The sequence below is a fragment of the Melopsittacus undulatus genome, chromosome 5 (assembly GCF_012275295.1).
Source record: "Melopsittacus undulatus isolate bMelUnd1 chromosome 5, bMelUnd1.mat.Z, whole genome shotgun sequence".
NCBI lineage: Eukaryota > Metazoa > Chordata > Aves > Psittaciformes > Psittaculidae > Melopsittacus > Melopsittacus undulatus.
In genome coordinates, this window is record NC_047531.1 from 69,977,499 (window position 1) to 70,554,214 (window position 576,716).

At 37.2% G+C, this 576,716-nt stretch overlaps 3 protein-coding genes across 4 annotated transcripts; 2 read left to right on the forward strand and 1 right to left on the reverse strand.

Moving 5' to 3' along the window:
• Window positions 1-19,591: 19,591 nt before the first annotated feature.
• Window positions 19,592-26,597, reverse strand: CCDC59 (coiled-coil domain containing 59). The gene is made up of 4 exons (XM_031047975.2): window positions 26,350-26,597; window positions 24,955-25,180; window positions 22,483-22,582; window positions 19,592-19,842 (listed from the first exon to the last, which is right to left on the reverse strand). The coding sequence occupies exons 1-4, from the start codon at window positions 26,471-26,473 to the stop codon at window positions 19,681-19,683; spliced, it is 612 nt and encodes a 203-aa protein (XP_030903835.1). The 5' UTR covers window positions 26,474-26,597; the 3' UTR covers window positions 19,592-19,680.
• METTL25 (methyltransferase like 25) lies at window positions 26,576-87,053 on the forward strand. 2 transcript variants are annotated; one of them, XM_034062856.1, is made up of 12 exons: window positions 26,576-26,826; window positions 31,855-32,019; window positions 36,720-36,820; window positions 42,665-43,294; window positions 46,124-46,268; window positions 64,658-64,752; window positions 67,243-67,272; window positions 68,352-68,425; window positions 70,803-70,896; window positions 83,948-84,022; window positions 84,639-84,710; window positions 86,297-87,053. In XM_034062856.1, exons 1-12 carry the CDS (start codon window positions 26,592-26,594, stop codon window positions 86,393-86,395), a joined length of 1,815 nt encoding a protein of 604 aa, XP_033918747.1. In that variant the 5' UTR covers window positions 26,576-26,591; the 3' UTR covers window positions 86,396-87,053. The 2 variants fall into 2 exon arrangements, with proteins under 2 accessions (XP_033918747.1, XP_033918748.1); XM_034062857.1 differs by lacking the exons at window positions 84,639-84,710; window positions 86,297-87,053 and adding an exon at window positions 73,641-73,705.
• Window positions 87,054-151,863: 64,810 nt separating this feature from the next.
• On the forward strand, window positions 151,864-403,754 carry TMTC2 (transmembrane O-mannosyltransferase targeting cadherins 2). The gene is made up of 12 exons (XM_034063127.1): window positions 151,864-152,018; window positions 251,423-251,993; window positions 295,155-295,983; window positions 315,453-315,567; window positions 327,158-327,243; window positions 328,100-328,284; window positions 329,912-329,990; window positions 340,462-340,583; window positions 358,656-358,737; window positions 372,069-372,183; window positions 379,768-379,831; window positions 402,649-403,754. Exons 1-12 carry the CDS (start codon window positions 151,936-151,938, stop codon window positions 402,826-402,828), a joined length of 2,511 nt encoding a protein of 836 aa, XP_033919018.1. The 5' UTR covers window positions 151,864-151,935; the 3' UTR covers window positions 402,829-403,754.
• The last annotated feature ends 172,962 nt before the right edge of the window (window positions 403,755-576,716 follow it).

Consider the following 576,716-nt stretch of genomic DNA (forward strand, 5'->3'; position numbering starts at 1 on the left):
CATTTGTCTGGAAAGTACAAATTACATGAAGGTTATAATCTAAATTAGCACTTCTCATGTCTTCATTCTTCCTAAAGCTAAACAAAAGTCTCATTTATTTGCTTTTATAATGAAAAAAAATAGTATGTAAGAATCAGGGAACTTTTTGTTTCCCTTCAGTGAAACAAAATTATATCTGTCTTGAAAAAACGTTGTTTCCCTCATGTGTCTTGAGATTTTACCTATATCACTGAAGGTCTAACCTCAAAGAGGGTAGTTCACAAAAAACAGCTATTAAAAAAAACCAACCCTTTGAGGTTATTTTTATTTGTTCTCTGGATTGTGTGCCTTTATGGGCTTTGTAAGTCATATTTGCTAGTTTTTATCTGCTTCTATAAAGATGGGATGCTTAATAAGGAAGACACACAGAAAACACTTGCAGCTGAAACTCTTAACTACACAAATGCAGGAGCTGGTTCTAGAAAAACAGTGTGATTAAACCAGGAGATTTGGCAAAGGTATCATTTAGGGAAAACACTAAAACATATCCTTCAAGTAATCCTGGCTTTAGGTTTCAGTGACACAGTTAAAGTTGAACACGATTTGAATCAGGATGAATTACTGAATAAAGTCAAAGTGAAGCAAATAAAGAAACTTACAAAGCAAAATCCTGGCTTCTCTTAGAGCAACACAAAATTCTTACTGATATTGAGTTTTCTTTTGCAACTGATATATTTTTATTAATTTCTAAATAACACATTCTACTTACAAAGATTTAACATAATGTGTTGTTTTTCTGCACTGTTGTTCCTATATTTTATCTGCTAATATTACTTTTTGTATTTTCATATGAAATAGTACGCATTACATGAGAATACCTTTTAATAGATTTTTTGTTTATGGAAGTTATTTCGAAGATTTAGAAATTGAAATGATACACTTTATTGTATTGTTTTATCTATTCTTATCTACTCTGTTTTTATGGAACTCATTAATTTAGTACATCACAAGTTACAGGCTTTTTCTAACAGTATCTTTGTGAACAACAGCAGTGAAATACAACAGTAATACCGTCACTTAATGGTGAAAAACAAAAGCAGAAAAAAAAAAGGATAAGATTCAATAGAATATTTAGGTACATCCAACAAATGTTAAATACTATAATACAAATTCTTTGATGTCTAAAAAAGACAAACCAAAACAAAAAAACTGAATAAAGCACTTTGCTTGTGGAGTTGCTTGGACACACAGTCAATGGATAGCTCCCTGGACTATTCAGAAGGCAGAAGGCAAAGACCCTAGCAGAACAATCAGAAAACAGAGGTGTGCCCTGTGGCTGGAGTCCTCCTCTCAGAAATGCTTTTGCCATATATTCAAATTCTTTTTAATGAAAAGTAAAACCACTCATAGGCGCAGAGGGTAAAAATCTTTGATTACTTATTCGCATGGGAGCACTCAAACCATCATGGTCCATCATGGTCATGCTGTCTATTCACCATTAAAAGAAGAATAAGTCAATTGTTGTAGAGTACATAGCTTCAACTGGAAAGCTGGAGGGTATTTTCACACAGTCTCTAAACAAGGAGTTAAATAACTTGCATGGAATGTATCTTAGTTTAGATTTGAATATTTTAAGAGGAAGGGGAGAATTTAACCCAAGATGTTAGCTATATACCCAGTGCTCTGACTACTAATTTTCTATATAGGAAGGGGCACGACATGCTGGTATGTCATAAAAGGTGAGGTTCACCATGACTGATTTTTAAGTACTACTAACTGTATTGATTTGTAAGGTAATGAAAACATGTAATATTTAATTTGTCAAAACAGATGGTTGAAAGAACTGTCACTACCAACTTCAGAAAGCCAGTGCTCATTCTTGGACTCCTTTCTCTTTCTTCCCCTATTTCATTTTTTGAGTTGCACATATCTACTTAAGTCATAGTTTTTATAATAATTATAAAGAATCCCTGAATAAATCACAGACCCTTTAACATTATTAAAATAGCAATTGTAATATAAATAACATGGTGAGAAGTCTGAGGGTTGATGTCTGCTTTTTCTTGAAGGAACCAGAACTGGAATGTCCAATATTTGCTTACAAAGTTTCCTGTCACCAGCAAAAGAGAATAATTACTTGTCAGATCAACAAGAAAAGATAAGCCAGAGTTAGAATTCAGGTTGATGCCAAATATTTCAGGGAAAAGTACCTCTGATTTGGCTGCTTCTCTGATGATACAAGATACTTGCTTAATAATGTTGATCTAGATGATCACCAGAGTAAAATGTACATGTATCTGAAAAGACAGGATTTTTTTTTCAGAAGACAGTTACAGGTATAACTAAGACCACAGCTATAAACTGGATAAACCAATTGACCCAGACAATTTTGATGGGATAATCTCACAAGACAGCTCTTTTAAATCAAACACATGCTTTATTTTGTTCAGATGTTCCTTGCTGTAGGAAACAGTGCACTAACCTTGTGGAAACAGCAGCTGAAGAATGCTTTAGTCCTAGAACAATTGTCAGCTAACCTGTAGAAAGAGATTCATTTCCAGTGGTGGAAACTTCCTAGGATTTGTAGAACAATAATTTCTCATCACTTGGATCAAATTCTTTTCCTAATGCTTTCAGTGATAAATTCTGACTAACTTTGGTGGGATTATGATTTCTAATATTCTTCTGTAGGATATTGATTAACGAGCATTAGTATCCTCCAGTTATGCACATAAATATTCAGTTACTCTTCAAAAAACATTTCATATTTTTCCATCCTTATCTCCAAAGTATGTACAAGTAATTATCTGTGTTAAGGAACATTAACAACTCCAAGAGTTATAGAAAAACTACGGGAGTCATCATCAGCTTCTTTAATTCAATTTTTCATAACTTTAGTTTCCATGACAACAAAGGAGGCAATTCCGCAAATCCAGCAGCTCATTACTTGAGACAGTTTGCTGTTTTCTCTGGAGAAGTGAGAAACTTTTTTTGAAGTCTCTTGTAAGAAATTCATAATTCAATAAATGAAATCTGAGGCAAAAATAATTAAAGTGAAGCCTCTCTTTGGAAACAGTGTATTTTGTGAGGATCACTTACTGAGCCTTATATTAGTGCTTTCTCCACTCGCAACTCACTGACTTGTTTCACTAGCATTTCTTCTGTTGGTGACAAAATCTGACATAATTTGAACTCTCACTGAGAAAAAAATACTTTTAAGGTCAGGAAGAAAATGTTTTAAACCACAGGATCCAGCAGAACTTTGCAATTCCAGAGTCAGCGACTGAAAGTACTGTCGATCTCAGCCATGTATGTCCTGTTATCATGTTAGGAAATATAAGCTTTTAAAAATGTAACTTTTTATTACTAAGAAAGATCCCAAGTTCTGCTATGAATTTTTTGAAGGAGTTGTTTATTCTTATGTGGTACATTTGAGGAATCCACATAAAGGAAAGCATTTTCTTGAAGAACTCCCAAATCTGGTTTGTTATGAAAACACAGACAGTAAAACAGGGTTTCTTTGTCAATGATCTGGTTCTGTAACTGGAAAAATATCCTCTTAGGAAGGATATTATTGCTGTGAAATATATGGCATGTCTCCAATATTTTTCACTAGTTCCACATGCAGGCAAGCAAGAGAAAATAAAAACCATCGTTAACATTTGAATCATGAAATGTAAGCAGAAAATCCTATAAGACTAAGCTTTTCTTGCTTTTATCACCATCTAAAATGCAACACCATAATACATGAATATTCAGTTTCAGGATTTGGTTCCAAACAAATTCTTCCATGGGTTTTAAAACGTCGCACTAGTGGTGCCCCTAATTTAATCAGATCTTGTAGGAAATTGTTATTTTCTTCACAGTCTTCATATATCATTATTGAACAGTCCTTTTTATGGCTTGAAGATAGCATTATTATGTCAACTTTGGAAACACGGAAAGCCTGACACCTCTGTTGAGCAGTAAATGTATTGCTTTCAATGTTGCCTGCATTTTCTTGTTTGGAATAAACCACATTAGCTGCACAGAAGTTCAGGTTTGTTAAATCTGAATTCACCCACAGTTTGTGTTTCCTGATATTGCATAATATTCTTGGATCCTGGAAGATTTAGTTATGTACAATAAAAAAGAAATTAAAACTTGTTAGAAGAGAGGAAGTGTCAAGTATCATGTAGTGACATGATGAGGTCTTTCAACAAAAAACACCCAGAACATTTAGTAAAGAAAAATGGCCCATGCAAATGGTAGAGGGATTTCAAGCAAGGCAGCAGCAGAGGGATGTGTGAGGGAACCAACTCTTTCTCTTCTTCAGCAATAAAAACACATAATCATAGAATCGAGTATGTTGGAAAAGACCCTTTAAAGTCAAGTCCAACCTTTACCCCAGGACTGCCAAGTCCATCACCAAACCATGTCACTAAGGGCTTCCTTTACACTTTTTTTGAATGCTTCCAAGGATGGTGATTCCACCACTTCCCTGGGAAGCCAATTTCCCTGCAAGTGATTTCAAACTTCTCAGATTATTTTCTGATGTGATGAGTACATCCACCTCTTCTTCCTTAGACTCTGTTCCCTATCATTCTCATGTGACTACCCATAAATAAATCCTTCGATCCAGATGTGAGTCTCCCTACTCCTGGTGACCTGAATGGCCTCCCATCAGAAAATTCTGCCTACTGTTTTATGGCAAAATGCTATTTATGAAACTACTACATTATGAAAATGTTGATTTAAAAGGGATCCATCTAGAAACACTTCTAGTTAAAAGATGTAGTTAAGATGTGCTATACTGTACTGACTATTTTCCTTCCTTCCTGAATGTTATTTGCAGCTGCTGGCTTCCATCCTCTAGCTGCTTCTGTCTTGACCTTACCATATAGACCACAGTTATACGTAGGATTGCTCAACTAATAAATACTGCTTTTTGGCTTGTGATCCACACATTTGCTAGGTTGTATGAACTACTTCCAGGGAACTACCAAAATATGACAAAACCAAAACAAAACAAAGCAGGACTATCGATTGTCATGCAGCAATCTGTTTGGGTTTTTTTATAAAGTGGTGCATGCCATCACTAGAAAAATTCATGTGTGTAGACCACAACTAGACACAAACCTCCTCTACTAATGCAATGGAATGATGTAGTAAGATTGTAGCATGTTTTAGAACTGAAGAATATAAGTAACCTCGATGTCATTGTTTTTGACTGAACTTTGTGCTTCATTTTACACTAGCATGAAATTCTCCAGTGAGTTTAAAATTATGAAGCAGTAAAATTAGTAACTACATAAGTATTGAGATTGCTCTGTAGAATTTTGCTGTTTGTTTTCAGAATCGAGTTTTGTAAATGTTTTATTGACCTTGTGATTGAATGTAGGGATGTATTTATTCAGACTATACATTTTCTAACAGTGCTAACATTTTGTCTTTCTATCAAGAAAATGTTGCTTGGGATGTGTGAAGGGAATCTGGAGCTGTATGATTTCTGTTAAGATTGTACTTTATTTTTTCTTTAAAGGATACAAGAAAGGTTTATTCTTCTGCATCAGAAGTGAACTGAGAACATCAAAATTAGAAGTTGTTGGAATTCACTTCCTTTCTGAAATGCACTGAAATTCTCTCTGCGTACTGCATGAATGCAGGCTGTTCTATCAAATGCTTTCCTGTATCCTTGTCATATTACCAAATAAATTTGCCTTTCAAAAAGGTGGCCCTGGGTGCCCATATGAGGTGAGGCATTTCTTCCTCAACACCAGAAGGAAGGTGACTTACATTGGTTACAGGATGTACTACTCCCTGTACACTGACACATGGTATTTCCGAGCAGAGGAAGAAGTCTTTAGCTGTAACTCTTTGAAGGCGGGAGGGGATGGATGGGTGGGCTGGTATAATGAAAAATCAGTGGTTCAATATGAATTGACTGCATTTTCCTTTGAGGTCATAAAAATCTGTGTATTCTCTATCACAGAGACAGCAAGGTCTTGACACACTGTGTTGGTGTTTCATCTTCATACATTAGCAAGAAGAAATAAAATATGTTCATCTGGAGATGTGGGTTACAGCTTGAAAGTTACTGACACATCAAATTAAGAGCTATGGTCCACCAGATCTATCAGGTCTTGTGATCAGATCTTTGAACTCTATCATTTCAAGAAATGAAAGACTGGAATAGGGGTAAAAAAGGTTAACAAAAGAAACAGAGGGGAGAAAACTTGACACACTGAAAACACATGGTGAAAATCCAATTGCCTTCAATAGCACAAAATTTTACTCCAAGAATCAATTAAATACAATGAAGTTAATATGGTGACTCAATTATGACTAATCATCACACTTAAGCTTATGCCTATTTTTTAAATATTAACGTGTCTAGATAATTTTCCTACTGATACTATGTCTTTATGACAGATATTTATTTTTTTTAGCAAATAAATTTTTAAAAATATCCCATGTTTTCTCATTAGAATGGTTCTAGTGAGTTTAAAAGCAATTGACTTATTTTTTGCTACATTATTTTCCAGGAGATATCATGATTGTTATACTATGTTAGCATATAATGTGATAAAAAAAGATGCTAACTCCATAGGGCACTCTACCTGGTGTGAATTTTAACCTTGTTTGAAACCTAATGAGTAATGGACTCATCTTACATTGAGACCTGCCACTCCCAACTTCTCTCTTGATCCATGTAACTACTTAGAGATTTCACTTTATTCCACATTGGAATAAAAGATTAATTACTTTATGGATCCAGGGTAAAACCAGACAGTGGAAAGTATGTAACAACGCTGAGTATGTAACATCTTCACAATTTAAATATGTACACACATTGCCTTTTTAGTGTTTCTCTCTCAGTTTTGACCTACAGAGATGTTGAAGACTGCAGAACATGTAAAGCTACAGATGATCCTAACAGATAATCCTAAACCACCCGTATGGACTTTATGAAAGTACACTGGGGGAAAACAAAATCATTGTGACCTACTACTTGCCAATCATTTGGTAGAACAATCAGAATATATATATCAGCTGAATATAAATATATACCGTCAACTTCAATTGCACCATGAGTGGATGAAGATGTGCATAACATGCAGGCTGAATTGTGTTTCATAAAGCATTTGATAAACAGCTGCGAATAACTGATATAACAGAAAACAGGAAAGTCCCTTATTATTTGCCTCCCTCTCTCCTGCTGCTCACTAGTAGACTGATTCTGCTGGATGCTTTTCAAAGACGAAAAGACAATCTACACCACTGTTGTGGTTTAAACCAAGTCCCCCAACTCCCAGAGAGTTAGGAAGGAGAATCCAAAGAATGTAGCCCCCACGGATTGAGATAAGAACGGTTTTATTGCTAAGGCATAACACAAAACCCCTACTGCCATTTACTACTACAAATAATAATGATACAGCAAACAACAAGTGAAAAGAACACAACACCCCACCAGCCACCGACCCATAACTCACTCCACCCTGCCTGGCCGAGCACCGCGTGCTCCCTCCTCCATTTTCCTCTCAGAGCTCCCCCCTCCAGCTCTCTCTTTCCCAGTATGCATCCTGGGCATCACGTGGTATGGTATGGAATACCTCATTGCCTAGCCTGGGTCAGGTGTCCTGTCTCTCCTTCCTCCCGGCCTCCCCTCCTCCACCTGGCTGGAAAAAAACTTGAACAAAAACACCCTCAAAACATGCTCAAACCATGACAACCACACAGGAGAGAGCTGAGCCAAGCCAGTATCATTCCTACCTATTAGGTTTGCCTCTTAATATTAGCAGGTGGGTACTATATTTCAGGGGGGAATTTACAGAAAGGAGCAGACTTGGTGACTACCTTACCCTCTCCACTATTCAAACTCAGATGACCCTTCGAGCTTCACATGACAGATACTACACTGCCATGTTGGGCTGATCCTCCTCACTGTGCCTCACTCCAGAGCTGCATGAATTGCTACTTTACTTCCTCAGGTATGTCTGTAGCCTACAGATTCTAACCACAAATAAGTGTAATTGAGTGGGTGTCAAAGAAATTGCGATCCCTAGAATTCAAATTCAATGGTCTACAAGGACTGTATTTTCAAGAGCCATCTGAAACAAAACTTGACATTTAAAAAGCATTCACTATTATAAAATGTTCCCTGTTGCACATACACTGTTGTTAGAATACTGCTAGAGCTCTAGCAAACAAAATAATCCTTCAACTATAGTTTTCCCCAGGAATTTTTCCATGGTATGTAAGTAATTGTACTGAAGAGTACGTCAATCAAACTATGTAAATAAGCTCTTGGTTATGAGTTCACTTGGAAAACATCTACTTACTCTGAAAACTGCTGAGAAAAATCAAATTTGTAAGTTGCCACAGTTTATGTATACTGTACATTTTTTCTCAGGAGAAGAATAGTCAGGAAAAAAAATCTTCATAAATGCATAAGGGCACTTTTTCTTGTAATTTTCTGTATTGGCTTAGTTCATTGTAAATCTACAAGATAAAAATTTCAGAAATCAGAAACAAGGCATCTAGCTATTTTACAGCCATATACAGTCATAACCTTATATTATTTTGCTAGAATTGAGATATCCCTGAATAGGCTGTCACGGTTTAGACCTAGATGGTAAGTCAGTACCACACAGCCATTTGCTCACACACTGTCTTTCCCCCTTCCCCAGGGCAGGAGAATTGAAAGAATGTAAACCACATGGGTTGAGATAAGAGCAGTTTAATAACTGAAGTACAATATAGTGATAATAGAAATAACATCAACAACAATAATAATAATAATCTTAAACAACAAGAGAAGAAATGAAAGCTCAGAAAACACAAGTGATGTGCAATACAATTGCTCACCATGTGCTGACCAACACCCACCCCGATCCAAGCAGTGATACAGGCCTTCCAAATATCTCCCCCCAGTTAATACACTGGATATGACATGCTGTGGTATGGTATACCCCTTTGGCTAGTCTGGGTCAGGTGTCCAGTCTCTGCTTCCTTCTGGCTTCCCATGCCCCTCCTCACTGGCAGAGCATGAGACTGAAAAGCCCTTGATCAGAATAAGCATTACTTAGCAACAACTAAAACACTGTTGTGTTATCAGCATTGTTCTCAGGCTAAAGGCAAAACACAGCACTGTACCAGCTACTAGGACGAAAAATAGCTGCTACAGCTGAAACCAGGACAGAAGTGTATGCCAGGATAGTACTGTACCTTTTGAAGTGTTACAAGCTTACCTCTTGCTCAGCATGAATTTTGCACATCACAAATACAATCAAGTTGTGGTGACTGGAACTAAGCTACAAAAAAATTGTAATTCTGTGATGTAACTCATCATTTGTCAGGATGAAGAATAAAACCTAATATTACTGTGCTGAATGAAATTATTTCTAAAATAACTATGTAAGAATTTTAGAATAATCTTGGTACAGAAGGCAACATTGGTTTTAAAATTTTCAGTGGAAAGGCCTCTTTTTTTCCAGCTAGATACTATACATTTGGAGCTCTCCAGGGTAACAGAGTGGATCTTAGAAAACAGTACAAATTACTCTTTAAAATATTCTTGTACTTCAAGATTGTTAGGTCTTACGAGTATAACAGCTATTGCTACCTTTATGAGGAGTATTACGATGCCCATTTGCTTTCAGTAACACTAAACGAGCTGAATTTATGCACATAAATTAGTACTTCTACATCTTCAATTTTATTACATATATACATCACAGAGGTTTGCAGATAAATAAAAAAATCCTCTTTATGTTCAAGAGAGCAGAAAAAGAGAAGGATAATGAAATGACTATCAATAAGAAATTGTAGAAAATCAATAGAGGAAATTAAAGGATAAAAAGGAAACTCTATAGCTGTCAGTAAGGAAAATAAAGCTAATTTAAGATCTACTTAGGACAAAAGGAATCCTAATAATGCTATTATAGGGAAAAATGATTTAAAAATCATAAACAAATCTAATTTTAATAAATATTTTTAAGAAAAGATGAAAGTCTTAGCCAGGGTAGGACTGTAGAACCAGCACCATTAGTAGCTCAAAGATACAAGAGAGAAAACAGCAGCATGGAAAGTTTCAAAGTCCTAATGGAAAAAGAAGAAAAAAAGAGTAGGGAGGATCATCTAGCTGTGAAACACTATGTCATCAACCCAGTGTCATCAGGGTTGATGTGGTGGCAGACAGCATCTTGAAGTCTGGATGATGTGTGGTGGCATCCAACCCTTCCCACTCCTGACTGATGCCAGCCTCTCAGAAAAGATCGATCATACCAGAGGTGGTGAGCACACTGATGGTTAGACTAACAGCTCATTAAGTCTTAGATGTTAACTAATAACTTTTTGCTTTGATACTTTAAAGGTGCATATACTGCAGAGTGTCTTTGCGCCTGGCTGAAGACGTCTGAGTGAACCAACCCAAGTAAGAGCCGTAACAAAACTGCAGCCGCACAGCAGTCACTTCGGTTAACCTTGTCTCAACAATGGGTCAATAACTGCCAAGACTTCACTTACTAACTGGAATTCCTCTGGAAACCTCCAAGCATTTTCCAGGAAGAAGGAGCACAGAGCAGGCATTTGGAGACAAAATTGCAGTCTGACCTTGTGACACTTCTCCTTCCATTAAATAAAGTTGAGGCTATCTGTCAAGCCTCTAGAAGACTTGCTCAACTTTTCTTTATCCCTCCAAACATTTCCACAGAGAAGAGCTTATACAAAGCTGTTTGAGATACATCAACAGAGGAACAGTCAATGGCAGATCTCACTACCATTACAGCTGAGAGACAGGGGCCTGAAAATTTGTCCAAGGCTCAGGAAAGGAGATTAGGCAGAGATTAGCAAATCCCAGCACCTCACAGCACTCCATTAAAAATCACAATATATGTATGAAATGGATGTCAATAGACTGCTTCTGGCCCATCACCCCCAGTTCTGTCTGCGAGGTCACAAGCCCTGTTGAAGCAACTCTTCCAGCTGAACCAGTGCAGGGAGATGCAGGCACACCCTCTGTGTCATTTCAGATTGGTCCTCAGTAGCAGAGGCTCACCTGTCCAAACGCATTTGAGCTGCCTGTGACACTGCCACATCTGGCTCTACATGTGGGAGGAAGCTGTAGAGGGAAGCAGCAGGGAAGCTGTGGAGCTGTAGTTAGCTTCTGCTACTGTTCTCAGTTTCTGTTACAGGTAGAGCTGGTACTATTAACTGGGCTAATCAAGTTCAGATGAGAAATTGAGGGGTTATGGATAAGCCTCTTATTTAGCATGAGGTAAATACATAAGGTGTGGAAAACAATGTGTTGTGCAGCCTACAATGGCTTGTGGAACAGTTGGCCTCACTCAGTTTTGGTGTCCCTATTAAGAGAAAAATGTTGATAAACTGGCATTTATACCTCAGGAGAGCCAAAAAATTACTGAAATAGACACTATACTGCAAGATATCAGGGTTTCCTTCTATGTAGATTAGGAAGCATAACTACATATGTAACATATATAACAAACAGTATTATTCATGTATCCAGCATAGCTAGAGCAGGATATGGCCAAGAGCATAACTGAACAGCATAAAATTTAATATGAGATACATCTGAGCAGTTCAAAAAAGTTTTCCATAGATTCTCTAATGCCAGAAACAATTTCAAGTTATAATTAGTAGGTTTTAAGGAATGTGTGCACAACTTCCAATAATGATCAAGTCCTACAGACTTTGTTAAGTAATTCTACCTAATTTTGATCTTAATACCCCTCTTTTTATGTTTATTAATGTATGAATAGCTGTGTCCTCATGAAATTCAGCTCCATGCCTCCACCCAGTGGCTTTTTCTTCACCAAGAACAAAAAGAGCCCCTGAAAGGTGCTTGCACATATGCAGTATCAGGGAACCACAGGTGCTCAAATTATTTCTTTCCATCCTTTCTGCGGCAAAGCTGAAAAGTACACAGGTATGTGATATCACCTTCTGAAGCTAGATAACCACAAACATGAGATCTTCAAAGAATGTTTTTAAATTATCTTCATAATATGTTTGCTGTTGCTATAGAAACAGTCATTGAGAAACATCCAAATCCAGCTGACACCAGGGAAAACTTAAATTTCGGAGTGTTTCATTGTGGGATTTTTGTCCCTTTTTTTGGTTGTTGTTTGTTTGCTTGCTTGTTTGTTTATTCTAAAAACCTGGAAGGAGCTTCAAGTTTTAAAATAAGCACAAACCAGATCACAACACTGGCTTTTGGTAATAAATAACCCTTTGTTTTGCAGTACTTATTTCCAACACTTCAAGTAGGGAAAAGTATTTTCTACTTTTCTTTCTCCAGTTGATATTATTTAGCTACTTGCAATGGCATCCCTGTTTTAAACTCAAAGAAGTAGCTTTGATGTATACCTTAAAAAGTTTATAATGAAATAAGTTCTGTAAATGTAAACTTCTCTGTTAAATTACATGAGTGAGTTATTTCACTAAACATATGCACTGGTTTTGTAACACACTAGTTTGTATGAACCAGTATGATGATTATTTCTATTAAGAAACAGCTGTTACCAGTTCTCCCAACTTTTCTGTGCCTTTCATCCCTTTCTTTTCTGTTGGTCCCCAAGCTTTACTGTCATGGGTCACTTTCCATTGAAAAACATATAAGCTTATGAGGAAGTGGACTCTTAATGTGTCAAAGAAGAAAACACAGTTTAGAGAAACACTTTTGTCCCAGTCCAGGAAGAATAAGATCTCTTCCTCCATGCTGGGTAGAGAAGTAAAAAAATACACCTCTCTGACCTCCCATCACTTTAATGACCTTCCTCACATCTAATACCAAAACTGTTCCAGAATAAATCTCTCCTTTCACACACAACAGCCCTGCTACGGTCTGCAAAGAACTGTTTACTATTTAATACTACTGTAGAACTGAAACTAAAAGATAACGAAAGTAAAGGACAATGAAAAGCTTTTCTGTGTGTAATTAATCCACAACTGTTAACAGATGCAAAATTCTGCAGTCTTCAGTACAAATTAGGTTTTGGTGGAGTAGGAATAATGCCCCTGAATTCCTGGAGTAGGAATAATGCCATATAATATAAATTTTCATATTATATGAAAAATAATTCAAATACCAAACCAATTATCATTGCTGATTATTTTTTTCCTAGCACACATCAAAGAATCATTTCTGTATAAAGTTTACAATAGTTAGACAACACCTCTTTGAGAGACACCTAATGAAAATGAACGGACAGAGATGCTTCTAGCTGTTCCTGCGTTTGGTTTTTTTTGGGGAGGTAGTTGTTTTGTGGTGGTGTGGGTTGTTTTACAGCTACCTAAGGACCGGGGTAGCTTAATTTCACACTTGCCAAATAACATTCTGAGGAAATAAGAGACTGTGACAGTCTTACCTTACCTGCGCATCATATTTTCAGGTAAGGCTTAGTCCTGATTCCTTTTTTTCCTGGTTTTGCTGCTCATTACAAGTTTTTCCTTAAATAGTAAATATTCAGTCTTTACCATACCCGTGTTTTTGTTTGTCAAATCCAAGGCAGGTGATGGTCTATTGTGAAAGAGTTACTAATACACCAAAGAATCTTCAGAAAGTTAAAAATATTGGAAAATTAAGGGTGCTACTGTGAAAGTTGTGGCTATACATTACTTTTGCAAAATACCTCTACCTTTCAGAACCAAGAAAGTTGGCAAACAACATTCATTTTTATCATATACAGAGTATTAAATAGAAGTTCATCTTCTAGCCAAAAAACCTTACTAATTCATCAGTTGTGAAGGTAGAACGTATGAGCAATATTCAGAATTTACTTCAAATTTAAAACTTTCATGCAAAATTCCTCCTGCATGCCATTTATGACCTTGAGATGCTCGCAGAAATATGCTTAATTCTGATAACTTGCACTCAAAAATCTGGTGTTTCAGTGAGCTTCCAACATGGTACTGCCCTTAATGAGCTGTGCCTGCCTATCACTGTGTAACTGCTCATTTGCTTTTATGGAGTGGTCAGGTGTGGTGTAATGAAAAGTACTCATAAGACAAAGGTTCTAACTTTAAAAAACCAACCAAACAACACAAGAGGTCAGAAGATGGATGAGGCAGCCTTTTTCTTTCCTTTTTTCAGCTTGTCTTACTTTGTATGATGAGCTTTGTTTAAGCCCCACTGATTCAAGATAAAGCCCATTCCTAAGTGCTGCTCTGAGAAGGGATGGGAAGCAAGGACATGGGTTGGAAGAGCTGTTTTTCCCCATTTATGCAGATGAAAATTTGACAACTTGCTCTACTTTTAATTATGATGCAGAAATGGAAAGTGTTCCTGTGTGTTGTAACTGTGTTTTGCTGTCTTTGTACACTCCCAGAGAAAATATTTGTTAAACACAAAGTGCCATTTTTTGCATGATTTATTGCTCTTAGTACGAAAGCAATTTATCAGTGTACCTTCACTGCCTTCAGAGCAGAATTCTGTAAGAAGGGACCGAGGAGCAACAGCTCACATACTTGCAGATTCAGAAAGTGAAATTAACACAAAATGATGTGTATCTAATTCGTTCTGAAGTAACACTGACAACAGCAATCACTACCACCTGGACAATAGACCATAGTTCCAACATTAAAAATGGCCATCCTAATAATTACCTGAAATCAGTCAACTGTGTAGAGATACCTATATATGGGTATGGATGTATATGTAATTTATATCCCCTTTCCTTTATTTTAATCCTGAGCACAGTGAATAGGAAATACCGCTTTGTACTTTCAAATCTGCAATGCAAGCCAACATGTTGGCACCTATACAGCAATTATAAAAAACAAACTTTGAATACATTGATATTTTAATGTGCATTGGCTTAGCAACCACTAAGTGTATTTTAATACATACTAGATTATTTAAAAAGGAACACTGTTCACCTCATTAAACCCAAATCCCACTTTCAACCTAAGATACCAGTTTTATTTATACTATGTATAAGGGGGAAAAAAATCCCTAAATAAAATAAGTAGCAGGAAAAAAAATAAATATCAGTAGAAATTATGATCCTGTATGAATTAATGCTTTTTATACCTATAATTTCTACAGACAGAATATTATTTGGAGAAATCAAAACAGCATTATAAAAGCTTTCACTGCATTGTCTTTGGAGAATGAAATGTACGCGCTGTATTCAAAAGCAGAGATTATATTATAGCATATTTCTCTGAGATGACAAAAACACACATCAATGATTACAGTGGAACATAAAATATCATATATTACAGCTTTATATATCTGAGAGGAGACATCCTACCTCCAGCATTTAAATGCTTCATGATCGTAAGTGCAGAATGTAGATTTTTTCAGCTAACATCAGAAAATAAGATACAAACTGAAAAAGGACACCAAAGCAAAAGCAACTGCACTTACAAGAAAATAAGCTTGACCTTAATTTATTAACAGGTAGGGTTGTGAAATATTTGATGTCAGTGGACTTTTTGTATCCAGCAATGAAGTTTGATGACCTGACATTTTCACATAACTTTAAATTATCTAGTAATGTGGATGCAGACTTGAATGCTGTGCTGCCAACTGTCAGGGGTGCTGAGCAAGCTAGTTTTGTGCCATGTATGTAAACAGCAGTAAAATTTCTCGAAGCTTCAAATGCTCAGTATCTGTACAGATCAGCTGTAAAGCTTCCTGCCATAATTCTGATGAGTCTGGGCCAGATCAGACATACTGTGTGTGCACTGAATGCAGAGCTTGTATGTGCACAGTAAATCCTAAATGCTCTAAATGCTGAGATCAGATGCATTTCCTACCAGTGAGACAGCCATCTGTGGAGGGCTACTTCCATTCCTCCCTGGAAAATCCTCAACAAAAATACAGCAGTCCTATCATCTGGGAGCAAACCCAAAACTGGAGTAGGTAGGAAACATAAATTATATCAGCCTGAAGACTGTTTTCATTATAAGTACTTGGTGTATGCAGCTCTTGGGGAAAGAAGTTTTAACAGCACCAGCCTGACTAGTTGGGTGTATATTTCTACATCCAAAACTACAATCACCTCTTGAAACTGAGAACAAATTTAAAAATTCGTTGGTAAGTATTCAACTTAGGATTCTATTCTAAAACAAATCTATTTATTTTGTCTAGCTTAATGTGACAATAAAAGAAATTGAACATAAACATTAAACATTAGCAACTGAATGAAACATCAAGGCCTTACCATAATCTAGCATTATCTTGGTACCTGGGTGATATGGTTTAGTGTGAGGTGTCCCTGCCCATGGCAGGGGGATTGGAACTAGATGATCTTAAGGTCCTTTCCAACCCTAACTATTCTATGATTCTATGATTCTATGTTTCATTACCTGGGACTCCTTAATGACATCTAAGCCATAATTGATTTGAGTTGGCTGTTTACCTAAAACATACTATCCCTTACAGTACAGTTTTAATTTTTTAAAATGTTAAATAGCTTCCCAAATCATTAGTGACGGCTACTTCATTTTGAAGTAGCGGTCACTAATTCTGCTGGTAGCTACAGAACCACTGCTCTTATTGGTCCATTCACAAAGCTACTGTGTAACTTGACCTACAACATGCTGATTGCTCTAACTTTTGTCTATAGCTCTGTCATGAACTTTGTTGTTTTCTATGTAGTTTTTAATTAATAGCAATTTGGATAATTATCTTCAAGTCTGGATTTATATATTTTCCCAAAAGAGAGACATGACAGAGCTACAGACAAAAGTTACAGCAATCAGCATGCTGTAGGTCAAGTTACACAGCAGCTTTGTGAACAGACCAACTATTTTACTAAGGGCTCAAACTGAACTACTTTGTTTTTTCCTTTTACATATCCCATAAAGGTTTTCTTCAAAGGGAAGTTATCATATTTGCTGCATGGGTTTCAATTCATTAACTACTCCACTCAGCAACTTCCAGAAGGTATGCATGAGTTAATAAAATTATACAGCAAACTGATACTTCAGAGCTCTGTCCTGTCCTCACATTTTTTATGCTCATATTCCTTCTGTTCATTAATACATTTCAAATTGCTTATAAACTCTTTGATTAATGACTTAAAACATTATTTTATGAAAGCAGAAATTGACACTGAGAATAACATCAAGTTTTTTTACTTTATGTTCTTTACCTAATTCTTAGTACAGGCATAAATATCAGACTGTAAAGACTAAAAAGAAAAATCCAAGTGCACATTGCCAAAACCTTAGTATCTTAATAGTGAAAGGGTTTTCTGTTTTGTTTTGGGTTTTTTCCTATTAGTGGAAAAAAAACCCCAAACGTCTCTCTAGATGGGTATGGGGTGAGAAAGTCTCTGTTCTGTCCAAACCATCTTAATGAGATGATCCATTGAAATTACTATTATGATTTCCCAAGATGTCACCCTGCAAAAGGAGCACAGGAAGCTTCACATTCTCTTCCTCAGAACTGAAAAGAGAAAATTAATGTCTGTACCTGATTTCTTCTGCTTTCTTCTCTCCTTTGTTTCTGATCACAGTTTCACTGGTCTATAATTAAACAAAATGAAAATTATAAAAAAAAAAAGTCTGAAGTTGCCTGCATTCACTGATCATCCAACTTGGAGAATTTCGAACTGTGCAGCCCTATCTATCCCTTCCACTTCATCTTATTCAGAAGATGTACTGGAAGAAAGACATAACTACTTGAGATCTGCAGGCTTTCAGAGAATAGAAAACAAGCTACTAGAAAGGTTGAGTGTGTGAGTAGGGAAAAAAACAAACCACCAAAAATACCATGAACAGTGTCCTGGGTTCAGCTGTAGCTGGTGCAGTGCTGTGTTTTTGACTTTCAGCCTGTTTTTAGTTACTGCTCAGTAATGTTTACTCTGACCAAGGACTTTTTTCAGTTTCATGCTCTGCCGGTGAGGAGGGGCACAAGAAGCAGAGAGGAAGCAGAAACAGGCCACCTGACCCAAACTAACCAAAAGGGTATTCCATACCACAACACATCATGTCCAGTACATAAACTGGGAGGTTACCCGGAAGGCCTAGATTGCTGCTTGGATCAGAATGGGTGCTGGTCAGGTGGTGAGCAATTGTATTCTGCATCACTTGTGTTTATTGTCTTGTTTCCTTTCCCCTTTTAGTTTCACATTCTCTCCCCTTGTTTTTCCCCTTATCGTTATTATTATTGGTGGTAGTAGTAGTAGTTTTGTATACCTTAGTTATTGGACTGCTCTTAACCTGTGGGATTTACATTCATTTGATTCTCCTCCCCATCCGCCAGTGAGAGCGGGGGAAGTAGGGGGGAAGTGACAGGATTTAGGCTGTTCTTTTTCACATTTCAAAATCACTACATATTCATAGCAAAGTTTAATAAAAAACCAATACAAGTTTAATATCCCATTGGACTAACTTCTCACATTTAAAATCAAAACACACAGTTGAAAGCAGCAGCTTTGCTTTTACAGGCAGCCTCCATGAACTCGTATTTGCTATTGGACTATTTCCCTAGTTGTCATATCAAAAAAAGTAATCATGGTTTTATTTCCTTCCTTAAAAGATCCCTTCCCTTCATTCTTCACACTTTTCTTCATAAAAACATGATGGGTCAACTGTTACAGTGCTACTTGGCAATTAAAAGCAAAGGTTCCATTCTCTTGGCTGCCTGCATGACCTTGAGCCACAGTGCGTCACCACTGCTGTGTTTCTCCCTTCCAGTGGTACCAAATTAATTTAAGTGGCTCGGCAGTGCAGAAGTGTGGGCTCATAAAGCAGCTGAGACATTGGACTGCACTGGCTTCTCATGACTACTGTGCTAGGCTGCTACGTCACAGTAATCAGCAAAGGACAGTATGAGGAAATACCCCATTTTAACATCTTCCTTTTAGAACTGGTACATAAAAAATTAACTTCCAGTGGGAAAAACATATTTTGTACAAATGCCTGTGAGAAGCAAAGCTTAGCCACAACCCCTTTTTAATCTTAAAATCAAATAAACCTATGAAAGAGGGAAAGTGATGGGGAAAAATGACAGAAACTTCTCCTCCGTGAAACCAGCAATGCTGGACCAAGATCAGGTACTTCAGTGCTGTTTTACTATGCACTCTGCCTGATCAGGTTGTCTGAAGCACTGGGGAAGAAGCCATTTTCAGCGCCTCTTCAGAAAAAACTGTTTCATGTTAACTATCACAAAGAACACGGAATAAAAAGACTAAAGATGTATCACCAAGAGCAAAATATATGTTAAGTCTAGGAGAATGACTAATCATAGCCCTCCGAGTATAATTTAAGTTCTTTGCTTTCATATGCCACACCCTATTCAACAGCACACAAAACATACTCTGAGCCTCAGCAGTTCATGAGGTATCAATTATGTAGCATTTATCATTTCACTCCTCTCAAGTAAGCATAATTTTAGTAATCACAATTGCAGGAAGTGTTAAGAGTTAGAAAACAAATGCTTTACACTATGCAAATTCATGTTCAAATAATCCTAGGCTCTAATGATTTGGAATTCAGGATATTACTTAGCTAATGGAATTTAAATTTAGAAATACAGACCAATTATTTTAAAGGTATCAAATCTCTCTCTCTCGCAGCACAGAATACCTATTTTCAGGATGAATATCTTCCAGTGTTGGACTGATGAGATAAAACAAACCAATGGCAAAAGTCATACAGAAGTAAAGATATCATTTATTAAAAGTAATTTAATAAAATGTCCATAGGTAACTCAAAACCTGCAATTAAGATGTGTGCAAAGGTTTATGCATTTTGTTGTATTTTCTGAAGAAGAAACTCCACTTGTAAGTTTAGATTTGGCTGTCCTCTTTTTGTTTTCTTACTCAATATTTTATAAGCTTCCATCTTCTTCTGCTTGTACAAACGCTGGGCTGCTTCTCTTTGTTGTTTCTTTTTTTCTGCTTCCTAAAATTAAAGAAATAAATAAGATTAGGAAATAATTACATACATTACATCATTCATATAACTATGAAGCTATCTATAAACAAGATTTATCTTTGTAAAGATATTGGCAATTAGGTATTTTACTGACACTAGAAACACCCATTAACCTTAAAGGGTTAATCAGGATGCTCTTCCAGCACATACTGCAATCAAAACATTATATTGCCTAAAGCTTAATGAGAAAAGCCAAGTTTTCCTCAGTAGAACATCCTACGATAAGGTTTGTTGCTAAAACCCATTCTACCTCCTTTCTGCGAAACGAGCTCCTTGACTTTTCTCCTTAAAGGACAAAGTGGAAAAATTTCCTGCTTTCTCCTCTGGAGTGCAAGAAATAAAATAAAAAAAAAAAGCCATCCAGTGAGCCTCATGTAAATGTCTTGCCAATCCAGATGTGCTAGGATACTGGACACATCCGCATGGGACTGGCAGATAGGAGGATATGGGACGTATCTGGAGCTAGAAGTTGGGCAGCTCTGTGATACAACAGCATCACAAGAAGCATTATCTAGGGCAACATGATCAAGACCAAACTGTTAGTGACCTGTCCTCTTCAAAGCAACACAGACTCCTATCTTTACTGAGAAAGAGAAGATGGGGCAGGAGATAACCAAATTTTCAAGTATACAAACTTTCCATGTTGAGGGGACAGCACATATGCAAACAAAACACAAATGGAGGCACTCAGACTACATGGATAATCACCATGGTAATATGTTCAGGTTTTTATCAAACAGCTTATGCCCCCTTCTACAGTGTTCTAATTTTAGCAAGTAATTTGGGCAAGCATTTACAACAAGCAACTTAACTAGCTTCCTTCACATATATCATGCCCTCTACCAAAATATGCAAGACCTCACAAATCAAACTGAAGGGCTGGCTGCTTCATATCATTTAGATGATTTCTTCTCATAAAGCTTATTCTTTGAAATGCAGTAGCTGCTGACCACAAAGGCATGTGTTTCTGCAGAATGCCCAAATAGATGATAATTTAGCAATTATCCAAATAAATGATAATTTATCAATTATGTTTTTGTTTTCCATGGCATAGTAGCTTCTGTGACGTACAAAAACTAGTAAGAATGCCCCACGAAGTAGTACATAAATTGAACTAGAAACAACCCAAGAAAATATTTGTAAATAGAAATCTAAGAGGCTACAGGGAAAAAAACAAAACAACAAAATTGCACAGATAACATCTCTCCATTCAGCACACTTCAGTTATTTTCCTGTAACGATGAATATAATTGATTTTTTTTTTTCACACCAGAGTAGCACCAACTCTTACCTGTAATTCACTTCCCGTCTAATATTTTTACTGCTGTTCATCATACTATTGTAAACAACATCCATTTAAGCTACCAACCAAATGCTTACCCAAAGCAAGAACATTCACCGTCCTTAGGTGGTTGTTACTTACATTCTGATCTCTACTAAATCCTAGTATTTTTATATAGTGTGGAGGCTAGAAGTTGTACCTTTAAGCTTATTTCTTTTCCCAAAATACGTAACAGAAAATCCAGAGTTTGCTAATGTATGTGAGATTAAAGCATGTGATCATCACACAGTATTCCCCATAAATGATTACACTTACTGTGGCCCTGGGCTACTGTTCGTTTTGCCTAAATATCTTGAAAAGACAGAAAATGCTAACACCTCTCCTCAGATAACTCTTATGTGCTGCTCAAAGAAAATTCCCTGCAGTCTTGCTGGGTTTTTGTTTATTCCCATTTCCTCTAAATAACCTCGTCATAAAATTGTTTTAGCATGATCTGCATCTGATTTTCAAAACAGCAACTCTCAGCTGAACAACCGCATAACTCACTCAGAATCATGAACCAGTTGGCACAGAATTAAACTAGTTTTCAATCAGCTAAACTGAAGAAATAATACATTTTATGCGGCTATATATTTCTATAGTATTTAAACAGTAGTTACTGAAATTTAGTTGGTTAGCAGTGAGTTACACAACTTCTACAATGTTTGCCATTTTACAGTGCAACAAGCAATGTACTGGCAAAGAACAAAACTATTTAAATAAGGATGCCTCGAATGAATAACTCAACTGACTAGTCAACAATGTTAAGATACACCCTATTAAGTCCCACTAAATTAGAATGAGGGGACAAATAAGATTTTGGCCACGGATACCATTACATTTAATAGTTTTGCTGTTGGTCAAAGAACATAAAAAGGTAAAATGAAGTCTGCATTATGGTAACACCTTAAGAAATAGGATGGATATTTCATTTTTCATCACAAGATGATGATCTTGTTATTACTTCCCCTTCTACAATATTTAAGATGTCTAGTATAATTCACTGGGCTACGCAGATGAAGCTCTTAAGTTTTTCTTGACGTACCAACTGACATACCATAATCCTGCTAATGGCAATTGTAAGACAAAAATAGTAAGAACAAAACAATGGTAACTTGGAAAACCTGCATGCCTGAATATTACTGTTAAGTTGAAAAAGACTAAAAGAATACCAATATCTGTGTTTCTCTCCTATGGCCCTACTTGGGTCCAGATGGACCCAAAATGGTAGAAATGGTAATCTAGTCTTTGTTTACAATCAAGAAATATATCTGTGTAAGATTTACCTCTTTCTTTCTAGCACGCTCAGCCTTTATTTTCTCATACTCTTCTTTTGCCTTCTGATTAGATGTTTTCTTCTTACATTTCCCTTCAGTTGTAACTGACCTGCAAGAAAAAGTCATGTACTTATCACCAAGTACACATAACCATGTATCCCATAGCTACTATAGAATCAGAGCACACTCTTCTGCAATTTTGTACATATTTGGAGAAGTTTATTAGAAACAGAGGTTTCAGAAGGTCCATCCTTCCACACTGATGGGATACCTATTTGCACCACTCTTACATGATGCCCAACAGCACTACACATCATGTAATGAGCAGCTCACATGAAAAGACAGCAAACTAAATTTCTTCAATGCCAAGTATACCGAAGACTGGACTACACACAATATTTAGGGACCTATATCCCTTATCTGCTGCATCTTCACATGGATGATGCTTTATGAAGTTTAAAGAGTGTCTAAAAATTTTCTTCCTCTATCATAAAAGCTCTTCAGAGCTAGAAAAACTGAATGCACTAGCTTAGAACATATTATATCTTTATAGCTCTCACATACGGATGCACCTGCAGAGATACGAGGACAGCCAGTTGTTAGCAGGCTTCCTGCCAGAGAAATCAGGCTAACATAGCAAGGAGAAAATGCCTCCTTGCAATGCTCTCCTAAAAGTTTCTTCTTGAAGGAGATGGCATTATTATTGTCCTTAATGTTCTGAAATTAGGAACTAAAATTACATTCCCTCCAAATTTCACTATTAAAAAACTGCCCAGGTATCTTTCACCAAACAAAACAATTCAAGAAAACCAATTTTGTTTGTCTAGCATTTACTGACACACTACTTTGAATCGTTTTTTCTTGTTATTTAGTCCCAAATTTTTTTTTCTCTGATTCACAACACAGCCATTACATAAACAGTGTGGTAGCAAAGACATTTCACACTTGAAAAGTACATGCCTTGTTAGATATTTAAGAACTGCTCAAAAAGCAAGTTTTTGATGACTAAAAAAATCTGAGAAGTCGCCATTGTCATCTAGGAGATTTCAGACAGACAATCAAAAAGGGAAGAGAAGGTATTTGTTCATACTTTCATTTAGAACTAACACTCTTTCGGAGAAAAAACAAAAAATCTTTGCCTTAGTCTCACCTCCATCTTGTGGCAATACTGTGTAATGACATTTCATCGTCTCAAGTACCAAACCACTTAAACAGTATGTGCTAAAAATAGAATTAGCTAACCAAAGTCTTATATTCCCATAGAACACTGAAGTCTATCTAAGTCTCAACGCATCACACCACCTCAACGATTAGCAGTCACATGCATGAAGAAATATTAATTCTGGTTTACAACCACAATGACCATACTTTAAGCAAAATTAACCCCCCACTGGTTTTAAAAAAACCCATCAGACCTATTTCAGACACCCCACGAATTAACTGCCTATTCCAGACAAAAACTTTACCTTTTTCTCCCTGGTGGGCTTAGATCTGACTGCCTTTACCCACTCTCCTGATCGTTCTTCTCAGGAAAATTTAGATATAGATACACCTTGGAATTTAAAGACTTAGGACACTCCTTGTACTGAGAATGAAAAAGCATTAACTCAGTCACAGTACTTGAATGTTGTTTTAAAACACTGCCAAGACAATGTCAGACCTGAGTGACTACACTTTTCATTTTACTGACATACCTAACCAACATTTTAGGGGGAATTCCTGTCACACAGGGAAAAAAAAGGTTTAAGTTGTCTGACATTTGTTAGACCACAAGTGAGGAGCTCCATTTGACTTTTCACAGTTATTATAGGTAAATTAAAAGCCAAACAAATAACCCCCCAAAACCTCCTCACCAATGGAAAGCTATAAAAGACATTTCTGTTGTTTAAAATTATTACTTTGATAAACAACACTTTACTGCCTTAAGATTTTACTAAATCCTCCCTTTTATTTTTTTTTTAAAGTTCATAGTTACATTCCCCGAAAATTAGCCATACCATGAAAGGGTAACTGCACAAAATATTGCTCACTCTAGCAGAAAAACAGTGCAATATAAAGAAGACAATTTATCAAACTGGGAACAACCTTTCTGAAAAGTGACATTAATTTTAAAATACTCAGAATCAATTCAAAGGAAAATTCTGCAAATGTAAAAGCACCCTACCTGAAAAGCAGGCTCTCATCTTTGTAGATATGGTAAGAAATTAGTCAAACATTTATTGCTCTTGGGCTGAACCTTACCTTTAAAGTACAGTGGTAACTTTCTGTGGACTAAACATCATTCATATTGCTTTCTGATTCTGATGCAAACACAACAAAGCTGTAGGTTCAAATTTTCTAACAAATAAGAAAAATATCTAAGACCTAATGTCATTTTAAGCAAATCACTATACTGAAGTTCATGTGAAGTGTGAGATCTAAAATATTTCTTTAATAATGGAAACAATTACTTGTTCTTAGAGACACATTTAAAAAACTTACTCTACTGCTTCATTAAGTTTTTCTTCTGATACAAGCGAATTATCTGGGGTCCTGCGCCGCCGTTTCTTGAGCATTTCTTCCTCAGCTAGGTAAAGATGCTTCAAGTGCTCTGGATAAGTATCAGTAAATTGATTATCCTGTTGTGAATGAACCTTCTTTCCCTTTCTCAATAATTTCCTGTATTGTCTTTCGATTTTTTGTTTTCTCCGAAATGCAAATCCTCGTCCTAAAAACATAAAGAAAAGAGAATGAAATACAGCTGCACTAAAGTAGTATCAAACCATTCAATTATTGTCAGGACCCTTTCAAGCCATTTCCTTTACACAACCAGAGAAACACACGACTTGTGCTAATTTTAATAAGGACCAGTCAAAAATTCAAGGAAGAAACAGTTACAAACCTGTCTCCTACTGTAGCATTGTAGCTTGCACAAATTTACTGAAAATTATTGCCTAAAACCCGAAAGAACATGCCATGCTAAACATATTTCTTCATGCACACTCAACATGATATACCTTCAGCAATGCTTTTTGAACCTAGTGAAAAGATGCATTAACATTTCACTTGCATTTCACTTCTCTCTTCTTACAGCTTCATAAGCAATATCAACATAGATTCCTAAATATAATCTCAAGAAGATACTGACAATAGTAACACCAGATGCTTCAGCAGTCTGAAGCTGCAATGCCACAGGGAAAAAAAAACCCAAAACAGCCTCTAAATCACTGTATGACATTGAATTATTAACCCATCATATCTTTCCATAAAAATAGTATTTTGATTGCTACTACTTTCTTTCTATACCTGTCCAGGAAGAACTCTTCTACACTTCAAAAGTATGCTACATCATAGAATGATTTAGCCTGAAAAGAAACATCAGACAATGGCTATTTCAGTCTCAAGTCAAACATGTTCTTTTCCTAATATATTAATATCTTATTTTTATTACATTAGTCTTAAGAGCTACTGACTTTTATAATACCCATTTAAAAACGTTTCCAAAGGCAGCAAGTCCAGATCGGGCCAGTCACTACTTCTCCTTTGATTCTTTTTCCAACGTTGACATTTCAGGAAAGTTCTGTAAAAGCCAATGCTCTGTTTCCTATTCGTTTTTACACCTGCATTAACTATCATTCAGTAATCTGAACCTTTTTCTACATATGCTTCTATCTGAAATAGGCAGCTCACACTGGACGTCCCAGCCAACCTTGCAGCCACCGGTCCCCATCCGGTCAGCCACAGTCGAGCCAGCTCAGAGGCACGGCGGGAGGCCTAGGGCTGCAACCAGCAGGTCTGGCCAGTGCCGAGCCTCCGGCGGCGCTGTCTCTCCCACCGTGACAACACAGCAGACCCGCCGGGAACCAGTCGCGGCTGCACCCTCATGCCCACACTCACCCTCCTGCACACTTCCCACGACACTGCGCATGGGGTTGGGCCTCCACAGCCTCTTGCGGCGGGGTCCTCGGCCCTTGGCACTGGCATTTTCAGCCGTTGACGGCCCGCGCTGTGCCGCCACCATCGCTCTCCAGCCGCGCGCAAAGAGATGGCGTCACCGAGGCGCGCCGTCGCCGAAGCCACTCGGTCCTCGATTCACCTGCCTGCGTAACGGCAGCCCCGGCGAGCCGAGCGCAGGCCCCATGTGGCGGCCGGCGGCCGCGCTGCCGCCCCAGCTGCCGCCGGCGGCGGCGGAGAGCAGGCTGCAGCGCGTGTCGCGGTTCCTGGCGCGCGCGCTCCCGCTGTGCCGCGCGCACACCGTGGAATTCTACACGCGCGGGCTGTGGGACCGGCTGGTAGCGCAGCGCCCCGGCGCCGTGCTCGAGGCGCTGCGGCGCCCCCTGGCGGAGGCCTCCGGCGGCGCGGCGGAGCGGTGGGGTGAGTCGGGGCGGGGAGGGGCCCGTTCGGGGGCGCGGCCAGGTGGCGGTCACGGCGCCGTTGGTGGTGTGAGTGCCGCGCTCCCCGGAGCTGTGGCGGCGGCAGAGCGGCCTGCTGCTGCGCGTTGGCTGCTGGGGCCGCCCTATCCGCCTTACGGTGACATGCATCATGTCCCGCCTTGCCATCGTGTTCAGACCTCCTGTCTGTGTTAAAAGCTATTTTCCCTGCTTGAATAAACACCACCCTGCCGAGCTGCTCTGGGTTTTTCTACCCTCTGCCTTCTTGCGGCCACCCCCATGCTGATCCATTACCGTGTGCCGAAGGTGCTTCAGCTCTTTGGTGACAATGCTGTCGCCAACACTGCTAAGTTGTCGTAACCTCTTCTAGGGTAAAGGGGTGTATTTGGAACAGGTAAGGTATAGCTATGTTAGGAGGAGTTGCTCTTTAGGAGCTGTCGGTAGTAGCAGTTGTGCTGATAGTCTCGTTTGTAAGTTCCGTCTTGTTCGTTCAGAAATGAATCTCCTGACAAGCTCCTTTGCTGTGACCCATTTCTGAAGAAAAGGAATAAAACGAACCCCCACAAAAAACCCTCCACATGAGTGCAAAGATGTAACAGGTTAAAAGTCCTTCAACTGTTGAGGCTCTGAAAATGTGGAGGACAGCTGGAAAAGGCTTAAACGCTGCTTATCTGTAATACTGAGAGTCTGGCAGAGGAAGAGAGAAAGCAGTTTTATTTCTGACAAGACCAATTTAAGAAGCACTTCATATTTTTAGTAATTTTCAAGTAAGTCCAAAGGAAGCCAGCTATGAAACTGTGTGACTGAATTTACTGCAGTTCAAGCAGAAGGGAAACATACCACTAGTGCGCTTTCAGGCAGGGCACAGAAATGAAGATAAAGCATCTGAAAGGAATGGTATGTGGGGGGACTGAGCCCAGGCAAAGGGATCCGTTTCTGAACTAAGGTAGTAAAATCTCTGACAAAGCACTTAGCTGAGAAAAACCTGTATCATGCCAAAGCTTATAGAGCATAGATAGCTCTCATGTAGCATTCGTTGTGAAATGCTGCGTTAAATGACATGTGAGACAGGAAAGCACCTTGAGTGCAAGAGAAGTGTCCACAGAAAGCAACATGTGGAGCTGTGCACTTTTTGGCATAGAAGACAGGCCAAGATAATGATTTGGATTTGGAAAGAGATTGAGGAACTGTGAATTGCTACATCACTTGCAATGTTTCTCTCTTGTATCTGAAGACCTTCAAAATATTAACTGTAAGGCTCATTTTTAAAAGGTTGAGATATCTGGGAAAAAAAAAAGAAAACCCTCAAAAGAGTTTATTTGTGCATGAAAAAGATACTTGAATATGAATTAACTTTGAGAGCCAGATGGAAACAAGACTGTTTCAGTAAACAAGCAAAAGTGTTGGGAAGCAGTGAAGAAAAACTACTAATGTTTTTGACAGGGAATGTCAGAGCTAGAAATGATTCAGAACAATGGGACATAAAATTAAATGTAAATAGAGGCTGGTTGCAAAACTAATTACTAGATTGTAATGTGTGGTGTTTGTTCATCAAAAGGTTTAAAGGGAAATACTGCTTGCTACACTCTTAAGAAACTCTCTGTAACTGTCACTGTATGGAACCATATTTCTTTTTTTTGTAATTATTGTACTTTGTGAGTTATAAAGGGGAGGTCAGTTGTATTGTTGCACAGGACTGGGGAGGGAGAGGAAGCCCCGAGCCCGGTGCTGAGGTTGGAGCCGGCGAGATCGAGCTGGTGTTCAGAGCGCACCCCTGCTGGTGGAGGGAGGGAGGGGGAGTTAGGTAGTATGGTTACATGCACCATATAAGGAATAGAGGCTCCGGTGATGGTGAGGCTGGTAACGGACGCTTCTCGAAGCTTCTGGGAGCTTCTCGAAACCTCTTGACGATGAGACCCCAGCAACAGAGGGAAGCAATGGAAAAGCGCCACGTCAACATCCGGGCGAAAGGAGGCAGCAGGATTGGCTGAAGCCTTGAACCGAGAAGGATAAAGGACAGCCCCCCAAAGACCTGGTGTGCTTGTCTTGGGCGGAGTGGAGACTCCCCGGTGCACCCAGCGCTGGTCTTTATCTGCTATCGCTTGCTCAATTTTATAAATTTATAAATTTGAGTTTTAAAACGAGATTGGCTCACTCATTGATAACAAGATGGAATCATTAAACTATAAAACACTAAAGAAAATTACCCTGATTTTACCTGTTTCTACAGGAAAGCACATTGTATTATTCAGACACTGAAGTAGTGGCCGGTAGAGCAGGAAGACAACCGGGAAGGCAGAGCATTGTTCTGCAGATTTTTAAACTTGGAAAATCATTTAATTATCTGTATTCAAAATGTATGTTGTAGAATCTGATACAGAAATTACTGGAACAAAAGACATGGTTTATGTATCTTTAAAATGAAGTGCGTGTTTTAGAAAGGCATGAAAATTTCTTGTGACCAATATATAACATTTCTTTGTTGGTTTCTGCAGGAATTGTTTCTGTTTATTGAAAAAAAAAAGAGACAGAATTGCTCTTTTTTTCTAGCCTCAAAACTATTATGTGTTATTTAATATTCATAGAATCATAGAATATTTAGGATTGGAAAGGACCTCGAGATCATCTAGTTCCCACCCCCCTGCCATGGGCAGGGACACCTCACACTAAACCATATCACCCAAGGCTTCATCCAACCTGGTCTTGAACACTGCCAGGGATGGAGCATTCACTACCTCCCTGGGCAACCCATTCCAGTACCTCACCACCCTAACAGGAAAGAATTTCTTCCTTATACCCAGTCTAAACCTCTGCTGTTTAAGTTTCAACCCGTTACCCGTTGTCCTATCACTACAGTCCCTAATGAATAGTCCCTCCCCAGCATCCCTGTAGGCCCCCTTCAGATACTGGAAGGCTGCTATGAGGTCTCCACGCAGCCTTCTCTTCTCCAGGCTGAACAGTCCCAACTTTCCCAGCCTGTCTTCATATGGGAGGTGCTCCAGTCCCCTGATCATCCTTGTGGCCCTCCTCTGGACTTGTTCAACAGTTCCATGTCCTTTTTATGTTGAGGACACCAGAACTGTACACAATACTCCAAGTGAGGTCTCATGAGAGCAGAGTAGAGGGGCAGGATCACCTCCTTCGACCTGCTGGTCACGCTGCTTTTGATGCAGCCCAGGATACGGTTGGCTTTCTGGGCTGCAGGCACACACTGCTGGCTCATGTTCATTTTCTCATTGACTAACACCCCCAAGTTCTTCTCCACAGGACTACCATGAATTTCCTTTTTGCCCAACCTGTAGCTGTGCCTGGGATTGCTCCGACCCAGGTGTAGGACCTTTCACTTGGCATGGTTAAAAGGTTTTGAGACAATCTCCTTTGAGTATTATGACAAAATTGGAGGCACTGTAAATGAATGGGTGTGTGCTTGCTGATTTGGAAATTCATTCTTGAGTTGTTTGACTCCACCCAGTCATATGATGAAAGTACATCATAGTACAGTATGATTTTTTCAGTGAATATAACCATAAACACCTATATGTGAAAACAAATGCTTGTTAGCCTGTATTAAAAATAGGATTGAGAAATTTACTATTGTTGAGTGCATCAGTACAACTTAATAACATTAGAGATCAGAAGCTAAGCATTAGAGATCTTGAAACCCAACATAAACAGTGACTCTATATTTCTTTTAAATATCAACTGTATGTGTGGTTGTTCTTCAAAATTATGAGATACATAAATGTTTTTTATGTTTACCTTGAAATGGGTACTAAAAGGGTCTTGTAGCATGCTATCATTCATAGAACTACCTTCTTTTTGAGTGTGGCTATGAGCATAGATTTATTTTGCATGCCCAAATGACACTGTGGTAATGTACCCCAGGTAGCTTACTCAAAATATGTGGTAAATGACATTTTGATTTCACATGGTGAACACTTTGCTTCCTAAGAGTTTGAGAAGTTTCACATTTATACATTCACAATCTCCAAACTATTATGACAAGTTTTCTAGAATCTGTTCTATTACAGATCCCAAATTAAACTATAGGGAAACATAAGCTACATTTGACAGAATTGATGTGAAAATGTGAAGTTGTCAGTTCATACTCATACATCTCTGCAAACTAAAAAGTAACATTATTGCAGATTGTCACAAAACTGTTACTCTGCATGATATTTTATGTTACTGTAGGGATTTTGACAAATACATGCTGAATTGTAGTTTTAGAAGCCAGCAAGCAAGAAATTACAATTCTGTTGTACAGTATTACATGCAAGAAGATAATCATGCTACAGAACATTGTGTGTTCTGTAAACTAGTTTTAAAGAATATTTTCAGATACTCACCAGATGATATTTCATTATAATGACCATATAAAGGGTGGGACCTTTTTTTTCAGTTGGACCCCATAGAGAAATTTCAGATCCGTTTTTAGGCAGAAAAAACTTTTATATTTTTATGCATCAAAAAGCTGACGTTTGCCATATTGCTTCTTGTTTATCATGTCATTGCTGTAAATTGGACACAGGCACAGAAAAATCTGTGGTTTAAGTGTTTTCATATTTTACTGTAAATTACTGTTTGTAATTCCAGTTTTTTTGGCATATGTTTCTTTCCTTTGATGATTTATTTGCAAATGTAGGGACTGACTGGTTAAAAGACATACTAGATTCCACCTTCTGAGCAACCAGAGTAGAAGCATTTTGAGAAAACTAACCTTTCTAATATTCATAAATATCACGTAATCCACAAACTGCTTAAAAAAAAAAAAACCAAAACAAAACAATGGATTTTTTTCACATTTACACTGGTTCAGCTATGAGCAAAATTTGACCTTGGTTCTGAAGCAGGAATACAGCTGAAGAAGAATTGAGTTTTCCCACTTATGGAAGCAAAATAAATGGTTACTTCTAGCTGATACTAAGTATTTATTGCTTGTAGTTTTTTGTCAGCACTGTTGCAAAAGATGTTAAACAATGTTTACAGACCTATTTCCTTTTCTGTACAGATGATGACACGTTTTCCAGTGTGTTTTGTGAAAACTCCAAGAAGCTTATCAATGTACATTTGTTTGCCCTGGCTGCTAAGTCTTGTTCTTTGTCCAACCTTGGAGTGTGTACCCCATTAGAAGACATACTTGAAGCATTGAGAGGAGAAAATCAAGGAACAACAGGTATATTTACATCTGTACTTACATTTTTACCTATTCACTGTAGGACCTGCTGAGTTTTGGGTTTGGGTGGTTTGTTGTTTGGTTTTTGTTTGGTTTTTTTTTTTTGTAGTTGTTTTCCTTACATGCTTAACTTTTCATTTGTTCCTAATAAGTTTATTCATTGCCTTTGTTTAGATTCTCATGCTAAAATTAGAGCAGAAGGGTCACAGCATTCAGTACCTACAGACCCTTCGTGAGGTTCAGTTTTAAAGGAGATGAGATAGACAAGCAGGCACACCATTATTCTAGATACCTTGTTAATTCCTTTTGTTTGTCTTCTGCCTGAGCAGCAGGAATCATGATTGCTATTCTTGTGGGTTTTGAAATTCTCACTGTAAAATCTGGCAAGTGGGTGTTCTTTTGTTTTATGTTAAATGTGTGTTTTGGTGTTTAGCTGAATATGGCCCAATAAGTGTTTGATGACACAAAAAAAAATGTTATTCATTCTGTATGTTTTGGGCCTATACCAATTATATGCCATAAAACTGGAGTAATTTAATTTTCTTTAGTTAAAGAAATTGAATTAAAACACTCTCAAGTTGGCATCAAGTTAGATACTGGAAGGCTTATTCCTGATTATATTTTTTGTGTATGATAAGTTGGCATTTTTACTTTCTTGGGCTGCTGTTACTTTCACTGAAGATGTGTTCTTCAGGGAGTCTTCGGTCTTTGTAGAGCTGTTGCTGTCTTTCAGTTTTCTCATTAGTTTTTCAGAGGTGGACCAGGCAGCTTTCTACCTTCTAGTATGTTTTATCCCTATAATGCATTAAAACACTGGCATTTCTTATCCTAAGTGATAACACCATTATATATACTGGGTATCTCCCCCATTTTCTCCATAATTTTTTTCTTTACAATTTTGCCATTTTCTGTGGTTGGCTCCCTAGTTTTTCATTTCTTCAGAAATACTAAAATGCCAGTTTTAATGGTAATTTTAATGGTTTGTTGTGGATTGATCTTACTTTCTGGCTTCTTGTGCAATTTTATTCATCTGAAGCCCTTTTTTTCTTATTTGACAGCTGTGTGCTACTTCTGCTTGCTTTTTGGCTCTTCATTTTTGTTATGCTCTCATTCCCTGCATTCCGCTTAATCTACCATAATTCTCTAGTTTACCTTGTTATATTCATACCTGGATTATCTTTCTTAGACAAAACTCGAAAGATTCTTTCATCTTGTTGTCATGCAGAATTGAGCATCAGGAATAAGGCAATTGCTCAATATTTTCTTCTGTGTGTTGCAGGAGTGTTGCTCAGTTGGGTAACTGGGGCCTGGGTTTGCGATGCAGTAATTCTATGTTCTACTTCATAGAGAAAATAAAATGTCTTCCAAATGTATACAATGGTATTATAATTCAAAACCTTTGTGTTGACTTGGCAGTAAGTATCAGTTAAATTAACTTGATTGAAGTTCCCGGTAAACATTTGGCAGAAGCAAAATACCAAGTTATGGATTCATAGCATGCAAATTTCCAAATGAAAGTTGTGATCTTTTAACTTTAAGCTATTTTAGATATTTTGGATTTAATTCTGTATTTCAGAAAATACATTAATTTCCTGACATACCAAAGCTTGCAAGTCAAGAGAGGTGTAAGTCTGAGAAAACTGTCAACTTTATGATGGCCTTGCTCATATTCTGAAAAGTATGCAGTAAGATAATTCCATTTATGCTTCAGATGGTTTTAATACATTTTCTTGTTCTAAGACAAGCATGCTTATGGACTTATTCCCACAGTTTGTGTACTTGCGTAGTTCTCTAACTGCCTCACCATCTTAATGCAGACTTAGTGCTGTCCTCCCTTGGAATAATTGGTAAGCACAAACATCTTAAGCATATTGTGGACACAGCTACTCGGAATGGAGTTGTGAGTCTAAAGGACTTTCTCCACTGCTTCTTAGTAAAGGACACTGTTGTTCTTACTGCACCATTGGTTTGCTTGCACTGAGTGCATGGGGTCAAAGAGCCTGGCCCAAGGGCAAGAGGCCAGCTGGGAGCATTTTTGTTACAGGATTCATATCTGATACAAGGAGTTAGGGTTGCTAGAATATTGGTTTAAAAGTGCTGTCTACCCTTGCAATGTGTCTGTGGCCAAAGTAGTAGTCATGAAATGACTGTTAATGAATCTGTATTTAAATTGCATGTGCTGGAATATCACTCTGCCTCAGTGTTTGTTTTTTTTTTCAGTATATGGCTATCTCAGTCCCTTACTCCGGCTTACGGAATTAAGTCATAGTGAGCTTCTGTAGAGGTGGTGTTGTCTAGTGTGGACTTGGAATTTCTGTTTTTCTCTTGTGTATCTGAATTTACACAGGTAGCTGGGGTATAAAACCCCAGCACTCTGCCATGGGAGATCTTAGGAAGATCTGCATTAGCCCTATATAAAAGACAGTCTCTCCTCAGTTTGTTCAGCTTCACAACTAGAGACGTACTTGTAAATGGCATTAGAGTTGCAGCAGTTTTTCAAATGGAAAACAGCTACCAGTGCTAGGGGTTCACAATGGGAATAAGCAAATTTCAGTGTAAACATTAGTAACATTACGCTTTCTGTTCCTGTCTTTACATCCAGGGTACTTCTGTGAAGGATTCAAACCACACTTTCTTTTTTTATTACAAAAAGAGATGGATCTCTACATTTCTTATGGGTTTTGAAGTTAGAGTTTGTTCTGCTTGCACTTATTGTACATATAATAAGGAAATCTGCATGCATAATTATTTGTTTCAGGAAAGTAATTTTATAAGAGCAGAATGAGTTTACACAGTTTTTTTAAAAGCAGTATGTATATTTTTTAAAATTTGCAGTTGGCAGCATAAAACTGTCACCACATTCAGTTTTCTATTAGATTGAAATATGTCTGTTTGTTTTTAAAAATAATGTAAAAAAACTATCAGAATTTTGCAGAAAATGCAGCAACAATAAAATTGAAAACCCATAATTTTCTGCAAACAGTATAATTTTCCTTCAACTAAAATATAAACATTCGTTCTGCAAAAGTAGAAGTCTAAAAACAGCTAAGAAACTTCAGTAGCTAAACTGATAAAACCTTTATATTTCTAGATATAAGCAAACTATGAAATTTATGCCTGGAACCTTAGCTTTTTTAAGCTGTGTTTTTTTCTGGATTTCTGGGTTTTTTACATGTTTGAAATACTTAATTCGGCTTCAATGCTCTCTGAAATGGTACTTCACACAGCATTGCCCAATTAAATCTTTTGAGTTCATGCTATAGCAAAGGGTAAAAGGTGCAATATGTGATGATAGTTCAAAGTGACAGTGCTGCTTCGCATAACAAACAACTTTTATTTCTGTCAAGAACTTAAATATCTGTTTCTTCCTGTTCCCATTCTGCTGCTCCTGAGGTTGAGGCTATCCAGACACAAAAATGTTCAAATATCAACAAAAAAAATCTGTCTTTTTTACTTTCATTAGAAATGCTTACAAATTAAGAGGTTTTTAGGACACTGATCTTCACAGTTCTGATGTTAAGCAGAATCTTCAGTGAAATTACCAACACTTGTTTCTGCTATATATTTTGTTTAAAAGTATTAGTCTACTTTTTCCTTTGTCAGTTCATAGGGTCTATATTAGATTTTAAGTTTTGTCATAACAGTTTCTTATAAAATAACAGATGTTTAAGAAATAGATCCTGTGGGCTTAGGGAAAAATAGAGAAAATGCTAGGTTTCTCATGAGCTCAGTTCAATTCCCCATTCTCTTTCAAAGAAGTAACACTCCTGGCTCTGTTCCCAGAATGATCTGATCAAGGACTGAATATAGTTTTTGCTTAATGATCAATTTCTGGACAGATGAACACATACTGTGCAAAAAGCTAGAATGGGAAAGTATATTAATCTGCCTAGTCATGTAGAAAAGTCTTGTTTTCTAGGAGTAATCAGTAATGGTTCAGTTTCTTCTGCCATCAGTCATACTTACAAAAATTTCCATCAATTTACTAGAGCCAAGTGTACTGCAGTGTTGGTCCCCTGTGAGAAATGTGTGGGTTTCTCCCAAGGGACTTCTGAGATCCATCTTTGCTTATAGAGATGTAGAGATTAGCAAGTGGGTACTTGGTATTCTTCAAAAGCGATAAATCTATGGTAGAGATTGTCTCCAGCTCATTAACACATGCTCCAGCAACACTGAAATTATTGATTTTCTGCCATAAAGGTATAACAGTTCTACAACCAATCCATAGGGTAAATAAAATAGAAATGCATCTTCTTTGAATTTCCTGAGCATCATTTAACTTTCACTGAAGATGTCTCCTATTTGATACTGTGGGCAAATCTGCAGAATTAACAAGCCGTACCATGTGATTATCAATTGTTGCTGCTCTTACATTTCATTTATGTAAAGGTAAATGTGATGCACAACACCGAAATAAATATTTTTTTAATGAACAGGAATAGTACAGTTTTATAGAAGTAGCTATTGTCTAATATCTGGTCAGATGCTTGATATGCTGCGTCTTTTAAAAACTAATAGTACTGAGTTTTAGAGTGTGTAAATCAGAAGTTTAGCCTTGTAATAATTTGTGAGTTTTTAATTAAAAATGCTATCCCTAGAATAGGGAAATACTGTAATGTATTTTTAGGCTGGTATTTTCTCTGATCACAAATCTTTTCTAGTATGGGTTATGTTAATATGTATTTATTAATCTGATACAGGTATCAAAACTGATGAGTTTATGAATAATAAGAAATCACATGAAGTGCAGGTGATGTCAGAACTGGTAGTCAACATAGCAAATTATTGTGATATAAAGCAGGTAAGAAAGCATTTCTTACTGTATGTTACTGTGTACCTTCTGAATTGTTCTCCTCACTGTGTTTGAAATCATCATTTTGATATTCTTTTGCTGCTGTTCTTATTTTGCCTGTAAATAATGGTGGCTAAAGAAAAGCCTTTAGGGCCAAGGTGAAAGATAGTTCTGTTTACAAACATTGTTTCTAAGGAGCTGCCTTTCAGTGAGTCAGAGTCATTTTATGACACATGAAAAAAAATAAGAAATTTTAATCATCCTCTATCTGTTAAATGGCTAAAAATTGTACTTCTTTTTGCTATAAATTGGTACTGCCTTGTTTATCAGTATTATACTGCTGACAATTTACCATAAGCATCAGTAGGAGAGCAAAACTTCATTTTTCTCCTTCTGTAAAACACACAGGAATACCACATGGAGACCAAAGTAGAAAAACCTGAGCAATTTTGAAAGCGCACCTTGTTCTGGCACAGAGAGTTTGTTTCCTATTGTTTAATGCTGTTCGCCTTTACTTAACATGGATTGAAATCTATCACTTATGAATTTAGTTATGACTTTTTAGATTGGAGATGAGATTAAACAGAGATTTATGTAGCAGAGTATGCATGACGTATATTTAGTAGAACATGGGTGATATCTGGACACCCAACACCATTATTACCCAGCAGTTACTCTACGAATTGGCTGTTTTATACATCAGATGGCAAGTGCATCATTAGATGGTGAAGAATTGCAGGTTTCCTTTCTCAAATTTGATTGTAGCTAACTTATCCCTTTTTTGGTTCTTAGGGGTTTTTTTACATGTAATTATGACACCACAGTGTGTAGATCAGTGTTGCATTAAAATCTTGTATATGTTTACTTATGGATCTGTTGATGATATGCAAGCAGCACAACCATACTTGACTTTTTGAGTATTTATTTTGTATTCCATTAGACAAAAAAACAATACCATTTCCTCAGTTTACATAGATGTAATTTTTCCATAAGCTCTTTCGATGTTAAACTTTCTGTTAGATTCCATGTCTTAGAATTTTGTTGAGGTAAGATGAATTTTTTAATAATTTATTTAAGCTGAGTTGGTTTAATAAATTTAATCTCTATAATGTTAGTAACTGCTTAATGTAGCTTCACCCTCTCTTTAAACTGTGGGTGGCTCTGGACATTGCGTTTCATTTCTTTTTATACCCAAGCTGCGCTTGCTTTCAGTGCAAGGAGCTGTAAGCATAAATGGAGACTAATTTCCTCAAGCCTAATGTTCATTCCCACAAAGATTTCTGGAGAGCAAACTGTATTTGTTTAAAACCAAAGATTAATAAAATATCTACCCAGATTTTATGCTGAGCATATGCCCTCTGTAACTTCTTTTTTTCTGAAGTAAACATGTCTGAGTATAGTTTAAAATTAATACATTGGATGTGGGCAAGGAAGGAGAGGCCACTGCAGTTGGGCAAGCCAAGTCTGTGTTCATAGAATCGTGGAGTTATAGAGTATCAGGTTGTAAGGGACCTCAAGATTCATCTGATCCAACCTTTCTAGGCAAAGCGTGACCCAGATGATCCAGCACCCTGTCCAGCCAGATCTTAAAAGTATCCAGTGCTGGGGAATCCACCACTTTCCTGGAGAGATTATTCTAATGGCTAAGTGTTCCCTTTGTGAAAAATTTTCCTCTTGTGTCCAGTTGGAATCTCCCCAGGAGTAACTTGTGCACATTACCCCTTGTAAAAAGGGAGTCCACATTTTCTTTGTAGCCATTCTTTAAATACTGGAAAATGGTGTTAAGGTCTCTTCCAAGCCTTCTTTTCTCTATGCTTAACAAACCCTATTACCATGGCCTCTGTATATCTTGTTCCCTATTTTGTGCCTGGTGTTTGTTATAGGAAAGTGCTAGTTGGCCTGCCTCATGGCTGCACCAGGGAGATTGCTAGAAATCAATGGTGTGGTCAGTCATATTGACAGAGTACGTGGCCGTGCTCTGTTCAACTGTAAAGGTGTAACTGCAGTGTCCTAGGTTACTGCTACTGTAGACTGAAGGGCAGGCCCCAAAACTTGGCTTCATCTCTGAGTTGCTGAAGCTAAACTTTGATTAGGAAGTTATTTGGCTCAGACTGAGTTTAATTTAGATAATGGAAATGATGCAGTACCCTTGATATGTTTGGGTTGGGCCTGTGGGTACAGAGATAACACTCTGAATCCTGACCATCTGTTTTGTGAGGAATGACTGATGAAGGCAAAGTTTTAGGCAGTCTTCTCCTTACAACTGGGATTACAGATAGAGGGCTGCAATTAAAGCCAAATATTACTGCATGAGATGCAATCAGTTTGTGAGCATCTACAACTGCTTACTTAGCAATGCAAGGCTATCTCTCAATCAGCTCTTTCAAAAGCCAGTGATGATGACAAGTGTGGGTGCCTCAACAGCCATAATGTGGGTGTTCTCTGTAAAGAACGGAGATACAGTAGCAACAGATTTGTAAAACTAATTTATTCTATCACTGGCATTTTTTTTGCCTTGCATACCTCCTGCTTCAGGCAAGCATTAGTTGTTCAAGTGTTGAAGACTTTCACATACTGAAAAAACTGTAGGAGAGTGTCGTTTGCTTATAATGAAATATTAAATGTCTGCATTCTCTGGAAGGTGGTGTTTCATATAGTATTTTCATTTAGATTTTAAATAGTTCCTGTGAGATTCAGGAATAAAAGGAAAAGAAAACCCATGTTCAGAGGTAGAAGAGTCACCTTAATGACCTAACCTAAGTCCCAATGTAGCTGGTTACTAATAAAATCTCAAACCAATCATTGTTAAGAATCTGTCAATATGCTGCAATTTCATCCAGTGATGATGAACTTTTATCAGATGGTTTGGTGTACCTTTATCCAAAGGATTATTTACTGGTTGCTTTTTTTTTTTAAAAAAAAGGTAACATTTAATGAAAAATATTATTGCAATATATCACTGAATATGAAATGCTGACTGCTCTATATTAACTTTTTTCCATCTTAGTCATACACTGTAACAAAATTTATTTGTGCAAAGTTACAAATCCCTAATATATGAAAAGAGCTTTCCAGTTACATTAAAAAAAAAAAGAAGAAAGAAAAGCCTCCTCAGTTATTAAAAAGCAGCTCCTTTTGTTTTGATTACCTTTAAACTTAAAAAAATACAGGAATTGTAAAGTTTTAGGAGTTTTTTCCTTATTGATTTTTTTTATCCTTCTCACAAAACAAAATATATGCAGCATTTAATTAAAAAATCTAGAGCTATGAAAGCACAACACATGTATTACAACAGCACGTATCCTTAGGGTGTTTCTTTCAGATATTATAGATCACTGACAGCTTGAAAAATGCCCTCCATTTCACCTTCGTACCCATGATATATAATGGGTGGTAGAGGATATTGCTCTCTTGTGGTATTTTATAACGTAGTATAATAAATAGTAAAATGAGAATGAAAACAAAAAAAATTATTGTTACTGTAATCACCTCTAGGTTATTGGTTTGAGTTAAAACATTAAAGAAAACTAGCTGAAGAGTTTTTTCAAATGTTTACTGCCCCGTTTAAGTATCTTTCCTATCATGCAAGTGGAGCTTTTATAAAGAAGTTCTTGATTAAACTACGAAAAAAAACCTGTGATGGTTCCTCTTTGCTTCAATGCACATTTGTTTTCTTTAATGTATTGTGAAAGTTTTCCTTGGAAATTGCAGCATATGCAGCAGAGTTGCAATGTGTAATGTTAAGTATGATATAGTTCTGCATTCAGCATCCATTAAATTTGTCATTTGCTGCTGGGAAATGTTGGAATCCTGCTGGAAACTGAGTTCTTGATTGCTCTGTGCCAGAAACTTTGTTTAAGCATAGTACCCAACTCACCATGGACAAGACCTTTGGCGTTCATTATATCATGGAAATTTCATTTTAAAAGTTCGTGTTTGGCAGATAGGCAGTGTGTTGCTGATTACCTTTCCTTATGTAATCAAGGGAAGGTAAAGTGGGGATTAATTTAATGTGGTCTATTTGTTTAGCACAAGATCACTGCCTGCTTATTTTTAGTCAAACTTTCCTTTCGCTTTAAAACCGTTCTCCCAGTGCTAATTTAACAATGTATTACTGTTTCCTTTTTGGAACAACCGAAAAAAAACCTTACCCGAAGAGCAGTTTGCCTTTACAACCACTAGAGGTCACACGTAGGAGTTAGGAATAATTCACTAGCTGAATTGTGTTCAAGTGCAGCCTTTCACAGAAATATTTCAAAACCTTGTAGAATTGGAGGTGTGCATATTCTGCACAATCGTTTTATCTGTTGCATAAAGTAGGAAAAATTATTCCTTGAACACTTCTCTTTCCTTCACTTTTAAATAATCTAGGAGAATGTTGGTGATAAATGTGACAAATGACATTTTCAAAAATTATACTTAGATGATACCAATTCTATTTCAGTAAATCAATTTCTGTAATGATTTTGTACAAGAAACTTGAGGATTGTAGCATACCTAGATGACAAATATGCAACAATATTGCATGAGGAGTGCAGATGAGAAAGCCATGTGTACCCTGGGTAAACAATTTTTGCCTAATAGTGTGTATTCTCCACTGTTTTACATAGTTTTTAGTGACATTGCTTCAGATCTTTCTTTGTAATTTCATGGACATACAAATCTTTAACTTTCTTAGAAAAAGGAATAAATCATTTCAGTAAGAGTATTGCCTCACAATTTATTCTTACCTGGTAAAAAACTATGCAGTTGAGTTTAAAATGAATCCATGTAGTGTTTGCTGTTGTTTGGACTTACAAATTATTAGTGTAAGCTTTCTTATGAGTGTGTGATAGACCAAGAACAAGGCAGGGATTTTACTGAATCAAACACTTTCAGGAAAATTTACAAAGAAGTCATTATGTCTAGTCAATATAATTTTTGGGAGATGCCTGAACAGAAGTGAACATTATCATTTTCTTCCTTAGAGAAAAATCACTGCCCATTCATGTAAAATATTTTGTTATATATTTTTTACAAGTTAAACCACACACGATATAAAGCTGTGATTATGTTCTTAAAGGTCTCCGGTTAGTCTTGTTTGTTTTCCTTCCTTGTCATATCAGTCACTAAACTGGCACGTGCTATCAGCTATGAGACAAACTAAACTGGCAGCTAGTTATCCCCTATTCTCTGCTTCCTCCAGAAAAAGCAGTAGAAACCACATGTGACATATGAACCCCTTTGTTTTATTACAAAAGCAACCTCATGATAACCAAAAATGTATGAATCATTTTCACAGAAAACGATTAGCAGTAAAAAGAAAAATTCTGACATAATAGAGGTTATCAATTTCACCTATCTTTAGGTCACATCTGAAGTGATTAAGTTAGGCACTGAATCTGAAGATGCTTATTTCTGTACACCGAGTGGTAGTAGGCTGCTCATTACGGGAGTTAGGAGCCTGAAGCTAAACACTGTAATCGTTTTCTTTGCTAACTCTATATCCTGACCCACTTTAACAAGGGCAGGTGGTGTTATTGGTAGTTTATGGTTATTTTCTTTTGCAAAAGGAAGTTCTGTGTCGAAAATGTACGAAAGAGTCAGGACATGTGCATTGCTTAAGCATTGCTTAAGCATTGCTGTGTCTGTCTTATGGAGCAAATCAGTTAAGTTCTGTGATTTAAAGTCAGAAGGTAGACCAACAAAGCAAAATAAGTATACTAGGAGGGATGATTCGAATAAGGTAGCTATTAAATCTGTGTTTAAATTCTTAGGGGATTATTTTGCTTTGATTGAAGTGTGTCTTGCTCTCATTAATACATCAAATTTTACTTTTATTTCTATTCCTTCCTTCTCCCTACCATTGTCTAGGTAATTGATATAGGTTCTGGAAAAGGCTACCTGAGCTCATTTTTGTCCATGCAGTATAACTTAAAAGTTTATGGAATTGACTCCTCAAACATCAACACTAACGGTGCTCATGAGAGGAACAGAAAATTGAAGAAACACTGGAAAGCGTATCAGAGTCGAGGGAAAGCAAACCTCAAAAGTCAGAGGTTGGAAAAGGCAAATGACAGGCCAGTGGAAAGTGAAATTAAATGTAAAGCAATCAATGAAAAGCCCTTAATTAATGACCGCAGCCTTAAGAGTCAGGACCATATGGCTATCCAAGATTTAGTTCCTTCCTGTGGTTTCACAGGAATAGCTACATGTGAAATGAGCAAACAAACCAAAGCTGATCTGGTGGCTTGGACACAATCTGATGAGAGAAAACTTTCTGAAGAGGTTCTTGCTGTTCTGAACATTCTGCCTGCTGATGCTGTAGAAGTTTCTTCATCTCAACGTAACTGTGGGGAACTCCATGAAGAGGAAAAGGCACGAAGAAAAATGGCATCTCTCAAGGCTAAAATGAGCAAGTCAAGTGAATCAAACCTGTATTTTCCACTGACTTCTTGCATCACCTCAGAAACAGAACTTGGTGACATCATCACAGATCTGGAGGTTATTTTACTCATATTTGAATTAGATTGTCTATTGTCTTTATATTGCTGTTTTCATATCTACAGAATACTTCCTGTGTACATGGAATACTATTGGTGGTGTAAGTTAATATTCTGCCCCAATAATGCTTTTCAGCAGAAGTATGTCTAGCACATAGAGATTTTTTAATATATGTTGGGGTTATTTTGAATACATAAAGCAGCCTTTAGAATTTGTGGGGTAAATAATAATCAGTTGTCAAAGTTAACAGTGTATATGTATTAGCACATTCATGTAATTTACAATTGTGCTTATACATAGCATCTAATTATTATGAAAAAAGTCGTATTTACAAGGTAGATGGATATATGAAACACTGAAATTTCCCTGATATTTCTTATCTTTTAAGTTTTATATTTTTGTAATTTCAGTTAAACTTTGAAGGCATAGGAGAATTTATTGTGTATAGTACTCAACATAAAGAGTTTGAGAAGAGCTCTGTTTGCAAATAATGTTTTTAGTTTTTGACTTCTCAGAATCACTGTAGGTTCATTTGGTAATCTATTAGTTGGCAGGGATTGTGGCTACGCAAACAAGCACAAAGCTCAGCTGCTCAAAGACAGTGACGCAAGTCTAGAAGCTGTATGGCTGTTTAGTTCCTGTGTCTGACCTAACACATATTGATGAGGTAGATACAATCATTTTTTTATGGAAAGATAAAAACCTGTCTGTATTCAGTGGTAACTGAACAATTATATTCAGGAGTGTAATTAATCTCTGTTTCAAGACTATAGGTTCATGCTGATAGACCTATAACTGGAGCTAAGAAGTCCTATTGATTACCTGAGAATGCGGAGCAAGTTCTTGTCTGTCTGCAAAAGCCACTCTGAGCAGCAGGGTTTGTGGGTGAAACATACGCTTTTACACTTGCACAGTTGGATTTTGTATACTCTTAGTATGTAATTTGGCTAATGTAGAAGATATCACTGCCTTTATTAAAAAAATAAAACAATACTGTCAGAAAAAGCAAAAGCTTCATTGTGTTAAAAGATAGTAATATCCAAATCACATTATGTGTGACAAAGGTGTGTAGTTAAAACCCTTTATAATGTGCAGTAATTTTCATGTTTTAAAATATTATCATGATTCTTAGAAATGAAATTTTTTAGAAATAGTTTTACAAATATTTTTACTATTTTATTAGAACCATAAGTTGATGGGGTTTTTTTCTCAAGTTTTCCTAAACTAAGGACAAGTAAGGAATGCATAACATTAGTAATTACTGCTTTATGCCGTAAGTTCTGAAATGTGCAGATGAAATATGGGTATAGGATTGTATGTTTTTATATAGCCCAGGACTAATATTAAGATATTAAATTTTTCTACATAAAAGCCAACGATCCAGAAAGTGCTTGCAGTTATACCCAGGCAACCTCACTGAAGTCAGTAGTGGTCTCAAAGTGTACCAGACACAGGCTGACCTCCGATTTTTCAGAAATTCTGAGCACTGTAGTGTTTCCTATATCTTCCATGCAGTAGATTTCTCCTAAAAGAATCCCTCTTAATTTTTCCTGGCCTGGGATTTAAATGCTGTCCTTGCAAGTGCACATCTACCCTTAGCTTCCAAACTTCAGCGTTGAAAAAAGACTTGTGGAATGGTGAGCTGAAGCTGACTGATAGGGAAAAATTCTTTAAAAACTAAAATGGACTGAAACTGAACTTTTGCCACCTAAAACTGTTGTACAAAGCGAGGACAAGCACAGAGAAGCAGAACAAAAAGTGTGAAGGGGGGCAAGAAGAACTGAAAAACAGAAAGGAAAAGGCAAGTTTTACTGTTTCACACATGCACCTTCTGTACATACAAATGGGTGAATAAATTAGACACAGGGCAGCAAAAATCAGTGTGCATATAAATTCAGAATTATCACAGAGAGGTATCCCAGTTGAATTTCTCTGGGTTAACTTCTTGTTGATAACCTTGTTAATAAATAGGGCTGAAATTCAAAGCAATGCCATGTTGTTTTGATTAGATTCCAATAGATTCCAACTAATAATGCCAAAAGTGAAATATCTTGATAAGAAGGGTGAGAAGAGGGATAATTTGGTTGGAGAAATAGAGGGAAAAGGAAAATTGAGGAAAAAAAGGAAAGCAGGCAATAGAATACAGATCATCTGAAGCTGAAGTTCTCTGTGTTGTAAGTGAAAATGCTCATTTGTTGTTGAATAGTAGTAGGCATATTGCAAAACTGAGGCAAATCTACAGTTTTGGAAATAAACAAAGCCTGCTTTTCACAGTATGTCTCTATTTAGGAAGTGGTTTTTATTTCAGCAGCTTAAAGTAGTAGAAATGCCATAGATAGGTCCAGCCAGATTTATAGCAGTAAATCCCAAGTAAGAAAAGGAATTAGCAGTAGTATCAGTAACAGTGACATAAAAGCTAGGAAGGACAAGAGAAATGGCCCGTGTCCAGTCAACTCATAAATGTTCCCTTCCATGCAAGTAAACCATCTGCTATTTATCATCTTGAACTTCTGCTTCCTCATGCCTGATGAAGGTAGAGTGTGTAGATGGGTAGTTCCTTACCTGAACAAAGCAATGAGCAGTCTTTCTATCCACAGAGGCAATGCACCATGTTTTCTTAGCGCTGGAGAGCTTTTATTATGCATTGAAAAATTTTAGAACAGAACAGCAGGAGTCCCCATGGAGTTGTGTATTTAAACCTTACAGCTCAATAATCATTTGCAGTATAATTGGGTTTTGAAATTAGTTGCTGTTACTTGTGCTCTTTCAGTTGAAGAGGGAGATGCGATGCTTTATTGTTGCTCTGTTTTGTTTTGTTTTTCTTCTTAGGACTGTATGATGGTGGGTCTACATACATGTGGTGATCTTGCTGCAAATACACTACGAATTTTCACTGCCAAGCCTGAAATCAAAGCAGTTTGCAGTGTAGGTTGCTGCTACCATCTGTTGTCAGAACAGTTTGAAAACCAAGAAGGTAATTCTTGAGCTTAACTTGTGGCTGCCAGTTTGTATGTTGAGAGTATTATAACTTCTAATTAATAACCTCCGTGTGTTTGTTCCTTTCCAGTGGCTTATTTAGTACTGCTTTTAATTACATTATGTGGGTCATTCACTCCCGGATGCTCTGTAGCTTTTCTGTTATGCCAATATTCCTAATAGTCTTACTGAAATTAGGGACATTAATGTAGAATGTTTTTTATGTGGTTATGAATGCAGCTGGTTTTAGTTTATTACTTAACTTGTAAAATGTGGAGGCTTTTTTTAGTCCAGTATGTTTTCATCCATTTGAAATATTTTGTACCAGATTTTGCCGTTGGCTGTCTGCATGCAACATCCATTTATGTTGAGTTGTACATATACAACTATGAGCAGAATTAATGCTGCTCTTTAACAGCTAGATGCTCAGGCAGCTAAGGCACAGCTCCAGTCTGACCATGACACATGCTAGATCTTGCTTGCTTTACTGATCTTTTCATGTTGTTTCTGTCTGGCTTCACAACAATTTTAAGAGATTTTGCAGTGTATTAGCCTCAGTTACTTCACAGTGCTTCTCATCCCAAAACCAAAGAAAATACAATTGACATTTCTAAGTTACAGAAATGTAATTAGTAAAAAACTTACAGAATCACAGAATCCCGAGGGTTGGAAGGGACCTCAAAAGATCATCTAGTCCAACCCCCCTGCAAGAGCAGTGTAACCTAGAGTACATCCCACAGGAACTTGTCCAGGTGGGCCTTGAATATCTCCAACGTAGGAGACTCCACAACCTCCCTGGGCAACCTGTTCCAGTGCTCTGTCACTCTTACAGTAAAGAAGTTCTTCCTGATGTTAACGTGGAACCTCCTATGCTCCAGTTTACACCCATTGCTCCTTGTCCTATCACTGGATATCACTGAAAAAAGCCTAGCTCCATCATCCTGACACCCACCCTTTACCTATTTGTAAACACTGATGAGGTCACCCTTCAGTCTCCTCTTCTCCAAGCTAAAGAGACCCAGCTCCCTCAGCCTCTCCTCATAAGGGAGGTGTTCCACTCCCTTCATCATCTTTGTGGCTCTGCGCTGGACTCTTTCAAGCAATTCCCTGTCCTTCTTGAACTGAGGGGCCCAGAACTGGATGCAATATTACAGATGTGGCCTCACCAAGGCAGAGTAGAGGGGGAGGAGAACCTCTCTTGCCCTACTAACCACACCCTTTCTAATGCACCCTAGGATGCCATTTGCCTTCTTGGCCACAAGGGATCATTGCTGGCTCATGGTCATCCTCCTATCCACCAGGACCCCCAGGTTCCTTTCCCCTTCACTCCTTTCCAGCAGGTCAACCCCCAACCTGTACTGGTACATGGGGTTGTTCTTCATCAGATGCAAGACTCTACACTTGCCCTTGTTGAATTTCATCAAGTTTCTCCCTGCCCAACTCTCCAGCCTGTCCAGGTCTCGCTGAATGGCAACACAGCCTTCTGGTGTGTCAGCCACTCCTCCCAGTTTAGTGTCATCAGCGAACTTGCTGAGGGTACACTCAGTTCCCTCATCCAGGTCGTTGATGAAAATATTAAACAGCACTGGTCCCAGCACTGACCCCTGAGGGACTCCACTAGTCACAGACCTCCAGCTAGATTCTGTGCCATTGACCACAACTCTCTGCCTTCTTCCTTTCAGCCAGTTCTTGATCCACCTCACTACCTGATCGTCAAGCCCACACTTTCTTAGCTTATCTATGAGAATACTGTGGGAGACAGTATCAAATGCCTTACTGAAATCAAGAAAAACCACATCTACCGCTCTACCATCATCCCTTCACCTAGTCACTTCCTCATAGAAGGCTATAAGGTTGGTCAAACATGACTTCCCCTTCATAAAACCATGTTGACTGTTCTTAATAACCCCTTCTTTTAGATAAGAGTTTTTAAAAATTATTAATTTTTCAGGTAGTTCTCATTAAGTGTGTGTGTCTGAAACATTTGTCTGTTTCTTATTATTGCAAAGAGGACACAACTTTCTGTTTGTAGTTGTAGGATTACTTTTTCCAGACCAGTGCATAAGGCTTTACTAAACTATTGTTACTCAAACACTACCAAAGGATCAGCTCTGATAACCTGTTCTAAGTTCAGACAAACAGATGTACATGCATGGTGGTAAGAGATACTGCAGTTTCATAGCGGCATGGAAATGAAGACAAATTGCATGTTGGAATTTCTAGCCATTTGATTTTTCTCAGCTTGAATGATAAAATCATTCTCTATGAAGAACCTTTAGACAGCAAAAAAAAAAAAAAGAAAATGTAGTATTCTTCTTTTTAGGGGGAGAACACATAAGTAGTTCCAGTGATACCAAAAAATGGGTTGATTTTTTTTTACTATTACTATGAAGGTACATATTCTAAAATCTATAATGCTGTTGTGTTCTCCCAAAGAGTCATCTGCTATATGTTTTTTTTCATAAATGTATGGCGGAGGGGTAAGAGCACAAGGACCTACAGTATCTTAAATGCTAATACTTCTTGAAAGAGAAAATGGGATAGAATTAAGACTAGAGCTTGTATCTACGCTTACTATGCATGGATTTCAAATTCACAAAGCATTGTAGAGGATGCTAGAGGACTCTGTAACAAATCAGATGATACAGATCCAACAACTCACTTGTAAAAGAAGTAAATTAATTCATCTTCTAGCTGTCTGAGGCAAGGGGATTTTGGTACTGCTTCCAAAATAGACCAAATAATAGAGTCAGGATTGAATAATTTCACTTGGAAGTGCCTTCTGGTGGTCAGCTGGTCCAGATCACAGTGCAAGACAGTGACAACTTCAATCAGGTTGTTCAGGGCCTTTTCTAGTCATGTTCTGGATACCTCCAAGGGCAGTGGTTCAGCAGCCCATTACAATGTTTACCATCACCATTAATTTTTTTCCTCATAACTATTCACAATTTTCAGCTCTCATGCATTATCTATTGTATTTTCATTGTGCACCTTCCAGAACAGTCAGCCTTAATCTTTTCTGTTCCCTTCCCTTTAAGCAGTTGAAGTTAGATACCTCCTTGACCTTCTCTGCAAGCTTGTAGTCCTCTTGCCACCACTGTACTCCAGTAAGTCGGTATGGTGTGTTGGAGAGCCCAAAGAAGCACTCTAGATATGCTCACAAGTGCTAAAAAGGGGAAATAATCAAATCTCTTAACCTGCAGGCTTCACTGTCAAGCTTCAGAGTCCTGTCAGTTTTCAACTCATCTTAGAGTCTACCAGAGTCATATCTTTCCAATCTGCCTATAAAGATCCTAAGGTAACCTTGCTGAAAGCCTCACTAAAAGCAAAGCTCTCTCTTAGTTCATGGAGACAGTTCCTTCATCACAGAAGGCAATAAAGTTTGTTAGTGTTTGGTAGGTTCCTGACAGTTATTCTCCTTCTTGTTCATTATGAGCCTGGGCATGGTTTCCAGGAAAATTTATTCCATAAGCTTTTTGAGAACTGAGGTTAAACTGAAGATGGGTGTGATGTTTGCCTTTTTCTTGTCACAAGAAACTGCCCCTGATGGATGTGACTTTTCAAGGATGGTAGAGCGTGGCCTTTTTGTGACACCAGTTAGTGCCTCAACTTCCTGAAATACATCCCATCTGGTCACATGCACTTGTATTTCCAGTTTGCTTTTGTTGTCCCTGAGACAATATAATCTCTACTGTAGGTAGTCCTTCACTTGTCCAGGCTCTGACACTAAGCTCAGACAAGCTACTGGCTAATCTAGACAAAAACCAGAGATTGAAGAGACGTGTAGAAAACCTACATGGAGAGAGTAGTTTCAGTATTAGGAAGCAGACTTAGAGCTAGATCTCTGAGGTAAAGGATAAAAGTTCTTCTTAAGAAGCTGAGAGAACTGGGGAGAATTTGCTGCAACACAGGAAATCACTTATTTGTTTGAAATCAGTCCGAGCAAGGCAAGCAAGGGCTTGCCTGCAAGGACACAGTGGGAAGTTCTCTTATAAAGCATTTTCTACTTAAAAATTTTATCTTGACTTTGCAGCTTTGAGACTTTGGAGTTTTTTAAATTTTTTTTTAAAAATGCCATTGCTCTATTTTTTTTTTTATTTATTCCCCCCCCCCCCATTTAAAAGCTTTCACATTTTGTTGAGGTTTGTTCCCGTAAGGACAAGGTTGAAGCAAGTCCACGTCAAAACTCCCACAGAGTAGCACATTTTCTATCTTTGCTGCTTCTTTAATGTAAAAGTAGCTGGTTGTTCTCATAAGTCTAGTTGAAGCAGATGTGCCAGCTCACAAGCTGCTGTGGACTGATGGTTGCCATAACTTGAGATGGCTGTTTGGCAGTTGTTGTTGTAAGTATGTTGTTTGGCAGTTAAGTTTTATGTAGTACTAAAATCAGTCTTGAGGCCAGTGAAAAATTGCTTTTTCGCTTCATATTAACTGGAATTAACTGATATTCGTGGGAAGAAATTTTACCTGTTTTGATGCCTAACATCAACATTATAAGTCTGAGGTGGTGAGTTGAAAAAATATCAACAAAATATTATTATGCTATTTTTGGCAGGCTATTCAATCACCTTGATTATCACAAGTTTGGGGTTTCTTGCTTCGGAGGACTTGACTACAAGGAATAATGCCTTACATTTCTTATATATTCTGAAAATAGTAAGGATATTGCAAGATTGCCTGATTCAGTTTACCATTGGACCCACTGTGAATACTCTGGGAGCATTTCTGATGAAAGTAGTTCCCAATAGTCGAAGTCTGGAATATTGCAGTCGTTATACTGTGTCCTTCTACGTGTCTCTGAATAAGCTAAATTCATCAAGAAATTTTTGTAATGAGACTGCATTTCAAATTATTCTGGGAAAAATTTTAAACTCTTCAGATCATGAAAGCCTTTGTTTTGATTTATTAGTAACGACAACAACTCAGAGGTCCTGTGCAATGTCAAATTCTGATTCAATATTAAAAAGCTGAAGCCAGTGACTTTTAACACCTGTCTTTAAGTTTCACTGCTGTTATAAGATGTATCAAATAATAAATTTCAGTTAATAAGGACTATTATGACAGCTCTTGGAAAATTCTAAGTAGTTTTTCTTTGGCTTTCTGTAAGGAGAATTGGCTGTTTATACAGAGATTCTTCTGTGGATAAAATGTACTTGGCCATTAATGTAATTGATTCTTTTGGGGTTTTTCTTCACTGTTGCTGCATCGGATAGTTAGTTACATCACTGTAGTAATGATTTTACTATTTGAGACTTTTTACGTAAACCTATTTACATAGTGAACCATTATGGCCATTTTTCTGGAAACAATACATTTGCTAGTGAATTTTAAGTTAAAGCAAACTCCATGGCTCTGTTCAGGAGCTATTGTTAGGATTTTTGAGAGCTGTTTTATCTTACAGTTAGGTAACACATTTCTGGGGCAGTGTACCAGCTGGACTATAATTATCCCTTAACAGATAGTAACTGCAGATTTAAGATACTTTCAAAAAGACTTGACTTTCCTTAGAAAGGAAATGATTTGTTTCAGTATTCTAAATCTCTTTCTTCTATCCTCCAAACCACTAAACACATCAGTACCAGTATAGAAACCAATGAAATTTTTCAATATTGTATCCTCTGTGTTGAGGAAAAAACGCATGAGCATTACCATTGCTAAGGAGCTACTTATCTATAAGTATTTTATAATTTGAAATATGACATCAGTGTAGTTGCATAGGTAGCTTCAATGATAGCTGTCTGATAGAAACCTTTTTTGGGGCTAGCGTGAGTACTGCAAATCACGAACTCCGGCTTTTGTAAGGATTTTCAGGATCAGGTCACTGTCCTAAGAAGAAGAAGATACATGCTGGGCAACAAAGATCTAGAGCCGTCCTGGAAGCTGTAAGGCACTCTGTAAGGCACTCTGCAACAAGTCAGCAAACCTTTCGCAGAAGTGTAAGAGCTTTGGTCTCTCAAGTTACATAAATATAAACTTTTACTACATTTGTTAAGCTCTAACTTTTAAAAGCTAGTGAATGTAATTAGGAGAACCAGAAAGGATGCACAGGGTTGTCAAAATTCACATATAGAATTTTAGCAGATTTTTGGAAAATAAAAAGGCCTTGAAAATAAGGCACATTCAGCAGACAAAAACTTCAAAACTAAATTTCCTAAAGGATTCCTTACACAAACATATAATGGCTGCATATCACTTCGTTCCACTGAAATATGGAATAATTTGTCACTGTTTTAGAAGCGTTAGAGGACAGATGATTCATGTGTTGCCTAGGTATATTTTAGAAGATATTCTACAGCCAATGTCTTAGAATAGCTATCACTGATACCATGGCAACACAGGAAAACACTTCAAAGCAAAAGATCAAAATGCTTGATTTCCTTTCCAAGGCATCTGTAGATATTGCTGCACAGGGCACATTTCATGAATTTGTGACAGAGCTAACAAGTCACTAAAACCCAGATGGTCTCTATCAAAATTTATCCTGAAAAAGAAATGAAAATATTGACTAGGTAAGTTTTACAGATATTAAATAACAGCATTACCTATTTATGTTATTAAAGTATTTTTCATTAATAAATGTAGAACAAATATATAAAAACTGGAAACTATCTTCTTTTATAATTTTGTATGGGTATACACAGTAAGGCATTATAATTGAGAAAGTCAAGATTTTTAGAATCATAGAATGGTTTGGATTAGAAAGTACCTTAAAGATCTAGTTCAAACCCCCACCTGCAATGGGCAGGGACACCTTCTACTAGACCAGGTTGCTTAAAGGCCCATCCAACTTGATAGTCTTGAACACTTCCAGGGATGGGGCAGCCAAAACTTCTCTGGGCAACCTGTGCCAGTGCCTCACCCCTCTCATAGTGAAGATATTTTTTCATAGTATCTAGTCTAAATCTACTCTCTGACAGTTCAAGGCCATTTCCCCTTGACCTGTACCTACATGCTTTTATAAAAAAGTCACTCTCCAGCTTTCTTGCAGGCCCCCTTTAGGTACTGGTGTTTTCAGTGTTTTGTTGGTTTGGTTTGGTTTTTTTTTTTCCTTAATTCTAAATGGTTGGGTTTTTTTCCTTTTCTTAGTACCAGGTTGATCTTTTTATGGAACTATCAGGTCTTAGTTCAAAGCCATTCATTGTATATTTAAAGTTAATATTTTTCCCAATTTGAATAACTTTCAGCTACGTTGAATTTTATATGCCATTTCATGTCTAATTTTTACTAGAAATTGCTCTGTTTTTTTATTACCCTTAGGATCATCATAAAATTTTGTCATACTCTTCATTAACAGTCTCAAGTTATTTGTGAATTTGATCAAGAACCTGTTCCAGCAGAATTCTTCTTAGGCCCCTTCTGGTGATCTCTGTCCTCTGTGAAAAAATGATACTTTATTCCCATCCATTGTTTCTGTCAATTACGTACCCATAGGAATACTTTATCTTGTTCTGTGTTTTGATAGTTTCTCTAATGGTCTTGTTGAATGCCATTTGGAAACCTATGCTATCTTTCTTGTCTAAGTGTTACTTGAAGCCTTAAAAGAAAAAATTTTGCAGTATGTTTGTTAGATACGACTTTTTAAGAAAATCACATTGACTTATTCCAAAGCTGATTTAGCACCTCCAATACCCAATGACTCTATTCTTTAAAATACTTGCTCTCCATAAAAATGTGAAGCTTCCTGTTTGGAAACTTCCTGGACCTTCCCTTGAGCTCTTCATAAGAATTAAAATTGCATTACCTGTTTTCAGATCTCTAGAATCATAGAGTTTTAATCAAGAAGTTGCATACTGCAATTTGACAATTTTGACTTGGTTTTCGGTTTTGAATTAATACTTTATGGTCTTGGCAATTTTTTGCTGTTTACAACTTACGTTTTTCTATAACTTCTAGGCATCTTTTAGATATTATGCTTTTAGATATTTCATCTGAAGAGTCCCTTCTCTGAAGAAGAACTGTGGCTTCTTTATAGTTTTATCAAAATTGTAGTCCTATAACTATAATTTTCTATTTACAAGAAATTCTCTAGACATAGACCTGCAAAAGGTTGAAGAGTTTTGAAATTAAAATTAAAGACATATTGAAGTCCATACAAATTATTATCAAAGAACATACAGAATTATGTTTTACTTTTATAACCATTGAAAGAAAAATGTTTTTGCTTCCCTGTGCCAATTACACCTCTGACATAAGACAGTGATTTGTTAATAACCTTTTTTCTTCTGTCACTGTGCAGAATACAGTTAAATAGCTTGTGCTCCCTCAAGGAGATCCAGAATAATACTCTAACAATTTCATACTCTGAAATGGAGTCAGAATATTTACAACATAATAAAAATTACATAGCTGAGAAGGGAAAAAACTTCACATTTTTTATAATGACTGTTATTGAGATCAAGTGCAAAAAAGACTAATTTTACTGAGAAGATAAGAATTACTAAAGCTATAAATCCTTGGTAAGCAAGATTAATCTGTTGGGATGGTAGTTTTTATAAAACTGTTGAGGCATGGTGTTGCTGTATATTTTCTGCTGGTCTGAATAGGGTAATTCCTTTTCTAACTTCTGTAAGAATAATCTGTGCATAGTGACAGCCTTTGCATGTCAAGAGCAAAGAGCTTATGGTATGTTAACTAATGCCTGTTTGTCCAGCACTTATTAAGAACTCTGACAAGAATTCTCTGGGAACATAATATGGACGTGATGAACTACACATGTTCAATATACCATTTATTTCAGTAACATCTCTAGGAATGTAAAAATACTCTTCTGAAAAAATAACATACCAAATAATTGTCTATTTACCTTTTTTCCAAAAAGAAAAAAAAAATTCAACATGTTTTGCATTTTATACCAAACTTGGTGAATAAATGCATTCTCTATTTGAGAAGGGAGAGAAGCAGAAAAGATCTTTCAAATTGAAATAAGACAGGAAAAGCACTCTTTTAAAAGCAAAAGCCATTTTTAAATACAGAACTTCAGAAAACTTTCTTCCATCTTGAAATATAGTTTCTGCGAAGTCATTTAAGGTATCTTCCACAGTTTTAGTGACAATGATATATCAGGATATTTCCTTTTTACACATCTTTGTAGCATAATGTCAATGTAAATATACTATTGTACATGTTCTAAACCTTCAGTCTACAGCATATAAGTAGGCTACATAATTTGTGGTATTTGAATGACTTCAGTAGGGTTCCTTTTAAACATAATATTCCACACAAGCTATTGCAATATCAAGGCCTTTGTGAGAAAAATCTAATGTACAGTGTGACCTTTGAGTGTTAATACAATGTGGATGTTACAGGGTTTGTCATGCAGAAGACTTCTGATGTGTTATAATAACAATAGTATAAACACTCCTACAGTTCTCACAATAGGCATGTCTCATAATTGTTAGAGAAGACCTATTTCCATTAAGATAATACATAAATTTGCCACTAATGACAACTGAGATGAGGAGAATTAGAAGTAGGAGGTATAAAATACAGTTCTGTTAGTGTTACTGGTTACATTGAAAGATATATAAGGATAACTTCATATTGTGCCTGTGCATATATTATACTTCTTTCTCCTGCTTGGCAAAGGGCATTTTTCTGATTTAGCGTACAAATTCTTTTACTTCTTTAAATTTGTGTCACGCCTTGCTAACCGAGTGCTAGGAGAGGTGTTCGGTATTATGAGAAGGTGGTAATTGGCTTCAGTGGGAGTTTCCTCCAAGTGAAAGAGGTTTCCTCCAAGTGAAAGAGGTAGATAAGTCTAATGTATAAACCAGCCTTAGTCAGTGTTGAGATTCATCTTCTTTTTGTGTGAAGTTTATTAGAAGCAACTGCAGAACATTTCATTGTCCAGTCTAAGAAAATAAATTCTTATACATAAGAAAACTGTTGGAACACAGTAGAAAGAGTTTATATAAAAATACTCTTCCTTTAGCTTACACATTTATAGAGCAGTTTATGGATTCTTGTATCCCATGATTCCATTTTATTTTTATACTAAAGAGAGTTTATACATTTGCCATGTTTACTATTAAAAATTAGATTTTTTTCCAGATAATTTAACTTAATGATTAGAGGTCATTTTCCTTTCCAATTAATACAGTTATATTTTTTTAAAAAAGTAACATTTTTAATATTATAGTTACAATTTTGAGTATCAGAATATAATATTCTTTTTACTAGTAAATATTTTGGTTTGTGCATATGGAAAATGACTACTGTCTCTTGAATCATCATATAAGTGGAAATGGCATAGCATAGCATTTGATACCTATCTTATCTATCTATCTATGTCCAAATCAAGGGCTGTGTTTATTTCCTATTCAGTGGGTGTTTGTGTTGGAGTGTGATTTTTCTGTTGTTGATTTTTAATATGACTAGTGCTAAGTTCCTAGAATTAAGTAACTGGTCTGGAAAGCAATATTTTAATACAATTTTAGCAAAAAAAATATTTTCATTTCCTTTCACCGCTACTTAGCTCAACTTTTATGCCAGTTGCTGGGTTTTTCAGTAGAACTAGAATGACCTGTTCTCTTCTGGGAGACCAGGCTTCTTCACTGAGCTACTTCTGAGCCTGAGCTTCTTGTCTCTCTCTTCACTCTGCTTCTCTGATATGTCTAGGTTGTTGTAAGTCCTTCTAGACCTTCCAAGTGGTAATCAGTGTAGAATAGAGATCCCTGCCTTCCTTACTGTGACCCTATTGAAATGTCAGTATAGACATAAACTGTCAGCAACCGTTTCTTCATCTTTCACTTGCTGTTTCCCTTCAAAGTTTTCTTTTAGCTTTCAATAATTTTTCTATTATTAATCATATGTTATTGTGCTCAATGTAACAGATACAAAATCCTTTTCCTTAGTCTTACGAGTAGTGGCTGAAGGAACTGGAGTTGTTTAGTCTGGAAAAGGCTCAGGGGGGATCTTATCACTCTCTACAGCTACTTGTAAGGAGGTTATAGTGAACTGGGGGTCAGTCTATTCTCCTAGGTAACAGGGGATAGGACAAGAGGAAATTGCCTCTGTCTGTGCCAGGGGAGGCTTAGACTGGATATTAGGAAAAAAATCTTCATCAGAGGGGTTGACAAGCATTGGAACAGGCTGCCCAGGGAAGTGGTAGAATCACCATCCTTGGAACCCTTTGAAAGATGTGTAGGTGTGGTGCTTAGGGCCATGGTTTAGTGGCAGACTTGGCAGTGCTAATGGCTCATCTTGATTGTAAAGGTCTTTTCCAACCTAAATGATTCTATGACGAAACTGAGATCAAAAAATTGAAGAAGGGAAATTAATTTACATTGCCATTTACAGTTCTCAAATGTGCCCTGCTGCTTCCCCCCAACCCCCACCCCTTTTTTTTTTTTAATTAGTTTTACACTTCTAGGAATGTTTACTATCTTCCTTGGAAGAAGGAAGACAGTAATTAGACAGGAGATCCTCCCAAGGATTTTTAGATCACAGCTTTTTATATGAGTTTAAGATGCAGCTTGGGTATTTACTCTTTAAGATACATTGTCTAACAGCTTCAAATGCAGAAATAGGAATGGTGGGACAGAGAATAATAAGGAACAAGGAGAAAGGAAATAAATTAGTCCTGTCTATTACAGCTTTTTTTTTTTTTTTACCTGACCATCAATATGTCAGGAACTACTCAAGCAATGATATGATTCCTGTTGTAGTTATCTCTCAGGTGTTGCGCTTTGAATTAAATAGCTGAAGATCTTAGTGCCAGCCTTGAGGATCCAGCCATACATGTTTTAGGTGCCATATCATGTTACCTTTATCTGCTTGTCTTTGATGAGAATCCCAAAGCATTGTTGGCCAAGAAATGTGTGATTAATACAGAGATTTTTCAATGTGCTTGGCAGTCTTTGCACAATTACCTCACAGTGACAGCTGTGTCTGATCTCCAGTCAGTTGTGCTTTTTCTGTCCAATTGGCACTCATTTTAGTTTTGGCTTGAGTATTCTCTAGCTTCCCAGGAATGGTTCAAAATGGAGCCTTCATATAGTCCTACATTTATTTTCATCTTTGTTTTTCAATTTTCATTCATAATCACAGAAAGAAGTCATAGATACTCAAGTACACTAGATGTGAAGTACAAATATGCAACTGAATTTAACTGTTAAGTGTCTGAACCCCAGGTTCCTCATGCTTTGATACTGAGAAAATGAAAAAAAAAAGCCAATAAAACCTTTGAAAAGCAGCTCTGTGAATCAGTGGGAATTGCCATCATAAATACCTAAACCATACACTGAAGTAGAGAGGCAAGTTCAGGAATTATAGTTCATAACTGTAGTGGAATTTGGAAACTGGAAGTATAGAATGAATCAGCTGCAGTAGGTGGCAATATCGAATTAGTAGCAGATAGATAGAAGATGTGACTTTTAATGTAATTTTTTTAAAAAAATAGGAATTTGAAGTTCTCTAAGGAGCACTTTTACATTAATTGATTAGATTGCTACATGGAATATTTTGCATTGGCTGATACTGATCACACTTCACAAGTAAATGTAGATGTAGGGTGTTTTTATCCAATGCAGCTTTTAAGTGATGAAAGACAAAGACGTATTTAAGCATTTGGAACTGACAAGATTATACTGCAGTAATTCAGTGGATGGTATTATTAAGAACTACTCATAATACATCATTATGAAATATATTTCAAATTCTTAATAGTAACATTTTAATAATATCATTTAAAATCATTAATACGTTTCTGTATTAAAATAAATGGCAGAAACTGATAGATAAATTTCAATACAGAAACTGATTTCAGTCTTCATGGCAATTTTTAAAGGAAATTTAAGATTCTGTCACTAAAACCTACCATCACAGTGTTTCATACAGCACTAGCTGTGGGTGTACTATCAGCATAACTGTACTAAATTAGAATAAACTCTATTTTCTTGAAGTTATGTTCTCATGCTGATAAAAAAATCAAGAGAGTGGTGTTTCACAACATTTCAATAATAATTGCACAAGTAAAGATAAAATTTAAGACTGAAGTGAGCAATATTTTTTTTCTAAGGAGAATATGATTTCTTAAATAAAATAGAGTGAGTGGGAAATTCAGCCTGTGCACTAAAAGGACATTTCTGCCTTCTCTTTGCCAGATGGTTTTTACAATCTAATGAACTTCATTACTAGAAAAAAATATCTTCTGTCCTCATTATGAATATTCTAGAAAAATCTTCAAAATCTTAGAATAGAAAGATAAAGTGCATTTCAAGAAAATCAGAATCCTCTATAGTACTTTGCCATTTTCATAACTTATCACTGTGTTTTTAAAGAGAAGATAAAAAATTTCCAAACAGACATTATAATCCATACCACATACCATACCACAAAGAGTGATTTTATGGTGATTTGTTTTTTTTTTTTGATAAATTGTCCATTAACCATTGGGATAGGCAGTGTTTTGTGACAAAATTTGGATTGTTTCTGTCCGAAAATAGTGTTCAACACATTATCTCAACAAAAATATCTCTTCTAGAAGATGAAGCAGAAAACACAGTAATTTAGTTGTTATATTAGGAGCTGCAGTTCAGAATAGTTGGGAATTGCAAGAAATTAAAAAGATGAGAAGTGTAAATGTGAATACATTTTTATGAAATGTTACCGAAGAAAGGTAAAAAAGAAACTGAAAGATGACATGATAACCTAGTTAAGCTCATTTCTCTTGTAACAATGAAGAGTTTTGGTCCTGATATTTCATAGAAACTATATAGTGCCATAAAGCTGTGCAAAGTAAATTTTAAATATTAACACACTAGAAGTTGTAGTTTCTTGCTTAGAGATGAACTATGGAAGGCCAAATATTAAAGACAGTGGAGACGCTTGTCCTGCTCTCTTGAAATTCCTTGGAAACTTCTGTGCATATACAGAAGTATTAACTAGAAAAATCATCTGACTTCTACTGCCAGATGTTTTTCCTGTAACTCTCCAAAAATGAAACAAATAGAAAACATTCACTGTTCTGCAGTTTGGAAAACCAGTGTCCTAGGTATACAAATGGTTTCATTAGTTAAGCAACTCTTAAAAAATGTGTTTGAAATGATGCTGAGCCAGTAAGAGTCTTACGGGATTGGTGAATAGGATGGTAACAACTATAAGGCTCACCTAAAGCTTTTCTCTGCATCTAGACAGAATTAAGTAACTGAAGTTCTAGTTAAAGTCACTATAAATATATACTTACTGTGATTTATACTTTTGTTACCACTCAGTATAGTGTTTCCAATTATCAGATGTCCATATGTATTGCATTCTTTTTTTCTTTTTTTTGCATTTTGAAGTTGAATAGAAAGGAAGACTATCCTTTACAAAGTTCAATATAGTACAGGTGCTCCAGCTAGTGTATGCCACTAGTATTGCAATATTATAAAACTTACACAAAATGGAAGTTCAGTTCCTCTACAAAACTTAAGAGAATTTTACTGATGGTCTTATAAAAAGTTCCAAATAGTTAGAGGACAGGAAACAACGTAAGATTTCCAGCACAAAGTTAAGAAATAAGACTTCCTTCTGACAAAATATTAAAAAACAGTAATAGTATTGGTTTCCCAGAAGTGGAAAGGTAATCTGACATACTTTATAGAAAATTTTGTCTTGTTCAGTCGAGGATGAAGTATGAGAATTTGCTTTTATTTAAATTTAGAATGTTTTACAAATATAGACCTGAGGTTTTGTATTCCTCTTTGCTAGACAGCACTGATGGAAAAAAAAAATCTATCTATGAATATTTTTCTGTTGTGGATGGCATCTGGATGTATCTGCACTTGTTTCCCAAAGTGTTAATCTCCTCCACAGGATTTCAAGTATGTAATAAACCAAAGACAGCTTCTCCATACAGTATATGGTATAAAGGAGTGTGAGAACTGCTGAAGGGTTAGTCGTGAAGCACCTGTACGGTCACAGGAAGAGTAAGTAAATCCATTGAAGGATTGCTTAATGTGAATATTTAAAGGATTTTCCCACCTATGTTTTAAGATCCATAAAGTTCCTTTGTTTTTCAAAAGAGATTAAAAAAATGGTAATGGAAAAAGTTGGTGAAAATTTTGAAAAAATTCTATTTTAGGATTTTAATCCCTTTCTAGGAGAGGAGATGTTATGCCTACCAAAAAAAAGGTCTTTACTATTAAAAAAAGAATGGTAACAACAGAGTTCCATGAAACTGTGAATGTTAGTAAGCTGAGTCAGAGGGCAATAATACGATTTTTTTTCCCTTGGTTAATGGCTGGAATTGTTCTTTTCTGTTTTATTCAGCATTATACATTTTGGTGTTATCTACGCTTTGTTTATCCTGCTGTGTGTAGCTGATTTTGACGAGAATGTTTTCTGGCTTCTCTCAGATGTCTCCAATTTATGGGGACAGTGAGCAATAACAGCAAAGTATCTTCAAGCTACCTTATTCAGTATTTTATCTGTGTAGGTTTCCAAAGAACCATCCTGTTCCACAAAGCTGAACTAGGGTATAAGTTTGCATGTTGTTCATGATGCTGCTTTAATTCTAACATGTTTTCTATGTTCTCTTCCTCTGTAAGTGATTTACTGTGAAATTATAGTTTGGTTTATAGACTGTTCTACAACAGAACTTTTTTTTTTTTTTGCAATTGTTTATTTTGCTGTAATATAAAAAATTTCGTTAACCTGAAAACTGATGATGTTTTTTTTATGAAAACTTTTGCTCAAAAAACGGTTTTTTTTTCCTTTTTTGAAGATAAAAATGTGTTTTTCTTAGCTCTGGTGGCAATCCTGTATCATATAATCTGCCTGAGTATGTAGAGTTGAAAATTTTACTCCTGCCACTGAGACATATTTCTGAAGAAAGGGGTGCAGAGATTCAAGTGTCTGTGAAGGTGACCTACCCTGGCCCAAGCACATTGGACTTGACCGAGCATTGGAATAGGTTGCCTAGAGGGACTGTGAAGTTAATTTTCTTCCCTGGAGATATTCAAGAGCCATCTGGACACAATCTTGAGTAACGTGCTGTAGGTGACCCTGCTTGACCAGGGAGGTTAGAATACATTACCTCCAGTGATCACTTCCAATCTCAACCATGCTGTGATTCTGTAATAATTAAAACAATTCATTTTACTAAATGTGAGATTTAGTCATTTTTAAGAGGTTAATTTAGAGGGAAAGTTATAGCTATTTAACTAATAGATTCTAGGATTATACCCCAGCATATCTTCAGTTTATCAAATGATTACTTGGATTCCTCAATTTCTTAACTTTTAATTGAATCAATTCTGTCTGACTGGTTACTCTATATTGAATTATAATGTGATTGCTTCATTCATTGTTGAATGTTTGAGCTCAAGCTGAGCTTGAGCTGTTTGCTGTGAAATCTTCCATAGAATACCCATACTTAAAATGTTGCTTGAATGTTTTGGGAGATTTATACAGATTGGAACAGCTGCTGTCTTATCAGATAGAGGCACAAGATGGTAATTAGCTAACTATATAATATTAATTATATCTGAAAACAGTTGCAGGCATTAAAAGAATTTCCTGGGTTTTAAAAATGTAGCTGATAAACTTTATAATTTTATAGCAATATATTCATCCTACGATCTTTTATTTTTTGTTTTTAATCAGCTGTGTGCTTAGGAGTGGCCTGGATGTGGAAAGCTAAAGGGAACTCAAGGCAGTACTCTGTATATGTGGTTAATTTTAGAGATACACAAAAGTTCCTAAGTTAGAGCATTAGTTTCCTTCTCTTTTTCTCCTATTTTACAGCTTCAGTAAATTAAATGAAGATGGAGTTTTGCCTGATTATTTTTTTCAAAGTTATCATAAATTCTTCAGAATCATGCATGAGTACAGTGCACTAATACTGAGATTGTAGCTCAGTGGGTAGCAACTTTAACTTCCATGAATGATTACTTTGCCTAGAGGATGAGGTGTAAATTTAAAGGGTTTATTTGAAAAGGTAATGATTTCATCTTTCTAACTCAGTTTGCAAATTTTTTTTAATATTTCAATATGTGTATTAGAAAGACTTATTAGTGTGAAACATAACAATAGGAGCCATGGCAGAAATTGTTGTCTTTGCAAAAAAAATATATATATATATATATATATAAATATGTTTGATAAGTGCTTCTTACAATCCCTGCAGTAGAAATGTTCAGTTTTATTCCAGGTACTCAGTAATGAGACTTGAAATTAATGAATATACTATAGCTTGTCATTAGGCACTTACAAAATAGAATTAAAATCCTATTTTGAATCATTGTTCTCAAACCAGTATTCATCCCCTAAGAGCCTCTGGTATTTCTCAGGGCAAAAAAGAGAGGAAAGTGTGAGGCTGCCTGCAGAAGATTACCTTGTCACTCATTAGAGATCAGGAAAGTCTGGGGGCTACCACTAGAAAACAAAGGGCTTTCGCTGTGGGGAATAACTTCCTATTTCCCTTTTTGTTTGCTTAACTTTCATGTGATGAATTCTACTTACACTATGTTTCTCAGACTGGTGGTAAATTTGAAGAGTCATATTTCTGCTGTCCTCTTTTTAACCCTGTTGTGTGATTTATCTTCAAATATGTGCTGGTCATTTTTCTATGCTAAAAAGCCAGGATCCCAGCCAATTTGGGGTTTTTAGTTGGTTTGTTGGGTTTCTTTTTAAAGTTACAATTCTTATTTAACATTCTAAAAAATCAGCTGATGAATATGCTAACGAAAATTCAATACATTGTCGATTTTGTTTACATTTAAAAGTGGGTATTATGAACATCTATAAAGTAATCCCTGTACTTTAGTTTTTCCACATTTGCATTAGTGTTAAACATGAAGAATTGTGTTGTTATTCAAAATATAAATGTTACTGAAACACACTGAGCACAGACTGTGATGCAAATGCCTCAGTGTTTTGAAGAAACAGCAAGAGCCATTGCAGCTGCTCTTTTCTGGAAAATAAACAGTCTGCCTCACAACAGAAAGGGCCTTCAGAACTGAAATAAACAAGTACTGAAATAAACAAGTTTCTGTGTGATGTTGGGAAGATGTTTATTATAGAAGAAGAACACAATGAGAGGGATACTGAAGTCCTGCTACATTAAATGACTGCCAGGCTTACATTTTGTGACTCATGGCATAGGGTGCAATGAGTATTTGCACACTCTTCTCTTGTCCCCTGGAATGGTTTTTTTTTTGGTGGATTTTTGCAAAAGAAAATTGTTTTTGAAAATCTGACGTTTTCAGGAATTCAGCAAGCTAAAAACATCTGGTGCAGGGAAAATATGTTTTCTATAGCATGACCATGGCTTTTGGTACTGTACTAGAGCAGTTAAGTGTTTCTGCTACCATTAACTACTGTTCATTTTGCTCAACACTTCCTATTCTGTAAGAGAAAAATAGCCCATGAAAGATGTGCCTTTTGTTTTTTTCCATTTTGCAGAATGCCCCAATGAAGTGTGGGGATTTCCCATGTGTCAGTACTTGAAGGACAAAGGCTGGTGCTGTGGTCGCAATGCTAGAATGTCAGCATGCTTGGTATGATTCCTCTTCTTTTCTTTTTCCTACTGAGAGCTTTAGCCAGATGTTACAGGATTCATTGTTTTTGGCTTCTAATCCTAAAGCCATGAGTTTAATCCAAGAGTCTACAGAATAATATCATTAATGTTGTAAGCATGATGAATTAGATCTAAAAAATAGTATTGACCTTCCAGCTTTATATATTTTATACTTGCTGAAGGTATGAAAAAAAGAGTATTGACAGAAATGTTTTTTAAGAGTGGACAGAAGGGCCAAACCTTTGTTGAAACCTAAACAAGGTAACCCCTCAGGGTAATAGTTCCTGGCCAAGGACTTAGGGGGAACAAGGTAATTGTAGAAGGATTGCAATCAGTAACTCCCCCAACACCTCCATGATTCATAATATTGAATGTTCTGACTGTATAAAGCCCAGACAAACCTGCCTATTCCAAAAACTAGAAGAGCTCTAAAATCCGTGTGGCTTAAGAGACTGGAAACATCTTTTTAATATTGCACCAAGAGACAAAGTGCTTTTAAAGACATAAGCTCGTCAAGACAGTATAATAAACTGTCGTCTAATTTGAAAAAAAAGGTAAGTATTGAACATTTCAACCACTGTTTCAGTTAGAAGACCACTATTCCTTTCTGCTATTAATTTTTAATTTCTGGTGTCAAGATGAATCACATCAGGTCCTGTCTAGCCTCTGCTCCTAGCTCTGTGCCTCCGTTACAGAGAGCAATGTAGAATAAAGACAATTTAGGCTAATGCATAAGGTTATGTAAACTTGAACTAACATGATAGCTAAATGCTATCAGGAGAAAGGATAGGAGGACAGTTGTTTAGTATTCATAAGGATTAAATGTGTTACTCTTGGCAAGGTACAAGAAAAAAAATTGTTCATTTTAGAGATGTTACTGTAAAACTAATCACGAAAAGTACTTTGTAAAAGGGATTTGCATTTTCTCTTTTTGTTGTCAGTGTCGTACAATACCAATTCTTCCTCAGCTGAAACATTAGCTATTTCCTTTCCCATTCCATTTATTTTGGAAAGAAGTTTGGGCTGTTTTTCAACAATGGTAGGAAGATAAATTTTGTAAGTGAATGACCCCCAAGAGACAGTACTGATCGTGACATATATATCTACTTTAGATTTCACAGAAATCACAGAAATTTGGCAGTTTAAAACTTTTTTGTTTAAACATTCACAAAAGGCAAAGAGTTCTTCTGTGTCACTAGATACTTTTCCTATTATTATTTCTAATTCTCTATGCATTTTTTATTAGGATTTCACTAGGATTTTCCTTGTCTTCTAGGAGGTACAAGGGAGACAGTGCAGTGCAGCTAGGCACCCATCTTCCTAAGGGTAATGGCTGGCTAGGAGAAAATGAGTCTGCTATGCAATGATCATTATTGCTGATGTTCATTATTATGTGTCATTCAAACTGGTTAAAGTGCCAAAGGTTCTGGATGAGAGTTTCAGACCCCTGCAGTACATATTAGAACCCATACCCATTTTCTAAGCAGCAGCAGATATATGCTGGTATGAAAGTTACAGCTTATACAGCAAAAGTTAGACCTGGGAGTCAGCTAAAGCCATGAACAGAGGAACTGCAACTACTTGGACCCTGTTGAAGAACAGTCTGAAATACAAGATCAGTTCTAAAGCTAGAAGAAAGAGAAGTGGGTGATTCAGAGACAGACTTATTTACTGTAGTGGAGTTTGGGGACTAAAGGTGGCAATGACTTGTAAATTGTTAGGCAAATTCTGTTTACCATCTCATATGTTGTAGTGTCAGATAATTTACTGAATTTTTGTCCTTGTTTCTACTGTGGTCTTTAATACTTGGTTGAATTTCTTATAAACACAGTATCTTTTTAAATGTGGAAATGTATTCCATGCTTTTAATTATTTGTCATTCTTGTCACGATGGATCATAAAAATCAAATACTTTCACACCTGCCTTAGAATTTATGATATGAAGAATCTAGTGAAAGATAGTTCACAGTATTTTAAATGGCAGTCTCTCTGAAGTTTTCATTTTCTCTACATATGGGAGTTCAAAACTTGTCTGAATACCAGGGACTACAAGTATTTAAGGATATTGTACATTGAATTAATATTTACTTTAAAATAGCTGAATATACAAATGGAATTATTTGTATATTGGTATGAACAGACTCAAGAAAAAGGCATTTATTTTTAGCAGTTCCACAGAAAGTAATCCTCTGAAATTCTTTTACAATACTAAGAAAAACAAACAAATTTTATATGCACCTATTTCCATACAGTTAGTTGTCATTGTTTCTCCTAAAAATAAACCAAAACAACAGGAGTGAGCTGATTATGAGTCCCTAAAGGTATTAACACGTTAAAGTGTGCAAGCTCATGCTGTGTCACACCATTAATCTTTTAAAATGTCATCTCCTCTGACTTTTACACAGTGCGTTTATAAAATGTTCTGATAAAGAATAAACATATCAGCAATTTAATTCCTTTACTTTTAAAGGCTTTGGAGCGAGTTGCAGTTGGCCAAATGGTAAGTAATATTGTTTATTTTAGCCATTCTAAGATAAAATGTGTTTTTCCTCCTTGAACGCTCTTAATCCCTGGCCTTTTATTGAACTTCTGCATTTCTGGAATCTAAGAGACTAGCATATACTACATCGAATCCTGATAGATAGCATGTGTCATTGTGAAATCACATCTCAATTGCTGTGGTTGTACTTAGTGACTCTGTTTTCTTTTGGCAAATAAGAGAAAAAGCACAGCTTAAAACTTAAGGCATTAAACTACCCTTCCTACCTTCTTTCACTCTCTTTCAGCTCAGACATAAATTCACTATAAATGTCCTTCTGATATCCCTGGTTTGGATCACTCTGTCCCAGTGTTTTATCAACTAACGTAAAAATAGAAATTGTTATGACAAAAGCTCGAACCCATTAGAAACATTGTCATTCTCATTTTTAATCCTTGTATGTTTTTTCCCAGTGAATACCTTGAATTATTTTTGTGCAAGTTATCCTTTTGGGGGTGGTGGACACCAACAGTGCAAATATTTCAAAGCCAGGGCTGAGAGACCTCTTCTTTCCATATGTAAGCCCACTGACCCTAGTAAATGCACTTCGCTGTGAATTTTTAATTGGCAAGCATTAACTGTTTTTATACAAACAGATCTCTCATACACACAGATATTAAGTTTCCAGTGTAATCTCTTTTTTATGAGCATTGTACTTTCTGCATGGTTCAGACCACAGTGTATGGTGGTTCTTCTAGGGATTACTCCTTTTGTCTCTAAAGCAGCTTAGGTAAATTGTTACTTTCATTTTGCATAGTAGAATTTGGATCATGATCAGTACCTTTTCCCTCTGCCAACCTTTGAGCTTTTACTTCAGAGTTTCAGGTTTTTTCTTGCATTTATGTTTTTATTAGAATCTGACCCAAACCATAGTTTTAACAGAATGCAAGAACATTAGTGAATTGTCCTCTTCCACCTTTTATGACTGATTGTAAAAAATACAAGCCATTAAGTAGTCAAGGAAGTCAATACTGTTTTGTTACTCTGACCTTAATTTCAGTGCCAGTTTTAAATTCTTGCTGTGGTAAAATTTTTTGCAGCTGCCTACAGAATCATTGTTTTATCGAGCTGTTCTTCAGGTTATTATAGAAGAAGTTTATGGTGTCACTAAAAGGTAAGAAGCTCTAAATTAACAGAATACGAACCAAAGATCTGATTCTTTTTTACCTTTATTATGTAGAGAAATTATTTAGGAGAAAGCTGAAGAGTGTAAGAACCAGTCTTATAAGACTGTGTATACATTTTGTTAGTAAAATGCAGAATAAATCCATACCACAGATGTATTGCCCTTCGTTTAGTCATCACTGAATTAGGTCCTCTTTCATAATAGACATGTGAGTAAAACTTCACCAGAGAACTGACAGAAAATTCAATAAAAAGTCAACACAATCCTGGGCTACCCTTTTATGCAGAGGTTTTGGCAAATTTAATAGTTCAGAAGACAAAAAAATGTTTCCATTTGTATTGAGAAAAACTGCTTAAAGCTCAGTGGCCATAGCAGCTGTAAAAGGCTACTTACACTGTCTGCACTGGCTTGTACTGTGCCCTTATAGGATGGGATTTGGAGAGCTGATGCTAAGGGCCTGTCATCTGAACTATACTCTTTTTCTGGAGTTGTAGTTGGATTAGATTTTTTCTAATTCTGTGGAATGTATGCTGCATATATTAGCACTTGGAGGACATTCAGAAGCACACCTTCCAGTTTACTTTAAATTGAAAATAATCCATTTTGGGGGCTCTGATCCTATTCCACAATATGAATAAGGCTTTAGAGGTAGGGAAAACCAGAAAATTCATTTCAGAATTATACTCCTGATCTGAAATAAGTGCTGATGCAGATACTCCCAAATCTTTTGCTAAATGCAGAACCAGACAGCTTACATTTCAGAAGGTCAAGCTTCTGAAAGAAGAAATGCTTGTTAATTTTAAAATTATGTAAAATATCATACGTAAAATCATGGCTACTAAACTGTAATGAAAAGAAGTGTGAGGTAGATCATAATATGTTTTGTTTGTTAAAGGAAGTATAACTTGGCAGAAAAAAATATACTTTTGACATAAAAGCAGTGACTACCTTGGGAAGGCTCTCCCAGCTTTATTACTGAGCATAATGTTATATGGTGTAGAATATCCTATGGCCCATTCAGGTCAGCTGTCCCGGCCATGTCCCCCCACATTTCTTGTGCACCCCCAGCCTACTTCCTGGGGGGCAGAGGGAAAACCAGAGAAGTCTTTGCAATCACTATTTGGCAGTAGCTGAAATATCAGTGTGTTACCAGTGCTGTTTTAGTCACAAATCCAAAGTACAGCAGTATATGTGCTGTTGTGAAGTTAGCTCCATCCCAGACAGACCCAGTCAGTATCGTTCTACCTAATCACAGTAGCCTGTGATTAGGAGGCATAAGCATATTCATAAACATGAACATAATGCATAAACAACATAATCATGAATTGATTTTCAGACTGCATCAATCCAGATGTTGAGGTGCATCTGAATATTAAATATGAGCACAGAAATGATTCTCAATGAGTGAGAGTCATTGCCAGCTAAACAGCATTAGAAATACCACTGAATGAAGTCTTTCCATTGGCTTCTTTAACTAAGGAAAAAGGAAGTTCACTAAGAATAAAGAGGATGAAAAGTTTTGAACTAAGATTTTTCTACTCAGTTTTTCAGTGGGGAGGAGGGGAGTGTATTAATTCCTAAGTAATTGGGTAGCTGAAAATCCTATAGCTGAAAATTTAACTCTTGCACTTCACAGCTGGAAGAGGAATTACATTAGGACACAGTCAAGAAAGAGAATTCAACTAACAAAAACTTTTTGTTGTTTCTCCAAAATATTTTAAACACAAAGAACAAATGGAAGTGTTCTCTTAAGATAAGGTCTTTCTTATTTATTTATTAGTTTTTGTGCATTTTTTTAGTATGCTTTCTGAAAAAACCCTTATTTTTGGCTTCTTTCAAAAGCAGGCCATTGAGTTGTAAACAGGAGAAAAATTTGGCATCATTTACTGAAATAATAATTGCAAGGGTAAGAACACAAGACAACAAGCAAAACTGAAATTTTTCTCCCAGTTTGGCATTTGGTCTTTCCAGTGGTTAATGGTAAAGAAATGTCAGCATCACTATAGTAAAATATGAAAGTATTATAGTAGTATAAAAGGAAATATATGTCGGCAAAAATAAGAATTTTGTAGTACATGGAGGGAAATAAACATATGATGTGAGAAATTAAATGCAACTTTCAACTAGCAAATGATAACCATACTATAGCTATAGTACAATTGCACAGTTGCTGTATCTAGAAATTTCTTCAAGTACTAGATAGCTTGTTTAGCTTTAAGTAGTAGGGATAAAAGAAAAATTGTTACTAACTTGGCAGTAGCAACCATCCAACTGACTTATTTCTCCTGAATTAAAAATTAAGTTACAAATGTGTCTGTTTCTGTTATTGGATGTGTAAAAGCTTGCATCTCTGCTGTGTTTGCAGTGATCGACATGTTGGAAAAACTTTCTCTAAATCATCTTCCTTCGTAGATTATGTCAGAAAGTCTCTGAAAAAGCTGGAACTTGATGATTCAAAAGTGAGTCACTAAATACAGACTGCATACAATTCTTATATTATATTCATGTAAGTCAGCACCACAATGCAGTGTTTAAGCCACTGAGTTGATTTACTTTATATATTACTATATAAATATATTCTTGTTTTTATTAATAGTAATATAGCCAATCCATACTTATATATTAAAAAGAAACATATCAAAGCTGTCTATTTTTAATGTTGGGTTTGTTGGGTTTTTTAATAGACTTCCATGTATAAAATTCTTTAAAGATTTTGTTTTCAAATTGATGTATTCTAATGTCTTTATATACAACCAATCCTTTTTTATACATGGAGCACACAGTCGGATTTTTTTAAGCCTTTCTGATATTTCTGAAGTTAATCCTACAAATCTCCTTTGAGCCAAAAAACCCCCAAAAATAATAATAATACATACTCTATTTTATACATGCTGTCATTTAGAGGTAAATATACTTTTCAGATGCCAAGTGGAGAAGAACTTCTTGAAGAACTTCTTGCCTGTGCTATTACTGTACATCCTGATAAAAGTAATTCTTATACCCTTTTAAATCCAGCTGAAATACTATTCTATACAAACATGTTGCTTTTTTGTCTGTACTTAAGTTTAAACTGAACGTGATCCAAAAAAAAGATGAATTATGAATCACTTAGTAAACACTTTGACCCCTTTTTATTTTCATTTTTTCTGCAGCAATATTATCTTGAACCCTTTGGACACTTTGAGACTGGAAAATGTAACATTATAGCAAGATAGGCAATTCCATCCATGCAGTATGTTTCTCTTACAATTTCTTTCCCAAAGTATTTCCAGTTTACCCTTTAGACAGTCTCCTTAAGTAGATCTTCTTTGAAGGCCCAGTACTATTTTTTCTTTAAATTAATAGATGTTAAGGATGAATACCAAGATTTTTAAAAGCTTTCCTAGATAAAGAAGGATGTACAAATCTGAGATTTAAACTTATAAAATATTTTGGATTTTTTTTATCTTCTGTGTTTTCTCTTAGTACTACAGCTGCTAAATTGGTCAACAGATGGCAACATCACATCAGGCATGGAATATGACTGTGTGGTGATCACAACATTGTGATAAATTGTGCAAAAGAGACACTAGAGAGTATTAGAGAGATTATTAACAATTTTAGTACAAATCAAAGAAAAAGTAGTAGTGGCAAGTATGTAAATTATTTAAGGTAAATGTTGTTGTCATCTTTGGTAAAGCAATGCTTAAAATCTGTAGTCAAAATGCCAGATCACTTAAAATTTTCCAGGCACATCAAACCATGAACTGGGGGGAAAATGCAAAACCAAGTAAGTAAGTAAACGCAAATGACATTGGAATCATGCTTACAATATTTAGAAAAATACTTATGCCTGATGTTTACTGGCTTTTAAAAAGATTATATTTAATTCTGCTTGCAAATTGAGTTACCTCTTTTCTGTATAAACAGGACTAACATCATGCATTTACTCCAGCTGACAGTAAAATGCTGTCTTCATCAGTATGCATATGATCACCTAAAAGCAATAGTCGGCTGTTTGTGCAATAATCAGTTTGCTCAATCATTGATTAAACTCTGCTGGTAGAAAGTTATACATTCTTTTCTTTAAAGCCAGTAAGCATAGAAACTTTGTGTCAATATGTCTGATTTTAGACATGCTGCCTTTTGCTAGAAAGGGTCTGGACAAATGCAAATTGCCCTTAGAGAAAGATGTCTGTCAACACTACTTCAAGCTGCCCATGTTTGTGTGATTGCAAAAGACCCGATTCAAGTAAATCCTCATTTTTACTTAAATTTCTCCTCATTTTTATGTACAGCTGGCTGCATACTGAAGACTGAATTTTATGCTGATGTAAATAATATTATTTTTTATTTCCCAGCTATGCTGAAATCTGCAGCCGCACAAAACCAGTGCTATTTTGATACTACTGAGAGGAAAGTTGTTACTGCTCCCTCAACAGTGTTTCTGACACTGCAGTTTTCATTTTCCAGCACTATATCTACACAATATTGGAGAATGCGTTAAATTCTTCTCTTCAGAAAAAAAATACTTACATGGCTAAAAATGTGATGAAGCCTAAACATTTGCTGTCATAGACAACAAAAGTCACAGAGGAATTTACGCAGAATTTGTTTTCTAGCTCTGTTGTTAAAAATTAACAAAAAAGCAGCTGTACTGCATAGACCAAATGTCTATTTTGTCTCCAGCAATGGCCAAAAAACGTTGCCTTGGGAAGAATATAAGGCAAGAGTAAGTGTATATGAAGGATACTTCCAGAATTTTTTGTGTTACACTGTGTAATACAACCAGAGAACAATGAGGAAATATTATTTGCATTTGAGTCTCTGTTACACATGTTGAAAAAGCATTTTCTAAAAACCAGAAGTCAGAAAACTGTGTCTCAGGTCTTTCACTATGCTTGTCAGAAAGTTGAAGTGAGTTTAATCTCTGCATGATAACAAATGTACTTGGAAGTAGAGGGGCAACAGCACTAAGTTTCTAGGAGTCACTGCCAGGGTTTGGTAGCTTGGCATGTATGGTAAAGTCATGGACGTTTTTGATCACTGTGGCTGAATCTGGACTGTTGGGACATAAACATCCTTCCAGACTCATGGTTCATGAACATCACAGCTGCTTCCTTTTTATACACTAATGCCTCTGCTCTGATCAAGAGGAAGCTCTGGTGCAATCCAGTTATTTACCAGTAACAATATGTTCTTTAATCCTGCTGATTCTTCATAGGAGCAAGCTTCTCTGCCTCTCTCACTTGTGAAGTAGATGTGAAGATCTTTCGTTCCTTATTTGAAGTAAGACTCAAACCCTGTATGAAAAGATTATCAATTGCAAGTGAGTTAGAGTGAGATAAAATAGTAAAATAGCTTTTCTACCAAAAAAAGCCCCTAGCATTTATCACTCACATAGAGCCATTCATTATTACAACTTACTGTTCAGGGACTGACGTTTCTCATTACTTTAGCCAAAATAATTTCCTTTATTGTGTTTGTTTTCAGTGTGGAAGAGTCTGTCAAGTCCAGATGAAACACTAAGACACAAATGAACTATTTTTTCTGCCTTTCAGCACAGGACCATCCCTTTCACATATCTCTCCACCTCAGTAGTGAAGCTGAAACATACACCATGATTACTGAATGTCTAACAAAATACTCTCAGTTTGTGAGGGCAGAAAGAGGTCTTTCAGTGTGAGCTTGATGCTCCACACTGTGGTTATATTGCCTTTAGCTTCAGAACAAATGGAATTGTTTTGTGGGCCATGAATTCCTGAACGGGGCTTCAGTAATTAGTCTGGATACACATGGAGACAGTATTTTATTCCTGGTTGTTTATTTTGTCATAGTTCACTCTATTCCTATACGCTCCATGTAGTATGGGAAGAATGTTCAGTGTCACATCGATATGGGAGAAATTCTATAAGTAAAATTTCTTTTCCCTTTCATTTACTGTTTCACCTAATTTAACATGAATGTGGGACTTTTACATCCCTGCTCCTTGTCCTAGGGGAGCTGGCCACTCTTACACTTGCGTTGATTCTTTCAATCAGCAAGAACAATTGCTCCTTCCTCTTCAGCAGAACATGTTTCAGCTCTTTGCCTTAAGTGCTACAAATGGCATTGACACAGCAAAAAGTCCTTATATAAGAATTTATGTATTTCTAGAGCATTTGAAGGGAAAAAGAAACAAAACACCAAAAACAAAAAAAAAACTTTCTTAAATTTCTTGTACTTGGGTAGATTAACAAAAGATCTTTTACAGGGCCTGGTTTTAAGGTGATTAAAGGGAGAAGCTGCTTACAAGGCTAAGGCATGGTTGTATGTCTGGGAGACTTAGTGATCTATGACCCAGCTAGGATCCATTTCTGCTAGTAAGTGAGCCTCAGTGGGTGGAGCTGTTTAACAAAGAGAAGCTGGCCAGGATTCATGCAAAGTGCAATCTGGAAGTAAGAAGAGAATTCTATTTAATGCCATGTCTGATTGCAGGAAGATAAACAGGGTTGGAAACACTCCTGACACATCCACAAAGAAAAGTTATTAGGCACTTTGATTCCATCTCCTGCTGTATTCATACTATAGTTACTGCTACGGGATAATAGCTTATAAGATGGTTACTTTGTCTTCGTCAAAATACTTCACAAATCACTTAACCCTTTGAGATGTAGACATATGCTAAAGAGATAACAATAGTAGTTTCAGAGGTAAGGTCACCTTAGCTTTCACGCGCAAAAAGAAGTTTATGTGCCTGTCAGCATGTGGGTTTTTTTTGCAGATTTACTTGGTTTTGCTCAGACAAGCTTCCAAGTCTGCTGTGATTGGTGTATTTCAGTTTTGAACAGTTTGGTGTCTGTACATAACTTGAAGTTTCTGGGGCTTTCCCCAGGAAAAAGTCAGTGATTTGGCGTGTGCCCCATCTAACAACCTGAGATGAGATCTGCAACAAGAAACAGATGCTCAGTTTCCGCCGTCCCTGTTTGCTCTAACCCTGACCAGACTTCTTACAGATATGCAGCCCATGTGTTTTCCCTGATCTGTGCTTCAGGTAGAGCATCCCAAAAAGGCACAGCTGTCAGGTCTCAACTGGCTGTTTGGTGAAGGGCACTTTCTGTGAGGCATTCTACCCATCACAGTAGTATTTACATTAATCGCATTAATAGCATAGTAAAAGAAACTCACATCCTCTAAAAAGCTCATTTATCGTCTTAAGTAATTTAAGTAATTTAAACAACTTTGATATTTGATACTTTATGCCTATCAATGTTAGACTCAAAATATTTCAAATCCTTGATGTAGCTATGTAGCTAAATTTTTATGTCATATCATCCTGTATATTCTGCAAAGAATTTAGAACTATATTTAATTGAATAAGCTTGTCAATGCTTTCTTTCTCTAATAACCAAAACTTCTAGGTTTGTTTATAAATAAAAATTAATTTTATATAATTTTGTCTGATTTTTATAAGAATCTCTGAAAATATTGCATATCAATAATTTACAAAGTAATCCTTTTCCTGTATTAGTTACACTTGCATTTTAAGATAATTAAATAAATCCAAAGATATCTAATATGCATTGGGCTTATTAGTTCAGCTGTACTAAATCTCCTAAATTACTTCCTTTTAATACATTGACTTTGTGATTTTGCAAACTCCAGGCTATTTAGTTTTGAGTGATAAAACTGGTAAATAATACTGAAATCAGAACTCGTGTGAAAATGCAGTTTCTTTTTCACTAATTGTTTATTTTTTTCCCTTAAGTTTTGGGAAACTTTTTATGTATTTAGACTAAATAGTTGTTATATATTTCATTGATGGGCCAAGGCCAATGGTATAAGGTTCAACACGTCTCAGTGCCAGGTCCTGCACTTGGGTCACAACAACCCCATGCAGTGCTACAGGCTTGGGGAAGAGTTGCTGGAAAGCTGCTCGGTGGAAAAGGACCTGGGGGTGTTGTTCAACAACCAGCTGAACATGAACCAGCTTGTGCACAGGTGACCAAGAAGGCCAAGAGCATCCTGGCTTGTATCAGAAATAGTTTGGCCACCAAGGTTAGGGAAGTGCCTGTCCCTTTGTACTCAGCACTGGTGTGGTTACACCTTGAATCCTGTGTTCAGTTCTGGGCCCCTCACTACAAGAAAGACATTGAGGTGCTGGAGCAGGTCCAGAGAAGGCCAACAAAGCCAGTGAAGGGTCTGGAAAACAAGTCTTATGAGGAATGGCTGAGGGAACTGGGGTTGTTTATTCTGGAGTAAAGGAGGCTCAGGGGGGACCTTATCGCTCTCTACAGCTATCTGAAAGGAGGTTTCAGTGAGGTGGGGGTTGGCCTCTTCTCCCAGGTGACAAGTGACAGGACAGGAGGAAACGGCCTCAAGTTGCACAAGGGGAGGTTTAGATTCAATACTGGGAAATATTTCTTCACCAGAAGGGTTATTATGTGCTGGAACAGGCTACCCAGGGAAGTGATGGAATCACCATACATCCATGGAGGTATTTAAAAACATGTATATGTGGCACTTCAGCGCATGGTTTAGTGGTGGACTTGGTAGTATTAGGTTAATGGTTGGTCTGGATGATCTTAAAGCTCTTTTTGCAAGCTAAACAATTCTATGATTCTGTGATACTATATAGCAGTAGTGGTTTTTTAAAACAGTGATACTTTTTAAGAAAATACAAGAGCATTGATATGTGACTTTTTGCTTTTATTTTGATGATCCAAATGCCTATGAATAGCAGTAACATACATGTAAAGCCTGAAAACTAAGTAGCTGAGCGGAGTGATCTCAATGCTGTAACTGTCAAGTGAAAAAATAGTCACAGGTCCGAGTTTTTTATGACAAAATAAATTATTCTGTTGATTTTTTTTCTTATAAAACAATGATCTGTTAATTTTAAAAATAAGTATGTTTACATATTAAAGATTTACATATTAAAGATTTCAGTGATTTATCACTGGTTTAAAACTGCAGTTTTAGTGCATGTTTCCTTTTTATAATTGCTCAGATGGCAGAGTGAGCATGTATTAAAGAGATGTCATCTCTTACTTTAAGATTAGGCAGTTATTCATGTTAGCTAAATCTATGTTTAAGATATTGGGCTTATTATATTTAATGTATTCAGCAGACAATTTATGCTGTGCTCGCTTTCATTTATTTAAATGGTATTAGTGCTCTTTTAAAAATCAATAGAAAAATAGTTCAAGTTTGCTTTGTTCAGATTCCTATAATGTTAGGTGGAAACACTAGCTAAAGCACTGCAAAGCCAAGAATTTGATTAGAGTACTTTCAAAGACTACTGCTAGGAGGCTCAGATGTCCTGATTCTGTAAATGCTTTGTGAAAATGCATAAGTGGTAAATTCTTGCAGATAATTTCACAGTCAGTGGCTGGGAAAATATTTGGAAACACCTCCTGAGTTTCTTGGAATCTATCCCTGAGATCATTTTTCCCCCTTTTCAGACCAAACCAGAAGCCATCTGACAAGCCTTTACAAACTTTGTAGTCTGTCTGAGGACTATGCAAGTAGGTCTGTCCCCTATGTTGGCTCTTAGTCCTACATGTGTCATGACCTGTCCTGGCTTTAGTCCCTAATCATGTTCTACTCATGTAATGGTGAGTAGGCTTTAAGGCTATTCCTTTCTCTTTCCCCATACATGCTTCTCATATGATACCATTTTCAGTTTATCACATATATTTCCTAGTTTGGTCCTTCACCAGCTGTGCTTCAGATGTTTGAATGTTCTTCTGATTCATTGAACACAACTATGTCAAACTATGTTGAACAGAATGTTCTGCACGATTTTTCATAATCTTAAACCCATACAATTAAGAAACACTGCAAGCAGTGTTGTAATTAAGTGAGCAGGTGAGCCTGGGACAAGATAAAAGCTTTTGTCCTTATGTAGCTTGTCAGGATAAATTGCATTACAGTATTTCAAAAGCTGTGATTTTTTTAAATGAGGTGTTTGGGCAGTTCCATCCTTCCTAGCAATGTTTAATAAGGGTTCCATGGCCATGGGAGAACATTCTAAACTAAGACTGATCTTTACTTCATTCCTTACAGGCATGTTTAAGTTTTTGCAGGCAAAAGTAATTTTTTGTACGGATTTCTGCTTTGCTGACCTTACAAGATTTTGACCAAAGAAGTTTGGTATTAGCTAAACTTATCCCAAAGGATAAGTTGAGTGAAGAATTTCTAAGCTTACATTTCAGCACTGATATGAACTCTTTAACCAAATGGATTTATTTTACTTCCTAAATTCAAATGGCTTAATACGTTGTTCATTTCTTGTCCGAAAATTAAGTCTTAACTAGAGAACTATTACTGGCAAATTTATAATTTAAGTTTTAGTGTGATGTACTGTTTGGGATACCAATAGGCTTAACCAGCTTTGTTGTCAGATAGGTTCCTTGGAAGAATTCTTGGTGCTACCACAGTGTTTCCTGAGAACTTGGTGGGTTTTGTGATGATCTTTTTTTTTCATTTCTGTCAGCTGCCTTGCATTGAAAGAAGCGGCTTTCTTAGAAGTGAAATAGTATTAAAGTAGGCAACACTGTTGCTGCTGTGAAAACAGTGTATCTGAGGAACTGTCAGTAATGGAATTGTATAATACATTAAGACGTGAACTAACCTGAATATATACAACTATACAGGAAACTAAAAATGAGAATTTTTGCAGAAACTGGAAAAGAGAGGACTTTCAATCTAAGAGTTCTTGCAGTTTTAACGTCTGTCCCTCACCAAATTCAGTATTGATATCTTTAAGTGACATTGAATACCTCAAACTGGCAGATCTTTGCTAAGATTATTACTAGTTTTGATGGTTTTTATTGTGTTCAGCCATAGGACTAACATGGAGCCAGAGCCAAAACAATACTCTCCACTTTCCCGTGCATTCTCTAACATGGCAATTAACTAAGTCTAAGCAGTCAAAAAATGAAGGTGCTAAATGAATTTACACACTCAATGCATTCTAAAGTTGTTGAAGAGTTGACTTTCTCTACTGTTTTCTTGGACAGAAAGAACTTAAACTCACAGATTTTGTGGTTTGTTAGATTGCTTAATACTGAATGAAAGCTCAGGTAAAACTTCTATTCAGCTTATAAAGTGTATGTGCATAATGCTGTTTTCAGGTATAATTGTTTTTTGAATAGACAAAATACTATCCCAGTTGTGGTAGCATAATGTTTTAGTCTGACAAGGAAACTTAAGAAATGTGACTTTTATTTCAATTAGATATAAATAATATAGATTGCATTCATTTGAAATGCATTTTAAACAAAGTTTTAAATAAAATTAAATTTCTCAGTAATTTCATTATCTGTTTTACATTATTTTGCACTATGTTATATTACATTATGCTATTTTTAACTACCTTTGTCATGGGAAAATTGTAAAAAGTTGTTGTATGTATGCTTTCCCAATGTTTCAAGCTGATTTAAGACACTGCTTTGCTAAAAGGGTTGTCTGACTGCTTTCTTATATCTTGCTAATGTTCATGATAATGCTGGTACAAAAAGAGAGAGGAAATAGAAATGTGCAGTCAATGCAGGGGAAAGCAGTCCCTCTGAGGCAGCAAAGATGAATTGCATCTGTTTAAACAGACTGGAACAGCATCCTTATTAGGCTGTCTTCCCTCTGTAGGGCATGTGCAGTGTCAGACAGTAAACCAGACTTTCATTCAGTCAAAATACTCTTAGTCTAGGGAGATCCATGACTCTGAAAGAATACTGTCTGGGAAAACGTTAAGTGTGGTATCACTATTTGTCACACACCTTCTGCATGAATATTTTCTTTTCAGCCCATGCTCAGTCATGGGCTTAATGTTTGTGGTATCGCAGTCTAACTTGGGTGTGCTCAGGCATGTAGCATGTACCATGCTCCCAGGGCTCTGTTGACAGTCTCCTAGCGGTCATAAAAGACGACTCTGGCCTATGGTATAGTTTTAGTGCCACCATGAGGATATGGTATAGTTATAACTAGGCCAGTGGAGACCTTGCTGCTCTCTAGTTATTGTGCATGGCCAACTTCAGTGTCTAAATGGGGCGTGCTTTGCATGTGTAAGTACAATTCTGTTCCTGAAAGTACAAACAATAATTTACTCCTACTTTGCCTTGAAAAGACAACTAAAGTTGTGTTGGGAATCTTTTTCAAAACTGAAACCAGGTGGCAAGCTGTTGCAGTTTCAGACAAACCCAGTGTTATCTGGGTTTTACTGTTCTTCCAGTAAACTGACCATATAATATAGCTAGCTACCAGTTACCCTTTTCATACTTTTTTTTCTGTCAATGCTTTTTGATGGGCACTTTCTCTCTTTTCCTGCAGGGCTGTTTCATTGAATTGGTTCACTCACCAAACTTTTAACTGAGGCATAGTTTGCAATAGTACCTAATCTATCCATACCTAATCTAATAGTACCTAATCAATATACATCAGAATGTGTAGTAAGCAAGGTTGGAATGGAAAAGCATTTGGGCTTAGTACTTCAGTATGGCAACATCCAAGAGACATTTTTGACACAGCTTTCTATCTGGCAAAAGTTTCACAGCTTGTTTTCTTTTAATTTGAATGCTTCGTGTTAAAAGATGGAGAACATAAAGGAAACAAAGGCAGAAAGGTTTCATGATCACATTTTTATAATATGGGACTTTGTATTTTAATCCCAAATAGCTTGTAATTTCAAAAATCCATTATATTAAACCCATTTTAGTTCTCAGTTGAAATGAAAAGCTTATAGAGCAGAGGTTAAGTAAACTATTTTGTTTATCTCATGACTGATATATTTTAGTTTGTTTGACTTTTTAAAGGGGGAGAGAAAAACAAATTAGATATTTACAGAGATTTGCTGAAAATGAAATACCAACAAGATCAAAGACGTCCTATTAGTCCACATTAGTACTGCCAGATCAGCTACTCAACTTCGCCTTTCTAGCTGGGAAAAAGTGCTTTATAAATTTAAAAAGTAGGGCTGAAAGACTACAAAAGTTTTTGTATCATCCCCCTGTTTTAAGCAGAGTTAGAATTTTGTGTAATTCCTGGAAAATATTGGTCAAACCTGAAAGTTTCATGTGATGGAGACTGACAAGCTCAGTCCTTAAGAGAGAAATTTTCTTCAAGTTTTTGGTTGAATTTTTTTGCTGCAATGCAAGCCCATTAGATCTTGTCCTGTTCACCGTAGACAGTGAAAAACTGTTCCCTGGTTCTTGGTGATAGCCTTGTAAAAGCTATTATTATACCCACTTTCAATATTCTCTTATTTAGCTTGATCAGTTCCAGTTCTCTCAGTCTTTCTTCATGGGTCATGTTTTCTAGATCTCTGATCTCTTTTCTCTCTGAGGGCGTTTTCAGACTGTTTCTTTGAAATCTGATGCCCCAAAATGGATGCACTGTTGCAGCTAGAGCTTTGCAAGTGCCAAGGAGAGCTGAAGGATTACTTCATGCACTTTACAGGCTGCTCTCCCATACATGTTGCAGAATGGTGACTGGGTTTTTTTTCGGTAGCTCAGCTGTGACTCTCACTCAGCTTGTGAACTCCTGTATCTCCCAGACTGTCGTTTGCTGTTCTCCATCCTGAACAGCTGATTATTTCTGCCTGAGTACAGTCCCTTATGCTTTTCTGTGCAGCGTTTCAAACTTCACTTCTAATCAGTGCTCAAATTTCTGAAAATTGTTTTAAGTTCCAGCAATGCCTTCCTGTTACACATTTGCAGATTTAGTTAATGTGTTTTTTGTTCAATTTTCTGAGTTCTTAATGGAAACATTGCATTTTGTAATGGACCTCCAGTCAGTAGTTCTTTTCAATTTTTCAAAGATTCATTAATAACTACTCTCTGGTTATGGTCATTCAAAGAGATTTCATTCATATTATATTAGTTTAATTTAAAGCTTTTTTCTTAAATTTGTGAATGAAATGATGTGAAATGGTGTCCAAAATATTCCTAAAATCAAAATATGACAACCAGTTGGATTTTTTGTCTTTAATCCTTTCACCTTCCTGTGAATGTGAAATTCATGTTGACTATAACTTATCTGCTTATCTTTCAGTGCTTTTAAATTCTTTATTTTCCATTTTTTTCAGTGTATTGGATTTGAGCTTACTGCTCTATAATAGAAGGCATACATCTGCTAGCCACCTGACATACCATCTTTGAGAACTTCTCAGTGACAATAAGTCATAAATAGTTTGAGGCAACTTCATTCCCTTCTTTGTTGTCCTAGGATAAAGTTCATAATACATACCTGATTTGAAAACTTTTAATTCGTAGAAATGTTCTCTATTTTTTTTCTTATGCTGAGATTTTACTTCTTCTGAATTAGCCACATGCTCTCAGATGACTCTTCTAATAAATGTGTGCAAAAATATATTAAATACTTCAGCTTACCTAGTCTTTTGTTATAGAACCATAGAATCATTCAGATTGTAAAAGACTTTTCAGATCACCGCGTTCAACTGTAAAGTTAAGAGTGCCGAGTTCATAATTAAACCATGTCCTTCAGTGCCACACATACGTGTCTGTCATACCATTACTTTTCTGATGAGTTTTGGACTAGCTCTTTCTATAGCTGCAACAGAGTAGCCACACTGCAAACTCCCATTACTGAAGAAGAACATCAGACTCTTTTACTTCTGCTCTTTCCAGCAGCCTCCATCATCAATAAGGTAGTAAACCTACTTCCCCTTCTTCTGACAGGTTACTGTCTTCTTTAGCCTCCAGGACTGTGGAGAGCAGAAGAGTAGATATCATGACTTTTAAAAACTGGAAGAAGTGTTCTGGTTGCCCTGTAGAGAACAGGTTTTGTGAAGGGCAGTTATGCTCATAGCTCTAACTACCTCTGTGGTGCACTGGCCACTAAGGGCTGAACTAAGGGAAGGGGTATTTGGTTTATATTACTCTTGAGCTGTCCCATTCAGCTCTAAATTGTAGCATTTACAGTCATAGTTGCAGTGCTGGCAGTGTTGCAACAGGTGATTTGGAAAGGAAGAAGGGGAACGTGTAGTAATTCAAAGTAAATAGAGGAAGTTTTGTTTTAAAGATGGGTAACTTGAGGCATGTAGAAACAAAGTAATATTTCCAGATTCTGACAGTAGGTTTACTAATGTGAAATACAATCCAGGAGTCCTGACTGATGCATGTTACTCTTACACCAGAATCCACTCAACTATTTAAATAATCTCTTTGGGATGGGGGTGAAAAGGTGGTAAGATATATGAGAAACGAAATGAGAGCGTTATCTCTGCTTTACTGTATAATACTCATATAAGAATGGCTAGAGCTTTCTGAATAATGAATGTATCTCAGTATTTCATGTCAGTGCAAAATGCTGTCTGAATAAGAGTCGCTATGAATGAGAAATGAGGAACTCCTATTGGAAAATTATTATGAACCTTAGGAAAGTGCTAATTTGAAAAACAACACAGATTTCATTTTGTAGTGAGACTTCCAATTAGGAAAAAATATTTAATTTTAAAGTTCTCTTGAGAAAATAACCAGAATAACTCTGATATCTTTTTTTTGTTCTGTTTTGTTTTGTTTCAATCCCTTGCAGCTCCCAGACAGCTGTATAATGGATTACTATGAAAAATACAAGCACAGAATGAATGAGCTCGAAGCATTTAATATGGTAAAAGTTATAGGATTAATACTATTACCTTGTATATTTGCGTTAGTCTAGAACAAAGCCCTGTTAAGTTTTATGTGGAGGTGGACTGTCTTACGCTGTGGTATGCAATCTCAAAAACAAAGCAGCTCCTTCTTCCAAACTCTGGAGCATATCCTAGTCCAAAACTATATTAGGTGTCAGAAAAATAGTAAAGTGAACACATGGAAGATTCTTTTTCAAGAGGGACTATTACCCTGAAAAATGAAATGTCAGTCTCCTTTTAAACCTAGGCTGGTCTCCATGCAGTTATTTCATAAAAAAATCTTTTTATTAAAATTCATCATTTCCCTCTTTAAAATTGTTCTGCTTCATGTAATATCATTTTCTTGCTGGACAGTGTCTCAAAACCAACTAAATAACATAGTTTTCTGGCTTTACAACATTCCATATATTTTTGATCTTTAATCTGTTTTGAAGATGCCCATCCCAAAGGGAAAATTGGCAAAGTGACATTTGTATAACAGAACCATTGGAAAATGATTGACCTTCCTGGAATTGTTCTGTGGAAGTGTAGCCATTTGGAAGTATATTGTCTCTCATTCCCAAAATCATTATAAGTATCTAATCTTTCTTTCAGCTGAAGGTTGTTCTGGCTCCCTGCATAGAAGTTTTGATACTTCTGGATCGTCTTTGCTACCTCAAGGAGCAGGTATTTTTTGCATTATATTTTATGGTACCTAGAGGCTACATCAGTGAAATGAGATGATTTCAGCCAATTTATTACTCCGCAGACCAAAAGTCTCTGTTGCAGAATTATTATTCTCATCATATTTGCAAAAGTATAAGCATTCATTCCATTATGTATAAACATATGCCCAGCAGATGTTTTTATTTTCAGCAAAGCAGCAACATTAAAGTTTATGTTCTTTTAATTGTATGGTAATTACTAGTCAATAGACAGTAAAAAGAAATTAATTAAATATGCAACAAATCTCATTTTATACAACATACTGAGATATTTAATAATTAAAAAGAATATTGGAAATGCTAAACAAACATTATGCTGTAAATGCTAAAGCTTACATTTTAGATCATGTAATTCAAGATATTTTGAATTAGGTCCAAAATAATTATGATTTCTGTTTACTGTTTCTTAATTAAGATCAGTGATGAAACAGGGTGCACTTTTTCCAACTGTATGGGTCAACTGAGGTACATTTGACTAACGTACAGGCTGGATATATTTTACAAGTGTAGGCCTGGGACATAATAAGGAAATGCTACTGTATTTACTCCATAATGATTTATAGTACAGTGTTTCTTCTAATACTAATTTTGAGCTTGGCCTGATTAACTCACAAGCAGCAATCATACTTTCTTTGTGCCAGAAACATTTTCTGGACAAATAATAATTTGCTAGGAGGAAATGGTAGCATCTTCCAGCTTCTGCTCTGGGCCATGGTCAAAATACAATTTTAAAATAAAGTTTAAACCCATTCATATGAATAGCTCTGTTTTTCCACCATAAAACTTTGATTTTAACAGCTCCATTTTATCATAAGAAAAACTCACTGTATTTTCTGCCACAGTGCACTTGGAATAACTGCATTGTAATAAATATATGCTTTTATTCTAACTAGTATTTTTACAGAGAGATAATTTGGAATATTTAAATAATGATGTATTTTCCCAAATATGTATTCCCAAATGAAGTATTTTCCCAACCAGTTCTAAATCACATAGAGATCTATATGATTTCTTAGATGGGAAATCAGACTTGCTGCGTTTAGCACTAATTTACCTTTTCTAAAAGTAATATATGCATTGATTTAATCTTGGACTGGTTGATTCACAAAATGTGTTTAGGATGAAAAAATAGAAATGATAAAAGCCATATGCAACAGGAAGACTAGATGCAGCTGGCTTGATTAATTTGAAGTCAGCTAATTAGCTTCAGTAGTAGAATGTGCTGCGTAAAATGAGTAGGACTTGGTCCTTAATTTTTTTTTGCTATAGTTCAACTGGAAAAAACCTTAAGTGGTAAAGGGAGTGGTAACTTAACATTTGATAGTGCCAGAAATAATTTAGTGACTTGAAAATATATCCTGGTTTGGGAGTTCTTTTTTCACAACAAACTTCCTGTGATTTTCTTGTTAGATAAGTGTTTGTCCTGTTTTGCATCAAGGATATATTTTTTTCTTTTAATTTTGTATTTCAAAATGTGGACCTAATACCATGTCTTAGCTTTTAAGTCAAACACATTTTCATGTACTTCAACCATATATCATTTTACAGGAAAACATTGCCTGGTCTGGACTTGTGAAGTTATTTGATCCCGTGAAATCCCCCAGATGTTGTGCAGTTATTGCTCTGAAGAAACAGTCATGTTTTTAAGTGGAAGCAAAGTGCAGACAGTTTGAAATCTCTGAACTGATACTTCTCTTTCCTCATTTTATACTTTTTAACTGATTCCTCAAGAAAACTGCTTTTCAGCTGCAAAAGGAAAAAGTGCAATGCCTCTTTGAATCATGAGAAATTAATATCTCCTTTATAAATACTTTTTCTTTCTTATGTCCATTATTAAAGTGTTGCACATCTATCTTTATTATAAAATTTATGACCCATATTATGTGATCATTATTTTAAAGTGATTTTTTTATGTTTCTTCTTTTTAAAGCATTATACTAAGTATCAATATCCTTTCTCATTCTATTTCTAATCACAAGATCATACCTTCCTAATTTTTACCAGGGGTTGGCACCTGAAGTCTCAGAATAGCCTCACCTTTCTCTTTTCTGGATTTGGATGGTGCATAGTAAAAACAGGAAAATAACCTGCACTGTAAACAAGAGATTCATACACTAAATAAGATCTTTGTACTTCCCCATTCTCCACATCTTCCGGACCACCTTCTTATAGAGCAAACTAAAAGAGTCTAGACAGTAACTACCTGTAAAGAGCAGTTTTGGATTGACCCCTTCTTCCTTCAGGGATGTTCTTGGCGTGCACTTCTTTGCCTGTCATTCTGGAATAGAAAATGTGTGTGCTCTAACCCAGTGGGAGATTTCCCAGTACTTAAGAATCAGCTGCCCTGCTGGGGCTCGCTCTGTAGTCCTTGGGTTGTATCAGAAAGCTATTATCTAGCCAAAATGTGTTGGGTAGAAATAATTTGTTACTTGAGTGAATTGAAACTTGCTAGGCAGTTTCTTGTTCACTGTACTGCATTCATGTGTGGGAAATTTATTTGTTGATCCATTTATCTCAATGGGTAACCTAATTAACTTGCAGATTTTCCATCAATTAGAAAAAAGTTTCTATTCCAAGTCCTAGTGCTTTTATTAGAATTTTCCAGCATACATAAAACATAATTAACTACCAGCACTCATTAAGAAAGACAACAAATAAATAATAAAATACAACATAGAAAAGGGGAGAATGCAACTTTGGTGGGCAGAAGATGAGAATAACAGAAAATATTTTTATGTTAGCTGTATAGTGACAGTAATAGTCATGGGAATCAGACTGAAATTCAGATGTGCGTAGGAACAAATCTTACTCTGTTTCAGTCTGCAAAATGTGAGAGCTTGTGAACACAGCCACTCAAGAATAAAGAAGTAAGGTATTTTTCTAACAGGTGACATCTTTCTTGATGTATTCACTCGGAAGAAATACTAGGGTTTTTTGGTGATGGAAGTTCACTGCTGTCTATTTTAGGACTCACAGTCCTTATTAGCTCTATGGATCCACTATGAGCTTCTCACATTTGTTCGGTACCAGTACATTCAATACTTAGAGCTACTGAACACCTGCAATACCCAATGAAATTAGCAGAAATTGCAGGTTCTTACAGCATCTTCGAAGTAGAGGTAAGAAAAAAAAATGAAGCCTTCTATATATGCCACTTTTGTTATACAGGCAGTACTAAGGAAGCTAACAGGCTGGTAGATTCTTTTCCCAGGACAGGAATCAAAAGAAATAAAACCCTTTAATAACCTCTAAGTATCTGGAAGGAAAGAAATTCGCTAATATCTGACTTGAAGAGGCAATCTAAAGTACACGATGTTAAAAAGAAAAAAGATTAACAAAAAATCTTGAAAAAATAGGTTTTATTATATTATGTTCTGCTAAGACATGATGAGTAATTATTAGTGAAGTGTTAGAGTGTTGTCATCCAGATCTCATGTGCTGTTGGAAAAACTTACTTGGTGATGAATTGGCCTTTTTTTATGTGTATTATGAATTGTTTCTTCTGCTTTTTCAGACCAAATACTAAAACCTGGACGGGCATATATGATCTCCAAACAAAGATAGCACAGTTTCTCACTGAAAACAAGTGCTTAAAAGTACTCTTATGGCCCAAAAATATTAATTTCAGGGAGCCCCACCAGTTTTAATTTGACCATAGTTGAAATTGAATAGGGTATACAGACTACTGTTATTTTCTTGTGATATTTTAATCTGTGTGATGCTATCTAAATTTAAAGCTAATTCTTATTACTGTTTTAAAAGGACATTTGAAAGAGTTTAGAATAGCAAGCACATCTCTAGGATTAGTTGAAGTACTTTACCACTGATTCAAAAAATGCTGAATAAATTTGCATGCCCCCCCCAGCCACTTCTCAGGCTCTTTCAGTACCTTTCACACACTTTGTAGTCTATGCAGGCAAAGACAGAGGCATTGTGCTTCTTAGAATAATAACTCTCAAGAGGTTTGTATGATGAGTTTGCATTCAGCAAAGTCAGTTGCTGTCTGTTCTCAAAGCTATTTCAAAGCTTTGGATGCCTGAATTCCTATGAGCTGTTGTTTACGTAATTGAAGAATCCATGGCAGTAATCATGATGAATAAAATTATTTTTCTTCATGGTTATTGCCAGAAGTTCTTCCATAATGTAAACCATATCCTAAATATGATGAAATCTTTTGATAGAAAAGAATCTTCATTTTCTGACAGTGACAGAGAGCTATCTGTCTTAATATGCTCCCTGAGGAATAGTGGATATACTTGCTTTCCCTCAGGTGTTCACCTGATTCTGGGTGTTGCACACCTATGAGGGCTGTAGCAGATTTAGCACATAGTATTTATTTTTCTTAGGGCTGAAACCTGTTCTTGGGTGAAGAAACAAGAATATATGTAAGGTATGGGTGCAAGCTTAACACCCAAGAGTTTGTTGTAGCATTAAGATCTCCAAGCATGCTTTTATGACAATAAAATTTAATTCTGCAGTTCTGATTCACGCCTTAGAACATCACACCACCAAGAAAAAAAAAAAAACCAAACCCAAGAACCACCCCCCCAAAAAGTGCTGTTTTCAGGTTTTTTTCTGATTAGATACTAGATAATTTTTATTGCAAATTATCTTCTTCATTGACATTCTTCATTAATTTACTGTTAACAACTGTCTGCTTAGAGTTAAAACGTGTCATGATGGAGTTAATCTTGAGACTCAAAATCTATATATCCTATGATGGAATGAAATCTGCACAGGGAAATCAGGCTTAATGTATTGGACTTGGTGGCAACTTTTGATGATGGAGATATTCTTTTCTATCAGTACTTACTGGTTCAGATTTACTTTTTTATTAAAAATCACCCTAAGTGTGTCGTTATATTGCCGTATACCACTGATACTAAGAGCAAATGGTAAAACAGGACCAGCACCAAGAAATTCTTCCCTGCTATGTGTGAAATAGCCAACTTAGTATGGTGCTTCAGACTTTCTTTTCTCTTTGAAGTAACTGAATACCCAGTCTTTGTTAGCATCTTTAAATCTCTTTATCCCAGTCATCTTATCATTCTTCTGATATATGTCCTTCTTGTCGCTGATATATATCCTAGTGCTCTGAAAGGAAAGGAATCCATGCTAGGTTGTGAGCCATGAAGAATTTTCAGTGTCCATAATCAAATCAGAACTGAAGTATGGTTGTCCAGACATTCAAATTGGCCAGCTAACCCTTAGAACTGTGACTTTAGTCTCCTTAGTTTCTGAGATCCATTCAAATTTTGCAGTTTCCAAACTGCAAAGCCATACTTCCCATACTTCCTGCCAGATGCAAACATGGCTTAAATCTCTGGTATCCAGCTTCAGTTCCCTCCCATGTGAAATAACAAACTCAGTTTAGTGACTCTATATTTTGTATCTCCAGGCAACTGCTGAATAAGCTGGTTTCTTTGAATTTGCTTAGTGGTTGTTATCTTTGTCAATGTCACATTTCAGTGTACTCTAAGAAAAGGACTAAAATCCTTCTGAGATTTAGGATCCCTCAAAGAAGTTGCACTGCAGTTATGCTTCTTGTTGCTTTCTCCCTTAAAGCCTTGAAATTAATTCCTGGTGATCATACAGATTAATAAACACCAGACAGCCTGATAGGCATAGGTTATAAAAAGCACTATGACCATTATTTTCTCTTGAGAGTCCTTTTCAAATTAAGAACCCTGAGGCATATCCATCACAGAAATTGCAGTGCACATTGTCATTAAACTCAAACATCCAAGGAAACCCATCAACATAATGAAGATTTCCCTCAAACTGTTAGAACATCATACTGTCGTACACCAACCTTCACAGTATACACCTGCATCCTGTTCAAGGCTGTCTGCAATGTCTCCATCAAACTGGAGAGTTTTGTCCTGTGGTTTATGTTTCACAGGTAGACCTTTCTCATAATACAGTTTTATTACTCATCAAAATAGGAAATTAATTCAGCAAATTGCTGTAAGTGGGAACTACCTCTAGATTAATTTTTTGAATTTACAATAATTTTAAATTATTTTATGCAAGTGGAATCCTACAATATACCATCATTTCCTTCAGAACTGAAGGAAATCAGTAAATGGTTTCTAGATTATCAATGCAATTTAGAAGAGATTGAAATTGCACTGCATAAGCGTGCTCTTGGGTAGGAAAGCACAGTATATGTACAGGTTACATCATGAGGCACACTGCTGACCAGAATTAGTTGAACTCACAAACAAATAACATACAGACAAGATTATATGGACAAAATAGCTTAAAGATTTGCAGTTACCATAAAGTATATTACTATTATTTATAAATTGTAGAGAGAAATGTAATTATCTTATTCAGAGGAAATACAAGAGAGCATGACCTTTCATCAAGTAAACAGGAGATTCAGATTTTAAACTCTCCTAACATCCAGGAACTAGATGCACAAGTGAAAAAAAAATTTAGGCCACAATCTGATATATTGTTCACCCCAGGAAATCAAGCTATTTTCTGCACAACATTAATTTTACACCTGTTGTATAATCCATAGTTTTGGTCTATGGTTGCTTTGTTATTTTTTGTTAATAGTTTATCATTACAATATCTCTTTTTAATCTTTTGCAATTACAGTCACAGTAAGCAAAAACTTTCTATTTCCTCTTGTATTAAACACATGCCAACAAGATACATTCATTTAGTATCTGTTTAAAATTAACAATGACTGTCCAAAAGCAAATTATCACTTCTAAATTTAGCTGCAGTTTATTTGTGGATTGAAAAATTCTGCATGTGAGAACTTTTTAACTGTTCATTACAAAATTCTCATTTTTATATAGTCTGTCTTTGCATCTGGACCAATATGAACTTACTCATGTAGATAAAGATGTTGTCAGGGCATCTGGTGTTGGGTTTCACATGGAATTTATCAAGAAAATCAAGATGCAGTAAATCTACCGAGCCCACAGATCAGATTGTTAGACTGAAGCTCAGATTGCCTTAACACACTGTCAACTCTTTCATGAGTCACTGACGAAAAGAGCAAAGTTGTTTGCTTGCTGAATAACTCAGTAATGTCTAGCAATAAAAGAGGAAATTCTAAACAAGAAAGAACAGTGGACACCTCTCCTGATTACATAAACCTTCACAAACAATAATTAAAATGTACAGTTGTAAATCTGTGTTGTTTATTACACCTCCTATTATTAATGAGTAAAGACTGACAGCAGAATCAGCCATGTTGTTTCTTAACTATAAATCCTAAATTCACTTGTTAGTCTTAGAAAGGCTGAAGCAAGCAAGAGGACACACAGATAAATGTGCCATTTGCTAACCTATTTATACTCTAAGGCATGAATACCAATTCAAAGAACCCAACTCACAAAATACTCTATGGACAGCATATAAATCAAGTTTTATCAATTTTAAGTTATTCAGTGTTTATTTATTGGCAGACTATTGTTAGCTAGCAAAGGCTATAGGGGTGATTTCAGCTATGCTAATTTTTATGATTAAAAATTTTAAGTAAAAGCAAATAAGAAATATAAAACCTTACTGTCCCAGAAATTTTAGTTTTAATTTGAGAATATGGATAATGGTGGAGAGTCAAGTAGTGAAAATGCATATCTGTAAGAGTTCTCCTAGACATAATCTCTATTTAAGTAAAAAATATCTGGCCAACAATAGCTTTAGAGAATTTCCCGTTTGGTTTCTGTTTTCTTCTTTTTTAAGTCATACTTCTTTTTAAAGCCACACTTATGTAGTGATGTTGATTTTATTTTTTTTTTAAGTAAACAGAATTCATTCAGTTTATTTAGAAAAATAAGGTATCCAAAGAAAAAAAAGCATCACTTTGTTCCTGTCCTTATCTTCAAACTACTGCAGAAGTGAGAGAAAATGTAATAAGTGTATCTAAGAAGTGATTTTTTGGCTAACCATTCCATTTAGTAGTTAATTACATTAATCAAGTTTAATGTCATCTATCTAAACACCAGTTATTAAAATCATGAGTTATGGAGAAAAGATAATTCCCTAAACTAGACATTTAAATAGCATTGAAACTGAAATCATCACTTTTCCAAAGACATTCATGTCCTTTGAATAACTGTGATTTGTCTATATAAAAAAAAATATAGAAAAGAAGGACAATTGCAAGCATTCAGCATTAAACAAAAAGTCCATAGATAAAACATTAACATTAAGGTGAAATGATACGTTACATACACTTACACAGTGAAGACCTGGGTCATCGTCATTTGAGTCACTGGCAAATTTATGTTGATTTCCATGGGAGCAGGCTTGGGTACAAAAACATCTACTGAAGACAGAGTGGATGATCAAATATCTTTTTGTACAAAAGGCAGTTCCAAATTTACATTTGTGAAGGCAAAGAGATTGTGTACACTTCCTTTGTTGTACATATTGGAGTTGAACAGTATAGAAATTATTGTGGATACTGGTTCAACAGTGAAATCTTCCTGATGATAAGAAGGTAAAGGAAGGTTCAAATGGACTTTATTTCAGATAACATCTTTTTAATGCATTTAAACTCTCAGGATTTTATTTTCTCCACTCATTGGTCTTCTAACAATAAAAGCACTGATTACAGTAATACAGAGTTAAATATCACTTACAGTTCCTAAGAATAACTCAAGTGTCACAGCTTGTACTTTAACAGAAGCCAATGGTGAAATTCACGAGGTCTGTTTTTATGAATAAAAAAAGTAAGATTTAGCCTTAATTCTTCAAAAAGCAACATTTTTTACAGTACTTTGATGGAATCTCTTCATAGCAAGATTTCACTGTAAACCTGTATTTCCCTTCTTCCTCTGTGCAGAGGCTTTATAGAACGCTGTAAAACAAAGAATTTTTATTTATATAAATGTCATTGTTTCCCCAATTAGCTACCTCCATCAGCACTTTGCAGGCAGCACATCCTTTAGTCACGAGCTATGTGGTAAAGACAGTAAGGTTAATTAATAACTCTTTCTGCACAGCCTATGAATTCAATACAGAACCTATAAATGTAGGCTGTGAGACATAAAATTTGATTGATTTTTACAATTCCATTCAAGGTGTATTTTCAGAATGGATTTCTATGGAAAACATTTTTTTAAATGTGATTTTATTGAAAAAAATCCAGCAGAACTTGAAAATTTGGTAACTGAAAGTAAGATTTCAGAAAGAATGGAAATATTTCAGGTTTTCAGTGGGAATAACTGTTTTCTAATTTCCCATTTGTTATGATTTAGCATTTAGCTTTAAGACAACATAAATTAATTAAGCTTAAAATGTATCCAAATTATTCATTCATTTCTAGTGTAATATTGAAATATTGCAGTTTCATATGTTGCTAATTTATTTTTTCCTTGGCAAGCCATACCTAGGTTTCTGAAAGAGCAAATCTAGGAACATTCATGGTTTTTTGCACTGCTGTTTTACAATTTTATTGGATGAAATAGGAGTGTTGTGGTGTGATATGTTAAATAACACAGTGTTTCTCCATTAAAATAGCTGCCAAAACAAATCTGAATAAATGCAAGAGAAGATTACAGTTCACAGTAAGTACTTAGTTTCTTTACCAGTTTGTCATCAGAAGTTAATGTCAGCTTAATTCACTGCTTTTTAGTCAGTTATGCTTTGAGACCAGCTTTACGTTCGCATTCTCCAGCTCAGGAAAGGAAAGACAGCTCTGCTTTGCACTATGTAAAACTGCAATATTATTACCTTAGGTCCACATAAGCCTCATAGTAGCATATTACCCCAAATCAATTCTATGCTTTGCAGCATCACCAGTTGACTGTGGTGAAGTGGTGCCCTGATATAAGTGTTCCTGCTTAGTCCAGGGGAAGAGCAGGTATATCCTCTAAGCATCAAGCCTGAATTTTTGAGACAAGAACATGGCCTAGGGGAATAAAGAAAGAAGAGATTTATTACTTCTGTTCTCCCATTCACTGCTTGTGTTCTTCCTTCAAGCACTTTAGGCTAAACTTTTTCTCTTATTTTCCAAGGGTAGCAAAGAACAACTTGCACAATGCTTGTGGCTGATGAGCAAGCAGGTCAAGCATGGCTTCTGTAGAGCTTCTTTCATGTAATTAGTGTCTGGGACACTCTGCCACCAAAGGCTGAGTAGTTCCAGTTGTGGAAGTCAGCCTGATTGTTCACTGATGTGTCCACTCATTGCAGTGAGTAGTCTTAATGCAGTGGGGTGGTCAGCCATTTAGGGAACTATCCCCTTCTACAGTGAAATAATCCAAGCTATGCCTGTCCTCACTTCATGTTGAGGATGGTTTCATTTTTGTATGTCTCAGCTGCAGGAAAGTTTTGGCATGCAGTTAACAGTTCCTTAAGACTGAGGACCTCACACACCAGCTGATGTTTGGGATTTTTTCCTATATATATTTTCTCTGTCTACTTTGTGTTTATGCAAAATATTGTGTCCAGCTGGTGAGAAAATAGTTAAATCACTGTAGGCAGAAACACAAATACCCCATTATCAAAAAAGCTAACAATCAAAAGGCTCCTTGTCTTACTCAAATACCTTCAATTAGAACACTTGTCTGGTCTGAATATCAGTTCTCTTTTCCATCACTAAAACTAAAACAAAGTATTATATCAGAAAAAAAAACCAACAAAAAAAAACCTGTACTTGAAATAAGTGAGTTTCTGAATGCACGTGCTTTGGTATATAGAATCAGAATGGTTAGGGTTGGAAGGGACCTTAAGATCATCTAGTTCCAACGCCCCTGCCATCTATTTGAAAATATGGGTCTAAGAACCCTCATTCCAGTTCTCAGTTTGGAGATAATTTCTCATTAATTCTCCTCTTTCTTCCTCCATATTTCTATTATTTAATTTCTTCTCCTGCCTTTATGGAAGGCTGGAGAAAGATATGAGCGCTGCTGTATATTAGCAGTGACAGCCAGAGCTCAGTACACAAAATGCAATGATGTTTTCTCTCCCAAGAAAATTGTTGCAGGACTTACTTTCTCTTCTAGGAGAAGTGGCACTGCTTTGCAATAAGGTGTGATGTTGTCTTGGTTTAAGTCCAGCTGGTAACTCAGAACCACGGAGCTGCTCACTCACTCCCTGCCTTGTTCCCCCAGCTCCCAGAGGGATGGGGATCGAAAGAATGTAACTCCCACTGGCTGAGATAAGAACAGTCCAGTAACTAAGGTATAACACAAACCACTGCTGCTACCACCAATAATAATAATGACAAGGGAAATAACAAGGGAAGAGAATATAAAACTAAAAAATGAGGAAAAAACACCCCCCACCAACAAGCAACAGTGATGCACAATACGATTGCTCACCACATGCCCATCAACACCCAGCCTGACCTGAGCAGTGATATGGGCCTTCTGGATAATTCCCCCAGTTTATATACTGGGCATGACATGCTGTGGTATGGAATACCCCTTTGCCTAGTTTGGGTCAGGTGTCCTGTCTCTGCTTCCTCCCTGCTTCCTGTGCCTCTCCTCACTGGCAGAGCATGAGACTGAAAAGTCCTTGACTGGGATAAGCGCTACTTAGCAGCAACTAAAACATCAGTGTGTTACCAGCATTGTTCTCAGAACAAAGCTGAAAACACAGCACTGCACCAGCTACTAAGAAGGAGGAAAAAATAACTGTTACAGCTGAACCAAGGACAGATGGACTATTCCAGGTTTTTCTGAGTGTTTTTTTTATTGAACTGGAGTGCTTCCCTTGGACAGTGAATTCGCAGGCTTGCCACTGAACATTGCAATACATATTATCATTCCCAGGTTGCCTAGAGGACACTATTAGAAAGAACCAGAAAATAAATAAGCCTAATTTCTGTTCAGAAAGGTGAGCATCGCTATGTGAGATAAATCGCAAACATCCCCCTTTGTTGCAGAAAAGCACCTGGGATGCATGCTCTGCATTATCAGTATATTTGCGTTCTGACAGTCCTCTTCAAACCAAAAAGTTCTTTAAAGTGCTTTTCAAAAATTGACCTTCACTCTTGAAACTATCTTGAAGTCCCTCAGGGAAACTGTCCTTTTTGTATTAAAAATGTATTTTTTTTCTTTAATATAAATTTCCATGGGCTTTTCACCTGTTCTTTTTTGTTTATTTTATTCAATTGTGTGATAATGGACTTTGGGAGAGAAGTACCATTTTCCAGTTGACGTAAAAGTTTGCAACATGTATTTTCAAGTAATCTAAACAAGCTTTCACATAGAGAAGAAATCTGAAATTTGTATTGTAAGATGTTTAGAATGTCTGTGCCTATTACAGTTTTAGACTTATATGTAAGCCCTTCCTTCAGTTTGTAATGCACAGAGCAACAGGAATCCCAGTGATCCACTCTCCCAAAGATTGAGGCAAATTATTCTAGACAGGTAGTTTTATGTAAGACACAATGGATCAATGAAAACCTGAAATCCCCAATGTTTGTTGTGAAAATTAGCTACAGCCCTATTAATATTTTAAAGTTCTTTCCATTCTTTTAGTGTCTAATCAATGTATCTTCTGTTTAAAGTGATCTTGGAAGTGTTTATATTCAGTTCCTGAAAAATTCTCTATCAGTCTGTGGTCTTAAAAAACCAGGGTTTTCTACCTCTGCAATTTGTTGCTAAGAGGATGCCCTAAAAAGCACATAGGTAATAAATTACTATCCATAACAAAATAAGCATGCTTCAGCAAAAACTATCAGAACAATACTACAAAGTGTTCTTTGTGAAAAGAATGTTTTTCACTAAGTGCTACATAGAAGAACGGAAAAATATTGTGACAGATTAATAGATTAATTCTTTTTACTTTGTTTGTGTGAATTCTGCTCCTAGGTGTAAAATACCTGAACTATTTAAGTCTAATTTAAACCTTATTTGAAAAGCTAAAAAGTGGCCTGCAGGATGCCTATGTGATTCTGTGTCATTGCTTACTGCTGAATTCTGCCTGACATGAATTGTACTAGGAGATCGTATTTAACTCTCATATTTTTTGTCATGAAATATACATTAATTTCTTCAAAGAATAACTGTTGGCCTGCAGATGGTTCACAAATGGCATGGAATGATTATTTACATTTTCCACTGCTTTGTTTTCTGACTGGGTAATTTCTGCAGCAAAGTAAGATCTGTTTCTTCAGACATTGGTTCATCTGCTTAGCCTCGCTACTCTAGTCCTGGTTAGGTCATGGGACACTTCATTGTAGTAAAAATAAGTGGGGAATATCTTAGAGGCTCGTGAGCTAGGACATCAAGAATAGCAAACGGGGTAGGGGGGATTAATGATGCAATATGAATTATGGACTATATTTCTGGCGACTATTAGAGCATCTGATCAAAATTAGCAGTTGTAGCTACTCATGTAATGAAGAGCATTTACAAAAGTACTTAAGTGACATGTACACAAAGTGGGCACAAATAAAGCCGAAGAAATATGTCTTAAAAATTAATTGATAATTAAAGTAAACATTTCTGAAACATATTCACCCCAGACTTCTCTGCAGGACAAATTTAGTATGTGCAATATCCACATCTAATATTTATATCCATATCATGATCAAATTAGTATGCCATGAACCAAGAACAGAGAGGCTAGGAAGGAAATTTAGACATTTGATGCCAAAAAGAATATTTCATGATATGCAGACTGAGCATTCAAAGCAAGCACACAAAAAATAGCCAAAAATGTAGTGAATTGGACATACCACAGGATGTTTTGGAAACACAGCAACAGCAACAATGGAAACTTTTTAAACTTTGTTTAGCTAGCACAGAAAACAAAGGCAAGACCAATTTAATTAATTAATGAAAAAAACATGTTGGCCGTTTAGAACATAGCAAATGTAAACCAAAATAATTGAACAGAATGGAAAGGAGAATTGTTTCCAGTTAGTCTATCTATTTTTACACATTGTATGCTCAACACACACAAAGCTTTATAGATAATTATCTCTAATGGGAAAACTCTAAGCCAACTCAGCGGGCGTTAAAAATGTGAGGCAACATGTTTGACTCAAATCTGCTTGCATATAACTATTTGATTTACAATAATTATTGTGTTTGTACTGTTATAGTGTATACATGCAACTTCCATGCACCAGGAAAGTCACCTCTAGTGATGTACGAAGCATTGTGTGTTAGCAAGTTGTAGACAAGAGTATTTGTGGTAATATTTTATAACCACTTCTACCAAGGATGCAAGAAGGACACGTAATGGTTTTACAGTTTTGACAAGGATTTTTGTAATTTTTTGGGAAACAGAGATAACTGGTTGAATTCCTCAGTTCAGGTTCTTCTTGCTGTCAAGTGAGTACTTAAGGGAGATTTTTCTGCACATTATGAAGGGTGTTTGTTTCATGTAGTCCTTCCATACTCTTCTTCAAGAACATGTTAGATCTTTCTTGAAATACTTTCATATTTTTTTTGTTAGTATGACAATTAATGGTCAGCTGAATAATCAGCATTTCTACCTATATTCCTACCAGTCCAGGATTTCTTGTACAGCCTATGCAAAAGCAAAAAGTGAATTGATGAAGACATAATTCTTCTCTGTGTGACCTATAAACAAACCCCCTTTTTCCTCCAGTGGAAAATATAAGGAATTTTCCTGATCTTAACACCTTTTATATGGCACGTAGCAACAACACCAGTACATTTGCTATTCAAAAAAGTATCAGTAATCTAGCCTAGTTCTCAAACATTTTTTCCAGGAACTTAAATTAAAGTTTTTATATATATATATATATATATATATATATATATATATATGAATGTTCTTGTTGTAGTAATATACAAATGTTTTATTGTATTAATAAGCAGAAAAAAACCAGAAATTAACCCAATGGCACAGTATCTTTTTGACCATATAACACAAATTTTAAACATCAGATTATCAAGCCTTCAAGGCAGCAACTTCTAAAGCCACCACCCTACATTAACTAAGGAATGTTACAGTTATCTTAAAAATTAAATCCTTACATCTGCCAAGAAAAGAAGCTTAGATTCTGTTTGCTGGGTTTCCCTGTTTAGAGACTTCACATCTGTGCCTATGTATGCATAATCATGGGTGGTATTATTACATATTTTTAAAATCCTACCTGGACTTTAAAAGTCCTAATGAAAAAAAAAACCTATGAATTCAAAGTATTGAATTAGAAGTTGCTCTTGGTCCACTGGAATTTGTTCAGCTATGGTCTCAGGTTCCACTGAGTCCTTTGTTAACCTCACGACTTACTCTAGTTCAAAGCACTGTCTACACGGTAGCTTCCCAAAAATGGAAGTTCTTAACAGAGGCTTATTGTACAAGCTCAGCATGGATTGTTTTCCCTTCAAGAAAACTTCAGTTATGTTATACCACACTAATTGCAGAATGGTGACGATGTCACCTTGCCAGGTTTCTGGCAATTTTCCAGTCTTCTAAGCTTACAGACCTCGGAAATCCATTTAGTTCCCCACAGAATATAAGTTTTAGTATTTGCACACGGATTTAGTTCACAACTGAAAGTTTCCTGTTCAAAATCCACCTATTCTCCCCCTGAAATCCAGACAGAATATCTATAATGGTTCAGAGAAAATATGCAGAGCTCTACTCTGAGAGTGAAAAATTGAGATGTTACAGGACCATCTAACAAGGGATGGAAAGAATTATTTTTATGGTGATAAGTGCAGCAGATCACTGGTCATCACAGATAATCAGCTTTTTCTATCCTATCCTCCCAGACCTCCCTTGTTTCTCCATACAATCTGGCTCCAAAGGCACAGGGTTCCACACCTCCCATCCTGTATTTTGTAAGACTGCTTACCAGCCATGTCTGCAGTAAAACACAGTATACAGCCTTTCACTGAACACAGTAATAAGCACAAAGCCAGTCAGAAGATGAGCATTAATATGGGATGAGTTCAGCATCTTCTCTGCATGCTGCTTGCCACTTGACCTCAATCCATGAGTCTGCCACTCCTTCATCCTCATCCTCCACAGGATACATTGCCTATGTATCCAAGGGCACTTAGGCTTTACTGCTGAAGGATGCTTTAATGCAAAAGTGATGGCACAGGAGGTGGTAAGTTGGCACAGAGCCAACACAACTCTGGGGCAGCTTGGTATCCAGTCTAATAAGTGACCTTCATCCACTAGAAACAAATGAGCTAAATGATCCCTTGAGAGTCTTTCTAAAACCATATTTTTATGTCTCTGTCCCAGTGTTTAATCTTCCATGACTTTCCCTCTCAAACCTGAAGATTTTAGCAAATTATGAAATAACATTACTACTGGAGTTCATAGTGACATAAAAAAAATGTTCATAGGTGTTTCATACTGTCCTGGGTTCAGCTGTAACAGCTATTTTTCTCCTTCTTAGTAGCTGCTGCAGTGCTGGAGAAGCCCTACCATTGTAAGAAACTGTCAGAAAGTGAGAAGCAATATTCCTGTTTACTGAAGTTGTGGCTGCCCCATCCCTGGCAGTGTACAAGGCCAGGTTTAATGGGGCTTTGAGGAACCTGCTCTATTGGAAGGTGTCCCTGCCCACGGCAGGGGGGCTGGAACTAGATGGTCTCTAAGGTCCCTTCCAGCTCAAGCCAGTCTATGATTCTATGACTCTGATTCTATGACAGGCTTTCCAAAGTAAAATACTCTTTGGTTAACCTGCAACCTTCTCCCCATCTACAACAGTGACTTCATAGATTAAAACTACAATATAAATTAAAGGCACACTTCATAAAAAGTAAATGAGTAATTATTTAAGAAAGCATTTTAATTATTTGGGTTTGAAAGTCAATTTAAATATATTCTGATATTCATTAGCCTTGTATTTAAATTGGCATTCAGACCTAAAGCTATTATGATGATGCAGTTCTGGGCTCTGGAATACATAGACAGGGAAAACATTGACAGACTAATGAGAAACATAGTACAAAATGCAAAAAATTTTAAAAGGTTTAAATTTAGTATCAAGAAGTCCTATATCATTGTGTATGGACAAAAACAAACTGTTCCACGTCTTCATCTTCGACCACAGCTCCTTTGTGAAACTCACCTGAGCTAGTGGGGAGTTACACACTTTAGATAACCATACAAAAGCCACAGGGAATGCATTGTGTTCTGCTGAAGCTCACATTACACTGTGCTGTTAGCTTACAAGTCAGGCACTGAGGTCATGGTCTGACTACACATTAAAGTCACATTTGGAGCCTATAGTGCAAGGGCAAAAATCCTGCAGTGTAAAGACAGCATTAACACCATGTTGCATGCTCTTCACTTTACAAAACAGTGTTTGTGTGACCATACCTGATCTGCACCAAAAATATGTTACTAGGTGATCTGGAAATGCATTGATCAAGAGTTAATGACTGGGCTATTACAGCCTAAACTAGGCATTTGTCAAGCACTTTGATACTTATGATTCCTAACTGATGCAGGATGCCAGGAGGGGAGCAAATGGAAAAACAGTTACTGAATCATAAATGAAACAATTTGTAAATATCTGAAATCCTAGATGTGGAACTTTGAGCAGAACTTGACTCTTCACAAACATCAGGGTAAAGGCAGAGCTACCACAGAAATGGAAGAATGCTCTTCTTTATGTTACATGAAATAAAAGAGGGGTGTTCTCAGTCATGGAGAAAAGACAAGTTACAAAGCTTTCTGACTTACAGAGGGCTGAAACACCTCAAGTCTTGTATACTAAGTTTCTGTATAACAAATCATGTCTGAAATATGAATTAGAAGACGGTAATTAATAGGATATCCAGTTTCAACTCTTCTTCGAAGAAGCGATTTTGACAGAACATGCAAAAGAAGATGAATTACTGTAACAAGGAAGAAGGAAAGCACGTGGAGATGAAAATCAACATACATGAAACTGTTCTATGCATTGCGCTAAACACTGCCTGGCCTTCAGAAGAAAATGAAGAAACTGTAAGTAATTACATCACTTTCTAAGAGCTTACTGCTGCCAGGAAGGTCTGAAGGGAGGATGAAGAAACAGGGATTTTTGGACACCATTGCAACAGAAGATGAATTAACCACAAGTCCAAAGGCAAAGGAAACATCTATTTGTTTTAAGTTGGACACAAGTGCACAAGCCTGTGTGCTGCCAGAAAACATGATATTATCAGTGAAAGAAAAGCCACAGTTAGTAGAAGGTAAACGGTTAGATTTAGGATTTAATACGAGTGATCTTTCCCCTATTGAGAAATGAAGTAAACTAAATGTACAGGTAAAGATAACTTGGAAACTTCACAATTTCAGGGAAAACAAAAAAAAAGTTTTTCTTTTTTTAAAATTATCTTCTCCAGATGTGTTGTTGTGAGAAACAAAATGTTGAGGAAGAGTTTAAGGATTCTTCCCAGGAGGTAACATATTTCTCAAAGGAGTACATGCCAGGCCTGACAGAACTGACAGTTCACACCTCCAGGAAAGTTCTGCTTACTGTTAGCAATCCACACAAGACATCCTAGCCAGCAGAAATAAACATGTGAGCAAGACCAGAAGCTTGTATTGTTCCAGGCAGCACCACAGATATAGATCTAAAACCTCCTGATTTAAATGGAGCGTGAGGAACAGAAGCAAGGAAGGAACAAAGCACACCACACGGCAGCCCTTTGCAAGGTCTTGTGAGGCACCATCACTCACCTGTAACTCCAGGGGCATGTGGTGACCAGAGGGGGAGTCTGTGCCCGCTCAAAGCCACATCCTGAGGGTACAGCCCTACATAAGCATTGGGTATGCCATACTACTACCCAATGGGGAGGTGAAAATGTGATCTCTAGAGCACCAGAGATTAAAAGTGGTGTTTGAGGTGGCTAAGAGGCACATCTAAGGACTTAGAAAAACTGTAAAAGACCCTGGCCTAAGGTGCTGTGACATTAAGGGCAAGAACTTTTGTATTGCTCGTAGATGATTAAGAGAAGATCATTTGTTCACACGTGTGAAAGGCAAAAAAGGTAACAGCTGTTGTCACGGAACATGCCCTCATGGTATCTCAAACTATGCCTCTTTATTGTTCAATAGAAAAAAAAGAGAGCTCAGGCCTGAAGAGAAGATTTGCAAAGCCTGTAGGCACAGGGCTAATTTCCCTTCTCCTCCAAAAGAGATGGCATCATGGATCCTTGCCTATTTGGAATGGTCCATCGCTCTGACTCAGGGTGCTGAGGGCATCAGGACCTTCAGGGTCCTGACCCTCTTCTCAGCACTGCTCCCACCCTGATCACAGCTCAGGACCCCATGCCAGCCCCTGGGGCCACCAGTGACAGCACCGCAGTGTGGGTCTCCAGCTCCCCACAGCCCTGCCCAGCCACTGGCCCTGCTGAGTTGGACCCATCTGCAGCCCATGTCTTAGCCTCAGCCCCTTCCCCAGGGAGGTGCCCCCCAGCCATCTGGCCCCAGCTGACCTGCTCTTGGCTGAGGCAGTGGGATGGGACTGGGTGCCAGTCCCTGCCCTGCTGCCCCTGGCAGTCCTGTTCCCCTACCACACACAGGCACCCTGAGCAGTATCTGAAACCACAAGAGTTGATTGTCCAACATTGCTCAGAGCTGCGTCAGTGAGAGCTTAGCTGGAACCTGTGTCCCCTTACCACCATTTATGAATATCAGTCTTAATTCCAGTTGCACTCTGCTGGTAGCTTACAGGTGGGTTGGACAATAATTTTACATTTTCTACTGTTTTAACATGATTTTCAGTTGATTTTCAGTTTACATTCAGCTGAGGAAGAAGAAACGGGAGGAATTAAAACTTCAAGAAGCTATTTTAAAGCCAGAGCCATAACCTCTGGGCATGAGCACTTGTTTTATGGCTTGCTGCTCAGCTCATAGTGGGGCAGGAATGAAAGAATGCTTTTCCAGACTTCTCCAGTGCAAAATCAGAAAAGGACTTGCTGGATAATGGATCTCTGTGGGAAACTGAGCTGCTTGAGCTGGTACCAGAGCAGCTGAAGTTGGAGTTTCCTTTCCCCAGAAGCAATCCTGTTGGTGTCACACCTGAATTTTAGGGTCTGAAATTTTGGCTCATGAATTTAGGAGGCCTTGGTGCCTAAGCAGTATCTGAGAAAATGAAGGGATGCCAGAATCGTACACCCCTATGCACAGTGAGCCATCTACAGCTCACCAGTGCACAGAAAGGATTTACTTTCCTTATTCGTTATTCTATGAATAAAGAAATATTCATCCTTGAATTCCCCAAGCAGGTCTACAGTATTTCTTGCAGTAAATTAGCAAGGACTAGTTTTAAAATGCAAGTAACAGATGATAGAGTCACATAGCAATTTAGTCTGGAAGGGACCTTGGGAAGCCATCTAACTGAGCTAACTCCAAAGTTAGACAAAAGCTAAGATGAAGATGCATCAGTCTCCATTTATAAAGGGAGACAATCAAGCCCTTCTTTCTCCTTGCCATATTCTGAAAGGGTTTACTGCTTCACCTCTGTGCTGTATGGAGTGCAGGCATTTCAGATGTACGCTGACCAGGCCCAGAGCCCAGGACTAGGCCTCTGAATCCCATCCTTCTAGTCCTAATTTATGGCATCAGGCACAGGCAGCCCTGCTCAACCCTGCCAACATGAAATACATATGCATGTGCCAAGAATAAGAGCTACAGATAAGGATGGAAAGTCTGTGTTGAAAACAAGAGCGCCTACAGAGCTTAAGCAAGTCCAAGGTCTGTTAGCAGCTGTGCAGAGATTTACAGGATTATATTTTTGTATATTGGCACTTACATGTGACCTAAATTTCATCTGAAACGTTGCCTTTTTTGGTGCCTGTGGTGCTGCATTATTACTGAATGTAAGAGCAGAGCCCTGCATCTGTGCAGGTTTGTCTCTGCAGGTCATTAGCAACACTTGAACGCTGCACTTGCCTTTCCAAATTTTCCTTTTGAAATACAATTTATAGAATATCTTTCTGCCCTAGTATATGTTGAAGCATTTCTGTGAATTACTACAAATAAAGACTGTGGTTTCTCTCATAATTGTCAAATTGCTTGAGGGCCATTTTCTCTATTTCTCTTCATTATTTTATCATTGCAAAAAAATTATGTCAGTCTTTATTGGAAAACCACTAGTTAAAATCTTCCAAATTGCTTCTGAGGAACTATATTGCTTTCTATACCTCTAGCACCTGATTTGTGTGCCCAGAACACATGCTTCATTAACCCCTTTCCCAGCTAAATGTCTGCTGTTCCAAATGTAATGCAAATCACTTTTTAATGGTCACATTGACTAGATAGGAAATGCTTTTGTTGGAGCCATGACTTGTAGTTAATTAAGCCAATTAGCATGTGATATAAGCACTTCTGGAAAGATAAAGCCTAAGAATAGCCCTCAAGAGATGGTGGAAGACTTTTATGCAAATAGAAATGTTACAGAAGGGAAGTGGAATAAAGCAAGAAGAATTCCTAAAATAAAAATAATAAAAATAATTCCTGAATGCATTCAGTACTTTACTTAGTTCACAGTAGTTTCAGATGAACTTCTGCGGGAAATCTCTCCTAACTGCATCTTTGTGTAGGGAGATAAAACTGGACTTTTTACTCAGCAGAGAAGATTGGCAGTAACATTTCTGCTGAGGTCCTGCTTATATCATGAGGTTATCTGATTTATCAAGTGCACATTTGACTTCCTTCAAAGAGATTTTTGACTGCTTAACACCAGAAAAGAGAGCAACACATTCCTTGTCAGCTGGGTTTTCCATTTTGCTGTGAGAGTGAGGACTGTACTTTCAGCAAGTCAAAACCAAATTGATTTCTGGGCCTTTGAGATGGAAATCTATCACATTCCTTCTAACACTGTTTCCCAAAGAAATGGATAATACCAAGACATTTTACAATTTAACCATGTAAGTAGGGATGGCCAGTGTACATGAAGTCTCAGGAAGAAGTTGTTTCAGTATTTCAGAAGTTCTACTAAATTGGCTCCAAACTGGTTTGAAGCAGTTAACTGACTGAGATGTGTAAGTTATGATGCATTTGTTTCAGTGTGTGTTATACCTGGCATTCATTTGCTGGTAATTTCTCTATGCTTTTGAGAAAACTGTCATTGCTTAATGTACAGTAACAAGCCTTTTACAGTCCATCTAATACATTTTGAGCCTTAGTCTTTGCCACTTGCATCTCCTGTTATATTCTGGAATGAAATGATATTCTCAAACAAAAAAAACCATCTCGTTTTCTCAGATAAAGTATACTAAGCTGTTCAAGTGCTATTGGTACTTTAATATTCTTTTTCCTTCTAATTAAATTAATAAGAGAAAAATGTCAAATCAGCTGGGAGGATTTTGAACAAAGGAAATGAGATTTTATGTCTACATTGCACTCTTATGCTTACACTGGAAATTTTCTAACCTCTGTTGCAAACTTCAGCTAGAAAATTGCTGCCTATGCATTATTCAACCCTGCAATTTTGCTGCAACTTTCCTCTTTTTGCATATTTGTACCCTTTCTCCCTCTCAACCTGAACACACAAATTACAGTGTAGCTTAATTATTCATAAGCTTGCAATTGGCTTTATGAAACTGGAGATGACAGTGACTTCTGCGGGATTTAATTACAAATACAAATGCTCGTTTGTGCGACAGACATCTTTTGCAACAGGAAACCTTGAACGATTATAGCCCTTCAGTCTTCATCTCCAAAGGAAATAGACTCTGCTGTGGTTCTTTCATGTATGCAAAGATGTCTTTCAAGATTTTTGGGGGTTTATTTATCACACCATGCCCCACAGTTGCTCCACAGCTGTCTCTCTATTTCTTTACATAAGGATGCCTGCATGGCCATAATCTCTTGAGCCATAATCTTGCAGTACTGTAGCAATGGCTAAAAGTGTTGCTCATTTTTACCCTTATTTTGGATTTAGGAAAGAGGTCTTTCTGTTTTTACAGCAGTAAGTAAAGGTTTTTTTTATCAGAATATGTCTTAATCACAAGGTGATCTTGAGTCTTCTTGAAGAGACTCATGGGTATTAAACCACAGAGACTTCTATATGCTCATTATGCAACAGTTAATTTTCTTTTCTCATAGAATAATCATTCCTCTCATTATTCAGCTCTGCAAAGTGCTAAATACTCTTGGCTTGTATCGGCTTGACTGAAAATGGAAGTGACTCACTGCATTACAGAATTGTGACCAACACTAGGTAATTCACAGCTGGTCTCAAACCTGGCCTATACACACAGTTAAATGGGATTTAACTTTAATACAAGTTAAATTCAGTAGCTGACAAGGTTTCATCCATCAGTGTGATTTATTGAAGTTCTAATGTACTTTCTATCACCAAGTCATCTACTAGATAAAGTCTTTTCATTTTTAGAAAGTCTACAAAATGCTGAGCTGAACCTCTATTACTCACAAAAGGATCACACAGGCAAGTGAATTTGGAGGTTCTTCTCCTGGTGCCATACTGTTTGCAAACCAGGATGCTAAAAATATTGTACCTATAGCTGTTCTGTTACCTATTGACAGTGTTACTGTACTATACTTTTGTACTGTACAAAAGATGTTTGAAAATACTAATGCACTGCATGAAACGACATTAAGGAAAAGAAAAACTTCATTTTAATATCAGCTTCAATTAAAAGCAGAGTTATATGATTAAGGAGCAAGACAGTCTGGAATAAAATATTTCAACCTGCTGAGTGGGAAATTAAAATCAGCACAATGTAAACATCACCAGCAAAATAGCTCACAACATTCAAAACTACTCACTTTTTATATTAACACTATTGCATATGCGCACTTGAATTTTTTCAGCGACCTATGCCAGCTATTGCTATAGTGCAGCAGCTGCACATCCAGATGAGATATGCTGTAGGATTTGTGTAGGAGTAGAGTGTAGATGTGGACCATCCCTATGGAATTGGTGCTGCTGGTATCATTTCTGCCCTTCTCTGGCCCTGCATTGCTGCAAGAGGCTGGGCAGGTGACAAAGGTCATCAGCCAAGCAGAAGAGGTTCAAGGATTACATGTGTAATGATGAGTGTTTGCCCTGGGAGCTGGGTGCTCTGTCAGCTCAGCACACCCAGCACCTGCTGTTTTGGAGAGTTTGCAAACTAAATTGGGTGGCTTTTCTGCACACAAGGCCTCCCATAAACAAATGTGTGTCATTTAATCATTGGCTCTCTTTCCCTATTGACTGGCTTTAGAATCTAAAGGTTGAATTAAACAAATGTTTTATTCCACTGTGACTTACACCACTATGATATCTTTACTTCCAGATGTCTGTGTTTTTGAAGGCTTCCTATTTCCCATTAATCTTTCTTTTACAGCCTTTCCAGAAGAGGGGGTTTGAGTCAATCTGAAATGTGGACATAGTGGAATAACTGGAGCCATTTGACTGTTCATAGCTTGTACTTATGTCTAGTAAAGAATCTCTATTTTGTATGTAGCAACACTTAAAGACCAGAAAAAGATGCAATGTTCCACTCAAGCCTACCTATCTTGTCTTTTGGGCTATTTTCTTACTGACTGAGAAGTCTGAATGTGACAATTTCTCAGATTAAGATGTAAGAATATGACAGATTAAATTTTTGATAGTGTTTTTCAGCACATTGACAACAGCCCTCATCCCAGAAGAGGAATGCTTCAGATACCAATTAAAGATTAATGCTCAATAAAGAATTCTCCTTCCAAAGAAACTGGAGAGACTATTGGATGTGCTGACTGCAGAATCACATAGTAAACCACAATAACAGAAGGCCCAGTTTGGTTCATAAAAGTCAAACAAAACAGTCACAGGAAGACTTCTTTTTATCTTATGGATATCCACCTGCAGTAAATTTCAAATCACTCATGGAAGCCTTTTGGTGCAATGCAGACTATGTTTCATTCTACACAAGGAAGTGATAAAAAGTGTTTCACTTTTTAAACCTCTGCCTTCTACCGTGAGTATCTTATGTACATTTCAGTTTCCATGAATCCTGAATTTGTAAGCTCTCTTGCACTTCTGAGCCAGGAAAGATTGCCAGCTCAGTGACTGACCTTTAATTACTGACTCACTTCACGTTAGCAATTGAACTGGTAAAAGTCAATAGACAAATTGGAGCTTCTGTTGAGTTGCTGGGTGATCTACCTGTAAAGAGTTCTATATAGGGGAGCAATCTGAGACACACAGTTCACTCAGGACCAGTTTAACTTCCATTATGAAATTTGGGTGTTGCACAAATATGGAGTTCTTTGCTTTCTATTATAGCCCACAAAAGAAAAATTGGGAAGTGGTAAGCTGGAGGAAAAGAATTATCAAAAATACTTATGCTGTTACATGCAAAAAGTGCAGAGGAACAAGGTGACCAGAGGGTAAGAGAGTGTGTTGAAGATACTTAGCAAGATTCTGTTCTGCTGTTCCAGATGAGTAGCTATACGGAACTCATTAGAAGATGAGATGTTCAGGTATGTTTGTGCACACTTGTGTCTGGGATGGACATTATTTAGCTGATTAAACTTTCTAAGAGTCTTAGCCAGGAACCAGATGCCCAAAAAGATACTGTGGTCAGATCACAGGTGGTTGCTTTCCTAGTCTTTGTGAGAAGTGTACGGAACACACCTCACACCATGAAGTGTTAAACCACCCTTCCTAGCTATTGTTACCTAATTGGTTTAAATTAGATTAATACCTTGAGGAACTTTCAATTTAGATAAACTTACTTTAACTGAAAGTACTAATTTAAACCTGTGGGACCTGTCACCAAAGGGTAGGTGTTAATTTAAAATGGTGAATTAAGTGCACAATGTAAGGCGAACTGAAACAAGGAGTGGGAAGCTGAAATAATAGACTTCACATAGGTTTCAAGTGATTGTTAAAGGAAGGATATTCGAGTAAATCAGTGTGACTTTCTTACATGACAAACCCTGCCACCTCATCTAACACAGCTGGGCTAACTGGAACAAAGAAATGTCATGTAGAAGAGGAATTTTAACTCAGAAGATGGGGGTTTGTATGTACTGACAAACCCAGATGCAGTCGAGTTTTTGCTTTTTGTTGGGATTTTTGTTTAAGAAGAGTGAAGGCTGCAAAAGGGATTCACAGACTAAACTTTTATTTCTGTTTTCTGGCAAGGTAAAAGGGTTTGGCTGTGGGCTGAGGGACACTGCTTCCATTTCTGTTCCTGAAGAATCATATGATATACATTATAATTTTTTGAGGCCAGACTTTGGACTGTGAAATCATATCTGGAGAACATCACAAGGGAAAGCTGCTCTTTTTGTATACATGTATATATCCCAAACAAAGGAGTGCAAATATCTTTCTAAGGCTCTACCACTGGTATACAGATGTTACGAATCATGTTTATGTTCATGAATATTCATTGCCTAAACAGTAGCAGGCATGAGAAAGTCTGAATGGGAAGCTTAAGAGGAGCAATCTTGCAACCTTTTTTTTTCCCAATTATTATTTTAAAAGTGACTAAAAATTCTCTTTAAGAAAATATCTTTGTTGAGTTCCACTATGGATGCTTGTATTATGGTTTTCTTTGTATTATTGGGGATTTTTTCCTGATTTAAATGTAGACTTGTAGACTATTAATCAAAAGTAACTGCCCTGTCTTAGAGCAGTGCTTTTGCACTAACTTGTGCAGTGTTTCATGGAAAGCCTTGAAGAACTTTAACTTGTATTCTGAAAGACAGAGGCAATATCATACATAATTTTGCTTAGTATCCTTGTTAAACTGTTTATCCTCTAGCAGTTACACTGTACATATAGTATATATACAGTGCATATGTGGCAAAATATCCTGCACATGCCCAATCTGTGAGCAGAAGGAAGTGCTGTAAAGCCACTTCTTTCTTTTACTGAAGCCTCCTCACAGGTTCTTTAAATGAAATATTCCCTTATCTCTCCCTTCCTGTGAACATTTTAGGAAATCAAATGACTCAACCAAACTCACTAGCAAACTCTGAGTACGTTACATACCTCAGAATTTTGTCTTTATGTGCTCTTCACTGGGTTTCTCATTTATGACATAGCACAGATACTGTGAGCAGGCTATGCCATAGCATGCATAGGGCCAAGGCTCCTGAGACAGTCTGTCTTATGAGCCATCGTCGTGATTTAAGCCCAGTTAGTCACGCAGCTCGCTCGCTCACTCTCTCCCCTTCCTCCCCAGCAGCTCCTGGAGGGATGGGGAGGAGAATTGAAAGAATGCAGCTCCCAAGGGTTGAGATAAAAACAGTCCAGTAACTAAGGTATAACACAAACCACTGCTGCTACCACCAATAATAACAATGATAAGGGAAATAACAAGGGAAGAGAATACAACTGCTCATCACCCACCAACTGATACCCAACCCAACCAAGCAGTGATCTAGCCCTTCCAGGTAACTGCCCCCAGTTTATATAGTAGGAATGATGTGCTGTGGTATGGAATACCTCTTTGGCTAGTCTGGAACAGGTGTCCTGTTTCTGCTTCCTCCTGGCTTCCCCTCCTCCCTGGCAGAGCATGAGACTCACAAAGTCCTTGGTCAGACTAAACATTACTGAGCAGCAACTACAACCATCGATGTTATCAGCACTGTTCCCAGGCTGAAAGTGAAAACCACAGCACTGCACCAGCTACTAAGAAGGAGAAAAAATGACTGCTACTGCTGAACCCAGGACAGCCATGTTGCAGCCTGGAATTGTGTGGGATGCAGCTTTGTCCCATACACCATTTATTAGCCCTTTAGAGATGCTACACATTTGAAATTTCCTTTATGAGTCTTGAGATGCCTTTGTAATCCTTGAGGATTATTTTATACTGAATGAAACAGGGCTGGAGTTAAAGCACAGATGAAAGACTAACCTGCAAAGAGTTGTGAAACACTCAGGTACTTCCAGCTTTTAACCAGGCTGTGAGTTTCAGGATTTAGAAATGTTCTTGTTTTTTTTCTGCTTCTTTTCCTGGCTCCCTTGATTTTCTGTTTTGTCACTTAGAAATGGGAAAGGAACAGGTAGAAGAAGAAAACTGGCAAATGTCAAAGCTGCGAATTTAAAGGCAACACCAATTATTCACAATATTTTGGTCTGAACCAAATTTTATTGAATTCTTTTTATTCCTGGGGTCTCTACCAAGACCAAATGACATTGTCCAGGCCTTCCATGACGTAAAATGTGCCTGGAAGAGATATAACATATGAAAAGATATTTTTAATCTTGAATCTATCAACGGGTCCTAGACAAATGTCACAGTCCCAGCTACTGAATCTGGCTCAACATTTGGTGGTTTCATACCTTCTGGGAATGAATGTAAATAACTTCAATGGGTAGTGGCACTGTTTACACTGACTAGGGTACTCTCGTCTTCTAATACAGCTGTCATTTCAGGTTTAAAATAACCAGTCTGAAAGTTGCAACAGGACATATGTGAGTGCAAGGCAAGATCTGGTAATCATCAACTTACTTGATGTCAGACTCTGTATTAGTCCTTATATCCTAATTTTGTTCTGATGTAGTTTTCTTTCCATGGCAATATTGCAAAGTGAGAGTGAGGGCTGTTGTACAGAGGATCTGTGGGTTGCTGTTAAGCTGTTGATAGTATTTCACACAGAAAAAATACTTTCTACCATGCTTCTCTATCTTATTGCACGCTAAATCTTGACATTTGTAATTTAGAAAATACTAATAAATTATTTTTTTTCCACAAAATTAAATGACATGCATTATATTTCAATTCATATGCACAGTGTTTATCCTGGTAAACAATAGATGCAGCCAAACATCTGGAGTTACAATAGCATTTCAGTTGAAATTATATAGTGTTGCTATAAATCTGTGAAAGTGACACACACCCTTTGATATACACTGTTTTTTCTAGACACAAGTGACTTATTGTGCAGCTGGTTATCTGAGAATATCCCAGAGTAGTCCAAGCTAGCATTGCGTAAAAAAATGTTCTCTGTTTCCACAGTGAAACACATCAGTTGAGGTGTTCTGCTTTTACTGAGCCTTCTACGACTGTAGCACTGCACAAGCAGCAGAGGTCACCATGCACCAAGCTCCACCAGCCCGCAACGCTTCAGCCAGGAACTGGGCTGGGCATTGATTCCTGTAGCATTGGCTCTAATTGATCTAAAGGTCAAGGAGCTCTAGACAGCAAACGGCCGCATATGATGGGAGACACATTATAAGTGCTGTAGCAATAACTGACTTCAGAAAAAAGAATACAAACAAGAAAGTGATTGTAAGTAATAATAATTTCAAGATGTTTGCCATTAATTTGAAACTTTATTGAAAACTACACTGCTTAACTAATCATCCTACACTAGTCCCTGTACTTTGTACAGTGCCTCTGAAAGAAATTGTAAAATGATTGATCCATGTCCTTTAAAACTCATTAATAATAAAGTGAAATCCAAATGTGTCCATTCTAGCTCTAAAATAAGATTCAAGCTCCATGATGAGCACAATTATAAATAAAATATCAACTAGCATGATGCTAAATACAGATGTCCAGCTGGTGAAGAAGAGGATTAACTATGTTTACTAGCACATATGCTCACAAAGTTTAAAATGTATGACTTCTCCTATTGTATCTTGCCTTCTGAACAGTGAACAACTTCCTGCTGATACCACAGTGTGTTCAGCTGTGTTTGGATATTTCCATGGATAGTCTATAGAAGAAATATTCTCATGATAAGGACAATAGTAACTATTGCACTTTAATATATATACAAATTACAGGCCACATTCATTCCTTCATACCTTCATTGTAAATTGTACTTGGATGCTGTCACTTCCATAACAATGTCAGAAACATGTAGGTTTATTTATAAAATAAATAGGATGACATCTTGAAGTGCTCTGAAGTCAATAGAGGCTATATTGACTTAGCAGACCTGCGGTTTCAAACCTTATTCTTTTCATGGACAAAGCATTTGTGTTAAACTTTTATTACTCTCCTTTCAGAGTCATTATTTCAATATCAGAACATTTTTCGTGGTACCATGTAAATGGAATGAAACACATGCTCAACAATTTTGAGTAACTCTGAGCCAGCTTGAGCACAGAAAGATTTTTTTTTCCCCTAAAATTAGGTAAAATGAGTTTGGCAATTTTAAGAAGCAGTGAGTAGAAAAAGAAGGTAAGATCATTGTAGCTGTGCTTTATTTCCTTACCTTATATAATTCCTGATTTTGATATTTTGCCAGTTGTTAAGATATAATGTCCAATACACTGTTTTCATTATGTTTTGTTTAATGGGGGGAATTCAGTAATCTAAATGTGATAGCTATGAAAATGTTGTTAACACTAAGTTGACTGGATGCAATGTTTTCTGAAAATACTGGGGCATCTTGTATGTAATCTAATTCTTTTGACAGAAGAGGCTTCTCCATTTGTTTTATAAACCAGCGTAAGATGAAAGAAGATCAGCCTTTAAACTGAAGTCCAGGTGTGATTTCACCTCATAAAGATGAGGAACTTGCAAGTACAGCTGAAATTCTGTCCTTAGATTATGTTGCGTTCTGACACTGCCACAGGAGCACAGCAGTCAGGCTGAAAAAGAGGGAGTGACCAAGGACGTGTTAGTGAGGAACCCTGAGGGAGAAGCTACGGAGAAAGAGAGATTAACTTTGAGATTTGTAGTCATGGGTTATTTACAAAAGTTATTCTAAAAAATGGTTTGTGAGTGAAGCTTTTTAACAAAAACAGTGACTGCTTCGTATTTGTTTTGTGGCTGAGATCAGAAGGATGCGAACCCAAATGGAAGGTAATAGTTTGGTTACACCCTCTCTGAACTCCTGTCTCCATTGTTTTTTGTTTGGCCATTGCAGTATCCCCAGGTTGCACACCACTGAAACATTCCTTTAAATAAAGGTAAAGCTGGGATAAGTGCAAGGTCTGTTAACAATCAGTTTAGACTTGTAGAAATTAGCTAGTGGGATCCCCCTTCTAGAAAAGAAGGGGGGAAACATATCTGTTTTTCCACTGAAAAACTTTGATTGGATACCTACTGCATGCACGTAGGGTCTTCACATGGAGGTCTTCTGTAAGTGTTAGATTGCCCTACACATTTGTCAACTGCCAGCGTTGACAGGAGGAGACATGGTTCCTAGATGGGGATTAAAGAAAGATAGGACAGGCTAAAGAAGAAATTAATTGGATGGGATTTAGGGAAATGGCAAGCATCCATTCTAGTCATAATTGCTTTAGGGTTCTGGTATTATTATTTCTGCTTTGCCTCTTTGGGCTTTTATTAGGGTCAGTCAGAGCCAGAGGAAATCCCATACAGCACAGGTACAGTACAGCAATGTTGCCAATAAGCCAGAAGGCTTGCCTGAGGCCAAGCAAGCAGGGATAGACAAAGTCAGCTGCTTAAGAATGTGAACAAATTAGTAGTGTAAGTGCCCTTTTTGGACTGAGGAAAACCTGGACCCGCAGTGGGAGTTCATGCATCTCTACAAAGAGGTCCTCATAAAGACTGCTTCTTCTAGAAGAGGTCTTCATCAAGTCATTTTTGAGGACTATAGTGAGGAAAGGGATGATGTGGTACAGCTGTTGTAAAATATTAAGAAAAAGCAATGGTAATGAACTGAATGTGACAAATGCAGTGGAATGCCACAGAAATTAAATCATTCTTTTTTGATAGAATTACTATTTTAAAATATTATAGAACTGATTTCTCTAAAATCAGTCTAAAGAATTCAATGGAGAAATACAGCCATTCTGCTAAAAGTGTATGCTAATTCTGTACTGCCTGTAGCAGGACTTTTCTATAAATGAATAGGTTAATTCACATCTTAAATGGTGCTTGTTCCTTATGACAGTTTTTGTAGCTGCTTAAAATTTACTATAGTTTCATCTTTTCTCCCCAAACTAGACAATACTAATGCATTCTGCATTCATTTACTATACTTTCCCTCTAGCCCATATAGACATTATAATATTTGCAGGCAGAACATTCTATTTAACTCACAATCTAAAGTCTCACAGCTTGCCAAGAAAATGAAAGTTTTCTGAGTAGGAGAGATTAAAAAGAAGAAGAAATCCCAGCACTGTAAATTGTAAAACTTACACCTTACAGCTGCCAGCTGTAATCCACAAGGAGACAGTGTTCTTAGGCTCCTAGGAGCATAGACTGGGCTATTTTCTAGCAAATACTCTTCATGTTCCTTCAAAAAGGGAATGAAAGGGGAGGCAGAAGTCACAGACCCCAGGAGAACTCCTTATGTACAGGGTACATAACAATAATGAGGAACTATTTTGTCCTTGAGCGTAGAAGGATTGTAGTGATTTGATAAGTACTGTTAAGATTACATTTTGCTTGTTATTACAGTTGAAATACAACAGCTAAATGTTACACAGTGAGACTAAGCCTGAGAGGATTTTCACAATGTAGCATTTACATAAGATAAGGACATGGTGATTTCTGGTTCTTTTTAACTGAAATACCTTCATCTTATTATCATATTATCTTTATCTTAAACTAGCTTTCTCTGTGAGATTAAATGTGTTTGTTTTAAAGACATAACAAGGCTATTTTAACACCAAATTTCTTAATACTTTAATAAGTTAGCATCAGACAGAAACTGCAGTACAGTTAAGATTCCTGAAGTTGCAGATAACTTACAGAAATGAAGCAATGTATTCAGCACTGAGGAATGCTGGGCAGTACATCACCATAAGACTTTCAGAAAGGGAAACCATGTTGTCTTCTGAGTAAATGAGGGACCCAACAGCTGCCTCTTTTTACTTACAACAAGAGAAGAAACAATTGAAAGCTACATTGGGCAGGTCCAAGCAACCCTGAATTTAAGGAGTGTGGAAAGGGGAAGGAGAGAAACACAGGATAGATTGCAACTTTGTGTTTTTCATGTGCTCATCTGGCTTTATCTTTGTGATGAAAAAAAAGGGAGAAAAGGAGCATAAAAAATGCTAAGGAATTAGTTGAAGATCAAATCTGCAGAGGAAATAGGCTCAAGATCAGAGCTCTGAGGAAAAACTGGAAGAGGAGAGAGAAAAAAAACAACTTTTGAGCAAGTGTGGGTAAGAGCATGTTCCTTGCTACTGGCTATTGTTTATGAGGAAGTATCTGGATACATCATAAGTTTATTTTCCTAGTGAAAATATCCCAGAGAAGACTCTATATGATCTAGGTACCCAAGACAAGCAGAACAACAGTTTGAATCTAGTTTTGTAACCCTTACAGTTTATTAGACCTTAAGGAAAAAACAAACTGTATTCTTGCCAATGTGCATTAGAGAGGAAAGGATTTTATTTATTTGTGTGTTCACTTTTTTAAAAACAGTGACTATTTATTCAACTATTTCTTGATTGTTTCTTTTAGTTGCATCTTTGTTGTCAACTGATTTTGATTTTGTTGCGGATTTCTTCCATGTCCATTTCTATGAGACATACTTAGGTCATCTCCTCAGTCCTATATAGATAAATAGAATCACAAAGATAATAATTTATGTTTGCTGTGTTTGTGCTAAGTTTGCATGTATTACAGTGCTCCTCTGTTTCACATTTACTCTCTTTTTGATTGGTAGTATAAATTTCTTTTGCAAAATGAAAGAAAAAACAAATCCTTTGCACTATGGAAGAACTCCATAAGGTCCCTGGACTTAGCATGCTTTCAGATTCACATAGATAGGTTTAGTGCTAGGCAAGTTTGTGAGTACAATTAGAAGAGAGATACTTCCTTAAACCACACTGTAAAAATTGCAATCTCTTCATCTGTGGTTTTCAACATGGCTGTCACTTTATGATGTTTTCTCCTAGTTACAAAAGGAAGGCAAGGATCATATGTAAATCTACTCTTACTCTGTGATTCTTTAGGTGTGAAGCAAGACACAAGAAAATGGAAGTAGCAAATATGAGAGAAATCAGAAGTTAGGCATGTGTTAAGCTGCAGTTACTTGAGTTGACCAACAGATAAGCACATGAAATGTAAGATCCAAAGGCGACTCGACTAGAGAGTCCTGGAGTTTCCTTTTTGGCCTGAAATCCTATGAACACAAGTCACCTGTGGTGCTTTGGAGACAGGTCATTAAAGAGAGCAAACCCCTTCACTGTGTGCAGAAGGTGCATTTTCCCTTTCAGGAGGCTATATGGTTTGGCTGACAAAAGGTGAGTCCACTGTCAGTAAGCTTAGTTATCCATAGGGTCAGCATTTGGTGAAAAAAGTTTTCCTTGTAGATAGGGAACAAACCTGCCAGTAATGTTCTAATGCTGGAATGCAATGCTTTCCGGAAGTCAGATTTTTATACTAATTTCCCATCAGTGTCACTTAAGAGAAGGTACACTGCATTTTGTGTGACCCCTGAAAAGCATGAGCCAAAGTATCATTTGAATCCCATGTCAAATCCAGCTACTCAGTGAGGAAGTATCTTCTGGCAATAGTAAAAAGAAATCTGAGAGAGACCCAGATTTCTAAAGACTTCAGGATAGTTATGCTTTTCATATTTTAACCTTTTCTGACACAATAGAACCACCCTCCTTACTATCACATTTCATCATTGAGTTTCTATGGCAGGAAAACTTCATGTAGAAGAGCTCTCATCCTCTAGCTGAAATCATGGATAAAGGGGCTTAAGTTGGAATTTCTTAGACTATAAGTATTTTTCTACATGGATATTGAGGAAAGCTCCAGAGAATGCATTCACATTAAAATTATTTTGATAAGGAACCGTAAGTGTTTTATAGAAAGCATTTTTAACAAGTTAACTAGATTTGTGAGGGTTTGAGAAAATATGCTTTTCTTAAAGTTTGCCAGGCTAGTGCAGCAAAAGCTGTTGAACATGTTGCTTTAATAAGTGACCACTCCTATTCAGCTCAGTAAAGAAGAAAGTAATTATTTTTTTCTTTTATCTTTAGTCTCTCATATGCAAAATTCTATCCAAGTTTAAAAGATTAATTAATTTAGAATAATTGTTATTGTTCTTGCTTGTGACTGTTATTTACACTGCCTATATAGAGAACTTATACATTATTGAGGTTTATAGTGTGGAAAATTGCTGTCAGTTGAGACACCTATAGTACTTCAAGTGATGAAGAGCTATAGGAAAAGAGGTGTGACATATAAGCATGGTCATAGGAAAGGAGACTGACACACTTTCTGATTTATACAGTTGATAAGCAGAAGGCTCTGTGGAGACCCTAGAGCAGCCTTCCAGTCTTAAAAGTAAAAGAGGCCTGCAAGAAATCTTGAAAGGGACATTTTATAAGGGAATGTAGTAAGAGGACAAGGGAGAATGGCTTTAAACTGAAAGAGGGCAGATTTAGATTAGATATCAGGAAAAAATTATACCTGGGGGAAGTAGTGAGACACTGGCACAAACTGCCCAGAAAAGCTGTGGCTGCCCTATCCTTGGCAGTGTTAAAGATCAGGTTGGACAGGGCTTGGAGGAGCCTGGTCTAGTGGAAGGTGTCCCTGCCCATGCTTGATCCCACCAACTGGTATCATATAGCTACATTTTAGAAGTGATCCTGTTATCATTTTTTCATGTTTTCAATAAGAGGATATAAAAACTGCTATATATAAATTCTGGAAGAGTTCAGTGTGACATGCCAAAAAGACAGATGACTGGGGAAAGAATAGCCTTACGGCTGTTAGAATTTCCAGTACCAGAATATCTCTTATTTTATTCAAATGAAGCATTCTGTCATGACAATTTCTTTCAAGTTTTCATTGCTAAGATTCCTTCATTCTGTTTTTGGGGCTCATGTGCTTCCTCTTTTTTCTACAATTTTTGTTAATCACAAGACAAGCAATATCTTACTTGGGACATGCAAATGGTCCTGGTTTGTTCATTTTCCCCACTTTTGCAAACTGGGTATAAGTAGCTTAGGAGTTGTCAGTATATCTTTTTTGAAAAATTTCTTCTTTCTTCAATTCCTTTTCCTCCTGCTCTCAACACTGTACTGATCTGACATTGTCAGCTTTATAACCATTTTGAGCATTGATGCCTCTTCTTCCTTTCTGTCTCATCATGTATCATTTCCAAATGCTTTGGGAGTGCTCAGTAAAGCTGTACAATATCCCTTTTTTGAAGACTTATTGCATGCAGGTTCTCGAGCTGCACATGTTTTCTGTGAATGCTTGAGTGCTTTATTACATCTCCCTCTCTTCCTTTTTCCTCCTTTAGTTCACCTGTGGCCTGAGCTCTCTTATTTGATGCACTTTTGTTGGGCCTCATTACACTGATATTTGTATTTTTATGGATATTTTCCTTTGATGTTGACTGTGAGGTGAGTAGGTTTCTAATTAATGTAAATCAAAGTGTTTGTTCACCCTTTCACAGGTGTTCTTTGGAGAGAGATAAAGGGGACGCATCTTGAAAATTACATTTAAATTGTTCATGCAAAGGCTTAAGCTGCAGACTACTCATCTGAGTAAAACTTCTGGCCAATGCAAAAAGCCAGCTGGAAGAGAGAGCCAAGATCAGCCCATGTAAGTGGGAAGATGGAAGGGGTTAGTCAGGCCCTTCCACAGCCAAGAGCTTTAGTAGGAGATTTTCGCGCCCACTGTCATCACTCTTTGCTCTCCAGACCTCTTCCAGCTAACCCGCCTTTTTCCTTGGGCTCTTTCCAGCCACTGCCCCCTTTTTTCTGGAGCGGCAGAAGCCAGCAAGCCTTAGTTGTGTTTGCCCTTTCTGGTTGTCCTTACTCTGCCTTGGTTCATGTGCACCATCACCTCTGTGGAGAGCTGCCACCCCTCACAGCTCACCTTTGCTACAGGCTGTCCCTTTCTGCAGTTTCCCCTTCCTCCTATTCTGTTTGCCCTGTGCTTCATTTTCATCAGAGATTTTCTTTTCATTGACACAAACTCTTCTTTATGTTTCCCCTGAAAAAATAAAGGATTCACTGTGGAATAAAAATGAATACCTGAATGCAGATACATGAGAGAGAGTGAGAGGAGAAAAAGACAAGTAAAGAACAAGAAAAGCTAGAACAAGGCATGATAGAACTAAAAATACCCCCTAAATCCCTTTTCTGACTTCACTAAGCTAGTGTGCAGAAGGCAGGAAGAACTAAAATAATTCAAACTGGGAAACAATAGGAGAAAAACCTCAATATGAGGGGAAAAATGCAGCACTTCATTGTCACAGACTGGTGTATAGTACTACATGGAGGACTGAATCAGGAATTTGTGTTGAGAGAACATAAATTTAAAGGAATATTATTAAGGGCATATAAATATGGGGAAGGGAACATTATTCACCTGGAAGAATAATGCCTTTAATCTTTTGTCATTAGACTCTGAGCTACTCTGTAAGAAATTATGTAAAAATTATTTGCTTGAGAATACTTGTAGATAAAGAGTTTCAATAGTATGTTTGAAACAATGCAAGTATAACTTTCAAAAGAAAGTGAAGAAATGTGCAGGTGATTTAGATCCACTGCTTGTACTTTATAGATAATTATATTGATACTCAATTGCAAGAGACATGCCTGGTAATTTTGTTATGTTAAACTGTAAGTGCTTCATAAATCTGGGGAGTGAATCATGGTAATGCCACTCTTCCAAAATCATAGACTGGGAGACTTCCTAAAAATCTGAAGAAGTCATATTTTTGAGGATCTGCATCAAGTATTAAAAATCTTAATTAAATGAATGAATTATTAAATTAAAAATCAGTTGTATCATGCATTGCAGAAAATTAGTTCAGTAAGAAATTAGTATTTAGAGGTGAACTGTTGTTTTTACATGTGGAAATTGAAGCTCTTCAATTTTAAGTCTGCTTAAGTTCAAGCGGCAGTTCACAGTGCTGTTCCATATAACAAACTGGACAGTCAGACTGTGTTCATGGAGAAAGTTCCACTGTGTAAAAGTCCTGGACAGAAAGGTCCAAATCTTGGGTCATGTTGACAATTGTGTGCTGTTCTATTTGTAGGTAGTTGCCCCAATAGTGCTAACTACTGGACTTGATAAGGTTATGCAGCTGGTCTTGTCTATATTGCTCTCCCTTGGATCATATTTGAGTGAGAGGTCTCCTGACTTTCACACAGACATTGATAGCCTTTACGAGACAGAGCTGTTACCAAGGAAGGGGACCAAACTGACATGGGCTGAGTTATGGTTCTGAAACAAAGAGGTTTTGTTGCTTCAGGGTACTTATATGTGATAAAAAGCACCTTAGCAATCATACATTTGTAGTGACAGCAGCATCAAAATAAAGAAAGAAATAACATTCAATGGAAATCTCAGGTCATATACTGATCTACCTCGCACTTGTAAAGGAATATGCTCCTATGAAATGCAGGTGGCCCACAGAGAGGTGCATATAGAATGCCTAAATCAAAATACAAGCTTCAGATAATGGCTGAAGTAGGACCCCAGAGGATCCCCTTTGCTAGAACCAGCTCTGAATGTAACAAACTGTAAAAGTGAAGAGATAAACACCGATCAATTTTACAATGCCTGTTGTGAGCTGAGCATCACCAGTGGATGAGACTGATGAGGACCTACTGTTTTGGGAGAATCCAGCACTAAACAATGCTAGCGATGGCATAAATGAATCTTACAGAACATTTTACTATTAAAGGCCTTAACACAAAAGTGAAGTAATTCCAGCTGTTCTGCTGGACCACATGAAAGTGATACATGATAGCTAACTAAGATATTCATACCAGGTGCAAGTGACAGATGCAACCAGCATGATGACAGATCGAGAGCTCTTGTAAATCTCATCAGGAGGGTCCATTTATTAAGGGCTTCAGCACCTCCAGCTGTTTCATGTCAACAGATCTGACTGAGTTGCTACATTAATAGACCTTATAAAGTTTCTGTGATTATCTTAGTCTTTATTCTAAATTTTTGGTTGTCAGGTTGATGAGCTACAGGAAAGATAGTTAAAAATTCCTTGACATAGACCCGATTGCCACCCCCATTTTGGTTTCTTTTTGGCTGTATTCAGGCATTGCCTGAGGCAAGCCTTTTCCAGCTGAGAAGCGGAACACAGCACAGGTATTTTGAATAAGGGCAGGGAAGGAAAGTATATGTGAAACTGCATTTAGGACTGTGTCCCTTTCCACATGCAGTAGTGATCCGGGAGAGCAAGGGGCCAAATTTAGATAAGCTGCATGAATCGTCCTTTTCTGAACATGCAGAGTAGTCTGAGGCATTAATTCACATCTTCCCCAGTGAATATATACTACAGTCTGATGAAGCCATGGTCTGCATTAGTTGCTAAATGTGACTGCTGTTGCTTTCTTTTAGTCTCTAGGAAACAAGTTTCCTCTAACCTGGGCCTGACCTAGGTCCACTCCTGTGCCATTGCAGTCATCTTAAGAAATTAAAAATTAATGCTAATGCTAGCAAAATTTAGTGAACCAACTGAGCTAGTATTAAGTCCACAGCTGGGCTGAAAAAAATAGTTTCTCAAATGACATTCACGTTATTGTTATACCCATTATCTGATTATTGCACATGACATTATTTACATATAATGAAATAAATGTGCTTTGTTCTCGGTGTTCAAGCCTGTTCTGCGTTCTCAGTTGTCTTAGTTATGGGAGTAACCACGAAGTGAGAAGGGCTGACCCGCTCTGGACAATGCAGGCTGATCTGACATGGATGGCATGATACTGTGATACTTGATAGTTACTCCGCACTGTGGTACCAGCCATGGCTGGGTTATGCTAGCCACAGACCACCAGATTTCCCTAGGCACAGGTCTGACATGGTGTCTCTCTAGGACAACAGAAAGCATCTTTAAGGTCCCAGCATGAATGTCATAGCAAAGAAGCAGGAAATGGGTTTCCAGAGGCAGCTGGGACAGCCCCATTGGTACCCCTGAGAATCAGTCCTTCAGCTACACTGAAGTAGCTCCACAGAGTGTTGAAAAATGAAGGCTGGAAAACTAGGTTGCATCTCTTATGAATATAAATTAGTTTTCTTATTTATTTGGAGTTTTTGAACAAAGACGTATAGCAGTGAGCGTGTTGGTTTATATACATAAGGCTTTAATACAGAAAAATAATTAAAGAAAGCAACTGAGATGCAGAAAAGTAATCCATTATTATTAAAGTCCATTATGCTAATTTTATTCTAACCTCCTCTGAGTCTGGTGGCTCTTGACTAAGGATGTATTTGGAAGCTGCTGATGCTTTGCTCTCAGGTCTACTACAACATTTGAGCTGCTTAATTTAAAGTTAACTTGCCTACTTCAACACTGTTTTTCAGCCTCATCTGTGATGCCAATGTAGATGTATACATCTCGGGTATCCAACATTCATGGTCAGTTGTGGTTTGTCAAGAAACTGTTGTAAGAAAATCCACAGTGAAAGAACTGTCTTAAAAATTTCTTCTTTCATTTCCGTTTTTCCTTTCACAAATGGCACTCTTGTATTTTCAGTCTGCATAGCCTCAGGCAATTCATGCAGTACAGAATACTATTCTATTGAGAAAAGAAATACAGTGAGAGGTACTGGAAAACCCTGTAACCTCAGAGAGCATCTGAAAGTCAGTGCTTCACAGATGCATTGCTAAGCTCTCCATTACCCAGGTACTGCAAAGCCACAGTTACAACTCTGTAGGGAAACTACCTTATTCACTGAACACTTGTCCAGACTATTCAGGAAGGACACAGGCTTAGAATCATATCTATGCTCAAACCTCAGAACTTGAGAATGTATTTAAGAGTATCAAGACCCATTACCTACATGTTTTTTAGCCTTATTAGTAGCTGTAGTGCTGCTTCTGCTCCAGTTTAAAGTCTTTTTGCTCTTGGGGTACTTTTGCCTGCCTTCCTTGTTTAGTGACTTGAACATTTTTGGCTAGGGGAAGGGGAGGGCAAGTGAGCAACTGCACTGCTGTTAAGTACTGTCTTTGTGCATCTACTGACCTTGGCCAGTTAGGGGCATGATCCTCAGGAAAACAGCTGTGTAGTGAAAGCTTAATAGGCTTACTGCTAAGGGGTGTTGATGCAGCCATCAAAACTAGCTCAAAGCCAGCTTGGGAAAAAAAAAACAGTGTGATCACCTGCAACCCCTGTAGACACTGTGTGGACTAGTGGAGAGCTATTGCAGCCAGTTTCAGTCACTAGAGGGAGGGCAGATAACTGTGCATAGCTCTCTTCCAGATGACTTGCAATACTTTGCTGTTCCCGTATCTGTCAGGTATGCCTTAGCCTTGATAAAGCTCTTTTAAGACTGTGGGTTTTATTTCTTATAATTAGACTCTAGAGCACACCATGAGATTGCAGATGACAATCCTGTTTCTTTTCCATTTGTCTTTTTCTCCTTGTCCCCAGTTTCCAAAGCCCTCTGATTAGCATCTTGAATGTATTCCTTTATATACCTTAGCTTGGACATTACTGGCTTTAGGCTATGTTTCTCACTTTCAGCCTTATGCACACCAATAACACCTTATGCATTATATAATGAAATATAATATTTGATTGACAACTGTCTAGGTTAGCATCATATAAATGCTTTATCTGGTAATAAAATACTTCTGACTAATTCATTATTCCTACCCCTGATACTCACCATTAATTTTAGTAAGGACTTCTACTTTGGTCCCTGACCTGTTAGACCATTGTCCTTCTCCAGCTGCAGCAAACAGGGATTTTCTTCCTCTTGTCATCACCTGCAGCCATTCTCTGTCAGGGCTACTAGCTCTGCAAGAAGTGACTCTCTTCTCTTACTAGCCAGGATTGTCAGTATAGGAATACCTGGTAAGGGTTTTAATTTATTGTAGTTTTTTTAAAGTATGTTTTTAGAACGACTTCTGACTGAACTGCTGTAGGTCTCCTTCTCTCAAAAGTTCTAGTTCATCTTTCACATCTTTGCTAGTGGCAGGCTTGAGTGGCTGCAGGTAAGGCAGAAGTGATGTGCTGAAGGAGCTGGTTACACACTTTGGGTCTGTAATGCAGCCCTCAGCACCAATAGCAGTCCTGTGCTCTGTCCTCAGCACTAATAGCACTTGGACTTGCAGATGTCCATTCCCAGGCTCCAGGACAGACTCTCATACTTGTTCCTCAGCTTTGTTCCCTCACAGACCTATCCCAACTGGCTTCTTCCATGTCTCTTAGTCCATAGGATGGTTGCTCTGGTGGGAGAGTGGTGCACAGAGGCTAGCATCTTTTGTGAGAAGCTGACAGCATAGCTAAGGACAAAGTCCTTTGCAAGGAGCTGCCTAAAACTGACAGGAGGAGTCCTGATTGGGTACACAACTGCCTTAAAATGTCAGTTCCCATCATTGCCCCATGCTAATGCTGGAAGGGTCTTTTTTCTCCACCCTCCATTACAGAGCCCAAGAGCCTAACACCCTGATTGAACAGACTGTCTTTCACTGTCCAGATGTTCGCCCACTCCTGGGCAGGGACATAGGAAAATGTTTCATGTAGCAGGAACTTTAGTGTTCCTGGACATTCCTTAAAGCTTGTAATGAGGCTGAGACTCATTAAAACACACCCAGCTTTCACACCATGGGAGCTGAAGTGAGGGCATAGAATGCCAGAGCAGCTTTACTGTGAATGAGGAGGGTACACCAATCATGGTCTGGAAAAACAGGTCCTGCAATCATTCTGGCACTGCAAGAACTACAAAGTCTGGAGAAGTCCCACTTTGGCTGCATACTCTTGAAAGAAAGAAGTATGATAAAGGCCAAAAGCAGGCAGCAGTACACCAATGAGACAGCTTAGCTGTCTCTTTCTCTATACTTCTTTCATTCTCTGCCTTCTATCAATCTCCACCAACATCTTCATTAAATGAGGTACTAAAATCTATAGCTCTTTCACTGCGGTCCAAGTCCATGTCCCATATTATCAGAACTGATCACTCTCCTTTCCTTGTCAAGTCGAAATGTGCAGGAATCAGGAGAGAAACTAAATGTTTGTTTTATATGCTGCTTCCTAGATGAATGTGTTCAGAACAGGGAGAGTTCAGAACAGTTCAAAGGTCTTTTTCAGAGGAAGGACTTCAAGGCAAGTGGATAAACAGACTATATTCTATAAGAACTAGAAGGTTCAAAGAGTCTACAAATGTAGACTTGTGTTATTTATTTTCTGCTCAGAGTCTGCTCGGTCCCCTGTTAGGCCTGCTCTGGACTTATGTCTGTGCCTCAGACAGGGGACCATGAAGGACAGAATCATAGAATCATAGAATAGTTAGGGTTGGAAACGACCATAAGATCATCTAGTTCCAACCCCCCTGCCATGGGCAGGAACACCTCACACTAGACCATATCACCCAAGGCTTCATCCAACCTGGTCTTGAACACTGCCAGGGATGGAGCATTCACAACCTCCCTGGGCAACCCATTCCAGTACCTCACCACCCTAACAGTAAAGAATTTCTTCCTTAGATCCAATCTAAACCTCTGCTGTTTAAGTTTCAACCTGTTACCCCTTGTCCTATCACTACAGTCCCTAATGAATAGTCCCTCCCCAGCATCCCTGTAGGCCTCCTTCAGATACTGGAAGGCTGCTATGAGGTCTCCACGCAGCCTTCTCTTCTCCAGGCTGAACAGCCCAAACTTTCCCAGCCTGTCTTCATATGGGAGGTGCTCCAGTCCCCTGATCATCCTCGTGGCCCTCCTCTGGACTTGTTCCAACAGTTCCATGTCCTTTTTATGTTGAGGACACCAGAACTGCACACAGTACTCCAAGTGAGGTCTCACAAATAACAGGTTCTGCAGAGAGGGAAAGCTCTGAGAACTTTCACCATGACACTTAGGCCCTCTCTGTGACGGAGATGCCAGGCCGGTGTACTGTGCATTTCACTGAGGATGATCACATGTTGCTGTCACAAGAGGTTAATGATCACCTAAAACCGTGAAATTTTGCATCTTTACAACCACATTTTTCTGTCCTTCCTACAGTGCCTGCAACACCTCCTCCATGTGCTGGCAGGGTGCTCCTCAGCTGTCATCTTGTCTCCCTAGACTCTCACCATCCTGCACTTACAGACTGTGGGTGAGCAGCCATACATATTGCACTGCTGCAAGCATGTCTGAACTGGGGGGGGGGGGGGGGGGGGCACCCTACAATGATGGAATAACTGTGGAAATACCTATTGCTTGAAAATCTCAAGCTGAAGCCCTAGATCTTGAAGATTAAATTTTAGAGGGTGTAAGCCCTCATTCCTGATTTTTCGTTCCTGCCCTGGAGGACACAGTGGCCTAAAGACACTTACAAAGTCTTGTTTTGCTTCCAAACAAATCCTAGTGCTTTCAAGCACACTTTTTATTTGCCATATTTCTTTAAAGAGTAAGACGAAAGGCTCTGTCTTTATGTTCCCTGTATATCTTTCAGCATTTTTCCTAGCCCAGGCAGGAATGCTAGTATTTATATTCTCTATATTTCACAGTGTAATCTGTGGCCAGAGGGTCTATGCATTATTGTTATTTTTGGTATAGCTTTCAGGGCCTGCACATTGCCAACAGCTTTTTTCTTTTTTTTTTTTTTTTGTAAGGAGACAGTGAAAACTTTGCATTTGACAATGTCTGTGTCTCTTGACTCAGTGCACTTTTGGAAAGCCCTCTCCTCTGGTATTCACACTATATCATCCTCCACCACAAGGCAATTTAAAATAAGATATTCCCAGTCCTGCCAGTGTTCTCTAAACAAAGCTGAGACTGAGCTCAGTACATATGCATGACGTGTATTGGCACAGATATGCCAATGGCAGGGAGCAGTTAGAGTAATTTGGAATACCCTAGGATGCTTTGGGGAAAGCTGTGGATCTCTCCCTGTCCTCCAGCTGGTCTGCCTTCAGGGATCTTTCTTCCTTCTCTATTCATTTCAATAATATACCTTCGCCCTCAGGCCATCAGCCTTAGCAGACCCCAAATAAAACACTGAAGCAAAATACCTGGACAGTAAAGTTTCCTATTCCTGCTGCTGCCACAGAGAAATGGGATGGGGACACAAAAGCAGAAATTGATTCTTCATAAAGTGGTGGTTTGAGCTGCATCTGACTCTAGAACAGCTAATGCATGCCCTCTAGCAAAGGTACAATAGGCATTCTGATGCAGTAGGGAGCTTTTTTGTTTATACTCAAAGCTGTCTCTGAACCTGATAAGGGCAAATGTGACATTCTTGCATCTTTGGAGTGGATAAAATCTGTATTTACTGAAGGCATAAATCAGTTAATGTGAAAAAATCTATGTGAGAATACACACCTTGGGAAAAATAACTAATCAGACATTGTTTTAAACATCACCGACATGAATTAACAAAGGAACCTGAAATTCTCATTTGGAGATGAGCAAGTAATATAATTTAAATGACATTTAAATATCACTAACTCTTTGAATCCTCTACAATGTTTGAAAAGCATTCAGGTGCCTAGCTCCCTCTAACAACAGACTATGAGACACACAAACCTCTTTGCAATTTGTACACAAGGTCTCAGATTTATATTAGCTCTTAAAATAGAGCTTTGGCTTGTGGTTTTGTTGTTGTAAACTTTTATTCACAGGCTGTCTGTCTTTACCAAAAATTTGTCCACCAGTTGTTAGCTTTTTTATGTTGAAGTATTGTGAATAGTTTTGTTTGCCCTCAGTGTAACTAATCTCACAGATGGATTATTAGGCTTGCAGAATCTGTTTACATTTATAAATGTTTTCTCTCATAGCTGAAACATTTTTTGAGGAAAGAAGACAGTTTCTGCTAAATACTCACTTTCTTTATACCAAACGTAGTTCTGCTTTGTTAGAAGGCCATATGCCATGACCAGGCTGGCATGAATGAGCGTATGGCTGCACATGCAGTACACAATGTACTTTTTTTGGTAATTTTCTTAATCCCTCCCAGTATCTTTATACCCACAAACTTTTAAGCTGGAAGAGAAATTCTGTGAAGGCTGGAACTTTCAAAACAAAAATGCAGTGCTTGAAATGAAATGGGATGATCTCATCCATCCCTAATTTTAAATGTTTTTTCTATGCCTAGTAGACAGCTTTACTTTCATAAAATCTGAGTCCTTGTCAGCCTTGAAAATACTACTTATTGACTTTAAGTCACTTGTATTTACTTTAAGCAATTGCCTATTGTGTATGAACGTACACAGTAACTTTCCAAACAAAATGGCAAGTGTTTTTATGCTCATCAAGAGATCTAATTTCAATGTCAAGCTATTCTCCAACTGTGCACAAGTGAAGGAAAAGTTTTTCAGTGTATTATGTACAGTTTTGCACTCCTGTACATCTGACATTAGAATAATGCACACTGTTCTTGATCCAACAGAGGGTGGCTTTTGTGACTATTGATCCCAGACAATTCAAGGGCCCCCCAGGCTCTAGTCAAAAAGTCTGCTTTTGATTCTGATGGGAGAAAAATGTTTCCTTCTATAGCAGCAGACTGCCAAATTATGCATCCTATGTTGGCTTTTTTTTTTTTCCTGACTGGCACTGCATAATAGCTGTGGCAAAGATTTTACTCTTTACCTCTAAAAGCCAGTTTGGCATGAAGGACTGGTAAGCGGATGACTCAAAACCAAATGTAGTATTTCATAAAAGTACATATGCAGGAAGAGCTGCTGAATATTTTCCCCTTTTGCACAGTAAATAAGCTAACTAGCTAAATGCATTGTTAGGTATCTGTAAAAGGGCTTTTGTTTTCCCATAAATAACCCCTGCAAGTTTTGAAAATGAAATCAGCCATCACAAGCAGGCTTTTGGAAATGTCACAGGAGCTGAATGCAGTCAGCATGCTCAAGAAATCATTTGTCATGATTCAATCAATGGGCTAGAGAACAAATCTAAAAGGAAGACTGCAGTAGAATAAAACAGCTTCAGGTTCCATGCATAAAATCAATCCAAAGCATGATTAGTCCAGCAACAATTACATGCTTACAGGACCCTGGATAGTAAACAAAAAATAATAATTACTGAAGTAGGAAAATACTATATTTATCAAAAGAAGTAAAATGTAGCTGGAGCCAGATATGTAGGCAGTAAGAGGAAATTATTGGACTGCCTCTGTAGATACCTTCCACTGCTGTGGATCCAAAGTTGGAATAGGCCCCTGATTCATTGAAGTGCTTAAGCATGTGTTTCATTCCCAGTGAGTTCAAAGGGACTTAATCTTGTTCTTAAAGTAAGCATCTGCTTAAGTGTTTAGCTGAATGAGGTCCTACTGCCTTAATTCCATTTTTATTGGAAACATCCACTGACTTCCATGACTGCAGAATTAGACTCTTAAATAGGTCTCGCAGAACTGTGGATTTGGGCCTTAGTTGTTCACCTATTTTACTCCAAGCATCCTTCCTGAGTAGGGGATGTCCTGTCCATCAGCAATGAACATTTATCCAGCCCTGGGATAGTTCAGGGATAGACCAAGGAATATCCTTACTAGAAATCTTCTCAAATAATTAGGATGTTAAAGACTGAATCAGTCTTTAGCATACTTGAGCATGACACCACAAGCTGGATAATAAATTGACGTTGGTGTTGTTCTGGGAAGGCTTTGAATAAATATCATGGTTCACAGTTATTCCCAATCCATTTTCTCAAGCGCCAGATACAGCTACCAGAAGATGATTAGGAGGAACAAGGTCACAAGGCTCATGGTCTGCAAAGGTTCAGACCAAAGGCCATGCTGCAGGGGTGAGTGAGGTGGAAGCAGTTGTGAAAGTGTCACACAGAGCATGCAAGATTTGACAGGTCTCTGAGTAGCCCCATTAAAGTCAATGAGAATAAAACACACGCCTTTCTCTGCAAAGATGGGATTACTCATGCGCCTAAAATTAAACATGTGGATAAGTGCTTTGCTGAATCAGGGCCAGAGAGATGGAAAATGAGTACTGCCAGCACTGATTCTCCCCATCCTCCTTTCCACACAGCTGCCTGCTGACGCCTGCTGACTTTTTTGTAAATAAGTACTGTAGCTATAGTACTTTATTAATTACAAAAACAAACTGGGCCATATCCAAAGTCCTGGCCTCACTGAGATCCAATTTAGACAAAACTTCCATTAACAGCAATTTAAGATTTGAGTTGATGATCATAAAAATGGGATTCTGTACCGTAAGAATAGAGTGGTCCTAATGCTGTGCATGGAGATGAGATTTCCTATGGCAGAACCAAATTGGTGGGAAAGTATAACCAGCAGGCCAGTCTAAAGGAAAGGTAACTATTCTGGGAAATACACAATAGAAAGCTTCTTCCACACACTTGTGTGCACTGAATCAGTTAACTTGCCACATCTTTCAGCAGGAATTGGCTTTCATTTTACCATTTATAATTCTCACAGTGTCTGAGAAAACGACACATGCTCGTGCACATCAGATTTATTATTAACACATTTGTTCATTTAAAAGATCTGGTAATAATTATTAATTTGATTCATTATATGAAAGTTTTGTGGTCACATCGAATATTTTCTTTGATTTTAAAACCAAAAATGCAAGCTAGATTTGGAATCTCTGATATAGGGAAAATGTCATATGTGTGTGTTCAACATAAAAGACTGCTCATATGACAAGCATCTGTAATTTATGTTACATAAATTTGGTAAATCACCATATTCTTACATTTCCTCACCACTTTCAGAATGATGTTACAAGAGTTACATTCAACCTTTTCTAGAATAAGCTATATTTCTTCTGTTCATGTAAACATCCCATGAGAAAACAATTAAGATAAAGTATATCATATAAGAATGTAAGTGATACTACTGATATTACAGCTTAATAAACTGTGTTTTATTTTTATCTAAATTATAAAGCTATAGATTTTCTGATAAGCACCTGTGATAGGGCTTTGATGTTCACTTTATGACCTTTGGAAATGTGTGCATTTGATCTTTCTTACTGAAATTAGCAGCGCAAAATAGACAAGATCTAGACTTTTAGAAAGTATTTTCTTCCCATCTCACACTGCAACAAAGTTTAAAAGAAATTATCACTTTTTGTGGTTTATTCTGTTAAATCAATATTAGAGTTAAGGCTGAGGGATTCTGAGACTTTTTGCACAAGCCTTTTAGCTTATGCATTTCTCCACTTGCCAGTCTCTCAAGCAGTGTATTACTGCCTTTGAACCAATGCAGTAAAATGGACTTTGAATTTTTAAAAGCTTGAAGATATTTAATGAAAATCGTTTTGGAAGTTCAAATTATTATATCTGACATATACTAAATATATTATAGACAAAAAGAGTTGTAATAATAATAATATACAATGTGCAAGAATCCTTGGAAAACATGTCATTCATTACTGCCAGTAGATCCGGTGTACAAGAGGAGATACTCCAGCTATTTGCTTTTTAATAAGGAAAGTGAGTTACCAGGCTGGACACTTATCAGTAAAGTTTTGCTAGGTATGGACTAATCCCAGGACATGTACAACTGGACATATACATCTGCATGCTCCAGAGGTCCATAAAGTGATACTTCAGTGTTCAACTTCTTTCTTGGCTCTTGCCTAGTTAAGTGTCATGGAAAGAGCAACACTAGACAGTTGGTCTGGGTTGATTTTTGTCAGTCCTCACCTATTAAATACACAGATATTAGCTTTGTGGTGTTTTAGGTGTAAGGGGGATGTGCACATGCCATACACATCAGAAAAGCATTACTGGCCCTTGCCAAAAAAAGGAGAGCCCAACTCTTACAATGTCCACATCTCACAGGGTCCCCTTTTAAGTTGCCATTGCGCCCATACTTACACTTAACCAGATGAAATCTGAACATAGAGAGAAAGAGATCAGTGTCTTACCTCTAACTGATAGCTGAACAACTTGGTGGTTAAAATACAGAAGGGCTGCTGTCTATCAGACCTCCCTGTGGAAGAGCAGACCTGGGAACTGGTGCTTGCTTTTTTTTTTTTGGCTGCAGAAAATCACCTCAATCTGAGCTCAAGTAAAATGCATTTGAAAAAATACACACACTTTTTTCTGCTGCTGAGGGAATCAAGACTGTTCAGGTTGTTCAATCCAGGAGAGATGGCAGAAGCTTTTTTGTGAATATGTGTGACTAAACTAATATTAAAGTGTCTATAACTTTCACATGACCAGCTCATTCTGGAAGAGAGAGGTTTCTGGATGAATCAGCTAAAACACTTGGAAGGAGATAAAAGGGAATAATGCTGCACTGTGCTGAGCAGCAAGGGATGCCCAGGCATATCTCAGTGGAAGCACTGACCTGTGGCCATTTACATCTGGCACTGGAGTGTGTAATTTTTCTCTGCCTGCATCACCATCATCTTCTCCACCACATCCTCTAACCATCTTAAAGTGCTGGTGTGAGGATCTGAGAACAGTTCTTGCAGCCCTGTGCAATGACTTCCCAAACTGGGTAGAACAGGAACAGTGTGCAGTGGGACATGAGGAGTCACAGGAGGTGAAAACCTAGTGTACAGGGGGCAGGAGTGAGAAGCCTGTATGATTTATGCATTCCTCCAAGGAAGACTGGAAGCTGGAGTACCTCTGGTTATTGGTTCTTTGAGTGGTTTCAAAAAGATAAGGTCTCTCCATCTAGTGTAGCTGGAGAAGCCATTTAGCCCATGAGTCAGACAAGACACATGAGTTAAGAATTAACAAGTTTCATTGGACTGGACTGTCTTGAGACTACGGGGATTCTCTGAACAATGCCAGAAAGCAACTACAAGTCATATGGCTCTGCTTGGGAAAACTGCCCTTGGAACAGAGGTTACTTTTGGCCTGAAAAATTAAGTTCTAACAGCTCATATTGCTATTGCACAGAGACAACCTAGTCTGTACCTGTGGCACCCTCAGCCTACCCAGTAGCAGGTGCTGAGCTGAGGGGCCACAAAACTGGATTCAAGTAATAGAAATAAAGATAGCTTTGTGGCCGGTCATTTTAGATTCCTGATGAAGGGAGAGCAGTACAAGAGCAGAAAGCATGAGGTAAGAACCGTAAACAAAGCCTAGAGGGATTAATTGTTATGGTTTGGGATCATATGAGAAGACTTGAAAGAGTGTCAGCAAATTCTGGCTGTGGTAAAAAAGTGCATCCTAGAAGAAGGTCTCAAAACAGGCAACAAAACAATAGCAAGAGTTCATGTGGTCTAGACCAGTGTCCAAATATAGGAAACCACAATGTTTGCTTGCTTGAGCAGAAGTAGGCAGAGAGGAAGAAGTGCTTGAGAGTGGAAACTCATTGTGACAGCCAAGCGATATCCAGGAGGGACCCAGACGCTTCCTGACATAGCACCAGGAATTGTGTGGGTGACCCTGGCTCTGTGTGCTCAAGGATGGATCAGGAAAGATGCCAGGAGTGAAAGCAACATCCCTGGGGGAGTTCATGAAAAGCAGAGTGGCAGGAGGGAAAGACAGACCTAGACACAAACATCCATTCTGCAGCTCCCATACACAAAATGGTCTGTGAGATCAATTGAGGACTGAAAACAGTTTGTCCTTCAAATGACCTTGTGGAGGAGAGCAGCTGGCTAAGGGCTTTCTGACAGTTAAGGAAAAACAGGAGTCCTTGGGATTATGGCAGTAAGTATTGGAGTCTGTACAGGCTCACCCCTGGAGCACCTTCACTCAGTGCTGAAAAGGAAAATCTGAGGGTCTCACTGGACATGAGTCATAACACAATATCTGAGGAAAGAGCAACCCTTCCTAAGATGTCCACAAACTGGAGCAGTCTAACAGTTACACAGGGCTGAATGGAAGGAGAAATAGAATCCCAGAATCATAGAATCATAGAATCGACTAGGTTGGAAAAGACTTTTAAGATCATCAAGTCTAGCCATTACCCCAGGACTGCCAAGATCACCTCTAAACTGTATCAGTCAGGGCCTCATCTACATGGTTTCTGAGTACTTCCAGGGTTTGTGATACCACCACTGCCGTGAGCAGCCCGTTCCAATGCCTGACCATTCTTTGTGTGAAAAAATTTTTCCCAATATCCAGTATAAATCTCCTCTGGCGCAGCTTGAGGCTGTTAACTCTTGTCCTATCACCTGTTACTTGGGAGAAGAGACCAACCTCCACATGACTGCATCCTCCTTTCAGGTAGTTGTAGAGAACAATAAGGTCTCACCTGAGCCTTCTGTTCTCCAGACTAAACATCCCAGTTCCCTCAGCTGTTCCTCATTTTCCAGACCCTTCAGCAGCTTCTTTGCCCTTCTCTGGATCTGCTCAAACACCTCGATGTCTTTCTTGTAGTGAGGAGCCCAGAACTGAACACCATATTTGAGGTGCAGCTTCACCAGTGCTGAGTACAGGGGGACAATCACTGCCCTGGCCCTGTTGGCCACACTATTTCAGATACAAGACAGATGCTCTTGGCCACCTTAGCCTCTTGGGCACAAGCTGGCTAATGTTCAGCCTGCTGAGAACCAACGCTCCTGGGTTGTTTTCTGCCGAGCAGGTTTCCAGCTACTCTTCCCCAAGCCTGTAGTGTTACACGGGGCTGTTGTGGCTCATACGCAGGACCCAGCACTTGGCTTTGTTCAGCCTCATACCACTGGCCTCAGCCCACTGATCCAGCCTGTCCAGGTCCCTCTGCAGAGCCTCCCTATCCTTCAGCAGATTGATGCTTCTGCCAAATGTGGTGTCATCTGCAAACTGACTGAGGGTGCACTCAATCCCCTCATCCAGATCATCAGTAAAGATTCTAACAACACTGACCCCAATACTGATCCCTGGGGGACATCACTGGTGACCAGTTGCCAACTAGATGTGACACCGTTTACCACCACTCTTTGGGCTCGGCTATCCAGTCAGTTTCCAATCCAGTGAAATATCCTGCTGTTCAGGCCATGAGGAGCCCATTTGTCTAGGAGAATGCTGTGAGAGACAGTATCAAATGCTTCACTTAAGTCCAAATAGATAATGTCCACAGCCTTTTCCTCATCAACCAGGCAGGTCACCTTATTGTAGAAGGAGATCAAGTTGGTCTGATCCTTCCATTTTCCCCACATGTGTTTTATGACCTCACTTAGGATCATCTATTCCATGACCTTCCCTGGTACTGGGGTCAGGCTGAAAGGCCTTCAGTTTACAGGGTCCTCCTTCCAGCCCTTTTTGTAGAGGCCAACCTCCAATCCTCTGGGACCTGCCCACTAGACCAGGGCTGCTGGAGAGGATGGAGAGTGGCTTAGCAAGCTCCTCTGCCAGCTCCTTCAGCACTTTTGGGTGTAACCCTACTGGCTCCGTAGACTTGTATATGTGTAAGCAGAGCAGAAGGTCACTAACCATTTCTTCTAGAATTATGGGGACTTAATCAGCTCCCCATCTCTGCCATCCAACTCAGGGGACTGAGTACCCTGAAGACAGCTGGTATGACTATTGAAGGCTAGGGCCTTTTCCTCATCCTCATTCACTAGGTTTCCCCTAGTATCCAGCAGAGGATGGAGGTTCTGCTTGGCTCTCCTTTTAATGGTAATATATTTGAAAAAGTACTTTTTACTTTTTTTTATGGCAGCGGCCAGATTTAGTTCCATCTGTGCCTCCACCTTTCTAACTTTCTCTCCACATAACCTAACAACATCCTTGTACTTTTCATGGGGTGACAGTCCCTTCCACAGGTGATAAATTCTCTATTTCTTCTGCATTCCAACAATATTTCCCTGTTCAGACAGGCTGGTTTCTTCCCCACTGGTTTGATTTTCAGCACATGGGGACTGCCTACTCCTTTGCTTTAAGGATTTAATTCTTGAAGAGTGTCCAGCCTTCCTGGACCCCTCTGTACTTCAGTAATGTTTCCCAAGGAATTCTGCGAACCAGCATCTCAAACAGGTCAAATACAACCCTCTGGAAGTCAAAGGTGGAGGTTTTGCTGATCTTCTACCTGACTTCTCTAAGGATTGAAAATTCAGTCATTTTGTGATTGTTTTGCCCAAAACGGCCTCCAATCATCACAGTACTCACCAGTCCTTCCCTGTCTGCAAACAGCAAATCTAGCCAGGCATCTCTCCTAGTTAACTCACTAACCAGCTGAATTAGGAAGTTATCTTCTACACCTTCCAAGAACCCCTGGATTGCTTTTTTCTCTGCTGTGTTGTACATCCAGCAGACATCTGGTAGGTTGAAGTTCCCCATGAGAACAAGGACAAATGGTCGTGAAACTTCTCCCAGTTGTTTGAAGAACACTTCATCTGTAGCTTCCCTAAGTGGAACAGAAGATAGACTTCTAGCACATTTGAGTGCTGTATTTTTTTTTTGGTAAAAACTGACATATTGCAGAATTGAGGAAAACATGAAGTACGTAACCTTGTTATACAAGTCTTAGGTGATGCCACTGTTCCCAGTATATGCAGTACATGCAGTTAATCTGAACGTATAACTTCTAGTCGTCTTCTCTGCGTGGGCTGAGTGGCTGGAAGGCTGCAGTGTGAGATCTGTCAGAACATCCCTACAGAAAAGCAGTGCCTTTTTTTGATTGCCACTAGCAACTTAGTCTTGCCTGAAACCATGTGCAGCAGAAGCATTTGGTATTTTGCCAAACCAAAAAGGAGCGGGTGTTATACCCAAACTGCTTGGAAGAAACTAACTCTCTTTGTGTTCCACACATACCTCTACAGTGTACCCAGAGTGCCATGGAGGCAAAAGCAAAATCTGTATGCGAGTCAGAAAGGAGACTGACACTGAAAAGTAGTGCAAGGTGGCTGGATTTCACTGTAAAAACACAGTGGAAATGGAGACAAGCACTAGTATCCAGTCCCCTGCCAGCCAGCAGTTATAAGGAAGGAGTGACCACCAAGAGGCAGCATTTTTCTAATAGTTTTGTCATGTTGTTTCTAAGAACCACTGCTTTACCATCATCCCTAATCAGCAATCAGATGTCTGAAAGTGAAGTGGCAGTTGTGAAAATGCTCCTGAGAGCCCACAGATGCCAGTCAACATGGGAGCTATCAGTACTGGCCTCTTCTCTAGGGGTAGGATGCAGTGGAGAGGACACTGAGTCTGGACAAGATATGTAAAGTGCCCCTACTAGCACTGTGAAGTTTGAGCAATGGAGAGTATTGTTGATCAATATTTTATACTTAAATGTGATGAAGTGAAGAAGTGTGATTAATGGGGCAATTAAATTCCCTTGCTTCCAGCAGAGACCTGGACCTGCATATTGGGGTTTTGTTTAGCTAGTTTAAAGGTATCCTTTAATTTCATTTTGAGATTTATCTCAGTTTTACAGAAGTATGGTGGAAAATTATGTCACATTGTCAGCAAAAACTATTAGTTTATGATCCTGTAATCACCCATTTTGAGCATGTATGCATTTAAGTATGTGCTGAATTTTAATTATGTGTGAAGACCATTGTTATTCAGAGAAGTGTTTACAAAGGTGCTTCTGTGTTTTGCTGAACTGAAGCTTGAGAGAAATAAGAAGGCATCTGGCACTTACCTAAGAGCAATCAAGGGTGAGTCATAGTAGTGAAATTGAAGCTGTGACCACAGAGACTTATTACATAGAGCTGTCTCCCAACCCTGTACTTTAATAGTTGGTGTAGGGAAAGATCTGCTTATCCCAGTCTTCAGACTCCTGAAGTGTCTTTTTTTGCACGTAGAAACCACATTATTTTTCCAGGGTCCTTTCATTTCTTGTCAATCGAGGATGATGAATATGGGAACGGGTGTTTTGATTGTGCTTTCCAACAGACAAATAATTCCCAGCAAGCAATGGTGACTGTTGAACAAACTCCTGCTGTAAAACCAATTGAAAGGCTCCCATTGATTCTAAGGAAAGCTGCTTAAGGCCCTGGGTGAGTCACTGCCTGGGCAGCTTGAGACTCAGCACTTGTCTTGATTCTGTGATGCAGCAGCAGATCAAGGTCTCCTTGTCAGTGTCTGACAAATGCTTAGATTGAAGAATCACTTCTCAATCCTAAAGTCCGCAGAAAGCAGGCTGCTGCCTCTTTATAGTGGTTTCTTTCTTTCTAGAGGTTGCAGTCATCAAAGTGAGTTACTCTGGATATCCCCGGGCTGGCAGAACTGTTTCTAACATCACCTGGCATAGCCTCTGGGGTCGGACTTTTCTCTGGCAAGCAATGTACCTGGATGCCAAGGCACCACTACTCCACTTTCTTTAGCCATGATGCTAACAATGGAAGAATTTAACCCCCTGTCAACTCAGCATAATAAATGAGATAAGTCCCCAACTGATTATCAGCTGTTTTACCTGCAATGCCGAGGATTGTTTGCCTGTTACTACAACTGATTAAAAAACATAATGGAAAATTGATTTTTTTTCCTCCTTTATAATGGGGAAAATCAATGCAGATTAAGAATAGGATAAACAGTGCAAGGAAAGAAATATGACTGCAAATTCCACTGGACTCAAAAGCAGAAACAAAAGTATATATACTAAACTTCAGGAACACACAGTTTTTAAAGCCTCCTAAGTCTCTGCACTGGTAAAATAATCTCAAACTTGAAAGCAGATTGAAAATAGATGGGGTGTCTCTAAGTGAAAAGAGACAGTTATCCTCTGCACCTGCTAACAAACACGGTCCCTTTTTGTTATGAAATGTCTCTATCTTAAGATTGAAAATAAACTCCTTCATCAATTCATCATGAATTCTTCAAAGGCATTTTGGAAGTCTCTATAAACCACTGGCTTTATTGTGGCTTTATTTAGGATTTGAGGAGAGAATGCTGCAATCAGAAAGAAATAGAGACAGACAGACAGGAAATTATTACCTTTCAATCCCTGTGATTTAGAAAGAATACCATGCTTCTTTCTTGATCTGTTGTATTATATACTTAGAGAATAAGATTTGACAATGTGGCACTGAACTGTAAATCTCTACTGAAGTGATATTATCCTGCATTGTATACCAGGGATTTCCGGACCTGGCACTTTTATGCCCTTCCTAGAATGCCATCCTCCCACTACTTTTGGATTAATCACTCTACATTCCATTATATACCTTTCCAGCAGAAGTGATTAATGCAAAGGTTATGCAGCCATGCCCTCACCTCTGTGTCATCATTTCTCTTAATTTTGAATAAAGGTTACTTTTGACAGCAATACTAAGTCATTATATACATATACAATTTTATTTTTTTTTCAAATATTCTAATTTTACTATTTTTAAGTGCCTCAAGCTCTTTCAAACAAACCTAGGTAATTTTTTTCCTCCTTTCTGAAGGTGTGCAACCATATATATTTATTCCTCATGTAAAGGGAAAAAAGGTTTCTGGTGTAGTGCAGTGGTCTGGGCGTTTAAGATCTTCTAAAACTACAGCAGAAAGTAACTACTTTTTCTGGCAGTGGTGAGTGTGTATCTGTTAGAAGATGAACAGCTGAGCTTGCTGTTCAGCTTCTCAAACACTTCACCCCTTCACCTCATAAGGAAAGTAGGCTGGGGAAAATGCTAGGCATTAATTGTGGCAAAGGTCTTCCTGTCTCCATTTTGACAGTGGGATTAAGAAAACGTTATTTCTAACAGCAAATTAGGGATGTTTGACATCTGTTTCTGTAATTCTGAGCTCCCTAAATGATCTCAAAACCATCCAGAAGCACCAGGTTCTGTGACAGTATCACCAGAAGTGCCTCAAGAGGAATATAACTGGGAAACTAGGTATAATGGGTACTGGCCCCATCCACAGCTGCCTGCAGCTGGAGGACCCTGAGCTCAGCATCTCAGGATGCCAAGCACTCCAGCCCAGTGCTCCCTTTATTTTCCATCACATCCTTGCTATGTGTATGTTTTTGTCTGCCCATTGCCAAACCCTGAACATTAGGAAACTTATAAACTCAAACAAAACCATTTGGCTTAAAAAGCTGCAATAAAAGTGATCACTGGAGAATATGAATCAGATAAATGTGTCCCTGTGACAAGAGTTTATTTTTTCTACTGAAAAATAATTTATTATTCCATATGTTTTGCCACTGAAGCTTTGCTTTTAGAATGCATGTTATAAAGAGTTTCAGAAATGTTCTCTGAAGCTGAGTTCAAATATACGCAAAAATAAGACATTTCTCTTTTTTTGTGTAAACAGTCGTACAGCCATTTCCCATAGCGTGTATGGCAAAGATGGAAAAGATACATTTACAGACATCCTATGTGAGATGCTCAGCCAACCTAATTGCTGTCTCTGTACCAAAGCAATGCTGACTTCAGTGAACTAAGGGTTTGACCCCTTGTTCACAAAATAAGGCTCATGACTAAGTTCCCTTTGGCTGATAAAGCTCTCCGGTTGCTATCAACATTTTTGATAGCTCTTTTGCCTGGCTGGTGCTGCTCTGTGTAGCCCTGGGGCAGTGCTTATCTGGCAGTATTCATGACTAACTTTTGTCAGGCCTCTTTCAAAGTTAAAGGGAAATTTTTGTTTAAGAAGGGTTGGAATTGCAAATAAATAAACTTTTTCTTATCTGATTTCAGCTGTGACCAAGGAAAAAAGAAAAAAAAAAGTACTTTGTGGGTTATTTGTACACATAGGTGATTGTGTCACAGGAACATTTCAGCCAACTACTGTCTGCTGCCGCTAACAAAACCTGTCCAAACCAGTCCAAATTAGGCAAGTCACACTCTCAGAGCAAGCCAGATGAAGAATTTGCAGTCAGTTCAAAATGGGTGGCTTTCTCCAAAGCTGCAGCATGCAAGAGTAGAATGTTGAGGGTGAGTCTAGGAAAAGGGGGTAACTCTGAAGCAATGGAAAAGGCAGTTTCCTGGAAACAGTTGGAATATGCCCTACACTTTGGACAGATCCATATGTTGTAGGTACTGGGAATGGGGTGGAGAACCCGGAATCTCTCAGGGATATGTATTTCAGTGATGGACTGATGAGGAATAGTAGGCCAGAACAGGGGTATTAGACCTTCAATAACACGAGATAACAAAGCAGACATGGGAACCCATCCCTTGCAAACGGCACTTTGCATGTGCATGTGATTAATAGCTGTGGTGAAGGGTTAGTGAATAAGAGTCTCATGCCAAATGGATATCAATGGGATCAGACCATGCATTTGGCAGATATAGGAAGGGTATTCATTGTTGCACACAGAATAAAGGAGAGTGCACAGCAACTCCCCAAACCCCCGGTAGAGCACTGGCACATGGACAAGAATCTGGCTGTAACCCTGTACAACAAGGACCACGCATGTACACATGTGCACACAATTACATGGCATGAACGTAACAAGAGAAAATTGAATATAAAATATTACAGAAAGCCAATAATTCTGGTTTATATCTTTCTTTCTCCTTGAGGCAGAAAAGAACCTGGCTATTTTAAAATCTGGGATCTATTTACATAGCCAAATGTAATGCTCTTTCTTGTGCAAAATAGGGTAGGAAGGAATTTTAAATGTCAACATTCCCTAGACCTGTTTATCTCTTTTCATGCCTCCCTCTGTATTAAGTATTGAGGAATAGACCCAAGATGATAGAAACTGTGACAGTTCTGCTGAAGCTATGACGAGCTATACCAGCTGCAAATATGATCCAAAATCTTGGACAATGTACTTAGGCTAGAAAATATGGTTTTAACCACATGGTAGCTAGCATATGGGAAAATCCTTTTGCTGACAGAGCAGGCTGCATCTTTCACTTGTTAGCAGATTCAGGAAACCAAATGAAAGCTTCAACACAGAAAGTATTTTCCGTGAGATGTATTCACTAGGATACCTTTGTTTTCCAAAAAATTCCTAATGGAAATGGAAAGCACAACATTCTTTTTACCAGCTTTATCTATAAATTATAATGAAAAAAAATCTCATGATGCAAAATTCTCCTAAAGGTCACTAGAGACTGATTAAGGTTCAGGTTTGCTGTTACTAGTTCACAAGGACTAAATGGGCCAGCTTGGTGATGATTTATGGGAGCTAGAGTTAGGCATATTTTCCCAAGCAAACAAAGTAAGCAAACATTACTAGAGAAAAAAATAAGGAAAGATTAAATAAGTTCCAATGCTGCTACTTGGCAAAACACACGGAGTTCTCTGCCCTCTACCAGTGTACATGCAAGAAAAAAGTGCCTGAGTAGGGTCTCCAAAGAATTTTATTTTTGGTGTGTACACTGGAGATTATAACTTTCACTTCATTGCATTCTATGGCATATACCAGTGTAAATGGGATACAGCATCTATATGTAACATCCTAGAGCAAACAAATTGACTCAGTGATGCCAGAAAGTATATAGTTCTGTATCTTTCTGTGTGACACAGCAGGGGAGAAATCTGGGTCACCTGCTTATCCTGAGTCACTTTTATGCAGTCAGATAAAAGCTGTGAATGCTCCACTGAACTGACTAAACTTCTGCTACAAACCTTGTGTACAAATAAACCCCTCAAACAGTTCATGTTTTGTATTTTTCCATATTTGCAAACAAAAGAAGCAATTGCCTTAGCTCTAAATCAAAATAGTAATGTCTTTAATCCATTCAAAATTAAATTTAATGTGACTTTATTGCTGACATGTGTTGATTATAATTTAAAGTATGGAGACAGTGGCCATCTGAGATTTTCAGTCACGATTTCATGTATACAGAGAAGATATTTCTCAAGCTAAGCAAGCAGAGGCAAAGAAACAATTTAGTTCCTGCTAATTTGGTTGCTCTTTCTGCTTTATTGTTCATTAAGAACCTAGAACTCCTTGACTATCCTCTCCGGACTTGTGTACATTGCAGTACAAAACATCATTTAGTTCCAAAATTATAATGAAAAATCAAACTGACTCTGTTTAGTGGGATTCAAGGGTTTACTCCTTATAATAATTTTCCCTTTCTCTTGAGAATTGTGCTTGTGCTGGTGTTAGATATGTTTTGGTAATGTTGACATGTTCTCTCTAAAATAAGAGTAATCATAGTTTTTCTGGCTTTACTTCATGCTTGTGCAGCAGGAAGCCAAGATTATACTGAAGTAAAGAAGTAAATTAGGTTATTCTATACAAAATCTGCAGGGAATGAGGTGGAAATTACACTCGCATCTTTGGCTGGTTTTGCTCTGCCATGGGACAAAGGTCTGATGTTGCTGCCATAGAGATGTATCGTTTTTTTGTGCAATTTTCACAGCCTATATCCCAGGTTGTACACTTGAAGGACAAATGAAGTAGAAGTAGACAGAGCTAGACTAAAAAACTGTCTTTTAACATCTGCATCAGAGAGGAATTGTCAGTGCCCCGAAAAGCAGAGATGGACAGCATGATGGCTCGTTTCTTTCTACGGGAAGGAGATGACAAGAAACAGATTTTCAGCTGTTCATGAAGCTTTTCCATGTACTGGACAATGCTTCTGCCAAGAAATGATGAGAGGCAGGATATGATATACCACTCATGCTCCCTATCCTCCACCTGCACAAAATCCAGGCTTCTTAGTTATGTTGCAAGCATCCATCTGTCAAGAAGGACTTTTCTCAGAATTAGCATTTTAGGCCAAATTAATCCCTGGGATAATTCTATTGTATTTTGTCTAAGGAAATATCAGTTACTGTTAAAGGAAGGATGATCTCATGATGATAGGAAGTGAATGACTGGGAATCATGTCTGGGATCTCAGATAGATTCCTCTTCTGCTATAGAGTTCCTATATGACCTGCATAAACCAACACAAATTGCAGTTGCCTTGATTTCCACCTGTGCAAAATGCAGATTATTCTAACTTACTTTCAGAGCCATCTTCTAAGAATGTGTATTTCTTTGAGCTGTTTTGATAAAAGGAACTACAAAAAAAAAAGAAATCTGGTATATTGCTATTTTTGTGAAGTAGAAGAAAACAAGCAGTAAAGAGGCTCATGTTCTGGGAGATGACAAGTTGACATATCTGCAATTAATAAGTTTACACTGTCATTCTGAGCAAGAAGGATTAAAAACTCTTTTTGATCTTACATTGAGCTATCTCAAAGGTCAAGGAAGATAAATATGTAAAGCAGACTAGGATTAGTTTAAAATGGAGTAACATAAAGAAAATAATCCTTGAAATTTCAGAAGAGACTAAAATGTACCTTTTGCTGTGCCATTGCTCGTTTTCTTCAAGCAGTATTGAGCATACCACCAGAAAGCAGTAAATGAGTCAACAGTATCCCACAGCAAAATAGTTAGCAATTGGTACAGTATGGAAAACTGGAGCATCTTTTCAGGATTTCAGATGCATCATTGTTTCCTGCTGCACATGAGTTAAGGGAACACAGTTTAGGAGGCATTCCTAAGTGAGAATGCTCAGGCATCTGAAGATGTAATTGACAGGAGGGAGCAAGTCTACTGTGGAGACAGCTGGAGTACCGGGTAAGAAAAAAATCCCAGCTTTCTCATTTAATATCTGGAGGGTTTTTTTAATCACAGGGAATCAGAACCTTATATGAACATTTTCTTCTTGACTATAGCAGGACATTAAACCAATAACTTTGCAAAAAAAATGGTGGATTGCCATATATTTATATGTTAGCTCTTATTCAGGAATTTAGCTGCAAGGAGCTACCCCATTTTCCTTAATTTTTATCAGTGAACATATTTTGGAGGCAGATGACTATATAAATTAGTTTGTTTTCATAAAAATAATCACCTGGGAGGGAACTTCCTTAGCCCTCATTACAAATGCCTTATATTTTAAAGCTCTTTACCAGAGGTGTCCAGGTTCACAATGTGCTTTTTTCTTCCTGATTTGGAGCAGTCATCTGATTCCAGATTGCACATACACTACGTCCTAATTGCCAGTGTAAGAGCAATTACTCTTGCATACAATGAATAAATGAATATTGTATTTAAACAGAATAATTTGGATGTGAAAGCATTCTGTCAGACTGCCTGACGTTGGTGCAGTAACTTCAGAGTTATGACATTGCAGCTCAAATCCATTCTCCAGATTAGGCAAAGATATTCTGTGTCTCCTGGGTCCTTGGTTCAGGCTCCAGTTGAAAGAGAATCATCTATGTGTTGTTTTGCACACTCCTGTCTCAGGTCCCGTAAGTACTGAGAGGCAAGAAAAGGCTTGTTTAGGTAATTATGACATAGCTTCAGGATATGCTAAAGCTTTAAGGGACACAACAGTGTCTTTTTTGGGTGGTTCTGAAAACATCAAGTGACAATCTAGAGGCACAGGGACTTTTAACTCTGTAGAATCAGATACTTTGAAACTTCAGGTTGTCTGATGTTAACTGAACACAAAAACTGCACTGGCATCTTCCTCTAAGGCATAGAAGAATTTTCTGAAGAATGAGACATTGAAGTCCCTCCATGGATTTAAGTTCTAGTCCTAAATTTTTGCATAAAATGTGTTATTTTTTTTTTTAATCTCAGCCACTTGGAGCAATCACCTTCCTTGAGATATGCTCACCTGTGAGTTGCACAGATACTCTTGCTCTTATGTTTCTCCTTCCTAAAGAGAGTCTGCCTAATTTCATAATTAGATAAGGTCAAGCTAAAACATACTTTTTCTTTTTTTTTTTCCTTCTTCCCTCTCTCTCTCCAGCTCTGCAGCAATACTCTAGCTCCACTGACTGATCTAAACTAGGAACTGGTGCCTCCTGGAAATGTACTTCCTTAGAAAATGTGTTCAGCTAAAATCTCTTCTAAGTACTGAGTCAAGCCCTGTGTGTTCTTGGTTTTTCTGAATGTGTGTAGTTTTTACTGACCTATTTTATGCAGATTTCCATTAGAAATCTGCATCCATGACATTTCACTATTGCAGTTGCACCTTATTTTTACTTTGTTTGCCATTGCTGATGTTATTATTTTCATAGCACTAGCAAAAGAAAAACAAAGAGCAATTTCTTAGAGAAAGCAGAAGTACTGGTCTATTTGAGAATTAATATGATCTTGTCAGCATGATGGGAAAACAACAGCTTGGATGTTTGTCCACAAAATCAAACAACTTTACCTCTACGAATCAGTGAGTAAATCTGAATGAGGCACTTGGCCAAAACATTCTTTTCTTCCCGCTTTCTCCACTTCTGATAAAGCGAGGTCACTGGTTCATGTTCAACTAACTTGATTTCCTTGTCAGATAACACCAGCTTATCCTTGACTGCTCACAACAGCAACAGTGTGGGTGTTTTGAAATGCACCAAAGTTTATATTTTTGAGGCTCATCCACATCTTCGAATGTAATTTAGGTTGTTCAAAATTCTGCACATTGTAACGACATTTATATGATGATATCTGAGCATAAGTACTGGTAAAAAAAATATAAATCCCATTTGATTATTCCTATAGTAACATTTAATACCCAGTTACCTCATTTTGACAAAAAAATCCAGCAGCTTTCAGAGGATCAGCTTTTCTCTTCTCAGATGCTTTGAGGAAGTTGGCACAAATATTTTCTACAAGCTCCAGAAAATGAATCCAGTGTATAGAAATCGAAGTGTCTAATCTAATCTGTTGAGGGATCTGCACCACATGCATTACCCTGACATGTAAGGTCTCATAGTCAGTGACCGGTTAACCAAATCTGTCACTGTGACAGACATGTATTCCTACATGCTGTGCCACAACTTAATCTTTCAGACACAGTTTAGGTGAAGTATATTGTAGCACAGCAACTTAGAGTCTATAATGTCTTTAATGAAGAAATTTCCAGACTGGTATTAAAACAGATTGCTTTTGATTGCCATATTTGCAATATAGTATGTGAATTTGTCTCCTAAGCTATACACAGCAGATCAGCTGTTATGACTGCATTACTCTAGTTATAGTTACAATTACTGTTATTATTATGTGTTGTTACAACCCTCCACCTCTTCCCTTTTCCTTGATACCAGACAATGACTTTCTGGCAGTGAAGGTTATTTTGGAACTGTCTGCTTAGTGACACATCTGAACTTCTAAATTACCTTTTTTATACCTTGTGATTACGACACATCACACTGTAAATCTTCTATGACTGATATCTCCAGATGAAATGGTGAGGTGTAATGTTGTTCATAACTCCTGTGTATTTATTGCTTTTAATTAGCTGAGGAAGAGAAGGAATTTCTCTACCATGCTTTGATTTTTTTTACCCTCTTGTTTTCTCCTGAGATGCTGTTTGCTTGACAAGGACAACCATTTTTATGTTGAACCTGTCTCCAGCTTTCCGTGTCACTCTTCTCCGCTGCTGCTCCCAGCTTGGCCTGGCATGTGGGGTCCCAGATCTGACAGGTGGGGTGGTACATGCACACATTTCCATTTATAGCTTTCTGCAAAGCAGGTTTTCTCCACCAGAGAAAGCTCTCACTGTTGGGTTAACACTTATCCTTTAGTTATATAAAGAGAAACATTTCTGTAAGATACAGACTTTGTGGACTCTTCTGAGTGCATCTAAATCCACTTGGACAGGCTGGTGGAGCACTAATGCTACTTCTAGCCACCCCGGAGCACTGGGGATGTCCAGGGGATTAGGTGCTCTCCACATTTCATCCTTCCCTTTTTTGGCATTTGGTTTTATTAACCAGCATCAGGCTTTTTTAAACTGGAGGATTTGTTTTGCTTCTAAAAGCTTTTCTGCCAGCTCTCATCTCCCCCAGCCAGTAATCCTGCCCCTTTGAAGAAAAAACCCGTATGCTTTTTATGGAGAAGATGACACTTCTGCCACCGTGACTCAGCAGTAATTCTACTGCTTTTTATGCAGTGTTTATTACGATGTTTCAAGGAAGGAGCTGTGCAAATCTAGTGCTGTAACCTCAGCAATCCCTCCGCAGCAAGAAGGACTAAGTCATGATGATTGGGATCTTGGCAGTAGGTCCAGAAACACATTGAGAATTGGTGTTCAGAAGTAAGTTCTTCTGACAAAGCATACCAACCCTCTGAAATCTAGGTTACTGTGTTCTGCACTTCAGGCTGGAAATTTTAATGCCAGATCAATGTGATCCGCTAATGGGTTCAATAAGGCCCCTCAAAGCTTTAATATTCTGAACAAAACACACCCGCCCCTCATGTCTGCAATTACTGCCACTGATGGTGATAACACCCCTCCTGAATCTAAGTAAAAGCAGCTGAGACATTTGTGACACTTGGGGCAGACTTCACAGGAGCACTCTAAGCGTTGCTTGAAAGAGGTCTTAATGCACTTAATATATTTTGAGGTTGCAAAGAACAGCATTAAATAATCACATAGGGGAGAAAGAAAGCTTGTTAAAAGCTCCTCAATTTATTAGACACAGCTTGATGCACAGACTCCCATTCTTCTGCAACAGCATGGTGTGCCACTTGATGGAAATCATGAGGAAACAGTTATATAAAAGGCTGGCTAGCAGTAAATGGAGGTAACATTTATAAAACTCTCTTAAACAAGGAAACAATCAGCTTGATGGACCCAAACCCTTTCCATAACTTCATGCCTTGGTATCCCATGATTTACTGAAGATGCTTTCAGTGCCTTATTTCCCATAGCTGGGCTGCTTGCCCAGGCCGTTTGTCCCACTCACAGCACCAGCCTTAGGCTGCGCTCCCCCCACCCTGTTGTGGGGCTGCCCTAATGGAGTCAGTCTGCAGCGCTCCTTGCCGTGGAGTGTGTTTGTTTTCAACCACCCCCTGCCAAAGTTTCTGTGGTTTTGCTTGACTGGAAGCTGAGCTAAGAGCTCCCCACAGATGTCCACATAACACAATGAGAGAAGTACCAGGCTCAGGGCAAGGGAGACAGTGGGGCCACTGCTTTGGCAACCCGGACCCAGTAACTGGCCCTCTCTTTCCAACTAACGAGTTTCCACCTGACATAATGCTGGGAAGTAGAGGAAAATGATGAAAAGGGGGGAAACAGTAACAGGAAAAGAAGGAAAATACAGATGGTAAAGAGGAGAAGAGGAAGTGGGAACACAGAAAAGAGGAAGAGGAAAAGAAAGAAAAACTGAAATAAAAAAAGAGAAAGAAACGGAAAAGAAAGAAAACCGACAGAAAGCAGACAGAAAGAACTGAGAGTAAAAACAGGAAAAAGGAAAACGGAGAAAGGGAAGAAAAGAAAGAACCCCCCCCCTTGAAGAACAGGCCTGTACCAAGCTAACGGCAGCAGCGGGGCAAGCCCGACGCAGCGCACGGACCAGGCTGTGCCCCCCCCCCCATACCGCTGCCGTGCCAGCGAGAGTCAGGGGGCGGGAGCGGGTACGGGCCCAGCGCTGCACCGGGAGCGGGGCGGGCCGGCGGGCGGGTCGGGGCGGAGGGGCGGGCCCGGGGCGGGCCCGCACGCAGGCGCGGTGGGAGCCCCGGGCGCCCCACGCGGGCGCTCCCAGAGCCTCGGCGGCGGTGCCCGGCTCGGTAGTGAGGGGGGCGCGGGCCGGGGCAGCCGGAGCAGCGGTATTGCCGAGGCGCCGCGGGAGAACGGCGGGAGCTGCCGTTGCGCTCCGCTGAGCCCAGCCTCTCTTAGCCCAGCCTCGCTGCGCTCTCTCCCCTGCCCGCCCCGCTGCCATGGGGTAGGGGGTGGCGGAGGCGCGGGGGGACGCCGTCAGGCTGCGGCCGCCGGTGGAGCGGCTCCCCGCGGTGCTGGCGGAGCGAGGGGCAGCCGCGGCGGGACTGGCGCGGGAGGCCGGGCAGGGGGGCTGCCCCGGTGCGAGCGCGGCGGCGGCGGCGGCAGGCGGAGAGATGATCGCGGAGTTGTTGAGTAGCGCCCTGGGGCTCGCCCTGTACCTCAACACCCTGGGGGCCGACTTCTGCTACGATGACAGGTAGGGCGGGGAGCGGCGGGCCCGGGCGGGTGGATGGGGGCTGCCCACCTGCTGAGAGAGGGGCGGCAGGCGCCCCACTCGGGGCACAGAAAGCGATGCCGGAGGGTCTCGGCCGTTCCTCGGCTCCGGGTGGCCGCGGCGGCGCCGGGGCTGTGACAGCTCCCTCGCGGGCTCGGTTTCCTCCAGCCCTTTCTTCCCAGTGGGCTGGGACCGGTTGCTTTAACTTAGCGTGTCCCGGGCCGCTCCCACACGGGCGGTGGCACCGGGGCGCTCGGCCGCCTCCCGGCACCCGCCCCGCCGGGACCGAGCCCCGAGCGGGAAGTTGCTGTTCGCTGTCGGGCTGCCCCGAACGGCCGCGGGGACCGGAGTCCCTCCGCTGGTGCGCAGGGGAGCAGCCAGACTGGGCTGGGGTGGGCTCCCTACCTGCTCCTTTCCTGGATGTACCTGCATTCAGCAGCAGTCGGGGAAGAGTCCGATCTGTGCCTTTTCCGGTGACTTCATGTTATCACAATTAAAATAGGTGCATGATTAAAATGAATTAGGGAGAGCAGGGTGCCTGACTAAACTTATTAACCGTCCTGGAGCGATTCATGCTCCGTTGGAGTTAACCCATCCAAGAGTGAGCGCGGATTGACTTTGACAGCTTTTCACCAGCCTCCCCCCTCCTTGGTGGCGAGCGGGCTGCCGGGCAGCTTCACCGGCTACCGAGACAACCTGGATCAGATCCTCCCCGGTGGCGGCAACCGGCCGGCTTGCGGGGCGGGGATCGCTGGGGTGGGAGTGCTTGAGTCCCTCTGCATGTGAACTGTACTGGGGCCCAGCTTCGTCGCTTCTGTTTGCCGTACTGGCTAACTCCCCGAGCGGCTGTTAAACGGGGTTGGTGCCTTGGAGCCTCGCTTGTGAGAGGAGGAACGCGAGGAAGCACGGGGAAGTGGGGAGGTGAGGGGGTTGGGAGTTGTCAGGGATGCGTCTGAGCAGAAAAATGTTGCTGGATGAGCTGAACTTCCCGGTGCGCTGGTGGGATGCTAAAGGGTCAGTTATGTCTTTGATTAGGCATTTGCCTTGGGAAATAACCTGCCTGTCCTGGAGTCAATTAGTTACTAAAGTTGGAATTTTCCTTCCTTAAGCTGTATTACGGTGCACCTGCCGTGTTTAAGGATCTGTCAGCGCTTCCAGAATGCCGTCACCCTCCAAGCCCCCTTTGTTTTCGAGGGTTGCTACTACTAAACCTACTAATGCTGGAAGTAAATGCCAAGTGTTAGTCGTGCTCTAGGTCTCCGGCTGGGAACAGTGTCGGCTGCAGAATGTGGCGATTCAGGCTTCAGGTCATTTACATGCGCTGGAAGACTTGTGAAGCAGTTAAGTGTTTTGAGGTTTTTGTGAGTCTTCCAATTATCTACAATGATTTTTTCTTAAACCTATTTTAGCATTTCAAAGCTTCATTCACAAACAGAAAAAGAAAAAATATCTGCCATTGTCCTGAGATGCAAGGTCAGAGTGGGATCAATAGCCTGTAGTGAATATTTTGACACATTGACACTATTTTAAACTCTCTTTGTAGTTAAGAACTGCAGGAGTTGTGGATTATTTAGATAACCCTAAGTAGCCTATGTTGCAATATTTAAGCAAAACTGGGTTGTTTAAGGACATGCTTATAAGCCTGTGCTTCAGGCCAGTTCGAACTACTTGGTGTTATTGATGTGAAGGTCAAGGTTAATCTTGATCTTACCTGAGTGTGCTCCAGTGCAGGTAAAACCCAGTGATATCCGAGTGTCATCTCTGGAAGGGTGGAAAAGAACCATGCACTGTCTTCCTAGTACTTATCCCAGACTATAAGAGGTGCTCTAAAATACTGTTTTATGTGTTTAGTTCCTAACTAAAGTACCTATCATCGCAGCTAAGATTTAGACATTCACTGGAGTGCTCTGAAAGCCAGTTAATGGCACTTCTGTGGGCAGGATCATCTAATTAGGATGTTTTTCAACCAAGGGGCAAAACAGAAATGGCTGTTGCATGCTAGTAATTGTTGAACTAGAAAGAGTTATCTATTCAAAGAGACAGACTCTCAGACCCAAAGTGTTCTTTCAACTGTAATCACAGAATCTCACTGCCCTGCAGGAGCTGGCTTGAAACGTAACACTAGAAAAGGAGGTTGATGCTGGAGCTGTAGAACACAGCCCTCCATGTAGGAGATGGATCATGGTACTAACTTTAAGTGAATCAAGATTGTGCATTTAAGCTAGGAACCTGCAATGTTTTGTTTCAGGAGGGCAGCACATTGCCATAGCTTTTCCTGCTTCCTTTGCCATTATATTGAAATTACATCAGACTGTTCTTTTTTTAATATAGTGATCAAGCTTACTATATAAAGGATGTCTGTAATTGCTTTCTGTTTTTTTTTTGTGTTTTTTTTTTTAAATGTAGGTTGGGTAAGATTAAGTGGCATCATAAAAACTTCTTATAACAAAATCAATTTCCCAATGGTAAAACTTAATATTTTAGCAGCAGCACGGCACCGGACCAAGGACTGTATGGACAGTGATATAAGAAACTTGCTTGTAGCCATGGCTTTATGACTCTATATCAAAGGATTCAATATTTTAGTTCCCACCCTTCACCCAATTAAACTGAAATTCAATGAATTTAAAGCCTGAGGAAGTTGAATAAGAAAATTTATACGTTCTTAGTTTTCATCATTAGTCTGCCTTACTTATTTCAGGCTAGACAGATACATGGCCTGCACATAACCAGTGCAGACGTGATCTTTTTGATCAGTTGACTTATTGATTACTTTGAATAAAAGTGACAGCCTCTAAACCCAAGAGCCAGTGTAAAGAAGAAATGCTGCTTTATTATGTTGGTTTTCCTTTTCTCTAGACCTAGAAAACACAAGCTTTTTGCCACCTTGTTCCCTGCTACTGTGATTCTCAGACAGCTGTGGTATTTCCTTGATACATGTGGGGATTATTAGGTGGAAATTTTCTCCCCAGCTCATATCCTCCTAGTTCATCTAGGAACAATAAATATATTTATTCCCTGTTTTTGCTTATTTGCTTTATTTGAAGGTGGATGCAGTAATCCAAAATAAGAGATGAATGTGGAAAGGGGGTGGGGGAGAATATTTAGATGTTGCTTTAATGTCACAGAGAGCTCATATGGCTTGTTAATAAAGGTTTATTTATTGCTGAGTAAAATAATCTTGGAACTGATAACGGGGTGTAGGGAGAAATGGAATTTGCATTCCTGTGGATATATTGAAGATTTTCCTTGTTGCACTGCATTAAATACAGCTTTTTCCCAGATTAAGGGCGGCTGATCTCTGCACATGCATTTTGTGTTTGTGCTAATACCTACCAGCATTACCGGACAGAAACCCATTGCTTCAATTAGGCTTACCCATCTGCGTAATTATTTTCCCTGCCACTTAATATTCCCTCCAAAAGTAGGCAATTTGACCTGTGGGTGCCATGCACTGAAGTTGTAGTCCTTCATGTGACCTGTGCTAAATAAAATGCGTCACTGCCAGTTTGTAGCTGGGGTGTGGAAGATTTAGTGCTCTGTACATCTGAGGTCATGTGTTGCTACAGAGAATATGTCAAAAGCAACTAATCCATTGAGGTGTTCCTTTCTTTTCCCAAATGTCAGAAGCAAGGCATATTTTAAGGAGAGAATTAGTGTGAATCTTTAACCTTGAGTGATGTATTTTCTCTGTGGCACATTGATGAAATTGGTGCTCTGAAAGTTATATATGTATTTATCTAATCTCTGTAAGGACTGTTCCATGAGATTTGCTAGCATTGTTCAACTTTCTCTAGCTCATGCTGCATTTTATTTAGCAGGCCTGAATGGGGCAGCCTTGCTGATTGTAGAAAGTCTCCAGCAGACTTGTTTCTAAGTTACAGGGTAATATTGCAAGCTGTGTTGAAGAAATCCTAATAAATGCCTTCACCCTGTAGTGTCAGACTTGCATCATTTAAAAACAGCCTGAGCCCATACGCATTCAACAGTACCTCTGTTGGGTCTGCCACATGAGATTTAATCTAGCAAGTGACCCAGATACGTGCACTAGAAGAACAAGTATAAATACACTGGGGAAAATTGCTTGCCATCTGTCTCCTTGTTGTGTGCATATATTTGATTATTAATTTATATCTGCAATTTTTATGGCCCCTTTTTGTCATCTAGTTTAAATTCTTGAGCTCCAAGTACATCTCTCCAGTAGCTTTCAGTAGCTTCAGTTTGCAGTTGTCTGCAGTTGTCTGAATTACAGTAGCGAGGCTGGTGGTTGGAAAAAGCGGGGAGATGGGGACTTGTACGCTTTCTCTATGGTGTCTTCCCTTTGTCACTCCTGTTGTGTCTTCTGCATGCTAATTTCGAATACTGTAAAGATAATTTATTTGTAAATCGGAGACTTTAACATGTTGATAAAGACAAGCATAACCCAGAGAATACTGGGACCATGTATTTTTCAGGTACTGTTGTAGTATCAACCAAGTGAACCAATAACTGGCTATCTAATGGGGTGAACCTGGCATGGCAATGTTCTACTAATATGATACCAGATCTCTTTTTAAGTAATCTAAAAATATATCTGGATTTTGGTTCTAAAAGTGTTGCTTCATAAAAAGTTGTGCTGAAGGAAAGACTGTGATCAAAATGTGAAATCTTGGTTTCATCAGGATAGTGGTTTTGTTGTTTTTTTTTTTTTTCTCAGTGGAGATGCTGTAGTATAGAATTTTTTGGAAGGAAAAGAGAAATTGTGTCCCTGTAGGCTTTAATTTAAGATTCTTGTGCATATATAGCACTAAACCATGTCACTTCTAGTAGCTGGTTCTGGGAATAAATTCATAACTGTTAGCAGACGGAGAGTCTCCCTGAGTCACCGACAGGATGCGCCTCATCTGCAGGAAGTTCATCCAGCACACAATGGAGTTACAAATTCATATGATCCACTTTCTCCAGCATCTCCCATATGTGTTCCAGCTGCATGTCTGAATCCTCTGTGTTTGCCAGAGTGAAAGTTGCTCAAAAGGCTCAGAAGTCTCTCATCTCAATTTAACTATCTGATAGCTGCAAGAGTGATGAATTAGGGCTCCTTTGCCTCTCTCATCTGGAAGTTTGCCCTTCCCTCGTTGTTGGCTTCTAGGACTTTTTTTCTTTCTTTCCTTTTCTTTTTGCTTTATTTTTTTTTTTTTTTGCTTTTAAAGTGGGAGATTGTTCTGTGAGCAGGTTGTTTAAATCAGGGTGACAGCAGCATTTCATTTTGCTTCATCTAGATCAGGTTCTTGAGCTGTATTCCTGTAGTCTCAGGATAGTCCTCTAGACTTGAGATATTTGTGTTATTGCTTGCACAGGTGGTCCCTCTCCAGTAAGAGGGAGAAAGGCATAAATCCTGTAACTTCTTTCCCAGTTTCACTCTCTGCAGAACTCCATACTAAGCCATTTTTCCACAAAGGCTAGCCCATTGCTGAATAAACCTCAAAGAGCCAGAGGAAATTGGTTTTTGGAATTGCACCCTAAATATTCCTTAACATGTTGACTCTACTGTTACTTCAGGACAGTTGAAATATCTTGTGGGCCTATGAATGTCTCATAACAGGCATCTTCAAAGGCAGTGGTGTGCGCTTTGGCTCTGTCTTTGGAGGTTGCTTCAGCCTAGCATAAGGTTGCGGCTCTTTGTATATGACAGCTCATTGTGAAACAAAGAAGCGTGCTGTATCACCAGGGCAGCAGATGAGGATCAAGTAATCTGTCAATCTCTCTTTCAGTTCAAGGAAAAAGAAAATCAGTAAATCAGAGCAAGTCAAGCTGATGAAACTTGGCCACCCAACCTCCCTAAGCAGGGATGGCTAGTTGATATGCTCTGATGCTTTGCCACCCCTAGCTGTTCCTGGCTTTATTAAGCTTCAAAAGGGTGAGAAAGTAAAACTGGCTTCCTCAAATAGTAGGAATACTTGAATAATTGCATTCCTTACTATGAATTACTGTGGTAGCCTTTCTTCTCTGGCTTCATGAGACTTTTTGAGAATAGTGAAAGGTTTCAGTTGGAGGTAATGCTCATTTACTGTCTTCCTATCCCTTCTTTCCTTTGTCTCTTAATTCTTTTTAATTGCAGTTTTAAGAGAAAATTATACTTTCAGTGTAAGCCATTTTGTCTTTTATATCGTAATTCTTTTGATATTTTCATGCAAGTGGTTTATTCCAATAGCTCATATTCATGCTTCAAAATCTGTTAAAATCAGGATAGCCTCTCAAAACACACATAGATGTCTATGTTATATACATCTCTATAGTAAATAGCATAGTGGATTTTTTTTGTTGTATGCCTAAAATTTGAGACCAAGTGTTTGTTTGGCATCTGTCTTGCAGCAGAGAGCAGGACAGATTTCCCATTAGTCTGCCACAAAGGCTTCTTAATTTATTTGTGGAGGGTCACAGTTGACTGCCTTAGAGCACTTCCTTCTCTCTAGGAGTTAAGCACATTGGCCTTAGCAGTGCTCCTGGTCCCAGCTGGCCCATGAAGCCAGAGACTGACAGGTAATTGAATGAGGATTTTCCACATGATGGTACAAACCATTACTGCTGAATGACTGGACTAGTCTGTGGCATCCCCTTATTATTCACCAGCCTGTCAGTAGACCCAAAAAAACCCACCCTGACCTCTGACCTGTGGTTCAAAGAAGGACAGTTTTTTTTTTCTGAATTTAGTATTCAGATGGGTTAGGTTTTCCTGAACTTAGCATTACTCTAGGCTATTTTGCTAATGAAAAATTGTATGATTTTAACTCCTATGTTTTAGTCAGCTAGTCCAGTATTGGTTCAGAGGAACAAGATAGCAATTGGTAGCACAACTATTGCTGTAAATACCTTGCCAGTGCCCGCTGTACTTAAATCCCCAAAAAAGTACTTGAACTCTTGAAGCAGGGTCACTTTTCAGTGACCAAAATTGTCATGGAAACAAACCCACTCAGCAGCAGCCTAAAGTTCCTAGATCCCTGTCCTGTCTTCTCTTCCTACGACTCTTTTTACATGTAACAATTAATAACTGGTGCTGGGCCCAGGAATCATACTCCAGTGTGCTGCTTCCCCATCATTGCTGCAGAACGACCTGTGCCCTATGCTTAGGGTACCTTTCTGTTGTGAAACTAGTCTTTGAACCCTCTCAAACACCTAAATAAAAGATATGTATATATATGTATATATATTGCAGGTGTTTGTCTGCAGTCCCAACTTAGAGACAGCATTTCACTTCTGTACATAGCATTTCCAACTGCTTGGCTACTTGCTCCTGGTAAGTGTGACTTCCCTTCTTAATTGCTTTACTGACAATTTTCTTTCCCTCTGATGCAAGGGAATGTAGCTTGGAGTTGGATGGCTCTGTAAATCAGATACTCTACAGGCAGCAGTGCCTGTCTGATAAGTGCATAGGCTTCTAACATCCTGGAGCAGCAAGAATGCCTTTAGAGCATTAGCCCCCAACTTCTATATGGGAATATTTCTCACTTGATGCTGTTTAAAATAGCTCTTAGGTTCTGCCCAGTAACTGTTGAAGGTGGTAATCATTATTTACTTTGATAAAAAACCCAGCACTTATGAGTTCCTGTGTGTGAGTAAAGCACTAAGAAATACTCTTCCACTGAAAATAGTTTCTGTAGGTATGTTTGCAGTGCTTTTAAGGTGGTGGAATTACTCTGGAAAAAAATCCCCAGAGCATAGAATGTTGTCCATTATAAAGATCCTGAAGAACTAACACTGGTACCAGGAAAATAAACCTGTGTGTACATAGGGGTCAGCCAAGCCCCTTATTGTGGAGTATCACAAATAAAACCAAGCCCCATGACTTCATCCAAATTCCAACAGGAGATGACAGACTTCATGATGAGACAAACGTCTATGTACTGAAGCTGCCTCTAGGAGGTAGGCAGAGGTAGTCTGCTCCATTGTCATTTAACCACTAAATATTCAGTGTGTGGCTGGTCTCCCTTTTGGATCCATGTGTCTTATGGTGATTCCTGTGCTTGCCTTCCAGTCTGGAGTGTTTCCCTGAGGTGTGCTTTAGCACATTTGGAGTTCAAGCTGCTCTAAGTACTGTGAAGATGTGAATTGTGCAATTGAAATTATTTATATGTGCATGTCTGTCTGTTTGACAGGCTTTTAGTAGTCACTTTGAGAGATGCAGGTTACTGGATTATAAAATAATAGGTCAGCATCTTTGGAGGCAGCATGGGGAGACCTAGAACTCTTAATCCAGGATGAATTTGTTTTCTGCAAATGACTAATTTGTTCCATGTCTCTAACGTGAAATCTTGAAATGATTAAACCCTCCAAAAATCAGTCACTTCTGGGACGTTGGTGTCTTCAAGTCTTTTGTGCGTGTGTGGTTTGATTTCAGCATTTTCAGAATGTTTTGATGGTGGCCTTTTGAGAAGGCACAGGAGGATCTCACTGTTTAATGTGCAAAGCAGCACATTAAGTGCTACACTTAAAAATCTGCTTTTTAAAGCACACAGTGTCTGTGCCTTCAAGGCAGTTTAGTACTATGTTGGTTCTCTTTTGCAGGTTGATCATGTTGGTGCTTTTAGCCTTTATGTGATATTGTAAGCACGATACTAACATGGGAGTGTTCTTGGTTTCGTTTTACAGCCTGACAACATTCCTGGGTCAGGATCACTTATATTTGGCTGACTTCTATATTTGAGTGGACTTGTACTGGGCTACTACTGGGAAAAGGGTTAGGTCCAGTTGAAAATTAAGATGAGATGCTCACAGTTCCCTCTGGTCATTACAGTAGCTTTGCTAACCCCAAACGACACTGGGTATTTTTCTTACCAAAGTGGAAGGAGCCCACGCTGCCTTGAGTGTGACTCTGTGGGTGGAAGAATCCACTTGTAGCTGTTGTTCTGTAGGCTATGAGCCTTCTGGTATATACTCTTTTTTATGCTTCATATGCTTTTTAAAAATAGACATTTTTTTTCTTTTCAAATAAAAAGACATTTAAAGGAACATTGTGCCCTATCATATCCTCTCATGTGCAACAGATTTGTGAAGATGAAGGTACTATCATGCCTCCTTTATTATTTGATACTGTATTTGATTTGACTGCTTAGTGTAGCAACATTGTTGATTGTTTTAATAATTTTAATAAGAAGATAAAGAATTTAGGCTCAGAAGTGAGGCAGGATCTTCAGCCTTATTTTGTGTGTTGTACATCAGCCCTCTAGATAAAACTAAAATTTATGTCTTGGATTAAGCCTCTCTGTGTTGTCCTGGCTGTCCTTGTTGGTAGCATAATTTCATCAGTGAATCATCTTGGGCAACTCTGAAATAATTTGTGAAGTTTTGCTTGGAAGTTTGGTTTGTGAATCTCTGGTAAAGTTGCTCCCATTCTGCCATCCTTCCTTTGGCCTTCCATGCTTCCTTCCAACTCCTGAAAGTTCCTGAGAAGGTACTTATAGGTATGGTATGCATCTATCTGTGTATTTCCATGCTGCAAAGTCTTGACTTATAACAAGAATTTTCTTGTAATAAATGCCAGGAATCTTCAGTGTATGTGCTTCATTTTCTTCAAACAATTTCAGTTGTACTTGAGAAAACTTCACAAGTTTTCTTTTTTCCTGTTTTTCTTTTTTTTTTTTAGGAGAACAAGGAGTCTTGGTCTTGCAAAATAATTGTTAGTTGCAGAAGAAAGTTTTCAGTCTTTTTATTAATTACTTGTAATTAAACTTCTGATCTTTTACTTTTTTAATAATTAAAGCAGAAGAAAACTTGACCTTTTTAAAAGCACTTTGATCTGGATTAAGGTTCCAGGTAAAAAAATCATGTTTTCCATAAAAAAATAAATCTAAAAATTAAATGTTGTATGGCTGTATAAATAAAGCTTGCTGAAAGAAAAAGTACTAAACAGAATGATAAAAAAATTGAATCAAATAAAATAACAATTTTGTATATAGCAGCTTTCATTTTGTAGTGCTAACAGTTCTTTATAGCTTCTTTGTAACACCAATATAGTGGAATACATTTTCTATTTGTGCGAAAAGACGTAGCTGTATGTTCTATTCCATTTCACAGTACATTACTCATCTCTTTTATGTAAATAACTTGGCTTGTTAAAAATGTTAATATTTCTCTTTAATAAACATCACACTTTTGGAGTTTTCTCAAGGTGCACAGTTTTAGAAGACTAAAGACTTAAGTATAAGGAAAGGCCACAATGAAGATGGTTCCTCCTGTTGCTGGACTCATGCTAAAAAAGCAAAACCCAAGCTGGAGCACCCTGGAATACCATCTATGTTGCTGTTTGCTGCCAGTCATATTCATGTTCTTCCTGGCATCTGAAATGACAGCAGAAAGCAGCTCTGCACTAGTGCTGCATAGCTTCAGCTAGTGTTACGGATGGTTGTGGGGATGTGGCTCATGGAGCATCGCTGGCAGGTGGAGTCTGAGATGAAAGCTGCCTCCACCCGAGTGGGCCTGGGACTCTGTGTATGTATGTGCCCCAAACTACCATGCAAGTCATTGCATCTCTTATGGCTGCTGTTTCCTTTGTCATTGTTCCTGCCAGAAATGCAAATTCTTGGCAGCCAAAACAGCATCTTCAGTAGGTCTGTGGCAGTGTGGTGTTGGTGCAGCATGGCTCAAGCCTTGATAAAGGCACCTGGTGATTTTAAAATGATGGATTGGGCTTAAATAAGGGAAGTTTAATGGAAGATACTTTATATACTCACCCCTTTCCATAGAATTCCTAGAGGTATAGATGCTGTTTAGCCAGGGCAGGTTGGCCATGGTTTCTCTTGAGTCTTCTACTGTAGCAGTATACTTCTTTATTTTAATAAAACAAAGATGCACTAATTCTGTTTCAGTTAATGTTGAATGAGCAGGTTTGTATGTGTTCAAAGCAGAACCCTGAATTACCCTGGTTTATGATGGACTTTGATACTTGAAGCTTTATGCCTGGCTGATAGAGGGTTAAAAGCAAAAGCAAGGATTAAATATCCAGGGAGCAGGAAGCTAGTGGGTCCTCTGGAATTTAGAGCTTCTAGCTCTTGACAAAGAAACTAATGTAAGGATATTAATAAAAAGTTGTTGTTTATAAGTAAACAAAACTGATCTCTTGAGGTACAGTTAAACCTGTGAGAGATTTTGCAGGAAACTTCTCTAGGGGACAGCTCACTCTTTATTTTTGTTTTCCCTTAAATATTCCAATTGTAATCCATGTGTGCAGTCCTTTCTGAAAACAATTAAAGACTGTCTTGTATAGGGACTGGGAGAATGTCTGATGAGGTGAGGAAAGGCTCCCAGAAAGAAGAAAGGCCTGAAGGAATACTGGCTTTCACTTCATTGTGTACTGCATATGTAATCTCTTAGCTTATAATAGTATTAATATTTGGAATTTTTCTCTCTTGAAAAAATTATAAAAATGACTGTATAGAAATACCTGTAGTGTAGTGGACCTGTGTGCCCATCTGACACAAAGCTAAGTGCTCAATCTACTGTGATTCTGAGCTGTTAACTTGATATGTATGGATATCAGCAGGTGTTGCAGAAAAAGAGAAGGTTTGCTGCTCTTTACCCAGCTCTAGGTCTCTGGGCTCCTTGGGGATAGTGTTGGAGAAAGAGTCATGTCTAAGCAGGAATATTAGATAGTACAAGACTGCAGGTACCATGGTGATGAGTATGATGTACGTATCTTGAAAGGCTCCGACGCAGTAGCTTGAAGCTAGGATTCACCCTGTTATGCACAGTTTCCAGAGATCACATGCTGTGTGCGATATTTAAATCTACCAACTTGGCTCTGTGCTTGGCTTGTTCTGAACATCCTGCAGACTGAAATTTGTAGATTTTGTTGAGAATCCCTGTTTCGTAGCTTATTATAGGCAGGGAGTTTCAGTTTATGTTCACACTATGCTAATTGTTAATGATGTGAAAAACTCTATGAGCTTATTTTACAGCAAAAAGATTCAAAACTCATTTTCTTACTACTGAATCCTAACATTATGGTACGGTTTTCTGAATAAGTAAAATTACTTTAAAGCACTAAAATAAAGAACTAAGACACAGGTAAGTGTAAGTATGGAAAAAGAATAAAATGTATTAATGCCTATGCCTTGTTCTTTCTGTAAATATTTAAGAAAAAATCTAAATGATGTAGATGAGAATTTTCAATAATGGATGGGATTTCCTTCTGGTCTAGTGTAATTTAAACAATTCTTCTTAGAAGTATAAACTGCATGACATATTAGTGTGGGCAGGGGTGCAGGGGCATCTCTTCATTGTGTAGCACAGTGGGAGTGATGGCTGAATATTTTTCTTCAGCAAGGGCACTGAGAGCACTTTATTTTGCATACTTATTTGAAGATGAGAAATTGTGGGGAAACATCTATGTGTGCACTGTGAAAATTAGCACTATATATGCTGCTGTGAGTGGAGTGTATTTGCTTTCCATCCTCGTTTTTCATGGACTAAAATCCTATATAAAATCTGTGTGGTAGCAGAGCACAGCCCTCTTAAGGAAGATCAGATATGGTGGCAATTCTTAGCATGAACCTGAAATGATACTTAGTTCTTTGCCAAGAGTAAATGAGCACACTTGTAGAATAAACTGCTCAAGGAATATTGCTTATCATGCTGTATTTTGTATTGTAAAGTGCAAAAGAACCCTGTTCATAACAAGGTGGTTGCATTTAATATGTGTATTTAATTGCATATATAATAACAGACATAATTTTCTATCTTATCTATATTTGCCTGCTGTTTTGTGTGTACCAGCAATGCAGGTCATGGAGGGAGTGAAGTGATGGACCCTGCAATCAGTGGATCTTCCAGCAGAGTGATTAAATTAGTATCAGATTATGCTCTCAGGAATTTCTAAGCTCATGAATACAGTAAGCAGTATGGTAATCAGAAAATTCAGGTTGTTTTTTGTGTTTGTTTAGTAGTTTTTCAGAATTTCTGTACAGCAGCAGCTTCCACAGTTCTACTTTCTGTAGCAAAGAATCTCTGTTGCCTTTTCAATTTCTGAGTTTTCTTTTTTAATTCCTGCTGAAGGTTAGAAGTTAGGTGCTTGGGTCACCTTACACTAACCATGTTAAAACTAAATGAGGAAGCAAGCACAGAGATTATATTTCAGCTATTGCTTCAGGAGCTGACTAAACCTTGATTTAATTGAATTCAGTTTAGATTGGTTGAATATTGCTGCTGTTGTAATTAAAAAACCTGTGGTTTACTAATAACTAATCTTTTTTTCTGTATGTCTTTTGTACCCGCATGAAATTTATTCTTTTTTTTGTAGTACAAATGAAGTCTCCATCTAAGCAAAGTCACTGTTTGTGCCTAGATGATGAAGCATCAACTATTTCATGCTTATTGAAATGGAAAAAATTAGCAGTTTAGAGAGTATCAATAGCCTGGTTGGTAATATCCAAAAGGGAGGAAAAATCTAACCTAATAACCTGCTTTATTGGTGATCTGTTTATTGTGTCCTAACTTGGTTGAAGTCAAGATAAAAGCAAATCATTCTGTAGGTCTTGTAATATGCCGGTAAGAGATAAAATGGCAGTGTATGCCTTGGCTTTGCTGCTAAGACTTCATTTTTACAAACACTTGGGCATGTGTTCAGCTTTTCAGATGAAAATAGTCCCATTAGATGAAATCTGGGTCCAACCAGAGTCAATGGTAAAACCTGTGGCAATTTAAATAAGGCTAGAATTTCATGAATGAGTTCAGTGAGACTACTTGTATACATAAAGTTAAACACATGGCTAAGTGTTTGCAGGATAAGAGGGCCTGCAAGGATATGAAAATAAGACCCTTGCGGTGCAATTTGAAGTCTGACCTGTCTTGCTGTTGCATGATGGAGAGCCACATTGAGGAAGTACATGAACCTTTTGGGCATAAACAAACACAGAGTATATAAAACATCATAAGTAACTACAATTCATAAAATGCTTGGTTGGTCCTAAATAATGAAGCAGTGAAAATCTTTATGGGCTATGCTTGTTCTTGTAATATATTTTTATTTTATATATTTTGGCACAAATGCATATAAGGAATTAGTATCATTATTATGTTTCAATATTCAGAAGAACTTGGTAGTGCTAGATGCTTTCTTTTGGAAGGGGGAGGTAAAATAGAAGTTATGGGCTAGCCCTCTCCCCCCAGTTACAGCAGTCCTGCAGTATTTGATAATTATGTCAAATGTTGTAATCATCATGTATATTAATCAATTTCATATCATGCTTGGTAAAGAAACACTGTGGGTATTACCATAACTGTGATGGTTCTCACCATCTGAGGCTCTCCTTTCCAGATGTTTCACTGGTTTGCAAATTAGATTTGGAGTTGCATGTGCAGCAAAACAACTGTCATATACGCTAATAGATCTTTCTCTTTGTCCAGAACATCTTTGCAGAGCCTAGTTTCACATTTCTTGGCAAGAAATATTATTTGAATGACTGCCCTCTTAATCCTGTGAGATTTAGATAGGTGCAATTTTTCAGGTTTTTGAGGGAGTCCTAATTTACATTTCATAACACACACACACACACACACGAGCAATTAGCATGAAGTTTTATGGCAGCCTGACAGTCCTTTGTCCCTGTGGAAACAATTACACAACAATGCATGTTCAAATAGTGACATCGGGTGCCCTTTGTGTGTGCTCACCTGTTTTACCTGTACCATACTAAAAAAAGCTGCAGCCTTATTTAATTATTACTTAAATTCTTATTTAGAATCGACCTGCTCTGTTGTACAGTGAACTTGCTTAAAGAGAGAAACACTGAGGTCTTAAGCAAATAATAGCTACTATTCATTCTTTTAAATTACTTCATTTTGGCATACTGTTGAGGCTATTTTTCCCTCTATGCATGGCTTTAAATAAAATGAACATGACCCCCACGATGAGGTTAGACTTTGGCTGCAAACTTTCCTGTTATCATTTTTCTCTCTTTACATGTGGATGCAGAACCTTGTCTTTTCTTCAAGCTGGGGATTGATATTGCTGATGTGTTTGGAGAATATAGGAGAACATGCCAGCTCCATTATCCTGCTGATTGTGCGGTCCAGTTGTTGCTGGGGGAATAGGCTGGAAAGACTTGGTTTAGTGAGCAAGCAGAAAAAAAAGTAAAGCAGCAAGGCAGTAGGAGGTTCAGCACTGGTACAAAGCTCATCTCCTCAGCTGTTGTGTGCACAGTTGTCTGGGGCTAACACTTCCTCACTTATCAGTGTTTGTTGTTTTTTAAATGTTTTGGTCTGTTAAGATGCTGATGCAGTTCCATTCACTTCAGTTACATTATCCCACTGGGTAGGGAGTGGGACTTTAGGCTGCTTTCAGGAGCACTTGAGATTTTCTGCCCCAGGGAGCTTTTGAACTGAAAGGTACAAGCAGAGAATGCATGGAAAAGAGGCAGTGAATGGGAAAGAGGCATGGTATGCATAGTGGTCCTGTATGCTGGAGGCTGTGTTTTGTTTGCAGGTCCAAGGACCATGTAAATGTTATGGTGACAGTGAAGGAAGGTCTGGAGAAAGGAGAAGACAGAAGGCATAACAGGGCAGGGTGAAATGAGATGTAACTCTTGGTGGTTCTTAGATGAGTGTGATGCAGAAGATCCAAATCCAATACACAAACTGGGAGAAAAATTACTCGCAGTCTGTGAATGCTGCTACTATTTTTTCTGAAAGAGAAATTATCCTTAGACTTTGGCGGTCCCAACTGTGTCTGTTGTAGCGAGCCAGGCTGGGTCAAACTGCTTAAGGCAAGGATGTGTGCCTCATTGAAATCTGAGGTAGATGATACCACCATCAGCACAGCCAACAGCTCTGAAAAGGGTGACCATTAGTAGTGTAAGTGGGGATAAGCAATCTGTGCTGATAATCTGGTCACAGGGTAGCAGGGAAGCTTGCCTAGAGGTCTCTGTGGATTTCACTCCTGTCTTTCACGAGTTTTCAGCTTGCTTTTCTAACCTGTTCTCTCTCCATCTCCCTGGGTGGTTTTCTTCTCTCATGTTTCCTACAATGGAAAGCCAATAAGGCATATACAGAAAACAGACACTGGAACCAAAGTAGGAAAAATGAGCAATGGCTTAGTTAATATGGTTAGGCCCATTCAAGGAGAAAGACACAATACATACTAAAAAAGAGATAAATTGCTTGGGAAAGGAAAATGGATAAAACAATGTAGCTGAAAACAGAGTCATAGCTGTTGCTGTGCAAAAACTGGATTGCTGCAGAAGCTACGGTTTTGTAGCTGCCTTGTTTGGCTATTCCTCACACTAAGTCCTAGTTTGGGACAGACGGCGATGATGCGAAGCACTGCTGCTTTGAGCTTGTCCTTGCCAAGGCTGCTGTGTGGCTAATGAAGCATGAGGTTTTAACCTAGTTTTGGCAGTAGTGGTTTGGATGGAAGGCCAAGCTGAACTATCAGCAGAGACAATACTATACTATTTTTAGGGCGATGTATATGAAGAAATAGTTGATGATATAAAGCTATCGAAACTCTTGGAAAGTGACACTGTGCCTTGTGCTTTGAATACTTTAATCCAAAGAAGTTTTCATATCTCTCCACATGAGAATTGACTGTGAGTTTCAAACATGGCATTGCACAGCATGTGGCATTAATTTATTACCCCATTATTAGATTAAATGTTATGAATTAAACAAGTATTCTTCTCTCTGTGTTTGCTTAGTTTATTGTTATAGAAGACATGCATCTTTAGTTCCGGGTAAATAGGCTTTTTTCTTTCTTTTTGGACTATGTAGGCTTTACTGCCATGTCTTATTTTAAAGGACAAAGGGAAACTTAATTTTTACATTTAATAAAATAAATTATTTATAAAGACACATTATACTCCCAGGCCTCCAAGACTTGTGGTATGAAACTGGAAATGAAGCCACAACCAATGTATTCTCAGACCAGCTCAATGTGGAGTTTTACTGAAATGTTTGGTGCATGCTTTCAGGAAAGTTGAATGAAACTTTAAAAGATTTCCTACATTTCCCTAAATGTCAAACGACTTCTGATGCTGTCATGAGCTTGGTAGAAAGGCATTATGTAATTAGACTGCTGTCAATTTATCATGAAAAACAGAATAGTGATACATCTCTTCATCCCCACTTGCTGGTTTATATATTGCCCTCATCCTAAAGCAGGAAGAAAATATTCAGATTTTTTTTATGCTAGCATTTTTTTGTTTTTAATGTACTATTTTCTTAGATGGGGGAATGTTTTAGAAGTGCTAACGGCTATGCCTGTGTTCATCTTTAGCTGATACAGCCTTTCTTGTTGTATGTCCATATTCTGTGCATGGTGAGATAAGGCTTTATGCGTAGTGCAGAACTGATCTGCCGGTGGCATGGGAGCAGCCTCCTTGCACAGGTGAGTCAGTAACAGCTACCTGGAAAGTTGTCTGGGAAGTCTATTCAGGTAGTAAGTACATAATACCAATATTCAGAAGGCAATAAAAAGAGCTGTTATATATGAAAGTAAAAAAAAAAATATATTGTGAGCATTCAGGAATGCTAATACTTTTCAAAGTGTGATTTAATCACTTGATTTGTTTAGCTGTCTTAAGTCCAAGTGGCAATAATACTGTTTTCAAGGAATTTTAACTAAAGTTTTGGAGACCCTGCAAGTATGAGGGGCAACTGCAATGTCTGTCCAGCCTAATAGAGGACTAAAAGCAGGAAACCATTAGTGGTTATAGCTGACATATGGTCACTGCATACTCTTGGTTCCTCTGAGGTCTAAATATACTTGCAGAATCTGAGCTGAAACATCTTTGTATTTTTGTCTCAGTGTTAATCTCAGTTACTTGGATTTAGATATTTCTGGCATATGCTAGAATTGTGGCTCTGTCTTCAGGGCAGATTCAGCCTGAAAGCCAAGATGGAGACCAGTACCAGAATTAGTCAATAAATGGCTTATCTGCATTATGGGTGGTTCAAAAGTATAAACTATATCCTTTCTGATTTATTGTCATAACATGAGTTTTGAAACAGATCTTTCTCAAGTTGGGTCCTTGCTCTCTGAGAGACTGTACAAATGGAAACTGTCCCAGTCCTAAAGCACTTGTTCAGACTCTTAATCTGGAGCAAATACCCCACCCAAAACTAACATACTTCATGTCTACCCCTGCCCATTTTTTATTTTACTTAGTAGCATTGCTTATATAAATCTGAACAGTGGTATGGCTGTCTTATTTTTTTAGGAACATAAAAATCTTGGAGATTTTGCTCATGGTTTATTTCTGATTACTTCATGCTGTGGGTATTGATGAGGTAATGGGAATCTGTATTTGGAACATTGGTGTGGGGAAAACAAATTATATGCAATGTTTTTCATCAACTATAATTAAAGGAATGACTATTACAATCCAAATTTAATTGTACTTAATAAAGGATTGCCCCCTTTTTCTTTTTTCTTTTATAATGTATCCAAATTGTGCCCTCACAGCTTTCCCTTTGTGTTTCAGAAAGCTGTTGGGAAACTATATTTTGGTTCTTCAATGTACCTGTCTCTAGGAGAAAAGGGGATTCAGTGCTTTTTTTTAAGGTAGTCACATTTCTTACATCAAACCAAAGTGCCGCAGTTAATGTTCATAAATATTAACTGTGGTTTTAAGCTTGGAGTGATCAGCAGTGCCACGACCTAGTCTATGGATTTGCCTGAGGTGGTGGTGTGGGGCTTTGGAATGATACATTTGAAGATGTGCTCATCCAGTGATTTACTGAATAAAATTTCTGCCTTTAGCTAAAACCTGCCTGTAGCCTTAGCTAGGTAAATAATTTTATGCATATTTTTGAAGTGGTATTTTAAAAATTCTTTTAATTTTTAATTGCTTTAACATTACTTTCTTCTGTGTGCTCGGTTTGGATTTTTTTTCTCCTCTTTTTTTATCTTCCGGTCTTAATCATCTAGTGTTAGGAAAACTGTTTTCAATATCACACAGAACCCAAGCCCTACCAGAAAAAAAACGTTGGGAACAAAAGCAGCTTTGCATCATCATATATCATGAACTGTGAAAGGGATACAAGCTCAACTAATCTTCCTTGCATGTCAATATTAAAGTTTTTGTCTCCAGTTTTTCTGGTTTATTTTTTTTTTTCAATTTTTATTTATTTATTTAGTCTGTTTGTCTGTATCTGCTTGTTCTTTCCTGCCTCACAATTACATTACACCTCCTGTGGGCTTAGGACAAACTTGGAGCTTGTACAGTGTCTTGCAGGAAGCAAGCTTTACTGATGGGTTGGATTCTTTAAATGTTGTTACTCTGTTCTCTGAACCTGATCTTTGTTTTACTGATTGTTATAATTCATGTAACCTGCTGCCTCTTGCTTTTGTAAATATTTGGTAAAGAAGAGTGTCAGGATTTCATCCTGGTGAATAGCAGTAACAGTGTCTCTACTGCATGAAGCTCTTGAACACTTAAGCATAAGACAAAAAATAATAGGAAACAGCGGTGCTTATGTAAAAATGTGCTACTCATGAATTTTGCTCATGAGTTGCTATACACTCTCCAGGACATCTTTGCTAGCAGGACAAATCTGTGATGTTCTTCTGATTGTCAGGGTCACCTTTAGATTGGTAGCATCATCACAGCAGTCCCGAGGACACACTGGTTTCCCAAGAGTGGTTGCTGCATCACAGCCTCACTGAAGGGCCCTTGGCTTTTCCTCCCCTGCCTGCTCTGCTGAGATAATCCTGCAGCAGATGTTGGTGTTGCCTTTTGATTTCTCTGGCTTCAGCAAAGCTGCAGGGGCTCTAGAAACCTGGCCCTGACCCCTGCTGAGCTGATAGAGATAAGAGCAACATCATCCCCTGTGAAACCTGCGTGACATTGCCCTATTTCAGCTGAGTCCCTATTTCAGCTGAGTGCATGTTGGAGATTTGTTTTCCAAGGATGAGTGATAGATGCTCCGCCCCACAGTGGCTGATCCTAGTGATGTAGGTGATGTGTGGATTAGTGGTATGCCGTCAGCAGTCCCCTGTGATTGCATTTCTCCTTGGGAAAGCTGGAAGGAGAAAGTGGGTGTTTGTAGGTCAGGTTATGCTCAAACTTGATTGGGACCTGCTGTCTGTTGTCGTGTGATCTACTGCAAAAAGTGTCACCTGCAGAGGTCTGTGGGTGAGCTGGGAATTAGTCAGCAGCAAGATCAGAAATACAGAGCTGCCAAGTTGGCCCTGTGTTATTTGGGGCTGTTTGCCAGACTCAGTGGAAAAAACATCCCTTTAGATGATGCCTCATTGTCCCTGAAGTAAACATGTCTCTTAAAAGCTTTCCTCTTATTTTTACCTTCAGCATGGGTTTGTTAGCTACCCATGCTTTGGAAGGGAACTCTGTAGTTGATTCACCTCTTTGCCTACAGAGCATTCCCAATGAACTGATTTGCAAATGACTTAATCTATAATCTGCAGTGTGAGGAGGCTGGCAGTGAGAAGGGTAGGGGTCATCTCAGGTGATTAAAACATTCCCTAAATACTGATAGACAGTTTGAACATATACTGCTTGGATTAACTGCCTCTACTTTATAAATGTACTTGGTTATCTGTTAAAATATTTTTTTTCCCTACAGGAAAAAGAAATATTCTGATTCTAAATTAATATGGATCAATTTTTATTAGTACAGTTTACTTTCTCTTTTAGTTTTGATTTAATATTAAGCTCTGCTAGGCAGATTCAGTAGTTTCTGGCATTTGAGCTTGGTATGTGAAAGCTTCTAAATCGTATAGGCATTGCTCATTTGCCTTTTCGAGAGCTTCCATGCCTCTTTGTTTAATAATAATGTTTTTTAAAGCCTAGAAATGTAGAGGGATGGTACAAAGGTTATCCTTTATTATTTTAACTGTTTCTTTGAGAAGCTGAACTTTGTGTTAACCCTGCAATCCTACAGCCCCTCTAAACTGCTAACATGCAGCAATAATCCCAGTGTAACTACTGAAGGGTACATATAAAAGACTTACAAGTCTGTTTCTGCACAGATTTGTGAAGTCAGGAGATTAAAAATGTATATTCCTCCCTCAGTTTTTGCCATTAGCAAAATGTCAAGATCGTGGCTTTGTTACTATGCAGGTGGTGTAAGCTGGGCTGTGACCCTTCCATGAGGCATCAGAAATTCCTTGCTGAAAATGCCTTAAGCTCTGCAGTCATTTGGTCTTGGAGTACTTCTCTTTGTCCTGACGCTGGTGGTGCTGATCTGACAAGCTGCGGGTGAAGGCAGCAGCTGGAGGGTCCCCATTCATGATGCTGCTGGGGACTTTGGGCAGCGTAATCCAAACCCCACACATGGACATGGGGACCTGCTTAGAGGCACTTGAGCTGCCAGTGCATCCTGTAAGAATTAGTATTAAGTGCTTTTTGCACAGTGCTGTGAATGCCATCCTATCAGTATTTAAAAAGCAGAGTGAAACAGAGCCCGCTGTGATTGTTCACTCCTTTGTGTGCCTCATGGACTTCTAATCAAAAAACACCTTAATGCATCTGTTTTTTCCCGTTCTTTTAAAGCAGTCAGAAATGTGGATTTATATATTGGAAATGGGAGTCTGTCTTTTACCCTGTTCCATTTTCCTATCAAAAAAATGATAGGAAAGAAGGAGACACAAATGCAGTGTTTGAGTTGATTTTCTCCTGTTTTTGAAAAGGGCTTTTCACATGTTGTGTGTGTAGCTTTGAGCGTGTTGCACTGTGACTGTGGGAGTGGTGGATGGAGGCTAAAATCAGATCCACCTCTGACCTTTCTTTGCTTAGTTTAGTCAAGATTTACTCTGCTGAGCCAGATCTGCAGCTCTTCCAGATTTCCAGCCTCTAATCCAAGGCAACTATCAGGCGTTCCAGTTTGTGGTATTCCGTATTTGCCCAAATGTTAAACTTTTATATCCCTTTAAATTCCTCCTGTTTGAGGAGATAATGTACAGCTTTATTTTTATCCAGATTTTTCTATTGTGTTGTATTGTGTTTTTCTACCTTCCTCAGATTTTTCTCCCTTACTGTCAAAAACCTAACTGGCAATTCCCTCTTTTTTACTGCAGTTTTGAAAATGACCTCAGAACAAAAAATGACACAAAAGTGCTGTTGGTCAGGCAGCTTTGCCTGAGTCTTTGCATTCCTAAGTCTGGGCACTGCTGGCTGTAATGGAGCCAAAATTACTGACAAGTGCTTTAAGGGCAATATGTTTTTTTTTCCCCCTCTTCTCCAGGTATTTTCTAGATTTGTTTTTTACTCAGGTGTTTCTCCTTTGTAGAGGTTTTAGTTTTGGATTGCTGATAAGTATTACTGACAGTGCAACACATGAAGGGATCTGCTTAGTTTAAAATATTTTTGTGAAGAGTTGACTATATATGTGCAGGATCAGCCTTTTGCAGCGTGCCTTCATTTGTTTATTTGTTTGTTTTACCTACCAGGACAACAGGCTAAGCACAATTTCAGCTTTAAACTTGTGCCAGTTATATGCACAGATGGACTAAACCTATTTTGTGCCTGTGCTTCAGGGTGGGTGTTCCCCCAGTACAGATGTGTGTAAGCAGAAGGAACATTTGCATTTGCTTAGTGTTGAGCTTTGTTTCAAATCTGGCTTCTAAGTATCTTATCTCTGACTCTGTGGTGTTTGTCTCCTGACAGCAGAAGAACCAGGAGGTGAACTACTGGTTTCACAGTAATGTACTTTTAACTGAGTGGTGTTGTAAGCTCTTCAACTGTGTATGATCTGTTTGGTCTTTCAGATGCCTTTCAGAAGAGATACTCATCAGATGTATTGTAACTAGACTTTATTGGAAATGGTTATATTCTGGAGAGGAATGTCCACTCTGTTCTTTAAATCTCTTTGCATTAAAAGTTTCATTTGTTGCCAAGGAAATAAAGTGGTGATTATGTTATAGGGCTGACAGTGACAGTTCTAATGATTCATGTTCCCAGAACAAATCTGACCTTGTTAAACTGTTGAGGATGATGTAAAATTCAAGGCTCTTATTATTTTGATGGGACTAAATTACAGATTTTCCCCAAAACCTCTTTCTCAAGGGGTAGGCAAAAGGACCCCATATTTTATGGATTTTGGTAATTGTAGAAAGTAATTAGGCACGCTCTTCTCCTCTGGTGACATAAAGAGCTCCACAGACTTTAAGCTGGGCTGCCTTTACTGAGGATTAAATGTGTTGGGGTTCTTCCTACTGTGTTTCCTGCTGCTGCTTTTTATTGCTCCTTCTGCATTGTAGGCCTTCACTGGGAAGAGAAGGATCTGTTATTCATGCCCTATAACCATCTTGTTCCTACCTTATCTCTTCATAGTGAGATGTGTTGTTTCCATCCTCTTTTTTTTCCTTTGGTCTGTGGGCTTGGGAAACAAGACAGAGACTGTGGTTGCTCTCTCTGTTGCAGTTACTTGTGGTGCTTGCTTAAGGGCCATTTGGCTTACACTTTTACTACGTACACTGGGAAGGAGGAAGAAGCCAACAGGTGTCTTCAGTCATGATAAAATGGTCACTTTTCTTCCCTATTCTAATTCAGAACATCAGTGTAAGATTCAGGAGTGAGCCATTTCCAGTGATGCTGCATCTTCATCCTTTAGCCACAGCTATTTTTAAGAAAGAGAGTGATATTTCCCTTACTTTTGAAGCTAGCACACTTGATGATGGCTGTTCTGTTGAATAAAGAAGAAACCTAAGTGGAGGCAGTCTGAATTCTGTTCATTTTTTCCTGCTGTGCTTGTACTTGGTGCACTTTTGGGCAGGTGATGCTGAGTGGTATCAAATACCAGGAGCATTTGAGATTCAAGGAAAACATTCTATTAGTATGTAGCAGTATTAAAATGTCTCAGCAGAGCATGTTACCTCTGACTCTGTGAGGCAAGAAGGACCCTTTCTTTCATTATGAATGATGCCAGACTGCACCACAATGCTGCTTTTGAAGCTATCGACAATTGCACTGTCTTGCTGTTAGCCTGTTTCTGAATGACATTGATAGTATGAGCAAGATTTATTTTGCCTGTCGTCTTAAAAGGAAGGTGATTATCGGGGCAAGAACATTGCTTAGAACGAACAAAGATGGGCAGCTCCTGGAGGCTCAGTGAATTTTCTTATGAGAGAGACTTCTTCCCTGCTCTGTCTCCATTCATAATGGTTAAGTATTTTAAATCAAATGTTTACTTCTTCTGCATGCATGATATGGTTCTCTCCACTAACTTGAGCATAGCTGTTATTAATAACCTTTGGAAATAATTATCATTTAGTAAGTAGTGAATACTAACTCCTTGGTTTAGATGACCGAGATATCAAAGGTGACCAGATAGCCTGGCTAAATTACACAGAATATATCAAGTTAACCTTTGTTTTAAAAAATATTCCTTTGCCTGTAATACTACATTGGAAGATTATAATGTAGAAAGATAAGATAGAGAGGCTAGTGTTACTGCTGATCTACTGTATATACAAATACCAGGATTAGTAGAAAAAAAAATCATAACAAAATCAATGACATATCTTTTATCCTCTGTCCTTAGCCCTGGTTTTTGTGTTAAAAAAACAAAACAACAAACCCCACTGCTAGTGGCTCTGAGATAGAGTTTCAGCTGGTGTAAATTAATATATAGCTAGTAAATGGAATTAGGCTGACTCACATTCCATATTTCAGCTTTCAGATGCAGGAAGAAGGCAGACTGATTTTTAAACCCAACTACAATTATGACAAATTAAAGAAAGAAAAATGTTCTGTAAACACATGGAGAATTCATGGGGTTGTCTTGTCCTAGGCGTGCAGGAAGAGAGAGACATGATGCAAGTGATGTAGTTAAATTAGGTCATGGCATGAGCTTTGGTGGGGATTGCTAGTGGATAATTTGCACAGTGGAGGAAAGCTTCCTTCCTTAATTGTTTCCACCTGGTAGCGGGCTATTGTCAGACCAGGGACCTCTCTGCCCCTTTGAACAGCCCTTTGAATGAGAAACATACAATGCACTGTAAGTACTGTTTGGATAACAGCAAATTCTGCCTGGCTTTGTTTTACAAAACTGTTTGGAAATGTGATAAAGCATCATTCTCCTTTAGGAATACATGCTTTCCCACTGTGGTCTCATCTGGGAAACAGTTTTCCTGGGTTTTCATTTTTGTGTCACTGCTTCTGTTACTCCATGAGCTATGGTATGATTGCAAAGAGCAGTATAAGAACATGAACTGTTACATCAACCTGTTAAAGCACTGTGACCTCTTTGTTTTAGAAAAATGCAGCACAAGTTGCTTAGGAATGCACTTCCTTAATAGAAGACAAAAGAAATAGAGCACCCTTTCTTATACTCTTAATTTAGTTACTAGGAAGGAGATTAATACATTAATTTTATGCATTTGCCTTGCTTAACATAAAGAGGAAAGAGAGGGCTTGCTTGTGAAGTGAATCACTACCCTATCTTGAAATCATAATGAATTCTAATGCTAGCACTCACACTTTGGAAATCAGCTCGTCTCATCTAATGCAGCTTGTGCAATTGCTCAGAAATTCAGTCCAGTTTTAGTAGCCAAAGGGTAGAATGTGGAAGTCCTTCCATTTGTGATCTATGCTTTTTTAAAAGTGAACTCGATTTTTGCCATCAAATACTGGAAGACTTAGAAGTGGAATGGGGTAAGCTTTCATCAGAAATCAACTGAAATGTGTTTCAAGGCCAATATATAGGATTAGTGCAGCCTGCCAGTTTATACCTATTGTGGTTTCACAGTTGCATTTAATTTCTCTGAAATGATGGTTCTGTAGCCTAATTAATAGCTTGTTATATTTGTTGATGGACTTGGGAATCAAAAATTCAAAATTAAATTACAGTGATTAAAAATGTACCAGTAATGAGACTTTCTATTCCCTAGATATGTTATTATATGCAATCACACCAGTTACAGACAGCCCATTGCTTGTGTTGGACAGATAGCTTTGTCACGATTGAACACGTGCAGTTGCTGAACGCCTACCATGCCTGACATGAAGCAGGAGGTGGGCAAATGTGAACTGCTGGCGAAGCATCATCTGCTTGGGCTCCCCTAGCTTCCAGGAGTTGCTTGATATTAGTTGTAGAATATGAAGCAGGGGTGAATCTGCCTCAGCCTGCTGGAATGAGATTGCATATTTAATTAAAGCCTAATTTGTTTTTTTATGGGGAAATATCAGAGGCTTCGGCAATTATACTTGTAAGACTAGGAGAAAGAAGCTTGGGTGGAATCTGGCTAATAAGACTGCCAGTGCTCATGATTGCGGTGGACCCAGTAAACCTTTTGCAACAATTATGCAGTGATGCCACTATATAATCAGTTGGAGATAATGGGTATGCTTTTTCCAAAGCTCTTTTCACAGCTTGGCTTCCTCTCCGTCCCTGGGGGCATTCTGAGACAGCCCCAGGCACTGCCTCAAAGAAGATGCACAAAGGCTCGGTGGGTAGGCAGGAGGAGAGATGCCAGCCTTTTGACAAAAGGGTAAGGTTCTAGTTTTTCAGACTTGCATTTCTTGAAATCGGCAATATTTTAAGGACCAAAATCTTTCCAGGTGTCTAAATGGAGTCTGGATTAAAAGTGCTCCTTAGATCTCAGGTTCATGATCAAATCTAGGAATTGAATTGAGCCCATGTAACTTGCATGCTAAATTCTGAAATCCTTATCAGATATAAAAAAAAAGGAGGAAGTTGGACAGTAAGAAGTGCCAAGTATCTTTCAAAGTGGCACTGCTTTTCTCTTTATTTTGAGTAGTGGAATAAGAATTTGAGTCTTAAGCTATAATTAAAGAGGAATTTGTGCCTCACAGTTAATATTGTTGGGAAAGTTATGGTTTTGTAAATGACAGTTCAAGACTGACAAAAAAAAAGTGTCTTAAATCTGAAATAGCAGTACAGACATCTTTAGGAGAGTGCGATGGGTGGTGGAAAGTGTGTGGGGAGCTTTGTGGGACAGTGTGATTTCTGTTTCCAGTTTATGGAAGTGGTTGGCAGCTGCTTATTGCCCCTTACCTGTTTTTAATTGACAAGGTTCCCATCTTAAGAGTTCTCAATCGCATGCTTGTATCTCACTGGGTTTGGCTTTTCCTATGTAGCATAAGAAGCCTGACATATCTCTTCTACCAGGGTGGCAGAAATCAAATTGCATCAGAACAATCAGAAATTGTGAAGTGAGTTGTTACTGAAGTCTCTGCCAGAGACACAGCTGTTTCTCAGCATATGTTATCACAACAGCTACAAGCCTCAGTAATGCTGCATGGGAAAGAATGAATTATCACTGAATTACTATTCGAAAGAGGAATAAAATCTAAGTGAACACCATCTTCAAAGAAGCTGAAGTACAACTTGACTGGAGCTTAACTGCCTGTTGGGTGTATTTGGTTCTTTTTCATTCTGTAACATGGCTGGCCTGAGGAAAAAAATTCTTAAATATGCAAAGACCACTTTCAAAGATGGTGTTACTGGACCAGATAGTCTGTGCTATGCAGATAGAAATCCAGTATGCCATTGCATGTGTTCGTGCTCATGCATATGTAAAACATCTTCATAAATTTAATGCAATTCTTAGTCCACAGTTGCTATTGCAATCTCTTGATTTTTACTTGGTATCAAAGAAGTAGTTTTGTCTGTGTGCTTGCAATACTAACTAAAACACTCCTAGTGATGGTTTGCTTTGTTTTTTGTTGTTTTTTTTTAACAATTCAGAGATAATTTAATAATTTTTAAAGATAACATAATTGCTATTTACAAGATGTGTTGTCCCAGCTAAAAGATAAGGGAAACATTAAAAATACTTTGGAAATGTACGTTTGAGAAATGTTTTTTAAGTGATGATAACTCTTCACCTGGAGTATATCTGTTTCCTGAATTTCAGTAGCTTTTGATCTGATCCTTCCAAAAACAGCTGAACCTCACTAGCATCAGAGAAGTCATTTCAAATGCACTGCCATGTTGTACATGCATTCCTGTACTGTGATACTATTGCCTCCAGTATTTTTTCTAAAACCATACTCCATATCTAATATTCTTGGCTAGTAATTTAACCAATCTCCTTGGTAAATGTGATCTTTTTGTTTCCACTTCATTGCTGTTAGTGTAGCTATGCAATTGCATGGCCTACTTAATTTTATGGTTTATGGACAATCTCTCTTTAAAGGATTTGGAAATCCCTTTGCCAATTAGATAACATCTATTTTGCCATTACTTTCATGTAATTGTGTATGATAACATAAAACTAAGGCTCCTAAAGCAATTTGATTATTCTTTCAAGATAAGAAGTCTTACCATAAATCCCTGTTCACAGTGGAATGGAAACGGAGTGGGTTTAGCAGCTGAGGTGGGTGTACCACTGCTCCAGCATTCTCCAAGTGCACGATGAAATGGTTTCCTATAAGGGAATTACTATAGGATACTATATGACCATACGGTACTTGACCTTTTTTTGTGGAAACAATTTCCTGTAGAGACGGTGTCTTTTATCTCTTAGTAGGTAAAAGCATTTCTGTTCTCTCCTGGAGAGCAAAGATGTAATGAGGGAATTTTGTGGTGAGGCCTCTGCCTTCATACTGTGTGAAGATGAGGTGAGGATGTGTGCTGCAGAAGAGAGGGGGATGGGCAAAGTCCTTTAAATGCTCATGTACTATATTGAGGGAAAAGAAAGTATGCAGTGTACAGCATAAGGAGTGCACTTGACCTTAATGATGCTCATGTTGTTATAGAGTAATTCAAAGATGCCCTTTTTAATGTATCTTCAACCTTTAAGTTTCACAGTTGGTGTAAAGGGGAGGAAGCTGCATGTGGATAATTAGTTAATTAGCAGAGAATATAATTGTGACTTCTAGCGTTGATTTATCATTGAGCACTAATAGTGACAGCTGGAAGGATGCTCTTACAAACATATCCTGTCTGGAACTTCATGGCTGGGATTCAGCTTATCTTTAGCATCTGTGTTATGTGTGTTGGGTGGATGCCCAGGTTGTCAGAAATGTTGGTGACTGCTCTCTGTATCTTCATCACAGCATCAGGAAACCAAACTAGAGATCAGGAGGCTAGACCAGCTTTCTGGCTTTTCGTTCTGCCTTACCTTTGCTTTTGGTGGCTGAAGGCATCCTTGATTACGGCTGCAATCTGTGCTCTCTGCTGTCAGAAGAGATGTGCTTGCATATCAGGGAAGGTAGCAGTGTGATTCCTACTTGCAGCCTCGTGGAGGTGACAGGCACCTCCAGAAAGGGGTGGCACAAAAGAAAGTCAATAAAGAGGTGAAAAGCACTTTTAAAAATAAACTGAGTAGCTAAAACTCCCCAAAGAATTAAGCTATTTGCGGGACATGATGAAAGTTTCAACATTTGCATAATTACATTAACATGTGTAAATCAAATGCATTTCTTGCCTCACAGCAAAACTGGTTTTAAATATTCTATGAAATTTTTGTTTGATATTTGATAATGAAAATTTTTTAGAGCATGTAATTGAGTTTGATTCATGGATAAACAAACTAAAAGTGATTTCCATCTATGCTTCTTGTTCCACATAAACCCCCAATTTTCTATGCTCTCTTGAGTACTCTTGGCACTTTGCAGGTAAAACCTTTATATTACCTGACATCAGGACCCCTTTCGCAGTGAAAGCAGTTTCTAGCATTAAAGAATCATTCCTTCTTCAGTAAGAATATTGCTTAATTGAAAATCTTGTTAGTAAGTACTAATTCATACTTCCAGGTGACCTCCAGGTATGCCTCTAATCTTGTCGGAGTAGAAGAGTGCTTAGACGCCAAAAAGAAAGAGGACATTTCTAGAGGGACTGTGTTGCCAGCTTAGTTACCTGAAGATAATTTCATTTTTATCACTCAAGTCTCAGTGTCCTTGATGCACAATAGCAGCATTTTCTTCTAATTCTGTTTTGTAAGACTGTTAATTGATGTATTCATGCTTTGTGAAATACCAGGTATAGATCTGTTGCTTATTATGTTTTTACAGGCTTCTGCTATTTTGACAGTGTTGTCACCACCAGTAATATAAGATTGATATGAAATCGCATCTATACTATGCCAGTGGGTAGCGCATCCAATTTGAACATGAGGAGCTAATCCATTTTTGTTCAGAACTTTGGGAATGCAGCCTTTTCGGAAAGAGGACCTGATCTCTAAGAATGTTAATTACCTTCAAAATGTCTTGCAGAGCTGTGTGAACACAGCTTGATTATTATGCAGATTTAATCAGGAAAAAAAAGTGTTTGTCTCCTTGATACAGGAAGCCTTGCGTAGTTCTTGAGCAACGAGATTTATATCGCACTGTCCATCAAGCTAGGCTTCCGTGGATTGTTCTGAGCTGCAAGAACAGGGATCAGCTTTGGAAATTATGGGTAGTTTCACAGCTGCTTCAAAGGTAGCTTGCAAATGAAGTGGTAAATTTTAATTAAAGTAGGTATATCAAAGGTTTATGTGCTTAAAGCAATCTTGGGATTGCTAAACTCTGATGTTTGGGGGTAAGTCCTTGCAAATGATGAAAAAGTTAATTCTTATCAGCAATTTGCATTGATAGGCAAGCCAGATCATTGCCAGTGTATCATATTGACATTGTTCAGTATGGAAGTATCTGAAAGTGCCTTGCTAGGAATTCATCGGTATGGTGTAGACTCTTAGTCATTCTTTGGAAATTGTGCCTAAGTACAATAATGTTCTTGGTGAGGAGAAATAACACACTATCAGGAAATAACTGAAGTGTATAGTACACCATATACAAATTGTAGGGGAAAGCAAATTCTTGGCAAGAAATTTAGGAATGTTGCCATTTAAGACTGTAAAGGTTCAAACACTTTCCGTTCCCTCCCTCCTTCCTCCTCCCCAAGAGGGAAAAGAAATGCTTCTCAAAAGTTGTTAAATATTTTGTTCCATTTTGTGAAGTAATGACTTTTGCTGTTGACTTTCAACTGGTGAATGTAAGATCTCTCCTCTCATGGATATAGTACTTAAGATACTGTGTACTCTACATGTTAGTCACAGTTAGAAGTTCCTATCAAGGAAGCCAGCAAATGAGATAAAGCTGCGCTTGAAATGTACAAAAATGATTGTAGACTCATTTATCTGACTGCTGCAGTACACACTGCATTAAAGTACATAATGAATAACTACATCATGGTTCATGTAGGGTTTAACATTCTTAGGTGAGACTTTTATCAAAGGCATTAAAAGAATGAATAGCTATCGTATATATAAATCATGCGGATAAGTAGAACATAAAGCAGAAGTGAAGCATGCTGCACTCCTTAGTGGCTAATCTGCAAAGGATAACAGTATACTTCCCATGGGGGATGATGTAGCTACCCCCTCTGTTTGCATAGATCCTGTGCTGAAGCTTCAAGCTTCAAATTCTATTTGTTTATGTAAACCATTTTATTTATTATCTGAATTTGACATTACATGAGAATAATGTGGTGTTTTCTCTGTTAATGACCAGTGCATAAAATAGGAAGAGTAGAGTACATTGCTGTCTCTGTATTTATTCTCTCTCTTCCCTGACTTTTATTTTTTCTAATTTTATACTGGGTAAGAAAAGTTCTGATTAACTTGTCTGGTGTGTGCTTGGAATATAGCCAGTTAAGATGCTTCTCTGGTAGAGTTTGGGAATAAGAGAAAGCAGATTAAAAGTATGCATGGATGGTTAACTGGTTTTCCAAGACACACTGAGAACAATGAAGAGAAGTAGCTATGTATTTTCATCTCCTTTGCTTTGGGTTAGGGAGCTATGACCTTTATTTTTGATCAGAGAACTTTCAGCAGTGCTTCATGTTTTGGTCATCGAATTTAATCAAGATCTAGATTTTGGTCTGGATTTGTATGTTACTGTACTGTTGTACCGAGTCACTTAAATCTCTTGAAATAATGAAGTTAGGAGTGATTTATTTGTTAATGCTACTCCTTACCATTGCTAGGTGGTCTCTATCACTATGTATGAGTGCAAAAATAGTTTGTGTTTGTCTGTAAAGTCTCCAAGAGAGTCTCCAAATCAGTTCTCAGCTCTTCTGCTGGCTGTTAACATTGACTGTGTCTCCAGAAATTAATCTGCTTGGAAGGGGACTGGGCTGTTTGATTCTGAGCTTTTTGTCACTTTGGAATTTACCTAGTTTCTTTTTTCTTTTGACTGGTGTGAAATAGTCCAAACTAGGATTACCTCTGAAGTTCTGTGAAGTCCTTCTGTTTTCCCAGACTTTAAGAAGAGATGGTTATGTTGACTTTACTCTCCTTAAGCTCTGTTCACACCAATGGTCAGTGTATTCTGTGGTTTTCTGGTAAGTAGTGCACCTTAAAGAAGAGAATTGATTTAGCAAGTAAACTTTTTCATGAAATGCTGAGCCTTTGGCTATGTATAAATATATATCTCTGTACCTTATCCTACCTGGGGCAATGCCTGTCTGGAAATTACCAAGGGGAAACGAAATGGTACTGCTTGTTATGATGATACTAGAAGGTGAATTACATTAAAGCAAAAAGAATGTAGAACTTTAAACTGTCAAATGAAATTAAAATTTAATCAAGAGGAGTGTTATTCTTCCTGTATTATTCTGCTTTGAAGATCTAAGCATTAGCATGATAAGAAAGAGTTGAATGAAGACTTGTGCTGTTTCCTCTTGTATTATCATTTCTTCCTGTTTCTGTTAAACAAGCAAAATGAGGAGTGACCAGGTCCATAATACTCCCCTCTGTAATTAGGTTCAGTATTTGAATTATTGCAGACTTGGTTAAGAGGCAGCTGTGACTGCACTGATATTTTGATAATATGGAGGTGCTTACAATCTGATTAACACATGCTGTATTTTTCTTCTCTCCTGGTGGGAATAAAAGTCTGGGGCTAATAAAATGTTTCCTGGCCTTGAATAGGAAGGTGTAGTGTTTTCTTTCTTGATAAAGACAAGAGTGTTGATTTTTGCTGATTTTGTTGCAATAAAATTTGAGAGGTATAATAAAGAATACAGTTTGTGAGAAAATATGCATAACAAGTTTGACCCGGTATACCTTTTTTAGTTTAAAATTGTCAGTTATTTGTTTCAGTAATTGTCCATAAAGGAATAGGTTTAAAAGAAAAAGTTTCTCCTTTTTACAGTATGGAGCTAAGAAAATAGAAAGCTTATTTTGGGTTAAAATAGCCTTTTATTCATTTGTACTTAAAACAGTGAATTAAAAAATGCTTGGCATAATTCTTTTGTGTGCAACAGCTGGGAATTCTACTTTGCAGCTTCTTAACACAGGTAGTAAATAAAAACCAGAAGAAAATTGAATGTATCTGGCTTTAGTTTGTTTAAAATGTATCTAAAAATTTTATGAAAACTGAAAACTGCCATTTTTTCTCCCCTGTTATGACTTCCCAGATACTTTTTAATTTAGTGGTGCTTCCAGCTCTTTCTGGCTGTTTTGAGTTAAAGTGCTTTTCTTTGGAGCATGCAATGACAACATAATGAGGGTCTGGCTACAATGGAGATTGAATTAGGAAGTGTTGATTCTCTTAGAGTCAGGAGAAATGCCCAGCTGAAAGCATTCAAGCTAGCAGATTTTTAGCTTTTCATAACAACTGATGGAGAAAAAAGAAATCATGTTGTGTGCTTTCCTCATGGTTTTGCAGTTCACATTCCTTAATGGCAGAGGTTATGCTGGTGTAGCTAAGGTCTCCTCCTAAAGCAGCAGTCTTCTCAGCTGCAGGTGGTAGTGGATGGGGGTGGATGATGATACAGATGCAATTTGAGCTGGGGAGCTGTTTTCCAATCACTCTGTCCCCAAATCCCTCCACTGGTATCCACTTTTTTGAAGAGCTGCCCCCAGATTTTTTCAGGTGTCCCATTTGGCTTTCATTCAATTCTGATCAAATAAAGATGAGAGAGAAATTTATGTCTTTGCTAAACCAGACATTCTCTTGCATGTATTTGTGTTCAGTGGTTGGCACACCATATTGATCAGGAAACTGTCTTTGAAATGGTGTTTGGACTGAACACTTGACATTTTCTACTACCGTGTAACCTGAGTCTTTTGAACTATGTGGAATGTGGGGACATCTTCCACATCTTGTGAAACAGTACATCCTTCCTAGCCCTTAAAAAAGGGATTAGTGCCATACGCACCATTTAAAACCAACAAAAATTATAGCTCACACAGCCTTATGGCAATCAGAAGTAGGAAGGTGGTGATTGCTGATGTGCGAGTCTGAACAACATCTGGTTTTGTTCTGATGTGTAGGAAATGATAGCCTGTGGCCACCTTGGGCAGTGTTTACTACTGTGGGTTAAGGAAGACAGGACAAGAGGAGGAGCTCCGGAAGGAGCTGTTTGTTCCCAGAGTCTTCTGGCATTTAAGGTTATGGAGAGCACATCTACACCGGAGATGATAGCTGAGCAGGAACTGTGATTTGTTTGTTGTTTTTTTTTGTTGTTAATTGTTTCCAGAGTTGGTGGAGGAAGAGAGAAGGGACACTAGTAAAAGGTGTTTTCCTCCTAGGGAGGATGTTTTTCCCATCTCAACCTGTGACTATGGCAGGAGGGAAATGGAGGCTGTAGAGCTTGCATGAGTATCTTTTCTCCAGTAGAAAGAGCAGATGCAATTACACTAATATGCAACTGTCAGCTAAGGCAATGGGCTAAAATGCTGTTGTTTCACCCTAATCTCTCTTGCTCCCAGCTGTCAGCTTCTGTCCATAACTAACTGTAATTAGCTTGGTTCCTCTTTCTAGGATGAGTGGGAGATGCAGATGTGGCTGCAGCAGTGTTCTTCTCATGTTTAAATAAACAGCTGAGTTTCTGACAAGGGAACACAACATTTACGAGGAAGTTCAGAAAGATTTTGCTAAACGTCATCATCCTCCTATGCCTGAAAAGTGGAGGGAGGGATTATAGAATTTCCTATGGGTGATGCAAACTTGCACTTCTGTTTGGTTTTACTGGGGTGAGAGTCAAAGTCTATTTCTGGATACCTTTTATGGGCTTTGAAGTGGTGGTATTATTTGAGTTGGTAAGTGTTGCCCATGTAAAGGTTATGAGTCTCCATCACATGACACGAGACTATGCAACTGAAATGACATTATTTTATATAATTGCATTATGTCTGGGCCCCTCCTGCTCTACTCACTGAGAAACATTTGGTGGTGGTCTTGTAGCCTGTTCAGTTAAGTAAAAACAAATATTTTCCTACTTTTTCATGGTCTGACACAGTTCACCTGATTTCTACCTTGCTATTATTGTACCAAAAAAAAGTAGTAAGCTAATTCATGTACTTAATGATATGTCTTTGAAAACAAACTTGTAATTGCTATTCAGGTCATCATTTATAGCTCTGAAGTTCTAACATGCTGTTTATTAGAAAGCATTTTAATAGTTTGGCGCTCTTTCAAAATAGACGTGTTTATTTTTGCTTTGTGCCTTTCAAAGGCAGATATTAGCAGATCACTAGTTCTTGAAAATTGTGCCCCTGGTTTCTTGACTGAGATTACTCCATGCTCACCTATTGCCTAAATTTCTGCTGTGTCTTTGAAGTAAATGGTGTTGGGATGGAAGTCGCTTTCTGCAAATGTAATATTTCTTGTAAAATCCTCAGAAATAGTTAAGTCATTTAAAACATTGTGTTAAGAAGAGGATTGTTTTTCTCATAAATACAAAGAGTATAAGTAGCAGGTTTTTTTCTTTGTAATGTTCACAGAACAGTATCAAGGGTTTCTATATATATTTCAAAACAAACATGCAGAGAAACAAAAATATAAAAGAAGGCTTTGGGCTTTTTTTTTCCTGGGCCCTTACACTAACAGGCAGAAACGGCTCTGAGCCTTATCTTGTAGCGATTTACACCTGATAGGAAATCAGAGTGCATTTTGAAGGACAGAAGTACACTGTAGTCTTTGGAATAGCTACTAAGCTTAGTAACCCCATGACTGTTTACAGGGTATAATGCCTCCAGGCTTTAGGCAAAGCAGTGTGGAGCATGTGAGAATAACTGGCCTTGGGAGACATCAGAGAAAGCCTGAGCCTGTCAGATAGGCTTCAGCATCCCAAGGTATCTGGTCCCCAGTGGAATCCAGCAGAAATGATGGTACTTTGTGACTCAGGTAACAAGAATTTAGGATTTAGTGTTGCTGCTTATGTCTTCCCTGAGGTGGCCTCTTGACATTTATGCTATTTCTTTTGTGTGCAGGTATGACTCTGGGGCAATGGGGAAGGCTAGTAGTAACATATAAATGTGTGCTGTTTACTATGTCTTTGTCTCTGACATTTTAACGTGTTTCATATTTAACCCTTTTGAACTCTTTTAATGTGAATTTTTCATGTGAAATATGTGCTTAATTTCAGAAATTCAACTATGCAATTGCATTAGGCTTATTAATGTTTGTGCAGTTGTAATGTGATCTTAACAATAATGGGATTTGCAGCTCTGGGATGCAGATTTTAGTTCTACAGTGCTACTTGGAAATAAAGCCACCAAAAATGATTAGTGATATTATTTATTCCCTAAGCATCAGTCTAGAGCCAAGATTCCTGTCCTGTGGGCAAGTACCCAGCTCCTCAGGCACATGGCTCTCCCAGACAAGCCCTTCGAGCTCTCTTCCTTCCTTTTCTTCCTCTCCTCTGACTCCACATGTTTAGTATGTTTTGGCAATAGTTTCAACAGGAAAGAGCCTGTCCCCTGCTGACCCTTGGAAAGGCTTTGAAGCTGATAGTTAGGGGGTGCTTTGCTGAGAGGTAAGAGATCATTTTTCAGAATTAGAAATAAAGGGGTTTGGTGTCCAGTTGTGATCTGGTAAAGGAACACTGTGAAGGGAACACTGGCAGCCCTATGTTATTGCATCCTCCCTTTTGTTCTCTCTTCTGTGTCTCAGTGTATGTCCTAGGTAGCTGCTAGCTACTGGTGTTTCATTGAAAGGATTACTTTTTGCATGCGCTGAAGGAGTGAGGCACAGTATTTTATTTAGCCCCCAATTTGTGTTTATCAAAAGTGTGAAGGAGGAATGCAGTTTATGCTGACCTGGAATAAAATTGGAGGGGGGAAAAATAATCTGTTCTTCATTTTCAGTATGGCTCTGCCATTGAACTTGAGGTATGATAGGGCCTCTATTGCCTCCTTTTGGCAAACTTGAGCTTCTTTGAAATAACAGGCTTTTCAAGTTGTTGGTAGCTGTGATATACTTGTAATTCTGTCAGTTTTCTGTTACCTTGAAGCCTCTCGCACAAAACAGAAGCAAGAAACAGGTCAGGTAAATATGCTGAAATAAAGTAACTAACAAAGAACTTTTACTGGGAAACCATTCTTCTCTGTTTGGGGGTGTGTGGTGTGCGTGAAGTGATTCCACTTCCACCCTGTATTTCATATAATCCTGTGTGTTTGTGTGTGTTGGTTCCCCTGCTTCTTCCTCTTCAACTCTGAACAAGTCAAAGTGACATTTCATTGATTTATCTGTGCAGGTAACACAGTAGTCCCTGTAGGCATGACAGCTAATATGTAAAATACATTCTTTCATACAAAAGTGACACTAATATGAGAGTAATATTAATAATTAAAGTCTTTCTGAAACACTGTTTAGAAATTACTTTGAGCCCACACTCAGTTAAGACAACTGGGCTGAGAAGCTCTATGGTTTGATACAAAAATAGCTGTGCTAGTATGTCCTTAAAAGTAAACCAAAAATCTCATCCTCACCTACATAGAGAGAAGCAGGCAGATGTTTCTGTAGCAGTGCAAGTCAAATAAAGTAGAGTGTAGGGCTGGTTGTGCTCTTGCAGTGGCATCAGTTCAGAACTGCGTAAAAGTGGGAGAGTGTGGGAGCGGCCACGAATTTGTGTATTTGAAGTGGGAAAGGTAATTTGTGTAGGGATGCTGAGTACATTTAAACATGGGGTTGCTAGTTAGCTGGTGATAGAAGATCTGATTCTGATACTACATTTCACTGCTGTAAATTAAGTTTATTTTGAGGGGTGGCAGGGTTGAATTTGCACTCATGTTAGCAAGGGAAATGTCTGGCTCAGCATTTGCTTTTTAGTGCCAAAATCTAGCCCACAAGGGGAAAAGCTTCTGTCATTCTGTAAGTCCCCAGATGCTATTTTCTGGAAGAAGGTAATGCACAGATGCAAGAGAACTGTTCTTGGCGTACCAGCTGCAAAAGGTTGTGTGTCAAAAAAATGTTATGGATAGCTAGTGTATGAAGAAAAGGAGAGGCAACTGTGCAGTTGCCTTCATGTTCTACTAGAAAATATTAAGCTGAAGCACTTTCAAAGCCAAGAAGGGCTACCTGAGTGAAATCAGAAAGCAAAATGTATTTTACATAAATTCACAGTGTAACACCAGAAAGGAATGTTAGAACGTCTTATGATCTGAAGTATATTAAACTTTTAACTTTCACTCAATTATCCCTTTTGTAAGATATTAATTAAATTACTGGACAGAAATAGAATCTAGGTTTATGCAACACTGCTGCTTGAGTACTTTGCTATCTTTTCAGGTTTTATTTTTCAGTCAAGACTCGCAGTGTGCATTCATGGCTCTCAAAAGCTGAAGACAGATAATATTCACTACTTTGCCTAATGCGTAATTTCTGCAGTTATGATCATTTTCCATCTTTCTTCCTACAGAGTATAGAAGTGAGTTTGTTTCTTGAATGTTTTTCTGAAAATCAAGTCTTGGGGTTTTGGATGGGATCTGTATCCATGCTAAGGGATACTGGTGGTTAGGAGGTGTCTTGACAGGGTGTGAAGTGAGGTCAGGAGCTGGGTTGTACTTTTGAGGGCTCTCACTGCCATTCTGTCGTCCACAGGAAGGTCAAATTTTGTTCCATATTTAGTCCCACAAAGAAGGACCAGCTTGTGCCATGGGAAGGTTTGAAGATCCAGATTGCCTTCCCTTCACTTCTCCCAAAAAGTTTGCTTCATCGGCTTTCTCAGGGGAGGGTGAATAAGGGAGTTAGGTTGCCTTATAAGTACAGCAAATTTCTGTTTAGTTGTTAGATTTGGAGTATCTGTAGCACAAGTAATTAATTAACAGTAATAATTGAAGCCAAACATTAGAGTTGTAGGACAAGATTTCACAAACTGACTCTGTAAGGGAGAATTAGTGCATCAGCTTACAAACCAATCACACATTGCATCAGGCTATTAAAAGTCCTGATGCTATTGGCAGTTTATTTATGGCAAAAACATAAATCCAACTGTAATGCTGGTTTCCATAGAAGAGAGCCAGGCTTTTAAAGCAGCACTTGTCTGTAGTTTTATTGCCTCTGCACTTGTGCGGTGTCTTGGTGTCCTAGAAGATTTTGACTTCAGACTACTTCTAGATTTTAGTGGTGATGCAAAATGCAGTAATCCTACTGAATACTGAGGAAAAAAAAATGTAGTATTTGCATTTACTTCCTTTGTTTTTTTGTCAACATACAGCCATAGATTGGAAAGCTTAGTGGCCTTCTCCAGTGCTGCTCTGAAGGCTGCTTCCAGGCTGGCTATAGAGAATAAGGGTGGGTGACCTCCTTTGAGGGTTCCTCTCAACTTTTGCTGAGGGAGGGCAGAGCAGTGTGTGCTTGGGGGGATCCCCTCATGCCCTAGGCACTCAGGTGCTTTGTAGACCTGCAGGATGTGTCCTGGCTGTGACAGGGCATGTGGTAGGTAGGGCTGGTCAGGAGACCTCTGGTCAGCTTCCTCACTGGAGTGTTTCTCATGAATAAAGAATAAGAACCTTTGAAGAACTGGGAAAGTAGATGTGTGTCAAACTGCACAAATTGTTGAAAGAAATCAAAGGCAGGTGTTACCAGCTGAACTGATTTCTCTCTCATTTTCTTCTTTTTTAACTGGGTTTTAAGATCAGTATGTCCTTTTGGAAAATGAAGGGAATCTCTTAGTGATGAGAATCAGCATTGCTGCAAAAGCAGGCATGGGGTTTGTTTGCTTATTTTTATGAGTAGACTGCATTTCTCTGTGGTTGCTGACAAGCCATCAATTTTAATCAAACAGGAATAGGGGCTCATCAAATACTATGAAATGGAAAAGAGAGGAAAAAAAGAAGAATTAATGTTGGAGACATGATATATACGAAGGAGGAAACTTTCTATACTGTTTTACTGTATAATTTTATGTAGAGCTCTTTATTATAAGACATGTTTTTAGTTCTTAACAATGCAGTTTGCCAAAGACACTCAGCTGATACTGCCTCTCATCTCTATTCTGAAACAAGGGTCTGTTAAAATCACTTATAATTTTAGGTGAGAATTAGAATATCTATTTTAGCAGCGCTTTCAGCCGGAAGCAGCCACAGATCAGAAACAGTGCCTGGTGCTTCATGTTCCATGAAAAAAAGAAAAAAAAAAGGGAAGTATTGAGTGAGAGAATACAGATCTTTCAAAAAGTGGAAGGTAGCATTTGAAGCTGTCATACATTGAGTGTTGTATCGTCCCAAATGTTCAAAATAATTTGCATCTGAGGGTTAGAAAAAGTTGTTTTTCTGTACAGTGAGCGATACCCAAAAAGGCTAGAAACATTTGTTGTCAGAAAGACATGGTAAACCTTTTTTTGTCTGAGCTACTGCATCGCAACACTCTGATTTTACAACACTTAGATCCTACTGATAATGCTTACAACATAAGTGTTATTGGATTGTGATTGTAGATAAACAAGTTTGTTGTGTTGTGCTGAGATTCCAGAAAATCATTGATGCGTTGCACCGTCTTTATCAAACCCCAAGTTAGTCCACTGGTACATACTCATGTGATTTGCAGATAAGTAAACAGACTGCTTTATTATCTTTCAGATGCTAATTTTCTATAAAACTGGCAGAAATGCTTTCTAATGCTTGCTAAAAGAACACTTTAAAGGATTTTTCTACTCTTCCTTTTCATCTTTCTGTCCTGGGACAGCAGTCTAAATGATAATCTTGACTTCTCATTGATGGTGATAAATGCATAATTTTTCACCAGTTAATCTGAGCCTAACCATTTGCAAAACACTGCTTCTACAACACTTAAGTGATATCCTTGTGGTCTCATGCAATACTACTCTGTTTCATTTAATCTCATTGGGATTGATTTTTGAGTAAGCAGATGGTTGCTGCTTCTCTGAGTCCGTAAGGACATACCTTGCCAGGAATATTTTGTCTCATGACATTTATATTGGCTGTGGTTTGAGGATTTGTAAGAGTATATTCAGCTTTTTTTGTGATGTTCATCAGGAAGGTTTCATTGCTGATCTTCAGAATCAGAAATGGAGACCACATTTCTGTTGCCAGATGCCTTTCAGAGCAAAACCTGTTTGGCTAATAGGATGCTGGTTCCAGGGGTGCCATTGCTAAGGCTGATTAGGCAGTTTCTTTGAAAGCTTAATCCTCTGTCTGTTTTGAAGATGTGGATGTATCTAGTGCAGGACACAGTGTGTTAATCTAAATACAAGATTCTAAGATGCTATTTTTTTTAATTGCCAAAATCATTACTTAACCCCCCCTCCCCAACCCCCCCCCCCCGCCCCCCCCCCCCAAAAAAAACCCAAAAAACCACAGGAAAAACCCCAACCCTGACTGTAAAGCATGTTTCATTCTTTTTGGGCTATAACTATTATGTTATATTGAATAGTGGCTATGTATATACCTGTTCAGTATAAAATAAAGTTGCCGTTCTAATGCTTACTTATGTACAAAACAGCAAATGACACTTTTAATTGCAATTTTTTCCTAAATTCTTTTTTTAGCCTATCTTTTATCAGGCTGGTTTGGTTAAATATTGTTGTGTTGCAGTAGCTTGGATATTATTGTGTTGTGTTCTTCAGGCAATAAAGGCCAACCACATGCTGTTCTTTATTAGCAGCCAGAAGGTCAAAGAGATCAGTGGCTCCCCTCTGCTCAACACCTGGGTGCTTGCATTTAGGGAACTGTGTCCAGTCTGGGGCTTCCCAGTGCAGAAGGATTTATGAAGAAGAGCAAGTCCAGCAGAGGAGCACTGAGATAGTCTGGAGGCAAGCACGTAAGTGCAGGGGAAGGCTGAGCAAGCTGGGTTTGCTCAACTGGAAGATGAGAAGACTAAGGGTGATCTGATTACTGACTTAGTGATCTAAAGGAGGCATGGATCTTCTTGGAGGTGTTTAGTGAAAACAGACAGAAACTATCTTACAGTGGGGAAATTCTGATTACCTAAAGGTAAAAAAATACCCACAATTCGTGTGGTTGAGCACTGGAAGAGAGTTTTCCAGGTTTCTCAGTTCTTGGAGCCTTTAATAACTGAGTGATCAAGGTATGGAGCAAACTCATTTTTCTTTGGGATTACTCTTGCCTAATGCATGGGCTTGAACAAGTTGACCTCCAAAGGTCCCTTCCAACCTAGAATACTTGAAGAGTTGATGAATATTCATATGAGTGATGGATTTTTTTTTTGAGTTCCACTTGCTTTGCATATACTGAATAACTAATAAAAATCACATCTATAAGAACTTTCCCTCTGAAGTCTACTTACCAAAGGGGATATTTGTAGCGAAGGAAGTAGATCTAATTGATTTTGCTTACCCATGTCCCTCCAGATTTGTTCGTGGAATAGAAGAGATCACACTTTCATTTTACTGATGGACTGGAAAATAAGCTCTCCTGTTTCTGCAACTCCCTGTGGGTTCATCAGTTTTGAATAAATTAGTAACTGAACGGAGCTATTTGTATGAACCAAGGCAAAAAAAATATATAGCCTTGCTGTATTCACAGAGCATGCTATAGCTGTCAAAGCTGGTTTATCTCTTTAACGAAGTACACGTGCTTAGACAGACAAACATATTGTGTGGGTATTTTAAGAGCAGACTATAAAGTTTGCACTCTTGCATCATCACACAGAGAATGTTGTTTTTAAGAGTGGTAGTACATTTTTGCATGCATAAAAATTCATCTGTCTTGGTCTTCTCTCTTTGCCAGGCAGACCAGGTGCATTATGTATGTAGAAGTATAAAAAATATGTATTAGGAATAAAAAGGGTGAAAAGTACTCTCTAGAGGAAAAGGAGCTTAAAAAGACATGAATTCTGAACTTTTCTAGCAGCTAGTATAGCCAGACCTTTAAACTATTTAACTTCAGCTGTATTGCTGGATTTTATTATTATATATTCCCTCTCTTTGTGTAGTTCTTTGCTTTTGGATTGAATGTTTGCTGAGATGGAGGAAAAGTTTTAAATGGGTGCCATGAGTAAAGCTGTGCCTCAGCAACATGAGCATTTTGTTTTTCAGTTGACTGAACTAAATGTAGGGAAACAAAATTAGGGAATGTCCTTGATCAGCACGTGTTCAGCAGTACATCATCTTTGAAAACCAATAAAGCTGATCATCAGCTCAACTGCTTGTAATTGGGATTGATTTTATTTGTCCCCAATATTACCTTTTTACAGTAACTCCCTGGCAGGACTACAAAATATTAAGGAAAGAAGTGGGACTCTTTTTTTTTTGTGTGTGTGTGTGGAGGGGAGTGAGGAATAGAACTGGAGGAAAAAAAAATGCTCATGAATTATTTTAGTATTGCCTTAATTCCCCAGTATTCTCTTTGTCTCTTACCTGGTAACCCTGTTGGTCTCTGACCCAAACCTGTGCTTATGTCCTTTCAGTTCCATCTTCTACCTTCTTCCTGCTTATCCTGGGTCCAAATCATTTTTTTATCTAATATGCTAATCAGAGACTATATGCATAGCTCAGACTAGGGCTCAAAACATCCCTTCGTTATTGCATGCAGTTTCCACAAGTGGTGGGAATTAGGAGGCATGTATGATGAGGACCTCAGGAGCAAGTATTCATCGGCTGTTGTTTCTTCCTTATTCCATTTGTACCTTGTGTTCTACAGTGACTGAACCTGGCAGAGCTGGTGCAAACAGCACTCCACACTGTGCTGGATTTTTACATGGACTAAGAGATGGCTCGTTAAAGCATAGGTGTGTACTTGGAAATGTAATGACAGAATCACTCCTTTCTGTCTTGACTCAGGTAGAGAACACTGTAAAGCTCCATCTCATTTGTTTCTAATCAGACTGTTGCCATATATACTCTTCAGCTATAGCACTTTATGGTGGGAAAAAAAACCCAGCCCTCCAAAAAACGACAAAACAAAACCTCAAACAAACACCACCAAGCCTTCTAGGAACTCCAAACAAAAAGCCTGACACAAACCTCTGAGTAGTCATATTCTGAGTGTCCTGAGGGTTCACATGTCTGTTGAGAAGAGTGCATAGGAAGTGGGGTTTAACTGTATGTTAATACGTGTGGTCACACTCCTCCCAGTTATGTCTGTATATTGTGGACTGTTTTCAGCAGCACATTTTGCCCTCTGGTCCTGCTCATTGAGGACAGGCCAGTCATTTCACATAGAATTGCTTTAACAAGATCTTACATAGTGTTTTTCTTGTCTCAGACAATCTGTCCTTTCTATTTCTTTTTAATATAATTAGGAATGGAGTTCTGTTTTGTTTTACCTGCTTTTGAAATGCATTAATGCTACTATTTTTTTTTTTTCTTGTGGAGAAAAAGAAGCTGCATTTCCAGGGACAGATTAGACCACAAGCTTAGAAGCAATGCAGTTTAGGTTATAAAGCATATAACCAATTAAATGTTAGTAATAGCAGTCTTTTTCCTGTATATAGCTTTGTAGCAGAATGGGAATTATCACAACTACAGTTACATATTTCAGATGCTTCAATGTATGTCTTTTACAAGTGAAATCAGGGAGATGCTATTATGTAGCATGAAATGGGTGAGGCAGAAGTAGGGTAGATACTGGCCTTTGGAGGTGTCTATGGGGTTTGAAGTTGAATTTATTGGCCTCAATTCTGGCTTTAGGGGCTGGCTTTGGTGCTGTGTGATTTGTCTCTAGCTCCACTGATAGTCCCTTTCTGTATGCAGTGGTTATGGGGGTGGGGGATAATGTTGTAGCTGAAGGTCAACTGAGAAGGATGCAATCTGCTGGAAATGTTAGCTTATTCAAAAAGCATTTTTATCCTGTAATGGCTAAAATGACGGCACCAGATGCAGAGTAGTGGTTTTGAGATGATTTGTATTGATCATCTTTGCTGGTCTCCTGTTTTGCTGCCTAATAAGTACTGCAGAGCTTTTTGTCCTAAGCTGATGATAACATACAAGAATTTTCAATAGCTTTCATTATAAGCATTTTGAATTCACATATTAACACATACACATCATAATTACCCTGTTCTTTGTGGCTGTTTGCTGTACGTACAAGGCAAGAGGAAATAACAGAAATCTGTATTTTTCATTTTGGTCTGTAAGTCTGGACAATAGTCTTGATGCACTAGCATATAATAATTTTGAAAGGGCTATAGACAACAGTTTTAGAAACTTACCAGTTTTTTTCCTTTGTGTAATGTATGACCTTTTCATCTCTTTGATTCTTTAAGCTGTGGACTGTGTAACCTTGAATTAGTAGAAACAAGAAGTGCTGTGCATCATCTAATGACATATTTCTGGGTACATCAAAGAAAGTTAGATAAGATCTGTTGTAGGAAATCTGCGTAGTCTACAGGAGTGAAGGTTGTAGCCAAAGATACTGTGACTTCTTTTTGCAGAGAAGGATAAAACTCAAATGGACTGCCTTGCTGGTTTATTATAAACAGCTTAGAGAAATCTTGAATATATTTGAAATATTGACAGTACTAGAGAAGATCTTCTTAAGTAAAGCTTCTTTTCATACATGCTGACATTGGAAACAGTAGTAAGAAGTTACTGAGTGTTGACACAACTTGTAGCTAATTTTAGGTTATTGAGAATCTCTGTTTAGTTCACTTTTGATACTGTTGTGTTCAGAATTCTGCCCAAGAAGAGGTGGTGAGCAGTGTTTTTGTCTCCCATCTGAAACTGGAATAGTGGTAATATTACTTTTCAATATGTGTTGCTGTTGTTTAGCCCTGAGGTTAAATAGGTTTCATTATACCCTGTAATATAAATGGATGGCAAATTTGGCTTCATTCAAGCCTCATCTGTGAAATGGGAGTAATGTTTTTATGCTTTGAAGATGGTGCAAAACTGTCAAAATAAGTTCAAAGATGCAGTCAGAGTGGGTCTTCTTTAACCATATATAGTGCTCTTTAAATAAAACTGCTTCCTCTTGAAAGCTTAAAACCGATTACATTTTCTGCTGTAATCTTGCAGAATAGGAATGTGTAGGAGTTGTGCAGAAACATTTGGCATGTAATGAATTATTTACAAATAGTATGCACAAGGTCAGAAAGGCCAGTCATTTCTTATGTAGAATTTCCAAGGTACTTGTAGCTGGGTGAAGTTAGTGTGTGTAGGTACACCACAGGCAACATCTGCCTGTGATGTCAGGCTGCATCTTCTATTCTCTGCAGCTTTTTTCTCCTACCCCTGGCAGAGGAAAAAGCAACCCTGCAACTGAGCAGACATCCCAGGGCTTCATGCAGCGTGACAAACTGCCCCACAGAGAAATGCTTTCACTTTGACATTTATATCAGTTGTACGTTGGCCAGTGATACTGGGTGCAACACATCTGTGGTGGTGGTCACAGTTAATTGATGGCTCTTAATAAAACTGTGCAAAAGTGCATTTTTCAGCTATAGTGAATATGTTCACAGCTGTAAGTGCTGTGAATGATCCTGGAGATGTTGCCTCAAACCTGCCTTAAAACCTGGGCTTGGTGAAATGCAGAGGGAACACCAAGGTTGTAAAGTATTTAATGTTGGCCAAGGGAACTGATGATTTTTGAGTATTTCCATTATTATAACTGAATGTAACAGGCATTTTCTTTCTCTTATAAGAGACTATGTAGTGATTGTAACGAGTAGCAATGAGATGATGTTATGAATGTTAAATTTCTTGTGCATAAAGTTGTTTGACAGCTGGGCTGGCCGGAATCAGTGTTCACCTTTAATCTCTCAAAGTCTCCTAAAGGTACTCTGCCTCCCTCCTCCCTCCTTCCATTCCCAGTAACTAAGTGTCTTATCAGAGATCAGTCTTTGTATCTATTAGGAAGAAAAATAACCAGTGTGGAAAGGAAGTGAGTTTCCTATAGCTGGGCCTTAGGATAGGAAGAGACCAGAATAGCTTTTAGATGACATAGGTATCCTTCAGGATGTAGAGGAGGGATGAAAAATATACTCTGAAAAAATTCAATCATGTAGCCTATGATTTTTGTAATAAATATTCCCAGAGGAAAGGTAGACAGGATAACAATTAAAGAATTCAGTTAGAAAGTGTTTTTGCAAAGCTCCTTGTGGGAGAAGTGAGGACGGACTGCTATTTTTGCTGTGGCATTTTAGCAAGTACATATCTTAGCTTTGGCATTTCTTATCTTGAAAATCTGTTCTTAGATTAAAGCTAAATAACAAAACTCACATGCATGTGCTGAAGTCTTGGATGTGTATGATAGCTAGTGTGTAAAAGTGCCTACAGTAACGAAGGATTTAGCATAATCAGTTTGAATTTTTTCTTGCATTAGAACTCCTGTTACCTCAGAGCAGTACCTTTAAATCTCTATTCATTGTGTATCAAAATGCTTATGGTTCTTTGCAATTCAGTCATGAGGTGGAAACTCTCAGTAGCCAAACAGCATTCCAGGTATCTGTGGTGCAGGATCAGAACTTTTAACAAAGTTTTTTGTGTACTTAGTAAACTTTAAAGTGTAAAGATGATATAATCGCATTATGAAGTACTTCTAATCACTTAAGATATTTGGCTTCTTGGTGGTAAACATAAATGGTATTTTTAATATCCAAGCTAGATCACTGGGAAGAACAAACCAAAATACAATTAAGACTGTCTACATTAAATCATTTTTCCACTGATACTGGTTGAAATGGTGCAAGTGGTTGCGTTGCAGTAGTTGCAAGTCAGTGCTAGTCATTTAGAGCAAGTTCTTAATCGCTTTGGCTGGTCAAGAAACTTAGAGTTGTTCAGTGATTGTGACTGTCGGATTTTGATTTAGTACAGAATGGAATGAAAAATATTTTACTAAAATACATATACCAAGAAAGGAATTCAAGACAGCTAATAGCAACCAATCTCTAAAAAGATTTATGTAAACAGAAAACAAAAACCAAAGACTTAAGAATGGGCTTCTTGGGTATTTGTGAGATAATTTAGACAAGTTTTTTGTCTAATGTCCTGAAAGTATTTTTGGCGCTTCCGAGTTCACTAAGTCTGGGAGTCTGTGGCACCTCATGTGATAGGAACAGAACAACACTTTTGGTATAAAAAACTTTTTAGCAAAAAAACTGGAAAGCCTTCAAGTTAGAATGGAGTTACAATTTGATGATTTCCTGTCTGAGCTATTGTTTGTTTAAACAGATGGAAAAAAGAAAAAGCAAATACAACTCTTTGCAGCTGATGACTCTAGCTGGTATGTTTAGAGGGAGCGTAGTTAGCTTCTGGAGAGCTTTTCTGTTCAGTAGTGATTCATTTTAAAATAGCTGTACCAGCAGCACTCATGGTGCTTGTTGGATTTGGTTCCTGGAACTTACTGCTTTCAAGTTTCTTTGTCATGTACTCTTGTAACATTAACATGAGTTCTGTGACAACAAGAACCATAAGAAAATAGATATGTCTATACCCTGTCATCAGTAGGGTATAGAGACACTTAGGGTGGATGAGGCTGAATCAGTCAAGCCATTATAGAGAGTGATCAGGGTCTTTGGGCTTGCAAATGTCTGCTCTTGTTACCCTCATAAAACTGAAGGAGTGGGACGTAGACTGTGAGGATTTGCAGTATTCTGTGGGTATGTTGAAGTATGTGCTCACTTCAAGACTAGGCAGAAATTCCTGTTACCTTATTCCATGAAGTTCTGTTGGTCTGGTGTGATTGATGTTTCATATTGGGGAGGATGCCTGCTCAGAGGTAGTTTATAAGCTTTGCTTTAAAGTGTGGTGTAGAAGTATTTGCCTTGCAAGCTGTGGTCCTCTGAAGGGTAGCACTTAGAAAATGAGAGGATAAAGCCTACCTGTAGTCTGGTTATAGAAACAACCTTTAGTGACTCAGATAAAAACAAGCATAGGAAACATTTCATTCTTCTAAAAAATGCACTGTAGAAAACTCTTGTGTATTTGACTTAATTTTGGAGATTTCATGGTAACAAACGGGAGTGAAGAACTCTTCTAAGTAAGTCAGAGTGATGGAAGGGGTTGTTACCACTTACTGTGTGGTTTGCTGACAGGGCTGAGTAAGATGCCATTCAACTGTTAAGCATAATTTTCAATATCAGCAGTATTACTGAAGGCTTTTTGACTGTTTTGCTGTCCTAAACAGTCTACCACATAATTTATATCTTCAGTCTTTGGACACCAGGAACATTGGAAAATATAATTAAAATAGCTTAAGGTTTCTGAGTAGCACTCTAAAAAATGAAGTTCTAAACTGAGTTCCCATTTTTAATTCTTAATTGAGAAAATGTGTTTAAATTTAATTTTTCTCTTTCACCCCCATGACAATGAGTAAGTAGCTGCTGTCAGGTTTCTTTCTTGCTTTGTGGCTTGGTTGGATGAATCAATGCACGGCTGCTGGCTACAGCAACTTGACGAGGACCTTCAGGATGCTTTAATTATGGATTTTACTTTTTTAGTCAACAGCAACTTTTAGTCCATGGCTGATTTATACCGTGAAGTTCTAATATGGCATAGAAACAGTCTGTGCCTCCAGGTCAACTGTCAGACAAAACAAATGGTAAAAATGAAACATTGACAGATGGCAGAAAAGTGGAAAGTTTGTATTCATAGCACCAGGTTATTGTCTGCCTCATTGTGAATGACAGTGCCGTCACTGAATTCTGTGAGTGTTGCACCTTGCTGTTCCTGGCCTAAACTATTCCTGGCGTGTTATAATTTTGCAGATTTGCTCTCAGCGTGGACAGAAGGAAGAGTGATTAGAGCATTGGTTCTTTTTTTTTCCCCTGTTCCTCTTTAACATCAGAATGGCGAGGTTTAGTAGCATATATAATTTGGTAAAATGAAATATAGAAGGAAATAATTAGGAGCTCTTGTATGCCATCAGCTTTTTCCTGTTACTGTACAGAATCAGAATGTTTAGCTCCTTTTTTTTTGTTCTTTTATCAAATGCTCTCACTGTTTACTGTTGGTTACTCAGGGCCAAGGCTGAATAATCTTTGTACTCATGTGAAAATATCTGTTCTTGGGTTTTGATTTCCAGCATCTCCTTTTGAGAAAAATGTGATGTCATTGTGATTATCAGTGTGTGTCAATATGATCACTGATACACATCAAGATTTGTAAATGATTCTGTTAGATAAATCAAGGAAAAACCATGCGAGTTGAATGACTGCAGAAAACAAATATTAGGGATATTTAATGTTGTCATCTGATATTCATAGCAAGCTGATGCTACTGGTTCTTGATATTCTGGATATAAGCAATAAAACAGGCATTTGGCCAAAAATCTAACGATAGCTGGTGCACGTTTTGTTTGAATCCAAGGGTCTATAAGATAATAGCCCAATAGACCATAAAAATGGCCATTTCAAGCTGTGCATTTTATAAATTAATCTATACTGCCAGGTATTTAATCAGAATAAGTGGACTAAGGAAAAACTCTTTGGAAGGTGCTTGAAGATTAAAACATTTCAGAATATAAATGTTGAGCTTCAGTGTATTGAAGCTTGGCAAGTCTTAGGCAGTTTTGAAAGTCTGCTTTACTGAAAAGATGATTTATTTATTTATTTTTTTCTAATTAACTATTACTATTTAGTTAGGTAAGCAATGTATTGTATTTAGACACTTTTCACTTAAAACCTCATTAGTCTATAAGAATATAAGTACACAAAACATCGATTGGTCTATTATTCAAAGCTGTTATTGCTACCCTGACAATCAGCTCCTGTCTTGTAGATGCTTCCATTTCCCCTCTAGTTGACTTGCTATCTTAGTGTAAGGGTTTTTTTAATTGCAGGCACAAACATAGAATTTGTGTAGTATATAATCTGTCTTCTGAAATTTGGGAATATACATTTTTAATTACTTCAGAATCATAGAATAGTTTGGGTTGGAGAGGACCTTAAGATCATCTAGTTCCACCCCCCCGCCATTGGCAGGGACACCTCACACTAGACCACTTTGCTCAAGAGTATCAAGTGATATTTTTGTGTCAGAGGTGATGTACAGTATTTAAAAGAATTGCTATTCTCTCAGAATGTCATTATTTTCTTTTTTTTTCCCAGTAAGATGGTGGTGATTTGGTTACCCATTGAGGTAATTTTCTTCCCAAATAACTGACTTACATAGTAGAAACTTTGCAAGACTTGCAGGCTTCATAATTCGGTAACTTTTAATTTTTACATGCTCAAGTAAGCAGACTAACAGCTAATCTCAATGCTTAAAAAAATCAAATGTCCAATCTTCAATTTCTAGAGGTCACAGAATCTGTTTAAACATCTCATAAAATGTAGGTACCCATAGATGGACCGAAGGCTACTCTTCCTCCAGATCAAGCTAGTAGACTTTGCTATGACTTGCTATAGCAAGTTCCTGCAGCAGTATGCCTGTGGTATTTTTGTTTGGTTGGGTTTTTTTAATGCCAAACATAGAAGCACATTGTTGATTGTTAGTTCTTAAAAAATCTGATTTGCTATCATGTAATATATTCTAATAATGTTTTGAACTAATCAGTGGTCTGAGCTTTCTGCAGTTCCTCTTCATTTTGCATGATTTGCTCAAACAGCTTTGCTAAGTAATTGCTTGAAAAGTTTGGGTATGCTAACTTTTCCTGAAAATATTGAATGGATTATTAATTGAATTGTTTCATTTTGACACATGACTTGAATCATGAGTTGAGCTTTTGTGAGTATAAGCAGGTTTCCTTTGTCTGCAACAGCTTGTTCACAGTTTGTGTAAATTGATGTAGCTTTTGGAATCTGTAAGAGTAGTTGCCTATAGGGTTTCAAATGAAATTAGTTTTCTACAGCTGTTGGCCTGCTGATGCCAAGACTCCACAGATTAAACTATTCCTTTCTCTTGTAAAGAAAGATCTGCAAGCATGCTTCTAAGCCCTTACCCCTGCTCCCCCCAAAGAACCTCCACCCTCGATAATGGCCATATCTTGAGAACAAAAGCAAAATCTGTTAAATGAAAAAATATAAAAAAGTTAAAGTACAAGTTAAAAACATATTTTAGTTTTCCATCAGCTATCCGTATTAAAGCATGCAGCAGTTTTAGTTTTGCATTTAGGATGGGAAAAATAGTCCTGCCAAAACAATATCAGAATTGATTATGCAAAAATCTACTTAACAGATGCTGAACTTTTGAGTCTTAAACTTAACTTGGTCAGTTTCTGATGTGCATTGTGTAAACAGGCTTTCAGCAGGATTTTAGGATCTTGGAGTAAGAGGCTGGGAAAGTGTCCTTCCTGCAGAGACAGCTGCAGCATGCATGTGCAGACATTTTAGGCAGGTGGTTCAAGCACAACCCTCCCAAACTTTGCAAGCTTTATGCTCTTTTTCTCAAATTAGTGTGCAAATTAAAAGGTGCGTGCACATGCATGGACACATATACATTCTTTGTCCCCTCTGTGTACTTCCACAAGGACTTTTTGGCAGCTAAAACCTATGTAGTATTTGCAGCAATTTGGATTTTATTGCTGCATCCAGGTATGCAAAGCTGCCTTGTTAGCAGCTAGATTGTCTGAGAGAGGTGATGCTAAATTTGTGTTGCAAAAGGAGAATCAAAGTGTCTAGTTTCTAATTCCTGCTTCTTTCCCTTTTATGCATTATTTTAATACTCTTCATTTAGCAAGTGAGGAAAAGCATCTCACCCGCACTAATGAAGTTGGCAACCAAAGAATTTGCATGCTATAATGAGGTGCTTGTGTGCAGTAGGTATTAAAAGAAGACTATATAATGAATTGTAATAGGAAAAAAGGTATGGTGGGAGCAGATAATACAGTGAGCACGCAGTCTGTAAAGGCTGCATAAATGTTTTCCCTCTGAGGATGGTACAATTTCTTCAAAAATTTTAAATTTGCTTTTTTTTTTGTAATCTCATTCAGACAAAAGAGTGCTCATTTCTTTGCTGCTTGCCATGATTAAATACTAATCTGCATTGTACTGTACTTTATTACAACACATTAAACTCTCATGGAAGTCCAAGAAACAGGTTAAATGCCTATTGACTTAATGAATTATGTTAAATATTAGAAAAAATGGATTAAATGTTGAATGTGCTTCAGGAAAAAAAACCTTGCAGGCTTCAGAGTTGATGCTAGAGTACTGTAAACACAAGGAAAAAGCAAGTTCCAGAGGAAGATTGCTCCAGCAGAGGTAGTTCATTCCACGTTTAAGCTTGTTCATTCCAGGTTTAAGCTTGTTGCAGTAATGATCTGGAGTGAGTCCCAACTGCTATTCATTATAAATCTGAACAATTATGTTATGATAATAGGATGAAATGAAGAGTGATATCATATTGTCTGGGAAGATCTCTGCAGGACTTGGATGCAAGTCCAAAGGGTTTAAGTCTACATTGCGTGTACTTTGCAGAGAGGGCAGAATGGGCTTTCTGAGAGGTGGATATTCTCTCCACCTGGATGTTCTTTGAGCCAGGCTGCCTGAAAGGCTCCTGAATACTTACATTGTTACCTCCTCATGGTTTGAGTCCAGCAGACAGAGAAGTTGCTTCAGTGTCTTGACAATATTTCCAGAGCGAGTGGTAAACTTTTTCCTTTGATTTGTTGGTTAAAAAACCTCAAAACAAAAGGGCAGATGCTATTGGGAAATATGACCTGGTTGTATTCACCAGGCCCCATTCTTTTTCTCTTTGTTGATCTGTAAATTCCTCAGGACAACCTCATTAGAACTCTTAACGTTAAAAGAAATGTTAGACCTGGAAGCAGAGGTGAAGTTTAGAAATGCTGGTCATGTCTGGAGTAGGAGAAGTTTATGGCAGTGACTTTAATGGTAGAGGAAATAAAAATTTTGAAGCCTCATGTTGAATTCCATATGAGTTGGCACAGTCTCTCCTGTCTAGGGAAATAAATACAATTTATGCTGATAGTGAAATTTCAAAGCATATTGCATGGTACAAGGATGGCTTTTGATCTGTATACAGAGTATCTGAAAGTGAATGCAAACATTGCACTCCTTGCTGTTGCTAAATTAATAAGAAGCAATGAACATTAAGGCAATTATCATCTTCATGTCCTCAGTCTAAATTCAGCTATCCAGAGGCACTGCTTTGCATAAACAAAGTGAATCAAAACTTCTTTGTATGTGCAAAAGAACTGTCAATTAAATCAAAAGACCTAACACTGAAGGTACTGGTATAGAGGTTTTTCCTTTCTTTTAAGGATAATGTAGTGAAATATAAGCAGCTGCAAATACATTTGGGATTTTAGTGAAAGAAAATAAAATTCTTACTTGCCTACTTGCAAGAAAAAAAAATCAACAAAACAAATCTAGCAAAAAACAAACCCATAGCCTTTTTATGTCTTACCTTGATACAGACAGCTTGTCAAAATATCTTGGGAATTCTGGATATGCTTTGTAATCTGGTCATGCAAATGCTTCTAGTCTTACAGTTTTATTATGGACCTGCTCCACCTGGATGCATAAAGAACTTGCCAATTAATTTTCCTTCTCAGAGTTGCAGTCTGTCTTTCAGATTTCCTTGTGATCACACTCACCTAATCTGAATTGAATTTACAAGGACAAAGAATTGAAACTATTTACTTCCTCCCTGGGGACCTCTTGTACTGTGAGGCTGATTTTGCTTAATAAAAATCAGGCCTCATGAATTTAAGGAAATACTGTGATTTCAAAAGCGGATGCTACATTTCCCAGAAGGAAAAACATGAGTGAAAGACTAGACTGTGGTCAGCCTATCTTTGGGCCATAAGATGCAAAATATGAGTTCAGGAAAAGAGGGGTGTGAGCAGTCACAAGGTCAAGTTAGTTAAATAAGTTAATTAAATTCTGCTTAAGGGTGTTCTTTTGTAAGCCAGTTTCTTTAAGAAAGGAATGTGTTGAGAAAGCTGTACCAACCACAAGCAAAATCACTTGTCATTTAAAGAAGCAGAGAAGCACGTTTACTTGCAGGTAGGGTAGGCGTAAAGCAGAGCTGTGTTGCCTCTCCAAGGAAAATCCCTCAGCACTCAACAAGTTGTCTATTGCAACTCTTAGTCCTGGAACTCTGGAAAAAATGAACTGTACCTTTGCTCCTGTTAAGTGGCTGAGTGGGACTAATATAGTATTTGTACTGTGGAAAGGAAAGGCATTACTGAACCTCTGGACTTACCTCCTCCAGTATGGTATTCTGTGGTTCCAGGAGTAATCTTTTCATGTTGGAGTGAATGTATAATCGTACATAATAAAGCAAGACAACTTAGGCCAAAATAAAGACATAGCACTACCTAACAGTTGCTTACTGTAGCTGTCAGTATATAAATTGTTTCATTAATGATATATAAAGTACTTCAAAAATAGAAAGAAATTTTACAATAGTGTGTTAATTGACCAGTTAATAAAATTCCCCACCTGAAGTCCAGCTGTAGCTTGAGTTCTAGGAAGCAGTGAAATGTCTCTGCTTTGTGAACCATGTAAAGTTATATTTCCAATAAAATATACAAAATTTCCCTTTTTTAAATTGAAAAGTGGATTTGGTGTTCAGCCTGTCTTTTTTTAATGTTGTTTTGTTTTGTTTTTCACTTGAGATGGATTTAACATGTATATTCATTGCATGAACAGCTATAGAAATACAGCACATTCGAACATGCTTTGTTCTTAGTAGCTAAATGAGCAGAACTGCATACTATTTAACAAGCTGTTGGAAAGGCTTCCGTGTGTCTGTTGCAAGGTATGTTTGCAGTGTGATATGCTACGAACTCTTGCATGTGGGGTTTGTGTATATGTGTGCCTGCAGCGGAACTGTCTCATTTACCAGGGGTACTTAGGAGTAAGGGTAATTTCATAACATAAAGTAGAAACCACTGAAGGTAATGTTACACATCATGATCATCAGTATCCCTCATCTCTTTCTTTATTTATATGCTTTTACTGCACCTTTCCCTCCCAAAATAACTAATAACCTTGGTCTCCAGCAGAGTGCCAGTGGCTTAGCATTTGTCATCCATGTGATTTGTACTGGTGGGTCTTGTATGCTGTTGGCTTTTGCAGAAATGTTTGGTGGTTTTGTGGTGTGGAATGTGTTTTATAGTGCCTGAGCAGTGGCCAACAGATTTGTTACAACTTTAACCAGAGCCTGATTCAAACCAATTACCCCAGAGGGCGAATCCTGGCACCTTGCATCAGTACTGTTACTGTGAGAACAGATCCAGGCAGCTCTGCTTGCTTTCTTGTGCAGCAGTGCTACTGATGTTGATGCATTATTGTTGATTGTGCCTGCTGAATGGAAGAAAGGTGAGGGAGGAGTAACTACTTACCTGAGATTAAAGGAAACATTTTCAAGAGAAGCACTCAAACCGTGATTCACCTCCAGCTTGTTTGCCTCTCTTAGTTTTGAGTGCTCTTCATTAACTGAATGTTGTGTGCTATTTTTCCTGTGTAGACCTTTAGGGAAAATGTAACTTAACTAAGAGAAACATATTAATACAAATTAAATACTTCTATATTTTTTTTTCCGTAGATGACATGCTCTCTGTTGGTTGCACAGGGGTATTAGCTGCTTCGAAATTCCAATTGTTGTTTATTCATTTCTTTTTAGCAGTGAAAGTGCTTTTCAAACAGTTCTCAAAAGTTGAGCCCCTGCCTTCTCTCCAGAGTAGGTTATACAATAATAGCTTTAATTTTTAATCAACTGATAGCTTGTTCTTCCTTTTTGCTCCTCCTCTGGCACTTAAGCACTTCCAAGTTTGACATTGTTTTTGGTGGGACTTCACATACATAATAGTTTTGTGTGGCTAATAGTCTTTTAGCTGTATTATCTACAATATTGCCAGCTTTCACAGTATCACTGGATATTCTCCTTGCTGGCTTTTCCTTGCTTGCTCTCCCTAGGTCAGGTGATGTACAAGGTAAGAATTTGCTTGGAAAATATGAACCAAATTCCAAAGCTTATTAAGAAATCCATATTCCAGAAACAAAACATCTGTAGTCTTATGTCTCTGTCTCACGATGTATTAAGACATTTATCATTCTGTTTTGATAGTTAATACATCTTAGTTGCCTAGTGATGTCACGAGCAGCTAATGTTCTATTTTTTTTTTTGGTCAGAAGTGGCATTCTGGGGAATATGAGCTAATGAAAATTGATGCTAACATGCTAAAAAACTTTGTAGGGACTTTTTTTAATGTCCAACTGCTTACTGTTTTTTCTACTCTATTGGATCAATCCATAGAAATTACTATTCTAAGTATAAAAAGCAACATATGACTGAACCTATATATAGCATTCCCACTGTGTGCCACTTTATTATGGGAGCAAGGAGAGAATGTTTGCTTAAGTTTGCTGAAGCTATGCTTTCACTTGAAGGGAAAGTTGAAAATGGCCCAGTCTCTCACTGCACTGAGATGACAGAGTTTGAGTAAAATGGGAGAGCGTTCCTCCTGGAACTGCCCATGTAAGTGAAGTTCAGATGCTGTTGGTGCATGTGAGCCTCCTCTCCTTGTAAGATAAAGAAGAGCCTGCCAGAATGGCACTATGGGTTTTCAGTATTTCAGCTCTGGATACATATTCCAGGTTTGAGGCATGAATCTCCCAGAAAGCTAAAAAACTTTCTACTCTTTGTAATATACCCATTAAAAAGTACACCTGTAGTGACAACATTTCCCACTGATTTGCCATTGCAATAGCCAGCCTTAGCCCTGTCCTGCTCATTGGAGGAAAAGCTGGAGTTTGAGCAAGGGTGAGTGTCATTCCTAAAGTCTCTTGCTCTCTTGGAAGCTGTTCTCATTCAGGCCAAAACAGGTGGTGTTATGAAACCCACCCTGAAGGTTCATGGTAATGAAGAAAGGTGGTGTTGTTTCTGCCTGTTGTGTTAAATGGGGACTCAACCCAAGGTACCTGGGGAGACCCAAGAAGTAGATCGCTAAGAAGGGAAATATTTAGCTGGTTATGAGGATGCTGTTATGAGTTTCCCTGGCAAACCTTGGCACCTGAGACTCAAAGGAAAACTTTGTCTTTTCATGATTCCTCCTCAAAATGAAATGGATTTTCTCAAGAGCCTCAACAAGGGTTTTGCCTCACATATTTATTTTCTCTTTAAACCCAACTGAAGCTGTTGAGCAACTGAAGCACTTAAGACAGTGCTTATGTTGGAACTGCTCAGTAGCTTAAAGTAAAAAGCCATGTGGGACCAGGATTGAAAAGGAGGGGAGTAATGTGTGTTTCCTCAGGTGTGGGTGAAAACAGTGGGATGCAGCATTTTCTGTGAGACACTGATCTCTTCTTGGGGGAACTGGTACAAAATACTGACAGCTGTTGGAGTGCCTGCTTGTTCCCCATGTGATTATTTGAGAAACCTGTTTGTAATATCCATAATCATATGTGACTCTGAGACTGGACTGTAATCTTTCCTCTGAAGCATAGGAGCTTTATTATTATTATTGTTTTATATTAATGGCCTGTGTTCTCTTTGAAGTGCAGATTTTGTACTTTTGACAATGCGTGGTTTAGGTTCTTGTACACTTAGTGGCTAGAAGCTGTTTGGGTAGTTTAAAAAAGTGTGAAAAGAGGGAAGTCCTTTCTGCTCTCTCCAATTTGGCTTCATTCTGGTTTCTGGAGCAGCACAGAGGAGAAGGAAAAAAGAAATATTCTTGTTATTGTAGTTTTTAGCATTGAAAAGCTGCCTTTTCAATTATTATTATCTATATGTGCATTCTGGCGTGACTCGCAAGTGAGAGAGAGTTCATGGAATTCGTCCTGTTCCCTCAGGAACATTTGACCACAGCAGAGAAACAGCACACATTGTGACAACATTGGCAACCTGTCTTTCCGCAGAGGCTCAGCACTGGAACCGATAGGGCTATGATTGTAGATCAGAAGAGAGGCATATTGGCAAAGCTTGCTCATGCTTACGCAGCACCTGCGCTTACTATGCCTTGATCTGTGCCAGACCCTTAGTCATAATAGCAGTATAGGAACCAAATTCACACTCTGCTTGGCATGAGGGAGAAAAGAATTAATTATTGCATAGTGTGTGTAAAATTCAGTTACAGAATTCCACTGGTGACTTCCAGAGTTAAATCTGTAAGCACCTAACATGCAGTGTGAGAGCCCTAATGAAGACACGGTAAGGATAGCTTGAAAAGCACAGTCAAGGAGACATTTGAGTAGATCTAAAATGGCACCTGGATATCCATTTCTCCCTTACCTAAATATGTAAGCAAACTAGTAAAATAGTATTGTAGAGGGCAGTGCAGATAGCTAGTACAGTATATCACTTGCATGAATGACCGGCTCCCCTTGCAGTAAGTGGCCATTTGAATTGTTTTTTGCAAGCAGAGCTGTTTCAGAAGAGCTTATGATATTGGCAGCCAGCAAACTGGCAGGGTGAGGGGTGAAGGAGTACTGCAATCAGTATTCTGATATTCCACTTGTGCAAAGCAGGCTTCTATCCAGGTTCATTAAGTCTTTTGGAAGTAAAGTCTCAAACTTCTGGAGGATTTTCTGTCATTGCAAAATACTAAGCCTGTTTTTCCTTTTTAGAGAATCTTGCTAAAGGTTGTCTTCACTCTGGTTTGCAGCTTCATTCAATCACATTCTGGTTTTGCTCTTTTAAAGGTTTGGTTTCACTGCAGTATAACTTTCAGCATCTGTAAGAACTCTCTGTGGATCGCTGAACAATAGAGGGGAACAAAACTATTGCCAGCTCCATATGAACTGAAGCCTGTACTTGAAAATCTTCTGGGCCTTAATGCATCCATCTAACTTCGAGGTTCTGATTGATCAGTGCTGGGAATAGCATCAAATTCCAGATGGTTGTGATGTGCCAGGTCACGATTAAACTGTCTCGTTTCGGAAGGGGGAAGGAAAATGAGATGAATAAACCCATGTTTTGCAATTCTTTAAAAAGGCAGGAATCCTATAACTCTACAGGTGTGGAATAATTTTGGCCACTTACTCCTTGCTGCCTCAGAGCTTTTCTACACTGAAGCCAGTGAGCAATTACCTTATGGGATCAAGCTATTGTTAGAGAAGGTGGGGTATGGTGCTACCAACGATTTTTGTGTATGAAGATTGAAGTACTCATAGATGGTTTAGCAGAATCCTAAACTCTTGTCCAAGCTGAGCACTTCCAAACTGTGTGATAATATTGCAAATAAGTTTTTTGTATGCAAATTAAAAAGCAGGAAGATTACATTAAAAAAGTTCAAATTGTTTTACGTGGTTAGATGAGGAAACCCTTAGAGAAAAGGCCTGTCCTAAATAGATCCTTCTCAAATTAATTTTATTAATATATTGAGCATGTTATCTCAAAAATGTTTCTTGAACGAATACTTTTTTTATAAAATACTGAAGTTTGGAATTAACAGGTAAGTGCAGGTGCTGTGGAGTTAAACTTCAGCTCAGCACAAACTAATGCATTTGTTTGAATTTCTCCAAATGCATAAAACTTCTAAAGGTGCATCTGCAGATCAGAATTTGAATGTACTATAATGTATGGAGCTGTGGTGTAAGTGGCTGAATTCATCAACAAAATAGAGTAAGCTCACAGGTTTCTGATTTATACTTAATTATAAAGATGATCACTTGCTGTGCCAAGTAGTAGAAAACAGAAAAGCTATTAGAAAGAAAATGAAGAAAAATATTTTCCTTTCTGTAGACCAGCTTTTTTTCTAAAGTTAATTTAAAATTCTATGGTTTTCATTTTCAGTTGTATCCCAAACTGTTGTTTTGAAAGATGCAATGAATTGCTGTAACTAGAGTGCATATTCGGCTGTTATAATGTTTATTGCTTAATGTCTTTGACTGGAATATTTAACACAACTTCCTACTTGCTTGTTACAGATAATGTTACAATTAATTGCCACCTCTATTCTCTGTCTTTTCTCCCACCTCAGCTTTGCCTAGCATTCTGCTATAAATATTCATGAAGATAACTCTTCTGAAGCTTCAAAGTAACGGGTATTTGATTTTAATGGTGTATCTTGAGAAAGCGACTTAGATGGCCTTTCCCAAAGTTTAAATTCTCCTTCATCCTTTACAGCAGAATAGTATGATGTTGAACATAAGCAACCAGAAAAACACATCTTTTTGCCCCATTACATTCAAAACTGCTCCTTAAGGAGAAGCTATTAAACACAAATTGCATTTTTAAAAAAAACTCAACTTTGTTTTTCAAGAGAAAAGAATGTGTTCCAAAAGCTGAACCATCAGTGACATTTATTTTTTTTTCTTCATTCTTATCTGACTGAAATTAGAACTGAATGTATGTTTAAAATATTATACATATGGCATGTATTAAGCATATAGTACTGTGAGAGTAAGTTGGGGTATTTCTTTGTCTTGGGAGAAAATTTCCTGAAAGATTCAATGCACAGTATTAGTAATCACTCTTAGGCTTACTATGAGGCATTTATTGTATTCTTAACCTGAACCAATAGGAATATAGATCTACATTTGAATGTTACTATCTCTCGAGCATTCATTGTAGTTAAGTTAAAGTAAGTAATATATGAAATATGCCTGTTAATAAACAGTTAATGTGCAGGTGTTATTTTAGAAGAGGCCCCATTGCATTGTTCTGTTTGGCAAGGTTATTCCCTTTGCAATTCATCTATCTGTAAACAATGCTCAAATATGAAAGCACTGATTTATTTTAACATGCTGAGCTGCTGTTCCTGACCTATATTATTTTGGAACATCTGTTGCCCTAAATTTTTAGGTTTTGAAGTAGTCTAAAACCTACAACATTTAGTCAGCTCTTGTATTGACTTTGTCTGAAATTCCTCTTTGATGTTCATTTTGCTTGAATGATGACTTCAGATTTGACTCTTAAAACAAGGTTTTCTTTCATCATCCCAAGGTTTCAGCCCATTTCTCGCCTCCCCTTGTGAATTCAGTTTTAGAATTATCTCAGTGTTTTGGCCCTCTCAGTCACTCAGCATTGGCTCTGTTCATGTGTATCCTTCCTCTGTCTTTGACCGGTGACCACCTGTTTACTCTTGTGCTGTCATTATATTTTCAGGAGTCTCCTCATTTTTAGTCACTTGAATATTTTGAAAAAGATACCGAGCAATAATTCCTGAAGCTTCCAAAAATATGGAAATAATTTTAAAACTATCCTTTTAATTCCTTTCAACCTAAAACCATGTTTTACCATTTGTTTTATAAGCATGCAGCTTACAGGGTTAGCAATGCAATATCTGCCTCCTTAAAGAAAATAATTCCTTGATGGCTTGCTATTTAGTAATTGTATTTTGACAAAGTTCCTTAACTGATAAGGAAGATTTGAGTCCTGGAAAGTGTTTTCTTCAGTTAACACATGGTTAATAATTTTTATTCTGATATTTTTTTATAATCAACAGTATAAAACACTGAATATGACAGGATTTATAATCCCTTTTGAATGTCCTTTGGTTTCCCATCCACTTTTTTTTTTCTCCTGTCCATTCCTCTGCCCTTCACTGCTCCAGCTCTTCCCTTACTCTCCTACTGCCTCAGCTCCCTCTCTTCCCCTGTGTGTAAACCTGAATTTTGCCCCCTAAATCTCCCCAGAATACATTCATTTCCCATTGCCATTTCCTGCCTGTGCTGTGCATTATATTGAGGTTTGGCTTGTTGGGCCTAAAGGAGTTTTGACTTAATGCCAGGGAAGCTATGAGAAGCGATAGTCTCAGCGGCTGCTGACAGCTCATTTCTGAGCAAAGCAGCTGCAGGTAAATTTGGTTCTCTGATGAAAGCAACCCTTTTTTTCTCTTTTTTTACGTTGGGAAGTTTGACCTTTTCGAAAAAGGACAGACATAAAAGTTTTAAGGAAGATCTGAAGTTTATATAATGCACTGATTGTAACAGCTTAACAAAAACAGACAGTAGTGTGTTTACCCCACTGTTAAATGAAATTTGAAAAGGAGAAAGAAGTCCAACAACAGCAGTCCTCCAATATATATGTTAACATCTGAGCTAGTGTTCTGGGCTCCCTTCAGAGCCATTGGGAGAAAAGAGGCACTCTGGGCATGACTCACTTAAATCCAGTGTCAAAGATGATCAGACAAGTGCTTATTTCTCAAAGGTAGACATCTAAAGTTCAGAAGTTTGGAGTGCGTTATCTCACTGGAGAATCCCTTCAGGGTTGTGGAGGGTTTATTTGGGAGCAGCAATCAATACTAATTTTGTTGGGAAACAAACCTTCCCAGCTTTAGTTACTGCCTTCCGCTCCCCCCTCCTTTTGTTTGGTTTTTTTTTAAACACATCAATCCTTGTAATAAAATAAATCAGAGTGGCTGAATAGGTACAAGTGATTCTCTCCCAGAAATGTTTCTGTATATTTTCTGTCTTCCGAAGGATGTGAAACTTTGTGAGGGACTGTTTGTACTTTCTTAATGCTTGGCTAATTGAGCCCTTATATACAGCATAAACATTTTTGGCTGCAAGTGATGTAGACTTGGCCTCTGTTTATTTGTGTTTATTCAGAAAATTGTAACTGCTAATTAGTGATCATGTCACACTGACAACAGGTCCATTTAATTTTGTTCCCCCCCTCCCCTCTTTGGGAGGGGGAGGGAGTGAGAGGGAAAGGGAGGGCTTAAAGATTTTAGCATAGCTTATTGTCTACACAGATGAGAAGCTTTGCTGCCCTATAGTTTGCCTATTGTCCCATAGAGTTTTGGTAGCTTGACCCGCTCTTCAGTCTGTTGACCCATGTCTTTCTGCTCAAGCTTGTGCCTGTCTGATGCTAATTAGAGAGCTGTTTTCAGTCGTGTCCTCCTGAAAGAAGGATCTTGTCCAAAGACCACATTGGTGGTCTCAAACAGAGTGATGCAACACATTTTCCCAGTTGCCCTAACTGCCTGTACTTAGCATTTACCATCCAAGAGGCATTATGTTGTTATTAAGCAATGAGGTTAAGATACCAAGTGCTCAAACACTGTTGTGTTGGCATGCTCTCCAGCTAGCTAGATAACACATTCATAAAGAAGTATACTGGTGTCCTGCCTGTCTGTGGTCAAATTCTGTTTTAATTCTTTTAAATGTAACTGTTGATTCAAAACAGTGAGAGTGCTAGATAAAAGACTATTATATTGGAGATTCAAATAGTGCAAGACTTTGTGTGCTGGGCTGCCTCAGCATTCCTCTGTAAAGTAGTACAGGAGTACTAATAGGCATTTGATGTCAGGGCCTCACAGAATAACTCGAATATTTTGCAGCAGTTGGATGAATAGTGCCAAAACCAATGCATAAATTACCCTTGAATGATCTGTTTCTATTCTTTCTTTGTCATGGAGGACGTGGGTAAAACTAGGAATCTTACCAAGAGATTTTTTTTTTGTTTCTTTGTAATTACTATAACGTTATGTTGCACCAATCCACAAGATTATTCTGTAGAAATGCATTGTCAAATACTCTGATGGAAGATGGACTTGGGCATTTCCATCCTAGTAACATAAGTACAGTCTTTAGAAGTATGTGCTCAGATGGCTAGGATGGCTTGGAGAGCATATGAACTAAATCATCTGTTTATAGTTATCTGGCTTTTTTCATTGTGTCATGATTTCATACTAATTTGAGGAAGGTCAGCGATGGCTCTGGTCAGAAATTGCTTCTGTTTTCTTTCTAGTGTACGCTTTCTTTAATTTTTCATTATCACTGTTAGGAATGATGTGATAAAGTTTGTTTACTAGTCAGTTATAAATTGAGATCCATTTTTATAAATTAAGCTGTTTTTTCAGTTAGGAAAGGCACATAAATTAGTTTCTGTTATCTTGAAGACTGCATTAGGTATTAATCAAATGAATACTCCTAGCATACTCAAAACCAGCTGAAACTGGGTTTTTATGTGCATATTTACAGGTGTGCAATGCTTACTTGGTCAAGGAAATACAGTCTACAAAACCTTGAAAAATGTTACAAGGTTTTTTTCAATTAAGTGTAAGTTACTCACTTGTAAGTAAGTGAGACCTCAGTGCTTTTTGAGCAAAGGGGACTGTGCACAGTCCCTTTTTAATTGGGAGCTGTGGGCCTTGTTATTTGAGACACTGACAAAAGATCCAGTCAGCTGAGGTGGGAAACTTACTTTCTTACTGAACATTTTCAAAGATTTCAAATAGCAACCGGGAATGCAGGAGGCTGAGGGTGATTATTGTTGTATTAAAAGTTTGGTGGTCCATTTGAATATTTGGAGAAGCCCTGTAATAAGTAGAATGCCAAGAGGATGCAGAAAAAACCTCCCGGTCTTGAATCATCTTATTTGGTTGTCAGGTTGAAAAATTGCTACATAAATGAAAAATTACAGGAGTAAAAGCTTTTTAGTGCAGGTGTCTGTGGTTTGTAGTGTAAGCATGTGGATTTCATGTGTGTGTGTGCATTGTGTTTTCTAGTATCCTTGTTGTGAGTGATTACTGCTGAGCTCTCTGTGATCCGATTGCAACCCCATATTGCTCTCAAACAGGAAACTTTGTCCGATTGTTTTCAAAAAAGAGTGCTTTGGCTGACGTATTTGGCATGAACCTTGTCTGTGACTATAGTTACAAGATACCTTATTATTAAACGAACAAGAGGAAAAACTGTAATACAGAAAAATGTCATGACACATAAGGTCTCTTCAGGTGTTTTTAATCACAGCACTGCTTTCCTCTTAAAGCAGCATGGAGCTTTTCACCCCTTCATCACTCTCTGGTTTACAGATACCTTCCTGAATGCTACTTTGCTTCCAAACAGCTTCATTTTTCCTGTATTAAAGAAGAAAAGCAGAGCTAGACTCCTCTGCTTAGACCCCTTGACTCTCTGAACTTGGTTTTGTTTTCTGTTACATGAACATTTTTATAAAAAATACCTTTTAATGTTGATTTCAAAACTAGGATGCTGATGCCGTTGGAGGTAAGAGCTAGTTTAATAGCTCATTTAAAATGTTCACGTTCTATTTCTGTGGGAATTGTACTTAAATACTTTTCCTTTAAAAGTGAACGAAGCTATGTGAAGACTGGTGTGAAAATGCCTGTTTTTATTATCTATATATAAAAAGAGGCTACTTAGAGGTGATTTTAAAAACAACCTTAGAATTTCAGTACTGATAGCCCTTGTAATTTTAACTTATTTTACTGCAGCTGTGGCTATGTTCTTATCTGTGTTGTTAATGTTTTGTAGTCTTACTAAATTATTTGAGTCAATATCCTCCAAGAGTTAATTCCACCTACTCCACTTCCTTGCTTCTACTAGGAAAACTGTCTTTTTTTCTTTCTTCTAAATTAGAGAGCTCTCTTCCCCCACTAGCTCTGTGTAAGAGCATTGTATCATTATTCCTGCTGCATTCTGAATGTTTTATTTATTTATGTATTTCTCCAGTGGAGTGGGGTTAGCAAAGGTCATTAAATAATTGGGCATTTTCCGTCCCCTTTTTCTCACAGTAAATCAGGTCTTAATGCTCAATTACTCTGCAGCTATTCAGGCTATTGCAGAGTAGGTATAAACCACTACATTCTAATTTGGCAGTACTTTAGAATTTCTCTGTCGGCTTCTCTACTGTTGCTTCTCCCGTTGGTATAAATGATTGCATGATGCAAGGCAAAGAAGAGTCAAAGTCGAGGTATAAAAGAACCTTTTCTTTAATGCTAAATTTCTAGGTGTGAATCTTTTGCTACAGTGCCTGTATCTTCAAGGTGTTGCTTGTGATGCCTGTGTGGCTCCATGTAAAATTATTAATAAGCCTTTCAAGTTAAGCAGAGTAAGTTCTGTGATGATAATTATCATCAACATTTGACTTTTAAACATTTCTCACAGTGACACTGATTTTCATTCTATAGCAATTAAAATAGAAAGGCTATTATATATGTCAGTTTTATTGTTTTTTAATGCTAGCTCATAAAAATTCTGACCCCCAAGCTGTCATTTCTCTAATAATTTCCCAGCATTCTTTGATCATAACATCTTTTCTCCATAATAGGAAAGTACAAATGGTCATACTAGGTCAAATTGCTTATACATCTAGCTTACTATTTCATTAACAGGACTGAACAGCAGGTGAATAGAGGTGTATATGAGAGCAGAGGAAATATAGTGATTCTTTTCTGGAACCAAAAAATCTGCATTTTAGTTCTGTGTACTAAATGCCCGTTAGAGTGTGTGTTAAAAGTAGTAAAGCAAAAACCTCACTTTGTATTTAACTTCCTATATACCATCAAGCATTTACATATCTCTGTCCAGTGGCTTTTCTGTGGTCTCTATTTCTAGTTGAAAAGATCGCAGTCTATATAGCTGCTTCTTGAATGGAATATGGTAATCTTTTTCATAGAATGGTTAGGGTTGGAAAGGACCTTAAGATCATCCAGTTCCAACCCTCCTGCCATGAGAAGGGACACCTCACACTAAACCATGTCACCCAAGGCCCTGTCCAACCTGGCCTTGACCACCGCCAGGGATGGAGCATTCACAACCTCCCTGGGCAACCCATTCCAGTACCTCACCACCCTCACAGTAAAGAACTTCCTCCTTATATCCAATCTAAACTTCCCCTGTTTAAACTGTTACCCCTTGTCCTATCTCTACAGTCCCTCCCCAGCATCCTTATAGCCCCCCTTCAGATACTGGAAGGCTGCTATGAGGTCTCCATGCAACCTTCTCTTCTCCAGGCTGAACAGCTCCAACTTTCTCAGCCTGTCTTCATACGGGAGGTGCTCCAGTCCACTGATCATCCTCGTGGCCCTCCTCTGGACTTGTTCCAACAGTTCCATGTCCTTCTTATGTTGAGGGCACCAGAACTGCACACAATACTCCAGGTGAGGTCTGACAAGAGCAGAGTAGAGGGGCAGGATCACCTCCTTTGACCTGCTGCTCATGCTCCTTTTGATGCAGCCCAGGATGCAGTTGGCTTTCTGGGCTGTAAGCGCACACTGAAGCTGGCTCATGTTCATTTTCTTGTGGACCAGCACTCCCAAGTCCTTCTCCATAGGGCTGCTCTGAATCTCTCCTCTGCCCAACCTATAGGTGTGCCTGGAATTGCTCTGACCCAGGTGTAGGACCTTGCACTTGTCATGGTTAAACTTCATGAGGTTGGCATCAGCCCACCTCACAAGTGTGTCAAGGTCCCTCTGGATGGCATTCCTTCCCTCCAGCGTATCAACAGAACCACACAGCTTGGTGTCATCGTAAACTTGCTGAGGGCACACTCAATCCCACTGTCCATGTCAGCGACAAAGATGTTGAACAAGACCGGTCCCAACACCAGTCCCTGAGGGACATTGAGCTGTTGACCACAATTCTTTGCGTGCGGCCATCCAGCCAGTTCTTTATCCACCAAGTGGTCCACCTATCAAATTGATATCTCTCCAATTTAGAAACAAAGATATCATGTGGGACAGTGTTGAATGCTTTGCACAAATCCAGGTAGATTACATCAACTGCTCTGCCCCTGTCCATCAGTTCTGTAGCCACATCATAGAAAGCCACCAAATGGGTCGGGCAGGATTTCCCCCTAATGAAGCCATGCTGGCTGTCACCAAGCACCTTGTTGTTTTTCATGTGCCTTAGCATGCCTTCCAGGAGAATCTGCTCTGAGATTTTGCCAGGCGCAGAGGTGAGACTGACTGCTCTTTAATTCCTTGGATCATCCATTTTCCCCTTCTTGAAAATGGGGGTTATATTTCCCATTTTCCAGTCATTGGAACTTTCCTATCTGTGTGATTTCTAGTTCTCATTTTAAGAAAAGGAAAACAAAACTGAGCATGGAGTCTTAAAATAAATAAATGGTTGGGTGCACCAAGTCATAACATGAGGTAAGGATTTTATTTTATTATTTTTTTAAATATCCTTCTATCTTACTTGAATATTAAAATGCAAGTGTATGAATATCTTATAACTCCAGAGTTTTTTTTTCTTCATGGGCAATAGTTAGGTCAAAATCATTGCTTTCTATGTGGATATACTCAGAATATGTTCTGCTTAACTCTATACACATCTATAGTTTATATTAGAATTTACTAATACTGAGTTTTGTCATAAAATTCATTGACTGCAAAATTTCATGAAGTTGTTCTGCAGCTGCTCAAAGTTGTTGTTAATTTTTACAATTGGATTAAAACCAGCAAACTTTGTTATTTCCTTGTCACTGTTACTCTCTTCTTCCCCTACTCCTGATTTTTCAATTATTTGTTAATATGAGGAGCAGCAGAAGTGCTTTATGAGGCTTCCTAAGGACCTTGGAATGGCTGTTAAGAATTTATTCTGAGTGTTATGTAAGGTTTATGCATATGTTCTAGCTGCCATGTTTTAAACAGAAATTTTATCTCAATTCCATCTTTATAATATCAGCATTGAGCTCTTGAGCTTTTTGTCAAAACCAGTGAAAGGCAGTGAAAATTCACTGGGTTTTTTTGAATCTTTTAGAATGAAAGCATAGCTTTGATTTCCTTAGTAGCACTATTATGCATGTATTTTTCTATTTCAGTCTTCTACTGTGTTCAGCTCTATTCAAAAGTATTAGAAGAGCCAGTCCTCCTTTGGTTGTTTGTGTTAGAATTCTCACCAACAAAAATGGTTTCTTCCACTTTATACAAATTAAAATGAGAAGACTCACAATCTGTCTTGCACTAGACTTGGTAGTGAACAGATTGTTGAGAGATAAATTATAAGCCTAGGAACGTACCTACAGTTTGTCCTTCACAAATGTACATGTGCTTTATCTAAATATGCAGGAAGATTTACCTCCAACTTAGTTTTGCTACACTGCTTGGGAACTTCTCACCATGCTGTTTCATCTTGGCTAACCTACATAATTTCCTGCCATCAGCATTTTTTCCATCTCCCCTAGGTCATTAATAAATAAATGGAACAGTGTAAGTCTCAGCACAGCTCCCCAGGGTGCGCTGCTGTCAACTTCTTTCTGTGCTGAGAGTTGGCCATTTGTTAATATTCCTTTGCTTCCTACCTATTGGCCAGGTTTCAGGCCATGACAGGACTTTACTACTCACTCTGTGGTTACCAAGGTTGTGTTGTGTTTTTTCTCATTTTTTTTTTACCAGCCTCTGATGTAGGACATGTAGCCTACATTCACTGCTTCTTCCTTATCCACTGTTTACTTAACTCTCCCAAAGAGTTCTAACAGCAGAGAGAGGTAATATTTCACTTGTAAGGGCTGTACTTCTTTTCACCCCTGTAATGCTCATCAAAATGCTTTATATCTCCATATAGATTCAACCTCATGGTCCTCAACATCCAGTTATTTTTCACCTATGCTACAACTTATCCTTCAATAAAAGGGTAAAGAGAAAATTATAATTAATGGTCATCGTGTGTGGTAATGAACAATGCATTTAGATATTTTCCAGTGAATGTGTGAGACTGGTATCCCTTTATTGTGATGCCTACTAGCATTTACTTTCAGTTACCTTTTTGGTAAAGCGTATATATTTGCATACTTGAAGTAAGATTAGAATTGCACCCTAAAGGTAATTTAAAAGGTTTTATTCTTACTGAATAAAAGAGCTGCCTCCTTCATATAATGCAGCATATTAAAAACTGTAAATTAGTTTAATTTTTAATTTGGTATTATTACAGTTTTTATGTTCTTGTATGGTATCATCCAGTTGGTTTTCAGTTTACCTCCTTTGCTTTTCAATTCTTTTAACAGTTAACGTAGTTGCTATTTTTTAATTTGGGTTCATTGCCCCATTTCACACTTGCTCCTGATTCTTTCAAATGTGAGAACTAAGTAGGCTGTTTGCTTGCTTTAGCTGAGTTGCAATGTATAAAAATAACAGCTTTTTCTTTTATTTAGCAGCAAGCATAGATATAATCATTTCCATAGCTGGTATGTAGAAAAGTGAAGCTGGACTTTTATTTGTCTAAAACATTCCAGGGTATTGCCATTTTCTCTTTCAATTTAAACCCATCTAAATTCTGTCTTCTCTCTATTCTAGTTTAATGTCATTCTAATTTTATTTTTTTTTAATGAAGTTTACATCTGCCATGTTGGTACTTCAGAGATCATGTACAAGAGCTCTGATATCACAGGATTTTTATGTATGCATAGACTAAATGTTGCCGTATGCAAAACCCTTACTTGCATAATATTTAGAGATTTGGGTTATTTTGGGGCAGGCCATGGGTATTTTAAAGCATGATACATATGTTACATACTTTATTTTCTCAATTAATGTTATTTGGATTATAAACTTTTTGAAGTAACAAAGAAAATAATGTGGATGAAAGGAAGATTGGCTGCAACAAGATGATATATTGGTGTACTTGAGTATGTCCTTGTGTTTTGATATTTAAGTGCATTGTTGCACAAATTTCATGGGTATATACAGGGATACAAGTGTGTAGATCACTCAAAGCTTGCTTTAATTACAAAACTACTTTAAAGGCAGAAGAAAATTCATTGTATACTAAATATTACGATGGATTCCTTCACGAAGAGTGTGTTGGGGGAAAACAGTTTTGAAAAGGGGGTGTCTAGTTCTATTAATATCCTGATAATAAATTTCACTGTCAGAAGGCTATTGGAAAGCTGGTCTTTTGGCTTTGTTTAAGTCTTCATAGAGACTGTTCCTTTGGGAAATACTTAGGTAAGACTTTATTTATAATGTTGGAGGTGACAAACTAAGTAATTCATAGCAGACTGCTTTGATTGATAATGGGTGCTGCTTTTTTCATCTTGATCTGCTACTTGAGCAGTGAAATGGACAGAGATACATAACTGTTCTCTTACACAAGAACTATTTTTTTTTTAAGCTTGAAGCTGTTCCTTGTATCTCTCCTTATCTTGTCCTGAAAACGTCCAACCTTCTTGCTATTTAAGAAGAAAATAGAGAAGTGGTGGGTCTTCTGTCACTTGTAAGTTGTCCTGGAGCTCTGAGGGATTCCAATTGAGAGCAGGCTTCATTGGTGATCAGACAGGAAAGACCCTGTGCTGAAGGGATTTGTCTAAATAGACAAAGAGATAATTAGTGCAAACTAAATTCCTTCCCATTTTTTCCAGAATGTAATGCTGTTTGTCAGCATTCAGAGATGGCAGACTACCACCTTCATCCTGTGTGGATAGTCAGGAAGGGGGCTTACCTTGTAGGAGAGCTGCTGTTTGGGGAATTGTTCAGTTAGGTACATATGCAAGGAGGATGTGCATGTTAGGTGTATGCATTGATGTTTTCAAATGCTCCTTTGGAAGTCCCAAGAGATAAGATAGAGAAGGATGGTGAGAGGTGTTCTTTACCTTTGTAGTGAGAGCCTGACACCAGTGTTGAGAAGGCCTGTGGACACTGAGCTGCGACACGTGAATGAAAGATGGACATTTGCACTGCTTGAGACCTAAAAGCAATTTTAGTTCTTGTTCTTCCTTCATCACAATTACAAACACAACCAATTTCTCTCACTTTCTTCCTTTATTTAAGACTTGGTTCATGGTTCCTATTATTTTCCTTCCCTCACCTTTTGTGGCTTCTTGGTAGCAAGGAAAAGTGGCCACGCAGGTCCTTCCAATTTTCTGGGCAGTCCCAGTTGAAGGAAGATAATTGGGCACATGTGGGTCCAAGTAAATGGTGACTTACCTTGAGTTGGGGAGGGGAGTGTATACGATGGCACGGCACTTCATTTGTTCAGCTGTTAAAAGCTTCAAGGATGATGGGCATGCTTCTGCAAAGCCTTTGTCTGCTGTTGCTCACTTGCTGTAAAATTTGCTTCGTTCTTTTGTTTCTGTGGAAAGTTCTCAATAGGCTGTGCTCATTCACACCTAAATCATTCCATCTTTCTGGCCAAAAAGTAATTTTGCATTCTCACAATAAAAAAAAGCAAAGCATATAATCCTCTGGGTCATTTGTTAGAGGATGACATCTTAGAGGTCAGGGCAGGAAAAGAGCTGCTGCTATATTGATTTGGAATGCCACAGAGTATTTCTTGAAGGCTGGAAGTCATTACATTTACAGACCTGTTATGTCTTATGTGCTCAGCATAAGCTTACTCTTTTGGCCCTCGCTGTATGCTCTCCTGCTGTGGTCCAAATGTTTCATACACTGGCTACACAGCATTGCTTCCGCCTCACATCAAACACAGCTGATTCCCAGATCTGTGACCTTTCACTGATCTGCTGGTGTATAGACCAGAAATGTGGGAGGGACAGAGGAGCTCTGTTATGCTTTGGAAAATGTGTTATAAGAAACAGATTCTCAGTACCAGCTTTATAAAATAGGCATTCTCTTTCATGGGGTCTAATTTGCCTTTGGCAGAACAGCTTCACAACTCTCTGCATGGGTTGTGCTGTGAACCCATGCATAAGTGCAGGTTTGTTGTGTGAATGGATGCCTTTTTCCCTGGATGCTGCTTCCATGGAATGATGTGTTAGACTTTTATGTCAGACTGGAGACATTTGCTTTGTATAAAATCATTTGAGTAAAAGTCCTTTAGAGCCAATATAGGAAGGAATTGAACAGAGATGCCTTTGCGGTTTATTCAGATAGTACTGAGCTGCACCATGTTTCATAGCCTGAATAGAGAGGAAAGGAATAAACATCAGAGAAAGTTAAAAAAAAAAAAAAAACAAAGCGGGAGTTTTCGGAAAAGTTACAGGCATAATTCAAGCTGATAGCTAAAAAGATTGTGAGAAAGTAAGGGAGTTAGTACTGATAGATTCTGCTTACGAATGCAGATCGTTAGGATAGGTAGCTATCTGCACACACTCTATATTGCTTTCAGTACATTTAATTGTTGTAACTGGAAAGCCTTTGCACTACCCCACCTGCTGCTTTTTACAGACAGTCTTTACACATAATGAAAAATGCAGTCATCTTGTTTCCTGCTTGCAAAGATTTTTGTGTACCATCTTACTTGGGCTGCCACAAAAACATTTCAAGTGAGTGGTGAAACATGAACATTTCAGATAGTTGCCTTGGAAAGGGGCAAACAAGGTTTCTTTTTCCAATAATAAAGGTGACATTTTGGTGTTCTATGTAATGTAGTCCAATATTTACAAATAAGGTGTATATGTGTGAATAAAGAACCCTTCTGTAGATACAAGGCCTGTGTACCTACAGGCAGGCAGGGGATATACTTGCTCAGTACCAACCACTTCCAAACTTATATCAAGTAAACCAGAGTTTAAAGACATTCATGGTTTACATACAGACATACTTTGTTATTGTATTGGTCATAATCATAAGCACAGAGTAGCAGCTCTTGCATTATATATGGTATTTTTAAAGCCTTTAACCTACTTTATGTGCTATGAAGACACAAGGAGTTGTTGAAAGGAGAATTTGGCATGAAACATGTTTTTTTGCAAAGCTAGCTGATTCATTGCTGGTCTTTCATTTTTCATTCTGCTAGGTTATTCATAAATCCAGATCTTTCTGAAGCTAATTAATTGTCAAAAATCACATTTCCATCAGTGAAGCAAGATCCAGATATGCACTTCCACTTAAATTTTAAAAGCTCTTTTATGTATCTTTTCAGTTTTTCTGCCCTGAAAGGTTGTTCAATGCAAATATTAACACCTAATATTTTTCTTCCATGACTATTATGTTTGCTTAGGTAATAAGTAGAATTTTATTCCCCTCCATCCACAATAGAAGAAAGAAAATTCCCAAGTGGGATCCTCTGTGGTGATGAGTGCCTTCAGCACAGGGCTCAAGTGGAGATCCAAGCACTGAGCTGCTATTTTTCTTTTCAACTGGAGAAAAATGTATAATGTCCTAGTGATATTATTCGTCCACTTCCCACTAGTGATGTAATCCCTCTCCATTCCATCAAACTAATGTCTTCCAAAGAAAACATATAAAGGAAAAAGGGAGGAGGTAGAACTATTTATAATTATTTTCATTTGTCAAGCAAGTTAGTGCTTGTTCTGTCTTGTGCTTGAAAATGAGTTCTCCCATTAACAGTGCACGTATACCCACATCACAATAATATTTGAGCTGCTCACTGTCCTTGTAATAATCATCCTTAGAGCAAGGTAAATAACTTTTATTTTTTTTTTTTATCGCCCTTCTCCAGACAAGGAATTATGGGTCAAGAAGTTTTTTAAAGTTAGATCCCCAAAGAATTTCTCTGTGTATTTCAGTGATTTCAGTAGGTGTTAAAATTCTGGTAATTGAGTTATGTGACGCCACCAAGTCTAGAGCTGCATTTCCTTTGCTTGAGGTGGCCATGGCAAACGGTACTGACAGATACTGATCCTTTGAGTTGTGTTTCATTAGACCACAGAGATATATTTGGCAAAGCCAGCTCCAAAAGCTCCTCTAACCTGTGTGGCTTCTGTTGGTCTTTGGAATGTGGAGAGGTAGTTTCCTGCTTTTCCAGATGGTTCAGTGTGACCTGGAGCTGCAGTAATCAGCTGATATTAGGAGACAACCTTAGAGCTCATCTCTATAACATAATGTACAGCATGTATTATTTAAGCAGTGAACGGGCAACAAGTGAAATAGTTTTCTTGTCCATTACAGAACCTTAATTAATAAAATCTGACGAAGTGAGCAAGCCTGCCCCTAGGCACGTCTTTGTGATTAGATATTTGAAAGAACTGGTTTCTTTATTTGTTGTTGTTGTTATAATCATCATATTTTTGGTCCTGGAATTACATTCTTGCTTTCAAGAATCCTAGAAGTCTGAAAACTTACAGAGGAAGGAAGGAATGCTGTACTGTTATTTGCTCACATTGTTCTTTATGTCTGTAAGTCACAGAGTTTTTATTTATTCCTTCTGGTTACTTGCTGCTTTATTCCATGACTGTTGTTGATACCTTTAAAAGGAGACCAAGGATGAAGTAAGCATTGACTGGGGATAAACTGCTTCAGTAGAAGGGTCTGAAGCTCTTTGACTTGTCTTTTTGGGGCAGGCCTTGCAAAAAGCCTGAGGCAGATGCACTAAACTATTGCTTCTATTGGAACAGTAACATTATTCAATCAACTTAAAAATAAAATATTTGCATTAAAACGCAGGGACTCCATATAGATTTTAAAATGTGTTGGTTTTTATAAATGATGTTGCAAAGTGAACTTATTTTTAGCTTAATAACACAAAAGTCTTATCAGTGAACTGCTAGCTTTTTGGGTTCAAATATCTTCAATTTTTCAAGTATTTATATTTTTTTTAATTGTATGCATGTGTAATGACAGTGGAAAGCAATTGGGTAATATAGTATTGAGGGGAGTATACTAGCTGTAGTATTTTAGGAATAGTCTAATTGCCATTAGAATACAGTAATCACATTCTCAAATGACTTAGACTAGCAATGTACTTCATTCATCCTTTTTCAAGGGAAATTTTACTCTGAAAATGAATCTGGCTCTGTTCAGTGCTGTTATTTGCCATTCTTGGACCTATATTCTGGCTGTAGTTAACAGTGTTCCTTTTGACAGATGATGATTTGGACATAAATGTGAGAAGACCCTGGAGCCTTGGAGGTGCCAATAACATGGGACCCATCAGAAGTAGTGGACTTGGGGGTTGGACTAGATGATCTTTTGAGGTCCCTTCCAACCCTTGGGGTTCTGTGATTCTGTGACTTACTTGCGCTGTAGAAATCAGGTGCATAAATAGTGTTGCTGTTGGGAACAGGTAGCGGAGTTTGTGGCTTGTCTGAGTAGTGATGGCAGGACTCCAGTGTGTATTCAGATGTCGTTTTAGTTTTGGGCCCCTAAACCAACATCTAACTGACCGCTATTGCCTCTTAAGAATATAAAACTCACTGGTGGTGAAAGTAGCTACTAAAGTCTTAAGAACAGAAATGATGTTCTGAAATGAAGTCATGACTCTTTTAATGTTACTGTTGAAGCCAAGCATCTGGAACTAGAGATTTAAGTGAAATGTGAATGCCAGGAACTCTTTTCTCGTGCAACAGCGTCAAACTTTGACATTACTGTAGTGTAGGACCAGACATTTGAACTCTGAAATGTGTCAATCTCTGCAGAGTGTAAAAAGGCCTATTTATGTAGTCTAGAAGTGGTAGCAGAGAGAATTGTGCTGATTTTCTACTGATCTTATGAGAACATATACAGGGTATGGTTTTTCTTCTTTTAATGCTAATTTGAATGTGTGAACTGTTTAGTGTAGCTTCAGACCAGCTTGTTCAGTGAAGCTCATTATTACACAGCTGTGCGAAGTTTAAATTTAGGTATGCTTCCTGCAGACACCGGTACATTTACTGATCTCTGCAGGAAATAACAATGGCGAAGTTCACTAATACCTCTGTCTTCTGTGTACATATATGCAATAAAAGCCTTCACACCGGTATCAGCATGGATCTTCTTGTTATTCCAGCAAAGTAGTTATGCTCAGATATCTGTTCTTAAGTAAGTTCACCTGGTTTTAATAGATCATATAAATTTTAACTGTATACTTGAGTACTGTCATGAAATAAACTATCTTGTGAGAGGGTAAAAAAAAAAGCTTAACCAAACCAACTTGTGTAAATGGTGCAGAGTGGAGTTGGTTTTTAACCTGCCTCTGTTGGGAAGCATGGCCAGGTGGAAGACCATTGAAAAGAAGGTGGGACAGTTTGTATAACACTTACTGTTGGTCCTTTTCATGAAAATCGTTTATTGTTCAAGAATTGTTAGCGCTGTCCAAAAGTCATGTTCTCTAACTGTACAGTTTAATGCAAGGTTGATAAACTTAATTCTGTTCTTGATTTAATTGTGGATAAAGAAATCTTTTTCACATTGGCAACGGTTATATAGGTTCTATATATTAGAGCCAGTGCAGCACCACATGTGCTTATTCCAGGTGGCCTTTCAAACTTTAGAGCCTAGAGATTTTTACAGCAGTGTGAAAACCGAACAACATCATGCTATACAAAGACTGGGGGTACAGGGGAAAGAGAAGATACTGAAGAGCTGTTATAGGAACTGCTTTTTCTACTGCAATGAATTTTTTGGGATGCCACCTTTTTCTTTTTTTTGTTCACTTTTTCTTCTGTTACTCAGCTAATAATTGTTGACCTTTACAACATGATTCAAAGTTCACAGTAGTTAAAGCAATCTCATTGCCCTCTATGGCTTTTTTGGGGTCACAGCAGCAGAAAAGACACTCAGACTTCTTGCCCTTTCATTTGGGAGCTGTGATTTTATGTGGGCTTCCTGTTCCTGCGAGATGATTGTTTTGAGTTGGCTTCATTCAGAATCAATTTCAGAAACAACAAACTGAGGCTACCCATGCTTTCAGTGTGCTATTCAGTGTGTCTCAGGCTTTTTGTAGACAGTCTGAACTTTAAAAATATAAAATGCTTACACTGGGTATGGTGAATTGGGGTTCAGCTAAACTGCTTTTATTAACATTAACTGAATGACTCTAGTATTTACATAGTATTTTACACTTTTGAAGTGCTGTACTAACATTAATTAATTTTCAAAACAGCCCTGTAGAGTAATGTAGGTGAGAAACTTGGTGGCTATATACCCATCAGCAGCACTGAGAATGTCCCCACGAGGGTTTAACAAAATGACTGAACAAGGACGTTCTAAATTAAATGCCTGTTTCATTTAGTTTAATTTGCTAGCTCTAACTTTTGTTTGTGCAGAACAGTAGATGACTGTGCTTGCTTTTAAGACTTCTGGCCCTCCTGGGCATAATGGGACAGTAGTATGAAAGAAACAATTTCACATTTCTTTGCTTCCCCTCTTCCCTTCCCTCCTCATCCCCCCTTCCCCCCAATTATTTATGGGGTTTGTGGTGCCTACAGAGGGACATTGGAAGGTGTGAAGTTCATATGTATATTGAAAAAACATAAAATAAGTATGTACTTGATATAGAAAAAAAGAGAGGTGCATATTCACAACAGCTCACAATCAGATTTAAAAGTTGTCTCATCTGCATTTAGGAGCAAGATTTCAGAACTTGGCATGAATTAATTCTTAGCCAGACTATTAAAAGCTGACATCATCTAAAAGGGCAGATTATTAGAAATTTTGATCACTTGCTTAATAGGGTGTTTAAGTGGTTAGAGCCAATGCTGCATAACGTAAATCAACACTTGGTGAAAGGGGGCAGAACCTCAATCACTCTAACTCCAGCTATCAGCAAGGAAAAAACATTGTTTTCCTGTAAATTGATTCATTTCTAAATTATTACAGCATCTGTTAAAGCTCAACCAACCCTTACCCCACCTTCATAAACTGACCAGGAGCACAAAGTAGGGTAAAAATTAAAAACTAAGAAAATTTAGAAAATTGCTATTCCTTTTATTTATGTTACAATGTCTTGGCTTTTTTGCAATTAAGGAAAATATGAGGGGGCAAAATCTTCTGTTCTAGAATGGAAAGGAAAAACTCTGTCCAATGCTTAGTTTCAGCTAGTCAGGCCCTTACTTTTCTTAAACTGTACTGTTTCTAAGAGGAAGATTTTTTCCTACAGATATTGAAAAAGTTACTATAGCTGGTAATTCTCTGCAGAGCAAGAGAATATCAAAGACAGTTACATACTGATACTTCTTGTTTAGATTTATCAAAGACATCTTGGGCTGAGGAAGTCACTGTGTAATTTATCTGGAAAAGGTTTTCCAACACGCAATTTCTTTTCCTTTCAAGCTCTTCTGTGAATCTTACAGCCACTTCCTCCCCTGTTTTTAAAGGTGCTCAGGAAAGCTATGAAGTGTAGCATCAGTTTGTTGACTAGAAAGAAGTTTTCTATATAGTTATTTCTCGATGGTTTTGCTAGGGAAAAAAAATGGCATAAAGGCATCTTCCTGCACTTTATGTAATTTTGCCCATTTTCAGAGTAGGCTTTAGCTTCATGAGAGCTATCAGAACCTCAGGGCTTATTCAAATTGCTAAATTGGGAAATTATGCTGAGGGAAAGAAGTATGTGCGTTTGTGGCTGCATACATGTGTGTGGCTTTTCTTGTAGACCAGCTAATTTCACTCAGTGGAGTAATCAAGCCTGAAAAAGAGATGGAAACTTTCTTTTAAAAGTAAGTAATTAAAAAAAATAAGTAAAAATACAAAATAATCAAGGACATTTATTGGGTGGCACTGGTGATTTGATAAGGACCATCATGTATTTGGGCAACTTAATTCATTTGTATTGATATTTAATTTCTTTAGTAGGGGGAAAGTAATTGCATTAATTACTGTGTGATTATTTTTTTTTTCTCCCAATAAAAACCCAATATGGTTTAGCAATCCTACATTCTTAGATGGAAATGGGAGAACACAGAAGCCAAGAGGAAAAAAAATAAAGGCTGGAGAAGGGAGCCATCTTCTAATATGATTGGGAAATATTAAAAGGTTTGGCTACTTAGAGCAGAGCAGATCTGGAACATTACAGCAGCAAAATACTTGAGGCTCTGAAACTGTAATTCTCAAAATTACAGTGCTGAAAGCCAGTTTGTGCCATTATAGTATTTAATGTTTTTGTGCATGAAAGCATCACTTACAAGAAAAAAAATGTTACTGAATATTGGATTCCTGCTGCTGCTGTAATTATCTTCCTTTAGATTATCTTTGTTTGGCTAGATGACTCTTAAAAAAAGAAAATCAGCCAACAAAGCATCATTCATATAAAACAGATTCTTTACAGGAATATTTGTCTTGGAATGCCTGAATTTTTATTTATACTTACCACTTCATCCCATGAGCTGAAGATCTCTCAGAAATCTAATCAGTTTGACTTTTTCTCCTGAATGCTAATTTCTCGTGGCTGTTCAGTTATTGTACCTTTCCCTAGAAATCATAACTAGGATACTGTGAATATTTCAGTTGTTTGTGTTTTAAACAACAAAAAGGGTTCAAGTTGTTTTCCTGTAAGACAGGATCTCTTTTACTCCTGAAGAGAAGTTGACATTACAACAGTGTTAATGGCAAAACAGAGATGTGATCTTGCATCATAATATTGTCTTGGCAGTGAATATTGATGTCTTAAAGATCATTTCTGTCATCTGACCGTAACTATGCTTCCAAAAGGGCTAAGTGGCTGCTTAAAAAGTAAACCCTGTCATTTTACTGAGGGTGTTGAAAAGTGGTGTTCTCTGTCTTTATGATTCTAGCTATTATGTCAGTTTTACTTCTGCTAGACCTGTAGAACAGGTACGGTCATGGGAGACTGAACTGGTTCATACATTAGCTTGAGAATTGCCAATGAAGTTCCAGCTGCCAAATTCTGCCTGCAAATTAAGAGCATAGCACAGTTTCACCTTGTTAATGTGGCTGTTTAATATTCTGCTTTGCCTTTTAATTTCTAATGAATCTGCTTGTTGCTTCAAAGCCTTACTCTTGTTTTTATCTTCATCTTAAGGTTGTTGTCCTGTACATTAATTTTGAGTGTTGCTGATTTGGTCACAGTTTTTCTGTGCATGTCTTCTTGAGGTCTGTAAATGTTTAGCATTGTATTATATAAAATTTCATGGCAATTGGAATTAGCCCACCAAACTTTTGCTTCTATGTCGTGGCAATATAGCCTTCAAAGCAGATCCCTGATTGATTCTGTGGAGCTAAAGAGTGGTAACTTTTTTTTTTGTCTGAGCACGTTTAATCTGGATTAGAAGACTGTAAACCTAGAACCAGTCATTTTCACATTTGCTTTTCCAAGAGGAAGTGCTCTTTAATTTCTGGTTAAATGACACATAATTAAACAATAGGAGGTATGACTGCAACCATCACTATGGACTAAAACTTCTGTTTCATAGTAGGAAATAAGCCATGCCTGAGGACCTGAAAAAGGAATGTAAATAGATTTGTCATCAGTGGGCAGCTGTAAGTTTGTGGAACATGGACTGCTTGCAGCAGTCATTCTTTTTACCTATTTTCTGTCCCTATTAGGTCCAGCATAGGAAATCCTAACAGAAGGGTGATTGGACTGCTTTTAGAGAGAGATGCTGTCATAACACAGATGTTCTAAGATTGGAATCCAGTGACTGTGTGAGAGAAATAGGGACAGACACAAACTGGTTTCCCTGAATTGTAGTTCCAGGTAACAACCTCACAGTCCTTTTCCATTTTGTCTTTCCTTCTCCTCCCAAATTAGTCATGGGTTTGATGAAGGGAATCATAGAATCATAGAATAGTTAGGGTTGGAAAGGACCTCAAGATCATCAAGTTCCAACCCCCCTGCCATGGGCAGGGACATCTCACACCTCACACTAAACCGTATCACCCAAGGCTTCATCCAACCTGGTCTTGAACACTGCCAGGGATGGAGCATTCACAACCTCCCTGGGCAACCCATTCCAGTACCTCACCACCCTAACAGTAAAGAATTTCTTCCTTACATCCAATCTAAACCTCTGCTGTTTAAGTTTCAACCCATTACCCCTTGTCCTATCACTATAGTCCTTAATGAAGAGTCCCTCCCCAGCATCCTTATAGCCCCCCTTCAGATACTGGAAGGCTGCTATGAGGTCTCCATGCAGCTTTCTCTTCTCCAGGCTGAACAGCCCCAACTTTCTCAGCCTGTCTTCATATGGGAGGTGCTCCAGTCCCCTGATCATCCTCGTGGCCCTCCTCTGGACTTGTTCCAACAGTTCCATGTCCTTTTTATGTTGAGGACACCAGAACTGCACACAATACTCCAGGTGAGGTCTGACGAGAGCAGAGTAGAGGGGCAGGATCACCTCCTTTCACCTGCTGGTCATGGTTCTTTTGATGCAGCCCATGGCTTTCTGGGCTGCGAGCTCACACTGAAGCTGGCTTATGTTCATTTTCTCATCAACCAACACCCCCAAGTCCTTCTCCTCAGGGCTGCTCTGAATCTCTTCTCTGCCTAACCTGTAGCTGTGCCTGGGATTGCTCTGACCCAGGTGTAGGACCTTGCACTTGTCATGGTGAAACTTCATGATGTTGGCATCAGCCCACCTCACAAGTGTGTCAAGGTCCCTCTGAATGGCATTCCTTCCCTCCAGCGTATCAACGGAACCACACAGCTTGGTGTCATCGGCAAACTCGCTGAGGGCACACTCAATCCCACTGTCCATGTCACCGACAAAGATGTTGAACAAGACGGGTCCCAACACCGATCCCTGAGGGACACCACTCGTTACTGGTCTCCAGCTGGACATTGGACCATTGACCACAACTCTTTGAATAGAGGAACTTATTCAGGATTCAGTTCTGGGATGAGGAATGGGATTTCACAGTTCAAGGAAGAAGGTGGGAACAAAGCAGTGACTTCATTCTGCCACAGTCCAGCCCAATGGGACTGTGCAAGATTCATTGCACTTGTGCTGTTCTGCAAAATTAAGACTCTTCATTAGAAACACTGTAACAAAAATCTCCCGATTTCCCTTTTGGCCTCAGCAGATAAAATGAGTACCAAAGTGGTGCTAGGTAGATCTTCCAGAAGACCTAGAAGTGCCTGATTTTAGGAAAGAAGTTGCAATACAATAAAGATTTCACTTTTTTTTGAGTAGCTTCTTGATATCTGATCCAATGAATCATAATAACCTCTGACAATCTCTGCAATATAAAGCTTTGCACCATCTTCTTCACTGTAAGTCCATACCTGTAAAAATAGTTCAGATGTTATTACTAGTAAGTGAATTGTGCTTTCTGAGTTGTTGCAACTTCTCTAGTAGAGTATTTCTGGCTATACTCAGAGTCTGGCCACTTAAGCAAGGTTTTTATATCAATGCTAAGTAGGCAAACCACTGAAATGCCCATGAAATATGTACAAAATGTACATTACTATAGAGAGAGATCTTTCTGTATTTGCAAAAGTTTCAGAAGTGTCATGGAGGCATGCCACTTTTTGAATAACCTATTCATTTTGTGTATCAAGTCACTCTCCTGAAGCCGAGGGGTAATTTATGTGTATATCAGTACCAATGACCAGCTTTCTTTGTCTTCTTTCCAGTCTTGGATATCTGGGAGTAAATACTTAGACCTGATCTGAAAGGCAGGAATTAAAAGGGCTCTGCAGTTACAAGCCCAATTTTGTATGGGAGTTTGTACATCACACCAATGAAGTTCTTCATCTTCCACAATTGAAAAAAAGAAAAAAAAATTTATGCTTGTAATTTCCTAATAGAAAAAAAACCCAGAAGCCTAAAACTAAGAAGCCTAATTATAATTAATTGAAAAGGTTTTCTGCAGAAGCTAGTGGCAGTGATTTGCATAAATTTTCATTAAGGTGAATAATATATTTGCTTCAAGATCTATTAAACAAGCTTTAATCAGTTGAGCTTGAAAAACATCACTGTGAAACTTCAGTTTGAAAGTAATTACACAGCATCTAAAATAAGTTCTGAAAAATTACAAAAACGTATCCAAGAGACATCAGCATCCTTCAGACAGTAAGAAGCCATGTAATAAATACCAAGAGGAAGGGTGGATTGTTGTTGCTGGCTATAAGTTCATTCCACAAAGATAAAACATGCCTGGTGGGAAGGAAGCCTTGCGCCGCCAGCACAGTGGGATGTCATACTGGAGTGAGGTATCTGCAAGCTAGTCTTTGTGCTAGTTTCAAGAAGAGAGCACTATGAACTGGCAGGTATGCTGCAAGCTGCAGTATCTTCCGCTTCTGCCTTATGCAGTGGATACCTTACATTGATTTATGTATGCAGTCTAAACATTTTTGTGTATTTCTATCCACTTTTCAGGACTAATTCGGATGCAGTCTTTCAGATCACATGTTCTAACAGGTTGAATGTGTTGTGTTTACTCGTTGTTTAATGAACAACTTTCCTTTCTGAGTTAGTCCATTTGGTGACAGGAGTTGTGTGAAATTCAGTTTAGAGTAACCATTAACTTGTTTTAACAATCTTTTGAGTGCCAGGAAAGGTGGAGTGGCAGAACTTGGAGTTTCTGCTGTTCTTGGCAATGCTTTTCTCTTTGTTTTTTTTTTGTTGCTGTTTTTTTAAGGCTATAAGGAAATGAGCACTTTAAAAAAATCTACTAATAAATAATAATTCTGTCTCATTAGTTGATTTTTACTATTGCTAAGAGGTGCACTTGGCTCCTTCCTTGGCATTTAGTGAGCAGTCATGCTTTGATACCCTTTTCTGTTTCAGGAGCCAAATTTAAATCTTTTGATGTTAGCACTGAATCAACTTTCTACAGCAGCAGTTCCTAAATTGCAGTGTATGTATGTACACACTTGTGTAATTTATGACTGTTCAAAGCGGTAGTTGGCCAGGCTGGAACTGGTTCTGCTGAAATTGGTACCTGCCAATCTTTATTGTAATACCCAGTCAAAGAAAAAAAATCCAAATTTGGTTCCTGTTTTAGAGCTTTTTGCTTGCTACTTTCTTTTGTTTGATGTGTAGAATTGAAAATACAGAGATGGGGCCATGAATTCCAGGATGGATCAGGATGACTACTATTAGCAAGTTCTAAAAACTTTGTTCTCTTTATCTGCAACAATTTAACACTTGCTGTCTTTGAGAGAGACCTTTTATGTAAAAGCACTACCGCTGGCAAGAAAATAGAGCAGTAAGTATAGCTTTTGTGTTATGTATGCTAGCAAGTGTGACTCATTTTCTCCTGCTCATCCTGAAGCATAGTATTATTTCCTTGTGAATTTGTCTTTTTTGTGAGAGCTCAGCTGTACAGGTAGAAACAGTGTAAGTTTGTAGCTTCTGAATGAAAATGCAATTCATGATTACTTTTGTGGCTCTGGAGCCCAGATTGAGAAACTGCTTATTTAGTAGCAGGGTGTCCTTAAGACTGCTGGCAAATGCCAGTTGTTTCTGAATATTGAAATCAGAATTTGTTTCTAATGTCTAATACCACATCACTGTGGTATTTCTGATTATGTCCGTCACTTGTTAAGCTTCTTTTTCTGACCCTGGAGAAGAAAGGGAAAATAGGTTCTTTATTTTTAAAATTTGTTTTACAGTATGGTGACCTGGAGTACTTTATATGTTCTCTGATAATTGTCACCATTATTTCTTACTTTATTATACTGGACAGTTTCTGATTTACTGTGTATTTCTTTTGGCTTTGTAACAGCATTTAGGTTCTTTATCTTATTATTATCTTATTATTGTAATTAAACTGCACCAAAAATGTTGCATGACTAATCTGTAGAGCAAAATACACATTAAAATATCTTCAGATAAACTGTGTTTTGATGTTTCTTCCCCGTTACTTCATTTTTTGATGCTTTGACATCTTGTTTAAAGAGGTAGCATCCCAAGGCGGAGTGGTGTATGCTAAGATTTGGCTGAATAGTTCCTTTAAATATTTTGGGAGGTCTAGAAGTGATGGGTGGCCCAAAACCCAAAGTCACCATTCTAGTCAAATAAACACATAAAAAAAGTATGTGCAAGACCTTTAACTTTTACAGGAGCTTGGCTGTATGCCATGCTTCTGACTTAATGGAATGTCTGATTTCAGGGTTGCCTTGGGCCACTACCATGTATAAGCATATGTATCTCTGAGGTCATTGAAACTCATTTTATTATTTTCATAGCTATTGGAAATAAGTCACCTGGCTTGATTTATGTGTAAAATCACAGAATATCAGTTCAGAGAAGTAGCCTTTAATTTAAAACTTTCATCTGTTTTGTTGGCCTGTAATATTAAAATATCAGCAGCCTGTCTCTAAAATAGTATTTTATCTTTCTCAGTAGTTGATGATTAAGCATTCACTGTAAGTTTGGGGTTCAAGGTGAACATCTTCATGTGAAATGATCCTCACAATCGGCACTGACGCAGTTCCCACTTAGTCCAGTTTCCAGGGTGAGACTTCCAACTCATGAGCCTCTCATGAGCCTGGAGCTGTGTCTGTTCCACACTGATTTCTACAGGCTCTTATCTTACAACCTAGAGTTGAGAAGGAACTAAAGGGGGTAATGAAGTTGATTTGAATGAGGTATGTATGTATGGCTGATTATATATACCATTTGGGTAAATACTTCTGAAATAGCTGGATAGCAATAACTTACTATCTGAGTATTTCTTCAGATTTCATTAAAAGCACCTGGCAGTCTACCCTGAAATCTTCATATGCCTTGGGTGCTACATTGTCTTAGTGGATGGGATGTGTGGGTTAGATAGCTGTATTATTTCTTGGCTGTGTGTCATAATTCATTTCTCAGTGTCTTTCTGTGTACCACAACATGTTAGAAACTTGGGAAATTTATGATGCATACCCAGCACTGTTTTATTCCAAATAACTAATTTCCTGTGGTGAGAAATGTCTTGAATTCCTGATTACTTTGTAGCAAGATCAATGCAGAGCCCTAGAAAAAAAGATGTAAGTCTTGTAGAGCAGAAACAGCTTATTCTTTATGTTACTCTAGGTTGGTTTTATTATGCAGAAATAAATGCATCCTGCTGTTTTATATGGTCTGTCAAACTATAATTTTTTTCATTAAACTTTCAGTGGCTTGTAATGCCATGGGGGACAACAAAGAGGGAGCCTGAAGAAGTAACCTTCCCCAGCTTTGTAGGTAATAGGTATGCACTATGTTATATGTAAATATTCAAATGGATAGTTGTTTTATAGGGAAAAAAGGAAGAAAAGGGCATTACAGTGTTCTTCAATTCGTTTTCTTAAATTACATTATTCAATGTGGAGACAGTGTTCTTGCAGGAGAATGGATGTTTGGTACATGAACTCTGAATAACTGAAAGATACAGCAAGGCCATGAGAAGCCTGAGGAAGCTTAAGCAAGCAAGATAAGAAGAAGCTGGAATTCACTGAGTTATGGGAACTGTGGACTGTTGGCAAGCATTCGAGGTCAAGTTCTCACACCTGTGCTTAACCAATTATATGTTAGTCACTAAGGGTCTTCAAGACAAGTATCCAATCATGATATGCCAAATTGCTGTAGGTGTGTGTAAGCAATAGTATATAAGGAGTTAATGCTTTGCAATAAATGGCTTTTGGTCCTATCATATTGATCTCTGACTGAGTCCATTCCACTGCAATTCAACACATGCAGATCCCTAGTAGAAAAGAGACTTGGTTCAAGCTCAGGTGCATGAAGTTGAAACTTCTCTCCAAGGTGGAATTCTCTCTCATCTTTCTTTATTTTTCACATCTTTATGTGGGAATCTGGGACACTTGAAGAGAATACATTTGCCTTGTCAACAAATGCAACAACACGGTACCCACGATTTTCTCTTTCTGAAGTCTGAAACTGCTGACTGACCGTTCCAGGCAGTCTATTTTCTGGTTCATTTGGGTCACCTTCATTGCACTGAGCTGCATGTGTTTCTCTTAATCTACCCATGTTTTTTTTTCACCCATGTTTGATATGTCTCCTTATTGTGATCTCAAACAGTCCTCTTCTGAACAGAGAACGCAAAATTATCACTGTCCATTAGCAGTGCTGGAATTTTGAGAGATGACTGACAGTGCACATGAATTGTTTCCTGACAAACCATTCCTGTGTTTGCTGTAGACTATTGAAAGAAGCAAACTGTTCACTTTTTTAAAGCTTTCATAAAACTTTGTGTTCCATCAGCTTTCTTCTATAGGTCTTTTTAGATTGAACTTATAACTATCATTGTCTAAAGGCCAGAGTTATGAAATACCATAACCTTTTGTGGTGCTTGGATTTCTTGACTACAAGGAAAAATGCAGTCCTCTGTTGTGCTGCTGTCAAGGATAGTTGGACTTAAACGTTACTGTAAGGAAGTTAAGCCTAGTAGTTAAATATTAGTTTGATCTTCCAGTAGATCTTCAGACCTTTTAGAAGTATGCTTCTTAAGAAAGTTAAAGCTTCTTAAAAAAGGTAAAATACATAAAATGTCATGCAAATACCTAGTGGAAAAAGTGGAGGTGGCTGGCTTGCATAGAATTGAAGAGACTTGAAAATCTGGCACTGTTTCAGTTCAATGCTATCTGCTTCTCATAGTTCAGCTTGACTTGACTTAGCTGTAATGGTAATGTCAGGAATGTTGATCAGGTGTGTTATTCTGGTAATGGCTTCTGTTTACCTGAATTGCTGTCTGTGATCCTTTTAACTTACTGCCTGATTCTCAACAGCTGCTGTAAAATATAGAAAGACATGGTTTATGATTATTTTGCTTTTATGCTTGGAAGTCTAAAAAGTCTACTGAAAGGCTATAACAGCTTATGCCAATTGCAGTTGGTTAGAAAACTGTGGATTAATGCTAATGTAACAGAAATCAGAATCTGATCCTATGCGATCTGATAGCATAATTCAACTAATTTTTCATTTCCTGCCTTTTTAGCTCGGTTTTAGACAACATCCAGTACAATCCTTGAGAGTATGCTTAGTGTGGACTTGCATGTAACAGCAACTGTAAAGCCCATGTTTTCATTTGCATAATAACTGAATTAGCCTTTTCTGTGTCACTCCAAACTGTTACCTACTAACAAGGTGCTCTTAACCAAGAAATTAAGAAATAAAAAAAAAAAGAAAAAGCTTTAAATACTGCTATGGTTTAATTTTCTAGTGTTTCACAATTGCTATGACATGCCACAAAACTTGGTTTACTCTAGTGGCTCCCTGCATCTGGACAAGGTACTGAAGCACCGAGAGGAAACAAATCATTAAAACTCATTTAAACTCTTTTAAACTAGAAGAGGGTAGATTTGGATTAGATATTTGGAAGAAGTTCTTTACTGTGAAGGTGGTGAGGCACTGGAACAGGTTGCTCAGAGAAGTTTTGACTGTCCCATCCCTGGAGGTTTTTATGGCCAGTTTGGATGGGGCTTTGAGGAACCTGGTCTAGTGAAAGGTGTCCCAGCCCATGGCAGGGGGGTTGGAGCTAGATGACCTTTAAGGTCGCTTCTAACCCAAACCATTCTAGGATTCTATGACTTTAACCTTTTACATTAGAATCAATGTTCCAAGCGGGTGGGTGTCAGCCTGCTCTATTGAAGCACGTTTATGAAGGGCATCCAGCAGTGTTCCCGTGAAGAAGCTAGAGAGCTGGAAAAAGCATAGTTCATCCAGCCAGGACTATGTTAAGCAGTCACTCTATTCACTAGAAGTCATTGCACATCTTTGTGGGCCCAAATATTGTTGTTAATTATTTGGGTTGTTCTACTTTTTGAGAGAATTCAGTTTGAAAGAAAATTGGTTTTAACATATGTCTGTGGCAAGTTCCATTTTTCCTGCTACAAAAACCCACCACAAACCAACCCCCATCCCCAATGAAAGAAAACAAGCAACAAAAGAACAACCACCAAAAACCCACCAAGCAAAAACAAACAAACAATCATACCCACAAAAAACCCACCAAAACAAAAAGCAAAACCTTCCAGGAATTTATCTGACTTATCTATGGCAAAGCCTGAGGATAAAGTCTCTATCCATAACAAGTGCTTTCTAGCCAGAGTTTAGACTCCATATACTATAGCAATTTTGCTTAATAGGAATCTGAGAAGGAGAAGTGCTGCACTGTTTTTTAGTTTGGAATCCTCTGAGAAAGTACTTTAAATATTTTGGTTGATTCACTGATGAGTAAACTATCATCACAGAGAAAGATAAGCCTTGGGTTTTATCTCAAAGATACGTTAACATTTCTTGCTGCTTTTGACATTTAGTTAAGCTTGCTTTGTTTTGTGTATTTCCTCAGAATATTTCTCTGTAGTGGCAGTGCATCATCTTTTGTTTGTGATTGTGTGGATGGAATTTGGAATTGACTCAAAATAAATTAGATGTATTTTTTTTTTTTAATCCTCAGGAAGGATTCCCTTGCCCTCCTAATATTATTTTCTCTCTGGCTATAAATAGATCTGTGCCTATGATCATCTGTGACTGCATATCAGAGAGGTTCATAAACTGGATATGCAGGAGTTCTAGTTTCTTGCCATAAAAAAATAGTCTTTTAGCATATTTGTAGGATACCAAAATATGTCTAACTTACATGGAAAATAGTTATTCTGTACAATATTATTTCTTAAGAAACCCACCCCACAAATCTGCTACCATGATAGCATTTGGGTAGGAAAAGAGATGGTGTGCAATTGGTGTGTGTCAGAACATTAGTTTTATGCATTTATGCTTTTTATGGTGGGTCTGAAGGGAAGGAAGAAGAGACTTTTTGGAGACAGGAGAATTTTGGGTAGGCATGAATTTCACAGCTGATAGTTTGTAACATAGTGGGATCTATGCTTGGCAGTTCTGTGAATAATGAGAGTCGGGGGGGTCTGAGTGCTCAGGAATTATTGGATTCTTACAGTGAAAAGCATGAACGTGACCAATGATAGCTGGGTGTAGGATTGTTTTTATTCTCCTCTCCCCCAGTGCATACATTTCTTCAATATGAGTTCTAAAGCCAATATAAAGGTTAAGTTGACCTCTGTGGATTTGCATGCACCAAACTGTTTTCTAAATTGATTTTGTATAACACCTTTCAGTTAAACCAAAAAAACTTAAGTTTAGACTAGACCTTAGTTAATGAAGGGTTTATTTTGGTGCTTAAATAACAGGCTTGAAGAAAGGAATTTATACAAAATAACTTGATGCTTTTCCTTACCAGTCCCACCCCCCCAAAAAAAGAAGTGAGACTGTCTGTGTGTTATGTTTTTATGTTTTGGTTCAGTAATTTTCTCCTCTACTCATTATTTCTAAATGTGTATCTGTTCCTGGGTATTTTCTTCAGTGCTTCACTAAAAATGAAAGACTGGTATCTAAATATTCATTCAGGTTTTAGATTTAGAGTGCACCAGAGTTTATGCTATGGGTTTAGGCATAATTATGTATAATCTTAAACTTTCTAAAAAATGCTGTGTCAAAAAAAAAATAGATTGAATTGAGGAAAAAACCCCATAATTTTTCAAAAATTAAATTACAGAGTGCTTTTTCTTGGTACTGTCTAACCATGTACTGAATAGAACAGAAAAGAGGATATTAATGGAAATGATGTATGACTGATAATCTCTATTCTGTAGTGGTATAGTATGTGTGCCTCCATTTTCAGATAATGGCTTAAAATGTGTGCATCTTGGGAAGGGTTTAGGTATATTCAGAAGCTAACTTGTCAGGAAAAAGTAGTGTAATATCCATACTATTAATCTGGTTAACCAACTCAACATGTCTGTCTACTATATTCCCAAACTTTAAAATTTCTGTCCTTTTGCTGTTGTGAGTTGTTGTATGGTGATATGGCAAAAAATATGTTCTATTTTTTCAAAGGAAAGTGGGCAAGAGAAATAGCTCCATATTCTACTGCAGAACACTAAATCTAATAAGGCCTGCTGGGCCCACTTTCATCATCTACAATAGATTTGGAAAGGGCAGCACAAGTTCCAGCTATGAATTCTGACCATGCTTCAGAAGCTGGTAATACATATCTATAACTATAAAATAAACAAATCTTGAGTTATTGCCAGGCAGTGGCTTGTCACTGAAGGATATTTTAAAGAATAACTTTGAATGTGCATTTGAAAGAATATGTTATCGGGTGTGAAGTATCTTGAAGTCTTAGAGGAACAGAATTGGCAGTTTTGTATTGTATTAATCAGGAGAGAAACTAGCTTATGAAACAGCTGTGAGAATAGCAGAAAGCATTTTCTCATTTAGGAATTTAAGTATTTTTTCAATAAATGATTTTTTCGCAGACCTGCTCTACATGCTGTGGTGAAGAAACTCAGGGAGCAGACACAAGGACAGGAGCCCTTCTTCTCCCTCTATTTTTATCTGCTCCCTCCTGAGAGGAAACTGATGGTATTCCATTGTTCAGCACCAGAAAATATTAATTACTTTTCTTGCTTCCCTCCAGCATGTGTTTTTTACCTGTGCATGAATAATCAAATAGTACTATCCCAGGCAGTTGGTATTAATTAGGGTTTCCAATTTCACACAGTCCATCTTTCAGCATTTGTTATGTCAGGCTAAAGCTTAAACTGAGAGGGAGTGAGAAGCACTTAGGGTTAACATGAAGGCTAGATTCTTTCAGCATAAGAGAACATACTTAGGAATGAAAAGGCTTATACTATGGAGAAAGATAGAGTTCAGAGCCTTTATAGTTAGCTTTTGAAATATTTATCTTCCGGGTGGTAAAGATTTTTCAGGCCATCTCAACCTTCTTGTAACCAATATGTTTTGAACCTTTAGTTACTAAAAGTTTTCAAAGCTCTTTCAAGTCAGTGCAAAAATCAATGCATGGAGCATGCTTCAGTATAGTTAAGGCAGTGCTCAACAGCATTCAGTGTCATATGTAACTACTGCCACTGCTTCCTTGGTCCGAAAAACAACATGCATCTTCAGTCGCAGAAGTGTAAAGTCTGGAAGTCCGTAGCTGATGGGCTGCTGTATCCTAGCATACTGGTGGGTGAAGTCAAGCCACAGCTGATAGTCATTTATGGAAATCAACAAGGAATAAGTTACCTTGCTTAGATGTCTTCCTGTCCTCTCTCCCTCCCCCCCCCCCCCCCCCCCCCCCCCATTTGCCTTCAAATTTATGTTGCTTATTTTAAGAGATCAATTCCTTTAAAAGACATTGTGCAGCTTAGAAAGTCTTGGAAGTCTGTATGTCTTTATACTGTGGTACAAGACCATAACCTTTCTCTGTTGTTTGTTTACTGGAGGGATTTTTGTTTATTTCTGTCTTCATTTTTGGCAGAGGTTGCAATCATGTGAGGGTATAGTTACGGTTATCTCATCCATCTTTTCACTGTGCTTATATCTAAATCAGGGAAGTCTCACACAAGAAAGTTTTGGAAGTAAAACACTTAACAGTCTTGTTACTTGTAATTCCTATTTGTTCTATTACAAGACTGATGCTGACTATGAAATTACTGTTGTAGGACACTAATAGTTCAAAAATGAGAAATGATAATATTATTTGTTAATATATTCTCCTGAGACCTGTGATAACAATGTATTGAGTTAATAGTTTTCACTAGCAGTTACGTAGGATAGGAATATTATATTAAAAATACGTATTTTCTTCAGTGTTTGAGCTTTGAAATTCATGCATTCATACAGTTCTGTACAACTAGGAAAGGAACAAACTATTGGCAGAAATTAACTAAACACTGGTTTATTAGAACTTTATTTCCCTTTTGTGATGCTAGCTTTTCCTTTAATTTAAAATACAATTGTTAATTTAAAATAGATGTTTCCTTCAGTCTGTTTGGTATGTATAGTCTTGTTCTCAGAGCCTAGCTATCAACTCAGAATCCTATATATTACTTAGTTAGTTGTTACCCAGTATTTCTCATCTGAAAATAGCTGAGTTATTAGCTGTTCATAGGAGATTCACTTAAGAAAATTTGTTCTGAAGACAAACTGGAAGCTACAGTTTGAAGCCCAGAGGATGCACAGTATTTTGTAACCTTGCAGGTGTCCCTACTTGATATACAATATAGGGATCTGTTGTTTTGAGAAGTGGGCATGGATAAAATTTTCCTGCCTGCTGGATTTGCAGATAAATTCCACTTTCACAACTGTTGAGAGGGAATTAACTTTAATACAGAATGTGTAAGACATAATTGCCGCCAGAAATGTATTGGAATGGCAAATAGTTCCCTTGACTCTATAATTAAACATTTAATGAATGTTTTTTCATGTACTTCTGCTTAATACTTTATTAAGATATCTTTATGTACTAGATAGTATTTTATGATTTTTCTTTAGGCTGTTCAATACAGGCTACATGTATATTGTATTCTGTAGGCAAATATGAGAATTGTCCAAACTATGACAAGATCTAGTTGCCTGCTTTCTGACCCTGCACCTGCCTGACAGATAGCCTGTAAGTAGTTTGGAGGGTTGGCTCAGCTGTATATTTTGGGTATGTGAAACTATTTCTACTTCAAAAAGTAGGTTCTGGCTGTGTTTTCACGCTTGTTTTCTATACAAGTAACATAAAATCTTGAAAGCATCCTTAGGATCCTTAAGATCTGCCATAAAAATAGTGTGCTTTCACTTTGCTATTTGTCAAAAAGGAGTAAATGAATAACATTCAGAAGTGATATTGGGGAAAAACAATGAAGAACCTCTAAGTAGACTTGCAAGTCCATCACTGCCTAGCTATTTTATGTGGGAGAGGGCTGGTCAATGGCTTCCTGTGTGCACGTTTGGGAGTTCTCCTTTTTCTTTAAAATATGTTCTCTACTTCAAATGCTGATGTTCATTTTCAGCATATGGGGACCATTAGCAATATTGAAGCTGGACATAAGACTTAACGCGTTAAATCACTTTAGAATGTCGCATCTGTTTTTTTGCCCTAGTGTTAACACCTGGATCAGTTTAGCACTAGCGCAGCAGTTTAGGACATATATAGCTGTTAATTGTAAAAACATCTGGGATTTTTGTGTGTATGCATGTGCATGTGTGAACTGCTGGATCTCTGGCATTTTTGAGTTTGATGGAAAAAATCCCACTGAATTGTGCTAAAGGTGTGTGTCCATTTAGGCAAGTAAGTAGTTTGTGGCAGAAGACAGAATGATTCTTTTGACTGGGTTACTTATGATTTTGCCTTAACAGCTTTTACCTATCTTCAGATCTCCATTTCTGAAGAATTGATTGCTGACCCTGATTCTTTCCTTCCCTCCTCAAACCCGTCCATTTGTTGTACATTGAAGAAGATATCCCACGCTCCTGGGATGAGTGAAGTGGGCAGGCATTAAAAATTAAAGCAAGCAAGTTCCCCGACTGAGTCTGCAACCCTTATCTGAGGCTGGTTGAAAGTAAAAATGCCAGTTGTGTTGGAGCTTTGAAAAATGACTTTCCCTGGTGACCCACTGCCTTTTAGCAAGATCAGAGTTTACAGCTCTGTTTAAGAGTGATGAGTGCAGTTGGAGAGTTTCTCTTGTTATGCCCATTAGCAAGATTGGACTAATCTGCAGGATGTAACCTGAAGGTAAACTGTGACTGAAGGAGAAGACAAGGCTAATAAGGCGTTTTGTAGCTTCTTTCATCCCAGAGCCTTTCCTGGAGCCAGCAATTAATATTATTTTCTATCTGTGGAGAGCCCAGGTTCCTGCCAGCACGGGAGGCTTTACAAAAGACACATCAGCACTACCTGCCAGGCCACAAAGAGGGGCAGCTTTTAAAACTGCTGTTGAAATTGGCAGCTAAGCATCAATACTGCAGTGGAGTTAGCAGCTTGTTAATTCAGTAAGTAAAGAAAAACAGGGCCTTGCCCCAGCAAGGAGCAGGCAATCCCCGTGTGTGTGTTTTGGGGCACCCGGTGTCGGCCACCTCACTGGGGACAGGCCAAGATGTGGGCCTGGCTTAGGGGCACCCATTGCAGGACAGGGCTGTGGGGAGCTGGAGAGTGGCCCTGCTGTGGTGTCCCTGAGGCAGGGGCTGATGGCCTTGGGGGGCAGAAATAGGGCTGTGGGCAAGGTGGGGGAGCCCCAGGGAGGAGGGTCAGGGCTTGTTAGTGCCCTCAGGGCCTCAATATGAACAATTTAGTACTGTTTATTTTTATTCTTTTACTTTATTAGATACAGAGCTTGCATTTCTCTCCCCTTCACAGAGATGAACATTTCACCTCATGTTTATCTTGCCAGTGCTATTAGACAGCCGGCTGGAGATGCAGATGGGCATGGCCCCAGGCGGTTTTGCATGGACTCTGTTGGTCCTACAGTAATGGTGTCCAGGGTGTTGTCCTAGTGTTACTGAGACCTTATTGACTTTTACTTTTGAGGGCAAAAACACAAAGAGCTGCCTGGCTCTGGTATCTCAGGTGCTCATAATCTTGAATCCTCCTGCGCAGCCAAGTCTGCTGTTGGCCAAGTTGTGTTTTTTCTTATATTTTATAACGTGAAACAGAGTAGTTGTTGACTAGTATGTGAGACTTCTTTGCTGCAGGATGTCTAGCTTCGCTCTTGTATTATGCTTTTCTACTATTCCAAACCATTCGCTAGACTTTTTTTTTTTGGTTTTTTTTTTTGGTTGCTTTTTTTTTTGTGGTTTTGGTGGGTTTTTTTTTAACATTTAGCAAAAAATCACGAAAAGGGCTTTTAGCTTTATTTAAAATTTTAACTCGTAGAGAATACAATGTTTGACCTGACTGAATGGCTGAGTAAGTTGGAATTGCCAGCTGTATTTCTCATGCTGACTGACAGGTACCACAATCGGTTGCTTTTATACATACTAGAAACTAAGAGTAATTCATAATTGCCGGCTGAAATGCATACTCAAATACAGGGTGATCAATACTGTATCTTCAAGGCTTCCTTTTGATTTTTTTTTAGATTTTATATATTTTTAATCAAACCAGGACTGAACAGGGACTGATCAGGGTTGCATCAGATTTTTTGCTAAGTCTGTATATAACATTTGACTGAATTAATGTCTTCAGAATGTGCAGTAGGTTTCTTGATGATTTGGAGAAAAATTGGTTTACTTTTGGTGGGGAATATGAGTCCAATATGAGTACGTGCTGCATGAAAATCATTGGCTTAGAGGAAGAGGGCTGGTCTCTTAGCAAGTGCAGCAGCATAGTATGGAAGTATTTTACACAGGTTTTTTTTGTTTGTTTTGTTTGTTTTATTTTTTAATGGTTGCTTGGCTTCATGTATTGGAAATGGCCACATTTGCAAAAGATATAATAAGAGCTACCATTTCCTGAGAATGTCCTAGTGCTCTACCTAGGCTTTTTGTAGCTGAATGCAGTTGGGGCAGTTGTGCTGGTAATATTACTGCCACTTAGTTTTCTTAGTATTTCCCCAAGAAACAAATGCTTTTGCAGTTCAAGTTGTCAACTCTAAATCCTGACATCTGATTGTCATTCTTAGTGTTTGGGAATCTGTAGTCTAACGTAATACGTTTCTCTCAGAGAAAGGACTCTTTCTAGCCCAACACCTGCTTTATTCTTGCTACATTCCTAGTTTTCTGATAGTGGTTCTGGTAGTGATTCTACAAACTGAAACCACAAACAGAGGAATTAGATTTCAGGAAAGGCCTACACAGAAGGATGAGATAAATATTGTGAAAACAAAGTTCTTGTTTTCTTCCAATATTCTTTTGTGATTGGACTAAAATGAGAAAAATGTGTGTGGGGTTGGGAAAACAAATGCAAGCAACCCAATCCATGGCATGAGCAGAAGTCAAAATGAAAATTTTCAAGTATTGTAGAAAGCATCATTAGATCTTTAAAGGACTTAATCTGACCTCTCCATAACCTCCATATGCTCAGAGACAAAAGGACATGCTGAGAGGAAGCGTGTCTGAAAGCATTACAGCAATGTGCTCCGGACAATGGAAATGCTGAGCTGCATGGTATTTAGAGTATTTGTGTGGAGGTTCTGTGGCATATCAGTGTTTGAGCATTTTTCTTTATAGAACAAGACAACATTCCTGAAACCAATACTATAAAATAAAACAAGAAGGGATTTGAATACACGTTCCAGAGGAATGTAGAATGTGAGGGGAGTCTTGGAGTATGAATGAGAGTAGTGCATTTCAAATGCAGGCCTGAGTTACATTTCACACAATTCTTTTTCTTTTTTCTCCCTCGTGTGAATTGAAAAATTGTTACTTATGGGGAAGATATTTATTGGAAACACAGAAAGAGGGAACGAGTAAAGAATTCGATATAAATCATCTCTCGTTTAGTATTTTTAATTGAGGGGACTTGAGCTGGCTAGATTCTTAATTATCCTCGTAAAATAAATGCTAAACGAGTTAAGCTCAATGGTAATAACAATGCATCTTTAAAGAATTGCTTAAATATAACTTTGCTTATGAAGGCAAGTAACTAATTAAATTCCAGTCATCTTTTTTGCACTAAGCAGGTCTCACACCTTCTCCCACAGCATAAATTTTAAATGCAAATGATTGGATTTGTACAAACACTATACGAGACAGATTTTTACAGTACTGAATTAGACATGGAGACTGCTAATGGCTGGCACAAGTCCTTGCCAGGGTGGTTGGAAACATAAATGCTGAAAGCTGCAGCACTTTTTTTCCCAGTCAAGCTGACACAGACTTGAATTCATAAGCTACTACAACCTAAAAATGTTTTCTTTTTCCTCATTTGTAAATACAAGAAATGTAAAGGAAGGTTTATTTTCATCTGTAAAATATTCTGCTGTCTGCCTCCAGCAAGGTGTTAGCAGAAAATATTGTCAGCTAAAATATGTATAGACAGCTGTGGGAGTACCCTGTTCAGCACCAGAGATTTACATGCTCCTACCAACTGCCGTATTTATTGTTCATCCATGTCAGTGAGATTCATTCCAACATCTAAATTAAAATTTCAGTATAAAAGGCCAGTTGGGGGTTTTAGGACTGAATTAGTGGAGAATCTGTTGTTTCAACAATAGTGTTTGTCAGTTTTTCATATTTCTTTTACATTTTAATTATAACTCATCAAATCTTAACTGGTTACTCCTGGATTAGACTCAGAAGAATGTCACTGAAGGGTGTTCTAATATAATGGAAGCAGCGTAACATCTGTTTTCTTTAAAAAACATCTTTTTTTTAAAAGCCAATTTATGTGGAAATTTTGCTTCAGTGGGAAGTCAATAGATACGTAGTTTTTTAACACCTCCTGTAAAAATTCAAAACTTAAATTAAAACAGCACCAAAGCAATGCCATTCTTTCTTCTGGTAGCAGTGTGATTACATTTTCACAGCCTTTCATTTGTACCCTTTTCTTCTGTTGAAATTAAGTTTTTATTTTTCTTTTGTAGTCGAGCTATCAAGACAAACCAGGACCTTCTGCCTGAGACGCCGTGGACCCATATCTTCTACAATGACTTCTGGGGGACACTGCTCACTCACAGTGGGAGCCACAAGTCCTACAGACCTCTCTGCACACTCTCCTTCCGTATTAACCATGCTGTTGGAGGGATGGACCCATGGGGCTACCACCTTGTAAATGTCTTGTTACATGCTGCAGTCACAGGCCTTTTCACAAACTTCTCCAGGATCCTGTTTGGGGATGGGTACTGGACCTTGATAGCAGGCCTGCTGTTTGCGTCTCATCCGATCCACACAGAAGCTGTAGCAGGGATCGTAGGGAGGGCAGACATTGGAGCCTGTCTCTTCTTTCTGCTTTCTCTGATGTGTTATGTGAAGCACTGCTCAACCAGAGGTTCCTCACCAAGTACATGGGGCTGGATCTTGGGAACAGGGCTGTGTGCAGGATGCAGCATGCTGTGGAAGGAGCAAGGAGTAACTGTTCTGGCCATTTCAGCAGTGTATGATATCTTTGTATTTCATCGACTGAAAATGCACCAGATCATTCCTGCTTTATACAAGGTGAGTTGTCTTACTCCATAAGCTATTCATAAGGCCTCAATCACTGTTAAACAGGTGCTAAATGAGTTTTCAAGTACACAATAATTCTTAGTAGTTTCGTCAACTTCCCAAAATAAGCACAGATGTCTAATGCTGAAAGAACATTTAAAACAGTTTAGTATGGGGTTTTTACATTTTGTTTAAACAATGTGTTATTATCCATTGCTCTTACTTGACACTGGGGATGTATCTTTTTTCAGTTGCTTTCCTTGCTTCCAGCAGCTCCCTCCTCATTCTGTTTACTGTTGAGCACTGGATATCTGGCTGCTTTTTGCAAAGAATTCATTCATGCTCTTATCCTCTTGTATCTTGCAAACTCAGCTTAGTTTGGTGGGGCATGCAAGTGCAGCAGCTGATATAATCTACAGGCTCCCTGAGGCAAAGATAGAGCTCTTATTGTTCTAGTTTAACAGATGCATAAGACCTGGGCACATGCCTTTGGCATGTATTTTTTTTCCCCCTAGTCAGAGCTATGACTCAGATGTATTATTGTCTTAATAAAATGACTGTTTCTCATTTTTTAACTTCTTGCCCAAGAGCAAACAAGTAGAATAAGCAAACAAACAAGCCCACCAAAATCCCCTAACTTCCTTCTCCCAAAACTGCATGTATTTTACTGGCATCAAGATACTCCCAGTTGAAATCAAATCTCATTTACACCAGTTGCTGTACAAATGAGTAAGCTTAGTATATATAATTTTAATTTCAATGAAATAGCTTTCTTTCAGAAAAATACTGATTTAACAAAAGGAAAATGTTTCATAGGGATGCATGTTGTTGCATTTTTCAGTAAAATGTAACCAAGAAAGGCAATAATAAAAAAAGGGCTTTACAACCTATTTATTAGTACTTGTCTGTATAGTGTTTTGTACTCCAACTTTGCATGGCCTCTGCCTTTAGCATTGCAGTTTCCTGTTCCCAGGCACTCCATGTGAAGTAAAGGAGAGAAATACAAGCCTTTTGTAAGGATAATCACTGTAAATTCAAAATAAATAAAGGCAGGTGCATCAAAGAGGAACAGAAGTAACACCCTGAAAATTAGTTTCAGTCTTCCAGAGAGCTTCACACTTTGATGCAAACATCCTAGGGCAATAAAAGCATTACGATTTGCCTAAATAAGATACTGAAAAGAATTATTTTAGTCCACTGCCTTCTTTTCAGCCAGTATTTTGTGAAGTACTACCATGGTGTTTATATTTCCTTTGGTCTTTTGAGTTTTAGCCTTTGACATAAAATAATGTTTAGAGAATGTTCAGGTTATTAAGACTATTTTTGGCCCCCTGCATCTGAAGGCTGACAACTGTTTTCAGAGGATGCTATTTAGTTGGTATCAGTGGATAAATTGAGAATGGCCAATGAATTTGGAGTTAAGAAATTTTGAGTTTGATTGCAGTATGTTTGACAAGTCTTCACCAGGAGGGTAAGTTAGGTGCTGTCCTGTTAATTTGAAATTACTTTTTTTATTTATTTTCAAATGATTTCAAGGTGATTGCACTGAAAGACTGGCATTTTAAAATATTATCTTTTCTCTTCTAAAGACACTAGGAAGAACAGAGCAAACTTCTTACTGAAAACTTTGTTTTTATTTCAGTTCTGTGTGTTTATACATACTGTGATAAAGACAAGTGTTGGAGTTTTTTGTTTGTTTGCTTTTTGAATTCTGTGTTTAAAATAATCAAAAGAAAACCCCGAAGTGTGTAGCCCATGGTTTAATTTTTGCTTTATGCAGAATTAAAGCACAGACTCAAACAAAAATGAAAAAGCTTTCAACTCTGCATCTCTTTTGGATCATTGAGTGTTGCCTTTCTCATGCTGCTGCTTTGACCTCAAGTAAAATGTGTACCTAGTAGGAACTGACAAATCCTTTCTTCCTAGAACAAACTGTAAAATCTCCTTAAGCAAGCAACTTTTGGATTAATGGGTTTGTTTATTTTTTTCTTTAATGTTGTTGCTTACACTTTTTCTTGCTTGAAAAGGCTTTCCTTTATTGCAAATTGTGTGAGAGCAAAGCAGCCATATACAGATGACTCATTCTGTGTTATCCAACTCTCTTGAGCATTTTGAAAACTGCAGTGCAGTTTCAACCAAAACAAAAAACCTCCCACCAAACCCAGAAAACAAACCCCCATCTTGTGAGAGAACTCTTTATTAGAATGTCTAGGCAATTAGGAAAAAAGTGTGTCCATTTACTTGTTTTGGAATTTGTGCTTTGTGTTTTCCCAATGTAAATACTGGGGGAGGATGACTGTAGGAGAAAGGGGGGATAAGACACCAAGAAGGACAGTCTAGAAAACAGTTGTGGTTTCTTGTAGTGCATTGGAGGGGAAAATGGTAGAATGGAGCTAAGGAAGAAAGGAAAATGTTTTTAAGAGGTGGTTGGCTGAAATCTGTACTAAATAAGTAACCAGTATTGATATGAAACTGAATGCTTGGAAAGGGAACCATAGAAAGGAGCTATCCTTTTTCAACCTACCTAACCTTGAGCTAAACCCTGTGCAGATGACCTAACACAACTGTTTCATAGGCTGTGCAGTAGACTGGAACCGAGAGGAAACTAAGGTAAAAAATAACCATTAAAAATATCCCCAACCTCAGATATACCCCAGATAGATTTTAGGAGTTACTTTAAACCTTAATCAATTCAGTTATATCCAATCCTCATTACTGTCCTACAAACAGCAGTATTTCAAATACTGCTGGAGAAAAACTGAGGTGGAAGGGCAAAAACAAGGAATGGAGAGCAAGGGATTTGAGGAAGTGGGTAGTGAAGGGCCTGGGCTGGCTTGCTGCCAGACTGTGGCTTTTGGTTTCTGTAAGATTTTTCAGAATATATCACTGAGGAAACTGAAACATGATTAATTATGTTTAAAGAGTAGTAAAACCACTGGCTCTTCTTCAGGATGGTCAGTGAAGGATGGACTGCTAAAAGCAGCTTTAAAAACGCTCCAGCAGATGGTAGCTGTTGGTACTGGGGTGACAAGCCTTTTTTTTCCATTTTGTTTTTACCTTTGGGCTGAGTGTCCAATAAATATGAAATGGTGGCTACTACACAAGACCAGTAGTTGCTTACTGAGTTCACGGTTATTGTCATGTGAGTTCTGATTTGTCACATCAAATACATGAGAGCATCCCAGTGCAATCTGAATAGACTGGCAGGACTCCTGAACAAGGCAGCTGCAGAGCAGGACCACCAGCAGAGCAGATGAATATAATCCCTTATTTAGAACCTATTCTTAATGCATTTTTAAAATGTGTATCATAGCTACTTACTAAACTATCCAACTCTTTTCCCTGTCATTTGCGTATTGGTTATTCAGTAGGACTTGGCTGCTGACTTTTTTCCTTTTGCCAAGACTTGTATTCCCGTCTGCCTGTGATGCTCTCACTCTTGCTGGCAAAGTTGTCAGTCTGGACCTCATTTCATTTGGTTAGCTCTATTTTGTTCTGAGTGGCTAAAAAGAATGTATTTGCTGTCTTTAAGTCAGCAGATTTTGATGGAAGTGTATTTATTGTGGTTGTAAATGAGTTGTCTGAAATGAGAGCAATTAAAAAAACTGGTGATTTACTGGAGCAAAACAGTCTTTGTGGAAGAAAGTTAGACTTTTGTTTGATTTTTCAGCATTTTAGACCTTGAGTCATTTGCAGTGTAAGTTCCGTAGCAGGTATGCAGATTGATTGACTTGTCATGTATCATAGGTATCAGATGATTGTACCTGTCAGCAGCTAGACTTGTGCAAATTAAACTACCAAAAGTGTAGGAGTGAGCTGGGGGGGGGGGGGGGGGGGGGGAAACTGGATAAGGGAGAGAGCTGTGATCAAGTTTGTAATTACAGCAAATATGTGAATTCAGAGGCCTAATTCTTTTGTACTTTTAATCTCCAGCTAGAGAGCAGAACCATTAATCAACACTGCAGTACAGAGTCTTCTGTCCAATTAATAGTACAAAGCTAATATAAATCTGTGCTGCCCAACTTTTTTTTTAAAGTGGGAATGGAGCTGGACAACATTAGCAGTTAAAAAGATGGGGCAAATGCATTTAAAGCTCATTTTTAATATAATTGTAATGATAAAATAATTATTGCTCTGTGGTTTATGTGTACAAACTGCCTTACAGAAATAACTAAACCAGATGCATGTTCTACTAATGTTCCATTGCTAAAGTACAGTAACGTTTTACCGGCTCAACATATAGTTAGTACAGGGAGTTATACTAAACCTTGCTTTTACCATCACTTATTTGATTAAAATCTCCCTCTGGGAGGTCTGTCTCACATGTGGGATTAGTTATTGATATCTATAGCTTAACGTGAACCACAACTTGGATTGCAGGATGCATTATCTAACCTTCTGTGCTATTATAGCAGTATTGGTTTTGTAAAAAGCAAGTTTATTGGAGGCCTATATTTTAACTGAGGTAGTGATGTAAACCTGGGGCCTCCATGGATGACATGGTGAACCACCAAACCAAGTTTTATAAAACACTGCTTTCTTTTATGGTCTTGGATCAGCCTTACTTGTGAGGGATATGTATGATTCCTGCTGGGTATTAGATAAAGCTGCTGATTTTTCAGAACACTCTAAACTTGAAATAAGCCACTTTAGACATTCTTTACTCTTTGAAGTTGCTACTTTTAGAACTACTGTGCTTTGGAAAGCAATTTCAGAATAAAATGCTGCTCTTGATTTAAATTTACAGTTTTATCCTTCACGTGTGAGGAGCTTGAAAGCCTTAGCACCACAGTAGTTGGTCTTGCTGGTTTTTCACCTGTTCTCCATCTATAAGTTATGCTATTTTGCAAGTGTTTTATCACCATTTAAAATGTAGCTTGATGTTTTATTTTCTATCTGTTTTCTACAATCAAAAGGATTATGTTTAAACTTACCCACAGGCCTGGGTATTTTGGCAGATCTGTAACCTGTAAGCGTTATTTTGTAAATTATTTCTAACAAACGTTTGAGTGGGTATCATCCAGCCTTAGTCCTGTGTGTTTGAAACACAGTTTTTAAACTGCTAGGGCAGCAGCTGCTCCCTCACAGGACAGATTAATTCCTAGAGTCAGATATTTAGTAACCAGTCTTTTCCTTGAGACTACTTTTGTGGATTTAAAAATAATAAATAGATTGCAGCTTCAGAACATGACCTTACCTCTCACAGGTTCATATTGTCTAACAAAAGCTGCATATTCAAGTGTGGTAAGCTGTTAAATGTTGCCTTTGTGGTCTTGGTAACCTTTAGTGCTTTGAGAGCTGTAGAAAAGGTTGGGAGCTACATTGCCAGCTGGGGCCCAGGTTGTTCCCTAGCTGTGACCTCTCATTCTGCGGTGGTCAGCTGGGGGTTAATTTTTCTGGCAGCTGTAAGGCTGTACAAGATTGTAGAAGTGCTGAAATGAATGTGCCTGCACATACATTGCTTCTGTTTGCGGATGAGCCAGCCTGGTGCTTTTCACTCTGCTGGATGGCAGCAGCATGAGGCCTGTATAGTCTTGACCATCGCTCCTCTTCCCCCCAGTAGATATTTCCTAGACAAAAGAAGCTTTTTGCAATTTACTTCTTTCTTAACAATTTCCAGTGCTAATACTGCTGTTTCCTGTAGTTCCCACAGCTCCTTGCTGCTTTTCTTTTTTGATCCTGAAATAAGAAAAGCAAGATTAGCCTCTATTATCTTTCTTCACAGAGATGTGATCTGCTGCAGGTCTCTGTAATGTCAGTGGAGTGGTACTGAATTGGACATCAATATGTATAAATAGCTGTTGTTTCCTGAAAATATTTTCGTGGGATGATTTAAACCACTGAAACAGATCACATAGGACAGAAGTACAGCATCCTAAGGCTAATTTAGCAAATCAAATGAGGAATCATAAGCTATCTTGCTGAAATCACTAGCTTAAAATGGATTATATTTTAATATTAAATCTTTAATTACTACTAAAATCTGCATTATGTTTGTCTATCCAACTGAAGTCTACAGTGATGTTTTGGAGCCTGTATTTGAGCATGCCTCTCTGGAAAGATGGAAAAGACAAAGGGTTCTTTAATAATGAGTAAGTAAATAAAAAAAAAATAAAAGAGAAACTTCTCATATTTACTGAGATTGTGAACACATATAGAACCTTCAATTTAATAGAGAGGTTAGTTTGCTAAAGAAAAGTTGTCACTGTCTTCAGTGTTGCATAAGCTTTATGCTGCATGGTAGCATGCAGATGATGCTGTGTTCTTCCATTCTTCCCTTTCATGGTTTAACCCCAACTGACAATAAAACCGCATACAGCCATTCACTCGTTCTCTCTGAAGTGGGACGAGGGAGAGAATCAGAAGCGTAAAAGTAAAGAAAACTCCTGTGTTCAGATACAGACAGTTTAACAGGTAAAGCAAAAGCTGCACAAAGTAAGGAATTAATTCAGCACTTCCTATCGGCAGGCAGGTGTTTGGTCATCTCCAGGAATGCTGAGCTCCATCAGATGTAACAGTTACTTGGGAAGACAAATGCCATCACTCTGAATTCCCCCCCCCCCCCCCCCCCCTCCCCCCCTTCCTTCTTCTTACCCAGGCTTTATCTGCTGAGCACGATATCATATGGTGTGGAATATCCCTTTGGTCAGTTGGGGTCAGCTGTCTTGCCTGTGTCCCCTTCCAGCCTCTTGTGCACCCCCAGCATGCTCACTAGTGTGATGGGGTGGGGTGAGGAGCAGAAAAGGCCTTGACTCTGTGTGAGCACTCCTCAGCAATGACTAAAGCATCCCTGAATTGTAAACACAGTTTCCAGCACGATCTGAACATAGCCCCATACCAGCTAGTATGAAGAGTATTGACTATATCCCAGCCAAACCCAGCACATTTTCACCTGACTTAAAAGGGATCTCTTTGAGGCAAAGAGTAAAAAAGCTTCCAGGGGCTTTGCACAGTTGGTGTTAGCACTTATTTTTCATTCTGAGGTTACATGCCAATTGCTAACATCAAGAACAGTGTGACTTTTTCATGGTGGCGTTTAATTACAGGGCATTGGTGGGTTGCTACTTTCCAGTTTACAAAACCTCTGCAAGTAATATGAATCCAACAGTGTTTTTCTCCTAGCTTTTAATGTTTTCAAAATATTTAAGGAATCAAATGAAAGCACCAAAATTACCCTAGCGTGTAACAACTGTTTCAGAACATTAGGAACATTTGCAGGTGTTGGTTGTTTTTTTTTTTAATCTTGGTGATTTCTTTAGCTGCTGAATTGAATAAGCTTTGTAAAACTGTTCTCTTAACAGCTAGCAATTTTCTTTTTTTAAAATATCAGTATCTTTGGAACAATATATTTTATACTGATATAAGGGGACCTGAGTACTTGTGAACTTTGAGGGATAAGAAATATATGTAGCTCTGGCTATCTTCAATTTTCCATTTGTTAACGAGCTGGAAAACCATGACCCCTTCTAGCTCTGCTTCTGCCGTGAGTCAGTTGTCTGGGCATTGGCTACAAAATGGGAAAAACAACACACAGTGGTAAAGCTAAGTGTCACTGTAATGAGTTCAACATCTCCTGGTGTAATTCCTTTCATGTCGATTTGCTTTGGGAGTTACCCCTTTCTACTTAAATCTGATTTGGTGTCTTGGTTAAAATGCACAAGTTCATGACTGTAATCACCAAGTATGTACTGGGTTTGTTAAATGCCACACAGAAAGTTTATACCTGCACCTTGCATACAGATGTTCAATCATGGATACTTTGTTTAGCCTTCTAATGTCTTGTTCGAGCACCTAAATGTCCTGATTTGATGCAGTGATGAATGCTTGTAGCTCCTAGTGAGCTTTACTGAATGAACCCTTTCTGCTTTGTCAGTCACAGCTAAATAGCAAGCTAGACTGCTCCCAGCAGTCAGGACACACTGTAGTAGTGTCAGAAAAGATAAACCTATGTCCCCAGTCAGGATCACATAGTTTAGGGAGCATTTGCAGCTTCTGGATGCTCTGAGTTCTTACAGCAGTGCATTACAGCACCTTTGGGAAAGATAACGCTGCTGAGAGCATGTGAAGATCAGGCTCCTGATTTTTTGAGTGTCTTAACTGTAGTCACCTAAGTTTCAGAACTGTAGTGCTCAGAAAGCATTGCAGACTATTCGGTAGAACTGTATTTTCAAAGACAGTTATCTTCCTGGAGTCCTACCCAAGAGAGAGCCATCCCTGGTTAGCATGAGCTCTGATTCCAGAGCTGGGAGAACATCTTTTGAAGGAGCCATAAACCCAGAGCCATGAGGGAAACTTCTCTTGGTATTGCATTTAATTTTGAATTTCCTGGCTTATGCTTATTTTTATTTAAGTCATAATGATTTAATGATTACTTGCACACTCTTTCCAAGCTGAGTGATTCTAAACATTCAGCTATGTAGACAGTTACAGTATTAAAAAGGAGGAAAACACACAACTGTATGAGATTTACAGTGGAAACAGCTAGTTGTGATAGAAGGCAGCAAACATTTTCTGGCATATTTACTGGGGGAACTGAACAATATTTGGTACATATGCCTGTATTTCTTTTTCCATCTGCAATGTGGATTAGGAATGTGAAGGGAAGGAACCCAGGCTTGCAATCCTGTAGCTGACTTTATGGGTTAGTTGGTAGGAGGTAAATTTCTAGCCTCACTAACCTTGAATGTCTCTTAGAAAAGAGAAGAATCCCCTTATGATGCAGATAGTCAATACTGGGAGGAGGGGGAAACAAAATATTTTTGTTCCTATGTTTCTAGGAAACAAATTGAAAATGCACATGAGGAAATTATGTTAAAATTATCCAGAAGTTTTTTGGGGGAGGGGAAAGAGAATTTGTGTACCTGGTTCTTAAATGCAAGGTAGAACATATGTGCCTTTTTATGATCAGAATGGTAAGAGTTTCAGACACATACACAGATTACTTCTAAGGCTGTAGATTTGATTGGGTTGTGCAAAAGTCAGAGCTTCTGTGACATTTAATCACCAAAATCTTGTTTTTCTCCTTGACAATAAAATACAGAATTCCCATAGCAACAAAATCTTTAAAGTGAGTGTAGGGGCATATTGAGCTAATAAAGGCAATGAGGGAACAGGGGAAAAGAGGGGCTAGAATTGTATCGAGTCTCTGTAAATTCTTTCTCTCCCAGAAAACAGGACTTTGGGGGTTATGGATAAATTTTTTTGCATGTTTTAGTCTGCATGTTTTAAAAGTATCCTGGGCAATTTGTACTACTGTAGAGCACAATGAAGCTTGCGTCAACAGCAGTGTTTATTTAGTAGGGATTGTGAGATTACAGTTTATTTTTAAAATGCACATTTATTGTAGCTCTATCTCTTACTTAGAGACTTTTCTCCTTAAAAGACGTTATTAGAAGTGGCAAAACACTACCACAAAATAGCTCTCATGAGTTTTAAAATGGAAGCAGTGCCAATTTTTTTAACTTTAGGTCTTGTTTCTTTGGGCTACTTTATATATAGGATTTTTGACTTCTTGTAATTCCAAGTCTGTGGAAATTAGCAATTTCTTAGAGTGATTTTTTTTGTTTGTTTAAATCATTAAATTTTTTTACCTCTTCTGACCTGAGCTGTTAACCAAGAACTTGATATGAAGAGTATACTGTAAGACAGCACTTGTGAGCAGACTGCACTTGTGGCAGACTACGTGATCTCTAAACAGTCCCACTTTTTAGCTGCAGTTACACTTTTGGTATTATATGTAATCCAAATTAAAAAAATAAAAAACAAACACAGAAGTGCAATCTGTCTCTGTTAATATTTTAATTATTGTTTTGGTAGCTCTGTGTTGTTATATTTTGAAGACAGGTAATTTCTAAACACAACTTTAAACCCCACGCCTCTTGAGTCCATGAATTTTCAATCTAGTATTCTGGTTTCACTCCATCATAGACCATGATGTATATAGTACTATATTAGCTCTAGGTTCTTGCCAGTAAGTGTTTCTACCTTGGCACTGCCCCGCTCGTGATATGGTGTGTTGTCAGCAATCTGTGATTGTACAGTTAGCAAAAAGGTTGATGTGTCCTTGTGCTCTCAGGTTGGTCTCCAAGGCTCTGCAGTACCCAGATGGCTCCTCTGTGCTCTGATAATCCAATAATAACTCCTGCCATCATCAGGAGAACTAATGAAGATACAGGTGTCAGTGCAGCTTCTTTAGTAACATCTGCTTATTCCTATTTGTGACTGCAAATCTGTATCCAGTAAGGAAGTGATATATCTATATAATAGCTACATGGCATATATCAGTTATAGCCTGGTTTCCTACTAGAAATAAATTCAGTCTGAAATGCTAATCTTATTTGGAAGCAGCGATGATTTCGTAGTTTATTAATGAGGACAGTGCTCTTTCACGTAGTCCTTAATGCTCAGTGTTTTTAGCTTCAGGTCTATACCAGTCCTAATTAAAGTGCTTCTTCCCCCCTGCCCCACCTATATTTGAATAGGATGCCTGCTTAGAAACAGCTCTTTGGACTAGCTGCCTGAAGTGTAAGGAAGAAGGGAAGGAAGAAGTAATGATGACAAAAATGAAGAACCGAATGAAAATCTGAATATGCAATAGGGAAGCCCAAATTTTAGAATCTGTGCAGGCTAACTGTTCCTATAGTAATCAGCAGAGCAGTTCTTATAAGCCGGAAGATGCAGCACCTGTCTGCTATCCTTATTGTGGGCACTGTTTGTGCGTTTTCTTAGTTTTGGGAGACTAATGAAATGTGAAATTTTATAAAATCTTACTTGATATGTGCCCTTGCATTCAGTGGCACTTGGTGGCTAGCAGCCAGCATACTGCCTTATTAGGGTAATAAATTCATGTTTTAATACAGTTACTTGTTTCACTTGTAGTGTAGCAGACAGCTTCAGACCCTCAGGGGAGGTTTTGTCAGATGGTCTGCTTTGCTCTGTCATCCTCTGGGCTTGGTTGCAGTATTTTGGTTAAATGTACATTACTGTGATACACAAACAATTAGAAATACTTAGATTTGTTTTTAAAAAAGGTATTCAAAATCTTAAAACATATATGTCTGGAAACTCACTGTAGACTTAACCTTTTTGTGAGTCCCAAAGCCATGAAGCCATGCGGCTTGGCATCAGCAGACTTCTTCCAGGCCTGTCAACATGAAGAGGCACAGAAAATTGGCTCAGAAATGTTTTTGTTAAAAATTGTAGAACTGCATTTTAAAATAATATGTATTTGCATCTTGAATTATAGCATAGCTTAAGTTTTTGTTGAATCCTTCTAAGAAACTCAATTTTCTGTGCGTTAAAGGAAATAAGTAAATTGTTTTCAATACCCCCTCCCCCCCGATGCCACTGTTGGTGCTTGTGGAAATTTAAATGCCTCATGTTTTTCTACATAGGTTTTTGGTAATCTGATATGTTCTGTCATTAGCTGGCTGGTACAGCTATGAGAATTACATAGTCTCTTGCAGAAGTACAGACTCCTTATGAAAGCTTAGTTAAATGTAAATGTCCAGTTCACATTATTACAACTTCAGCACTTCTGCACTTGAATGTTACATCCTCATTCTGTGTGCTGTCCTTAAGAGTAAAAGCCATGTATTTTTAACATGAGACTGTTGACTTTTTCTGGGTGCAGTGTCCTGTGAAGATCTTACTGAACCATGAAGCTGGGCTGCATGATCAAAAGCTCCTGCTTTGGTTTCTGTGTTTTGGGTTGTTTTTAATTTATGTATGTATATATTTGTTTATTTATTTATTGATATATTTGATGATCAACTAGAGCCACCTTTATGATATGGTTAAGCCATTATGGGTACAACTCTACTTGTATGTGGGTAATAGTGAGGCTCTTTCTCGCTGTGGAAATAGTTTGAAATCTAGTTCTGATGCAACTAATGCTAAACTTCTTTTTTTATGAATGAACAAACTTGTTTTCAAGATAATAGGGGGGAGGGGAGCATCATTCCATCCCAACACACCCAGTCAGTTGCCAGCACCTATAATAAATACTCTGAGCAATGTAGTAGTATTCTAGCTACTCCAGCCACTGAACTGGCTTCATTTGGAGCTCGGAGCAGATGCCTCTATACAAATGCCCGTAGCATGGGGAATAAACAAGAGGAATTAGAGATGTGGGCACATCTACAGGGCTATGATATAATAGGCATCACTGAAACATGGTGGGATGGCTCCTTTGACTGGAGTGTTGGAATGGAGGGTTATAGGCTTTTTAGAAAAGACAGGCCCGGTAGGAGGGGAGGGGGAGTTGCCCTTTATGTTAGGGATAGGCTGGAGAGTATGGAGCTCTGTCTGGGGACAGGTGATCAGTTAACAGAAAGTTTGTGGGTCAGGGTTAAGGGGAAATCGGTGATGGGACACATTACTGTGGGGATATGTTACAGAGCACCTGATCAAGAGGAACCTGTGGATGAAGAACTCTACAGACAAATAGGAAAAGCCTCACACTCACAGGCCCTTGTTCTCATGGGGGACTTAAACCACCCTGACATCTGCTGGGGCAAAGGTACGGCCTGGCACAAGCAATCCAGGAGGTTTCTCGATTGTGTGGAAGACAACTTCCTTCTGCAAGCAATAAAGGAGCCGATGAGGAGAGGTGCCCTGCTTGACCTTGGGCTCACCAACAGGGAAGGGCTTGTTGCAAATGTGACTCTCCGGAGAAGTCTTGGATGCAGTGATCACGAGATGGTCGAATTTGAGGTCCTCAAGACAGTGAGAAGAGCGTGCAGTAAGCTCACTGCCCTGGACTTCAAGAGAGCAAACTTTGGGCTCTTCAGGAACCTGCTTAGCAAGGTTCCATGGGATATAGCCCTAGAGGGCAAGGGGGCCAAGACTCTTGGTTAACATTCAAGGATCACCTGCTACAAGCTCAGGAGTGTTGCATCCCGACCAGAAGGAAGTGCAGCAGGAGGGGCGCGAGACCTCCTTGGATGGATAAGGAGCTGCTGAGAAAAATTCACAGGAAAAAAAGAGGCTTATAAAAGGTGGAAACAAGGACAGGTGGCCTGGGATGAATACAGGGATGTTGTCAGGGTAGTTAGGGACCAAGTTAGGAAAGCTAAGGCCCAACTGGAGCTAAACTTGGCAAGGGATGTTAAAGATAATAGGAAGGGATTTTATAGGTATGTGGTGGCTAAAAAACAGACTAAGGCCAATGTAGGCCCCCTCCGGAAACTTTAGGGAGAACTGGCTACACAGGACTTGGATAAGACTGAGGTTCTGAATGGCTTCTTTGCCTCGGTCTCCACTGGCAAAGGCTCTGACCACAGCACCCGAGTCTTGGAAGGCGGACGCAGGGACAGTGAAAACCTAGACCTTGGGCCCACTGTACAAGAGGATCAGGTTCGAGACCATCTTAAGAACCTGAATGTACACAAGTCCATGGGACCTGATGAAATCCATCCGCGGGTCCTGAAGGAGCTGGCAAATGAAGTTGCAAAGCCACTGGCCATCATATTTGAAAAATCGTGGCAGTCAGGTGAAGTTCCTGATGACTGGAAAAAGGGAAATATAACCCCCATTTTCAAGAAGGGGAAAATGGATGACCCAAGGAATTACAGACCAGTCAGTCTCACCTCTGTGCCTGGCAAAATCTTGGAGCAGATTCTCTTGGAAGGCATTCTAGGGCACATGAAAAACAACAAGGTGCTTGGTGACAGCCAGCATGGCTTCCCTGAGGGGAAAATCCTGCCTGACTGATTTGGTGGCCTTCTATGACGGGGCTACAAAAGTGATGGACAGGGGTGGAGCACCTGGAGGAATGACAGAGTTGACGTCATCTACCTGGACTTGTGCAAAGCGTTTGACACTGTCCCACATGACATCATTGTCTCTAAATTGGAGTGTCATCAATTTGATAGGTGGACCACTCGGTGGATAAAGAACTGGCTGGATGGTCACACTCAAAGAGTTGTGGTCAACGGTTCAATGTCCGGCTGGAGATCAGTAACAAGTGGTGTCCCTCAGGGATCAGTGTTGGGACCGGTGTTGTTTAATATCTTTGTCGCTGACTTGGAGAATGGAATTGAGTGCACCCTCAGCAAGTTTGCCAATGACACCAAGCTGTGTGGTTCTGTTGATACGCTGGAGGGAAGGAATGCCATCCAGAGGGACCTTGACACGCTTGTGAGGTGGGCTGATGCCAACCTCATGAAGTTTAACCATGCCAAGTGCAAGGTCCTACACCTGGGTGGGAGCAATCCCAAGCACAGCTACAGATGGGCAGAGAAGTGATTCAGAGCAGCCCTGAGGAGAAGGTCTTGGGGGTGTGGGTGAATGAGAAAATGAACAAGAGCCGGCTGCAGTGTGCACTTGCAGCCCAGAAAGCCAACCGTATCCTGGACTGCATCAAAAGGAGTGTGACCAGCAGGTTGAAGGAGGTGATCCTGCCCCTCTACTCTGCTCTCGTGAGACCTCACTTGGAGTATTGTGTGCAGTTCTGATGTCCTCAACATAAAAAGGACATGGTACTGTTAGAACAAGTCCAGAGGAGGGCCATGAGGGTGATCAGGGGACTGGAGCACCTCCCATATGAAGATAGGCTGAGAAAGTTGGGGCTGTTCAGCCTGGAGAAGAGAAGGCTGCATGGAGACCTCATAGCAGCCTTCCAGTATCTGAAGGGGGCCTATAGGGATGCTGGGGAGGGACTATTCATTAGGGACTGTAGTAATAGGACAAGGGGTAACGGGTTAAAACTTAAACAGCAGAGGTTTAGAGTGGATCTAAGGAAGAAATTCTTTCCTGTTAGGGTGGTGAGGTACTGGAATGGGTTTCCCAGGTAGGTATTGAATGCTCCATCCCTGGCAGTGTTCAAGACCAGGTTGGATGAAGCCTTGGGTGATACGGTTTAGTGTGAGGTGTCCCTGCCCATGGCAGGGGGGTTGGAACTAGATGATCTTGAGGTCCTTTCCAATCCTAACTATTCTATGATTCTGTAATGCTAGTTCTTAGTCAAGATTTGTTTCACAAATTTTGCTCTGGTCGCTATTTGACCATGTTTTCTTGATATGTAGACCACAAATGACTAGGCCTGAAGAAGGCATATCTAGAGATACTCCCCCAGAAATGGGAGACTGGTTAAACAAGATCTAAATTCTGAAAGAATTAGTAAAAAGGCTTTTTGTTTTCTGACAAGATAATGCATGTTTTTCAAAATCCACCTGCAACAAAGTTATCTTGATATTTTTCGGGTTATTAGAGAAATAGCAGAAAAGGGAAAGATGACCGTTTTTTTCTGTCGTACAGAGAGAAAATCTTTCATGGGGAACTATTACGTCCTTTGGATGTTAAAAAATTCGGCAGTGGGTAATACGCTTAAATAAATCCTTAATATTTACCTACAGCGCCTTCAAATAGGAAGTGTTAGTGCAGCTATGGCTGCTACTGAAGCTTGGCTAATAAATTTCCACATTAAGCATGCTGTTTGGGAGCCCACTTGGCACAAAGGGCTTGCCATCTGAAGTTAACAGCAGCAATCGACTTTAAAGGATTATTGTTCCCCTAGAAGATTTCTCCAATATCCAAGTGTGGGATTATTGTACATATACCTTAGTCTGGAGTTGAGGTTTGTTTTATAAGCTTTATCCCCATCTCTAAAAAGCTGTGATGTTTTTCCAAGCATGCACAAAAAATTATTTGAGTGAAGTTCACATTGAAATGCTTGATTCAGAGTCGGAATTCCTGAAAATTGCTGAATCACACTTAATCTGCTTTAGCCTATTTGAACTGCCTGTCAGGGACATCCAGATTTGATATGTTGCAGAAAAGAATGCAAGATTGTCGTAGGGCTGCTTAAATATAAGATTGAGTAAGTGATTGGGAATACCAGGGTTGTGAGACATGATTTTGTGCCAAGAAGCATTTTCTCATGAAATTAACAAGTGCTTTTAATAACAAACAACGTAACTTTTGTAAAAAGAAAATAAAATACATGGGCAGATAAGCCTTTCAGAGGAAACTCAAGGGCAGTGAAAACTAGAATGATTTAATGGCTGCCAAAGAGAGTGAAGTGAGAGAGACTGTTAGCAATGGAGAAGGGGAAGAATTTCATTAGAGGCAATGAGAAGGGTCTGAAAAAGACCCCCAAGCCCACCCCACCCAAAGCCAGGATACAGACATAGTTGCTAAAATAGTTTTCTAAGAATAACAATCTACTTCAAGCAGCTGGGAAACAAGGAAGATCATACATGAATATAATCCTATTTTTTTGTTTATAAAGATGGTAAAGTAAAACAAGATGACGGAGAGAATGGAATGTAATAAGAAAAATATGGATTCATAATGTCATTGAATCTTGAGTTCATTGTTTACAGCTCAGGGTTTAATGTTTTAGTTTCACAATTGGTAGAAGTCATACTATTCAGAAAGGAATGTGTATACATTCATATTTTGGTATGCATTCATTTAGTATGTAGATTGTACACTGTTCTAGTAGTAAGCTTCAGAAGGTTCATCCTACCTAGAAATTCTGAATTTTAAAATGTAAATAATTCAATTTAAAAATACGCAAATTCTTTCTAGTAGTTTAAAAAATTGGTTGTGAAAAGTTCAAATCCTGTACTTTTCATATGTTTCTTATCAATTTTGATTTAAAAGTATGTATTGGTTAAGACTGTTACCATGTAGACCAAAACCTGGGTAGCTGACAGGCAAACCAGAGGGCTAAATTACTTTGTCTCAAATAACTGAGATGTTAGAGACTTATATTTGGTTCTGTTCTATTCTATGTCTTTGTAAATATTTACAAGAATTCCTGAAATGCATTAAGGAAATTTGTAGAAGATTTTTGAAATTAAAGGACTCAAGTATACCACAAGTGAAAGGAGATAAAACAAATGACAGCTCTGTAACAGAGGTAATCTTTCTGGGTCATCTGAAACATTTCCAGATGGCTCAGTATTATTTTATCTCTATGTTGCCCTTTTATTACAGCAGAGCATCTGAAAAGGGTGCTTTGTTTTGTTTTGGCCTACTGAACTCAACCTCTGTGCCTCTGTGCACCTTGCCCATCTGCTGTGATTTTTTAGTTGCCAAGTGTTTTTTTTTAGTAGGCGCTCTGTTGTGTCAAGTATATGTTTGGAACTGGAAGAGGGGACCTAAACTTAATGATATGAAATTTCAAAGTGGCTTTAAGAGATTAGAGTGAATTTGCTTGCAAGAAATGATAATCTAAAACTAATGACCACAGATGTTCACTCAGGTAAAAGAAATAATTACCAGACCTAAAGTTAGGATACAGCTTTGCCCTTCCTACCAAGTGTGCTTATAGTATTAACTATTACTTCAGAAGAGTGCCATTGGGATTGACTCAGAGAGGGTTTAGAGTTCTGTAATTTATGAGGATATAAGTAACCATTTAGGAACTATTACCAAAAATGGATTAGAAATGTGGATATCAGAATTTGTTTTAAAATATGCTAGCTAATGCAGTGGATTTGTTTGAAAAAAAGCCAGCTGTGTAAAGAAATTTTGGGTGGTGTTACAAAATACAAACCAGATGTTAGGAGAAGAATAATCTGAAGATGCTAATCGTGAAAGAGTGTCCTATGACATCTTCATCTAAAGATGAAGATCAGGGAATTCAAGCTGAATGTCTGTGTGCTGCAGCAGGAGAGATGCCTCTATTGAAATAAATTCGGCAGACTATGTCATTCTACCATAATGAGGGAATGAAGTTATTCCTTGTTATATATTTTAATATTTGAAAGCCAAAACTTATTCAGAATTTTCTCCACATGAGATAATTATGGGTAAAAAATGTTAGAAACCAGACAAGCAGCAGAAAGTTGGGGGATAAATGCATTGATTTTATTGTTTTTTATTTTTTAATTTTTTTAAATAAAGGAAGCAAAAAAATAGGTAAATTCAGCAAAATGAGGACTGGAAGTTGAATGTTAATTTTTAATAAGTGAATAATAAACATATAATGCTTGAAACTACTTTGTCATGTCCTATAACAAAGAATGAGCCTTCCTTGTAACTGATTGTGGGAATATTTCTTTAAGCTAAAGTTGGAATGAACACAGCCAGATTGGAAAAGTTTATAATCAGGAAGTAAAAGGTAGATAAATTATGGAAGTGGAATGTGTTATTAATTCACAGTGAATTGCCTGATATTTTAAGATCTTGTCTTTCTCTTCATGCTTTGCCCAATGTAACACAATTTATAAAAACGTAAATCTTCAGAAGAGAGGAGAAAATGTAAGTTGGCTGTATAAGCTCATTGGCAACACAGGTCAGTCCAGACCCTGCCATAACAACACCAGGAAGAGGAACTTCCATTCAACTCTTTTTGCAAAATAGCCCTTTGCTTTAGCAGAACAGTGTCATACACACCAAATCTAAATATAATTAATTTATACATACCAAGAAAGTAAATTTGACTTAGGAGACTTACAGTAAAAGCATAAAACAGTTGCTGTCATATTAGCTCTGTCCTAAGGACACATCCATTTATTATTGTTTTAATGTGATCAGTAGTAACCTAAAGGTGAAAATTTCAAAGTCGTTACTAAATATATAATCTTTAATATTCTAGCAAGAGAATCAAGTAGCAAAAAAGTTGAACCTGAAAGACCTCTAATTGTCCATGCATCTCCATCAACCATGCTAAAGAGACACTTTAGCTAGAGATGGAGTGATCTGCATGGCTGTAGGTCTACTAGAAATTTTTATTATGAAGAAGAATTTTAAATTGCATTTAACCAATCTTTCTTTTTATTGTTAACTTTGTTTAGATGAATGTTAAACAGCAACTGATGAAAAAGCTTAAACATCTGACTGATAGCATATTTTTTGTGTTCATGGGATAAGCAGAAGAGCTTTTAGCATATATTAGTTTTTTACTGTCTATCTCTGGAAAATACCAACCTCTCAGAAGGTTATGCTGTCATGTCTCTCCCCTGTCAAGTAAACTGTCATTAAAATATGTGTGTGAAGTACTAGGGAGTCTTCACTCCTCCACCCTTTAAACCTAAAAAGGAAAATCTCTTTGTTCCAAGTTAGTGAATGTTATGGTATTTTTTCACAGAAAGCTAATGTCCCCTGCTTTCTGTTTATGAACTATTTTACATATGATGCCACTTACAACCAAACTTGTCAGTTTGAAGGTAAGTATTAATGAAAGTTGATCAGCCAGTATATTTATAATGGAGTCTTCAGATCCCAGGGTGCCTCTCAGTTATTAAGCAAGGATAAAGCTTGTTGAGATCCAGATCGCTGAGATGGCTTAGGGAAAAGCCTGTAGGAAAAGATAAGTCTTAAAGCTGACAGTTTTAGCGTTTAATCCGTAACTGCTAGTAGCACATTCCAGGCATGAATCAGGGAAGTACCACCTCATCAGCCCAGAGCTGTAGGGTGTAACATAGCATCTGTCACAACCATGACCTAAAGTACTGCAGGAACCAAGGAAATGGGCTAGTTCACCAGCATTGTCCCTTGTGTGGAGGGGCAAAGGGAAAACACATTTTGGTTACTTCACCAAAATCAGAAATGAAGATCTGATGCCAAGTACTAGAAATAGATAGTTTGTTATGAAGCAGAGAAATAGAAATATATTCAAATCTGTGTCTCCCAGTTACAGGTGGCTAGCACAGCCATTATTTCTTCTGTGGGTATTTCTTTTATAATTCTTCAAGTTTTATTTTGTGCTCCAGATGGTATTTTGTTTCAGAACTCTTCCTGATAATACTTGAACCTCAGCAGTTTTAGCCATCTTGGCATTAGCTTCTTCCCCCCCTTCAACAAAAAAACATTGATACTTTCCTCCCAGTATCCTCCTAAATGGCTTCAACAAGTAGGTGCTACTTCCAAACTTATTTCTAGAGTTTATAATGCAGCTATAAAAATTGTCTAGGTCAAAATTTAGCATGCAGCATGAAGTATGATTCTTTGGAAAGTGACAAAAAAACAGGTTTAATATTCTTAAAGTATAGATATGAAATCAGCAAGTTTTAGGTCACAAGTTTTTTTTTTTTTTTTAGCAAGTTAACAATCTTTGGCTGGTGGTGTATCAGAAAGTACTAGTGGTGTTTTAGTGTAGGTTTATTTTAAAAGAGGCCCAGCTTATATTACCATGCTTGGTATTTCTGTCCACCTTACTACTCATTTACTTTTCTTTCTCTGTCAAATTCTCTCTCCTTGACTGACAGACACTATGTTCTCAAAGGTGGAACACTTACAAGCTTCATTAAAATTGGACTCAGAATGGAGAAAAGGCATCAAGTTGCCCTGAGAGAAAAATAACTCAGGAGCACCTTGTTAGACACCAAAAAATCCAAGTAGCAGCAACGTGTTCTGAATTCTGAAAAATTGCATTGTATTGTGTTGAATCTTGTCTTGGGAGGTGCATTCAGTGGAAAGTAAATTTTGTCAGTGCTAATGCTTGCAAACTAATTGTGTGTGGCTTAAAATCTTTGTTGTTCTTTTTTTCTCACTCTTCTAGATACACATAAGCTTTTAACTTTTATGTACTATTGATATGTGTTCCTACTTCTAGGTGCTATCAGGCAGAAGCAGAAAGGTAATCTGTAGGAACATCTGAATTCGAAACATAATTTTCTTTCCATCATCATCACTTACACGGCAGCTTTTGTGGAATTATAGTCACTGAGGTTGGAACGATCTTTAAGAATATCAAGTAAACATTATGTAGCACTGTATGATCCGATATGAAAACCCTTCCTCATTCAAAATATTCAGAAACAAATAATAAAATGAGATTTGTCAGAAGGTGTGTCTGATTTTGAGAACAGAGCATAATGTATGATTCTTTGGGAGGTGACAGAACCCCCAGTTTTGGTATTATTAAAGTATAGATATAGAATTAACAGGTTTTAGTGCCCAAAAGATTTTTAGCATGTTAACACTCTTCAGATGGTGTTTTATCAGAAACTAGAGTTTTTAAGAACTCAGAATGTGTTGCTGCTACTTGGATTTTTGGTGTCTAACAAGGTGCTCCTGATTTATTTTTCTTTCAGGGCAACTTGATGTCTCTTCTCTCTTCTGAATCCAATTTTAATGAAGCTTGTAAGTGCTTCACCTTTGAAAACAGTGTCCATCAGTCAAGGAGAGAGATTTCAGTCTGTTTTTTGTTTCATTTTGTTTTTTTTTTTTTGTTAAGGAAACACTGGGAAAGGATAGTTACCAAACTAGTCCTTTCCCTATAGGCCTGTGTCCGCTGTGACCAATGACACATTATCTTCTCTTGTCATTTTGCTTTCCCTTGCTTTTTGTGGTGGGAATTCCAAAATACTAGTCTGTGCACAGTTTTTAGGAGAGTCTGAGTGGTGTGCATGTACAAAAAAGTTCATTTTAATACAGGCTGAAGACAAATGTTCATCAATTAGCTGAAAGATTCTCCAGTTTGTAGTCAAAGTTTTAATTTACAGTAACTATTAAAAATGTTCTTTAGGTTTTCTAGTATTTATTAATTGCTGTCAAGGAATGATACTTCATCTTTTGTTTGATACTGAATCACTTAGTCTTTCAGTTTTGCCCATCTGCTTGAAAATGTTGCCACGAAGGTAATTGCCAAATGTTTTTTTCCCCCTCTCTTTTTGTTCCCTCCTTATTTAAGATATAATCTCTTTGGCTTCATGATCAAAGTTCTCAATCCCTTATAGGTTTTCTAAAGTTACTTCAGAGCTTTCAAAGAATATTTGTTTCTTTTTTTGCTTTAAGGATAAAATCAATAGTTGTAGTTGTAGAAAATGGTTTTATTGTATATCCCTGGGAAATACCAGCCTCTCAGGTTGTGCTGTCATGACTCTCCCCTGTCAAATAAATTGTCATAAAAATATGTTGAAAATAGTCTGCAACAATTTAAGTGCTTTAATGTTTAAAATGATAAAAATACCTTCCCCTTTTTTATGTATGTTAAATTTATCAGACTCTTATCAGTTCTGCCAGGTTGTTTGATTAACAGTGACTGTGAAGATAGCAGTGTAAAGATTGGAAATGTCTGTGTCTTTAGCGAAATGCTGTGATTTGCATATAGATCTCATAGTTTATGGAGGAGATAAGTATGCTGTTAAGTGGTTTCTTCATTTGTGCATTATCTGTTTTACTGGCTATTGTAGCAGTATGAAAACCTGCTCTATCTCTGTATTTCTGTTAGCAGGTATTTCAATTCCTCATCAACAGTTCACTGTTCACTGCAACTAAGTTAGTTTGGCACAGTAGAGATTTTAACTTGAAGAGGTGGTCGTTTTCCACCTGGGCAGGCTTCATTGCCTGCTTGCAGATTTGTGGCCTTATGCAGGTCATGTTTGCCCATTTTGCCAGATGTTCAATCCATTAGGTACTTGTACTGAACACTTCATACTTACTTAACAAAAGATTTTATAAAACAGCATGACTGTTAGCCATCTGGGGCCGAGCCAAATTATGAGGAGGTGCCCAAAGTGAAAGGTCAGATTCCATGGGTTTGCTCAGTGCCTCCCCTGCTGCTTCCCCTCTCCTGCTCTCTGGACAAGTGCTACACCTGATAAACCACCCATTATTTCTCACCAGGGTCATGAATGCTGAAAGCCCATCAGGGCATGATTGACAACTTCATGGAAGTGCCTCAGCTGGACCATGATGGCCAAACCAGGCAGAATGCCCACTAGATGTATTTATCTAGGAATTAATACAATTACTGTAATCCATTGGACAAGTTGTCTAATCTTATAGGTTTGCATAGCAGAGAAGAAGGTGTCTGTAAGAATGTCAGCACTGGCAGCATGATTAACACACACCAGTGCTTTTCAGTCACTGTGGAAAACTTGTGTGGGGTCAGGAAATCACTTTCTGAACAGTTTCTGAAAATTAATTGTTAGTATTTTTAGGCTTTCACACAAGACCATATTTCATAAGTGCTTGTCACATGATGTAGAAACAAACATGTATTCCGTGGCTTCAAGTTGTTCATGAAAGTATTTCCCTGAGAGCAGACCGTTACGATAAGGTAGCAAATTTTTTTACAAGCTATTTCTAGTTTGCTGTGCCAAGTAGCATCCAAGATGGACAGGCAAAGGTAAGAAAAGTGGAGGTAATTCCTAAAATAGGTTTTACATTACCATAGATATATATGCTACACTCTGACGCTCGTATTCCTATTTGAACTTTGTTTTCAGGGTAAAATACTGTTAGTTGTCTGTGAACGTTGCTCCGTGACGAAGCACAGTGTACACATCTCTAGGTATAAAGGTGGACCCATCACTGGCCTGGAAATCTTGACCTGTAAGAACAGCTGACTGGTCATGGAGAAAATAGGTGCTGCCTTAGAAAGTACAACTCTTGTAGATATTCAGTAACTTGCAATGTTTGTGTGTCAAATACACATTAACTGTGCCCAGTTTGCTCTTCTGCATCCAGTTTCTTTAGTACGCAGTGGAGGAATATGGGGGAAATTTTAGATCCATTATATGTTTGGGTTAATGATTAGGGCTACGCTGAATTTTTAGTTTTGCTCACATTCTCTAATATCTGTTTGCTATGGGTGAGACTGTTGACAAGTAGTAAAAACAGCAGTTTTTACTGGTAGTGAAAACAGCAGTTAGGCATAGTCAGTAATACTTTTTATTTGTCTGTTTACAGTTCAGACACACAAACCAGTGAATGCTTAGGGAAAGCGGTGAATGCTTAGGGGAAGTTTTTGACTTCAGATAACACAAAGGCAACTAGCCAACCACAAATATCTCCAAGTAGCTTACATCATACTTCATTTGTTTATCCACTCCAAAAGCTAAGCTTGGATTTCTCAAAGCTGTTTTAACCCTCTTTAGGCTCTGCTGGAAACTTTCAGGCTTATCCCTAATGTTAATGAAACAGCGAAGGTAGTTAATTCACAAGAGGACATGAGTTTGTGTAAGCTGGTAGTTATTGTTATGTGGAAACTATCATGGTTGTCTGAAGAACAGTTGGATTTATTCAGCCAAATAAATTTGCCGTTGCAATGGGAAAAAGAAAAACAAGCAAAACCACTGAAAACCCCCAAATCTATGAAAAATTATGCAGTCTCTTTATGTGTTGTGGAGATTGTCTATATGTCTAGCAGGATGGGAGAGTGCTTAAATAGTTATTTTAGCAGTGCATCCAGCCAAGTTTCTGCCAAGGAGTATGATTATGTATGAGCATGCTCTCTCTGCCTTCAGTATCTGAAATTTTTCTCCAGTCTGAACAAGGACAGTTTATCAAAAATGTCACTGCTTTAAACACCTCATCTTTAGTCTGCTTACCGGCTCATTTGTCTTCAGGCTTACCTCAGGCAGTGTTGTTTCGCTGTCACACAGGTGCCTTGCAAAGCTCCTCCTGCTTTGCCTTGCTTACTGCACCCCTGCCTTGGTCTTCCCTTACTCCCTACCAATGTGCAACCAAAAGTGGTGTCCCAGCCAGCTGCTAAAGAGGGAGTTTTCAGGTGGGACAGCTGGTGGGACTGGTGAAAAGAGAAGAGGGGTCTGTATAGCACTGAATAAAGGTGGACAGGGGAGGAACAGCTGAGGCTGACACGAAGGGGCAGGGAGGGAAAGTGGAGTTTGCTGGAGCAAGCTTTTAGCTACTGTTTCTGCTTCAGTGCCGCAAGCACAACAGGTCTTGGGCGCAGGTTCCCGAACCGTGTCTTAATCCCATCCATGTTTTGTTCAGTGACATTTCTTCAGAATACCTTTCCTGAAGTGTTTTTCAGTGCTGTTTTTGGTAAAAAGTTTTAGGAGGTATGTGGAGGGGCATGTTAGCAAAAAAAGGACATGGGACTAAATAGTGAAAGATTATGTAACAGGGAAGTTAAGGGAAATGTAACTGTAGATAATTATCTAGTAGCTACATTTGTCCTGCCTTGGCACAGTGTTCCAAGACCTTCTACTTTGTGCTTTTGCAACTTTTTTTTTTCCCCTTCTTCACTTGACTAGCTGAGTTTTGTGGTTGCTGTTGGTTGGTTTTGGGTTTGTTTTGTTTTTGCTTAGGGGGTTTGGTTTGCATGCTTTCACAATCTGCACTCCAAAACGCAGTTAATGTGTAAGGGAAAACAAGCATAATTTTGGTTATTTGTTCTTTTCTGAGATTTTCAATAGCATGACCTAGCAGGTATATGCTGGCTCTTTGGGTTGTTCTGTAGAGGCTGAATGGTACACTTCTAAGCCAGATTTTAAGCTGGGACATTATGTTTCAATTACAGTTTTTAGAGGGTATGAAATCACATTGCTGAGTCAAAAGAAACCATTTTTCCTCCCATCTACTTTGCATTGGAGGGAGAAATGTTAGACTGACAAGTTATTTTAATGTGGAGAATTTTGATTAAAGTTCAGAAAGAGCTTGTGTGTTGTTAGTTGGTGTTAACACAGTCACAATGATATGGTCAGGACTGCAAATATCTTTTATTATCTGGAAGCCTAGGAGAGCTCTCTATGGAGAAGACAAAATGAAGTTTCGGAGGATTTAAACCATAGTGTTCCACTCTTCAAAATATATTCTTCACTTGTTTTTACAGATTCATTTTCTTTAGAAATCAATACTCTTTTCATTTATTAAAATGAGCTGAAATGGTCTTCTTTCTTTGATCTTCCTTTTTTGGATTTGTCTCAACCCATCAAAAATGTATAGCACAAAAGAATTGAATAGAATGCTCGTGTAATGACATCTAATATGTTTATATTTGAAAAAAAAACCCGTATTTAAAGTACTAATTCATGTGAATCTGTCCAGATCAAGAACTCAGTCACAGCATAAAGGTTTTTTTTTGACATTTTTAATATTCCTCACGTAAATACATCAAAGCTCAACTATTTCAAGAGCAGCCCAAATTTCTTATGCTTCAAAACACTGATGGGTCTGAAATAAAAACAATGTGCCACTTCTCTGTTTTTTATTGAAGAAAGGATATTTGCAGTGAAAAGGGTCCCTGTGTGTTTGATGCAAGTTACCTTGAACGTTAGCTAGATGGCACTGAAATACGCTTGTGCTGCTGTGTTAAAGTGACTTTTTTGGAGCACAGTCTTTGTTAAATGAAATTTCAGGAATAAAGTGTCTCTTAGCTACCTCTTTTCCTTTTCTAAGTATATACATATCTCTAAGTTTTTATCTGTATATTTTTCTATGCTATGATTTTTGCAAGTCATACTACATTGTTGCATTATTATTTCTTTTCAGAATTTGAAAGTCCACATTTTAACATACAAAGGCTACCCTTTTCTTTCTGACTGATCTGTAAAATAACCTTTTTGGAGGGTAACATACTTAACATTAATGACATTTTAAAATACAAATTCTGCATGAATTGCAATTGTGGGGGAAAAAAAAAAAGAGAAAAATTCCTCTCTGAAAAGCTAGCAAATGTTCCAGCAATACTAACTGCATTGTCAGAAAAGATTAGATACTACTCTACTGGGGGTCAACTGCTGTCTGGCTTTGTAAATGGTTAAGAAATACTCAAAAGACAGGTGAATATTGGCATAATTTATTGCTTTCAGATAGTTTCCAAAAACAGGTAGAAGTGAACAAATTGTAGTATTCAAAAAACAAAGCTCAAGCCCTTCTTCCTCATCTGTCTTCCTTTTCAGGAAACAACTTTGTTGCTGCAGTATTCTTAGACATCCTGCATTGTTCTGTTCTCATCCATATTGACTTAAAGACCCCCTAGTGCACAGTTCTGCTGTCTTATCACCTACCTATATCAAGCTGCCAGTGTTGTCACTCACATTGTTTGAACTAATCCCCTGATATGCTGAACCCCTTGTAAGAAAACAGACATTTCCTTAAAGATCTTTCTATTTTGATTTTTATTATTTTTGTATAGGTGAATTTGGATTCTGCACAGACAGATTGGTTATCGGATTCCTGGCCTCAAAGAAATGGATTAAAAGCAATAATTGAATCTGGTGGGGAAATGGGAGGTCATGTGCATGTGTAGTTAACATCCTACTGACTCATGTTGCAGCCCTGGACTGGAGCAAACCCCTCTGGGACTATACCCTAGCTGCGATCCCAGCAGACAGCCCAGCTATCTGGGCACACTTTTTAATCGCTTCTCTACTTGGTGTTGAGCCAAATTTCCTTCTAAGTTGGTTTTGCTCCTGACCTTAAAGAAATGCTAGATTTTTGCTGCTAGTTGCAGAATGCTCTGTGTTGGTTGATCTTTCCCATTTGGAAACTCAGTTAATGCAAAGAGAAGATGATCTTTCACATTCAGTAAGTTTTCTATCAGAATCTATGACAATTTTTAGAACAAAGGTGAATCTCAGTAAGCAAAGTATAATTTATTGACAGTACTTCCAAGAGGCCCCTGATGCAGTTTCAACTGTTATGTCAGTTTTCTCAGCATTTTAAGCCTTAATTCTTAGGTCAGTGAAGCCATCTCAGGGCCCTGAGGTATGTCCTCTCTGGACCGTTTTCTTAAAGAGAATACACCAATAATTTTTAAATTTTTTTTTTTTTTTTAGGAAACATAATTATTAAAGCAGAATTTCATAAAGAGAACAGATTTGCTGGGTGTTGCATACTCAGATAGTTGTGTTTGAAAGCAGGTTTTGTCCTTGCAAGAATGAGACGTCTTCTTTTTCCCTTGTTTAGATGGATCATTGAGGTGTAGGTCTCTAGAAAAATCTACCTGTTGTCTCTGAGACCTGGTTCCCTATTTTCCTCAAGCCTCTTGTTCTCATTCTCCTGGCTCATTGCTTCCCACAGATTTACGCGTTTCTCCTGCACTGCAGTATTTCTCAGTTTGGTGCTTTCCGAGAGCTCCCACCTCCTTCCCAACATTCCATTTGAACTAGTGTGTAGCTGCCTGGTAAGACAAGCAGTCAACCCAGTGCTTTTCTGACAAGCCACAGCCCTTTAACAAAACATACACATACTGTAAACTGTGAGCAACGAATTATACACTTGTAACATCTGTCCCAGTGAGAATCTCAGCTTTCACAGGAAAAAAAACCCCAACCAAACCAATACACATAGTCCTTATGGTTTTGGCCTGCACTTAAGAATGTAAACCTTTTTAATCTGGGATTCCAGAAAGCAAATAACAAAAATTAATATGAACTGGGTTTTCTATCCTTTGAGTTATTTCCGTGATAAGACTCAAAGGCTGACTGTGGGTTTGACAGGAGTGAGGTTATATCCCCAGCTGTTAATGTTCTTGTCTGAGTGAGGTCTGTTTCAGGAAGTAGGAGGTATGCTTCATAATTTAGCTGTTGGTTTAAACCTCTCTTCATTTTTTATACTTGTAGTATGTGGAAAGTATGTAAATCTTTCATTCAAATGCTTGGGTCAAGATTCAGAGAAAGAGGTAGGGGCACAGCTGATTCTAAACCATCACATTGCTGAAGTTCAAAAGGTAGGTCTTCAGATTCATCCGTCTTCAGGTTCATCTGTCACCTCCAGTTGAGCAGGGTCCCTAGACACCATTGTTACGTCCTTAAGCAGCTGCTTTTAGGCATACATTGACAAGTTCATGTACAGAGTGCTTATAAAGCTTATCCAGGTCTGCATATACCACCCCCCTTTACTTTTGTGCTGTCAGGATTTCAGAGTGCTTCATCCAATTTGTGTGCTAGCACACTAGAACTACACGCTGTAAGCTCTGAGCAATGTGTATGTGCTCAAATAGATATTAAATATTTCCTCGATGAGATACCAGAGCTCAGGTCACCTCCAGAACAACAGACTCAAGTCATGCTTACTCATGCTTGTTGTTGTCAGCTGAGAACTGAATCATTGCATTGCATGCAGAATCGCTTAACTTGGAGAAAAGAAAATATCAGTTTTAGGGAGAGAATATCTGTATAGTCTGGGATCTATTACACATAACAAATACAGATTGATATGTGGAAATTCTAGCTTTCTCTTGAAAAAGAGGGCATTTCCATGGTTCTGGAAAGTTACTGAGCAAAAAAAAGGAAACGACATTGTCTTCTGAAAAGAGGTCCAACTGCTTAAGTCTTCCGTTTGTGAAACTGAGACTGAAGGAAGATTTCTAAGGAACTTGGAGACTAGCCTAGACATAACTTCACCCAGAGTGTTGGTTTCTGTGGAGTCCATGCTTTAAAGCATTTAACTTTCATTTAAGATTCTGATGCTTCCAAGCTGATAAGTGATTAAAACTGGAGTCACTGGAGTTTTCAGCATAGTGAAGTTTTTATCATTTTCATAGTTTTCATCATTTTAATATAAGATACATTAATCTCAGAAATCATCTCAGACAAACAATGCAGCAATACTAAAACAGTTCGTTTCAGAGAAGTGCGAATGTCACTACAGGCTAGTCTTTCCAGGTCAGTTCCTACTTAGATATGTGAATTGTGGAAGATGTAACTTTTCATAACTGGAAAAATGTCAAGGTCCTTTCAGATGGACTCCTGAAAAATTTAGCAGCTGTCATTTCTGTCCCTGCATGTATTTTAGTTAATGGTTTGTATGTTCGTGTGCAGATAAAAAGGAATTTTAATAAAACTTGGAGGTATGTAATTTAAAAACATTGGCTGTTTCAGTCAAATTTTTCATTACTTAAATGAATATTACTAGCCAGATAAATCCATAATGTGTGAGTATTCCTGGTCTTTAAAGGTTATCATCATTTTTTTTCTTTAAGCAAGGTGAAGAAATGTATTTGCTGCATTGATTGGCAAAGTTGAGAAGTACATAAATGATTAACAACTTCTGACTTCTTTGTAGCCTATCTGCTGTCTTGAAAATCAATTACGGTTGGTCCCTTTCTGACATGTCAGGATGCATAACAGTAAAATATCCCGATAGCTTGCCACGATGATTAGTCCTGAGTCAGAATTCTATGCGGAAAAGGAAGTTTGGAATTCATTACATGGAAATTAGTCATGTCCTCATTAGGCAACTGGGAAAAAAAGAACGGAATATAAATCCTTGACATGTCAAAGGATGTATGTGGCACAGCATCTGCGTCACCCACAGAGGGAGGTATATATAGAAATATATATGTGTTTATATATATATGCACTGTTGTCTAAGGGTCTTGGCATTTTGGTATAAATAATATATATAAATAATATATAAATAATAGCAGTCTTCCTGAAGTCTCACTTTTTATTATACCCCTGTATCTCTTATAGTCTCCTCTGAAACTACTTTTTTGGTGACTGCACAGATTTACAGCTTAGTGGGTAGAGAGGAGCTGGCTGCAGAGCTGGCATTAGAAGGTTCTCATCATGTTAAGTATTGTTATACCCACGCAGGGTAGAACACTATATATATACTGTTGTACTCACCCAGAACTGGCAGAGTTTGTGTCTATTTTAAAAAGCCTGAGACCAAACCAAACTGCAATTGCTGACAACCACTCTGACAGCAGATATTTGCAAATTCAAAGACAGGGAGAAGGGATAAAACAGAAGGAAGAGGGGTCATGGAAGAGATTCTCAGACCAAGAAAGTTGTCTTTCTGGTTTTGTTCAAATGTTCAAATTTATTTTAGTTTGTTTTCCTTTACTTTGTGATTTATTTTGAATAGTTCTACTACTGAAGATCTTTGTGCATCCTTCCACTCCATCCCCCATTATTTTTAGATTAATTCCAGTCTCTTTGGGAAAGAGTAAAATCTTTACTGTCTTCTTACTTTAACCTTTTACTGTTTTCATTTACGTCTGTGTTGTTGCTCCTTCCTTCTCTTGGTTTATGATCTTTGTTTCTTTCTTTTATTGCTTTCTCTTGTAAGATTTCCTTCCATTCCCATGTTATTTATAGCTTTTTACCCCATATCTCCCTCTCACTAATGGAAAGCCAGTTTTCTAATATTTCCCTGTTTAACATTATTTTTTTAAAAAGGAAAGGGAATTCTGTGATTTTTTTCCCCATTTCTGTAAGAATTTATTAGATGTGCTGTGTATTAAGAAGAGAGCATACTCTTCATGCCTTTCAGTTTTATTGTATTAAAAGCCTCATTTCTGCTTTGCACACTTGAGCTGAAACCTGTGGAATGATGAAGAGACTTTTTCATGGCAAAAATTGCCTTCACTTCTCTAGACATTTTTCTTCTTTAATAGCAAGCAGGACATGTATAATTGTCATTGTGAGGGTAAAAATATAACAAACTTTATTGGAAGGGGGTAGTATCTTTTATCAGACTAGCTGTCTGTTTTGGACTGTTTTTTCCAATTATGTATGTTAGCTAAGCTGATTGGTCTAATAAAAGATGCTCTCTCCCTTCATACCTCTCCCCACTCATGTAAGAACTGTAAGTTTTTTGTCTTTTTTTTTAATGAGATTCTGGCAAACAAGGTAACTGATGATGGTTAAAACCAGATTAATTCTTTCAAATAAATGTCTTTGTAGTAGAGTGGTAGCTGAAATTGTGGTCAGCTAAAGGCTACAACCCCAGTTTAGCTGGACTTGCTCTGTGTTTGCCTGAATATTTAAAAGATAAAATTCTGGAAGAGTAGGTGATAGACAATATGGGATGGGATGCCATTCAGAGGGACCTGGGAAAGCTTGAGAAGTGGGCCTATGTGAGACTCATGAGGTTCAACAAGGCCAAGGGCAAGGTATTGCACCTTGATCTGGCAGCCCTCAGTATCAGTACAGGTAAGGGGGATGAAGGGCTTGAAAGCAGCCCTGTGGTGAAGGACTTGAGGGGTACTTGTGGGTGAAAAGCTGGACATGACCCAGCAATGTGCACTTGTAGCCCAGAAAGACAACAGCATGCTGTGCAGCATCAAAACCAGTGTGATCAGCAGGTTGAGAGAGGTTATTCTGTTCCTCTGCTCCACTCTGATGAGACCTCACTTGATGTATTGCATCCAGCTCTGGAGTCTCAGTATGGTAAAGACATGGACCTGTTGGAACAAGTCCAGAGGAGGGCCATGAAAAAGGTCAGAGGGCTGGAGCACCTCTCCTGTGAGCAAATGCGGAGAGAGTTGAGGTTGTTCAGCCTTGGGAATTGAAGGCACCAGAGAGATCTTATTGCATTATTTCATTACCTACAGGGGACTTACAAGAAAGATGGGGAAAACTTTTTAGCAGGACCTGTTGGTATAGAACATGGGTAATGATTTTAAACTGGAAGAGGGTGGATTCAGACTAGATATAAGGAAGAATTTTTGTACGATGATGGCACTGAAACACTGGAACAAGTTGCCCAGAGAGGTGGTAGATACCTCTGGATCCCTGGAAACATTCAAGGCCAGGTTGGATGGGATTCTGAGGAACCTGATCTAATTGTATATGTTCCTGCTCTTTGCAGGAGGCTTGAACTAAATGATCTTTAAGGTCACATCCAACCCAAACTGTTCTGTGATTCTATGAATATTGTTCTTCCCAGGATGCAGTACTGGATCAGGTTAGATTTTACAAGACTCTAGGCAAAAAGGTGGACACCACCATTTCTAAAGGCACTATTGTGTAATTCAGTGTAATATTTGGCAGAAGCAAACAATAATAGGAATTCAGGGTGAAGAAAGATGAAAATTAAGTCATTGAAAGCTGATACTTAAGTTGGATCTATGTGCAACAGAAGCGCTTTTAGAAGAAAATTTCCAGATTGCGTGGTGAAAGAGGTTACTGATGTCTATAGCGCTGTCTGTGGTGCAGCTCTGCTAGCAATACTCTTGAAGTCCTGGTTTGATAGGTGTCTTTGGTAGCAGTCATGGCTTAATAACAAAGTTGCACTGCTTTCTTCAGCTTTCCACCCGCACACCTGTTCCTCTGGCTGACACAATGTCACTTTGTGCAAGGAACTGATCACCCTGGAAACAACAGAAAATAAACAAAAACTTTTTAAAGCATCACTGCTGCCTAGAGTCTCATTTTGTGAAGAAGCCATAGTCTAAATTTGCTAGTTGGAAAAATAAATATGACTTCTGTCAGTTGCACCTGTGTTTTGATGTTAAGAATTCTAGCATAGTCTGTTCCAGTGTTCACCTCACCTTCCCACTGCCATCCTTCATTGGGAAACTCAATAATGTAATATGAAAGTTAGGTGATTAATTTCTAGCATGCAAAGCCCTTATGTCCCCCTCTCGTGCATGCAGATTATGGCATATGGGTTAGTGAAATGTATTTATTTTTAAATCATTATTGGGTGCTGGATGTAGTTTAAATCATTATTTAGCAATTATTTAGCAAATTTATTTAGCAAATTATTTAACAATCATATAGTTTAAATCATTATTGGGTGCTGGGATCTGGACTTTGATTAAGGGGAGGACTCAGGTTTGTGTGTAATTGAATTTGAGTCACCACAGGCTTCTGCAGAATTTGTTGAGGAAAGTTATCACTCTGTTCTTTTGTTCTTGCAAGGCAGTGTCTTGCTTCAGGGCACTTTTTTTTTCTTGTTTCCACTATGGAGTGCATGACCTTAGGCAACCTAGTTTAGTTCACTAAACCTTGCTAACATTTTCAACACTGAATTGTGTCTATCTGCTAATCTCTACAAATCTGTGTTTTACATTTGAAAGCTCAAAATAGGAATAGCTTAGAGTTTTTTTTATTTTGATGGTTTTACTGTAGCAGAAATGTTCAGTGATGTGGGTGTCTGCATAATGTAACACATCCTCTTCCAAATCCTGCCTTTTTTGAATTCTTGAAGAAATCCCACACTCATTAAATAGCTTTCTATTATGATAACTTGGAGAGAGAGCTGCTGTACTTTGGCCTTCCCACTGAGTGAAATCTCATTATAAATCCTCTCTTTATGGCTCAAAAATGCTGTGCTTCCGAACTTCACTCGTTAATGAGACTGGAATGAATTTCATAATGGCTGGCTGTTTGCCCTGTAGCCATGCTAAGGAAAAATGGTTGCATTTACTTCCTTGGTGCCCAAACCATATTTTCAATGCACTGGACCTACAAACCAGCAATTGCTAAGGAAGGGTCTGTGTATATGTGTGTCTGAATCTGGATGAGTACAACCAGGCAAATGGTTTCAGTTTGCATCTTTTTTATTTCTGCTGCTTTTGTTTTGCCCAAAACCTGAGAAACTTACTTAAAACTAGTGTTTTGATAATGGTACTGAATGTATTTATCAACAAACAAATTTCTTGGTTTCTTCTAAAAGAATATGTAAGTTTTCATTTCCTTCAGAGAAGCTGGATTGTCTTACAGCTAGGCTGATTTGACCGCAGATCATTTCCTAGCTGGAATATTAAAGACCTTATTTTAAGCTAAAAAAGATAACTGCGCAGGCTTTCAAGTAAGTTTAATATAATCAGTTAAGGGGCTTCAGCATACCTTTTACAGTACCAGAAAAAAACCGCAAAAGTTCTTTTAAGTCACCCACTAATAATTTGGTTAAGAATACCTTGCTGTTGTTTCACTGGAGATTGCAAACTGACTCATTTCTTCACATTATCTTAATGGAGAGCAATAAAATCACATGACATGAAGTAAGTTTTGTCATCTCTATTCTGCTTCACCATTTTTCATCTCTTTTAATCTGGATTATTATTAAAGATTTGGTTTTGTATTACAGAGGTCAGTAATTGCTTTTCCTTTAACTCTGGTTGTCTCTGAATCAGACACTAGTAATGCAGTTTGTGTTTTGCAAAAGGCTGTGCTTCAATATCTTTTTGAGTACCCATCAAAAACGTATCTAAACTAGGGTTAGAAAAAATAACACTTTTTATTATTATTTTCTTCATATTTTATGTGTAGGGAATCAAGGTAAAGCACATCCTATTCAAGGTATTCTATTCTATTTGTCAAATATACTTTTGAGGAGCTTTCCTACTGAAATGAGGTTTCTGTTATTAAATAAATATTTTTATAGTTGTACATTTCTCTTCATTCCTGTGACATTTTTGCAACACTTTGCTATCATTGGGTAGTGATACTTATGTAGCCAGCCAGTGCTCTTTGCTGCAAAGAGTTTAATTTGGTGTCTCTACTTATTTCCTAAGAAGTATTTGTACCCATTTGTATTTAGTATATTCAACAGGGAATTAATTCAAAAAACTTCTCCAGTAATTAATGTAGGACATAGCAAACTCTCTTTTCTCCAAATTAGTCTTTGAGCATAACCAAGTTTAGAAGAAGCTAATGTGATCTAATGGAAAAGAGGAACAAATGAAATTGTTACTAATATGTTATTTTCCCAGTCTTGCTCCTCTGAGATTGCAATACTTGCTGGTCAGGTCTTACAAAATTTGTTAATTTAATTTCTTACTTAAGTTGTCGAGGTTTCCCCCCCTCCCCTACAGTGTCATACTCTTTAAGCATCCATATATTTTTCTCCAGAATTTCATTGACTATGCTTCATAGCTCTCTGGTTAGCTACATGGAGGGCAAGACTAGGCTAGATGACAAAGGAGGCAGGTATAGAATCAATCATAGAATGGTTTGAGTTGGAATGTACCTTAGTGATCATGTAATTCCAATTCCCTGCTATGGGCAGGGACACCTTCCACTAGACCAGGTTGCTCAAAGCCTCATCCACCCTGGCCTTGAACACTGCCAGGGATGGGGCAGCCACAGCTTCTCTGGGCAACCTCACCACCCTCATAGTAAAAAATTCTTTCTTGCTATGTAATCTAAATCTACTCTCCTTCAGTTTAAAGCCATTCTTCCTTGTCCTGTCACTACAGACATGCTGGCTGTCACCAGTCACCTGCTTAATTTCCATTAGCCTTAGCACAGAACATGCAGATGAGCTTCAGGCTGTTTGTTTTGACTAGGAGTATGAGAGCAATCCCTGTCAATATACTTGGAACCCAAGCTTTTCATCAATGGTGGTGACTTACTTTAAGCATTCTCTTTGAATTATCTTTCACTGTTGGCAGTGACTTTGAATCTCAGAGGTGTGTAGTTCTCACTGTAAGTCATTTTTTGTGAGGGCTGAGACTGATAGTCATTGCTGGCATTGCCCTTAGCTTCTCCAGTTCCTTGTGGTTCCCATTGTTTGAAACATGATGCTAGTGCAGCATAGAATATGTAGACATTATACAGAGATTGCATTCAGACCACAGAAAGCATCCTTTAGGCTGTTACTTATAATAATCACTACATCAGAAATAAATGACTGGTAAGTGGTTGATATGGTGAAATTTATTCCAACTTCTAAAGATGCTGACTTCAAGTGTAACAGCTGCAGTACTTGTGCGTGTCTTTTGACCATCCTTTTGTACCACCTCATAAATAAATATATTTTGCAGATGGGTATAGAAAAGGGGAGGCACTTTTTTTGAATTTTTTTTTTTTAGTCACAAGATAGCTTGTGTTCAGTTTGCCATGCAAATAGATTCTGAGTAGAACCAGTAGATCTGAAAATAAAATACCTGCACCAAACCCAACTTTAAATACTGTTGGTTTTTGTTTTGTTTTTTTTTTTTTTTTCCCAAGGTTAATAAATGACTATTTGTATGATCTTAAATGAATCTTTCTTGACAATTTGCAGTGCTTTCTGAGTTTATGAACAGGTTCTGCATTTCACAGGGACTTTCAATGTTATCTGTGTTTCTCTTTGAAAATGTAGGTTTTTAAGCTTTGCTGGAAGAATTACAATCAAGGATTCAAATTTGTAATATATTTTCTTTATTGTGAGTATAGTTTCAATTTAACTTTGCTGTTCGTTCTTTTGCTGTATTTTAAAGGCACAAATAAAATAATATGCCTCCGTTTTGTAGTTTCCTAAGGGAAAATGAAAAATAACTACACAAGATGCTGCTTGTTATTCACTGTATAAACTGAAGCTCAGTGGGCTTCCAGCTGATGTATTTCTGTTATTCCTAGATAGGTTGTTCTGTCAAAATTAGAGACAAGTCGCTATTTAACCTATGTACGGAAATTGAGTATTGATTACTTCCTTCTACTGGATTGATAAAGTTGCTTAGTCATTGCCAGAGGCTTAATCTGGGATTAAATGGTATTTTTGCTGATAAAATCCATTTCTATTTTCATTAGTCAGTTAAAAAGTATAAGTCTATTTACATTCTTATAATGTATATTTTTCTCCCACTGTATATTAAATCAGCTCTTCAGCTTTAAGTTGCCTTTATTGCCATCTTATGGGTGTAGGAAACATGAAATGTACCATAATTTTGGTGGTAGGTTTTATAGGTAGGATTGCAGTATGTGCTTTTAAGTGCCATTTTGCTTCTTTTTCTCTCAACCATGCCTGTATGTTGTAGAGAAGAGCAGAACAAACTTCCTTTAAAAGAAAAAATGCATATCCATCAGTCCAAATGAGTAGGGCTTTAGTAAGTTGCCAACACTTTGTACAGGATGAGTAGTTCAAAAGCATTGTCAGTCCTGATTTACTTAATATGGTGTAGGAGACATGATGGGCCTCAGCCTTGAGTACTCTTCAGGTGTGTGTGTTAATCAAGAAGACGGCCTGTCATTACAGCAAGTAAGCCTTATTTAGGAGACTGTCCTACTACCTAGACCGTGCAGCAGAGGCAAACTTGTGCTGTTTTACACATCTGGAATTTTCCCTTGGTTCTCTGTGAACTTAAATGAATTGATTTATCATTTTGTCTATCCAGTTCCTTAATTTATTTCTTCAGGTTCTGTGCTGGAACCAGACACTTAGAATTTATTAGTATTGAGAAGAGAGGAAGAAGAATTACTTCATATATCTTGAAGGGTGTGCTTTCATTTGTAGTCTTAGTATGGTGTTTATCTCTTTAGCAGTGGTTTAAAAGAGTTGATTGTGATCTATGATAATTCCTGATGGTTCTCTGGAGATAAACCAACTGCTCGTTGTATGTCTCATATTTGTGTAGCTTTAAGCGATAAGAGTTGCCCCTGCCCTTTAAATGGGTTTATTTTACTGCACATTTCTCTGTTTTTTTCAATATAATTTTGAATTCCAATTCTGCCTTCCTACATACTTACATATTCAGAGAGCTATCAGCATTTTAGCTGGTGATGAAAGTGCAGCACCCTTCCTTCACTGCAAAACCACTCAAATGAGACAGTACTTGTTAAATGAAATGCAGGAGTGACTGCTGGACCACGTATCTGCCTGTGCAGTGATATCAGTAGCACTGGACAGAATTCCTGAGCAGTTCGGAAGTTCAGGAATATCTTTGGGTCCCACTGGGCTTTTAGCCTCCTCTGTTAAATTCTTGCTCCTGCAGATAGATGGATTAACCCTGGTTAGATATCCCTAGCATCACCTAGCATTGTCATACTGCATTTGGCTGTGTAGACTTATCTTCAGAGAGAGCCTTCTCTGTTGCACGATTGTGCACACAGATTTATCAGGCTAATGTAGACATTTATGCTGTTCTACAGTTTCTACAATCATTCATACAATTTCTGTTCTTCATGCAATTTATCTCTCCCCCTGTAGTTTTTAAAACTATTTTTTCAGCTGAGACGCTAAAGAGATTTTTTGTCCGTTTTAGTGTTGATTTTTTTTGTTTGTTTGATTGATTGATTTTAAGATACATATTAAAGTATTAAGTATTTTAAAGGCAGACTTTGGGCAATTCTAATTGTCAGTATTTATAAGTCAATTTAAATTTTAGTAAGTCAAGTCAGCAGGAATAAGGACTGCTTAACTTGTGGTACTTGCTAAATACAGTAAAAATATGTACACATAATCTGTTTTATTAATGCAGTGACTTGCTTGTTGAGGAGACTTCTGTGGGTTAATACCACTAGAAGTAAATGCCATTAAATATGTACAGATGGTCACAATATTGGATAAGCTACAGACAGAGTTACAACTCAGAGGAAGACCTTCAGGCCAGCTGTTGTTATCACCAGTGTAAATAAGTGAATCTCAGTGGCTCATGCGAGCAGGAGCAAACTGGACAAGTGGAGAGGGAGTGGTAGAGGCCATTTCCAGCTCAGTACTAAACCCAGCAGGAGTTGTGCAAATAACTTTGTCCCTGGTGGAGATATATTTTGAATTATAGTTCAGCTCAAACTAAACTGATCAGTAATCCAGGAGCATCTACCTATCATAGAAACAACTTACTGTCAGTCTAGTGATTCGGCAGCATTTTACTGCTTTGGGAAGTCCCAGTTTTCAAGCCAACATATTTTCAAGGAGCTCTAAGTTGGAAAAGAAACCCGTGTGGATAATGCCTACTTTCTTTTCTGCATTTCCTGAGTTCTAAAAATAACATTTTGTATGTGGTTAACCCCAAAGATTTTGATATCTGGAGTGTCTTGGCCATGTACTGTATTTAATGCTTCTTTGTGAAATGGATGACATTAAGTTAAAAGAATGGTGTCTTTTGAAAATGCTTTGGATACTGCTTAAGTGATGACTGAGCTTTGGCAGGGGCTGCCCGATCAAGAAATTTGCTGAAGTGCCTTATTTAAGAGCAGTGTAATGGAGTGAGGAATTAGAATTTAATGCAAGGGAAATGTGCAGTGTGGGTGGGTCATGCAGATGGATTTTGGTAAAAGGATGAAAAAGGTTTCTGCAGTCACAAATATTAAAATTGCACTGGTGGTACTTGACTGTTAGCAGGCAGGAGAGATGTTAAATCTGATCTAAATCAGTGCTCATTTTTTTTCCCCAGATGAAAATGACTACTTATGAAAGGTTAGAGGATTTATTGGGGTGTCAAAACATATGGCAGATGGGCTGGATTAGGACTCATGAGTATAGTAATCCAAATCCTTTCTGCCAAGCATTACAGAGGATCTCTTCCTGCTGCTGGGCTACACTAAATGTACACAGTCAGAGGAGAACAGGCTGTCAGGAGGCTTAGAGGAAGAGCTTCTAGAGAAAGTGCTTGTCTGAGCAGTGTTCATTTTGAAAGCACTTTCTTTGAAGGCAAAAGTCTACTGGGGAGCTGTTACATTATTTAGCTTTAGTAAATTGCTGTAACCATTTTTCTTTTTCCTTTGATTTGTTATACAAAGCCTGGAAGAAGGTAAACCAAAATGTGAACTAAACTTTTCTAAGTATCTCTGACTGTATTACTACAGAGGGATAAAAGCTGTGTAAAAGTCATGAATGTTGAGAGTGGGAAAAAAGAGGAAAAAAACCCATCTTACTTCAGATGTTTGTAACAGAAATTAAGTGTTAGGCCCAGTTTTAGTCTTAGTTTTAGACTGAGTTCAGAGGATCTCTGAAATCTGAAAATTTACAATAGCATATCAGTGTTACATGAGTTATCGGTAACTGCAGTTAACAAGTAGTTACTTTTAAGACAATGTGAAGCTACTGATTTTTGAGGAGATCTATGTCTAAAATTGTTTCTGGGGAAGGATGCAAACCATCTGTGTCTGAGGCAACAAGAGGATATTTGCACTTTGTCCCTTTAGTCAGTTATTTAAGCTAAAGAATCCACCAGAGCTCTTTTGTTAACTAGTGTTAACTAGTTTACAGCATGATAAATCCATAGGCTGGTGTAGAAAACTATCTACCTAGATACTCTGAGCTCCATGAGTGGATGCTTAGGTATGTCATTTGACACTGGTGTAAAATAAAAAAGAAAAAACACACCCAAACCAATGAAGCCATAACCAAAAAAACAAAATCATAAAAATGTTTTGCTAAAGCATGAAATGCAACACTGCATATTGATAAGTTGTGCTCTTTGTAGAGCCAAAGAAGTGTAAGGATCTGGACCTTACAGATCTGAGATTTAAGCTTAAAAGGGAGGCTGCAAATAGTTGCGCCAGCAATGAGGATGGATTAGCGCTGAGATTGTTTGCATTTCTGGGGCTGGGAGCAAAAGGCAAACTTTTCATTGTTATTGTTTTATGATGTATGAAGAAGATCTGAAAGCTTTTAGCAGGTTCCACTATTATCCTTGAGGAATGGCATATTTGCGCTAGTATGGTCTTGTGAAAGAGCTTTGTACTGTGAACTTTCTCAGCATTTAATTGAAAAGTTAAACCATTAGGAAAGAGAGATTTTCTTCTATTTTTAAGTAAGTATTAACAAAATAACAAAGCAATCAAAACAATCCGTGAAAGCTCACTTCTTATCTATTGATAATCATATTTTTCTTGTTAGTATTTGGGATGTCATAATCTTTCAAGTTGTGTATAGCCTTCCAGCAAAGACCTGCTCTGAATTTCTAAGTAAAACAAACAAACAAACAAAAAACCCATCTTCCACTTCCCAGCCTCTTTCTGTATAAACAGTCTCCTCTTAAGAGACTGTAGAAGGGTGTATAAAAAGAGGAAAAAGGTCACATTTAACATTTGTCAGTTGTTTATATGCATGTTTGAAAGAAATGAGTTTGAAAATAATTGAGCCAGAGGGGTGGGCTGAAAAATTTCCGCATAGCAAAATCTGCTGGGAATGAAAGGACAAGTTGAACCAGGAACAGAGGTTTTACTGTGAACATGTGCATGTAATTCCATAAACTCTGAATAATCTCTTTGTTTCAAATATGAATTTAACTGGGATTTTAAGTGATAACCCATTTACACAGTACCAGATCATTAAAAGCATTTAAACTGTCCTGGCAGGTAGGGATGAAAAGTATCTGAAATGAATTGTCAAGTATTATCCAGTTTACAAATAAAAATAAGTTGTTACAGTAGGCTTTCCAGGGAATATGTTCATTATAAATTGTAGATGTGGGGTTTGACTGATTAATTACCAGAAAATAGTTAATTTTTCAGGATATAGAAGTATACGAAAGCTAATAAATCAAACTGGAATTAATATTGTAAATGGAGTATGTGGACTTAGGCCTTTTTAGATGGTTCTGATACAAGTACGTAAATATTCTTGTTACAAATTTCTTTTTTCCTACTAATGCCTCCATTGAATTCCTCCATATTGCATCAAAATTGAATTAATTAAGCATTTTAAACTTCACAAAATAAAACTCTACAGAAATTTCTTCATGAGATAAGTAGATAAATGATGATTAGACCACATCTTGTTACTGGAACATCAGTAGCCTGATGGTAGGAAAATATTAGTAATTGACCTAAAATGGAGAAGCACAAACATCTCTATTTCATATCCAGGGAGAGTGCCTTCACGAAGGAGAAAATAAACTGAAAGAAATAAGATAATTCCAATGTGAAGTCCTGCTTCTGAATGATTGAGGAAACATGAATAACCATCCCGTGAATGCGTAGTGTGACATGGAAGAAACAGACCTAATAAAAGGAAAAATGGTTGACAAATGATTCTTTGTAATAATGGGGAGAAAGATTATCAAAATGCTTATGTTGTATCTGGCACTACTTGGCAAATAGTTTTGTTACAAAAGGCATCTAAGAAATTAAAATACAAAAATGCACATATTTTAGCATTTACAGATTCTTCTGCAAAGAGAGAGTAATTCAAAACAGCTTTCATTTAGGGTCCCAAGTAATTGAGACCAGAACTTAGGCTCATCAGTCATAGAAATAGGTGAGAAAATCTTGCTTCCTGATTCTAATTTAGGCAGAAGTGGTATGTTTCTGAAAGCATTTGAACAAGTAAGTGCTTTCGGATGCAGCAGGGGGAAACCCAACAAGCAGTTCCAGATGGCAAATTTTGAGTTATTCCATAAATAAGGGTAGGTTCTTCAAGTTGCTAGCATGATGACATGGGGAGGTGGAGGCAGCTGCATGCTTCACAGAATGTTGTTTAGATGGGTATGAAGATGTGAAAGGTTTTAGAGCACTTATTTGGTATGGTGTGCTTGAAGAAAAAAACCATATTGTTTGGCTGTGAGATGCAAAATTAAGTGGGGCTTTCAATAGGAGGCAGATCTGAAGGCTCCAAACGATCACTGTAGTTATTAAGTACAGCTGGAAGACCTAAGCATGGAATCAGTGTCTGTTTTCCTCCCTTGCAGTCTTGGAAAGCTGACTTATTTTTCAGGTCGAATACGTTAGGATGCACTTTCTATAGGGAAAATGGAACTGGAACTGCCTTTAAATCTAGTTAAGGCAAACTGGTGTTTTCATCACAGTCAGGAACAAAGAAAGGATTTGGGAGGTTTTGCTGGAGTCATTGTAATATTCGATAAATTCCTCTAAATTAAAGACTTTTTTAAAGGGTTACACAACTAAATCTTACGCAAGGACGGACAGCCCTAGTATCTCCAAAAGCTTGACTGGTATAGGCTTGATAGAGCTTAAACGAAAGGACTTGTTATTTTAGTCTGTGGTCAACAGCATACCCCAATATTTTGTTATCCAAATGTCAAGTGACTGAGATCTATAGTACTTGTTTCCATTAAAAATAAGTAAATAAAAAAGTTGTATCCTACATTTCTCAGTTCCTTTTGTTCATAATTTACAGAATTGATCACCTGCTGTATTTATGTTGATGATTATATTTGCTTTTTTTGTTTCCCAGAGAAAGAATTTGACCCTTTTCTTCAGCATCGGTTTATTGACCTCCTGGGGCACTGCACTGCTGGGTGTCCGCTTATACTGGATGGGCAACAAACCCCCAAGTTTTTCCAATTCTGACAATCCAGCAGCTGACTCGGACAGTTTTCTTACACGTACGCTGACCTTCTTTTACCTGCCAACAAAGAACCTCTGGCTGTTGCTGTGCCCAGATACCCTGAGCTTTGACTGGTCTATGGATGCTGTGCCTCTTCTGAAATCAGTCAGCGACTGGAGGAATCTACACACTGTGGCCTTCTATGCTGGACTCCTCCTCCTTGCCTACTTTAGCTTGAAGGGTTCCAGCAATGAGAGAGAATGCAATGGGAAAACTGTAATGAACGGCAAACAGAATGCTAATGGGCATAGCTGCCACTCAGAGATGGAGTACAAGACACTGGAGGTGAAGTCAAGCTTTGCATCAAAAGAAGAGAATGGTATAAAAAAGCTCGAAATGCAGAAACTGCCACTTCCTTCAACTGAGAACATTGTCATTCTGTCTCTGTCTTTGTTAATAGTGCCCTTTGTTCCTGCCACAAACCTATTTTTCTATGTTGGCTTTGTAATAGCAGAGCGTGTGCTGTATGTTCCTAGTATGGGCTTCTGCCTACTGGTTACAGTAGGTGTCAGGGCCCTTTATGTCAAAGCCCAAAAGCGTTTTCTGAAGAACTTGGTTTTTTGTTCCACTGCTGCATTAATTGTTTTCTATGGACTCAAGACTGTTGTCAGGAATGGTGACTGGCAGAATGAGGAGATGCTGTATAGGTCAGGGATAAAAGTAAACCCTGCTAAAGGTAAATTCTGCTTTTTATGGTCAATGCTTTATTCATTGCTGTCTTTGCCTTTGAATTGTTTGAATTTATCAGCTGTATCTAAAGAGGATACGCTAGGAAATGTCCTTTAAAGTTGCAGTAGTACATACATTAGTAAAAAATGAAGAAAAGCAGGAGTATGCTTTGATAGGGTGTTACAGGTTTGGCATTAATGTGGAGAAAATGAGACCCTAAGGTAAGAGGATACTTTCTTTTTCACTATCTTAGTTCTGTGTTTTAGAATTAAAGATGCATTGTTAGTATTAATGATCCCACCCACCCTGCTAATTTTCCATCTGCAATCTGATACCTATCATGCTGATGAAGTTTTTTCATATGTTAACCGAATGTTCTGTTCTCTATGACTAGGAAATATATAAAATAGTAAAGGACACCATCAGGGAGCTGGTGTTTTTGGGTTTTTTTATTTCATATGATGCAAATAACACCAATACTACATAATAAAAATGAGGAAATGAGGTCATATTATTCACCCTAGGAAATTACTGTATTTCTTCCTGTGTGTGGATACTGTAAAGAGTTATCGTCAAATACTTAGGCCTTCCTGTTGATGTATAAATATCAGCTATTTGTAATGTTTCCCAGCTACTTCTCTTAGAGGTTGTATCTATACCATAATGAAATGTGACTACAGCTAGTGTAAACACTTCCAAACACACAGTAAACCCTCTAGTTCAGGGATCAGTAACAATGTTTAGCTGTGGTTTCAGCATATATGGCAGATCCAGCTGGGATCCTGAACTACATGCTGCCTGTACTGCTCTTGGCACACAAACAGGTTTATAAGGGAATGGTTAAAATACCACCTGTGAGTGCTGCGTAGGCATTGACTAAGCTTTCATTATTCACAATTCATCAGAAGTGAGAAGGGATCACTTGATTGCTTTGTCTGTCTGTGAAAGAAAAATCTGACAGCCTTTGAACATGTTGCACTTGAGTTTTTCAAGTTCTGTGCTCAGAAGCCCATTATATAGTGCAAAGTCATCTACTGACAGAGGTGTGTTTCTTGGTTAGACTGTTATATCATGCCATAGTCTAAAAGCTGTCTTAGTATGAGGCAAATTCAGGTGTTACTGAAAGCTGATAAGAGAGTGAAAAGATAGATTTGACAGGTAAGATGCCTGGCAAAGCATCATTATAGTGGCTTGTCAATTGTCCGTCTGCTTTTTTAACTCTTCTTCATATACTTTGTCTCCCTAGGTAAAATTATTAAACTTGTTGCTGCAGTGACTTTTTGTTAACTGTGAACAAGCATATCCCATTTCTTCTACTTTTTTTTCAAAACTAGTGCAGGAGGGCAAGAATTGAAGGAAGTGAACAGCAAGACAGCACACCAGAGTGATGATATGATGCTGTGAGGCTTACCCGTTTAGTGACATTGTAAAGCTTGCATTAAAATGTTGGTTTTCCTTAGAAAGAAAAGAATGTGTGCATATTTGATTAGTTAATATATGTTCCATTTTTGGTGGGGATCCCAAGATATCACAGGCTGTATTGATAGTTGTCTGCTTGCTTTAATCTAGTTTCTGTGATAAAAAGAATAAAATTCTAGATTTTGTCCAATAGTAGGTTAGGCTGCGATGTTGTCTGGAAATTAAACTGCTGGGTATTATGCTCCCTGGAGACAAGGCGAGCTATTTTCATCATACACATCTCAGTATGCACAGACTTATGTATATATGATTGCCTGGTTTCTCGCCATATAAGCTGACATTATGTTTCTTGTACGATATGCAAAAGCAAAGACAGCATGTCAGTGTGGTGATATAGACATGACTGAGCTGGCTGTAAATCTCCTTAAAATATCCTGTTGAAGTTCTGCTGAATATTTACTAGCCCACACACGTTGTAACAAGGCTGGGTACCAGAAATTCCCAGCTAAAGTGACCTGTCACCCAACCCTATTCATTATTGTGAATACTACCAAGATTATCCCTGGCTTTGACTATGCTAATTTTATTTTCTATTTCTTATACGATCAGGCAAGCCTGACTGGTCTAGACTGGCTGCCAATCCACCAAAGCATTAGGAGATGAGCAATTCAAACTACTCTTAAGTAATTAAATGAGGTTGATGTAGGAAAAACAATTTATTTTTGTTTGCCTCTTTTTTTATATAGTTTTATGAATGCTGGTGATAAATAGGCTATTCAGACAGTGAGACAATGGACTGCTCAGACAGCAGAAAGTGTTTTCCTTCCTTTTAGTCTACTAAGAAGAGGCTGCCACTCCTCATTTCTGTTTTCCTCAACTTGCAGCCATTTCTCCTCATGAGTATTTTCTTACTTCTGATCATTTTTGAGTGGTAGGACCATTTTCCCTAACATTTTTTCTTTCTTCTCCCGCAAAGAGCTTCTGAACAAGAGCTTTAGTCCTTGGCTAATAAACGAAGAGGGAATCTCTTCAAAAATTCCCCATGCGGGGATGAATAAAGAAGTGGATATCTGTGAGGACCAGCTTTGCTAAAGCAAGGAGCTGAGTGTTTTGTTCAAGATCCATCTGTATTCTGGCCTAGCAGGATGAAAGCCACTCTGTGGCTGGATGCTGTGTGATAATATTGAACTGATGTGCTGTACTAATAAGGTCATTTGAGAGGCAAGCTATTAGCACAGGTGCATTTATGAGCTAGTGTGACTGAACTGCTTTGGAAATGGAGTTGTCTCACGTGGTGATGGTTTATAATCAGGTCCTCTGTGCTGTAGTAGATGTATGAATATAATCTTTTCTGCTGCTATGGGACTTTCAGGCAGATTTTGTTCAGAGGCTTCTTCATCTTCAATCCTCAGTGAAGAGATGGGCAATAAGTACCTTGCCAGCTCTTTCTTCTGGCTCCCTCAAGGGCACCTTGTAGGCAGAGAAATAGTGTTTTGCCTCAAATGAGAAAGCCCCTAACCCCACAGGCAACCACAGCCTTTCTGCAATTTACATTTCTCCATTACATTTCTGTCAGTCACTGAAATGTGGAAAAAATACTCAAAAGCATAATGCATGGCTCACCTTTTTCAAACCACCAAAATACACTGCAGGAAAGTCAAGTGAGAAAGAAGGTGGTGATGCCACCTCTGAGCCACTGTGCACGTGCCAACTTTCATATCTGGCTTTCTGTGTGGCAGGAAGATAATGGCCTTTGCCTGGTGGAGTCATAATGAGGACCTAGGATGCCTTGACTCCATCTCTTTTTGGGCTTGTTCTGGTCTTTTGGTTATGACTAGTATTTCAAATATCTTAAAAGTGATCTAAGCATTGCCTTGTTACAGTCTGTCAGCACTTGAAGGAAAAATAGGCAAGGTTGATTAATGTAGTTTATGGATCCTGAAGTGGCTGTGTACATGTTTCGACACTAGGGAGGGAAAGGCACAAGTATTTCTCTGTGCTGCCTTCAACTTAATGAGCAGTCCAACTGTTATAAACCAGCTTCCATTATTTGAATGTTCTTCTATAGTGAAGAAAGCCTCACAAAATGTACAAACAAACAAGTTAAAAAAGGGTGGTAGCTGTCATGTCTTTTTCAATTAGAGAGTAATTTTGTGGTGATTATTACCTCATATTTATTATAAAATTACAATGACATGCAAAATAATTGTTCTTATTATGCCTTTTTATCTCTAATTTTCTCTGTATTACCAAAAGCAGGCTTCAAAAAGCCTTATCTTTTTTCTCCAGGCCATTTTGTACCTTGCAGTCAACATCTGAACATCAAAGGTATTCATTACGATGTATTATGATATATATTATGTTGTACTGTTAGAGACACTAATTAAAGAAGTAGAATATAACAGAGAAAGGCATAGATAGTTGGAGTGCTGCAGAGACATTAGTTGCTTGGTCATAATTTTAGTCTCCTGGTGTTCGCAGTGACATTTGTAAGTAAGCTTTGAAGATTCTTCCTGGAAATAGTTGACCTGCTACACCAAGTGGTTGCTTATTTTTAACTCTGCATTCAAATCCTGCTGAGTCTGTATATGTGGTTTTTGCAATGGATTGTACAGCAAAAACCAGATACTAGGCTGGTTCCAAAAGCAGTATTGCTACATTATTGTGGCACTACGCCTAGTCTGGTAAGCCCTGTCTCGCACATAGCACTGACTTAAGCTGGCCTTACAGCTTTTGGCTTCAAAGTCAGTTCTGCATGTTGCTCAGGTGTTTGTCCTTGTTCCGTCACAAATTAGTATTAATGAAATGTCATATGTTCATATATTGGACAGGTCAGTAGGACTGGAATATGTGCTTCAGATCTTTCCTGAAGTTAAAAATCCTGTTCTTAGTGTCTCGTTTCCTATCTCAATTATCGTACTGTTCTCAGTGGGCAGCAATAAGACCAAGACATGGTGTTGACAGAGAAGAATATGTAAGTTGTTCCATATTAATATTGAAAGTTGCTTTCCTTCTATCTTTCCACCCTTGCTCCTATTCCAGGTTTCTGTGGGTGTGAATAATTCAGTTTTGCTTAGTGTTTTTAGAAGATATTCTAACACTGAAATACTCTTCTGGACCACAATGTTGCTTTTCCCTGTTCACATTGGGGTTTTTTTTTTAGTTTTGCAACAGGGTTGTAAGATCTTACTGCTTCATTCTGCAGTGTTTGTGCCTGTAGAAGATTTAAAGAACAGTCTCCAGGGTTTTTTTTTTTTTACATTTTTGGCATAGCATTTAGAGTTGATCAGTTTTATTCCCTGGAACTTCCCTGAAATGGACAACTACCTTTCTTATTATTTTCTTTCTCTCTCTCTTGCTTCTCTCTTTCTCTCTCTCTTTCTTCTCTCTTTCTCTCTCTTTCTTTCTCTTTCTCTTTCTCTCTCTCTTTCTCCCTTCCTCCCTTTCTCTTTCTTTTCCCCCCTCTCTGAACTGAAAAAAATACTCTTTTTCAAAAAATATTTTTAAAAACACCAAATTTAATTTTTACTACTCATGTTGAATACTTTGTAGTGTTAATTTCCTCTTTTACCATTACTCTGATGCAGCAAGCAAATGTATTTGCTATAAAATTGTTTCAATTGTAAGCGTAGGGTGAGGAGATACAATCATGTGAGTTGGTATTGTTCCATTTGCATAATTTGTTATTGCTAAAAAAGCATCCAAGTTTGTCCTAACCCAAGAGTTGTTCCTCTGATTAAAAAAAGAAAAGGAAAAATCCATGCCTATCATTGTAGAGATTGTGTGCTCTAGGTCTGTACACTTGGATAGAAGTAAATACTAGAAGTTGTTTCGATCTGATTTGACAGCTTTCTGCTGTTATTCTTATCGACTCTTAGAAAACAATTTCTTGCTAACAGCAGCTGTCAGCAAGAGGTCTGTTCTTCAGCAGATAATGAAAATAGCTAATAATGCAGTGAGGAAAAGCAGTTATAATACTGTGTAGTAAACTAAGTAAAGAAACTATATTTCCCTCAAACAAAAAGGTGCAATAGACCAGTATTTTCTGTGAATATTAGTGTTTTCATATCACTAGTGATGACTGGAGACAAAAGGAGAAGAAATATTTGAAGGTATGGCATTCTTCAATATACTTATCATTAAAAGCTTAGATTATGCTGACAAGCTGGGCTTTCTTGCAATGCCTTTAGAACTTTGTATTCAATAGCTACTGCTCTGGCACACAACTTGTTAATCACATTTTTTTTATGCCTCCTGAGTAGTGTGTATGTTAACAAACATCACACTGGCATTTAAAAATACTTTGTGTCTTTGGAATTGCATTTCAGTAATTTGGTACATAAATTCTTTTTCTTATATGCAACTTGACAGTAAAACTCCAACTCATCTTTTGTCCAATAGCCCAAAATATCACACTGCACAGTAATTATTTCTTGTTCCTTTGGTTCATGTTGCTTCAATAATAATAAAATCACTCTTCAAGTGGTAAAAGTCTGGCTCAAATGACACTGCAGTGAATACAAAACGCTGGTTTTGAAAAACAAGACTGAAAAGGGAAAGTTCAGTGCACAGAGTGCCATAATCCAGCAAATTTTAGAAGTATAAAACCTGCTAATAATCATGCATTAAAATTTTTCATATGATCATTGTTAAGAAATATTAGTGCTACGAGCATAGCATCTGTAATTGTGTATTCACGCCTTTGTTTCTATCTTGCTAATGAACTTTTTTAGCCTTTGAACAAGCCACTTTGATCTCGATTTTTCCCTCTGCGGTAGACTTTGGATCACTTCTTAAAAGTTTTAGTGATTCATTATTTTATTACAACCTCTCCACATTTATGACAGTATAATGACCCTAATAAGCTAGTTGCTGAATAATATCTGGATACATAGCCGTTACGGTGATTCTTGGCATGTTTTTTAATCAGCTCTTTTAGAAGTAATTGTCAGAGAAACATAGCACTGTCAATTTTCCCTGCACATTTACCAGAACTTTCTGGCACTTAATCCTTTGACTATAGGTTGCATGGAAAATTTCCTTGACTTCTATTACTATTTTTAAGTTTGATCAGTAACTTAAGTTTGGCTATGTTTTGAAGAAGAAATTACTATAAAGGTAGTATATCTTTTGTCAGTGTTATAAAGTGCTTCCATCTATCAATAATAACCCTTATTGCAGCCTACTGTATGAGGAAACACCCAATAATGAAATGATCCTATATAAATAAAAATTAAAAAGTTATAATAATGAAATAATTTTAAGGATAAATGTTGTATAGAATGCTTCAGAGTTCTTGAAATAAATAGGAAATACTTTATATCTGCCTGCTGCTCATAACAGCTTTAAAAGAGAAAGCTCAACTAGTAGGTGAACTGCATAGAATTGTTTGAAAGATAAATAAAAATACTGCTCTCTGAAAGTAGTGTAGGGATTTCTAAATAGGTGTTATTGTTGCCCTGAATGATTAGAAAGTGTAAAAGGAATGGCCGTTAGTATGTTTGGGAAATGGCCATAGTTATCTAAAGCAGTTGAACATGCCACAGTCATCCCAGCCTCAGTAAAACAGCCTGGCTATGCTAAATATGTTTGAGAGCTGAAGGAAAGTGGTTTGCACTTCAGTTCAAAATCTAAATTTATTCTCCAGTGGCAATAGTGCTGTAGTTTCCTCTGAAATCCAAGTCACTGTGGGATATCTGCTTCTCTTTCAGCAGGATACCAGAAAACCTGATATGCTTCCTTTACATATATAAAGGACTGGAAACAAGAATACAAGCTTTTTTTTTCCTTGAGTGTTGTCCAACATCATCTTTTATCTGTGAATAGTAAATAGCAGGGGGATAGGGAGAGAATCTGTTATTAATGACTAGCTAGACTTTATTTTCCCCTTTGCATATACTAAGAATTTAAAGAAATAAACAATTTTGAGACATGGACTCTATTACTCTGTTTTGAGACATGGATTCATCAGACTCTTATTTCTTCCCCTGCCTTCACTGAGGTGCTGTGCAAAATCATTCAACAAAATCTATGCTAAAAACTACAGTGCAAAAAAAAAAAAGCCCACCCTGGTCAAGGGATTAGCTTTGGCAAGATGAGGGTTTTGCAGCATATCAAGGGAAATGGATTAAATTTGGTATTTTTTTTTGCCAGAAAATTATAGATTTTATTGTCCAGTTTGATTAAAAGCCAGGCCTTCAGTTCATATTCGTGGGTTCTTTGAAATCAGCCTGGTTTTCTTTCTCAGTGGGAAAGAGTTACTATCAATTAGAGGAAAATGAGATTACCTGGGTTGGTTCTCAAGCTGAGCATGTCTGTTTAAATGTATTAGTCAGTCATCCAGTTGTTTCATTATTTTACTTCCTTTTTTTTTTTTTCAAAATATATCAGCTGCAAAAATTTTCCCTTTAAGGAATGATTTTCACCATGGGCTACATGTCTTCATTTTACTGTCTATAATGGGTTTCATACTGGTACACACTGAGGTCCCATTACATAAATCTTGTAGAGAAGCTAACCTTTAATGTGGACGGGATAGTAATTTATACACATACCTCTTTATACATATTCTTTTGGCACTGTAAAATCCCAGTGTAGATAGATAAATACAAGTATTTTATTAATATTTCCAATACTCTTCCTTTATAACAGGGATCTTTATTAACCCTTAAGCTTGGGCTGTCATCATTGCCACCCCTCACACATGCAAAAATGAAATGATGGCTGATGCAATTATAGTATGTGCAAAAGGCTTGCATATAGTTTTGGTTTAAATTACAGAAAAGACCACAAAACAGAGGGACTTAAGGCTCAACATAATTTCCTTCTCTTTGCTTGGACATTCTAGCACACTGAACTTTTCTTTCAGTTCTACAAACACAGAAGACATTTAGAATATGGACCGTTAAAGATGGTAGCTAATAATAAAGTCTTTAATTAGTTTCAGTACTAGCAAAAAAATGAAGGTCATTTCATGACCCACCTTCCTCCCTCTCACCTGTATTTCCATACCAGTGTGGATATGTATTGGCTGGCAAGGCTTCACAGGCTCTGTCTTGCCTTAATAAGTGATTTAAAACAAAATAAACAAAGCCATGTAACTTGAAGTATTACGAAAAGCCTGCTTCCTGGATATGCACTAGTTTCCCTTTTCCAAGTCTGACGTATGTTGTTTGAGCACTCTCACGATTCTTTTGGTTTGACAACCAAGCACTGATTTTCCCCTTTCTGTGGCTCCTCTGGCACCTTTCCAGGACACTGTCCTCTCTATTCCCATTTCTTGGAAAGGAGCCAACACAATCCATCTACTTTCAGCTTTGAGGACCATGCTTGTCATTTCAGTCAGCGACGTGCACTCTTCCATTTCTGCAGGATGCTGGCTTACAACTCACATAATTTTGAACATGGGACATAATTTTAAAGTGTATCATAGATAATTTTTCTTAGAGCCGTGCCTGCTGTTTAAAATTTATGTAATTTGACAGATTTAGTGCATGGTCACCTCCTTGCCTGAGTCAGTTTGGTGCTCTGAAGAGTTTCTCGGGGTTAATCCTGAGTTTTCCAGTGTGGTCAGAGCTCTCCTCTTTGTCCACTTGTATTTTCCACTCCTTTGGCCTCCTCTCCCTTACTTGCATGATCTATCACCCCAGAAAAGCATAGTTCTCTATATCATGAGAGTTTCTGTTCACTGCTTTGTTCCTGACCCTTACAAAGTTTCATGAAATGGGAACTTTATGGCAGTAATGGCTTAGTGTTTCCACAGTGCATAGCTAACGAAGGTGTGCAAACAAAGGTGTGATCAGTCTCTGATTTGAACAGAGCAGTGACTAGATTAGATGTTAAAGGTACTATGATCTGTCTTTTCAAACAACCTGGATCAGTTAATTCATCTGATACATACCATGAGCTTCCCAAAAATTGTTTTCACAGGAGACATGGGCATGGAGGGTGATAGGTGCAGGAATTCCTTACAGTGGTAATTCCACCAGAACCCCTGTGTCATGAAACACATGAATCAATCATGAATCTCCTTTAACATCAGGATTTCGTTTAAATAAAAAATAATCTATGTTTATCAGTCTTTTATTACCTTTCTGACAGGTGAAAAGTTATTTCCTGATGCGTTGGGGTGTGCCAGCACAGCTTGGAAGGCAGAAAACCTGTATTTTCAAGTCTTGCAGTAGTTTTAGCTTAACCAGAATATCTTCATAAGACTTGCAATGTTAAACAAAACTGAACTGCATAAAACTGGTAAATGGATGACCTATCCAGAACAATGGGTGTGTTGGTGTCTTGTTTGTTTGCTTATTTCTAAAGGACACCTACAAAGTTGCAAGGAGTTTTTCAATTTTAATCTTTTTAGAGGTTCTGCAGTATGAACACTTGCATTATGGGCTTAATCTCATTTACAGGACAGCTTTGTCTGAAGTATTTTCTTTCTCTTGTGGGGAAAGTGGCACGACTGTCTGTGCAGCACACTGGCTGCATTGAGGCAGGTCCCGGGAGATGTGAGTTGGTACATCCATCTGAGAGATGAGTGGCTGGGAAGCATGTTTCTTCCTGAACTTGTCTATTGACTAATCGTGAGCGAGGGCTATTCTGTAGAAAGTTTCTGTAATGTTATCCTGAAAATGTTTTACATTGTTGATACGTAAGTAAGAATAGTAAGGAAGTGCTATTTCATCCTGTTGTACCTTAAACAAAAGTACTGGCAAGAATTTTTTCATACAGTCATCTGTCACATGTAATGCATCAGTATGTGAGTATACCTGTAATTTTTCTTTGATGGCTTGCTTTATTCTGAGCGTTGGCTAAAAACACCATTAATGTGATATTTAATGTGTTAATGTGATATTTACTATTCAGTTTAGGGAGCCCTCACGCTTTTGAGATTAGGTTCATTAAAGCTAATTGAATTACCAAAATCGGCAAGTATGTCCTAGGCTGAATAAGGAGTCCATACACTAGACTAAGCAGGGTAAATGGTAGTGCCTAAGAACACTTCACGAACTGTTCAGTCTCGTCTCTCAAGTTCATTGAGCTGACAGAGCCACTGTGCTGTCCTTTGAGGAGGATAAATTTATTTTCTGTAACATAGCAAGTGGAGCGGGTATATCAGGTTGTGATGCTGAGCATGGTAGTGTTATGCATTCATACCATTTGCATCAGAGTTTCAAACCTAAGAAACAAAACTGAAGCACTGCCTGCCAAAAGTCAGTTGGTTCAGTACCCATGCCGACATCGTGTTGGATGGCTTTTAGAGCTCTGCATAGTTAAATTATTTTTTCCTTTCACCTGCTGTCATTCCAAAAGCCCTGGAATTGATCAACAAAGCATTGAACACATGATATAAATAACACTCTTAATAAAAAGGGGAATAATATGTAAAAGTTAGGAGGTGGTAAATCTCTAACAGTCCATCTCAACATTACCACATACCCACTGATATGTATATAAAATTCAGTGTATAAAGCAGATTAAACTCATAAATTATGGGTATATAGAAACCATTTATCACTTTAGGAAGCAAGAAACAGGGTAGTTTGGCAGTTTGGCTGTTGGGTTAGCAAAATCAGGTAACTTGATCAAAATGTGTTTATTAACAAGTGAAGTTTTGAGGGGAAAATAATTACAAATGATATGAATGAATTTGTGACATCTTTAAAAAAATAGTAGGAAAAATATCATTAGCTGTATAAACCCTAATGCAGAACCTATGCAAAATCTGTTCCACTTTTAAGGTAATATTTTTTAACATTTACATGAACTTTTCTGTTTGCAAGCCGCTTAACAGACATGATCTAATTAATCTGATATACCTTTGTGAGAGATAGTGGGTCTTTTATTGTAGAAAAACTATCTAAAACACTGAGCTCTTTTCATTGCCTTTTTTTGAGCATGCAACTGGGCTTTCAGAATTTTTAGTGGGGAAACCTATTATGCCTCTGTTCATGAAACTCTCTCCCCATCTAGAACAAAGTGATTGCCTGATGAAATGCGAGTGCTAAGGCTGGAGCATCACTCTACTTTATCAACTAGTACCCTTGAAAGGAAAAAGCTGTAAGCTGCTGATAAATTTAACCTTTCAAGAAGGAGGAAAAGGTGTTGTTCTTTATAGCTATAGTTATAATCTTTCATATGTGAATGATGTAACTAGTGCTATGCTCTTCACGCATTACCCAACAAAGTTAATTTGGAATATTTGGATATTGGAAACTGTTGACTTTGGTTGCAAATCCATTTTTATTCTTTTTTAGTAGGATGAATTTTCCATCTACAAATATTGTTCTTAATATTTCAACGTATTTCTCATGAAATAAACCACTGTTATAATTCCTTGGAAGGCTCAAAGGAATGTCAGATTTTACAGGGTTTTGATTTCTTGGGTTTGATTGTTGGTTGGTTTTTTTTTTTTTTTACAGCTTTGTCTGCTCCCAAATGTGTTTTAGGAAGGGTGACCCTTTAAGAAAAGTTAAGAACATAGATCAAAATATGAAATATATACACATATGTCAATATTCCCACAATGTTTAAACTGTAAGGAACTTAGTTTTCTTGACCCTCATTTTGTGAGAATGCTAATTATATGGGGAAATGTTCATTACATCTTTCTTCTGTATTGCAAGAACATTTTCTCCTTTATTTCATTCCTCCAAAATTATCATGCATCTGTGTTCCATTAGTGTCTAGCTGCATTTCTGCAGTAGGCACTCTGCAAATCAACAGTTTTCCTTGACAGAAAAATCTTGTAATTAATGGATGAGTAACAAACGTCAAGAATATAAACACAACGGCATCAGGAGGTGAAGCCTTCTGAACAACAAATCTGAACAACAGGCCAGTGGCAGATCTGTGAACACAATACACTTCTTTTAATTCCCAGTTTAGTGCCTGTAATTTCAGCAGGAGGAAGCAGAATCTGGTAACAGGAATCTATCTCTTTTCAACGTATAAACCTGAAGAAAAAGAAAATTTCTTTCTATGCAAGCTACATACTACATAAAATTTGTTTTTACTGAGGCATCCCCTGCTGTCAGCATGGTTTCACAAAATTCTCTTTAATTTTGAATAGTTTATAACCTTAGCAATGGTCCAGTGCCCTATGTAGGGCAATATGTGGCTTTCAGCCTTTAATGTGGAACTTCAAATAGATGGTAATGCAAACAATTTGGTTCATAAAATACCTCATATAGAAATATTGAATGTAGATGCTAAGAATGAATAGAAAAACACACTTAGGCAAAGTTCTAAGAATATTCAATATTCTGTATGCTCCCTATTACCATAGAGATGAGAGAGATTCACAACATGCTGCTGCACTTGATGCTGCCTACATTCTGGTGATATTGCTGCAGGGTGAGGTGGCAAAGTGAATGCTTGGAATTCATGACTTTCATACTGATAGCTTTAAAGTAGTAATTTATAGTGCAGAATGAAAAAGTGTTAAGAACAGATGGTAAAAAAAAGTGTCCTAAACTGGAAACCTGGATTGTCATGCTCTAGTAATTGAGTCCACATAAAAGTTAATAGCAAAAGACAGGAGGTTATTTTTTTTGTTTGTTTTTATGCTCCAAACTTGTAGAAGTTAATCCAGCATTCATAAATCCTCTCATGGTGACAGCCCCATAAAAACTGATGCACAGTGTGGTCCAGCCCACAAGCATCTTCCCCTTGCTATTTTTTGTCACTTTATTAGAAGCATCACCTGGAAAGTAATAAAATCTCATCATTTTCAAAAAAGTTATGTTAGTTCTTTCAGATTTGACTCCATTAACGCTAGTAACAACTGAAGTAACTAATTTCAGGAAAAAAACCAAACTAACAACCCCCTGAAAATAAATCATACTGTGATGTAATTCTTGGAAAACATCACATTTCAAAGTGGGAAATGTAATTAGTACTGTTACCTTCTTGTTTTAAATTTTGTCAGACTGTTCTAACCTGTTTCCTGCTGAGTTTCCAACTCAACAAGCTTGTAATGAATAAAAACATAAAACTTTGCACCGACTGTAATGCAAATTTCAAATATTGATGCTGTGACCATGATGAGGTTATTAGTGTGCTGTACTAAAGAACTGATTTATATAAAATGTGCATATCTTCCTTGTAATTGACTTTCAAGCCTTGGAAAAGAAGCAAATGGAAAATCCTTTTGGACAATATTTGAGACAGGAAAAAGTGTTCAAGAAAAGTAAAATTAGAATTCTTCACCTTCAGTCATCATCCAAATAAATGCCTTAGAAATGATAATGGCTAGGAATTTCAACAGGATGATTCTTTGGAGTTTTACAGCATCTGTTGGGCTCACATGCTTAATAATCTTTGAGTCTTGAAATCTAATGTCTGCAAAGTAAATGGGGGAACAGAAATACCTTTTTCATGAAGTTCAGAGTACTGATGATTCACGTTTAAAATAGTGGGGAAATATGGAGGAGCTGCACTGTTTATCAGCCTGATGATGGCTTTGATACCAATCAACATTACTTTCAGAAAGTAAAAGCACCTCTAAAGTGTTGATAACTGTGTTGGTAACTGTATTGATAATTACCATAGTTTCCACTCCGCTTTTGCCAGGGATACGATACCTCCATCTTCCCATTCTTTCATGTGGAGGGAGAGGAAATAAAAAAATACTATTCAAAAGCTTGCCAGATACAAGCCTATTTTTATCATCATTCCATGTAGTTTTCAATTGTGAAGAATTTTTCAGAATTGCTCATCTTTGCTCTTTAAGGGGTTTTATGTAAGTTAAAGTGGGTTGGTTCATATGTTTTTGCTACCTTCTCTTGTCTTTTGTCCAGTATGGCAGGTATGCTTTCTTTCAAGAATGGAAGATGGATATCAGTTTTGCTGAGAATTAACAAAGAAAGGCAAATGTTGTTTGTCTACTGAACTTTGAACAGATTTTTTTTTATTACTTATCCTGTCCCCCTCTGTAAAGGGAGCATGCCAATATTTATTTACATTGCTGAAGAAATTGTTACAGTTCTGAAATGCGTTACTTGTTCAAATATCAGAGTCAGGTCTTTTTGCTGTGCTAGTGGGTTTTTTTGAAATCAAGGATTCAGTTTATGAACTCCCCCTCTATTGAGATTGCCCAGGACCATATTTTTCATGCCTGCTACATGGGAGCATAAATGCAATTGTGATAACAGAGAACAACAAATCTCTGGCACAAAAATATATTGAAGGCTTTTCTTTTTTTTCTGGACCAGCATCTCTTCATCCCTAAACTTTGTTTATGAAAAACATAGAGATGGTAATTGCTACACATTTAATTCTTTTTCATAGATGAGTCAGGAGAAATGCAGAAGGACTGTCAAGGGAGGGAATGCAGTCTGGAACTGCTGTTGTTAATTTGACAAGCTAAAGAAAAGTAAATAACGCACAAATATTTGTAAAGCTCCACAGAAGTTTTCTTGGCTTGGTGTGCATTTTCTATGAACTGAAGTTGCTAGTTGGAACTGCTGACAAGTTGTTTACAAATGACTTTGCTGTTCCCTAAACAACTTCACTCTTTGTTCAAGTTCGCTTCACTCAAGTAATAAAAAATTTTAATGCATTCATCAATTTGTGTTTTAACTTTTATTTTGTGAATAAGTCTGATTGATACTTTAAGGGGAAAACAGTATTACAAAACATCAGTAATTTGTTTATGTGAATTTTGAATGTTGTCTGTCAATTTTTTAAGCTTTGAGTCCTACATTTTCTTTGATCCATTTTCAAGTTTGCTTCTAGGAAGATTTACAAAAGGCAGTGTTTGCCCTCTGGCATAACATAACGGGAAAGAAAGCATTTTCCTTTCCTATCTTTTTAAAAGTTTAACAGGTTGTACTTCACTGATTTAAGAAGGGATTTTAGTTAGATTTTTTTTTTCTCTCCATGTTTCAGTAGAGGTGTTCAGATACATTCCATAGGTTTTGAGCTTCCAATTAGGTTTTATTGTCTTACTTTTCATGGATTTTATAAGGGTCACATGGGGAAAGGAGAATCCTCCTTTAATACTTCGGGTTATCTTTGTTAACAGTTATTTATTTATTTAAATCAAACTATTGGATCGCAAAAGCAGCATACGTGCTTTTACATCACCTGAATACTTTTCTCTGAAACTTTACTTTGTACCTTGTTATTTCCATTTCACTGAATAGCATATCATGATCCTTTATTCAGTAGATAGGGAAAGCTTTATTTGAATTAAGATATTTGCACACATTCATTTCCATTTTTCATTTGCCTTCATAATTCAATTGCAAGCTGAAAGTTCAACTGTTCCTTTAGCAAGTGAAAAGCTTCATAGATCCAGGCAGATTAGTGTGGACAGTGTTGTTCCTTCTTCACTGTTATTTGTCTTGCTCTGTTGAAGAATGAAGGTTAGAGAAGGTTTTATATGCCAACCTGGTATTTTTCAGGCTTCTTAAATCTCAATTCTGTTTCAGTGAGGTAGTTAAGAAATTAATCATGTTAAATTTGAAGCTGAAATTTGTCAGATTCATTTTCATTTTGAAAGCAATTAAATGACTGAGAACTTGACCTACTCTCACTGCAAGGTGGCATAAATGTCATCTTTAAAGTTTAATAGAAATCTAGTTTGATATGACCAAAATGATAACTTTTAAACAATTGTTTATTTTCCTACTTAGTGTTACAGACTTTCTTCTGCTGTTTATTTAAGATTTGCAGCAGCACAACCCTTTTAAAATGATCTGTTTTCCTGCAAAGAAATGTAACTGACACAGGGATTCTCAAGCATTAAGAGATTTTTCAGTTTATAATTGGCTTAGGATACAAGATGATGGAATGGATTAATTTAAAATGTTCCCATTTGATTATGATCTATGAAAAAGTAGGCAATGAAGTAGAGTTTGAATGGATTGACTGTTTTGTAGGTGTGTGAGATATGTGAATGTTACCTTTGTTCCCCTGGTATGGTGCAGTATTATTTCTCAAAGACCTGGGACTGGTTTGGTCTCATTGCTGGTGCAGAGGGAATTAAGCAGCACTTAAAAAGTAAATATTACAAAGCTGTTTCATTCACAGCTTGTACTGAATAGGGGCTCCAACAGGATGAAAATTGGACTTGTAATTAAAGATTAAGTTGTGGTATATATATATATATATATATAGATATGCTTTAGCATCTTCTGAATATTAAATATTCAGAATATTCTGAATATTTAATATATTCTTCTGAATATACTTAATATATTCTTCTGAATATACCCTTTTGCAGTTTCAGGTATTACAGACGTTACATGAAGAATATATATAAAAAATCAGTCGAATAAAAATCCATTTTAAATCCAGAATTATTGACCTAGCTTCTTTTTCTTTTGAGAATTTAATTTTTAATTTCTCATAATGCACAGATGAAAAGCAGTTGAGCGCTGAAATTCAGCTGAAATCTTAAGGTATGTTTTTAATAGGGATGTGGCTTCATTCAGGTATAATTTTGTTTCTGTTTTTGAATGCACACATAGCTGAGCCAATGTTGTTACAGTTTTGCAAAAGTTTGTTTTGAGATATAGATTGAGAAAACAGGTGCCAGAGATGTAGCTACTAATTGATTTTTTTTTTCCTAAGGTTAGTTGTGTTCCTTAAGACAAAAGAAGGAGTGAATATTCTCAAGTTGCTGATGTAGCCTCTTTTCCATGTAGATCATCCTCTCTTTCTTCCTGTCATATACTAATAACCAAGAGGATGTGGCTGGTGCAGATAATAGCTGTTCATAACTTCTAGGGCTATGAGTATGAGCTCTAAAAATAAGCATTTATTCTACAAAATGTTCTATGTAGCTTCATCTCCAGACAGAACTAGGTCATTCATCTAATTCTGTATTTAAATAGATGTGAAGATTTATACTAAGCTTTTATAGTTAGAGGAAGTAAAATACCCTTGGTTTTCATGTTTCTTTTAATGATAAATTGTGAAATTACTGTGGTTTATATTTGCTGTTTTCTGCTACTATCACTTCTTCTAGTGTATTGCAATAAGTTAGATTAATCATTCACAGTTTTACAAGTTTTAACAAAAGTCTAAGTGGAATATATTTCAAATGAAATCAGATTAAATATTGATTGCTAGTAAAAAGATGACACAGATTATTTCACAAAATGTAAAATAAAATATTGCTTTAAACCTTAAGTTGGATAAAAAAATGGAGCATATAGCATGAAATGTGCATGAGAAACTAATACATTCAACAGTCTTAATAGGGTTTTTTTCCAGTCTTAACAGATGAAAAGATGAACCAAATCATTCTTCTATATGGCAGGGAATTGTTAATAGTATTCCAAATGGTCATTTGGTGTAATGCTCTTTTATGGGAGATCAGACTGAAAGCAAAAGTAGCTACAGATTGTATGGAACATACAACTACAGGAGATTGGATGGTCATGTACTGCAGAAGCAACATCAGAGAGTGTTTTCACAAATTAGATAAAAAAAAAATCTGGGTTGTTTTATCTTTTCGTACAAGTGTTAATGCTTATAAGCTGGGTAGTCACCTTAATTGCTGCTTCTGAATTTTTCAGCAGCTTTATTTCATTAAATGGGAAAATAATGGAACATTTGTGACTTTTATCAATTTAGTGATAAATATCTTCTGAATTATTTCTCGTCTTATGAAATACTAGTCTAAAATGAAGTGACTCACAGAAGGGAGAGTTTATTTTCTCATGGAAATACTGCATTTATTTTTTTTTATTTGCCTTTCAAAATTTGTGGTGCACAGTTGGATGACATTATTTTTGTGACTCCAGTAGGACTCCATCAGGTTTTTTCCCATCAATGATTAGTTTATTCTTTTCAGACAAAAGTGCTGTTTGCTGCTTTTTCATCCCTGTGGTGGGATGCTTCTGCAGGAGACCACGGCAGATTGAAAGCAATGAACTTTCTGAGGAAAAAACGTATCTGGAATAATTATAAACCTATTTAGCAGTGTTATGTTAAAACTACATTGAAAGTTTGTATTGTTCAGGATTGATACAAATTCCTGTAAAAAGACCAGCTTGAGTAATTGAAGCAGTAGACTTTAACTGCTGCTTGAGCTAATGTTTATACTTAGTGCCTCTGGAGGGAAGAATGGTTTGCTATATATTGTGTGTTTGGTGGAAAGGACATACATCATCTTTCCATTGTTTTTGCTCATAAAAAGAATACTAGTGAAAGTAGAACTATTTTATGAAGCAGCTTTGATGTACTTGTAAGTATAATGTGGGGTTTTTTTTAATGTATACACATAGACTATAATTATAATGCCAGATAAATTAGCTTCCTAAATTATGAATAACATGGGCTGTGTTTTCCATAAAATGTTACTTCCGTTTTTTTTTTTTTAAGTACAGTTTTTGTGCCACTCAACACAACTGCAAAGGGAACACATGTGGAGCCTTAAATATTTTTTACCTCAAGTCCTTTATAGATGGGATATAAAAGCACATTGTATAACATAATAAATTGTATGGAGAGAAACCATATGTTTTCCAAGTAGACAAAAAATGCATTTTAGTGATCTGAATAGTATGTTTATATCCATATGGTGTGCTTTAATCCTGGTTACTTACCTAACCATTCTTTCAATTCCTGCACCATTTGTCAAATTTTCATACCTCAGTGAGAGCTGTGCCTGCTCTGGGAAAATTTGCTGCTGTTTAGAGTAGATAGGCTTAAAAAAAAGCTAAAGCTATGAAGATGCCCCAGTTCCACATTTCACTCTGTGGATTTTTATTTAGAGGTGATATAAAATAAAACGGTCCTTTCCTTTTGCTATTGTAATTTCTAAATCATACAGACATATTTTGTTTTTAAAGTTCCTTTTCCCACCTGAAAGCCATATGTACACAGAATGTATGCAGATCAGCACTTGGAAACATGAATCTCACAGTAAGATGCAGAGATCCAGAGAGCCAGGCTAAAAAAAGGACCAACCTCCCTTCCCCTTCCATAAAAATAATTTCTTTGTGGGGTTTGTCTCCCTGAGGAACTTCCTGATACTTGGATACTCTGTCATGTGTAATTAGATTGTAGCTCTTTCTGAGTACCATTTTCTCCTCTTGACAGCATGGGGTAACCTTGGAAATGTTCTCAAGAGCCAGAGCAAGATTTCTGAAGCTGAAAGCGCCTATAGAAATGCCTTGTACTACCGCAGCAACATGGCTGATATGCTTTATAATTTGTAAGTATGTTTGGCCTTCCTGGGCTTGGATCAACTGTGAAACCTGTTGTGAATGGAGCTATTGATTTACTTGCTGGAAATTGAGATGATGTTATAGCTGTTGCTTTGTATAGTCATTTCATTAATTGTGCTCCTTAAACTATGGAGTGGACAGGACGTTTTCTTGGTCAACTTTATTGTATATCTGTGTGTTGGATATGGAGAAGGTAAGGTCACAAATCTGTTTGCTTTAAAAGAATTAAAAAAACCCACACTGAACAAAGTACATATACATGAGCTGGCAACAGTAGCCCTCCCTCTGTTTCTGACTCAGCTAAAAATGTAGAAGTGTTATTTAGACTTCTTTTTCAAGTCTGAATAATACTTGGTGGGTGGAGTGGGTGTAAGCACTTCCTAGCGTAAACCAATACCCTTTGGTTAGCTCCAGAGGACTTACTTAAATGCTAAAATAGCAAATTGCTTTTCTCCTGTGACTGACTTCAGAGCAGCATAGGCTCAACAAAGTTTAATTACTAGAATCCTGTTGTAGGGGGTAAAAGAACAAATACCATGAGCATCAAAGTGATTGTAAAGATTTCCCAACTCATTAATATACCACACCATGAACACCAAAGCTAGTGTCATGCTAAGCTTGTCACTGAGGCAAGATGGTGCTGCATCCCCCAGCGGGGAGGAGGCTGGTTCTCTAGGTGTCTTGGCTGGGCATCTCACTGTTCCCTGCTCAGCACTGCTACTCATTCTGGCACTCACCCTTCCTTCCCCTTCTGCCACCACCCACCCAGCCCAAGCCCCCATAGTGGGGCTGTGCTGCACAACAGGCTCATCACCTCCAATAGCTATGAGTTATTTCATGATGTGTGCAGAGAATAGGATCATAGAATAGTTAGGGTTGGAAAGGACCTTAAAATCATCTAGTTCCACCCCCCTGCCATGGACACGGATGCCTCACACTAGATCATGTAACCCAAGGCTCTGTCCAACCTGCCCTTGAACACTGCCAGGGATGGAGCATTTACCACTTCTTTGGCCAACCTGTTCCAGTGCCTCACCACCCCCGCATTGAAGAACTTCTTCCTTATATCTAAGCTTATATCCAGGTGACTGCTGTCCATTAAGTAGTAGCATGAAAATTATGTCCTGTGTGAAAAGTATCTGTACAAAAAGACACATGTACAAAACCTAAAAGCTCCTTTAAATAAAACCAAAATATGTTCTACCTGTAAGTCCAGTTTAAAATGGTCATTCATAGTATCCAAAACAAAATTTACCATAATAGACCTTTTTTCTACATTTTTCCATGTTTAACAAGGAATAATTTACCCATTTCATTAATCTGTTGTACAGTTAAACTTACTGGGAGCTTAAAATAACTCAAGAATAGTATTTTTGTTCCAAGATCAAACTACTATCTGAAAATATGTATATTTTTAATAAACATCAGTTACACACATCTGTCATTTTTTTTTGTCTGTTAGTCAGTGGAGAGTGTGAAAAGCATATTTTTTTAGAAGAAACTCCTTTTGCTCACATTTTAAGAATATCTACTGAACACAGCAGAAAATTGTAGGGAAAAAACTGACCAGATTGATACTCTTAAGTTTCTCATATGCCATTCATTTTGGGGATGAAAATTATAACTATTAAACTTTTTATATGCCTGTACAATATTTTCATTTCTTACTCTGTCATAGAAGGAAACTGAAGTTAATACCAGAGTAAGAAGAGGAAAGGGGTTTGGCAATAAACACAGGGATATAAAAGAAAACAGATTTCAGTATTCTGCTGGTCTCAGAACAAGCTGATAATGTTCCAGCTTTCCAGTGATACACACCTACAAACTTTGATTTTTGTTGAATAGAACATTTCTTGGAGTTCTACTGAATTTGTATAAAAGGAATCTAACTGAAATGCTTGTTACAATATGTAGGGCATGCAGTTACATTATATATACCTATGAAAGTAAAGGAAGTATAGTCAGAGGAAAGTGTTTGCTATATAGTGTGTGTTTACATATGCTTATGCTAAAAAAAGGATCTCTAATTCTTAAGCTATTACTGTATTAAATACGATGGATTTTTTTTTCTTTTAAAATAAAAAGTTTCACGTAACTGTTAGTTATTCAGCTGAAATTGAAAAATCTTGCATCATTTTATTTTTTGGTTTTGTAGTCTTTCCATGTGTTGGATGCTTCCCTATCTAGCACAAACACTAGGTGGTGAATGGAGTGTGTTTTGATATTACAAGACCCAAATGAAGTGATTATTTTAAGTATAAACTCTGAAGAGCTCCTTTGCAAATTCATCACAGCTTTCATGCGCAGTTCTATGGGAGCCTTTTACAAAAAATTGTGTAATGGAAAAACGTGTCTTATATGTGCTTACAAGAGGCCAGTTAGATTTGCTGTTTCTGGTTTTTAGTGTGTGCCTTTGAAACTGAAACAGTCACTTAGGAACTTTAGGAAAAAAAACATCCACACAGTAATTTCTAGTTACTGTATCTTGGCCATAAAATATCCAATGTATATTGTAGTCTTGCATGCTCTCTATTGTTTTTTATCTTACATCTCAGTATTTGTTACAGATTAATTGGCATATGCAGCGAGTGTTCACAGAGAGCAATAACAAAGTGCTATCTGATTGAGGAAACAAACAAGGATTAACTCACAATTTATAATGGGTAGTAAACAGAGAGAAACTACATAAACAGAAGTATTTGATGATGTCTCTTTCAAGAAACTAAAATGTGACATTGGCTTAGCAATTGCCTATAAATGCATTTAAATATAGAGGATTTAACACAGATGAATGGCTGATTTCAGTGGTATATTTTTATTTCCTGTTAGTTATACCTTTTGGCTCTGAGTTACGGCTGCTTTTGCCATTTAGGACAAGATAAACCACATTAATTTAGACTGCATAATTACGTAATTTCCATTTGAAGGTTTGTCTCATTCATGTCATTTCCCATAGTGTTCAGATGTGTCAATTCTGTAACCTTAAATAAATTCCTTTTAGGGGCCAACAGAAAAATGTTTAATTTTTATTTATTTATTAAAGTTTATTCTTTTAGGGGAAAAAAATGAGGGGGCAAAAAAAAAAAAAGAAAGCCTCTGCTAATATTAATACTGGGTTGGTGGTTCGTCTCTACTTTAGATATGGGTAAAAACGGGTTTGTTCTGCTGATAGTTTCTCAGGCCCAAAGAAGTACGAGTGAAATGTATGCATGGGTTATACCTCAGGATAATTGTAAACCAGTCTGTCTTGTAGATTTGTGGCTTGCAATTTGCAAAACCTGAGCTCAGACTAAGAACTTGAATTCTTGTCTGGAAGCTTCTTTTCTGAAACTCAGGAAAAACTGAGGGTAAATTCCTGGCAGCTGAAAACATTTGAGATTTCCATAGCAATTTCAGTGCAGAAAGTATTTCAGTTGTTGTTTTATACTGTAAAATGGAGAATGTGTTACAATAGGACTTTAATAAGGTAGTTTGTGCTTCAAAAATATGTATACAGTGGCCTCCTATGAATAACTTCTCTGACATCTTGGGACTGCACTGCAGGTAATTTTTGCAAATAAATCTCAAAGCCAGCATCTCAAAGCAATGTAGCACTGCTGACTTCAGCCAGATTTCTTAGGGTAATAAATCAGCATAAACTGAGATTTTTTTTCTCTGTTGTTTTTTTTTTTTTAACTGAGAATTCCATGTATTTTAAGACTGTGAAGTACCAAGGACAGAGCTGTAGAAAAACAGTAGTTTGTTCTTCCAAACTAGGCAGTGATTAAAACCAAACTATTTTTAGCTTGCTTTAGCTTTTCAGTCTTTGTTGCCTTATCATTATTAGCTAAAGCTCATGGGGTTTTTTGTATTGTTTCAAATTGCTTCTAATTAATGCCTAAAGTAACATGGCTTATCATGCAAAAGTTTTGCATACATGATTTCACTTGTATTTAAGCTTAGCTGTGCTTAGAGTATTCTTTTGTGATCTGTATTGGTAACCTACATTCTCTTGAGTTTCTCAGTCAATTTTAAGGATGTACACAATCTCATATAAATATTGAATTTTCCTTTAAAATTATACTAATTGCTTTAAATGTTGTAGTTTTGGAGTATACAATACCCTATAAATGGTAAGTTTCCACCAAACATCCAATCCCTTGCTCCTCTCCCAAAATATCCCATTTTGTCCTTAGTGATACAGGGCTGTGTGAACACATATGAATTTCCATAAACTTAACTTTGGCAAACTTAGGGTATTATGTCAATAAGTGCAGATTTTCTTTTAGATTTCTGTTTGGTGAAGTCTTCAGTAGTAGCTGAAATTTTAATTCTGTAAAGTCTGAGATTGCAGAATTGTTTTATAGTCAGAGCTTAACTCTGAATCCTCAGATAAAAATCAACCTGAGCAAAGTTCTTCCTTGTCTCTTGTTGTTAGCCTATACAACATTTGAAATTGTGTCCCTTCTGCTTCTGCGTCTTAAGGGTTCTGGCATAAAAATCTCCTTTGCTGAGCTATCAGAGATAAAAAGCATTAAAAGCATGCTCACCTACAAATGTGTAGTTTATGTGTTTGAACCATGTTTTGTGTTTGCTGCATCACTTCATGTGAGTCAAGGTTATGATTCCTCTTCATTGATAGTCAAGAAGTGTTTTTTTAATACAAAATGTTGAGATAAAAACCCAAGAGGATGCATCATATGCTGTCAAAATACTTATTTTTTTCTTAGCTGTGACTGCAGATTTGCTACAAACCTGTTTGGAATTAATCTCTGCTTTGCCAGCTAGTTCTTCCTTTCTCAAAGGCAGTAGCTGAAATGTGTAAAAGCTGCCTTAATAACATCTTGCTATATTGTGAGACCTGCTCTTGAGGTAGCACTTATGTGACCAGTGGTGTCCTGTGGTGCAGAAATCTGCTCCAGGATTCTCTGTAGGACCTGTATGAAGTACAGATATGCAGTGTAGCATTTAGATAAATATAGTCCTTTGTAGATAATCCCACCTGAAATCAATGAGATAAATGTAGCTTGAGGCATGGATGAACTGCAGTCATGACAAACTAATAGCTAAAGGTCCCTGTATTAAATGTTATCAACCAGTAAACAAAATTGATTAAAATATTTCAACATTGTACCTGGCTTGAAAGTTTTATAAATATTTCACACTTATACCTATTTACCTTGATGATGGTTATGTTCCTGTTTATGAAAGCTTTAGTCATTGAGGACTTTGATTTGTAAGTAGACCCACTGGCTTTAATAGGACTTCCACAGGAAGAAATTAATATGTAACTTGGTAAAACCGGTAGACTGTCTATTGCCTGTTTATATTACGTGACAGATTTCAAGTCCCCCAAAACATTTTTGTGCTGTAAGTATTCAGTCACTTTAGGCCAAAACCAAGGTGGAGGAGGAAGACAGGAAAATTTTTCAACCTGTTGATCAAGCAGGATGGGTAAAAGATGGCAGCTTAAGGAATTCAGGATTGTTGCAAAGAACTGATTTTGCGGACATATTTTCCTGTGTGTATTTAAATAGCTATTCTATCTATAGAAGTGATGTGCATCATTTCTAGATAGCCAGAATTTGCTTCTCACTTTTTCCAAGTAATTTCATCCTCATCTATTTCTGGAGAGAAACTTTATACTCTTCCACTGCATTTGTCTTACTAGGCTTAACAAGCCACTGATTTCCTCCCCACTATCCTTCCATCTGATAGACTTCACATTTTCCTAGTTATGTCAGTAAACTTTCTTTGAATGGAGGTTTAATGTTTCAATTAACATTTTAATTTATCTGCTTTACAACTGGGGGTGGAGTAAAGAGAAAATAAAGTTTTGGAACTGCAAACTTGAAGCAACTGCTCCTCTGCTTTGTTTTTTGGCGGGCCATTTTCATGGAACCATAGAATAGTTAGGGTTGGAAAGGACCTTAACATCATCTAGTTCCAACCCTCCTGCTATGGGCAGGGACACCTCACACTAAACCATGTCAGCCAAGGCTCTGTCCAACATGGCCTTGAACACTGACAGGGATGGAGCATTCACAACCTCCCTGGGAAACCCATTCCAGTACCTCACCACCCTCACAGCAAAGAACTTCTTCCTGATATCCAATCTAAACTTCCCCTGTTTTAAGTTTTAACCCATTACCCCTTGTCCTGTCACTACAGTTCCTAATGAAGACTCCCTCCCCAGCATCCTTATAGCCCCCTTCAGATACTGGAAGGCTGCTATGAGGTCTCCATGCAGCCTTCTCTTCTCCAGGCTGAACAGCTCCAACTTTCTCAGCCTGTCTTCCTATGGGAGGTGCTCCAGTCCCCTGATCATCCTCGTGGCCCTCTTCCGGACTTGCTCCAACAGTTCCATGTCTTTTTTATGTTGAGGACACCAGAACTGCACACAATACTTCAAGTGAGGTCTCACGAGAGCAGAGTAGAGGGGCAGGATCACCTCCTTCGACCTGCTGGTCACGCTCGTTTTGATGCAGCCCAGGATACGGTTGGCTTTGTGGGCTGTGAGTGCACACTGAAGGTGGCTCATGTTCATTTTCTCGTGGACCAGCACTCCCAAGTCCTTCTCTGCAGGACTGCTCTGAATCTCTTCTCTGCCCAACCTCTAGGTGTGCCTGGAATTGCTCTGACGCAGGTGTAGGACCTTGCACTTGGCATGCATTTTGAGGTTATGCTTTTTATTTATTTAGCTTGGTATTCTTATCCACTGTAGAAAGTTCATTAAAAAGTGCTAGAGGACTTTAAGCTCTTCATCCAAGTCTTACTCTTCTGTAGCAAGCATCCTTATGTCAAGGACATGCTTTCCTTTGTTCATCCTTGCATAAGGAAGAGAGAATACGTTGTGTCTCTATAACCACAAAAGACAGGTACATACTCAATGTGTGCCAATTGCTATGCTCCTCCACTGGTTTATGTTCAATGCCTTGTAGCACATTGCTGTTCTTTCTCTCTACTCCTTCTACCCTCTGCCAGCAATCTCTAAAGAGCAGTTATCATTTTGAAGTGTAAACAAAGAAGGGGAAAGGCATGTCAAGAACAGATACACTTCTGGCTATACAAAGAACTTTTTTACATATCCATCTGCCCTGGTCACTGGGAGGGGTGAGCTACTGGAGACAGCAGTGCCCACAGGGTGTGAACTCCAGCTGACGGATGTTCTTTCTCTGCTTCTAGAAATTGGTCATTTAGAGCAACTTCCCCCACTCTTCCTGTTTTACTATAGCTGAAAGAAGTAGCTATATGAGATGAAAATCAATGGTGTCTTTTAAAAGGAAATGGAGTAGAGCTGTATATTTGTTGAACCTTACAAATGCACCCTGATCCTTTAAAAGATGTCTTCAATGTAATAAAGCATAGTAAAAAAAATGACAACAAAATTTTACATTGATTGGGGCAATCAGGTATATTTACTAGCCAAATTGGAAAGTTTTGGCTAAACATTTAGTCTTTCTTTTTATTTTCACACTCACACACACACACGTGAAAAATGGAAATACTCACACATGAAACATTTTTCAGAGTTTTCCATTTTTACAGACCTTTAATCTATTATCACTCCTTTCCAGGTGAGTGGAAAGGAGCTAATTTTTGTTTAAAAGTTTTGAGAGCCAGTAGATGAGAAAGCACAGACTCCGTCTGCCACTGCCAGCTTCTGACTGCAACCCTAGCAACCAGCTGTAGGATAATGGGTTGCATAAAGAAGGAAGGATGGAAATGGGATTATCAAAATGGGACTGATGAAATGCTAAGAACTTCAAGGTCATGGACTTTCATTGTTACAGCCTGTGGGCCTCACTTCATTGGCCTCTGTTGATGATCCTCTAATATGCAGTGAGTCAGTTCTTTTCTTGCAAGCTTTGCTTACTATGTTAATTATTCATCAATTAGTTCAAAGCTTATGACACCACTTCTTTCTGTTCAACCATGGTCAGTTTGCTTGAAGAACACTTTGCAATTCTCTAGTTGAATTGTCATAGAAAAGTTTTATTTTTAGTGATTTCAAAGTAATTTTTAGTATCTTTGATGAAAATTCTCTAGCTGGAAGATAGTAAAAGTGAAAATGAGACAAGAGGCATATTGAACTTTGCTTTCATGGCTTGGCCTCCATTTTGAAATGAAAGAGACTCTACAGTCAACTCCAATGAAAAAGGAAGCATTTCAGTGACAAAATAACCCATACTTCACCAGTTTCTGGAGAAGGATGAATGTATAATCAAACTTCCACTTGAAGCTTGTTGAAGACTTGTTAATGCAACTTAACATACTGCAAAGGTAATCATTTCAGAGGCAGCCCTGGGACTTGCCGCCTGAAGGCAACATTGCTGGAGCAACCAGCAGAGAGCCTTGAGTAGAGGAGGTCCATCCTCCACTCCCAGGGTCCGTCCCTTGGGCTGCCGTTCCTTCACCAGCCCTGCTATCTCTGCTGATCAGGTTTACGGATGTAGCAATATGGTATCAAGGGTAAACTGCACTGTTCCTCAGAACCTTTGGCCTGCCTCTTAGATGTAATGCCTAGCAGAAAATTAACATGATTATTGTCTTGGAAATGGCTTAGATGTTGTGAAATGCAGCAACAGAAAGGAGAATATAGGACCTAAAGATATGAAGATTTTCTTCAACTAGTTTTGAAAGAAGCAGGACTTTGTCATGTGATCCTGAGGCCTATTTGTATTTTGCTCAAAAGGTAAATATTTATGAGAAGATGGGGGTGTTTAACATGTCACAACTGGAGACAGAAGTAAATACTGATCTATTGCTCATTTATATTCCTTCTGTATAGTGAATGAGGCAGTAGAACTGTGGAAGTAATAGTAAATAATAATGTAGTTAAGAGATTGGGATTATAATACATGCCTTAGAGAAGCCAGATGTTCCATAAGCAGTATTAATTTTGGCAGCAATTAAATTTGAAATGTTTGGGTTTAGTTTAGTTGCATTTTATGAGTAATTACATAGAGGTTTGTGAGCATATTTATATGCCTACGTTTTGTTTGAGCTTAAAGCTAGAGACAATGTAATTTTTGTCATCTCAGAAGTGAAATATAGCTGCTTTTTAAACTCTTCTAATATGCACTGTAAGTTCAGGAATGCTTTGCAAATTTAATGAAATGTTCATAATCTTAACTGATTATCTATTTAAATAACTAGCTGTCCCTTCATAGCGGACATTTAAGCCAGCTATCTGTCAGAAGTATGCTCCCTTGATTTTATTTGTCTGAAAATTTTATTGTTTGATTTTCCTTTAAGCCTTTTCCTGACTTTGTTTAATCTGAAACTAGAACACTCATAAATCTAACCATTTTTGCACTGTCAGAAGCCACAGGGAAAACCAGTGATCAATCAAGACCAATTTCACAAGAAAAGGAGGCACTTTCATGACTTTTCAAGGTTTTTAAAATTATATCCTATGTTTTTTCTCTCCTTTTTCTTCTGCCTAACCTGACAACAAATAAATAGAAACAAACAGTAATTATTTGCTGGAATACAGCATTCAGTCTCACATCTGAGCAGCTTAGCGGGTTTTTTATGCATTTAGACATGTATATGAAAATAAGGTGGGGGGCAAGAGAGAGACAATGTTTTTTAATTAAATAACTTATAAGGAAAAAAAAGTCTTCAGGAAGATGAGTAGAACAAAAGACCTTAAAGTATCAAGAATTTAACCAAGTGTGTCAGTGCTAAAGCATGTAGTGAACACAGAAGATTAATTCGATAATAATTACAAATAGTTCTTTAAATCCAAAAAGCACAAATGTCATACACTCACCAGAGTAATTTATTTTGTTCAAGTGGACCAATTACTGTATTATATCTCTTAATATATTAAATTGTTTATTCCAGAAATAAAATATAAATAGAACTTTTCTGATAAATTTGTTTGAAAATTGTGTCCAAGAACGTGTATGTTTTGGGTTTTTTAAAAAAAAAATCAGCTTAAATGTCAGACAATGCAACTCATTTATTTTTATGCTAATTCTACTTCTGTCCATAGGAAACTGGATCAAAATGCCATAGTAATAATAAGAACAATAATAATATCATCCCCTGGAATAATAACAGACTATGCAATTTTTTAGAGTAAACAAAAGTCAGGTTCTTGAAAATTTGCAAGATGTCATTGCTGTTCTGACAGTCATACCTCTTGCCACCTGCAAGATGCTTGACAGTCAGTTAAAAACCTTGGTGCCATGCCAAAAAATATCCTGAATGTTATTCGCTCATTGCTGACATTACTTCAAGCACCAACTAAATGTAGGCCTGTTACTATTAGAAGTGATTTACTACCTAGTTCGAAGTTAGTTGAGAGTTTCAAAAGCAAAGCTTTTGTGTGGTGCTGATAGTGTAGAAAAAAAAGAGGATCTATTCCTCCATTCTGTTAAACCCTAACCCAGTGATGGCAAGGAAACAATGTAGGTGATGGTTACTTCTTTAGCTAAGTGCCTGTACTTTGTCAGAATCATAGAATGGTTTGGGTTAGATTTTTCTCCCTTGAAGTCCACTGGTTTAATTCAAAAAGTTTTTGTAAGACTTGGAGGGAAAAAAAATTTCTGATTAGAGACTGGAGATGGAAAAAGACCAGGATCTTTGCAATTCAAAAAGGTATCAGCAGATAGAAGCATAGAAGAAGAAGAGAAAATTGCTGTAAGTCAAAGAAACTACAAATAGAGGTGATAACCCTCCCACCTAAAAGAAATAGCTACATTTTTTTTTCCTGGATATTTTGAGGTATGTGAAGAGGGACATGTACCCCTGGATAATAAGGTCTAAGTCTCTACTCTGAAATGACTAATTTTTATGGATTTTTATATCCTTGTGATTTAAATGTATTTGTGTATGTTTTTTTTCAGTCTTCTAAAACTTCAGGGATGCTGTAATGCTTTGAGCCTTTGTTTAAGCATATCAATGATGTCCAGACCACTTATTTCTCAGAAATCTTTGGGTGGCTGGTGTAAATTGTAATTCACAAGGATGTTTGTCTTGAGAAGTTTAATTAAAGCCCTTAGATTATGAAACTAACAGAGAACTTGAAGTATTCATTATCAATTTTGATAGTCTTTGCTTATTAAATTTGTTCATAGCAGAAAGAAGACGGGGAAAAATTGAACTGGTGTAGGTGCTCAGCTGTACAGTAAATAATGTAGTGAAATTTCTTAATAAGAGGACTGCTTATGGTACTGCGTGTGAAGTGTGTTAATTTTATTGTGCATTTGGAAGAGCTGCTTATTGCAAGTCAAGGGAAAATGACAGGCTAAACATGAATGACTTAGAAATACCACCACCATACCTCATCCACTTTTAAAAGTCTAACAGTCTACCATTTTCTCAACTAAATAAATGAATCTCCTGGTTTCCGAGAAAGCCCAATTATTGCATTTAACATCTGCTTTTTTAAAGCCATGTGGATGCATCTGATGTCTATGACTTAATCTTGTTTTCAAAGAATTTTCCCATTTAATTGTTAGTAACATGCAGATTTGTATCTCTGAAATACCAGCCAGCATGTGTTTGTTACCTTAGTTTTGTTCCCAGTATTTATTTTGAAGTTCGTCTTTGCAGTAACCTCCCCCTCTCCTTTTCCTTACACAGAGGATTACTACTCCAGGAGAACAGCAGGTTTTCAGAGGCATTGCATTACTATAAACTGGCAATTGGTAGCAGACCCACACTAGCATGTAAGTATTTCAACTATACAAGCTTGAATAATTGAATTGAACAATATTGAATATAGGGTTTTTTTAAGGAAATCGTCCTAGTTTTTAATAACACTTTTTTTTTCTTATGAAGTTTTTAATTCAGAAAGCAAAAAGTGAAAATGTGCACTTTTTGTTTGAAAGTGCTTATTAGTCAACAGCTACATTTAATGTGCACAGAAGAAGTATTTAATGAGTTAACACTGGACAGCACTGCTTCTTATCTGGGGTGGTGAGCCATAAGTGCTATTGCCCAAATTTTCAGTCTCCTATTTTCTGTTTCATATAGCCAGTTCCTGATTTTTGAGGTATGTGATGTAACAGACATATTTTTGAAGTCCTTTCGCTTTTTGTTTCTTGCCTGGGGGAAAAGGGAAATAATCTATCCGAAGTTGCTAGCAATTGGTTCCAAAATTAAGTGGATACCTTTTAAGATTGCTGTCTTTTTTTGTAGCTTCAGTATTAAATCTTCTATATACGTAGGTATACACATACATGGATGTATGTATAAATATATGTATATATTTTTGTGACATTTCAAATAGTGATGCTATATGCTTCATACAGTCCTAAAAAGAGGAACAAAATGGAGCACCCTGCTCAACCAGTGTTCTGTTCCCTACTTCCTCAGTCTTAATAGCCACTTTCTCTTTAGTTGTCTCTGAACTTTACTTGTTCTGTGTTCCTCTTTACACCAATGAGTGATCTATACTATACAAACCCCAGATAAGATAACTGTGGAATCTCTTTCAGATATTACTTTGAAGTAATATCTTTCAAATATTACTTTGGAACATCAGAACCACATCGAAAGATAATATTTTTTCCCTCTTCGCAGCTGCCTATTTAAATACTGGTATCATTCTGATGAACCAAGGGAAGACAGAAGAAGCCAGGAGGACTTTCCTGAAGTGTTCAGAGATCCCTGATGAAAATTTGAAAGACCCTCATGCCCATAAAAGCTCTGTTACTAGCTGTCTTTATAACTTAGGAAAACTTTTTCATGAGCAAGGACACTATGAGGTAAGGCTCCAGATTTGTCTGCTATATAATGATAAAACTTTCATACATAAGTAATAACTATTGCTTCCAGACAGACTTTCAAAATACATCACAGGTACAAATTGACTGAATTTCACCAAATCAAGATTAGCATTCTCTACAGTGAATATTTATTCTGTATAGCCACAGGTGTGACGACATTAATTAGCAGCGTGATGTTCTAATGTCAGAGTCAACATTAGCAATGGTCACATCTGTTGTGTGTCATTCTTTTTGGCTTTATCGCCATGGCAGTTATGCAAAGAATATAGCCTGATTACAGACCAGCAGATCTAAAGTGTACTGGCTTTTTATGCAAAACAGAGTATGTCCATCTTTAGTTGAAAAAATGCATTTATGTTTGCTTTCTAGCCACCAAAAAGAAGACTAGTTGAAACAATTCAAAACGTCAGTGATTAAAAACATCCCCCTATGTGCTGTTTTCAGATAAGTGCTGATGTGGGTTGGATATCTTTAATGTAACCCTATGCTGCACCCAACTGTGGCTGTTGTGATTCCTCTCCATTCTCCCTGATGAAATTACTAAAACTGGACATTTAATTGACTTTTACCTTTAGCACTATTTGAAAGAGTCATTCTCTCTTTGCCTTGCTGAGCATACCTCAGACAGGATTTATGCATGAGTTTGATCCATATAACTCTTCCTGACCATGACAGTTAATTCAGCTGTTTAAGATTAGGCATGCACAAGCTCTATGAATTCTTTGTCATCTGTATTCTGAATCCAGCTTTGTCAGATGGCAGTTACTAATTGGTTAAAACACAGACAGCTAATACATCCGTTAAGATAAGAGAACAGCAGCATGTTGTCTGCACTACCAATAGGTCATAGAGTTGGAGTTTGATGCCTGGGAGGTGCAAGGGATTTTAAGAATATAAACCATCAGATTTTTGCTTGGTGATCATTGCAGTCTGATCCAGCCTTGAGTTGATCATACACTTGAATTTTCTCAAGCATATTAAAGCCTTCACAAGTTGTGACTGTTTGATGGGATGATGCAGAATATTATGCACAGCTAACAGACTGACCAGTAAGCATACTAAGTGTTGAATGGATCATAGATGTGTGATCAAGTAATTCAAGGCACGGCACATTTGTAAGGGGATGTAATTTTGGCATTCTTGACACTGTAATCTATCTCATTCCTTCTGTGGAGTAGACTTCGTTTGTATGGATTATGTTTTGTTATTACTTGTCAGTAGACAATTAATATATTTAGGTCAATTACTGTAGCTTAGTCATCAGAAAGTCCTTTGCAGTTTGATATTATCCCATATTCTCTGACAGCCTATACAGTATATGTTTATAAACTCATGAGTCATTGAGGGATATTAAAATGTATACTTGTGCCTGGGAAGAGAATTACAATATTGGGACTAATTTGATCTCTTGTCAATAAGCTTCACCAACTTTGGAAAAACTTATATAAATGAGAAATTTTACCTTTCTCTGGTATTTATGACATGTTTTCTTTCTCTCTGCATCTTTCATTTTGAAAGGAAGATAGTTTGGTTTTACTGTGTATGTGGAAGACTGTTTCTGAAATTGGCTCTTTACTAATGATCTATCCCACTTGTCTCTTTTCAGGATGCCCTCATGGTTTACAAAGAAGCAATACAGAAAATGCCAAGGCAGTTTGCCCCACAGAGCTTATACAACATGATGGGTAAGTGCATTGTTACTGGCTTAGAAACGTATTTAAGGAGTTAGGCATGCTGAAACAAAAAAGCTTAGCCAGGCAACTGGTGCTGAAATGAATTAGCTAATAAAAACAAAATCATTTCTTTCAGTAGATACAAGCCAAACCAGGTTCAGAGCTTAAATGACAGGAACTGCAATGCTGTATAAGGTACACTAAATAATAAGACTGCTATATACTTGATGTCTTTAGGAATGTCCATGCAGCACTTTTACATTTAGAATGCATGGAGAATTAAGTGGAATCCTCTCTGAAATGGCATTTCTTTCTTCTAAGCAACCTCAATATCTGGCCCAGTCAAGTCTGTGAGCTCCTTTCTGGGACAGAAAAGGATGTAAGATGCTTTACTTCAAAGTAGTTCAAAGTAGAGCAATTAAAAATATATGTGGAAACAATTAGGATAAACAGGAAGCATGTGGGGTTTTGTGGTCATCCCTCCCTTCTCTACCCTCCCAGTGCCTAATGTATGAGAGAATGTATTGGGTGATGTCATTTGGTTTGACACAGTTGTGGAAATGAGGCACCACTCACTTCTCTCTACTTATTCAGGAAGACATCTTTTATTAGCTTCTTACAAATACTCGGGCATAGGAAAAAAATATTCTAAAATTGTGGTTGTAACTGATGTTTTGTGTTTGTAAAACCTAAATTATGTTTCTGTAAATGCTAAATTAATTACTTTTCCTGTCACAGTGACAAAGTATCTAATGTCAATAGTACTATAAACACTTCCTTAACAGTTCATACAATTCAGTGGAGACTTACTTTTCCCTGAGTGCTGAGCTTTGGCATATTAATACAAATGGCTAAAATCTCTAGAGCACACAAGTTGATTATTGCATGTACTTCACAGAGAGTCTTAGTGCAACTATTGTTTTGTCAGTTTGATCAGGATTTGCTGGTAAATTCAGTTGGGTTATCAACAGTCACCACTGTGTGAATTAAACTTCTGCTTGCTATCAGTGTCCTGTAGTGACTGAAGTACTGCAGTGCTCCAGCGAACCCTCTGAACTCTGACTGCCCTCTTTAGTGCAAATATATATTTCATAATTTTGATTAAAGTGCTCCTTGGAAGTACAGAAATTGGAAAAAGTAGACCAGTGCTGTTTCTAGCATGATGGTTGTTCCACTGCAAAGTGAGCCTGTGCCAGTCTTTGTTTTCCATTAGTAGATGCTCCCTTTAGGACCACCATGACCTATAAGATTCTTTACTTTTTTACTTTTTTAGGTCAAGAATGTCTTTCTCAGCTCCCTTTATAAGCACAGTCCATGATGTACGAGTTCACTCTGTTCCTGGGATTTGCATTTATTAAGTCAAAGCGATAGTGAACACAAAGACCAGCTCAGTCCTTTGCCTGGGCTTGGCTGCTGCTACACTTCCTCCCTGCACTGCTTAGCCCATACTTGGGCTTGTTTCCTTTAGTCAGCTGCCAGCACTTCACGGATGTCCTAGTGGCATAACGAGTTAGGGTCAGCTGAGCTTACCTTGCAAAGAGCAACAGGCTATTATGGAGCTTGGTAAAGTAAAACTAATCATTAACATCGCATTTATTTGTATTTTGTTTGCTGTTGTGATGGCAGCCACTGCAGGGAAACCAGAACTTGCTTCACACTAGTTGCTGAGGTGTAGGCAATCCAAGGGGCTATGTAAAGGGTCAGGCAGTGACTTGAATTTAGCACAGAGCAATACTCAGACTGATTTGTTTAAAGCTGTCCTGGGTGCATCTACATGAGCATACAGGGCTGGAGTGAGTTAGGTTAGTCTCTCTTACCTGTATTAGTGTAAAAAATAGATGGCATGACAAAGCTAGGTAGCTATACTCACTTTATGGGCTGGAAAGGAAAAGATAACCTCTGGGGAGTAATTAAGCCCATCTGATTTAGATATTTATTTTAGATTATATAAATAAACCCCTGCAAGCATACTTCTCCTGTAAAAGGAGCTGAGATGGCTAGCTTAGATTTACTAGCTCAAGTTGTGTGAGATAAATCCTAAACACCCATTCAGTCATCTCTTTCCATTGGGTGTGACAGGAGAACAAGGAAACTGCATCAGTTATTAGGAGTACATCCGCTCTGGAGTTCATACTGTGTCACTGAGCATCAGAAGGCCAGCTGGATTGTTTATTTCTGTTTTGAAGTTCAAGATAAAATTACAAACATGTTTCCTATAACACTTTCTTTGATAAACAGCTTTACATAAACTTGTCTGCCTGCTTCTTGCCTTTAAAAGGGGGACTGGAGGAACTGAAATAGGCCAGTCCTGTCTTATGTGCCTGGAACTCCATGAATCTGACACTGAGCTGTGCCCACTCTCCATATGCTTATTGCTGAGAAGTGGGAAAAACTGGGAAGTGCTCCCCATCTGCTTGGGAAGGAAGGGTCTTTTCCTGTTTTTTACATGTGGAAAAAGTCTTAATGGTTTATCATGAAGTCCAAGATTAGCTAGAGTTTGAGGGTTATCTGCTGCAGTTCTTACTGTGATTAATGTATTCTGAGTCTCTGTCAATCACTCTGCTTGGTTCAGTGACACACATATTGCCACATTTTGGCATATGATCTAAGAAAACTCTGCTTTCTCTAATTTTAATAATTATTCAATGATGTAATTGAAGCTTTTATGGAAGCTTTTTCCCCTGTATGGTGTATATGACATACGCAAAAGAGAATAAACAGGAGACAAACTGTTTAAACTGAATTAGGTTTGAACTCCGGCACTCTGAGTGCAGTAGCATTAACACTCCAGCAGTGTTAAGCCTTTACACCACCGGCTTTCCCTGTTTGTGTTACACTTCTTTTCCTGTGCTTGCTTCTATTGGCCTTTCGCTCTGACAGGCCCAGTGACTCACTCCTCCAGTGTGCCAGCCTGCCCGGCTGACTCTCATTCTTTAGAACCCTAAGTAACTTGACTCTTAAATGAAAAAGAAGTACTGAGGCACAAGAAGCAAGCCGTCCGTTTGACTTTGTATTTATTCATGGTACAAAAGGCAGGGCCAGAATACCAGCATTGGATGTTCGACATTTGTGCATATGAGAAGTTGCAGGGCAGATTTTGGTCTCCTGTTGCTGTGATTTATTTTGCCAGGTGTGCAACAACTCAGCTAAAGAAACCATATGTTTCTCTGGCTTTGTATCAAGAAAGTAACTCTTCTCCCCCCCCCCCCCCCCCCCTTTTTTTATTGAAAGAGTCTCAAACAGCTAAAAATTAAAACTCTAAAACTAGAATCAAAATAATTATTCAACAAGCTGTATAGGTTTGGCTTGGCATTTATTTTCTGTATGTCATATTTCTTTGATGTAAATTAAAAAGTACATGCTAAGGTTACACAGATTAATTTGCTTGGCATGGCAACATGCACTACAAAGGCCAGAGTCCAGCTCAGCTGCATTAAATAGGTAATATATTTTGTTTCAAGTTTCAATTAAAGCCTGGGGTCAAAAGATAAAATGGTCCCTGTGGGCTCTTGAACACTTTAATGCCAATATTAGGATTGCTTAAGGATCAGACTCTGCTCTAGATGCCTTTTGTGTTTCTTGAAATCTGATATTGTACAGTTGATTGTATTACATTGCTTTTAAAACCACATTGGCCCACCTGCTACAGTAATTCATATTCCTGCCAGTTAAGTGGTGTGAGGTGGACCATGGAGGCTTTATTTTATTACTAAACAGTAACAAGAAAGATGTTAGGGTGGCATTGTTCAGGTTTAGATGGGCAAGGTACTGTCATAAGGACAAAAGCCATGATGGCACTTCAACAGCCCTTTCCAGCTAAATTTGGAGTGCAAAACCTTACAGACATTTGTTAATAAGAAATGCAAGTTACAAGAGAAGGAGTGGATACAGTTAATGATGCACAAATTTGAGTTTAGATTTCTCTTTGCTAATCTGCTACCTTTGCACATGGACAGAAAACAAATCATACAAAAGTGGCAGCCAGGTACAGAGCAGGAAAGGGAGCCAGATTTTACATCTGGTGCAGAGGTTTGCATCTTAAGTACAAAGGCTTAGCATGCAGTGGGACTTTCTGTGTTGATGATTATAACATAACTATTGCTTTATTTGATTATGCTTTTGGGTGGATGTGGTTGTTTGTACAAACCTGTTAATATTGTTAAGGCTCCCATCCCATTTGCCCCTTGCTCCCATTAAATGCTTTTTTTTATTGAATTACTTTTAAATATTGTTTAGAACTCCAAGAAACACTTTTGCTGGTATAGTTTTACAGTTCATGCTGTGCAAGACTTACTTTTTAAGAGCCAAAGTTGATTAAGCTGTGAAATGCATATCCCACCTCATAACTTATGCAGAGCATTGTACCTGAATTGGTCTGAGCTCCAGTTGTGCTTTGCTATGCATCTCATGAAGCTTTACTGATAATTTATTACTAAATGTACATTGCAAACTCCTTTTTTTTTTTTCTTTTAAAACCACCTTGGTCAAAAAAAAAAGTTTGTTTTTTTTCTCTTTTCTCTTTTCTCTTTTATATGTATACTTTATCACGTGTTCTAGGGAAATAAGAATGGACTTCACTGCTGAGGGGAGTAAAATTCTGTGCTTCCTTCTCTCCCCTTCTCTATCCTCATCCTGCTACTTAAGCCTTCCTCCTCTGAGATTTTGCAGACTATGGTAGTTTATATCTGCTGGCCAAAGATGTGGATAAATTTCCAGGCTGATTGCAGTGTCACCTGTTTTTTCACTTTGTTTTGTTTGAGGGTTTCAAGCTGAGTATGAAGGTTTCATGAGTGGATTGCTGAGGGGGTAATGGATGTGCTGTTTGAGAACAGGGTTGTTTGCTGGGGTTTTTTTTCCTAATTCTCAGATCTTCTTGATTGTACCTCTTTGGAGTATTGATCTATAATTTCATGTGAATTGCATGATTTTTTATAGGCAATATTCTGAAAAAGCTAAGGGTCTAAGCCTGAAATACATTTGTATTATAAACACACAGGGATTATATGGAAATAAGTGTAATCATAACATTTGTAAACCAAAAGTATGGTCTGATACTGAAGTTAGACTACAGGGATCCCACTTAGATGTGATTCTAATGGAAAATGCTTCTATTAAGATGGTTTTAAAGAAACCTAGACTGGCATAATGTCTGTTTTACTGACAAAAAGAAATATTTTAAATGTGTGTAAATAAAGTAAAAGGCAAAAAAAGATATAATCACTTGTTCAGTTAGGAATTCTTAGTTTGTTTCCTTCTGATATACTGCTGCACATCTGTTGGAAAATGAAGTTATCTCAGGTGAGTTCAGTGCCTCTATTTTTGTCAGTATACTTCTTTCACTGGAAGTCTTTGTACAACATAAAACAGCTGTGCAAAGCCCACACTGCAAGTGATTTTATTTTGCCCTTCATTTGTATCTGTTTTCCACTTTAGGTATTTTTCTTCCAAAGTAGCTTAATGGTCTAATTAAATAAGATCAAAGGCTTTGCTTTGGCTAATTGAAGCCTATAAAAAACTGCTCAACCAAAGTAAATGTGGATTGACTCCCATCTATCAAAAGCCATCTTAAAATACAATACATTCCTTGAAATCTTCAAGGAGATTGTTTTGTAAAAGGAAAAAAAAAAAAAACCCAAACAGAATATGCTCAGTCTGTGCAGAACTCAGTGTTCATTAAGCTTATATGCTTCAGCTGTTGCAGAGTTATACATGCACTGCATATTTATCACCAAGACTGTTAATGTTCTGCAATATATCTTAAGCATCAGTATAGTATATATATATATAACTATGCTTCTAGATTTATTATATTATTGTTGTTATTGTATGTGCTGATACCTAAGGGAAAAAAGAAGGAAGTTATGTATCCAAACAGGTGCATTTATGGTAAATGCATCTGCAGCCTTGATGAGCAAGGAAGCTTCACAGTTGCATTATGAAAGATACAAACCCCTTGTGGTAGGGGTTTGTACACAGAGATGCAGACCTCTCCATCATTTTCTAAGACAACCTGTTTATGTTCCAAATTCAAATAAAAGATGGAAAAATAAAATTTAAATCGTGACTGAATGCATGTGTTAGAAATTTTTGTTTTCAAAGTGCGTCTTCATGTTCCTTTCTGTTTTGACATCTGCTTTTGTCAGTGCCAAATGATGTATTTTCTATATTACATTTTTAACATCCAGAAATTTGAGTGGCAGATAATTAACAGATACAAGGATGATCCAAGACAGGTTTATCCTGCATTGCCTGCTTTACAGAGATAATTTTTCAGTTGTCTTTTCAGCAATATATTTTGGGGTCCTAAGAGGAAGATCATAAAGCAACATATGTTCTTGATCTGAAAGTACGGGTACATGACACTTAAAGAGGCATAGTGCTATTACAGCCAACGTTCCGTTGTACTTACTGATTGATGAGTCTAACATGCTCCTTGCAAGGAAATGACCTTTGCTTGGTATGCCATCATGCATCTGAAACAGAACAAATATGAAAGCAGATGAGGGGTTAATCTAGAGCCATGTAACATACATCCATGTAAATGGTACCTAAACATGCTTTTTAACAACATGTGGTATGTATTAGAAAAATTTAACTTGTGTCTTCTTTTTTTTTCTAAGATTTGTATTAAAATCACATTCCCTTTCATTATCAAGCAAGAATTTAGTCTTCCAGGGGAAATAGCTGCTAGCAGACTGATCCTGTATTAGCATTATTGTTTGTTATACATAATTAATTCTTAATTGATTGATATTGTTTTCTAATTAGGAATAATTAATTTGTCCTGGGATTTTAGTGGGGATATTTTTGGTGTTGGTTTAGTTTGTTGGATGTTTTTTTGTTTGGTTAGTTTATTTTGAAAGATTAATTTTTTCATTCCAAGGATTATGAGAAAATATGGGAAAATATTGTTTGGAGAATGGTAGTCTTGCAGCTGATCTATTCCTATGGCAAAAAAAAAAAATAAAAGTCCACCTGATCCTGAGTACCAGGATCTTAGTTGTGCTGGTATAATTCCAGTTAAAAGGTAACTCTTTACTCACTTATTTGTCATAAGTATTAGCAGAGATCTAATGAACTATGTCTTTTAGTGTTTCAGTTGCATATTAATGTTTTTTCTTGCACTACATTGGTAAATGAGAGTTACAGTTTAATAATCTATGTTCTTCCTTGTATAATAAGCTAAGAAATGGGTGCATAAAGCCCAGAAAATATATAGCTGAATTGAACCCCTGGAAAAATGGAAGCAATTTTTCATTACTGATTTATCCCCTTTTACTTGCGTTGGTATTGAATTTCTTACCACCACTCATTGTGCAGGCAGTGCTGCAAATGGTTGCATGTTGATATGGATTAGGGAGCTGCAATAACTGTCAATTTATGTCCTAAGGTTTCCACTGCCATTAATTTCTTTCTCTGTTGTTCTTACCTCTGCTGAACTTTATAGATCCGACTAGTTTCATTAAGAAATTGTGTGTGTATGATCTTTAGGATTTTGAGCATGAGTTTTGAAAGATTTTATAAATTAATTGTTAAAGTAAATATAGAAACCTGCCCACATATATCATTGATTTGCATATTTTTTACCAACAGACACTATTATTTTCCTTATGATGAAATCATTCATGTTGCAAGTTTATAAAAATACATGACTGTAAATGTCAAATACTATTTTTGTTATTTTAATCTCAGACATACGGATGCATCCTGAATGACCCCTAAATGACAGAAGTCAATCTATACATGTTGTCCTCCATTTTGTTGGAAAACTGTCTTAAACTAGAATAGCTTTTATTAACATTTCATCAGTCTAGCACATAAAGTCACTTGACTGAATTAACACTTAAGTTAACAGTTTCTTGATTTTGTTACAGTCTTTCAGTATGACAGTAGTAGAGCCTTTGTCAGTTTTCAACTTACTTCATTTTTCTTAGATAGGAGTGTCATTATAAATCAGTTTGAAGATGAAATTAGTAACAGACTCCCTAACAGTACTTCCTTCTATAGTAATGACATGTTCCAGTTGCTTATAATATAGTGATTCTTGGTGATATGGGGTTCAGTAGCAGAAAACAGACTCCAGAAAAAAATGTTTAGCTATAGAGATTTCCTTGTAAAGTCTTCAGGGGACTTGCCTTTCTCAAAATTTTAACATTTAGCTTGATATATTGTTGCTTCATTTCTAGATGCACTCAGAAATGGCCTCAAAGTTTTAGGAGGTTAGCCTCTAAAGTAGTTGAGCTCTTAAAACCTATTAAAAATTGAATTTGCCAGTACTCCTAGGATGTTAATCTTTTCTTATATCAAAGTCTATCATGGAAAATAGATGAGAACGTTGGATCTTTTTGAAATTTGGCAATGTTTTCAGCATACACTACCTGCAGATAATAACTTCATCTCTTATAGCTGCTTGCATTACTTTTTAAAGGATCTTGGTTTTAATTGTTTGAAACTTTGCCAAGCTGCAACAGGTTGGGCTGGAATTTTCCACTGAAAGAAAAGCACAGTATGAATTCCTCGTTTCCTGTATACTAAATACAGGAGAGGCCTGTGGGAAAAGTATGTAATCAAATAATTAATCTGCCACAAAGGATACACCTAAGGAGAGGATTTGAGGGCAGCATATAGCTTGACCTTTGGCTTCTTCCATCCTTTCAACACTTGATTTGATGTCTTTGTTTTGTGCTTAAGACAGTATCATGTTATGTCACTTGTGAGTGCTGACATAGTGTAAAATATGCATATGACATTGATATCCTGAATGTGATCATGGGTTTTGGAGGGTGCTCATGTTCTTTTGGGATTTATTTCCTGCTTGGAATTTTTTTATTTTTATTTTAATTTGGCCTCTCTTTTTGGAGGAATTGCTTTTCAGTTTGGCCCTAACCAGCAGTAGAAGGACTTGAGTACTTACTTACTTACTTGTGTATGTAATCAGATATCTGAGACCAGTGCATGAATACAGAGTGCTCTGTAGATCCTTGAGTTAGAAGTCCTGGTCTGCTAGATTTACAGGCCTACACCCCTTTTTGGAAAAACTGTATTTGCTCGTAAAAATCGTGTTGGCTTCCCTTAGCCCTTGACTCAGTATGACTTCTGACTCCATATCACACTAATTTTGTCTTTAGGCTGTGGTTTCATCATTTTGCGTGCACTGCACCTAAGTCCTGGAACTCAGACTTATGAGCTACATTTTGCCTGGGATCCCTATTCTCTCATGACTTAGGGAAAAAAAAAAAAGATAAAAAAAAATCTAACTGGCCTTGTTCATTTTTCTTTCATCAAGAAAATCCTTCATAGCTCCTCATGCTTTGATTTTTTTGGGGTGTGGTAGTTGGCTTCAAGCTTGAATAAAGAACACTCATCCTTCTATCTCTCCCTGATGCCCTCAGAGCTATTAATTTCCAGGGAATGCAGAACTGGGGCCAGTGATTCACCTGGAGTCAGCCTTAGCCAGCCTCTACTTGGGTAGGTCCTCCAGGGGTGGCACTGGTAAACTGTGACTTCATGATTTTGGGAAGATACTTAACTATTTATTTGGAATTAATTGGCTGTTTGGATGATGAAATCCTGACTCTTGTAGGCATTTTCAGACTGTCGTTGTCTTGGGCAAGGGCACATTTATATCTAGACCCCTTGTGAAAGAGCTGTGTAAATGCGGGGTATGAATCTGCAAGTCACTGTTCATTACATACTTGTTTGATCTTGCTTATTTTCAACCTTTGCTTTTTGGAGAAAGAGCCTGTCTTTCTCTGTATACCAAATTCTTTCTTAGAAGCTTCAAGTCTACAATTATCTGTACCACAGTGTGTGGCTTTCTGACATCTCATTCATTCGTTGTTCCTCAGCGTTGCCTGCCTCAGCCTCTCACAGTAAAGGATTTCACTTTGAAAAATGTTCAATTTCAGTCATTTCGTATGTGACTTCTAAAGACTAGCAATTTTAAAATTATGGATGGTATATTCTAATTTAAACGAATTGTGGCAGATGACCTAATTTGACTACATTCAGAGATTTTTAATCTTTTTTTAATGTCTCTCCCTCCAATATAGTTTCAGGACTGTTTTCTTAACCTTTCCTAGTTTAAAAAAAACTAAGTTCTTAATGTATTATGATTAAATGCAACCATGTTCTGTACTCTCCCTGCATTCCCTGCTGTGCAATGTAGACTGATGGAAAAGAAGTAACTTTTCTACAGTAGAGGTGATAAAACTTGTGTTGCTTTGAAACTTTTGACTGAAACTTAGCAGCTGGAGATCTCTTTTGCGATTCTTTTCCAACAAGACTTTCATCTCAACTATGCTCTTTCAGCCCTAATAAGGCAATTACTCAATCTCCTCACTCAGTCCTCTGTAAGGCTTTTTCTTTGTGTGTGTCATTGTAGGTGTTCAAAGCACTTTATCCTTTTCAAATTAGAAATTATGGAAGCCTTGAGAAATTTTGGACATTCTCACTAGCTTTTGGCATTTGTTTTACCCTCTAGGAGAAGCCTATATGAGAATGAGCCGTCTGCCAGAAGCAGAGCACTGGTACGTGGAGTCACTGCGATCCAAGAACGACCACATCCCAGCCCATCTCACCTACGGAAAACTGCTGGCCATGACGGTGAGTTAATCAACAGCTCCTGGGAGCTGGGCCCAGGCACTTTGAGTTGGTGAGGTAGAGGGATGCAAAGACTTCAGTCTGAGAATTGCTTATGGCCTATTTATCATGCCATTTCAGTTATTAGGGTTTCTGACAGCGTCATTTTTTTTGTGAAACATTTCATCCATTCCTGAAGTATCACCACCTCTGTGCTTTAAGAAAACACATAATAAAGTAGGAACTTTATAACAGATAGCGAGGAGTTCTTTGTTTGAAAAAGCCTTTATTGTAAGTAGTTTAGATCAGAAGTTATAATATTAATACAAAAAGATATTTAGTGTTTTACTCAGAATTGTTGTAGCAGCCTATGGCAGAGCTAGGGGTGTCACCTATGTTTTATGAACTACATGTCTCATGCTTTGAATTTACTTACTTCTTTAGGACTGTCTCTTTGAGCATGTGAAAAGAACTACTCAACTAGTAAGGACTGGTTCTAAAAAAATCAGAATTGGACTTTGACATTTCTTTAAAGTTTACTTTGCCTTGTGAGTAACATAACAAGGCAGCATCTTTATGACAAATAATTATAGATGACAAATTTTTTCATCTGGTTATTTCATTCGTGAAGAAAAAAATCATTAGTCTTCGATCTGCTGAAATTTGGCATTTATTTCCTTTAGGTCTTTCAGCTACAGAGTCTGAAAAGACATTCAGTGATAAAATGGATGATCAAGAGATTTGGCAGTAGGATATGGATGTTTTGTCTCCATGATGGAGACAGATTGGCTTTGAGCAACCTGATCTAATGGAAGGTGTCCCTGCCTGTGGCAGGTGGGTTGGAACTACATGATCTTGAAGGTCCCTTCCAACCCAAACCATTCTGTGATTCTATGTTGGTCACTTATTAATCACTTCCGCAGCCTACTACCTGCTCAGTGTTTCACATTAAATGAATTTTGTCTAGCTTGTGGTATACTGAACTGTACTAGTATTATTTCCCATTGCAAATATATGATTGCTGTAACTGACGTGCTTCCTGGAAGTTGACATAGGCTTCCTGGAAGTCTACACAGACTTCCTGGGATACTGTAGCATTAGAGCTGCAACCTTTGGCATAGTTGATTCAGCCCATACCTAATTTGAGGTACTGCTGTGATTTATTCTTCTGTTAAACTTTCCTACCTAGGCTCATGATCATTTTCTCACAGCCTGCATATTTAGAAGAGAGAAAAGCCTACTTCAGTTAGGTTTCAGGATGGGATGGAGGAAGGATGTTGTAGAGGCTTTTTTTCCCCCATCTGTTGAACCAAACCTTCATACTTGTTGCAGTCCTGTTTCTGAACGTATTAAGACAGAACCATTGATAACACTTTTTTCTAGGAGAGATATGTGAGATGGATGATGAAGTGACAGGTGGAAGTGGATGCTAATATAGATAGAAAAGTTTTCTCTGTCAGTGAAGTTGTGGGGTGAGGGAGGAGAGGAGAAAGGTTTCAGACAAGTTCCTAAGTTCTAGCCAAAGGCAATTCTAGTATAAACCCCCCTGGCAGTAAAGTCAAACCTGTAAAGTTCACAAATTCAGCTACATTTTACTTCCTGACTTAAATTCCAATGAAGTAGCTTAATCTTCACCCCAGCTTTTCTGCCTCCTCAAGTCTCTTGCCAGTTTTAATGCTTACTGAAAGTAGCATGACATAGAATAATAGAATCATTGAGGCTGGAAAAGACCTGTAAGACCATCAAGTCCGACTGTTAACCTAACACTTCCAAGTTCTCCACTAAACCATGTTCCTAAGCACCATGTCTACACATCCTTTAAATACCTCCAGGGGTGGTAACTCCACCACTTTCTTGGGCAGCCTGCTGCAATGCTTGACAACTCTTTCAGTGAAGAAATTTTCCTTATATCTAATCTAAACCTCCCCTTGCACAACTTGAAGCCCTTTCCTCTGGTCCTGTCACTTGTTACTAGGGAAAAGAGACCAATGCCTACCTCAGTACAACACCCATCTTGATGCAACCTCCTTTCAGGTAATTTTAGAAAGTGATAAAGTATCCCATGAGCCTCTTTTTCTCTAGGCTAAACAACCCCAGTTCCCTCAGCCTTATAAGACTTGTTCTCTAGATACTTCACCAGCTTCGTTGCCTTTCTTTGGACATGCTCCAGCACCTCAATGTCTGTCTTGTAGTGAGGGGCCCAGAACTGAACACAGTGCCATGTACAGGGGGACAATCACTGCCCCTGTCCTGCTGGTCTCACTAGTTCTGATACAAGCCAAGATGCTGTTGGCTTTCTTGGCCAGCTGGGCACAAGCTGGCTTATGTTCAGGTGGCTGTCCATCAGCACCACCAGGTCCTTTTCCACAGAGCAGCTTTCCAGCTACTCTTCCCCAACCCTGTAGCACTTCATGGGGTTGTTATGACCCAAGTGCAAGACCTGACATTTTGCCTTGTTGAACCTAATACCATTAGCCACAGCCCATTGATCCAGCCAGCCTGTCCAGATTCTTTTGTAGAGCCTTCCTACCTTCAAGCAGATAACATTTCTGCCCAAGCTGGTGTCATCTGCAAACTCACTGAAGGTGCACTCAATGCCCTCATTGAGATAATTGATAAAGATGTTACAGATAAATATAGTACTGAGCCCTGGGGAACACCACTTGTGATTGGGTGCCAACTGGATGTAACTCCTTTCACCAAATTTAATCCCTTCATGCCAGCCTGCATACCTGGACCACCTTCTTATATGCTCCATTTTCTTTGCTTTCTCATAAGGAACAGTGATGGGAACCTATGCCCAGTGTGTAAATTAGAGATATGCAAAATTGCTTGCTGGTTGCAGCAAGCTGTCCTTTCCAACTTTTCAGCTAAAGCTTTTCAGAGGGCCCAGAACTGCACAGAATACTCAAGATAAGGCCTCGCCAATGCTGAATAAAATACGCTCAATAAAAAGCATATACTTTTCTAAGTTATTTCCTTCATAAACTTCCATATATTCCCAAGAAAGTCTTCAAAGAAAACAAAGTTTTGTTATGTCTGTGCAACATCCTCAGTAAAGTTTACTTCCGGAATAACTTTAAAAATACATTCATAAAACTCACAATATGGTGTTCAGCTTGTAATAACTGTAATTTATGTTGACACAAAACAAACAAACAAAAACCAAACTAAAAATAGCTGCATATTTGTCATTGGTTCTTAAAATACATAAGTGATATAGTTCTAATTTGCATGCAATAAAACCTTTGGATTAAAAAACTACTTATTAGTTGCAAAATTATTAATTTTTATTATTATTTTAATTAAAATATTTGTCTCAAAGGCTTATTAGCTCTTTTGGGACACAAGAAATGCCAGGTGGGTTTGGACATGCTGCTGTATATGCAGAATAAAGCAGACCAAATTAAGAGCTCTAAAGGAATACCTAATGAATTTACAGTCATCTTACCTAATATCATAAGTCACAAGTATTTCATAACTCCTATATTGGATAATGCTATATGTTCATATTTAAAAATTATAGCTCACTAAGCTACAATTTTCCTGAGAATATATTAGGACAGCATAATTCAGTGGTTGAAAAGCATGATTAGTAGCTCAGCTAGTAGAATCATTGGAAAATAGCCAGTTTTCTGGGGCTTAAGTTTGTGCATTCTATATTATTTATTTTTTATAAACAACATGTAGCTGTTTAGGGCTGCAGTGTTTAGCATTGTATGTTTTTCATATCTTCAACTTGTTAAGTAACATAAATTACTCAAGAAATTTACTTGTTAATGTGGTATATTAGTTGACCTAGCCAATCTCCTGGCAGCACAGGAGTTTGGTACCACAGCATCTGAGCCTCATCCCTTGCTTAGGTTATTTCTATATCACAAGAAAAGCATAATTTTTGTTGAAGACTTTAAAATTGAATGTCTCCCAATTTTAGGATAAAAATGAGTGTCAAAAATGACAGTGACGTGTGAGGCCTTGAGCATGTGCTGTAATTCCTTTTCCTTTTTATGGCAGACCTTCTAGAAGAAACAAAGGTTGGCTTTTATGCTAAAAAGAATTAACTTCTAAGTAAGGCTCTTAGTTGTTTTTTTTATTCTCCTCTCATTTCAGTCTTAAAGAGAAGACTAAGTAACCCTTCCTCTTAATGGCTGGCCTCTCTTCCATGAGGCAGTGGACAGTTGTTATAGTGGTGTACTAGTCTGAGAAGCTTTCTTTCAATTACAAATAAATCTGTTTTGAAGTTTTGTTTTATCTGTCTTGAGTGAACTTGAGCCCACAAACCACCCCTCATAGCTTGCAGTACTGCAAGCTATAATTGCTTAAGTACTTGAGGATAGCCCCATATTGTAACATTTAGTGTGTTGCATCTAGGAATTATAGGCTTTGCTATATTTCTTTGGAAAAAATTGCACAGTGTTTTCTTGCATTTTACACAGCACCACACAGTGCTGTTAATCTCCTATTTTTTACTGGCTTGGAAAATCACCCAAAGTGCTGTAAGAAAAATTTACTTTGCCTTGTAAAATTTTTGTGTTACAGTTCCAAACCATATTAAATTCAGTAATAATCACCCTAGAAGATTCCTTAAAAAGTATAATGTTGTTGGGGTTTTTTTTTGGTGTTTTCTCCAAAGTGCTCTGGGGAGAAAGCAGACATAGACATGATAGAGACTCGCAGTGTTTTGGATTAAAATAAAAGAAACAGGATTGGGACATTCAAGTATCAGCACTGAAGTGAAATACTTTTTTTAAGTTCTGAAATTCTCCCTCCTCAGTGGGTGGCCGTATTTTTGCCTGCAGTTGTTTGTTGCTTATGTTCCCGACAAACAGAAGACCAGAGTGGTATCCTGCCGTTTTTGGAGAATTGCAAAATTACTCAGAGTGCCACTATCAAATACCCTTCTGTATTCAGTAATTGGTGTAGTCCTTGAAAATCGTCTCAAAATAAATGTAAATAAATGACAACACAGAAATAAATGGAAGGTAGGAAAAAGAGAAAGAAATGGGACAGCAGGAGAAAAGGACAACATAGTGCAATAATTAATAGACTTAATTCAGCATTTACTATTTCTGTAATTACTTGCTGCTGATGTTCCAGCACAGAAATGAAATTTGCATTTCTGTTGAACAATCCTGTTATATTGCCATTTTTTACGTCACTGTTTGATTGCTACACTTCTGTCTCTCTAGATTTACATAACTTAGAAGAAAGCAGGGATGAGGCAGAACAGTCATGATGTCAAAAGAATCATGGCTAGTTTTAGGCATAGCAGTTGAAATGCTACATATTAAATTTAGATGTAATTTTTCCAGAGCAGTTTATCCCTTATTTTAGTAATCAATTCCTTTAAAACAACAACAGCAAAATATTTTTAGTAATGCTTCTTTTGGGAATGATAAATAAATGCCTACACATACAGAAATCTTTAATTTATGAAAAGACATTTTCTGAATGAGTCAATTTAATTAGATCAGCAAGCCTATTAGATATTTCATTTTTGGAGGCTGAATCCCTTGGCTATTGCTACTGCTTCAAGGAAAAATATTTTAATGAAATTTGGTTATTTCAGTTAAACTCCCATCACAACAACTTATAAATGACATTGGATCTTTGAGAAGGCCCTCCCTAAGAAATCAATTTAAGCCAAGCAATAGCCATTGCTACTTTTCAGTCATGTGTTCAGTTTGTCTTTGGAGTCTGACACAGACAGTTTTTCTTGACACTTGAGATCCCTTGAGGGTTAAAACTGATCCAAGCATGAAGTTTGGATTTAGTTCTGAAATTTGCAAAATGTCAGAAGCTGTTTTCATTTTTGTTTCCAGTTTACGAGCAGTTTGCTTGTAGGGGGTAGGAGGGGTGAGTCTCCCTCTTCAATGTGAAAAGTCTATTGACTTCAGAACCATAAGCCCTATTTTTTTAATGTTTGGTTATCTGGTGTATCTGGAGTCTTAACACCTTCAGGCTGAATGTCAGGATTTCCGAACTGCAGAAATTTCAATAGCTGACATCTATTGAGCTTGTATTTCTTCTGAGATTGGCTGTGTGCCATACGTATTGCATCCATAGATATACGTTTCTGTCCCCTTAGGACATATGTTTGGCTGCATGCCAAATGTAACAGAATTAATTGTAAACCAGAGCATTTTAATTTAAATATAACATATCCATCTAACTAGTTGGTAAATTACTCTGGAATAAGTACTTAGGCACATAACCCCTCACTAACCTCCTTTAGGGATCTCATCTTCTGTATCTTGCTCCTGACTTCCTGTAGACAGGAAAAGGGAAGCTCTAAATTTCTTGCTTTACTCAACATATATTTAAAGCTTGTATAGAAAACATCACTGACACAGGAGGAACTGCTTTCATGAAAGAAAGAGATCTTTCTGGTTTGCTACATGGTTGAATATCGCTGCCAGTCACCTATAATTACTCTGTGTAGTAATTTTGTCAGTAATCTTAGAAAAATGCATGATATAAGCCAAATTTAACTTAGAAGTTCATAGGACTCAGTGGAAACAGTATGTAGAGATAGTTGATTTATATTATACTGACCAGACAGTGAAATATAAGTAGATATTAATACACTGCTTTATCAAAATATATAGTATGGACTTAAGACTGAATGGAAAAGCAAGGGCATAACATGGAAGTTTATTTAACATTGCATTACATATTCTTGATATAAAATAATCTAAAGCTTAGTGACTGAGGTCAACATTTCAAAACGGCTCTAGACAGCAGATAAATCACAAGGTATTAAATGAAATCTGTTGTTTAAAAGTTTACTTAAGATTGTATACAATCTTTTTTGGTGTTAACAGTGAGGTAACATGAGGTAAATTCATTTTAGACTTCATATTACCCCAAGAGAAAGACTAAAAAAAGGGTATGAAACCAACCAAAAACCAAACCAACCAAAAAAAAAAAAAAAAAACCCAACCCAAAACTCCAACCAAATAGAACTTCGGGGGGGGGGGGGGGGGGGGGCGGGGGATGGTGTGGTAATCCTATGCCTATATTTCTTTCCTACGTAATTTTGAATGCCTTAATAAAACAAGAATGCTTTTTGTGATATGAGACCCATAAACTAAGAAAATGGGTGTCAAATAGCTCTAATAAATTACTGATTAATCAGATATATGCTTTACTTGAAGAAAATATCACCTTAATAACCACTGAATCATGCCTCAAGCCAGTAAAGTTAGGAGATGTGCTTTACATTCCTAAATATGTGTATAAACTGTGGTGTCACATTCAGAAATGCTTAAGTTCCAGTGGATTCCCACCAAAGTCCAGGGGTAATGCTTAAATCTCAGCTCTCTGGTTATCAATATTAATTATCCCTGCACATGTAGATTCAAGAACCAAATTTATGTTATTTACTCGCTAAATAACCTTGGCTCATAGAAAAATTACACCAACTTCAGTATAATCTCAGGCTACGAGGTGAATTTTTAGTCAGCAAGTTAAAAGAGGACTAATATAATATATTTAGATGGAAACAAACCACTTAAGTTACAAATGGAGAATTAAAATTAAACAGGACATTGTATTTTATTAATCATACCAAGCTTGTTTCTAAAACTAACTCACTGGATTACACAAGCATAGTATGCATAGACTTGTGCATGTGAGGACCCTGATTCAGTGAAATGACTGGGAAGGAAAACATCAGTCATGACCTCAACGACAAGGGTATGTGAGCGTATCACACTGCACAATAATGAGAAGGTTGCGTCACATTTGTATAAGGTAAGGATTAGTATACGGTGAATTACTGTGTATCAGTAGATACAGATTTATACCCTAATTTCCTCCAGAGTCATCCAATTCTTGCTCCCACACACCAAGATTAATATGTAACACCAAGCAGAAATAATATTCTCATGTTCTTGAAGTTACTAGAAAGCCAAAACTTGAGGTTCAGTTCTAGTCACAGTATTGTTTCTCACTGTGATAGTCTAAGGACATGAGAGAAGAAAACTTTGTAAAGAGAGCATCTTTTACAAGCCCACTGATACTGACTACAGAGGAGGGCCATGGAGACGATCAGAGGAACGGAGCACCTCTCCTATGAAGACAGGCTGTGAGAGTTGAGCTTGTTCAGCCTGGAGAAGGGAAGGCTCAAGGGAGACCCTAGAGCTGCCTCCCAGTACCTAAATAGGGCCTACAAGAAATCTGGAGAGGCACTTTTTACAAGGTCATGTAGTGACAGTACAAAGGGGAATGCCTTTAAGCTAACAAAGGAGAGATTTATATTGGTCATAAGGAAAAAATTCTTCACTATGAAGGTGGTGAGGATGGTGAGGCACCGGCACAGGTTGCCCAGAGAAGCTGTAGCTGCAGCATCCCTGGAAGTGTTCAAGGCCAGGGTGGATGGGGCTTTGAGCAGCCTGGTCTAGTAGAACGTGTCCCTGTTCATGGCATGGGGGTTGGAAGTATATGGTCTATAATTATATGATTCTATGAAGATCTTTAAGGTCCTTTCCAACCCTAACCATTCTATGATTCTATGATAACTTGGGAAACAAGGGGCTTTGCATGACTGTAAACTCCTTCCCCCACAGCTATTTGGATTTCTGATGAAGTATGTAGCGCTTATCATTACAAATCACTTCTAGTTACAAATCTTGCCTTGTGTGTGTGTTTTTCTTGGCCAGATGTTAAACTTTAGGAGTCATTGTTTCTATTCTGTGTTCAGTTGTTTATATTTTATTATAATAAAGAGCGGATGAAGGGGCAAGGTGTATCTCTGCTGCACAGGATCTATAGAGACTGAGATAAATTTTGGACCTTCAGTGTGAATAATGCAAGTCCCTCATGTTTCACTGGTACTAGCATTTCAGTGCAAATTATGATGCAGGATGCTGACATTGTAATTCAGAGTGAAGAAAGAGTTATAGAAATAACAGCAAAATGTGGAGAAAAACTAAAATCCATTTAGCTACTAAATACTAGATATTAAAGCTTTTTTCTTAGTTGTAATATTTAGAGGAGGAATGGGGAGCTTGCGTATGTCAGTGACCTCATTGTAAGATGCAGCTCTCTAGTTCCTGTTTCTTTAGTCCAACTAAGTAAACTTTTGAGCACTTTATCACTAATTTGCACAGTATCACACCATTTAAATTGTGTTTTGCCTGTCCTGGTGCAACTTTTGTAAGTAGGGCAAAGGAACTGTTTATGAAACAGATGTGCTGGTATGCAGCAACTTAAAGAAACTTGAAATTAAGTCACAGGCTCAGTTAAGAGCTTTTTACTATCCTTTTGTAGTCTCTCTGTGGCTTTAAAATGTCCTAGAGATGAAGAAGGAAATATGTAACATAATAATTATTTTCTTTATTCAGTGTCCACAGTTTAATCAATCTTCCATTAAGATATCTTTTCATAATTCAAATCTTTTTATTAAAAATACAAATGCTTGCCAAAAAATACAAAATTTAACAGGTTGTGGGAAATGACAGTCAACTGCATTTGTGACACAAATTGAGTTCCCTGTGTAATCACATTATTATCAGTTAAATCGGGCTAAACTGTATTGAAGAGTAAAGTCTCTGCCGGTTAAACCCTCACACCCTTTACAGAATGATGAATATTTCCAAAATATAATTTGCTTTAATTTGCAGAGACCACCTAGTTTGTTGAACCACATTACTGGTTGCCACTGTGTCATCATAGTTTCCACAAGAGGGTTATTCAGAGCTGCTTAGCTGTGTTAATCTTTCCCAATTTTACTAGCATCTCAGGGTCCTTGGGCCTCCAGTAGCCTGAAGTACAACAGCTGCCTCAACATGAATTTGGCACAGTTTGCCAGCACAGTATGGAAAAAGAATTGGGTGGATATAAAAGTGGTAGTTTTATCCTCAGTTTTTTTTAATATTTTGAGGATAAATACAGGCCTTCTACTAATGTATCAACTGCCCTTAGCTAGCTCTCTTTTGTTTGTCATATTTGTCATAACAGTCTTTTGTAGTAAAGCCCTGTTAAGCAGTATGTCTGACCATATTACGAAGATCGGATCCATTTTCTTGCTCTCTAGGAAGAAAGCAGCCCAACAAACATAAAACCCCTTGCAGTCAACTGCAAAGATCTGCTCTTAAAAATCAAGGTCCTGAATTCATATTTGAACAATTAACTGCATTCCAAACCTGTAAGCAACCAGCTGTTCTGATTGGAAGTCTCATGATTTGCGGGGTATTTCTGAAAGCCAGGACAACTAGTGTGCTAAATTATGAGTCATGTGTCAGTTACTTTCAGTTTTTTTTCCTTTCAAATCTGATGGTGTTGCTGGAAGGTAGCAATCATGGGAAATTCATCTTTATTTAGACAGAGAGGGAATAAAGTTTTCCTTATTAATGGAAAACTGTTGAATATTTGTCCTCATTATAGGCTTTAGAGTAAGGCAAATATCAGCACAGCCTTCCAAATCAATTGTCAAACTGTATTCATTATGTTACTGCTTTTTTCTCCCCAGCAATGACATTACCATTCATTGTTTTATGATTCTGTCTTGTTGGTCTCTGCGCTGAAAAACCATAAATATGCCAGTGCGTCTTTGCAGATCTCCATTAGGGCTTGGGCTAGGACCACCCACTCATTTCTCCTGAGCAAACCAGTAGCTGTTAGATAGCACCTTTTCATTAGCTACTGACCCGGATGGGATGTGAACTGGTGACCAACAGGTGAAAGGTATTTCATATCCCATTATTAATCCTCAGAGCCATCCAGTCCTTCCATTAAAAACTTATGTATAACTTTTCTATCCTTCAAATAAGTCTGCTATCATGCAGTTGTAAACTTATTTTTTGCTTTGTAAAATTGCCAAAGCACGCGGTTGTGCATATACAACTGCACACCCTGCTGCTAGCAATTGAGAGGTTTCCAGAGGCTCTCAATGCCTGCATTTGTATGGGTCACGTAACAGTGAACATGCACACAAAATGCCTTCCTGCCCCAAATCATTATTTTTCAGCTGTTTAAACAATTAGTTGGATTTTCTTTAAAAGTTGGAATTTTATTCCCTTATGCCATGTGTTTAACACTGAAAACATACAGTGGGAAGGGAGGATGCCAGGGATTGCTGTCTTTAACTACACAATATATCCGTTCTGTTATAATAGTTAAGGTGTACATTGAATAGTTGAAAAAAGTTGATAAATGCTAAATTTTAATTATAAAATAGCTTGATTATGACAAGCAGTTGAATTTTATATCATTTGACACAAACATAATGTTTATTAAATCTGTGCCAAGGTATTGACATTTTAGCAGCAGACAGATGGCATCAAAGAGGACATTTTTAGATAATGTGATGCAAGGTTCCTCAAAATGCAATTCTGCAAGAAAATGGTTTTATTCTTTTTTTTTTTTATTTTGACAAATGTTTATATATGAAAAAGATGGCCAACATGAACATATGGAAATGTGCTAATCACCAAAACAGGGGAGATTTAGGTTAGATAAAAGGAAGAAGTTCTTTACTGTGAGAGTCGTGAGACACTGGAACAGGCTGCCCAAGGAAGCTCTGAATGCCCCATCCCTGGCAGTGTTCAAGGCCAGGTTGGACAGGGCTTAGAGCAACCTGGTCTAGTGGAAGGTGTCCCTGCCTGATGCAGGGGGCTGGAACTAGATGATCTTAAGGTCCTTTCCAACCCAAACCACTCTATGATTCTATGAACTTCATAGTCAGATCATCTTGTATCTTTGGTGATATAATGTAAGATTTTTCTCCCCTGTCATGGAAGAATAACTCTTACAGCTGAACCCAGGACACCCCATTCATCTGTTAATGAGTATTAGAGACTGTTAATAGCCCAGTCATTCCTTTGATGCTATGTATGCTGGCACCTGTCATCATTATGTACTCCAGGTCTCCTGACTGGCTTGAACTTAAGTGCAATATGCCATTTGAAAAGTGCCAAAAAGAGTAGAGCAGTCATGTGGTTTTGGTGATCACAGTAAATGTAAATTAATCATGTTTGACAAATGTTTGTGTACTTACAGATCTGTAGGCAGAAGCTATGTATTCTGTGACTGTAATCAATGAACTGTCCTTTTATGTTCTAGAAATAGACACAAAGTGCAACCAGCTAAAACTAATGATGTTAGTCTGTTAAAGCAATGATGCAAAATCTGTACATGCTAGTTCTGTCAGTATTAGTGGTACATATGCTTGGTGCTGTCATGCTTGCTCCAGGACCAAACAGCACAGGGGCCTCATGATTCCCCTCTAACTCATGGAGGAAAGAAGGAAGCTGTTGATCAGGGAAGCTGGGAATTAGTAACAAAAAAAAAAACACCAAAAGGAGGAAGAGAGCAACTAAAAGCAAGGAGCTTCCTCCTAAATCTGCTGTACCCACCCAGAACCGCTTGGCTGTCCTGCAGGGGGCTGATGAGGAAATGCACTTGCATCAGAAACAGCCGGCTAGTGCACTGGTACAGAAGATCTCTACTGGTGCCGCCAGGAAAAAGCGGTGGGTTGTAGTATTAGGGGACTCTGCCTTGAAAGGGACAGAAACGCTCATCTGTTGCCCTGACCTGGTCGCAAGGGAAGTGTGTTGCCTACCTGGGGCACAGATCAGGGATGTTGCGGAGAGGCTGCCTGCTCTAGTAAGTCCCACGGACTATTACCCACTTCTAGTGATACATGTGGGTGCTAGGGATATAGATAGTAGTAGCCTGAGGAGTATAAAGAAGGACTACAGAGCCCTGGGAGAGGTGGTTAGGGGCTCTGGAGCTCAGATAGTCTTTTTGACAATTCTCCAAGACACAGGGGAGGACCTTCCAAAGGCAAGGAGGATTGGACAGGTTAATAAATGGTTAAAAGGGTGGTGTCATAGTCAAGGGTTTGGGTGTCTCGAACATGGGGCCCACATTTGTAGGCCAGGCCTGATGGGGTCTGATGTAACTGCTCTGATAAAGAAAGGGAAGAGTGGCTTTGCTGGGAGGCTTGCCAGACTTGTCAAGGATGCTTTAAACTAGTTGTGTTGGGGGAGGGGAGCATCATTCCATCCCAACACACACAGTCAGTTGCCAGCACCTATAATAAATACTCTGAGCAATGTAGTAATATTCTAGCCGCTCCAGCCACTGAGCTGGCTTCATTTGGAGCTCGGATCAGATGCCTCTATACAAATGCCCGTAGCATGGGGAATAAACAAGAGGAATTAGAGATGTGGGCACATCTACGGGGCTACGATATAATAGGCATCACCGAAACATGGTGGGATGGCTCCTTTGACTGGAGTGTTGGAATGGAGGGTTATAGGCTTTTTAGAAAAGAGAGGCCCGGTAGGAGGGAAGGGGGAGTTGCCCTTTATGTTAGGGATAGGCTGGAGAGTATGGAACTCTGTCTGGGGACAGGTGATCAGTTAACAGAAAGTTTGTGGGTCAGGGTTAAGGGGAAATCAGTGATGGGACACATTACTGTGGGGATATGTTACAGACCGCCTGATCAAGAGGAACCTGTGGATGAAGAACTCTACAGACAAATAGGAAAAGCCTCACGCTCGCAGGCCCTTGTTCTCATGGGGGACTTCAACCACCCTGACATCTGTTGGGGCGACGGTACAGCCCGGCACAAGCAATCCAGGAGGTTTCTCGATTGTGTGGAAGACAACTTCCTTCTGCAAGCAATAAAGGAGCCGACGAAGAGAGGTGCCCTGCTTGACCTCGTGCTCACCAACAGGGAGGGGCTCGTTGCAAATGTGACTCTCCGGGGAAGTCTTGGATGCAGTGATCACAAGATGGTTGAATTTGAGGTCCTCAAGACAATGAGAAGAGCGTGCAGTAAGCTCACTGCCCTGGACTTCAAGAGAGCAAACTTTGGGCTCTTCAGGAACCTGCTTAGCAAGGTTCCATGGGATATAGCCCTAGAGGGCAAGGGGGCCCAAGACTCTTGGTTAAAATTCAAGGATCACCTGAAACAAGCTCAGGAGTGTTGCATCCCGACTAGAAGGAAGTGCAGCAGGAGGGCCAGGAGACCTCCTTGGATGGATAAGGAGCTGCTGAGAAAAATTCACAGGAAAAAAGAGGCTTATAAAAGGTGGAAACAAAGACAGGTGGCCTGGGATGAATACAGGGATGTTGTCAGGGTAGTTAGGGACAAAGTTAGGAAAGCTAAGGCCCAATTGGAGCTAAACTTGGCAACGGATGTTAAAGATCATAGGAAGGGATTTTATAGGTATGTAGCAGCTAAAAAGCAGACTAAGGACAATGTAGGCCCCCTCCGGAAACTTTCGGGAGAACTGGCTACACAGGACTTGGAGAAGGCTGAGGTTCTGAATGGCTTCTTTGCCTCGGTCTCCACTGGCAAAGGCTCTGACCACAGCACCCAAGTCTTGGAAGGCGGACGCAGGGACAGTGAAAACCTAGACCTTGAGGCCACTGTACAAGAGGATCTGGTTCGAGACCATCTTAAGAACCTGAATGTACACAAGTCCATGGGACCTGATGAAATCCATCCACAGGTCCTGAAGGAGCTGGCAAATGAAGTTGCAAAGCCACTGGCCATGATATTTGAAAAATCATGGCAGTCAGGTGAAGTTCCTGATGACTGGAAAAAGGGAAATATAACCTCCATTTTCAAGAAGGGGAAAATGGATGACCCAAGGAACTACAGACCAGTCAGTCTCACCTCTGTGCCTGGCAAAATCTTGGAGCAGATTCTCTTGGAAGGCATGCTAAGGCACATGAAAAAGAGCAAGGTGCTTGATGACAGCCAGCATGGCTTCGCTGAGGGGAAAATCCTGCCTGACCAATTTGGTGGCCTTCTATGACGGGGCTACAAAAGTGATGGACAGGGGTGGAGCAGTTGACGTCATCTACCTGGACTTGGGCAAAGCATTTGACACTGTCCCACATGACATCCTTGTCTCTAAATTGGAGAGACGTCAATTTGATAGGTGGACCACTCGGTGGATAAAGAACTGGCTGGATGGTCGCACTCAAAGAGTTGTGGTCAACGGTTCAATGTCTGGCTGGAGATCAATAACGAGTGGTGTCCCTCAGGGATCGGTGTTGGGACCGGTCTTGTTTGATATTTTTGTCGCTGACATGGACAGTGGAATTGAGTGTGCTCTCAGCAAGTTTGCTGATGACACCAAGCTGTGTGGTTCATTTGATAGGCTGGGGGGAAGGAATGCCATCCAGAGGGACCTTGACACGCTTGTGAGGTGGGCTGATGCCAACCTCATGAAGTTTAACCATGACAAATGCAAGGTTCTACACGTGGGTGGGAGCTATCCCAGGCACAGCTACGGGTTGGGCAGAGAAGAGATTCAGAGCACTCCTGCAGAGAAGAACTTGGGGGTGTTGGTCAATGAGAAAATGAACATGAGCCAGCTTCAGTGTGCACTCACAGCCCAGAAAGCCAACTGTATCCTGGGCTGCATGAAAAGGAGTGTGACCAGCAGGTCGAAGGAGGTGATCCTGACCCTCTGCTCTCATGAGACCTCACTTGAAGTATTGTGTGCAGTTCTGGTATCCTCAACATAAAAAAGGCATGGAACTGTTGGAACAAGTCCAGAGGAGGGCCATGAGGATGATCAGGGGACTGGAGCACCTCCCATATGAAGACAGGCTGAGAAAGTTGGGGCTGTTGAGCCTGGAGAAGAGAAGGCTGTGTGGAGACCTCATAGCAGCCTTCCAGTATCTGAAGGGGGCCTACAGGGATGCTGGGGAGGGACTATTCATTAGGGACTGTAGTGATAGGACAAGGGTAACGGGTTAAAACTTAAACAGCAGAGATTTAGACTGGATATAAGGAAGAAATTCTTTACTGTTAGGGTGGTGAGGTACTGGCATGGGTTGCCCAGGGAAGTTGTGAATGCTCCATCCCTGGCAGTGTTCAAGACCAGGTTGGATGAAGCCTTGGGTGATATGGTTTAGTGTGAGGTGTCCCTGCCCATGGCAGAGGGGTTTGGACTAGATGATCTTGAGGTTCTTTCCAATCCTAACTATTCTATGATTCTATGATTTCAAAGCCTCAAGGCTGGACTACACAGATGTCATGGTAAGTTTTGCTAGGCTACGAATGCCAACCTTGGACTTAAATGTGTAAATTTTAGTGTTTAATTATATCACACACACAGCTGTGCCTGCCATGGGCAGGGACACCTTCTACTAGACCAGGTTGCTCAAAGTCACATCCAACCTGGCCTTGAGCACTGCCAGGGATGGTGCAGCAAGAACTTATCTGAGCAACCTGTCCCAGTGTCTCCCACCCCTGACAATAAACAACTTTGTAATATCTAGTCTAAATCTACCCTCTTTCTGTTTCAAGCCTCCTTATCTCTCTTTATCTTGTCACTACACAACCTTGTAAAAAGTGCCTCTCCAGATTTCTTGTATGCCTTGTTAGGTACTGGGAGGCAGCTCTAAGGTCTCCCCTGAGCTTTTTCTTCAGGCTCAACAAGCCCAACTCTCTCAGCCTGTCTTCATAGAAGGGATGCTATAGCCCTCTGCTTGTGGTCCTCCTCTGGACTCTGTCCAACAGGTCATATGGGTTTGGGAGCAGGTTGTTTATTTTAAAAAACAAACAAACAAAAACTAAACCAATCAGTCAAAGAAACAAACCAGGGATGAGAGCCATTGCAATATCAAATAGTGTACTGTAATTGCACTGTTTGTTTGATAAGAGCCTTTTGCCATGTGGGTATGATTTTAAGGTATATAGGTTTACCAAAGAAAGTTTACTAAATAATAAAGCTAAACCCTTACCTCCAATGAACATTTACTTTGTGAAACTGAAATATTATAAATTATAAGCTTGCTTACATCTCCGCCAGGATGATCTCTTAGAAATATGGCCTCTTTTTTTTTTGATGGAACCTGGTCTTGATATAGTTTGTGGTGTGCTGCACAACTTCTTTCTCTATTTTATTGTCTCTAAGGCCCTTGAGGGAAATATTGAGAATCTGGAGCAGCTGTAATCACGAACAGACCTCGTTATTATTCCTATGTTAACTTGTGGGATAGTGCAGGATGTATGCACTATCTGTTTCCAGACCACAGAACTTGAGAAAGATATATGCTTATATCTGTGAAATAACACTCAAGGCAACCTTGATAGGTGTAGACCACAATGCCTTTCTTCCACAGTGGTTAAGCTTAACTGTTCTTTATTCTGGAAGTTTTCTGTAACACATACAGAAGCAACTAATTTTATGGGAACAGAGATAAACAGGTTACAGATATCTTACTAAATAGCTGATGGTGATTTGTGTTTGATATCAGAATCTAGGCTAACCCAATATTGCTGGTTTCTCCATGGCAAGAGTAACAACCAGCAATGGACATGCTCTGGCACATGCATACTGTACTGCAACATTAGTGGCTTGGTGATTTCAGTGATAAGAAAATCTCTGATATAGAACATATCTATCATTTGAACTATCATTTGTGTTGGGATTTGGGGTTTTTTTTCTGTGTGTTCTGTCATACCATTGATAATTGTCTTTAAAAGTTATCTTTTCAATTTCTGTTGTGTTTTATGGTTGACAGAATTATTTTCTAATGAAATCTTACTTCCCACATTAACATTATGAATATTTTCTATTTTTTTTACTTCCCATATTGAAATCCAAAATATTTTTTTTATAATTACCTTTCTTTGTGGTGACTTTACTGTTGGGGATGTATATAGTGTATATAGTGTTATTTAGGACACTAAATAACCCCCTCCCCCCCCCGCATTTTTTTATAAAAGTGTGACTAAACCTCCTTCCTACCTTCCCTTCTGATTTTAGCTTGGGTCTGTAATGCTCATCCTGATGCCTGTCCAGAAAAGTAGTGTGGATCTTGATGTTCACTCAAAGCCCTTTACAATATATTCTGCAATACATTTCTACCACTTCCTTACTTCTTGAACATTGACAATGTTGGACACATTTCTTCCTCAATCTGGAGAACAGCAACATCAAGTAGCTGACCACAAAACTTGCTGTAACACTTAAACATTCGTATTTACTTAGGTTAAGTCTAGTGATAATAGAAGTCTTTTTTCTCTAGTGCCTGGAATTTGGAAATTGTATGTGATCGCTGCATGCTGACACACCGTTAAAATAATGCCCCCCTCCCCCCTTTTTTTTCTTTTAGGGACGCAAGAGTGAGGCAGAAAAGTACTTTGTGAAGGCTATTCAGCTGGATCCTACCAAAGGAAACTGCTACATGCATTATGGTATGTTTCAGATAGATAAGGTTTTCACACATATTGCAGGCTTGCTGTTAATCTCTCAGAAAGATTAAGGATTTGAAATGTGCTATTGACAAAATATCTTCTTTAAAGGAAAAGAAACTAATCTGTCATGTATAACTTCACTACCTGTTAATATAACTTCATCAATCTGTTAATCACTGCAGAGGCAAAAGCAAAGGTTTTAATATTTTGCATAACTTTCCTCCTGTGAGAGGAATTTCAGTATTGCTGCCTCTCTGGGAAACAAAAAAAAGGTGACTATTGGCATATCTCAAAATTTCTTGAGATGGGTTATTATTACTAACGGTTTTGACCTAACTTTGCTGGTTGTTGCTGGGTGGGCAACTAGAAGTTATACTTTACTGTGCATGAGTTCTATGTATCGAAGTGTCTGCTATGTGTTGAAGACTTAGGTCTATCTCCTTCCTAGCATCTATATGGCTGAAAAGGATAAGTATTACGAAAGGTTTTGACAAGTTGGCTATTTTTTGTCCTACTGAGCCATGCATGTGCAGAAAGTACACAGATAATTTGAAGGTATCTTTATAACTTTGGATTGTTTATTCTAGATGTGCAAAAAATAGTTCCAGATGTGATTAGTCCCAAGGAACCAAAAATATTTAACTTTATGGACTACTTCATACTGTATTTTAAAGCTGGTAATAGACAAATCTAAAAATGCTAGCTATGTAGTCCCAGTTGGAAAATACAGAAAGAAGTAATAAATTTAATCTTAGTTAAGGAAGAAGGTAGGGAACCACAAGCATACTGTATATATCTTTGTATATTGTTTTAATTTCCTCTTCTGATTCTAACTGATAACTGTAAAATAAATAAAAATGAGTGGCCAAAAGGGAAAATTAATCTCACATAATAGCCATGTTTTTACTTTGTATGATATCTCTGCCTGAACTGCTCACATATTGTATTTCCCTCTGGTCCTATGCAGTGTAAAATTCCATATCCTGGACTTCCAGAATCAATACATACGTTGTTATTTAGAAAAAGTTATGGTATTTAAATTAATGTAGGCCAGTGTTGCATTATTTCACATTATGGATCATTGCAGTTAGTAACCTTGTCTTCTATTTATGCCTGCACAGGCAAATCTGATACGAGTATTTGTGCAAATATTTCTGTTATTTCAATTGAATATCAGTACAGTTGATGTCTCAAAATAATCAGGAAAAGTTGTAGCAGATTGTATCTTGAAATCTTACTCCAGCCCCTTCTAGCCTGTGTTATTAAGAAATCTATCCTTACTTAGTATGAAAGGTCTTGATTATCTGTCCCAGCAATTGAAGTTGATTGTGTGCATTTTATTACAGGTCTAGACTTTTTTTTTCTTTTTTATCTCTCACTATTTCATCAACTAGCCTCTTTTCCTGCAATATTCCCTTTGTGTCATTTTCAAGTCTCTATAAACTGAAAGCAAGGTTATTCAAATCATCATTCATCTCAGGAGTATTGACTTCTTCATTACCAGACTACAGTGTTAAAATGGTGTGTTACTTCCTAATGAAGATTATTACAGATTTCTCTTTTATTGTGTCACAGGTTCAAAATGTGGTTTCTGTGTCCTTGTGCAGAGGATATTGCAACATAAATGACATTCTGCAGATTAGGAGTGAAAGGCAAAATTTAGTCACTGGAATACAAGCATAGTAAAACGTGATGCAGAAAGGCTGTAGACACAGGAATGTTCTCTATACCAGTCACTAGGTCTTTGTCATGGAGTATTATACACAGAGAATTCTACTGAATGCCAGTGAAATCTTTTCTTTTAATGGCATAACTTTAGATCACCTTGTAAAATTCAGTGATGTTACTCCATGCTTATATCAAAGTAGCTATGAGAGAGATGTGGTTTATTTCTGCTTGTCTTACGTGTCTGTGTAGGTACAGTTGATCTCAAAACCTTGTCACTTCGGGCACAGGACTGTAAAATTTGAAATAAATGATTCCTTCCTTCTTGCCTGCCTCCTTCCATCTTTCTCTCCTTCTTTCCCCTTTCTTTCCCTTTTCCCTCTCTTTCAATTTCACTTCCACCTATTTCTTGTATTGATACGAATTCTTTAGTATATGTTACCAGGGACATTCCAAATACTACACAGGAATCCCTAGTGAATGTTTTAAGCTTTATCTCTATCAGCTCATTAGTTTATTTTAGCATCTTGTCACAGGTACAGTCTGTGTCTTACATTCCAAGTGTTAAACTATGGGGAAATACATCTGTATTTTCCATGTAAATCTTTTCTTCTCAGCATGAAGATGTTGGAACAGAGAATAAATTAGTTGGCATCAGCCCTAAAGAAACCACGAACTTCATGGAACAGCCAAATGAAAAGAATGGTCAGTTGGGACAAAAAAAGTGTGCTGATGGACTAGCAGAAATAAATGTATTGACGATTTTCTTCCAAGTGCACATGGATGTGCACACTTATAATTTGTGCTTCCAGGATGTGCAGATGTTCTTTTTGACTTCTAACCTTCTGGAGCTGTCAGGAAAAACTGTCAATATGGTGTATCTTTCAAGAGGCTTACATGTGTATCACATTGTGCTTCAATTCAAGCTTTGAGCCAAAGGCTTTCTTAGGCATGATTTGGTGCAGGAGGCAATTTATTTGATCACATGAAAATCTGAAGACGTGAACAGATTCATGGTTGCTCCTTGGATAATACCACCACAGCACACTTCTCTGCTTGAGGTAGTGTTAGAATTAGGTAGAGTTAGGTAATTTGCTGGCTTTATATTTCAGTGGACTTAGGTTTAAAGCAGTGTTTCTCAAATTCACTGTGCTTGGAGATGTCTGAAAGGAGAACTAGCGGAAAAGCTGAAGAGATAGAAATCCCTGCACATTCCTGACATGATGCCACTTCATTGGACATAAGAGGAAGGAGCTTTTACTCTGGTGACGAGAGTGGCAATCCCCTCTTAAGCTGAAACGCAGGCAGCTGCTCACCTGTCCTTTTTTCCTAATTCTCATCTAGTTCTCCACTAATTCTCCCCTTCTCGTCCCCTTTTCTCATTTTGCTTTCTCATATGCCAGTTATCTGAACATCTAGAATTTGTGTAAAACAGTTGTCTTATGAGTATGTGAGTCTTGATGGTTGATCTGATACTTGCTACTCATACACATGTTATGCTACCAGAAACACCTAACAGATGAGAAGAAGAAAAAAAAATGGCATTTGAAAGACTGCAGAAGCAACAGTTTTTATTCTTTTATTTTATTTTTTTTTATTCTCTGTTAATGAAAATACTATTTTTGGCACAACCTACAAGTTTTAAAACTAAAACACTGGCAGAAATTATTTCAGATACTATATTTGAGTGCTCCTTTAAAGTCTGAGGTTTTTAATTAGATATATTTAACACATTTTTTTTTAGAAGACTTAAAATGAACAGTTTGGACTAAACCTGAATAAATGCTTATTTAGTTTTGCATTTCCTTTCTCCCACTCCCCCCTTAAAGTTTTCTTCAAAGGGTCTTGCCCACACCTACTCATGGTATTGGCTCTTATGCATCCCATGTTACTTTGAATATTTAACTCAAGTATGCCATTTTGGATCCTGCAAGACTTCGGTGGCTTCTGTCATCAACAAACTGATGACATAATTGAAATGGTCTCAACTGACCATTAAGTGGACTCTTTCTAGTGCTGTTGCCTTTATTAAATGCCTGTGGTTAGGAGGGATGAATCCAGGTGTGAAACTGAGAAACCAGAGACACCTATGAATTAATCAAATCCAAAGGAATTTTTGTATATATATTTGAAGAACATGTTGGGATCTAAAGAGTCAGTAAGTTCAATTTGTTAACAAATGTGCCAAACATAGGAATATTCAGCCAGATCAGACCAGTGCCATTATGGCCCAGGGGTTATTTGACCATTCACAAATGAAGTAAAGCTCTTCTATTTCTGTCTCAGCTGAGCCTATCTCAGAAGTTGAAGAAAGATTTGGTATAAAATTTGTTAGTGCACAGAGATGAGATGAATTTCAAACAGTGAAACACTCAAGTGCTCATCTGTTTGAAAATAAAAAAAAAATAAATTCTTCAGTATCTTTTCATTGAGATGGCTACTAGGATATAGTGTAATTTAGGAGTTTGAAGTTGTTGAAGGCTTTGTGTACTATGTTTCACTTAAACAAGCAAACAAACAAAAAAATAACCCCATAATTCTACAGTGAAATTTAAGTCATCCAAACATTTTTGCCTCCCAAACTGTCTTATTTCCTTTATAATTTGCTGTTTAAAAGGAAAAAAATAATAGTAATGAAAACCACACTAAAGCAAGTTTTGCTAAACCTGCCACTTTTGTTTAGCCAACAAGCTGCTAGCTTGTTTGCTAAAACCACGGTTTGCTACCATGCCTCTTAAAGTGCATATAGTGGCCTCTCATCAACATAAGAAAAAGAGAGTGGCAAAAAAAAGAGAAAGTAGGTTTCCAGATAAATGTGTGTACAGAAGTCCCTTCTCACTTACATTTGTAATGGCTTAATTGGAATGGGAAAGTCTAGAACCCAACAGGATGTTCATATTAAGTCTGTTTTATTAATCACCATTGAGACCTCTTTTAAAAATAGCTTCCTTTGAATAATACATTGTTTCTAATAACTCTAAATTGTTTAATTATTCCTTTTTCATTATAAAAATGGATTATTCTCATTAGATTAATTATGCATTCACTTAATTAGGCAATTCACATTGTTCATCTGCCTTTTGCAGTGCATTCCCAGTTACAGATATAAAACAAAATGAAAAATATGCTGTCAAATAAAGTAAAACTGAAGTATATTAGCTCTACGCTCATTGAAGGAGGAACATGTTAACATGTTCCCAAACATTCTAACGTGGGTTTTTCTTTCTGCATTATGTTTCACTCCTGAATTTGTGATAATTTAGGAGTTGTTTTTATAGATTTTCTGATATTATCTGGTTTGGGTTTTGATTATTTTATTATTATTATTTTTTTAACACAAGTTTAACTTGTTAACTGCTCTTTTTCCAATTTTTTTTTCCCACTTTCATCCTAAGTCTTTCTAATAACTGTTTTAGCACAGGGCTTTTAGCCCTTTTTGAAGCCTAAATTTTCACCTGAGCCTGTGAGTACTTTGTATATGACTTGCGTCCAAAGATGACAGCTTTATCACTCATAAGTCCCATACTGAAAATGGATTGGAACTGCTGTATATTAAGCTTCAAAATAAATTTATTTGAAATATGATAGGAGTGCATTTTCAAGCAGCATTTTTTTCAGTCTTTAAGTTATACACTTGCATGTAGAATCATAGAATCATAGAATAGTTAGGGTTTGATAGGACCTTAAAATTATCTAGTTTCAACCCCCCTGCCATGGGCAGGGACACCTCACACTAAACCTTATCACCCAAGGCTTCATCCAACCTGGCCTTGAACACCGCCAGGGATGGAGCATTCACAGCCTCCCTGGGCAACCGATTCCAGTGCCTCACCACTCTAACAGTAAAGAATTTCTTCCTTAGATCCAATCTAAACCTCTGCTGTTTAAGTTTTAACCCATTACCCCTTGTCCTACACTATAGTCCCTAATGAAGAGTCCCTCCCCAGCACCCTTTTATAGGCCCCCTTCAGATACTGGAAGGCTGCTATGAGGTCTCCACGCAGCCTTCTCTTCTCCAGGCTGAACAGCCCCAACTTTCTCAGCCTGTCTTCCTATGGGAGGTGCTCCAGTCCCCTGATCATCCTCATGGCCCTCCTCTGGACTTGTTCAACAGTTCCATGTCCTTTTTATATTGAGGGCACCAGAACTACTAGTAAGTGTGAGAATTTACATATGTTTACATATGTGGATTCAGTTTTCTTCTTAGATGTGATGTATTTATAATATTTCCATGGAGTCATATTGCTGGAGCTTTGTGTCTTTGTTCTTCATTGCCTGAAGAGCAGCCCTGGAAAGCTTTATTTTCCTGCCATATACTTAAGGAAAAGATTTTATGAAGAAAACAGTGTAATAATGAAAAATAAAATGTCAACAGGGTATCGATAAGAAAGACAAATACCAACCATGGTCTAGTAACAAAGTCTTACTAATTTCTTCAAGAGATTTTTATGCCCATGGAAGAAATGTCATGCTAGTCCATGGGAAGGTCAATTTTTATCTTTATCAATGAAACAAATAAAACTTACTTCACAATACATAATTCCAGTGAATGAATTGTCCACTTCTGACTGGCAGGTTATATAAATGTGGTATATGCCAAATGGTAAATAAAACAGAGTACATGAATCTGCTCCATTGGAAACACCAGATGGTACATGATGATTATATATTAAGAAATTAAGTTACTTGCTGAGATGGTTCACAGCCAACCAGATGTAGTATGTCCATCACAAAGTGACTTTGCCAGCATTCCAGTGTGCACTCAAGAACATCTCAGTAAACGAAAGGCTTTTTGCCATTTAAAATCTTTTGTAAATCCGAACACTAAATATATAGTGGTTTTGTGGGGAAACTGTAAAACAAGTTTATGATACTCAACACATGTTCATAGCACATAGACACTCTTTAGAAGAAGAGTTTCTCTGTCTTGGGCACGCAGTGGACTATGGTTTGTACCTCCTCCTACGGTATGAATGAATGAATGTAATTCCAGGGAAACAGGATTCCTAGACCCAAAGTGGAAAGATAGGTGTAACTCACTTGCAGAAAAACTTCATTAAGCTTACAACCCTTCTGCTCCCAGAGGGCTCTCCAATAACTTTGATTTAAGAAAATCTTCAGCCTCTATTAATCCAGACAATATTTCTTATCTCCAGACTGAAACTGAACAAACAACTGAGCTATTCAAAAGAATATACTAATTCGAAGTCTTGTTTGCAGTTTTCTTGGCAGCTGTGAATGATGAGTGTGCGAAGGCAATTTACTTGTAAACTGCCAAGTTCTTTTTGTTGTTCTCTAGCTGTTGCTATCACACAACATTAAAAGAAGATTATTACAAACCACTATAATTATTTATTCCAACCTTCTTTTAGAAACAATCACGTAAGTGGAATGCAGTGGAGTATTTCCAAACAAGCCAGGTCACTGACCCTAAACACTGTGGAATTTCCATGTTTCTGGTTCTTCCCTTAAGTTTATCTTTAAATCTCATCATTCTGACATCCCAAATACATGGTTGACTCTGCTTCGCCAGCACATTATACAAGATTGCTAGAGAGGTGTGGTATAGAAATTACAGATCAAGTGTGGCTTTATACTTATTTCATTTTGCCAAAATATGGGGTTTCTGCAGGAATCAAAAAAGCCTGTGGCATGAACAACCATGGAGACTCCTTTGTTAATGATCGTATGTTTTGACCTATCAGTGCCCTCTCATTATGAGGATTTTTGAAGAAATAGCATGGAGCCACTATAAAAGTGCAAATGGATAGGACTTTCCTATCTAAATTTTACTTTTCTAAACCTTATACATCATCAGGTATCTGGGGAATGACCTAGGGTGCAAAATCTTCCTTAGTATTTGTAGAAGATGATGTCCTCTGAATTATATGTTTTCATCATTAATCTTTCATTTTAGTGAGAGCTTCCCATAATCCAGATGTGGTCACAAGTTCAGTCATTAAGTCCCAAAGGCTTGCAGTTTAATTTTTTCTCTTATCTCTGGTTGTGCTCTGGATGGCATCCAATGGTATATTTAGCACAAGTGTAATATAAGTTTTTCAGACAAAGTAAAAGGCTAGTTAAAAGACCTTTCCAAGCCAGTGTGTATATTGAAGTTGCAGCACCCAAGGCCTTGTGTAGTCTTTCTTTATATGTTATTTGCATGAAATGATCTCCATGGGAACCAACTGAGGGGATGAACTCCCCAGAAGCCTTTCCAGCAAGAAAGCCAGAAAGCAGCTTTAGATAAAGGTAGAATGGGCTATAACGAGCAGCAAAACAAACCAGAATGCTGCTACCATCTAGGTAATCCTGATAAAAGTTCTCTTTGCTTCCCCTGTCAAATTATACATTCAGCAAGAAATTGTCATCTAAACAGGCTTGCAAAACAGGATCTTTAAGCAAACATTTCCTTTCTCTGGGAACTGCTTATTCACAGGCAATGAATCTGGTTTGAAACTCTTGAAGGAGACAGTTACATTAGGTCATGTCTCTTGACTTGGCATCTTGCAACATTGATTCATCACCTGGCAACCTTTGGAAATCAACTCAGAGACAAGGTCTCTCCTCTCATTTCTTCCACAGAATGCTGTTGAAATTTTCCATTCAGAAATCTCTGGCTGCATCTGCTCTTTTACCCTGCATTACCACAGCAGAGTTGAAGTCGATGGTGGCATCAGTGGCAGTTCTGCTCATGCCAGTGAGAATGTAGCTCAGCTCTCAAGACATTATCTTGTAGCCTTACTGCATGCTTCAGAGACAAGACGTGATGCTTTGGGTCAGCAAGAACCCAATCTGTATTCTGGTTTCTGTTGAAACTCGAAATGCTTTGACAGCATCAACAAATATTCAGCTTCAAATCCTCAATGTTGAATGTGCTTCTTAAAGAACTTTCAGTGAAGTTTATTATAAACAGATTTGACAGTTGAATCTATGGTCTTGATATAGCCACTTTTCATGTTAATATAGTTGTTTAAGTTGCTGCCATGGAAGGAGAAAACTCTTTTGAAGAAGATAAGGTGCAGAAGACCTGGTGACAAATGTATATTAAAAGAAGCAAATATTAACTATTCCCTGTTATGGTGGAATTAGAGGATTTTTTTCTTATTATTCACAAGGTAGTTTACTTAGTTTTGCTTGGATTACTAAAGGTATCAGGACAGAAGTGTAAGTCATTGAAGTTTGAGGAAGTCCAGAATTAACAGTGTTCTGAGACCATTCAAAATGGTTCTTTTGAAAAGCAGCAGTAGCAAGATGGGCTATTTCAGAAACGTATTCTGTTCTGGTACAAAGTACCTTTAAATGTTTGCCAGTTCAGTTAAAGAAAGATTGGTGCAACTTGCACTTTTGTCTAATAAGAAAGAAGCTCATAGTACCTGTAAGGAATAGTTGAGCCCATTCTAGAGGAAGGCACTAATGCCTTTGTGCTCTGGCCATAAAAGATTGTTGCACACACTGGCATGTCCCAGCCAAATAATACCTTTCATATTACAACAAAGCAGAACTATCAATCCAGATGTATGGCTTTTAAACCGCTGTTGGCGCATGTATTAACAAAATATTTTACAAATGTTCATGCTCATTTTAGACAGATAGCTACCAGATAGTGAGCTGTATGGTTTCATCTCTGTGGATGAAGATTTGTTAAAAATGTTGACATAAGATGAAAATGAGTTGTTTTTCCTCAACTCTTAGGAACTGAAGATTCTTGGTTGTTGTTTAAATTGAATATATACTTTTATCTAACTTTTCAGTAGTTTGCATACATTGCCTCAATTTTTTTTGTCAAATATAGACTCAAAACTGTTGTTGACAATCTGCAAGAAAAAGTAAGTTTAAACAAGGCTGACAAGATTTGTCAGCTTTTATGCTATTTCTGATACTTAAATATCTGTCATGGTTTGAGCATTAGTTTAGGAGAGAATTATTACGTGGATAGTGAAATATTGAATCAGTTCTCTGCTGTCAAAGGCCTTTCAAAACTCTTGACTACTCATTTACCCTCAGCTCTATGCTGTGTAGCAGCAAAATTGGAAAATCTATGAAAAAGGTAACATTATTCCAGGCAAAGAACAGTGTTGTGGAAGGTCACACCTGAACCTGGACAGTGGATTTACCACTCCCGTTTCAGAAAAATAGTGATGAGAAATATTCTTTCCTTGATAAAGGAAAATCAGGGATTCAGAGCTTCTAGAAGGCTGTTTTCTCAAAAGCTGGTTCTGATTCAAGAAAACAATCAGGCTACCATAATTTATGTTGTTGGCAAGAGTAGGAGTCATGCCACCTGCAATAAGAAAGCTCGGGATGTGATACTGGGCAGTCTGTCATAAATCATGCAGTTTGACAGCTGCCTGTCAGAGGAGAAAATTCTGCGTGCAAATTTACACTCACACAAGGGGTTGTTGGATCCAGGACCTTGTGGATCAAGCCTTCCAATCCACCTTCAACTCCTTGGCATTATTCTTCCCAGCTAGTGTTCTTCTCTTGAGAAACACACCTTTATGGCTTGGGCAGGAAAAGTTCATAAGTCTGATTTCTAAAGAAAGTGCAGCAGTAAAGTACCAATCCACTTTGTTGTCATATGAATTCAGTATATCATATTAAAATGAATGGCAGATAATGTTTTCAAAATGGTATATCTCTACTTAGATGCTTTAAATTAAATTTAGATGTGTGAATAAAATTAGTCTGCCTTTCAGGAGAACTTGGCAAATCAATTCTCAACTGAGTTTCCATCTTGTACTGGCTCTGACTGCAATAGATAGATAGCATACTAATGATAACTCACTTTCTTCATAGCTGACTGCATGGTGCTGTGTTCTGAATTTGTGTCTAAACCAGAGCTGATAACATGCCCATGTTTTGGCTGTTGCTGAACAGTGTTTTAGCAGAGTCAAGGCTTTCTCCTTTTTCCACTCTGCTCTCTCTGTGAGTAGGCTGGAGATGAGCATGTTATTGGAAGGGAACACAGCTTGGAGAGTTTACCCAAGTTGGCCAAAGGTATATGTCAGTCTATATAACATCATGTTCTGCAATAGAAACTGGGACAGATGAAGAAGAGGGAGTTCGGTTTCTGAGGTAGCTTTTGGAGACTGGCTGGGTCTCATATGACTACATATGAGAAATGGTGAGCAATTTCCTTCATTTCACTGTTTTTTGGTTTTTAATGTTTTCTTTCATCTTCTGAACTTTGTCTTGACCCAGAAGTTTTCTTCTTTTGTTCTTCCAATTTTCCCATGTTACCCAGCTGGGGTCTGACAGTGAGCAGCTGTATGAGTGCATGGATGCTGGTAGGGGACAACCCACCACACACCTGTACACTCAGGTATTTCCACTAGATTAAGGAAAAAAAAAGGAGAAAAATTAAAAAAACTAACTTATGGCTCTCATTTTTTTTTTCCCCTTCATAAAAGATTTCCATTAATGGCTCAAGAAATGTGTTGTGTTTTAAGGCCAGCCAGTAACTCAGAACCACACAGTCGCTTGCTCACTCCCCCATTTCTTCCCCCTGGATGGGGAGGAAAATCAAAAGGATGTAAATCCCACAGGCTGAGATAAGAACAGTCCAGTAACTAAGGTACAATATAAAAGTACTACTGCTACCACAATAATAATAATGATAAGGGGGAAAACAAAGTGAGAGAATATAAAACTAAAAGAGAGAAGAAAAACCAATAAACACAAGTGATGCACAGTACAATTGCTCACCACCTGCCGACCGATACCCAGCCTGACACAGTGATCTGTGCCTTCTGAGTAATTCCCCCCAGTTTATATACTGGGCATGATGTGCTGTGGTATGGAATACCCTTTTGGTTAGGTTGGGTCAGGTGTCCTGTTGCTGTTTCCTCATGACTTCCCCTGCTCCCTGGCAGAGGATGAGAGACTGAAAAGTGCTTGATCAGAATAAGCATTATTTATCAACAATTAAAACATTAGTGTGTTATCAGCACTGTTCTCAGTCTAAAGCACAGCACTGCACCAACTACTAGAAAGGAGAAAAACAACTGTTGCAAGTGAACCTAGGGCACCATGGTTTTTAATTCTAAAGACGAATTAATTTCTTGTAATACAGACTTTTTTCACAGTATGTCTTATTGTTATGCTTTTCTCTTTATTTATTTATTTACCTATTGTTCTGTGTAAGGTTTTTGGAAATCACCTGTTTCTGGGCAAATTGAATGCAAAGCATTATAATGGCATATACTGGAATGAGGATGTAACTAAAGCAAGCAAACTGTATGTTTTGAATGCAGAAAGGCACAGATTTTTGCAGATCTGAATAACTAAGATACAGGTGACTGAGTAAATAATATTCCATCTCTTGCTAAGTTGAAATATATCCACAAAGAAAACAAAAACCTGGGAAAGCTGTCCTTCATCACTTTTTGTATTGAGATGATTCCTTCTGTGAACAGGTTCATGGTATCAAAGCATCACTGAATTCACTGTGCCCCTACAGACCTTGCTAGCTCTGGTTAAGTTAATCTGCATAAGCATGAAAGTAACAGGGAATGTATGAGGAAGGGAGGCAAGGGAAAAAAAGCAAATCCTTCACCAAGAGAGGAAGTAATCTTCTCATGGCAAAGTGCACCTGAAGAGGCTTGTGGCCAGTTATGATTTGGTGGACTTTTGGTTGAGTGGCCTTTGGAAAGATAAAAAAGAAAGGATGGGATACTGGAGCGTATAATCACTTTAAGATAGCTTTTCCGAATATAAAGTTATGTAGACACAGATTCTAGATGGCTGAAACCCTTTGAAAAGTCTTTGATCCAAAAAGAACACATTTTATAAATTAAGTGTGAAAAAAACATTAAAAGAAGCAGAAATAGGGTGGTTTGAGTACCTTCAAAAGTGTTTTTTCCCCTCTTCTCCAAAGGAAAACACATGCTTATAGAGTTCTACTAGTTGTTATGTTTTGTTTTGAAACTACTGTACTTTAGTTAAAGTTTTGTTAATCCTAAATTATTTGTTCTTTTCAGTATTAACTTGATTTAATTATTATGATAATGCCATTTGTAAAAAATTCAGTCAATTAATTTTAGCCATCTATATTTTCATGTGAAAAGTAAGCATCATGTGGGAAACCTGTAAAAAGCTACCTGTTGTGATTTTCTTAGTGTTACTAAAATACATGACAAAATACCAGCATTTTAAAATTTTAAAGCAAAGTATCATTTGTTATTCTAAAGCTGAGGACATATGTTTGCATACATCTATGTAAAAATATTTTCATATGATTCTGAGATATACTTTTAAATTGGAATATATTCGACTGTAGATGATATTTGATTTTATTTTGTTTTGAGGAAGTGAATATCAGTGTATAGGTAGAAGGGAAATTCTTAAATGACAGGCTTCTCAGGGATGGGAGTATTGTTTCTTGATAGCTGTGTTGTGCTGTGTTGTTCTCATGCTTCATAAATGTTGTGCAAATACTGCAGTTACTACTTGTCATATTTATTGCATTTTTTTCTATATTTACTACATTTTTAAAGATACTGAAATACAGAGTAGATCAACCAATGACTAAACATTGAATCTGAGACATCTGAGATTTGTTTGTTTGTTTGTTTTCTTTTCTAAATTCCTTTTCCTAACCGTATTGTCTGAGATATTATCCACCAGTTGTATTTGTGGGCTCACATTCATGCACTACATTGCAGGTCAGTTTCTCCTAGAAGAATCCCGCCTGATAGAAGCAGCTGAGATGGCAAAAAAAGCAGCTGAACTGGATAATACAGAATTTGATGTTGTTTTCAATGCAGCCCATATGCTCAGGTTAGTGCTTTTGCATACACCTTACTTGATTTTCCTCCCCACTTTTAGAGGAAAAAAAAAAGTCTTTACAGCTTTTGCTTACACAGGGTCCTTTTTAAAGCTCAGCAACTCTTTTGAATAATTCAGTATTACAATTAAGATACAAAGAATTGGACTGAAAGTGTTGCAGGATTTAGCACTTTCTATTTCTGATTTTCTGTGCCTTATCTTGTAATTTCTTGATTTTAAAATTTCTGTTCACAAGCAGTTAATCCTTTTTGCTTGCACACAAGAAAAAGTGGGGGTTTTGTGAAGAACCATCTGCAGTTTTCTTTCACCTGATTTTAAAAAATTTAGATTTCATAGCAATTTAAAATAATAGAGTGATCTGCGTGTAACTAGGGAATATTGAAAACACAAGATTTTATATCAGTAACAGTGGGGAACAGTACAATAATTAGAAATCTAAATATTGCCAGGCTATTTATGACTTTGAGACTCACAGGAGCATTTAGTGATGTTATCAGAATCTGTGATTTAATATTTAGTGTTATATTTAATCCTGCAGTCCCATTCAAATAGAATAAAAATTTAGACTACTTTTTTCCCTTTTAAAGCTGTCAGACCCAGATATGCAGGAACATTAAGCTTCTACCTGAACATTATCATTAAACTCACATTACAGTAATAGGCATCCTCCATGCTTATTTGTGGGATAACTAATTATTGTCTATTGTCCTTAACAGCTATGAGGATACTTGGTTTCATTTGGATTGTATCTATGCTTAGAAAATGCATAAAAAGGGAAATAAAAAATACAATTCATCATTAACACAAGCCAGTTATTGAAATAATTTGTCTGATGAAGGTATCTCACTTGGCTGTTTAGAATCATAGAATCATAGAATAGTTAGGATTGGAAAGGACCTCAAGATCATCTAGTTCCAACCCCCCTGCCATGGGCAGGGACACCTCACACTAAACCTTATCACCCAAGGCTTCATCCAACCTGGCCTTGAACACTGCCAGGGATGGAGCATTCACAGCTTCCCTGGGCAACCGATTCCAGTGCCTCACCACTCTAACAGTAAAGAATTTCTTCCTTAGATCCAATCTAAACCTCTGCTGTTTAAGTTTTAACACATTACCCCTTGTCCTACACTATAGTCCCTAATGAAGAGTCCCTCCCCAGCACCCTTTTATAGGCCCCCTTCAGATACTGGAAGGCTGCTATGAGGTGTCCATGCAGCCTTCTCTTCTCCAGGCTGAACAGCCCCAACTTTCTCAGCCTGACTTCATATGGGAGGTGCTCCAGTCCCCTGATCATCCCCGTGGCCCTCCTCTGGACTTGTTCCAACAGTTCCATGTCCTTTCTATGTTGAGAACATCAGAACTGCACACAATCCTCCAAGTGAGGTCTGACGAGAGCAGAGTAGAGGGGCAGGATCACCTCCTTCGACCTGCTGGTGACACTCCTTTTGATGCAGCCCAGGATACGGTTGGCTTTCTGGGCTGTGAGTGCACACTGCTGGCTCATGTTCATACGTTTAATACTTAGGATATGAAATGAAAAGAAAATGGTATTAAAGAGCAGGTAGAATTGGCTTCAGCCAAGTGGCCGGTGTTTCAGAATGAAGGTTTCTATACCAGGATTTTGAAATAAGACCCAAAATACTCTTTGAGAAATAATTCTCACTGCTTGTAAATTAGAAAGGAAACCAAGACAGATGGTTAACTGGTAAACAACAGTTTGACCTCCCACAGGTATATGAGCTATTTTAAAGATCCTTCCCTTCCCCCTGATTATACTCTGAATTATATCTCTCAAGATAGAATTCAGTAGTTTGAAACATTTAGATTAATGAAACAAATTCACTGACAGAAGCATAGCAAGTTAGGCATGAAAACTAAATCCAAAACAGTGTAAAGTGTGCCAGTCTCCTGATTTCAGTGAGTATGTTGTAGAAGGTGGTTTCATGGTATGATTGTGGGTATCTTAAAATGTGGTGGCATAGGTCAATATTATTTTGTTGATAACTGTAATAAGTCTCTTACTTCTTCTGTGAGCACTGAGGCATACCAGGTTTTGAAGGTATGTGTTTACACTTTGACTCTCAAAGTAAGAGCTATATGGCTGTATACATCAGCAATGGTTGCCCTTCTTGGTCTGGTTGGGAGTGGACACTTTTTGAGAGGCTGTAACCAGCACTGAGCTCAGTGATTCTAAACTATAAGCCAAAAAACAAAACAGAACCTTGAAAATAAAACAAAATAATAAAAAAAAGGCCCAATGGTTTTGTTTAGCTAGAATCCAACTGTGATCCTTAGGGATATCCAGTCAGTCTAATTTTTCACTTAAATGCTCATCTTTCTTTGTGAAAGATGATAATGCCTTCCTAATACGCTTTGGGAGTCTAAAGTGGTCTGAAGGATTTAGCAAGAATTAGGGTGGCAAAGTGAGATTCAGTGCTGCCAAGTATTAGCTTAAAACCCCATGTGTTATGATCTGTCTGATCTTAGCTAAAACATGATTCTGTTGTCTGCCTTTGTTCACTGCTTAATAATTTATTCAATATATTACTTACATAATACCTGCTGGACAAGAGGAATGCATATTCATACATTAGGACAAAGCAACTACAAATCCATCATGAATCTGTGGAACTTCAGAAGCCGATTTTCAAAATATTTAGAATGACGGAGAGCTGAGGTGATTCCAAGAGGAAAGCAGATACGAGGATACAACAGAGGGAGGAAAGAAGGGAGTACTCAGACTGACATAGAGTAACACAACTCGAAACTGTAGGTGCTAACAGTCATAAATGAAAGGATAAAATCATTAAATATACTAGTTTCATGTAAGTAACCAACTGCTCTTTAGGTACATTAGAGAGCTATAAAAACCGACTAGTAAGTGAGTAAAAATTTTGAATGGACTTCACAGCTGTGGGGTAGAAAATATGTTACAGAAGTTTACAGGGCATGGAAGTGAACTCACTGTTGTGAGAGAGAAGGGATAAATTTTAAAATGTGTTGTAGAATAAGAGGTATAAAATTATTTTAATGTGGATGGTGCAAGGTTTCCAAAATGACTGGGAAGTAATAACTAGTTGTAATAGCAATTTACATTTGTGTGGAAATTCTAATTTTTTTTTCAAACCAAGTACTCTATGCAGTGATGTTCTGCTGTAATAGAAAGGAACCATCTTTCCTCCCTGTCGTACTCTTGTTTCCACCATTAGCCCAAGGAGTGTCACAGGATTCAGAAGCATGTAGACATTTCTTCAGAATTGCAGGCAAATTCTTTCAAATTTGGGTTACAGCTGCTTTGAATAAAACCAACCACAACATGTCTTCCAAGTAAATTATTCTTCTACTAAAATGTTTTTCTTTTCCTTTTGTTGAGAAAAATGTTTAAGTTAAAATGCAACCTGAATAAAGAAATACCAGGTTTTGTAAATTTTTAACTGGTATGCTGCAGATTAGTTTTACTTGGTTTGTCACGGGTTTTTTCTTTTAATTTGTAACAGAATTGTTAGCTGTGTCCAGATGCAGTAAGTGTATTTATAGATAGTCTGTTCTCAGTTTAGCAGTCACAAGAAAGACTTCTGTTCCTTCTGTCAGGTATTCTAACACTGTTTACTGCCTCTCTTTGTGACTAAATCTGAAACCAAAATCAAGAAAAAGAACAAGTTAGATCTGTATGCCTCATTAAGACAACTCCCTGTTCCTAATTACACAAGCATAATTATTAAATTTTTGCCAAGATGACTTCTGTTGGATCTTGATAATGCAGTGCCAGATGAATCAAGTCATCTGTAATAGGGGTGAGATATGGAATGAATGTAATTAATATCTTTTCAACAGTCTCGTAACTTATAACTTGCCTAATACTTGCCTGTAAAATTTGTTTTCTCAACAAATTTGTTTTCTAGACAGCTTCATTCAAGGGTCATGTTTGGGTGGTTCATCTTAAAACAGTAACTGGTCATGTGTTTTACTTTTGTAGTGTTTGCTATGCTCTTTTGCTTAGAGCAGTTTGAAGCCTTTTTGGCAAAGATACATTTTATAGGAATGCAAGGAAGTATATATTTGTAATGCCATTTGGTGGCCGTAGTTTGAGTGACTAAGTTATGTATTAACAGTGCTAAGTTTCATTTTGTATTTGTATACTGAGGTGAGCTGCCATGAGATTCCCTGTGATCTAGGGAATGATTACTTTTAGAATGAGGAATGGCAATGTGATGATACCACTGTACTAATTAGAAACAGGAAAAGAGCTTCACATTGTCTCCAAATGCAAACAAGCATAGGAAAAAGAGCTTTGCTTACAAGAATATTCTGTAGGAACAATTGGTTCTTTTCACGCTTCTTTAAGTGTGTTGTTCTGGGAAACACTTATATTACATGAAGCTACAGCATGCTTATTGGCTATTTGAAAACAGAAGTCTAAATTAAAGAGGTATTACATGATATTGTCTTTGGTTTTCAGTGTCATTGTCTAAGCAGACTTTATTCATTCTTTAATTACTGCTCATGTGCTTAAATATATATATGCACGTATGCATGGCTAAGTTATAGTCTATATAAATTTTGTAACTATAGGTCTATGTAAGTTGTGTAATTGAAGAATTTGCATGAAGGTCTACATGTATAGAATATGATTATGATTTTGTTGTGACACAAAAAGGTCCATTAAGAATGCTAAGTATCAACATTTGTATTTTAAAATAGGAATCTCTTTGAAGATTGATCGTTATTGCTGGACTACCATCCATGATTTCACATAAAAAAAAAAACCAAAACAGACTAAGGCCTTATACGATGCATTAGGCAGGTTAAAATTATTTGTTTATGCATCTAAACCAGTCAGCATTGATGGTATTTTTCTCTTAAAGCAATATGTTTTCCAGTGATCAGCATAAAGATTCAAAATAAATGCAAGCTGAATTTAACTGGGTATCAGGAGACCCGAGGAGCGATGTGTTGTCAAGCACATTTATGAAGCATCACTGGCAGTCAGCTGGAACAAAAACCAGGGAACTGTTAGGTCTGAAGGCTCAGGTTAAGAGATATGAGAGAATAAAAAGAAGAGACATTTTTGTCCCTTACAGTAAGATTGAATACTAGGTGTTAATGGATAAAATCAGATGTATTTTTGAGGTCAGTCCTCATGAAGAGATTTAGGATACAGGTTAAAATATAACTTGCAACTATGAAAAGGACTGGCTTCCAGATTTGCCTTTGCTTCCTTTCTTCCATTCTGTGTAATTATCAACATTTTATCTAATGTTTTACTCTAATATGAATTATGATTCCTTTAGTAGTGTCCTTCCATTGTCTGACATTGATCCAGGGCCCTTTACTGCTCAGTGGCGTAGGGTTACTGCAATTTTCTGCCTCTGTGCCTTTAATTTTTCTCAAGGGAAAGCCATTCCAAGGCTTAACATAATGAATTTCTAGTTTAGATTTACAGTGAAAATGGGAACCAGAATTTTGCTGTGCCTTCACTAAAGGAGCTGTTGCTGAATGCCCCAGGAATGGAACTGGCGTTTTCCTCACTGGTTTACTGTGGTGTGCATTCATTTCTATAAACAGTTTTCAATGGAGAGTTATCATTTCAAACTGATTTCAACTTAGGAATTAATGATCCATGTTTCAAGATGTACATGTGGGAAGAAAGCAAGCCATGTATTTCCACTGGGCTAAAAAGAGACAGGATTTTAATTTGTTCCATGTTCACATGCCAACAAAACTTCTTGGAGGTGAAGTGTACCATCTGTATCTGCCTCCTGGGTAAGGCACCTTGTTCAGAATTTAACCACATTCAGAAATTCTTTGTTTCCTGACAGCTTTGTGAAAACAGGAAAAGGAAGGGGAAAAAAAAAATCTCTGTGACATCTTTCATTTTTTCATTTTATGTGCTGTGTATTAAATCCTGAAATTTGGAAGTATGAGGTATGAGATTTCCCCCCAACCCCCTAAGTCATTTCAAGTACTACTAATGCTCAGCAGGAGTGATTCAGAAGCAGGTTAAATGACAGGTTAAATTTTTAGACATTCAGTCATTAGACATTCCTAACCACTGCAACCACTGTGTCAGATACATGTGCAAAGTAATTTAAAACAGTTAACAGGTATAAACCACGTTCTACTTGGCAAATTGTTAGTCAAGAAGTGGTTTCAGCTTGCACGTGAATTATGTGGGAAACTTCAAAGCGATTATCCTTCTTCCCTTTCTCCTCCCAAGACCAATAACTGTCAAAATGTGTTGATTGGGATTAATTACCTATCATGTATTATGTGGCTAATGTTTAAAATTTGGATGGATGGGAACATAAAATTAGAATACAATTTGATCACTGAATAACAAAGCATGTAAAATCTCCTGTAATGAACAAGGTAAAATCTCCAGATACAAGTGCTCAGTTGATTGATTAATATATTGTGAACCAGTAACTGTTCCTGGAAGCAGAAGAAAAAGATGAAAAAACAACCAACCCTACTCAGTGCTTAGTGTTATCCTTGTTTTCCAATTTTTCCATTATGTATCACAGAAATACATCTGTAATTGCATAATAAACACAAATAGGCTGAAGAACTCCTGTCCTAACACTGCTATGAAGGGAAATAACTATTCATATAAAAAAAAAGAAGAGCAAATAAAAAGCAAACAACTTTAGCAGAAGATAGATAGCCTACCTGATAGTTTTGCTTGAATGTTCTTACATATTTAACATCCTTCTCATGATGTGTACGTGTTTGACTGATATTCATTGGACTGGTAGCCAAAATGAATAGTTGGAGGGAAATTAAGAGTAAGACAGAAGAAGAAGAGAGGAATTTGAGAGAAGAAAGGGACCTGTTGAGACAAAAATGTGTTTGAATTTCTGTGGCAATATGTTTCATTTTCATTTGAAGGCATTAAACTGAAAACTCAGGGGAACAAGGAAAACTTAAACTACTATGAGAATATAGATGCCAGCTATATTGATGGTGCTTCCCATACACAGAAACTCATTTTATTCCCCTAGATGTAAGCTTAAATCCCTGCTCAGACTGATTTGCGTAACTGTTAAAATCAAAACTCTACCTTCTGAATGAATTCCCTGCATCCTGAAAACCCATTTTTGAAAAAAATCATTGTGTTCTCTGATTTTATTTTCTTCCCCCCCCACCTTCTGGAGTAATAAGGGAGGCATAATGAAAGGGACTGCATTATTGTATAATCTACAGGTTCATAATTTACTGTGAAAGTATGGCTAATTACAAAAAACAAGCCAGATTTTCCTGTGGTGGGGATTGGTATGTCTCTGATTTTGTCTCAGCTGAGTTTTTTGCCTTCTTTATTTCTCTCCTGTGTGTACTCATATAATTTTAGAACTAAAAAGGAAATAAGGTAGGCAAATAGAAATCTTTGGACATTCTGAGCTATAAAAAATATCTTTCAGATTGACATACTTTTTGAATTTGTTATGGTAATATCCGTAAACGGTGCGGAGTAGTTGCAGTATTTTGTTTTTAGCTATGCTTTATTAGGTATGTTTCCTTTTTTAACCCAAGGAAAATGAGGTGTAACTGTATTGGCTTTTTCTGTCCTGATAGACAAGCCAGTCTCAATGAAGAAGCTGAGAAGTATTATGAAATGGCAGCAGGATTAAGACCTAATGTAAGTACCTTCTTAATGATATCCATTACATAAATTAATGAACGTGTCACAGTGCTGAACCCTTTGTGATCGAGGCAAAACCTCGGCCTATATTATTTATGGTCTTTTAATGGTTAATTATTGGATAGTCAGATAAAGGTGTTCATTTGTCAAACCAATCCCTACACTTTTACCTCAGTGAACTGTTATAGCAACAAGTCTTACTTTGCTAACATAGTTGGAAAAGGTTTATTTATGTACCTTTAAATGTGTTGAGTTTGGAAAGCTCTCCTAATTTCATCTATTTTCACTAGTAAAAGAGAATGAAGGCCAATTCTGTGGTCCATTGTTTATGGTATTTTCAACAATACATTCATGCTTTTTCCTCTGTCATGAACTTCTGGCAAACATTGTTATTCAACAGAGTTAAAGATGATTTTACCTAAGAGCTATTTACCTCTGAGATTGCTGTATACTGTCAAAGAAAAACTTATTGCTTGAAGTAGAAATATGTGACATACCCTTTTTAAAAAGAAAAGCTTATTTCCAATTTTATTGCATCAGGAACTAAAGAAACAAAATATTTTCTTTTTACAATTTTTGACTCAATGTTATATTTCTTTTCAACTACTTTCCATTTTGAGAAAAAATATTCATGAATATAAATGGGGTAGAATTTATTTCAAATACCTAATACTTTTCTATGCAATAAATCAAATGTAGAACACATTCCTGTCTCAGAAATCTATAGTGCCAAATTTGAGGATGCAAATTAACAATTTCAGTCAAGTGAAAAAGAAAAAAAAAAGTTAAAAAATAACAGGCTTAAAATGAAAAAGAGCTAAGAATTAAAAGCAACACCAGGCAAGACTCAAAACGAGTTAACAAAATATAATCCCCATAACCCAAAATAAAAATAACTTTTTCATATGAAATTACACACTTTTACACCATCTCTTAAAAAATAAATAAATTAAAAAAAAAGAACCAAAACTCAGAAAATCTGTGTATTTCTTTAGTTCATACTTTGTGAGATAACAATTTAGACTTTGTGACTCCGTATGCTTTCAGATGCAAGAATTTTTGGTTTTTTTTCTGCATGGATTCCCTAATGTTGAACAAATTCCTTCAGCTGCATAAAAGTTGGTACAGTTCCTCTTCTCTTTTCTGTGGTTCATTGTATTCTCAAAATCTTTGAATGTATTTCTGATTGTCTGATATTTGTATAAAGCCATATATGATTATATGTGTGAGGTTTCTCAGAGAGCTTTGGAAACAACTGAGGGTTTCTAACTGATGGCAGTGGTACAGTTAAAGTTAGGTATTTCTAGGTGTTGCTGCCAAGTTTTACATGTTAAGACTAAAGTATCCTTTATTAGAGCAACTTGCATTTAATTTTGATTAGTTTAAGTAAAAATCTAAAAAGTAGGTACTGCTTCAGCTTTCTTTAGAAATCAAAGAATCACGGAATAGTTAGGATTGGAAAGGACCTTAAGATCATCTAGTCCCAGCCCCCCTGCCATGGCCAGGGATACCTCACCATAGACTGTGTTGCCCAAGGCTCTGTCCTACCTGGCCTTGGACACTGCAAGGGATGGAGCATTTACCATTTCTTCATACTACCTGTTCCAGTGCCTCACCACCCTCACAGTAAAGTTCTTCCTTATATCTAACCTGAACTTCCTGTGTATATTTGAACCTGTTACCCCTTGTCCTATCACTACAGTCCCTAATGAAGAGTCCCTCCCTAGCATCCCTGTAGGCCCCCTTCAGATACTGGAAGGCTGCTATGAGGTCTCCACGCTGAACAGCCCCAACTTTCTCAGCCTGTCTTCATATGGGAGGTGCTCCAGCCCCCCAGTCATCCTTGTGGCCGTCTTCTGGACTTGCTCTAGCAGCTCCACGACCTTGTTATGTTGACGACACCAGAACTACATACAGGACTCCATGTGGGGCCTCATAAGAGATAATTTCACTTTTATGTTCAGGATGATAATGTTTCTAGCTAAGCATAGCATGCATATGGTTCAGGACTATTAAAAAATACCTTAATGATGCAGAGTGGGAAAGGTATTAGTTTTCAGTGCCAGCATCAACTGTCTGATGACTGTACAAGAGCAATCTCTCAAGAATGAAAATCAAGTCAAAAGTAGTCATGCATATCTTTTCTCTTAGCTCTCAAATTTACCATAATAGTTTCAGAGTGGGAGGAAAAGAAGCCACTTATGGAAGTTTTCTAGGTAGTAAGCAATATGATGCAGATATGGTTAAGACAGAATCTCCCAACCTTTCCAAAGGAGTGTGGAATGCAAATTAGTCAAATCCTGTGTGTTTCATTGCTGCATCTGCATTAGTAAATTAAATGTGGCCAGGACTGTTCTCTAGTGTTGATCCAACTGGCTTCTTGGAGTGTTCTCAGGTACTGTCTGAGAGACTGCAAGTGGCCCAGTCCAGAGCTGTGTAGGAACCATCCTCACAGCTTGAAAATGTCCACAGTTAATTTTTTTATTTTGGATATAGCCTGTGTATCCTCTCACTATTTTATGAACATGGAGGTTCAGCAAAATTATGTGAGTCAAGATGCTAAAGAATTATCCTTAATCAAAATATAGTGCTGAAGGATTTAATGATATATTTTTAATCCATTATTAATGTTCTAGAAACATTTCTTTGGAGGTAATTCAAAATAATAGTCATATGAATGTGACATACTGTAATGATGTATGCACACATACAGTTCCATATATACACGCATATCTATATAGTGTGCATCTGTTTACTGTTAGTGGCTAAGAGGTGTGTTCCCAAATTCCCTCTCAGTGAGAATACTGTGGCAGCGCTGAAGTCTCATTCTGTGCAGTGGATCAGCCTTGTTCCTAGAATAATTAAGTGCTAAAAGCATCTGTTTAACAAGAACCTTCCCTCTTCCAGTGCTTGGAAATAAGGAATTGTTGATCAGGATCCCAAATAAACTGGCTCTCTGGTTTTTTCAGCATGATATTTTTTCATCCTGTGGTTCGCCAGTCACTCTTCCAGATTCCAAGTTGAAAATCCATTTTTCTGTTACCAACTCCTTTCTTATTCACTCCTTTCTTATACACTGTGGTAAGACAACTAAATTTTCAGTTATTCTAAAAAATTAGACCTGTGCCTGGCTCTTGACAGATTTTCAGCTAGTGCAGCCTGAAATAAAACTCAAATTTCCATTCTCTTGCATTACTTTCTTTACAATTATTACATCTTGTGCAATATCTCTAATATCACTGCCATGAAATACCACAGAATCATAGAATAGTTTGGATTGGAAGGGACTGTCAAGGGTCATCTAGCCCAATCCCTTTGCAATGAACAGGGACATCTTCAACTGATCAGGTGTCTTAGAACCACATCCATCCTTAGCAGCAATTAGAAATGTTAGTAATACTATGAACTCAGGCCTTTACTGATTGTTAGTGAATTTGTATGTTCATTGAGCTTTCATGAGACAATTTTGTTCTTAGTATCCTTGCTTTGTTTTCCTCTTGTATCCCTTTCTTTGGTTTCTCAACTGTTCCTTTTTTTGGAATGAAGCAACACTTCATACACAATACTTCCTCCCCTGCTCCCAGATGTAGAAGCCCTTTCAATCCAGAAGCTGCTCTGTTGAGCTTTTCTACACCCAAGTCCTGTTTAAATGGCCAGCTGGGTTATGGCTTTCAGAACTACTTAGTTGTCTGTTTCAGTGTTTTTTTTTTCCAGACAGCAGTCTTCACTCCTGCATTTGTCTCCTAAGCAAACCTTCTTTTCAGTGTCTCAAGGTTGGGGCAGAGCAGTAGGCAACCAGTTTGCCTTTAAGTCTGTGTCACTCTCGTTTGGTTAACCCATTTTTATAAAAGCGGTCACTAAGAAGGCTAAAAACATCCCCAGAAAAATAGTATTTCCTAACAGGAGAAAACTCTCTGAAATGAGCAAGTCATTGTTTTTAAGAAAGCAGATATAAAAAGATTTTATTTTTGTAGTATTGTGATTCATTCTTCAATGAACTAATTCTGAGAGGACTGACAAATACTGAAAATACCAACACTCTTTTCTCTGTGAAAAGCCTTATTACAATGAATGAAGTATTTGCAAAAAACAGTAAAAAATTATATCCAGTAGAAGAACAACTGAATGCAGTGCAGGTGTTTTAAAATGTATGTCCACACCTTGAGCATCGTCTTTGCTTTTGTATGTAACTTCCTTCTGCAGAGTATAAAAGAATTAAAACAGTTTGGTACAATAGCAGTGCCAGCTGAAATGCAGCTTGGGTGCAAAGAAAGATCAAATCTGGATAGTATTATTATTCCAGATTGAGACGTAGCTGTTCTCTTCATAAAGATCATGGTTGGCCTTATTTGCAGGAGGTGTGTATCTATCCTCTGTGAAAGTAATTTCCAGTCGAATTTCAAATCAACAGTATTTTTGCAGAATACTGCTGCAGAGATGGGAATCATTTATCTTAAACTTCAGTGAAGAAGCATGCATTCTCAAGATTATGTCTATTTATTTCCAAATAGGCTTCAAAGAGTTGACATTCCCCTGGAGAGCCAAGGGGGAGAGAGGAATCCAGGAATCAGTTCAAAGAAGGAATCTACTTTTATTTGCTATGAATCATTTCTTGCAGGACTCTCTTTTCCTCCTTCAACTCTATAGGTAACCTACAGAGATTGGCTTCCCCTAGCCCCTGGATCTTTTTTAATACTTTCAAAAAAATGCATTCCTACATTGTATGTTTACCTTGATCAAAGCAAAATCATTTTAGAGCTTTCTCAGTGAGAAGCACATACGTGTTTGTTCTAACAGTGTTGGCTTGGATTTACCTTAATCACATTAGTCTAATTTTAATAAATTCAGCTGCATGAAGGAATGACAGCGTGTTTTGGACAGCAAGACCTTTATGCAGTAATTATTCTGAGTGGGAGTATTGCTGAGGAAAATCTGTGTTCAGAGATGGTTTCTAGGTGCCCTACAACTTGTAATATTCACAAACCAGGAAATTGTTTTAACAGGTTGTTAGGCACTCAAGCTTTAAGCTCACCTTGTTGTGGAAAATTCAGTCATCCAGAAACTTTCTTTAAATTGGCATTCATTACAAGAATGTGAGGTATTGACTTAAACTTCAGCTTTGATTTAATTTTTAAGACATCATCTGTATAATAGAACTGCATTTCTCATTTTTTAACTTGGAACTTGAAGCAACCAATGTCCAAAAAGCTGCTCTAGAACCCCCACATATGGCCAATGGCTTTTGAGAAGAAAGGGCACTTTGAAGTGTGACCTCAAGAGTATGAAATGAAAGAGAGCTCACCAGACCCTTAAGACTTTGAGCCACCACCTTGAGCTGATTGGCTTAGAAGCATTCCTCAAGGAGGTGCCGTGACCTGCAAGTCACTACCATCCCAACCACATATTAGTGCTGCTTGCAATCTGGAGCTCATGACAGCTTTAAACCCCATGTCAGCAGCACATTGTCAGAAACAGCTGTTTCCACTCTACCGCTTCAAAAGGGCTTGATTAAATGTCTTACTGTAACAACATATATAAAGACACACACATAGAATGAGGGGGGAAAGAGAAATGTACCTATAAGCAAAATAAATACAATTTCCACTAGATGGTTTAATCATGATGAGGGCTACTAAACCATTTCTTGACTTGAAGGGTTTATGTAATCAGTTAACACAATATCATATTAAAAAGCAGTTTCTACAAGTGCTTCTTTTCTCCCCTCCCCCCCCCCCCCCCAATGCTGGAATACAGATTTTATTGCAAAGTCTCTAATCTTGCAATAAGCTATACCTCAAGCTGTTTAACAGCTAAAAGAATAATTCTTTTGATTTCCAGATAATTGATTGTATTTTCATAGCCACCTTACGGGTAACATGCTTTCAGTGCCTTCTTATGGAAAATGTTCACAATATATGGATTTTATTCATGGCAGGACCTCTGAAAATTAATATACTTCTGATAGTGCATACATCTTTAAAAAATAAAGTAGATGTTGGATTTGGTCTTGAAATGTATATAACCAAGATCTGCTTTATTATATATTTTTTGCTTAGGTGTTTCTATGCCAAATTTCCCCGTTTCACTTTCTCCTCATGTAGCTTTACCAGGCTAGGAATAATTGTAAGGGATACAGCTTTAATGCATTTTGCCAGCTTTTTAAGGGCATGTCCTATTATTGCCAGGGAGAATTTTCATAAAACTTTAAAGAGTTCCTGCTATGTTAGTTCTGCTGATGATGGCAATAATGGATGGGTGAACAGCAATTCTTAAATTGTCTGCAGTTGATCCTCAATTGACAAAAAAATGGCAGTTTTGTGCTTCACTGGATCCAGTGTCATCCTCACACTGTTCCAGGAATATCACAGACCCCTCACCTCGAAGCAATGAGTTTCTTGCTCCTGCAGCTCTTTTGGACAGGCCTACCTATTCTTTGTTACCCAAACCCAGTTGAGTGTCTTGCCATCTTACTCCTGGTTTCTGGAGCATAGTACGGATAAAGCTGACAAAATCCTCTAGAGAAAGTACATTGTAGATTTTTATACCATGTATTATTGCCAGTAAACATGACACTTTCTTCTTGAGAATCCTTGTTTTAAAATGCTTTTATTCCTGTTTACTTGTTTATTCAAAGTAGTGAATGTATGGAAAGCTTTTTATTGATTAGTGCCATGGAATGACTGCAGAGCTGTATTTTTAGGTAACATCCAGACTTCAGTTGTCTTCCATTAATTGTGTCTGCTCCTACAGAAAATATGAAAATGGGAATTGTGGGGCAGGTGGAGTTTTTGCTGATTGCCTGCCTGCCTTCTGAGCAGCTCCCAGCTTCTCTTGCCTTGTGTCAGGGCTGTCCAGCTTCCCACTACCAGCACAAGCTGCTAAGCCTGTCATTGTTCAAGGCTTCCTCTCAAGTGTGCCAAACTTTCCGCCTCAATGATATGAATGGTAGTGGTTTTCTTCCAACCCAGCAACACTCTTGGCCTCCTGTAAATGCCTCCTTTCTTTTCTCCTGGTGAAGGTGTGAGGAATAAGAAAACTTCTCAGGATCCAGTTCTTCCTCTCTTCCTGCTCTATTACTTCCTAAAGATTAAACCAATTGTTATAGGGCATGCAGGACTTTTAGCAACTAAAAGGATACTGTGGCTTCCTAATGAGAAGATAGGCATGACTGATGTGAACTGTATTTTCAGATGGCATACTTTTAATAGCTTGATTTCAGACAGATACAGGGGTGGGAGGCTTAGGCATGGTGCTGCTCCACTGGGAGAGGAGATAGTGAAATGCCCTTAGGGAAAAGAGTACACCATTCTCTGATCTCAAAAGGATGAGAAAGCACTTTCTGGGTTACTGTAAATTGGGTAGATTTTCCCCATTGACAGGCAATAAAAGACACTCTAAGATTTGGTATCAGAATAGCTGTAACATTTTTCATCTTGCCTAGCGGAAGGCTGACCTAGCTTAAAGGTTGTGCAGAATGGAGAAATTCAAGAAAATGAATGTTAACTGAATGCAAGCTGCCCTTCATTTCAGGTAGAAAGACTTTTCAGTGTTATCACAGAAATAGCAACACTTTTCCATGTAAAGAGTTTATCTATGTGTGAACTCTCTTTGCCCTTCCTGAGCAGGAAAGCTTTATAAATCTACTTTGGACTCTAGCTCAATTTTCTTTTGTTGCTGTTTTTGTTTTTGATTCACCCCTTCTAGGTCACTATAGGTTCATCCTTCTTGTGTGGGGCTGAGTGCAAGGCAGATCTGTTTTCTCTCTATCATTAATTAGAGAAAACCGTGTCTATTCTTTTGAACAAAAAGCTATTCCTATGCTTCTCCAAAATATTTTAAATATACGTCTAGGTTTTTAGCCATATACAGTTGTCAGCTTCAGGGGAGGCTTGTGTATAGGCTGTTGTTTTGAGTCTTAAAGCAATTCTACTTCAGCAGAGGTTAGTGCCTCCCACCTTGAAAAAAGCAACAGACAAAACAAACAAAAAAAACCATATAGCATTTCCCATCCCTGATCTCCAGCAGGGGACAAAGGAAGAAGGCTATTGGAATGGGGATATTTACCTGTAATACTAAAGCACAATATCAGCATGAGTTGTATAATTTGAAAACTGATTTATTCAGCTGTGGAAAACACTGAATTTCCTTTGGGAAATACATGTGAATATTTATAGCCTTACCCTGGAAAACTCTACATGTGTTTTCTCATGCATTGTAGCAGTTCAGTAAAAGCAGAAAAGTGCTTTTCAGTGATTATAGAATACTTAAATCTGCTTCTTGATACTGTAATCCATCTTTCTGTAAGATGCATAGGAGAAAGCTGGAAAGCATGTCATTACAGTTCTCAGCTTCAGTTTTGTGAAAGTTAGATTATGGGGAGTTCATTTGTACTCTTCTGATTATACAAACATTTAACTATGCAAATATCTGAGACCGATTGGCTCACCCAGTGTAATTTGTAAGCTTTGTCATAGAAATAAAAGTCCTTTATGTTGCTGTTTATTTCCATCTAAAATAATTCATTGCACATTGATATCCTAATCAATACAGAAGTATTTTGTCTATTCGAGTCCTACATGACTGAAATGAAAATACATTTGAGTTTCTTCTGCTAAATTAGCTTTTGCATTGCAGTAGCATCGACTATTTAGAGTTGCTTCTATTTCTCCCATATGTAGTTCCAGATTTCTTCCAGTGAAATTCTGTGAGCACCTATGAATGTTTCTTAGCATAAAGTTTTTCAGGCATAAGCTGCATACCCAGGCATGCTTGGCAAACTAAGCCACAAACTCGTTGTCATGGCAATTTGGAATGCTTTTCATTTCATTTTCAACTATGAAAATGTTTACAAATTTTCCATAAATATTACTCCTTCTACAGTCTAATTATTGGCGTAATGTGTTTTCTGAGTCATCCATCTTCACGAACTGTAAAATGTATGGACATACATTTCCTTAAGGGGGGAGACAAATGTTGCAAATAAGCAAGTATATACTAACTCCTCTTTTCTAATTTAATTAACCTTTAGATCTGCATTAGTTCATCAATTACTCTTACCAAAAATTACTGAACAAGTAATTTCGTGCTTAACATGTAATATGAGAGAAAGAAACTGATTCGTACGATATTCACTTAGGACATAAGTCCTAAGTATGTCTGGTGGCAATCCCTTGTGCTGCTTCAAGCTGCTAATAAAGCCTTTTCTTCAGAAAAAAAAAATACCCCAGATAATTTTGCTTTATGCATCCATTTTCCATTGTCGGCTCTGTTGCCCACAGTGTTAGAAAAGTTTATGTGACTACATCTCCAAAAGGTAAAAGACCGTGTTTCCACAAAAATAATGTACGTTTCTTAATTATTGCAGTGATGTTTCCTGAGAATTTAATCACTCCAGTGTTAAGTTACAGGTTCTGTTCTCTGTCCAGGCACCTACATAGAAAAACACTGTTCTTTTGAACCCATTAGATGACTGTAATTCTCAATAGATAGGTCAGAAATCTTGTAAAGAGACGAAAATCTCATACCAAATAATATTTGAGCCACTTTATTGTCAAGACCTTGATTCAGAAATTTTGTGGGACTGCACCTCAGCTAACTTGTCTAGAATTCTTAATTTCTTCACATTTCTTTTTCTGATTTTTACATGTATTTTCATTATGCAGATCTGAAGTCTTTATCTGGTATATAGGTATGCTCAGTCCACCATCAAAATTATTTGCAGAAAAAAAAAGTGAGGTTATCTAGGCCTGTCTCTTAGAGAGCTGATTTGTTTCATCTAGCATTCCAGTGGCTTTCATCTGCATCTTAGTAAACAAATAATTTTTTTATTCCATTATTTTATATTATTTTTCAGTATGAAAATACCTGTGCAACAGTTTTGCTAGTACTAAATTATGTTTGTTTACTGAATAATTAAAGGAATAGGTTTGCAAAACTAATTAATAGGAAGTCACAGCCTAGATTTGTACTACTAAGTTAAATAAAAGGAATCATAATGCATTGAGATAATGGGAGGCTGTAGTTTGTAAAGATGCAGTCTCTTTGCTGAAATTGTGGAATGTGTGAAATTGTGGATGATGTATCATGGGTAAATCTATGCACTTGATTGTGATTCACAATCTGATATGAATATTGCAGGGGGTACTATGCTGCCTGCATCAGTTCCTGGAGAGAGCAAGATTGGCTTTGCCTTGTAAAAGTAGCCCTCAGTGTCAATCAAAAATAAAGTGCCATGAAATATGGAACTCACAGCAGTAGATTAGCATTTTAGAAATTAAACCATCTGTTCGAACTCATTTAAAAGAGAATCCAGCAAGTTTTTTCCTAATAGAGCATTCTAGTGCTAACTCTGGAAACAATGCAAGGAATTTATTACACAATTAGAAATTATAAGGAAGCGTTCTTAATACTCATTAAATAAACCCAGCAAAGTCCATTCTCATTACAATGTTTTACAATAAATAACCTACTAATTTTCTTCCCAGTCTATAGATCTGATGTATTTCTTATTCTCAGAACGATTTTTAGTGGTGGGTATTGCATTTTTTCCCCCCACAACTTTTGAAGGACTTACACTTCTGTTTCACAAGCTGGTATTCTCCCCCCGTCCCACACCTTTGGGTGTATAGATAATTAGATAGAGAAAAAACACCCCACAATAAGCCTGGTTTTGGTTTGAGATCTGCCTGAGAAGAATGATACGTTTGCAGACTGCTAGGAAAGGAATGGGTAGCAGTTGTTTGGCTGAAGTAATTTTCTTGGAATGTCTAAGAGCAACCTCAGTACCAGTTTGAATGTATTTTTCCCTTGGGAAAGTTACAGTCTGGATTTCAAATGTCTGCTAATGAGAAGATGCTGTGAGGAGGGGATGGGTGGCTTTTCATTTCCCTCGAAGAACAGTACCTTTTTGTTGAGGCATTCTGAACCACAGTATGTTGGTCAGCTTGTATATTGCATTTACATGATTCTATTTACCACAGTTAGTTTTCCTAGAGAACAAATATACATTCAAGTGTACCTACCCTTCTGAAACATGTCTTCATTTAATGAACAGCTCTATTACTGAGCTGAGGCAGTTTTATTAATTTTTCAGGTGCTCCAGTAGATGTTGTCTTTCTCTATCAGTAAGTAAGTTTAATCTGACATTATGGTTTGTAACAGTGCCAGTTGCCTCAGCATCTGGCTGCTTCAAACTCACCAAAAACAGAGTGTGAAAGAAAATTGAAATTTTCTTCAATAAAACAACAACAGTAAAAATGAAAACCCACAATAAAATGCTAAATTAAATTCCATGTAAAGGTTTTCTGTATGTCTCTTAGATTCCATGGGGTAAATGATTGATATATTCATGGTGGAGTTACTTGGAGTTTTATTGTAGCTCAGCAGCTCTATTTCATTTCTTCACATCCTGATTGAATTTAAATACACTTTAAATTATCAGACTCATTTTTTATCATTTTTGAAATATCAGTTCGTGATCCTTCAGTAATTGTATCTGAAAAAATCTGTTCTAATAGCTGCCTTGATGGAGTTTTTGCTGATGAGTTGACAAATTGGATTTTTTTACCCATAATAGAGGGAAAAAAATGCTTTCTGAACAGGGATTATGGAATGAAGTTGCTGGCAAATGAAGTTGCTAAACCACTGTCCATTATATTTAAAAAATTGTTGCAATCAAGTGAAGTTCACAAAAACTGGAAAAAGGGAAATATAACCCCCATTTTCAAGAAGAGGAAAATGGATGATCCAGGGAATTACAGACCAGTCAGTCTCACCTCTGTGCCTGGCAAAATCTGGGAGCAGATTCTCCTGGAAGGCATGCTAAGGCACATGAGAAGCAACAAGGTGCTTGATGACATGGCTTCACTAGGGGGAAATCCTGCCTGACCAATTTGGTGGCCTTCTATGATGGGGCAACGGAACTGAAGGGCAGGGGTAGAGCAGTTGACGTCGTCTACCTGGACTTGTGCAAAGTGTTCCACACTGTCCCACATGACATCCTTGTCTCTAAATTGGAGAGACATCAAATTGATAGGTGGACCACTCGGTGGATAAAGAACTGGCTGGATGGCCGCACGCAAAGAATTGTGGTCAATGGTTCAATGTCTAGCTGGAAACCAGTAATGAGTGGTGTCCCTCAGGGATCAGTGTTGGGACTGTTCTTGTTTAACATCTTTGTTGATGACATGGACAGTGGGATTGAGTGTGCCCTCAGCAAGTTTGCTGATAACACCAAGTTGTGTGGTTCAGTTGTTATGCTGGAGGGAAGGAATGTCATCCAGAGGGACCTTGACACACTTGTGAGGTGGGCTGATGCCAACCTTATAAAGTTTGACCATGACAAGTGCAAGGTCCTACACCTGGGTGGGAGCAATCCCAGGCACAGCTACAGATGGGCAGAGAAGAGATTCAGAGCAGCCCCTTTGGAGAAGATCTTGGGGGTGTTGGTCGATGAGAAAATGAACATGAGACGGCTTCAGTGTGTGCTCACAGGCCAGAAAGCCAACCGTATCCTGGGCTGCATGAAAAGGAGCGTGACCAGCAGGTCGAAGGAGGTGATCCTGCCCCTCTACTCTGCTCTTGTCAGACCTCACTTGGAGTATTGTGTGCAGTTCTGGTGTCCTCAACATAAAAAGGACATGGAACTGTTAGAACAAGTCCAGAGGAGGGCCATGAGGATGATCAGGGGACTGGAGCACCTCCCATAGGAAGACAGGCTGAGAAAGTTGGAGCTGTTCAGCCTGGAGAAGAGAAAGCTGCGTGGAGACCTCAGCAGCCTTCCAGTATCTGAAGGGGGGCTATAGGGATGCTGAGGATGGACTATTCATTAGGGACTGTAGTGACAGGCCAAGGGTTAACAGGCTAAAACTTAAGCAGGTGAAGTTTAGATTGGATCTAAGGAAGAAATTCTTTACTGTTAGGGTGGTGAAGCACTAAGGTGTGAATGCTCCATCCCTGACAGTGTTCAAGGCCAGGTTGGACAGAGCCTTGGGTGCCATGGTTTAGTGTGAGGTGTCCCTCCCCACGGCAGGGGGGTTGGAACTTGATGATCTTAAGGTCCTTTCCAACCCTAACTGTTCTATGATTCTATGATTCTAAATAGCACAGGAGGCAAATCTTTTGATTTGAGGAAAAAAATGAGCACTAACAAAAAGATTCCTGATAGGTTGCACCCAAGGTTAATTTCAGTAGATGTCTGTTGTGTTCATATAGAATGGGTGGTATGTGTAATGAAAACATATCATGAGAAAGCAAATTAAACTGAGACATCCTCTGACCACAGAACTGCATAGCGATTGTAGTTGACCCTGGATTGTAGTTTGCTCCTGTCAGGGAAGGGTTTTTCTAGAACAGTTTGGAGCAACTCTCTGGTTTCACTGAGTAATTTTTGACATCACATTTTGGAGATGGGAATTGAACTTTGATTTCTTGGTGCTAGTGCTGTAAATACTAGTTGTCCTCTTGTGCCTTCAGAAATAATTAATTAATTATTTTTAAAATGGAAAATATTGTTCACATTGTTGCTTCGTGTGTCAATATCTTAAAGACATAGTTTGAAGAATACAGAAAGCTTCTATTTGATAAAGTCATCAGCATATTCAGTATGAAGTGCAGCCTTTCAGAGTTGGTTGTGTAGCTCTAGCACTGAACTTGTCTTGCTGTTATTGATATTAATAGAAAACAGTGTAAATATTTGTCACTTATCAGAGGTGGTAAATAAGGCTGCCCTAGCAGAAAGTATTTTTTTTACAACTCCCAAACTTGTAAAAGCCCAGCAAGCAATTAGTGCCCAGTAGTCTCGCTATTAGAAGACCAAATTTTAGAATGACAGCCTTAAAATCTGTAAGGTACAAGAATCAAAAATAAAACTTTTATCTTACTCTGGAAGTTGGTAATTTTAATATGTACTGTAGATTTAATTGCTAAATGCTGTATAGGGAACACCTGCAGGTTATTGTCTGCCAAAAAGTAGAGCATGAGTTCTTAGGAATTACATGGAGTACTGTAATTCAGCATTTTGCAAAGGACCAATAGCATGTGCCTCTTTTCTCAGCTGCTGTCATAATCTTGTGAGTAAAACCAAAGACAGAGGGTAGGCATAACATTTTTACAGTATGCAACAAGCATCGAAGTGATAGGAGGTAGATCAAAAAGGACAAAGGGGAAGGAAAAATTGATACATGAATATTTTAAGGTTTTATATGCAAAAATTTCAGAAAAGAAAGTCTTAGTAACAAGATTTTTTCAAGTGTTTTCGGTTGTGTCTACTCTAATTAAAATGTGTTTCCTTGAACAAGACATGTTCTCAAGAGTTTTGTGATTTATTTAAGAAGTTATAGAGAGGTTTTATTTGCAAAATTGCCTTGGTAGCATTTTGGCATGCTGAAGTTGCATTTTTTGATCAACTTGAAAATACCTTCAGATATTGGTAAACCATATTATTATGGAAATTTTATCACTTTGTGTGATAGACATCAGTTGTACTTCCCTGCCAGTGAAATTTTTATCAATAGAGGCATACAGATTGATTCTGTTGTCTAGGGCAAGCTAGGAAAAAGAAAACATGTCAATGGAGAGGTAGAATGAAGGCTAAAGTTCATCCTAAAACATCCTTCAGTGCCTCATAATCTTCTAGTGTTTTCTGTCTTGTTTCTGTAATGCTCTAACATCACACTTTTTGTGTGAGCTGTCTTAATAGTGATTGTGCATGATATAAGCTTTGGACAGATTAGCAAGATTCTCATTTTTTGTGCTCAGAGCAAGTATTTGAAGTTGCATAATCATTTGCACAATGTGTTTGAAAGTTATACCTTACAACTATAAATGCCTAAATAGTTTTGGAAAGTATATTAGTGTCAATATTAGTCTGGTTCTCAAGCATTTGATTCAGCTGACTACACTTGTCAGCCAAAGGTGCAAAGCCCTGTTTGACACTTGGCATTCATCTGAACTTCTTGAATCAGAAAGCTGGAAAACTTGTTATTTTGAAATTTTCTTAATTAGAACTTCACAAATTTTAAGGTCAGAAATGGACATTTTTTCATTCTGAAATTTCATCAGTTGGCTATTTTACTCAAAAAAAAAAGGAAATTCTAATGCAGTATTTCATATGCTTGTGACAAGCATTTTGAAAAGCTACATGACCTTCTCTGGGTACTGATCTATTTGATCAGTGTCTGGGCCAAACCAAACAGATGATGATTTTTTATTTTTTTTTTCTCAGCAGGCATTTTTCCAGTGACTTTTTTTTGATTGAAAAAATTAACCTGTTTTTTTAAAAACTAGTAATATACAATGGGAGTATAATTCCATGATTATAACCTCAGTTAATCTTTAAATCTGAGTTTTCTGTGCAGATTAGACAGTTTCAATTGTGTTAATATGGACAAGTATTCTTATCATCCTGCATGTGTGCTGCTGGGCAAAGTAGAATATATTCCTTTTTCTTTTAAGACTTTGCATTTCTTTTAAATTAAAGATGAGGTTTATCTTTAGGCAGTAACACAAAGCCGTTTGGTTTCCAAAATTTAGAAAGTAAGTTAATGCAAAAATACATTTACTCACAAATTGGATTTAATTTTTAAAAACTCTTTCTTAATACAACAAAATTCTGTAAGTGAAAGATTCTGAGCAATTTCTGTTTGTATGGTAATATAGATGTCATTTGTATTCAGCAAGTTTCTCTCTGGGAGTAGGCTTCCTACTTAGCATGCAGCATGCTAGTGTTAGATAAGGTAAAGCAGTTGTTAAATGTTTTATACCATAATCATAGCTATATAGTAAAATTATCAAATTGCAGACATCAGAGCACAGTTGAATAAACAAAAATTAAGTCATTTGAAGATTTTTTTAATGAAATCTGAAAGTGGTAGGAAAGTTGGATAAGATTATCCTATCGTATACTAATGACAGCATTTGAGCTGGAAACCTAAGAAGCTTAATTAGAAACACTGACTCCTAGAAAATGTTTAGGTTTTTTTAAATATAGCCATAATAGTAAATACTCATAACGTATGTTCCTGTTTAGCTTTTATTGTGGTAATACAAGTATGTTATCTAAAAATGTCTATCACGGTTTCTGTATAAACTGAGAGCGATTACCAAGAGGATTTTTAGGCATAAATCAAAGCAATTGATCCATGGCAATGGGGGAAAAACTCTAGAAACACAGAAATAACAAATGTATGTACATTTTTATGGGGCTTTTTAATCTGATGTTATGATCTGCAGCCTTCCCTATTTGTAGTGTATGCTTTTGTTTCTGATATATAAAACAATATACTCGAAATCTATATAGAAGCCAGTATAGAAGCAGTGGTAGGTTTTCAGCAGCAAGACGAAACATGTACATGCAAAACATGCCTGTTTGGTTACGGATAACCATGTTTTTAAAACTCTGAGCAGTCTCTGAAGTTTAAGATGAAAAAGATGCTGAGGGAAAAAATATCCACTGACTGGAGAATATTGATGCAGAAATGTCCCCTATTGATGTGATAATTTGAGAAGCAAAGTAGACTCTTGAAGCTTCCTTCTCATGCCAAGTCTAGAACTCTTCACTGATTCACAGCTGTGGGTTTCCTTAACCATGCTGATCTCTAAATCTACAAGCAAACTGAATAACTTCATGGTATGCTTGTGAATGAAAACTCCACATCTGCCAGCCATAAATAAAATGATAAAACCTCTTCCTTCAGTCTTAAATTTCTGGTTTAAAATGTACATATCCTGTAGTTTACAATTTTAGACATCGTAGTCTCCGGTGTTTGAAAGCACATAAGATTAGATCCATACAAACACTTTCTACATCTATTCTCCTTCCACCAGGCAAGTTAAAGTGTCATCTGCTTTGGATGTCCAGATGAGAGTGTCCAAATGTAAAATAATAATTTAAAAAAATTCAGAAATGTACGTGACCTGACATTTCTGTAGGGCAATCAGTTGTTAAGGTGGCCACATATTAACTTTTGCTATTCTGCCGTATTAGCTTGGTATATTATCTTGATACTGAGCTTGAGAAACAGTATCCAACAAAAACTTTTTTTTCCAATCTGTTTTTATGTATTTTCTTTTTTAATTTTCTTTTATTTTGTTTTTTTTTATTTTTTTTTCAGGAGGGTGTTAATCTCCCCTGGATGTGAATAATATTTTGGTGAACAAAATATGAATAGAGTACTAAATGAGGTCTCTGTTTAATGACATGTTAGTAAATAATAACTAAGGTTGTCCTCTATCAGTGTTAACAATGTAGATCTCTTAAAGATGATGACTGGATCCAAGGATCCATTCTCCCCTCGAGCCTAGGCTTGTTAATTTGATTTATATAGCTAACTATGTTAGTCAGTCTTAAGAAAATTAGATCAGGACGCAGGCTCCCTTTGCAACAGACATTAAGGTCCATTTCTGACTAATACAACTGTGGAAACTGTGCTCTTCACAATGTTTATTCAAATTAGTACTTGAAAGGAGGATGTTTTTCTCTCCATTCCCCTTCCTCACTATTTAAGCTGAAAGCTGTCAACACAAAAGCATGCTTATTGAAATTGTTCATGAGTAGACATGCAATTTAAATAATGGTGTCCTCAACTGTCATAGAGGAAAAGATGCAGACCGTTCTTCCATTTTAAGACTTTGCAAAGATGATGGGGGTTTTTTGTTGTTTTCCAGCAGCACTGAATGCTTTGCTCTTTGGGCTGATAACAGAGGAAATCCCTCTCAGTTCTGAACTTTATGCTTTTTTATTCTCCCTGATCCGTACTATTTTGCCACACATCCTGTCATCTTGTTCCAGAATGCTTTTTGCATCAAGTTATCAGTTCCTAAACAAATTACTCTTGTCATCTTAGCCAACTTCCTTGAGATCATTGTCTTAGTTGTGATTCATGTACTGTTTGGACAAAACATAGTATATGCAAACTGAAGCCCTTAAGAGGCCTTATAACATAGAGGACCAACTAGAAACATGAGTCTCTGGAAGGAATAACTGGTCTTGGCTTATCTGGCAACACTAGGTCGCTCCTGTAAAAAGGTCTGTGTGTCACTGCTGAATTTAGTGTTGACAATGAATTGCACTGGAGGGTAATATCCAGTTGGCAGCAACCATCTTGCTGTATGTTCCTCCCCCTTCCTCTCCTTTTACCTTCACTGCCCACACCCATGCTTTAAAGTAGCATGCTTACATCTTGGTGCAACTCCTAGGTAATTTTTCTACTCAGATGTGAGGTCTCTTGAAAGCAAGTGCCACCCCTGAAATGACTGTATTGTCCATAGTTATCTTGAGTGATAAAAAAGGAGCTGTTGACATTTTGATTGCTTCAGAAAATATTATGCTGTGCTACAGCAATAACACAAGGAATAAAAGTTCAAGTCAAAATTCTTGCTATCACTGTAGGAGGATAAAAAAGGCATGACAGCACATTATCTCATGGTCACTGATAAGATGAAGCAGCCCACCATGCTACAATACTCTGCTGCTTCACTGCTCAGTCACTGTACCTCAAATGTATCTACAGTTATCAGAGGGAAATGTCTGAATTCTTCACGCATATTTAACTAAAACTACTGGGATGAAATAGTCACATGTGGATACATTTTCTGTCCATCTTTAAGTATGAACTATTCAACAGAAACCCTTAAAAACACAAGTGTCCTTAATTGCACTGTTTTAAAATAAAACACAGCCTCTGTATTTTGAATGGGTTGGCCATGCTTACTATAGTATTCATTAAACAGGCCTGAGGTTGTTTTCAAACATCTACAAGATCATGCACTGCAGTAATTCATTAAGAGCAAGATGAATACTGGCAACATCTTTTCAGTGACCTTTTAAAATGGCTAAGTGAGAAGTAGCTTGCACTGGTGATTCTACTGGAGTAAAAATTTGCATGTTTTTCCTTATAAGTAGTACCCCAGCAGCAACAAAATGCACTTTCAGAACCTGCTGCCCTGCCTCTGCAGTGTTGAGCAGAGAAGTCATCTGTAAGCAGAACTTTGAGGAAAACAACTGCAGATTTCATTGCTTGTGTTTGGGATGTTGTTTGTTCATACTTATCTAACAAACATGGGAGAGGTGTTTTCAGCTAGGTTAATTGTTAGTATTTTTTTCTTTCTCCATAACTTCTTAGACAGATGTAGGAGTAAACTTCTGTTTGGGACTGTTCTTTTGATATGACATTTGCTACATGGGGAGCCAGTAATTTATCTTCTGTATCACTAAGATTCATTCTCTTTGTGGATTCAATACTGTACTCATTTACACCAGTGTAATCTGGACATACTACTCAGAATTATTTTGAATTATGTGGACATTCCATAGTTCTGTAATTTTAGAGAGGACTTTAATTTAGATTAAAAATTTTGCATAGCAAAGGCTCTCATTTAATTTTGGCAGGGTTTTTATAAAGCCATTTTTAGAAAGTTTGGAAGAACTGTCATTGATGTAAACCGAAAACACCTCAGGCCACTGAATGCATGCCTTTTGCTATTTGGTTATTCATTAACTACTCTGTTATTCTTCTCCCCTCCTCTCTATGTCACCTCCCCCAAGCCTCCCCTCAAAAACACTAAGGAAACTTGCACACCATGGTAAAAATGCTAATAAAGGGAATAATTCCCAATAGACCATAAAAGACAGCACTTATAACCCTGATAGAAATGCCAGTCAGCTTTTTTTGATGTAAAGCATCTGTCTCCAAAAGGAAATGAAGGCAGGCCTGTTTCTCCTTTCAAGTCTCTGAAATAGTAGGTGGTGTCATTTGTTATACAGTACTACAAGTCCCATGTTATTGCACTGGTAGCTGCCTACCGCCTTTGTTAACATACTGAAAAGTTTTGTCATCTGTCTTTAATAAGAGACAATATATGTGAAGAAAAACTGTAGCAAATGTCTCTTGCTGTCTTGTCCTCAGAGCATCATTTATAGCTGTCAGGGAGCGATGGCAATGATGTGTAATCTAGCAGCCACCCAAAATTCTTGTGACTTTTACAATCGATACTGGAGTGGCTGATACCCTAGGAACTTAAGGAGCAGTCTGTCTGAAATCGTGTGCATTTCCTCATTTAAAACATTCAGGACTTGGAATAAGCTTTCAGCTCTACCTGAAATGAGTTATCAGTTCCCCTTGTCCAAGGATATATTTGTTTAGAGTATTAACAGCCTAAAATTTGTTGTGTCTCCAGGAAACTGGGAACGATGTGTAGAAATTGGAAAATTTGAAGTTCACCCAAAAGGCATGGATTTGGTTCTTTTTCTAGATGTATTTGTTTCATGGGCTAGTGAAATTATATATTGAATTAAAGACATGATGGCAGAAGAGTTTTCTTAGCTAGGCATAGTCTTATGTATATGACGTTCTTTGGAGTATTTGATTAGTACCATACACACACCACATTTTCAGGGGGTTGTGGAGGAAATGAAGAGGAATTCTGGAAGCCGCATGAGACAACTGTGTTGCTTCCCACACAGTAAGTTTGTGGGTATTGTAGAATTAGCCCTGAGCAGATTTTAACTTTTGTCTTATTTAATGTGAGTTTTTCTAGGTTTAAGGCTTTTTAATCCTTCCCCATTGTAAGCTTTGTCTAGATGCAAACATAAGCACATTTATATAACAAGTGGGAAGACAAATTATTGTGCTCTTCAAAAAAGCTGTATGATTCATAAACTCTAATGAGACAAATAAGGAGCATAATTAGTGGGAATGGACCATCCTACTCATGATTTGAGAAAGTTCTCTCAAATAATCTTGTCTACAAATACATAAATAAAGTGTGTGGATATATAGACAGTCATCCATATACATTGGAGCTGTTTTCCATTCATTCTTCAATTACATCACTTCAATTAACACCCAGAACATCTGTAATAAAGGAGCGTATTATTCCATTTATAAAATAGTGTGTGAGACTGGTATTACAAAGATGCAGACAATATACAGTTCATAGCAAAGATTACATCCCATGGGCTTACTTTTACTTCCTATACAGAATATGACTGAAGAGGAACTCTTGGAGAGTATCTGATTGGGAAAACTGTATAAAATCCAAGAGGACTTTTTGTTTCATTTTATTTTTAGTAGAACAAAGTAACTGACTTAGGAGTGGTGGAAATAATCTGTCAGGGCAAAGCACAATAAATTAAATTTAAAAATAACAACTTCACAATCTACTGTATTAGCATTATGATGTTTACAATAGGGAGGGCTGAACCCTTTTTTTTTTTTTTCTTAATTTTGAAACTCTAGAAAGCCAGTTGTTCTGAAAATATGGTGTGTTGCAGTTCTTTATGGATTTTTTTGTTATGCTTGTGTTAATAGGTGAAAAGAAGCAGGATGAAAGCTGGATAAAAAGAGAAATATTTGTAGGAAATAAGACTTATGAAATTAGAGAATTTTCTGACTAACATTTCCACCACCAAATTTAGGTTTTAGACACAAGAATTCAAGAATTATGGGGTTTGGGGGTTTTCTGGGTTTTGTTTGTTTATTTGGAGGGTTTCTTTTTGTTTTGTTTTTTTTTTTTTTTTTCAGAAGGATAGCAGTAATGAGGTTAACTTGCTAGTGGAGAGGTTGGAACAGTCTTACTTATCCTGATGACTTCCTATTACCTCATGAGTCTGGAAGACCAACTCTAGTGCATTTTTTATTGGCCTTCTTTATGCCATATTTTCCTGAAGTCATTGTCACTGAAGGGCCTCTAAAGCATAACAACACCCACACACAGTAGTCAGAAGCTGAATTTCCATGTGGGTTCACATTTGAGTATTGTATTCTGATCATTGGTGAGTGGTGTCTTGAAACACTTACCTTCTCAGGCAGAAGTATGTGATTTCAAAAGTGAGTGTTCCTGAAGCTTATTGGAAACGATAGTGACCTGAGAGAGAAAACTGCATTGAACTTTGTGTAGTTTTTTTCCTGTTTTCTTTGAAATGAAAGGTACTGGTTTTGCAAATGCCTTTCCTGTGCTCTCACTAGCATGTGAATACCTTAAGTAGTTGAAAAAAGATAGGTTAGACTGTTCTCTTCAGCTTGATATATCTGCTTTTTTGCCCCTGTAGTATTTGTTAACTCCAACAACCAGGCATGTTTAATTATCGTGAACATCCTATTATTTCATAATGGAATAATTTAAAGATGAAAATATAAAAACAATAATTTTTTTGGCTTAGCTAAAGATGAAAAAATCGCTAGTAACATAAGAAGCTTTTTAATGGATTTGTACTGAATTTTTCACTTCTTTTTTATTAAAGTAGCATGTGTTTCCACTGCTGTTCATTTTATTCAGTCATTCATTAAGAAATAATTGCCACAGCCTTAATCTAAATGGATATCCTAGAACCCCTGAACATCCTTACAATCTGAGAACAGATTGTTTTTTCTACTAGTTGTAATTAAGACAAAGAAAGAAAAAGGATGAGTTCCAATGTGTTAACTATTCCCAACGATTATAAACTCTTTATTGGCAATGGGTTGAATTAAAATTAAATTCCGGCCTTTAATCCACTCTTGGATCACTTTAATTTTCTCTTGGAAACTGTGCTATGCCTACATTACCACATGTAAAGCTTTATGAGTTCTGTGTTTCCTCATTAAAGAGAGAAGTCTATGCCTGTAGACACCAGAGCTTGACCTGTTTAAAGCACAAAGTATACAGCAGCTGTTCAGAAACTTTTTCTTGTTATCTCTATTTGCTTAAATTGCTAAACTGCTTCCATGAAAAGTCTGCAAACAGAAGGGAATAATTTGTTTAAGTGGAAGAAGATTGTCTGAAAAGAAACATTTAAAATATTCCTAATATTTCCCCGTCCATTTTTTTTGTACCAGTATCCAGCTGCCCTGATGAATCTTGGAGCCATTCTCCATCTGAATGGTAAACTGAAAGAGGCTGAAGAAAACTACCTCCGTGCTCTTCAACTTAAACCTGATGATGTCATCACTCAGTCTAATCTTCGCAAATTGTGGAATATCATGGAGAAACAAGGTTTGAAGACATCCAAAATATGATGATGAAAACTCTGAACTTTTTTTATCTCAAACTGATTAAAACCACAAACTAGAACTTCCACACAGTTGTTGGATCAGAGAACTCATTGGACTTAACTGCAAGGATCAGAGGTCTTAAATGCTGCTAGGAAAAGCTATTCTGCTTTTCGGCATAAGTTTTTTTGCTAGATAAATAGAAAAACTGAGACTTTGAGATATTCATGAAGGACTTGTTACCCCGCAAAAATATTTAGAACCATAGCACTTGACAGAAGGTGTTTTGGCATATTTGGTTAATCATTGCAAATCCCACATTGCTCACTTTTGGGTGGGTACTTGAAATGTATACTGTCATACAAGTATTAAGGGAAGATTGTACAGTATACACTAAGCCACATGGGAGTAAAAGTGGTAAGGGTAGGCTAAAGTGTTTTGCTGATACTGTAACTCATTAAAACGTATACTAAATCCAGTGTGTTTGCAGTTTGTCTTAATACTGCTGTATCTCACTTTAGAACCACTTGCTTACCAGTTTCACAGCTCTTATGGTAATTTGTTTTTAAACATGTCATTTGTGATTAAATGACAGCATTCAAAATTGTTTGCTGAGAATATGCATATTATTTCAGCTTGTTACTGTTTAATGCAGTTTTCTTGATACACAGTCAAATGGCTGCATGCTAGAGAGAATGAGCAAGGAACCACCCATATTCTACATTAGCTGTGTATGTAGAGTGGTAAAAATAAACTAACACAAAAGTCCAGAAGTGTGGTTTAGCAATGCAAGCAAGACTGATGTTTGCCCTGATATCAAAAGTGTGATCATCTTAAGAAAAAAAAAAAGGTATTATAGAGCAATGTGTTTGACTCTCTCTACATTGCTCTCTGATAAGACCAAATTTAAACTGGACTGTCCTTACAGTATTTTGGCATTAACTCAGCCAAGTGAGATTAGTGCTTGGATATGCTATATATGCTATAGTTGAGACTTCATGAGCAACTCTGAGAAAAGGGAATGTTATAAATTAGTGAGCCTAGCAAATAAGTGAAGGGACTGGATTAGATCATGCTTAAAACAGTGTAGCTCAAGAGAAAATTGTAAAGGTGGTTGCCAGTTATTTTTTACAGTGGTGGTGTTCTAAAAAATATTACCTATTTAGAGTCTAACCAAATATTAGCATTCTGTTTATATTCTGACATGTGTGCTAGCATCAGAGCTGTCAAATATCTAAATATGCTTTTGGTGAGGTTCAGTTTATTTCAGTTTCAGAATTATTTGGCCTAGTTACTGGTTTAGTCTTCAATTTTTAAATGTTAAATAATTTATTTTAAATTGCAGTGTATTGAAGCTTTAGTAATTTTTTTTTACCCCAGGCCATTTGCCTAACTGCTTTCTTTCTTTGGAATAAGTATTATTGCTTGTACGAAGATTTACTATTTCATTTAATTACATGTTGGTATCTGCTTCAATGTTCCTTTCATAATGGTAGAGATAATGTTAAAGTGGTAGAGCACCTTGAACTGAAGCTTCTCCAAGATCTTCTGTTAAAATCTCTTTATTACCAAGAAATGGTTTGGGGTTTTTCAGTTTGCTTTTTAACTATTGAGCACCATTCCAACAAAACTGTAGAGAAGGATACTTTGCTGTATTTATTTATTTATTACTTGACTGCAGCAACGTTACCTGCCTTTAACACAACAGTCTATAAGTGTTGCTATTTCTTTTTTTGTTGTTTTTCCTTGCAACTTTTGTGGTTAGTGTGTGTGCATAACAGGAAAGGGGACACTTGACTTACACTCTGCCTTCTTAGTCATTCTCCCCATCATACACTTGGATTTTAAATCTGTATTGAAATAGACTGGGGAGTAGCTGTTTCAAAGTCAGTATAGTAAAAAATTGTAGTAGCATGTGTTTCCTTTTATTTCCTCTTGCTCTCTGAAATACCATACATTGCTAAGTTTACAACTGGCCTACCAAAAGGGCCAGAGGGGCAAGATTGTTTGGTTTCGTGAAGTGTATCAGGCTTTTCTCAAATAGTGTTATGGCTAGAAAAGCAAAATTGAAGGTTGAAGAGTTGAATTTCTACTTTATCATTGAAACCAGTGTTAGAATACAGTGGTAGCTTGAACTTATTCTCCTGTTTTACTCACTTTCTGGAAGAAGTATAGAAATAAATTAGATAGTTGCTATAACTGAACTCAATATAAAACTGTGGTATCCTGCAGCTTCATTTGCTCAACAGCCGTTGAACTTTGATGGCTTCTTGGTCTTAACCATTCACTATGTTATTTGTCTCCTTCAACTTGTACTCATTCTTGTTTAGTAATTTTTATTCATTGCACAGAAGGGGGAAAAGGGGAGCACTCCTGTGATACAGTGTCATGCTTACCTTGATAACTGGTTTTGTTTGATTCTTAAAAAAAAAAAAAAGGACTAGAGTAAATTTAACAAGAATTTCCCTGAAAATACATTTTTTTAATATAGGTCTGGGCTTGACAACTTTCTTCTTTTGGGATAAATTTAAAACATGTTTAAAATATGTCTCTCTGCTCAGGGATTTATGGTGGATTATTGCAGACAGTGCTAGAAAAAGAAAAAAGAGCACAAGACAAGTTTACTAAATTAAAATTTTATTTTTTGAGAAACTGTTCTTTGTATAAATTATCAGATTTGTAGGCTTTCCTTTTTGTAGAAATAATTGTTTATGTGCTAGATAAGAGAATTTCAATTTTGTTTTCAACAATAAAGCATTGATAACTAATACACTGTGCATTCCTTTATGTGTTACTGTAACAGCACTTGGTTTTGGTTTTAAATTATTCTGATTCAATGAGTTATATTGACTGGTTTACGTATGGGAGAACTATATAGCGTAAGTAGAGCACAGCCTGTTACAACTGGCTTTCTTCTATATTCTATTGCAATTATACTTCAGCTAATATTTTCAGAAAGGTTCTCTGGGAGCATTTTTTTATATTTCTACTTACTACATCTAGCCAAAGGGGTATGGTAACTATTATAGTTGATTATTGTTTCTAAACTCTTAAGGGAATAAAAGCTGATGAATGAGATATATTTATAAATTAGTTTTGAATTGACATACAAACATGATGTCAGTTAAAATGGTTCTAAAATGTATAATTGGCTACAAAAGCTGGAAAGAAGACTCCTCTTACGTACGTGGATTTTTTAGTGTCTGAGATCACTTTTCTCTCATGCTGCAATGTCACTTGATCCGTTTCAGATCTCCTGCCTTCTTGTGCATGAGGTGTTTTGAAGTGACATGGTTCTTTAACCTTTGCTTTTCTCTTAATCTTCTATGGACAGAGCCTTCTTACCTCAGTGGACCTAATGCTAATTTTCTCATACCTTTCTAGTTCTGTTGCATTCAGTTCTGCACTGATTTGCTCCATGGTTGAAAAGTGTTGATAGGTATGAGCAGAGCACTATTGGGGCTTTGGGTCACTGACTTCCAAATTCATGTTATGCCTTATTGCCAAGGTTATGCCTTATATGCCAAATGTTATGCCTTATATGCCAAATGTTATGCCTTATTTTTAAGAAAAGGTCATGCCTCACCTTCAGATGTGGTCATTCCTTGCCTATATAGGCTTTGATGAAATGGGAGACAATGAACATGGAGTATGCAAACACTAATCTGATCTGTGTCACTCTGTTCTCATGGAAATAGAGTCCAAACATATCCTGTGGCATCTTATGGCAAAACACTTCTCTGTGAGATCCTGTTCTCTCTGCCTTGTGTTGTGCTTCTGATGTTTCTGTTCTTCCAAGCATCACACTTTTTTGGGTAACAGATATCCGATGCATCTCCATTTCTGATGAAAGCACATGGCAGCTCTATGGTGGCTTTTTAGTCCTACTGTATTACACTGGCCTACCAGAACTTGCTTGCTGCAGCTGGCACGGATGGCTGCATTACTTCTGGGATTTGAACCAGTATAAAGGTAAGCACCAAATTATTCTATGTAAACATACCAGCTCATCTGAATATGGCTTGGGGTTCTCAGTTGTAGGCATTCCCATAGCAGCTTTGCCTGACAGGAGTAAATGCAGGTAGAATGAAAGATTCTGCCTTCAGTTGAAGTGTGAGAACAGTCACTGACAGCTGAATTGCTGTTTATTTTGCTGCATCCCTAAGAGTTGCAAATGAGAGACTTTTGTGAGAGAGGCTAGAGATTAAGAAATAAATTCTGGGAAATCTAAAGAGAATCCCATATAACCACTTTCCTTTTGGAATTATTTCTGGTCCTTTGAAATAAAATAGAGGCCCCACTCAGGTGTCATATGGGCTCCCTCAGTTGGGCCGACCTTGCAATTTGAAAACTCCCTGTCTTGCTTCACACAGATAGTGAGCATTTAATCACTCTGAGATTCAGTATTGTGATATTGGAAGAATGTGTTTAAAAGAACAGAATAAATCCAATGTTATGCAGGTGATGGGGAAGGAGGTGTCGGGAAGGAGGTGTCAGAAAGGAGGTGCACATTTTTGTGGAAGTAAGTAAGAATTTTAGAGGGACAGACTTTATTCCAACAACAAAGAAGGAATCCCAAGATCCTTCTAAGGTAGGATAAACTATGGAAAAGGAAATGCATTGGTAAATTGTAAAAAAAAAAAAAACCAGCCAACAAACAACCCAAACATCTAACCAAACAAACTAAACAAACAAAAAAAGCCAAAGGCAGTACTGACTTGAACAAAGGGTATTCTTTTGGCCTAATAATATATCAAAACCAAACATTGCCAGTCGGAAATGCTGGCCTCGGAGGCCAGTATAGTAGAGTTTGGGTAGAGTAGAGCTTGTTCCCCATTGTGCTGGTTTCAGCTGGGATAATGTCAATTTTCTTCCTAGTAGCTGGTACAGTGCTGTGTTTTGGATTTACAGTGAGAATATTGTTGGTAACACACTGATGTGTTAGTGGTCACTGAGTGGTGTTAACACTGAGTCAAGGGCTTTTCAGATTCTCATGCTGCCCTGCCAGCGAGGAGGCTGGGGGTGCACAAGGAGCTGAGAGGGGATACAACTGGCATAATTGACGCCATCTACCCAAAGGGATATTCCATACCACAGGGTGTCGTGCTCAGGATATAAGCTGGGGAGAAAGGTGGCTGTGAGGTTGCTGCTCAGGAACAGGCTGGGCAGGGGTCAGTTGGTGATGAGCAATTGTTTCTGATTTTTTTTTCTTGGATTTCATTTCTCTTCCTTTTTTTTTTTGTAATTTTCCTTTTCATTATATTTTTTTTATTTTATCTTATTTTAGTTATTAACAGTTTAGTTATTAACAGTTAATAGTTTAGTTAATAACAGTTTTAGTTAATAACAGTTTAGTTATTAACAGTTATTAACTGTTCTTATCTCAACCATCAGTTTTCTCACTTTTACCCTTCCAGTTCTAACCCCCATCCCATGGAGTGCCTGTGTGGTGATTATCACCAGCTGGGATTTAACTGCAGCACCCAAGAAAGACTGAATGCATGCCTTGAGTTATGCCACTTGATTAGAAAACCTTTATGGCTGCATTTGTATTCAAATTTCAAACTGATATTTCTCCCTTCCCTCTATATTCTTTGTGTTACATATTTACTGTAGCTGTGCACTGGCTCTTTTATGGTGCCACAGTTCTAGAGTCTTGACAGCTTTGAAGGTTACATATGAGGAAGCATTTCAAAAGGGTGGAAACATCAGTATGGGCCTTATAGAAAGGTGTAAGATAAAATAGATTAAATTATGCATGCTTGCTGCATACTCTTTGAATATAGTTTCAGTGACAAAGTACAATTATATTTACTTACTGAAATTATTGAGCTTACAGATGCTTCTGTGCAAGGCTGGAAGATTAAATTGTTGTTTATGTTTGCAAATTTGTGTCAGTTTATGTGAATTTGAGCACAAATTTATGTTTTAAAAAAAACTTCAGATTTCCTTTTAAAGAAATGGGTGTGGAAACCACATACAGTGAGAACAGTTGTGGGTTTGGGATTTTTTTTTTATTGAATAGAACTTGTGCATACGTCTGTCTTTTCTTCCATTGCTGGTCCTTTAGGGGCTGACACTCTACTGTTACATGGATATTTTTGTTTTTCTGAAACTCTGAACCTGGTTGTATGAAGCTGTGTTTCTGCAGGGTTTGAGTATCTTAAGCCAAACATTCAGTTGTAAGCAAAGCAGAAATGAAGCTCAGCTTTGATGGCTAAGCTTGAGTTCAGTTTTGATTTCAGGATTGATTTAACCCAGGTAAACAGATTTCTAAACCAATAGTATGGCTGTTTGCTGTACCAAGTAATCCAAGAAAGTAGAGAATAATTGAGAGGCTTTGTTCTTTAGTGTTTTGTTTCTTGTTGGGTTTTGGGGATTTCTTTTTTTCTGTCAGCAAAGCATATTTTGTCTTTTCCTGAAAAATTGTGTTCTATTTTGTCTCTAATTTTCTTTAAAACAGATGTTTCTGCATACCTGATATTTTTCTTTATTGCAATGAGAAATTAAGTTTACATAGAAAGGATTTATTATTTTGTATTGTTTGTTGCAACCACAGCCATAAGTTTCTCTATGGTACATGAGTGTATAATACAGTGTATTGTTTCCTATATTAAATCAATTCCCTTTTCTGTTTTCTATCCAATATGCAAAGCCAGTCATTGCAATAGAGTCACTTTTGCACACCCACAGTTTCTGGAATCCAGCATTGTTTTTCCTATTGTGGAAATGAATGGTTTTACATGACAACATGAAGATGCAAGTTGCTAGAAAATGTCTGATTCCTGCTTTAGAATAGGATCTTTTCTTTCTTCTCAGCCACCAGAGTTTCATAACATATTTTGTCCTTTTCTACTCTTTAATTAAAATCTTTAACAATTGAATTGAAAACAAACAAACAAACATTAAAAAACCAACCACTGATACTGTTAATAACAGCAGAACTCTATGAATGCCTCTTATGTCTTAGAATTCATGGATTGAGCATAGTGGCTCTGTCACAAAAATATCTATTATTTAATTATTACTCCTCCCTCTGAAATGTAGTTTCTCTATGAAGTTTCAGTGACATTTAATCTTTTCACTATGTAACTATAAATATGTCTGCGTTTCTGGATTTTATTTCTTTTAATGGAATGTCTTCTGATTGTTCTCATTACTTGAGAGTCTTTAGGATATTCTCTACTGCTTTGTTAGTCTTATGAATGATTTAGACTAAAAGAGGAACCGTTTTCTCTGAAGCTAAAGGCAAAGAAGAGGTTGTATTTTTTCACCTTCAAAATTAAAAAGTAGCCAGAATTTACTAACAGCTAAACAAAAAGCAGGGAGGGAAATCTCCATTTCAGTCCTAGCCCTGAGGGAAACAGAAAAAATAGTATTTCTGGAAGTCTAAGAAATTTGGTGTGAGAACAGCCATTTTAGTGCCATTTAATTCAAGTTCTGAAACTGATTTAACTGGCAAAAGTGTTCTGATGGAGAAATGTGGCCTTTTAAAACTGAATTGAGCATAAACTGTAGAAGAGAAGGCATTCGATGGCAAAACAGGGGGAAGAGCAGGCTTCTAATAAAGTATACAGGAATTTTATTTTTGTTTTCAAACATGATTCCTGGACAAGTCTTACTGCTTCAGGCAGACAAGGTTGGAAGCTGCAGCACAACTGATTGCTTTGTCTGGTTTTATTGCTTACTGTAAACAAGCCAACTGATATTTGAGCTTTCAGAAAGTGGGCCTGAATGAGACTACATCACAGGGGTGTTTTTTAGCAAATCCCAAATTGCCACTCCCATCTTGACTGTTACCTGCTTAGAATCTATGGAAGTGGCAAGATGAAGAAATCATTTCTCAAACTTTCCTAACCCTAGTCTTCCCATAACCTTGCTCCTATATTTGTTTCTTGATTCTGTTTGCCTTGCTATATGCATTGCAGACAGCACTGTCCTGAGAGCAGTGATTTGTTTCTTCTAGTTGGCTGTAAAGTAGCCTGCTCTAATGGGACTGTATAATTAGTTTCTCTGCCTCTTTCAGTAAGAATAAGTGAGAGTAACAGGGTACACAAACCTAACTTTCATATAAATTACTTATTTGCAGTGTTAATAACCTTTTAATATGCACCTTTGCCTCTTAAATGACAACAAAAGGCTGTAATACTTCTTAAAATTGCTTTAAGTGTTTCATATCAGAGACTCAGAAAACTGTCGAAATGATAAATTGACTTACACTGAATAAGCAGCATCACATAGTGCTGGACTTATAATTTAATTCTACTCAGAATGGTCAGCTCTGAGAATGGTATAACCATGCTCCATACATCTTAAGAGGAATTGTACAGGTTCCAAACAGCTGTTAAATTAAACATTGATGATTACTATGAACATGTAGAGCAGCACTACTACAAGGGGTACGGTAACCCTGTGCATATAGCTAAGTCCTAGGAGCCTACTTGATTCTCCAAGTTGGATAACAAATTAGAAGAACTGAAGGGTTTGGGGGCTGGTTTATTTAGTGAAGTCTCACTCACTGCAAAGTTCAGTGGCAACAATTTGCATGATTAAGAACATCAATACAGAAGCTGTGTTAAAGCACTAGTGCTAGCATAGAGATTGTACTGGTGGCTAACAGCGAGTTCCTGTTTCAGAGCGCAATGTCACATTAACAGTTTATAGCAGAGAATCTTTTTTTGTTGTATTTTTAGGAAAATACAATTTGTTGGAAGATACATTTCCTCTGAATGCCTGGAGAGCTTCTGTTACAGCAACTAGACTAACCGAGAACTAATTCACGTTTCAGTTTGTCAACTGCACAATTGTAATTGTTTCAGCACTGTACTGAATGAATATTAAAGCCTGATAAGAAAGTAAACTCTCTGACATTCCTATGTATAACCTCTCCTCCCGATCTGCAAAAACCATTATTTCTGGTGTGTTTCAGTCGGTTTCAGACCTCTCTTCTGCACTTCACAGTTCACTGAGCAAAGTTGTTTGAACATTGATTAAAATCTGTAATTATTTTAGCAGGAATATAACCATGATCAATAGGACAAAGCCAAGTAATGAAGGAGGGACCAGGAATCTCAACCTAGAATTTAGTTTTGCTCTAGCAAAATATAACTGAAATACAAAGCTGTAATTTCTGAAAATTAGGTGGATTATTTACTAGCATTTTAACCACAAAAAAAAGGAAAAAATTAAAAATACAACCAGCACCCCTAATATATCCCAGGCCCCTTGGGATTGTGCTTGTTTCTGCTATCTTAAGTTCATACTAAAAAGGGCAGATTCTAGTTTGATATAAACCAAATAATATAGTTCTACATATGCTGTCTCATAAGGATGAAGTTCAAATGTACACTTAATCTTTGTTACCATGTTTCTTTTGTAAAGTCCAGTTGTAGTAACTCTTGTATGTTAATAATTAGTTTTCTCTGACACAAAGTTGATGAATTTCCTCTGAAATTCTAATATTTTTATGCCTTGGATGATTTTAACTTTTATTGAAAAAAATTGTACCTCTGTTTATTTACCAAAGAAAATAAAAAATAACCTCAGTAATGGATGTCCTGTTCTGTCCTAATTTGTTTCTATTTCAGTGACTGGGTTCTCACAGTTGTGTTCGGCTCCGCCTCGAATGTCACAGCTTCAATTTATTGCATGCTCACTTGATTTTTCTAAAAGCGTCATTTCCCTCCCTGATTCTTTAACAGCGTCACCTTCTTCCTCTTGAATAGGTTCAGGGTTGTTTGCTAAGCACGTTTTGCCACAGTGCTAACCATTTGGCTGGCAGATTCCACTTTCACAGGTTGAGGCAAAGCAATTTGTCAGCTCAGTTGAAAGATTCAGTTGAGGAATGACTGAAGCATGAAACATGCTTTTTAATAATCTGTGAGCCATGCTGCTTATGAGGTAGAGTTTTTATAAAGTATAAAATGCAATTCCTTATTCTTGCCTCAACTTTAGTTTTAATATTGCTTCTAGATTGGTGATGTCTACCTTTTCAAAGAAGTGTCAGAAGGGTTAATTGTTGTATTTCCGTATAGATTACCTCTCAGCTTCTCAGGAACTTAACTTGCACCTGATGCTCACAGTCCCATAGCTTTTCTTTCCCTCAGTACAGGCCAGTGCAGTGGCATGAGTGGACTTCTGTGGAGCTTAAGTTTCTGGGGCTTAACATTGTTGTGGCATTTATACCTGAAATGTAAAAGCTTCTCACTCCAAATCTCAAACCTATTAACAATGACAGCACTTTTGTTAGAAACTTGTTTGCTATACTTAGAATGGGCTTTTTACTGCTCAAGGCTCCCAATGGTCTCAACATTCAGGCCTACCTTGCAGGGAAAACAACGTCTCAGTTTTTTTGAGCTCCTCCTTAAAAAAACATACCAAACACAAACTCAGCAAAACCCAAAAAATAGTGCAGCTAATTGCAAGGTCCGAATGCGCCTTCAACTGTTGTGGCTACTGCAGATATTTGCTGAAGCTCAGTCACAGTCAGTAGTCACTGCAAACAAACATGTGCTAATTTAATTTAATTAAGCAATGTCCTGGATTCAGCAGTAGCAGTCATTTTTTCTCCTTAGTAGCTGGTGCAGTGCTGTGCTTTTGACTTTCAGCCAGGGAACAGCACTGATAACACTGATGTTTTTAGTCACTGCTCAAATGTTTAGTCTGACCAAGGACTTTGTGTGTCTCATGCTCTGCAAGAGAGGAGGCGAAGCCAGGAGGAAGCAGAGACAGGACACCTGACCCAAGCTAGCTAAAGAGGTATTCCATACCACAGCAGGTCATGCCTGGGATGTAACTGGGAGTTCCCCTGCAGGGCTGGCTCACTGCTCAATCAGGCTCAGTATTGGCAGGTGGTATCGTATTCTCTTCCCTTGTTATTTCACTTATCATCATTATTATTGGTGGCAGCAGTAGTGATTTGTGTTATACCTTAGTTACTGGGCTGTTCTTATCTCAACCCATGGGAGTTACATTCTTTTGATTCTCCTCCCTGTGCCTCTGGGAACGGGGGGAGGGGAAGAAAAGGAGCAGGGAGTAGACTGCATGGTTCTGATTTATGGCCTGGGCTTAAACCATGACAAGCAAGAATGAAAGAAGCTTAATTTAAGGCTACTCACCTCACATTTGATGTGACTAAACATTTTTTCATGGATGTTTACTGTATGTCAGCTGGCCTACAGTAATTTGTGTAGTACTATCTATGTGGAAAGCAGGAATCCAATTTTCTATGAAACATAAGTTGACATGAGCAGCAGTGATACAGCCTGACCCTAGACTGACCTAGAATTATATTTTTTTCATAAGTTCATTTTGCCTAAGCCACTCCTATAATTGCACCAGATTATGTGTTTCATGCTTACAGCACACAAATGATAACAGTTACTCTGAGAAGCCAGAATGATCTGGTCTATTGATAGGCCCTTCATGGTCCTCAATGTGATTGATCACAGTACCAGCTCCAGAAAATGCAATCTTTAATCCTTTAAAAACATTATATTTAGGAGAGAAGTACTAAAAATATGTTTCATAAAGCAGAGGACTAAGAAAACCAAATTTGAATGTAAACTCCACCATTTTTAGATGAACTTCATGAAATTCAGTGAGATCACATAGGACATATATGAAGTTCATTTGGGAAAGGCAAGAGGGTCGCAGGATGCTAATTGAAATATACAATTCATTTGAAGCTGCTCAAAGAACAGGTAGTGGTGGCTAAAGCAATTCATCATTATCAGGAGTAGGATACATCAAGGAAAGAGAATGTCACATGAGAATGTACTCAAGAAACATAACAAAAATGACCCCTCTACCATATCTGTTTTTCAGCCCAGTGCTGTAATAAGGATTAGATGTGCAAGCTTTTCTGTTACCGGAAAGAATAACCCCCACAGCTATCACAGCCTGTTAAAATATCTGCATATTACACCTTCATAACTGGAAAAAACATAGAGCCCCACTACAAGCTCAGGCATGTTGCTGTAATTCCACCAAAGCAAAAAGGAGTTGCATAGCCATATGCAAAAAACAAATCGATCCCTAAGACCCCAGAGTTTTTCTTGTTATTTATCATGTTGTTTATTCTTCACTAAAAGAAATAATTATGAAGAGGTATAATTAATTCTTGTTACAGTAAGCACGTAAAGTATGCTAAAGAATGAATACTAGTAAGTAGACTACGGTTTTATTCCCAGATTCATTACAGATGAATCAGTGATGACAAATATATGACAAATGATTTGAATAGCTACCAGCTCTGTGTTTGATTCTGTAGATGATAATCTTGTTTCATAGCTCCTGCATAGAAATTAAAAAGTAGATTATTAGCTTTAATTACCTTCTGACAGTGGTTTAGAGACACTAATTTTACTAGTCACTGCATCTTGCAACACTCTTAGGTTGCAAGAAAGGGTTCCTGTTTTCCCTATGTTTGTACTCAAGGTCGTTTTGGCTGGAGCTTGACATTCAGACTACAAAGCAGGAATACTCACTGTTTGGTTCTAGCTAAATGCATTCTGGAACTGGAGCTTTATGACAAAGGTGAGCCTGTCAAAGTTAACCTTAAGGGAAAGTGCTTATTTCACAGTGAGAGCAGATCTGATTTCTCTCACAGGTCTACTCCTCTTGTGCGGTTTAGTGGTATCTGACTTCAACTCTGATGTAAACAAACATAGCTACACAGCGTTCAGTGGAGTAACACTGGATTTAATTCTTTTTAAAGTTGCTTGTACATAAGACTTTCCACATAATCATTTCGGACTGGGGGTAATGCAAAACATTATTTCTAAAGTGAGCATGGACTTTTTTTCCTTCCTTTCAGGGTTGTGTCTCAGGTCTAGCACTGATGCCCATCACATTGACTATGTTTTCGACTTGGAGGACATCAAACAGGCAATTTTTAATAGTAAGACAGCTGAGATGAAGCACTGCTTCATGACATGCATGCTACAACATCGCAGTATTTTCTAATACAGACAGGACTTGTTTTCAAGAGTTAAATATTCTAGATTTCTTCTGATCCCAGTTGTCCAAGATTTTCCAGGTGGGTTTTGGCACATATGAGATACTGGAGCTTCATTTTTTAATGTTTAATTTAGTATGTAACTAGAAATTCTGTTATGCTGTTTAGTGTATTATTAAACTGTTCTTGATCACTTTGTAGATTTTTTTCCAAGTGCTCTTTTGACTGAATTATTCAATTGATTGAGAGACAATCCATTTCTAAGATACTACGTTTTGAAAATGTTCTCAATTTAAAATTGCTCTATAAATATGTTTCTTTAGAAATCTTATGTTTTTTCTGTTGCCTTTAAGTACCAAGATTACTAATCATTATGCTGTTCCATTTCATTAAAGTCAATTGATTTCAAACATTTGAGAAAACTATTTACTCCTACTAATACTTCAGAAGCCTCTAACAGCAGAGACTAAATCATGATTTTGACAGAGTAGATCTTTTTTTCCCTCTTTGTGGTTAACCTGTTTTTGAGCTTCCACATTTAACTGTTTGATTACATCTTTCATCTTTTTACTACCTTGTTTTTAAAGTGATAAACAAATCTGAAAGAACCACATTTCCCCAGAACAAGTGAGCTTACCTAAACAAAGACTTTCAAACACTGACTGAAATATAAAGTGAGGAACAGAGAGAGGGAAAAAATACCTAATGTACAAATATGTTATTGTGCTTTCCCCCTTCTCCAGTCCTTCTGGGAGAGAAATGCTGAAAACAAATCCAGATTGGAGAGTGAGAACCTCAATGTGGGAAAACAGGAGCTTACGCCTTTTTAGACATCAGGGTATCTGATCATTAGACACTTCCCATAGGAAACCAGGCCTCATTAGTTCTGCAGCCCACAGGACTGTTTTCCTAATGGAAAGAGGTTCAGCTGTGCAAGCAATTTTTTTTCTGATACTTTCAATCTGAGTGCCTATTTCTAAGGTATCTGACAGAAGGCATTTCGGACCTGATTTCCAGCAGTGAAGAAAATTCCAGAGTTAAATTGTTGTTCATTCGATATTTCAAAACCTCCCATTTCTTGTACGACAAGCTGGAAAATACTGGCAGTCTGCTCATGCAGTGTGTGTTCCATAGATCTCAATGTCACATTACAAGCTCTGATGTAAAGAGAGATTTAAAACTCCACTCACTATTTTATTAATACTGGTGTATTCCTTAATACCTTTTCCTGGAGCTATCAGAATATTTTAATGTCCCATCACTCCTGCAACATACAGAAGGGCCATAGAGTGATAATTTTCCCATGGCAGAAATGCCTTTGAAGGAAAACAAAGCAGTATTTAACACTTCACAGCAACTCTCAAAGGCAGTTTACAGTAGTGAGAAACAGCATTGAACCCAATTGCATCTGCCAGAGGAATGTAGACTAGGAAGATGCAATTATCTGGCTAGAAATTTTAAAAGATAATGAGATTAGCATCCTATTCTTGTACCAAAGATCCCCAAAGCTTTGATGGACCACAGATGAGGAGACCCTGTGTCTTATTTCCTCTTGGAAACAGAGAGTCCCTGTGAAGTTTACTGATTGATGGTGTTATGCTCAAGGTGCTCTGAGGTATTTGCTTGCTGAGTGTTACCCACTTCCAATTGTAATATGGGATTCCTGGAGATCAAGGGAGATCATGAGATCAGTGTAAAGTTCTATAACAAAAGTTTCCCAATAAATGAAACTACATTTTAAAGCTGACATCAAGGAGCAAAATGTCAACAGCAGTGAAGTAGGAACTGACCACCCAGTAATACAGTATCTTGACATTATATCTTTCATCTTAATGTATCCTAAACTATTTAAAATGATAACAAATGGGGATCTCCTTATTTCGTGCAGCTGCTTGGAAGCTGCAGAAGTATAGACGCACTGGGAGAATGCACCCTTGCTATTTAATATGTTTATTATGTCTAGCTTTAAGCATTGGCAATACTACTCTGTTATCTGTGAATTTTTTATATTACTTGGTTCACAACAGTATCTGAGTATGTTCTGGTAGTTCATAAACTACAGGCTAAAAAGTTGACCTTTAGTTCATTTTTGTTTTCTTACTGAGGGAAAAGAGAATATGATTGTACATGAATAACTTAAATTTATAGTTAAAGTCTGTTTTGTAATTATTGTTCCAATAGTTTTTTAGTATTATTATTAACAAATATATTCTGTTCTGTGCTTAAGCTGGACATCTTTGGCACAAAAAGATGTAAAAAAGCATCTTTTACTGAGGGTGGAAGCCAGGGAGAGCTCTGGACCTTAGTTCATAAGGAAGTCTGTTAAAGAGTTTCAGACCAGCCTGTGGAAAAATAGTATCTATAGGTTGGCCAAGGTTTATTATTATTTTCAAGTTCTCTTTTGTGCAAAACTATATACCATGATTTTTACCAAGGAATTTATGTAAACATTTTATGTGCTAGTCATAGATATCTGAAAAATTGTGAAAATTGGCTTCTTTGATGTGAAACTTGACTCTGTCCACTGAAAAGGATATAGAAAACAAAGGACAACTTTGATATGCTTTTGCTGGTCTAGAGTTCTTAGAAGATGACGCATGCTTAGTATTAATAAATGTTTCCATAAGGGATGGTGATTCCACAACGAAAGAACAAAGAATCATCATGTTACTGTTCAGAAGTGGCATGACAGGAGCATGTGGCAATGAACCTTTTTGATAAAATAAAGATAATTGATTTTTCCTGCAGTTTGGGAACTGGAAAAATGCATTGCTTTTATTAGGCAGGGTGTCTCAATAATGGGTTTGATTTGTGGGATGCTCAGTTCTGACTACTGTTTCTAGATCAGCCCTGTGCTGTGATGGTCTGTGTGTATAGTGAGTTAAAATGTATAGTTAATTGCATTCTTAAGTGAAATTCAGTAGGATAACCTGGTCTTTAGTAAAACTAATACTGAGTCTTTATTAGTTTCTTGTATCTTTTTTTTGTGTGTGCTCTATGTACTTGATTGAGCTTTAAGCTTTTGGTCTGAATACTTAGCAGAGCCTTTCCAACAATAAAAGTGATGGAAGGCCTGTTGACCACCAGCACTTAGCTTTTGGGGCCTTAGGAGAGCATGCATAAATACTTTAATGGCTTTAGTGTGTTTTCATTGGGGAGCATCAAAACCAGCCTAAGCAGGATGAGCCAGAGAAAGCAGCCGAGGCTTTGTCTGCACAGACGGGTGCAGACAGTCATGCGTTTGATCTGCTTGCACACTGAGCTGTCTGAATGGAAGCCAGCTCTGGCCTGGAAGCCATAAAGACATGTTAATACATTGCTGTGCCGGAGCTCATAAGACTTACCAGTGCTAGGGCTACTTTTGTTTCAATAACCTCTCTATAACTGTTGTGTTTTTTTTAATGAAGTTGCTCCCATGGTTTGTTCCAACTACTATATAAAATACCCTATTTTAACAGGACCACAAATCACATTCTCAAAGACACAAAGCATGAAATGTTTTATATGCTGTTGAACCTGCAAAGTGATCAGCAGTTATTATTTCGTAAGTTTTACCAGCTTCTGGTTCTGCAAGTGAAAAAAAAAAGAAGTAAAACATAACGCAAGATGTTGATCTAGTAGGAGCACACAAAAGTGACATAAACCTAGCAACCATGACAGTTGTTCTAGTAAACAGCTAGTTATAATATATAGTTTTCTGCTTGAAGTATGTGGAGAGGTTGTAGCACTGTATGACATGGATGCAGTGTCTAATTTAGTGCTCCAGGTTAATAGCAGGCAAAATGCAGAGCAGCAACCCCGCATCCAAAAATTCTGTACCCTGCCACAGCAATTCCTGTGCACATCCTTGTGCAAAGGGTAGGAATGGCTGTGAGAAAAAGACTGAGCAGAGAAGACTGAAGGTTCTTTATATGGAGGCAATGTTAAGTTAAAAAGGAAAAAAAAACCACATAAAAAGGGAAGGGGGATGACAGAGTAAGTGTGATAAAAACAGAGAGAAATAACCCTAAAAGAATAAAATTATATTGTCATAACACTCACAGGCCTCCCTTCTGGAAAGAACAGGGAGTAATTGCCAGTAGCTGAAGTCAGTGTGCTGCAAACTCAGTCTCATACTATCATTAATAATCTCGAGAAATGAGTCTGGAGGATAGAAATGAAACTGGCAGTATTTCAGAGGCAGAGTCAATGTCAGCTGTCATCCCATTGAGAGACATACCCTGTTAGGTCCTGTTAATGTGGCGCTCCTGTCAGAGTGACATATAACATTACATGTTAAACAAGTGGCAGACAAGACAGCACAGAAGCAAATTGTTCAGCAGATGGCACAGCCTACTTACTATCTGAAGTTAGAAAATAGAGCAAATGCCATTTTTTACATTCTCTCTCTCATTCTTTCCAAATAGTAGTCTGGGTACTGCCCAGCAACTTTCTTTGTTTTGGCTGTTGAGACAAGAGAACTTCACAGTGTGACTATAATATATTTCATGTAGAACACTAATCCTGTGTCTATATACATGCAGACATGTTGAGTTGAAAGTGCAGCAGGGTTGGATATGTTTCTAAGAAATAACGAGTGAATACTATGAGTGTATTACATCTCCAGATACCAGTTTTGAGCTATGAACCATCTGTGGCTCATTGTGTCACCTTTCTTTTTAAACCCTCACAGTTTGCAGACACACTAGACTTACCTATAGCATCCACCCACATTCTTAATCCTTGAAGGAGAAAAAAATTTTCTTTGGGAGCTGGAAAAAAGCAACAAGTTCTGAGTTCAATTCCCATCCTTCTGAAGAAAATGGTGGTGTTCTGAAGAAAATGATGTCTCATTGCCTCTAGTATTTTTGGAGTGTGATTTTACAAACCAACCAACCAGCCTGTTAGGAAAAACAAAAAAAAAGAGGGCCATCAGCCCTCAGTTTGGGACAATCTTAATCGAGTAACAGTTGGAATCTAAACACATCTTCATACTGATCTGATACTCCTTGTTCAGATTCCTGGTTACATTGGCTTTCTTCCTCTATTCCAAGAAAAGGACAGTGAAAGACAGGCTATTACTATGCAGCATGACAGACAGGGGAAAAATCTATCATCTGTTACTTATTAAAGGCAGTAGCTTGGTGCTCTTCACGCACAGACAAGATATAGTCTACACACCTTCTCTAAGGTGTGTAACAGGCTACCTATTCAAGTACCTCTTGGTCCCAAAGAGGAAATCCCAGTCTGAAATCCCAGTCATTGGTTTGAGAATCCTTCGTAAGGAAAGTGGAACTAGTAGCAGATTCTAGTCCTGTAAAGTATTTTATGTTCTGTACAAGGAGATGAAAAAAGGAAAACTTCACCTTCATAGGCAGAATATTCAAAGTCACACTGGACAAACAAAAAATATCCTGCCATACATAATTTTCTCGGGTAGAGCTCATGAATTTGTAGGATTACCCTTCAGCAGGATCCAACTATATGTGTTACAATACATGTGCAATAGCTTCAATTGTGCTTATCCGAAACTTCACAACTTGTATTATGGATGATTTCTTTTTTTTATTAGACTTAGTAATATACATATCAAAATCAGGATTAAACAAGCATAGGCAGGAAACTCAATTCTTTAATAAGCCTCATTTTAGTATTTTCTTGAAGGGGCATGTCATATTTTTTCATTGAGATATTTATAGCTGACCACAAAATAAAATTATTTTTCATCACACTTGGAATCATAGCTGTTGAAGGATGACCATAATGTCATCATGTCCTCCCTTTTTTATGTTCAAAATACGGGAGGTCCCTTTTGTGTGATATAGTGAACATTTTGTGATTCAGCTGGTATTCACAGCTTATTACAAACAGTGTCTCTTGCGGAAAAGAACCACAAAAATTTAAAAGCAATAACAATAGTTACTTGAATTAATGTATTTTTTATAATTTTGCTTGTGTTTGGCAGGTGGCTGCTGTTTGACAGTCTGATCTGTTGCATGTTCCAACTTGCAGATCTAGTCTGTTTCGGATGTAAGGTTTTGTTTGTTGCCTGAAATACATGCTACATTTTCATAAAAATCTGCAGCTATTTTCTTTGCACCTGCTGGCAGTTTATGGAGCTGGAAAATTCTGATCCCTTTGTTATTTTACTGTGATTAAACAAATGTGTGTGTGTGCGTGTGTGTGTGAGAAGAAAACACAAATGTGATGATCCTTTATGGTAGAAATGGGCTTGGTTTTAGATGCACCTTTCAAAAATTCTTCTTAAAACAGGAATTTCTTCCATATCATTCATGACTCATAAAGCATAGGTATGAAATAGTGTATTTTGTTTTGTTTCAGGAACGTAGTATACCATTAAAATAATAGGTTGATTTTCAGTGGTGACACAATGTTTCTAATGCATAATTAACAACACTGTTATGAATTTCAGTTATTCTCAGCAGTCCACAAATTCCTTGGGTATTTCATGTGCAGAAATTTAATTTGAAACATGATGATGATTACTCTGTTTTATTCCCTGGTGCTAATGATCAAGAATGAAACTGAATGCAGATATATTTCAGAGATTTTTAAGATACTGGACCAAATATTGCTCTCATCTTACCAAATTAACATAGATACTTATGTTAAAGTCAAGGGACCCCTCAAAGATGTGAACTTTCAATGTGCAGTTGTTATAAAGTATGTATCCATGTAAACAAAATTTCCATTTTCTTTTACCACCAGGAAAATTCACACACTAATTTGACAAGTATGTTTTAATGAAAGTTGTAACACAACTACTTTCTACATATGAATGCTGATAGAACCATAATTTCTATCTATTCCTCTTTACTAGTCTTGACTTTGGTTTGCTATACCTAACTCAGTACATTCCAAATCAGTATAAAACTGTCTATTCAGCTCTGCAACATGTCTGTTAATAATCAGCTGCTGTTGTGCTGCTAATATGTTTCTGAATAACATGAAATATGTGAAAACAAAGACAAATGGCAGTTGAAATTATTTTAGAATTTATGGAAAAAAAGCCTGAAATTGTTACACTCATTTTTACATGGGAAAATTTTGGAGAAGGATATTCACAAAGGATGATATAAAACTCCCTATACTCTTGCTACAGTTTCATTGGGAAAGACATAACTGACGTAAGTCTTCTAAATGATCCTCTGCCTTTTTTAAATGAATACAGAGGGAGGGATTAGCCTTTTTAGGATAATGTTGGCCTTTATGAACAACCCTCACAGAGTTTAATAGGTATAAAACAGAAATGAAGCACTAATAAACATGTAAGCCTCTTCAGAAGAGGTCTTAAGTAGCTGTCTTAAGCAGGTCTTGTTTTTCTAAAATCTTACAAAATCCTTTATGTCCAGAAAAGCCAATTCAATGGCAGATGCTCAGTTGCCCAAAATGAGGTCATATAGAATGTAGTAGGGATGATATTTATCCCTGGGGATTTAAAGTCATTCTGTGTCATTTTCCATTAATTAAGTAGAGCAATTAAAATGATCCCGTGAAGTTAAATTTCACTTCAGCTCCAATTTCCTTAACATGTTCTATACTTTCCCAACCCCATCACTATTCTTTTGGATATTTGACAGTAGCTATTTGGATATTGTCACACCAAATACTGAGACTATTGGATCTGTACAGCAGACCTTTGAAATTGAGAGATCAAAACGTGGCTGTTTTCAGGATCCAATTTAGGAGTTTAACACAAGAAAAAACCCACGTGGCTGATGTGGGGCCACTACTTATAGGAAAACCTTTGGTGAGTGGCAGAAACAGAGTGAAAAGGTGCCCAACACCTTGGACCTGAATTTTAGTGGCAAAAAATATTGAAAAGTTGAGAATACACCTATAAAGCTAAATCCAAAAACTCAGACAGATGATAAAGAAGGCAAATAATTTTAATAACTGCTTTCAGATAAGGGATCAAGGAAAGCAATCAAAAGAAAAGAAGATTAGTTGTTTTATCTCAAGATTATCTGTGATCAGTTGTTGATAGAATCACAAAGGGTGTTTCAAAGCTGTGGTTTAATTAAGAGATAATCCAGAATTATCACATTTAATTAATTTGCAAAGGTCATTATGTTTTCAGTCTTTTTAAAAAATATAATCACAATGTTTTTAGAATAGAAGATAAAAAATTTACTCCAGTGGATAAAACAACACTGAGGAACAAACTGATGTATATGAACAGCTGACACTCTTCACTGGATAGACCATTTACAAACTAAGTTGTCACATTCTTGAGGAGACAAAAGTACAAATAATTAAACTGTATGATTCTGGATTAAGTAATTCAGTGTTTAAGAATGGTAGTTAATGCAGAATCAGTCTGACCCTCAATAATGTCTAGACTAGGCAGTTAGTCATCTTACATCACACATGTAATTGATGGCTACTTTTAAGCAGGATTCATTTTCAGTACAACTTCTGTCCTCTCTCCCCTTTTCCCCTGGGGAGTTACTTTAAAATTTTTAAAATGAGGAGTCAGCATATCTTGTAAAACAACTACGGTGAGATTTGTGCTTTTATTTTTCTTCCTAAACATTGGCTTTCATCATCTCTTGGGAAATCCCAAACCAGTTATAACATTTATTTCTCCATTCTCTTTTTGATGTCTCTCAATATCACAATGTATTTTTCTTCTGAATATTAAATAACAACATTAATCATTCAACAGTAAGGAGAAGAGATTCAGCTGGTATAAACAGGCTTCACTGACTTCAACAGAGCTATGATAATTTATGACATAAGAAGATCATGCAGTAAATAGCCTATAAAATCTAAATGAAATGTACATTTAATTGTACATGGCACGTGATTTGTATCACTGTTTGTTCTAGGAACTTCTTGACATGATATCATTGCTATTTAGTGAAAGATCTGAAACTTGTTGGAAATTTGGCTTCGTTTTAACCATAGCCAGTGGATGTCCAAATAGAGTAAGTGGTAGTAGCAAATCTGTTAAGTTTGTTGCTTAATCTGTGTTAAATATAAAGTACTTGTGTTAAATAATAATGAAGCACAATTTATTCAAAAGTACTTTTAAATTTCTTCTTGATTTAAATTTAGTTTAAATGAACTGCTAATGCTTTGTTCACCTTGATGAATCCATTCAGTATCGGAAGCCTGATTCCTCAGAAAACCAGATGTAAGTGGTAGCTTTAACTCTAATTTGCTTGTGCAATTACTAAAGTTGCATTGCAACATATTCTGGACATTTGCATAGTTTTTTATTTTAATTGGATGCCAAATTTCATTTCTAAAATCAGGACTCTTGTACCAGTATCTAAAATACAGTCATGAGAAGCAAATTGCTATTTGCAAAGCAAGAAACAACAGCCAGATTGTTTCTTCTTCACTTACTGTGCACAGTGTGTGTTGGCACTACATTGCAGTAGCTCGGAAATCTCAAACTGTCAGGAAAAACAAACCATGTCCCACAGACAGAATAGAAGGGTAAAGAAAAAACACAAAAAAGGAAACCAGGAATTCATCTCAATTTAATAAAAGCATGCCATATTTGGCAACAGTGTGGTGGAACCTACTTCTCATTGATGAGTCATCATTCCCAGTTTGCCCTTTTTATGCTGCTCTTTTCTCATGTTTCTTCTTATAGTACTAGATTTGATTAAATGGGCAGTGAAACAAAAATAGAGGCACATCATTCACATTGATGTATTCTAGTCTGATTGTTTTAAAATTGATGTTCGTATTAGGAAATGAAAAGGTATCCTGATTATCCAACAATCCAGAATATATATATATATATGATACAATAAGTATATTATTTGCATGTCTGTTCTGCATATTTTTAGGATTTTTTTTTCTTTACTCTCAATTTTCATGAGTTACCAATTCTTCATTAGACTACCTTGCTTTTATTGAATTTCCAGCAAAATTAGTGTTATCAGAATATCACTACTTTGGAGGTCTGAATCATGTAATGCCATGACTGACAGGCTTTCACCTCAGCATTATTCCATCACTTAAGGCAGGCCAATTTTTCACTGCTGTGTTTTTTAACTTGGGAATTTTATGCTCTGGATAAACTTTTTGGTTTTCCTCTGCTCTTTATGTCTATTTATAATCATTCTTATTTACAGCTGTACCTAGACATATCACAGTGAAAGAAAAACTGATTGACCAACACAATAGATTACAGAACTCCATTTCATGTGTCCAGTCTTTATAAAGAACATACAGGAATAGTCAATTTCTTCAGTATGTCACCCAAAACAGCGTGGCCACTGGGAAACTGCCAAATACCAGGAGTGTGACACAGAGGAATGCAGAGAACAACCTACACCTGGAGTTAAGCATCTGTTCCATGGTACTATGGGGAAGTTGAACAGCAGCATGAAGTCTTGCCTCTGTTCTTACAGGAAGCTACGTGGTGCTCATGCATTTCAGGTAAAGGGAGATGAGGATATGGTGCTGGTGCTAGGCCTTTAAAACTGATTCCTTTCCTGGGAGAGAATTCTGTTGGCAGGGGCTATAATGGGCACTACTCAACTGCAGGCTCTTAAGCAGCATCAGACCCCAAATGAAGCTGCTGAAGAAGTTCTGTTTTGTTTTGGTTTATTTTTTTTTTGAGCAGGAGTTTCAACCCACACTTAAAATTTTGTTGTTTGTTTATTAATTGTTTTTTTTTTTCTTCTTAACAATAATTTCAATGTTTAAGTCAGCAACATGGATGATGAAAAACCCTGGTAAAGCCAACACATTCCTGTTGTATATTCAAGACATACAGCCCACCAATGGCCTTAATGCTTTTTTGCCTGGTGGGGCTCCCATCCTGCCCCCAGCATCCAGACTGCTCTCCTGCACATCTCCAGCAGTACCAGGCTCCATGCTGGCAGTCTGCCACCACATTCAGCACAGCAGGGAATTGATACTGAGATTCAGGGGGCTTTAAAGTTCAGGTGAGAATGGACCCCATCATCTCCTATCCCTGCTAACAACTCTGAATCTCTGAATCTTGTTTAAAGACAAGGATGATTTTCTTCCAAAGCTGTGCTGTAGGCCCAGGCAAATGCAATGTTTTCCAGAGGAGTACTGACAGAGGTTTTAAAAAACAAACAATAGAAGCACATATATAAGATGAAAATTAAACCAACAGTGGTTGGATTTCTGTCTGCTAAACTCTTCCTCAGTCTGTTCTTCTGGCCTGTCACCACAGTCCCACAATTGATCAGTAAATCTGTGTGTTACATGCCGTGTCTGTATAGTCTCTTTTGTAAGTGTAACATACTCTATATGATAAAGTCTTTGCCTTTTTTTTTTTGACTCTGCAAAAGCTGAAGGGAAAGAAAACCCAAATATTAACATCTAGTGTAAATTTTTAGCCCAGCTTATTCTGTACATAATTATGTTTTTCATTCACCCTCTCTATGATCCATAGTACTTAATTTTTTTTTTGTTTTCCATGGAATGAAAACAATTTTCCTTTGAGGCAAATATTTCCCATCACCTCCAGCTGGCTTATTTTCACATCCATTCTCTCCTCATATTGCTCTCAGGATAGTCAAATACTTTTTTATAGGTCTGGAGTGCCAGCATTAGTGCAGGCTTCCATATGGTGGTGGGACGAACCCTGGCTGGACTGACCCTCTCCTGCTCACCCCCAACTACAGAATGGGAGGGTTCAGACAGGAAGGATCAGCCCTTGGCTCTGCCGTTGCCATGGTGTCTTTGAATCTCAGCAGTGAGACCTGCAGGATCAGGAGATGCTCTCATGGCCCTTATGACTGACCAGTAAGCACCCATTCATCCTTGCAGACCAAACATCTGCCAATCCAGTTGCCTGTCTTATTAAGTTTTGAATACCTGACACTTGTAGTGTCATTTAAATGAATTATTTTCTAGACTGTCATCAAAACAACACAGCTTCTGGGTTTTCTAAATTATTGTTTCACAGTATGTATGCATGATTGATGAGAGCAAATGCAAATAATGGCACTGAAGGTTTGCAGAAAGTTTCTAAATTAACCACTCAATCGTTTTGATGTTGATGAGATCTGGAAAACTGCAAATGGTCAACAAAAACCTTCAAGAGTATAAAATGGCTTCTGTGTGAGGAACAACAAAGTTGGCAGTCATTAGTATAGTAAAGACATACTTGATGGAGGGGAAATAATAGAGATTTATAGACGCCTTACTAGCATGCAGGGACTTAACTGATATTTAAACTTTTATCACAAGATCAAAGGGCAAATTAAATAAAACTGATGACAATGGATTTAAAACAAGAGGACTCTTACCAATATAATGCGAATACTTAATGTTTACCTGGTGCTCAAAGAAAGACCTGCTATGTTCAAAGGAAAAAAATATTGAGAGTTGCTGTGTATACAGGAACCGCTAGATCAGTATGTCCCTGACCTGAAGATGACAGGAGTTTGTGAGTGTCATGGGGAAGTATTATTTTCATTTGCTTTTGTAATCATCTCCAGATAATCATGCACGGCTACTGTTGAGAGCAGAGTACCAGCATTGGTGACACTTCAATTTAAGCTGGTGCACTATTCTTACTTTCTATTGCTTTTTTCATTTAAAGGATAAAATAAGAGAGATTACAGAGCTGTAAAATAGAGAAAAAGACCAAAAGTTTGGTTCAGCATAAAATAATATGTATCTATAAGTATATATATATACAGGCATATATATATATAAAATCCCTTAATAACTTCTGAATATTTGCTGTGTTCTTGAGAATTTACCATTCTGGCATTATGAAAACAGTCCAACAAAGAAAATGTAACTACTCTGGCTTCTTATAAATTCACAGATTCAGGAGGCTAGTCTGACCGGAGCATATGATTTTGGATGGATTATGCATTTTACAGTTCATAGTAATGAGATTAAATAAGAAATATCTTCGGTGTCAGGAGCAACCTGGAGTTTGAATAATGGTGGTACTGAGGTGGAAAAAAAGCTTGTCCAAAAAAAAAAAAAAGGAAAAATAACAAAAAAGAAAAGTCTGGCCCATGAAATGACAATGTTGGTCTAATTAAATAGAGAAGAGAGATTTCATGTTATTTCTGTGTAGCAGTTTATCCTTCTTTCCTCTTTTATTCTTGAAATATATCCAAATTTCCTCCTGTTGTTCATTGTCATCTCACTGCAGGACTGTGATTGAGTGCCACAGCAGTCTCCCTTCTGTTATCCCCTCTGAACTAGATACACAATTTACATGAAAAAAATATAGTTTTGTTTTTTTTTTTTTGTCTGTGCTTTTAATCTACTGCTTTTTGAGTATGTAGTAAAATACTGCGTGGGTGCTCCCCCATGGTGTAACTGCATTGTTATTTTTAATTACTTTAAATTGTTTTTAAGTACTTCTCACAATAAAACGTTTCATTCTAAAGAATAACTACCAAAGATTTAGAAAAAAAATGTAATTACCAGTCATAAATATAACTAAATCACAAATGAATAAAAGCTCAGATAAAGGTCAAATGTATTTTTAGTATTGCACTCCTCTTTCTTAGATAGTAAATGTGCATTTCAATGAAAGTAAAATGATTGAAACAGTTAAGCAAATTGCTAAATGAGACAACCCTTTCCAGAGAATCTTTGGTCTAAAACTTTTAAATAATTAAATTAAACCACAATATATTAAATTAAATTAAATTATACTGGGTGTCTAATATGATTATGGTTCACACTTAGGAACTAATACTCCGTGTACCATATGTGAATAAAGAAAATATATATACATATAAACTTCTAGTTTCAGTTCTGCTTTTCACCAGAAATGTTGCATATTACTAATTTGTGAATGCTGAAAATGTCATTGTCAGATGGGATGGCTGAGGTTTTCCCCAGAATGGAGGTAAGCAGAACTGGCAGTTAACGAGCAGATCCTGGGACTCCTACAGCTTCTGAAGGGATGTTCACTGAAGGGATAATCATTTAGTGAACAGACATTTTAAGGAACTAGGCTAGTACAGATTAGCCCCACATGGGCTCTTTATGCTTACTTACACATCTGTAACTCAGTTGCAGGCCAAAAAAAGCATTGCATAAATCCAATTACTGTTTGAGGTATACAATTCGATGACACAATTCAGACACTTACTGAAGTATTAATTGTTGCATTCTAAAACAAGTAGGACCAATTACCTCCCGTGCCTGTCAGAAGGTTGTGAGTAACAGTTCTAACCAGAAATAAGGAGTTTTAAGATCATAGAATCATAGAGTGCTCCAGCCCTCTAATTATCTTCACAGCCCTCTTCTGGATTTGCCCAATGGGTCCACATCCCTGTTATGTCTAGGGCCCCAGAGCTGAACAAAGTATTGCAGGTGAGGTCTCATGAGAGTGGAGTGGTGGGAGAGAATCTCTTCCCCCAATCTGCTGTTCACACTTTTCTTGATGCAGCCCAAAGTACCATTGGCTTTCTGGGCTAGAAGCACCTACTTGCTACTAGAAGTTTTTCTCCTCATGGTTGTTTTCAATGCTGCTCAGGGCTGCTCTCAATCTACTCTCAGATGCTGTGCTGTTAATTGCTGAAGTGAGAATAAGCCAGTGTGCTGCTCTGTGATTACAGTTTTATTTTCACACACTAATTGTTAGGTCAAATGTCAGCATTTGTATGCCTAACAGAACTGAAAATGTGTATATGTAATTAGTACTTAAAATTATTGCAAGTGCAGAATTGTGCACATAAAGCTAGAGTTCTCCTAAAGCACATAGTTCAGCAAGACATTTGTTAAATGAAACAAACTAAAGAACCCCTAGCATATTTTAGATCTTACAGTAGAAAGCACAGTTTAAGGGTTCCTAGGAGGTATTTTATCAGAATAATGCTTAAATATTTGGTACTGGGTCTTAAATGGTGCATTGGAAGATGATCCAAGTTTCAGGAAGTTTAAAAGCTATAGCCTTATCATATTCAAGGTGAATTATTGTTTCTTTCAATAGGAAGAAGAACTACTCACATTTTTTCCTACAAATGGCTAGACTCTTGAGTTTTGCATAGTATTTTCTAACAAAAAACAGCTATTGAGTTTACCTATGTGCAGGTACTCTGCTAGGTATGTGAATGATTAAGCAGATGTTGAAAGAAAAAAACTTAGAATTTATGCTTAATCTGGTGAACAATATTAATAAAAACCAAATAGCCCTCCCCACCCTTGCCCCCGAAAATATAACAAATAACAATGTTTCATTTTGTCAGTTCAAAAATGAATTGTTTTGACATTTGCTTCAAAATCATTTTTTGCTTCAGGATGGTTTTTCAAGATTAAATGACCCTCTGTTTGTTTTAAAACTAATAATGAAAAGGGAGAGCTAGCAAACTTCCAGACCCAAATGCGTTCCTTGTTATGTAAAATAAAAAGTGTTAAATTCAAACCACTATGCTGTTCGTTTACAGCCCTGATGCTTCCCCATGGGGCACTAAGGGAGATGTTCTCAGACTGGGGCTGCCAGCAGAGGCTTATGCCACCACAGGTGGTCCCTTGTCCCATGATACTGTTTGGGACAGAACTTAGGGCTGAAAACCAGCAAATAATGGATGCTGGAAGAAGTCACCTTTCTGAGAGAAGCTGGGCAGGAATCTCTGAGCAAAAGCTTTGTCTCAAAAAAATGATAATTTGTCAAGAATAATATTTTCACTGGATTTGTATGTTCAAAAAAAAAAGCCCAAATCTGTCTGGAGTTTCTTGTCAAGGAAAATTCCTGACTGGACCAATGATTAGGCAGGATGTGGGAGATCTAGAGTAAAATCCTTGCTTTAGTCTTATTCTTTGTGCTCTGAAGAAGATTCAATTATTTATAGAAAGTGGAACAGTTCAAACAAATGAATTAGGGGTCTTGAGTTAAGACTGAGGACCAGTACCTACATCTCATACAAGACAGTCTACTGCCTATTTATGAGTATTGAAAAGGGCTTCATTGCAGCTCAGGAATTTCTGAAATTTCCTATCCCTTACAAGAAGCAAATTGAATTCTGTTTGTTTTTTTTTTTTTTTACTGGTGGAGGTCCAGGTCCAAGTGGAACTATGCTGGAATAAGCAATGACCCCAGAGCTTTCAGTGTGGTATTAGCAGAATGAAACATTTTCACTGTGTCCAAAAAGTGGGATGTAACAGGGCAGAAAGGAGAACCTTGTCAGGAAAGAGAGTATCATCAGTTATTTATTATAGAATCATAGAATAGTTAGGGTTGGAAAGGACCTTAAGATCATCTAGTTCCAACCCCCCTGCCATGGGCAGAGACACCTCACACTAAACCATGTCACCCAAGGCTTTGTCCAACCTGGACTTGAACGCTGCCAGGGATGGAGCATTCACAACCTCCCTGGGCAACCCATTCCAGTACCTCACCTCCCTAACAGTAAAGAATTTCTTCCTTATATCCAATCTAAACCTCTGCTGTTTAAGTTTCAACTTTGTTTTACAGGTTAATACTGTGGCTAAGGCAGAGTTAAAGTACTTTTGTAAACTTTCAGTTGGGCAAGGAATACATCTGTTAGTGGAGCCAGATGGTATTTCTTTTTTCCAATATTGTTGTAACTTATTCCAGCTTAAATCAATACTCCTCTTGGAAAATAAATTATCTATTTCCACTATGTAAAGTTTATTTACGTAGAATAGAATATATTTTTTTTTTTACTTTGGAGGCCCCTGTGGCAATTCTAAAGATATAATTCATGTATTGTATTCATTATACTGTCTTCTACCTGGAAAAAAAAAAAGAAAGGTAGGGAAAGCTGGGAGGGGAGGGAGAGAGGAAAACAGGAGAAATAGATACACTGAAATGTGTGGAATAAATACCGAAAAGAACATTAAAAATACCAGCAATCAGCACAATTTCAGGTTAGTCTTGGAAGATTTAACAATAGCAGGAGAATTAGAAAATAAATGACCCAGGAAAATCATGGGAGAGAAAATGCTGGATTCAGCAGCTGCAGCTTTTTAAGTCATGTAAACCCTTCTTTTACAGCCCTGGGGCTGCAGTGGTGAAGTTTGCAATAGTAACAGGAAAATGATTTTTGGTTTATTTTTGTAATAAATAACTTGCAAAATGAGGATTAAATGTATTTATAGAGGATGGCACTACAAACCCTGGTAGGTAAGCCAAAAGAGAGCAGGAGTAGTAAAAACAATCCCACATCCACCAGTATCAAACACCAGGGGAAAAGGAAGGGGGTACATTCTTCCATGCCATTATATGGCCAGTGGCCATGTTCAGCTGCACACTAATCATCTCTTTTGGCTGAGCTCACACGCTTGCCACAAAATTGCTAAGTAAATAACTGCAACTTTAGATTTTCACTCAGCATAGAAAGCAGGCAGGCATTTGATTGGAATACTTCAGTCAATCCTCTCTGCTATGGTCAATGAGCTGAGTAAAGTCAAAACTCTGAAACACATTATTGTTTGTGAGAATTTACTAGTTAAGAGGAAAATTTTGATTCAGTGGAAAGCAACCTAGCATGAAGCAGCCTACACAGACAACATAGCAACATAGCCATAAACCCCTCTGCTTTGTCCGGATAGTCTTGGCCAAGGAGAAAATTTGAGGCACTAAGAGACATTTTTTCTTTACTAATATAGGCTCTTTTACATCACTCTGTATTTTGCTGGTTACATAAGCACACTGCATTGGCCAGAGGAGTACTATTCAGGACTGCTTTCATTCCATAATATGCACTACTTTATTTGTATTGCAAGAATTAGTGTTAACATAGCCAACATTGTGACGTCAGAAGTGACACCAATATTCTTCAGTTTCTTTCACCATAAGTTTTCTAAGGTTACATTTACCTGGGCAAATAAATGCTGCTTCACCATATCACATTTGACTTACTTTTATTAACCTTAATATTAAGGTGCTGGGTGCAAGAAATTATTATTCCATGCAAAATCTTGAAAAGCCAACAGAGAACCAGTATGTTCTGCTCACTCATACCTTGCTCATCCTCACCTCCCCTTCTCCTCTTTCTGCTAACATTTTTCTTGTCCCTTAACTGAACTAATATACTGTATAATATAATGTACGGATTTTATTTGCAGGGAGGAGAGGTTATTTCTGTTCACATTCACAGTTCACATTACAGAAAGAGTATGAGTGACTGAGCTTTGTTTGTGTGTTTATGTGCCATTAAAAGTATTTAAAACAATACGAGTGTGAACATTTTCTCTGGAGAAAATTCAAATTCTGCTATTTTTTCATCATCTATTTCCTATTGTTTTGAAACCAGTACAGGTGCAGGAGGTGCAGTATATGCTCATATGCACAAAGTTCTATATTTCTGTCAATCAAAGCAATGATGTGATAAGCATCTCCTCTCAGTAGATGCTTATTTATTGAACCTTAGTATCATACTAAGAAGGTTGTTACATCAGCACTGGGATTTTTCTCACTGCTTATGTAAAGTGTACTAGATTATATTGATCTAACACAATTTGTCATATAGAAACTGCTTTTCCTAAGTGCTGTTAGGTGTTAGAAAGTAAGCAATATCCAGACCTTTAGGGCTTTGTTCTCATCAGGCAGAAAAAATGATCTGAAAACATCAAGATACAAACCCTATACCTATGTGAAATAGAAAATGTCTTTTGTCTTTCTGCCTGTTTGTTTATAACCTGTTCCACAAAAATTATCAAAGGTGTGAACAAATAACTTGCTTGAGCCTCACACTGCATTTCTTATGAATGCATTCTTATTTTTATTTTTTTAGCAAGCTGTCAGATGTGGTGTTGATCTTAATAATCTATGGTGTTTTCTCAGGAAATCAGAGTTAATGCAGTCATGCTATTTACTTTGTCTATTTAGGAAGGTGATTAATGAGTGTGACATTTACCTAGATTGGTATTCACTTTAAAGATCTTCTTAATAATGAACCTAATTTTCAGAGACTCCAGCTGGAACTAGCAGTATTAGAGAGCAAATTGAGTAAACTCTGGTTTTCCTGAGAGGTTTCTGAACTGTCCTGTCACTACTGATATTATCAAGGTCAAAAAGAAGTTACAAACATGTTTTTAAGCACACTAGCTCCCTGAGTGCTGAAAGCTGTGTGACTGTTTCTGAGTTCATTTACGATGCTAATGTTCTGTCTCAAACTAAAGTCAAATTATTTGAAACATTCTAGGAAGCCACTGCTGGAGCAGCTTCACCATTTGGAAAGTGTCCAAAGTTAGGCAGATATGAATTTCTGAAGGCAAACAGATTCATCTAATCCACAAAGATGTCTACTGCACCACCTTTTAAAAACAGCATGTGCTACCTGGAAAGAGTTTTCTCCAGAGGAATTGGGCAGTAGGAAAGGTAACGTTGCTTTTAAGCCACTTCGCCATTCAACGAAACTGGCTGAGTTACCATTATTTATAGAGTTGGTTAATACTGCACATTTTAAGAGCAATTCTAGGAAGTCACAGCAGTCATTTTCAAATGTACCTTGAGGTGTCCAGGCTTGAGAATTTTCGCTTTTGAAAAATAATTATGTCCTGGTTTCCATTGAGTATAAGCATTACATAAGCTAAGAAAGAAGTGGGTGCTCCTTCTGCACATCCTTCCTTGATGTCCCTCTCAGGTGTGGAAGTAAGGTTAATTAAATTTGATTAACCTCACTTTCTTTCCTAACCCTTCAGGTCAGCAACCATCTGATATGTTCAAAATGCCCTCAAAAGGTTTTCATTATGACTTCACAATAGTGTTTTTAAGTTATTTTTTTTATCAAGGAGAAAGGATGAGAGTCAAAGAAGTTGTTCTTCTGTTCTTAATATTCATACCAGATTAGGAAAAAACTCCACTGAAATCAGTTTAGCTAACAGTCACATAAAACCAAGACATATCAGGCTATAACAGAGTATGTGTTTAGGCTGCTAAGCCATAACTGTAGGTGCCAAATTACTTAGCCTGGTGCTGGGGATTCATTTTGTATTGCTGGAGCATTGCAAAGGAGGTTGGTGGTCGTACCTCTGAAATTCCTTAACTAATCACTGGAAAAATCCCCACAAATATTCGTAGTTGGTTTAGAATCTCAAACTTTTTGTTCAGTCTATTTCCATGTTTTGAGATTAAAAAGTAGGTTCCCAGAAATGATAGGTGCATGCAAACTATTTCCAAGTAACATATTACCTAATTTGCAAAAAATAGCACCAACAGGAAGGATGAAACCCTGAATTTTTGGAATTTATTGTATTTCTAATAATTTAAGCTAGGTGGCTGCCAAACAGTGCTGGTGTATTGATAAGGGTGTGGGAAGCCTCTCAAACTATGTAGGTGGTGCAGGGCAGGAAGCTGCTTGTGATTTCTTGCTGCTGATTATGTTTATCATAAAGTTTGCAATCTCCTTTATACTTTACTGACTGCAACTAAAATAATAAGGGTTTTTATGCATAACAGACTTATACTCCAAGTGGTCCAGATGTTAAAAAATTACTGTATATTTTCTGCCCTATATTAGCATGATGATGGGAATTTTTTTTTTGTAGCCTTTTTTTTCTACGAAATCTAGCAAAAGTTGTCCATAACTATCCATACTTTGATGACTGCCTGTGCTGGTTTTGGCTGGTGTAAAGTTAATTTTCTTCATAGTAGCTTGTATGGGGCAGTGTCTTGGATCTCTGCTAGAAACAGTATTGATAATACAGAGATGTTTTAGTTATTGCTAAGCAGTGCTCACACAGAATCTGTTCCTCACACCACCCCACCAGAAAGTAGGCTGGGGGTGCACAAGAATCTGTGAAGGAACACAGCCAGGACAACTGACCAAATGGATATTCCATACCATATGATGTCATGGGCTCAGCATATAAAGCTGTGGGAAGAAGGAAGGGAGGGATGTTCAGTGATGGAGCTTTTTCTTCCCAAGTCACTGTTAGGCATGCTGGAATGTGGCTTTCATGGAGATAGCTGAACACCTGCCTGCCAATGGGAAATGGTTAGTGATGTCCTTGTTTTGCTTTGCTTGTATGTGTGGCTTTTGCTCTATATATTAAACTGTCTTTATCTCAACCCATGAGTTTTCTCACTTTTACCATTACAGTCCTTTCACCCATCCCACTGTAGCAGGGAGTGAGTGAGCAGCTGCGTGGTGCTTAGTTGCAAGTTGGGTTTGAACATCTAAATATTTTGCATGCAGCATTAACTGTGACAGGATCCCATTTTTATTTACCTCTCTCCTCCAGTAATTCGGACAGTTTCTAGACTCTCCTTCACTCAGGAATTCAGCTTTTTCTGAGGTGTTTGGAGACAATGACAAACCTATTGTATAAGAACTTTATACAGTGTTAATATTTCAACTGTATTCATTACTTAGAGTAAATGAAAAAGAAATATGAACTTGTACTGTTAAAATATGCTAAAACAGCTGTCAAAAGCAGATGATGTAATTTTCCCTGTTTTGTTTCTATTATCTTTTCCTATTAACAGGCAGTAAAACTGACAGACTGAATTTTAGCTATAAACCAATGAATGACTGTATATGAATGCAGAGCTTACTTTCCATGCATTTAGTACACATGAACAAGCATTTGCAATTGTCCTGAATGTGACAGCAAAATATCTTTATTCTGTTTACCTTATACATCTCATCACAGAAATAAAAAGATGATGAGACAAGGAAAAAATATAAAAATAAGGGGAATATAGTTTTTTAGTAACTGGAATTCTAGTTACAGGGATAAATATCAGCTTCAGTTGTTTTAACTTGCAACAGTAATAGTTTTTAATGTAGTTAAAAACATGGATTAGTAGCTAATCCATTTAAAAAGACATGCAGTGTAGGCTCTAGACATGCATAAAAGAAACAGTCAGTGCAAATGGATGTAACAGAAGCCACTTTTTGACACAGTGGCTTTTTCTGTTTTGGTTTGGGGTTTTTCTCAGCCTAAGATGTTTTTACTTGTTCTATCTTCTCTTTAGTTGCTTTTGAGACAGAAGGATATAAAAGAGTACAAAAACATTATACAGCTGTTAAGTGACTGAATAGATTTGGGTAGAGAGGAGCTGCACGCATTATTAGCTTTCAGATGAAAGAGCCAAATGGTCAAGGAATGTTTATCATTCTATAAAAGAAGATGATTTATTCCAGTGTCAACAGTCTACACCCACTTATCATGCTTCTTTTGGAATGTCTTGGAGTTGTATTAGGAACACTTCTATTTTTGATGACTTAATTTGCCAGCTGGAAAATAATTCTATCAGTTTGTATAGTCCAAAAAATGTTTCCCTGATCAGGGACAGTGGAGTTTATACAATAAGTAGTACAACAAAGACTATCTAAAACTATTAAACTTCATAAAATGGTAAAGACTGTGTCTTCACATGTAATATGTTGTCTTGCTAAAGTTGTTTGTATTTTCCACATTTTGGAGAGTTGTTTCTTAACTGAGAACTCTGTCACTACCAAGCGTTCATGATTCCTCCAATCTATGTCAGTGCTGCCACCCATCTCACAGTGCTAAGCACCAAGTGAAGACAGACATGCAAAAACATTTGTATTTTCCTAATTGTAAAAATAAGATCCCTTAGGAAAAAAAAAAAAACCAAACCAACAACCCCCAACAAAGCAAACAAACCAAAAATCCCACCAAAATCACAAACCAGATTTTTAGATGAATTTTAAGTGGACAGAACTATCGTCTTTTTTCAAAAGGAAAGCAATCAAGGCCATGATGTCTGTGAACATCAGCAACTTTTGTCCTTGCTAATCTGTCTTCAGGAGCAACCAGGAGTAAGATTTTTGTGTGATTCTTATTTACAAACAGATTTATCATCATCTGTGGAAGTCTTCTCAATGAGCAGTCTCTTGTAAATGTTACAGTGAAATGATAAAATTTAGAGTAAAATGTGTGCCTGCTGGGGATGTAAAATATTTCTACATCTTGTTCTTCATGCTAAATGTAAATATATAGATATTTGCATATCCTGAGAAAAATAGATATAAGTAGATCCAAGAAAAGTCTTTCTCAGCATTCTCATGTGTCTAAATGACAAAAGCATTCCTTAATTTTAGGAATACTCTTAGGAATAATCCTAATCTTAGGAGTAGTTTTCAAATGGAAGTAATATCGCCTAAAGCTGAATTTTAATTTTATTTTTTGTTCCTTATATGGAGTGTCCAGTATAGGTAAGACCAATCATTAGATGAAAAGTGTTTTTCAAATATGAATCAGAAGCTACTATACATGATAAAAGAAATGGGGCTAGTACTTCCACTGGCATATGCAATTTTCAGGAATACTTATAATTTTTCAAATTGTTCCTCAACATTAGATCTCCAAATGTGTGTATTCTATTTTCATTACACCTCTAGTACCCAACGGTTTTGCTGTGGGATTTTTTTTTAATGTCCTGGCTTGCCTTATTACATCAGATACATGTGAGGGTGAACAATTTGCAGTCCTTGTGAGCTGGCAGGAGTATCTCTCCAGAGAAAATGGATTCTTGTAAACTGCAGTGACCTGTCTTCTCAAAACAGTGGATTTGGCCAAGTGTGGAGAGACATTTCAGAGTGTGCATGCAAAGTGGTTAGGTCTAACTGTACTGGCACTTCAAAAGTGCTCTTTTAAAAACGATGGCGTTTCATTTGTGTATGAGAAACGTGAACATAAAGATTTAAGGTGGGGTTGGTATCGTACTTCTTGTGATTACCATTTGAATACAGAAGGGCCACTAGTTTCTCTCAGTTCTGCCATGTAATCACTGGCTGTGGTCTGACAAATATAACCTCTTAAGAGCTTGATATTGAAATCAGGGGATTTAGTCTCTTGAATTAGCTATTTATATTCTGTGTGACTGCTACAGTAGTTGCTGCATTTAAATTATTTATGCAAAGAAAGAATACCAATCACACCGACAGTACACTTAGCAAGGGTAGAGTTTTCTCTCTGAAATTCTGCTCCATTTTCAAGAGTATATCTTTATCTTGTCACTGGTTGTGTACTGCTATGAAAACAAATTGAGATCACACAGCACTGCACCTTTCATTGACTCTGGAAGCAGTATCAGCTTTGTGCAGAGATAAGAGAATCTACCAGAAGCAGTGAATTCTACTTCAGTCAGTGATTAGTACTTCTCTTAGACCAAAGAACCAAATCCTTCAGGGAATGAAAGCAAGTTCAGAGCATTATGTGTGCCTGGCAATACAAATCTGCTTTTAAGAGGAAGACAAGTTCAGAAGAGGAATCTTTGTAGTTTCACGTGGAAAAAGGTAAAAACATAACAACACTGACAGCTCTTTAAGAACAAGTTGAATAGAAGTAATATGTGTGGAAGTAAGCAAATAACAAACAGACTCTCAATTTTCCAGAATGGTAACTCATTTTGGCATGCTAAATTCTTCAAGCAGAGAAAATTCACTGCCATCTGTAGATCAGTCACTCCCACGGTTTCATACATATCCACTTACAATTCTATTTATTTCTAAAAGACTTAATACAATTCTTCCTGGATAAATGGCATCAACCATATATAAATAAGAACAGAATTTCTCCCACGAAATCACAGCTTCTTTATACATTTTCCCACAGCCTGTGCTCTAGGCTCATCAGTTAGTAATGATCTGCATTATTTTTAGACATTTGGTTTTGGATAAAATGTAAATAAAATTTTGGCCTACATGCTTGGTTTGATTTTTATGTAGGGTCTGACATAAAATTAGCTGTTATACTTGGCTAATTTGAAATTAGCACTTAAATTTGCACAAGTTGATGGCTGTCTGTCACCTCTTTTGTACAGTCTTTTTAGAAATGCTTTCTCCCTCTTTATGTAGAAAAATGTACCCATTTGTTCCAAAAAAGAGCATCTAAGCACTGAGTAAGCACAAATGAATGTCTGCACAGTTGTAAGTACTACCCATTTGGTACCTGATGCTCCACTACTGCTCCTGATAGCATGGATCTAGTTACACTGATAAATTTATTTGAGTAATGTAAATCTTTTTCCTCACTATTTTTTTCCATTCTATTGCCCTTATAAAAATTTTATCTATATGACTGGAAATCTCAAGCTGTAATAGTCTCTGTTGGTAAAGCTTTATTACCAGCCTCTGAACCAAAATATGCAGGGGGAGGAGGGGAGGAATTTGAGCGCTTGGTAAGCGTGGTTGGGGACGCCACAAAAATCTAACAAGACTAAAACCAGGGAACTTCAGCTAGCCACTTATACGACCTACAAATGTACTGTATTCATGAAAACTATTTCTTGACACTCTAAGTAGTTGCTTCTTAGAATAGATACATGCAGAGAATGGCAACAGAGGATATTCTTGCTTAGTGTGAAGTAACTCACCAGGAAGCTCATTCTAATCACAGCAGTAACTAAACACCATAATAAAATTTAATTTCTAAAGGACAGCAATATCGCAAGCAGAAAATATACTTTAAAGGAGGAGTTCAGTAAAAACAAACAAGCCCCATGTGTTTCAGTAAACCAAGTAAAGCCTTTTGCAGTTGCTACAATATTGGAAAGAAAAATAACCATTTATGGAGACACATACATAACATGAATCACTGCTTGTGGTAGCAGTCATGTCAAGGTTGTGTTTTGTCCAGCCTGAGGAGTGGGGCTTACTGGCTAGGTGTAGTTGTGTCACCAGTGCAGTTGCACTGTTTCTAGAAGTGACTCAGTATACCCGTCTGCTCAGGCTAAGGTCAAATGCTTTTACATAAGACACAAATTTAACATAGTTTAGACAGTCCAGGAAAAGATATGTGTCTATGGGGAAAGAATTTAAAAAATAAGGGTTATTTAATTTCAAGAACAGATAAATAAGATGGAATGTGACAAAGTGCACAGGTGTCTGATTATACTTCCTTTTGAAGATTGCAGTGTAGTGTCAACAGTTAGGTTCATTCTCTCTAATGGAGAAAATGAATCCTGAGATTATTCGATGATGTTTCTGATGTATTCTTTTGCAGTCCTATGTAAAAACAACTGAGAGAGGTATAATATGGTCCTGGTTAGCAGGATCATATATCCTGTACAGTAATTTCTATGTTCCTGTACCAATACTGTCTCTAATTAGGTAAGCCTCTGGGTGGCATAACAGTGCCACTGAATGTGGGCTGCTGAACATAGGCTGCTTACTGCCAGCCCTTTGGTGTAGAAGATTTGATAGGTCAGAAGGGAAGGGAAGCCAAAATGTTCCGGGGTCTTAAGCCAGGACAATATCCCAAAGGGACTATTATGACTGGTGCAAGAAAGAATAGAACAAACCAAATGCAACTTAAGGGGAAAACAGCATCCTGGAATAGTCAATACGCAAAACGAAATTTTGTTTTTCCTTTTTTGTCCTGTCTTTACTGGAATTTTGAAGAGCTAGCCAAGAGAAGTGGAAATGTTGCCAAGATGCAATAGAGCCAAAGAGGAAGCTAAGTTTTAAGCAGATCTCTTGGGACACTTTTATATTCTCAGCCTTTGGGTAAAGCTTGGCCAGTGGAAGCCAAAAGGAGAACTACCACTGATTTCCTGTGAACAAAAAAACCCCTACTTATAGCATGACCAGAATTCATGTCTTCAGAGGTGAAAAGTTAGACCACTAATAGCTGGTGCCAAAAAATATCTTCAACCCCTCAGTTTCTCAGTATTAATTATTATAATCAGTGACTCCACTCATGTTTTATATTATATACCAGTCATGTAATATCATTTCAAGGCAAACATGAGCACCATCTCCATCTTTTCTGTGGTATAAGCTGCAAAGGATTCATTCCCACAGTATGTGCACATGTCTTGCTGTTTGTACAGAGAGGGAAATTAATGCTTGTGTGTGTGTACTGCTGCTCTGCAATTGATAGAGATACTTCATTATATTTTCACATCCATTCTCTTTTCAGAAGGGAGAAATAAGCCTTAATGAGGCTTCTTTTCTCCAGGCCAGATTTTTGACTCCTTATTCAGCCATCAAATAGCTTAATGATATCAGCAATTTCAATGATCACAAATGAATTTTATGATGCAAATTGCATATTTTAGTCCCTGTTTTAAAGAATCTGAAGTTTAGGATCTGGCATTCTGCATGGTGCCAATGAAACTGCTGTAGTGTCCACTGCAATGGAGTTGCTCATATTGCTCAAGTACACTGAGTAATTGTAATCTGAAGAAAGAGGATACATGCATCTATATCTAGTTGAAACTAAAAGCACAAGAACAACTGTAACACTAATAAGGTTTAAGAACTTCTGGTAATATTCAGAAATTTGGATTAAGGATTTGTTGGGTTATGAAAATAGGTATTAATTTTTTAATCCTAATTAGAGATTAGAATTTAATAATATTCTAATACTGTTATCCATTAAAGTAAATATCTTAGTTTATTCTAGTATTCATTAACCTAGGTTAACCTCTAGTTGTGTGTATTGTTATTTATTTAATATACTACTGCAGCCTGTTAAGTTGAAAGTATTTGCAATTCATTTGTTAATCATTTATGAGCATTGTTAGTATGTGGATAAGGTTAACAAAAAAAAAAGACCCAAAATATTGTTTTAAAGGAATAAACACAGGTGAGAAGCTGTTTGCCCTATGGCATAGAGATGATATGATTATTATTTTTTATGTAGTGAAAATATGTAGCTACATATGTTAGCAGTTATTGTTAACAAGGCTTTGTTGTCTCAGAAATGAGTGTGGCTGGGATTGCCTATCCAAATAGGAATCTTTATGCTTTGTTGGTTTTTCTGTTTATAGGCAACAATCATTTAAAATAGAAACTCTTTTTTAGCTATAAATCACCAATAAATAAATCTGATAGGATTTATTTTGATCTAAGCATCTGACAGTCTTCTACAGATAGAAAATCTTTTAATTTCAACTACATGCACTTGTTTGTCTCAGCTCTTGTGGAGGACTATATATGTATAAGGGAGAAAAATGGGATAGGTGATCATAAGCCTATGTGTAAGAGTGTCTGGAGGTGTAATTCAAGTCATGACAATAATTTTGTTTTCCCTTGGCATTTTGCTTCAAGTTCACCAGCTGTGCAAAGGTGATAATAATTCATGCATTTTATAGGAGCTGTGAAACTTCACCAGTGCTAGATAATACAAGAAATTAGCTATTCCTGAATAATTTCATGTGAGAACACATTTATAAACTTAATTATGTTGAAATTGAAATGCATTTCAGAGTGGAATAGCTATTGCATTTAAAAATGCTCTAATCCAAATAAATTTTTAACTGGGCCAACACATTCATTCATTAAGATTAATTTAAATTGTTGGAAATCAAGTTCAGGATGTCATAGAAGCACATACTATTCTTGTGTGTTCAAAATATCACGTAAGATTGCTCAACTGATGCCTACAAGATCTTGTAAAAGGGTGTACATGAATATTGTCTTAACTAGTGGTGTTCTGCTGAAGCAAGACATGTATTTGGCAGGTATTATTATTCAATTTCTAACAAAGAAGCTTTATGACACCTTTCAATGGAATTTTGTCATGTTAATGAATATTCCTGTGACATTATCTTAGCAATTTTAAAATAATTCTCCATTACATTATGATGGAACTTCTGAAGGGAAAACAACTTCATGTCAATTCTGTGGAGATAGCCTTGAGAAAAATGCAAATGTTGCCAGCAGTTATATTGCAATAAAGTTAATGACATTATAAGGGTTTATTTGGATTGCAATTCTGATAAAGCTTAAAAAAGCAAAGCTCTTTTCCAAAGAGGCTTTTGAAGTATCTGTTAATTCAAGGTGCTACCACCTTGGTGTTACTTTGCTAGAAAAGTGTCTATTAAATCCATGGGAGCTAAGCTTGCAGCTCAGTAAAAGTATTTTCATTATCGTCTACTTTCAATTTAAAAATAAGATTACCCAATGACATACAGTAGCAAATCACCAGATGTAAAACATATCTGGACTCTTCAACAGACTTTTATTTCCATATTTCTATTGTTGCTGCAAGACAACACAGATTAGAGGGCCATTGGCCATGACAAACTGCTCTGTATGGAAGTTAATGTGGATTTGACTTGTACAGATTTAAAGCACAATGTCTCTTCTGAAGTAATTACTCATAAAGAGTCTGAAATTAAAGCTTTTGTAAAGTTAATGTTATTGAGATGCATAAGAAATTGGAGTTTTAATCCAGAATATTTGCATGCAGGGACCTGAGTGCCAGAGTGAGAAGTGGTAGGTGAAAGATAAACATTCTTCTTATACTTAGCGGTGGGTTTCCTGCAAGGAAATCACTATCAGTTCAAGACTCCTGAATTCCCCAGTGTTTGTCATTGGCACAAAATGTTGTTCTACATAGTTCCACAGTAAATACCTATCCAACGCTATTTGGCACACAGTGACTAATTGATCTAGAAGTGGTCCTTGAACCTGCTGGTATTGAGGCAGGGCTCTGAGCCATTTGTACACATTTGTACATTTGTGTGGTGCCTGTGTTGGTCCCTGGGCTAGTGGTACTAGACCCACCAGTCTAATGGGTCACATTTCCACACACTAGAAAATGTGGCTGGAGTAGCTGGTCCTAACTTCAGCCCCACGATGGAGTCTCCTGCCATGGCTATTAAAGCATGTGTGTACAAATGGTGGGTATTTACGTTTCCCCTGTGGCAAGCAGCTGGAAACTATTACTGGATCTTGTAAAGGTGCAGGGCTGTTTGTTTGAAAGCTGGTAGTATCTGTGGTCTGAAATCACTCAGGTTTTTGTGAAAACCTACCAGCTTCCCTCTGTTCCACTGTGTGAGACAGGCTACTCTGAATCAGACCTCACCATCACCTGCCCCTGCCCACCAGACCACAGGGAGCAAAGCAGCGGGGTGTTGTGCATTAGACTGCATGCCAAGAATGCCTGGTGTAATAAGGAGCACAGCTTTTCATGGCTGTGCAGTGTCGTGGCCTCTCTCCCTACTGGAGTCCATGGGTCATGTGCAAATAATTGGCAGTTTGAGCGGGGCAAAAAAAAAGACCTGTCCAGTCTGTGATTTTCAGGTATTGCAGTGGGCACCTTAAAATGGAGACAAAATTGATAGGTCAGACACAAATCAAGAGATTTCTTACAGCTGCAATTATCTGGGGCCTGTTTCCCATGTTACTGGAAGAGAAGAGAAACCACTATACCTTGAGTCTGTACACTTGTATTCTAGTATCTAATTTCTCCTCTAGTGACTAACAGACAAAATAGGACCATTGCGGGTTTGTGGTTTTTTTTTTTCAGCTGCATTCTTTACAGTCCTTTCCCTTTTATGGGGTTTTTATATCTAGATTTTTTTAGTTCCCTTGGAGTCATAGGGTTGGCAACTTTAATTCTAGGTGAACAGTTTGGTTAGAATAGGTGTTTAGTGAACATTAACCTCTGTAGCGGTGGTTCAGGAGGCTTAAGAGCATTTTGAACCAAATGGAAGATTTGGTGGGTGACAGATTTGTTTGGCATTCACACTTTTGATTAGGGGATTCAGTGTTGTGACAGAATTTGAAGGAAACTAATGAGAAATCACACCTGGCTGCTTGAGCATGTTCTTTGAAACAAAGGGCTCAGGACTGCCTTAATTTTAGGTGGCTTATATAAGGCTGTAGATAACCCTATATCTGGAAAAAGAAACTTTAAGAGGAAATGAGAAAGGAGACAAGGATTATTTGGTGGACTGCTGATAGAGAAAAGTAGGGAGCCATGGCAGGGTGAGGGATCTTCAGCCCTGGCATTCATAGTAGGATGGGTGTTTGGAGACGTGAGGGCACGGTGATCTTTGTTATGTCAGGACTCCAGTGCTGTCTGGATTGACACTGAAGACATAGGAGTTTTTCTAGAGTAATTCTAAGTCACTTGGGTAAGGAGTGATCCATGGGGAAAAGAGGCAGGGTCTTGGATCATTTGTAAGAGTTGAGAAACCATGAACAGTGGATGGGAGAGGTGGCTCATGGGAAAAAAACTGGGGATAGAAAGTGGAGGAAAATCCGCATGTTTTCATAACAGGGAACTGTCCCAGACACCTTCAGGTTCCATCTCTCCTTCCTTACCAGCCTTTTCTTTAGACTGCTACTAGAAATTAACAAGAATATCAAAACCTGGACTGGAATTTTAAGTGCAGGGAAATAAGAGATATTTCAGGGTTAAGAGCTTCTGCAGAAGGGCTCTGCGATTTGGAGGTCTGCTGGTTTGACTTTCCCTGACCAGGAATCCATACAGCATTTAGCCTGTGTGTGGACAGAGAAAGTGGGACTGTTGCTCTTTCCAGTTCCTCTCTGCATTCTGAAACACGGCAGGCTCAAACTCTTTTCCATAAAACTTGTACCCTTTGCAGGCTCTACCCTTTAGCTTGAAAAGCAATCAGACGGCATACAAACCAAACATCCTCCAGCATCCTTCTTTTTCTGTAGGTCAATATTTAAACAGGAAAAGCCTTGAAACTTTGCAGCTCTACTTTGATATATAATTTGTATGCCTTAGACTTCATGCCTCTTTGATTCCAGGGGCTCAGAGGTCAGACTGGACTCACTGGATCTCCTGCTGCTGAATCTATATACTGAAGTGCTGCCTCAGAGGAATTTACTGTATTTGCTAGTGCTGGTTTAAGATTAGGTATTCAACAATTTGGTGAATGGGCTGTGCTGTAAGCGTGTTCAGCATCCTTTGCTCTACACTTCAGAGAAATGAGATGAACAAGAATTAAGTGTGCAGCCCTTCGTTGTTAATATTTATATTGGACTCCATCTTGACATTTTAAATACCAGCACACAAACCACAGAAGTGATTCTCCCTCTGCCCCACAACCACCCACATGCACATATCGCCTCCACTACTAAAATATTAGAAGGGCAGAACCCCAGTCAGAAGCCCCAACTGTGGAAACACTGAAATTGCACAAATTAAAGAACTGCTTGTTAGCATCAACAGAGTTGATACTTGAAAAAACACATCATGAAAGTTAAAGTGCAATCTTATCTTTTACCATAGGTGCTCTGATAGTTTTTCTGTTGTGCAGAAGGACTTTTTTTTTTTAAAGTACTTTTATACTTTCACAGAATGTTTGGACAATGAGCTTCCAGCAACTGAAGTGTGGAATGCGCTTTGTTTATACAGAAACCTGATTAGTATTCTTTGGACACTGTCCATCCCACTGGATCTTATTGCAGAGTTGTTGACAGGATGTGTTCCTGTGATCATGCAAGTCTAAAGTGATTTTTTTTTCTTTGAAAGGAATAACTTGTTTTGGAAACTATTCTGATCTGAATGAAATGAATCAACAATAGATGAAAAGGGTAATTTATTGGCTAGGGGAGCAGCAGGATAGTCCTCAAGAATCAGTTGCACAAAACATACTTGGATCAAATAGGGTATTTCTGTATTTTAAAACAAGTAGTGGTGGCATTTTAATAGATTATATCCTTCACTGTGAGTCAATATTAATTAAACTAATGTTCCTGCATAATGACCCATGATGTTGGAGCTGAATTTTTTGGCAGAGGAATATAGTCAAGATATTAATCATTTTCAGTGATTAAAAATGGTCCTAATATTTTCAAGAGGAAGAGGGATAGCGCCATTGTTCTATCCAAATTCCAGCTCTGCTAATTGCATTATGCTTATTTAAATTACACCAGCTGTATATTCACATGAATACATAGATTGACTGCTAGCAACTGATACGTTCCATCTTCTATATTTTCAGGTATTGCCAAATTGGTGTCTAAATGCCAAAGTATGTTCTTGGGTATAGTCCACCTTATTTTGTTATTCAGGAAATGGCACCTGGCTTCACTCCTACAGACACTATTTCTATGGCTAGCAAGAGACAGATCAAGATAAGAGTTATTCCTCCATGCACATTAAATCACATAAGTTACACGAGGTAACCCGTAGCAGTAGAAGAAAACAAAATAAAAAACACTCTCAGCACAGCAACTTAGTCAAGGGGAAAAAAAAAACCCCAAACCTGTGAGAGACAGATATGAATCTTGTGAAATATAAAGGTTAAGAAATATCAAAAGTAAAATTATACCTTCAATATTAATTCTTTCCTTTAACCAACTCCTTTTAGTTCCTTGATGCTTTTTGCATGAAGAGTGAGAAATAAGTGGCAAAAGCCAGGAACGTAAAAAGATTTATGTCAAGTTTAAGGCTATTGGATATTGGAAAGGTTGTTTGCATTTTCCAGAGTGTTCAGATATATATGTACACCAGTAAAAGTGGTGCATGTTTTCTCGTCATAGGACCTGTTTTCAGTGAAGCAGTTATGTCTGTTCAGCTAGGTGTATTGGGCAGGATTTTCTAGAAATTTCCCTTTGTATATATAGGTTTGGAAACTTAACCCTTACTTCCTAAATTTTTAAAGCATATTTTCCCTACTTCAATATAAACTTTTAATAATATAACTGTACTTATAATAAAAATTTAAACATTTTTCCTACCTAAGTAAAAGAAGTGTTCATGATGACTAGAAGTTCATGTTCATGAAGACTATCAGTAAGAGAAAAATATTAGATTGATAGATTCACAGTCACCTGCATATCACCTCGGTAATTGTGTTTCATAATGAGAAACTTTGAACAGATATCTTAAACTATTTGAACTGTTTCTGTGACATTGTCTACTTCAAAAGCAGTAGCCAAATGATTTAGAGCTACTGCTATGATAAGGACACCTTTGCAAAAAGTTTCAGTATTTAGGAAATTTTGCACAACCTTCCCATATTTTTCTATGTACCCTAGAGAATATGCCAAAACAAAACTGCAGAAGCTTCTAGGGTATATACACTTTAAATGTATAACATCTCCCAGTTGAAATATATATCTATTTACATCTTTAAAAGAAACCCCAACTCTTTCTCCTGTTTATGCTTAGGGCATGAAGATAATTTTCCAATAATTAAATATAAACCAAACCCAAGAGTTATACTGGTATTGAGAAAATATAAGTAGACTATTTTAACTCCCTAAAGATATCTATAAAAATTTAAGCCCTAAAAAATTACAAGCAAAAATGACACTGGTGTGTCTTCCAGGCATTATTTTTCTGAAAAGATTGACTAAAAAAAAATTCCACAAAATCTGTATTTCCTTGAAATCATGCCCTTGTTATCAAACATTAACATTACCTGGTCAACAGGATAAAAATGAAAACAAATCAGGTGTAACACCTTAGAATATCATTTTTTTTCAAGATGTGAGTTAACTTTGTTTTTAAAGAAAGAACACTGTGAGGTTGCTAAATAATTTCATCAGGTTTTGTGTTTTTTAGGATTAAATCTTGTATTGCCTTTTGGTGCCATTTTAAAATCACTAAATGTACCAACCAATTTATGAAAGAACTACGTATGCACATACGCACACTTTCAACACTATAACTGCCCAAGTGAAATTCTAATTATTTCACTGATTTTTCTTAAGCACCTGGCTATCAACTGCTTCCTTTTGCATGCACTGGCATTTCCTTCTGTTATGTTCCATGAGGAAAGAACAAAATCGCAAAGTGGCTTCTTCCCATGCAACTCGCTGCCTTACTTTTGTGAAATCCTGGCAAACAGAAGAAATTCTAGCTCAAGGCTTCTGAAGGTCCTTCCGAGTCATGTCCACAACTTTCTCCTTTCTGCACTGCAGATGCTGCAAGAAAAACAGGTTTTGAGATTTTTTCTTCTTTTGGACAAGTAAAAATCTCCTACTGAGTGATTGTGCCATTCATGTTCTTTGCCCATCTCCAAATTTCCAGATACCTTAATACCTTAAAATCCTCTTAACATTTTAAGTAATCTGAAATTTCTGGCTCTTTTCCAGAAATTTGCTGGGTTTAGATAATTAAAGATGGAAGTTTGTGTGTGTTTCTGGTGGGCTTCTTGAATAAAAGGGCCTGGATAGAGAAATTGAAAAAAGAAGGAAAATAGTTGCAGGGTAAGGCCAGTGGCCCTGCAGTTCAATCCTCCACTGGTTCTGGACTGGAGATTAATGTATTTCTTCTAACTAGTGAGCTACTGTTTGATAATGGCTCATCCTTAAATCATTGGCTTAACACAGGGGACTGAATGAAAACGTATATACTCCTCCCTGCCCTCTGGCCACAGTGTTGGCCCATGCAGTGAGTAAAAATACTTATAAGTTTTGGTCCCAAAGTGCCAGGCAGTAAGTTACAGTGTTCAGAAATGGCACAGTTTACACTACTAGAATCAAAGTAGAAAGAACTTTTAATGGTTTCTTTTTTGTAAATTATATTTATGTTTTATACATTTTTAAGACATTTTATACAGTATTTGAGAAAAAGTTTAATTACTTTGCAGTGGTGAAAGAAACTGTAAAGAAAATAAGGACATAACATTAGGATCTAGAAAGCAATAAATATACTGTTTGTTATTTGATCCCACATGAAAGAAATATCTGAACTAATTTGGTTAAAGGCATGTCTATAGGACATAATTACCATTTCTGACAGGGCTTTTAAAACTGTTTTCTCAGCTAAAACATCAGTAGATCAGGTTCTAAGCGTTTTGCCCTAATGAACCGAAACTGAAAACCAATCCAGGACTTCATGTTAATTCTAAATTGTGAATTTCAGCTTTTATCTATATTCCCATTTCAGTACAATGACCAATTGTTTATCTAGAATTAGTCCTTTTTGTAAAAACTCTTATCTACTTGGCTTTTTCTGCATGACCTTATTTAACACTACCAAAAATACACCTCCATGTATGGAAGTCTGCAGCAAAGACATATTTTGGAGGTATAGACAAATGCCTGAATGTAACTAAATGAGAGCTATTGAACAAACAAAACAGACTACTTGTCCATCATTCTCTTATTAGGCCTCAGCTCTGAGGAGGAGATAAAAAAATGAATTTTATCTCCCAGTTATAGAATCATAAAATCATAGGGTTGGAAAGGACCTTAAGATCATCTAGTTCCGCCTTCTTTTTTTAATCTAAATCAAGAAGGAATGTGCATCTTTCAGCCCATTATCTTGATGCGTATCTTCCCAGTAGCTTCAAGAAGCATCTGTATTTACTAAATATTTTAAGAATAATAATAACCTTTGCCACAATGTTTGAGATTCTGTTGTGAGGATCAAGGTCTAGAAAGCAAAACTCTACAGTAAAACCTGCCCACTACCTGGAATCTCCTCTGAGGGTCTGATCTTGTTACTCAGCAAGTTTACTTTACTGACAGTGATTTAAAGCCGGGCACTACAGTGTATTAAAATAGAAACGTTTTGATGGAATAAATGCAAATCAAGTGTGAAAGCATAGCTGGCACTTTTGAGTATAAAACATTATGTTGCTGTTAAACTGGCTACAGATATTAGAATAAACCATGTTTGACAGTGAAAAAGGTCCTTAGGCAATGTAGCTAGCACCATGGCAAAGGGAGAATGAAACCATCTTTCCGTTACATATGGTTATTGATCAATGAGGTAAAATTTCTGTAAATAAAATACATTGATTGTGTCAGCCTCTCCTGCCTTATCATTTACAAGCAGGCCACTGACATCTCTCTAGAGCATGTAGTTTGGCACTTGAAAGCTATGTAAGGCTTCAAAGGAAAAGCACTGGAAAAGTCTCTTGGGAAACAGAAAAAAATCTGAAAATCAAAATGTCCATTTTCTAGAGCAGTAAGGCTGACACTGCTTAGCTTTTCCCTTCAATTTTGATGATTGGGCTGTTCTGTTTTATTTTGAATTAGACAGGGTGCTATGTCCTTTTACAAAGAAGCAAATTTAATTTTAATCCTGGCTATGAAGTATGACTCAAGAAGATAGTGAATATCTTATTGCCTACTTGGTGCCTTGCTATAAAATAATACACTCTTTTTCATAGCATTTAGTTATTGTTTTATTAGATTTCTTGCTCTTTGTAGGATGTTAGAAGAAGAAATAAATATGTATCCAGCTTGCATATAAATATAGTGCACAGGTAGAATGGATTAATAAAAGTTAAGAGAGGGAATAGCTGTGGAGGAAGGGGGGGGGGGTTGTGGGGAGACGGTGAGTGAACCAGAGACAGACAGAGATTTCTTTAGGGGACCAGAACAAGCAGGGTTCCAGATAAGGAGAGAGAGCAGCTTCTTGGGACTGTGAAGGACCTTCTGCCCTGAAGAGGACAAAATGAAAGCAAATAAAGCCCCTGAAAGGCAATCTCAGCCCCCTAAACTAAAGATGTGGCTTTACCATGTATTTTTTGATGTTTAGCTTTTAACAGATCTCTGAAAGTCACATGGAGTTAAACCATGTTTCACTGTCAAACAATCAAATGGAATTTTTGTGGTTAATTAGCTGGTAAATTCCAAGAGGGAAGGTTTTAGACATCTTTTAGACTAAGCAAGACAGAGATGTTGACACAAGGTATCTTTTATGCCTTTTTTACCAGATACTTAAAAAAATTGTTGTATGCTATTTAAAAAATAATTTAAAGAACATGCATATTATATTTGCTTTAAATAAATAAAATTCACAATACAGTTCTAAGAGAAATAATTTAAAAAATGCTTTCTATTTCTTAATTTTAATATACTCAACACATGAACTGAAAAAAATATCTCCTATAGCTCATTAGCTACTCTTTCATCCATACTTTTCAAACTATAAAGCAATCTGTTTTTCATGTTGTTCATGAACACTACTGTAAAAATCCCTACAAGTTAAATCAATCACTAAGAAAATAAAGACATTTAAGTTGAATTTAAATGACAGTTGCTAAATTTTCTTATTTTGAAGTATCTTTTCAACAATTTAAATTATACATATTAATCATTTAGTCAGACTCTCCAAAATGTCTAACATTATATGAGTTAAAAATTTTCAGGGAACACTTCTTACCTCATCTTACTTCTTCTTCTTCACTTGTATAAAGAAAACAATACACAAAGCTTCTGGCTAATGCTCTGCCTGACAAGTTTTCTATTGAAATAAATGTGAGATTTTTCCCAAGGAAGGAGTTCCTTACAAGGTGGCTTAAATGGGCCAAGTTTTCAGGTGCTACAAATTGGTGTTTCTCAAAGACTGAGTTTGACTCCAAAACCACATTACATTCAAATTATATAATATATTTGTACTTGTATAGGTAGCTTTTCCAGTTGTACCTTTCTAGTACAATAAGAAATTACTGCCAGCTAATGCCTACTTACCTGTACTGAACAAGAGGACAGTTTGAAATATAACTGTACCTTATCAGCGTACAAATGGTCATACCATAACTGGCATTAAGAAGAATTTTTGTTAACCAACTCATGAGGAAGATTGCAGGCAGGAAAAAAACCCCACAAAATTAAATTATTTTGTTTTAATTGTGTTAGTTTGTTCCTTTGGGATAAAGATATAAGTATGGTAGCAGTGAACAAAACTTTTACAGTTTCTATTCTGCACTCATTTCTGTGACTAGATCTAAATCTATTGCTCTGGGTCTTCAGTCTGGTGCATTTGGGAGGTGTTGGAATTGAGCATATATGTGAAAGATTACATTACTTTAATAAGTTGTCTTTGTATTTCATCTCAACAGCATTATTTGTATCTTTATTAGCATTGATCACTTTCGGGGAAAAAAGAAGGTTAGGCAAATATAGTTATTTTAAATAGATGATTCAGTGATAGGACAAAGGGCAATGGGTGTAAACTGGAGCATAGGAGGTTCCACGTTAACGTCAGGAAGATCTTCTTTACTGTAAGAGTGACCGAGCACTGGAACAGGTTGCCCAGGGGGGTTGTGGAGTCTCCTACGTTGGAGATATTCAAGGCCTGCCTGGACAAGTTCCTGTGTGATGTACTCTAGGTTACCCTGCTCTTGCAGGGGAGGTTGGACTAGATGATCTTTTGAGGTCCCTTCCAACCGTTGTGATTCTGTGATTCTCAGATAATGTAAAGACAACAAAACAAGACATGCAAGGAGATGGAAAAATGATTTATCGAAGTTTGATCATATTTTACAAAATATTTTATAATTCATTTCCTAAGCACAGGAAATTTCATATATACATAAAGAGGATTGCATAGTGTGATTTACTTGAAAAGGAAGAAAGTGGTTTTGATAATAATGGGTGGTTCCTTCAGGTTGATATCAGCACCTATGAGGAACTTAGGCTTTCTGGAGCTGTGCATCCAAAATAACTGCTCCCCATCAAATTGTTTGTGACTTCAATAACTATTCTGGCTTTCCAGGCAATTAATGACAGCACGTTTTCCTGAAGTTTACAGGAAGTCAGAATGTTTTCCAATCTACCTAGGCTGACAGAAGAAACTCACCAAGAAAACCACTTACCTTCTGTGGTACCTTCTTTGCAAGTCATCAACTTTAATTTAGAACCATATTTGCATCTGTAGTGTTTCTCAAATAGCACATTGATAATTTTATGTTCATCATTTAATGAATACTTCTTCAAAGACAAGGCTTTGCTTTATGAATAATATGAAAATAGCACACAAACTGTGTTTGTACATACATGTTTTATATTTCAATTTTGTGCTTTGCTTAAGCAGCATAATTTTCATCTGCAAATATAAGTTTATGTTTATACAATACTAGAGAGGTTATCAAATACAAATTTGTGACTTTTTATCCTCACACTCACTTAAGAATGCAACTTCTATAGATTTCTTTACTTAACTGACCTACATTATAATACTTGAGAGGATTAGAGGATTTTTAATTATATATATTATCCAAAAGGAGATGTATGCATACAGTAATGCCTTTTGAGGCAAAGGATGTTTTACCCCTCAAGGTGAAATTCTCTTGATGTTTTAGAGAGTAGAATATTTACTTTAGATGTTGTCCTACCTTAACTGTCAGCTATAGAATTTAGTTGACCTCTTTGGGTGTATCTGTAACAAACAGAAGGTCAAAAGACTTTTAAATTCCTTCATCCTCACCTTTTTTAATACAATGCCAAGTGAACAGTTCTTTAGTGATGCTATTTAACAAATATTTAAAGGTCTCTTAAATCAGCTCTTCTACCTGATTCAATAAAGTGATTTTCATAATTCTCAAAAGTAGCCTATATTTTTCTCTCATGGAGAACTGTGCCATAACACTTCAACACTCCACCTTAATCACATTTCATTTCAACTATTTCAGTGTAAAATATTTATAGCATCTATCCCACTTTACTCTAGGCTCAAAAGCAAATAAGACAAAAAAAGAAAAAAAAATAGCAAGACATTAGTGACACTAATATTTAGCTTATACATTACAATCAGATTGAAATTACTGTAGTAGATCTTTTTAAAAGTATAATCTAGCTGTGCTAAAGCAAACAGTCTGAGTAAAAAGGAAAGTATTGACAGATTCATGGTCAGCACTAGTGTTATCAGTTTTTTAATCAGATTGCAGCTACTGTGAACCCCATCAAATCACATAATTACCTTCCCAGAGTCCAAGATCTTCAAAATCCATTTGTTACAAGAACATTCTAATGTCATAAGCATACGTTTTTGTTCCTGAATATTGTATTTATGCTAGGCTGTGTACATGGGTTTTATGGTTATTTATTGTCTTAAACAGTGTGACTAGTGGAGTGGGATGTGAAAACAAGATGCATTTCCTGTTTGTGCTAAAACTAAAAGCAAATAATATTTGTTGAATTTCAGTAGATGACATATAAATTAGTATTTTAGGACAAAATAATGTAGGATGAGTCTTCTAATAGAAATGATTTCATGGTCCTGATGAGTCATAAAACACCCTCTGAAAATGTGTAAGATTAATTAGACATCCAGCATTCATTATTGTGTTTGTCAGAAGACTGTAAACAGAATAAAAAGCAAAGCCCAACACAACCGAACTGCGCCTACATTAGCACAAGTGTGAAACTAAGTTACGAAGAGTACGCTGACTTGTTTTTATGAATTGAAGTTTGACTGATGAAAGAGCACAGAAAATACTACAAAGATATGATTTTTTGGGGGATAAATTTCAGCTCAAATGTTTACCATTTGGGACCAAGCTTGGAACAAGGATGCCACCTGAGCACATTGAAATGTCATCTTCTCTGAATGCCTGTGTATATTGAGGGCATAGCCAGGGAAAATGTTACATAACCAGGGAAAGCCTCCCCAGAAACTTGTGTTAAATAATTTGGTCTTAGTTTATTATAAACAATCTGAGCTCACTACCTCTTTGAATTTCTTAGTCCATAACTGTGATAAAATGATCTGTTGCATATGGGTGCTACTGGAACACAAATTATTTGGAAAGTTGCATCAGAATGCTTAGGTAAACTTCCTTGTCAGTCTTCAGCTGTGCTGTCTTATTATCACTACAAGGTTTTATTTCTGCCCCAATTTATCCTTCCTTAAAAACGGAGTCTGCATGTTCTTAATACCAATTGAACGATTTAAGTAAAGGAGTCTGAACCCAGATGCAAAAACATAGGGGAAAAAATATATATGTATATATATTCCTTAACAGAAAATAGGAATTATATCTGTTTTCTTTTCTATGAGACACTTTCTCTTCAGTTCTAATTTGGCAGAATACATATCTCATGTGTTATTTTAAGTAAAGAAGCAGTTCTAATTGACTTCAATGGGACTACTCCTGTGTTAAGGAATCACACTGGTTTAAATATCTTACTGGATCAGACTTTCAAGTTTTGGAATTTTCACTGGCTGGATGGGGACTTGCCATTGGGTCATTGATTTTACTACCATAGCAATAAAATTTGAAACCTCTCTGAACAGACTGAGATGGGGAGTTCCAGACTAAAAATGGAAATGTGTGAGATTCAGTTATTGTTCATGTATTTTCCTCACACACAGCTCAAGTCTAGCAAGTAGTTATGCAAGCATTTACCCTAGACACACTTTTAACCATGTATAAACATTTATAGGCATGGTCCCAAGCCATCAACATGTTAAATCTATAAGGTAGGAATAAAAAAATTCTACTGAAAGAAAAAAGCAACTGGAAACTCTGGACGTGTTTTGGTAGTATGCTATATTTCGATGAGTCAATTACTCAATATAGATTTCATTAGACACTTCTTCCTGTGGCAGTAGGTACTGGATTTCCTTTATCTCTGTTTTGGCTCAAAGATGTAGCTACACACACTAGTGAGGATCAATTGAGCACTTGTTACTAACTGTAAATGTATTCCAGCTTGAGCTGTAACATGTTAGCTTAAACCTCTCTCCTTGAGGTTCTTTTGACATACTTGGCATTGTGTTGGGGCTATAGAGTTAACCATTGTTGTTCAGTTGACCCAGAATAGACACCAAAGATGTAATAATACAGTGATGTGCAAAAGTCCCTTTTTTAAAATAGATATTTGGTACTCTTCCTAATGAAATTGATTAGTTATGAAATTCAATAAGGATATGAAGTTCAACATCTTTTAACTTTGTTTTTTATCATAATGTAATACCTTAAGTGAAGCTGAATACATATGCTTGTATACACCTGAAAAGCATTTTCACAATGTCCTCTTTTTGCAAGACTTTTTAATATCAGGGGGTCCTTTTGGTTTACTTTGAGCAGTGGTTGAACTACACAATCTCCAGTGGTCTCTTCCAAACTCAACAGTTCCCTGAGTCCATGACTCAAAACATATGTTTCAGTCACCTTGAAGGTGGGGTTATGGGTCATCTTCAGGCATTACTTTTTCTTGTTTTCAGAAGACTAAGGGTTGCATTTACTGGATGATGAGGACTAAAGGGGCTGTTATGCACTGTGTTTTCTCTTACTGATTTTATTTAGCACTGATGCAGAACAGGGAAGATGCAAGCCATCTAGCTCTGGCAGTAGCAAAATGCAAGCATAGGCTAATAATTTCAATGTCTAGGTCAACATACAGCATTCACAAATAGTAGCTGAATAATATGTAATCCATCACATTCAGGCTAAAGAACTAGATTTAATAGAGTAGTTAGTTTTTATAAGCACTTGAAATAGTAGTTGGTTAATAAAACTCTATAAAACTGAGGTCTTATAGTAATACAATATGTATGTATCTATTACACAACTAAACATGTCTGAATTTGTTTTTAACAATCACTTAGTATTTACTAATCACAGTGCCCAATAGCTGCCTAGTTAAATTCATAACCGGAAACCTTAATTTGAGATGGCACCTGAAGTTTCTCATTCAATGTATCTCTCAATCAAAAGCCTAGCATAACCAAAACCACATAAATAAAAACCACAGTATGTATAAGATATATATTATACAAAAAAACCCCAAACCAACAAACAAACAAAAAAAACCCAAAGCCACTAAAGCACATTTATTGAATGAAGTTTTTTGATGTCATTCTAGTGATTATTCTCAGTGAGACAACACAAAGCATTTCTTACCATTTAAGCAGGAGCCACAACTTATAGATTGTCTGTTCGTTGAATTTGCTTCTGCATGTATGGAGAAGAAAGAAATAGCAGTGCAAAGAATGACTGGGTAATGTACTCACACAAAAGATCATGACTACAGTATCCCTTCCTACCAGTTTCCTTTGCCAAAGTTTTATGACTTTTGAATGGTGGAGAGTAAGGAGACATAAAGTTTCTACATAAAGTTTTTTTCTAAATGGACTAAGTCAACTACATACAACTCAGCTGTATATGTATGCAATTGTTGAAGGGAGTGCAGAGGGAGTATTCTTCCAATACTCACACCTTTGTTTTCAGTACTTTTCAATGGGAAAAATTACTAATTAGTAACTTCTAGTAGAATTGTTTTGCTGTGTGGTACCAGAGATTGGGGTCTTTCTGAATGCTGTGTAGAAGTCAATGGCAAAAGGCTCCTGCAGTCTCCTGAATGAAAAAGAAAGCTTCACATAATTTAGATGGTGAATATAGATTATAATATAGACCATTTGCATTCAGTGGCTAATATAAAATATAGTTGGCTTTGTTAAGGACTTAGAATCCAAGAATTTAATGAGGTACTTAAAAACTGGCAGGACTGGACTTTAATATAGATTGTATTTTGTGTTGCAATTTAAATGTAGCAATTTAGATGCCATTCAGGAACTGATTTCAGTTGCAGAAAGTTTAGAGAGCTGAGACATAAATGATATTGACTGGCTATTTATCTTGTTTTTTTCATAGAGCCTGATGTTTCCAGTGTATAAAAAATCTTTTCACTGTGAGAATATTGTTTGATTAATGGAGATGTAGTGGAGGGAAACAGTCACTTTAGGAATGAAAAGAAACATACAACTTGACTGCCCAAATACATGTCCAAATGTATGTAGTCACTCAATTACTGAACTTGAATTCTGTACACTAATGTATATATAACAAATGTGTTATGTGTCATGTTGTATTGAATCCAATTGTTCCATTAAAATCTTTGAAGAAGAAATAGTTTTTAAAATAAGCTCTTTTCAATGTTTTTGCACATGATTTTAAATGCAATAGCTAATAGAATTTTCTCATTACAATGAACATGATTAATACTCTGTGAGATTAGGACAACTTGCCTGGTGAGTTCAGTTGCTGTTTCATTTTTTACATCTCTCTGAGTCTCCGCAGCCTAAAGCTAGTTCAATTAAACTTCCTTCTTTTCAATTTCAAATAGATTTACTTGTACTTTAATGCTTCATCTGAAAGCCCTAAGTTTCTGGAAGACCTGATTTTGGATATTTAAATATTCATGAAAAAAATAAATTGACAGAACACCTGTGAAGTTAAACTGTATTTGGAAAAAGAAATTCCATTCTACAATCAGATTTGTCATTAAAATGTATCTGTGTCCAAGACTGCACTGCTCCAAACATCTATTTTATACAAAAAATTATAACAGTTTGTATGTTAATCAGAGCTTGAGTGGTCTAAGTACTTCTGAGGACTTAAACTTATATAGCTCTTACCTGTAATTATATTTTCTTTTTCTTATGTGCAATCTGATATGCAAGGAACTTTCCCAAGAGACAGGAGAACTTCTTAAAACTAATACCTAAAGAAGGGTAAATAGAAGAAAGTATTCTAGGTTTGGTATAATCATAAGTGCATAAAGAATGAAAAATAGTGAATGAAAACTGGATTTCTTGTTCTTCTGGGAACTGGGCAAAAGAGGTGGAACTGTTGAAAATCATTATTTTCTAGAATTAAAACTTGACATTGTGTAAATCAGGGCAAAATGATATAAAATATGTAATACAGATCCACTGAATACTTTTTTCATTTTGACCTGTATTTCAACTCTTTTTTAGATAATAAGATGTACTAACATATGTCATATAGGAAGAGAATGTAAGGACATAAACCTTGTACTTCAGTGCTTAAAATTAGACTTAGGTAGAGCAGAAGTATCTAAATCGAAGAAAACGATCCAGGACATTATGCTGTGATGCCTGTCAGGTCCTAAAAGCACTATGGGTACCTGTCTTTGGGCTTATCTGCTCATATATATGTATATAAAAGAACCCAGCCCACTGGAGGTGCTTTTTAGGCTTAGAGCTGAGTCTATTAAAAAACGTGATATGTTGGAGAAATGCTGTAATTCCTGATTTTAAAAGCTTGCTATAAAGATCTTTAATTGGCTAATGAGGCAGTGTGAAACCTGTCTCCCACTGATTCTTTCGAAGAAGCGTTGCGTTTTTATTGTCAAAACATGATGTTGCTGGCCATGTGTCTTTTTTCTGGACTGCAGGTAACTCTCCTAGAGCAACAGTGAACCAACTAATTATGATGAATGCTATAGCTATAATACATAATGTATTATAGACATAATATTCATAGATGAATACTGACTGCCAGTCTTAACACTATTTGATTATTAACTGAAGTATGTAATTTGTATTCTATTTCTACTTTTTGCAGAAATTGCATGCAGGTAGTTCTTGAAGGATATTTCTCCATCAAAAAATCATTTCCTGAGTATTAATAATGTAAGAAAATCTGCAGAACACTAGAGAAGTTATATGGCAAGTTTAATAACCACTTTAAAAATGTAATCTTTACTTAACTGTTTTAAGTATAGGCCTGCCAATCAAGATACAAAAATATGCATAACTGCTTAGGTAAGGCACTGCAGGAATTTTAGCTTGATGTTTTCACAATATGAAATTAAATCTGAGTTGATACTGTGAAAAATCATAGACAAATAATTTAAATTTTCCTATTTGAGTATGACTTTAAAACTAATATCTGTTTTCATAGCCACACAACAATGAGGAAATTCAGAGAAAATACAGGAAATATTTTAAGTAGATACTCCATCTACTGTTCTACTCTTTGTGGTTGTCAATGTGCGAAGTCGTAGGCCTAGTGCTAAGAAGTTCCACTAAAGAAGTTTTTTTTTATTGTAAGGTTATTATTTAGCGGATCCTATGATGAATTTATAATTTATTCATCTTTTATGTAATTTTTTTCTTAGAGGTTTTTGAATGTATGTAACATTTGCCTAAAATCCGGAAACGACGGTTCCCTGAGAGCCAATGAAAACAGGTGGCAGAAATTGAGTTCATGAGCATCTTGATATATAGGTACCTATTAAAAATACCTATATTCTTCCAGCAGTTATGAAAAAATGTGTGCCCTCCAAGGGAAGATAATTTTTCTTGTAATGTGGAAATGTCACCTTCTTTATCTGCTCTTCTTGCACTATCTCACTGTATTTTTATTTTTCCTTAAAAAGTTACCAGAATTCTAGGGAACGTATAGACCAAATGTTCTTGTTATTCTTTTCCAGCACCCACCCACATTTGAACTACATTTCAGTTTACATTTGACATGAAAGTACTGAGAGATGCAAGAATGAGATCTTTTGAGAAATTTTTGATGGGAAGTCTATGATTTAGAAGCAAATCAAACCCAAAATCTTAGAAATATACACTTGCACAATTAGGAATTGAAGATATGGAAACTGAAGCTGAATTGTATTGTAAATAGGAGATGGGTTCACCTTTGCTGGTGTCTTGACATACTGATAAATGCCATGTAGAAGCTGCTAGTATCTATTATTTATAGTGTTTGTATGAACTCATTTTCAGATTTGTTCCAGTATACTTTCATTCTTATGGAAAAAGCTGAAATAGTGATAGATCTATTATGAGCAAAGTGTTCCCAGGGTGAACTACTTTGATTATGGCTTCTCTTTAGGCATTTACCTGATGTATGTACTTAGAACATGCTAACATGAGCTGTTAGCTGCTGGAATTTTGCACCATTAGAACATAAAAAGTTAAAAAATCCTACTTGTGCATAAATAAGACAGACAGTCCATATAAGTAACTCAAAGGTAGAGTATAATTTGACTGATTTAATAAATGAGAATATTTTAATTTACCACTTTGCCAAAAATTAATGTATAAACCTGTTCCTTACCACCTATAAGCAAAGAACTGGTAGATACCTCCACTAAAGTGGTATTGCCCAAGGACAAAATATAATTCCCTAACCAAATCATTCGACACTTCTCAATATCAAAGTTTCTAGACACCTTATTTTTCACTGTGTTGCAGTTACCAATTATATGACTAGAAATATTTCAGTTTTCATTATACAAATGATGTTCTGAGATCTGAAAAAGACTAAGAGTTCCATTTTTTTCATATTTCTGAGGAGGTACAATACAGAGGACATTCAAGGAGCTTGCTCTTCACTGCTTTCTCTTGAAGTTATATCAATTGGTGATACTGTTACTGTGTAAGAGCCTGGTGTTCAGAGACCTCTATCAGAATGTAAATTATGATATCTGTCTATTTCTGCCCATTTTTCCCACTTTGATCCACTATCAGGAAGACCATCCTTTGATTATGATAATCTTGTTTTCCACTGAAATAGGCTGGTAAAATTTATATGTCTTATTGAGGACATGCACTTAAAACAAGCCATACGTGGAAGCAGTCAAAGCAAGGGATATCAGCTGAGGACATGAACCTTATCCATAGGTTTTTGCTGGTTTTTTCTTTAGTACAAAATACAATAAACAGAAATTAGAGCATAAGAACAGGCTTCTGCATTCCTAGAAAAACACTTTCATGCTCTCTGCCATATAGTAAAATTTTGTCTTAATCTTTTTCTTCATCCACTGGTGAATCCTTCATCTACTGTCTCTTTGGGGTTTTCTTTCTGCTATGATTTGTGCTTCAGAAAGGCCCTTCCTGACACCTCTGTGGTATCTGTGGGGCATTAGGAATGTCCTTAAGTTAACCTGCTGGTGCTTCACCATGTATCTGCGATTTGGAGACACATTTCTTTATCCATGAAGTGCCTACTTCTTTCCAGCAGTAAAAGTGTCCATCACATTTAAATGGCGCACCAGGCCTAGAAAATAGGTAATTTCAGATTTCAGAATGAAAACAGTCAAGAAATGCAATTTTGACATAATTGACAACATAATCTAATAAAGAGTTCAAGAAAAGGGCCAGATTTAGACACAGAATTCAAGTTAGTATCTTTTTTCTTTCTTATTAAAGAAATATGTTCTGTCACCTTGAAACTACGGATAACCTTCCTTTTTTAACACAGTGATAGAACATGATTTTTTTTCCTTTTCCTTTTTTAAACACCAGTTTAAATTATCATTTAAGTGTCCTTTAAATAATTTCTGAAATTTAATTTGAATTAAGTTTAATGAAGACATTTTTAGTCTAAAGAAATCCTCAGTCTTCTGGTAGAACATGTGATTTGTAAGAAATAAAAGTTATGTATGTTAATCAGGCAAAGAGATTTCATATGCTGAGCTTTCATAGGCCTGCATATACACTTCAGTTTACATCATCTTCAGCACTATTATGAATGAAATGTATGCAGCAAATAAATGGTCTGCAATAGCTCTTTTCAGTTCTTCATTATGTCTTACTGCTCCTGATACCACTTCCAAGGATAAACTTCAACAAGCTCCTCATTTAATCTCTTTTAAATGCAATAATTTTCTCTTAGAATTTTGACCTTGAAAGAACCTTTTAGCTGGATTCAGCTTTTCTTCACCTGCCTAAAGGAAAGTAGGTGCACTCTTGCTTCACCTGAACACATTAAATGTGGTTTGGTTTTTTTTTTAAATTATAAACATTTGGAACAATTATAAGTCTATCCTACAATTAAACAGATATTTATACCTGAAATATTTTCATGACTCATGATGTGCCTAAGCTTAGCATACTATCAAAATTAATGTGTTTTAAAGTACTTAGTCTGACACATTTACTAAAACTAAATGAGACAATGCTGTTTAATTTAAGTTATGCATAGACTTTCCCCTCTGTTCAGCTACAAACCTGTAGTTCATCAGTTTTTTTCCCAGCTTCCTTTCTACTCTCCAATCTTTAACATAATTCTTTAATTTTCAACTGTGCCTTTTAATAACAGGTGAATACTTATATTAGAAAATGTGATTTAATTAATGCATATACACACATATCTTTAAAAATAACTTTTTTTTGTTGTTAGTTGTCCTAAATAGCTCTTGAGAGCATTGATTTTTATGCTAAAATGTTTTCAAAAGTTAGCTGATGTTAATATTGGAACACTATTCTTTTTTCTTGTAAAAAAATAGTGTCTAATTATTATTTTTCCAATATAGTAAGATTTTTTTATTATTCTTGAAAATGCTTTTTCATTATTATTTTATGCTGCACAAACTAGAATATGCTACAGAGGATTTTATTGTGTATGTTTCATCATCTTATTTAGAGCAATAACTTGAGCATTAGAGCAATAAAGCAGTAATACTTCTGAGATTCCTCTGAGGGTTTAGCTTGTTAGTACTGTAGAAACAGTGCTGTGAGCTGATGCCAACATATGTTCCTGGAAGCATTTATAGTAATATAGCTTCAACAGAGACAGTAATGGTATAAACAGGGCAAAAGGAAATACCAGAAATGCAGCAGATGCTATTGATTATATGCCTTGGAGAATATTCCACTTATGTATTTTAGGTCCTGTCAATGTAAATCAAAAGGAGGTGATGTTGTCAGTAAGATATATCACAGTCAAACTAATGTACAGTGACTGCAATTGACATGCTAATGGAACAGATCATGATTCTGGAAATGCAGAAGACATCATACCACAACTGAATTATTATAAACCTGAAGAAAATAAGCTGATTTCAACATCTGAATCATTGTGAGCTACGACCAAATTTATGTTGAAAGTTTATACGGTTGATAGGTCATATCAATTTTATGTTAAGCTCATAGGGCTGCTTTATGTTGAGTTGACTAGTGTGTTTGAGCTTCATCTGAGTCTTATTCCTGCTCTAAAGGTTTGCAGCTTTCATTATTTCTCAGGCTTGTAAATCTGGAAGGCATAGCACTATTACTTAGGAGCTGTAATGAGTATCCAGCAAAGGCAGGCATAAAAATCTTGATTTAGAAGACAGTGCTCAGTGCCCCTGTGATGGTTAAGTATGACATAGACCTAAAGAAAAGCCTTTTCTTTTCTCAAGTCAGATCTACAGTGACCTTTTTCATTGTCAAGTCAGACCTACAAATTAACATTTTAAACACACAAGCAAAATATCACCTGTACTTTAAAGCTTACTAATTTTTCATTATGAATAAATGTAGAAATAAATGTTAATATTGTGTTGTATGAAATTCTGTGCTAAGAATGGGATTTGCCTTTTGTAATATGGAAATCCTAGCACTACCTGCAACATTTCCCTTGAGAGTAGATTAGCCCTCAAATTTGTATAAAAATAAGAAGAGTAGACAATTATTAAGTTTTTTTTTATAACTAAAGCATAGTTAATGTTTGTTTGCATCTCAATTTCTTGGAAATTATATACTATATGGCCATTTATGCAAGAAGATTTTTATTTGTTTGAATAAACAGAAAAACAGTTATATTTAATTTGCCAGTCCTTGCTGCCACATCTATCTGCTGCAAAACATTTATTTTTAACTTGACTAGTGGATCTCAAGAAGGCTGAATTGCCATTTATCACTTTTTCCTTTTTTTTTTTTTTAAATATAATGAACAAACAGTTTCTTAAAAATAGTAGCAAGGGGCACACAACATCCTGATGTTGCACAGTTAAAAGTCCTGCTGCTTGCCTCTTAACTCTGAAAACTCCAAAAGCACTTGTGGTCAGATAGCAGTGGGGATGGTTGTGCAATCCTTTTTGTCACGTGGTGGAAAATACCATAGTTCCCTTGGTTTTAAGTGGGCTTTGCATTTTTGAGTAGCTGACATGACAATAATGTATAGACCAGTAATTAATGGATATTTTTTTATAACCCATCTACAGTGACTTATTGAGTGAGTTTTCTTTAGGTAATCTCAATGCTTTTAAAAGGTTGCACTGAATGGAATGTAAAAAAATATGAATACAACAGAAAATGCAATTTTTAAAATCATAAGAAGGAAGTGCACTTTCTGATTCAGAAGGAAATTTTATTGGAAAAAGAGGCAAAAAAGAGGTGTTAAGGTGGATGGCTTTCCCCTCTGAGCATGCATACTTTGCGAATCTGAGGCCAAATTCTGATGTCAATTGTATCACAAAGAGCTGTACTATCTATTTAGCAGATTTACAGTGCCTGCCACTTCATTTCATTTCCTCTTAGCAGCCTGTAGGATACTGGCGGCACTTATTTCAGGATACACAAAACTTTGATTTGTACAGATTTTTTCAGTATTTTTACCCAGTGGTCCTTCCTTCTTTTCTCATGGAATTGCTTACACGGTATGCAGAGTGCTGAAGTTACATCCCAATAATACCACACATTTGGTTCCAGGAATAGAACTAATAAAGATTTAGATAATTTACAAAGAGAGCCAGGACTGTTTTCATAGATTTTCTGTAGTGATCTAATTTCAATATGTAAACTAACCTTGCTAAAAAGAATAGTCTTGATTTTATTATTGAATCATAAGATTGAGTTCTAAGGATTTAAAAGTCTCCCAGCTAACCCATGTCCAAATGATTTTTTGCACCTTTATTTTATTCCCCTTGCACAACTCGGAATGCAATTCCCAGGTATATTTGCATCATGGAGTACTTCATCAGGTTTCAGAGTGAAGTCATACTGTAGGTGTTGATTTACATGGAGTTGCTTTAGGTTACTTCAGCATTTGCAAAGCAACCATATGCAACAATATCATGCTGTATAACAAATTCAGCATGGTGGTTGTTTTTCCTGTCAGTACTAGATGTGTTTCCAGTTATGTAGCTCCAGAGTTCCCTCTATTACTGTGTGTTTTTCATTAATGGACAGCTGACATGTATTAATTTCTTGCTTAACAGTGACACTGACCAAAAAGGTCTGCAGCAATCATTTATTTATTCCACTTAGGCTGAATTAACTAATAGGGTACTCAGGTCTTCCTGCTGCTGCCAGTCATTTCTATCTGGTAACTTTCTGGACATGTTACTCTCTTCACAGAGGAAATGCCACTGCTGCTCATAGGATTAAAATGAATTATTTTTTTGGACCTTCCCAAAATTCCAGGTTATGAAAGCAGTGGTTTTAGTATGGAGTGAACTGTTATTCTGTAGTGATAACCAAAATCAACCCAGAAGTAGTAATTCTTTCCTAAATTTTAGAATGATGTTTTCTTTCAAAAATGTAAAAACCCATAGTTATCATTTACTTACTGTGGACTCATTTTTGCCACTCTATAATTTTTGCTCTGTTGCGCTACCTAAGGATTTATCTACTTTCATGATATAGACTAGAAGAGGACTGTTTTAGGTGTGAAATCTGTCTGTTCTTTCATGCCTACTGAGGAAACTAAAGAACATGAACTGAATTTCTTTTTGATGATATTACACTGGAAGATATATTCCAGGTGTGCATTGTTTCAGCAGCTAATTTTCTTCAGTTATGGGGCATTCAATCCCACAAAGTAAAACGGCTGAAATATTTACAAACCACGTTGTAAATATTTCAATGTACAAGTCTCTTCCTATCAAGCTGCTTCTTGTTAATTTTAGTATAATCTAATTCCTGAGCCCCAGGTGGATGGATGGATGGATGGCCAGATAGGAATTCTACTTTTAGCAATACAAGATCAGGTTTTGAGTCTTGAATGAAAACGTTCACTAGCCCTACTATATTCTTATCTCCTTGCTAATTATGATAACTTTGGGAACTGATATTCATGTAAAATCATTAGGGGTCCATTTTTCTCACAGAAGAACAGACTTTGCCCTTTTTCCATCTTGAAGTTGGGTCCCATCTTTTCCAGTCTCACAAATCTCTGGGAATTAAACGAGTTTTTGATGTGCTTTGAAGTATAGGCTTTTGTTCTAGGCCTTAGTTTTTGAAGTATGTGGCACAGTAGCTGAATTTGTGGCCTTCAAAGATTACTTTGAGCCATTTGGATGCATTTTTTAATCCTAGGATCATTGTACAGTGAGCTAGCCTCTTTGCAGAAGTTTCAACCAGCCTGATCCCACCTTTGGTGGATACACATCCCTTCTTCACGACACTGAGCAAAAAGGTATAAGCTGGAATCATGTGCAATCATTTTGTGTTGGAGTCATGGTTCTGATTAGCTCAGTGGATTTGAGGGTAGCCAGTCTGAGAATAGCAATGAAATATTTCTCAATGGGAAGCACTGGTCTTCTCTTTCTCAAAAGCGAGGACTTGATAAGAGCTACATGTCTGTTTGCTAATAGGATATATAATTATATAAGATATATTCCAGATTCTTATGCATATTTTGTCTTATGTGGACAGCTTTTTCAATTATGATATGAAATTGTAGTGCTTGAGGTTGTTTGTACTACTAGCAACATATCAGAATTTCAGCAGAAGGGTTCATGAGATACAGTAACCTATCAATATAGGTTGTCAAAAAAAAACTTACTACTTCTAATCCACCTATTTTTCATTAATTAAAAAGTGTGCAGAAAGAGAACTTCCTATTGCATTTGAATCTTGATAAACTGAAAAGAAGCTATAAAAGAAATTACAAAACCATGTATATCTATAAAAAGTCCATGTTTGAACTCATCAAGGCTTGAAAATGTGGTGCATAATGTCTCTTAATTCTGATGCTTTCCTTTTCTTGGCCCTGTGCTTCCTTCACATAATATGTCTAAATTAAGGGAGAATTTCATCCTCTGAATCACAGTAAATATTATTCTTTTCTTCCTAGAAGCCAAACAGAATTTTGTGGTAGGGATATTTAATACAGTTTTTAAAATATCTTCATAGGAATTTTCTTCCAAGACCTGTTAAAATTGGTAGTGTTCTGCTTCTTCATATTACAAGTAAAATATTCTTTGGTTACTTGAGTTTAAATGGTATAAATTACAAAACATTAAAGGCATTAAATGATCCCCAAGTGATGTTAGATTATTTAAACTCTAAAAATTCAAATAAAATTAGTTATTATTGATGTTATTATTTCCTAAATATTGGTAAAAGCATGACATAAATTCTCATATTAGTGTAGAAAGCTAAAAAATATTGTAATTTCTTGAACCACTATGATACTGCCATCTGTTTATCCAAATGCTTGTATAAGATTCCAGACTGACAGAAACTCAGTGTCTTCTCTACATAAAGCAAAGTGCTGCTAAAGTGTCCCATTTGTAAAATATTTAATCTTTTTCTGCCCTAAAAAGATCAGGATTTTGAAAGGTTATTATTTACTTTGGTCATAAGACTTCAGGTAATTGGTGTTTCAAAACATACTGGAAACCAAGCTGAGAGTTAAGAATCTCAGAATGAGATATTCTAAGAAAAGTGATATGTACTCACAGATTCTTGACCATGTGAATTTGTTCACAGCTGAATGCTAGAACTAAAAGAGGTGAAGAATTATTGTTATCAGTCTTTGAAGTCAAACAAATTAGGATCTTTTTCAAAAGTTAAATCCACCAGTGTCACGTTATACACTGAAGACTGTCATTGCATAGAAGATTTATCAGCTGCAGGCTCTGGCAAGATTAAATAAATAATAGCTCTGCAAGGCTCAACTCTTTAAATCATAAGTGCTTCTGGAAAGCACAATTCCTGGCATCCTGTAAGTGACAGAGGATTAAAGATCCAAGTAAGAGTCTTGTGAAGGAAATTAAAATATTTTATTATGTTGAATAATAAAATAAGGGACTACCTTTTACTGTTACGGACTGGTTTGGTAATCTTTCACAGAACAAATCTTAACTCTTACCACCATTATTTATAATGGTTGTAAGAGACATAGGTTAAGAATTTCTGGTCCATCATTAAAAGGCTAAGTCAAAGCTTCATTGTAAATTAGCATTGTAAACAGAGTACTATATCTTTGGCATCATGAAATGCAACTTTGAAAGTTTTAAGATGTTCAGTTGTGTTATTTATATTTTTTCATATTTTCATAGTTCTTAATATCAGTAAAGACATCCATCAGGTATTTTCTGCCAGGTATGGCACAGTGAGAAACTCATCTTCCACGTGGCTGCTAACTGCTGGAAATGCCTTATGTCTTAGACCCATTATCAGATTCCACCTCTGTATGCTCCTCCACTACTAAAATTGAACAATCAATTTACAATCCTGACCTTTATTCTGTTTCTTGGAAACAAGTGTTATTTGAATTTCTTATCCTTATAATTAGAAAACATATATCTATATTAAAATAACAACAGCGAAATAGATAATTCAATTTACTTGTTTGCTGATGCATTTTGGCTGGGTTGCTCTAGAACCACATTACTGCTTTTTCATGCTTTGTACTTTGTGTAAAGCTGATGGGAAGCTTTTAGTTGAGTTGCTCAAAAGTTTCTGTTCTAGGATCTGACTCTGAGTTTCTTTTAACTTTGCTCTACAACAGCTAGTCATACAAAATTTTCTTATTCTAATTGTCTGGTAAGGATAAATTTATGAAGAAAAAAAAGAGAATGTGAGTTAATATTTTACAGCTTTATTGCAGGTTAAGTGGAAAACAAAATAAAGAAAACTAAGATTCAAGAGAGACTGGGACTGATCCAACTGAGATAACTTCCCTTAGGAAGCTGTACAGAAAATTAAGGTTGCCCCACAGCCTCCTTTTATCCAAACTAGATATGCCCAAAGTCCTTAGTCACTCATCACCAGACATACCTTCCAGCTCTTTTACCAACTTTGTTGCCCTCCTCTGGACACATTCAAGGACCTTCACCTCCTTCTTAAACTCTGAGGCCCAAAACCGCACATAGTGCTGAAGGTGAGGCCTTACCAATGCTGAATGCAGCAGAATAATCACTTCTTTTGACCAGCTGATTATGCTGTGTTCGATGCGCCCCAGGGTATGTTGTGCACTCCAGGCTGGCAGGACTCACTGCTGAACACCTCCAGGTATTGAATTAGGACTTTCTTCATCCTCTGAAAATTGTGATAGACTCCTGTAGTTTTAAGACATTTTGGAGGTAATTACTATCAAGATCCTTTTTCTGAAAATAGGTATTAACCAGGACATTTTTTACATATGACAAAAAAAAAGGGGGGGGAATTAATGAATATAATAAATGTCTTGACAGTTTAATTTAGTTTAATTGATTGGAAAAGTAGAATAAAATCATAGTTTTATAACATTTTCTTTTAAAGTTGGATGATGTGACTGAAACATCAAAGCTCAAACACTAAGTTTCTCTCTACTACAAAAATCTAGGGATTGAAATAAAAACAATCTGTAGTTCTTAGCAACACTAGACATGAAAAAAAGTAAATAAGGGCTAAATCACCTCAGAGAAGCTTTTGAATTAAATTATTTTTTTTTTGCTTCCTTAAGTGCAATCTTTATGAATAACCTGTAATTAAAATCTCGTAAGGCTTTATGCTGTAATTCAGTCTGAAGCACTGAGATGCTATCAGCCTGATAGAAGACAAACATAACCAGATTCTTTTCTTTTTTATTTTTTCTGAAATAGTGCTTGCAGCTAGGTGAAGTTAAACAATAAGGATATAGTAAACCAGCATCTTATGGTTATAGATTGAGGCTTGATCCTCATTCCGCCTTTCACTTTGTATAGCCATATGTATACAATATATGCCAAGTGTTAAACACTTATGGAAAGTTGGTTTTCAATTCATTTTTTCCCATAGAACATGGGACTCACTGAGTAATTTTGTGATTTATGTATGAAACTATGAAAAGCCTTGTTATGAGATGTTTAGAAGACAGTTTGAAGGCAGAGAAAATTAACAATCAAGCAAGACTGGGATAGGAAAGAGTAGGGCAATAGAAGGAAATACATCATAGAGGGAAATAAAAGAGAAGGCAATATAATAGAAGTATGTGGCCACATACAAACAGGTGCTGGCTGCTCAGTATATGTGTCTGAGTCCTGGGCTTTATCACCACAGTATGTTCTATATTCTGTTAAGTCCTATTTTTAACTATCTTCTCTCTGTGTATTGAGAACTGTGCTGAGCTTCCCTATGGCCTCATCCTGGGGACAAGGAACTGAGGTAACCTCATATCTACACAGTGCTTGGACAGAAGAAAACTCCACAGGTTCCGTAGTCAATGAAATTCACCTGCCTTTTATAAGTTAAATTATCTGATATTCTCTATACACCATCTCTTATAGGTAAATAATATAGTGTGCTTATTATTTTTACAGTTTTGATCATCACTCAATATTAATTTTAATATAAGTATTTTCAATTGAGTCTCCTAACTACAAGGAAAAACATGCATATCTGTCTTAATGATGATCCTCAGGTAACCCAAAATAATTTTAAATTCCAGCATCTGTGTAGCAAATATTTCATTATATTGTGTTTTGATTTGTGCCTTTTATGGGACGTGCCACTCAGAGATATTCTGCTCCCTATGGTGACAATATGCAGATCTGGCCTAAAAGCAGATTTTGGAGTATGACAGAATACAAACAGAAACACAGTTCTGTGACACAGTTTCCGTGCTAGAAATTACTGTTAAATAAATGTTGAGTTTAAAAAAAGAAAAATAAATTCCCAGACAGGAGTTAGTTTATACCTTAATGAAATTTGAGATTGCTGCTTTCTCAAGTATTATGGCATAAAAAAATAGCAATTGGGCTAGGTTTATTTGCAGATATATTTCTAAAGCTAAGAAAAGTAAACAAAAGAAATGGGGTTAACTTTATATTCTCTGAATACTCTCTTTTATTACCATGCCTGACTTCTTCACCCACCCCCAGGTGAAATTCAGTATGTGTTCTTCTTTGTATAGGAGCACTGGAACTGCAGAATAGTGCAAATCAATGGCTGATATTTATGAGATTCATCTGGATTTAGTTGTATAGACCTCTTCTCTTTCAGGACTGTGATATACAGCTATTTGTAAAAACCCCTGTCTTCTTAAAATAAAAGTAACTTCTGTACAGCAACAGGGACGATATTTTCAGAGGAAGAATTTTTGAAGGAGTAGTTAAGTGTACTGAGCTTTGGCCTCAAAATCCAGGATTTTGCGTCCACTGTCTTTGCTCACTTCAACCAGGTCATGCCATGGCCATTTCATTCAAGTAACTTTGGTTATTGATGGATGTTTCTTGCTTGGTTCTCTGCCTTAACTATTCCTCATTAGAATAGCATGATCATCATTTGGCATGATTTGTTAATGGCTATTATCAGCAGATGGGTATTTATAATAAACCATATTCCCCCTGCACCCTACTTTATTTCTTTCTCATACATTACAGGATGCCACAAAATGAAACCGCTACAACTATCTAGAATGTGTCTCTGAAAATAAATAGTAAGTCGTGTATGCTTTAATTCCAAAGGCATCCCAAACATATATGAGATCATAGAAGTCTGGCATCTTAGCTTTGTGTAAATAGGCATAACTCTCTTAAAATTCATTAAACTATCTTAGAAAAAATCAAACTGTAATCAAATTTATCCTTATATATAGTCATTGCTAGTTACATTAGTTTTTTGTTTTTTTGGATTTTCCTAAACATAATGGAAATAAGAATTAGAGTTTGATGACATAAAAACCCAAGACCACAGTTCCACAAACTCTTGCCAATAATTAAATCAGCCTATGTCTGCACTGAAGCAGTCAATCATCACCCTTGCTGTGATCTGTCAATACTCTGTTCTCACTGGGCAGAATGTTTGCTGAAGTAGCCAAATGCTGATCAGGAACACATTTATTAAACAGAAAAAATAGCCAAATCAGAATGAAACCTGACAACACAATATTGTCAAGAGCCTTCAAAGTATGAAATGAAGCTCACAATAAGTAAGTCTTCAAAGAAGTGCTGCAGTCTCTTTCCAAACTTTTCCTAAGAAAGATACCCAAAGAAGCTGCTCCTCAGCACAGTATCTACTCTATGTAGTAACAAAACTTCTTCCAAAACACCACTTTCTTGATTCTGTGATTCTGTGATTCTTCTGATCCATGCAAATGCTGCTGGATCTGATCATGGGCTCTGAATGTCTGTATTATCTGCTACCTATTACATGTGTTTTAGTGCCAGCCCACTTTATACCAGATGCTGGCTAACATAGGAAGAACATTTACTGAAACAACATAAATTTGTACTAATTTACGGTTTTATCTCACTTCCCCTGGACCTATAAGTTAAATCCCCATACTAGCTTTCTTTATAATGAGAGTTTGCTGGGGAAAAAGCCATTTTACATCTGGATCTAAAGTTGTCATGGTTACACAGTTGGCAGATGGTATCTGTTTTTTATCTCTTTAAGGTTTTTTTCTTGAATACACTTCCAAAATTCATAAAAGACATCATTAATTTGCATGATTTGCTGAAGAGAGTGTAGGGGAAAAAAAGAAGGACTCTTTCAAATTATAAATATTTTTTGAGGCTTGTTCTGCATCTTCCATAATTGCCATTTGACATTATGTGTAATAAGGCCTTATTTTAGCAAAATCACATTTTTAAAATTTATTTTCTCCAGAGCTCAAGGACTTTATTCTCACAGTAATCTGAAGGACTTAGTTGGGAACACTCAGTAGCAACTGCTCCTATTAGTACTTGCAGGCATAAATGTAGTAAATGCAGATATAATGTGTTCTTCAAGAGGCAACCTTAAAATTGTATTTGCTTTTCAGGGCATTTTAATCTTGTAGAAGCAAAACAGTTGTATACTGATGTAAGAAGTAGTAAAAAGTGATGGAGATATTTCTGGAAGTACATAATAACTACACAAATTTAAACTTGAATTTTTATAGATATAAAACTGATACTGAATACTGATCATGTTACCAACCCTTTAATATATTAGATTGCTCAGAAAAAAAGCTGCTTACAGCTATAGTTCTTATATATTTGCTTTCTGAACTGCACAGTTATGCTGGCTATTAAACAACATTGCAAGCCTCCTCTGAAGAGTGAAGAACTGCGCGTGTTATGAAACTTGGATGAGTCAGTGATCCTTTTGGATTCTGGGCTTCCTGGTTTAGATTACCTATTGCCAGGAAAAAAGAAAAATATTAAAAAATTGGACCACCGTTAGACACCATTGTCATAGTGCCGCGGCCAGGTGGAGGGGAGAAAACACCGATACGATGTAGGTTCACAAAATGCTCCGTTTACTGATTACAAGGCTGCTCTTAATATACTGTCTTACACGCGATCACGCATTACTTGATTGGCTGCTTCACTTTGCCCACGAGGGATACACGCTCCCTTTTACCTCTCCTGATTGGTTTCACACCTTCGCTTCAGCTTAGCGTTACATCATGCTTCTGCAATTACTGGCATCTTGTTATTGCATTACTGTTTTGCTGATCTTGACACTTTTTCCTCTTTTAACCTGGGGTCATAAGTTCACTTTCTCACAGCTTGCTGTAGGCCTGTTCAAGTGCCCATGCTCGACCCCCAACAGTCATAGTTCATGTATATATCTTTAGGTGGAAAAAAATGGGACAGCTTTTATTCTCTTTTTGTAATCTTCATGGTCATTGTTTTCAAATAGGTTTTCACACCAAGTTGAAGGCATACTTTCTCTTTCTTCTTGCTGTACTTGTTTTTAGTTTCAGATCTTTTAACCTGGGAAGCTGAGACTTGGTGCAAAATGATGAATCCCAATGAAACTGGACACAGCAAAATGGTGCAGACCACACTGGCCAAAGGAAAAAAAAAAATTCTAATACAAATTACTTAGACTGCCTTAAAGATCAAATCTAGTTATTGATACCCTCCAGACTTCTCCACAAGCAAGCATTTTCTCCTGCTAACTAGTTATAGAAAAGACGCAGTCTTAATCAATAGTTTACATGTGTTAACAGATTTGGTTGGTGAGACTGCTTATCTTAATTTTATAGGGAGAAACAACAGTTCAGTGCTATAACAAAGTAGCACATGGCATATTATGACAGGAACCTTATTAGCTTCCTTTAAAATCCCCTGCTTAGTTGGCACTATAATGTAAATATTGTATTTCTCAGATTTGTTTTTGCAGAAAGACACACTTTTGAGAGCTCTCACAACTAAGTGGTGTGCATTCCCAACCTTTTTCTTGCACATGGTCACTAAACTTTCCTTATACTTTTGCACATATTTTCTGTTCTGTGCTATTTCTACCCAGAAACTTTGGAAACTTTTGACCTCAGAATCTGTATAAAAGATTGCAAATAATTGCAAAAAGAATTGTTCAAATCCCTCATCTAACAAGGGCAGAAGTTCTAAAGAGAAAGAAAACATACAAAAATTATAAGAAAAATAAATTCACAATCAATTTTTTTGCCACATTTGCTTACAAAATTCCTTAAGGGTTCATTGCCATGGTACAATACAGAAAAAATATCCCATGGAATAATGTGAATGCTTTGACATGAGGGGTTTTTTATACTAAGAATGTTTTAATTGTTAAATAATTTTAAAAGTTTTATATAACCTATGTTTAATATATGCATTAACATTTTGTACATGTCTGTATTTATCAATCAAAGCCAAACACTTGGAAAATTAGACACATGCATACATTTTGCAGATATTTATATTAGTTATAAGTCAAGACTGAAATAACTTCTCCTCCTTGAATTGTCATGTGGCGTGTTTAGAATGTAAATTAAAACCAGCCAATTGTGCCTTTCCCTTAGGTTCACAAGAAGGTTAGAAAAGAAACTGTGTCTAAACAGACACACAGTAAGACTGTTAAACCAGATGGCTCTGTTAGTGACCATGGAAAAAATCTGTTACTGGCAAGGCATTAATGTGAAGACATTTGCTGTGCTTGTGCGAAATTGTCTGTTTCCTTATTCCAAAGCAGATCTTTTCTGAATTACATTTTACGTGTATTTTTAGTTGAGAATAACATGGTGTTGCCCACATCTTTTTTGGAGGTAGGAACCTCCTGATACTCTTTCCACGTACTTGGAAGAAGAAAATAAGTCTGCTTCTGTTAGCGCTGTATAGCAGAGAGCATCGTCTGCCTCCTTCAGCCATGGGGAGCCTGCATTCTTCCATGCTTGTCCCTGACATTGCAGCTGTGAATTTGTCCAGGCATGCCTTGGCTTTTCCTTCTTATATTCAGGTAGATACACTTCTTGGCTGCTGGCTAGTGCCAGCATTAGGGGGTTGATAAGACAAAGGCCAACGCTGGTCTTGGTTTAACAGAGCAAGGAGTCACAGGGAGAGCTATGAGAAAGCTAAAAAGTATCCATCACTTTCCAGTACCTGTTTCATTCTGCTATGCTAAAGCATTCTTTATGATGTTCTGTTTAATTTAATTTCAAATGTTTACAAACATTACCAGAAAATGCTTTGAAAAGGCACCCAAAATCCTGAAGAAAAGAATCAGTTTATATCTTGGGCTCCTGGGATGAATCAGAGGATGTGGCGGAGGAGCAGTTCCTTGTCTTATTAGGGGTCAGCAAGCTTTCAAAACAACCTAGGGAGAATGAAAGAAATAAAATCACTGGAATAGTGCTGAGAATAACAGAGCAAGAGGGAGAAAACTGACCAAAACATAATGAAAACAACAGAAGGAAATGCTTTCCAGGGCCTTTGACAGGCATGAAATTTGTAAGTGGAAACGGCTTCCTTCTCTGAAAGCTTCTAATGAGAGTAAGGTATTTTGGGAGAACTTTTTCTTTGCTTAGTAAATGTGACAGAAAGTTTCCTTGTGAATACGATAAGAAAAATTAAGATTAATGGAGAGTTGGAAAGATTGTTCCCATCATGGTTAGAATACAATCCTCAGGGACTGCTTCTCTCTGCACGGACTGCAAACATTCCTAAATGACTCTCTTGAAAAGAAATATTTTACACTCTCCCAGTGCACATAGGTAATGGGAGAAAATACTAGGGAAGAATTTAATCCATGTATCCAGGTGTCTAACTATCTATTTGTACATATGTATATATGGAGTGTGTACATACTTCTGTACCTATTGAACTATCTGTAGTCAGAATATACATGATATGTGTATATACACACACACATACACACACACATGTAATTATCTAGATCATTTGCCATATCCAGTGGCCTGAATTTGAAAATACTTTTAATAATTTTATTAACATTTTATTTAAAATGCTTTAAAAATCATACTAGATCCACACTATCGTCAAACACTATCAAAAATCATAGATCAACATTAGCAAACTGAAATTTAGTTATTTGTGAGCGAGCAATTGTCTAGCAGAGAAATGAACTTAAAAGTTCTACACTGCAGAGATTTTTACATCATTTCCGATAGCTATTCTGCCAGTGTATTAAGCCTAGATTGTCAAGCTGTTTAAGTAACTATTTCTTCCTTCTGAGAATATTGGACCTATGTTATTTTTTTTTTTTTATACAGAGATGGAAATATTTTATTTCCATGTATTTCTAAAGTGTGGTATGTGCCAGATAGAGTGTATAGTGTAGGTAACAACCACTAAAGCTGAGTGGGAAATGTTGTATTAGCTCTTTGTAAAAGAGTTTATAATTCAAAATGAGAGATAGTCTGGAAATCCCTGTGGAAGTTTTCACTCAAGTCATCACCTGCCACAGACTCCCCAGAAAATCTGCAAGATTGTTTGGGTTTTTTTCTCTTTCTGTCCATTCTGTTTTACACATGCAAGATCTAAGCATCTTGAGTCTCTTGCATTTATCTTAGCTTCCTGCCCAGCCACAGGGACAAGCTAGAGAAAAATGTAAGGAAGTAAGAATTTGAGCAGATTACAAATAGCCTGTAAAGGATAGGGACTGCTAAATGTTACATTTTAAGCTTATTGTACCTTGCAAAATTCAAAGGAAAATGCAAGTTTTCCATAACTTATCTTGAGATAGAGCAGTATCTTAATTTTCTGGTTTCTGGGCTGCAGGTGTGGCTTGGATAATATACAAGACTTTCTTTATTAATATTTTTTTCATTTCTGATATATGAACATATTTTTGGCAGGGCAAAACTAAATGTTAATGCCAGCGAATTTTTCTTTTAAATTATATTTTCCAATTTATGAAAAGAATTATCTCCTATCATCAGAAAATTCTTTTTAGCAGTTGTGCGAGAAAACCAAGATCCAAAATGAGAAGAAAGAACAACCATTGCCCTGAAATAATGTTAATCAACTTGATGTTATAAATCACATAATAAATAAATAAGATATATGCTTTAGTGTCCTTGATGAATCCAGCCATCATTTCCAAAAATGTCATATCAAGCCTGAGCTTTTCAGTTGTTTATAGGTCTTGCATCACAAAATCAACCTAAGCAAACTGATTTCTATAGTTCAGAGAAATTTCTATTAGCAGGGTTTTTTTCTTCTTAAATTGAATTATTTCAGCTTGATTGCTTTTGATCACTGCCACTGAGTGATATTACACAGGGGGTAGACTTTGCAAAACCAAGGCCAGACTGGGGATATTAAATTCTGCTTTCTTTCCTTCTGCTCTTGTGAGGATCTACCCATTTAGAAATATGAGATATTCATGAGCAGCTCTAGTAACCCAAGTTATGGAAAGTTTAACTTCTCACTAAAAAAATTACTCTCAGGAACACATAAGTAATTTGTTAACTGTAAATAACCTATTCACTGCATTTCATTTTAAACTTCACAGAGGTCTCTATGTTAAGGATTTGGTCCACCTTTGTTATCAATGAGAAATTCAATGTTTTTCCAGAGGGCAATTCTTGGCTACACATAATTTTAAAGAAAATTATTTTAAAACAGAATCTATTAGCAATTTTTTAATGTTTGAATCTCAAGTAATTATTTTTTCCTGGTTTCCTTGTAAGTATAGGGTGTCTCTCGTATTCAAATTAAACCATATCAAACTCACGTATTCCTTCGAGTCTTGCCTGGGTATGATTGTGTGATTAGGTCTGTAACACCCACAGAAAGAAAGAATGCTCTTAATATTCTTCAGAGTGTTGTATCAAGTTTTACTATGGATTATGGTCCATACAGTATATGATGTGGATACTATGAGTTGATGAAGTTGCATTAAAAAATATGTGTGGACTGGGGAGCGCTATGTCCTTCCACATCTGGTGCATATTAGATTAGATACTCTATGTTTGGGGAATTTTATCTGAACTGGGTTTAAGAATGGGTCAATGTACTGTTAACATATACATCTCTTTCACATTTAAAAAATTTTTTAATATTTTAGTTTTGTTGCTTTTGTTTTTTTGGTTTGGTATTTTTGTTTGTTTGTTTTTGTTGTTTTTGTTGCTTTGTTGTTTTTTCCCATGGTCATTTAGGGTTGTTTTGTGTTTGTTTAGCTTTTTTCTTTTTTCTCTTATTTTTTGGTCTTCCCTATCTGTGCTTGTTTCATCCCTGTGATTAGATTATATTTGTTATCGAATGCAGAGGATGCATGATCTGAGGAAAGATACACTTTACATAGGGTAAGCACAGTTTTGTAGTAAGGTAAAAAAATATTCCCCTGTAGTGGCACAGCTAGCTAGAGTAGTCAGTAATAGAATGATTATTTTGAATTGCCCTTTACAGTTTTTACTTTTATGATGCAAAGATGGTTTTCAGTTTTTCAGTTATAACAATCAGAGACAACCTTAATATATTGAGATCCTAAGCTAAGAGGGAATGTCTATTTTGTGTGGTTACAGAGAATAACTCTCATGATCTCAGTTTATGAGAGGGAATATGTGTAAATCAGCGATGGCTGGGAAGAACAGCAAAAAACAAAAGCATTTGTACACTTGCTAAGTCCTCAAAAATCATCTGAGAAGGGAGGCAGGTTACTCCAAACCTAGAAGAGTATCAGAATTTAAAAAGAGATCTTCAAGGATGCTTATCTGGAAAAGGGGAGATTTCCTTAGGGAGTATTTCCTTCTGACATATGGGATTGTAGGACTGGAGAGGGTACTCCTGAGTGCAGCCCCAAAGAGCAGCCATGATGTGCAATCCTTTTCATATATTTAGCAATCTTTATCTTTAGACTACTGAGTTTTGTCACACCTAAACTCTCCCTAGTGAAGTAATCTTTGAGACAAGAACAAGTCCATGTTACAACTTTCCATTCTATTTGCTTCTCCTAAAATAGATGTAGAGAGGATTATGAGACAGGATGACAGTTTGAGTTATTAAAAGAATAGAGGGCAAGAAAGTGAAATATTTGAGTATATTCTTGATACAAGGGTCACATGAAGCTTGGAACTGAAAATATGGTGATCAGATATGCATTGTTCATTTAGCTGAAACAATCCAAGTAGCAGCTGTTTAGGACAAACTGTTGAAATTACAAAACTTATTACAGAATAAAAATGGAAACTAAGGTAGTTGTTTTAGAAAAAGGTTACAGTTGGTCAAATTTGAGAGCCTCTTACAATGTCTTAACAAATAATCTCAGTTATTTCTAAAAAGTGAGTGCTAGACAAAAATATGGTGTTAAAGAAAAAACAGCCTGTTTTGTAGTTGTTAGAGTACACCAGTGATAAATATTGTTATAACGGGGTCAAAACAGTGATAATTTACAACATAGCCCCTGCTAAGAACAAGCTCTTCTGCTATTCTGCTGGAAAGTTTTATGTTATGAACACAGTTTGATTAAAAAAGACAATATATCCCAATAGATCAAAACAGTTGGGTAATAAAAATGAAAGCACAATAAGCAAATAAAAAAAGTCTCATAAAGAAAATATTCCACTAACCACTCAGAGGTAGAATAGTGAGAATACTGTTTCATGTTCAGACTGGAAATTCCTGCAAAAATTTGTATACTGAGGCCATTATTCTAACACCTCTGCTGACAGTTTCAGGTAACTGGCTTCAGTTGGAGTTGCAGTTCTGTGTCTTAATATAAACCAAAGGGGAACATACATTAAATTTTAAGTTACAACAATATTTGAAACTTCCTTTTTGGTCTGAGTCTTAATCTCATGCAGAAAAAAATAAGAGAGTTTATGACACCAAATTTTCTTTACAAGGGAAGGAGTATGAGGACACATTGTCACTTCTGCAAATAAATTATTAAAGGAAGTGATTTTAGAACAAGTTGATAAAATGTATTATTGCAAATGTTCTAATCCAGAATATATCTACCAAAGAGTTTCATCAATGGCTATTAAAACAGTTTAGCAGATAACCAGCAGTTCAGGAAATCTCTGCAAAGGAAAACTGGGAAGTTGTCTGGAAAAAGCATGTACAGGGTGTAATTTTCTATGTATCATGACCTAAACTCTTTCTCATGGTATCCTTTAATAGTCACTGTGAAAGGACAGACAGAGGTCTATATGGATCTGTGATCTCATCCAGCAGACCTGTACTTGCAATGTCATATTTCCATACCTTTACTTATCCTTCCATAATTGTATCTATAAATTATAAATAATCAAACCTTTTTTTTTTTTTAATTAGGTTGGCTGATTGGTAATGTTCTTGAATGTCTGTCCTTCGTGCTTGACAATTGGATCCTGAATGAATTCATCAGTAGGTTATTAAATCAAGATGCTTGAAATTAATGTGCTCTCTTCCTCTGTCTGCACTTCTTCCTCTACATTTTCTATGCCTTGCTGCACAATATCTTAGCTCAAACAAGAGACCTGGGAGGACACTTAGCCTTGAGTGCAGTCTGCTGGTTTAGATACTTTCTTCAAAGGCTGATGCAGTAGGTAAAAAGACCACAAACCCCAACAAAATCTCATGAAGTGTTCTATTTAATAGATATTTATGATGCCAGGAACTGAAACTAAAGAGGATGTCTTTCAAAATGTCAAGTTTTCAAATGTGTTATTAATTTGTTATATATGGTCTCCACAATGAGAAGAAAGTGAGCTTCTATAGTGAATTGAATGAAGCATGTGTGGTACAGTCTCATGCTCTCATCTGCCATGTGAAATATTACAAAAAACAGGAGATGGATAAATTGTGAGTCTTCATAACTTAAGGCAGTATAAATAGAAAAGCTGTGCTTTCAGTGGAATAACTTTTCAAAAAGTGTGCGAAGGAGAGACAGAAGGATTATGTTTGAACACAGTGACAAGAGCAGATGCAGGCTGACGGAACTCAGAAAGCCAAAGCCAGATTCCTGAATTGGCCCACTCTCTCAATGTCAAAGGATGAACCTTATTCTTAGTAGTATTTGAAACCACTTTTTAGTTTAGTGATGTATTTGATTTTCAACTACTCTCTTCTCATTATCAGAGTTAAATCTTTGTTTTGCTGAAATTAAAAAACAAGAAAAAAGATCTTTAAGTATAATTGTTTCTTAAAGTGAACTCCGATGACCATAAATCTGTAATGGATTTATTTCCTTGGATATAATAAATTAAGACATGTAAAAAGACTAATTTTAATGGGTTTTGCCTGTAAAAGTAATTAAGTCGTTCTGAAGGGATGTACTGTTATATGCTAGTATAATAGTATAAGCGGTAAAGTCTTCAGTGACTGAGCACCTCTCTGATGAAAGAATAAGCCCTGGGGTGACAACCCATAACTTCATGTCACCACCTGTTGTTCATGTCACAGCCATCATCATGTTTTTGAATAAGTGATTTTCTGCTCAGGATTATTCATATTTTTTAGAGATAAACAAAATACATCAAAGGGTTTAGGACCTCCATGGTCTTTCAAGGCACTTACATGCAAGAGTACATGCTGAATCTCCAGCAGGCTTGGTTATGAGACATATATAGAGTCGCTCCACTCAACCAAGAGAGAGACAGACCTTGACAGGCCCAGCCACAAAACTTCAGTTTCTTAAATATGTTTAGTTTTCAAAATTTAAATTCCATGGTATTATGAAATGCCTCCTTAGATCTTTGTTATTAAATTAATCCTAAAATGTTTTTAGATGCTTAAGTTTCCTGTCAGCACACTTTTTCATTTGGTCCACAGTGCTTTAGAATAAACAGCAACCATGATGCTTTTTGATGTGATTTTTGTTATAATGCTAAAGGTGGCTCTGGTTAGACCTCATATTTGAGTACTATAATTACTTCTGGAGTGGAGAATTTGACTGCCCAAAGCAGTCCTTCTGACCTCTTTACATACAAGCAAATAGAGGTGAGTCATTTGCTGGTAATCTTAGTAGAGCCAAGAATAAAATTGATGAATCTTCTTTCTTGAATGTTAACCTGTATCACACTAACATTTAAACATGATACAAGTCTGATGACATATCAAAACCATTTGGCATTAGCTGTTGAATGTTTTCAGTCAGCTGTAGATGTTTTAAAGAAGAAAATAGCACAGCAGTTTATTAAAAATTAAGATGGCTTTCATAGATAAGGATTATTGTTTGGCCTTTTCATTACATTCCTCAAACTTTTCTTTGAAGCAACTGTTTCCTCTCTGTCTGCCAGATATACCCCTTGAAATGAAAGCAAGTATGACAAGCGAGAAACCTCACACAGTCCTGCTAAAAGTCTTGAAGAATGCTATCCTGAAGTTTCTTTTTTTCACTTCTTTCTTTTAACCTTCAAAGTTTTATACAGCAGTCCTGAATGCTTAAGACAGAAATAGTATGGCTACTATACACTTAATGTTTTCCGTTTCTTGTGGATCACCCCAGGGTTTTCCAAATGTTCTGTCATCTCAAGTCGTAAAATATATCTTTCTCTTCTTTTACATATGGATCACAAATGTGACCACTAGAAAAACAGATATAATACCTTACATATGTATTGGATCTTTCACTCAAGGATCCATTACACTCTGAAGTAATCTGGCAATGGCATACTTGGATCAATAATCTATTTTTCATAGTGTTGAAAAAGCTTTTCTATTTTCTATTCCCTCATATATTTGTAATTTATATAGTTAATTAGTCGAATATGTTTCCAAGTCCCCCAGTTAATTCTTCCAAATGAACTCCTCCATTAGCAGCTCAGTGTAATTTTGCACATTTTTTCATGTAGCTGAATCACTTGCTTGTCAGCTGTCAAACACAGGTGGCATGTACAAAGAAAAATCTTTTATACCATGACAAGTTAGATTGCCTGTGCAATGGGAGATGTACACAGCGTATTACATGCTTCCAGGTTCGCAGTATATATTAGCAGTATGAAACTGCTAGCTTATTGCAAACAGCTATTAAAAATAAAAGAAAAAAGAAAAAGAAAGAAAAAAATCCTAATTGTTATATTTTACAATGTAGTTATGCACTACAATTACTTTTTTTTCTAGAACCTAGTATTTTCTAAGTATCTTGGAGGTCAAAGGAGCTGTACAATTTTAGTATGAGCTGGAATCCATTGAATAATGTCTGAGTCCACTAATAAGAGATTATGAACATTATTATTTCTAAGTGCAACCAGCTGTTTGAAATGAGTACTTAGTGTGCCTTAAATGTTATGATCTCCTTTAGTTTTGCAATATCTCAAGTATAAAAAAATCTAGAAGCATTATTTGAAAGGGGATTTGAAAACTTTTGATACTCAGTCAGTGACACACCAGTAACTGCTCTCATTTTGCCAAAACCCACCTCTGAATTCAAAGCCTCTGCTCATCCTATGCATGGTGAAAATATCAGTGGCATTGTAAAATATATTAGGATTTTCCACTTAAAAAGGTTCAGAAACATAGTGGCTTTTGATTTTTCTTGACTTCCAGCTTATGTGATAAGAAGGAGTTTTGGCAGGTAAGTTCCTTTGTCTAGATTCAGAAAATGCCTTTGAAAAGAATTTGGAAATTTTATTATTTACACTTCTATTTTAAATTGTATAGTTTAAAAATTCAAAATTATTTCAATATGTAGTTGGACACTCATGTTACCTTCACAGAAATATTAAAGCAATTTGTAAAGGAGACCTTCTGAATCCTTGTAAACCTAAGGCAGACCGCTGGGAAAAAGTGAGAAAACATTATTGGATCTCATGCTGCCAGTAAAAGATTTTACTTCAAATATTTTTATTTTGTTATGAACATTTCTAATAAGTTTCCATAGTACTGGATGCCCTATTCACCTTAGGTGCTTTGATTCACATCTGGTTGTAAGAACACACAGTCATTTTCCAACCAAAACTGATTATGACTTGATCTAACCAGTCATCCAAGAGGAACAGAACTAAGTAAGGCTAAGGCTACATGGACACCTGTATTCTTCCTTGAACTCTCTGAAGTCCCATAATTTGAATTACATTCATGTACAAAGTGTCCAATTCATGTAGAAATTGAACTCCATAGTTGAAAATCTGCCATATAGATGCAATAAATAGCCACGACACTTGTCAAGATCCAAAGTGCTCCCTTTTCATCCTGTGTGCATGTGAAAGTCAGTGTTGGAATACAAAATTTTGGGCAAAACTACATAGTCTGCCAACTCTTACGTTCCTCACCACCTTTTTAAAGTATCCAAGGAAAGGCTGCATACGTCAGTGTAGCCACAGTACCTTTAGGCTGAAGAAGGAAGTACTAGTACTGGTGTCTGCTGCTCTGATCAATTTTCTACTTGCTTGCCACTATCTCCTCCCTTCTGTTGGTATAAGCATTTATAATGCTGCAAAATAGACAAGATTTGGGAAAACAACCTGGATGAAAATTATTTTGATGAATAAAAAATAATAATAATAAAAAAGTGTTCAGAAAGGATGTTTGTGGTAGCACACAGAGGGCAGGAGTGAGAATTACATAGATTGTTTGACCTTAACGCTGGTTTGTGACAATTTAAAATGGGAACACCATTTTTAAATATAGTTTCAGGAAGTAGTAAGAAAGTTAAAGTTATCATTAGGGTAGGCATTAATTTTCCACTGCTGACTCAAGACCATGATGCCCAACAAGATAAAAAATTACTGTAAGTACTGCAAAACCACCCGCCTAACTTGAGAAAACCAAACCAAACAAAAAAAACCCAACTAAATGTAAAACATTACTTTTAACCAAAATTGATACAAGCTGCAGCTCTGTATCATGAAGCAGCACAAACAAACCGATGAACTATGACAAATGTGATGACCAGTTATACTAATTTGATGCCCAGAGAGAAAGTGGGTGAGGAAGTCCAAGCTTTTGAACACAAAAACCAAAGATTTGTAAAGATTTTCTGTTGATAAGACTTTTCATTTTCAGGCAAAGGTTAATTTTAAAATAATGGGCATTATCCATCTCCACTTGCAGCTGTATGTTTCTTTGAATAACATTTCAAATCCCAAGCTCCTGTGCTTTTAGGCTTTCTCCTTAGGTAGTCCAGCATACACATTGCATTTTCTTTTTCACCTGTTATCGATACCTACAAATGTCAGAAAGCACAGGTCTGTTATGTGAAAACAGAAATTATAGACCTTTTTGAAATAGGCTGGGTGAGGATCTCTGGATGGCTACACAGATAATCTGTCTTTTCTGTGGCAAATCTTGTAGCTGGGTATGCATATATATTAATGGGTCTGAAAGGAGGTGCATATGAAACTTGTCTGCCTAAGGAAAGCAACTGTAATGTCACCAATATTTCCAAAGTCTGTATTTGTAGGTTGCTTCACTGAAGTCCAATTTTAACATTTAAGATGTCCCTAGCAACAATCCACATCTGAGCTAATATCAAAGTTGGAAGACTTGAATTAAGTTGTCATTACTACTGCTTCTTCTGAGAGCTGGCTTAGCCAAGTACAGTATCTACACTATTGTACCTTCAGGACTATTTTACCACAGCCTAATGAAACACATCATTCCTCTAAGAACATATTGTCTTTTCTGGAACGGAAGTTAGGTGCAGAAGAGTCTGGTTATGTTATTACCAACATATGAATGTCAATGTAATGGTTTATTTGGATCCACCTTGAAAACATTATCCTGCACAAGAAAGTATACAGATGCTGAAGAAACAGTAGTGTTGGGCTTACCTGGAAAAAAATTTGTGGATCATATATTGCTTTATTATTTTAACAGCTTGACTCTGTTCTTCAACTCCTGCTCTTCCCTTTAGGGCCTAAACCAAAGCCTACTGAAGCCTCTAGAAATACGCATCATTAGTCAAAAGCATACTGTGGATCAAGTTCTTACTTGAAATTTGTGAGAGATTTTACTGATATGAAACATATAGTTGACTAGCATGCATTTTTATCCTACTTTTCATCTAACTTACACAGCAAGTAATGCAAAGTGCAGTAAAAAGTCTACCACATTTTTTTTTCAACTGTTCATGGTGCTGTGAGTAAACATCACCCAAATAAATTACTGCTATATTCTTTACTTGCAGCTCAGTTCAACAAAATTATGTCACTGGCAGAATATAGCTACCATTCTCAGTTATTTTCTTGATTAATTTTTCCAGCTTGTGTTATACTACCCTCTTTATCTATTACTTATATACCATATATTGTCTGACACATATTTAAATATACAGCTACAAATCACAACTTATTTGTATAAAGAAGACAGTGTGAATATTCAAATGAGCTATTTATAAGTAACCAACCTGGAATTAACACATGAAGGCTGCACAAGTTATCTCAGAACTTCCAAACATCACCAAACATATCTTACTGAATGAATCAGAAACTTCCTGGTGTGTTACTATATGACATGGATAGTATAACACTTCCAATAAGTATAGTAAAAATCTGAGGTATGACACATGAACTTAGCTTCTTATAAATTCTTAATAGAGAAGACTGAAATGCTTATATTTTTTCTGCAGAAATTACAGAATCAGATCAACCTTTTAGTACATCATGTTGATCATTTCTATAATAAGATAAATGTTTGATGAAAATATTGGAATAGCATACAATTTTCTTCAATATCTTTGCAATTTAAAGTAGCCTAATACTGTAAATTTCCTTTCAGCTTTTTACATTTAAAACAGTTATATTTTTTTAGACTCACTGTTTTCCACTTAGCTGTTCTGCAATGAAAGTAAGACACTAGTTATGGTTACAGGTGTAACCAATTCATATCACACAGGTGGTCTATAATAAGTAAAAACTTTTTTGAAACTTAGCTTACAGAAAGGGTATCTGAAGCCTGAAAATATGAAAAAAAGAACTGCAAATATGTGGTCTCCCGAAAGCTTCCGTTAATAGGAAATGTATTCTAGGAATTGTTTTATAATCAGACCTCAGATATGGACCATACATGGTAGTGTAAGACATTGTCACCTTTCTTGACATTTGAAACATACAGCATTTATTCTATCCAGCTTTTCTCCAACTTTCTAAATTAATTTGTTCTCACGAATTCCTGTAAAACTGAAACAACTGAAATACTGCTTGAGAATACCTGTTTGCCTCCAAGTCTGGATTTTTCTAAGTGGACAGGAAGTGCCTAACACTGTGGAATTTTCCACTTTCCTTGAAAAAAAAGTGAAAATAATTGGAATTTATTTTTGACCATGAAAAGTCTGTCTCAATTATTTGTATCACCTACTATTTCACCTGCTTCTTTTAAACAAATATTAAGACCTGCTAAATGTCTAACAGTTTCAGAGACTGGCTGATATGATATCTCTTCTGTCATTGCTAAAAACAGTCATATCTAATTTTTTCTTTTTTTTTTTTAAGAAAGTGACTTAAAGTTGTCATGGTTTAAACCCTGTTGGCAAGTCAGCCACACAGTCTCTCTCTAACTCCCCTCCCTTTCCTTCCCCCGTTCCCGGAGGAATGAAGAGGAGAATTGAAAAGAATGTAACTCCCATGGGTTAAGAACAGTGCAGTAACTAAGGTATAACACAAACCACTACTGCTACCACCAATAATAATAATAATAAAGGAAATAACAAGGGAAGAGAATACAATACTACCCTTTGACCAATAATACCCAGCCCGACCAAGCACCGACCAATACCTAGTCCAACCCTGCAGTCCACTAGCCCTTCCAGGTAACTCTCAGTTACATCCTTGGCATGACGTGCTGTGGTATGGGATACTTTAGCTAGTTTGGATCAGGTGTCCTGTCTCTGCTTCCTCTCGGCTTCCCCTCCTCCCTGGCAGAGCATGAGACTTACAGAGTCCTTGGTCAGACTAAACATCAGTGTTATCAGCACTGTTCACAGGCTGAAAGTCAAAAACACAGGGCTGCACCAGCTACTAAGGAGAAAAAAATGACTGCTACTGCTAAACCCAGGGCAAAGGTATATGTCAGACATGGTTTCTGTAGCTGTTTTCTGCTTTGCAATGTTACTCAGACCTTCTAAAGCAAATTTTGTAGGAAAATGCGTAAGATAGGTAGCTGGGCACTGTATTACAGTAAGATTTTGTATTTTCATTTTTAGTACAAACAACAAGATAAAGATCCTTTACTTGTTTGAAAAGGCAAGTCTTTCAAACAGTGTAGGAGGAATAATTCCTACACAGATAATTGATTTTTCATTATTTAATTTTGATATTACTGCAACAAATTGAGCTGTGTGTGTTCAAAAGTAAATATAAATTAATGTTCTCCAGAGTTTCAGGGTTCTTTTGAGCATATATACCCTGGTGGCTTTTCTCGCTTTCAGAGGGCTTTAGTGAATCAGAATGAATACAACAGGATCCAGGAAGAAATATGTTTAATGAACTGTACCAGAAAAAGAAAAACAGAAGATAAAATGCTGTAATGTAATGTCCAAAGAACTACTGGCATAAAGTGCATAATAGAGATTACCTTTACCAGATATTGGAACTTTTCCCATAGTGATTGAAGCAATGTATGTGGAACTAGCCATGGCACTCAATTAATCTGAAGAGAAGCCCCAAACAGAGAAATATGAAGCACATTAAAGAAGAGGTGCTATCTTGTATCCTAAGAACCTAATGCTCTGCATGCAAGAGTGTCCTAATTTCAGCTGGGATAGAGTTAATTTTTTTCCTAGGAGCTGGTGCAGTGCTGTGTTTTTGCCTTTAGTCTGAGAACAATGCTGATAACACACTGATGTTTTCAGTTGTTGCTAAGTAGTGCTTTGATCAAGAGCTTTTCAGTCTCTCATGCTCTGCCAGTGAGGAAGGGCACAAGAAGCTGGGAGAAAACAGAGACAGGCCACCTGACCCAAACTAGCCAAAGCAGTATTCCATACCACAGCACATCATGCCCAGTACATAAACTGGGGAGAGTTACCCTTAAGGGACTGATCGCTGCTCGGGTCAGGCTGGGTATCAGTCAGTGGGTGGTGAGCAATTGTATTGTGCATCCTTTGTGTTTATTGTTAATTTTTCTTTTCCCTTTTTAGCTTTATATTCTCTCCCTTTGTTATTTTCCTTATAATTATTATTATTAGTAGTAGTACTATATTGTACATTATTTATTAGACTATTCTTATCTCAACCCACTAGTTTTGCATTCTTTTGATTGTCCTCCCCCTCTTGCCAAGGGCAAGGGAAAGAGAGGTGGAGTGAGTGAACAACTGTGTTCTGAGTTTAAACCACAACAAAGTGTTTTGCATGGTTATGCAAATGCCCCCATGTACACGCATGTCTGCGTAAGTGTGCCTGAACCATAGGTGGGTGCCTTTTTCTAGCAGTGCCTGAGCTTCTCCAAGTGTGTGAGAACATCTTCAGGAGTTACACATAGTGGTTCATCTGTAATTTCAGATTGCACACTGTCTTGTAGGCTGAGAGGGACTTCAGAGTTAGATTCTTGAATTCATATGCTAGAATGTTTGCAGCTTGTGGACTTGAATAATGTCATTTTTTGTTAGGTGTACAGCGATGTGAATTAAATGTTTGCAGTATCAAGACATCTTTTAATTTCCCCTTCATAGAATCCCAGAACAGTTGAAGTTGGAAGGAACCTCTGGGTGTAATCTAGTCCAGCCTCCTGCTTAAGAGGTCACCTAGAGCCAGTTGCCCAGGACTGTGGCCAGACAGCTTTTGAATATCTCCAGGGTAGTAGATCCCACAACTGTGCTGGGCTGCCTATGCCAGTACTCAGCCACCCTTGCAGTTAAAAAAATGTTCCCTGATGTTTAGAGAGAACCATCCATGTTTCAGTTTGCACCCATTGCCTCTTGTCCTGTCTCTCAGCATTACAGAAAATGGTTTGGCTCCATCTTTACACCCTCCTTTCAGATATTTGTTCACATTAAAGAAATTGCCCCCTGAGCAATGTCAGCCTTTCCTAATAGGAGTGATGGTCCAATCCCTTAATCATCTTTGTGCTCGTTTGCTGGACTCTCACCAATATATGTCTTGCAATGAGGAACTTGGAACTGAACACAGCATACTCCAGATGTAGCCTTACCAGTGATGAGCAGAAGGGAAACAACACCTCTCTCAACCCCCAGGTCTTATTCAGTAAAGCAGCTTTCCAGCTGTGTGGCCCCCAGCACATATTTGCACATGGGACTGTTCCCCCCTAGATGCAGGACTTTTATAATTTCTCCAGCCTGCTGTGGTCTCTATGGATGACAGCATATCCCTTTGGGATATCAGCCACTCCATCCATTTTTGCATCCTCGGCAAACTTGGTCTGATCCACCATCCAGATCACTAATGATGGTGTTACACAGGATTGGAGCCATTATTGATTCCTGGGTTATACAGCTAGCTACTAGCCTCCATCTAGACCTTGCTACACCAATCACCACCTCATCACCCTCCAGACGGACAGTTTTAAATCTACCTCACTGTCCTCCCATCCAGCCCATTTATCAACAGCTTCTCTATAAGGATCTTGCTGGTGACAGTATGAAATCCTTACTCATTTTAGCATTGAGGTGTATCAAGCTGATTAAGTATGATTTCTGCTTTGTGGATCCACACTGACTACTCCCATTCACTATCCTGTCCTTCTTCTGCCTAGAAATGGTTTCCAGAATTAGTTGTTCCATCACCTTCCCAGGGATCAAGGTGAAGCTGACTGGTTTGTAGTCCCCTAGGTCCTTCCTCCTACCCTTTTTTGAAAGTAGGAGTGATCATTGCTTTCAACTTGTTTGAAGAACAAATTTCTTGAAAAGGGAAGAATGAATGGAGTGCTATGAGTAACAACAATATCAATCAGCTATTTGAGCAAGACTGCTAAGGAGGGGTGAACACAGGATTCGAATGCTTAAACTTAATAATCTTGTGCCATTTTAGATGTGCTATGGTCTTGTGCTTGTTATTTAACAGCTTCAAAGGACCTGTGTCTCTTGTAGGTCATATGTCATATAAGCCAGTCCCATGCAATTATTCTAGGGTCAAAAATGGCATGAATTCCCTGCAGTTAAGCCTTTGAAACACTCTTCAGGTGTATTCCAACTTACTTTCTTTCTGAGCTTCCCAGATGATGTGAAGTTTCACTGCTTTACAGATTGGACCACACACAGATCATAAAAATGAACACATGATAAGACATCCTCTTTTATGAGTTTTCTTCCCTGAAAGTGCATTTCTGTCAGTCACTTAGGAGCTTTTTTCCTGAATTATATGAAATATCAGATTTACAAATCTCTATGGTTTCTTACAATTACTGTTCAACAAGTATTCTACCTTAAAAGCATATTTTCACTTTTCCAATATCATACTATATTCCAAAATGTATGTATCAATTCCAGCGGTATTTCATTTAGATAACTGCATCTCTTTTAAGTCTTACTTTGCCACATATAGTATATGAATTTCTCTAGCAATTCTGTACTGCCAGTTTTGCTGACTAACAAATATGTTAATTCACCATGAGTTGTCATGCTTTTGCTATTATAGATCGCAATTTCATACACATTGCATGATGTTATTAAAATCTTCACACAGATAGTTCTTCATTGATGTTCACTATAAATTAGGTTTAAAATTATAATATGCTGCCATTCTAGGCTTTAAAAATTTAAGTGTCCTTACTAATTGTATAGTGTGTTGAATTTATAGCAATTTATTTAAATTCAGAAAATTGCTTAGTCAAAAAAAAACTAACCCAAAACAACACACAGAAAAGAAGAAACATATCCTAATTCAAGTTACCATTCTGCAAGAATGTCAGATTCATCTGAATGTGGTTGAGGTACTTTGTACCTCTCTTATGCTTGTATACAACCAGGGTAGAGAAGCAGAATTAAGAATGCTAAATGGAGAAAATCTCTAATGTCTAAATGACCATCAATTTGTAATCAAGAAATTTGAGCTTGACACATAGCAAAAGTGACAGAGAGAAGCAGACAGTGCTGAAACATACACATCAATGTTATGCTCCAACAGCTCTGACAAGTGTTACCAGACTCCCATCAATCAGGTATTCTCAGCAGAAGGTGCAAACACTGAATTCATCAAGTGATTACTATTTGCTAGCCAACCAAATGAAACTGTCTCTTTTGTTTTTAGCCATCACCCACCTGATCTTTGAACCTAAAGCTGCTGCTGTTGTTAATAACACCTCTTTTTTGTACTCTATTAATGCCCAGTTGTAACAGAGCAATTTGCAGTAAAAACTCTGCAAATATGCTGATGGAAATGACCCTTACCCAAAATAAGCCCCAGACTAGTTCAAAATTAATTTAATCAGTGCATATCATAAACAAAGGAGGAAGAGATATTTTGAATCTTACTATGAAATAAAAAGTAATACATTATTTGAAGCAGGTGAAAGGTAAAAGAAAAGTCACTTCAATATATAAACTTGTGAAAAATGATCATTGAAAGAAAACATGTAAGGGGGTTTGCAAAGTTGTGCAAGTTAAACTCATAATGAAAAAATTTGAATTGGGCAAAAGCTTCTGATTAGAAGCTTTCAGGGAGCTTGGTGAGGGTGCAGAAATCACCATAAACTCAATGTAAATGTTTTTAAAGTGAGAAAAATGTCTATAAAATGAACTGTCTGTGGCTTGACTTGATACCTTTGTGGACATTCCTTCTCTGGAGAGCATTTTGTTCAGTCTTTGCTTTTGCAGTTCTCACTGAATGCTTCTGTATAGGCATTTAAATTGTCTTGGAAGCTGAGGAGCTGTAGTTCATTAGTTGGTTCTGTACTATGAAAGAATAACAATGCTGTGATGCTTGGAATTTCTGAGGATAAGCACTACATTTTTGTGTCTCTCTTTTTTTTTTTTTGACATCCAAACAAACCAAGTAGAACATTTTAAACCATAATAATAGGACTATGTTCCTCACCTTGACCACTGGCTGTTGGTTTGGCATTATTACAGTGTTGTTTTCTTATTACAATATGGGATGGAATATACGTGGAGATATCTGTTCCTTGGTGTCTTCAATCTATTTTAGTTTGCCAGAGCAAATCAAGCCTGAAGCAGCAGCCAGACTGAATATGAAGATCAATGTCTCATCAATTCAACAGGTTTCCCAAAATCTACAGTGTCTATGGGGAATATGACTTTCTGCCTTTAATTTTCCTGAAATCAGTGTCCAACCTTTAAGGGACATGCTGTGGTGATGAGGTAGACCTGCTAGCTACAAAACAGCTTGGGTATTTGGGCATATGCAGAAGTTAATGGGTGTGTTAAGCAGGATTAGCACCTGACAAAAATAGCTAATAGGAGATCTGAGGATGCTGGTGAAATTATGTCATAGTTGCATTTTTCTTCCATTTCCGTGCCACAGTTGGGATCCAGCAAATGTAGTTCTCAGATATTAGTGTGTTCAGACAGGAAGCAATTTCATTATGTCTTTTGTTTAAGTTTTGTATAATCAGAACAGATGTTTCATTTAGCCATAGAGACACCAAAATTAGCGACCATGTTTTTTACCTGTGCTCATAATTATCATAAGTTGGTAAAAAATAGAAATAATGGAAATTTTACAAATCATGCAGAAGATTTCACTCTGTGGAATATTGAGGGTTTGTATACATCTATTATTCCTGGAACAAGGCCTCTTTCTCAATCTCTAAGTCATGTGTGGATGATGTTTGAAGACTTCTATATGTTCATCAGTGATTTGGCATCTTTACTGCTTTCACCAAGCTGTGTAATATCTAGAAATTCTGAAATTATCCACTTCTGAGTGTTACAGCTGAGTCTTAATAGGTTTAAACATCCAGGATGTACTGAGCCATTATATATTTCCTGAAAATAAAAAGGTTATTATTTAACTATATATAAAACCATTCCACTGTTATTCTTGGAAAAAACCCAGACAACTTTCTCTTACTCTGTTATGCAAATTGCTTTGACTATTTTTATTAAATTCATACAATCCTTTTGCTATGTTCAGTTTCTCAAAGACACTTAAGTTTGGTTTCTAACACCAGATGTGAGTTAACAACATAACAGGAGTATATATATCTGTGTGTATATATACATGTGCATATAAGCGTATAGATTAATATGAAGAATAATGGCATTTTAGAGATGTTTATATACATCCTGCAGCTCCTGCTAACATAAATGAAAAAGTAAACCAGAATTAATTCTTGCAAATTCTTACAAACTCTTTCTTCTTTCTACTCTCTATTTTTAAATTTCTTGTAAAATTTAATTCAAATTAAAGCATTTCAGGTCTCCTGAGGCTAGGCTGCCTCCCTAGCTCTTCAGTAAATAAGTTCTTAGGACTGGATAGCAGCTGGGAGAGTGGTTAGGGGTAGTCTTAATCACCAGACAAAAATCCAGCTCTTCCAGCTTTGATGCCTGTAGGTAACTGGGAGCTATTTTGTTTGCATTAAATTTTCATAACTTCTTACTGTCTTCTGCATGCCCTTTCCTTGTACAGCTTTTGCTTCTGCTTTCCTCACAGATTTTATGTAGGTGTTACTTACACTCTTTTACTTATGAGACCAGCCATATTTGGATGATGCAGACATAAAAAATCAGAATACTGTTAATGATGGACAAACAACAGTGTAAAGTTTTTGCAAGCTGAGTTAAGAGCAAAATGGAAACTAGCAGCCTATAAAATATAGTTGAAGAAATTAATGGGCTTTCCTAAGGAAAGATCTGAGACCTTCATCTAGAGGGTCCTTTCTTGTTGCTTATAGAGAGTCTAAGGGAGGGCACAGAGGACAATATTCAGACTGGTAGTATACACAGGAAGTAGTGGAGTTGTTACTACCCCATTGGTTTACCACAGGTTGAAAAAGTCAGTCTGGTATCTGCTTCAGTAACTGATTTTACAAACACTGAGGCAGACAGACATCTACATAAGTAAGCCAATCCATAGTCAGAGCTTGGCAGGTCATCATGGTATTGGAGCTGGAACTCTGAGCATTTGGTTTGGCTAAGTAATACACCCCTAGATGAAGAGGGAAGGATTACTTCTACCCCACCCCAACCCCCCCGCCCCAGGATACAGATACTGTGTGAGCTTTACATTATGGCACATATCTTACTCTTCTGATGCTTATTTCCCAAACTAATTGCTTTGTTCTGCTTCCTTCTTTTAATTTCTCTTTAAAACAAATAATACTGCCTTTAAAAAGGTGGTATTTTTGATCTGAAAAACAATTAACCTCATATGTGCTCTAGGGCTTACAGGGTAGCATACATTGTACATCTACAGATGGCTCTCATTTAGATTATCATACAACATACTGGGTTTCGACATACTGCATTCTGTTACTGCCTCTGTAAAATTAAAAACCTTGACTTTTGTTCTGGCACTGGTTACAGCAGTTATGATGGTCAGTGTTGAAAAGATTCATGATAGAGGGGAAGAATAACTTTAAATTTACCAAAACTGTTATGAGCAAAGATTGCAGCTAAAACTACATAGAAAAGTTGTGAAGATACTACAAAAGCTAACACTACGTCACTATTGTGCAGGAAAATTTCCATCTTGCACCTCTTCAGAAGGTGGCAAATCTGCCACTCTAATTTACATTCCTTCTCTAGGTTTCTGGTGTAGTGTAGCTACCAAGGCTAGAAATAATGACTGTGAACACTAGCATGCCTCAGAGAGGGGGCGTAAAGCACAGAAAACAAAATAACTCTTGTATTTAGAGTTAGGAGAGTTACAAAGGAACAATTTTTATATGGCACTGAGTTCTTTGGTAGAAAATCGGAGACTGAGATCAGGTATAGATTTTGCATCTGTGTTTGTATGTTTATTTTAAATCAGCAGAAACAGTAAAAGTGAAGATTTTTTAAAGAATGAAACATTTTCCTTTTTTACATCAGAATATTTAATTTTGGAGGTATAGAAGCATACAAGCAGCATTCAAGAATTAAAATAGTTGGTATTTTAATGTTGATTGTCATTTTATGTATTTCAGACTTACCTGTGCCAATTAGAAAAGAAGACAAGATGTTTAGAGATCCCCAAAATAATCTAAGGACACCTTGAAAACAAATTTTCAGTGTTTTCTGAATTTGTTTTGTTGACTCCTTGAATACATTTCAGTTTTTCTCCTCTCTCTCCCCTTTCCAAAGATTTCTTGCTTTCAGTTAGAAAATACAGTCCACCTTTGCTACTAATAGGTTTTCTTTATTGATTGCAAGACTGAAATATCAGCAGCGTTAAAAAGAATTAATCTTGCACATGAATATAGCAAAATATCTTTCACAAGCAAGCTGGCAAACACTTCATTCATTCATTTTTACAGAACAATATTCAGAACAGAAGTTTATCTTCACCCTCTTTGACTCAAGCACAGTGGGAAACTGCCAGGTCCATCTAAACAGACTGGCTAATGACACCAGTCACTAGTTCACAGCAAGGGCAGTAACACACTGTTCCTTAACAAGAAATGTATCTCAGCTTTTTCTTTCCGCTGATTTCATCCTGTGCCTGTCAGAATTCTATCTTTTACAGTCATGTAAATGCATTCTTTTTTTAAAAAAAAATCACATTAAATAATATCTGTTTACAGTGCTATGGAGCTATTAGGAGCATGCAATAAGTTATGATTCACATCAAGATCAAAATATGCAGGTATTTGCAGTACAAACTAGCTGCTCCATATGTACAAGGGTCCTAGAAGTTCACCAAAATCATACATTTTTTTAAATCTGTCAAAGTTACACGAGGATAAATAAACATTTCATAGAGGAAATAGTCTGATCAACATTTCTTTTGAAAAAAATTCTGCATGGTAAAATATCGCTTGGGAATAGCTCCCTGAGAAATCCTTGTATTTTCCTTAAGATCACAGGGAAAATTCAAGAGTTACAAAATGGAATGTTTTCCCTCCTCTGTTTCCATAATAGATATTTTTCCCAATGATAAACTGTTGCTTGCCTTTCTCCATATCAAAGATATACTGATTTTCATTCACTAGGTAGTCCCACAAAAATCACAGACCTCCAGATCCTACTGTCCTGTCAGAGACCCAGGAGAGGCCTTTATTCTCCCTCTCCATATCCTCAGCTTGTCACTGGCTAAATAGATGCCCTTCAGACGTATACATCCGTCAGGGAAATATCTTTCAGCTTCTTAGACCAGACATAAAAATAAGGCTCCCTACGTCTTCCCTCCCATATCAACATGAAGGCAAAACTGCAATTAAGCCTTGTCAGGTCCTACCTGTCAAGCATCTGTTATTAAGCTTGGAACAAACAGGCCTATTTTCTATTCACCTAGCAATTGCATACAGCAGGCAGAAAAAGCATTCAAACTATTAGATCAATTGCCTGCAGCTTGTCACCTGCTCAGAGTTTAAATGAGCACAGCTGTCTCAAAAACATCCTGCAAAAATTCTGTTCATCTCTTTTTCTGATAAGCCACCATTCTCTCCATTTTTTTTTCCCTCATGGTGGGACATGATTCGCTCTGATCTTTTACTCTGGTCTTGGCAAAATTAGTCTGCAGTCTTTCTAGAAACTTGTGGGATCACTGAGGAAAGGGAACTCAGTATTTTTATTTAGTTATTGGTTTCTAGCCCTCCCTAACACATTCTGTCTTTCTTTAGTTTATACACTTAGACGAAATATTGTACAGTGGATAAATTGAGGCATGCACATAAGATCACACAAAAGATGATGCTCTTTCTCTCCCATAATTTCATCTTTAGTTTTCCTCTGTGCACATTCTTCAGCATATCCCCACACCTAACAAAGCCTGTTTTTTTGTTTTGTGGGTTTTTTTTCTTTCTTTTATTTTTTTCTGCGGATTGTTTATTGATAAAGACTCTTTCTCAATGTATGTGATGTCTTCTGTTCACATCGTTTAAGTTAGACTAAAATGTAAGTGTAAGGGCACCAGCTAACACCAATATACTCTCAGTATGTGTTAGATAGAAACAAACTCAGAAACTTTTGAGAAGAAAGGTAATGCTCAGGAAAACTTGAGACATTTTTCTCCTTTGAGCAACTGATGCAGAAAAATAAATGTAGCAACCTTAAAGTCCATCAGGGTTTTTCTGATGAGAGCAGGTATGTTCAGACTGTTGCTTTGTTCAGATCCTTATCTGAACTAACTGCAGCTCAGTCTAGAGGTGAATAGGAATTGCCGCTGTGTGTAGCTCTCCAGTCTTTGGATGAAATAGCATTCATCTGTACTTTTCTGACAGAGTCCTTATTTTGTTGTACATCTGTATTTTTCTGACAGAGTCCTTATTTTGTTGTACATAACATGGTGCAATACCACATGGAAGCTGTGATGCCCTCCAATTTTATGTAGTGATAGTGTGTTTCCTCAAAAGTGAAATGATTTCCAGCTTTTTGAAAGTGACTCATTAGAAAGTGTTTCAGTTCCAAAGGCAACATGATTGTGCATTGTGAAATAAGAGCTTTTGTTTCTTTACCATTACTGGGACTGTTTTATTCCTTCCTTTGCACTCAGTGGACTAGTGGAATTTGCCTGTGTCATATTTCATTCTAAAATTCTACGTTTTCATTCAATAAAAATGTGGTTCTAACACTTCCCTTTGTTATGCAAACCTTAAGAACACCAACTTATTTTAAAGAATTACGTTTTCTCAAAATCTTCAACAATCAAAACCAGTATTTTTGGTAAGTGTAAAATATTTTTATGGACATTACTGATCTTATCAACATTAATCTTGTCATTACAAAAATATGTAACTAGATGGAGGCCATAAAGATATATATCGTTATTGTTGTATTTTATTAGAAGAATAAGTAATAAAAGAACTAGTATGTTTGTCATTGCTGGTCTTAAAACAAATCGTCAAAAAATTATCCAACATTTTCTTGGTGCCACTAATATTAGAAAGAACCCATTCACACTGACATTTCCCAGATGTGTTTAACTTCTGCTTGTGTCAGTCTATAGAATTTCTGAAGAGAAGGTTGAAGCAGAATTTGAGAACTATATCTGACTGTGAAAATTATAGTCCATAGTCAGCTGTTGTACCTTGTTTTGTTTTTCATTGAAAGCTAAGAACCTAACACTATAAAAATCTGGCCTAGAGACAGAAAGAAAGATGATTCTTTTGATGATTCCTTTCCTTATACTGTGGTCTTCATAGGATTTTTGCTTTCACTGAAGTTACCTTTTGCATCTTCTCAGACAAAATTATCGGCTCCAGAAATCCTGATTCAATTTCAGTCACAAAACTACATTTCATGGTCTATTTTTCTTCCTGTAGAATAACTGTAACATTACACTAAAATATCTATCTTCTTTGTTTGTGGGAGACCTGGGATCTCTGTCTCACAAAAAATATGGGATGGAGAATGCTGATTTCACATAATGTTTTTTCTTATGAAACAGCTGGATTGATGTTAGCATAGCTCCTGCTGGGACTTTTGTAGGTCTGATTATCATAATTGTTGAAGTGAATCTGCTTATAAAAAAGCCTGTCTATATCAGTACTCCCATCCAGGCAAATGGATGTACTTTTCCTTATGGGACTACCTCAGGCATTTTGAGCAATTTTAAAGTGCAGATTTTGCTTGCATGTCTGAATTCAATGGAACTTCATGGGTATAAGTGATCCCTGACTTTGACCCTTAAGTCTTTTTGGACACTAAGAAATGTCTGTATTTTTGTGGAAAATGATACCACAGTTCCTACCGTTTCCTTCAGTAAGGTTTATACATGTAAATAGAACATTTTAAAGAAAGGTAACTGTAGATTTATGCTTCATATTATCAGAGAAATTTCCCCGGTTTATACTTTATTGTTTTTTATTTATTTTGTACTTTATTGGTTTTGATTGATATAAAGCAAAATAGGTTTTAATCTTACTTTGCATATTTAAAAAAACAAACAGAACACAGATGTATTTATTATAATTTCTTAAAAGGTCCATATTTTTAACCTCAAATGCTACAAACTGTCAGGAAATCATAGCAGGTTTCTGGCACAGTCTAAACCTTGTGACAGAAAGCATATTTTCGTGTAAACAGCAGATTCCTTGGATGTGTTTTTTTTTTTTTTTTCTGGTATTTCTAGTTGAAGTAGAATTCTATGTGGTTGGATTCAGTTTTCCCAAATAAACAAATTATAAAATGTTAACTAGTACTTTGAACTTCTTTTGTTGAATTCCATCAATTGTGTGATAAATCCATGTCCTAAACAAAGATAGGCAAGCAAAGTCAAAGGCAAAAAATTGCATAACTGAAAAGAGGTGCTCTGCCTTGCTTAAAGCAGTAGGGACACAGAGGGCTACAAAGATTTATAATCAGTCAATATGTCTTTCATGTACCTATGATAAGCTTTTCATCCTGTTTCTCTTTCCAGACATATCAGGTTAAAAAGCATTTTATACCTTTGCTTTGGTGTGTGTCAGATACGTACTGGGTTATTCCTACCTGCAAAGCTGGAAGTCCTTCTGAAAATGCTCCATGCTCTGAGGTAGTGATTGCTTTCAATCTCTCCTGCTCATAAGACAAACTTCCAAAATTACTTTCTAAACTTAAATTCTCATCATGCTTTGGAGGTGTATGTCTCCTTTCCTGAAATATCACTTTTCACAGAAGTGAATCTGTAGCTGAAAAATAAAATAATACTAACGAAGGAGAAACCTTACAGAACTGCCTGAACAAAAGAATGAATATGAGGTAGATGTTTAGAAATCTACTTGCAGAAATAACATAAACAAATGTTTAGTCAAATGTTGGAGATAGCATGTGTAAATGGTGTAGTTAAAGGAATTAACAGTAAATCTGTGGAGGATTTGCAAATGAGGAACTGCAAATGTCCTGCAAAATAGCAGAGGAGAAAAATGGGGTTGCCTTCTGTCTATCACCTCTGAGAATGTTTTGGTGCTGCTCCTGATGGATGACCACTGAAATATCTCGGGAGCCACACCATGATGATTAAAAGTTGTATCTCTTCTCTTCTTTGTCCATATGCAAGCAGGTGCCACAGGGTTGTATTTCCCTCCTTACCCTCCCATCAAAAACATGTAGGGATAGACATTATGGTTTTTAAAGCAGTATCACTCTGGAGACAGTGATCTCCTGCAGAAGAAGAATGTATTTTTTGCTAAAATAACAATAACACACATAATACAGTTTCTTAAACTGAAAGAGAAATAAGCAGAAACCTGCACAGAGCATCCAGGAAAAAAAAGCAGAGAAAACTTTATAAGCAGTCTGGTAACATGCTTGCCAGATTACCTGCTTTTATATGAATAAAAAGTAAACTGGACGTGAAATGTAAAGACAGGACTTTGGAGACACAGTTCGTGTCTTTAAATAATGATGCGGTGAACTGCCAGCGGTTGTTCAGGACTGGCTCAAGTACAATTCTCAAGTATGAATATATTAAGTAATCATTCACAAGGACCTGTGTGACTAATATTGTCTCCTATAAAATTTAGAAACACAAAGCTGACCTGTAATGAAATGTGATGAAGTGGGGATTTCTTGGAACTTCATTTTGCCCCTGGATAGATCAGGAGAAGACAGGAAATTAGATGTCTCTGAAATAAAAAAGGAAACTAACTTCATGGTCATGGCCATAAAAGTCCCTGTCATATCTATTCTGTGCATATTAAAGGAATTTCTGATTAAAAAAAAAAAGGAAAAGAAAAGAAAAAGAGAAAGAGAAAGGAAAAGAAAAATAGTATTTTCTAACAGGTTTTCTAAATATTAACCTGCAGAAGAGAGATAGGGGTAATATTGGCTAGGAAAGATGAAAGACCAAATGATTACCTGAAGTGTCATGGGACCATTGATCATGACTATGACAAATAACCTCAGACTTCTACTGATAGAGCTAATAGGCTTCTTTATTTTAATAAATTACTTCTTGAGCTGACAAGTGCAGGTTTGATTATATCCTTAGCTTAGTTTCTGCTAGATATGCAAATATACCCACATTTTCAAAGGAGTTTAAACTTATGTACCAGTATGGTGATTCTTAACTTTGATTTGTTACTAAAAGTAATATAAAAATAGATTATAAATAAAGACTTTTTATTTTAAAATGGTGGAATCTAGTGGGCATTTAAGCTACTACTTCTTGACTTACAAAAACAGGCAAAATAGTGTTTGCTTTCTATTTCTGGAAACTGAGCTTCTTTCTTGGTAATGACACCTAAATTATATATATGTCTTACAACATTTTTTTTTTGTCTAATATTTAAAAGGCAAACTAAACCAAAACAAAACAGAAGCTGTAGGGGAGAGCTTTCATGGGGAAAGAGGGGAAATAGGATGGAAAAATTGGCTCATGGTAATGGGAGCTTCTGGAGTATGGTAGTTACCCCTTTACACCAGAAAAGTTGCTGCACTTCATCACATCTAAGTTTAGGTGAATAGTGCTTTTGCAGTGTTTTAGGATCCAAAAGGTAAAAGCAGTATATAATAGCATTTCATTCAGTCCCATCTACAGAAAAAATAATGACCAGAGGAAATATCGGATAAGAATCTCTCCTCTTCCTACCAATCCCTCTAGTTTTTATTTAAATAAACATAGTTTAATGAATTTATTTTGAGCATTACTCACTTCTACAAAAAGACACTTTTTCCAGCACTTTTCAGTAGGTGTCCAGTCTGACATTTCTGTATAGTGTCTCCCAGGAATAGTAAAATCTCTTGCACGCCTGCTGGCTCCATTATCTACCTTACTTTTTCCCTCCATTTGGAATCATTACCTTGAGTGACTCACAAGGTCTTAATAACACTGAAAGTTAAGAATGCCTGTATTAAAATGCAGTGACTCTCTCTGCTTGGCTAAGTGACAGGAATAACGGTTACATGGAAAGCATTATTACTTATTTGCATCTCCTGCTTGCTCAAATTTGATCTAAGAAAGCCTGAAACATTGAGGGCCAAACCTTTCTTTGGCTCACATCCTCTCTGACATGGCACTCCACTTGAGCATGAAGAGTAGTCTTGTTCAAATCAGAACCACATTCAGTAGGACCTTACAGCAAACACTGAACACCTGATCAGTGGAGGATTGCATCAAAGCAGGTGCTATGTGGCATCAGGCATGCTAGCCAGGGGCAAATATCGCATTGACATGGTAGGTACATCTTGCATACATAAGCAGTGAGAGTTAGACACAGCTTGCTGATATGCAGCAGGATGTCATAGGTGCACTTTATTGGGCAACACTAATACAGTTCCCTGTATCCCTGAGTTCGGGAATCTGTTTATGCCAGATGTCCTTGAAACAAGGGTGAGGATCAATTTCCTGTATCCTTAACACATCTTGTGCATCAGAAAGAGTAGAAGTGCTAGCTGCAGATGGATAGAGATAGAATGAAATTTTTTCTCTTAACAGATTAACCTCCTGATGACGTTAAGTTTAATACAATATGCATATATTGTACTGTTTTTAAATTCTAATAAACACAGTGTTATTTTGATTGACAGCTTTCCCTAAGTATTTTATTCAGATTCACTGCAGGTTTAACATTGTGGAATCTCCTGAAATTAGAAGCATTTACTTGGCTTGTAGTGAAAATTAACTACTTTCTAAAATACCTTGATATTGCAGAAATTAGGATTCTGAGACCAGAGAAAATGAGTACATGCATAAGGGATTTTTCTCATCTAGATCATCAGTACGGAGTTGTTTTGCAAGCTGTAGTGTATAGTAATAACCAATCTCCAGAGCTTTCCCTTGTTTAAACTGGTCTCCTGCTAAAGGGCTTGGGTTGAATTTGTGAAGAACATTAGGTGAATAACACAGTATATTTTTATGGCAAATGCATTTTTTAGCTTCTATGGCTTATATTGCATATAACTCTTTGGTGCTGACTTATGGGCTTTGACAACACACATCAGGCTGTTTAAATCATTACAGTGTTATTTTTCTTCCCCTGAGGAATTATAAAGGGAAGCCCTGCTAACCTGTTGGCTCCTCTCTGCCCTCCTTTCTCCCTTTGTTGTATGAAACCTTAAATATGTAGATGGGATTCCTGGAACTTGGCTGGCTTCAGAGCTGCTTGGGGACTGATTTGGTTGAGCTGCCCAAAGTCCATAAATTCAAGACAATTGGATGGAAACAGGAGGCCAAGTTCAAGGGTAAAAAGCAGGGTGAAAAAAGCCTGGTGATTTGAGTATCTGAGGCTTCCAGGAGGAATATTTTCCCCCTTGGTCATAAAAAGTGAGGGAAAGCATGACACCTCAGTGCTATGGCTACTAAAACAAAACGAGAAAGGGGTAACTCAAATTTGGGTATATAGCATGAGTTGAATTGTGTGTTGGTGTAGTGGAGGCTCAGTGGAGACATCTCTTCTGGCAGAACATGGGACAAAGTTTTTGTATCACTGTAATGTTATTCATAACTGTAAGAGCAGCCCAGTCCTCATAGTAAAACTAGGAAAACTGAAGAAAACTGTGGATAATGACAACTTCAGAAGGCAGTGAGACAAAAAGGAAAATCCAGAGTCACATAAAATGAAGATTCAGAACTTTCCTGGAAAATAGAAAAACCAAAAATCCTACAGGTTCAAAAGTATTGGAGAAGGAAATCCTTGAGACAATAAAAATGTCCCCAAATTCCAAAACCTATTACCTGCACTATAAAAACAGTACAACTATATGTAATCTTGCTGCTTTTATAAATTATAAGTTTAAGTTTATTGGCAAATTTTATGTGAGGAGATGACATTGGAAGCTTTAATTTTCTATGCATTTTCAGTCTATTATCGCTATTGGTGATAAAAGAATTTCAATCTGAGGGTCATTGTATTGGCCATCAGATGAACAAGATGCAGAAGAGATAACTGTTCTCCAGAGACATCTCTTCAATCTGATTCACTTGAGAATATTTTTCCCTCTGTTTGGAGTAGGTTAAAATAGAAAAAGACCTACATACCTTGAAAAAATTTATAATTTTAAAAGTTGTGTCTTGTTCCTCAGGGTTTAAATTAGAGAGGCATGAACTTTTTTTGACAAAATTCAAAAAGATAATATGGAAGACAGATATTTTGTGCTTGTTTCTTTAATTTTCCTTTAAGCTACTGAGAGCAGTATTCCAAGTATATTCTGAATTGTTTTTTCCCTTTTGTGTTCGTTTTGTTTTTTCCCCCTCCTTTTTCACCTCTGTTGCTTTGTAACTTTTGCTAAATATTATCAGCTTCTGCAAGATTCCTGAGAGACAGAGTTAAATAACATTTTTGTCAAATTTTCCTAAGGAGAGGCAAAATAACAAAATTCAGTGGCTCCAGATGTCTGTGATCTTTCAGATATAAGAAATCCTCATTTCCTTCTGTGACAGACTTGGACCAGCACTCTGTAAAGGGCAACCTCCTGTTCAGAGAGACTTTCTCCTACTGTTTGAAAGGTCTAATTTGCCTGATGATTGAAACCATTAATTGCAGTTTTTGTCTAGATTTGTATATCTGGTGGGTTATGCTTAAATGTTGGAGATAAGATGCAAGTTGAACTTTCCTTGGCACTGTGAGAAGTGCCAAGTTTGAATTTCATAGACAGTATTCACAACTTCAGCAGCCTGTGTTGTTGAAGACACATGTAATTTTGTGTCTTTATGTGGATGATTTTAAAGTGTGTTATCAAGAGAATGTTTATTAAAGAAATTTAAAAGGAGCTTAGATGTAAGAGAAAGATCAATCACTTTATTGCAATGCTACTTGAAGACTGGCATTCTGATTTCAAAGGAGATGAATGGACGTTTTCACAAGTGCCTTTCTTTCCTCAGCATGGAAGCCTTTGGGAAATGGAAGCAATAAAATACTAAAAACCCTTGAAATTAGCAGGGGAACAACTTTTGCAGACAATTTTATTATATAATTTTATTTTTTCTTATTTAATTTACAATGTATATCAAAGTGAGATTATTTATCCAGTGCTTTCCCTCATTTTTTTATTCACACATTGAACATGACTTTTCTGTTTCATATATGTAAATCCATACTCAAATGCCCTATGGTTGATGAAACCGGTTTAAACGAAATCACTTCCTTGCATAAACATTTCTATCAATACTAGAGCTAGACATTTTAAGGTTCTGAAATGTAGAATTTCCCTTTGTTACCTAGCATGACCAATTTTTCATTTTTGCATATATCTGCAGCTCTGTGAGCCAGCCGGATTTTGAATTGCACTGTGTATTTTTCTGCCAAATTTTGCTGACTCTGGAGTGTTGTATGAACTTGGGATAAACATTCATATTTTAGGGGTTTAATCAAGCTAAGCCTGACCTGCCAACCTTTTGATACACAATTCACGGCTATTAATTACTCTGCTTTATGGCAAAAAAAATATTTCTTGTAAGTAAGATGCCAACAAGTTGTTACTGCTGAAATTTCTGTGACAATAGATGATAGTCAATATACTGATAGTATCACCAAAGTTTTCAGGGTGTTTTACTTAGCTTTCACTATCAAAGGTGTTGATTGAAATCTATACTTCCATAACCATTTTTATTGGCAGGTGAGTTGTGCTAATTACATGTTTTCAGTGATAATCTTTTTTATAACTATGTAGTTGGAGAGTCTCAGGAATGAAAGAAATTAGAAATGCTTGGAAAAACAAGGTCTTGTTCCTGGAAGTACAATCCTAATGGATTTTCTCACTGAAGGTAAAATGAAGTGACTCTCAGTGTCTAAAGTGTGTCTAAACCCACCTAAGTGTTTGGCTGCCAATGCTCAAGACCAGGTTTGCTATGGTGCAGTCTTGTAGCCATGGGTCTGACCACTGGGAAAACACAGAAGTAGTGAGAAGAGCTATGGGGAGCTTCCCCTTGCTTGGATGATGATTTATATCCTCGGTCCCTGCCTGATTTATGTCGCAGCTGTGCTTGTGCCTGTGCCTTTCATCTCTGGCGTGACCCATCCTTCCTGAACTGGCTCCCTGGCTTGACCTCAGACTCATTTTGTTAAGCTACTTCTGACCCATTTTTGTATTTGTCTTAGTTTCCCATTTTGGAGCACACCTAGGCTTGGACTAAAAATGGGAAGAAAAGGAGTGAAAAACACTTCAGAAGAAATACTTAACAAGATGACTCTTCTCATTTTCTGTAAAATACCACTTAAATTTGTTTTGAAAATATTAATCTCAAGGACCAGAAACTCTGTTCATAAATCTCATAAACATTTCAGCAAATGCATCCAAATTGGCAGTACTGAAACTTTTCTGAGACTTTTTTAGAGGTCAAAAGTGAAAAAAAAAAAACAACAGAAAACTAACAAAAGCCCCCAACTCTTTTATTTTTTGCCAACTACACTTGCCAGTAACCTTTTTTCTATTTTTCTGAGTCCAAATTCACAAGAAAAAAAAGCTGTGGTCATTGGGTTAATGGTAGAGCTGTGGAGATGGGAGCATTCCAATAAGTCAGAATGCCATGTAGGCAGATGTGAAACTGTCACTGCAGCATTAGATCTCTCCACATGCTGATATGTTGGGAATTTTGCCCACTGGTCACTGGAGTTTCTGGTAACACTCCACCTTGGAACTGTTGTAACTCATGTGCCTTTTGTGATAAAACAGCTCTTTATATTAACTTATTGAATCCTACTACCACCTTTCCAGAGTATACATGTCAATATTTCTAGCTATTTTGACTACAAGGTCATAAAAACAGAGGAGAAGAGGTGCAGTCATTTCAGCTGACACATAATAATACACAACTGCAATAACTCAGTTTCCCTTCTGCCAGTGGTGGCTGGTTGTGGTGGAATAACCCCTTAGCAGCACCAGAATCCTCACAAATGGTATTCAGATGTTTAAAGTGACTCGGTGAAGAAATATATCATGGAAGAGGAAAGAATGGGGAAAGTGAAGAAGCCTAGCAGTTGTGATTAATGTGTAATCTTGGATTCTGGCAGGCAAGGTATGTGCTGCATTCAGAATTTCAAGCCTATCTGGCAGGCTTACTGATGGAACTGTCTCAGGAGCTGCAGAATGGTGAGGTGGTACATGGAAACCCTGGCATCAGCAGGAAAATCATCATGCTCTTGCTCTTTCAGGGATGTCACAAACTGGACACTAAGAGTGGATTAAACTTGAGATGTGAAAACCTAATTCCTGATAGCTTTATTCTTGCAAAGCAGTGATTTATCCTTTAATAGCCCTCTTAAATGTGGTACTGTTAATCAGTTTTGCAGATGATTGTTTTAGTAAAGCTAATGTGCAAGAGTGCAAGACAAGGGATGAATCTGATCTTGCTTGTTAGCCAAAGATCAGTCAGTAAGGAGTAAATAAACTAAAGCAGAACAAAAAACAAAAAGGAAGGGTAAACAAGAGTGAGAAATTAGAAATTAACAAGAAAGTGTATTTCTCTTTTCAGTTGTTGCTGTTTTGGATAATTTCTATTGGTAAATTTTTTCTTTTTTGTAAGTTTTCTATTTCCTTGGCTATTTTTTCATTAAATGCAAGCAGAATGGATGTTGGGTAGAAAAATTGAAGCAAAATGCATGAAAAACCAATTATCACTTCTCCTTGAGCTCTTAAAGACCTCTTTTTAACTCAAGGGTAGTTTGTCCTTGTTTTGTTCCCTTAATGTTAACAGGAGAGAAATAATCTTGAGTCAAATGGAACATTTCAAAAAACAGATTTCACAAGAGCCACAGAACCCTCAAAATATACATTGCTTAGCTTGCAGTATGCACTGCTAAACCATGGCTTTTCAAATTAATATCCTTCATGGCAAACAAAGTAGAATCTGAGTCTAGTGACATCTAAGAAATTGTCCACCACCCTGTATTGTCGGAATTGTTTCTGGGGATACCCAGCTGGGAAACACAGAAATAAGAAGCAGAAGAAAGGACTGCACTGTAATCATACCCACTGAATGCCACCTCCCTCTCTCCTATTTTCCTTTCTGTCCTTCATCCTTCATCCCTTCTCAGTGTAACAACTATAGATGATTCCCATATCTTAAATACTTAACAATCTTTATTTAAATCAGAGTTCTAGTTTGCATCAGAGTTTCAGCTGTTAGGTTGTCAGATTGGGTGCAATTGAAACAACATTTGCTCTCCCATTGCAGCTGGATGCACAATCTTTTGGCAGCCTGTGATTTCTGTTCTAAAAGTGCTTAGATCTAAACTACACTGGACCAAATTCGATGTGTTAGATTTAATACAGATTGAGCCTGACATCCCAAAACAAACAGAGTTGTTCTTCAGGGCTGCAATGTACTGAAGCCTCAGTTATCAGGGGTAAAGACTTCAACTGCTAAACCCTAAGTGTTCACACATCTCTAAAACACTAAAGTGATCAGGGCACGCAGGAATTGGCTCTGTTGTGGGGGGTGCTTCCGGACCCATTCCTCTATGAACATTCTCGCCTCCACCATCCATCTCCAGACACTATTTCTGCTGATATAGAATAGATTCTTACTCTTTAGCATCAATCCATTGTACAAGCATTACATAGCTTAACCTCATAAACCACTGGGACCTGATTTGCTTCTGAATGCTTGCCCCAAATACTGTTGACAGTGCTGTGGGTTGGAGATGAAACTGCTAATGCAGCAGGATTCCTGTTCACCCCAGCCTCCCATAGGGTCTTGGCAGAGGTATGTGGAGCTTTAACTGCGTCCTCTCAGCAAATGAAGACATACTCTGTAGAGTCTGCCCACATTCAGATGGTCATTTCTCTTCCATGGAAAAAGAAATAGAGTGAGTGGAAGCTTTCTGACTGGACCACCTTGTCTTGTGCATGGATTGCAAAATGCGTGTCATAACATTTTAAAAATAACATCTAAGTATTCCAAGAAATGGTATGTACAGAAATATATAAAGATATGGAACTTGGCATGAGATTTTGCTGAAACACTTTAGCTGAAAATAGACTTTGCAGTATACAGACGTGATATATATGTTTTTTCAGCTAAAAAGGGAAGATGCTGGTTATGCTAGTGGCTTTGCTTTGTGGGATGTGTAACGAAATCCATGATTTCAATCTCCCAGTTGCACAGATAAGTGGAAAGTTTTAAGTAAGACAAATAAAATGAAACTATTTCCACATTAAAGTACAGTAGCTTCAAATAATGGGTTCATAAAAAAACACTGGCTGTCTCTTACGCAGTTCAAACATTTCATTACTGTGGGGTTATAAATCTGCAGACAGTGGAGGTTCTTTTTTATGGAGCAGTCTTTCATCTGAAATGGTTACAAACAGATCAATACATTTGTTCTGAATAATCTCTTTTAGAACTTGGGCAAATGTGACTTAGCAGTTTTGACAGAGATGGAGCCAAGTGGTGCTTTATAGATTTCAACAGTCTTACAGCTTGTTCAATGTGGTGAAATATGTAACTGACCTGTTGACTAGTGAGAGCAATAACAAAAGGGAATTAAAAAAAATGGTACAGTGCAGCTTGGACTTTTAGCTGATTATTGCATTGGAGGTATTTCTAGTATAAGAAAGATGTTGTTGAAGCAATATTTGCATAACATTTTGTTATCTGGTAGCTTTTCTCACAAAAAAAATGTTATAATGAAGCTACAAGAAATTTATTACCCATCATTGTGCCAGAACTACTGGGTTCTAGTGGCTAGATTTGTTCCATCTTTGATCTTTAAAATGCAGATGGCTTCCCAATTGCCTTAAAGGTGACTAAAGAAATTGAGTACAGTTTCTGAAGAAATAGGAACTCAAAATCATCTGGCACAGGGCTGAGTTCCTGCACCCCTCACTGAAGTCAGAAGGAGACAAAAATATAAATATTTTCCAGCAGTTAATGGCTTATATACCATTGTCAGAGAGATGCTTAACTGTGGAGAGCTTGAATGTTCTGCTACTATTATTTCAAGTTTCTTGTTGTTTAGTAGGAAACTCTGTCTTAAATGAGGTTCTCTCCACCACTGCACGCAGCACACAGAAGGTATTGGGTATACAATACAGAAATTAAAGAGAGCAAGATATTCAGTAACCAAAATGAACTAGGTAGAAGGAGAATAAAGGGAAAGAAGCAGGAAACTTAGGTGTTTTGACAAACTTGAGATATAAGCCACATCATAATTGTCAATATAAAATAGATCTCTTGTTTTCTTGTTTTACATGTAGGTAGTTCTGTTTCGAAACCATGTTATTCTCTATTCACACCTATTTACCACAGTCCTGCAGTGGTAAATCATCAAAGTCTCACATATTTTGTGAAAGTCTCTCAACTTATTCTGTTGGCACTGCTTTTAGAGCTGCATAAGTAATTACATAGTGTTTAGGCCAAAGTGAGTGAATCTAGCTCAGAGCTCTGAACATAGGAGTCTGGAATCTGAGACTCAAATCCTTCATGCAGTATGCCTGAAATTATTTGTGCAGGTTGGGAGAGTTCCAGTAGAGAAATCTGCCTGAGAACAGCTGACAAGATGAGCTGAAGAAGATCTGCATTCAGGTGTCACCTCCAAGTCAGGGATGTTTGCAGACATCAGTCTGCAGCCAGCAGTCAGCAGATGTTTCCATATAAGTCTCCCACATTTCACTTAGATAGGTTAAGTAGAGTATTCTTGGAGGCACATATCCATCTCTGTTGATTTGGAAAAGAGTTCACCATTTTGCAGTAATTGCCTCTGGTTTCATTTGGCTTTGTATTTCCAGAAGTCTAGCCTGTTGATACCTTGAATCTCCATAAAGACACTACACTGCACATGCCAGCAATGATCCTGTCACATCCCTGGTGAGTGACACATCTCATTAGCTCTTGGATCTGCTGTTATTAGCAGACATCTGTTCAGCTGTCTGGCAGCAGACCTATAGGATCAAGTCCTGTGATATAAATAGTGGCAAGTAGTGAGCTTGACTCTCCGGCTTCACAGAATCAGGGTTGTAGTGAAGGTGACATATACCTTTGCTGTTTTCAGCATAAACAAATGGGTACAATGCATTTGTTGAAAATAAGATAGCTCCCAGACTAAGATGCGTAACATTACTGAGAAAACGTAACATTGTTCATTATAGAAAACCTGCAAAAAAATTCAGGGAACATAAGCTTGCAATTCCTAACAAGCACTTTCCAATGTAAGGAAGAAAGCAATGCAGGTCTTAAATGTCCTGCAGGTATTGGAGAGTAAGCCACACACTGAGCTGTAGGTTATGATTCATTTCTGAATTGCACTGTCTTCAGGAAAAGACTGAGTGAAAACTGAAGAAGGTCAGAACTTGGCTTGTGATATTGCAGTTTCATTTATTCCGGTGTTCTTTATGCTCAGATTTCCAATGATTGACGAATGTTTGCAGACAATCATGTATTAAAACAGTCTCTTTCAGGCTGAAGTCTTTATTCTTAAGCAGCAATAAAGACATAGTGACAGTACAGAAATTTATTTATATAAAATCAATGTAAGAATCAGTAATTCACTATGTTTATAATAACTTACCTATACAAGTTGTGTTCTGCTGTGCTATGAGACAAAATTTAATTCTGACCAAATGTTATAAAATAAAGAAAGGAATGATTATTTAGGCTTGAATTCTATTGATTTTGGGTGGATGTTTTGGGTAGTATACAGATTTCTTTTAGGCAGCTAATGAAGGCTGGGATATGATCCCTTATGATCCACATGGAACAAAATATTCTCTGAGCTCTCATCATGGATACAGAGTTTCATGTTGAATTTTTTTTGTTCTGGAATTAGTAAAAAGTATTTTCCATTAAGATTTTGTAAATGACACCTTTTAGTTAAATAGGTTTAGAGACATGTGCTATTGCATTTACTGAATTTGTGAATTATATGAATATGATATTGTTGTATAAATAAAACCCCCTGTTGGCAAAATTACTAAGCACCTAAAATTTTAGTATTAAGAGTATGCCTCCTCCTTTCTGTACCATAATAATTTCTTATTTTGTCAGTGATGGATATTTTGATTGCATATGAAATACAAGTGTTGTTTGCCGCACACTAGGGAAAACCTTTTATCAGAAAGTCAGACCTAGTACAGCAAGTTAATTGACAAAAGTGCAACCTTAAAGATGGACCTTTAAACCTAACAGCCCCCTTTACAAGAGTTTGCAAAAAAGAGGAATTAGGCAAGGACAAAACAAATAGGGTTATTTTATAGATTTGGACTTAAATTTTAAGTGTGTTTTCTATTGTATGGACAGATGTAATGTGTGTGCTAAAAACTCTGAAATATCTGTTCATTTTCTTAGGATTTTAAACTAAGGCTATTTTTTTTTTTTTTTAATTTTAGGGACAGCTGCAAATGATCTCAGATGTAATTTTATTTGAGTAATAGCTTTAACATCCCCATTGCAGTCAGACCATTTCAATTTTTCTGTGTTGTCTTTCAGAGGAAAAGTAAGAGGAAGGGCTGATTATGAATTTAGTAATGATAAAATTATTAGTTTTATAATAAAATCACTTTTGATCAGTAAAATACAGCAAAATTATATATTTTGTTACATACTTTATAGATGTGTGGGAGCATGTTCCTGTAATTAAAAAAAATAAATATATAAAATTAACTTTGCTCTTTAAATTACTCAGGTACATGATGGTTTTTAAGACAAATATTTTCTTTAGCTAATTGCTTCATGTTTCCTTTAAAGCACTAAGCAGATTTGCAAAAGTCAAAGCTAAGGACTCTAGGCTTTTTCCTATATATATGTTCAAATATATAGATAGCTTTAAAATAATACCGTATTTTAACTCTGTAGAAATATGCTTGCTATCATATAAACTGCTTAAAATAGTAAATATAGCAATAATATTTCATTATTTGTACGTATGCATATAGTGCTCCATAGTTACAAATAAGGATTGAATTCTGGATTCTATCACACAAGACAATAGAGAGAAGGAAAACTTCTGAGTAAGGATTGTCCTGATTTATGATCCAGGTACACAGCATGGTTTTCTGTTTTTCAGAGCAAAGATTAGAGACTGTGGGAACTGTTTCTGTGCAGATGAATCAGTGTCCAATTGCACTGATTTAGGACATTAGCAAAAGTAATTTTTACTGAAGATAAATATTATGACTGTGTGCTGTGTGCTTTACTAGAAACTAGCTTACATGGGGAGGGACTAACTTTCATACAACAGAAGTGGTTGATTCTCTCTTGTAATTTCTCAGCTCCTTCTGAGGAAAAAGACTGCATTAATGATCACTTGTTTTCTGAGTCAGGTTTGTAACGATGACAGCTTAAGTTTGGAGACTATGAAAGAATTATCATTAAAGGGAAATCAAATAGAAAAAAATATATAAAATCAAACTAGTACAGAAATTAATTGAGTTTTAAGATTCATAGGTCAGGAGACCTGTTTTAACATAAAAATAATCAATATTAAATATTTATGTGTTGTTCTTAACATGCATATGACCTACTATGTAAATATTTATGTCTCACAACCATAAAACAGCAGTACACAGAGATTATCTGTCATGTCCAATAAAATATTGACCTGTATTTCCCCCATCTCTCTCAATGCAGTTTTCCATAAAAGTAGTCTTTACCAGATAGGCTCCTGGATCTGGGGAAACAAAATAAAAACATTTCATTCATTTTTCCATGGTCTTGATGAACCCAAACTGCAAAATATATGTGATAGACATAATTCAGAACCTCTGAACTTACTGAAATTCTATCTACTCCCAGAAAATAAAATTTATCTCTTGAAATATGCCATATTACAACATCAAGAGAGAGCAGCAAATGTGATTGTCTCTAATAAACAAGTGATTGCTTTATTAACCCTGAGTTTAAAAGTGCACATGCACAGGACAACTCATTACTATTAAAAGATGTGCAGAGCAAGCAAAGCAAGCATTATTATCCCTGAGGTCACTGAGAATAGTAGCCGACAGGATTATTGCTCAGAGCAGGATGAACAAAAGACTAGATGAATGCAATTTCAGTAAGAATTGATTTGTAAAGAATTGAGTTAACAACATTTAAAAGGAGACCCACTGTATTTATCTCTGTGAATATCATGTGTTCTTACTGAAAAATAAGGCTAAGTCTTTGTCTTTTGTTTTCTGTCCTGAGTGTGATGTGTTAAAATACCTTGGGATATTAGGACCCTGTGAGAATCATAGCCAAGTCCTCCCCTGACAGACACTTTTGAGGTTGCTGTGATTGCTCTCAAACCACATTTCCCTGTGTTTACAGCCCTTTGTCAGGAACAGAAGGCACATCCTAGGAGACAACTTGCCTGAGAGCCAACACCCCATGACACAGATGCTAGACCCTCTAACTGTCAATACCCTCTGGAGGTTATGAATCCCTTGACTCTAAATTCTTTCTTATGTGAGTTAACTTTTCAGAAGCAGAGATTAAATACTAAACACAAAGCTTGTGCTGGTGATTTCAGGTACATTTTATTACTATTGTAAACACATAAACAGATCCAGAGGCAAACTGGCCTAGGCAAAATACACTTTTATTTTTCTTAGTACATTGCAGTTTGATCCATGCCCTTTGACCCTCCAGAGTTTTCAAGTTCATGCCTTGCTTTGCATAGTGTGGAAACCTCTTTCCATATTCACTGTTAGCATTTAGCCTTATATGGTGGTTGTCTCTTGGCTGCCTCTGTTCCTGCTGGGAGCAAGCTGGTTTTGGTCTGCCTCTTTGGTTTTAGGACTCTCCTTCTGATTAATTTATTCATCAAAGTTACAAATACTTTGTTCTGTATCTACAATTTTGTATTTTCCACCACATACTCCATATTTTTAAAGGAATCACTGTCCAAAGTATTTTAATCAAATAAATTGTTATTGACATACTTTTTTCTTGGCCTGGAAAGAATGTGACATATTTGATTTCAGCATTTGCTGTAAATGGAGCCTTCAGCCTGGTAAAAATCTGACTTGTGTGTGTTTGACCAAGAAAGGATGATTGGGAGCCTGGGAAATGTAGCGGTACTCTGTAGGTGAGTAGTGGAATTTCCTTAAAGCTCATTTTTAACATGTTTTCTGGTAGAATGTATTATAAATGCTACTGAAATATCTGATCACCCCCAGAATGCAGGCCTGGTCTGAAAACCTGCAGATGAAAGAGATGTTCTGTCTTCTTTCTTTCTGTTGACAGGGCACACACAATGAGCAATCCTGGAAGTGCTCCATGATTAACCATGCTATATACTAAAGTTAATGCATGTTATGAGCATGACAATTTCATATTTATTAGAGCACAGTCAATGAAAAAGTTAATTCTTTACTCATTTGTCAGCTATCTAATTTCTGTCAATCTTCTGAGCAAGTTACTTTAGTCTATTTAATACATTTGTAAAATGAATCAATCATAGATTAGGCATAGAAATTTGAATACATTTATAATGACATGTGGCCATTAAAGATAGGCTACTCACTGATTCTGTGGTAAAGCCTGTTAAAACTATAGAGCTTGTTAATGTTTGACAGGTTACTTTGCGTTCTTATGGTTTAATGTTTAATGATGATTAATCCCATAGCAAAAGAGTAGTCTCAGTTTTTGACGGTTATTGCAGAACATGTGGAAAATAAAATGTGTCAATTAAGTAAAATGTTCACATCCTAAAACGCTCTTTATTTTACCCATAAGCAAAAGCACTAAAATCATGCTATAGCCAGAGCAAGGAAATTTGCAATCCGTCAGCAGCTTTATTTTAATGGTGTACTAATATTAGTCTAGAGCAATTTGAAGCATCCTAAAACCTGAAAGGAAAATCCTGCAAGAATGTGATTTTTATGATAGCTTATAGGGTGTTTGGTTTAGGTATTAATGCTAGATAAGGCAAGGCAGCTGGTCTTTGACCAGTCAGATACCAAGAGACCACCCTTGAGTAATGTTAAGGGCAGCTGATCCCTGAGCCTGGAAATGTTTCCAGGAACAAGCATGAAGTAGAACCTACAGGGGTGGGACAGGAGTTGAAAATGACGGGTATTACACTCTACATTTGATCCAGCATCCCCCTACAGACTTTGCTGTACTCAATCAGAAAGAAACATGAAGGTTTCAGATTCTGCTCTTTATGTGTGTGGCAAAAAAACACAATCCTTCTCTACTCTTTGAGAAAACAGCAGGACTCCCCTCTGTGTAAATCGAACTCTCCTTTCAGCTGAAGTAGACTGTGATTATTTGTTTATGTCTGAGATTTGATTGCAATTGTGGATCCTGAAAATAGAAAGAAACTGGTGATGTGAACAAATACAGTCTGGAAAGAATCTGATCAATGGACAATCAGTCACTGACTATAGGGTATTTCCTTATGATTTAAACTTCTGTGACTTATTGTAAATGCTACCCCTGTTGAGTACTAAAAAAACCCAAAACCCAGACCAAAAAACAAACAAACAAGCAAAAAGCCATCCCAAAACTAAGAAAAACCCCACTGCAAAAAAACACCCAAAAGAAAGAATTATAAATATCAAACTTCAATACTGTGTGGTTAATCAGTGTGGCTGGAATTCTCCACTTTCTCTTACCAGTCTAAATGAAATGTGATTTACATCTGTAAAAACAGAAGAGGAATCAAACGCTTTTAGTGTGCATTTTGAAGAATCTCCTTTAGCCATACAGTTTATTTTTTAAGCTTCAGAAATTTTCTGACTCAAGCATTTGTCCTTAATAGGAGTTTCTCACAGGGTGAACTAAAATGCTCTATTTATTTTAGTGGGTCTTTTCTTATAATTGAATAAATCCTTCAGAATATGAAAGTTTTTAACTGTTCAATATGGTAAGTATTAAGGACACATTGTCATTTTCCATTATTTTGTTTTTATGCAAGAAAATTGATCTAGTACAGGGATCTGTTAATCACTTACTTATTTTAGGTAGTAATGGAATGTCTTATTGTAATGATATGGAAGCTCTCTTGAAATTTAATTCAGTTTACCTGAGTTGATTGTATTTTAGTTTTTTTCACTTCTGGGTGTACAACAACTTAGAACCAAGGACCAGCTTCTAACTTTATTCACTGCCCTTTTGCTCTGCAAGAGTTTTATGAAAAAGCTTCAAAGAAACAAAAAAGCAAGTGATTCTGTTAGCACAAAGAAATCTTCAGCTGCTCTGAGCATATGTGGATGAATAAGTGTCAACCTGCCCAGTTAATTTCATTGACAATGTGGCCTATAGTTGGAGGGTTGGTGAATGAAACATGTTACAATTAGATTCTGTTTTGCCCTCATATAATTTATTTATAATAACTTCCTTTTTTTAATTTTAATATATTCAGAATGAAATTCACATCCAGAAAAAGAAATTACACTTACACATTAAAAATAGTTGTTTCCCCAATTTGTATTTTTCAGTTTAGAACTGAAAAATGACTTTTAATTTTGTTGTAAATTGCCCCTACATTTGTAATTTCTGAAATAGTACATAAGTGGTTCTTACAACAAAGATTAATGATGTAGGTTGGCAAAGCGTTGTCAACTGTTATCTTCATGAAGTGGGATAACCTGACCTGTTGGAGAAATGACTGAGTATTCTTAGAAGTGTCAGGTAAATCAGTCCCTGGGTTATTATGCATCTGCACAATACTCTAAAAGCAAATGGCAACTGTTTCATTGAGATTATAAGGAAGAGAAATCTTTGTGTGCCTTATGGTTGATGTCTTCATTTCTGCTCCCAGTGGATGTATAAGTACAACATTTTATCTGACATAAATTCAATCTGCCACATAAGAGTAACTCCTGGGTGTATACTAATTGACTGAATAGGAACCAGAGCATATAATGGGGCTTTTCCACTCCCCAGTCTGAGGACCACTAAGAGAATGTCACATAAGAGGAAGGGGAGCTTTGGAATTAAAGAGCTCAAGCACCTATGGATATCCCATAATATGTTAAATTACTTTATTTTCCTTTTTATGGAATAACTATAAAGATTATATATATACACAAAGGAAAAGTGGTATTGAGAGGACTATTAACACCAAGCATGTATTTATGTGGATAATAGACTTTTCACATCAACATGATCAGTTCAATGCAGGAGATAGATAAATAGAATTTCTCATCATCTTGAATCTGCAAAATCCTAGATCTGCTGTATATGCAAAATGTCAGTGCTTATTAGTCTGATGTGGCTTCCAGCGTCTCTACTTTTAGACAAGGGGTGGTTTGGCAATTATTAAAAGTAGAAAATAATGTGGCCTTTTATTAAAGAAGTCAAAGTACTTGGGCAATCCCTTTCAACCCTTAAGAACGCCAAAAAGAATCACTTCTGCTTAGCATTTTTCCATAATATACTGTCCTGGGTTCAGCAGTAGCAGTCATTTTCCCCTTCTTAGTTGCTGGTGCAGTGCTGTGTTTTGACTTTAGGCCTGGGAACAACACTGATAACACTGATGTTTTTAGTTGTTGCTAAGTCATGTCTACTCTGACCAAGGACTTTATGAGTCTCATGCTCTGCTAGGGAGGAGGGGAAGCTGGGAGGAAACAGAGACAGGACACTTGACCCAAACTAGTCAAAGAGATAACTTTTTTTTTTTTTTAAGGCAAAATTTACAGGTAGATAGGAGATGTTTTATTTTACATAGTGTTGTGGTTTAAAGCCTGTCGGCAAGTTAGCCACACAGTCCACACTCCCCCTCTCCCCCACAATGGGCTGAGATAAGAACAGCCCAGTAACTAAGGTATAACACTAACCACTACTGCTACCATCAGTAATAATAATGATAGAGGAAAGGGAAAGGGAAGAGAATACGATACTACCCACTGAAACGAGCCTGACCTGGAAGAGAGAGAGAGCCCTTCCCAGGGAACTCCCAGTTATCTCCCCGGGCATGACGTGCTGTGGTATGGAATACCTCTTTGGCTAGTTTGGGTCAGGTGTCCTGTCTCTCCTTCCTTCCAGCTTCCCCTCCTCCCTGGTAGAGCATGACTCAGAAAGTCCTATGAACAGTCTAAACATTTGAGCAGTAACTAAAAACATCGGTGTTATCAGCTCTGTTCCCAGGCCGAAAGTCAAAAACACATCACTGCACCAGCTACTAAGAAGAAGAAAAAATGACTGCTGCTGCTAAACCCAGGACACATAGTAGGTAAGACTGACAATAAAACATCTTTGTTTCTCAAAAATATGTACATAGTTCTGCTGAAAGAGTAGAGCTCAATTCAGAAGTGATACAACAAGTAAAAGTGAAGAGTAATGCAAAAAGCCTGTTTTATACTCAACTCTGTTTTATTTACTCAGAAGATGAGAGACTGAAAATACTGGAAACAATTCAGGCAGTTCAACAATTTTTCATTATAATTTCCCTTGATTGAGGTAGCTGGTGTCTCTTCTGTTTTTCAAAAAAAAAAAGTGGTTCTTGGGTGGCTTGATTCTGCTGACTCGGGATCATAATGTTTTCATAAATACACAGACTCAGTCAGGTCTGTAATCAACAATGCTAAACCACCTTTGAGCTGAACCAGCCCACAGAGAGCCTCTGCTTTTGCATGGTTTATCTGTGAACTTGCCAGTGCAACCACAACTAGTGGAGTATTACCTTAGACTTGTGTCTACTACTCTACTCTCTCCCTCAGATCTCCTGCGTTTGAATCAAAGTTAACTCACATAATAAAGAGCTAGGGGAAAGCATAATACATAGGAGATGCTTTAGCTTACTCAACTCCTTTCAGCTACCTTGTATGAGAGTTATATTGTGTTACATTGTCTTTCACGTTATTAGGAGTAAAGTATGAAATACTGAGGGAACTCAAGTGAATATTATGTGATCTATCTTACAGCACCTTACATATCACTTCTAAATTTGGCTTACACTGACTGAGAAGAGAGAAAAAGACATGCACAGCAGCCAGCAAATTAAACAATATTTTAACATCAGGGGAAAATATTAAGGGAGACAGTGTTGTGACGTGAATAAGTTTAGAATGGTAACTTGATAGGAAACAGAAAAATAGCCTCAGACTTAAGTGAGATAGCAGATATGTAAATATGACATGCAGCTGAGGTTGATCTATAATCCTGCACTTTAAGGTAAGGGCATATTAAATTGTCATTTTTAGAAATTACTTGTTTGGGGAAATGACACTTACAGAACTCAGCCTCCTTCCTCCAAACCTGGAGCACAGGGAGATGTTGCTGGTGAAGCTCCTCAAATGCTGGCTGATGATTTGAGGCAAGCTGCACTTGTTCCGACTGAAGAGCAACAAACATGACACTCACCTGCTTGTACCAGAACTAGGTGTAGAGCACCCACACTATTCAGATGGTTGTCAGCCTGATTAGTTTCCATGGCAGTTTGGAATACTCAGAAATAATCTGACATGAAACCTAGAGTTATCACTTCCACTCATCATTACAGCTAGAAGAATTCAGTGTGTATGAACAGGAATATGTGTGCTGGAAAAATATGCCATGTCATTCAATAACATTCAGAGAGTATTGTCAATCTAATGCAATAGACATCACTAAATAATTCAGCAACATGCATCCGTAAACAGAAATGCAATTTATAATAGTAAACAATTTAATTAATACAAATATTTTTGCTACTGAAAGTAATTTTATTCTACAGAAATTTTCATACAGAGTTCTATCTTTTAAAAAATTATAATAGATTAAATAGATTACTTGTGTTGATGTGACTGAAATTGTCTCTTTCTGAAAGTTTAATTTGGCATTCAACCCAAACCATGTGTTTATATAAAATGTGCAAATAAAAAGTTGGAAAGCATGCATCCTGCATAGTAAGTTACATGTCAAAGATTTCACACCTATCTGGAGTGCTCAATTTTAAAGGTAAAGGAAAAATATTAATTACAAGGATATTTAATGAGTTTACTCCAAATATTTATTCTAGTTTCATGGTAATAGGCTTCACTTTTGGCAAAAACAAAGAAACACACTGTCAAAAAACATGTCATTTGACATCTCTTGCTAAGTTTATCAAATTAACGAATGAGGATTACTAAGCACCGTTCCCAGGCTGAAAGTCAGAACACAACATTGCACCAGCTACCAAGGAGAAAAAATGACTGCTACTGCTGAACCCAGGACAGAAATGTGTATCAGTCCAGTGAAATAATACAGCTCACTGCCAAAAGTTTCTTGCAAGTTACTGCTGGATACATAGCTGTAAGAAACTGTGGTAGCCCTTATCTACTAGTGCTTTTAAAAATCTAACAAGTATACTGCAGATATTTGTCAGTCCAAATTGTTGTTGTAAATTAGAGATGGAATGTAAATAGCAGATGGACATCCGCTTACTAAAAGGGCTTATGCCTACTGAGTTTGCTTTGTGTTCTTTTATTATTATGGCATGTTTCATATAGCCAATCAATCAGTTTGGGCTGCCTTCATTTATCAAAAAATTAAGTACCGGGTTTTTTTTTTCCTATTTTTCCTCTTCTACTTTTGCTCTTAAAACTCTTTAGTGTTCCTAGTGTAGCCTATTTTTCTCCTGCTCATACCCCCTAAAACTGTTTACAATGCTTTTTGGTAATGCCTGAAATATCAATTTTGGGATTAGGATGTCTAAAAAAAAGCTTACAAAGCATTTCTAATCACTGGACAATGTTGTGAATCGTAAACGTTATTTGACTTTCAGGAAATTCATTGAGTATGGTCAATTCAGGTTAAAAAGGGAGACCATATTAGCATTTATTTTATTATGGTGTCTCTTCTTAAAACATAAAAAAATACTTTTTCACCTATTTCTGCTAAATTTTTTTTTTATTCTTTACTGATTTGATTCTTGAGACTGATGCTCACCCTCCAAACTCAAATTATGCATGGAAATTATTAAAACCAAGATGGTGCATTTTAGAAAAAAAGAATGTTTGAAATAAGCAAAAGTTAATTAGATAAATTTGAATGACAAATCAAGCAAACTAAAGTAAATATTTTGACACTTCATTCCACCTGAAGGTAAGTAATAAATAGAGTGAACCAGAAAAGCTCATGTAGGAAAAGATGTAAGAGAGACAGATGTCAGAACTTAGTTCCCAAAGTCTAGGACGTTTTACGGTCATATCTATGTATATAGGCATATTATTAGGAAGTAATTTGATGATGCAAGCAGCAGTGCTCAGACAGACCTTACAATGAGATAACCAGTGTAGGCTGAGATAAGGTTTGACCTTAAATGGCTTATTTCCACCCACTGAATGTCTCTATCTGTACTGTTTGAAGCTGTCCAAAGAATCAGTTTTTGACTTAGACCTTTATGTACCCATCAGAGGTTTGAGCACAATTGGTGTGCATCTGTAGTGGAGGTTCTGGTTTTTCCTTGGTAGGAGTCCAATTCCCAAGTACCAAAACTACTTGAACTTGAGCAATCTATAGTAAGAGTAGATGGTTTGCCTCAAAACCGTGTTACTGCATGGAGTAAAAATGCAGCTGGTGTGGAGTATGTGACAGCTACAGTTTGTCAGAGGATTGTACCTTGGGAGCTTGTTGAAGCTGCAGTGGATAGCTTGTCATGTGAATGGCAAAGGAATATTTCTTGACTTAATACATTTGCTGAAATTTGAATCCATTCTTTTACTGTGCAGCATGGGTCTGTTAAACATTTTAAGAAACACTGTGCAACAGAAAACAATCCAGCCTGAATGATTCATATCTGGAATCATTTAAAATATGTAAACAAACAGAAGCCTTCTTAAAAAAGAGGTGTCAACAGTGGTCAGGCAAACTTACCCATAGATATAATTTTTACATACATATTAGTACCCATATGCAATATCTATGCCTATTACACTTTCTTGCTGAGAAATTTACTAACTTCACAGAAAAATCCTAAATTAAAGGTACTGAAAATATATAATTCTGATTATTAATATATATAATATATATATTATAATAATGTATATAAAATATATATAATATATATAATATATAAAAATATATATAAAATATATATATAATATATAAAATATAATATATATAAAATATATATATATATATATATATATATATATAAATATATAAATATATAATTCTGATAATTAACCATACCACAGTCTGTGGTTAAGACAGCTTCTCTGTTTAGCACCTAGGAGTAAGCTAGATATTAACATCAGCACCAGCTTTACATAGAAACAATGCTTGCAATCTTAGAGTTTCCAGAGACCAAAATTGAACTAGCCACTCATTTTATGCATGACATTTATTCAGTTCGTAAGGCAATATGAGAATTGTTTGCATGGCTGCCACAACCTTCATAGTACTTCGTCTGAGTCAATTATCTTTTCCCCATTCTTGCAGCTTGGATCTGTGGTCACCACCACAGCTGTGGGACTTGGCCTTCTTGCAGACAGGACATGAAAGAAGACAAAAGATTTTTGGTTATTGTTTTAGTGAACAGCAGCAGGTGAGCTGGGTCATACAGTACATCTATTGAGCTCTTGAGCAGAGAAAAACCCTGGCCTGCAATATGTGAGTGTGCTGATCCGAATATATTGATTTCTCTTGAAAATGCGTCATAGAGAAAAAGTCAGAACATTTATTCCAAAATGCTTTAGAATATCATTAATAAAGGCAGTAATTTCTTCTTAATAGAGAAGATGCCATAATAATATATGACAGTAATATAAATAATTTATAAATTAACGCACAAACAAAATGCTTTTACACATTTTAGGCATCCCATATTAGAGGACATGATGTCAGCATTCATTTGTGCCTTACAGTGTTGTTGAGCAATTATGCTTTTTGTACTTTAATAATGCTCAATGTGGTCCCAAAGGATCAGTGGTGAAACTCTAATTGATTTTAAAGGAGGAGAACACAATTGACTAAATACGTTTGAGTATTCTTTCAGACTTCTTTTGAATTTGGTTCTCAGTTCAAGAACTGTAGGCATATTGTGTTAATACTTCATATATACATCACTTTGGGGTGGTACATGAAGTCATGAAAAAATAACAGAGAAACATCAGTCAATTGCACTTATTTGCTTTCACCCATGTTAAAAAAGAGTGAGTCTGCAATGTAAAACCAGTTAATTTTAAAATTTAGAAGAAGGTAAAAAAGTGAATTACTGTGTGGAGCTCATTAACGCAAGATAGAAATTAGGAATAAAACCTAGTAAATTTAAAAAGCATATTCCAACATCACATAAATGGGAAAAGCATTCTCCTAGTGCTTCTATGATAGAAGTTCAAGGGCTATCAATCAAGTTTCAGAACACAACTTGTTCAATAATTAGGGTCAGGAAGAAGTGTTTCCTCTGGAAGTGTAGCATTTCTAATGGGGACCATACTGATTCAAAAGCAATTTAAAATCTTTACAGTGAGGTCACTGTTTAAAACATCTAGGAAAAGATGAGCTAAGAAATGTAAATTAGTCATTTGTAATAGTTTCTGGTGGTTTTTTTTCTTTCATTAGAAGCATGAGGAGGATGATAGATAGTTGGATAGAATATTTTATGGATGGATAAAACAAGAACAATCAGAAAACGAAGCTGTAATATGCAAGTGTAAATAGTTTTTTGTTCTTTTATTTAACAGAAGCTTAGCTTTTCTCCATTGATCACTGACTATTCAGTTTATATCAGGTCTAAACATGTGAGAAAAAGCTAAAGTATTGAGCTTGTTTGAATTTAAATACATGGTGGTGAGACGTGAGCGTGAATTTCCTTTTGAGCATCTCTTTGCAGCTGTAGAGGTATCCTACCGACTGCAACATATTAGGTTACACTCCAGAAATCCATGACTAAAATTCTCAGGCTGCCTGTATCATCTTTCTCATGGGTAAAGATTGTTGCCATATTTCATTTATTGTTTTCTGTTATGTGTATGGGACTTATACAGCCCTTTTCAAAGTTATCTCTTCCTATTAAATATATAAACCCATCCATCTAGATTTTTCTTTCTTTGGAGCTCTTACTCGGACACACAACTTCCTGCTGCTGTCTTATTTGTCTAATGTTGAGAATTGCTGATTTATTCTGAGTTTCAAGTATGTCAGCAAGTTAATTGAGCTTCCTTTTCTGCTCAGAAGCTGCAGATGGTTTTGTGCTCATTATTTTTTTTTAGCCATATATCCTTTTAACACCTTGTAATTCTTACTCGGGGAAGCAGGGGGAGGGAACAAGAGTTAATGTATCTTAAGAGTTAATATATCTTCAAATAGCACCTTTATTGCTTGTGATGGCCACTTATATTTTGGGACACTTTATTTTAAAAAAGTTTAGGAAAAATCTTCCAAAATATTTGAGATAAGAACTAAGACCACCATTACTTTTCCAGTATCAGCTTCTCTTTTTTTCTTAATAATTAGTTCCAGATAAGATCACCTGAATAATATTAGTTTGGAGACTGAGCTAGGAAGTTGTTAGGATGTAAAACTTAATTTGTTTACTGAGAAAAAATTTAACAGTAGGAAGTGAAAGGCTATTTAATAGATTTAAGAGACAGAAAGTTTGTGTCTGTGTCTGATTCTGCCCTTCATGAATTTAAGATGCTTGTTAGTTTAATAAAATCCAATGAGTATTCTGCATATCAAGTTACTTTCATTCACAGCACACAGCAATAAAGCTATGACAGTTGTCTCTATAATGTTAATGTAGGTCTTCATGACAACCATTTTCAGCTGAAAAATAGCAATGTAAGTGAAAAATAGACATAATATTGTAAATATAAGGCAACATATATACAAGTTAAACATTTGGCAAATGTCTCATTAACATAAATTCTCCCCATCCCACCAGCATTTTTGGTTTTAGAATTTTGTGACCAATAGGCTATAGTCCTAAATAGGTAACTTTTTGGCTGGATGCTCAGATGCTCAGAGCCAGTTCCAATACAGATGAATTTGTATTTATGTAATAAAATAATTCATCTGTTAGAGGGGTAAAGTACATGTATGTGGGTGTCTTCCTGATTCATATTTGGGTTTTTTCTGTGTAAACCAAGCTTACAAAGTGTTTTTCTAAAGGAAGTTACTTCATTCTGATTATACTGCATTGCTCACATTATATACATTATAGTTGCCCTTAGCTAGACTTTTATGGCATGAGGCAAAACAAATTCACAGATAGAAAATTAGACTTTCAGATGGCTTAAGAGCTAATAGGATATTTAAAGTGATGAGTTCAAGACCCACTGAATCAGAAACCTTGCCGTTTTGTTGGTGTAGCTATCAGATGCAATCACACATGATGGTAATGAAGGTATTCAAAACTCGAAGGACAGATTTGATTACTAAGACTGTAAACTTCAACTTAATATTACAGATATTACTATTAAAGGTTTTTGGGCAACCCACAAATGATTTTTTTTTAAACATTTTGCATTGCGTATGCTTTGTATTATCATTTATCTATATGAAACAATATAGACTCCAGTTTGAAACTAATTAGCCTTAAATAGATACATATACATGTATTCTTTTCTATACTAATAAACACCTATATTTGCACTAAGACTTTTCTTCCATGAATGTGGTTCCCAGGGTATAACTTTCCTCAGCTCTCCAGGATACCTATAAGGATGCTTTAATTCGTTCAATCTGGTCATTCTTTTCCTTCTGAATATCAGCAGATGTCAGATGTTTCACCATTGGAGAAAAATTTGGTGATATATATTCTGAGTATGTTTGGAGTTTATCTTACTCTAAATCCACACATTCACCTGTGCCAGAACAGGCACCATCACAAATAGTCCACAGATAAATAAGAATTATTTGTATGTTGAAAATAAGAATTATTCCAACTTTCTTGTTTCTGATGAACAAAAAATATATATATAAAGTAATGCCAGCCCCCCACCTTGCTTTGCACTGTTACCTTTTTTTAAAAAAAAGCCTTTAATTTTTATTTTGATCAGCAACAGTAAAAAATGTATGCTATTTGAGAGAGGTGTTCTCAATGCATTAACTTTTGTTAAAGAGCTACAATATTTATTCTTTATTACATTCATACTCATAGGACAGTAGCATGAAATTTGGGATGGGGGAGAAAACTGTGGTATAAAAATGAGAAAACACAGAGGTTGAGATAAAGACAGTTTAATAAGTAATGCACAAGCTTGCATTCAATCAAAGTAAAACAAGTCATTCATTCTCTACTTCCTGGCAGGCAGGTGTTCAGACATCTCCAAGAGAGCTGGCCTCTTCGTCCCTTATAATGACTTTGGAAGACAAACACCATCACTCTAAACATCCTTCCCTTCCTTTTCTTCCCTTAGCTTTATATGCTGATCATGATGTCATATGGTATGGAATATCCCTTTGGTCAGCTGGGGTCAGCAGTTCTGGCTGTGGTCCCTACCAACTCGTTTACCACCAGCCTACTCACCAGTGTGAGAAGCAGAAAATGCTTGACTCTGTGAGAACTGCTCAGCAATGACTAAAACATCCTTGTATTTATAACTCAATTTCCAGCAAAAATACAAAACATAGAGTTGTACCAGTTACTATGGAGAAAATTAAATCTACCCCAGAAAAAAACAGCACAATAGTCACAAAAAAAAAAGAAAAAAAAAAGATTTCTAAAATTATTTTCCTCTACATTAACTTTGTGAGAATGCTAAAAAAGAGGAACATGATGCAGTCTCTTGTAGAGCACCAGCTAGGGCAAGATTAAGCAGATTCCAGCTAGTTGCCTGAGCTTGCACATGCATAAAAACACTGATGCCAACAGGGTGCCACAGGTGTCAATGAAAATATAATCAGAAGACAATGGAGCTGCACATTTGTAATTGAGGTATAATTTGCTGTGCAGAATCTTTATTATTCTATTAAAGGAAGGAATCAGATTGGCTGCCAGGTTGAGTTTGTGTGGCTGGCAGATTTTTTTTGTTTTTAATATTCATTGGTAACAGTTTTAATATCAGAATCACTGAGGCATAATGAACAGAAAATTAAGTACTCACTTTCAAAGTAGGGCTGCATTTTAAAAAAACCTGCCTTGTGTCTGAGGGAAATTACAGTAAATTTCATCCCGCAGAAACATTGTTTGAGTAAAACATCTGCAATTTTAAAAGAGAAAGAGAGATCTTGTGGTACAGGAAAGAACTTCTTTTTTATAAATCAGTTATGTGTGAAGGAAATAATATCACTACCTTGGCTTTTAATTCAGTTTGCTGATATCTCAGCCTTATTGAGCAACTTTCATTGTGCAGCTGTGTTCCCCAGTCCTTCTAGCCTCCTGCTGCAAAGAAGCTTTCAAATGTCTGTGATGGGACAAGAAAAACTAGTTGGCTTTCTTACAGGTACTTTGTTTATACCTGTTTGAGAAAATACATTTATGACTTAAATATTTATGAAGTGCTGTGCTGAATTCTGAATTCGATCCTGGGCTCATCTAATCCAGTATCTGGTTTTTTACTATATACAATACGGAAACAATGACAAAATATCTGAAAGGCAGGGACTGTATAATCTGGTTTGTGAAGGATTCAGACTAAATTCCAGGGCTTGGAGGTTACTGTTAATGGATGAAGCTTGTTTTTTTTAAAAAAGTCTCAATTTTCATAAGTCTGAGTGTGATATCCTTTGCAGTCAACAGAGAATTTAATTAAATTACAGAAATATGATCAATAGCAGAAATATTTGTTTTGAAACTACTTTTCTTAGTGCGAGGAGAATAAAAGTCTCAGTCTGCTGTTTTTTCCCTGATGCAAACTGAAATTTTAGTGACAAGTTCTCCTGTGGGTTATATTACTCAAATAATAGATTACAAGAGACAGAGCAAAGGAGAGAAAGAAATAAATCCAGATTTACTTTCTTGACATTGATGTAATGATTTCTGACCAGCTCTTTACCCTCTCCATACTACAATTACAGGTAAAATTGTATGTAACATTCTTTCAGTAATAATTGTCTTCTCTGTGAATTATTTTCTGTAGTGAATGTCTTTTCTTGCATGTAACATAAAGACCTCAATTTATAAAGGTCAAATGTCAGGTGGGTTCTTACAAAACAGAATTACTTCTCTGTTACGCAGTGTGTAACTGGTACTGAGATGGAAATTTGCCTTTTGGTGATAGGGTAAAGGCAGCTATCACAAAGATGTGGAGAAGAATGTTTAGAAAGTGTTTGCTTTTGTGTTGCATCTGAAGACTTTTTCCTTTAAAGAAAAATTTCATTGTGTTAGTTGAAAATTATTTAACATAAAACTTCCCCTAATTTTTTCTGGGTTTTTTTTCTGTTTTTATCTTTTTCTATTTTAAAACATTTTTTGCTTTTCATTTTCCTTCATTTCCTTTTCCTTTCCTTGTGTCTTCCTTTTCCTTGTGTCTTCCTCTCCCTTTTCCTTTTTCTGTTTTCTATTTTCTTTCCCTTTTTGTTTTTCACTGTTTCTATCGCAGAATAAGACTATCATCTGCTGCATGGTAGAATTCTAGTTGATAACTGGGGAGCTCCTAGGTATTATCATATTACAGATAAAAATATCAGTGTTCTTGGAACCACGAGGAGATTATTTCTGATTAATGTTCACTCTTGGATAGTCTATCTTCTTGGTGGTACATTTCCTCAAGAAACTTAATTTAGTCAAAGTCTGCAAAAGCACTAGTGTGAGGCAAGTGAAGGTAGGTCAGAGAGCTGTGTGCCAGGACTGTGTGGCAGTGGGGGTCAGGGGTAGGATGTGCGCCTTGAAGTGGACCCCAGCAGATTACATAGCCTGCAGCTGTACTGCCATACTATAGCCTCTGGCTCCTCTCTGCAACCCAGTATGCCAGATGCATTTAATCAGTAGATCAAATATCATCTGATTCAGTGATATCAGTGACACATTGTGGTAGCTGTAGGTCAGCCAAACATCAGCCCATATTGTATAGCATGTGAAGCCACAAGGAACAGAAAAAAGACCACAGAACTCTGCTTCAAAAGCATGAGGTGTATCTCATACTAGCTAACAGCTTTTCATAAATCTTAGATGTGGTTGCCATTTCTCCACTAAATATAGTACAGATTATTCCCTTTATGCCAAAATATAAAACAAGATTTGTAGAAAGGAGTGACTACACTTTGGCGGTTTTAGAATATGAGGAATATACCCAATCTAGGAAGAGTGGTTGCAACTTCGGGAGTTTCCTCTGGCTTAGCAGAGCAGCAAACTACACCCAGTTCAAACTACAGTGTAAATACTAACAAATAACTGGGAAATGATGAAGATGAAGGGAAAGCAGTAGATATTGTTTTCCTGGACCTTAGTAAGGCCTTTGATACTGTCTCCTATAAATACCTCACAGACAAGCTGTTGATATATGGGCTGGATGTACAGACAGTTAGGTAGATTGAAAACTATCCGAATGGCCCAGAGGGTGGTTATCAGTGGCACAAGATCTAGCTGGAGGCTATTAGCTAGCGATGTAACCCAAGGATCCAGTCTTGTTCAATGTCTTCATTAATGATCTGGATGATGAGGCAGAGCATATCCTCAGTAAGTTTGCTGATAACACAAAACTGGGAGGAGTGGCTGCTACACCAGAGGGTCATGCTGCCTGCCATCGAGAGAGACTGTGACAGGCTGACAGGAACCTCAAGAAGTTCAGCAAGGGGAAGTACAAAGTCCTGCAGCTGGGGAGGAACAACACCAATATACTAGTATATGCTGGGGGCTGATTGGAAAGCAGTTTGTCAGAAAAGGACCTGAGGATTGTGGTGGACACCAGGTTGAACATAAGCCAGCAATGTACACCTATTTAAAAGGTGACTAATGGTATTCTGGCATTCCAGTTCACAACAGATTCAGTATCTAACAATGCCAGTGTTCAAGGCCAGGTTGGGCAGAGCCGTGGGCTACATGGTCTAGGCTGAGGCATCCCTGCTTATGGTAGGGGGATTGGAACTAGACAATCTTAAGGCTCTTTCCAAACTTAACTATTCTGCGACTATGATTCTGTGATGTAAATCGGCAAGGGATGATTTTCTCAGTTTCATCATGCTTATCATTGCTCACCTTAGCAACATTTCCTCCAGGAATTATTTGTATGCTTCTTCTAATATGTGGCTAATATTTGCCCTTCCTATGCATTTCTCCTTTATACTTTACAAAGTCCAGACCACATGAGAACTTATCTCAAAATTTGTTGTCTGTACTTGTGTCTGTATGAATCGGGGTGGGGGGGAAGGGAACCCTTCTAGTTTAATCGAGCAAGCTTACTTCTAAGAATGAATAGTTAAGAGCGGTGATAGTAGAAAGATGGAAGAATCTTTGTAGGAGCACTGCAAGGTTATCTCATTCACTCTTGATACAACACAGGATTCCTCATGTTTACATAATTCCTAGTGTATATTTGCTCTATCCCTTTTTAAAATCGTTAGTCACATATGCATTAGAGTCACTCAGACACCTATTCTTATGTTTTACTTTTCTCACCTTCAGAAAATCTTTCAAAATGTTCAATATTTTTTGATGCAATTAAGCTTATTATTTCCTTGCATATGTAATAAAAATAAATATCATTACTCCTATGGCCTTTGAAGCCATATTTCTTTAATTGTAAACCTTGCTTCTTTAGGATAAATATTTCTTTCCAATTATTTCATAGGACAATGTTTGTTCTTTGTTATTTAGGTTGTTTTTTGTTTGGTTTTGTTGTTTTGGTTGGTTTGTTTTTTTTTTTTTTTACCTGGACTGCACTTCAGCATATGACATCTTAAAGTTTGCTGTCCTAAAGTGGATGAAATACTCCAGCTGGGAATCTACCCTGGGGAATGGAGAAAAACTTCATGACTTTTCCAGGAAAAGTTCCTCTTTCTGTCTATTAGAAGGCATAGCTGTATTGCAGTCATTAACATTATTTTGATTTAACACGCATAAGTTCTGGCCAATAATCAATACAAATGATTTAAAACATTTCCAAAGGCAGCTTAATGATTTAGCCACATGTCTCAACCATGTGCTTATTTCAATTGTGTCATTTGTGAAACTTAGTTTATACCTACATGTCAAATTGTAATGACAGGGCAATTTCCTGATTGTCATTACATGCAACAGGCAAAAACATTATTTATGAACGATCTGTAATCTTTAACCATTATATTAACACTGGTAGTCATTAACTAAAAGGTTAGATGGAAGCCTTCAGAACCCTTCTACTTATGCCACAATATGATGTTCTTTAATCAAGTCCAAGTGGGGAAGGGGGGCTGGGAAATCATAGAATGGTTTGGGCTGGAAAGAACTTTAAAGATCATTCAGTACCAATCCACTGCCATGGGCAGGGACACCTTCCATTAGACCAAGTTGCTCAAAGGCGCATCCAACCTGGCATTGAACACTGCCGGGGATGTTTAATTTGTGTAAATAAATCATTAAGATACTTGCTGCCATATTTAGGTGAAAAAAAGGGAACCTTTTAAAATGGTGTATTTATTGGCTTCTTTAAAGAAAATTTGAAACATTTCAATAAAGAACAACCTGTTCTGTATGATAAAGTTACTTTTAATGTTAAATTTGGTTAATTTTTGTAATATATAAATAAATTCCCTCTCAAAGAAGAGTTTTGGCTTTGATAAAAATGTAGACTGTGATTTTAAAAAAGTTTAATAAAATTAGGCTCATGACTTCTAATGGCTTTGCATATTTTTTTCATTTGTTTGGGTTTGGTAAAATTTTCAAGTATTAAATGCTGACTTTATAAAATCCTACTGAAAGAGAAATTTTTAAAATGTGGAGATTATTAGAGATGAAACTTGAGCAAAGGTCATTTTCTAATATTCTCCTCTTTTTAGTTCTGTAATGAATATCCCTTATTTAAAGGATTAAATCATAATATAGATAGGCACTAAGAATTTAATCTAGATGACAGTTGTGGAAATCTGAATGCTGACATCAGTATTTACACTGTCTTCTATCCATCTGACCAGATGTCTGCTTTCTCTCCTCCTCCTTCCCTTACTTCTGCAGACTTACTGAGGTTGTTTCTTCTGGGGAGTTATGGCAAACAATCAGGTTTAAGTTTAGACAGCTTTGATGACAGACATCCTTGCTTAAATCTACAAACTTACCTCCATCTCTTTTAGGGACATGAGCCTTCTATTGATGTGGAAGGCTTGAAAAGCAACAATAAATGCTGAGGGTCTGCTGAGGCATTGAGCACTGTCAATTCTACAGTGTTTAGTATGTATGAAAAGTAGATAGGATTTGACTTCTTTAAATAGATGGGATAAAAGATTAATTTATTTTAAAACAAGACAAAACACCAGTTCCTCTTTTTTCACTTGATATTCATTTCTATGTGTGAATATCCAACATTCTGAGTTAGGAATCTATATCAGCAAAAGATATAAGCAGAAAAAAAATGAGTAGATGCTTCATAAAATATTTTGGAAATCTCAGTTCCAACTTTCTTGTGTACACCTTTCCAGACTGGTGCAGACCAGAAATTGCATGTGCTTCTAAAATCAATATTTCACTGGGATCAGTACACACTGAATTGCGATTGTGAGTTGATTTGCTGGTTGTTTTTGCCTCCTGTTACCAGGGCAGCAGACTATACTTATTACAGTGGCTAGGTGAATGGAGTAATATGCAAGTTAGAACTACAGCTAATCTAAGGTTTATTGAAAGCAAAAGAAATAATTTGGGTGACAGTGTTGAGTGGATTTAAGATATTCTGGAAAATGTGGCTGCCCTTTTTGTAGCATTCTTTACTGTTTGTGTCCCCACTTTTTGTGGCGACTCTGTTAAATTAGTTTTCAAACAAAATTCTCAGACCCTCAGCCTTTCATACTGCAAGGCTACAATTTCAGTGCTACCTCAAGCATTAGGCTGCAGCCAAGCTAACGCATCTAATAGTGCCTTAGCTGCGCTGATCCTAACAAAAACAGAGGGAAAGAAGAGAGCCTGGGAGATCAGTGGAGTTCTCTCCTATCTATTTATGCTAATTATGCTCCTGTAACATCACTGTTGCGCAACTGATGTCACTCCATTATCTCAGTGCTGTGGTTTAAGCTCGGCCAGTAACTCAGAACCATGCAGCCACTTGCTCATTCCCCTCCTTCATCCCTCCCAGCTCCCAGAGGGATGGGGAAGAGAATTGAAAGAATGTAACTCCCATGGGTTGAGATAAGAACAGTCCAATAACTAAGGTATAACACAAACCACTACTGCTGCCACCAATAATAAAAATGATAAGGGAAATAACAAGGGAAGAGAATACAACCGCTCACCACCCATTGACTGATACCCAGCCTGACAGAGCAGTGATCTAACTCTTCCAGGTAACTGCCCCCAGTTTATACAGGGGGCATAACATGCTGTGGTATGGAATACCTCTTTGGTTAGTTTGGGTCAGGTGTCCTGTTTCTGCTTCCTCCCAGCTTCTCCTCCTCCCTGGCAGAGCATGAGACTCACAAAGTCCTTGATCAGAGTAAACATTACTGAACAGCAACTAAAAACATCAGTGTTACCAACATTGTTCCCAGGTTGAAAGTCAAAAACACAGCACTGCACCAGCCACTAAGGAGGAGAAAACTGACTGCTACGGCTGAACCCAGGACACTCAGAAGCGTCAGGAGTTATCCTCCTCTCTTGCTTTCCTGGAAAAAAAAAAAAAAATTATTTATCTCATTATTCCCTGCCAAAAATTCATTCTTGTGAATGTTTCCATTTGCATAATTTAAATCCCCTATTTTCTAGCTGTGATCTTTCTGACATTTTCTGGTTCATTGATTTTTGGAATTACCTTTTTTTTTCAGTCCTCATTACCATTTTCTTCATTATAAACAGGTAAAATTTGTAATACCAATACTTATTCTCCTAAAATAACTACAGTATAATTTTAATTAACAGTCATATTTTTTCCTGGGGACAATAACCTGCGTAAAATCTTGTGCAGAGATATCACATCTGGTATGAAATGAAAGCATTCCTATTGTTTATAAAGAAATTATACTTAATTTATATATTGAATTATTGCCTTGTCTCCTCCATAAGTTAGCTACTTCTGGTTTGTATCTTGGAAGATCTTGCGGAGCATACATACTTTTGCATATAGCAACCTCTTTATTTTTTGTATGATTTTTTCAAGCACTAACCATACTCTGAAACCAAGAGAGTTTTAATAAATTTTTGTTTCAAAAAATTTTAGTCCATAATCTTGTAATAGATTTTCTCTCTCCTATGAACTGATTACAGTGATTGTTTTTTGAAAGAGAATACAGAGCATGTGAATGATCAGAGGAGAGTAGAGGATTAATTTTTTTAGATTTCTACAACTAACGAGTCCAGCTTTCATAGGAATAAATATCTATATGAGTAATATTTGAATGGAATTAATATTTTGACTGGTGCTTTTTAGGAAGATGCACTAGCTTAGCAGGAGAGTTAAGCAGTGAAACTTTTCATATAGACATGTTTTTGTAAAAGGGGATTTTTTCAACCAGCTGTAAGGGTATTTGAATAGCATCTGAAAAGGATCCTTCTCTTCAAATTAAGATGCCTGGTACTTTGCTGATTGCAATGCTATTTATCTTAATACCAACAAACTAATGAATTGAACTGATCCATAGATTCAAACATCTTCATTTTGATGTTGTCAGTATGTGTATCTGTATAAATACACATATGATGGATATAGATATGCAGATGTATTGATAAAATTTCCTTATAATTTACATTACTTTTGCAAAATGTTTACTGTTCACATTCTAGAATTTTCATGTTTGCTTTATATTCCCTTGAGTTATGTTTGTCTTCACATAGAAAATTTAATTGAATAAAATATAAAATGTACTGTAAACTGAAAGTTTCTATTGTGAACCATGAAGGTTGCATAGAGGTTATTTTAAAACAGCTGGCCTGATATATGAAAGTCTGGCTTAATTATAAGAAGCAGACTCTTCACATTAAACAGTGTATGACCAAACAAGCTGCCTCCATTTTACTTTTCAGCCAGCTGAAGTTGAATTTGGAGGCAGCTAATTGCCTTGGGGACCTTTCTCTGGCAAGCAGCCCATTGGTACTCTTGAGGGGTGGAGGTATTTCACACACAAAGCCTAAAAGCACCTGGGCTGCTGTTGTGCAGAATGCTACTGCTGACGGATTTACCATCTGTGTTTGAGAAAGACAACAGTTTTGAGAGCCCAGATATCACCATTTTTCAGTAGAAAGCCTTTTGTCAATCAAAACCTCCTCATTAGAGTAGAGAGCAGAAGTTAAATTATAGTTAAGTGTACTAAGTAAAAAAAAAGATTATCAAGACATTAGTTTACTTTTATTTTCTATGCTAGATGAAAAATCCTAGAACATTAGGAAACAGCAAATTGTAAAAACGTTTATATTATCCATCAGCTAAATTTTCTCTGTGCAGATAGTTTTACAGATGTACCAAGAGTAACCATGTCCATATCCTTACAAGAGTTATGTTCTAATGGCACAGAATAATGAATTCCTAATATGTAGTATAATATGCTAGATAATTCAGATATGTGTTTTTGTAAATTGTCTGTGACTTTAAAATATAATTGCTTTCATTCCTAAGTTTGTAGCCAACAGAATGGATTGCATCTTTCTCACAAGTGAACTTCAAAGCTCTAACCATAGGAAACAATGTGCAGTCATCCCTATACACTTTCATGTATACTTGCCAATACATAAAATTACAACTGCGTCTTTTACCTCATGCAATTTTAAGAGAACCAATCAAAATTAGAAAAAAAATACTTTTGTTTCTAAAAAGCTGTGTGTATTCAGCACACAAATGCACATATATAAATGTATGCAAATACAGATCTAATTTAATATCTACATGCCTGATGGCATGCATTCATCTCAGCAATTCATAAAACTGTTAGGAATTTGAAGAATGGAATTATGGGTTCTATAATTACTACTGTTTCTTAAGCCTGCAAATGAGTCTATATGTTTCCATTAGACTTTAGTGCTTCCTGAAAAATTTTTAAGTTATACCCAGTTGCTCTCACCGCATTGCTGTTGCTGACCACCATGTACTGAATGTTAAAAGGGAATAAATATTTACTTTGTGTCCCATGTTCTTAAAAGCCAGGTTTCAGTTTAATATGAACATAGAAAAATGCTAAATAGATTATATAGTTATCGTACACTTGCATTTAAACACAGATATATTTATATATGTGTGTGTGTGTGTATGTATATTGATCGTCACACATATAGGAAGCTGGATGCAGGTAGCTGTTGTAAAAACTTTTGTACTTTTTTTTGTGAGAAATTCTCATGTTTTCTTACCCCAAGTACTTTACCACAAATCTAGAGGGAGAGATGGGGAATATATTCCAGTATTTTACTTCAAGTTCTGTGGCTGCAAAACACTAAAAAAAGTGCTTCTCCCTCTATACACATGCAGCATAGAAAAAACACATTGCCAGATGTAAGAAAGGATGCAGTTTAGTAATGAGGCCTCAAAAGTCTACCCAGCATGTTGACATGGTGCCACTATGAAACAAAAATAACAGATTTATTACAGTAGTCTGATGATTACAGCTCTCCCATGAAAATAGAAGTCCTATTTTCCTGTTGTGTTTTCTAGGATTGTTTCTGTATTTCAATGAAGAATGCTTGTAGTCTAAGCTTATGGTTAAGACATTTAGAAGATAGAAAAAATCTGACCGAATGTTCCAGTGCTGAGGAAGGCCCTGAGTTTAAGTGCCCTAATGAAACACAGCTTTACCACTGGCCAAGTTTAAAAAGGAAAAGGAAATTGGCTTCTCTTCTCCCAGGGAAACAGCTTCATTTTTTACTTCATGGAAAAGGTTCAGGACTTCAAATTCCAACCTAAAATATACCCTAATGTAAAGTTTAGAAAAACCTAAATTATTCAGATTAAGCACTGTATCATCATCAAAAGGAGCTTAGTGTTGGCTCATTTTTCGTGTTCAGATACTTTCAGTACAGTTAGATCATGTACTTCCATACTCTGTTGCAGTCTGCAGAAGTGATATATCAATGTCAAAAAGAATTGTGAGAGTCAAAGAATGTGTTCTCTCCATCATTTCCTATTCTCCAGTTTAAGCATATCCCTGGTTCAGCACACTGACTGCTATGAATCCTTTGCTTGAATGGATAATTTTCTCCAGGCACAGCACTGAAAGTTTAGTCAGAGCTTTGAGTTCCACTCCAGTGGCCATGTGCCAAAATAGCTAAGTCTTTATCTCTCTCTCTTAGCTTTCCATTACTGAAATGGCAGTCACAGTGTTTCCCAACTTTACAGAGGGTAAATGTGTTATTGGTAATCTCCTAGTTTCCACAGTTACAGAGATCAAATAAGTAGATATATAAAAATTCTCTAGCGTAACAAATTAAAATGGGAATATATTCATACTCTGGAAGGGATCTTAATCATAGAATTTTAGTCATGTATAGGCTATAAGTCCCATTTTAACTCAAGTGTGTTGGTCTAGTTAAACAACTGTAAATCTCTGTGAGCGTATGGAATATAGTTGCTTACTGACTTATGATGAGTGTGTTCATGAAAATGCCTTCTTTAGCTTTCCTTATTCATCTAAATAGCAAAGCAAAAAGTAATTCAATGCCATATTTGTGTACAGCTGAGGTATAATTTGGGATTATGTAGACTGGAGTTCTTAAAAAATGGAAATGCTTACATTTATACCAAGGATACAGCAGTTCACCTCTGATCATTTACAGATTTGCCTATGTATAACTGAGGGCATAAAGTGAAAAAAAAAAAAGAGATTAAATAGGTAAAACTGAAAGTAGCATTTGGCTTCTAGATGGTAAGAAGGATTTTTTTTTTTGTATCCATGGGCTAATGAGTAGGACTAGCAAACAGAAGACTCAATCAGTGTAAGTTAATTAAGGTAGAATCCCTCATTTGCTATTTTGGTCTGTAAAGCAGAATAAAATTTAAGTATTCTATCAACTCACTGTGATATGAACTGTGGCTACACCAAGGTTGTTAAATATTTCCACTGGGGACATTTTCTGCTTCTAAAGTGCATCTTACTGAAAGCCATGGTAATCATAGCAAACTCAAGCTTTCTGTATATTTTACAGGCTGTAAGACTTCTATGCAGATTTTGTAGGAAGGTTGGCAATAAATTGGTTGAAAAGAGTATTTCTGAAAATCATTAAGATCCTAAATAGATACCTGTGATTGAATGCACATCTGATGTTCCTACTTCAAACCTTAAGGAATAGATTGTTTTTCTTTCTTACAATGTTTTTATATAATATGCTTTCTTTTTTATTGTTTTCATATTTTCTTTCTGAAGATAATAACTCAGATCCTAAAGGCGCATGGTATAGATGAAGTGTATTTCAAGGAATGGTAGAAACATGGGGATTTGCAGACAACTATTTATAGCCTTTGACGTGCTGTTAACGTAAGCTGCCAATGACACAAAACCATGATTCTAGAATTCAAACGTCATGGAACATAACTAGGCTATAAATCTGATTGTATAGGTCCAGTTGGAGTGTTGGAGCCAAGAAGAGAGGGTAAAACAGCTATTAAATCAGCTGTCTTTGAAAGTTTCCTCAAGTTAGGCAAAATAATCTCTTGTCTTTTCATGATTCTGTTGGTTTGACTACAGTAATCATGAACAAACCACAATGTTTCTCCTGTTTCTTCCTACTACCAAGATAATGTCTACATTATTTCACAGTTTTTTTGTATGCAAGTGAGTGCCAAGGCAGGAACTGCTTTTCTCTGTTTTTTTGGTTAGTTTGTTTGTTTTTTTCTTCTAGCAAGTTCTCTTCTGTCCGGGGAATTCTTTCATCTTCAAGTAAGGAATTGTCACAATACTTAAGTTGTTCCCATCTATCTTAACTATCTGTATGACATTTAGTCTACTCCCCCACTGATACATTGCTGCATTGTCTCAACATTGTTTAATTTATTCTGCATTAAGGGCAGTTGAAGCAAACACAAGAACCATGGCTACATTGTGATGTTACTTTCGAGCTCCAGCTCCTGTTCAACTCAGATTTTCCCTATTCTCATGTTGCTTCATGGTGGCTCGTGTCATGGTTAAAGTGCAGAAGCCACAAAAGAAGGAAACTTCTTGAGAAAGCAAGCATTGAATTAACTGCAGACCCCACCGACAATCGGTATAGACACTGTTGACTGGACCCCCATTATGTGATAGGTAAGTGCAAGTCTGCATTAGGCCACAGCCAATAAAAGTTGTGTAGATGAAGGCAGATACAGTGATTGCTGCAATCTCTCATCCACAGTGAGATGTGTATAGGAATTTGAAGACAATTAAATATCCAAAGTGCTGTTTAGCTCCTGTTTAACCTCAAAGGAACTCTAAAATGAGCAGACATACATCTGTTTTGGTGCATGCTCAGTAGAGTTTCAGCATCAACAGCTCTGAGAAGATTGATATATATTTCACTTGTCTTCCAGTTTCTCCCATCAGTCTTTCAGAATAAATATTAATTAACCTTTCACACTTGCAACCCCCAGAAATCATGTTTGTTACAAAGTACAGAAGATAACTAACCTTTTTTATGAATGGTTTGGTGGTTAGACCACAGACATGATGATATGGTGATTGGCATCTTGTGTTTTTCCTTAAATAACAGTACAGTAGAGGAATATGCCACAGGCTGTCTTTTATATTATACTCAGGACATGAATGGGGAAAATCCCTGTGCTGGAATATCTTCTCCAAGAAAGACTGCTGGAATGATTCTAAGGATTTAGATATAAGACTTTCTTCCAAGAAAGGGACCATCTATTTTCAGGCCACTACTGCAGTAATCTCTACTGCATCATACCAGAATAAAATGAAACATGAATTTGTACTGCTGCAGGCGAAAACCCTACAGTTTTTGTTATAAGATTATGGAAAGGCCAACAGACTAATTGGTTAGCCTACTTAAAAATTAATAGTTGTGTGGAACGATAGAACTATCTCACAAGACCATGTATTGGTAGAGCACTATCCTGGAAAGACGGGTTTGGATTCCTTCAAATTTGAACCTAGTAGTCCTGGGTACTCTGATTATCTTATTTGGCACTATTACATCTTTTTATGTTTTGAAAACAGAAAGCTCTTGGCCTCCAAAATTCATGAGAAGGTTGAATATTATGAATCTTTGGTGGAACCCCTTTCTCAAAATGGCTTCTGCAAAGGGGCCAGATGCGTGAACACTGGGTCCTGCAGCATAGATGTAGCCTCACATGACTTGTTCAAAACCATAGGGTGAAACAAGCAACAGTGCTTCTCAGCCCTCTTGAAACTTTTTTGGATTGCATATACAAAAGTTATTAATTCTTATCAACGTTAACCAGAATTTTTAATATGGAGACAATGCTGAGTCTGTTTGAATTCTGTTAGAATTAAATCAAATTGCATCTTTAAAATATGTATGCAATAACCTGTGCTCTCAGACGCCACTTAAACCATTGGATATTCCATATGGATAGTGAAGCTAGGTGAGAAGTAAATAGAGAAATTGTTATATTTCTTCATTCAGTTTTCTGGGATTTCTTTTTAATGACAACTCTGATATCAACAGTGGAACCTGCTCTACCCAGCCATTTCATTTTCTCCTCAAGGAGTGCTCTCTGAGTGATGTGCATGTAATAAACTTCCATTAGTACTAATAAGAAATCTGTGAGCACACAAGAAGGGAGTAAATGTCTTTGCAAAATGCGGTGTACCCTTGGATACTTACTCCTTAGTCCAAAATATATTTGAAAATAATATGAGGAATAAAAGGATGTGGAATAAAGTGTAAAACTTAGAGATAAAATGATAATTCTTGCATGACAGCAGCTCAGCTGGGGTCATGAAAAAATACTGGACATGATTATGACATGTTAGATTTGGAGGACATGTAAATACTAAATATTCTCAGCTATGTATTATAGGATGTTAAAAAAAGAATGTATTTCAAATTAAATATTTGATTTTATCTGCAACTTGCCTGTATTCAATCTAAAATTACTGGAAAGTAAAAAAAAAACAAACAAACCAAAACAAAAAAAAGCCAACCAAAACCCAACAAAACAAACAGCTCTTTTATGTTTAATCCTGTTAGCAATTAGCATTTAAAAGAGCACTGTGAATACTGCCCTCAAAAATTGTGATGTATATAGATATAATTCATGGGAGACATGATGCCCAGAAGCTGACAACATGCTCTGTTATAAGCCCATTATAACTTTGTAAAGAAGTAATAATAAATGTCTGTATTCTCACTGTTTTAAACAATATGTTAAAATCGATGTTCTCATCATCTGAAGGCTTTATGTGATTGTTTAGGCATCAGAACCTTACTTTTCTGCATATTTGGAGAACATTTTAATATAACATTTTAATATATCTGCTTCTAATGGCTGCAATTTGATTGGAAGTATCTACTTTTTTCTCATTGTCTAAGACTGTCATGTTAGTGTTTTCTGTGTCCTTTCCAAAGAGTAGCTGAACTTCATGTTGCATGAGGCATAAAATCTTACTCTGAATATAAAGTTGTATGGGCATGATTGTTCCTCATCCACAATGAGATTTCTGCTGTCAGTACTCGTGCAGTCGTAGACTCATGAAATGAATTTTTGCAGCATGGATGTTGCAGCCATCTTCAGGAAGGGTGAAAAGAAGAATCCAGGGAACTACAGGCTTGACAGTCTCTATCTAGTGGCTGAGAACTCCTCAAAGTGTTTTCCAGCTATATGAAGTACGAGAAGTAGATTAGGAACAGCCAGTATCAATTTACCAAGGGTAAATTATGCCTCACTAGCCTGATTGTCTTGCCTGGTGAGATGAATAGCTGCAAAGCTAAAGAAAGCAATGACTGTTGCTTACCTTGACTTTAGCAAGGACTTTGACACTGACAAGGATGTTACAGGATGATCAATGAGATGTGGACAGATAAGTGGACAATAAATTGGTTGGAAAATTGGCTGGAGTATTGGGCTCAGACAGTCCTGATCTGCTGTGCAAAGTCCAACCAGTGGCTAGTTACAGGCGGTGTCCTTCAATGATGGCTGCTGGTGCAGTAATGTTTAACACTTTTGTTAAAGACCTAGAGGATGGAATAGAGTGGGACCAGTGAGTTCACTGTCTCTAAAAAACTGTGAGGAGAAATCAGTGCTCTGGCAGATAGATGTGATGCAGAGCCTGAATCTTGTAAGGAATAATGCCCTGCAACAGTTTTTGCTGGGAGTCAACTTGAATGGAAAGCAGTTCTGCAGAAAATGAACTGTGGCGTCCTGCTACACAAGAATTTGAATGTGATTCAGCAGTCTGTCCTCAGTGTAAAAAAGACCAACCACCTTCTGGGATGTATTAACAGAAGTGCTGCCAGGAGGTACAGGGAAGTGATACTCCCTCTCTACTTAACATCTATTGTGAAATCACATCTGGACTAGAGACCTGTTCTGGGTTCCCTGTACGAGACAGATATGGGCATATTGGTGCAAGCTCTTTGAAGACCCTCCAAAATGATTATGGAGTGAAGGGAGACGAGTGGAGGGAGACGAGGGAGAAAAATCTTTCTCCATGAGTATGGTAAAGCACTGGAACAAGTTGTCTGAGAGGTCATGGAGCCCTTCGAAACTTGCCTGGACATGGCCCTGGGCAACCTGCTTTTACTGGGCTTGTTTTGAGCATGGGGTTGCACTAGTTGTCCATGGAGGTCTGTTCCAACCTGTATGATCCTATGATCCAAAAAATAGCTCATGGTGGACATGATCAATGGAGAAAAATTAAGAAACTTCTGAACCCATTATCCAGAATAAGAAATGTAAGAGTCTTCAATCTGCTCCTTATTCCTCATATATTCTTCTACCTTCTTATTATGGTTTGCAGACAGCCAGAACTTATCTCTGAAAGCTGAAACATTTTACTAATTGAAATACACCAACTCAGTGTCATATGCAGACCATAAATAAAACAAATTTCATATGTAGACCATAAATAAAACAATAGTATATTCATATGACAGGCTGAGAAAGTTGGGGCAGTTTAGCCTGGAGAATAGAAGGCTGCGTGGAAATCTCACAGCAGTCTTCCAGCATCTGAAGGGGGCCTATAAGGGTGCTGGGGAGAGACTCTTCATTAGGGACTATTGATAGAACAAAGGGTAATGGGTTAAAACTTAAACAGGGGAAGTTTAGATTGGATATAAGGAGAAAGTTCTTTACTGCGAGGGTGGTGTAGCACTGGAATGGATTGCCCAGGGAAGCTGTGAATATTTCATCCCTGGCAGTGTTCAAGTCCAGGTTGGACAGAGCCTTGGGTGACATGATTTACTGTCAAGTGTTCCTGCCCATGGCATGGGGGTTGGAATCTGATGATCTTAAGGTCCTTTCCAACCCTAACTATTCTATGATTCTATGATCCTGTATTAGCAACAGCTCATTGGAAAGGGAAAAACGCTACGTTTTCTTTAAATTATTAGGAATACACATCAGAGAAAGAAAAGCAAGGCATTTTGAAAATAAAGGGAAAAGAAAAAAGAAAAATGTAACACATAGAAAATTTCATGCTCATGAAAAGATTTTCATGAGTAATTTCATGTATTTGTGAAAGATTGTGACATAGTGCCATGGTCAGACTTTTTTGGTTTTAACCATTTCTTCAACTTAGTGGAAAGCAAATGAAATGCAGAAGTCTTGCTAGCAGGAGAAACCTACAAAGGCTGCAGGTGCTTCCTAGTGAATTATTGTTATCAATACATTATGGGGCAATTGAAGCAGAGCAAATATGCACAGCTGTTAGTTGGAAGTTCATTTTCTGTTTTGAAGAAACCACACAAAAAGGGTTCAGCAGCTGTGTTATTGCCACCTAAATTCAGAGGGTCAGAATGAAAGAACACAATTTGAAACTGTCACATGTGGATATATTTGCTCTAATCACCCTTCTTGAAAACATACCTGAAAGCTCTAGCATAAATGTGACCTTCATTTGAAAGAGACCCCTTTCGTAACACAGCAGTTTTGTGCGTGATCTCTAAACCATGTACATAAACCCAGGAAATTATTTTTAGATTTTTATGTCAAATACTTCCTAATGTGAAGTTATGGTTTTAGTGATTTTCATAAATAATGCTGTGTGATAAAGTATTGAATGTATCATTCACACCTCCTTCACAAACCCAACCTGGATGAAGTCCATCTGTAAGTAATTGAATCTTGCACGTTATTGCTCTTGTATCTTTGGTATCACTCAGTCTTCCTTTTGGATTCCATTGCTGAATTTCCTTTAGACTGTGTTGGCTTTTTTTTTTTTCTTTGCATGTTTTCTTGTGAATTTAAAATGAACCTTGCAAAGTAATATTTCCACAATGGTGACACTGTAATGTTATGCACATGTACAAAGTACAAAAATGATACCTTTTTATTGTACTTTGTACTTTGCACTTTGCAAATACTAAACTGGTATTTGCTGTGATCAGTTGCTGGAAATTTATTATCTTATGTATCTCTTTGTCTCTTTTTCCTTTTTTTTTTTTTTTTTAATATGTGAGAGTATGGAATGTGCTGAGTATTTCCAGATCTGCTTACGTTGGTGTTGCTATTATAAATTAATCCAATACTTCTTCAGCAGAAGTGATGAGTTGTGTGTTACTTTGCTTGTGTTGCCTACAATTGTTAGTTTTTCATGAACCTCAGATTATGATGTAGATTTTTCTTTTTTGGGGAGGCCCATGTTTCTAAAGTCATGCAAATTCATAGGAATTTCAGTTAGTAAATTTTATCATCCATAGTTCTCATACCTTAGGTATTCATATATCTTTTTCTGGTAGTATACGAATGCTTAACAAAGTAATTATTTTTTTCTCACAATGTTTAATAATCTTCTTTTTCAAGTGGGAAGCTGGGATATATAGAAGATCAGGCCCAAATCCATGAAGATATTTACATACCCTATGTTCACAGTCATTGATGGCTTTTAATTGCTTGTATTTCTAATCAAATTGGGCCTATAGAACCTAATGTTTAAAAAGAATCCTTTCACATAGCAAAGGCATTTATATCTTTCACGATCCTATACTACTGTCTTTACTGGTTTTGAGAGAATAGAAAGTGTCCCTAAAGACTCCCAGAATAGCAACCAGAATAAATACAAAGCACACTAGCTATCTGACAAAAATAAAAACAACCAAACAAACAAAAAAAACAAAACAACAAACCAAGTCAACCTTGTGATTTTGAGAGTCCAAGTGTGACAGTAGTTCAGTACTTCACTACAGTAGACAGTAGTGGGCAAGTACTGGGTCACTGACTTCTTCTGATAATTGTGGGATCAGATACACAAAAATGGAAAGATCCAGACTGTAAGCCTACAGCTGCTCACTGCTGCATGTTTGCTAGAGCTTTGTGTGTTCCCCCACCATGTTCTCTTCTGCTTCTGTGCACAACTGCAGAGAAAAGCTGAAAACTGCTAAAAGGTAGTCTTAATATGCAGAATGTTTATCTGTAATAGATGCAACATAGCTACCACAGTAAAACAGATGTGACTAAAAATTCAACTGTCACATTAAAATCCATTTTGAATGTCTGCTTCTATGTGCTTGCCAAAAATTTACTGCTGAGATTTTTTAGAGTATTATAGCTTTCTCTTTTACTTTGAATAAATGGACACTTAGAATTGAATCCCTACAGCACAGGGTTCTTATTCTGTCTCTTAGGTTCACCAGAAACTCTCTAAACAGCCAACAATATTTTAGTGTTTCAGTATACTGAATATTGTCATTAAAGCTCAATAATTTTTTGAGGTAACATACTTTTTTGTTGGTAAACAAAGTATTCTACTGTTTTCTTGTTATACCCATGGCTTCAAGGAATATATCACATACACCATTTTTACAGATTCTTGAAGATCTTTGGCTATAGCATTTCATAGTTGATTTGAGATACGGCTTGTGCAACAGAGCAGTTTTAGCTGATGCATAATTTTGACAATGCTGCTTAATCAAGTCATGCAACATTGCTGGAGTAGAAACTATAACACTAATTCTAGGTAATTGTAAATGCAGTTGTTTTTGGAGTAAAAAAAAAAAAAGTTCTGTATTTAAAAAGGGATAATGATGATTGACCACCCACTCTCCCCTTCCTCTCAAAAATAGGGCTTAAAACTCATCTGTGGGAAAGGATTTAGGAATGTTAATAAATTTATTAATAAATTGCCAGCCAGTAAACCCTCTACAATCAAAAGAACAACACAGTTTTCAGGAAATGGGTAACAGTGAGAGCAACAGGAGATGGGGTTATGTTTCATCCAAATCAAAGTGGACAATCACTGACTAAATATTGCATAAAAATCTCAGAGCAGTTGCTTTCTACCTCAGTAGAAAGGTTATTATGTAAATTAAAGACAAACAGAAAGGAAGCATGACTGAAACCAGCTTTACAATATGTTGATGTACATATGTTATAGACTTGATCAGCATCAGACTTCCACTTATGTGAAACCAGAGGCAATGCATTGAAGAACTAAGCTGTGACTGATATAGAAGATATTCAGAGACTTTCTCATTGAAAAATGTATCTTCAAAATGTTTTGATTTACTATTGTCTTAAAATTTATTGTTACTGTAGGAAACATATTCATGGAAATGTTGAACAGAACTGTATCACTGAAGTAATGAGAACCTCCAGTCAGAGGTGTCCTTGATTAGTAACACTTACTAGAAATATTTAAATATTTATCTCTGTATACAATATTTTTCATAACATAGGTTTAAAACTAAAAGTTTTATAGCTTTGAAATTAATTCAGCTCTTTAAATTAGCTTTTAAAATTATTTTCTCTTACACAATATATATAACCTTATTATCCTCTGGTGTTCAGTAATATTAGATATCAAATACAAATTACACAACCATAAATTGGGTTTGGATTCTATTAACTGTTTCTGAGCACCCCATACCTGGCAGTGTTCAAGGCCAGGTTGGATGAGGCTTTGAGCAACCTGGTCTAGTGGAAGATGTCCTTCTCCATGGTGGGGATGTTGGAATTAAATTATCTTTACGATCCCTTCCAGCCCAAACCACTCTATGATTCTATGAGGCTATGTTTAAATAAGGGATTCTTGGGAGTTCAGATGGCTGTTTAGCTTATGTGTTTCCTACTAACAGAAGCTAGACATGTCTGAGTGGGTCCATGTCCATAGATGTAGAATTTTCTCTGTTTCTTAACAGACAGACTGACTGACACGGTTCTGCACAGCACTACAATTTCTTTTTTTTCTATCTTGACTCTGCCTTTAAGCTGTCATGTTCCTTATCCATTGCCATAATCATTAGCACACTGAAAATCATACTGAACTAAAGACATCGTCAAGACTATCTTCTGACTTTTTGATCTATACAGTTACTGCCCATAGAAGTAATGACCACATAGGTGTCTCAGACCTCTTGTTACTCCAGCTTTCATTTCGCTATTAATTAATCTCCATGCCACAGCTTTTGAGATATTGCAGCCACCATGTCAGTATCTTTAAAATTTCCACTGCAGAATTTAAAATGCTAGCAGATGCTCAAAGGAAGTCTACAAGGTCTATATTAAGGATACAGAATAGCTTTCACACCCACCATAATCATGTCTCCTGCTCATGTGGTGAACATATGTATTTTGTTGCCTCAGGATTTAAACTTAGGCTTTACTTTTTTCTTCCTTTTTTCTTCTTTTTTTCTTCTCAGAAACATTCTGAAGTTTGTCCTTAATTTTTAAACTCCAGTTTTCTTTCCATGCCACTTATATAAGAAGCATTTTGAAAAAAGACTTTTATTAGAGACTCTTTTACTGTGACAAATATACTCAAAAGTTAAACACTGGACAGCTAACATCAGTTTAAAACTCAGTATGCTCACAGATTGGGTGTCTGAGAAACTTCTGATATTATTTACTAAGTAAGTAGTTCACAGTTTCATATAGTTTTAATAGCCTTAATGTACGAATGTCTAAACATGGGAAAAGGAACAATAACAACAACCAAGTAAGTAAAAAATCTAAGTTCACTAGAAGCAAGTGTATTTGAAGGACAAGATAAAAAAAGTTTCTGGACACTTCATGCTTTGTTTTTTTTTTATGGCTTTGGTACTTCTTCTGACTCTAAAAGCTTAAAGTGCCATTTAATCAAAATGAATAGCTTTGGTTGTATATTTAAAGGAGGGTGATCAGTAGTAAAATGGTGAGCAGATTTAGCTAATTAGACCTTACATTTAACACTCCATGGAGATGAATGGGATCGTTTCACAGTTATCTTCAAGCTAGTGTTTGTGTTTGTTTGGCATAAATAAGCATCATTCTACATTGCCAGGGTTATCTAACTACACAGAAAAAATTTATTTCAGAAGACCAAAGACTTTATGGTGGAGTTCTCTTTAGAAACACACACAGGAAGAAACTAATTCCTTGGAATTAATGAATTTTTCACACTAACAAGTTTCTATTGTTCTTGCACATGGGTATTTCAGTTTTTTTGCCCGTGTCTAATTAACAGCTGTTTTGAGTTTCTTTCTTTCTTTTTTCTTATTGTATGAATGTGATTATTTTAACTTTTCTTTCCTGCATATTAATAGATGTCAGTGTCTTGGCAGGCCCCAAAGAATTTCAGCAACAGTTAACAATTTGATATTCTTACTGCATTTGTTGGGTCATTAACATATGTGAATATTTGTGAACAACAAGCAATGTTAAACATTATTACTGCTTATAGGAAAAGTACAAAAGGAACTACTTCAGTGAGAGAGCTAGCTAAATAACTGATTACATAACCAGTAAATTATGTGCTAAAATAATGAGTTATTATGCAGATAACAGAGAATTGACTGGCTATTTCAAGACAGTAGAACTCCTTGTTTCTAGCTATCTCTGTCCTAGTTTTAGATTTAACCCAAGTATAACAGGTTGATTATGTGACTAAGCATGATGGGAAAACTTTAGCTTGCCTCATTGAATCGTCTACAGCTAGAGTACCTACATTGAAGATAGTTAGGTTTGTGTTTTTAGGGGCTGATTCATCTCACCTATCTGTCCTAAAATAGAGCAGACGCATAAAACTATACAGAAATTGTTTCTCTTTATTTACTAAATTACTAGACCAGATTCAGACATCTGCATGTCTGAGCTGAATGAGAAGAATTGTACATATGTGATGCTTATATGCTATCAGTAGTTTATATGAGAAAGCTAGTTTTGAAGTAAAAGAAAAAGCACCTTTATGTTAGACTGGGATGAATGGCATGGCACATATGCCATGATATGTTTCTGCAAAAAGGATCTAAAGAATGTAAGCCTTAAAAGACAAATCTGTTTGTAGGAATACATTTTTTTTTTTTTTTTGCAGCAAATAGATGCTCATCCTTACTCATAAGGCAAACCAGAATTCCACATGGAAGGGGTAATCCTTTCAATGGGCTTGGTCAGGAGATCAAACTAGATTCTTTCAGGAGTCTGGAAAAACAAAAGTAAATGAGGCTATTATTGCATATATCTCAGAAGCACATAGAGGACCTAAGTACTTTTCTTAACTGAGATATTTAAGTTTAAAATTTCACAACACCAATATTTATCCTACTCTGTTCAACTTTTATTTCAAAGCATAAATAGAATTTACGTGAAGCTATTTGTTCTAATGAGAACAGTATATTAGCAGCTGATTCTGCTTTCATTAGTGAGGACAGACAATATCATCAGTCCAGTTTTCCAAAGATCCAAAGACAATTAAGCTTTTATTATGTCCAAGATCAATGCAGTCACTTTTCTTTCTCTAGGCAGACTGGATTATCTGGCTAATCCCTGCTATGTGTTTCTGCTCATTCATCTTCTCAGGCACTGAACCTGCAAAGCCACATGCAGTGCTTAACTTGATATATCAAATATCTCAAGTGTATTCTCATTTTCTTTTTCCTGCCTTTTTCTTCTAAGTGTTTGGATTCCCTTTGCCTTCTGTGTAGACACATTTTCTATGTATATTGCCAACAAAATGCACTTTTTACCTGCCTCTGAAATTTCAAAACATTCTTCAGTGGCTTTATGTTATTTACCATTAGCTCTCAATACTGATGGTAATGGAGACTGTTGAGACTAACATGATGTTAGCAATCTGTGCTTAGAAAACACGTATAGACGTGCCAGTAAGGCAAATAATGAGGCAGCCAAAAGAAGAATGCCGAAGCTACTATAGTTTTCCAAGTAAATGGTCTTTATGGAACTGTGGAGACCAACTATGAAACTCGACAGGCTCCATTTGCAACCTATGAAGTTAAGACACATGAAAGCATTAAGCCATAAATAAGTTACTTACAACCCCTGTCCCCTCCCTATCCTACAGATTAAAATTATTTTGGCAGAAATAAAATAATAACTATGCTTGGTTGACTTCAATCCTTTGTTACACTTATGCCAACCTAGGAGAATCATTTTATTATAAATCCAGTAATCCACAGTACAAATTCTTTCCACTGTTTTCTCTTATATCACCTCCTAAAAGGCCTAATTGTCCTTCTTTTAATATAGCATTACCATGTGTCATGATTGAAGCCTAGCCCATAACTCAGAACCATGAAGCTGCTCGCTCATTCCTCTCCGTCTTCCCCTGTCTCCTGGAGGGATGGGGAGTAAAATTAAAAGAAGGCAAACCCCATGGGTTGAGATGAGAACAGTCCAATAACTAAGGTATAATATAAACCCATTACTAATACCACCAATAATAATAAGAGAAATAACAATGGGAGAAAATATAAAACAAAAAAGGGAAGGGGAAAAAAAACCCAACAATAAATACAAATGATACACAATGCAATTGATCACCACCCACTGACCAATACCCAGCCCAGCACAAGCAACAATCAATCCCTTCCGGGTGCCTCTCCCCAGTTTATGTACTGGGCATGATGTGCTGTAGTATGGAATACCCCTTTGGCTAGTTTGGATCAGGTGTCCTGTCTCTGCTTCTTCCTGCCTTCTTGTGCCCTCACTGGCAGAGAATGAGACTGAAAAGACCTTGATGAGGATAAGCATTACTTAGCAACAACTAAAAACATTGGTATGTTATTAGCATTGTTCTCAGAGTAAAGCTGAAACACAACACTGTACCAGCTACAAAGAAGAGGAAAAATAACTGTTAAAACTAAACCCAGGACACCATATCATAGATTATTGATCACATAGCTTTGCACGAAATACCAATAATGCAATGAAATGAAAACATTGAATCATGGTGCAAAGATCAGTGTCATTAACTCTTCTGTGGCTAAGCACACCACGTAGAAGTTCAGGCTTTTTATTTCTCGTTAAATGGTATGCTTAGTTTGCTTTGAGATTCCTCTTTAGAAAAAGCAATGATGGCTGCTTTATAAGCTTACATGTGGCTGTACCTATTCATGCTTGGTATATGCCCCTTTTCAGTTAATTAGTGTGATAGCAAAAGATTTATTTTTATGTGTTCATAGTTTAATAGATAATTTAAAAACACAATTGACTGTATGGATGAACCATTTTTTTTATGTAAAACTTATACTAAGCTGTGAATTTGGTTAGAAAGTTATTTTTAACATCTGAGGTAATTATTTTTCAATGCTGCATACATAAATGTAGAAGTAATAAAGAGGCATGTTTGGGCTAGAATACAATGTCCATAATTTCAACAGAAACAGTGTCCTGGGACATTCTTAATAACTTCAGTGTAACTTCACAGAGAAGAAAACACCCTTATGGTCATGAATCCATGTCTTAGATTTCACCTTAAATGCATCATACAGTGAGTATGAAAAAGGTATTTCCTTCAAATTTTCAGCTTCAACATGTGAGATTTTAAATAATATGATACAGAAATCTGCAATATCAATATATTGGATTACATTACCATGAAGGCATCAGGTCAATGAATGTTGAAGTACATCTCCACAGAATAACCTCATTACTCTTAAAAAAATTTTTGGAGACAAGGGATAATAGATAATATCTGTACTTTCCAAGAAATTAAAATTTAGTTGTTTAAAAAGATGTTACACTGAAAATGCAGTAGATCTGAAAATTACTGCTACTGTAGATGATTTGTATCTTATTTCCACTGTAGATATATCACATTTCAAAAAGAAAATTTCTTTTCAGGCCTAGGGTGCAACCATAATTTCACTGGAATTAATGACATTGTTATCCTAGCCAAAAAATTATTCAGTTGATATAGTGCTAGACCACAGCCTTTCCAGTGGCTATAGGTAATAACTGTGACTTTTTACAAATACTGTGCCAATGGCACACAGAACGAGCAAGCAGCATATGTTTTTTTTTGCAGTGCCCCATTCGCAGATTATAACTCAGGCGCAATCTACCTTTTGCCATCACCTCTGGATAGAATAGACTATAATACAGCAGCTCTATGCTTCATGCAATTACATGGCCAGGTGCCACTATACTAGTGCAGTTGCATTCCTGGGTAAAGAAATAATACCAAGGCTCAGCCTACTCTCTTCACACCATTATGGAAAGGGGAAGAAATGGCTCTGCAGAGGTTGCTTTCCCACCTCATAAATGAAGGATGCTTTCCCACCGGTAATACAGACAAACCTGTATAACAAGCAAAAAGGAAGGTTGCTGAGGTAACATTAAATAGAGCTGAGCAAAAATTAAAATTACTGTTCCATGGGGAAACTCAGCTATTTCAACACTTGGTTTTTGTACCTAATTGAGTTGAAAAATTGGAACTTGTCAAGCAACAGTATATTGCAAAAGCTGCTTTGGTTGTGAGGTGGTGACATTTGAGTTCATACAGCATTAAACTGCAGTTCTCTATTTTTCTATATAGTTTTATACATGTGTCACAATATATCTGCAACCGTATGTTCCCCATAATGCACCATACACCTCCATCCAGTATAAGGTCTAAGTGGATTATAGATTTCAGAGTGTGCTTGACCAGTAGGCAAATATTGGAATTTTTATCTTAATAGTTGTCTGCTAGTTTCAGTAATTGTGAGTCTGTTAATGAATAATACATAACACAAATACAATAATACAATACATACAAATATTTTGCAAAAATATGTTATTAATATGCATTTAAACAAAACAATCAAAAGTGTAAGGTAGAAAATTTTCATATATGAGCTCTAAAAAGACTCAGTGTATGATCCAACAAAAAATCTTATCTACTTCTGCCACTTCCTTTCTCTATTTGCACTTAAAATTGGTATTACTTATTAGAATACAAGTATATGGACTATGCTTTAAACCTTTCCTTCTTTACAAGGAGGTAGAAAGAAACCACAATCTTGCACTGACTGACAGTGGTACAATGAGTAATGCTACCATCAAAAAAAATCACTATGCTTACAATGACTGTAGCTGTGCTGCACAGAGCTCTGAAGACTTGTGTAGTAGTAAGATATCTTAGATGTCTGTGAGTAAAAAAAAAAATCCAGTCAGATTTTTAGCCTGCTAAAACTATTCCTAGAGAAAAAACCACAGGGGAAATTATATATTTTTTTAAAAGTTATCCCTCTAGAAAAATAGCAAGGACTTCTGTTTACCATTATATTTATGAGCTAACTTCAATGAAATAATAAAAGTATTATCTTATGAACTGCAGAAGCTTTCATTTATTTTTCTGCGAAAGTAGTGAATCGCCTGGTGTTTCAGGTGTATTGCAAAAATGGAGTCAATGAAAGCGAGTCAAAGAGTGAGGTGGTTTGTTGATATAGGGCTTCCTTTGTAGTGGGGGAAAAAAAAAAGATTGTTATATAGATAATTGGCAGTATTTTCTCTGAAAATTTTATATGGGACTTGTCATGCATTTAATGTGTTTAGTTCCAATTTCGCTTGTTATATGGTACATAATGATAAAGCATATGGACAGACTTTAGAGTTACTTTAATGTCCTTATGTATATGAAAACATCAGCCAGATATTGCAGATGACATAGTTCATACAAATATCAGTAGCAATTTTACTGCCTTCCTTTCCTGTCCAAAAGAAGCACCTAATTTCAGAATGCCTTCCTGGGAACTATTTCTTTATTAAAGCAAAACAAAAAAGGACAAAAGATAAAAGAAAAAAATGTGACATCCATAAAGCAGCATGTAGTTCTGGAAAATCAAATTAAAATATTAATGGGCCGTTTTAAAATACTCTGAATAATTTAAGAATATAAACCACTCTCACAGTCCTATTTTTTATATTGTAACTAATTTTTATTTAAAATAGTTAATGAGTTATTGCATTTAGGTAGGTGAGTTTTCAAGATGAGAGACTCCTGCCTTCTATGAAGATTGTCAATGAGAATTCCAGATGACTTAAGTATTTGTTGGTTAAGTGTAATTTCCTACTTAGAATGACTTTCCCACAGAAATAGTAAAACAGTCTTCAAAGTACACACACGAAGAAGAGCTAAAGACTTAGATTATGTTATCTTATCTGTATATATGTAAAGCTGATTAATGAAAGTGATTACTTTCAAGACAAGTGAGCTTTCCCTAAAGTATTTTTACAGAATGGTTTTTGCACTTAACATTGAACTCAGTTAAAATATTATAAAGCTTCTTTGGGTTAGCTGTAGACTACATTTTGTGGCATTATGCTACTTTGCAGGGGCTGAAGAATACAAATTGGGGATAAAGGTAGAATTAGAATGGGAATAGAAGTATAATAAATGGGGAGAAATAAAAAAATATCTGAATCTGGGAGCTAAGCTGGGTGTTGGACAGTAAAAAATTGCAACATCTCTTATAGGAATGCCTGACCAATTAAGAAGACCCAAGTTGAAAAAAAGTGAAGGAGAAATATTAGAAATTGTGAATTACATGATTCTTGAGGAGTGGAATAGATTTTGAAGAGGAGAATTCTAAATGCAAATGTTTAAACTACACCTCACAGGATCAGTATTGCCTCTAAAATGCCTACTGCCACTCATGAAATGCTGTGCATTCAATACCCGGAGTGAACTACTCTGCTAAATTTCAATACATTTACTCTTTTGAAGAAACAGCTAAATGATGAAACATGTATGATTGCCTGGAAGAATCTAAAGAAAAGTGAAACTGTAGGATGGGATTCTTTCTTCCATATTCTTCACTTTCCTATATTTCCCTTGGGCACTTAATGTAGATAACAAGAGGAAAATAGTTACTAAGCTTAATCTTTCTTTAGGTTTTATGTGGACAGTAGGGGGATGTCCTGAATGTCTCTCTAAACTTTTATGAGCATGCCTGCATTCCAAAGAAAGGAATTTCAGAATTCAATTATAACTGTATCTTCAGAAGTTTCTCTGGTAAACACCTGAGAAATTTCTGATAAAAATCAATTTCATCAGTATCTGATAAAAATGATTGGAGAATATCTTCACATTCCTTCATTGGTTCTTTGGTTAAAAAAGAAATTTAAAAAATGAAGATTTTTATTCAACTGTTTTTTTTTAATTTATCAAAATTTTATTAGAAATATCTGAAAGAGATTTTTCACTATATTCGACTATTATTTCTTTGGAAGTCTTAATGGCTGACTGACAAACTTTTTGATGACTAAACTTGGGCTATATGAATCTGAAACTGAATTTATTCAATGCACATTTGTAATGTTTGTCTATATCTGCATAGCAGTGAGGTTCAAAAAAACACTCAGAATTAGTCACATTTATCAAAAAGTCTATGAAGAAATACACAGAGAGCATGCAAACATATTGTGGAAAAGAATGTGCATTAATTACTACATAGCGTCTATAATAGCATTACCTCTTGTTTAATTGCTACTTCATGTCATTTTCCTAAGAGGGAACAATTAAGTATTATTAGTATTGACAGCATTTAATTGTCAGACCATATCTGGGAAGGTTAAATCTTCCCCTAATATAGGGTCCTTGGTAATATTTCTTGTTATAGAAATTTTAAAAGCATCTTTCTCCATATCCAAATCTAAAGCATACAATATGATTTTTTTCTTTAAGCCTCAACTATCTTATGACTTTTCATTCTGTGTTCTGAGAATCAGAAAAAAATATGATTGCAAATATGTGTGAAGTTCTACAGTTGTGCAGGCAATAATAGCAAAAACTCATTGAAAATTACGGCAGCAATAATCCTTTATTGTTTTCTTGCATTCAGAATCAAATTCCATACTAGATGCTTTTCCCATCATAAAGCTGGAAAATAAAATATCTATTCAGTGACTCAAAATGCCTTCTAAACCAATATCAAGTTAAATGAATGATTAAAAATGAAAAATTAAATAGGCATTTTTTTTCCCAGTCTAGAGAGAATTAGAAAATAACTTTGTGAGACAGGCTTCAAGATTAGGTGTCAAAGAAATAATACCAGATGTAACAAACAGAGAGCTATTCCATAGTTATTCTTACATTTTATGGTACAAATATGGAAATAATGCCTATTATAGCTATTGAATTTTGGACAAATATCAAGAGTATTAAAGTGATTTGAAAAGAGAAATTAAAGTAACAGTAGGACAGAGTATATTTAAAAGTTTTTCTGTAAGCTGTCAAAGAACATCTCATTTGTCTTGTGGTACAACAGATAATAATGAGCAATATTTGGGTGGTACATTGCTTCGTTACAAGTAAGAGTGAAATAATAGCTTCTCAGTTTTTGTTAAGTCTACTTGTAAGGCTAGGTTAGTGTATGCATAAAAATTACTAGAAATATGATGATATAGAGAGCCTTGACTAGCATTTTAGTAACCTTCCAAAGACATAACAGCGTTTGGAATACTTGGAGTTCACATATGCTATACACTCTCCTTTTAACATCGCCATCTGTTGCCTCCAAATAGGTAGTTGTTTATTGCTTTATTATACAATGACTAAATGAGCATCAGTCCATCTCCTTCCTATTGGCTCTGCAACTGTAAGATGAATCCAAAATTCATATTGTCCATTCTTTTATACCATATAGCCTTTGAGGGTAAGTGGATGGGTAATTTCTTTCATTCCAATGTGTGTGGACTCAAAGTCTGAGTAGAAGGAATGTGAGAATATTCTTTCTATCGAGTACATTAGTACCAGGAAGAAGCGGGTCCTAAAGGAGCTGGTGAATGAAGTTGCAAAGCCACTGGCCATCATATTTGAAAAATCATGGCGGACAGGTGAAGTTCCTGATGACTGGAAAAAGGGAAATATAACCCCCATTTTCAAGAAGGGGAAAATGGATGACCCAGGGAATTACAGACCAGTCAGTCTCCCCTCTGTGCCTGGCAAAATCTGGGAACAGATTCTCCTGGAAGGCATGCTAGGGCACATGAAAAACAACAAGGTGCTTGGTGACAACCAGCATGGCTTTACTAGGGGAAAATCCTGCCTGACCAATTTGGTGGCCTCCTATGATGGGGCTATGGAACTGATGGGCAGGGGTGGAGCAGTTGACATCATCTACCTGTACTTGTGCAAAGCGTTCGACACTGTCCCACATGACATCCTTGTCTCTAAATTGAAGAGACATCAATTTGATAGGTGGACCATTCGGTGGATAAAGAACTGGCTGGATGGGCGCACTCAAAGAGTTGTGGTCAACGGTTCAATGTCTGGCTGGAGATCAATAACGAGTGGTGTCCCTCAGGGATCGGTGTTGGGACCGGTCTTGTTTGATATCTTTGTCGCTGACATGGACAATGGAATTGAGTGTGCCCTCAGCAAGTTTGTCGATGACACCAAGCTGTGTGGCTCTGTTGATATGCTAGAGGGAAGGAATGCCATCCAGAGGGACCTTGACACACTTGTGAGGTGGGCTGATGCCAACCTTATGAAGTTTGACCATGCCAAGTGCAAGGTCCTACACCTGGGTTGGAGCAATCCCAGGCACAGCTACAGGTTGGGCAGAGAAGAGATTCAGAGCAGCCCTATGGAGAAGGACTTGGGGGTGTCAGTCAATGAGAGAATGAACATGAGCAAGCAATGTGCGCTCACAGCCCAGAAAACCAACCATATCCTGGGCTGCATCAAAAGGAGCGTCACCAGCAGGTCGAAGGAGGTGATCCTGCCCCTCTACTCTGCTCTCGTCAGACCTCACTTGGAGGATTGTGTGCAGTTCTGGTGCCCTCAACATAAAAAGGACACGGAACTGTTGGAACAAGTTCAGAGGAGGGCCACGAGGATGATCAGGGGACTGGAGCACCTCCCATATGAAGACAGGCTGGGAAAGTTGGAGCTGTTCAGCCTGGAGAAGAGAAGGCTGCGTGGAGACCTTATAGCAGCCTTCCAGTATCTGAAGGGGGCCTACAAGGTTGCTGGGGAGGCACTCTTCATTAGAGTGTAGTGATAGGACAAGGGGTAACAGGTTGAAACTTAAACAGCAGAGGTTTGGACTGGATCTAAGGAAGAAATTCTTTACTGTTAGGGTGGTGAGGTACTGGAATGGGTTGCCCAGGGAAGCTGTGAATGCTCCATCCCTGGCAGTGTTCAAGGCCAGGTTAGATGAAGCCTTGGGTGATATGGTTTAGTGTGAGGTGTCCCTGCCCATGGCAGGGGGGTTGGAACTAGATGATCTTGAGGTCCTTTCCAGCCCTAACTATTCTATGATTCTATGATTAATTTATAATCTGGAAGGTTCCTTTAAAATACCAGTCTGCAATACTGGTGTTACTCAGTCTTTCTGCAGCAATGGACTTTAGAGGGGCCCATGCTCTGCAGAAGCATGGCATGCTCACAGAAACTGTTTCCACATGTAACACAATGCACATGTCTTTTCTCTGCTGCTTATAGAGGATAACAAACAGGTGGTGCTTCATGCTTTTAATTAATAATTTGTGTGTTCCATGATCTACCTTTATTTTTAACACATGAAAACCAAATCTCTATTTTTGTCCTATTTTATCAGATAAATATTGTAGTAACCCTCCTGCCTTCAGATTTTTGTGGTTTGGTTTTGTTTTTTTACCTAAGAATTTTGCTTGTAGAACACAAAAAGGTGTCTTTCCCTATTTTCTGCTTCTGTAGCAATTCTCAATGTGTTCTGTAAGTATACAATCTCCTAATGATTGCTAATAACACATATTGGCTGATAACAGGTATGTTGTGAAAATACATTCAATTTCAATTCATATCAGTTTTTCAAACACTCACAGAAAGGCTCTGTAAATATATTTGAATAAATTTAGACAGAAACTGGTATCAGCTGATATTACTCATGTGGAAAATCACTTTTGCTTATAAAAAGCTTTTAAAAATATGAATTATTCTGAGTTGCAAAGGTTGAATGCTTAAGGGGAATCCCTTTGGGATCATTTGGATAGAGACATTTAAAAAGACAGAAATCATTAACTATAACTGAAGTTCATTAAGAAGCTGAGGTATCATAATCATCATCATAATCATGTAATAATAACAATACTAATAATAACCCAACAATAAAAATTAAGGCAAGTTTTGTGTTGGAACTAGTTCTTTGCAATGTGGAAAGAAAAAAATGCATTCTTTTGGGGATTCACTGGTACTGAAAGTACTGGGTTGCTAAGCTGAAACTATAGAAGTCTGAAAATGTCTAACATATCTACTTCTCTGTCTTTGGTGCCCACTAAATTTCCACACTAAATTAAAGTGTATAAATACACTAAATTTATACCGTGTTGATAACAATATAAAGACACAAAACTTCCATTAAGTATAGCTATGCTATCCGTACTAATAAAAAAAAAGGCAAATATGCCATAAACTGTGAGAAATGAAGATTCCAACTACAAGATTAGGAAAAAGATTGATTTTAGTGGGCCTTGAATAATGATTTTTTTTCAAACCCATGACGTGACATAAAAAAAGAAAATAAAATAACTTTTCTTTTTTTAAGAAACCATTTTCTGATACAAAGAGACAGTATATTTTATCTTCATACACTCTTGTTCTTGTATTTGTTCTTGCTGGAGTCACTATAGGTCTTTGTTTGTTTTCCTTTGTGCCTTTTCTGCAGTAACTAGATCTAATATTTTTGTTTTCATAAGAATCTGGTTTCAAATTTGAATTTGACCTTTTTCTCTCACCTCTTCTTTAAATATATCTGCTTTTACCTCCAAAGGAGTTGGAAAGTTTCTGCTTTCATTGTTTGCTCTGTTTCAAAACAGGCTTGTCCATTCCATCATTTTTATTATAGCTCTAATATTTCTTATCTTTTTTTTTTTGTTTTGTTGTTCGTTTGGTTTGCTTTGTTTTCCACCCCCTCCCCCCCATTTTTTGTTATGTTTGTTTAGGTTCAGATTGATGGTGTAATGTACTAGACATTACTCCAGATTCAATTACCAACCTACCCATAAAACTGTCTGTCCAAAGGTGGGTATAAAATAAGTTTAAAACCTTAGCTGCTCCACATAGCTTTTCACTACTGTAAACTCTTTTTTTTTTGCATTTCTACTAGTCATTATCTTCAGAAGGATCTTGAAGTAGACACACTTCCCTTCCCTTCCCTTCCCTTCCCTTCCCTTCCCTTCCCTTCCCTTCCCTTCCCTTCCCTTCCCTTCCCTTCCCTTCCCTTCCCTTCCCTTCCCTTCCCTTCCCTTCCCTTCCTCTTTAGAAAAACAATATTTTTGACAATTACCAATTCTGAAGTATGTGTAAATTATTATGAAATTCATGCCACTTGAATTCTCAGTAAAACTGAAGGAGTTCATCATGGTTGCTGCAAGTATCCTTAGTACCAAAAGATTTAATAATTGATAAACTTTTCTTTATACACTGGCAATGCTTTTTGCTAAGTGGTAAACTGTATTCACCGAGAAGCATCATGTTAAATTGAAATTATCATGGGCATAAAAAGAATAAGTAATTCCATGTCAGTGTCTTTGCAAAGAGGTTAGACTTCTATTACTATTCATGCCAACTTCCTTTTCCTTTATTTTGATTAAAATTAACCTAATGGTACATCTGGATAAATTGTTTGTATGTGTGGTGGTATGTGTGGGTGTGGGAATACTACAGAATTTGGAAAAGGAATGGATTCAGGATGGAGTCTGCCTGTGCTTTTTTATGTCTGTATGTGTGGTCTGGAAAAATTAGGTATGCATGATAATGTGAATAAAAGAAGAGAATGTAAGTAAAGGATATATGTGTGCAGGAGGTAAAAAATGATGCAATATGAGGTTAAAAAAAAAGGATTACAGGATCTGATTATGCAAAGATGTTTCTATAACAATTCACAAGGACATTGTCCTTGAAAGATTCTTTAACCACCCTAATTTCTTCCTCAGCCAGGAATTATGCATTAGTAGCAAAACCTGAGGAAGTCCTGAGACTGTGCTAAATTGTGTAGAACAGAAATGGTTTGAATAAGGGTGCAAATATTCCTGTTCTGCCTCACCTACATCCGTATCTTCTAGATACAACAAAAGATCAGTTCCATATATGTAAGTGTGCATATAAAGAATACACATTATCTGATGTAGATTCCTAATATCACAATGATTGAAATTAACAATGCATGTAACTTTTGACTTATATTTTTCATTCTATTTTTATCAAATGGGTAAGGTGCTTTAATAAAACAACTAGAAATTATTAGAGGCAAATGTCATAAAATTTTATTTTTTTTTTTTTTTGTTAGCCTAAAAATAATATAACTTGCTTGAAAATTACACTATTCTATGGGATGGTTCCTTTGACTGGAGTGTCAGAATGGAAGATTATAGGATTTTTAGAAAAGACAGGCCAGGCAGATGGGGAGTGGGCATAGCTAGTTATGTCAATCACTGGACAGGCCAGAGAGTATGGACTCTATCTGGGGACAGGTGATCAGTTAACAGAGAGTTTGTGTGTCAGGGTCAAAGTGAGAACAGCTGTGGGAGACATTAGTGTGGGCATCTGTTACAGATTGCCTGATCAAGAGGAATCTGAGGATGAAGCGCTCCATAGACAGATAGGAGCAGCCTCATGCTCGCAGGCCCTTGTCCTCATGCGGGACTTCAGCCACCCTATCTGTTGGAGGGAAGGTACGACTGGACACAATCAGTCTAGGTTTCTCGATTGTGTGGAAGACAACTTCCTTCTGCAAGTAATAGAGGAGCCAACAAGGAAAAGAGCCATGCTTGACCTTGTGCTCACCAACAGGGAAGGGCTTGTTGGACATGTGATGCTCCAGGGCAGCCTTGGTTGCAGCGATCATGAGATGGTCAAATTAGAGATCCTCAGGACAGTGAGAAGAGTGTGCAGCAAGCTCACTGCCCTGGACTTCAAGAGAGCAGACCTGGGCTTCTTCAGGAACCTGCTTAGTAAGGTTCTGTGGGAACTCCCACTGTAGGAAATGATCTTGTTTGAGACCATCTTAAGAACCTGAATGTGTACATGTCCATGGGACCTGATGAAATCCATCCTTGGGTCCTGAAGGAGCTGGCGAATGAAGTTGCAAAGCCACTGGCCATCATATTTGAAAAATCATGGCGGTCAGGTGAAGTTCCCGAAGACTGGGAAAAAGGTAATATAACCCCCATTTTCAAGAACGGAAAAATGGATGATCAAGGGAATTACAGACCAGTCAGTCTCACCTCTGTGCCTGGCAAGATCTTGGAGCAGATTCTCCTGGAAGGTATGCTAAGGCACATGGAAAACCACAAGGTGCTTGGTGACAACCAGCATGGCTTCACAAAGGGGAAATCCTGCCTGACCAATTTGGTGGCCTTCTATGATGGGGCTATGGAACTGATGGGCAGGGGTAGAGCAGTTGATGTCATCTACCTGGACTTGTGCAAAGCTGTCCTGTATGACATCCTTAGAGTGACCTCTCCAACACAGGGCTCCGGTGGTCCCAGGGCCCAACACTTATGTTAAAGACAGACATAGAAGGAGTTAAGTGTTTCAGCTTCCTCAGGTGACCAAACTCATCAAATAATGCACTGATGTTTTCTTGAGTCCTCCTTTTGCTGTTAACATACTTTAAAAAGCCCTGGAATCCCTTGCTCCTGCACTTGTAAAAGGTGATTTTGAATGAGTGGGCAGCCTTTATGGATCTTAATACTTTCAAAACCAAATTCCCAGGGGACCTTCCAAATCCAGTGTAGTAGCTCTGCTGACAGTTTTCTCATGTCATCAAAGATTTTAAACTACTGTTTTCAGGCTGCTGTGGCCAAGACAACCACCAGTCATTGCTTCACCCATGACACCATCTTTATTTACAACCAGCAGATCTAGGAGGGCATTTCCTCATCATCTTCCTTAGTATCTCTATCTAGAAAAGTTATCTTTAAAATTCTTTAGGAATTACCTGGACCTGTTGGTGTCTGCTCCATCACAGCTCCGTTTAACATCTGGAAGTTGAAGTCACCATAAGGACAAGGTCAACTGATCTAGAGATTTCCCTTAATACCTTATGAATAATACATCAGTGTCATCATCCTGGCTGGGTGATCTATAGTAGACTTCCACAAAAACATCTGCTTTATTAGCTTTTCTCCCAATCCTTACTCAGAAGTTCTCAACCACTTCATTACCAACTGCAAGTTCTGTGTAGTTCAGCCTTTCCTTTATATATATAGTGCTACCCCTCCATTTTGCCTGTCCCTTCTTCTCTCTCCTGAAGGGTATGTAGCCTTCTGTCACGGTAGTCCAGTCTAGGACTCCTCCCAGCAAATCTCACTTATGCCAGTAATGTAAAAGCTAAAGTTTTTAGTTCCTAATATTAATTTCTCATACTGTGTGCAATAGTATGCAAACTTTCAAAACCACTGCAGTGTATTTAGCACACTGTGAGGCAGGGTGAAAGCATTCAATAGCATGTCATGCCTCAAACATTGCCATGCCATTCCATAGTTTACCACTAGGATGTGTAATTTTATCCCTTTCCCCACCTGAATCTAGCTTAAAGTTCTTCAAATTTGTACTTTCACATTATTTATTGTAGTTTTTTTTGTTGATTGGCACAAAAAGAAAAATACTGATCTGTGTTATTTTGATTTTTTTTTTCTTCATCCTTGCATCAAAGGTCCTGAAAAAATTCAGCAAAATCCTTCCCCTTTAGCAGCATGTACTAAAACCAGTTTATACGATATTCAGGAGTGTTAAAGAAGCTTATTAAAAGCTAAAAACAAAGATAATGATTTTGTTTATCACCTTCAGGCTTAACTTTTCTCTTTTCTAACATCAAAAAATCTGACTTCTTTGATATTGACAGGATTTTATCCGCATTGCAAATTTCTCTTTTACCCTTATATGTTAAAATGAAGTCAAGAAACGACTGTGTTTTTGCTGGAAAAGAGCCAGTTAAAGTGTTTATAAGGCTAGAATGTGAAGAGTCTCTGTGTAATGGGAAAGGATGACATTTCTGTCTCATGGATAAAATTATTAATTCTTTGACCTACTGTTGGCAAAAGCTGGTGTATGCTGAATGCTTTCAGGTCTGGCACATTGATTAAAATAAAACAACTTCCAAACACCTCTCTTGGCAAAAGCCAAAGAAAAGGTTGAATGTTTAACTTGTGTGAGATTCTTCTCCCTTCAGATGATCTATAATGTGACTTTGAAGGTTGACTTAACCAGATAAAAGGTAACGAAAGGAGAATCTCTTTGCTTACCTTTCCTGTCTCACAGAGGCCATGCAAAATAAAAAGATAAGAAAAATATTTTGAAAGGGCTGTAATGTAAACACAGGCAGCTGTTTTAGACATTGCCACATGTGCACATTCAAAGACACATTGGAAAATCCATGCTGCAATTCACTTTTGTGGCCTTAGAAGAAAGGTCAGAAGGTTTAGATGTTAAAAGTAGAGTTAACTCTTTGCTTATTTGACCATTAAACTGTCAGCATTGACCTATGTTTTAAACTTATGATGGTCTAAAATCTTAGTGGTAAATGAAGTCTGAAGACCTATTAACCTGTTCAAGATGAGAACCAGAGTCTGGTTCAGCTTCACCACTAACTGTACCAGGGCAAAGGAATGGATAAGAGGTGAGAAAAACATCTGAATCTTATCTTTACCTGGAAAAGATATGCAGCATGAATAATTATCAGTGCTAAGCTTGAATTAATAATGTGTCTTTACTGACATTGCTATGAGGCTAAGTTGATTTCACGTTTAATTATCATAGAATCATAGAATAGTTAGGGTTGGAAAGGACCTTAAAGATCATTTAGTTCCAACCCTCCTGCCAAGGGCAGGGACGCTTGTAATTTTCTTTCCATGGGTTTATATTTAATGTAAGTTATGAAATGACATTTGTGTAGTTAGCTCAGCTCAATCTATTTGCTTTTGAATATTATGTAAAACTTTAACTATCAATTCATATATCAGTAATTTTAGTTGCATGTATAAATTGATGAAATAACACCTTGATTAAAAATGTTACTGAAGAGTTTGGGTTTGGGATTTTTTTGCTGCTTTTCATTTTTAGGTATAATGAAGGTCACAAAAAAACATGGCAAAATACTTGCAATACAGCTATGTTACCTACTGTTGTATCTGACTTTCCCAGTGGTATATGTTAAGTTCTAGAATATAATTTGTTTGGTTTACTATTTTAAAAGAAATAGATATACCATAGCTGTTAGAAACAAAGCCCAAATGTAAGAAAATGTAATATATTCTTACAATTAGGTTATTAATCAGAAAGCCTTAGAAAGAATGTAAACACCAATATAAAGTAAAAATTAAAACAGTCAAAAAGAAAGCAAGTACAATCATCTATAAATATTCTGTGTGTATAAAAATATGGAAATAGATTATATATTCATAAATGTTATGTGTATTTAATGCATAAAATAAGATAGAATCATGATAAATAAACCAAGCTCACATTAAGAAAATTTGCATTAGCTTCTTTGTGTTCAGAAGCCCTTTAATCCCTTTTTTAAAACATAGTTGCCATGATTAGTTCCTTTTGTCATTTCCATAAGTCCCTTTAGTTACAACATAAGTAGGCTACCATCTTAACCTGTAGCATGGTCTGAAGCAGATTTTTCATTAAGTCCTTATTTTCATTAGCAGGACAAAAACTCAGAGGTCCCGAGTCCCACATAGTAGCATTTACACAACATTGGACTGCCAGCTGGATTGTACTCCTGGTTTAACCTATATAATCTCAAGTGGCTTCATTGTCTTCAGGAGCTCAGCCTCAATGTATATCAGGTTGACAGAGAAAGGAATCATCTCATGTAATTATCCTCATCCTACTTTAGTCTATAACTATCTAATAGTTTCTGGGCTTTGGATATTTCTTTTTATGCTCCTTCCTAAATGTTCTAAAGCACATTAAACTGACAGAAAGACACTACTTAACTATGAACAAAAATATAGTTTTCTTTAGGAAATATCGGGAATTAAATTAATGAGAGGCTTTATAAACGGTATAAATTACTTTTCAGTTAAATGCTCATTCTCCTGGCTTGACAAAACCTTCAGGGCTTTATGGGGTTTGTGGGATGAATATAAAAAATATCATTCTTAGTAGTCACGGTGATCAAGGATTCATTTTCATGTGGCATGCACCACTTCTGAGTACTGAATGAAATCAACCTGGGGACCAAGAAAGTACAAAAACTTCGCTCTGTCTCATAATTGCTCAGTGTTTTTTGATATACATCTGATTTCCTGCTAAGATGTTCTCTCTTTCGAACTCAGCAGTAAAACTGTTCTATAAACCAACTATATATATTTCATGACCCTCGGAAACTTCTCAAGTAGAGGGACACATTTAGCTGTGTCTTAATTAGTAAATTACATGTCTGAGACTCTAGAGTGGCACTGATGTCACTCATCACAGACAGGCAAACATCTATGTCATAAAGATCTCTTCCCTGTAAAACATTAAACTGCCTGCTGGGAATAGTTAGTCCCTGACCCATACTAACCCTTGAGCTCTGCCTGGGAACTCTCTGCATCAAAGCCTGGTATGTACTAAAACTAGTTTAGGAACTGTCTTGGCAATTTAGTAGTGATGACAATCAAGTTTCAGAGCCTGGAACATTCTCTGACACTAACTTATTACCACTGAAACTGCCTTGAAGATTGTTGTCTATAGCACTTTAGTTTTCCATAGGCATTGGCTATCTCTATGCAATCAAATTCTTAATTAATATTATAATCATCATCATCATTGTTGTTATTGTTACTATTGTTATTGATGATTAAAATAATAATAATAGTAATGTGTTGGATCTCAGTCTGGGAGCAGCTAAGTACCAATAACTCACTGACTTATAGAGTGGCTGTAAAGATCCCATTTGGTGTTCATCACTGTCATGTTATCCTCCCAGATGTGCTCAGACACAAGGGATCGACTGAGCATCAGTCTATAACTGTTGGAGAGATTACTCAAGTAATTTAATACTTTCACTGATTTCTTATCAGTATGGGTATTTATATTAGTAAACTAGAGAGTGACAGGGAATAGTTCTGAACTATTCCTAATGGACCATTTAGATGTGGCCATTTTGTTTTGGAGGAGACAGAGGCCAAAGAAACATCCTGGGCTTATTTTATTTGGTAGTGTAGATGAACCTGCTATGTCTAATGTCTATATGGTAATATCTTTAGGTGGTTAAAGATCAGATTTTCTTTCAGAATAAGGCTCAAGTTACCCAGCTATGGCCTGGCTCTGTTATCATCCTGCAGTTAAGCTGCCTTAGCAGCCTAGCTTAGAGGAGCAAGATCTTGATCACTAGAGCTTCAACTGAGCCCATGTGCTGAAGTAGTTCTTGAGTTGCAAAGTGTCTTTGTTTCTATGGCCTAGAATTCAGAAGATATTTTTGCCTCTGCAGCTAGGCTGCTACTGTACGTGCTAGCTTCTCATTGCACAGGAAGCTGAAAGGCAGTTTCTAACATACGCATTTCAGTTCTGTGAGAAGGACCTGCCATTGTGATCACTACCTTCTATTCAGAAGCTTGAAAGCTTTCTTCATATGAATAAAGATTTTTACTATTTTTCAAGATAGAAGTTTCTAGTTTTTAGCTCCCAGTAATTTCAGAATTTGCTGAAATTCATTGCCTCTTTCCGGCAATTTAGTGAAAATTTAAAACTGAGCTCCTCTAAGCTCCTAGTTCAGGAGAAGCCAAAAATGGTGCTGCAAGATAGCCTGGTAACAAGCACAAACTCATAATTTAATCCATCTTTCCTCATGAGAAAAAGCAGGAAAATTAGAGGATTTTGTTTAGGAATAGTATTGTAATTATGCCATGCAGCATGAATATTTTACCTCTGTTTCACTCTCTGTTAGCTTTGCCCTGGAACCTCAGATAAGTAAAAGATCAACTCTTTTCTATACTGAAACAAGGCATGTTTAGAGCATTTATGCTGTCTACATTGAAATACTTTAATACAATCAGTAATTTCTGTAGACATATTAACCTTTTAGTTATGGTTTTAGTGATGACACTAATAACACCTCCTCATTTTGAAAATATGGCTTTCATTGAGTATTTTTAACCACCTGAATTAATGTAACATGTTAATTAAATAACAGAAGATTAACATTTTTATTTCTCTGATATAATTTTTTTTTTCCCCTGCTTTCCTGGTGCACTTCCTTACGTGAAACACACCATAAACATCTCTTCTGGAGAATGTTTGACAGTAAGTGCAAGTGCAGCAATAGAATGTCAGTGATCTGTTTCTAAGTGTCAAATGCAGTCCTGCTTATTCAGGTGACAGCAAAGAGATGGGCTGCGAAAAAAAAAACCAACAGCCTAAATCTATGCAAATGTTCTTTACCTTGCAACTGTATTTATCTTGTTCTACATTGATAGAATAGCTAATAAACAAATAGAAATTGCCATCTGTAAAAGCATATAATTTTAGAATATGGCATAAGTACATAAATAAAACCTAAATTCTACCTGAATTTCTTATCCTGAACACAGAATTTTTATTCATTATAAATTACTGATTATTGCCATATGGAAAAATGTTATTGTATTAAAAGAGCTCAAAGTGTTACCAGATATACTATAACAACCTCTACTTTACTTGAAAGTAAGATTCAGTGATTTGACTTTGAGTTTTTTTGATAAATTACTATGCTAAAGTAAATCACACATTTCATCTGAAAACCAAACAATTTTGAAACTTCTTGCATCTTTAATTAAACATATAAAATGGTCTAAAAGCTTTTAGAATATTCAGTCTTCCTGAAAATGTGACCCCAAAGCTAACATAAAAGACCTTTAAAAGACTGTTCTGCTATCTGTATGGTTGATAAAATTACTCAAGGCCCTGTTTGCACACTAGTCTATATTTCCACTTAATTCCGATCTGTTTTATTTCAGAGTGTAATCATAGAAAAAAGGTAGCTCATATCAACAAGGTTGTCATTAAGTCCTAAACTAATTGTCTCATAGCAAAAGATAAAACTGAAATGCATCACAGAATCTATTCATAAAAGATGTAAAAAACATTTTTACTTTGGTGACCAGTTCCAAAATCGTGTGAAGTTTATAGCAGGGACAAAAATGTATTCATACTGAAACTTTGGATTTCTACTGTGACGGTGGAGAAACATGTATGTAACATTATTATGGAATTATTTACTTGCACTTACTCATATAATTTTTTTCAGCAATTTATATTTTTCTTCTCTGTAAAAACTTGATAAGGATCCTAGAATAGTGACTCCTCTCATCTTTATGGGTGAAATAGATAGTTCTGTTATAGATGAGTCTCTATATGTGTTCTTTTTACAGCACACCATTTTTACTATCTTTCTTCTTTCAATACTTAATGCATTTTGGTGTTTAGATAAAAGCAAAACCCATAACATATTTTTTTTTTCTTTCTTTCTTCTATAATGAAAAAATAACAGTTGATATCTGGACATAAGCTTTCTCATTGTGGTTTGGGAAAGTTCCTGGGAAGTGTTTAGATAATAAAGATAACCTCCAGTTATAGGGAAAAAAGTTTAAATATCCTTCTGTTATCACTCAGAAAGAGAATCTTTTAATAGAAACGCACTAACATCATAATTCTACCTTGTCATGGTGAAAGCTTTGATTTCTCTCTAATACTTTTATATGAGCCCCATCTTGGTGGATTGTACAACAAAAATTTGGAATTATTAAAATTGGATTCAAAAGTATATTGGATATTGTATTCACCTTAACATGTTTATTGTTCTACTGCATTTTTGAACTTAAATGACTGAATTTTGTTTGCTTTGGTTTTTAGTATTTTTTTTTCCCTGAAAAATATTTTGTTTATGTTGTATACTTTACAACACTCATGTTCAGCTCTGTTAAGCTATAATTTAATCCTTCCTTTCAAGACTATTTTTTCCTTCTAGACAAAAATTATAGTGTTATTTTCCTTTGTTACACCTTTCTTTGTCATAACATGTGCCTCCAACTATCTGATCATTCTTCACTGATTTTTCTTTTCTGGCACTCTAGAAAGAGAATGAAACGGGGGATTAGTCAATGAATCCATCATCTACACAGAAAAGCTGGCCAGGACTTCCATAAACTTTCAGTATGGTCATTCACTCTCTTTTAGCTGCTACAAAAAGTTATTTAAGCCAAAATTCTGTTATCAGATGTTTGCACACAAAATCCACTAACTTTATGGGAGGTTAGAGCACAAACAAAAGAATGAACTTGGCTCATTTAACATGATATTTAGAACACTTTTGATGAAAATTAGCTGCTGAATATGCAGCAAACTTTGCAAAGTTTAACACCCCATCCATATTGTGTATTGCTTTACTGCCAAATCTTATTCTTTAACTAGAATGAAGCTACCCAAGTACCATCTGTAGATCTAAATATTTGGATACCTCTCAAGAACATTTTGGATTCAGTGTTGCCAACAGCAATGATCATTTTGGCAAAACTGGCATTTAATTAATAAGTGTTCTGGAATTGGAGCACAATTCCACAGATAAAGAGCAACACAGTTACAGTCAGACATTTTTCATACATTTTCTAAAACTGCGTTCCACCATCAGTGCCAAAGTTTTCTACCTTGAAAGTTTTGCCAAAGGAATTTTTCAAATCTACAGAATAGATAGGCTTTCCTAGGCAAAAATATTGCAATATTCATCTTAACTACAAAGTTATTTGTTCTTCAGACAGGCAAAGGTTGTTGGAAGAGATAAGATCTTTTATTGGACTAGATAATATGGTGAAAAAAGATAATATTTCACTCTCTGAAAGTTTTTTTTTAGGTGTTTTGACCTCTCATTTGCTCTTGTTGCTTTAGAACCATAGAACCAACTAGGTTGGAAAAGGCATTTAAGATCATGAAGTCCCATCATTACCTGATTGTGCAATAACGTCAAACTATTTTAAAGTACCTTACAGTATTTACATATATATTTTATTTCCTTCTTTTAATCAAATTATTATGTCATTCTTTAAAAAGAGTACTTTATAATCTCAGCTCAGAAAATAAAAGTAACAAACGCTACAAGTTCGAACTCTGGCTCAAAAAATGATTTTTTTTATCTTCTACATCTCTGCAGTTTATAACCTGCAGACATTTCAGTATGATCTAATTTGATGAGGCATGAAGAAGTATATCTTACACCTTTTGGATGCAGCATAATCTTTTCTATTTGATCTAAACAAGTACTCTATTAAATAAGTGTGTATGTGTGTGGGGGGGATTCTAGCTATTTCATTATATCTCACTGTTTTGCTAAATTGCTCTTGCAAGAAAAAGGATTTTCTTTAACAACCTGACAAATGTAAAATGAAATATCAAAAGGCATGAGCCAAGGAAACCATTTTGAAATATATGATGGACAAGAAGGTGTTTGGAAGCAGTCAGCATAGATTATGAAGGGGAAATCATGTCTAAACAACTTGACTGTCTTCTATAATGACATGACTGGCTCAGCAGATGAAGGAAAAGCCATGGATGTTGTTTACCATGAATTTAGTAAAGCCTTTGACCTAGTTCCCATAACTTCTTCACTGACAAAGTGATGAAGTATTTACTAGACACTGAGGCATCATGGATAGTGAGGCATATATAAAAGCCAGCTGCACTGAACATAAGAAAGTCCTTTTTATAGTGAGGGTGATCAAACACTGGAACAGGTTGCCCAGAGAGGTTGTAAAGTCTTCACAATGGAGATATTTAAAATCTGACTGGGCACAACTCCAAGCAACCTGTTCTAGTTGTTCCTGCTTTCACAGCAGTATTGGATTAGATGATCTCCAGTTGCCCATTCCAATCTCAGCTATTCTGTGACTGGATAAAGCATTTCTTTTCACAAGTGGCCTACCTAGTCTTGAATATAGAAATTTC

Bases quoted from the DNA above. Each gene is read 5' to 3' on its own strand.
- TMTC2 (XM_034063127.1), top strand. From the start codon at position 151,936: ATGATCGCGGAGTTGTTGAGTAGCGCCCTGGGGCTCGCCCTGTACCTC. The intron at 152,019-251,422 runs GTAGGGCGGGGA...TTTCTTTTGTAG, and splicing joins GACTTCTGCTACGATGACAG to TCGAGCTATCAAGACAAACC. The intron at 379,832-402,648 runs GTAAGTACCTTC...TTTTTGTACCAG, and splicing joins CAGCAGGATTAAGACCTAAT to TATCCAGCTGCCCTGATGAA.
- CCDC59 (XM_031047975.2), bottom strand. From the start codon at position 26,473: ATGGTGGCGGCACAGCGCGGGCCGTCAACGGCTGAAAATGCCAGTGCC. The intron at 25,181-26,349 runs GTGAGTGTGGGC...TTATGTTTTTAG, and splicing joins CGTGGGAAGTGTGCAGGAGG to GACGAGGATTTGCATTTCGG. The intron at 19,843-22,482 runs GTAAATCTTACA...CTTTAATTTTAG, and splicing joins AGCGTGCTAGAAAGAAAGAG to GAAGCAGAAAAAAAGAAACA.
- METTL25 (XM_034062856.1), top strand. From the start codon at position 26,592: ATGTGGCGGCCGGCGGCCGCGCTGCCGCCCCAGCTGCCGCCGGCGGCG. The intron at 26,827-31,854 runs GTGAGTCGGGGC...TTTTCTGTACAG, and splicing joins CGGCGCGGCGGAGCGGTGGG to ATGATGACACGTTTTCCAGT. The intron at 68,426-70,802 runs GTAAGAAGCTCT...CTGTGTTTGCAG, and splicing joins GTTTATGGTGTCACTAAAAG to TGATCGACATGTTGGAAAAA.